This window comes from Copadichromis virginalis, linkage group LG9 (genome assembly GCF_057382275.1).
Source record: "Copadichromis virginalis isolate Kocher_CV1m ecotype Utaka linkage group LG9, C_Virginalis_male_GT1.1, whole genome shotgun sequence".
In the NCBI taxonomy this organism is placed as follows: Eukaryota; Metazoa; Chordata; class Actinopteri; order Cichliformes; family Cichlidae; genus Copadichromis; species Copadichromis virginalis.
The window spans coordinates 21965140-22459320 of NC_140626.1; the positions used below are offsets into that span (position 1 = coordinate 21965140).

The 494181-nt window shown below is 40.4% G+C and overlaps 18 protein-coding genes, 1 non-coding gene and 1 pseudogene across 30 annotated transcripts; 11 read left to right on the forward strand and 9 right to left on the reverse strand.

The window, feature by feature from the left end:
- Window positions 1-5944: 5944 nt before the first annotated feature.
- adcyap1a (adenylate cyclase activating polypeptide 1a) lies at window positions 5945-11610 on the reverse strand. Of its 3 annotated transcripts, XM_085468202.1 has the most exons (7): window positions 11277-11610; window positions 10939-11043; window positions 10246-10380; window positions 9450-9554; window positions 8523-8657; window positions 7843-7963; window positions 5945-6478 (listed from the first exon to the last, which is right to left on the reverse strand). In XM_085468202.1, the coding sequence occupies exons 2-7, from the start codon at window positions 11034-11036 to the stop codon at window positions 6470-6472; spliced, it is 603 nt and encodes a 200-aa protein (XP_085324328.1). In that variant the 5' UTR covers window positions 11037-11043; window positions 11277-11610; the 3' UTR covers window positions 5945-6469. The 3 variants fall into 3 exon arrangements, with proteins under 3 accessions (XP_085324328.1, XP_085324326.1, XP_085324327.1); XM_085468200.1 differs by having other exon boundaries at window positions 5945-7963; XM_085468201.1 differs by lacking the exon at window positions 9450-9554 and having other exon boundaries at window positions 5945-7963.
- An 8507-nt stretch (window positions 11611-20117) lies between these two features.
- Window positions 20118-43910, forward strand: LOC146701829 (tyrosine-protein kinase yes-like). The gene is made up of 12 exons (XM_085468203.1): window positions 20118-20744; window positions 31421-31724; window positions 33519-33618; window positions 34149-34247; window positions 34501-34604; window positions 36399-36548; window positions 37066-37221; window positions 37633-37812; window positions 38404-38480; window positions 38803-38956; window positions 40449-40580; window positions 42611-43910. Exons 2-12 carry the CDS (start codon window positions 31430-31432, stop codon window positions 42817-42819), a joined length of 1656 nt encoding a protein of 551 aa, XP_085324329.1. The 5' UTR covers window positions 20118-20744; window positions 31421-31429; the 3' UTR covers window positions 42820-43910.
- A 48-nt stretch (window positions 43911-43958) lies between these two features.
- On the forward strand, window positions 43959-48916 carry enosf1 (enolase superfamily member 1). The gene is made up of 15 exons (XM_085468205.1): window positions 43959-44165; window positions 44273-44375; window positions 45729-45844; window positions 46275-46361; window positions 46451-46477; window positions 46563-46635; window positions 46741-46779; window positions 46898-46980; window positions 47065-47187; window positions 47261-47395; window positions 47713-47754; window positions 47836-47965; window positions 48109-48208; window positions 48294-48375; window positions 48480-48916. Exons 1-15 carry the CDS (start codon window positions 43980-43982, stop codon window positions 48570-48572), a joined length of 1419 nt encoding a protein of 472 aa, XP_085324331.1. The 5' UTR covers window positions 43959-43979; the 3' UTR covers window positions 48573-48916.
- A 482-nt stretch (window positions 48917-49398) lies between these two features.
- On the reverse strand, window positions 49399-51795 carry tyms (thymidylate synthetase). The gene is made up of 7 exons (XM_085468206.1): window positions 51471-51795; window positions 51105-51178; window positions 50839-51013; window positions 50295-50396; window positions 50029-50204; window positions 49856-49927; window positions 49399-49765 (listed from the first exon to the last, which is right to left on the reverse strand). The coding sequence occupies exons 1-7, from the start codon at window positions 51709-51711 to the stop codon at window positions 49628-49630; spliced, it is 978 nt and encodes a 325-aa protein (XP_085324332.1). The 5' UTR covers window positions 51712-51795; the 3' UTR covers window positions 49399-49627.
- Window positions 51796-52681: 886 nt separating this feature from the next.
- LOC146701832 (clusterin-like protein 1) lies at window positions 52682-55387 on the reverse strand (annotated as a pseudogene). The gene is made up of 6 exons (XR_014922313.1): window positions 55297-55387; window positions 55050-55198; window positions 54455-54625; window positions 53691-54360; window positions 53032-53246; window positions 52682-52891 (listed from the first exon to the last, which is right to left on the reverse strand). The product of XR_014922313.1 is annotated as a clusterin-like protein 1 (transcript).
- Window positions 55388-61091: 5704 nt separating this feature from the next.
- Window positions 61092-104255, forward strand: LOC146701833 (collectin-12-like). The gene is made up of 10 exons (XM_085468207.1): window positions 61092-61363; window positions 62365-62415; window positions 91319-91441; window positions 99694-99780; window positions 99890-100933; window positions 101057-101554; window positions 102275-102411; window positions 102499-102608; window positions 103163-103308; window positions 103413-104255. The coding sequence occupies exons 1-10, from the start codon at window positions 61357-61359 to the stop codon at window positions 103430-103432; spliced, it is 2223 nt and encodes a 740-aa protein (XP_085324333.1). The 5' UTR covers window positions 61092-61356; the 3' UTR covers window positions 103433-104255.
- Window positions 104256-104320: 65 nt separating this feature from the next.
- On the reverse strand, window positions 104321-119992 carry hacd1 (3-hydroxyacyl-CoA dehydratase 1). The gene is made up of 7 exons (XM_085468208.1): window positions 119754-119992; window positions 116199-116316; window positions 115150-115168; window positions 114946-115034; window positions 114566-114687; window positions 108242-108420; window positions 104321-105688 (listed from the first exon to the last, which is right to left on the reverse strand). Exons 1-7 carry the CDS (start codon window positions 119870-119872, stop codon window positions 105606-105608), a joined length of 729 nt encoding a protein of 242 aa, XP_085324334.1. The 5' UTR covers window positions 119873-119992; the 3' UTR covers window positions 104321-105605.
- A 2255-nt stretch (window positions 119993-122247) lies between these two features.
- On the forward strand, window positions 122248-124874 carry LOC146701835 (transmembrane protein 236). Its single transcript, XM_085469212.1, has 4 exons — window positions 122248-122519; window positions 122754-122826; window positions 123516-123639; window positions 124177-124874. Exons 1-4 carry the CDS (start codon window positions 122248-122250, stop codon window positions 124872-124874), a joined length of 1167 nt encoding a protein of 388 aa, XP_085325338.1.
- A 13131-nt stretch (window positions 124875-138005) lies between these two features.
- mrc1a (mannose receptor, C type 1a) lies at window positions 138006-156651 on the forward strand. Its single transcript, XM_085468209.1, has 30 exons — window positions 138006-138157; window positions 138264-138665; window positions 139920-140093; window positions 141147-141302; window positions 141378-141491; window positions 141604-141744; window positions 141832-142011; window positions 142374-142531; window positions 142612-142728; window positions 142810-142925; window positions 145362-145510; window positions 148886-149085; window positions 149193-149308; window positions 149412-149493; window positions 149588-149732; window positions 149848-149886; window positions 150191-150354; window positions 150491-150555; window positions 150669-150769; window positions 150901-151040; window positions 151195-151300; window positions 151397-151563; window positions 154057-154162; window positions 154886-155118; window positions 155228-155393; window positions 155491-155643; window positions 155730-155846; window positions 155937-156095; window positions 156183-156215; window positions 156306-156651. The coding sequence occupies exons 1-30, from the start codon at window positions 138085-138087 to the stop codon at window positions 156545-156547; spliced, it is 4314 nt and encodes a 1437-aa protein (XP_085324335.1). The 5' UTR covers window positions 138006-138084; the 3' UTR covers window positions 156548-156651.
- A 1806-nt stretch (window positions 156652-158457) lies between these two features.
- LOC146701837 (zinc transporter ZIP12-like) lies at window positions 158458-168626 on the forward strand. 2 transcript variants are annotated; one of them, XM_085468210.1, is made up of 13 exons: window positions 158458-158659; window positions 159470-159765; window positions 160438-160758; window positions 160843-161050; window positions 162071-162234; window positions 162388-162559; window positions 162867-163039; window positions 163128-163283; window positions 163467-163541; window positions 165142-165214; window positions 165370-165528; window positions 165628-165815; window positions 167321-168626. In XM_085468210.1, exons 2-13 carry the CDS (start codon window positions 159514-159516, stop codon window positions 167447-167449), a joined length of 2070 nt encoding a protein of 689 aa, XP_085324336.1. In that variant the 5' UTR covers window positions 158458-158659; window positions 159470-159513; the 3' UTR covers window positions 167450-168626. The 2 variants fall into 2 exon arrangements, with proteins under 2 accessions (XP_085324336.1, XP_085324337.1); XM_085468211.1 differs by having other exon boundaries at window positions 159474-159765.
- Window positions 168627-174314: 5688 nt separating this feature from the next.
- Window positions 174315-248420, forward strand: cacnb2a (calcium channel, voltage-dependent, beta 2a). Of its 4 annotated transcripts, none has more exons than XM_085468212.1 (14): window positions 174315-174752; window positions 176172-176264; window positions 221794-221913; window positions 229921-230043; window positions 230163-230299; window positions 230424-230500; window positions 230784-230917; window positions 234112-234192; window positions 234310-234368; window positions 236939-237048; window positions 239541-239692; window positions 241419-241514; window positions 242011-242193; window positions 245040-248420. In XM_085468212.1, exons 1-14 carry the CDS (start codon window positions 174669-174671, stop codon window positions 245775-245777), a joined length of 2187 nt encoding a protein of 728 aa, XP_085324338.1. In that variant the 5' UTR covers window positions 174315-174668; the 3' UTR covers window positions 245778-248420. The 4 variants fall into 4 exon arrangements, with proteins under 4 accessions (XP_085324338.1, XP_085324340.1, XP_085324339.1 ...); XM_085468214.1 differs by lacking the exon at window positions 230784-230917 and adding an exon at window positions 231122-231141 and having other exon boundaries at window positions 174318-174752; XM_085468213.1 differs by lacking the exons at window positions 174315-174752; window positions 176172-176264 and adding an exon at window positions 218471-219269.
- Window positions 248421-249424: 1004 nt separating this feature from the next.
- Window positions 249425-258466, reverse strand: nsun6 (NOP2/Sun RNA methyltransferase 6). Of its 3 annotated transcripts, none has more exons than XM_085468218.1 (12): window positions 258321-258466; window positions 256498-256597; window positions 255371-255526; window positions 255155-255252; window positions 254799-254905; window positions 254460-254613; window positions 254001-254082; window positions 253427-253546; window positions 252816-252960; window positions 252589-252734; window positions 251014-251139; window positions 249425-250937 (listed from the first exon to the last, which is right to left on the reverse strand). In XM_085468218.1, exons 2-12 carry the CDS (start codon window positions 256570-256572, stop codon window positions 250758-250760), a joined length of 1389 nt encoding a protein of 462 aa, XP_085324344.1. In that variant the 5' UTR covers window positions 256573-256597; window positions 258321-258466; the 3' UTR covers window positions 249425-250757. The 3 variants fall into 3 exon arrangements, with proteins under 3 accessions (XP_085324344.1, XP_085324345.1, XP_085324343.1); XM_085468219.1 differs by lacking the exon at window positions 258321-258466 and adding an exon at window positions 256903-257287 and having other exon boundaries at window positions 255155-255249; XM_085468217.1 differs by lacking the exon at window positions 258321-258466 and adding an exon at window positions 256903-257287.
- Window positions 257615-264826, forward strand: arl8 (ADP-ribosylation factor-like 8). The gene is made up of 6 exons (XM_085468222.1): window positions 257615-258042; window positions 259955-260015; window positions 260106-260253; window positions 261734-261817; window positions 261963-262114; window positions 263407-264826. Exons 1-6 carry the CDS (start codon window positions 257997-257999, stop codon window positions 263453-263455), a joined length of 540 nt encoding a protein of 179 aa, XP_085324348.1. The 5' UTR covers window positions 257615-257996; the 3' UTR covers window positions 263456-264826.
- Window positions 264827-264861: 35 nt separating this feature from the next.
- Window positions 264862-272269, reverse strand: maf1b (MAF1 homolog, negative regulator of RNA polymerase III b). Of its 2 annotated transcripts, none has more exons than XM_085468220.1 (8): window positions 271645-272269; window positions 271256-271344; window positions 268566-268697; window positions 268265-268427; window positions 268056-268177; window positions 267852-267971; window positions 266061-266153; window positions 264862-265950 (listed from the first exon to the last, which is right to left on the reverse strand). In XM_085468220.1, the coding sequence occupies exons 2-8, from the start codon at window positions 271336-271338 to the stop codon at window positions 265926-265928; spliced, it is 738 nt and encodes a 245-aa protein (XP_085324346.1). In that variant the 5' UTR covers window positions 271339-271344; window positions 271645-272269; the 3' UTR covers window positions 264862-265925. The 2 variants fall into 2 exon arrangements, with proteins under 2 accessions (XP_085324346.1, XP_085324347.1); XM_085468221.1 differs by lacking the exon at window positions 271645-272269 and adding an exon at window positions 271437-271479.
- A 985-nt stretch (window positions 272270-273254) lies between these two features.
- Window positions 273255-273327, forward strand: trnar-ccg (transfer RNA arginine (anticodon CCG)). The gene has a single exon. It is a non-coding gene; the product is annotated as a tRNA-Arg (tRNA).
- Window positions 273328-273430: 103 nt separating this feature from the next.
- On the reverse strand, window positions 273431-277701 carry zfand1 (zinc finger, AN1-type domain 1). The gene is made up of 8 exons (XM_085468223.1): window positions 277602-277701; window positions 277142-277184; window positions 275736-275775; window positions 275490-275617; window positions 275251-275342; window positions 274983-275101; window positions 274691-274846; window positions 273431-273676 (listed from the first exon to the last, which is right to left on the reverse strand). Exons 1-8 carry the CDS (start codon window positions 277654-277656, stop codon window positions 273500-273502), a joined length of 810 nt encoding a protein of 269 aa, XP_085324349.1. The 5' UTR covers window positions 277657-277701; the 3' UTR covers window positions 273431-273499.
- Window positions 277702-278065: 364 nt separating this feature from the next.
- On the forward strand, window positions 278066-281240 carry chmp4c (charged multivesicular body protein 4C). The gene is made up of 5 exons (XM_085468224.1): window positions 278066-278421; window positions 279247-279424; window positions 279791-279899; window positions 280006-280132; window positions 280550-281240. Exons 1-5 carry the CDS (start codon window positions 278232-278234, stop codon window positions 280609-280611), a joined length of 666 nt encoding a protein of 221 aa, XP_085324350.1. The 5' UTR covers window positions 278066-278231; the 3' UTR covers window positions 280612-281240.
- A 199-nt stretch (window positions 281241-281439) lies between these two features.
- gimap4 (GTPase IMAP family member 4) lies at window positions 281440-289049 on the forward strand. 2 transcript variants are annotated; one of them, XM_085468226.1, is made up of 3 exons: window positions 281440-281573; window positions 283799-284566; window positions 285843-289049. In XM_085468226.1, the coding sequence occupies exons 1-3, from the start codon at window positions 281543-281545 to the stop codon at window positions 285845-285847; spliced, it is 804 nt and encodes a 267-aa protein (XP_085324352.1). In that variant the 5' UTR covers window positions 281440-281542; the 3' UTR covers window positions 285848-289049. The 2 variants fall into 2 exon arrangements, with proteins under 2 accessions (XP_085324352.1, XP_085324351.1); XM_085468225.1 differs by lacking the exon at window positions 285843-289049 and having other exon boundaries at window positions 283799-284651.
- Window positions 289050-295963: 6914 nt separating this feature from the next.
- plxdc2b (plexin domain containing 2b) lies at window positions 295964-409292 on the reverse strand. The gene is made up of 14 exons (XM_085468227.1): window positions 408413-409292; window positions 361785-362008; window positions 345979-346125; window positions 341737-341806; window positions 330175-330297; window positions 325596-325714; window positions 323400-323499; window positions 317982-318077; window positions 317756-317837; window positions 310200-310260; window positions 309929-310082; window positions 305674-305712; window positions 300587-300753; window positions 295964-299835 (listed from the first exon to the last, which is right to left on the reverse strand). The coding sequence occupies exons 1-14, from the start codon at window positions 408504-408506 to the stop codon at window positions 299716-299718; spliced, it is 1596 nt and encodes a 531-aa protein (XP_085324353.1). The 5' UTR covers window positions 408507-409292; the 3' UTR covers window positions 295964-299715.
- Window positions 409293-420565: 11273 nt separating this feature from the next.
- On the reverse strand, window positions 420566-486603 carry malrd1 (MAM and LDL receptor class A domain containing 1). Its single transcript, XM_085468899.1, has 33 exons — window positions 486532-486603; window positions 485769-485889; window positions 484041-484172; window positions 483870-483958; window positions 483626-483790; window positions 476444-476540; window positions 472332-472463; window positions 470374-470526; window positions 467759-467864; window positions 466878-467245; window positions 465746-466179; window positions 462683-462770; window positions 462425-462604; window positions 462177-462333; window positions 460722-460878; window positions 460533-460643; window positions 459145-459358; window positions 458800-459041; window positions 455953-456343; window positions 446965-447122; window positions 439446-439626; window positions 437073-437201; window positions 436804-436965; window positions 434389-434546; window positions 431637-431838; window positions 430817-431095; window positions 428332-428457; window positions 426668-426734; window positions 424094-424185; window positions 423901-423997; window positions 423737-423797; window positions 422494-422589; window positions 420566-422388 (listed from the first exon to the last, which is right to left on the reverse strand). The coding sequence occupies exons 1-33, from the start codon at window positions 486601-486603 to the stop codon at window positions 422290-422292; spliced, it is 5316 nt and encodes a 1771-aa protein (XP_085325025.1). The 3' UTR covers window positions 420566-422289.
- Window positions 486604-494181: the final 7578 nt, after the last annotated feature.

Here is a 494181-nt window from a genome sequence, read left to right on the forward strand (position 1 = left end):
TTTTTTTTGTATCGAAAAAATATCGAACCGTGACACCAAAGTATCGAACCGAACCGAACCGAACCGTGAATTTTGTGTATCGTTGCACCCCTAGTTGATACATAAGTACATTTTTTTGTATTTCTATTCATTATACATGTTAAGAAACAAACTGACTCAAAGTTGCATCTACAAAGCAAAACCTTATTTTCTCTTGCACCCTTTTCTCTGATTATTTATTTCTTTGAGTAAAAATGTGTTTTCATTGAGCTGCAGGAGGAAAAAAAAGAGCAAGGCTAAAATAGCTTGTGTACGTAAGTATTTGATGTTGCTTTTCTAAAAGATGACTGGATGTACTATTCTGGTAGTGAATGATTTATATATGCTCACCAGGTACATTTTTTTTGCAACAACAGAATACGGGTACATCCACGTCAGCACAAGTGAGATAAATTAACTCTCCCTCTATCTTTAGCAGGATTTAGAGAAACTGATTTATTACCACTATCTTTCTGGTGGTGGATGAATTATGAGCATCCAGATATGAAAACTACTACAAAAAGGACTTTTATCGCTTTCATCGTTGTCAATGACCTCCCAACACAAGGTTGAATCACCATAGTAGGATGGAATTGTTAATTGTGTACACATTTGCCCAGTGTCTGCAACCTCCTTCACCCTGTCTGCTTGCAAAGTTACAACCACTGTCCTGCACACGGATGACTTCATGAGGTTATACTGTCTTCTAATACATAGATCGATAGCGTGACGGCAGTAGATAATGGCGCTGTGACGTGAGTGTGGATAAGTCCGGTTTAGCTCTGAGATCTGCAGCATCTCTAATGATGTGAGGAAAATCACATCAGAGGTCAGCTGACAAGTCCAGTAATGAGTACAGCGTTCAGTCCAAATCCAGGGAACATGCTGTCCAACCTCCAGCCTCTGAACCTAGACTGCCATGACGTCTGAGGCAGAAGAACGCTAATTGGGCTGTGATGTACTGTAAGGGTCTGTGGAGAGTTAGTGAGGTGGAGGGTAGGGAGAAACGTGGGAAATGGGCTGGGTGCGTGCTCCAGATGCAGGTTTAAATTAACAATATGGACGTAAAATATTGTGAAGTTGTGATTGCGATATGAATCTTTGTTCTGACGGGTTCTTATAGATACAGTGGTTAGTAAAAAATGACTTGCCTCCAGCACTTAATGCTTCTGCTAGAAAGGTGGGATGAAAAGCAGAAATTCCAACCACTTAACAAGGTGAGCTGTGAACTGCTGTCAGTGCTGTCTATTCCTTCATTACTACACACAGAGCGGAACTAAGATACCACACAGACACCCATATGCATGCACACTGGGACTCAACGCAAACAAATTCCTACCTTTGCTTCTCCTACCTTTGCTTCTATCAGAAATAACATGTTCACAACCCAATTTCACAGAAGAGAAATTAGTCTTGAGACTGGAAAGTTAATTCAATCTCAAGTTAATCATCATCTGTCTTTTGAAGGGAGGAGAACGAGAAGCTCATAAAGTGAGTAGCACTAGTTTTTGAGGGTGCTCCTATTTATAAACATCACAGAAAAAATATATTTTTGTTGGTGGTACTGTGGTAAGAACACTCTCCAACTGCCTTATATGGGTATATGTGTTCAACTACTCATGGCAGGAACTTTAAAAGAAAGGTGATTTTAAGTGATGTTCAATGTGGAATGCTTGTTGGTGCCACACGGGCTGGTGTGAGTATGTCAGAAACTGTTGATGTGCTGGGAATTTCCCAAGCAACTAAGTCTAGGGTTAACAAAGAATGGCCCGAAGACGAGAAAATATCCAGTGAGGATTAGTTCTCTGAGAGAAAATACCTTGTTGATGTCAGAGGTCATCGAAGAATGGCCAGACTGTTTGAAGCCAACAGTAACTCAAAAACTGAGGCTACAATTTTAATGAATTCACCAAAATTAGACAATAAAAGATCAGAAATGTTACTTGGTCTGATGAGTCTTGATTTCTGCTTCAACATTCAGATGGTAGGGTCAGAATTTTGTGTGAACAATATGAAGGAATGGATACTGCCTTGTATCAGTGGGCTGCTGGTGTATGTGTGTGTGTGTGTGTATATATATATATATATATATATATATATATATGTTTATTGTTCTGGATTCTTCATCTGGAAGAGTAGAGTATAGCACAGCTTGCAATCACACTTTCCTTAACCCTGACAAACAAGCACAGTTGCCAAAACATCTTGACCAAACATCTTGGGTTGGTCTTCTGTCCAAAGAACATTGGTCCAGAAGTCTTGTGATTTACTCAGATGCAACTTTGCAAACCCAAGCTGTGCTGCCATGTTTGTTTCAGAGAGAAGAGAATTTCCCTTGACAAGCCATACATGTTGAGGAGTTTTAACATGCTAATTGAGGCCTGTAGAGTCTGAGATAGAGCTCTTGGGTTTTTGCAGTTTCACTATTAGACATTCTGACCTCGGGGTGAAAAGTTTCTTTTTCACATGACTCAAAGTGTTAATTAGATTTATGTCAAAAAGACTTCAAAAATATTACTCCTATTACTACTGCCCCAGAACACTGCTAACAATGACCCTGAAAACTAACAGCTGATAGATCAGTGTTCCATAGCAAGCTATCTCACCTTTGCTTTGACAAAATGAAAGCTAGTTTCTAAACTGGATGCACTAACAAGTCTCTCAGTTTTTTGACAGCTACTAGCATAACATAGATTCAAGGATTACATGCAAAAACACTTCTTTAAACCCTCATATATACAAGTAGACAATACAGAAATGCATAGGCTTATTTGTTCTTCTGAACATTTTCCTTGCACTTTCCTGACTTGGTTGTTTTTTGTCTCTTTTGAGAGAGGAGCTCAGTTTTCATAGCTTGAAACCAAAGACAGTGTGAAAGATGGATGTCGTAAGGTTGATGCTACCCATTGCTTTCATGAATCTCAGTCACCAAAACTTTTTGGATGGTCAGTACCACACAACACAAGCGTCTACACTGTGAACAGACTCAGTTCAACAACTTGAAATAGTGGATGAAGCCTAGCAAACTACAATCAGCTCCATGTGTCTGTGTGGGACGTGTGTCCATTAATGTGTCCACACGCCTAACTCAACTATCCAAGTGGATGACTTATAAAAATATATAAATAACCCCACGTAGAGTAATCACGAATGACAAAACTAATCATAGAAGACAGGCTGTAGATGTCCTTTTTAATGCTGTAAAGTTGGACATTTTAATGCGTAATACAATAGGGATTAACTGTTTGGAGGCAGCCTCAAGTGGTCACTAGAGGAACTGCAGTTTCTGCCACTTATCTTTTGGCTCCCTTTCAGCTCTGGAGGTTGCCTGTTGCTTGAAACAGATGGAAAGTGGCAGTCGTGTACTGACGTTCTATGTTCAGGATATTTAAATTATGTTTTGCCCTCCAGAGCTTTGCACTGGTAACATGACTGACTGTTAAGAATGCAGTTTATCTCCCTGGTGCTATCGCCCTCTCCATTATGCCAACATCTTCTTCAAAATCAAATGCCAAGAGTAGTAGGAGTCCACTGACCAGTGAGTGACAGTGACTTTCTTACACAATTAAATACAACCACACAGAGTCTTAGTATGGCTGCAAACTTATTCCTGGTGCTTTATTCTTATTACCTGTCATATCCTTAACTTATTCAGGACTCAAGTTTTTCATATAAGATGCATTTTCACTTTCATTTTCTTATTTGCTCCTACAGTGATGCTACTTTACCACATATTTACGTGTTTTGCTTTTGTGATTTATTTGTGTGAGTGCCCATTATGGATCACTACCCATTACTCAACCTCTGCTCGCCTATATGAGAGCCTGTTTATCAGCCCCTCCCTGCGCCTTGCAATTTCAGCCTGTAGAAGACAACATAGCTGAGACTGGTGCCATTTGAGTGAAATATATCCACTGTGATCTTTTGGTACTCAGGAAAGCCACTGGCACCCCACCCACTTGCAACGCATCCTCCTGGGACTGGTTGCCTGGCAACACTGGCTGATTGGGTTAGCAGGGTTAAGAAAGGGTCTGGCACGGGCCAAAGGAATCAGATCACTCCCATTGATCATCCTCTCTCTGCGCTCCGCTGAGAGCTGAGGCCGCAGCCATGAAAATCAAAGCCCTGCCTTCATGTCTGAGAGGGGGTTATTACGCACACAGGGGAGCCGAGAGAGACACAGCAGGCTTTGTGTGGTCGCACTGTCTAACATCCCATAACGCGCAAGGCGGTGTCCTGCTGCAACTACTCACTGTCGCAAGTGATGTGATTGTAATTGATGCCCTTTAAAGAGATTTCAGGCAATACAGAGGGCCGGTCTGGAGAGCGGGGGACGTGCAGACAAGCCTTCAATCTATAGAAAAGGTCCTTCTCTCTTCTGCGCTATTATCAGGTATTATGAAATATGGGGATCTATTTAAGGTCATTAGCTGGCATTGAGACAGACACACAAGTTTTAAAAGGTGTCACTTGTGAGGAAAAGACGAGAGATGAGGGCGACAGGGTGGGTGGTGGTATTCCAAATGCCATCGGCTGCTCCAACAACGCAGGAGTCTCAGCGGGAGTGAGACACACTGGGCTGATAGAGATTCACATCGTACTATTTTTATCATTCATGCATGTAGTGGTTATAGTGATAGTCACCACATAGATCATAAACATGGGCATTCTGTAGATTTACAGTAGCATCCTGCTGACGCCTTTATTAAAGTTTACCGGAAACAACAGACGTCTTTTGCAGCAGATATTGAAAACTTTAACAACTCAAACTGCACTTTGCAAAGCTCAGAAAAAGTGTTAGGACCCAAACAAGGTCTACATTTGGCCAGGAAGGGGTACTGAAGATAAACTGTGAAGTCCACATCTGCTAACATGTATAGCTACTGGAAAATGTGAGCAAGTATTGGAAGAGTTGTTAGCAATGTTTAACCAAAAGCACTGGTCCATATACATTCTAATGATACACTGTGTGAATATATATGCATATCAAATGCCATATAATTGTGCAAATTTTATGTTGGAGTCTCATTTTGGGGTTTTTTTTAATAGTCTTTTACATATTGAAAATTGTTGCATCACCCTGGCCTGCAGCTATTTCGAGGATTCCTTCACCTTTATCTTACAAGGAAGAAGATTTTTAGGGATATAAAAGGAAGCACCTCCCATATAGGTTTGGACATTTCATTTTTTTAAAAAACATGTGGATGTATGCATGTACCCTGTACTTTCTGTTCAAAACCAGCCCACACCAGTTCTTCCTTTCACAGAGTGCCAGTACCAGTGTTCAGACAGCCCAACTGTTCCACCAGTCCTGCAGGCCTTTGGTCGCAACTGCTGAAGTCCCAGAGAGGTGTAAAGTGCAGCGAAGCAGTGTGTGGCGCAGGCTGGGTGATCCCTCCCACGTCTCTTTACTCATGCTCTCCCAAGGGGAGGTAGTCACCCGGCCAACTGGTGTCACAGTTCCTCCGCCAAACTGACTGAGTCACGGTGAAAATGGGGCAGAGACTTGGATCTTTTGGTTTCCCTTTCACCAGCTTTCCTTTGTTTCTGCAGTTTGGTGGGGTTTTTCACAACAAAATTAAACCCACTGTTGATAAAGAAGCAATGTCTGTTTCCTATTTTGGTTATTCCAACATAAATTCCACTCTTTGGTTCATTTGCATGATGTCGTTTTGTCTTATCTGGCTATGTGCAGTTTATTTGATATTTCATGCTGTTAATATTTCACCATTGTTCTTTGACCAGATTTTTTCTTTTAATTTGTATGTCCTTTCTCATGTACCGTAACATCCCTTCAAAACTGTCGAGCGGATAGTCTCTTTCCTTTGAAAGAATGTGGTGATTTAGGTTTTCATCACTAGTTAGGGTCCTCTCAAACGTTATGAGTTCTGTTGATACTGGCTTCAAAGATTAGACGAAATTTTTTGTTGTTTACAAAAATTTATTCATACAAATCTTACAACACGTTTTTTTTTTTAAACATTTATTGACTTGACCCTTGCAGACGGCCATTCGAAGAAGTAGTCTAATATTCACTTTCCACACAGTAAATATATATATATATATATTTATATTTATATATATATCTTTGAAGATTATTTCATTTTCGTAAGGCTATTGGCGCTTTGAATTACCATACATATAATGTTTTATGGAGTGCGGAAAACTGCTTCTTCGCTTTATTTTCACAAAAATCCACATCTAGTGCTCTAAACACAAAGTACAAAAAGAAAGCAGCGCAAGCAACAGTGCTTGACGTCTAAGATGAATGATGCTTAAGACTATATCAAACATCTGTGCAACACAAAAACAACAGCAACAACAACAACAACAAAAGGGTGAAATGTAAGCTGATGATGTGCAGCATTGTAGGGCCACTAAATAGCCATCTAGGATTCATGGCGATTTTAAAGTCGATGCAAGGCACCACAGCCGCAAACTGCTTCCTGCGTCACAAACCCTAGAGGGGAATGCAAAATTAAAGAAAGATTGATACAGTAAACACAAATTGGAAACGTTTACCCTGCTGTTATTCCTTCCTAACACATTTGGTAAGAAGTGTGCAGATTGTAGGGGCGGCGGGGGACCACTAAGACTTTGAGTTTTTGGTCTAACCATGCTGGTTGTATAAACTTGCCCTGATCCCTTTCAAAATCAGCATGTTCTTTGTCATTTGACCCACCCCTGCTTCCCTTACTTCAGTTCTCTTTGTGTGTTTCTAACCCTGCTTACATCATATCCTCACTCTCTCTTTTTTTAATATAATCAATCATTGTGGCTTTTGCCGTATAAAGATACTAGAAAATGAATCGTCCACAGTTATTTTTTCTCGCACACAATTCAACAGTAGATTACAAAAATCTCCCTTGCCTAAGTAACAAACCCATAAAGTATGACATTAGATTGGGAAACTCTCGCCAGTGCATTCAGAGAGGACATACAGCTTTGTGTAGAAATGTGAGGGAAAAGTGAAGAGAAAAGAACACAAAACAACATCCAGAAATGAAAGGCGTGTATGTTTGTAGTAGTCAGAAAGCAAGCAAAACCATCTAGTTGGAGTCGTCTGCACAGATGCGGTGGCTAGTGCAATTACTTTAATCATGCAATCTACTGTAGTTTTTACATCGGTTCACATGACAGAGAATGGAAGCACAATAGACCCAGAAGGTTCAAACACAAAGCTTCAAACTGCCTTGTTATGTCTCTCACAAAGAACAAACTGATGAATAAGTTACCATGTAACAAGTATCATTTCTTTTTTTTTTTCTTTTAAATTTGCCTGATGGTGCTTGAGATGTTCGTGATACTTATTAAATGGGCAGAGAGGCGTGAGAAAACCTTTAGCAGGATAAGAGGTTTCCAAAACACAGAATCCAGAAAACACAAGATTGGCACTTTACACGAGTCAAAGGTGTGTGTGTGTGTGTGTGTGTGTGTGTGTGTGTGTGTGTGTGTGTGTGCTCACTTTGTAAACACCAAGGAAGAAAAAGGGCAAGAAAAACCTCAAAAGTACTCTGGTCTTCATCTCAGATTTGGAGGCTTTTATTTTGACAAGCCTCTCAAATTTACTTAAACAAAACTGGCATTTTTTCCAGCCAACTAAAATTACTTTTTTTCCATCTCTCCACACTTTTTTGTGGATAGATGGGTTAATTAAAAGTAAAAATCTGTGAGAGTCTAGAGAGACAGGAGCACAGATGAGGTGGAAGAAGAGGTTGAGTTTTGAGTGTTTGAAACGAGAGCTGAAGGTGAGGAGGGGGAAAAAGGAGGGGCGTAAGAAGCCCCTTGCAAGGACACGGCCTCAGGAAAGAGCCTGAAACTCACCGGGATTTCGGGAGAGAACTGTTTCAGCCATTCTCCCAAAAAAGCCTCAAACTCTTCCCCGTCCGGGAGGGCATCAAAGTCTATTTCTTGTAGGATATGGTGAAAACCTATGTCTTCAAGGCTGTTGTGAATAAAGACAACTAAACTCTTAATGTCACGTCACAAAAAGCAGCATTCAATACATTGATTGTCTTTTAAACTATTTATTTTCCTCACATTCATGTCTCTTTGCTAATTTTTTAAAAGACAGGGCTGTTGGAGCATATGAGTCACGTCAGACAACTGTGTCCCCTCAATAAATTAGCCTAAAATAAGTAAATCAATGAATACAGAAATAGAGGCTAAATTTTCTTAAATCAACAACAACAAAACAAACAAACAAAGAAAGAAAAATTGGTCCACAAAGTAGATATGTGCGTTCTCAAGTGCTTTAAGTACAAAATAAAAAACAATATTATTATCAAAATATTCATTTTAATGGCTTACTTCATACATAAATACATGTTTAAGAACACAAAAGCGATCCACTGATTGGTCAGATTTCAAAATGACTTCATCTGGGGCTGCACACACTTTGATTTTGGTTTTTTTTTGTTTTTGTTTTGTTTTTCAGGAGAGGAGGAGGAAGATGCTACAAATATGCCAGCCGCCGTCCTTTGTTTCTAATTCTCTGTCTATACCTTTTCCCAAGGACCGCCGCCAGGTATTTCTTGACTGCCATTTGCTTTCTGTAGCGGCTGTAGCTGTCTGTGAAGATCCCATCTGAGTGTCGCTTGGAGAGGGGCTCTGAGCTGTCATCCAACATTTTCCCCCCGCTGTGGGAGAGACGAGAGGCGGGTCTCACTACCAGCACACGGATACATGATGCATTCACAAGACCCACCCATATGTACAGCCTGTGGTGCTAAATCTATTTTGTTTGTGTTTTTCCTTAAAAAGGAAAATCATTGTATAACCACATTCCTCCTTTTTTATCACCAGCCAGGAGAGCTGTGGATACACTCACTCTGCATCCTCAGTTTAAAACATTTGTTGGAGATTTACTGACAAAAACAGGCAGCATGGTAGTGAGCACAATAGTGATCTCACAAAGGCTTTTTCCACACTGATTCATGTTCCCTCTGCTTAACATTTAACCCACCCCTTCACTATTTTTCATGCCTGCACTGAGATGTGATGGGCCTGCTCATAAGGCTATAGAGGAACTGCAACCCCCTCCATCACACCCCACCCCTCCTTCCACCGGGAACCACTGGGACTCAGTCCCCATAAATAATTCATTTGGAGATAAATTTAAACTTGTGCGGCTTAATTCTTCCCTTTGCGCCTTTAGATTGCAGCCAGCTCAGAAAACGACACTTCCCAAATCAATCAAGTGCCCATTTGTGTTCCCCCTGACGATTTTTTTATAGCATTAATAAAGGCTGATTCAGAGGGCGATTTATTTAGCAGCACGCTGGGAGATAATGGGACCACAGACATATACAATACGTGTAACAGCGTGAATTATGAGTTTTTAAAGAAAACCAACGGGGGAAAAACACACATAGGACAGACCACATTTAATATAAGAAAAGAAGAGGTGACAACCAAGAAGAAGCTCTTACCCTACACGTTTTGCCATCAGAGAATGAAGGTATTTCCTTGCTGATAACTGACCCAGCGCTTTCCTGTAGGCTTTATTAAACATGCCGTCTGCATGTCTTTCCGTTCTGGGATGATAGATAGCCACACAGTAAAATCACCACACAATGTCAAGTCGCTACACTGCAAAAATATCCACCTTAAATCGATTATTTAGGCCTAAAACGGGCTTTTTTTTAAACCTCCCTCCACCCTTTAAGTAAAAACTCTACGAGTCACTATGAGATCATTTCCTTTGTGATTTACAGTGAATCCGTAAAAAGCATTATTTTCCCCAAGACATTCCCCTTGATTCAAAATAACTAATTTTTTTTAGCTTATTTAAAGAAAAACAAGCTTTTGAGTCTTCACGGGAGATAAATTCAGCGCATCCTGACGCAGAGAGACGTTGCTGATTCCCCCCCCCCCCACCCTTTTTCTTGGAAAGTGAAGATATTCATCATCGTCTCTATTCTTTCATTAAATTTTAATGACTTTAATCAATGACTTTTCCCTCGTTTCAAAGCAGACTGATTTTTTTGTTTTGTTTTTGTTAAAGCTTCAAAACAAAAAAAATGATTAAAATAAAACCTTCGTGTTTGAAGTTACAAAATCTCGACAATACATTGATTAACACGTAACATACACATACATGGACATAAATAGGGACTGTACGGCGATGAGATGTTCAACATGGATGTCTGCAACGTTGAGCGAGAGAGAGAGAGAAAAGAGAGAAGGGGGGGGGGGGGAGTTTTTCGTAGCCGACATGAAAGTCACCTTTTTTCCGGAGGGTAGTATAAAGTGTAGACGTCGTCAGCGACAGACGGAGCGCTCCTCGCCTCAATTTGATCTCTGTCGTAATCCAGGGACGGTAAGGAATTGCCGTCCTCATCATAAACATCGCCATCAAGTCTGAATAAAAGTAAGAATGGACAGTTTTTCCCAGTTTCTCTTCACATCTGCACTTCATGTAGCATATTATTCGCATATTCACATGAAATTCTAACTCAGAAAGAAGATCAGACATCAGGAGTTTCAGGAACTCTTTTCACAACATTTGTTTTTTAAATGTTGGAATTATAAGGATTAGTCACACGAAATTCTCTTAACTAATTGGGATTTAAACTTGTTTAAACCCAGTAAACTCGTTTCTATTAATCATTCAATCACATACATCCGGTGTATTAATGGCTGCAGGTCAGGTTGAGACGCCGTAGTTCACTGCCTCAGTAGCTTAAATTTCATTACCGCCGCTCCCTGGTGAATGTTTCTCAGCCCTATGGATTGGCTGTCAGATGATGTTATCCAGTAATCCAATCGGCTATTATACTCCCAGACATAACTAACTCTAAAGCAGATAAGCTCGTTAGCCTGTGCCCTGCGGGTGCTCGGTGCCCACCAGGAGCTGCACATGAACCACAAATCAGCGACTGAAAAGGGAAACTTAAAGACGGATAAGAGCATACATACCTAAGACTGGGAAAGCTAAGCCCCACAGGTGAGCTGTTGACGCTGTAATGCATTATGATTCCATAGATGAATAGTGCTAAAGTCGCTTTACTAGACATTGTCCTGCTGCAAAAGAAAAAAAAAAGCGGCATCAAGTCAGGCAACAGTTAAACGAATCTACTCACAGCACAGCTCTACGATCAGGTAGGTTCACTTTAGCTGCTTTCACACCACACCTGAGTTTCAAAGCAAACAGACAACCACACACCAGGACTTTCATCTAAACTCGCCTCACTTTTACCCAGAATAAAAAGAAAGAGAAGAAGAAGAAAAAACTCCCCAAAAGTGGCTCCTCTTACCAGTTGCGAGACGCTGGACGCGATCCGCTGAAAACCTCAACTGGGAGAGTGAGATAGGATCTCTATCTCAGTCTCTCTCTCTCTCTCACACACACGCACTCTCTCTCCCTTCCTCCTCTCTTCCTCTGTTACTCAGCGAAGAGCTTCTTCGGTGCCCTTGTGCTTGGTCGGAGTGTGCGTAGCCCGCTGTGCACCTGCGGCTCAGTTTTGGGGAGTTTCTAAGCGGACTCGGTCGCGGTGGAGAAGAAAAGCGGCAAACATTTGTCTGCAGAAAACTTTCCTGCGTCCTGCGAACTGTACTCCCTTTGGTTTTTTTATGCATAATTCCGAAAGCATGCCTTTTTCACTTGTCGCGTAGGTAAGGGGGGGTAAGGGGGGAGTGGTGGGGGTAGGTGGGCGGCTGCGTCATCCCCCCCACCCACCTCACCAGTCCCATTAGAGTACATCCCTCTTTCGCGTCAATGAAAGACACCCCCCCCCCCCCCCCCAAGCCACGCCATAAAAAAAGAAGTTTGAATTCAAACATTATAATTCATTAAACAGTGAATTAATGTCAATATTTGACGTCATGCCATAAATAGGATCACATGATGGGCCTAGTGGAGGTGGAGGTGGTGGGGAGCTGTCCAGTGCTGAAGTTTGTGTTGGGGGTGCTGAAATATGAGTCATGCTTTCTTCTAGAAAAAAAATGGATCGTTTCTCTAGAGGCAACAAAGAGATGTTTCAAGGACTTAAAAAGCTGCAATGTGCTAATCGTTTTTCCTTCCTGTTTTTCAAATGTCCGCCTCTGCAGAGGAGATGAGGCTCAGTTACACAACCACATATCTAAGTATTGTTCAGAGCCTGAACGTGAACTTGCTGAAGGATCCATACTGAATGGACGTTTTGGGTTGTACTCATAATTTTAGCTTTTTGCCCCACAATCTGACCTCTACAGAATAATAGCACAATTCTATTGATAGATAGATAGATTTTTGTGACAGTGTTTCTTATTTTTACTCATAAACTTTCTAAAAGGGGTTATTTAACACATATTACAGATAATCAATTGGAAGTTTCCTCAACCACAAATAAACCATTGGTGCAAAGACACGGGATATCTGAAAACTTACAATTCAGGGACCCTTAATGACAACTTGGGGTTTCACTGATGAGCAAAACTGTGTACTATGAGTACTTTTTATACATGTTACATTAAGTTTCATTAACTATTGTCTTTGGGAGCTATCCGGTGCTGAAATATGGTTTCACGACTCTGTTGAGAAAGCTACCTAACTGCACAGAAAATAATGCTTAACTCTTTACTTATTTCACTTTGCACTCACAATATCAGACATTTTATTAAGCATTTGAGTCAGAGTCACATTGTTGAAGCAGAGCTTTGGCTTTGCTTGATACAGTTACTTGAAATTGTTTAAGTCATAAGTGAAAAACCTGATTGTGGAGAGAAAATAAACTGCTTATATTCTCCACTTAAAAATATAATTACAAAACAACAATATTGATGCAACACCATACTGTTGAAGCTTGTCAGCGTGGAGCTACTCTGTGTAAAGGAATTTGGTTGAGTGGTTCTCAGCCTAGAGGAAAAGACACTCCAAAAGGTCAGAAGATAATGAGGCAGGAAAGAAGAAAATACAGAGTTCTGCTCTGCTTTATTCTAACTGGTCCTTTTGTGGTCACACATTTGATCCTTTTATCTATTTAGGGCTTTAAGGGTTATTTTAATGAGATCATCTGACAAACATACACCCTAAAAATGTCTTTCTGATATACTGTATTCAATCTGTATTCAATGAATGAGAAATGTGTGACATAAAGAGGGTGAATCTACAACAGTATCTGAATTTTAAAGAGAAAAACATTACTTTTTTGGGTAAAGTCTTGATCTGAAAATTTAAAACTGACTACAGCTGTCAGAGAATTAAAAATTTAGAATAATTTTCTGTGAAATGTAAAGTTGCTGAAGTGTTAAAAGTCCTTAAATGTGCAACTCTATAAGAGATTTGTGGTTTTCTTCTCATTGAGACTACTTTTACCGTTTGGGCACTATTCATTTAGAGTCAGCTGTGTCCGCTGTCCGCAGAGGAATCAGAAACGTGTTGAATCTGTATTGGGTGATTCAGACCAGTTGATGCTCTTGACGTCATGTGACGGTGGGCTTAGTGCAAAAATAACACAATGAATACATAAAATTTATAGCAAAAAAATCCCCATTTTATCTGAAAATACCTATTGGATTCGGGTTTTCTTCTTGTTCTTGGTGAGCACTGCGCCCCAGTGGCTATGAAAAGACAGTGCACTGTGTCATATTAGGGGCCCCAGTGATTGTAGATTGGCACAAAAAGTCAAATGCACAAGAAATCTCAACATAAATGCAGACGTGTCATTGCAATTATTTGTAATGTTGTTTCAATCATACTTTAAGCAATTGTTTTACTGTATTCCTGTTTGCTTTTGAGGGGTTTAATAGTGGATCACCTGCCTTTCTAACCTTTAACAGTTAAGATCCTTTGAAGCTCCTTCCTGTCATAAACACGGTGGAATATTAATAAACTTGCTACCCTGAACAGTCATTTAATTCTTTACTGTCTGTATTTTATGTTCAACTGTAAACGGTTTAAAATTATTGTTTTCTTTTGGTCCAGATTTTATTGTAGCAAACAATCATTAAACCCAGTTTCCAGTATTCAGATAGCACATATTATATTTTATATACTGTAAGTAGCGAACGAAGTTACAGTAAAAGAAAATATGCTCTTGTTTGATTAGAAGGGTCAGCAAACAGGAGCTTCCCTTCACACTGTTTAATATCTCCTGCTTGGAAAGAGAGATCTGAACAATCACAGCGGACCACGATGAGCTTTATCACCCCAAACAAGACAAGAGAGGAACATATGACTCATTCTAATTTTAGCACTGTTAGCTTTTTATAGCACCTTCTGGTGCTGACATGTTGTGTTGAAAGAGTTTTATTAATGTTACAGTCTCACAGTTCAAGTAGGCAGTACTCAGCTTTTACAATGACAAGTGTTGACAGAATGTGGCAGACGTGGATTTTGAAAATCTTATTTGTAAGGTGTACATGTCTGTATCAACAGACACACTGTACAAATTCAGCTTCCTTATGTTAACAAAAGCTGATCCTAATACTGTAAACCATAAAGATGTAAGGTTCATTCCTTGGACATGTCCTTATGCATGGGCTATAGTTCCAACTAAAGGGGTAATGAGTTATCCCTCATTTCTTTATTTTTTGCAAGGAAAATGGGAAATGGGTGCAGAGATGTGCCACTCTACATGGAAATATAGTATATAATGCAAAAAAGAAAGATATTACACAGTTCTAATGAGCTTGGAAGTCAATTACCACTTTTATTCTTCAGTACAGCCTGAACTCTGAAAAAGAAAGCTTTAAATCAGAAGTACTTGACTCCATTAGCAAACCCTAGCTACTAGAATCCACCCAGACCGATCCGGTTTCATCAAAACCAGAAAACTTAGTAAGTCTCACCTCTAAACACCATATAAAAAATTCTATCATCAGAGGCAGAAAAGGCATCTGATAAAGTTAACTGGACATTTCTATTCAGCACTCTACACAGACTGGGTTTTGGAGAGTAGTTCATCGACTGGATAAAAATATTTACACTTCACCCAAAAGAACAATCGCTACAAATGGGGTCACATCACAAATTTCACTCTTCACTGGGGAACCAGACAAGGTTGTCCACTCTCTCCATCTTTATTCACCATTTTCATTGATCCATTAATGCAGCAATATGCCAAAATATCCCAATATGCCAAAATTACTCTATCTACAAGACCCACATAACTCATTACAGGAAACTTTCAAAATAATTATCAACTTCTCAAAAATCTCTAACTACACAATAAACTGGGATAAATCGTCCATTCTGATGCTTTTTGAGGAGGCCTGGGATTCTGCAGCTCAGCACCCCTCCCTCCCGCTTCATACTGGCAATATTAAATATTTAGGTATTAACATTTCAAACATTTTAAAAAATTACATTTCTTTTTTTTTTTTTCTTTTTTTTTTTTTTTGCCTGTCCCGTTTGGCTCTTTTGCCATCAGAATTATTGTCTAAAGGCAAAGAAAGATGCCCAACGGATTTACTTTACCAAATTGACCAAACCCAGCCTTGCCGTATTGGTCTATTTGATTCGCCTTTTATTGTTTATTTTATTTGAACCTGCTAACTACGGGAAAGACTTGACTGGGGAAAAGAAAGGGGAGAAAGAAAGGGGGAAAGAAAAACAGCGGGGAAGAGGGACGAGGATAAAGGGCAAAAAACAAAAACCAACAAAATAAGAAGACAAAAAATACATATATCAATCACGTGGATCACCTGTTGAGAAAGAAAAAAGAGAAAACAAGCAGAAAAAAAGAGCAACATAATAAACAACATCACGATGATCTATGGGAATATGACAGTAAATACTAAATATTAAACATTATTGTGCAGCACGTAAGATCGACAGCACACAGTGTGCTTTGAGGTAGGAGCCAAAAAGGGTGTAGTTTGTGTGTGTGAGCACCCGTGTGTACACCTGTGAGCATGAGCGTGCTTGTATTTAAAAGGTTCCTTCATGTAATGATCTGCTAGAGGGTGTGGGGGGCCACAGCCCCGTCCTTACTTACTATTCATCACTGATTAAGATAATAACAGCCCTAGGTTTCTCTTCAGCACTATAGCCGGGCTGACAAAAAAGTATATCTTTATTTTTTTGATCATAGAGGGTTTGTTGAACCTTTAGACAAAATATATGAAAATATATCAAATTTTAATCCGCATATACAAGTTTTAATTTGTATCCCATTTGCTACATAAGCCATATTTTTGCAATTTAGTCATTAAAAATGTGTCATGCAATTTATTTCATTTTTTGAGAGTAAAAAAAGTCACAATGATGATGTAGAAGACTCAAAAACTCACAAAAACACATGTATCAAATACGATACGCTTGGCTTTAATGGTTTAACCATAACCATAACTAGTAACGACATGAATTTCATCACAAATAAAAATGTAACCATTAGAGAAAAAAAATATTCATATCCATCTCACAGATTTATAATTAGATGATTACATGCCTCCCTTAGCCTGGTTCTACCAGTGGTTTCTTCCTGTTAAAAGGGAGTTTTTCCTTTCCACTGTCCCCAAATGCTTGCTCATATGGGGTCGCTTGATTGCTAGGGGTTCTCTTGATTATTGTAGGGTCTTGACCTTGTGACGGGTGTTGTTGTGATTAGGTGCTATATTAATAAAATGGAATTAAACAGAATTTTTCTAATCAGGTTTATTTTTACTGCAACCGCAGTGTTTTGGGGATCAAGAGGTCAGTAAGTTCAGGCTAATAGTAGTTAAATGCAGGATCAAGTCAATTTCCCATGAAGGAAATGGAAATTTTCCAGCTTCCATAGGGCAAGAGGTGTTATACACGTTCACACTTATGAGCAGTTCAGAATCACAAGTTAACCTAACCTAACCTCATTAACTCCATATCTTTGGACTGTGGGAGGAAACCAGAGTACCCACGTAAACACGAGGAGAACATGTAAACTCCTCACAGACAGGCTCCGGCCTGCTGGTGGAGTTGAACTCGGGATCTTCTTGCTGTGAGACAGCAGCGCTAATCACTGTGTGGTTTACATACACGAAACAACATTTTGATTTATTTTTATAATTTCTGAACCAAAAATTAAATAGAAATCATAACTTTCACTACTTCAGGAGAAACATCTGTGTCGCTTCATAGCAAAGAACAGCGATGCTTGTGAGCAGACACGAGTATAATTTATGCACCATCTATTTCCAGTTGCACTTATCAGGAACAGCTATGTTTACTTTTACTTTTTAAGCAGAAAATCAGAGTTGCTTGTTTTCACACACAGTAGTGTGATAATCTTGGAAACAGTTAATGAATAATGGTGGTAGTTCTACTACTGCTGAATGTCTTCCTCTACGCCTAAATGAGTTCAAAAACTATCTGCCTCAACTGACTTCCAGTAAAAACAATAACAACAACAAAAAAACATTTAACTGAAGTAGCTGAGTGATATAATGAATTTACAAAGTGTGACGAGGAAGCAATTTCAGGACTGGGAACCTGTGTGAGGCGTGAATCATCAACCCTCTAATGAATCAGTGATAATAAGACTTAAAATAGGAACATATAAAGAGTTAGGTTTGATTTGAATACTATCAACACTTGTAATTTTTCTCACACAAAAAGATATATTTTGGGTTATTAAGATAGAATGACTATAGACTAACCAAAGCAGGATGGTTTGTATTCCTTGTATTAACCACCAAAAAGCAGTAATTAGAAGGTTCAACATGAAATAACTCAAAAAGTAAAGCTGTTATGCAGAAAAAGACATTCATAAGTATCATTACTAATTAAGTATATTAATATTTAATCACCTTATCTTTAGGTTAATCGCAAGGTGCTGTTGCTTTTCTTGCCAAACCTAATTAATATAGGATTTGTACCACATTATAAAAGTGTTAAAAATAGGAATGTACCATATGTAGGAGGCAAAGATAGAGGAGTCCAAAACTGAAGAGAAAGGACATCCTGTGGTTAATTTAATGGTGTAAAAAAGGAGGCAGGAGTGTTCATTATAATAACAATCAATGTTCCCTCTAATTTTTCACGTGTCACAGAGCGAATACACAAACTCCCTGAGCGGTCCCTTGGACCACTGTGAGCAACAGCAGACGTGTGCACTGTGGTCACGCCAGCATCACATCCATCCAAGTCACATGGTTTATTAAAATAATCAGATTACAGTATTTACATTTATGTTAGACTTTTAATTAACTGCTTTAGCCCACTTACAATGAAAATGTAAAAAAAAAATGAAAATTTTGAAAACAAAACTTTATTTTTTTTTTATTTTTATTTTTTTTTATAAAGCTCTGACTTGTATTATGAGGTTGAGTCTGTGGGTCTGGGAGAGAGTCCTGTAACTCTCTGTCTGCAAAATACAGTAAATAATGACCAATGTTGGGCAATTAATTATATAGTTACTTCTTCAAAAAAGTTACTGAGTTTTGCAAACAACAACGTTTTTTGCAGCTGTTTACCTAAAAATGCAGCCAAGGCGTTTTTTAAATAAACATTTCAAACTATTTACAGAACAATCAGCTGTTCTGCATCAAATTTGATGCCACACAAATTATTTGTGTCACTCCAAAAAATAATTTCTGTCCACTATGAGATAAAGGAGAACAACGGCCTGGTACCTGCAGGCCTGACAACAGGAGATGTATCACTCCTGTAACATTCAGCAGTTGCCTCATTGTTCTGACACACACAACAAAACTATTGACTACACTACACACTAACTACACAAGATTCGTGCTAAACGTTGCAAATCTGTCACAGCTCAAAACACCGCTGTCACTCCTAAAACTTCCCCCCTTCCTAATCAACTAAATACCATGTTGCCATATCATTTTTTGATTGGTCGACATGGTACATTTTTCCACCAATAGGAAAGGCTGAGGGCAGGGGTTTGCTCACAGGCGGAGAGTGCTTTCGAGGTTTTCCTTATAAAACGCCGTTTTTACCGTTTCTTCCTGCAGTAAATATAAACAACGATAGTATTCAAGAAGGAAACCAAACATTGCATTTTTTTAACCATAACTCTGGTTTTACGTGGCCTATCAACACAATTTAAAAACTGGTATAAAGTCCACACTTTTTCTGTCAATTGTTCCGTCTGTCCTGCTCACATCTCCAATGGTTCTACACGTCATCAACGTGGCTTCACTCCACATCAGCCGCTTTGCCAGCTAAAACACCGGTGTCAGCACATAAGGACGCTGTCATAGCCTGTCAACGACGTTGATTAGCTGCGTATAGATGAACGTGAATCGCATTATTGGCTGGACTATGGGATAAGGTGGCACCGTTCTAATCCCATAAGGGAGCAGCCAGTCACTTACTGACTAACACTGCAAAACAGAATTGTTAAAGTTTTAATTTTAATTTCAAGTCAAGTTAGATTTTTTTTTCTGTGCGCAACGCAGATTTTCTGTGCGCAGAGGCCGTGCCAGCAGTGCGCAATTGCGCACGCGCGCAGTTTAGAGGAAACATTGATAACAATAGTCCATTAAAGTGGATAGAATTACCACTGCAATACAAGAGCTTCACATTTTACAGACAAACCATGTGAAAATCACAAACGTATGCCGAAATGTTTCACTAAGTACTGTTAAAAGGATTCAAATAAACAGAAACATTTCACCTTAAAAACTTTTTTTTAATCAGTAGGAATGTAACAAATAAGATCCTGTTTCCGCAGATTAAATGTAGCTAATTTTATTATTTGAATTACAACACACGAATTAATCAACATCCTCACTTCTGTCTTTGGTATAAACTGAGTTATATTAACATTTTAAACCTAGATCATATAAATGTGGCAAGGTTGAGTGCAACACTGCACAGAACCACGTAGAATATTTCTATTAGCCATACTGGCACTGTAGTTTTGCATTGACGATTGTAAGAAAAGAATATAAAGAACAAAATGCAATTAATTAAAAAAAACACATTCAGTAAAACGTTGAGCGAACTTTAAACGATAAATGTTTTTAGGGTTAAAGCGTAAACATGGTGGGAGGCAAGTGATACAAATTAGCTTATCGTAACACCATATTATGTGAAATGCATCCCTGTGAAAGTTAAGCGTGATACAACGGGTGCGATACAGCAGTTCTCCCCCTGAACTGTAATAAGAGATGATCAACCAGCAGGGGGCGTCCAAGACCTGTATTTGTGATTGAAAGCGCTGCACATTTAGTCCCTTTTGTAAAGGAAGCCTTCCTTCACTTCACGGACCGGTCTGTTCTTAGTCGCCTGATTTTGTTTCTTTCTTTTCTTTCTATTCTTATTTCCTCTCTCCCTCAGTCATCATCTCTTGTCTTGGCTGATCTCAGACCAGCTGCAGCAGACGGATCTCTGTCTGTAACTCCAGCTGTGTGGCTCCAGTCCCGCAGGCTGGGTCGGCCATGTTGTTGTGTGGGGGTTGATGGAAGTTTAGTAGTAGGAAGTGGAGGCTACAAAGCGCTGGGATACTTCAGGGTCTCACTTTTTTTTTTCTTTGCTTTTTTTTTTAAATCACTGTCATGCCGATGCAGGACTCATCCTCGCTGACCCGTCCGCTCTGACAACAATGACCGTCTCCTCCATCGCCCCCGCCATCCTCTCCAAGACTGCAACACTTAAGCTGCTTTGATTTAACTTCACAAAAAAAGAAAAAGAAAAAAATCTGACCACAGTTGACTCTGCTGGATGCGTAAAGTGGGGATGAAGGCGACTCGGTTCCGTTTGAAATAACTCGGATATTTTTCTTTTGCTTTTTGCTGATCTGACTCGAGGGGAACAGAGGGGGGAAAGAGAAAACACCCACCGAGGACTCGGATTTGAGAAGGTAAATGAAAAGGGAAAAAAAGAAAAGTGGTCTTTGTCAGAGCAGCGGGATCAGATAAAGATGGGCCGAAGCGCAGCTGCTCGCCTGTCTGGGCTGTCAACAAAGGAAATTAGATGTCCAATAATAACACAGACATGCTTGTAGATTTTCTATGTAGTGTGTGAATGTTCCTTTATCCTGCAAACCAGCCGCTTTGTGTCATTTTATAGGACATCAGCGAGCAGTCGGCATGCTTTCAGTCCCAGAGGAATACGGTATAAGTATACTGGATTGCAGATGAATAATCAAAGTAACACAAGCTGAGTGTTCTGCAGTTTGATAAAATAGCAGGGGTCTAATTATCATTTCACGGTTTAATTATCATAAACACGAGTCTTAAATTGTCATCGTGGGATTATAGTGGTAAATTAGAGATTAATTGCCAAAAACCCGTGTGAGAAAAAATGGATTAAATCCTTATTTTCTCCCATTTTCTATGTGTTCACTTGTCAGCGTGTTAATTAGATTAAATAACTGAGAAAAGTTGATTCCACAGTGCTGGATTCGGATAAAGATGGGTTGAAAGAGAAAGAAGAAGAAGAGGAGGAAGAGGTTCGGGTTCTTTTTGTGATGCAGAGTCACTCATTTAACAGCTGAGTCACACTTTGAGGGGTTGCTTATTCTTCTCTCACTCCAACCTTTCAGTCTCCACTTTTAGGACACGGGCTTTACTTGCACACATGTTCTTTGAAGTCTGTAAACTGTTAAGACTTCAAGTGACTCGGTGTGGTGTCATATCCTGAACAGCTCTGCACTTTTGCACAACTATGTAAGTGAATCATAGCACTGGTCTGGCGAGGTTGGAGAGAAGGCAGTTGTGTTGTTATTCGGGCTTTGGAGTGTGATCTTTCACCCCTGGAAGGTTCCTGTGAAGACATTAAAAAGTTACAGCTTTTAATGTTACCACCGAAGCTGCTAGAAGTACTTATTGAATTGATTCATTTGTTGAAGTTTGCAGCTGTTGTTTTGATGTTTTTAATGCACAATTCCTACAGTTTGATGGTCTGAGTCATCAGTGGTGATGCAACAGCATCAGCGTTCTGGGAACACCTATGATGGGTTGGATGTCAGAGGGTTAAAAAGACAGTTGACAGTTTCCAGGCTGATCTGTTTGTAGAGAATATACTCAGTGGATCATTTAGTTTGTGTGTTTTTAGACTGATGTTGGGCTTAACAGCAAAATATTGTTTTCTTTATAGCTCAGGATACCTGAAGTGATGCCATTTCTTCTTTTGACTGACATGAAACTTCCCCTTCTTTAAGGTCTTCACTGAACGAAGATACTAATAGTAGAAGATGTGAAATTTTAGAATTTCATCACATGATTGGTTAATAAGGTCATCTTCTAGCATATTAAATCAGTTCACCACTCTAAGAATGTTTCTTTTCATTATTTTTTTCTTTTTCAAACTCAGGACTTCACTCGCTTCTTTCTCCAGCATGTGAGGGAGTGAAATCAGAGCAGTGCTCTCCATGCGTGAAAAAAGAAGGCGCATGAACAAATATCTAAGAGTTGCCCTCTTATCAGCAGTCTGTAAGGGAGAGTTAGTTCTGATATTGCGAACAAAGCGCTCCAGTGTTTCCTAAACTCTGCTAATGCCACAGTCCACATGTCAAATACAGCTTTTGTTTCTATCTCAGTGAAGAAGACTCTAATCTAGGCTGTATTGGGGGTTTTGGAGTCACCTTTTGTTTTTCGATGTTGACACTTAAAACAATCGGTCCTGTTATGTGCTGGCAAAAGGATGATTCCCAAAAATAGCACGCCATTCAGGATTTCTCATGAGAGCTTTTATTCTGAAAAATGTGTGATGTCTATTCTCTGGCAGCACAGTAACTGACATGAGCACAACCACAAGCTCTTCATTGAAGTTTTGAGACAGGTTAAATAAAGTCAGTTATGATAATAATGTAAATAACCAAAACTGATCTTTTTCCTTTTTTCTGTTGGACTGAAGTCGAACACTGATGAGCGAGGAGGCTCTTCAAGCTAAACTTGTTCTCAGATCGATGTCAAAGTGTTGTAAGCCTCAGGATCAGCTTACTGTGAGCACGCTTGCAACAGAACTCAACACCCAGTGCAGAGTAAATCTCATTATGAACCATTTATTGATGTTTCTCTTGATGCTGCGGGGCTTCAGATCTCCACCGTCACATGACGTTTCTCCAGACCCAGATTTAACTCTTTGGCATCAGAGGAATGTCGCAGGCTGCATCTCTTGAAGATCTGAAGCCCATTAAAGCTCCACAGACCCGCCCAGTCTGCATCCGCAGCGACAGCAGCTAACAGCTGCCCGGCAAGATGCTGGGCAGTATTTCAGTAAGACCTCTGATGACTGATGGAGGAGGAAAACACCACCATACTACCCTTCAGCTAAGCTGCCAAGCTCTCACCCAGCCAACTATCAAGATCTAGTTAATCTAAATCTCAGAAGATTTGAGCCTGTTCAAACTACTGAGAGTCTTACTGTATCTTAGAATATCTTAGAATCAGGCTTCAATTCATGTATAATGCATGGCATGCAAAAGGAAGATGTAATAATTTATACTTCACTAGCACAGCTTTATCTTGGGTAACTTATCAGGCTAGCAACACTTTCATGTATCATATCTGCATATGCAAATACTTCAAAAAGTTGAAAATTAAAAGTTAAAAACATCTAATGAAAGAGGTAAATCCAGATTTATTTCTATTTATTGCCACGGTAGCAGGCAGACACTCCTTTTGTAGCCATATATTAAATATGCATGCAGTGGTTTGAGGATTCCTCTTTTGAGTTTCAGCATTTTGACTCCCACCATATTGTTTGTTTGCTTTTTGGAGTCAGAAGTGACCATATTTAGATGGGAATCTTGAGTGTTAGGTTATCAGCAAACATTATCTATTCATACTCAGAGGTACTGGCTGCTAAACTACTAGTATCACTCAAAAACTACAACACACACTTCTTGGACGGACTCTTTGTTAAATAAACACACGCAGTCATGTTACGGTAAGATAATGGCTTTAAACATAATCCAAAAGATGAAACACCAACACAGTTGTGAGGTCTGTACTACAAAGCAAGATTAGTGTGATAGCGAGCTATGTCGGGGTTAAAGTCGGAGTTTTCTGTGTCACTAAAGTGGCTAAATCACCATGGTAACCTAACCTAACCTGGTTGGTTATGTGTTTGGTTTAAAATGTTTTAAAATTCACTAGAAGCGCCGTGTTTTCACTGAATTTTATTTACAGCATGTTTTATGTTCAATGTGTTTTATATGTGCAAGTTGTTAAGCTGTACCTTATTATCATACCGGTTGCTTCAGGAATGTGCATATAACAGTGAATTGAATTAGCATGGGTAAAAACTAGCAACAACTGCAGCTCTCACATTAAATAAAATTTAAAAAAAACATGAAACAATTTGTCCAATTATAAGTTCTGAATTGGATTTTTGATGGGGATGTCTCATAAAAGTTTGTGTAATGCTGCAGGTTATTCTTTGCAAGCAATCAGTTCTTTTCAAAGTGACTCTTTGGTCTATTTAACAATACAAAAACCAAAAGAAACAAGTTAAAATTCATATAAAAGCATAAAAAAACAGCAAATCCAGGCATTACTATAGCAGTAATAGGTAAAAATCAGATTTTGTTCTGGTTTCTGATCATGGGACTCCTCCACATTCAGCTTACTCATCTAAACATTGTCTCTGCAGCCTTCTTAAACACTCTGAACTGTGATCCCTGTAAAACTCTTCAGTATAATCCAAGAGAGTGACGGAAAAATGCTCTCCTCTCTGTCTTATCAGCGTTTTGTGAAGCCTCTGTGGAATTATCACTTTGTGGTCAGAGTCAGGGAAGGAAGCCAAAAGAAGGTCGCTGATAAGAAGTGTTCAGGTTTGAATTATCAGTCTTACAAGAGATCATGGAAAAAACAGGAGATGGGTTTTAACTGAAACTCAGATCACGTTAGCTTACGTAAATACACAAATGAAACAAAGCAGGCAAAAGAGTTCTTCGAGAAAAGAGTGAAAGCTTGAAAACGCTAAATACAAAAGGTTAAGGGTCTGAGTTGCTGTCTGAATCTCAGATGTTTATGGAGGGATGCAGTCCCTCGGGGGAACATCTGGAGCTGCCTCAGATGTCCAAAAATAGTCGTTTTTTTGGTTTATTATGTATTTCCTGTAATACTTGACAGTCTAAGGGAGCGCCAAGAAGCTCTCACGTGCAGGCAGGCAGGTTTCGGCAAGTATCAGCTTTGTTGATGTGTCCTTGAGCAACTCACTGAATCCCCTGTCAGCTGTCTGTGCCACAGTAGCTCACTTGGCAATCTGACCTCGCTGGAAGAGGAATATTAAACAGAGATAGTGTCTAGTCTTTGGGTCTTTTGAGACTCTGTGGAAACGGAAGGAAGCTCAGCAGTGATGGAAAACATATTTATGTTTCTGTGTTGCAGGTATTTTTCACCTCTCTGTCGTTCACGCTACAGAAAAGGCTTCTGCTGGTGATATACAAGTGATATATAGATAATTTCTCAGTTTGTTGGGCTGGAAAATGACAATCTTTAATCTGAGCAGAGCATTTTTGTACCAAATGAAAAAGCTTTTATTCCATATCAACACCAATAGCGACACTGATACTTTTTACTAATAAAGCCAGGTTAACGTGGCTGTCTCTGAAGCACTTTGGGTCAGCTTCTGTTGTTTAAATGTGTACATGCTGTAAATAAAATAGATGTGAAAGTCAACGCAAAAAGGTTCTGACGTGTTTTCGAGGTGCATTTTTTTTATTTCTCACTTATTTAGCACAATTCAGTCAGCTAGATATTGAACTCAGAGGATAAAAACAAAGTATCAGTCCTATCGTACTAGTATCAATCCAGTACCAGCATTGGTATCGATACTGTCGATATTTGGGTCTATCCGCCCGCATCTAGTGATATGTCAAGCTTTCTTACTTACTGATCTTCTGTCTGTCTGTCAGAACATAGCAGTTCTTAGACAATAGCACCAAACCTTTCCAATCAGATAGTAAAAGAGGCCTTGGTTTATATGTGCATGTGCTGACATGTAAGCTTCCCCATTTTTAAACCCTTCACCTTCCTCTCTCATTGTTCCTTTATGGCTCCGACTGGTGCTACTGGGAGTCTTCTCGTGTTTGCATGCTGTTGTAGGTCATGTTAGCATCCTGGGGGCAGTGGGATGTTGTCCGCAATTAGAGTAAGTTACTATAATTAGCAGCAAGGCAGATTTTCCTTCTGGCTTCATGATTCTGCTACAGATCTTGTGTTGCGCTGAGTGCAAAAGAGAGTGAGGCATTTTGATGTTAGAGTGTGATTTTTCTTGTGATTGTGGAGGTTTGGGGGGGGGGGGGGGGTTCATGACAGCTATGCATGCTCACTGGCCTTAACATTGTTGCTGTTGCATCTTTTATTTTTGTGCCATATTTTCTCCTAAAGCTCTCGATTTTCAGTGTAGACAAAGCCTGTGGTGTCAGTATGTGATGACTGGCAGACTGACAGAGAGCTAACTGAGCTGATTTAGAGGCTTCAGGCAAAGCCAGTCCTCTTTGTATCGTCACAGCAAAGAGCCCTTAAGAGCCTCCTCTTCAGCTGATAGCCCTCATAATTCTGCTCATGTGAGAAGCCCATGAACACAACAAATATTTAATAGGCCAAAGTGACTGTAGAGTCAGAAGTCTTCTGTGTTTCAGCTACTGCCACCGGTGGTCACTCCTCTTTTTTTTGTTTTCTGTTATTATCCTCTTAAGTTAAATCCACCATCCTCATAATCCTAGTAATTTAAGCTGGTAAAGCTGGCTATGAGCCCGTTTGGCCCCCTCCTCATTCAGCACAAGCATTCAGCAAAACTCTCCCTGTACCCTACATTTCATAACATTTCTTTCTTCACACAACCAGTAACAGGAATCGTATCTGAGTTTTTATCATTGGGGTTTTGGAAGGATATTGTGACACTGAGATAGGAATCTATCTGTTTAGTATGCTCCACTGCAGTTATAGCCCAGCCTTCAGTTAAACACCATATATCATAGTTATTGCTTCTGTATTAATACAAATAGGATGAGGAAGTGAGTGTGTGCTGACAGATAAACTCCTTTCAGTATCCGATGGGAATTTCAGTGAATTTAACTTGCTAGCTTAAAGTACAGAACCTTAAATGTACTGTCAACAGGCTGATAGCTTTGTTGTTAAACTTTTAACAGCATAAATCAAATTTAGGATTATTGTTAACACTTTTCATTTTTGATCAGCTTATTGATCATTGTATCGAAAAGCAAACAGCATGCTAACTTTAACAATTACCTAATGAACTCAGTATCTTTCTTTTTATGAAGACTAAAGCACTGTGAAGCCATGCTTATCAACCACTGTGATTTAATCTAATTGCTAACCAAATAGTCCATGTTGGTATTTTGCAAGAAATATTTTCTATGTTTGGTATCTTAGTTTATTGTTAAAGCATGCTAATGTTTCCTAACCCTTAACAAAAAACAAGAAAGTGCATACTTACCAAACTTGGCTGCCACAATGCCGGATTTGAGTCAGTATTTGTGCTATATTAATAAAAAAGAAAATGAAATGAATATGCTATATTTAAAAAACTAATTTTTGACTTTGTTTATTGTGAGTTTTGTCTCATTTTTGACAAATTAATTTCACTCAAAATCCAGGTTCAGGAAGGTGTAGGTTTTTTTTCCCAATATTGTGTAAAATCCTACAAAAAGAACAATTATATGATATTATCATATGAGAATATCATATATCATACGTGTGTGCAACAATGTAGTTTAAAATATCCAGTTTATCATCAAAGCCCAAATACAAAAGCTGTGACCACTTTCACGCATGAACTGTGGCGTAAACAGCATCTGTGAGACATCTGACAGCTGTTGAATTTGTCTTTCAGTTGCTGGGCAGATGCTTTGATCTCTCTGACTACATCTGATCAGATATCTGATCAGATGTAGTCAGAGAGATCAAAGCATCTGCCCAGCAACTGAAAGACAAATTCAACAGCTGTCAGACCAGCACTGAAACCCTTCATTGCTAAAAATAAGTCTTGTAGCATTGATTAAAAAGACTAAACTTTGAACACACTGATTTTTTTAAAATCACTTTTAGGAGCATTTTTTGTAGCTTTATCAGAGGGATGGTGAAAATGTTAAACAAAGATCACATGTGAACTGAAGGCATCGCGTTTATGGCCGATTCTTGGTTCCTCTTTCCTTCTACAAGATTGATTTTTCCAAAGCAGAAAAGAAATCATCTTAACAAATAAGTTATTAATCCATTATCTCACTACATTACTACACTGACCAAAAAAACTGTGTGATGTGTAATTATTTAACAGCATTCTGGTATAGTATAAAAATAAAAGAGACATACTTTATTTTTAAATCTCTTAACTTCAGTATTTATGATGATTTTGGGAGACTGACGTCACTTTTATGAAATGACTGAGGCCTTATTTTTGGAAGGAAAAACATTTCTAAAGTGCAAATATTCCCGGGATGCCGGCCAGTGTTTTACAGTGTGATAGCTTCACTGCTGACCAGGCGGGCCAGGCACCCATCTGTCTAAATGTGAAATACAAGGCCACCCGAGTCGACCACTGAGCAAAGCCCTCTGCTTTCCGTGACACTGGTTTTGTCTCGAGGTTAAAGGAAAGTTTGGTTCAGAAAAGTGTTTTTTTTTTCCATGCCAACATTCTCAGCATGTCAGCTGCAGATCTAAAATCTGAGATCAGATTTACCGACATATTCATTTGAAGCTGTTTTTAAGAAATCCGTCTTTCTGACACAACTCCACTAACTGACCACCCATAAAAAATGTTTTGTGGAAGACGACCAGTACCCAGCATGACTTGCAACCTGCAATTTGCACAGTTTTATTTAAGCAAAGTGTTCTGAATCTTTGGAAGGTTTCTGCGGTTTGTCCCCGTTTTGTTGATTTCTTTGGCAGTTTAGCTGAAGAACTCGATGAACTCTTGATTATGAACCTCCCTCTACGATGAGGACAAATCCCTCCCACCTCCCAACATCAAGGCCACTGTTACAAAATCAAAGAGAGATGTATTACTGCACCAGTAGATCCTCTTTCACTGATGATTGTACGATCACTGCCCTGTAATTCAGTGCGCTGCTGTAACCAACTGTGCCGCCGTATTGCTCAGTAGCGCTGTGTTTAGTCTACTTCCACGCTGAACATATCAGCTCTTTATAAAAATCTTTTACCTCTTTTGTTTTACTGTCTTGGAGTGTCAGTAAACCAGCTCCTACTCTGCGTTCAGCCGTTGTTCTTGGCAAATGAAACCGTTCTGATCTCCCAGCGCTCAGACTTCTTTACGAGCGTATCTGATTGTCTCCACATTTTCCAGGCCTTCACTCCACAAAAGAATGCCTCAGTGTGACTCCATCCAAATTATGTTAGGAAGAGGAATGACAACCACGCCGATAGAGACACATCAATGCTTTAAATCTTCCAGCGTGGTCAGGCTGAGGCATTGATAGATTGTGAAATGGTAGACGACTTGGCAGAGACGTGTAAAAAGCAGAGGACTAAGATGCCTGGACAAAGACACAAAATCCAGGAATCTCAGGCTCGGACACAAAAATGACTCACAGTTTTGTCCGACACCGATTATTGTGTCGCTCATTTATAATCAAATTTGTAGTAATTTCCTTTTGCTGTCATTTTGTATCACTTTGTAATATGATTGTGTGGCTTTGAGTGTTTCTTAGTGGTTTTGTTGCATTTTGTTTCTGGTCAGTTTATGCTGTTTTCTGTGTCGCTGTAAGTATTTGTTGGTTGCTTTTTCTCTTTGCAATCATTTTATTCTTTTAATTATTACGTCTGTTTTGTGATTATCCGACGATGTCTCTTTATGGTTTCTTTAATTTTCTTTATAGTGGCTATTGGGCCTCCAACAAGGCTGCCTTTATCTGTACGTAGCTTTTATGAACATAATCTGTGACATAGCCAAGTAGCAGAAGATTTCCACTTTCCCTATCTGGCCTCAAGGTCACATCTCAGCTTTTTGCGCATGATGTGGTTCTGTTGGCTTCATCAGGTGGTGACCTCCAACTTGCTCTGGAGTAGTTCATAGCCAAGTGTGAGCCCGCGGGAATGGAAATCAGCACCTCCAAGTCTAAGGCCATGTTTCTTGGCCAGAAAAGATTTAAGTGCCCACTGCAAGTCAGGGACAAGTTGTTGCCACAAATATCTTGGTTCAGAAGTGAGGGGTTTGATTAACCCAAAGCTATGATATGTCAGTCTACATTCTTAACCTCAATTAATCAAAAAGTGAGATTGCAGATACACGGGGCAGAAATGAGTTTCCACCAAGGGTTGATTGGGGACTCAGAGTAGAGACTTTACTCCACATCGAAACGAAAAATATCAGGTGGTTCGGGCCAGAAACGGCCCTAACCAATCTGGCGCCCTAGGCAAGATTTTAGGTGGCGCCCCCCTACATCAGCAGTGTAGTGTAATGTTGTAACAAATAATATTTCTATTAAATAAGCTTTACTTTGCATTTTAATTAACGTGGGATTATTTTTTGTATTTAGAAATAATAGTACCAACTTTTCTTTTTTTTTTTCAACATTTGTGGCACTGGCGTGGCGCCCCCTGATGGACGGCGCCCTTAGCATTTGCCTATACGGCCTATCACAGCTGCTATCCAGGCTGGACGCCTTCGTTTGCTAACATCGATACACGAGCTGCCTCATGTTGCTTCCAGGTTGGGAAAGAATGAAAAGATAAACCATTTTCAAGCTTATTCTCTTGCCGGTCGTGTGATCGAACATTGCAGCGGACCACACAGCAAATACGAACCATGGCTATGCTTTCGCTCCTTTTTCACTTAGACCCCCAAAATGGCGGATCGGGCCAAAATCCTTTCCACGCCCACCCCCGTGACATCACGCTCCAAAGCCCTATGCCACGGGCCGGCCCTGGTTCGGGCACCCAATTAGGATGCCTGAGGGCTTATGTGGTCATTTTGTGTCTTATGATACTTCTGCTACTCTTTGCTGTAATTTGATTGATTTTTAATAAAAGGCATGAACTGTCACTTCATAGAAATGGACTGTGACACTTTGGCCCTCTGGATCTTTGGCATGTTGAACCCATTTGGTAACCATCCATGGATGGAGGGCCCCATACAGACTTGTCTGAATTGCAGCAAGGCATAAATGTAGATACTCCAAAGAAATATGCATTTCCCTATATAATGTGGAGTAGATTTAAATAGCATAAAATCTGTTATTTGTTTACAGAGTCTCTTGATGGAACAGGAGCGTCAAGTAATAGATGGTAATAGTGAAAATGACAGAACTGCACAGTTTTATCTACATGGCCTTGTTTGAGTGATTCAAATCGGATTTTACATTTATCCATATGTCCCAGTTACCACATGGCTTATAGTCTTAGAGGTTTTAACAACAATAAAATGATTCACATAATCATATCAGGTCAATACATTTTTATTTCATAATGCTTGTTCCAGTTCCTGCAGACCTTATGTTGTAGTCAGTAATCCTATATGCCCCTCAGCCCCTCCATCTATACTGTCTCATCCTCTTCCTCTGTTTACACTGAAATAATATCTTCTTGTTGTGTGTTCTTTCTCAAGGGTGAGAAGATGGGGTGCATAAAGAGCAAAGAGGACAAAGGCCAGACGATGAAGTATCAGCCAGAGAACTCCCAGGCATCTGACACCAATACCGCCACCACGCCTCACGTCGGTCACTACGGACCAGAACCCACCCAGCTGCAGCAGAGTCAAATTCCCTCATCTTCCTCTGGCTCGGGGGCAGTAAATTTCAACCACACCCTCACGCCGTTTGGTGGCTCTTCATCTGCCATTACTCCCTTTGGAGGAACGTCATCTTCTTTCTCCGGTCCTGTGTCCAACTCATTCTCTGGTTCCGTCCCCAGTGAGTAGAGTTTTACTGCGTGATGTCAATACTGCACTGATAATGGTGTTCATGCAAAATGAAACCACTGTTTACTTATTTCTTTATTATTTAAAGCTCAACATGTACATCCTATGGAGAGCTTTGCAGACAGATGTCTACATGTTGCTTCTGTCTAACACCAACTGCAGACATTCATTTGATGTCATGCGCACATCAAAATGTGTCCACTGTATTAGACCCGGTTGCTAGGGAAATATTTATTGGTATAGAAGCACATTTTGGTGATCGCATTTCTCTGCAAATGCTCGCTAACTACTAGCCGAGTGTTAGAAAAACTCAAAAAAGTGCACCACAAACCAAAAATGAAGAAAATTAACCTTAAAAATAAAAGTTGTGCCTCAACACTAAAGCTAGCGTATTTCAAAAGGTGCAAGCTTTACTTTGAAGCAAAATGATCCACGTTTGCAGTTTGTGTTGCACTTATTCACTTGATCCTACATTGTCACTATGATTGCTATGTGTCCAAAATGGTGGACAAGTTAATGTCATGTGGTTAGCAGTCACGTGTCTGCAAACCTCAATAGGACTGGAAGTCTTTTTATGGCCTGTCACCATCTAGTGATCTTCAGATAGAGTGCAGTTTTAAGTAATTCCTGCATTGACTCAATTTTTCCAATTCAGAACCAGCTTCCATGTTTTATACTGTCTGCAGTGGCTCTTGCCTATGTTGATGTTGGTCCTTCTGCTTATTCCCTGCAGAAGAGAAGATAGAAATCCTGATGTTTTCAGTTCAGTCCACCTTCAATCAATCAGCTTTTGACATGTATATAGATATATGTATATGTATATTCTCGTAAATGGAGAACAAATCTTTCACTGTTGGCTTTTTGGTAGATGCGTCTCATAATCCTTGACTGTGTAACTGAAGAGTTAAGCAAACAGACACCAACATGGGCTCATAAATCTGCCTTAAATCAGGCTTTAGTTTTATTTCATCAACATTACGTCCTCTTTGTTTTGTACTAATGCAGTCCACTTTTAACTGTCACATCACTGGCCCAAGTTTGATGTCCTGAATATTGATTTGAATGTTACAGTGACATAAACTGAAAGAGCTTTATGAAATAGAAAATTCCCATCACATATGCTGAGACGGTCAGGAGCAGAAATGCAAAGTAAACATAATTTGTATTACAGTAAAACATAAATGGGATAAAACATGCAAACATTATTAATATTAGGCTTAGCCTGGTCAGCATGCTGATCTGGCTTTACGGTGTGACAGCTAATGCCGGTCGTTGTTATTTGAAGTTGTTGGCGATAACAACTATCGGCTCTGATCACACAGCTTACAGCGATCCTGAGAGCCCTCCTGTTTAGGTGGGATTTAGGTTGTAATCCTCCTCCATGATGGATTATCTGCTCTCAGAGGGGGATAAAGGTGGCACTGCCATGGTATTTGCTTTCTGCAGGTGATAATAGCATTACTGTTGACAGCATTGTTGTCAGTGGTAGGTATATGAATATCATGTCTGGGCATATGGCTACACAGTAGGCAAAATATTGCATGGAAAGATAGAGCACCTGTGTTCTCAAAAGTGATATACTAATAAACTTTATTATTACATGGAAAGCAACACTATCAAATAAAACCAGTTTTATACGGTGGCAGTTGTTTACCATGTGTGTAAATTTCACTCTGTCTTGACAGCATCTATTCTCAGTCATATTTCCATGCTGTTAAGACACAGACATTGCCGCATCGCTGTGATGTTATTCTTTTCAGTTCTTTGTCTCTTTTTATGTTGTTAGGTGGCGTTACATTCTTTGTGGCCTTGTACGACTACGAAGCCAGAACGTCAGATGACCTCACCTTTAAAAAAGGAGATCGTTTCCAGATCATCAACAATACGTAAGAATCGCTCCAGTTTCTCTCTCAGTTTATGAAGCGCCTGTATGAAAATGCTTCCTCGTGAGTACTGCTGCGATTACCAGATGCCTTTCTTTGTCGCAGCAATGCACAGCTGCACCTGTTCGCCGTGTGTCGGCCTCAATGAATGACTTAGATTGCCACTTGTCTCCTAATGCCAGCTTTCTACTGGGAACTGTGCACGTCTGCTCTGGCAGAAATGTTGCCCCGGGTTATATTATTGTAATGTAAAATAGATTAGTCTCATTCAGTCCCATTTAGATGTTAGCATTTAGTGTTAAACACATTTTAAAGACTGATTTTGAATCAAATAATGAGGTTTACAAGTGCAAACAAGATTGAAAAGAATTTCGAAGTATTTCCACAGGGCTTACCCAAAAATTATAAGCAATCATTTACAGTTTTTTTCCGTTCCAGGTATCAGTGACACTATTATTTGATGATCAGTCTTTGGTTGAGTGTTAACTGAACAAGTCATTTATCTCATCTCCTGTGTCGCTGTCACACTGCAGAGAAGGAGACTGGTGGGAGGCTCGCTCCATCAACACAGGAAAGAAAGGCTACATCCCAAGTAATTATGTGGCTCCTGCTGACTCCATCCAGGCTGAAGAGTAAGACCTTGTTGCTGCTTCTTATAACCTCATTACTCCAGCTATGACAGCTGCACCAAGAAGCTATGACCTCATATTGCACAAAGCACGCTATCCAACATTAACAGCCTTTAAAAAGCTTTATGATGTGATTGTGACATTCAAAAGAAGGGAATGCATTAAATGCGTTCCTGCTTTTTTGTTTTTTGTGTTTTTAACCATTCAAGTCCTTAGTCACGTCTGAGCATTTTATTCAAGTGCTCTTTCTTTGCAGGTGGTACTTTGGTAAAATGGGACGCAAAGATGCTGAGAGGTTGCTGCTGAATCCAGGGAATCATCGAGGAACTTTCTTGGTGCGAGAAAGTGAAACTACTAAAGGTGATTATATTCAGCAAAGTGGGAGGAGTCGTTTCCGGGCGTGCATGGATTACAATCTAGCATGGTCACTGCAGATGTATCATTTCAGGTTCATTGTTATTTCTATTGTCATTGATCTCTGTCGTGCTGGGGTTTTGCTTCTTGCTGCTTTTTTCCCCCACCTTCAGCTTTCCACATGTAAGTGGGGAAAAGCAGGGAAGACCCAAGACAGATACTTATCGCCAAATATAAACTACTGCAAATGGAAATAGAAATGTTCTTTTGACTAAAGTGGTCCAGGCTGAAAATCCTGTTGCTGCATGGATCATGCTAGTCCATAGCAACTGAAGCACTTTCATGACTTCGTGGCAAATATAAACAACGACATAAGTAATAATTTTGCAATGCTAAAAAAAAGTGTTTATATGAAATACATTCACCACGTTAAATCACTCCACTTTCAGATTCTGGGTGGAAGGTGAGTAGGTCAACTATAATGACATGATACAATGAGACTGTTATAGTTGTTAGTGTTAGTATTAGTGAGTCTTTAAAAAAAGATGGACGTATCTCTATCAATGTTACCTGTTGATTTTAGCATTTTAAAGCTTCAACATTAGCATTTAGGTTGCTACCATGGCCTCTACTGACTCCAAAAGCCCCTTAGTAGTACCTCAGCCAGATGCCTTTAGTATCCTTGTATAAACCTGGTTGGATATTTGACCACTCTTTATTTAAATTGGTTGATTTGCTGGCATGGACCCATCTTTTAAATATAGTCCATAAATTATTGTTTGGAGTGAAGTTGGGGTTTTGAGATAGTCTAAGAACACAGCTGTCAGTGTTCTTAGATCTGAAAGCCTTACCTTTACCCCTCCAAAGATACCTCTAGTTATTGTTGTCAAATAGCTAATTCTTTGTCTCGTCTGACTGTAAGATTTTTCTTCCAAAGGCATTTGGTTTGTCCCTGTGCACAGGTGTACATTTCAGTCATGCACGAAGGTGCTGATTTTGGTCAGGGGCAATGTAAAACTGGCTTCACTGTGGACAGTGATGCAGGTGTTATAGCAGTTTTCAGTTCATGGCATGCTCAGGAATTGCAACGGAGGTCACTTACTGATGACTTTGACTATAGTACATTTGAATTCATGCTGTCACATTAATGGATGCACAAGTTTAACACTGCTTGTGTCACAGCTAAATCTTTAAAAAAAATTCTTCTCACCAACTCTAATTTGCAATAAGATTAAAGTATGCTTCATATTTGCTGTTCCTCGTCTAGATGAGTGAGCTTTCTCTTAGCCTGTGTGTGAGAAGGGTGGGGGCAGCAATCATTTTCTGCAGCAACCTGTAGCGCGTACGGATGCATAGATCCTGGTACTGTTAAAATAGTAAAGAGAACAAAACCTACAACAGTTACACAATTGGATCTGCATAAAGCCATGAGGAAGACTAATAACAGCATGCAGCTGCTTTAAAAGAATGAAGCAGCCAGCAATGGTAAGAACTCTCTGTAAAAAATAATTGCCCTGTGTTTGACTTCAGTGTTCAGGCTGTTGTGGTATTGATGTATTTAGCATCAGAAACTGATGGAAGAAACATAAGTCTCCAAAGCAGTGGAGGATACTTTTTTGTGCTAAGAATAACAACTTTGTAAGAAAAACATAAATTCACAGCTGTAAAAAAGGAAAATAAAAGTCTGAGGGAACCAGAGCTTTATCCTAGTTTGGAAGCCATGTTTTTTAACCACAACAAAGCCAAATCACTCACAGTTGTGCTTAAAAAAATGAAAACCACTTCCTGTATGTCCTCCAGGTGCTTATTCTCTTTCCATACGGGACTGGGACGAATCCAAAGGAGATAATGTGAAACACTACAAGATCCGCAAGCTTGATAATGGGGGGTACTACATCACTACCAGAGCACAATTTGACACATTACAGAAGCTTGTGAAACATTATACAGGTATGTACACAGGCAGCACTCCCTGCTCACTCGCTTTTTCTGTGTCATCTCATTCATTATTCATCACAGTCGTTCTTCATACCTCGAGGAATTATCCTGAAAATTACTCTTACTCACAGCTGCTGCTCTGTGCCACGCAGTTTGCCGTGTTTCCTTTAGGGTTACCACAGGAGATGAATGGCCTTTAATTTTAATAACAATTGATGGTGCTGTTATAATTTTGAAACTCACACCTCCTCCTTAGCCCGAAGAGAGCTGAGGTTAAGTCTCTGTGATCCCACTCCATTTCAGCTTGGCTCTCGAGAGCGCTCTGGTGTGTTAAAAAGCCACTTCATCTCATTTATATTTCATCGCAGCTGGGATGAGTGCATCTAAAGTCATCCACATCAAATGGAACGAATGATGGATGAAACTTTACGACACTGAATCCTGCTGGTTAAAAGACTTGTGTGTATTGGTGTGTGGCACTGCTGGGTGTAATGTGTCATTTTGATTTCTCTCGGTGTCTCTGTCACAGAGCATGCTGACGGGCTCTGCCACAAGCTGACCACAGTTTGCCCCACAGTCAAGCCTCAGACCCAGGGCCTTGCTAAAGATGCCTGGGAGATTCCCCGGGAGTCACTGCAGCTGGAGCTCAAACTGGGCCAGGGCTGCTTTGGAGAGGTTTGGATGGGTAAGGCCAAAGCAGCCACATGTTGTTTAGTAATTATCTATATTTATGTACATTGGGAAATACAGAATAAGCCCCAGTTTATATAGAAAATGTCATTGTCCATCTATGTTTATTGTCTCTGTCAGAGCTGGGGACTTATCCACTTCCTTCAGTTGCTTCCTCTTTTTGTTATATCATCTTTATCTCTAGAGATCGTATCTCTCAGGAGGAGAGAGCGAGCTGGATTTGTTTGCCGTGAGCCCGTATCCGCTCATCCCAGGGATATTTTGCGAGAATCGCATGCATGACAGCACATGTCTGAGCAATTACAAGACCTAATTAATGATATTGTCTCGCTCCCAGCCCATTAACAACACTGATTACCCCTGTTGCCTGTGGGCTTTTCTCTCTCCCGCATCTCCATCTCTGCAGGCACATGGAATGGTACAACTAAGGTAGCCATAAAGACGCTGAAGCCGGGGACCATGTCACCTGAGGCCTTCCTCCAAGAGGCTCAGATTATGAAGAAGCTCAGGCATGACAAACTGGTGCCTCTGTATGCAGTGGTGTCTGAGGAACCCATCTATATTGTCACAGAGTACATGTCCAAAGGTACCGCCAATCCCTGGAGAATAACAGTACTCAGCTGTTTTCCTGTTACACGACACTCCTGAGGTCTATTTTTAGAGAGAAGGAAAAACAACATCAGGTGTGAGCCTCTAGATTTTTCAGGTGGATCACATGCCCTTGCTTTTTTTCCTCTTTAATTTACACATGGTGATTTCCTTGAAGGAAAAATGTAAATTTTATAGGCTTTTTAATTAATATGCTTTAAAAATTGAAAGTCCCTCAGGGTCCCTGGTGGGTCCCTGATGCGGGAAAGTGGAATGGGTAATTGAAAGCTGCAGCAGGTTTTCATAGAAAAATTTTTTCTGAGGTTACTCGGTGACAGATGCATGCCTACGTGTCTGCAGTCTTTGATGCACTCAGGTGCAGTGATTTCACAAAGACACTGACACTGACCTTTCCATACTTTAACTCCAAACAAGAAACATGGATCAGCTAACACTGTGAATCGCAAAATTAATTACTGTCCAACTTAATGCATTATTCACTTTAAGCTATTATTCCACACTCTGTAGCAGTATGTCGTTATGCAGCTCCCTCACATCCATTATGACTTCTCACACTTGCTTTTAATAGGAAGCCTGCTGGACTTCCTCAAAGAAGGAGATGGCAGACATTTGAATCTTGTCATGCTGGTGGACATGGCTGCAAAGGTGAGACCAGCACCTGTATCTTTTTTTTCTCCACTAGTGCAGAATTCACCTCAGTGCACTGCCAAGTATAGAGCTCTATTTTAAGCTTCTGACATTTAAAAAAAAAAGAAGAAAGAAGAAGAAGAAGAATCACAGCCTCAGGTAAACAAGTCCTCCTCTCCCAGATTTGGCACACTTTGCTTTTATTCTTACTCTTTGAAAATCAATCAGACATGAAGAGGTGATGGAAAGTACGAGAAGCTGAAAATTATTAGCTGAAGTGGCGAACGTGAGATGCTGTCTAACCATTTTGGGTTTCTTTTTTTGTGTGTTTATTTTAAAGATCGCTGATGGCATGGCTTTCATCGAGAGGATGAACTACATTCACAGGGACCTGCGTGCCGCCAACATCCTCGTGGGCGAGAACCTGGTGTGTAAGATTGCCGACTTCGGTTTGGCCAGGCTGATAGAGGACAACGAGTACACGGCGAGGCAAGGTGGGTACACGCACACTTAAACACAGGCTGTGTGAGTCACAGGTGAATGAGGTGTCAGGGCAGAAACAGAGAGAGCCTTACAGCTATGACGACTCCCGGTTGTCTCACCTCATGATGAATTAGGCTAACATAAGAAAAACCAGATGCTTCTTTTGATCTCTTATTAGCTTTGCCCTTCACATGTTGGAAGAATTTATCTCTGCTATTTCTGCTTCGCAAGCAGTGCCTTACCCTCATGAGAAAGTGGAGCAAGCTTTAGATGCTTCCAGTGAAGGCTGAAGACTGCAGTTTCCTTCTGAAGCTTGTTTTAGAAGCATCTGTGAAACTTAGGGAACAGTACTGCTCTACAAATTTAATTACAGTCTGAAGACCAGTGGCGTAGAAACAAGAGACAGTTGCCAGTGATGCTATAAAGAAAGAAAGGAGTTAAATACTAAATATGCTCACATTTTTAGTTTGAGATTTAGTAATTTATCACTAAAGTAGAGCTGAAGCTAATCGATATATCATGAGATGGATGAAAAAATAATCTTATAAACACACAGTCCTCAAAAATATGCTAAAAATGTTGCATTAGCAGCATATTAGCTGAGGGAAGTGGGGCACAGTTGATGGCCTGCTTAGGAGCAGAAAAACTAAATACCTGGGACAGAAGACTAAAAAGATACCTGTGAGCATCTGCTTGGTCAAAGATCTGAAAACTTGGTGGCTGTAAAAAATTCACTTAATCTCATAGACTGTATATAAAAGATGTAACTCCCGTGCCTGGAGAAACTGCGCTGGGTTCTCTATGACCTCAGTAAACACTTTTCAGATGGGTTTATTCTGTTAACAGCTACTTTTAAGACACTTGAATACAACATTACATTCATTTGTTAAATTATAGTCCTGTTTACAGTGAAATAAACAATAGAGCATACTGTTCTTAATAACACATAAGAGGGCAGTGTTTGTTTTTGTTTCTCTGTCACATCCATGTGTTTTAAAACACTGTGATGGTGACAGGGAAACATCACATTGAGACTTTGCTACACTAGATGATGCTACCATGTCTGTGTCCATCTTTTATTTACAGTCTATATATGAGTTCGTGACTGTGGCAGAGATCAATGAACTTTTGTTTGTGGTGCACATGACACTATTTCCATAAGGACTGTTTCTCAGGTAGAGAGTAGTTCAAATGAAACTGCTTTTTGAAATATATATTAATAAATACTTTTAATACTTTAGATATCTTTTTTTAATTATTCAAATGCAGCGTTCTTTATTGTATTGTTTATATCCGTTGTTACCCCTTAAACCTGTTTTCTCTGAGGTCTATTTAAAAAATCTGTATGACTGAGTAGGAAAATATAATGTGCTCCAAATTATATAACTATGGTTAACTGACCTTCCTGTGACTTCCTGGAAATGAAGACAGAAATTAGCCCATATGCCCTCTAGTGGCAGCACTTCACCTAACCCTCTCTCCTGTCTCCTCCATCACACGCAGGAGCCAAATTCCCTATTAAATGGACGGCCCCAGAAGCTGCGCTGTACGGCCGTTTCACCATCAAGTCAGACGTCTGGTCCTTTGGCATCCTGCTCACTGAGCTTGTCACCAAAGGCAGAGTGCCCTATCCAGGTAAGTGACAGGGTCAACACTAGCACACAGATATACACATACCTGGTGTGAAGAAAAGGTGTAGTGCACCAACAGTGCGCAGTGATTAATGACCAGAGCGATCAGCCTGCAGTCTGTCAGCAGACGTTGAGCTGGTGTGCTTGTTAATATCAGAGGATGAAGTGAAGCTGTCTGACATTGTCTGCACTGGTTGTTTATGGCTCTGTAGGGGGAGTATTGACATGTACACGCATGCACACACAGATAGCCTTACACACACACATACACAGACTCTGTGGCACATTTGAGATTAGATGAGACCATCTGGTGGGGGACGATCAGGAGATTGAACACAACTCTTGTTTATAACCATCTGCCAGACCGATTCTGCCCCAGGGAGCAGTGCCCGTAGCCTTCTGTGCTACCTTCACACAGATCAGGTTTATATGTGATGTAGCCTTGAAACTAATATTAGAGGTGTGTGGCTGAAGAGAATCTGATAATTGATTATAGAAGTAAGTTGACATTTTGAGAAATAGACACATATTTATGGTAAACCTGGGGAAACAGCTCACTGGGCTCTGTGAACAAACACCACTGGATTTTATACATTTGCATTTATATGTTTGAAATTGCAGGTATGGTAGCAGCTCAAGGTAGCCATATTCTTACCTCACAGGAACAATTCTCAAATTTAACAATATATTCTGTTGAGGTTTTTGCAAACACACATTTACTAACCATTTGATGTTCATTTGTCTGCCATTGTGGATGTGTTACACCCTTGGTGAGCATGTAGGATCAAGTAAATAAGGCCCAAGTCATCCACTGCCCGACTGTTGTATCACGTTTAAAAGGGCGGACAACTCTCAAGCAATCTGTACATGACATGGATTAATAAACAGTTTAGACCATAAAACAATCAGTAACATGTTTGTTGTCATTGAGAAAGACTCAGACCCGGCTCGGTGTTAGAAAAAATATGTAAAATTAGGATCCTTCCAAGGTGGCTTCACGTTTTCAACCTGGTCAGGCCACATCCATCTTTTATATACAGTTGTTGTTTTATTACTTTTGGACAAAATCTATAAGCTAAGCTTAACTAACAGGTTGGTGTCTTTAGTAATAACTCAAACAAAAAGATTGTATTTCATTTCAAATGAATTATATGAAGCCTTTTAATTTGAGCAAATGTGCAGCTTCAGTAATATTGGGATTGAAAAATTAGGGATGGAAATTTGTGACTGATTTTTCTCAGTTTAAAGGTGCTAAATGATTACATGATTGGCAGGTCTGTCACAATATTCTTTATCTATTCTGTTTTAAATACACTTTTATGATAGGCAAATCAATTCACAAGTCTATAGGACAAACTCCCATGGAGCCTAAGCAATCCCAAATCTTGTCTTGAAATCAAAATGTAAAAGAGTGAGTGATATGTTTCCTTAAAATGTTTATTTAAAAACATAAACCACATGGACTGTTGGCTATAAATTACTAATGCTACCCAGTCATGTGCAAAGTGTTAAGGCCTCCTGCCACTGGGATCCAATGCGTCAATACAAGAGCAGTAAATTTAGGTCAGCGTAAAGAGTAATATCACAAAGTGGTAACAGAAGGTGCTTAGTTTTAATTATTAACATAAATAAATCAATTAATATTAAAATGCAAGTGAAGAATTTCAAGCTGAATTTCTTATATTATTGGGGTCCACCTGCAGTACAGATATATGATTTGCCTATTACTACTTTATTTATTTATTTATTTTACATGCAGCATGGATATCATCAGCACCATTATATTGTGACACTCAAATGGTTTTTTTTTAATCACAACTTGCTGCTGTAGATTGATATTCAGCAGGGAGGGGATTTGCTAGGCTTTCAATCCTTTCTGTTGATGGTGGCTGTGATTTTAATGATGCACTCTGGATTTTCTGTGGAACATGCAGCCTCCTGAGCCCTCTTATCTCTTCTTTTTCCATTTGGAAAAAAAAGGCTTGAACAAAAGCTCTTACAGCCCTCTCTGTCTCCACTCCATCTCCACCTCAGGTATGGTGAACCGGGAGGTGTTGGAGCAGGTGGAGAGAGGCTACCGCATGCCCTGCCCGCAGGGTTGTCCCGAGTCCCTTCATGAGATGATGAAGCTGTGCTGGAAGAAGGAGCCCGACGAGAGGCCAACCTTCGAGTACCTGCAGTCCTTTCTGGAGGACTATTTCACCGCCACAGAGCCACAGTATCAACCTGGAGAAAACCTATAGCCAGACTGGACTCTTCTGTGTATCCCTACGCCCAGAGGAAGCTTGTTTAATGACAAGTCCAGAAAAAGTTGACCGGAAACTGCCAGTCACACAAACCACTACTTGCTCTACATTTTCTCTCTTCCTTTTTTTCTGTTTCCAGTGTCCACACAAGATTTTGTTGCATTTCATAATTTTGTGTTAACCTACGGTACTACTCAAGTCTTAGATGTGTGAATTTCTGAATATGACTGTGGTTTCCGATTTCAGAGAAATGTTTCAGATACACTCCACGTGGGATTCTTACTCCTGTGAAATAAGCTGTGACGAAGCCTCGCGGACGAAAAACCCACTGAGAAAAGCCGGCCGTCGCACTCATTTGCCTCCAAATTTGTGCTGTAACAATAAATTATGCAACATAATGATTAATTGTTGATAAGAAATAATATATTTTCCTAACGGGGAGACATTCTCAGGGTGAGGTTGATGGTCCAAATTCCACACGGCTTATCTTTATTCACGTCATCAGTTGCAGTAGACATGATTAAGATTGTGATAAACTCTGTCTTTTTTAAAAAAGAACAAATATGTTCCTAGAATTTATAATCTCACGGACATTGATTTAAAGCTTCATTTGAAGACTTCCCCTCGCTGTCCATCATCCTCCAGAAGAGACTTTGTGATTACAATGCCATAATTCTTTGTGTCCCTCACTGCCCCGGTTACTATAATCCAACTGTAATCGCTGCAGAGACATGCTTACATGAAAGATGTTTGTATAGTGTGTCACTGGGTCTATTTAACGGTTTAAACAGGGATGGGATGAAACTCAGACTCTCGTGTTTTATGGTGACTCTGCAAAAACTGTTGTTTGTATGGCAGTGATGTGTATGATAGCTCTTCTCTTTGCTCCTGTATGGACTCGACAGGACAATATTATATTGTTATTAATTCCAGTTGATGACCGAGCTTGTAATGAAGGGCTTTATAAACTCCTCATTTTGTATGATTATTGATAAAATTGACAAGACTGCAAAGTTTACCGGGGAGGCAGGTTGTGGGTGGAGACTCACCTGGGGAATTTGTACAATAAAACGCGATTTTACACAGTGTATTTTTATATTTTTATTATTCACTTAGAGACCAGACGCTTTGATTTGTCTCTTTAAGCCTCATCTTTAATGTTTAAACCGGCACGACACGGTGAAGTGGGTGGGGTAAGCTTACAGAGGTCACAACAGCAGAAACCGCTTCGATCACATGACAGATTTAATCTGTGCGCAGAGATGTCGCACAAAATTGTTAATTTGAGAGTGAGGGATGTGAGGTTCCCGACGTCCCTGGAGCAGCACGGCTCAGACGCGATGGTAAGAAGTTTGTGCAGCTCGTTCTCCACGCGCGTGCATGTTCGCATTCACAGACACAGTCACAAGAATGAGACCTTTCCCCCCTCCCTCTCATGTCCACGCTGCAGCACACCGACCCGGACTACTCGGCCGCCTATGTGGTCCTCGACACGGACAGCGGCCTCAAAGGTTTCGGCCTCACGTTCACGTTGGGAAAAGGCACCGAGATCGGTAAGATCCACGCGGGGCGGCCTTAAAGACCCACTTTGACGAAGCCACCACAACAAACTTGCTGTTGCATTCAAGTGCACGCAGTGAGCTCGGAATTTCTGGTTCTTGAACAGTGTGAATTTTATCAAAAGGTTTTCGGTAGGGGAAAAAAATCTCAGCTATATAGAGTAAATGTGAAAACGCTGCTGTTTTTTATTGAGCAAAATTACAACTGCGATGTAGATTTTTACATGAATACAACGTCTCATAACTTACACCACCAAATTGTTTAAAAAAACATTAACAATGCAGAAATCAGCCACATTATGGTTTATTGTCGGTGTTTCTATGGCCTACATGCTCCTTAATGATTAAAAAGTTGCAGAGAAAATGTCCGATCTTGGATGATTTTTCTCTTTTTAATTTCCAAGCCCTGCACTGCCATCTTGTGGTAGTTTTAGTCAATGGATTTCAGTTACATTACAGAGAATACTGACATGATATGAACATGACAAAAACGATAACATTTATAACATGTATGGTGGTTCATAGATGCTGGAATAAGGATGGATTACTAGTTAATACGCACACAGTAAATACATGAGGATTGACTATAAAAATGTGTATATGGTGTGTAGGTGTGTATATATGGCATTAGTTATCTTAAATAAAACAAGAAGATAAAAAAACAAACAAACAAAAGCAAAACAAAGATATATTTCTCCCCCTTCCCAGGTTTGGTTTTAAATCCTGATTTGTATCAACTACCGCTTAACCTATATTAGTTCCTTTCAGGTTAATCTAAGTTTATTTTAGTTGTTCTAACTCTGATCAATACGAATTCACTCAGGTCTAATAGCTCGATTTAATTTCGCCTCATTCGGTTCACCCAATGCTTTCACTCGCTGTACGTGCAAAGTAGCTGGTTATAAAGCATCAAGAGCACTTGAGTTCATGACTCAAGTGCTCTTGACGCTGCAGCAACAGAAAATATTGTCAAGGCAAGAGACTATCAAAATAAAACAGGAAACTACTGTTGAAAACTGTTGAAACTGAAAAATATTCATTAGTAATTATTCATCTCTGTCTCTCTCTGTTCTCTTCTCTTCCCACTCACCCTCAATTAGTCACAGTGGATATCAAAGAGTGCAGGCTTATGAGCGAGACGCCTTTGTGTAGGGTGGCACAGAGCAACAGGGAGATAAACTGGACAAAACACCGAACATCATAACTTGGCTGTTGCAGGGCTGTCTTCTCAGACTCCACAGTCCCTGTATCTGTTTAAATGAGGTTTATTAAAATTATAGATCTTTGTTGAAGTTTTGATCTTCATCCAGTTTTTCTTTGTTTTTGTTGCTGGTTGAAACCCCACAGTGCTGTGCGCTGTCAAGGCCCTTGCAGGACTAGTTATCGGCAAATCTTTGCAGGAGATTGTGAGTAACTTCCGTGGATTTTACCGCCTCCTGACCAGTGATGGCCAGATGAGATGGGTGAGAGTACAAACATAACATAACAAACATGACCAGATTACAGTCATTTCTTTAGATTTCAAGCTAATATCAGTTTCACTTGACTGATGGAATCTGCTGATATTCACTCGGTGTTTAACACTTATGGGTTAATATCAATATGATTAATGAATAAATGTTAAATGACATATTTTATATTTATAAAATATGTCATTTATCTAGCGGTGCCCACACTTTTGTATCCATACGAGACAGCTTATTCAGACTGGTGGCTTTGCCAGTGTTGTTGAATAATGTATGCTTGTTTTTTCATGCCAAAAAAGCCTCCAACAATAATTAACTATAAAAAGAGACCTAGTTAATAAATGCATGATGAAAAATGTGTCTATTAACAAACGGCGGTGTACTCTCCAGTTTTGCTAGATGTAATTATGACTCTCGTCTGGTACAGTTAGGCCCAGAGAAAGGAGTGATCCACCTGGCCACTGCTGCAGTCCTGAATGCTGTGTGGGACCTCTGGGCAAGAGCTGAAGGCAAGGTGGGGAAATCTCAGATGAAGCTTAATAAGTAAAACTTTGTTTCTTTCATAAAGCATGACACATCATGGCTCACAGACTTTTTCCACAGCCGCTGTGGAAGCTGCTCGTGGACATGGTGAGTCAGAGATAATTTACTCCACCGATTTATATCCGAGATGTAATCACAAGGGAAATATCATGCCATGTATTTGTCAATTCAGGACCCGAAGCAGATTGTGTCGTGCATCGACTTCAGATACATCACTGATGTGCTTACAGAGGAAGAAGCTCTGGGTGAGACTGGTTTTTGACGTCATTGAGTGTGTCCAGTACAGTTTGAGAAATGCAGTGTTACCAAAACGCTGTGTCACACTCCTTCTGTCTTCATTCTTTTCTTAGACATACTTGTGAAAGCACAGGAGGGCAAGAAGCAGAGAGGTGAGCACACTAATTACTGCCTCTTTAGAAATCAACCAGAGCCCTTTCAGCCACCATAAAAGGCCAGTTTATTCCATTTAAACACAATTTAATTCAGTACATATCTTTTTTCCATCAGAGGATCAGATGCTGAAAGAGGGTTATCCTGCATATACCACCTCCTGTGCTTGGCTCGGATACTCAGACCAGCAGCTCAAGCAGGTCTCTGTTGTATAAATCACTCAGCAAACAGTGTGCCTAGTTAGGCATACTACTAACTATAATGACAGTCATGTTTCTGTTAAGCTCTGCTCGGATGCTCTTAAAAGTGGATGGACCAGATTTAAGGTGAAGGTTGGCGCTGATCTAGAGGACGACATACGCCGGTGCCGCCTCATAAGGAAAATGATTGGACCCAGCAGCACATTGGTAAGCCTGTTCTTGCCCCTGCATGTGTAATGGCATTAGGAAATTATACCAAAGGGGTTTATTTTCCTGTTAGATGATCGACGCCAACCAGAGATGGGACGTAGCCGAGGCCATAAGTTGGGTGTCCAGACTGGCTGAGGTCAAACCCCTTTGGATCGAGGAGCCCACGTCTCCAGATGACATCCTGGGTCATGCTGCTATTTCCAAGGTAAGAGAATAATTTCTAGTTTTCAGCTTGTTTATGTGTATGAAAGGCATTTCTGTGATACAGTATGTATATGGGACAACAGAAAGGTTGAAAAATCATCAAAACAAAGCAACCATCAGATACATTTTATGTCTTTCTGTGGCTATTTTGCATCCCTTGGCAGTCGTTTTAAACCTCTATATGGTTGTATCATTGATTTCTAATGAATAATATTAAGGTTAACAATAAACACAAGAACAGGACCCTCTTTCTGTCTCTTAGGTACATTCAGTCATCCATCCAGGGCTGTTGAGTTATAAACAACTTTCTTGTTGCAGGCTTTGGCTCCACTGGGGATTGGAGTGGCAACAGGCGAGCAGGTCAGAGCTCAGGTCTGTTCCAACAAGCATATCTTTGATGGGTTATATTTTTAGTTGAGTTGAGTTGAGTTTTCTCTCCAGTGTCACAACAGGGTGATGTTTAAGCAGTTCCTGCAGGCCTCTGCACTGCAGTTTGTCCAGATAGACAGCTGTAGGCTGGGCAGTGTCAACGAGAACCTGGCCGTGCTGCTGATGGCTTACAAGTTCCAAGGTAAAAGTTCAAGGAATAACAATCATGAATCATACAGATCCCCAAGGCATGTTTTTTAAAAGTTGCCAAAGGCCCTCAAAGGTTATTAGACAAATACTGCCTACACAGAGGAAACTCGTGGGTTTGCGTTTCTTCTTTCTCAGTGCCTGTGTGTCCTCATGCCGGTGGAGTCGGGCTCTGTGAGCTCGTCCAGCATCTGATTCTGTTTGATTACATCTGCGTGTCTGCGGATCTCAGGAACCGGTAGGAGCAGCGTTTATTTTTATCAACAGTTTGATCTCAGTGATTATAACCAAACACTTGACTTTTTGATTTGTTTTCCCCCCAGAATGTGTGAATATGTAGACCACCTCCACGAGCACTTCACTAGTCCTGTAGTGATTCAAGACGCCCACTATATGCCACCGAAGGCAAGAAACTGATTAGGAAGTCAATCTGCATTACTCTGAAAAAAAACAACAACTTTGCGTTGTTTACAGCTGCTGGTATAGATCGTTCTGCTCTTTGATTTCAGGATCCAGGCTATTCTTGTGAGATGCTGGAGGAATCTGTGAACCGACATGAGTACCCTGAAGGAGACATATGGAAACAGGAAATAAAGAAATAGGGACTGTATTTTAAACATTTTACATTTGTACAGTACAAACATTGGAGGGGAAAAAACATTCTGAAATTGTCACATAAAAGGACTGGACTGAAAATGTCCAAAGAAAAAGTCTTTCAGAAAGCCTGGGGAACTGAAATTAACTTTCTCCAGAGCTCTTTTTCTGTTACCGTAAATAGAATATTTTTCTTCTTACTGATCAAAGTGCCAAGCTTTAGTGAATCATTTGATTTTTTTTTTAATACTCTTTGGTCTTTCCTTTATAATGTAAAGTGCTGTGAGAAAACTGCTGCTGTGAAATAGAACTATATTAATGAAACTTGAAAAATTACAAGTCAAGCTGTAAACCTTGTATTAAGTCCTCTTAAGTCATCAGATTGTGGTCATCTTTCCTTCATAAGCACTTGTCATGTAAATCCTCTAAATTCTGTCTTCTGAAGAATTTCCCTCCTATGCAGTGCTTTGCAGCAGAAACCCATTAACAAGATATCTGAAGGCTGCTACCCTGTTTAAGCCAAACAGTTCATGGGTGTACAACTCCAGTTCATCAGTTAGCATATAGGAAGTTGCAAATACATGGAATTAAAGACTTGTGGACAAAGCTGTAAAGTAGGCAACCTGGGCTCACTGTATGTGACACCCTTTACTTAGTTTTAATTGGTAAACCCGTCCTTTATTAGGATATATGAACACATCTTTTAACTTTTGTGACGTCTTGCAAAGTCACAACTAGCATCTTCAAACTCTTTAAATAAACTAAAAATCAAAGCAAACTCTCCACTTACCCACCAGTGTCATATTTTGTACTGAATGTACAACTAGATTGCGCTCAAGCTGACAAAGTTAACATCTTTATTTACAGACTTAGATAATTATTCATTTAAAACACAAAACAAAGAACTTGAAGAGAGAGAAAAAAACACTTTGAAGTGCTTAAGGCTTAAAAGAGAGTTCACCCAAACCAGACAGAAAAAAACTGAACTTTTAGCATGAGTGAAGCAGGCACACATTACAGTGGAGAGCATACTGTTCATTCAGAACAACGTTGTGACTTGAGTTTACACAGCCATCTTCATTTTGATTGTGGGATGTGGGTTGTAGTCGTAGATCTCAAAGTCCTCCATGCGGAAATCATCGATTTTCTCCACTTTTCTCAGGATCCTCAGTTTGGGGAATGGTCGGATCTCTCGCTGAAGCTGCACATGAAACACAAACAAACGTGTAAGTTTGAAATTTAAAAAAAAAAAAGCAATGAGACATGCAAGAAGCACATTTAACTAACCCACCTGCCCTTTGAGAGGTTCAGTATGGTTGAGGTAAACATGAGCATCTCCCAGGGTGTGAACAAAGTCGCCCGGCTGAATGGACAGATTAAAAAAATATATATCAGGTGATGCGATAGAGGGGACACTGCTGGACCAAACAGGTATCAAATATGACAAGAATGCACTGGCCATACCTTGAGTCCTGTAATGTGTGCAATCATGTAGGTAAGAAGTGAATAGCTGGCGATGTTGAAAGGCACCCCTAATCCCATATCAGCTGAGCGCTGGTACAGCTGACACGACAGCTCGCCGTCGCACACGTAGAACTGGCAGAGTGCGTGGCAGGGGGGCAGCGCCATCCTAGGAAGGTCTGCAACACCACAAGACACGACAAAGATTTACCTTTTGTATAATTCTTCACCAAATGCGACTTAAAGCAAAAGGTCTCCGTTGGCCTCACCTTTGGGGTTCCAGGCACACATGATGATGCGCCGGTCCTCTGGATTCGTTTTGATGGTGTCAATGACTTTCTGCAGCTGGTCAACACCTTGTCCTGTGTAATCTGTCCAAAGATGAAACCAGGAAAAAACATGAAAACTCGACATCTCTACAAATGATTTTCATTTACAGCAGCATTTCCATATAAGATAACACCTGTAAAAACCCACAGCCTGCTGTATGTTTTACAGAATTTCTGTGCATCTTTATGAAATATTCAGAATGACTAAATAAAGGGTGGCCCTCAAATACCTTTGAGTGAACAAATTAACTATAAAGTCCAAAGGTGGATGTTTCCTCATGCACTTCCAGTTATATGTAGTAATTCAGACAGTTACTTGTATAGCTGCCGCACCAACCACAAACAAACCTGCATTGCTTTTCTTCTACTGGGATAAAAATATGGACAAATAAAGGAAAAATTATATGCATGGCTACAGTTTGGTGAGCAGATCTGATCCTGACAAATGACTTCACAGCTTCATTCAACTGGGTGAAAACTGTACCTGCATGCATGTCTGTGTACTCTGCACCAAAGTGCCTCCACTGGAAACCATACACAGGTCCTAGGTCACCCTCTTCTCTGTCAGTGAACCCAAGGTTGTCCAGAAAGTCCCGAGACCCGTTGGCATCCCAGATCTTCACTCCTTTTTCTGACAGCTCCTTGGAATTTGTTGATCCCTGTGACAGATTGCAAAAATATCAGATCTAATTTATACACTGGCAAGATTTTCATTGACTTGTGTTTCTTTTGTTTTCCTGCCAGGCTCACCCTGATGAACCACAGCAGCTCCTCAAGGATCCCTCTCCAGAACACTCTCTTTGTTGTCAACAGGGGAAACTGGTCTGTGAAAGATTGCGCAAAAAAAAAAAAAAAAACCCAAAAACGTTACGTGATGTTGCTGAGGAAGTAGGAAGCAGCTGTCATTTGCAGATGGGTATTTATGCAACGACTACCTTTATTTTATATTTTAATGTTATGCCACTTTATACTTGTAAGTCAATTACAGTGGTTAGCAGACTAAAAGGTGCAGATTACTTTGTTTTAGGAAGACTTTTTCATATTACTTCATGCAGTCCTTCTGTTTTCAGTACTTTTAACACACAGATACAATGCCATGCTAGCTGTAAACTGTACCTCTCAGGCTGTATCTGACTTGAGCGCCGAACAGGGACAGGACTCCAGTGTTGGTTCGGTCCCCCTTTAAGCGGCCGTTCTCCAAGATGTGCTCCACCAGACTCAGATATCCTTGTTCATCACAGAAAAATCCAGAGTTTTTCTGCTTCTCGGCCGCCGTCGTCAGCCGCTGCTTTTCCTCTTTCTCACAGCTGCCCTGCTTCGGCAGCTCCCCGGCGTGTATTTCAGAAGTTGCGGGCATTTTTGTAAATAAACTGTTTCAGTATTTCCAGCCTCAGAATCAACTGAAGAACTCCCGCTCATTTTTTGCATTTTGTTGCGCTCCCAGTCAAACTGCTTCTCTGGTTGGCTGTTCTGGGTACAGCGATAGAACGGCCAATCATAGAAGGAGAAGATTTTTCTTATATGGACCTCTTCCGCATGTGCAACAAAGCAAGGTTCACGTGGGCAAAACACCACTGCGCCCCTTTACCGCCAAATTAGTGAGTCGATCACGTGATTGAAAACTATGAATTGATAAGAGAAATGCATACGAACAAAAGTCACCCTTTCACTGTTCTTACAGATTTACGAGATGCAAACCACGGTTTGCATTTATTTAAAACTGTAAACAAAACATACTATGAAGTACGATTCAAAAACTAAATTCAAAAGTACTCGTGACATAAATAACAAACAAAATAGAGGTTGAGGAGTGTACACTGTTTTATTGCGTAGACGTTTAAAAATCTAAGCATCAAAATACATGAATAAGAACAACATAAACTGTGCATATGAAGGTTTAGAGGTCTATGCGGTGCATTTTCAAGTATTATACAGATCAGCTTAATTGTGCACGAGAAAACCTGAATGTCCTGGACTCTTCACTCTGCATGAAGAAACTGTTCCCATGGTGGTATGATCACATTACTCCATTCCTGTGCAGAAAAAAACTATTAAGTTTTACATTATGTAAGTGTACAGACCATTAAAAAACAAAAAATATAATATAATTAGAGATTGATTTCATGTAGATCCAATTAATCTTTTTAAACAAGTCAATAAAAAGAGGAATGTATGATTGTTTTTCTAGTCACATTATCATCTTGGATTGCAACATACTATCCAATCTGTAGCGATCGCAGTGTAAAGCGCTTTCAAATGATCGCAGTTCATCTGGGTTAAATTCAATTTGGAACTCTGCCAGGTGATGCTGGTAGCCAAATACTGCACTAAGGGACCACAATCGTGGGATCAATACCTTTTATCTTCCGTTTATATAGTGTCAGAGCCTCTAGAGCAACATTTTGGATGAAAGCAGGGTCATCCACCTCCAGATCTGCTGGGACCAGTATGGTTACTGGGGCTGAATCCATTATGGAGACAGTGACACTGCTGTCTGCTTTAGGCTTGTTATTCTTTATCTGTTGCTGTGGACTCACCTAAAAGATGAGAAGAGATGAAAATGAAAGTAGCCGTCTGACTCAAAATTGCAACCTTGGCTTGTTGCAACCTTAATAAAAGCTTCCCAATTTATACAGCAAAGGTAATGTCTACAGATGCAGCATCACTAGCCACATACCAATATCACACTGAAGATGCTGTGTGGGTCCACTGTGCTGTTGGACAGCTGGCTGACCCAGCCATACTTGTCATGCATGCTGCTGAGCCACATCTGAGTGTCTGCTGTGTGTCTGTGGACCAGCTGCAGCCTGCCGTCATACTGCTGACGGGAGGCGTTCAGCAGCATGTACATCTCCTCCATCTCAGAGTGCAACTGCTGCATGCTGGGGCATGCTGTATGAGGAGGCAGAAATCCAGATGTTCATGTTGAACTAAAGGACTTTTTTTTTTTTTTGCATTATTCCTGATGAAAGAATTTTAAGCATCTATCTAAAAAGCGTTAAAACCATTTTTTAAAATCCTCTCAGTCAAGAGAAAATTAATCAACAACTATTTTAACAAGTAAAGCCTCAAAAATGCCCTAAACAAGTTGATTCCCATTTCTCAGATGTGAATGTTCTGTTTTTGTGTCTGCTAAATCATTTTAATCTGACCACATTGTTGGGTTTGGACAGTTTTTCAGACCCAACAAGCTATGTGGCATTGAGACTCTAGGAAATTGTGACAGACATTTTTTGTTTTCCATAGTTTTCCTTCTTTTTAACGTCAAATAAAACCAGTTTTAAACTGTTTATATGTGTCTGTGTGGGAAGAGCGGCAAAATAAATCTGGATTTACCCTTTAACAGATAATCCCTGCATGTCTCACACAGGTCTTGAAGCTTCCAGCACTCTGATGCTTGTCTGCGGAGTCTTCTGCACATATATCTGCTCTGCAGCGGTCCCATTGCAGAAAACAAGCCTGTATCTTTGTAGGTGGACATGAATTATGTTACACACAAACAACCATTGTCTACAAACACACACATTTAAGAGTGCAGCGTTGTGCATCAGATACCTCGACTTGATTGCTGAACGTACTCTTCAGCTTCTTTTATTTCCTCAAACAAATCAGCCACTGGGGCACTGAAGCCTTCCAGCACGCTCTTCCCAAAGTCAAGCACTGAGTGAAGAACGTGCTCCAAACCCACCGACCCAAGGAAGCCAGAGCTTGACCCTCTGGTCGAAAGCGTGCTGGACTGCAGCTCAGTGGCAAAGGTTTCTAGAAAGGCGTGACCAAACACGGGTTGCATCTTCTTGGCCAGACCAATGCTCTGGTTGTACAAAAGGCTGATGTTTGACAACAGGTCGCTGAACGATGCTTCAGCCTGCAGCAGCTCCATATTGGATTTGTCCTCTGTGACCTGCTTTTCAGCTGCGACATTTTCACCTGAATTCTCCTGATTTTTATTGTGGACCTGCTCGGCATCTTCCAACTTAGTGGCCATTTTCCTGAAAAACTCCTCTACCTGAAGGGAGGGAGAGAGATTCACAGAGATATGTTTGCACCTTAAACATCAGTCCTAAAGAGATTCCTTTTGTTGGAATGTGCTGAAGTCAAACCTTGAATGAGAAAGAGGCGAAGCCGCGGCGACACGTAGATGTATAGAAGGCCTTACAAGAATCTTCCAAACATGGTTGGCACTCCCCAAAGGAAGATTTGGTTAAATCTTGACATTGTTGTTCGGCTTCCTCGACTTTTTGCTGTGTTTCTTTGGCCAGCTGCATCACCCCCTAAAACCCAACCCAAAAAACAGAAAACTCTGTCACAGATACATTCCCTTTTAATAAACCACAGAGGATAAGATGAAGTCTGAGGCTCTGGCACTCTGCCCTGCCCTGCGTTCTGAAAACACTCAGAAAATATAATAATCTAGAGACAGTTAATTTATCCTGACTGTAGTAAAACTACACCCCAGACTCACTTAACCAGCTGCACTCCCACACTCATTTTTCACTGTCTGCTTTGAGGTCTCTCCATGTGACTTTGTCTTTGTGAAGCAGAAAATATGTGGTGGGTTTCAGAAAAATGCACAAGGACTGGCATGAAACCATTTAAACACGGTTTTAATTGCGGGTACATCTTAACCAGCAACAAATGCTGTGCAGGATTTTTGAAACTGGACGATCAGCACAGTGCAAAACGAACAGAATTCACCTTCTTCTTATCACTGCTGTGCCTCAGTGCATCCATCAGGTGCCTGTGCTTCTCTTCTTTCTTCTCCATCATTTCCTTCACCTGCTTCACTCCGAGCAAAGTTCCCTTTAGTTCCTCATCAACATACTGCTCTCCCGCTGCGGAAAGCCCTGCACACACCCGTGGAACACACAATACTTTAAGCTCTGCAACAGTAATCACTGGTGTCTTGTTTTTCGCTTTTCTTTTCCGTCAGCGAAGGCCTTACTTTTCAGTGTTTCCTCGCTGATCGGAGGAGAGTCGGCGGCACAGAGCATGACTTCAGCGATGAAGAGAATCTGAGCAAGAAACCTCCACATCGTGCCTCAAGCTTCAGAACAGGAGAAGAAATTTTTTTTCTAGCAAAAAGAAACAACGACCACATGGTGGTGCCAGCTCACAAGCAAATTTATATATAATATTTACAGGATGAAGGGGAGTGGATAAAATGTCAGTTCATTAGTATCCAATATGAAATCAATGTCAAACCAATAAACATGATGAGCTGAACAGATCCACTAAGGCAGCTGTCAGTTAATCTTTTTGGATTTGTTCATTAGTATCACATTAGGAAATATGATGGCTTGCTACCATAAAGTGCAGATGAATTATACATAAAGGTGAATATCCAAAAAATGTACACAACAAAACCTCAAATTACTACACAATTTTTTTCTTAAATGAGCTGAAAGCAACAGCAAGTAAATAGTAAATAACAGGAAACAACCATAACTGTGTGTTTTTGCTCTGAATACTGCATATTTATTTAGTTTATGGCGTCTTATCAATGCAAATTATTCCCATTAACCTTCAGTGAACACAGAGTAAGATGTCTTCCAGGTTGCAAACATTTAAAATATCTAGTTTAAAAAAAACAACAGCTGTATTGCAAGTCTCCTCCAATATCTCATCCAAGCCTGCTGTTGCACTGCAACTGTGCCATTCTGTGCAAAACACAAACCGAAGAAATGTAGAACAAGCTTTTACCTTGAGAGCTCTGAAAATATCCGACTCCCGAAAAAAAAAAAAGAAGCAGCTTGTGCTTATGGAAGGATGAGACTGATACAGTCTGGTTCCTCCGAGGATTGTTCTATTTTTATGGATCTACTCAGCAGTACAGATCCTATTAGTGTGTTTGCATTATTGGTTATTAAGCCTTATGCGCGCTGCATACCTGCAGATCAACTTTAATGCTCTGTAAATATAACGTGCTCAGTTGTTTGTCTGTCTCACGCACTTAATGGTCTCTAACATAGTCCAGAGCCCTCCTTAGGTAAAACTTTATGCTTTAATCTCTATCAGACTGACAGTAAGCCTGAGCCCCCTGCAGAGAATTGGCACACACACTGGCATGGTCTCAATCATGGGTTAAGCTCTGCACTGCAGGCCACAACAGGAGCAGGAGGACTGCACATGCACACGTGCACACTATACACAAAACAGGGTAACTGAAAAGAGGATATACGGCTGCTCTTAGTTTAAGCTTTAACAACAAACTGTGTAGACTTTCAGTTTATGTTGCTTGTTTTCCGTTTTTCTACCATTCCAGGCAGCCATTCATTTCTGTAGGGTATCAAAAAAAAAATCAGTAGAAGACAGCTGTGTAATCCAGTCCAGGGAACACGAAATATGGTTTAGATCGATAAGAACCCTGACTCTACAATGTGCACTGTCATTTCAACTTCACGTAATACAGCTGTATGCCTTGTGATATGGTTACCTGTGCTGTAAATGTACTAGCTGGTGATAAACAGCCAAAAGAAACTGCATGTAATCCTTTAGGCTCTTGTGTCTTACTGAAACCCATCTGTCATCATGAGTAACCAGAACAGCTACAAAGCTTTCTGGCACTCTGTCTGAAACTCTTCCGGTTATGGAGAATGATATTGTGACTGTATGCATTATCACTTAGTAATTAACCATCTAACTTTACATACAACATTTTTATACTTAGTTTTCCTCATTGAAACATCAGTATTTGTGCGTTTCTCCACTTACGTATTCAGACTCTTCCTTTAGTTCGTTACCAATCTGTCTTCCATCCACACAGAGAAAACTGGAAACTATCTGATCCTGGAAGTCATCATACTTAGAAATAGTGTGTCATAAGACCGAAAGCTTGGTCCAAAAACTGGACTGTGTAGGAACCCAGAGCAGAGACAGCAGAACGTTTTACGGTGTTTATTGGTTAAACTCAAAATATGATAAGTAAGGACAGAGGCAATAAAACACAGGACTTGACGTGGCGAGGCCTAGTTTACGTGGCTAGCTTGACATGGATTGAGAGGGGGGAATTGATGTACACTGGAACGTAGCAGTTTAGCAGTCACACTGAGGAGAGAGGACAACTGAATTAGGGAAGGGTAGTGGAGAGGAGCTCTGTAGATGGTTAGTATGTTTTACAACTTTTCTTACTTGCAGGTGGAGTGAGTAAGCAATGAGGGAGGGGTGACGTGAATCCAGAGTGAGCTGGACTGTGTGGGATGGCTGACCTGAGATCTGAAGGTTTCTGATGATGTGCAATAGCGGAAGGGCAGGCAGATGAGGCACAGAGTGATTTCAAAGATTGGGTAAGGTATCCTGAGTCCAAAAGAGGAGCTTAAGCTTGAGGTTTGAGTCAAGGTGAGTCCTGGAACTGTGTCACAAGAAAACAAGGTTAGCAGAGTAAATCACAAGGAGAGCCTGAACCATGTAAGCTGGCTACCAACATGAGTTGATGATGAACTGGCGGTGAATGAATGTCAGCGTGAGGCCTAAATCACTCTGGCTTGATTGCCTGCAATCAGCTCCAGGTGTGTAGAACTGCAGAGGAGAAGATGGCCCTGCCCAGGGGCGATACCAGGTAGACTCAGGATCCTGATGGAAAATTCCAGCCGCACACCTGGAGCTGTATTAAAGACACTATTTTTTAATTAATCTTAAAAACTTTAACTGAAAACTTTACTACCAGGAGGCAGTGTTGGTCTAATGAGTTTGTTTAAATTTTTCCAGATGTTTGCAGCTGCTTCTTTTTTTTTTAAAGTATATATATTTATTTAAGATGCTTTGGAATTTGCAGGCTGCCATTCTAAATAAAAATGTTTAATCATTTACTGGTTGGATAAAGGTTACATTGACTCACTGCCCCCTCTTGTGGTACAATGTGGTATTACATAAAAGTACAGCCCAGCCCTCTTTCACCTTATTTTTATATCTCTTTTTCAGGCATAAAGTCATAGTGGTTGCATTTTAAAATCCTGTTGGTAAGTTAAGCTGTGGAAGATTTAAGACTATTTTTAAAAACAGGATTTTACAGTAAGAATTCATCATTTTTTAGAGCTTGTCACTGCTGCCCCCAAGTGATCATAATTTTCTTTCTTTTTTTAGGGCATGAACGGTTATGTTAAGGTACAGTTTTAATAAACTAAAAAGTTATTAAACTATCTCAGCAGTCTATGGAAAAGTACTTTCTCTAGTCTGCCAACAGTGAATCTCTCCTGCAGCAATTGAATGATTTGAGTTGCCATTTTTCTAATCACTACATGGCGGCACCGTGGCAAATGTGGAATTCCTGTATGCTTTCTAAATCTCCTGCTAATCTGAACCCACTGCAGAAAGCCTTGACCCAGCAAATGAGGTCCCAACCCCTGAATAAGGACCAGCAGGAGCTTGGTAGTAAGCTACCTGACCCTCAGCTGCTTTTTATTAGCTCACCACGATCTCTCTCTGCGCCCCAATACTAGCCTGCTGCTCCAATCATAGCCGACAGTAAAATAACAGTTTTGAAGCCTTTAGTAAAACAAGTAATTAGTTGCTTGATCATCTCAACTTGGTCTGAAGTATGTTATGTGGCACACTGGGTCAAACTCAAGCTATTAGTGCTGAGCCAGAGTTAGAAGGCTGTGTTATCCAAAGAAAGAAGAACAAACAGATCTGAGCTGGACATGTGTGCTGCTTTCCTTCCAAGCCCAGAGGATTCCAGTGCTGAGACACTTGATGTTGTCTGCATCCGTTTCTGGAAAATTTACTGACATGAAAAGTGAACGAGTGTAAAAAGATTAGCATCATGTAACCCAGTGACACTAACCTGGACTGAAGATGCAAGAGTGGGCCTGTCTCATTTCTTTGATGTTCCTTGTTAGTCTGGGAGGATGCAGCTGGAGCTCTGTGTTTGATCAGTGATCTGAAGACTGTGGATACAGGAAGTGTCCAGGAATTATCACAACACCTGGAAGAGTTAAAGAAAAATGGCGCCCAGTGAACCTTACAGTCTAATATGGATAAACAGCGGACACTTCTCAGCAAAATAAGTTGTTTCTAGAGGAAGTGCAACCATCTATATAGCCATGTTGTCATGAGGATTTTATTGTGCTTTATCAAACAGAGCTCATTTAGACATCGTGGCAATAAAAATGCATAGTTATAGTTTTTCCACTAATTTATGCATGCAGCTGGATCATGCAAACTTTTTTTATACCTTTGAAGTACAGCTCTCACGCAGCCATAAGACTTTTTCTTGAATCTATAAGTTTTTGATTTTAATTTTTGTATGCCTGCTATTTTTTCCTGCAGGATTCTCTCCTGTTCTGTGGAAGCAATGGAAAATACTCTGCAGTGTTTTGCAGAATTGTGGGGCTGCCGTGATAAATCAGACGATAACACGTCACCAAACAGCATATTTAATCTATTACCGCAGGGAGGCTGATATTAAAATGATTTTTAAATCCTTGAAGGACATGAGATATGAGTCTAAATATGCAAAACAGAAACTGGGCATAAATGTCGCGGTGCTCCCTTCCACCTTCTCCAACCTTTGAAATTATCTCTAATGGGTACCAGATTTTTACCCGGGGGACGAGATTGCTATCAAACCCCTGTAACCTAATCTCATCTCCGGCTGGATTACTGCAGCGTCGGGCGACGTCTCGCGGTCTGTAGTGCTGAAAGCAGTCCGCACCTCCTCTGTCCCCACAGGAGGAGGCTCAGCAGGAGGGCCGGGGACCGTAACTGCTTTGAAAGGCTGTGCAGCACAGATGTAGTAACAAGTTTGGTTGTCAAGTTATGTATGAAAGTTATGCAGAAATTGAGTCCAGTGACGGAAATGAAGTATCTTAGCTTTCACAATAAAAGCGTGCCTAAATTAAATTTAGATACCTTAAAAGCGCTTAGAAAATCTAAAAGAGAGGACAGAAAATGTCATCTATATGTTGTTACAAATGACCAATAGATTAGTTTCCCCCCCTAAATGTGTCAAAGCAAAGATTTTGAGCTTGACACAGAAGTTGTTTTCTGATGTCTTGAAACCAAGAACTGTGCAAAAGACCCGAGGCATCCTTCATATCTTTATAGTTTACTAGGAAAATATGTGCAGTCACTTGTTGAAAAATATACACACACATGGAAATACAGTATATAAGGCAAAAACACAGCTTGTGCAAAAAGGTGAAAAGTCAATATTTAGTGTGATAATATATATATTTTTTATAAACACAGCCTGAACTCTCTTAGGCAGGGCTTCTTGTATTTTCTTTAAGCAGGCTTCAGGAAAATGTTGGCTGCCTTTTGTTCTGTTCCCTGTTAGGATGATCCGACACTGCTTCAATAATGTTGATGTTCGAGCTGTAGGAAAGCCAGTGAATGGCAGAGAGTGTTCTATTGTGTGTGTTTTTAATTCAGATATGCTTTTATTGCATCAGCAGTTTGTTTGGAACGAGTGCCATGCGAAATCCTATCCTGTAGATAGAATTTAGGGCTACCACTTGACAAGAGGTGCCAGGTTTTCAGTAATATCTTTTGATCATTTGCATTGTTATATTTGATAAACTGAGATATGTTTGGTATTTTTTTCATAGAAAGAAGAAATGGGAACAAATTATGTGAAAGGCATCTTCATCTATTAGGCATCTATTTCATCTTCCGGAAATAAGTTGTATTTTCTGTGGTTTAAGGGGTGGAAAAGAGGTGGGGCGACCACAATTTATTCTGAAAGGACCACCGGAAACACAACTTGCTGCTTTGTGTAACTTAACACTGGTCTAAGTCTCAGCTCAACTCTCCTTTAGCTCAGCGCTCTGGGATCATCTGAGCTCTCCCGCAAACACTCTTCTGAGCCACAGCGAGCAAGAAAGCAGAAACGATGGGAATTTAAACTGAGAGTCATGAAAGTCAATGCAGACTTGTAGCTTTAAAAAAAATCCTTTAATTATAGTGTGTTGGAACAAGTTTACACTTCTGCACTGGATGGTGAGATGCGCATAAAGTGACAGCGGTCCTCATCTCTTCTACAGTTCTCAACGAGTGATAAAACGCCATGAAAGGTACGTAACTGTTGCTGCAGAAAGAAAAGTGCAAGACCTTTACTTTCATTCAAATATTGCATTGATTTAACATGTAAGTGTTTCTTTGTGTTCTGCGAGTGCGCACATCTGGATGACATTACGCTACTGCGCAGCAGAAGTTGTAAAATGCAGTTTTTTCCACCACCAGTTTCATCCCATTGAAAGAATTAAAACGCCAAATAATGTTTGCGCAATTTGGCCGCTAAACTGATAATGTGAGAATTTAAAAAAAGCCCAGATCTAACAAACGAGAGAAAAGAGAGGCTTTAGATTCACTTGATTTTAAGCATGAGAAAGAGAAGGGTATGACTGATGATGACCAGTGAGCACCACCTGCAGAGCTTCATCACTGACTGCTGTGTTTGTGCTTAAACTCCAACAAGTAGCCGATTAAAGACAACAATCTGCAGGCGTTCTAATTCATCAGCATCTTCCTCGTGTAGAGTGAACTGGAGGGGAATTAGCACTCAGGAATGTGTGATCCACTCTGCAACAGTAGCTCCTGATCTAGTCTAAACGCCCCCCCTTCGTAAAAGTCATCCCTCCCTGGCTCCCCCATCACTCCCCCTTACCCATGTCACCCTCCTCCTGGCCCCATCTGTTAACCATTACCAGCGATGTTCTCTGTGCTCCGCTCCAGTCTTCAGTGCAGTGTAGCAGTGTAATTAGGGTTTACTGTCAACAACCCAGAGAAACCGCAGCCTGTGGTTTTTACAGTTCTGTGGACCTCCTATCTCTAAACTCACACTCACACATACACAGAGGAGATGATACTCTATTATCTCTAGCATAAATCCTCATTGGCTGCCCTGATCTTTGTATTTAAAGATAACTTTATACATTTTTGACTCTACGCAGCAGCCCGGTAGTGTCTCTATCACTTTTATGTTATTTATGGAGTCCTAACAACTGTCTCAGATACAGTGTACCCCTAGTTGTGTGACCTATTTATGTCATATGTTTCTGATTATGTCACGCAGACGACTTTGCAGACGAGGAGGAAGTACAGTCTTTTGGATACAAGAGGTTCGGTGAGTGAGACGTGACCTTTTTTTCTTTTTAATCACAAAACTCCTTTTTTGTGTGAATAAAAAGCCATGAATTAAAGGGCCTTAGTGTGTGGGCCCACCTCCTTCTCTCTTTCTGTTGCTGCATACCTACAATTACCTGGATATTTACAAGCATGTTGCTCTAATTGAATCATTCTATGTCAGGACAGACAGCTGGCTGCCTGAACCTCATCTGTCCCGATAGTCATCGCTAATGGTTTTGCCTCTGATGGCAGGATTTTAGGCTGAACATAAATGTGGCTGACAGTCTGTGAGGTCCAGCTTGCCACAGGCTCAACGACTGCCGACAGAGCTCTCCAGATCAAGAAGTTTCAAAACCTCCCCTTTATCCACTTAAACCGAGTCACTTAAACATGTTGACTCACACAAACATGCCGAGAACCTCAAAAATGTGGCTACTCAAACTCAGACTGTAGTCAATGCATGTCCGTCTGTTGTGGTACATGCATTTTTGTGTGTGTATAGAAGTGTGTTCATGCACAGGCAACATATGGTTGTTTTTTTTTTGCCCAGTTTACAGAGGCTTTCTTTACAGATCTGTACATTATGAATTATTTGAAGGCCTCTTTTATCCTCATTTCCACTCTGCAAGAGAAGCTTTACATGACTTACACACTCTTTTATTTTCATGCTGGGCTCTGGTACATACCTGCAACTTATTCACTGTCTGAAGCAAGCTTCTTCTTTTAGCTTCTTTCCCTTTAAGCCAACTTTGTGCTGATTGGCTGCCCCTGAAAAACAGATGGTTTAAATACCATGTGGGTGGGGTTTCTATGCTCACAGTCAGAGCTGTGTGCCTGAGATTTGGATCATTTGGATCAGTCTGAAGCCTGAATCTTAGGCTCAGAGGAATCACTTCAATATAGTCTGACCTCATTATTTAAAACTGTGGTCACAGATAATAAGCAAAAGCACAATAGAGCCACTTTAAAGCAAAAGTCATTAGTGATTAGACTTGCAACATCTTACAGTAACTAAAAAGGCTGAATAGAGATTAAAATACATGAAAGTAAACAGTGAAAAACTAGACGACAAAGCAGAACATCTACTTGAGCTGTTGCAGCAGGATCTTGTTTCCACGATATGTCCTCCAGCTGTTATGACCACCGATGCGGTTGTAACCCAAAAGCAAACAGAGGAACAGCAGCTGACTATCCAGAAGGTTTTTACCAGTCTACAGTCTAAATACATCAAAGCTGGTATCCTACTGAAGTTAATCCATCACTGTCACCCTCTGTCTTATAAAATTTGGTTACAAATTGCTGAAATTTCAGTTTCCCGACACACTAAGTGTTTAACGCAGACTATTCTTGCCCTCTAAAGATTGCTCTCTGTAACAACAGGCAGTCCATTTCCACTTATCACTGCACTACATTCTGTAATGATTGTGAAAGTCAGCAGTAGCTTCGGGGAAAGTATCCTTGTGACTCTCTGCAGTTTTGAAGTGTTTTTCTGCCAAACAAATAGTTCCCATGACTAATGCATCCTAATTTTTAGTAATTTGGGCAAATTGAGTGTTTTACACAACACCTCTGCTCAGTGTTTTCCCTCAAAGCCAGCTTTAATACCATCCACTCTGCTCCAGTTATGCATTTTTTCCCCTCTTGCCCATACATAATATATGTTTAATGATGTACAGTCTCTCCATCACAAGCACTTTTTTAAAAACAGGATCTGCTTTCAGTTGTTTTTCTGTACTTGCTGCTGATGTGCTGTTGGGTTCACTGCTTCAGCATATTCGCTATTCATGCTTTTGGATAATGCTTAAAAACCAAACCAAGGGACCAACCCTCTGTCACACACGCTAAAGAGCATTATCATTATTATTCTCACTGCAGGCATGAGCACATGCCCCATAACTGCTCATCGAATTGCGATCAGGAGTCTCAGAGTCGCTGTATTCAGGGTGTTACTGGAGTATGACTCATTCACACACAGTTTGGCCGAAGTCCGTGAGAGTGAAAAGGAGGCAGCGGGCTACGCTGTCTAACTCAGGACCAGCGGAGACGAATTCAAGCTGCGTCCAAGCACACGGTCCCTTTCATCCCAGTCACCCGAGTAGAAGCATCCTGTTTGTCTTTCTCTGTGAGCGCGTGCAAGTCCCCGCTCATATATTACATTAGAGAGCCGTGGGGAGGGTGGGGTGGGGAAGTCAAATCCAGCTCACTTTTAACTTTATTCAAATGAACTTTTGACATGTGGATGAGTAGGACAAGAAAGCCGCTGAACTTCTAACTGAGTGAAATTGGTCCTGCTGGGACACGGCAGCTGTTCTGAGGGGCCGGCTCCGGGGGTCTGCTTCACCCCTCCAGAGCCTTTGTTGTGCAATAGAGCCGCATTCATGCAAACCCTCCCGAGCCCTCATTCTACCACTATTAGTGCTATAATGTCAGTTCACAGAAGGGAACAAACAGTTATTTCCTCCCTGCATGTTTTGCTTTAATTCACTGCGGTCTCCCGGGAGACTGATAGTGTTTAAACTGTCGTGACATGTCAAAGCTGTGAATGTTGTGTGAATATCTGCCCAGTTTATAAAGTCACCACTGAGCTTAAAAAAAATAACACGGGGCGAGTTAACACGGGAAAGAAAGAACACTCAAACCCGCCGGTTTTTCAAAGTCACTGTGAACAAGAAACGACACCTATAATACGAGTGGGCTTTGGCATCCGTTCATGTACACATTTCACATACTTTGCATTGCTACTGGCCAATTCCCAAAGTGCTCCAGAAGTTTTTGCAGAGAGCGACGGGCTCCCATAAAATTCCTGAACGCAAAGAAAATCATCTTAGGGAGACGTGAAACATAGAGATGTGAGGAATGAGCAGCTGTCAGCAGGTAGATCATGCTTTCCATATGTCGAGACCCACAGTTGGGCCAGAGCCTGGCATGGTAGCTCTCATCAGTGCGTTAGCATTTGTGAATGAATGCATGAGAGGTGGCTGGTGGCTCCATATTTCTGGGTAGAAGCGATATTTCTTGTTGCATAAGAAATCAAACATGATTAGAACAAGATGCTTCACGCCCGTGCTGGTTGAAGAAATTAGTCTTAAAATAAATTGTCCGTGCTTTGAGTTAATTGTAAAAAATGCTTTTGAATGCAGTCCGCTGCACAACTGTAGGATAAAGGACCAAGGGGACCACTTTCTTGTGTGATTTGCTTTTCTCTCTCTATCAAGGAAGCAATAGAAAATATAACCAGTAAAATTCCACATGGTTTAATTTTTGGCTTCATCTTTCCAGATGGTTGTTTATGAAGCGCTCGTCCAATTCCTGAAATTCCAGGATTTGATGTGTTCACCTCGGTTTTGTGATAAAGTGCAGATATACAACTGTAAGGAAACTCCACACTGGTTTCATTCACTTTCTTCACTGTTTTGGCTGCAATTCATATACAAACCAGCAAAGTCCGGGCTCCCTCTTTTCTGCATATAAGTATATAAGGTTTGCATTAAAAAGTGCAATGTGTAATATGAACACATGTGAACCAGTAATAGGAAGTGACCACATGCTGAAATATCTTTAAAAGTACATTTGGTGATGTTTGTGCTTTTGCTGACGTGCAAAGTAAGAAGTCGGCTTTATACAAAGATACACACTTGCAAGCACAGACATACACTTTTTAAACAGAGTGAGCTTTTTCTAATTCTTTTCTTTACTTAAGCATCATCCATAAGGCATGGATATGTCATGTATATTTACACAAATACAAATATAGACATGCATTTTCCACTCGCTTGTATACAAGTGTAAATGTACACCACTCAGGCACACACACACACACAGTTATCAGCGCATACTCAAAGTAAATTCATATGGTGATCCCATCTCCCTCCCTGCCAAGCTGAAGCTGGGCCGGAATTGCTTTCACAGTGCTCAAGGTTTAAACATATTTATTTTACTGTGGGGGGCTGACACAAGAAGGCCATCAGAACAAAAACAAAATCTACCTGAGCTTTGGCTGAACTCTCACAGCCCCATTAGGACTAGTATAATCATCGGTCAATGGAAGCCAGCAGCTGCCCTTGGCCTGATTCAAAGCATGAACCTTCAAGTCACACAAAAAAAACATACAATTGTGAAAACAAAGAGAAAGAAGAACAGAGAAAGAGCCACCTTCTCACAAAGCTTCCATCTGTTGTAGATGAAAGAGTTTACTTCATATTTCTAAAAAGTTACCTTGTAGTTACCTTGTAAATAAATAACAACAACCTGTGCAAGTGCCAAATACTGCAGCTCTTCAGACTTGAAGCCTTGAAAACTCCTGTGTTAATATGCCAAGCACATTAACAGGGGTAGAAAAACCATCTTCTTTCAGTTGGATACAGAAAGGACTGCCCCTCTCTGAGCCTGGTTCTGCTGGAGGTTTTTTCCTGTTAAAAGGGAGTTTTTCCTTCCCACTCTCGCCAAGTGCCTACTCAAAGGGGTTTATTTGATTTTAGATTTTTTTTTCTGTACTATTGTAGCATCTTTATCTTTACCTGCTTTTGTGATATGAAACGATATAAATAAGACTGAATTGAATTGAATATGTTCTCTGTAGCAAGTGTATGGATTTTTTATTCACCTGTTGCATCTAGCCTTAAAGGTATGCATTTTAACAACGTGGCTGCTTTGACTGCCAAGTTGATGCTGATAAAGCATTGTTGCCCAAGAAGTCTGTGCTCTAGTTTTCATGACTAGACTTCTTGTATATATTTGTATCTCACAGAAACAGACATTTATTAATTAGCAGGTATCATAATTAAGTTTCCCTCAAGAAAAAAGTTAACTATGGATAATTTGAACCAGTTTAAATGAGTGAATTAATGAGTAATTAATAATTACTAATTATTACTAATTATAATAATTAATGAGTGAATTATTATATATAGAGACCAGAACTATATCAGACTGTAAACATTATTGCATGTATAAAATTGGGCATCTTAGCATGACAGTCAGTAGGACTGATTAGTTTTTGGAAGCAGCCTCAAGTGGTCATTGAGGGAACTGCAGCCTTTTGTTGGTTACCACCTAAATAGCACCAACTGGAAACGGCGTAAGGAAACATACAAAACAGTGGAAATTATTTTGAAACATTATCTTTAGGTTATGTTGTAGCAATAACAAACTCTGACAGAATGTAACTGCACTACAATACATTGTGATATAGTCATGTACAATGAGTTTTATCCCAGCAGCACAGTATATCGATGAAAGAGGTAGAATTACATGAAACAGTGTGCAAAGTTAATACAACAAAAGCATAAAATGCAAGACTTCCTCCACGATAAAAAAAAAAGGGAGGACATCCTCTTGGGACAAGCACTGATATCTGGATGGGGGTCATACGCCCTGTGCTGCTGTGACTCCTGTTCCCACGCATGTGGGTTTGGAGAGGCCAGGCTCAAGAGGTTTGTGGCCGGTGTGGAACCCAGAATGCACTAATCCATTTCCTGCACTTGTTATGGTTTCTCCAGCAAAGGCCCAGAACGTTCCTGGCTGAGCATGGTGTCGGGGTATCTTTGCCTGGAAGCAGCTGTGTCAGCATGGGCAGGGCTCGGTTCAGTTCGGTGGGTTTCTCTGGCAGAGTATCCCCTGGCTTCTCAACCACCTTTAGCTGTAGTCTTAATAACACCTCATCCATCCTGGTTAGCAGGGTATCAGACATCCTATGTTAACATGGGTGCTTGACACATTTAATATATACTGTCATGTGATACTTTGCAGTGCATTTGTCAGAATGTCTGATGGGGAATTTTATGAACTTTGCTGTGGTTTCTCCTCTTTTGCAGGGTTGTGTTGTGGGATTCTCAGATTCTGCTTCTTAGTTCTGTTTCAAAATGACGTGGCAGCTTTTGATCACTTAATACTTTTATGAAGTCTTAATGTTTTTTCATTGTCTGCCATACCACTTTCAGATTTTTCCTTTGGCCTTGATACTTTAGAGTCAGCTTGCCTTTGCAAACATTTATTATGCGTGTGGGTGAGCATCTGTGTTTGACTTTCCCTGTGCTTTTCTTTTTATTGCCATAATGTTTGCATTTTCTCTCATATGATGATCACCAGTTCACCAGTTTTCAGTGTTTTTTTTTTCCTGTTGCCAAAATTCCACATTCACACTACATGGATCAAATGACTGTTTGCTTCTGTTTTGCAGAAGGCAACTGTTTCAAGCAATGAAACTACCTGCACAGCTCTGAAATACCAGCAGACACTAGCTGGTGAACATAATGGTGTATTTAGTATCTCATAAGGAGCAGAAAACTTGCGGATAGAAACAGGAGGTTCACATCATGGATGTGCAGCCAAAAAATCAGCAGCATATGTGTGATGCTATCATGTCAATATGGACCAAAATCTCTGAAGCATGTTTTAAGCGCCTTGTTGAATCTGTGCCATGAAGGCAAAAGCAGGTCCAACTCAGTACTAGCAAGGTGTACCTAATAAAATGAGTGTATACAAACTTTGAAGCACCATATGTATCTGAACAACATATTTTTCAGGGAATGGCTGTGCCAAACAACATTCTGGCCTTATTCCAGTGCATGACTCCATTGTTAGAGTCCAGGTGCTAAACTGGCCTGCAATCCAGACCTGTGACCCACTAAAACATTTGGTGCATTACAACATGAAAAGTAGAAGAAAGTTGGCTCCAAACTGTCATGCTGCAGAAATCTAAATCAAGCCCGAGTGAAAACACTTCACTTTTAAAACTACAGCAGCTGTTGTTTGAAGAAAATGTGACCATCACAACTATTTTTACAGTGTATTTCTGCCATGAAGATCATAATGAGTAGGCCTATACTTTTTTCAAGAAACAAAACAACTTCTTAGTTTCAACATTTTTTTTTTTTGTATGCTGTTTAAGTTCATTTAGTTTAAATGATTAGTAAATCAAACAAAAAAAGAGTGTGTTTACTGTGTTCCTTCAGCTTCTGAAAGACCAAAAACTACTCAAGCAGGTTAAGTGTGTTGTCAAGCATGCAGTGTGCTAACACCTGCTGTAGAGAGAAGACAAAGATGGGAAACTACTTACTTAGAGTGGGAAAACCAAGCTATAAGACACTGGGCTTTTCTTTGACTTTCAAGGGCTTGTCTAGTAAAAATCAGGAAGTCAGTATTGGCCTGTGTTTTAAAGCCAGCTTTGACTTCACAGATGTGAAATCACTCATTTTAAATTCCAGATTTCATATCCCAGACTGGAGGCAGACTGGCTCAGTATTAAAATAGAAAACATTTTTGAGAGTTTAAATCTCCCCCCAACCAGTTGTGGCAGATGACCGCAGCTCCCTGAGCTTGGTTCTGCTGGAGGTTTCTTCCTGTTAAAAGGGAGTTTTTCCTTTCCACTGTCACCAAAGTGCTTGCTAATAGGGGGTCATGTGATTGTTGGGTTTTTATCTCTATGTATTATTGTAAGGTCTACCTTAACATATAAAGCGCCTTGATGCGACTGTTGTTGTGATTTGGCGATAAAATTGAATTGAATTCTAATTCACATGATTTTTGCTACCTGTTTATGACTAATTGTGAAGTGCAGTGACACTGATACTGTTAGTTGGCTAATTTAGCTCATTCTTCATCATTATTTTAAGTGAGGTAGCCTCACTTCTTTATGTGTTTATACATGAAAGTTTTCAAGTTATTTTAAAAGTCCCAGATTGCCCCGAAAGCTTGAAAAGCTTTCAGAGAGAAATTCCTGTCGTGACAAGAAGGTGAGAATGAAGTGTTTGTGTTGTTCTAAGGCAGGGGTGTCAAACTCAAATACACAGTGGGCCAAAATTCAAAACTGGAATAAAGTCGCGGGCTAACGTTAATATTTATTGAAATATATTTATTCCTCCAGATATAAGAATGAATCTTTTCTTATGGACTCAAACACGTTTTGCTAAAAAACTGAATATGGAACAAGCAAAGCTTAATACTAAACAATATATATATTAGCTGTATAATACCAGTAGGCCAGTTCTGATAGTAATTTGGTATGGCTTCGCGGGCCAGAGTTTGACACCTATGTTCTAAGGGCAAGAAAAATAAAGGCAGATGCTACAAATTATGACTCCCAAAACAAAATCCATAAATAATCCCGTATAATGTGATTTTTTTTAAAGTCAAATGTCAGCCAGTGACTTTTAAAACAGAATTGGATCTCTGTTGCATTTGTTCTAATTTTCTTTGTGCAGGGAGAGGAGGGTGTAAACAGAGAGATGATTTATAGACCAGGGTAAGGGATTTCCTTGTATCTGGTTTAGGGAGAAACTCATACCACAGGACAGACGGGAGGAGGGATAACACTTAATGCTGACTAAGCGGCGAGAACAGCGGGTGCTGGAGGAAAAAAGGGAGGAGGGTGGAGGTGATGCAGCTGGTTGAAAGTGAAGCGCAGGAAGAGGATGGATGTGTTTGGAGAAGAATGAGAGGAGCTCTGTGTCTGGAGATAAGGGTTTGTTAGTATGTGATGGTAGTAGATAATAGAAGGGGTGGGAGTTGTGACAGTATGAGATCCATCTGGACCGTTTGTCTGTAACACACGCGCACCTTTTTGAAATAAAAGCGCAAAGTAAAATGAAAAAAAAATTGCTGTAGTTTTTTTCTACAAATCCACTCTCTGACATTTACACTTCATCTTATCTCTGTTATGATTCAAACCTTTCAACCTGGAAACTCACTGAACCATCTGAATTTGAAGAAAAGCAGCGGAAAGAGGGAATGGCAGCCAACCACAGAGGAATTTTATGAACACATCATTTTTCTTTTGCCTTGAGCTTTCAACAGTACATTTTCTCAAGACAGCAGTGCATTTACACACATGCCACAACTGAGTATGTCAGTTTTATGCTACTTATACTCCACTGCTACACCAGTATACTTTCTACCTACTTTCAGAATAGGATTTTACAAAAAAGAACTTGATTGTTTTTAAATGATTTAAGTGTTAAAAAATCATTTTAAATTAGTCACATTTAAACTACCTCTTCAACTACTGATATTACATCTTAATAAACATCTCATTAGCAGGACTACACAAGGATGTGCACTCACAGGTCATCTTGTTAACTCAAATATCTAATCAGCCAATCACATGGCAGCAACTGAAAGCATTCAAAATAACTGCTGAAGTTTAAACTGAGAATCAGGAAGAAAGGTGATTTAAGTGACTTGTGCCAGACAGCATGGTCTGAGTATTTCAGAAACTGCTGATCTGCTGGGATTTTCCTGCACAACCGGAGTGGTCTGACAAAGAGAAACTATCCAATGAGCGTCTTAATGAAAGAGGTCAGAGGAGAATGACTAGATGGCTTGATAGGAAGGCGACAGTAACTCAAACAATCAAATAACCACACCTGTTTACACCAGTGTAAGCAGATGGGCTACAGCAGCAGAAGACCACATTGGGTGTCACTCCTGTCTGCTAAGAACAGGAAACTGAGGCCACAATTCATAAACAAAACATTGGAAAAGCTTTGGCAGGTCTGACGAGTTTTGAATTGTGCTGCAACTTTCAGATGGTCGAGTCAGAATTTGGTGTAAAGAACATGAAAGCAAGCACCGATCCAGCCTCGTGCATTTAGGTTGTACAGCCTGCCACTTTTTCATTAAGCAGCTGTTTTAATGCCGCAAAACTCATTTGATCTAGTGCTAGCTTAGTGCCCAGCAACAACCTACAAAGTCAGGATCTAGCTGAGGAATATAGAATGAGTCAGAGAGCTCAAGGGCCAGCAGCCTCAAGTACTGATGGAAACCAAAAGAGAGCTAAAACAGAGAGTAACTGTTCAACAGATGTTGAATTGGAAGTTGCTTTGATTGAACTTGATGTGCTTTTCTGACACCTTAGTAGCTTACCACAGTGATAGTGAAATAGTGATCTCTGTGTTTTGTTTGCTGTTTTTATTTCTAAATATTAATTGGGCTCAATTCCTTTTTTAACATAACTAAAGGACCTTATTGCACCTTGTGTTATGTATTGATATGTCGCTTCTGTGCTGAAAATGGGTCAGATTCCCTCTAATTGCAGATTTGGCCCTCTGGGGTCTGTAAATGCAATACATATATTCGGTTTTGACTAAGCTGGTCAGACTTTGGTTGACCTGCCTCATCAGTTGATCCCCTGAACTGTGATTAAGGTCACAGTACCCTCAAAAAGCGTCTTGAATATCTTTTTCTAGAAATAACAATTGGTTCCAAGAGATCCTGTAAACTCTTGTTCCACCTCCTCTTTCTCTCTCTGTTGCACCTTCATTAGCTTGAATAAAACAGCAGTAACATGACTCAGTGCATTGGATATAAAGTGCAGGCGTCGATCTGTGATGTTTTTGCTAGAGCAACACATGTGCGGGTAGTTAGCTGCTATTTTCAATCTGGACTGTGATCATCTGAGTGTCAGTGACTTTTCTGACTCACCTTTAAGAGTGAGGAAAAGCAGCAAACCCCACCGTGTTCCCCTAGCTCCAGCTCTCACACACCATAATAAGCCTGGTGTCCTTGAGGTGACCCATACGCAGATGTCAAGGAAGGGTCTCTGGAGTCCAGCACGGCCTGTTTTCTGTGCCTTTAAGGGGTATTTATACTGAGGGTCTGAGTCACAAATTTTGTAATTAAATAAAAAAGCGCAGAGAGAAGGCTTTCCAAAACACCTGTGTGTTCCTATAACGCCTCCAGTGAAAAGACTTATGTTAAAATTTGGCACGCTGCAGTTCTTTGTTCTGCAAGAGCCGTACTTGTACATAAGGTTTTACATTCGTATTCCCTTTCGTGTGCGTGTGTGTGCATTAGTCTGTGCATATGTGATTTCACTCCTAGAATAACACACAATATCTCACTTTTGCACTACAAACTGTTTTATGTGCTCCAGTCCCCTGTGTCCACAAACACTAAGATTTCTCCAGCACCTCCGGCAGCAGAACACACAGGCACACTTTTACAATGAATTTGGGAATTCTAATTTCTCCTCTTTTAGTGTAAGTAATAAAGCCCCCTAAAGCTCTTACTCTCAGTCCAAAATGTTGATGAAAGGAGGGAGAAATGACTGTGAAGGGTGCCAAGATCAACCCACAGCTTCCTGGTTTGCAAAAGGGAGTTGAAGCAGAGAGGAACAGTGTTCAGCTCCAAAGCCCTGTCAGATCCATAATGGCTTTCACATTTTCCATGTGTGAAGAAGACTGCAGACAGATGGAATTCACTAAATTCATTTTCTGGCACCTTTGCCAAATGCTTATCATGCATGCATCTTTGAATACATTATGGATGTATGGTGTGTGCTATATGCTGCAGTGCGTTTTCTGTTATTCTACAGATCACACAGCTGATACAGTTGAGTGTACTTAGATTGGCTTAGTTGAAAACAAAGCCAATCTAGGTATGTCTCTGAGTGTGCAGAAATGATGTTTGTAGTACTGTGAAAAAGTCTTGAGCTGTCCCCTCATTTCTTCATATTTTGACAGAAAAAAATGGGAAATTGAAACCTGTGAAAACATAGAATGTAAGGCAAAAAAGGCATTTTTATAATATTTGGTATGACCATCTTAATTCTTCAGCACAGTCTGAACTCCTTTAGGTAGGTCTTCTTGTCATTTCTTTAAGTCGTCTTCAGGAAAAGTTCTCCAGGCTTCTTGAAGGACATTCAAAGCTCTTCTTTGGATGCTGGCTCCCTTTTGCTCAGTCCATGACTGATAGTGCTCCATTGTGTGTTTTTCGATCCAGGTTTGCTTTTACTGTATTGGCAGTGGGTTTGGGATCATTGTCATGTTAAAAAATGGAGCTGTTGCCAATCAGACACTTTCCAGATGGTATTTCGTGGTGGATCAAAATTTGACATTACTTTTCTGTGTTCGTAATTCAGTCAATTTTTGGCAAGATCGCCAATGGCTGAAATGCAACCCCAAAATATGACAGGACCTCCACCATGTTTTACAGATGGCTGTAAACACTGTGTTGTACTTCTTTCCTGAGCTCCTCCTCAATCACTGGATTCATCACTCAATAAAACATTTTGGCACTGATTTTCTGTCCAGTTCTAGTGTAATTTGGCAAACCTCAGCCTTTTCTTCCCATCTCTCTACTTTAAGAATGGCTTCTAGATTTCCACCTTTCCACTGAAGAGTCATTCGAACTGTCAACTATTGAAGATGATCTGTCTGAATCAGTAAAAATGGCGAACCTTCAAGATACTTGCTGACTATGATGGAAACCCCACCAAAAGAGAAACAGCACAAATACTCAATGGACCAGTGGAAGAAGATGGTCTGTTCTGATATAAAATCACATTGACATCCTGATGTGTGAGCTGAGGTAACTGCTGGATGGGAAGATGGCAAACTGGTGGAGGTGGGTTGATGCTCTGAGTCCCATTCTGCTTGAGTTTGACACATGCTGCCTATCTATGTATTGTTGCAGACCTCATGTACCCCTTCATGGCAGCAGGCGATGGGCCTCTTTCAGCAGGTGAATTTTATCACCATCAAATAATTGTATTTAAGATCCTTCAGATTTTCCACATCTTACTAGAAATGGGTGCTTCAAAAGCAAGTTGAATCCAGACTTGACCTGTTAATTTTCAGCTGCTTCAAGGATCTCCAGCTCATGTCTGAATTGAATTTAACATCTATGCAATTTATTGCAACCCCAGGCAGTACATCCACCTAATATTCTAAACTTAGGAAGATTGTAATCTTCTCTTTGGCTTGACAGACAGGTGTTAGCTCAATTATACAGTCATTGCTGAGTGTTATACTGGTGTAGCTGGTAGCCACTGAGTATATATTACTCATGTATGCTTTTTGTGTTGAATATTTGACGTTTGTATTGCGGTATGAAAGGAGTGCCAGTTCCCCTCTAAGTCCAGCCAAGCAGTCTCTACAGAGACTGATAAATTCATCCAAATCATCTCTTGCTGCTACCAACTAAAGTCCTCTGAACTTGAAGTAGACCTATTATGCCGATTTTCATTTCTGTATTTTCATTCTTGGATTCTGGAGGATCCTCGCATGATTTAAAGTTTAAAATAACCCTTAATTATCTTACATTTGGCTTAAGTGTCGTATACCTTGATGCAGCCCCTCTGTATATCCAGTTGTCTGAAACAAGATGTTTCAGCTCTCTAGATTTTTGCTGATTGTCTGCACCTCGCATTACAATCACTAGCATGTATCAAATACTGTCTAAGACCAGTACATGAGGGAAATGTAATGTTACTTGCAGCTGGACAGTGTCTGCAAGCATAGACCAAGGGTTTATGCGTAAAGGGCTTGCTGGATGAAAGACTCCTCTGTCAAGTGGTGAGGCAAAAAACAAATGTTTGGTGACTTATATGATGAAAGAGAGGGTCCACAGCAATGATAATTAGGGTTCTTTTAATCCAAACATCTCCAGAAGTGAATTCGTGTGAGTATATGTATATGTGTGTGTGGTTCGGTAAAATAACAGAAATTACAATTAGCAAACAATTAAAGTCAACCAAACTGGTCTAAATAATACAGAAAGGGTTGAACAGAAATGACTAAACACCACCCCCTGGTGGACACAAATGGGCTGCTGCACAGGGATAGACTCCATCTTTACTTTGGGCAGCTCAGTTCACAAGGGTAGCGCCATTTTGGTCAAATCAGCGTGAATATACAGTGTCTCGTGGCTATACAAACCGCTGGAAAACTCTATAAAGGCATCACACAATGTAGATAGGCAAGTGTATGATAAGTTACAACCATAGAACAAACAAATACAAGGCACTTACTTATCATTCACGCACACGCACGACACATGTTCAGTACAACAGCCCAGCTCCACCAGCGCTATCACGGTGAACCAGCGCAAACACAAACAAAGGATGGGAGGAATGTACCATCTTAGCAGTGGTTAGAGGGGGTCCGTGGAACAGTCTATATACACAAATCACAGGGGTTTTCTACAGTAATAGTAAAAAAATTAAAATTAAAATCATCCAGTGAGAAGCAGTTCAGTGGACAAAAATGTGTTGTTGATATCAGTTCAGAGGCAAATGACAAACTTTCTTCAAGCTGATGGTAACAATACAACAATATACAACCAAGGTATGCAGAAGAATGCATGACATGTTGAACTTTGAAGACAAATGGGCTACAGCAGCAGAAGACCATGCCAGGCACTGCTCCTGTCAGTTTAGAACAGCAAATTGAGGCTACAGTTCACCCAGGATTGGAACTTATCCTACTTTTTATCTGCGGTTCAGGCTGCTGGTGGTAATGTCATCATATTGGCACACTTTCTACCCCTTAGTACCAACTGAGCATTGTTGCTGGCCATGTCCATTATTGTGTGATCACAGTGTATCCATCTTGTGATAGCTGCTTCCATCGAGGTATAATGCCAAGTCATAAAGCTCAGATTATCTCAAACTGGTTTCTTAAACATGACAATGAATTCACTGTACTTAGATGGTCTCCACAGTCATCTAATTACCAGGCAGTCAATTCAGTCCAGCACAGATTTGGTAAAACAGAAAATTCACATCATGGATGTGCAGCTGACAAATCTGCAACAACTGTGTGATGCAATCATGTCAACATGATCCAAAAACTCTGAGGAATGTTTCCAGCACCTTGTTGAATCTGAGCCAATCTGAACGTAAAGGGAGGTCCAACCCATTGCTAGCAGGCAAAACAGAGAAAAGGGAAAAGAATAATAGGCTTAGTTTAAAAGAATGGATGACACTCAAAACCCTGGAAGCATTAGCATTGTCTGCTGCTGGAACTCAAAAAGATTAAATGATTAGGTAGGTTGATTATAAATTGCTTTTGGTCATCACATTTTACTGTTTGGAGTAATAAAATAGACACTTTGGTTCCTGGGGATCGGTTCCTTTATCCTACAGAGTAGACATTGCTCGCAGCACTTCTTCTTAATTGCTCTAAACAAACAGTTTTGTCAAGCAATTTAAAACCATTGTCTGGTGTTGATTACTGCATTCAGCAAATGGTATCACCCAGATGTCAGACAGCTCCTCCTGCCTCGTGATGTTTCGTCATAACTGCAGGCTACTCAGAATTAAAAGAGTGCCACCCTCATGTCTGGAGTGTGTCTGTCTAAACAGGGTTCAGCAGAAAAAAAGTAGCTCTTCCTCCTGACCAGGATGGCTTGCTGTCATTCGGATTGACATACCACACACCAGCATCCGACCACAGATGTTGCAGGCCACCCAGAAGACACTCCAACACTCACGAAGCAGCATTAACAGAAGGCATTTCCATTCCATTTCCACTTCTCATAGCAAACTATCAGTTCTTAGACCGACTCCTCTTTGAAATGTTGACTTTGGAGCTTTGTCAGGCTTTGGAGTAAAAGTGTACAACCATGTAATTGATCATTCAGCTTGTGGTTTTCTCTTTCTCTTATAAATTAACTGTTGTGGTGAGAAGTTCACATATGTGATTGTAATTGTGAGTTTTCCATTTGGGAAATTCATATTTTGATCAGGTATTCTTTTGTCCTCAGATACTGCTTAATATAATTGTAATACTAGTTTAAAATATATTAAACTAAAAGATAACATAACCATCAACTACATGACAAACTCACTTCTTTTTTGCCTGTTCACAAAATTTGCATGCAAGTCAAACTATACCTATATTTGCTTCTGAATTAAAACAATGGAAGTTCCTTTAAGCTCTAACCACCTGACAATACACAGACCACAGATCAGCTTATATTTTACAGCCCCCCCATGTTCCCTCAAAGCCACTGTTAAATGATAGAGATTCTAGTTACACAAAACCCTACAATCACAGAGCAGCTTCTTCCACGAGGACCATAATGTTATACAGACGTTACCCACAAGCAACACTAGTGGCTGCAAGCAGAAACCATCTGGATAGAAAATCTGAGTCCAGCGGGAGAGGAAGCATGACATGTGTCAATTAAAACCTGTCCTCTGTACGTATGGTGAAGTCAGTGGTGGATGTGGCCAGTGTGGTGATGAGCATGGCTTATGTATGTAATAAAACTGTCCCAGAGAGATTTTCCCTCAAATGCAGTTTCTGTCAAGTGTCCAGAATTCAGTCCTTTAAAGTTTGGTCTGTCAGTGCCCCAGCAGAAAAGGAAGTGTAGTTCAGTGCATTTATAGGTGGATGAACATAAAGCACAACATCATGGTGATTATTTTTAGCTGTCTGTTAAGCTGTGTCATACACTGGTTAATATTATTGTGCTGCAGCGCATTTATCTATTACTCTATCACCTGTTTTTAATACTGCTGCTTGCACATGCTGCAGTATTGTTCAACCTGTTTGTGCTGCTGGCCATGAAATGAAAAAACAAGCAACAGGCAAACGTTTGGTGTTCCAGATGTCCTTCTTCCTTAAAAAAAACCTTCCAGTTAGTCCTGGGTAATCCAGAAGTGTTTCCTGGCTAAATGAGATATATAATCTCTCATGTGGGTGTTGGATATATATTCTGGGGCCTCCTACAATGGGAGGCACCCAAGAGCCTTGTGGCATCCTAACCAAATGCCATGTCAACAGGCTCCTGTCAACATGCAGGAATAGTGGGGCATAGTGGGTTTACTCAGAGATCCCTCCAGATGTTTCATCTCTTCACCAGGCCTTCACCAGGCTGAGAAACACCACAGAGGAAACTCATTTTGGCCACTTGTATTCACAGCCTTCTTTCAGTAATTACCCAGACTTGATGATCACAGGTGAGGATTGGGATCATCTGATTAATCGAAAGCTTTGCCTTTTAGCTCAGCTCTCTCTTCATTTTGTTGCCGCAACTTCCTCATGAATAAAATCCTAAGATATTTGAACTCCCTTGCTAAATGTGATGTTACTGTCATGAAATTAAATGCTTTGAGAACGCTTTCAGATTTTCTTTGAAGGCAAAAAAAGAACTGAATATTTTAGCCCATTGATGGATGGTTGCCAAGCAACCTGATGGCGTACTTGTATAATTAAAGTTTTGCTAATATAAATTAAATGTAACTGTTGCTAAATACAAATGATGCTTTAAAAGGGTGTTAGACATGCATAAAAACGAATTATTTTAGCCAGCTGTGTGCGGTTGCTAGGCAATGTGACATCATAATGTCTGATATAAACAACATAGTTGTTTTGGGTTATTTTTTTAGTATTTTGTGTGGAGTGTAATTCACTTTCCCGTTGTTGTTATTACCATTATCATTAAGGTGGGATGAGCAGCCACAGCACAATGGCACAAATTCTTCTTCTACTTTGAAGAAAAGATTTATTCCAAATATTTTTTGACTCTTCTCTGAAAGAGGGCATCTAGTGCCCATTAGAGGAATCGCATCTTTAAGCCACAGTAAGGCTGTGAAGGTTGCAGCTTAATTTGTTTTAATGCCCTGTGGAGTTTTGTTCTTATGACATTTTTAGTGTAACTCTCTTTGTGTGCATCCTTTGGGTCTAAATTTGCTTTTTTCCTCATGAAATATTTGCAAAGCTGATTTTTGATGATTTAGGAACCTGCATTGTTTATAATAATATTAAGTTTCATATAAACATGTATGTTTTGATATCAAGTAAATGTATCATGTCTAAACAACAAAGAGAATACATAGTTAAAAAAGAGAGAGTAGATTTAAATATATAGACGTATTAAAGTAGTAAATGTGCTGTGTAAGATGCTTTTATATCCCATGCCAAAAACTCTGTCCACAAAAACCACCAGGGCATGCCACAAATACCATGTCGTGGTTTATTATCCCAGCTGCTCATGAGAGGAACACCATTGTGTTATTTATTTTATTTCGGTTTTTCTCAGACTCGTGACATTTAGCTGTGTATTTTTCTTTGAAGCGCTTGCCAGCGCTCCGTCAGCACGGAGGGTCTTTGTAGTGGGGTTTTGAGTGGCACCTGAATCAGCCAGCAGGGGACCTCAGCATTGATCGATGAGGATTTTGCAGGCAGAAATTGAGTTCCTAGTCTTTGCAGCTGAGGGCAACTCAGATCTACAAACTTCCATCAAAATGGAAAATGCTGACTGAAAGTGAATAACAGATTCTCAGTTTTTCCTCTATTGCAAAAGGGAATATGATGCAGAAATAAATGCTTCATGGTGATATTAATTGCTTCACTTCTGACAGCTGAATGGCAGCTGACTGAACACAGACAGCCTTTGAATCTTTCGCTGAATAAAGTGATTCCTGTGTTATTCTTGTCCTGCTTTCCTGCATTCATACTTTGAAGTCGCTCCTCTTTTTGCTGATCGTGTTGTATTTCTTTCAAAGTTGAGCGTAGGAAGGCTATCAAATTCTGGATGCTAATGTGATGATCATTAACCAGTGGGCCACACACACAGACACACACTCATAAAACTTACTAGTGAGTTGCAGTGTTTGGAGTGCTTAAGCTCTGATGTTTTGCTTTGTAACTAGAACCCAAGTCACTCCATGGGCCCCAAATCCTGGAGCCGAGTAAGTCCATACCCACTCCCCACTCCATTGTTGATGAAATTTCTGGAAAGACAACCTGTTTGTGTAACTGCAGCGAGTGCTGAGTCTCTGCAGAGCTGAGTGGGGCCTCTGGGTTCGTGGGAGGGGGTGAGTAGGAGAGGCCGTGGATGGTGCCGCAGCCTGCGTGCCTGTCTGACCGCAGCTCATCTGAAAACATTTTGGAAGTGTTTATTTCTCTACCTTTACTATCAGTTGGTGAGGCATCATTATCGTAGGATGGGTAAAGACCAGTTTGGCATGCTCATTTTTTAAGCTCTGTTGAGTGAATGAGCTTACTTTTGCACTGAAGTTGCACTAATGAGTATTTTTGGATTATAAATTAGTCTATATGTACTGGCAGAGAAGTCACTTATAATAATAAACTCAGCTCCGGCAGGGATTTTGATGCCTTTTACCTCTATACGCTTGTAAGACTGGGTCTGAAAGGGAAGTCTTAAAACTGCATTCCTTTTAATAGCCAGCAGAGGGGGCTTCTCTGGGAGTTTGATGGAAAATCACTGCTCACTTCATCTATGACCTGGGGAAACCCTTTCCTGAGGATTTTATCATCTCAATCTCTGATTTTAAGTCTCACAGAATAGAGCACGATGTTCATTTTGGTAATTATGGCCTCTTCTAGGGTTAAATAAACAACAAAGGAGGGTATAATTTAGGGAAGACCTACCTGGTCATTGGCAAGTTCTACCATATAAGTGTACAGCGGTATTCTGCTTTCTTTAGATCCACCTCTTGCTTGTGACATCAGGTTTTAAAATATCAAGTTCTGTACTAACCAGTGGGTGACATTAATCTTGTATACGTAGTCTATGACCTCACTAGACACTCATCATCAGGCAGACAGAGGTAGAACAAGCAAACACTGTTGCCACTCACAAGCTCTTGTACAGTTTTTTAATCTAAATGTGGCTCTTGCTCTGTAAAGAACTTGCAATAAAAGAAAAAGAAGCAGCAATAAAGTTGAGCTGAAATATGTTTCATAGGGACAGCTGTCCTAAAATATCAGACAAGCATTTAGTGAAATCTCCAATTTGACTAATATTGAATATATTCAAATGCCGACCGTGTTAAACATGCAAAGCATTACTCCAGATATTGCTGTTATTAAGCTGTATTAAACCAAGCCAACAACCAAAGTAGCAACCACACAAGGTGAGTTTCTATCTCGTGAACACTGATGACCATCTAGCGGCTAATGCTAATGTCACTTAAAAGAAAAACAGTGGGTGGAGACCTTGGCACAACCAAAATGATTGCAAAACTGACTTCTCATTGCCTTTAGAATGGTTGCTTCAAAAACAGGGACCAGGTCTGCAACCACTCGTATTCAGTCACTGTCTTGCATGCATGAAGATGGCGATAAAATGGCTAAAAGTCTGCAATCAGTTTGTGATTAAATGGGGTCAAATTGGAAATTGCATGGAATCTGCTTGTGATCAATCAGCAAATATCACACAATTTTTGCCATTGATTGTAAATCTGTTGTTGTGTACATACAGCAGTAATTCAAAAATCCCACCACAAATAGTTGCATACATTTAACTACAAAACGGCATGGATCTTTTTGCCTTTACAGGAATATAACAAGAATGCAACTAGTCAAGTCGAGTCTCCTGTTGCACAACGATACATCACAGACAAGTTGCATTATTTGGTGCAGACTGACCTTAACGATACTTGCAACATGTTGCCCATCTGTTTGTGTGTATAAACTCCAGCCGATTGCTGCAACTGCTTGCTTTTGGTTGCCAAAAGTGGAAAAAATTCATTGCAATTACTGAGCAACCATCAATTTTTCACTTTCTTTGAGTGTGACTTTCGGGAGTAGGTAAAGATCAAAGTAGATTGTTGAGCACCGATGCTCTTATTCCGTGTCCGTCGAGTGTGTAAACACTTCTACATAGCAACTTTCAAATTGGATAATTTCAGATTTTATTGTTTTCAGCTGCCACCAAATGGCCAGAAAATCAATCATTTCAGCTGCATGAAATGATTCTGCTTTTCATTCTGTCTCGCAGTCCCTTGAGACACGTTTCTTTCAGACACATTGAGACATTTTCTGAAACTGAAATGTTTTCTCTCAAAAGCGTGGACTTGATGTTATTGGTATTTTTCTCATATTAAGCCAAAATACAACTAGCTATCAGCAAAATGCATCGTGTCTGTTTCCTTTTAAATACGTCTCTGCATAACAGCAGGTCTGACAGATGAATTAGATGATTATGTGGAAAAAAATAGTTCCCTGTCACACCCCCATGGTGAGGCAACAGACTGATGGAGCCTCAGAGAGCTGCTGGGTGATGTAATCTTGGTTGCCTCATATTTTGACAGTGTTTTTTGTTAGATTTGAAACAAAGCTCAGTGAGCGATATCCTGCCACAAAGGCACCACTTTTTCCCCTCTCCTCCAGTTTTTACGTGGATGATGTGGCCGGTGTCATGGTCCCTGAGAGGTTCTTGGCTCATGGTGGTTGAATCTAACATGGATTTATTGGCTTTTAAAGGCCATCCATCAGTGCTTTCTCTCCACCTCTCAAATCTTTAAATCATCTGCCTCCTCTCTCACTCTTTCTCTTGCTCTTTTTTCCCCTCACATTTCACCTTTTCTCCAATTTCAGCCTCTCGTGACGAAGCGTTGGCCTTGTCCTCATTGTCTTTACTCCTCCTTTTGCTGTTGACCCAGTCACTGACAACTGTGAGCGCCTTTCCCGTATGGTTTCCATCACATGTAATAAAAGAGATGGAGCCTAAATCAGGCCACACATGAAGCTGGGATGGTGTTGGTTTCCTGCTGGGCCCCAGAGCCATCTCATGAACTCACAACCCTTTGGCCCTAATTCTGCACTTCCTCTGATTGCATCATTGGCAGGTAAAGCCTCAAAGTACGCACAGTGGACATGTTGGAGGACATAAGGTGTTCTCTGTGCCTTTAACAGTGTGGTATTAGGTGTAGAAACAAAAGGAAAAAAGCTTTTTGTGAATATTCTTTTGTTTGGTAGCTCATTAAACCCCTCCAAAATCTCCAAAGTTGAAGGCAACTGTTTAAAGCTGATTTGTTTATATGCAAGTATGTACATCAAGCAGGGATTCTTCTGCAGCTAAAAGTACCTGAAAGTCAGTTATGGCTACAAAAGCTGAAAGTCATGCACCAGTGCACTTGTTAGCGCGTGCACACACACACACACACAAACACACATTACACACATGATTCAGTCCAGGCCCCCTCACTTTGCCACTGAGAAATCTGAGCAGTGCATGACTCATTCATTGGGCCATCATCTCCCTCCTGACTGTAAAACAACTTGGCTTAGATTACAGTGTATCAGAGATCTTGTAAAACATCTTATTTCTGTTTGAGTAATGAAGGGCAGATTAGAAGAAACAAAAAAACCAGGAAACACACGTATTGGCACGCAGTGAAAAATATTTTACAGTTTTTCATGGCTCATCAGTAAATTGAAATCATGTGTGTGTGTGTGTGCGTGCATGTGTGTGTGTGTGTGTGTGTGTGTGTGTGTGTGTGTGTGTGTGTGTGTGTGTGTGTGTGTGGAAAAGGAGTGAATTGTCTTAGTTAGCGGTGTGTTTAAAATATAACGACCATGGAGCTTGAACAAGCATCTGTATATAAAAAGTTGGTAGTGAAAACACTCTTGAGAAGTGGCTTTGTCATTTAAGTTTGAATTTATCCAACATCCACTGGTGTCCATGCAAACTTTTAACTAGCAGAAGCAATATTGTACTCATAGATATACATTGGTTAGTGTGTATTTATGTCCTCTAACAAACTGATGCATTGTCCTAAACTAAGAGTTAATCCATTAAATCCGTTGTTTTAGAGGTCTTGTGGTGTGTACAGATGCAGCTTTGCAAAACTAACCTGTGATGCCATATTCTCCTGGCACCCCTTCCAAATAAACTGCCCTTGCTTTGTCTTTTCTAGTTGTATCTTTATGAACTTTAACATTTAACATGCTAACTGAGGCCTGTAGAATATGAAGCTTCTGCGTAAGCTGCTTTTCTGTTCTTTACACGTCTACTGCTTTCCCATGCTGTCAATCTCAGTACTGACATCATTGCTCTAGTCTAATCATCTTCTTGCCTGCCTTCTTTGAGCCAATCAGCCTATGCTTTACATGGTTTAAAATCTGTGCTCTCCATCATTCTCCCTTTCAGAGCTCCATTTGAGGCTCAGTCTTTATCTTCACCACAATTTCCAGCAAACTGCCAAAACCTCTGCTTTTATTGAGGTGGTCACACTTACAGATGATATGTTAATCAAGTGTATTTGACTGTCCTCTTAATTCCTTTGGAAGAAGTAAGGATGCACTTAGTTTTTCACAGGACTCTATGCAGTCTTGTGAAAAAACTCCTTTTTTCTTTGAAGGCTTCTTCCACTGAAGCTGAAGTTTTTCTTGAACTCCTTTCTTTGTCTTTGGTGCCAGGTATAATTCACTGATTACCCTTTTGGAGTAGATCTGCACTCTGGTTCCTGGAAAGGGCTTGAGAGCATGTTAAGCAAGGCAGGGATCCAAATCACAGTTTGTGTGACCTCAGCTCACAGCTTTGTGTTCTCAGCCGTTACTATAGCGTCCCTGCTGCTATTTACAGTAAATAAACATGGTGTTTTAATGAACAAGGCACATGCATCAGCTGTGGCCTCCTGGACATTATGTTGTCATTTCAGAGCCCATGTTGAGATGAAAAAGACGATGTTTGTGTAATCCTTTGTTTCAGGAAATGAGGCTGATGAAAGATGCAGGCTTGGATACATTTTTTATCACCAAGGTGGACACTGTCTGGACATTGTTCCAATTCAGAGGTTTTACAGAAACAATGGATGACTTTGTTGGAAACATACAGGATGACAAAGGGAATCCTTTCTCATTGAAAACCCACTAGTGTATTTTTCCTGTTTTGGTAAGGCCCTTTGTGTTTGGAGCATCATTCTTTATATTTTGCTATGAGCAGTAAAAGTGTTGGTGTCAGCCTGTGGTCTGAGCATCCTGGCCGATGGTTGTTTTTGTGGTTGTGGTCAGTATGATCCGACTGCGTCTAACTGTGTAGGCGAGTGGGAAAGATGACGAACTGGTGTCCGCTTTAATGATGAGGAACCAAACTAAAGGAGTCTCTGATGGTAAACTGTGGTCAAGGAGCCTGACGCTCGTGGTGTTTTTCCACTGTCTCGTGAAAGTTCATCTTCCTCTCATACTGAGAAATTTGTCACTCCAGAAACTTTTCTATTTATCAGGTCTGATCCGACTATATGCACAGACAAGCTTGCTGAGCTGCAAACCTCTCCATATTTTATTTATTTGTTAGGTTTCGTGCATCTGGGCTGTGTTAGTGTGTCAGACATTTGAGAATGTGTGAAAGCTTGTTTGTAGTGACTGACTCATTTCCCTGTGTCTGCTTGTCACACAAACAGACAGTTGTTATACTTTAGACTTTATTCATTTGGGTAAAGTGTGGATATGACTCTTTGTCTTTAGGAAACCTTTTACGCTAAATTGCAAGATCTTTCAATATTGTGGAGCAAAAATCAACAATTCCGTTTTGTTTTTTTTTAAATCAGGAATAAGACCCCAAAAGAACCCATGGAGGGTGGCTTTTTGCCTTGATGGTTGGGCTATGTACAGACTATATACACAGCTTCTATCGCGTTATATTAGGTCTGTTACTGGCTGTCGCTGTCCCATGATTAATTAAACACAAAACCATCAAACTGAACTGAATAGACTAGCAATATCTGATCGATACCTGGATCAGATATCATCACCGATATCAGTCAGAAATATCGATATGTAATCGTTATCTGATCCAGCCTTTAGATCAGTATCGGTATCAGTATTAATATCTGATCCAAATATCAGATTGCCACATACTTAGCATATACAGTCCTTTTTGTTTTGTCACTTGTGACCATTGCAAAAATGCCTCCAGGCAGTTATTTGTAGTTAACAAAACAATGCCTTTTCTAAAGGAAACCGAGTTTTCTTGTCCTTGATTTGACTATTGTAAAAACCCTAACATCTACCTCGATTCAAGGAGCGGTATGCCTCAGAAAACTTCACAAAGAGCTGCTGTGAGGTGAACAGCTGGTTTTATTTGCTTGCAACAGTAAGACAACACACGCATTATCTTCAGAGAAAATAAATGAAAGAAAGCGGAGCTCTTTAATTAATAAGAAACTTGTCCTTGCATTTATTTGGAATTATCCAATTAAATGCTTCTTCAAATTGTCCTGATCTCATAAAGTGTGCAAAGTGGCCATGACCTCTGAGGACACAGAGCTGGCGTGCAATGTGACCAATTTATGTGCAGGCCCAATGGAAACTGTGACAATAGAAACTAGATATGTTATGGTGGACACACCTTGGTGGTGATGTTGCAGCTGGCCAATGTAGTCATAGCCTTTGGAGGGAAAGTGGATACTGATGGTAGGATTTGTGTTTCACATTAAACATAGCCTGTCACAAGGTAAACTTGTAATTTTTTCTCAGTTGCACGTTGGCCATTTGGTTGGGTTGAACTAAAAAAATGTGAAATCTCTGAGTTCTTAGGAAAGTGAAAGATTTTACTTCTAGCCCCGAGGGTAATGTAGCTTCTGCTACTGAGTCAACACAAGCCAGTTAGAAGTGTATCTGCTTTAGTTTGTCCTGTGCTGATGATTCACGTTTATGGAATCCAGCTGTAAAAAAAGATGGACAGTTGACACACAAATAAAAAGAAAAAAACAAGCCGATTATCCAGGAAGTGACCCACTGGAAAATAATCAGCAGGCACGCTATGACCTCTGAACTGGACAGTTCACTCATGTGTGGACACTCAGGTTTAAGCTTTTCCATCTGATGTCTTTTCTCTTTGTTCTTGTAAATTAGCTGTGAAACCGAAGTCTCTCCTTTCCTATTGTGATGTTTGCCACGTGTTTTGTGTCACGGCAGCTGTCAAATTTGAAATTCTCCACTTAATCCACGGAGCATCTGAAGCTCATCAATCAGGGGTGCACTGAGATGGAAAAGAGTTTAGCCTGTGCAATAGTTCATACACTTACAAAGTGTTTTGGTATCATTTCAGCGCAGCAGATTTGTAAACACTGTCAGCTTGTTTGGATTGGAACAGCAGCACTTTGATTACTGTGAGCTGATGAACTGATGTGCTCACTTCATTGGGGAAGTTTGCACGAGCTGACACTTCAAACATGCCAACAGTTATGAATGATTCAGAAAAGGCAATCATTTATCATGGCCATATTCCCAGAGTGCACTTCTCTGCTTACAGTTAAACCAAGCCGAGGAAAGACTTTGGTAACTCCTGATGCGGTAATCACTTTCGCTCCGTGCCCTGAACCGGACCTGTGTTTTTGAAAAGATTAACATGTTCCAGGCATGAAAACCTGCTAATACACATAAGAAGGCAAACAAGGCTCTTAACCTGCCTGAGTACTGCAGTTTCCACAGTTTTCTCTCATTTCTTTGACTCATGTCACACTTTCCTAATCTTTCTGTGGCCACAGAATGAAAAGAAGTGAATATTTTGGCAAGACGAGAGTCACAAGTTACTGATTTTTCTTAAAAACGTCTTGCTTTGAAACACTTCGACAAGATTTATGGGCTTCTGTGTTGTCATCGTTGGAAACAAATGCTCAAGGCCATTTTTTTATGGTACAGTTTTGAGTTGAAAACATAAATCTTCTCTGTTTAAGTTGAGAGAGTAAAGTTTGGATCAGGAACAAAAGCATTGCTTCACATTTACAGACTCTTCTGTGTTAGCAGTTTTACTATGATGCAACTTAACTGATTTTATTCAGACTAATTGTTCTCACCTGTATCGTTTCCTGCAAAAAAAAAAAAATCCAAAAGCTACCGCATGAAATCAGACAGATGCTTTCTTAGAAGTTGGTGGTGAGCAAAGAATGTTTTTAGGTGTGAAGTTAATTGGAAGAAATTGGAAGAAGTCAATTAACTGCTTCAGGATCCTGCAAATAAATAAATAAATACTCATAAACAGTTCTTAAAATTGAGTGTTTTTTAATCTCTTCACATTTAGTAAAGACAAAGTGCAATTCAAATAAAAACCTTTTTGTTTAAATTATAATTTCCTCAGAAAGAAGATCACCACAGGTATGGCCATAAACTTTAAAAATTGAACACTAATATCTGTGCAACAAAAGAAAAAATCCCAGTGGTAAAATTATATATCTATAGCTCAGGGATTGTCTTTCCCTTAAGGAAAAAGTAAATGAAAAAAGGATATTGGTAATGTTGATGCTTATTACTTATAATCGTCGTCAAGAGCACCAAATTCCTTGGTGTCCACCTGGCGGAGAACCTCTCCTGGTCTCTCAACACCAGCTCCATAACTAAGAAGGCCCAACTGCGCCTCTACTTCCTGCTGAAGCTGAGATAAGCCCATCTCCCTCCATCCATTCTCACCACGTTCAACAGAGAGACTATCGAGAGCGTCCTGAGCAGCTGCATCACTGTCTGATATGGTAAAGGTGGATTGCAGTACCCTCTCTTCCCTCCATCACGGACACTTACAGCATTCACGCCATCATCCTGTTCGGTCTAGTGTTGCACTGTCTTGTCTTTTTTTTTTTTTGCAATTTTTGCACATTGCACTTTTACGTAGTCCCGTGTTGATTGTCTGTTATATGTCATGTGTAACACCAGGCTCTCAGAGGAATGCTGTCTCGTTTCACTCTGTACTGTACCACTGTACATGGTTGAAATGACAATGTATGATAAGTCATACACCAGTCAGCCTCTTACTTTTTAATGTATAAGTCACCTTGTACTGCCTAAACAGCCCTGACTCAGAAAGGAGATCTCTGTGGGTGTTCTCTGGTATTAGGTACCAGGATGTTGGCAGTGGATCCTGGTTGCTGTAGGTTGCTACGTGAGGCCTCAGTGCTATGTGAGTACATTGTGATGTGGGAAATGTGGAGGCTGTATGAATACTTGGCTTCTTTGATCCGTCCCTCAAACCTTTCCTGAGCAGATTTTACAGTGGGAAGGGGTCCTGCTAGGGGAGGCCTTCATTAAGGGCCACTGGGGGTGGCAATTTTTTGGTAGGTGGCATGTGTCATTGTATCATTACATCATCATAAATGCCAGAACCCAAAGGTTTGTAATAGTTGACAAATTCCAGTCAAGTCCAATTCATGGACCTCCCAATTTGCAACCACCGGGATCCAAAAGATCTACCGCGAACATCCCAAACTCTACAACAGGTTAAAACAGCTTGGCTGATTTGTTGGTTTACCTCCACTGAAGATATGCTTTTAACAGTGTGGGTACTGGCCCGATACACTGAGTGCACCTTAAGGCATATGAAGTAAAGTAGGTCTTCTTGCTGGTCAGTGAGGTAATGGAGGTGTCATTTGAGTTTGCACAGAATCAATCGCATGGAACGATTACATCTAGAACCCCCTTTTTCAGTTTCATCCATCACTTGCTTGTACTCTTTACAGTAAATCTCCTGTTGAGGTTGACCAGGTGTTCCACCTCCTCTCCAACTTGACATGGTCTTTGACTGAGGTCTAACAATCAGTGATCTTACAAAAAATCCCTTCACACCAATAAGAATAAATGATGTTGTTAACTTTGGCATCGAAACTCCCAGTGGGACACTGAGGATCCAATCGGAGCTGGATTTTTAGTTTATTTAAGAATTACCTCACCATATAAAACACACTCGAGCGCAATGTGTGGTTAAACCTTTGGCACTAAGTGATTCTTGCACTTTACAGATCCACGTATGATGGGAACTGACTGGCTCCTGTTAATCTGAATATATCTTGTATTCCTTTATAAAAAAATTTATTCCAGGTACATGAAAAGCAAATACACCCCCCCCCACCCCCCAAAACACAAAATTCACACACACTCACACGCTACATTCCCAACCTTTACACACACACACACTCCCTGAACTGAAAATGAAAACAGCTGTGTTCCCGTCAGCACTGTAGAGCTCACCACTCATCTGTCATGAAAAATATCCTTGAAAAGGAATATTCCAAAAGTGTCCCCACACGCTAAGGGCCCCTAATTTCATTCCACAGTCCTGACACTGCATTAAAAAAAAAAAAACCTACACACCGTTTGCCTCCGTTTCTCTGGGAAGAAATCTTTTCACACAAGGCGACTGAAAGAGAGGCAGTTTGCTGAGAGAAGACTAAGTTCAGGAAAATAAGCATGTCGCTGAGTCTAAACAAGTCAGTGGGGGGGATTGTTTTTGTGTCGCTTCTCCACCAGGACCCCCGAGGGAAGAGCTGGCCTCTTTAATGTAGTCTCCAGTGCTGTTTATCCAGATGTGGGCCTCCTGGAGTCCTTAGCGAACACCAAACTCCACCTACACACTTTAGGCATTTCTGATTCAGAAAAATGCTCCATAGGAAGCAAAGTGTATTGACTCATTTGGTATTCTTTCATGTTTTTACGCAGGAATCCAGGAGGGCACCCAGTGCACGAAGTGTAAGAATGAATGGGCACTGAAGACCTCCATAGCTCTGCTCTATGTGCTGTGTACACTCCTCACCATCGCTGTTGCTATACTTGGATATAAAGGTAAAACAAGCTGCCCGCCACGCTCCTTTCCACTATCACTGTAATCTAACAGAATAAATTAGAGGATGGCAAACACTTCTACAATGACGCCCTTTGTTTTCTGAAATGTTGAAATGATTCACTTACATTATGTTGATGGAGTAACCATCCAAACATATCATTAGTTTTCTCTTTGTGCTGCCAAGAGCTTCACTGTTTCATGACCGTATGAGACCTCCTGTGTGTGAGGCAAGCAGCTCTCTGTCCCTTGAGTGGACTTCAGCATGCTCAAGTATGACATGAATGTTCTTTTGCAATGCTTCATTGTCATTATTCAATGTTTCAGTAATGGAAAGTATGACAACACTTCTGCCACATCCACGAGGAAAACTTAGCAGTTTTACCCTCAATTTACTCTCTCTACATTTCCTGTTACAGATAAACACCCTGTTAAACCAAATCCCCCCCCCCCCCCCGCCAAAAAAACCCAAAAACATTACTCAAGGAGTTTTAGATTTTAAAAAAATGCGTGTTTACTTTCTTGCAGAGTCACGTGAGAGATTTCACCTTCATGTGTAAATATGAAGTCACCAAAAACAAACAGTGATTGAACTCAAGAGAAACAGCTAACAAAACAAATATGCCTGGCAGTGCATTTCACATGCGGGGTTGACTCCAAATACTCTATATATTGTGAATGGAAACGGGAAATAGCCAGAGAAGATGATACAGTACTGTGAAAGGCTTTAGCCAATCCCCATTCCTTTATATTTTGATAGGAAAACAGGAAATAGGTGCATATAGAAATCAAAACATATATAAATGTACAAACATACACAGTATATAAAACAAAAATGAGCTTGAAAGTCAATATTTAGTGTGACCATCTTTATTCTTCAACATAGCCTGAACTCTCTTAATCAGCTTTCTTGTCATTTCTTTAAGTCGTCTTCAGGAATAGTTTTGCAGACTTCTTGAAGGACATCCAAAGCTTTCAATGTTTCTGCCTTTTGTATTGTTTGTTGTCAAGACGATCCCACCTGCTTTAATAATGTTGAGATCTAGGTTACGGGGAGGCTAATCCATGACTAGGGATGGGTATCGTTTAGGTTTTATCCGATACCGGTGCCAAACCGGTACTTTTGAAACGGTGCTGGTGCTTAAACGGTGCTTAAACCGGTGCTTAAAGAATGGAGAACGCAAAAATTGGTCCAAAAACCTCTTGTGTTCAGCTGGTTTTTTGTAAAAAGATAACAATGCTAGCCTTTTCTGCCGCTATGGGGCATATATGGTATCACTCTTGGCTGGAAGCAGTGCTTAAACAATGGAAAAAACACAAACTTTGTCCAAAAACCTCTCATGTTTAACTGTTTTCCACTTTTTCTTTGGTCATTTTAGCCTTTTTGGCCAGGGTGAAGGGACTATCTGCCATTAAACAAGAAGACAGCCGCATGTAGCTATGATGATGTTTGCTAGTTCACCTTACATGCATTAATGTAATAACGTGGTTAGCCTACTCAACGTAAATTACACACGAACAACATTAAGCTACTCACGCAGAGAAGAACGGCTGCTGCTGCCATCATCATCCGTCATCATTTCTGCTACACTGGCAGGGCTAGGGGCCAGGACTCTCCTCTTCGGGTTTTTGGGGGATGTTGCTAACTCCGCGTCCGATAACAGGCACCACACCCGCAGTAGATGTGCACGTTGTGAGGTCTCGCAGCAAGCTATCAAAATACGGCGCATTTTGCGGCTTTTAAAAAAAAACCTATGCGTCGCCAGGTGTTTCATCGGATTTGAGGTGTTACCTCCTTTGACAGTATCACAGTATCAGCTTAAAGCACTTGTTGCAGGCTGCTGAGTTTGCATATTTTGCTGTGAAGTACAGCCAGACTTTGACCGCTTCGCATTTTTAATCTGTAGCTCTGCGCTAAAAGAACGTACGAACCTGGACCCGCCTACTATCCTCGGAAACGTAAAATGATTGGCTAGAATCTAAAGTGTATCACAGCTCACAAAAAAAAGCACCAAAATAAAGCACCGAAATGTGCGCTACTTTTCGGTCTGGTTACTACCGTTTATGTCAGAACCGGTGCCATGATGGCACCGAATACCGGTACCCATCCCTATCCATGACTGATAGTATATGACTGTAACAGTAACACACTCTCTCCTGATCTCCTCTGTATATACTGATGATTTAAACCAAAAAATTTACATTTGGATTCATCATTCCATAAGACCTGTTGCCACTGATTTTCAATCCAGTTCTTGTGTAATTTGGCAGACCTTAGTCTTTTCTCTCTGTTTCCCTTCCTTACCAATGGCTGTTTGACAGCCACCCTTCCACTGAGACCATTTCTGATGAGGCTTCAGCAAACCGTTGATGGATCAACTGAAGGGCCAGATGTAACTGATGTAACTTTTGCATACTGTTCATGTAGATACCGTGGGTTTTTTTTTTTTAGGTTTTTCGTCCTCCAGTAGTCCTAAAATTCCTCTGAAAAATATTGCTCAAGATCCTGTTAAAGAAATATCTAAAGAAATAATGGGTAGCTGAAGACTTTTCAACAGTACTATACTGTACTAATATCCATTGGTTTCTTCAACAAGCAATTCGAAACATTGTCATTGTCATAATATGTGTTTTTTTTCCAAAATTGGATTTTCTTTCTTTACCTTTCGGCAAACACTGTCTTTGTTTCAATTTCCTTGTGCTGACAGATCTCTGTTCGTGAGATTCTGGTTGTTGGTTCAATGAAGTTGGAGATTGGCCTATAATTAGCTAAGACTGCTGGGTCTAGAGATGGCTTTTTAAGTAAAGGTTAAACTACAGCTAGCTTGAAGGCCTGTGGTACATAGCCGATTATTAGAGATAGGTTGATCATATTTAAGATCGAAGAATTAATTAATGGCAGGACTTCTTTGATCAGTTTTGTAGGAATGGGGTCAAAAAGACACGTTGATGGTTTGGAGAAAGTAATTATTGAAGTTAACTCAGAAAGATCAATTGGAGAAAAAGAGTCGAACTTAACATCAATGGTACTAAGAGTAGCTGGAGATGATATTACATCTGTGGGATGATTATTGGTAATTTTTTCTCTAATGATAAAAATTTTATTTGTGAAAAAGTTCATGAAGTCGTTACTAGTTAACGATGGTTGGCTCAATAGAGCTCTGACTGTTTGTCAGCCTGGCTACAGTGCTGAAGAGAAACCTGGGGTTGTTCTTATTTTCTTCAATCAGTGACGAATAGTAAGATGTTCTGGCTTTGCAGAGGACTTTCTTATAAAGCAACAAACTATTTCTCCAGGTTAAATGATGATCCTCTAAATTTGTGACACGCCATTTCCTCTCCAGATTGCGAGTCATCTGCTTTAGGGTACTTGTTTGAGAATTATACCACGGAGTCAGGAACTTCTGATTAGAAACCTTAGTTTTCACAGGAGCTACAGTATCCAGAGTCGTACGTAGTGAGGAGGTAAAATTATTAACAAGATAATCGACCTCTGTTGGGGTAGCGTTCAGATAGCTGCTCTGCTCTATGTTGGTACAGGGCATTGAAGATGATAACAGTGGGTGGATTATATTCTTAAACTTAGTTACAGCGCTTTCTGAAAGACATCTACTTTGATAAAGTCTACTCTCCACTGCTGTGTAATCAATTATTGTAAATGTAAATGTTATCAGGAAATGATCAGACAGGAGAGGGTTTTCAGGAAACACTGTTAAATGTTCAGTTTCTATGCCATATGTTAAAACAAGATCTAGAGTGTGATTAAAGTGGTGGGTGGGTTCTTTTACATTTTGAGAGAAGCCAATTGAGTCTAATAACAGATTAAATGCCATGTTGAGGCTGTCATTCTTAGCATCTACATGGATGTTAAAATCACCCACAATAATTATTTTATCTGAGCTCAGAACTAAATTAGATATAAAGTCTGAGAAATCAGAGAGAAACTCTGTGTAAGGCCCAGGTGGACGATAGATGATAACAAGTAAGACTGGTTTCTGAGTTTTACAGCTGGGGTGGACAAGGCTAAGCATCAGGCTTTCAAATGAATTAAAAGTCTGTCTTGGTCTTTCGTTAATTAATAGGCCAGAAGGTTTGCCAATTATCTATGAAGCCCACATCGTTTCTGGGACACCACTCAGACAGCCACCAATTTAAGGAGAACATGCGGCTAAACATGTCACTCCTGGTCTGATTGGGGAGGGGACCAGAGAAAACTACAGAGTCCGACATTGTTTTGGCAAAGTTGCACACCAATTCAATATTGATTTTAGTGACCTCCGATTGGTGTATCCGGGTGTCATTACTGCCGACGTGAATTATGATTTTACTGAATTTACGTTTACCCTTAGCCAGCAGTTTTAAATTTCCTTCAATGTCGCCTGCTCTGGCCCCTGGAAGACAATTGACTATGGTTGCTGGTGTCTCTAGCTTCACATGTCTGAGAACAGAATCACCAATTACCAGAGTTTGACCCCCGGCGGGTGTGTCGCCAAGTGGGGAAAAACGGGTGTCCCTGGGGCTTCTGTTTAGGACTATGCTTCCTCCTCACCGTCACCCAGCCGCCCTCTTTCCCCAGCTGCTTGGGGTCTGCCGGGGAAAGCCTAGCGGGGCCTACGCTATCTTCGGCTGCACCAGCTACAGGGGCCTGGCTAGCTACGCGTGAATGAAGGGTGCGAAGCCGAGTCCCCAATTCAGTAATCCTGGCCTCCAGAGCTGCAAATATGCTACATTTGTTACAAGTATCATTACTGCTAAAGGAGGCCGAGGAGTAACTAAACATCTGACACAATGAGCAAGAAAGTGCAGGAGGGACAGGTGAAGTAGCCATGGTATGCATGACTACAAACATCAGTCGTGAGCATGTACAGTATTTGTCTATGTAATTTGGGTGAAAATACCCTTTAAATTTCAACTTCATCTGACTGTCTGTCTGCCTTCTCTCTTTTCTCTCTCTTCTGCTTGCTTTCTTTTTTCTTTCTCAGCAGGTGATCCAGGTGATTGATATATGCATTTTTTTTCTCTGCCCGTTCTGTTGGTTTTTGTCTTTTGCCCTTCTCCCCCGTCCCTCTTCTCAGCTGTTTCTCTTTCCCTCTTTCTTTCTCCCCTTCTTTCCCCCAGTCAAGTCTGTCCCGTATTCAGTAAGTGAAAATAAAATAAACAATAAAAGGTGAATCAAATGGACCATTACGGCAAGGCTGGGATGGTCAGTTTGGTAAAGTAAATCCGTTGGGCATCTTTCTTTGCCTTTAGACAACAATTCTGATGGCAAAAGAGCCAAACGGGACAGGCCCAAAAAAACCAAAAAAAACAAAAAAACCCCAAAAAAAACAAGTATCATTACTGCTAAAGGAGGCCGAGGAGTAACTAAACATCTGACACAATGAGCAAGAAAGTGCAGGAGGGACAGGTGAAGTAGCCATGGTATGCATGACTACAAACATCAGTCGTGAGCATGTACAGTATTTGTCTATGTAATTTGGGTGAAAATACCCTTTAAATTTCAACTTCATCTGACTGTCTGTCTGCCTTCTCTTTTTTCTCTCTCCACCCCGCAACCTTCTCTCAGTTTATTTTACCAACTCCCCCAAAGCTCACACCTCCGGAGAAGTTCTTCAGGCTTTGTGGAGCTGAACTTCCTGGTTGGCTTTTTTTTTCTAATTTTTTCCAGGTCGGGAAGCAGTCCCGCCGTCTTTTGGAGGATTGAACTCTGAATGTTCCTGCTATAATTGTCTTAAACATTCCCATATGTGACTGCTCTATGTCCCCGTCTTATTTTCAATTGGTGAAAATGGCGTGAAGTTAACATGTTCGGGGCTTATCTGTGTGCCTTGAGTACACGAACAATGATGTCCCCCTACGCTGTGAGCTCAGCCGGTCTTTCTTGTTCCTCGCTGCATGTTTTCAGGCAGGCCTAATTGATCCCAGATGAGAAGTGAGTGAACTCAGTGCAACTCCAGCAGAACCCACTGAAACTGGGTTTTTACTGGCACTGAAGCACTCCTCTGTCAAGGGAACCACAGCTCAGCCTAAACACACTCCCAGCTCCAGATGGTTATGTAGTGAGACCCAGAGTCTTCTACGCAATAAACTTGTGTGTCTCTCCATCACTGACCCACAGAAACGTCCTGTATGTGGCTCTTTTGTTCTGATGCAGTTTAATCACAGAAGTGTAATTGGGAGGGAGTGACCCCACTCTTTTCTCCTGCAGCTTGTTTTCTCAATTGACAGGACCAAAAGCAAAATGAGGTTATTCTCAGAGCTCATGGGTTCACGTCCCATTAATTTTCCTCAAAGAAAAAGGACCAGAAGCCTGCGACTCTCTTTCTGAATTCCAAGCATAAAACACCAAAGAGTGAAATACTGACATTTCTCTATAAATTAACTTTAAATGACTTTCGGTTCATGAGCAAAAAACATTTCAGTGATCAATTCATCATTTCTGCTGCAGACAGAGTCCCTATGCAGATGTGTTTTTTGTTTCCTGTTCTACCTGTTTTAACTAGTGAAATTTACTGCAGTTGACAGCTAATGCTAAACTGTCGCTGTCCTTTTAGCTAATGTGCTGGCCTTCTTAGATTCAGCGCAATCCCACACAGGAGTTTGAAGTTCACTCACTTCATTAAAAAGTTGCATAAGAGAGTTTGATTTTACAAGACAGCCCGGACAGAGCCGACACACAGTTTCAGAACCCGTCCACACAAAATCTTGGAAAGAGTTCAAACTGAGTACAAAACAGCTCATTTCTACAACATTTGGGCCTATGAGGCAAAATAATGCTTTACTCTGCAGCCCTGTTGTAATTTCAGCTTTTTGCATGTGTGTTTTATGGTTAATTTTACCACTGTGTGATGCAATGATCCTCTCCCGAGGCCAGCCCATGAACAGAACATGTGGAAAAGTTCCAGAAGCTTCTGCTCATGTTTAGCTTTAGTTTCGAGGTTAGTGTGTGTGTGTGTGTGTGTGTGTGTGTGTGTGTGTGTGTGTGTGTGTGTGTGTTTGCTAATGAAACAATGTGCCATAGGTGTAGATTATGATAGGTCTGCAGAGCTTAAAGTTTATATGCTTTTTTTAGGTGTTTGTGCTTCATTGTACATCTGGTTACTGGAAATGCGTTACATTTAATTTTCTGTGTGTGCAGTATTTCCTATCCAACTGACCTTTTAGATTCATAACTAAAAAATTATGTGGTACAGTTGCATCGCAAGACAGTTTTACTGGTTTGCTTATTCCCAGAAACAAGTTTAGGTGGGTTTTGGAGAGGGTTAAAAAGCCAAAGACGGGAAACATTTTCAGAATTAAATTTCCAGACGTTTTTTTTTAGCATACAATCTGAAAACAGATGAAAACAGCTATTGTAACTCAGTTCAAACCACAAAATCAGCCTACCACGATTTCTAGAACTCACCAATTAAAAAAAGTTGTATGTCCTAGTTTAGTCTGTACATTTTTTTTTTAAAAATATTCAAAACTAAACAGAGACACACTTCATGCTAACATTAATCTAAAGCATTTTGATGCTTGCTCCCATTCAGGGGAAAATATATATTTAGTTTCTGGTCAATAATTAAACCCCTTGGATTCAGCCGTTATCCTGAAGTAAACAGTTCAGATGCAGCTTCACAGCAGAGGAGCCAATGCTGTTCCCACTTACAGGATGTGTCCCCCTGGTGAGACTGGAGGTAGAAGCGGGATGCATCCCTGGAATCCCAGACACATTCCAGAGGAAATGAATGCCTGTGTCGCCTGTGGGGGCGTGAAGAGCCTCCCTGCCACAGAGTCTGTCTCCACTGGTCATCTTTGATCCGCTTGTTTACTGAAGCCCCCCCCCCTCAGGTCACTTCCTGTCCCCTAAGGCCCTCTGCAATGTCCTCCTATGCACCTAACATCTAAGCATTGGTCAGTGACCACCCACACCATCATTGCTGAATCAGTGTGTCTTCCTCCCTCTCTCTCGCTCTTTATTAATGCCTTTTTCCTTTTCAATGCACAGCAACTCCATATCACTTTACGTCTGAATCTGGTGTAACCCAAGGGATTACATTACTGAGGGTTTGTCATTATTACATGCCTCCAAGACATGTGGACACATCTCCCCTATAGTGTATGTCAGAGACTTTAATTGGTTTCCTCTCTGATCCCATTTATATACGGTGTCTGTGGTTGCAGGCAGTTCTGTCATACCTGTTTTGTCTGTTAATGAAAGACAGAGCCTGTGAAGCTAACCTTTGTCTTGCCTGCCCTGTTTTCTTTACAGTGGTGCAAAGAGTTGACAGTGTGTCTGAAGGTATTGCAAACTATGGAGGAAAGATCATTGCTGTTGAGACTGATTTGAAAAAGCTAGGTATGTATCTAGGCTCACACATTGAAGTCAAAAGCTGTAACTAAAAGCTACAGTAAATCATCGACATATTTTTTTTTTTATCATTTACTGTACAAATCTTCATCTTCAGATGATCAGACCGGAGAGAAGTCGGAGAATACCACCACAGAGATCCAGGCTTTTAAGAACAACATCTGGACCCTCCAGAGGCAGCTGACTGCGGTGGAAGAGCGCATCCGCAGTGATCAAGTTAAGCTGAATCAGCTGCAGAACATTGGCTCAGACATCCAGAGCAGCCAGGGCTCCATTCAAGGACTGCTGAACATTAACACAGCCACCTTGCGCTCTGTAAATGGCAGTCTGCAGTCGTACGGCAGCATCATTGGGGGTCTACAGGAAGACACAGCTAGGTTGCAAAGAGAACTCCAACAGCAGGTAAAACTCCAAAATCAGGCGCTGCTCAGCATTAGCAGTCTCAACCTCACTCAGGACCAGCAGAGAGGTCTCATTGCTGCTCTGCAACGCTCAGTCGATGACACCAGCCAGGCTATTCATAAGATGCGCAATGACTTTCAGAGCCTTGAACAGAACACCCGACAGACCCGCTCTGATACAGAGTGGCTTCGTAGCAAAGTGGAAAACCTGCAGATCTTGGCCAGTAATACCTCAGCTCTAGCAAAGTCCAACAATGACAGCCTGGAGGATGTGGGGACACAGCTCACTTTTATTGCTAACCAGCTCCAGAACACCAGCAGCCTGGCAGAGGTTCATGACCAGACTCTGAGAGAGATCATGGATCAGCAGAGGGACTTCGGCAACCTCACATCTACAAAGTTTGACCGCCTAGAGGTGCGACTGGATGAGTCGGAGCAGAGTATTGATCGTGTGACTGGCAACATCAGCTTCACCACACAGCTTCTTGGTGCAATCAATCTAAACCTGAATGATTTACGCACTTGTTCAGAGACAGTTGGCCGTCATTCAGACTTCCTGCTACACCTCAACAACAGTATGGCTGACGTGAGGACAGACGCAACGAGTCTGAGGTCACAGCAGGAAGAGCTGGCAGCGCGTATGGACAAGGAGGTCACAAGCCTCTCTATTGTCATGGAGGAGATGAAGCTGGTGGACACCAAGCATTCACAACTAATAACCAACTTTACTATTTTAAAGGGTATGAGAAGTGTGCCTGCAAAATTTATTATATGAATCAATGCGTGTTATAAATGTTACATTTTATTTTAACTTTCTTGCTAAGATTAAATTGAGAAAGTTAGAGAATGTTCTTTTGTTTCAGGTCCCCCTGGTCCCAGAGGGCCAAGAGGGGACAAAGGACCTCAGGGACTACCTGGTCAGTCAGGCCAGAAGGGAGAGAAAGGAGACAAGGGAGCTCCTGGGATCCGAGGACCTAGAGGAGAGCAGGGTAGTCCAGGACCACCGGGCCTTCCAGGGTTAAAGGGTCTCCCAGGCATACCTGGCAGCCCCGGGTCAAAGGGCCCTAGAGGGTCAGGAGGCAGAGCTGGACCACCTGGTACTAAAGGAGAACCAGGTAGTGCTGGTTTGCCTGGAAGAGATGGACAACCTGGTCCTCAGGGTGTACAGGGCCCACCAGGTATCCGTGGCCCAATTGGACCACCTGGGGAGCAAGGACCAAGGGGACTGCCAGGACCAGTAGGGCCCTCAGGGCCAGTAGGACCACCCGGACAACCAGGACTACCAATCCGGGTCCCTGCAGTTCCTTTTGGACCTGTGTCTATGCAGGATGAGGCAGTGGGTCCTACCATATGGGCTCCAGGTATGACTTCATAATCAGTTTCAGAATGATTATTTTGACTTAGTCAGATAGCATATATTTACTTTGGTTGGTAACTAGAATATCACCATATTAGTATCATGTTTAGCTTGTTACCAATTTTCATGCCTCCATGCAAAATATAAAGCAACTGCTAGCAGCTGGTTAGTGTAGCTAACTAGGGTCTGCAAGGGGTGTCAAACTCCAGGCCTCGAGGGCAGGTGTCCTGCAGGTTTTAGATATAACCCTGTTTCAACACACCTGAATCAAATGATTAGTTCATTACCAGACTTCTGGAGAACTTGAAGACATGTTGGTAATTTAGCCATTTAAATCAGCTGTGTTGGATCAAGGACACATCTAAAACCTGCAGGACACCGGCCCTCGGGCCTGGATTCCGACACCTGTGGTCTAAAGGCTAAAAAAGCACCAACTAGCCATTTGCGTACTAGCCAATTTAGTCACAGGAGACCTGTTAGATTCCTTTACAGCTCTGTATTTTTATTCTGGGACTCAACTAGAGTGGTCTAGTTTGCTGTCTCTTCATACTTTTTCTTGATAGATATAGATATATAACTATGTGGTTAAAACTACATGTTTTACAGGAATGCTAGGCAGAGCCAGGTTTGTGGTACTTTCTGCTAAACTGAGCTTTTTTTTTTCTTCATCTCACATCACTTTAGAAAAAAACAAATTGTACAATGCTTTTTCAATATCTTGCAGGATGCCCTGCGGAATGGCTAAACTACAAAGACAAGTGCTATTTTTTCTCCAAAGACCTGCAGAGCTTTGATCATGCAAAGACAACCTGTGAATCAATGTCTGGTTCATTATTAATCATCAACGACATGGAGGAACAGGTGAGTCGCACATCTTGTAATCTGACATTGCTCTCTAGTATTTGTGAGTTTTGACTGAGTTTTCTTTCTGTCCTCATGTGACCTCAGAAATGGCTGAAGAGGCAGATCTTTGGCAAAGGTTACTTCTGGATGGGTCTGACCGACAGGGAAAAGGAGCGCACGTGGCGCTGGCTGGATGGGACTGAACCTACTTTTACGTCAGTATTACAGTAAATTAGGAAATGCTCAGGAGGGATATTTGTTTCAGAGAAGAACTTCTTTCCAATAAAAATGCCAACAATAATAACAACTGTAGGTTTTCAGTTACATGAAACATTACAAAATAAACTTTGAAAACCCTGTGAAAATCTTATGAAAAGTTTGTGATTGCACAGAGTTGAATGTAGACCTTCAGTGCTCAAGTCTCGTTGCTGCCTATTTAAACAAAAGAAACACATTCAAATTCATTCTAACATTGTTTATAGAGGCACGTCCAGTGAGAGCATTTCACTGCTTTTCGGGAACAGTGAGATAAACACTAAAGTGTACAAAACTGCAAACAGAACAATGAGACGAACAGTGAAAAAGTTTAATGCAGCATTACTGAGAAAAGTTAACCACAGGGATCTGCCTTCAGATCTAACCACCGAAAATAAAGGCATATTCAATGGAAAATTGTTGGATGCGATTTATTTTATTTGCTTTTCTCCTAGGCTCTTAGATCAAACACAGTAAATCTAACATGTGATCGCCCTCTGTTGTTCGCCTGCAGGAAATGGAAGCCAGGTCAGCCCGACAACTGGGGCCACGGCCATGAAGAAGGAGAAGACTGCGCGGGTCTCACCCACGAGGCGCTATGGAACGATTTCTCCTGTGAAGATCTCATAAGCTACATCTGCGAGAAGGAAATGGAGACCTGTGCGTCATCATCTGTCTTGCCCGTTTTCGCTCCACAGTAATTGTAATCATATTTTGCTCACTACCTTAATGCTGATCCCTTTTCTTTTCTTTCTTTCCCTCAGCAAGATCACCTGGATCATAGTGACGTGTTCAGTCTGAGTGCACAGTGAGCAGCTAGACTACACCCGTGTGGCACTGGTCCAACTGACGCAGCACATGGGACAGTCCGTATGGAGAGAGCAAAGGGACAATTTTGAAATGAGCCCACGGCTGCAACAGTAAACATCTCTCCAGTGCTGATGAGATGCCTTTCTCCTCCAAAGTAAAGCCAGTCCAACATTACCAGGAGTGCAATACAGCAGGGTGACCAAGATAGGAAGAGAATCTTTTTTTTAATAACCAAATCAACTGATTTATATATATATATATATATATATATATATAAATATTTTTATATTTTTTTGGAATACATTTTATAGAACAGTACTCAATGTACAACCGAATATCTGAATGTATATTTCATTATGCAATTTTTGTAGGAAAATATGAAATCTATGAAGCCAAATGGACTTTGGTAATGCTTCTCTTTATATAATTCCAAAAGAAAAAAGAAAAAAAAGGAATAAGGTGTGCAAAATGATGCGCAAAAAACATAATGTCGCTGATATGCTATCTTGAAACTGTTATCTAACCTCATGACCATCTATATAACACGAGTAGGAAATAAAAAATATAGTACTCACGTATAAACTTAGAAAAATGCCACAATCAGCTTGAGTTTTAGTAAACGAATTTACAGAGTAAGACTTTATGTATGATTTACTTTCTGCTATTACATACATAAATATGTTCATGAATAAAACTGTGGATCCTTCATGCATTTTCTGCACTTGGATATTTTCCTGCAAAACAAAGAACTATGAAAGAAATGACGGAATAACTCACAAATAAACAGATAAAATCCACAGGGTGGTTGTACTCAGTGGCTGAGTTCTAGATCCAGAGTGAAGTTCATCACAAAACTCTTCAGTACTGTAGAATTTAGTTTATTGAATTTGCACATAAAGGTATTTTCACATTTTTATAGTTTTTTTCCCTTAAATAACTTTCTTTTATTGTTTTCCCACTAACCCAGATTACAAGCAAAAAGGTTTTTTTCTTTGATAACCATGGGCTATGCAGTTCTTCGCTAACATTTCCTCTCAGTCATTTCACATCCTGATTTCCTGCTTTAGGTCATCTCCAATCACAGTCACTCCTTCAGCTGCACAGAAGACTAAAATGATCTCACAATAGCACCTTTGGTAGGAGGGAGTCTAACTACTGTCCAATCGATGTAGACACCGGATATTTTCAAAAACAAACAAGACAGAGACTGAAGACTGAAGTGCTCACATAAATTTGAATCGTAGTCTCATACCTACAGCGGCCTATAGAGAAAAAAAGAAGTTACTACTTTTGTGAAGACTCGAATTTGGTTTAAGATGCACTCTTGTAAATTAATTTGACATAGTAAACATCAGAACAACATAAAAGAAAGCACGAGCTGAGCCAAGCGGACACAATGTTAAGTCGGAGCTGTGCTTGCTCACAGTATGCGAATAAATTACTGTTAAGAAATATGATTAACTGCTCATTTCACATTGCATCGTTTACACATAGGGTTACACACATACACACAAGAAGCAGCATATTGTCCAAATGTAGATTTATTGTTGAGGTATGAATAATCTCGCTTTGAAAGCTTATTTTATATATGAAATACTTAATATACACTTAATCTGCCAATTGCATGGGCTGAATGATGAATTTAATTGAGGCGACTAATTTAACACCCCCCTCCCCCTCATTTGGCTCTTCCTTCTTCGGGGTGCAGTGTTGTGGCTCAGTGCTCGTTTCTCTCAGGCTGCGATGCTTCAGTGCAACAAGATGCAGTAAGGCTGGTGGGTGAATAAAGGACTCGTGATCTCTGAGTGCTGAGATGTGACGCCACAGGCTTCTGTCTCTAGCTCCAGCAACACTGGGACTGTAAACATGTTTCCAATATTACCATTCAGATAGGAATGAATCCTGCAAAGAAACACTCCAGATGTGGTATTACTACTGTGGTTTTACTCCGTGGCTTTGTCGTTATTACTGATTGTCACTGGGTGGTAACCATCGTCAGCTGTGTGGTTCTTTAGGTCCCGTGCAATGAAGAATGTAATGGCTGATGGTGCTAAAAGGTGAGACAGAGATGAAGATGAAGCGGTGGTGGAGGTGAGGGTGAAGTGGAGGGCAGGCTGGCTCAAATGAAGGTGGGAGGTGGTGCTCGTCTAGTCGTCCTTCTCCACTATGACCTCCCCGTGAAGCATCCTTCTTCTCTGCCGCAGCATGTGGAAGTAGAGCTGAGGAAACACTGCGAGAAAGACGAGAGCGTGTTCAGGGTGACTGTGACTATGATGAACACAAACGAAAGCAAGTTAGAGTGAAATACAAATTCACAACTCTCAACTTGGTCTCAATTCTGAATAAGAAGCAGCACAGTGGGAAGACATGCATTCACAGACATAAGCCACTGGGGTGGTCTGGCAAAGCCTGGAGCCTATTACAGCTGACAACTTTTCCATATATTCCATGACATTTGGTCCGTATTTTTTTGAACAAAGGCTATTTTTGTCGTTTTGTATCAAATAATCAACATCGGATTTAAGTAAAAACTTTCAGCTTTAATTCAAAGGATTTGACACGCATTTTGCATGAACTGTTGAGCAGTTACAGCCATTTTCATACAGTGCAGTATGTTTTCAGGGGCTCAAAAGTACATGAACAAGTGAGTCTTACTCCCTCCCATCATTTCATGACAAATTATGCAGGCAAGAGACCTGGAGTTGCTTCCAGGTGTTGAACTTGCATTCGGTATCTTTTCACTGGAACTCTCAACCTGAGGACCAAAGACATGTCAGTGGGAGTGAAGTAGGGCTGCCTCGATTTGTCGACTAGTCACGATTACGTCGACTATCAAAATCGTCGACGACTGATTTAATAGTCGACGCGTCGTTTGAAACTTTGTACGATCACAAAAGACGCAGGAATGAGTGGCAGGATTTAAGAGTGTAATAACGGACTGAAACAGAAGATGGCAGCATTGCATGTACAAGGATGTCAGCTACCGTTAAACCCCGAAGAAGAAGAAGAAGAAGAAGAAGAAGCAGCTGTATCCCAGAATTCATAGCGCGGCCCAGCGCAGTTTCCAACAATGGCGGCAGCTAGTTAGTTTTAATGTTACTCTTATTATTCTTTCTGGGTCACAAAATAAACGTTTAACATATTTTCAGGCGAGAATGTAGCTGTGTAAACCTCAAATATCTGCTCAGTTTATCAGGACACCACATATTTTCAAAAGTGCTCCGACGTTTTCGGAGACGTCTGTTACCCACTAGCTCGATAGCGAGCCGGGGGCTAGGCTCACTAGCGCCGTGAGAACACCGGACTCCCCGCAAATCGTTTTCAAACCCACCGCCGTCTTTCGCTACTCAGGTTAAATATATATGAGTCACTTAGATAACTTAAATGTTATTGTTTGGCTTTTTTTTTTAGTATTTTATTTGTTCCTGAGTAAATCAGTTTGTCTGAGATTAAAGTTATAGTTTTTACACAGCTGAATAAACATCAAACAGACAGCTGATTATCAGAAGTGTGAGATGCTCCAGAATATACTCCGGTGTCCTGTTATATTTTAGATAGCAAGGAGTTTATTAAACTTCACCGAAACAATCTGCAAATTTCATTAAAATTTAATAAACTATCATCTTGTCTTTATTTTTAGTTAGCACAGACCTTAAACACTTAAAGCTGTAAGCTAATGATAGTTATATAAGAGCAGATGCTGCTGGTGCAATAAGCTGTAGTTTTACGTCTAATGGATGATGATCTGATTAGTCGACTAATCGCAAAAATAATCGGTGACTAGTCGACTATCAAAATAATCGTTTGTGGCAGCCCTAGAGTGAAGTAGGCCATCATTAGTGAGACAGCAAAAACTTGTGGCCGAATCAAGAATGTGGTTAATTCTTAAAAAGAATAAATGAATTGGTTAGCTCATTAACATCAAAAGGTCCAGAAGACCACAAGAAACAACTACACGGGATGATCGCAGAATTATTTCCATGGTTAAGAAAAACCCTTTACAACACTGAGCTCAGTCAAGAGTGTGGAGAAAGTAGGAGTACTATCAAAGTCGATGAACAAGAGATGGCTTCATGGATGGAAACACAGAGTTTACAACAAGTTGCAACCCACTTGTTATAATCATGAATGAGAAGACCAGATTGGACTAGATTAAAATTTAAATCTAATCTGTGACTTGTGACAGTGCTGTGAATAATAAGTGTACAGGACTACACTCTCTGCTCAGATTCAGCCAAATACTGCAAAACCGATCAGACAGAGCTTCACTGTGCAAATTGAGAACAAGCCAAAGCAAACTGCAAAAGCAAGCCAAGAGTTTCTCAAGCCCAAGAAAAGGGATATTCTTCAGTGGCCAAGTCAGTCACCCAATCTCAGATCAATAGTTATTAAATGAATGCAGAAAGACAAAAACCAGCAACTGAAGGTAGCATCACAAATCAATGAGAGAAAACAACATCTGGTGAAGTCTATGGATTCTAGACTTCAAGGAGTCATTGACAGCTGTGTTATGAAAAACGATCTTTATATTCAAAATTATGTACGACATGTGAACACACAGTATATTCCAAATAAAATTGGATATACCACAACAGATGATTCTATTCAAATTATAAAATGCCACCAAACATTGCACCACAGGACAGAAAAGCTGCTTTTGAGCAGAACAGGCAGAATTATTTGTACCACAACAGGAGAAAATACAGTTTAAAAATCATGCAGGATTTTGACCTACATGCCAAAACTGAAAGTGCACAATGTAGGCATGAAATTTGCTTCTTACATGGGATGTAGGACAGCATGACGATGATGAGGCAGTAGTAGTAGTCAAACGACACGTTATACTTGTTTGGGAGCCTCATGGAGTACATTCCAGACCTGCGTACGAACGGCAGCGCAGCATAAATGGTGAGCAGCTCACCAACGACTCCCACCGGGTACAAGACAATGAAGAGGTTGTATCTGGGGGAAGAAGAAAGAGCAGGATGGATGTCTTCAAATCCAGCAGCGTGATCACTTTAGCACTCACACAGTTAGGACAGTTGACAGTCAGAGGATGTTAATACACTCACATGCATATTGAAAACACAGGAAGATGACTGACACAGGGGCCAGACACTGTAACAAAAGCTGCCTTGAGTTGTGGACATAAAACTTCCCTCGAGGTATTCCAGAGATATGGTGGTCAAGCAGCACATTGTAAAAAAGTAATATTTTCACATTTTTTCCATCTTCAGGAACTCTGAGTGATTTTGGTTCTGGATAACTCCAAGGTATCATTTTCTTTTTACACTTTCATGCTGTTCACATGCAAAAGTTAAAAAAAAAAATCAACCTTTTTGTTCATGCAGTTCATTTTAATTGAGAGAAAGTCAAGAATAAGATCATATTCCAGCATTAAGTAATAAGCTGATTTGTTGTTACAATAATGTTTCATTGCCTGCTGGATATAAAATATGCATTATTACTTTCCAGCAGCTCCTCACCTTATTTCATGCCAGTGCACAGTTTTGCAACTGAAGGCATAATTACATTGGTCCACTGAACTGGCATGTGTGCAAAAACCTTCTGACATCTGAGACTTTAATGTTCCCAAACTATAATTTGTGAACTGGTATGTTAAGAACAACCAGGAACACAGCATCTTTTGCCTCACTGTTTGTTTGCAGTGGGCACATTACCAAACAAAAATGACCAAAATATTGAACTGAATCCAATTTTCTAAGATTAGAAAGCCCACACAAATATGTGGGAATACACTGCATGAATTCCCACAGATCTGATTTATAGTAAATAAAAGAAACCAATTGAAGTTCTTTAAAGCAACTCAAAAGACAAGAATAAGAAATACTAGGTTCAATTTTAGTGGTTAGACTGGTCATCAAAGAACAGAGGGTATACAAAAGAAGTCACTTAAACCTCTCCAATAAATAATCTTAAATAAAATGTCAAAAACTGCATTGTTTCAAGCTCACTGTCAATATACCTGAATATACCTGCAATCACTGCTAAACGCTTAAAACTACTTATTACTAAAACAGTCCTGATTAAATCTGATGTTTGACAATCTAAGCACCAGAACGTTCTCTTTGTTGGATGGGCTGTGTCTATCTACATCCTAGAATTACATGAGGGAATTGTCAAAACAATTGTGCAAGAAACATATGAGATTTCACAAAGATGGAAAATGATGCAAGATGACTAATCAACTAAAATCAACTCGAAATTGCAAGATTAACGATTAAAGATCTCTTATGCTCCACATTTTTGTTTCTAGCTTTGCATGGCTCACAGTTGTTGTTTATCTTATAGTAGGACTTCCAGTTTATCCACCAAAATAGCAAATAAGTCATTTTACCTCTTAAGCAACTCTTTTAACCAACTTTCTTCTGATTGGGTTCCCCTCACAAACAGCAGTTTAAGCAGCATGAGGGTGGGGCTGCTGCACTCACAGTCAGAGGCAAATCAGGGATATCCCCTCTCATAAAGAAGCAAGAAGAGAAAAGCTTCCTAAATTGCTTGTTTGAAACAGTTTGAAACATGTATCTGGCAGAAAATAAGGAAAGGGTAACAGGTCAACTTTAAACAACGTTAAACATCATCAAAGTCTGACGATTACTGGGAGCATGTTCTATGGTCAAACAAGGCCAAGACAAATTTGTTGGGCTCCAATATGGTCCAGCATATATGGACTGAACTGCACCCAGAAAGTAGTCCTGAAATAAAAAGTTGCTGGAATGAACAGATGTATAGATTCGGTATATCCACAGGAACATATGGTGCAAACACTGGCAGACAAGATGAAGCTTGGCAGAAGAGAAATATGGAAACGATACAAACAACGCTCACGCCTCAAATCACACAAATGTCTGTTTTCTCTACAGGAGGTGAAAAAGGAAAACTTTAAAGTGGAGAAGGATATCATCAGACTTAAATAACATGCAATACTTTGGGGGTATATTAAAGAGAAAGGAATAGCCCAAGAAATCTGTTCAATGCCGACACTGTCCACGCTCAGTAGGACTGAATCTATCACCAGAAAATGTACATGGATACACAACACAAAAATACATTAATTAAATAATGAATCAATCTCTGTAATATACTGATCTTTGGGGCCTGTTAACAGGTTATCTGAAATAAATGTAAATTTCAGATTCAAAGCAATTAATAAGGTAGTCCAATTCTGATTTTGTATCAGGGAGTTTTTCGGAAAGCCTGATAATAACGAATTACAATTGTCCAGCCTAGAAGTAATAAATGCATGAACTAGCTTTTTAGCGCTACTCTGAGACGGGACGTTTCTAATTTTAGAGATGTTGTGCAGATGACACAAAGCAGTCCTGCATATTTCTTTAATATGCTCAGTGAAGGACATATCCTGTTCAAAAACGACTCCAAGAGTCCTCACAGTGTTATTAGAGGTCAAGCTAACAGCATCCAGAGTAAACATCTGTTTTTTTCTAAGATATTTCTAAGATTTTTAGAACAGAATACAATAACCTCAGGTTTTTATGAATTTGGAAGCAGGAAATCAGAGGTCATCAGTCTTTATGTGTTTAAGTCAGAGTGTTTCATCTGGCTTCATGTATCAATAAAGCTGGGTATCATCTTCATAGCAATAAAAATGTATTCTATGCCGTCCAATTACAACTTCAGTTGCATACCGTATACAGAACTGTGACCTTATGAAGCAAAGCAGCCAATCAGGAAGAGGCTACAGTAGTGATGATATAGTAAATAAGAACTGAAAAAGTGCGAGGATGTTTTTAGCAACACTGACATTAAATCTATGCACAGGAAAAAAAAATAGTAACCACATCAATATGTGGTGACAAATTGGTCATAATATATTGGAAATTGAGAAAAAAAAGATATTAGTGCCTAAGAAAGAGGCTGTTTGTATTTTATTACTTAATAGTCCTTTATTTATCCAGGTAAAATCTCAATGAGATTAAAAATCTCATTTCCAAGAGAGACCTGACATCATGGCAACAAAAGTCAAAATACATGTATATAAGTATATAACATAAAAAAATACAATATCCCATACGAACATGTGAAAAATATACAAAAACAGATCAAATTAAGAGCGACATTAAAAACAATTACACCGAGTAAAAGAGTTATTCTCTCGATAATTTCAGTTCCTTCTGCAGATTATTCCAGCAAGCAGGGGCAACGTATTTCAAAGCCTTTTTCCCCAATTCTGTTCTGATTTTTGGGACAATCAATTGTATTAAATTGTGAGAATGAAGGCTGCACTGGTTGTGGTTTTTACACATATAAACACATAAATAAGAGGGAACTAGCCCAAGCAAAGATTTATAGATAAAGATCAGCTAATGGGAGAGTCTGCGAATATACAAAGTCTATGTCTCTTAGGAGACGTAGCTAACAACTCTTTGCCATTTGAGAATAACATGAACTTGGATTTCTCTGGATTTAACACCAACTTAAGTTGAGTTAAATGGGACTGAACAACATCAAAGGCAGACTGCAGAATTATAGGGTTTGTGCTACTGAAGGAGATGAACAACAGATAATTGTATCATCTGCATAAAGATGGAAAGCAGCATTTGATAAATTATCACAAAGGTTCTTTATGTAACGAGAAAAGAGCAATGGACCTAATGTGGAGCCCTGCAGAACTCCTTTGGATAATGGGAGAAAAGAGGAAGAAGACCCAGCAGCAAGGAAACACTGTGTTCTTGAAAAACCAACGGTAGAACTCCTGCACACAACTAAGTTAATCACAAAGTACCAACTTAATTTCTCGTCACCGCCCCAAATAACAGTGAGACAGCATGCCTCTTCCTATGATGGCAGCTCTCTCCAGGACCAAATGATATGCCATGACTCAGGACTATAGAGTTCCTGTATTTAGTGGGGACCACAGCAAAGGCTCGGGGGAGCGTCTCAGCGGATGAGAGAAATGTTGGGTGAACATTCCGTGACCAAAACAGATGGTCTTAAAAACAGGAGCAGCTGAACATGAGCCCCTTGCCAGGGGCCTGTCGTCTCCTCCGTGCTTAAAGAAAGACGTGAAGGGTGGGGGCGGGGAGGCGAAGGGTGCCATTCAAGAGCACAAGAATCCAGAGCAGAAACAAAAGAGTGGCTGGCATTAGATGGACCGCCTGAAGAATCACGTGACACAGCGAAGCAGAAAGAATAAATAAAATTAAGATGCCGAGCCTGCGCGCTGGACAGCCTTCAGTGGGGACGGCTCACGTTTCTACTAACGACTCCAGTTTCAGGTGAGCTGCTTCGAGGCCAGAACGACACATCACAAGTACTCTGCCTTCAACTAGAGCTGGGCGATAGAACGATAACGATATGTATCGCGATATAACGTTTACTCGATAGAGAAATTAAACTATCGCGATAGACCTCGCCGCTCTTGTCCTCAAAGAAAAAAAAAAAAGGTCAGCCAATCCAAATTAAGTAGCGCAGAGCCGAACCAATCACAGCCGCAGCGTCACGTCGCGTGGCTTGTTACGTACAGCACAAGTGCCAAGCCGCACGTGTGTTTGTTTGGGAAGTAGCCAGCAGGTAATGGAGGAAATGAGTGTGCCGACTAGAAAAATCAACCGAGCGTGACCGAAGAGAAAAAAGATGATGGTTCCAATGCCGGAGAGATTGTCGAACGGAAGAGCCATAGAAGTTCCGTAGTGTGAAGGTATTTCGGCTATTTCAAGTCTGACAAAAAATAGAGTAGCGTGCACTGTAAATTGTGCCGAAAGCAAGTCTGGAAATACAATAAACTGGTGCATGCGTCACACTGTGCGCCACGTTATTGTTTCGGTGAAATGAATTTCTACAATACTGTTACTGTTAATTCTACTCTCTGCAGTGTTTAAATGCTTACATATACACACAGTTACTGTCCGTCCACACATACAACTCGGTTCTGCTTCTATGCCCCAGCTTTGTTTACTTTTTCCCACCGAGGCTTCTAGACTTCTGATTGGCCAACATTTCGGCACGGTTAGGAATCTAGCGCCACCTGCTGCTTTGGCATGTTCATAGCAGCGTTTTCCTTCATTTCTGCCTTTATGTGTGGACGGGATTATTTTTTAAAACGAAAACGGAAAATCTCAGTTTTCAAAGATACCCGTGTACGTGTGGACGTAGCCTCAGTCTCTGACTGGAAGCGCTAATTCGTCATTCGGCTTTTGTCAGACTAAAGTAACTGTTAAAACTGTTTGAAAAGCTAAGCTATACAACAAGGAGAGATTGAGAATTTCCTTTTAGTGCTCAGTTTATTTGATATTGACAAAAGTTAGTCAGTTTTGTCTGATCTTCTGTAAAACAAACTAAGATTTATTTTTAGAATTAATATTTTGTTTCTAAGTGGAATTGACAGTTTAGTCTGTTTCGTTTGTCCTATTTTGAAACTTAAACGCTTTAGCGGCTGCCTTTTGTGTAGTTTGCAATATTTGCCTTTATTTATCTGAAAAAGTCTCATGTTCCTTAAGTACATCTACCCTGTTGAACTTATTATGGGAAATAAATATTTAAATAAAAACAAGCTGCTGATTATTTAACATTTTACTTGTGAGCAACGGCACATTTAAATCTTACAAATATAGTTATTTGGCTTATATCGTGATAGATATCGTTATCGCCTGAAATGAAAAAAACATATCGTGATATGAAAAAATCTCATATCGCCCAGCTCTACCTTCAACACAAGACAGGTATTATATTTCACTACAGCTGAGAATATTTCTTTCACAAAAAATGCCTGGTTTCAGCCTCTTTCAGCAACTAACTAAACTTATTCAGAAATTCTTTATGTTTTAGGCAGAAGTTAAAACCAAAAGATAAACAAGCATTTCACCTTTTCCTGTTTCCTCAGAGTGCTGTGTTAGTGGTTAGATCACTGACCACAAACAGAATGGCTAATGAGGTGCTAATCAATAAACACACACATGCGACTCCTCTTTGTATTAGACGACAGATACTTAATACACGCGCGGCGCTACAAGGCCAAGAAAGCATGCCAGAGGTGAATTCACCGGATTAGGCCGACATGCTCAGACAGTGTCCCGAAACAGGAAAGACAATTCAAACTCATCCCAGCCCCAGCTAACGGTGTCTCCACCTGGCCCATTTGATGAAGTACGGCAGGTGGTTGAGCAGTTTGAATGTGTAGTAGGAATATCTGATAATCTCTGTCATCGTCCACACAACCAGAAATAGGATTACGCTTTCTTCACTCTGGATCTTTAAGTCAGGAAAATGGCAAAAAATAAAGAGTTAAAAGAAGCTTCAAACCTGACAGGTGCAGCTCTTACAGGCAAAAAGATGAGAAAAGTACGATTTTTATGTGGGGGGAAAAAAGCAACTGGACAGACTGTGTTCCAGAATAGTTGTGACAATACATACAGTGTGTGGAGGTTAAGAGTACTGTGGTGAAATCTGTCAACTAAAGACTGATCAATTGTAAAAAGTCACGGAGTTGCGGTTTATCATAAAAGTCACCTGTCTGATGCTGTTGGTGATGAACCAAACCATGAAAATCCGCGAACACACTTGAACCCCAGTTACAATCACAGAAGTCCTCACGATTCCTGCAACACAGCCAAAGTAAGAAACAAAAATCACCAATAAATACATGGCCAGATGAGGGAATTTATCTGAATCTGTACAAATTAGCCAAATATTTTCATGTAAGTTGTCACATACCAATGGCACAATGTCCCACCTGTAAGACAAGCAACACAAACAGCAGTAAAAATGACTGCCTTGTTAAAGTCTAAGAAAAAAGTATTTGTTTTTTAAATTCACTAATTCACTAAAGTCCCACTTGTGACAGGAAACGCTATAGACTGTAAATCAAAGATGGACATGGCACCATTGTGTCACCCAATGGTCTGTGGACTAATTCTGAAACTTTCCATTTGCTATTTCGGCTATTTAAAACCAGACAAGAACATCTTTGAACAAAAGATGGTAAACTGTCCAGCTAAAACATTGTTAGCAAAGTGCATCCTTCACTAACTTTCATCCTACTGGGATGATAGTTTTGGCTAGCGAAAAACAGGCTTACGACAAAATACACTTGCCATTATATAAAAAAGAACACTGCACACCTATTAGGTAGCTATTTGTCAAGGACAATAAAGCTACACCCTCCTGCTCTATTGTCTATTTATTATAGCTCAGCTGATTTATTGGCAGGATAATATTATCAGCCAAAATAAGCTACTTACTAATCTATCTTTACTGGCATTTATAACAGAGAAATTTTAAAGCAAAGAAAATAGTGAGAAACACCCTTCAATTATCTTAAGGATGTTGTCATTTCATAGTTTGTCCACCAGGGGGCATCTTCCCTTTTTGAACGCCACAAACGCAACAACAAGTGTGAACAAATAAATAACTGCATATAACAACTGTTAGAGTAATCCGTTAATGTATAAAATATCAATTGAAATATCAAAATAACCAAATATTAACATCAGAGCTAGCATCGGTCTTAATATCCCTGTTGACAAGCCTTAAAACTGATGATTACAACCATAAAAATCAAGATATAAATGTTTAAGTAGGTCATTTTAAAAAAAATTGAGTAGTATGGTTGTTTTCTCGTAGACTTATATACTGACCGATAGCTTTTTACCACCTGTTGCCCCCTGCTGGCCATTAACTATAAAGTTATGCATTTTCTTCAATTTTCAGGCCGAAATTCTTTTTTTTTTTTCCACACAGTCTCTAAGACTTAAAAGTCTTACCTCAACTAATGCAAAGGTCTGGAAAAACTTGAGTGTCCTTGCTATACTTCTGTACAGACCCTTGTGTGTGCCTTTCTGTATGTAGAAGCGTGTCATTGCCATGGCCAAAACCAGCCACCTGCAGACAAATAAAAATCACACAACCGCTCAGTGCAACTGAAATGTGAAAGGAGAAAATTAGTGTAAAGGACAGACATTTTTCTGCAATGGAAAAAACAAACAAAAATAACTGTGACACAACTGGAAATATAATCTTTTAAACCTAATTTAAGTCATTTAGTCACCTCATAATAACATCAAACTGAGGATGACAATATGAATAGAACAGGAAACTTATAATAACACATTTGAGATGTAAATTTAAAGGGAAAAAACTTGGGAATTTAAACAACATAAATACTGAATGAAACTAAAAAAAATTATTAACATTTTCTAACCTTGTCACTGAAACCAAGGAATTCCCAGTACATGCTGACATACTGGGCTACAAAGCTGATAAAAATTCTCTCACTAAATGCTGCTTTTCACTATATCAATCACTATGTCATGTAATAAAGTAAAATAAATACTTTTCTTCAAAGGTATTCTGTAACAGACAGACATTACTGCCTCTATTTATCTGGTGTTACCTGTTTATTCCACTGAGACACCAGACAAATACAAAAAACCTAACATTGTCATAAAACTGGTCTGTTTGTGTTTTTCACTAGGCCACAACCACGGTTCAACAGCTATGCCACAATTTCTGATGGTAGACAAATTTACATTATGTTTATAAGTATACATGTATCAGACAGTTATCCATACATAAAGTGAGCACTGGAATAAATAAACTGGCAACTAAAATCAAAATAATAAAGAGGGCAAAATGGAATAGCTTGAGAAAGCAAACCAAAGCTGCAGCATTTTACATCAGGCAATTGTAACGGCACTTTCAGTGAAATATTAAAGAATAGCAGCAGCTACAAACTCTCTCTGCGACACACCAGCTTTACTCTATGTGTAAGTAAAACCACAGAAAAACAGGATTTTCCTTTTGATTGATCCCTTCTCTCCTTCTTGCATGTTCTGAGTCTGCCCCAGGGCATCCTCCCAGTTGGACAAGACCCCAACAGCTCGACCAGGACCAGCAAGCATCCTAGCCAGATGCTCAAACCACCCCAACTGTCTCCTTTCTGATGTGAGGGAGTAGAAGATTTTCCCTGACAAATAAAATTTGAAATAAAGAAAAACATCTAAAAAAAAAAATTGGATTAAATCTTTGAATTCAGTCAAGGGTTAGGGCATTTAAAAAAACAAAAACAAAAAACAAACAGGATACACACTTTAATGAGCTTTGTTTTTTGTTAATTTAGGAATGAGACAACTGTAGAACACAATAGCTCTATTAATACATGTTCTAATAATAGTTATGAATAAAAAACCTCTAAGAACTCACAAGTCTTGCATGTGCATGTTAAAAAAAACAACATATTATAAAAAATAAATCCAGCTGCAATGTTATATAAAAAAACTTTAAAAAATCCTGCACAGTAGATAGGATGAGCAGCCAAGAAGCATCCTCACTCAGCTGTTTATAGCCACCAGTGAGTCCATTTAAGTTGATTTATAAAAAGGATCTCATACTGATAAGCGGAGCGCAAGTGAAGCTTTCTTAATGCATATTGTCGCTAAATGTCCTCATAAGGAAAACCTATGTTTGTGTGTACACGTCTTTCCCTGATGTCATGCACCTTTCACTGAGGACGCACCAGCTGTGACGTTCTAGACCAACACCAGTGCTGTGAAAAAGAATTCACCCCATTTCCCGATTTCCTATTTTTTGCATATTTGTCACAAATTTTAATATTAGACAAGGAAACACAGAGAAGATGCAAAATACAGTTTTTAAATGATGACATTTTATTTATTACGAGGGGGGAAAGCTATCCAAATCTGCTCGGCCCTATGTGAAAAAGTAACTGGACCCTAAACCGTGTATCATAATGATCCCAAACTATCTCAAACTGATTTCAGTTCAGGCTTTGACTAGACCACACCAAAACCAGGATCATTTTTCTGCTGTATAACCCGAGGGAGCTTGAGCTTCCAGCCATGAACTAATGGTTGGAGATTCTCATTCTGGATTTTCTAATAGAAAGCATCAATTACACCAAGTCGTCCTGGTGCTGAAACAACAGAGCAGCACCAGACCATCACACTACCACCACCTGTTGCTATGATGTTCTTTTTATGCAAAGCACTGTTACTTTAGGCAAGATGAGCCTTTCTTTGTCGTCAGTGGTTTTCTCCTTGAACTCTCCCATGGATGCCATTTTTGACCAGCCTCTTTGTTATTGTTCAGTCGTGAACTCTGACCCTAACTGAAGTGAGGCCTGCAGTTCTGTAGATGTTCTGGGTTCTTTTGTGACCTAATGGATGAGTCACTTGTGCGCTCTTAGAGTAATATTGGTAGGCCGACCTCTACTGGGAAGGTTTGCAACTGTTTCAAGTTTTCTCCATTTGCGTATAATGGCTCTCACGCCGAAGGCCTTAGAAATTACTTTGTATCCCAGACTGATGGATGTCAATTACTTTGTTTGTCAGTCGTTTCTGTAGATTGTGGCTTTACTCGTTGCTATCTGAGATCTTTTAGCCTATTTCCCTTTGTCAGACAGCTTATAGTTAAGTGATTTCTTGATCCAACACATCTAGCAGTAATCAGGCCTGGGTTTGGGTAGTGAAACTGAACTCAGATTTTCTTTTTTAAATGGGGTTATTCACAGTTAATTCATAATGTATCAAGAGGATAATAGAGGGAGGAGGGGTGTATATAATGTTTTCCACATAGGGCCAAGTAGATTTGGACAGCTGCAATTTTACTTATCTTTGACTAACACATGAAAAACAAGTTACTAAGTTGGACAGAGTCACAACGATGTGCACAAATATATTCTTGTTTTATTTCGTGTTATAATTATTATTATTATTATTAAAGTGATCAGTACCTGAAGCCATGCGCCAAACTGGAAGCGCTTAGTCACCACTGATCCAGTGACCCCAACACCTCCGCTATTCTCAAGTTCTCATGTGTTTGTCCTTTATCACAACACAGGAAGCTCTCTTCACACAAACGTTGTTGTTATTAAAAATGTGCCCATTGAGCACTTCACTGTCCCAGACCTGAGCTCCAGTGTCAGCGCGGTCCGGCTATACTTATCACTGCAACTGTCGGACGCACTGTGGGCCTTGACGCTGACACCATGCAGCCAGCCCTATTTGGACACGGCTGTTGCGCCAGCCTGCCACTTTCACCAAACACCATTCATTCATTTTCCAACACTCGAGACAAATAACGGTCGCTCGTTTCTTCGTAGAAACTACCAAACTGACCGCTAAAGCTTGCTCAAACTCAATTGCGACGACGAACTGCTAAATCCAAGCGAGCTGAACAGGCACTTTCGGCGGAGACGCAGTCCTATAAACAGCAACACACGCTTACGGTTTTTTAGGGAGCGGCTATAACTTCACTGCCTTTCTTATTAATAGGCGACAGGGGCGGAATAACGCACGTACCCGGCGGTCATGGCGATGTTGTAGAAAGTGAGCCATGCGGTAGCGAGGGTGCTTTTCGTTCTCTTTTTGTTGTTGTTTTCCTTCTCCTCAACCGTGCCGTCCTCCTCGCTGGACGCCATGGTACCGGGGGCAGGGTGGGGAAGTCAGGAAGGGAGCTGACAGCTGGGGCTAGTAGGGAGGGGAGCAGCGGGGTTATCCATCCATCCATCCATCTATCTAGCTATCCGCCCATGGATCCCCCTCTCGCGGGACTAGTGAAACAAGTGCGTGGCCTGCCGGTGAGGCAAAGACTAGTGAAATAAAGCCGGCTTGTCACGGCTCAGTTGGTGCAACTATAGAAATTCAGGCTTATTTTCACCCCAATCTTCAGCTCAGCGTGAACAAGTTTAGGTATAACTTTTATAAATTAGATAACATCACATAAGACAAAGAAGAGCAGTTTTTCTACACGATGAAGAAATGTTGTAGCAAATGACAAAGACCTGTCAGGATGATTGTTTGGACTTAAACTGCAAGAAGTAAAGGTGTAAAATTGCAGACATAGATAATGTAATTATAAATGTGTTGTAAATGGCCATGGCCAAAGTGTTTATCAGTAGAAAAAGCTGTAAAACCTGTGAAAATATAGGAAAACCTATGAAAAATATAAGTCCGAAATTTATGAACTGATGGTTACTTTTTCCCCAAGCCTTCCCATTGGCTGGATTGGAGGCCTTGCTTGGCTGATTCTGGCCCCCAGGCCTTATGTTTCACACCCCTTGCTCTACGTATATATCCCATTGAATTGTGTTCAGTATACCTCAAATTTGTTTATTAGTTTTATTAACTAATTATTGATGTAATAAATCAAAGTGATTTAGTGGTAATTAAAATGTGATCAGAAGTTAAAAACTGATGATGATTCATGTCATCATAACACACTGTTCACCCCTACATAACCCCTACATGAGTCTCAGTAACACTATTGGTATCGGCAACACTGGCCTTGTATTTACTTGGTATTACCAAAGTATGGATACCAAAATTTGCAGTATCATACATTTGGCCTTGACTGACAGGCCACAGTTTCACCACATGTCAAGCACATTTTGACATACTCCAATGGGGCAAGTTGCCAAAACCAGCCCTGATTAGATAGCGACTGTATCTGCTATCTGCTATGTGAGCCTTGATCTTCAGGATTTTAAGAAAATCCTATACAAATGCAAATAAAAAACAGTTTTACTGACTTTGAGCTCTGGGGTCACAGTTTCTTTATTTATTGTTGATAATCAATAATTTGATGAAGTACTTAAATTATTAAGATACAACATTTTGAATCGTTTCAAATTTCGTTGGTATTGCACAGGACTGTAATTGCTTGGGAGTATACAGGTATCAGCCTGTACTGGACTGAGTTGTGCTCTCATGAAGGAACTGCTTCAGAAACCGCGTCGATGCAGAATCTAAAATTAGCTCTTCTAATGACACCACGTAGAAATGTGTGCAAACCGAAGACAGCACTGAATATAGTCCAGATTATCTAATCCTGATCCAGTTACTTGATCAAGTGTTCACACGTCTGAAGACAGCAATGGCACAATGTCCAGCTGTGTGGGTTTTGCAGACACAAATCTAAACAATTCAGCAACATTTTTACTCCGTCGTCACTTTTATGCAGCGATATTGGTCTGTGGCATAGCAGATACTGTGGCTTGATGGCTTTAGAACCAAAGACAGATAAAATTACTTCATGAATGCTTTTGACTGGTAAAGTTCTAGCTGGGCTTTGGTGGGGAAAAAAGTCTCATGTCGCTTATTATTATGATGCAACAAATCATAATCAAGCGCCTGAATTTGATGAACAATAACATGTTGAACTGACAGCAATTTCAAAGCACGAATGCATTTGCAATTGTTACAAAACAGTGTGGATTCCAAAATTTTGCAGTTAGAACACTTTGCCACTAGATGGTGATATATAAGCATGAGAGGAGTCGATGTGTTTTTAGTGGTATCTTGTTTCTTGGGTTACAGCCAGTAGTCCTGGGATGCTGATTATACTGTGGGAGTAATTAACTTGTGTTTCTTATATTTGGAGAATTCCCAGGAAGAATACAAGGTACACATCATTAAAGCTGTGTGGACTGTGATGTGATAAGCCTGAAAAACACTGGCTGAGATGCTGTTTTTACCTCGGATTGCCCCAAAGCGATTGCTGTGTCACATGCATGTCCTTCAGGGTGTAAAGTTAGACGAACTTTGTTTGTACGTTGTATCAAAAGAGAGCAAAGGGCCGGTCACATCACCGCCACGCCAAGGCACACAATGCCTAGTGCAGTGTAAGCAGTTGGGTGAGCAGAGAGCCAGGGCTGTGGTGTGTGGAAAATGCTAGTGGAGGCAGACAATGCAGAGGTCCGAGGCCTGACCAGCCCTCAGAGGGACAGGGGTCGCCTCACTGCGACAACAGCCCCTGTCTCCCTCCCTTCTTTTTCTTTTTGTGAGCTGCCACAGGATGGGCTCAGGGAGGACGGTGAAGTTTGCCCTGTGCGAGGTGCTGCAGTTTGCAGGCCTGTGCGTGCCACTCTTCATCGTCATGCAGAGGTTTGCTGTCATCGTTGCAAAGGTCAAAACATCAGCACAACCCCCCGGAGACGGCAGCACTGCCTACTGGTTGATCGTGGCCTCCTCTATTGCCTATGTGACCTCCACTGCCCTGCTGGTCTGGGTACCCCTGAAGTATATGGTCTTCATGAAGAAGAAATTTCTCATAGGGAGGAAGAAGTGGTGAGTTTCTCAGAATGAAGATTGAGAACTGGTCCGAGTTGTGTATGCTCAGCAGCTGGGATCCCAGTGCTGTCCTACGGGACCGAGACATGATCAGCTGGTTTGAGGCTGAACTGGCCTGTGACTGGTTTGGACAGAACTTGGCTGGTTAATACCAGGCTTTAGCAATTCCTGTCACTGACTTTAACTTCCTCCCTTGTTTTCTTTCTTGCCCTTTTTTTGTCTTTATATCAGGAGGCCAGTGACCCTTGTTTATGTGATCCTATCCACATTACCCTGCTTTGCCTTTCTCATTGCCAGCTCTGAGGTACAACACCCAACAGATTGTTTCTCACTGCTTTCATTTGTCATATCAGGTTTATCTCTGCTCTGATCATGAACTTTGACCTGTATGTTGCTATACTTGTAACATGACTCAACCTGTAATTGTAGATCCTTTGTAGTCATGTTGGGTGATTGTGTTTATACTCCAAAGAAGTTGCTATTAACTTAAACATATATCTATTACAACATTGTGTTTGGGAACATGGTGTATGACAGGATTCACAGTATCACTGAAACAAATGTGATGAGCTGTGAGAATCCTTATGGATCTCAGGAGAGGACTATCTAGCCTTATGGATAAGGAGCTACTGATAAGCAGCTTGGTTCCTCTTCCTGTCCATGCTGTCCTTGTCAAATCATGTCCACGAGGCACATTTTCACTTCCTAACTGGCTACAGCCCAGACCTTATTTGCCCTTTTTTGTGGCATTCTTTAAAGCTTAAGCAAACCTTTTGACCTTTGCTTATCTAGTGGCTTCAACATAAGAGCCATAAATTCTGCTAAGATGAGCAACTCGTCTGTTTAGGGCTGTGTCAAATGCCCTCGCTGCAAGTGACAAATCCCAAAATGTTTATTACCATTGAGGTGAACCAGTGGGCTCTGTAAAGATTAAAAGTGAGTAAATAATTACAGTACTCAGTCAGGCTAACAATTTTACGGTTGTTTATCCAGGTTCAGATAAATAACAACCTGAAACACGATACATTCACTGAGCTCCCCGTGTCACTAGTCCTCTTCTCGCTCATCTGCATTGACGTTGTGGAGAGGATACGACACTGCAGGCTGACCGGCCAGGGTGAGCGCAGCTCTCTCAACACATTACACAAATCACTCTTTGACTGCTGTAGATCCTGAACTTTCTGCTGCAGACTTGTATAGTAAAGTATGCTGGGTTTTGCATTGCAGGAGCTTGGAGGCAACTGCAAACACACTGTGAACATTTCTATACATCACTCGAGCAAAATGAAGAAATGAGCAGGATATTTCTTTGGACTGCTTCATTTCTCACTTATCCAAAATGAGGAAATGAGCAGGATATATTTTTAAATTTTTCTGAATCTGACATGGCAGAAGTAGGGAAATATATTTTCTTAAAAACCACATGATAAAACAGTTCATATGAATTTCTTCAAAGCCCAAATCGTTTGAATGAGCGATCTCTTGATTTATTGCCTCTGTCTAAACAGCAGATTAATGTTTATATCTGTGAGCCACATTATTTGTCTGATAGCCTTCAGCTGTCTCTTTGTAAATCTGGGCCGACACCACTTGATGATAAACAGCTTAAGTAAATATAATCCAAGATATTGTGTTTTCTTTTTCTTCTCTCCAGCTAATGACACCGAAAGAGATGCTGACATCCCTTCCACTGTCCTCACACATGTGGAACAAGTAGCACCAGTAACACCTATCACTCCAGCTGTGCCAGGGCCAGCTGTGCACAGGCAAGGTGTGCCCACTCCTATGCAACCAGGAGCAAACCAGCTCAATGACAGGAGCCAGAACGGAGCAGGAGCTCGACCAGAGACCAATGGGACGCTACCGGGCATACCAGGTAACAATGGGAGGCCATATGGCATGTCTGGATTGAGTGAACCATCAGGAAGCACCACACCGTACCACATATCTCCCTATGCATACACTGGGCCTCTGAGATTCCTGTGCGCCACTGATGCCCGTGCAGACGTGTTTGTGGACAGCTTTATGTTCTGGATGGATACGGTGGAGATGGTGAGAGTGGCAGGACATCCTCTGGTCTACTACTCAGGCTGGGTGTTTCCCATCTATATCTTCAGCTACCTATCATGCTTGCGTGTGGTGGTCATGCCCCACAGCCCCCTGCTTTCCTCCCTAGGAGTAGCCCTGCAGGATTTACCCTTCTTCTTTGTGCGCGTTGGCCTCATTGCCTTCTTCGGCTTTGTTACGCCCATCCTCTATCTGATGAAGAACTTGTTGGTCTCGCTGGCCTTCATCTACTTCAACTTTATGACCAAGTTGAAGGTCTTCAACACAGAGAGGATGTTTTTTTGAGACCAGCATTCAAGGGCAAACAAGCTTTTCCTTATTTTCTGTCATATATACATTAAATACTGTCACGACAGTGGGTGCTCATTTTAAACAGCCAAATTTGTAGATGATGGCTTCAGACTGCTCTAAACACTCTGTTTCAGACAGCTTTATGTCTTCTATGGCTCTCCATGGCATTATAGAGAGTCCATATCACTTATATGATCGTCTCAGGCACTTAGCTTTGCCTGTGAGCACAGAAGCCCCACCTACATGCTGTTTAAACCTTTGGTTTATAAAGGGCAGCCAATCAAAAGGAAACTGGCTAAACAAAGACTGAAATGAGATTTGTTTTTGAACCATGTGTCATGCACAGCTACTCAACTGCCTTAAAAGAGGTGGTTAAAGCAAAGGTTTGACACAAACACAGAATGTATTGATTCAGATGGTGGCTGCACCAGCACTTCTTAAAACGAGTCAAGTAATAGGTTAAGTACTAAAAGAACAAAAGGACTTCTCAAGTAGTTATTGCCAAGAGAGTTCATACCAGATGTTTACACCAAATAACAGGCCGAGCATTGAATATATGATGTTTTAGTGAGGAGTAGAAGAACAATATGTAATATGTTCATCAAATCTGGCATCACGCTAAATAAAAACCTGTTTAACTAGAAGACAATTATTGAAAAAGCTAAGAAAAAAATCTAGCTCAAATGTTCAAATTTATAAGACTGGGATTAATATATTGTAATTTTCAAGCATTTTTCTAGATTGTGATGCCACAGTGATTTTCTGTTATTACACCTAAGTTTTAATGGTACAAATGGCACTTAAACCCTGGTATTTTTTAAGATAACGTAATATTGAATAACTTACGAAAAAGTTCATTCTCAGACTTCATGATGGATTCACAATTCACAGCTGGTGCAGTCAAACCAAGTATGAATTTGTGCATGTGACAAAATGCATGATGGTAATTTTCACAGGCCAAAAGGGAGCTCTTAGGCAATGGAAACTACATGTCGAGTGACTGTTGTCATGTTATGTCCAAATATACTTTTTTTAAACCAAGAATGGCACTTTGGAAATGTACCTGTAATGTAATGATTTTTCTACAATCATAAAGTGCGGTGAATATGTAAAAGCATAAATTCATGTTGTTTATATTAGGTTGTTTTTTTGGCTAAGTTTCTATACAAAAAGAAAAACTGGTGTGAGATTGTGTCACTGATACATATATTTTGGTCAACTTAATAAAGAAACTCATAAAATATGTTGCAACTTTGACTTGTGAAATATTTTTTATGCAGACAAAATTCACTGGCACTGACCTCCCATGTATGTTTTTAGGAATTTTAAAAAAAACTCTGCTTAAATGTTTTTCCTTGTAATTCATCTGATCTTTTTCTAAATCCTCAAGAGCAGGGGTTTCCTGTTATTCTTCTGCAAAAACAACTTCATCACACACAAGAACAATGACAGGGCAGTCATTGTTCACTGAAACAATGACTACACTGAAAAGTGTAAAGTAAATTAATACAGCACTGACACAGCACTTTTGTGACAATTATCATTTTCTGAATAGACAAAGTTGCAGAACCAAAACAAATTAAATAAAGTAACACAAGACATTAACGTGAAAAAATACCAATAGCATACAGTAGGTACTATATTTTAATGACATAATGCCCACTGCAGTTTACACTCAGGTACTTGGACAATAGCAGGTTTTGTAATTTTGCTTCCAATCATTAGTATCGTGAGTTTTAACTCAACCAATCAAGATGTGACTACAGTGCACACATAAAGAAAAATAATGTAACATTTTTATTAAACCCTCTATTTGTTGTTTAGGGTTTAAATCCCATAACATATGTTTTCGTCTCTTATATCCACTCCTTTGATATTTCTATCTAGAAGATAGTAAGGACATTTACCCACTACACATATATGGGGCATATATTTGACTTTTTGTGTTCATCTTCCTAAAGTTGTAGTGGTATCGGGGTTAGCACCATTGCCTCACAACAAATGGGTTTGAAGCCACTGGCCACCTAGGTCCTTCCAAGATTGAATTCACTCACTGTTCCTGCAATCCGCATTGCAACCCACCTCCATTATATGCTCTTCACGCTACTTATAACTTACCGTGTAAGTTAATAAGTATTAACGGGAATTCTTGCAGTTTGAGGCCAAAGTGGCCATATTGTCCCTCATTTCCCTGAATAGGGAGCAGGATTTCCTCTTGTCATATAAGTATGCTGAAACATATCATCGCTGTACTGTTCACCCAAAGCCTCATGAGAAGTGCTATCCTGCAAAACCCATCACATCAGCAAAGTCCAACAAACCTCATTATACCCTTGTTTCCTCATATCTGTTCTGCCAAATCTTCTGACATATGAAAGATCTTCAAATTTAGTCTTGTATAACACAGTCTGTGTTTCTTTAACCATAATGCAATGGCTACTTCAGAACAGTTACAAAACAATGACAACGGCAATATCTTTACCCTTGAAAAATGTAATCTCTCTTTCTTTTCTTTTTTTTTTTATAAACATTTAAACTTCTACCTGACCTTCAAAGTTGACTTTCATTTTCTTGATGAATGGAGAGATCAGTTTGTTTCCCTTCTTGCCTACCCTGCCAAAAAAGTCTGCAAAAAGCTTGTAGACCTTGCAGGCATTTGACCAGGTGTAAATGACATGATATTTTTCAGGGTGATTCAGAGGGGAAGGTACTGTGTCTCTGTGTTACCGTTCCTCCATGTCACACACCTTGGCACGTACCAGACCCCATCTCCCCTTGACTGGAAATTGGGAAATCTCTCTTACAGCCTCGTTTGCCACTAACAGCAAACCACACACTGAGAATAACGTTACCTTATTTAAAATTGCTGTGTCCCTTTGTGTCCTTCAAGACCTCTGCATCACTGCTGATATAGGCACTTCAGATTTTTTATTTTTTGGTGGATATTAGGCTTTTAAATGAATTTAAATATATCTATATATGATATACACTTCACCTTCACTGGGTGAAGATGCTGCTGGTCTTTGGCCTAAAAGACCAGGACCTGCCTTTAAACTGGGGCAAGTGCAATGAGAGAAATGTCATGATCTTCAAAGGTTCAGGACTTTGGAGTCACTGGAGGATACATGGGACTCAGGGTGACCACTGTTGAAAGGAATATCAAGGTAGAAATTGTGGGTGCAGCAACCTACAAAGGCTAAAATGTGCTTTAGCATTGAAGGGTGTCTTCATTTTTTACCATATTGTGCATAATTTCTTCATGCTTTAAATATTGTTGTTAAGTATTTGTGTTTGCAAAAGAAGAAAGATAATTCAGAAATTCTGATTATTAGTTAGTACCACAAGTACTGGCAGCACTAGTAGAACTGGCAGTGAAACAGCCCCGGAGTATGATGGAGCCACCGTGCCTGGCAGAGGATACTGTGACACAGTGTTCTTAGGTTTGAATATGGTTGGGACAGGCTCCAGCTCCCGTGTAATCCTGAATTGGATGAGTAGAAGAAAATGAATGTAACTCTGTAACTGAGTAGTTAATGAGCATTGCAGTCACCAGAGCACTGGCAACTTTTATGCACTTATGTGCCTCTGGATTTGATGCCCTGGGTTCTGTTGGCTTCCACTACACGGGTTGCTATAAACTTTCTCTGTTTTTCTGTTTTGTTTTTCTTTGTTCTGGGTGGATTTAAGGATAGCAGCATCCACTTTGTCAGTAATCAATGGATTGTGTTAATAAAAAACATAGAGATATATTTTCTTGTCTCTCAGAATGCTTTGAAATATCTTTGGTGATTTTATAATCCTTCTTCTAACATCTAGCTTTTATCATACATCTATTTTTGGTCTGTTGTGTGTTTCATGTCTTGACGTGGTTGTTTTTATAATATTAAGTCAAACAGACTATGTATATATGTGTTTATTTATTTATGTATGTATTTATCTGTCTTTTTCCGATATTAAATCTACAGTAAGGCCTTCAACTGTTCGTAAGTTAATGGTAAGTGTCATGCGGCGGCTGTGTGAAGGCAAGAGAGGACCTAAATGCACGGCTCTAGGGATGAACTCAAAGGCAGGTCTTTATTAACAGGAACATAAGAAGTCATACAAAAACTATACTGGGAGCAACTAAAGCTGAGGCGCTGGGAAGACACGGTAAATCCACACAACCTAGAGGGACGACGCAATACAGAACAAAGGGACACTCTGACATAAATACACAGAAGGTAACGAGGGAAGTGGGAACACACGGGGAACACAGCTGAAGACAATTACTCATGACTGAGCAGGGAGGACACGAAACTGAAAATACTGACACCAAGATGTGGACCTTAAACACAACACAGTACACAGAGATGAGCACAGAGAGAGAGAGGCAGAGAACAAGGATGAATACGAGGGGATGAGGAGAACACAGAACACAAAGGACGGGAACACGGTACCAGAACAAACACCACAATAAAAGCATGGACACAGGGGGAATCCAAATACCAAACCAAACAATCCAATGGACATAAGGAACAAAATACAAAACTACAGGAAAACTAAGAACACTGGGTCAAAATGACCCAGGACCATGACAGTAAGGGAGAGTTAATTGTAAGGTTAAGGTAGAATACTGTGCTACACAACAGCATAATCATGTCTGCAGTGAGTGGGAGATGCTCTGTATCTCATTGTACATGTGTATAGTGACAATAAAAGGTATTCTATTCTATAAGTCTTGCACCACCTCTCATTTCTTTATAATTTGCTAGGAAATGGGAAATAGGTGCCATGATCTACTTAAGGTACTTCAAAGTTATGGTGCCAGAAGGTAGACCTGATGTATTAGCTTGCAATTTGTGTGCTTATTGTTTTAGTTCCATTAGTTTGGTTCAGTTAGCTGTACTTATAAACGTCAGCATGGTAAACCAAGATGGTGACCATTAGCTTGTTAGCACTGCCACTGCTGTTTTCATTTGGCATAAAAATACTACATAATGGCAAAATTGCTGTTCACTTGGTTCTCTTTGTTTATATTTAGACTGATACAGAAGGACAGTACCACATCGGCATGATCGTGAATTTGGATGAATCATTTAGGTAAATATTATAAAAAATACTGGCCATTCAGTAACAACTGCATGGGTGAGTCTAATACAGAGATAGTCTAAAACACATTGAACATTCACGGTACCAATACTTATTTTCATTAATCACAGACGTTAAAATGAAACGCATTATTGCTCAAGAATTTCAAGTGAATAGGGCCTGTGCTAAAGAGGTTTGGTTTTTTTTTATTTGGTATGCCCCATGCATGTCTTCAAACAAGAGAAGGGGTTTTCCTCCACTTCAAGGACAGAGACTTAAATCTGTTCCAGTAAAACATTTTCTCATATCCATTTCCAGTAAGCGTCCCTTTGTAATTACAACAGAAAATCCCTAAACTTATTTTGTTTACACAGTGCTACAACTTTGTTGAGGGGACTCACAAAGACTGGCAGGGTTCCAGGTCATAAAAGCCAAAGAGGAAATTTGGTTCCAATCATCAGCGAGTTGAGCAAGGTGAGTAGTAGGAGCCGTGTTGTAATATACTTCTAATGTTAAAAAAAAGTATACTTTTCTCTGTCTGTAAAGATTACATTTAAAAATTATAAATTATTAGTTATTACTTCTACTTCTTTCATTTCTATATCAGACATTTGACACATACATATGAATATTAACATACTGAAAATAAACCAACTGTATATTGTGTACAGCAGTTATATTTTTGAATCTAATCCTAAAACTGAGTGCCATATTTGGCTGCAGGATTGCAGGATTACTTGGAGACTTGAAAAATGGGATACCGGAATGTGGATAGCTGTACGTCAAGGCACGGCTTCATCTGTAAAAGAAGTATTGGTGCCCGATGACAATGACAGTAATTTGAACCAAAAATGTCAAATTACAAATCTGTTGCCACCGATTTTCACTCCAGTTCTTGTGTAATTTGGCATACCTCGCTGTTTCCCTTCCTTAGGAATGACGTCCTCATGCCATCCTTCCACTAACACTATTTCTGATGAGGATTCACCGAACAGTGAATCAACAAAAGGGCCAGATGTCTCTCTCAAATCGTGTGTCTTTGCTGGATTTTCTTCCTTTTTCTTAAGAATATGACTCTCAGATACTGTTCATCTGCTGTATACAAGGGTTTTTGGGTTTTTTTAGATCGACCACTTCTTCCTTTTTCCCATACTTGTCCAGTTTTTTCAATTTTTTTTAAAGAAACTCTTACACCATCCTGAGACAGGCCACTTTTTCAGCTTATAAGTCTTTGGAAATCACCTTGTTGGCACATTTGCCATTTTGAAATGTTATATTATCCCTGTGACATTGTTGTCTTTGGTTATTTTTCATACATTCAACCTAAGAAATTGGAACAATTATATGTTTTTTTGACAGGTTTCTGGTAATTTAAAGAACTGGTTCTTTGCTATATTGCCAGTTATTTGTAGACAACACTGTTCTTTTACAGTAAGTTTGGTGCCTTTTTCATGCTTTAATGACTCTTAGGTCAGTATTTAGTATTCCAAAATCAAACAAAAGCATACCTCTGAAAATGGTCAGGTACAAAGAGTGAACTGACAATGAGTGAAAAAGCAGGCAATGTCCAAAGAAAAACTTTGAAAGACCATCAGAAAGCCTGGAGAACTGTTACTCAAGACAACTTTTAACATGACAGGAAACTCTAGCAACTTGGTAACAAATATAAAGAAACAAGAGGTGGCTAAATGCTTTTGCACAGTACTATATTTATTGTGGCATTTCAAATTTAAGATATGTCACTGCTAAAACTGTACATTTTGCCTCCTTTGCACACATCATTACACCGCGTTCCAAATTATTATGCAAATGATATTTTTCTCTGTTTTTTTTAAATAGTCGATTCAAATGAGTCAGCATAATTTTTGTGTCATCCACCATTAGAGTATAATTCAAATGTTACTGATCAAAACTCCCAATGAACACAGTATCTTTTTCAAAAATAAAAAACTTAAAATGCACTGTTCCAAATTATTACGCACACAGAGTTTCAAAGCATTTTATAGGTTGTGGAGAATTGAAAATGGTCATTTGTTGAATTTGCAGCATTAGTAGATCAATTTTACTGAAATCAAAAGCTATTTCAATCAAAAACATCTTAACAGGTCAAGTAGGACCCCTTATTTGATAGCAGTTTTACAATTCTTGCATCCATGGAACTTGTGAGTTTTTGGAAAGTTTCTTCTTGAATGTCTTTGCAGGATGCCAGAATAGCCTCCCAGAGCTGCTGTTTGGATGCGAACTGCCTCCCACCCTCATACTTTTTTGTTTGAGGAGGCTCCAAAGGTTCTCAGTAGGATTGAAGTCAGGGAAGAATGGGGGCCACACCACGAGTTCCTCTCCTTTTATGCGGATAGCAGCCAATGATGCAGAGGTGTTCCTTGTAGCATGAGATGGTGCATTGTCTTGCATGAAGATGGTTTTGTTGCAGAAGGCACAGTTCTTCTCTTTCTACAATGGAAGAGAGTGGTCAGTCAGAAACTCCACATACTTTGCAGAGGTCATTTTCACACCTTCAGCGACCCTAAAGAGGCCGACCAGCTTTCTCCCCGTGATTCCGGCTCAAAACATGACTCCACCACGTCCTTGCTGACGTTGCAGCCCTGTTGAGACATGGTGGCTGTCCACCAACCATCCACCACTGCATCCATCTAGACCATCCAGGGTTGCAATGCACTCATCAGTGAACAGGACTGTTTGAAAATTAGTCTTCATGTAGTTCTGGGCCCACTGCAGCCGTTTCTGCTTGTGAGCATTGGTTAGGGGTAGGGCTGAACGATTATGGAAAATAATCTAATTGCGATTTTTTGCCCCAATATTGCGATTGCGATGCGATATGCGATTATTTTTTAAGGTCTTTGTCTTCTGTATTATTAAACAAAGACAAGCAATACATCATATAGTATGGCCAATACTATATTACATTAATTTTAAACTGTTCTTTCCTGGAAGACAGACCTCTGTTATGATGACATGAGGTGATGCATGAATTGATGACTGACATTTTTATTTAACTTCTTCAATCACAACAGTATATTTGAACATACACAATAGTTTATTTTTAGCTTACAAACATCGGAGCATAAAGTGCTGGCAAGGAACCCTGGTGTAAACATTAAAATGAAAGTCAGTACAATGTGCAGATTGCAGAAATATACATTAAAAAAATCAGTGGCTTTACCACACTCAGTTTTTCGACATCTGTGAACTACTAGACAGTCATTCAATTAAAAAATAATATTAAATAAATAAAACTAATAAATAAAAAATACACACATCTTACTGATCTCTGCAGTCAGTAACATTACACATAAAGTGCAAACATAATAGCAATTGTATAAACACACACACAAACACGCCTTTAAAGTTTAAAGGCGTGAAATTGGACGGTCTAGCCTTCTGATTAGCTAATCAGAAGGCTAGTTCTGATTAGCGTCACCGCTGTCTCGGTGGAGTTTAATAAACTCGGCCGTCTGCTTCTTGCTATCTAAAATATAACCAGACACTGGTGTAAATTCTCGACTGTCTCATACTTCTGTTTAATAAGTTTTCTGTTTGACGTTTAGTCAGCTGTGTGAAAACCAAGGAGGAACCCACCCGGGGGATTAATAAAGTTTTATTTTATCTAATCTAATAACTTTAATCTCAGCCAAACCGATTTACTCACGAACAAACAAAACACTGAAAAAAGCCCAACAATAACATTTTTAGGTTGTCTAAGTGACTTATATATTACGTTTAACCCGAGCAGCGAAACTCCGCGGTGATCTGAAAATGATGTGCCGGGAGTTGTGCCGTTCTCGGCCGCATCAGTAACCCTCGAGCTCCCGGCTAGCTGTCGAGCTGGTGGGTAGCAGACGCCTCTGAAAACGTCGAAGCACTTTTGCAAATATGGGATATCTTGATAAACCGAGCAGATATTTGATGTTTACACAACTACTTTCTCGCCTGAAAATATGTTAAAAGTTCATTTTGTGACCCAGAAAGATTAGTATGAGTAATTTTAAAACTTAGTAGCGGCCGCCATTGCTGGAAACTGGAGTTTGGCTGGGCCGCGCTATGAATTCTGGGATATGGTAGTAATTTGGACAGCCTTCGGCGCGTCGCTGTGACGTAATCGGTCTACAAATGCGGCCTCAGGAGGATGCAGCCCATGAATTTGGACATGTCCAGAGTATAATCGTAGCCTTTGCGGTTAGAAAATTGCACTTGATCATGTCGCGATATTATCGCAAATGCGATATATCGTTCAGCCCTAGTTAGGGGTGGCCAAATATAAGGTTTATGCACAACTGCAAGTCTCTGGAGGATCCTACACCTTGATGTTTGCAAATCTCCAGAGGCACCAGCAGCTTCAAATATGTGTTTGCTGCTTTGTAATGGCCTTTTAGCAACTGTTATCTTAATCAGATGTATTTGTCCGGCAGAAACCTTCATCATTGTGCTTTATCTGCACGAACCCATGTGTGCTCTGACTCAGCCACAAATCTCTTACATTATGGTGATCACGCTTAAGTTTTTGTGAAATAGCTAAGGTTTTCATTACGTGTCCAAGGCATTCAACTATTTCACGCTTTTCAGCAACAAAGAGATACTCTTTCCTTCCTATATTGCTTGAAAATGGTGGTTTGCTTAATAATGTGGAACATCCTTCTTTAGTAGTTTTTCCTTTAAATGGGCTCACCTGGCAAACTAATGATCATAGGTGTCCGAGATTGATTTCAGTGATACAAAGAGTCCTGAGACACAATTCCATCCATGGGTTTAATTGAAAAACAACTTATTTAATCTTTATGACACTTAACTGTCATAGTGCTATAAAAATATTATATATTCATATTTTTTTCCACTTTAAATTAGCCAATCTTTTAAAACTACTTCTCCCTGAAATATTCATATCAAGTTTTAATTATATTTCGGGGGTTTTAACCCTTTTAATCGCAGTTTAATTACATGAGCGCACTGTTTTTTTTAGCCCCAAAAAACAAAAAAACTAAATATTTTCCATAAAAAACATTTGAAGTAATATTTCACTTTTATTATAATTAGGCCTTTGGATGGTCCAAAGATTCGCACCAACATTCGTTTTGATCCAGCATTATTTTTAATGCAGGGGCAAATTAAAGGCAGCACGGTGGCACGGTGGTTAGCACTGTTGCCGCACAGCAAGAAGGTCCTGAGTTCAATTCCACCATCAGGCCGGGGTCTTTCTGTGTGGAGTTTGCATGTTCTCCCCGTGTTTGCGTGGGTTCTCTCCGAGTACTCCGGCTTCCTCCCACCGTCCAAAGACATGCAGCTTGTGGGGATAGGTTAATTGGATAATCCAAATTGCCTCTAGGTGTGAATGTGCGAGTGAATGTGAGTGTGAATGGTTGTCTGTCCCTGTGTGTTAGCCCTGCGACAGACTGGCGACCTGTCCAGGGTGTACCCTGCCTCTCGCCCTATGACAGCTGGGATAGGCTCCAGCGCCCCCCGCGACCCTGAAAAGGATAAGCGGAAGTGAATGGATGGATGGGCAAATTAAAAAAAAAACTCACGTCCATCGCCCTAGGGACCGTTTTCTGCCACGCCCCAAAAAGTGCTATAAAAAGATTATATATTCATATTTTTTTCCACTTTAAATTAGCCAATCTTTTAAAACTACTTCTCCCTGAAATATTCATATCAAGTTTTAATTATATTTCGGGGGTTTTAACCCTTTTAATCGCAGTTTAATTACATGTTTTTTTTAGCCCCAAAAAACAAAAAAACTAAAAATTTTCCATAAAATACATTTGAAGTAATATTTGATTATTGTTATAATTAAGCCTTTAGATGGGTCAAAGATTGGCTCCAACATTCGTTTTGATCCAGCATTATTTTTTTTGCAGAACTATAGTAAATTATAATAAAACGGTATACTATGTTTTTAGTTTTCACATACTAAGTGCTTATTACCTCGTTGTTTTCTAAAATAAACTTACAAAAATATGTTAATAACAATACAAGATCACTTTGAACCAGAAAAACATTTATTTGAGAAGGATGAACATGAGCGGTTATGTTGGGAATCGAGGAAGAATATGATTTCCGCTGCCTCCAGCCGGCTGCTTGAAGCGTCTGCTTACAGCGGTCTGCAGCGGTGGGTCCCGGTGTCGTTCCGCGGTGACTCTTCCGGGCCAGTTTGTTTCCCCAGTGTCGGGAGCACAGGCTGGGATCTAAATCACGCACAAACAGTATTCCACAATTTTTATTTTTAGTTACAAACACTTCTTTTTATGACGTTTTACGCCTGAAACGTTGGAGGGCTTAGTTCTTTATACAGAAAAGTTACAGCAGGATATAAATAATTATCAGGCAAAATATCCTTCGTTCATTGCAATAATCCTGTCCGAACGTGAGAATAGTCAACATAAAATGTTTTCTTACCCTCAAATCGAATAATAAACAAACCAACAACAAATAACTCGCTGCGTCATCGTGACGCATGTTCTTTGTTCGGTCGACATGTCACCACATGTTCGATCGCAAGAGCAATAAATCTGTAGTTTTCTTTTCTAACACTCAACTTGCACGGTAATGCAACAACACAAGTTCTTCATAAAACCAGAACAAACCATAACTCGCTGATTCACCGTGATATGTGTCATGTTCTGTAGCGGAAGCTACCCCGACAGTAGCTACCGCTACATGCACGATCCCACGCACGATCCCACGCAATCAATCTATTGTTTTCTTTTGTAACCCTCGTCGCATTGCCACTCAATGTAACGATACTAATTTTTAAAATAACGAAAACACTAGTATTTCCCTGCATTATCCCGATGCAGGGGGGAAGAGCGTATTTTGCCATCTGCTAAGAGCTAACGGCTATAGGCTGATAGCGTCGCCAACGCGATCGCGGATCATTGTCTGCGAGTGACCAAAATACTTTAAAATATCGCCCTGTTACTGTCTCATCCATCTCCTTTTCGCTTCCAATGTTATAATAAGTGGCAAAGGTGCTTTTTTACCGTTAAACACAATTTGCATAATAATTTGGAACTAATTTTGGACTTGATGCCCTCATATTCTTCCATAAACAAATACACAGGATATGTACCCCTACCTGAGATAATCCACCTCTGACAACAATTTATACTTACACAAAAATCTAGTCTTACTGCCAGTAGATACCAAAGACCTGGTCGCCTACACAGAGCAGAACGAGCACGCAAAACAAAAAAGGGTTGAGAGCAGAGGCAAGCAGCATGAAAAAATCAGATTTATCAGATAAACCAAGGATTAAGACATATAGTAAATGTAAAGTTCAGGTTATTTTAATTTAAAAAAAAAACATTTAAAGCTTTATTCAGTGTCATGACAAGTGAGCAAAGTGGAAAGCTACCACAGTCATTCTTCATTCTGTATGACTATTGTGTTCCTGACAGAAGTTCAGTTTTAACATTTAAGAAACTTATCTGGATCTATTGGTCTAAGCACCATAACTTGGTGTTTCTGCAGTTTGGAACCAAAGTGGTCAAAGTGCCACTCATTTCCCCCAATAGGAAGCAGGATTTCCTCTTGTCCTCTCTGTCTTCTGATTGGTGTCATTGCTCTACTCTTCAACTAAAGCCTCATAGTACTATCCTGCAAAAACATACATCTTCTCAATCTCCCTTTGAATCTAAATTTAGTCTTGCACAGTGCAATCTGCTCTCAGGGTTCAAGCTCCAGGCACATTTTTAGCACATAATGTCTATTTACAACAGTTTAAAGTCAATGATGAAGTCAATAAAGGGAATTAATCCTGAAAAGGGTGCTTTGTGATATTTAAAAAAAAAAAAAAAACCCTTTTGCTTTCATTATGAGTCTTGCCTGACACTTGAAGTTGACTTTCATTTTCTTGCTGAATGGAGAGGTCAGATTGTTTGTTTCCTACTTCCTGCCTACCCTGCCAAAAGGTCTGCAAAGCTTGTGGAACTTCCAGGAGTTTGACCAGGCGTAACTACTCATGTGACAGGATATCCATCTGTCTGATTAAAAAGGGAAGGCACTGAGTCTCTGGATCACTGTTGCTCCATGTCACACACCTTTGTATACACCAGACCCCTTTGCTCATGACAGGAAATCTCTGCTACAGCCTCATCCAACAGTAACTGCAAACTACACAAGGATAATGTTGCCCTGTTTAAATTTTGCTGTGGTCCTCTGTGTCCTTGTCCAAGTCTTCTGCATCACCGCTGATATAGGTATGTAACACAGAAACATTTTTGTTGGTTAATACACTTGTGGCTTCATTTGAAAAACATATCCCATGGGAATGTGTTGCTGAATTTTCTTTTTGCTCTGCTCCAGACACGAGTAGCTTCCTGATTTTCAATGAAGATCACAACAAGTGCGTAAAGGTGGCGAGTGCCACCTTTATAACAGTGGATGCTTGTAATCCTCATGCCAAAGATCAACAGTTCCGATGGGTCTCTGAGTCTCGTCTCCTCAGTTTGTCCCTTAAGCTGTGTTTGGGTACAACAGCGATAAAAGACTGGGTGAAGGTGCAGCTCGTGGAATGTGATGAGAGCAATGACCTCCAGCATTGGCAGTGTAAGAACGATACCCTCTTTGGCCTAAAAGACCAGGACCTGCACTTAAACTGGGGCAACCGCAATGAGAAAAGCGTCATGATCTACAAAGGTTCTGGGATCTGGAGTCGCTGGAGGATATATGGCACTCAGGGGGACCTCTGTTCAAAGGGATATCAAGGTAGGAATGATGGGCACAAGAGCCTACAAAGATAGCTAAACCTGAGTCTGCTTTAGCTTTGTAGAAAGTTTAGAAATGTGTTTTAGAAGGTCCTTGAACAGTGCATGCTTTAAAGTTGTTGTTTTTGGAATTTGTAAAGTACAATAAAAATTTTCTTACTTCCATTCAAATTACAAATGCAAAATATTACAATCTGTACAAAGCAAACTAGGTTATAAAAGTGCTATGGCTACTGATGAAATTACATTTACCATCTAAATATCTTAAAGTATGTGGAAGGTTGTTTTTTTATCTGATCTGAGTACGAAACTTGGCTTGGCTATAATAATATTTATTGGGGATTTTGTAGTTGTCTAGGGAAAGTAACATAGTTCTTATTCTTTCCCCCTTCTTTTTGAATATTTGGACAGAGTATGAATGTTTTAGCACATGTTAGAATATGTCGTTGTTTGGAGTGTAGCATTTGAGGATTTAAGCATTACGAAATTATGTTTTCAACTGCAGGTATAATTTTTAGAAAGATTTTCTTGGACTAGAGGGGAGCTGGTTACAGCATAGCTGTTGAGAAACTTGCTGTTCTTACTAAAAGTGAACACAGTCAGGGATCGCTGGTGAGACTGCATAATTGTCAGTGCAGCACAGATAATAAGCAGTCCTTATGAAGGCACTCTCTGTGCACAGCATAGGCAGCAAGTCTCAACTGTATAACTGGAATCCATGGTGGATAGGTGAAAAACCCACACTTTTTAAAGCTTGGTAACTCAAACAACCAAAAGCTGTATTAAGTTTTAACATCCACCATCACTTTCAGGTCAAGCTAAAACTTTAGACTCATTTATCACACCTGATAACCTATTTGCAAAGTACAAGTATGAGTTTGCGTGCTTTAATGTACTTTTGGTTTGGAGTGATTTGCAGTGATTTGTACTTACCATTTGCAACGTTTGCAGCACTTCCCAACATTCTGGAGCGTTTTGGGAAAAACCCCTTTTCATCATGGGCACGTGTCCATTACAAGCACAAGTTCATTTTCTAAATTTAAATGACTGATTTTAACCAGGGCAAGAAACCGAACACTACTCCTTCTCACTCAGCATCAGTAAACAAACTTGAGGGTAAATTGGCTGAAATCAATTGAATGAAGTTCTAAAAGCTTAAGAAAAGAAACCTAAGAAGTTGGGAGGCAAACTCTCATAATTATCAATCACATGCTGGTGAAATGACTGCACGTCTCCATTATTTGTATCTCCGCAGAGATATTCACACTAGGAGGAAATGCTTTTGGAACCGCTTGTCAGTTCCCTTTTAAGTTCCACGAGAAGTGGTACGCCGAATGCACTAAAGACGGTCGTACGGATGGACAGCTGTGGTGTGCCACAGAGAGAGATTATGATAAAGTGGGAAAATGGGGACTTTGTCCAACCAGAGGTAAGGAATGAAAAATCTCTTTAACCTGAAAGATGGTCTGATCCAGTCCACTTTACATCTATAATATGAAGACAGGAAGTCCTCCATGGTTACTTTTATTAAATCATGCACAAAAACTTTGTTTTTTATGAAGAATTAAGTGCTGCAGGCCCGTTTTCTGACCCTCTCTGACCTTTTCCTCTCATGGACTGTCAACACAGCACTGTCCTCTGTTTCCTCTTTTCACAGGCTTAAGTTTCCCCTGGCACTGCTCTTAAACTGAGGCAGGAAAGCAACAGCAAAATAAAGGGATCTCCCTTTACCAGACCGCTTTATAAAGTCAGAGTTCCGTCCCATCTGAGGCTGTAGAAGATGTTTCTTAAATTACATACTTTATATACTTTCTTCCTTTAAGTTTTGAAATTCTTATTGATACTTTCTGTTCCTGTATATCAGCTATTCCCAAAATTAAGACTGCTGTGGCCCACCTAAAAACCACAGACTCCCATGGGGCCCACCTTAATCTTTCTTCTAATCAAAATACAAGAAAAATCAGTGTATTTCTTTGAAAATGTTATTCAAAAAGCATAAACAACACAGGCTGTTGGCTATAAATTGCTAATGTTGCCCAATCAGTGTTAAGGCCCACCTGCCACACAAACCTCAGTACTATAATATCACAAACTAACCACCTCTTATTACTAATTTTAATTAACCTTAATTTAAATAAATACATTTATATACATATGTAATTGCATATACTTGTAATTTCAAACTGAATTTCTCTTATTACTGCAGCACCACCTGCAGTACCTTCACCGCCCACCAGGGCCCCCCCAGCTCACACTTCGGGAATCACTGTTATAGATCAACATGTCATCAAAACAGACATGTTTTAAATTGTGATAGCACCCAATCTTCAGTCCATATTCAAACCATGCAGGGTAATAAAAGAAACTGAATCCTTCACTGTGTACTGAAGTCAGGGAGCGTTCAATGAATTTAACTTCCTGATGTAAGTAATTTCCAGCTGTGTAATAATTTATAGCGCTTTGTGTCTTTACCATAATCTAGCATCCTCCAACTGGATCACTGACCCAGTCACAGGGGTTCAGTATCAGTTAAACGCACAGTCAGTGTTGACTTGGTATCAGGCCAGGAAGAGCTGCCAGCAGCAGGGAGCCGACCTCCTCAGCATCGTAGAGCTGCATGAGCAGTCATACATTTCAGGTACATAATCAGCCTTCTATCATCTGTGTTATATTGCTGATGATACATTAATTTCAAATGCATGTGTTGACACAGGGTTAGCAAATCATTTGGGCTCATCTCTGTGGATTGGGCTGAACAGCTTGGATTCTGATAGTGGATGGCAGTGGAGCAACGGAAACCCTTTCAGATATTTAAACTGGGCCCCAGGTTAGTATGTCTTGGTATATGTCATGGAATTGTGTGAGTTTTTTAAATACCTGGAGTACTTCAAAAGTACACCCTTTTATATTTAGCATTAACTAACCTGTGCTTCCCACAGGTCATCCATCATCAAACCCTGGGTTAAACTGTGCAACCCTAAATGCTGCAAAGGCCTCAAAGTGGGAGAGCAGCGTGTGCAGCAAGAAACTTGGTTACATTTGTCGTAAAGGAAACGCTACCAGTCTGCCCCCACCATCGAGTAAATTTCCATTTATTATGAGTCCATATCTTTACAATACAAACCTAGAAAGAGTTTGTTCTTAGCCCTTCTGGTCTCTGTCCACAGCCAAACAGCCTGGCTTTTGCCCCAATCACTGGGTTCACTATGCAGGAAACTGCTACTATCTGGTGAGGACTGCAGAGATGTGGAGTAATGCTTTAGCTGCATGCCGCAAAGAAGGAGGAGATCTTGCCAGCATACATAACATAGAGGAGCAGAGCTTCATTATTTCTCAATCTGGATACAGTAAGTGTACAAGAAGATAACAACAAATAACAATATCCTGCTAAAGTACTGAAATATCAGAAAGTAAGTACTCTATCGTGACGTGGAATAGGCCTACCTATTACCTACCTACCTATAAATGAAAAGAAATAATTTTACATTTTGAGAAAATATGAAACTAGCCTTGAGCTAATTAGCTTAGCATAGCATTAGCTAGGTTGTACAGTATGAGCTTTGTAACAAACTATAGCTGGCAGCACCTCCAAACCAGACTAAATAAATAAATTTGTGACGTTCATTAAACAATTCTATTATAAAAACAGCCTGAAAGAGTAAGGAGACATATATGACCACTTTCCGTCTCTATATACTTCAAACCTCAGTGCCGACAGATGTGCTCTGGATTGGCATGAATGACCAAAAGAACCAGATGCTCTTTGAATGGTCCGATCACTCACATGTCACCTTTACCCAGTGGCAGAGTGATGAGCCCTCTCATCTCACCAGCTTCCAAGAGGACTGTGTCCTGATTCAAGGAAAGGTAGCACAAATTCTTGCAAAACCACAATCAATTCTGTTATAAAGTTACAACTCTAAGACCCCTCTGTATTTCTTATACAGGATGGTAAGTGGGCAGATCACACTTGTGAGAAGTTGCATGGATATATGTGCAAGAAGAAGGCCTCGGCTAAACCAATTGGAGGCAGTCTAGCAGAAGTCAACAAAGGGTGCACTCTTGTGAGTTATGTCCTCTCCTTTAAATACAGGTGCAATTTAACAGAAAAGCCTTTATTCATCATTTTTTTCCCCTTTTTTTAGGGATCAATCAGGTTTGGTTCATACTGTTATAACATCGGAGCTGAGAAAAAAACCTTTGAAGAGGCAAAGCAGGCATGCTCAGGGGCTGGTGCGAACCTGGTGGATGTGTCTGATAGGTATATTTCATGTTTAGATGTTTTGTATTAGTTCAAATACCAAATATCCATTCATCTCTCCATCCATTTTGTTCAGCTTATCTGGGGCAGAAGCCCAAGCAGAGAAGCCCAGACCTTCCTCCTCCAGCTTGTCTGGGGGAACAACAAGGCATTCCCAGGGCAGCCCAGAGATATAACCTCTCCAGCGTGTCCTGGGTCTGCCCCGGGGCTTCTTCCTGGTGGGAGATGCCCATAAAACCTCACCCAGGAGGTGCCTAGGAGGCATCTTTGTCAGGTGCCCGACTCACCTCAGCTGGCTTCTTTCGATCTCGAGGAGAAGCGGCTCTACTCTGAGCCCCTCCCAAATCGCCGAATTTCTCATCCTATCTCTAAGGGAGAGGCCAGCCACCCTTTGGAAGAAGCCCATTTCTGCCGCTTGTATCCGAGATCTCATTCTTTCGGTCATTACCCGAAGCTCGTGACCATAGGTGTGGGTAGGGACGTAAATCGACCAGTAAATTGAGAGCTTTGCTTTTACACTCATCTCTCTGTTAACCACAACAGATCGGTACAGTGTCTGCATCACTGTGGCCGCTGCACCAATCCGTCTGTTGATCTCCCGCTCCCTTCTCCCGTCACTTGTGAACAACACCCTGAGATACTTAAACTCCTCCACTTGGGGCAGGAACTCGTCCCTAACCCGAAGTGGGCACTCCACCCTTTTCCGGCTGAGGACCATGGCCTCAGATTGGGAGGTGCTGATTCTCATTCCCACCACTTCACACTCGGCTGTGAATCGTTCCAAGGTGAGCTGGAACCCCATCACCAGATGAAGCCAACAGAATCACATCATCTGCAAAAAGCAGAGATGAGATCCTGAGACCACCCAAGTGAAAGCCTTCCACCACTTGGCTACGCCTAGAAATTCTGTCCATAAAAATAATGGACAGAATTGGTGACAAAGGGCAGCCCTGGCTGAGCACATCACCCACCAGGAACGACTTCGACTTATTGCCGGCTATGTGGACCAAGTTCTTGCAACGGTTGTATAAGGACTGAATGGCCCGTAGCAATGGGCCAGACACCCCATACTCCCGGCCCACCACCCACAGGACCCCCCCCCCCCCCCCCCCCCGAGGGACACGGTCGAATGCCTTTCCCAGGGAGGCTGAGGAGTGTGATTCCCCTGTAGTTGGAACACAGCCTCCGGTCCCCTTTCTTAAAGATGGGAAGCACCACCCCGGTCTGCCAGTCCAGGGGTACTGCCCCTGATCTCCACACAACATTGTAGAGGCATGTCAACCAAGATAGCCCTACAACATCCAGAGCCTTCAGAAACTCGGGACACCGCTTTCTCCTCCTGAGTCGCCTGACGGTTTGCCAGAATCTCTTCAAGGCAGTCCAAAAGTCTTTTTCCATGGCCTCTCCGAACTCCTCCCACACCCGAGTTTTTGCTTCAGCCACCACCCGCTTAAGTCCAATAACAAAACAAGTGACGTGAGCATTGAAGTCTCCCAGTAGGACAACAGACTCTCCAGGAGGACCACCCTCCAGTACCCCACCCAGGGACTCCAAGAAGGCTGGGTACTCTGAACCGCCAATCGGCGCATAAGCACAGACGACGGTCAGGACTCATTCCCCGACCTGGAGGTGAAGGGAAAAAACCCTCTCGTCCACTGGGAGAAACCCCAACATACCGGCAGCAAGCCAAGGGGATACCAAGATACCCACCCTGGCCCGCCACCTCTCACCAGGGGTAACTCCAGACTGAGACAGAGTCCAGCCCCTCTCCAGGAGGCTAGTTCCAGAGCCCAAGGTGTACGTTGATGTGAGCCTGACTATATCTAACCGGTACCTCTCAACCTCACGCACTAACTCAGCCTCCTTCCCCACCAGAGGGGTGAAATTCTGTGTACCAATTGCCAGTCTTGGTAGCCGGGGATCGGTCCTCCGCTCCTGGCCGCCGCCCGGCTCACAATGCACCCGGCCCCCACGGTGCCTCCTGTGGGTGGTGGGCCTGCACCACCTTTGCTTTTTGTTCTATTGGTAGACCATACATTTTCAATATTGTGCAATAATTTTCATTTACGTAGTCATTAGAAGTTGAAACTAGATTAAAATTGGATTGCACAGTCCTTGCTCATATCATTACTCAATTCTTGAGGAACATGGTTTCAGTTCTTTCTTCAGTTTTTTTTTATTTTTATTTTTTATAGGGGATGCAAAAGAAATCACTGGACAAGGGTAGCTTTACTAGAGCTCTGATCACTTGATCGTGATCGCCTACTTTTACATAAAAATCCTTTAATATTAGAGCCTTCATCAGACTAGTATGGACAGTACTGAACCATGACATGAAAATTTGTTTGTCTGTTTTGGACTTTACAACTATTCCACACTTAATTCTAATGCAGAAATGTCACACATATGCCAAACTTTGTGTATGTTTTCATGCAGATATGAGAATGCTTTTCTGGTCAGTTTGGTGGGCTTGAGACCAGAGAAGTACTTCTGGACAGGCTTATCGAACACAGAAGACAGAAACATGTTCAAATGGATGACTGAAAGAGCGGTCACGTTCACTAATTTCAATGTGGGAATGCCAGGTACACCTTAGACTCTTTAACCTTATACACTCTTTAACTTATTACAATCCAGAGTCAGTTTTGATGTGTGTTTGGCATCACTGTCCTGTTGGAATACCCATTTGTGCCCAAGTTTGTGTCCATCTAGCCAATGATTTGAGAAGTTGTAGAATTTGGAAGAATTCACCCTTTGTGTAATGTAGCAGAACCATTGTCAGCAAAACAGTCCTAGAGCATATAGAGCATGTTGCTACCACCACCATGCTTGGCAGTTGATACAGTGTTCTTAATTTACTCCTCCCCTTTACTCCTATTATTTTGGCTGAATAGTGGACAGCTTCAAATTTTAGTCGAGCTTGAAGGTGCTGATTTCTGAAACTGGCTTCACTATTGACAGTGAAGCTGGGATTACAGCAGTTTCCAGTTCATGTCTTTTTTTTTTCTTTTTTTTTTTGTCTGTCCCGTTTGGTTCTTTTGCCATCAGAATTATTGTCTAAAGGCGAGGAAAGATGCCCGACGGATTTACTTTACCAAATTGACCATCCCAGCCTTGCCGTAATGGTCTATTTGATTCACCTTTTATTGTTTATTTTATTTATTTTTTTATTTTCACTTGCTAGATTCGGGACAGACTTGAATGAGGAAAAGAAAAGGGAGAAAGGAAGAGGGGGAAAAAACAGCAGAGAAGAGGGACGGGGATAAAGGGCAAAAAAACAAAAACCAACTAAATAAGCAGACAAAAAAAATACATATATCAATCACCTGGATCACCTGTTGAGAAAGAAAAAAGAAAACAAGCAGAAGAAAATGAGAGCAATACAATAAACAACATCAAGATGATCTATGGGAATATAACAGTAAATACTAAATATTAAACATTATTGTGCAGCACGTAAGATCGACAGCGCACAGTGTGCTTTGAGGTAGGAGCCAAAAAGGGTGTATGTGTGTGTGAGCACCCGTGTGTACACCTGTGAGCATGGACACGCTTGTATTTAAAAGGTTCCTTCATGTAATGATCTGCTAGAGGGTGTGGGGAGCCACAGCCCCGTCCACCAGGGCATGAAGCAGGTATGGAGGAGATCAAAACTCCAGACATCCAGAGGCCCCCAGTTTCCAGTTCATGTCAATATTCAGTCTTGGTTGTTCCTAGCTTGTTCCTGAACTAACTAAATTTCCTCTCAATTGAGGGAGAAAGTTAAGGTCTTCTTCCAGATTTTGGCAATGTGGTGACCAGTGTTGGGACTAACGCGTTATTAAGTAACGCGTTACAGTAACTACGTTATTATTGTGGTAACGAGCACGGTAACTAGTTATTATGCCAAAATCAGGAACGCGTTAGTCGTTACTGGGATTTAGATAGGGTCGTTACTCGTTACTTCGTGTGGTGGCTATCGCGGAGCTTCCACAGATTCAGTAACATTAGCAAGTGGTGGAGGCAGCAGGTGGATGAAGGAAAAGGGAGGCAGAAGGAAAAGAGACCCGAGGCGGCCACCGGTCCAAGTGTGAACTGAACTTCAGGTAAGAAGTTATGACCTGCAGTCTCTCTGGGTCAGATATAAACCAAGTTTAGGTGTAGTTTATTTTCGTTATTCTGACTTTTTCCGTACTGCGTGCTAGCTAGCATGACGGGGTTTCTATACAGCTGGGTGGTGCTATGATGTTAATGATGTTGAACTTTATTTTGTTCATAAGTTATTAGAGTTGCCAACCGTCCCGTCTGGTATTCAGAGAAAATATTACGCGTTTCTTATTGAGGTGAAAAGGAACAGTTTGTCCCGTAATTCAGCTACAATGAAAAAGGCACAAAGCTGGAGTTATTCTGTGTCTTTGCTGCACAGCTGCCTATTCTTCTTTCATTCTCCCCCCTCCCTCTCCCGTTTCTACTTCAGTCATGAAAACTGATCAGTGATCAGCTGATCGGCTCTCTTGTTTGTTTATCGCCCACTTTGCGCCGAAAGAGGAAACCAGCGGATGTCGCGCTAAACAACAGCAGCACGTTTAAGCTTGATCAGCTGTTGTTAGAATTTAATATTAATTTCTAGTATCAGCTGATGTTTGCTGGAGCCACAGCTGTAAAAGCTGCTGGTCATGATATGACTTGGTTATCTGGTGAGAGGGAAACATGAAGATGAAACCAGGAGATGTCCTTACTGGATCATCAGAGTTGAACAGGTGATGGAGAAACAGGTTTACCTTTTAGGTGACATGAATGACTTGATGGGAAGTTATGAACTATTTCTGAGAGATAAATAACACCAGGGTCCTTTTTTAGGTAGCTGACAGCTGGTAACTGTGCAGGTGCGGATCTAGCAAAGTGTGGCCAGGGGGGCATGTAGGGTGTGATGGCTGCACTTACAGCCACACAGTGGTAATATCACCATGTTAGTGGTCTTTTTTGGACTTTAACCTGTGCCTAAGTTTCCTTCACTGCTCGGTCCATCACATAGGGCATTAACGGGGAAAGGGGGGCACAAAGAAATACTTTTCTTTCTTATTCTCATTTAAAATGTCTAGCTTTTAAAAAAATAATTATCTGAATCTTACAACAAACGATTGATAGATTGATGCATATATACCATCAAAACAGTGAACATCACTGTCACAACAGCGTTTGTTTTCATTCAAAGGCTTTAAGATTTTTCCTATAATGGTGGGCCAGTCTCTAGTCAAAATGTCCGGGCCAATTTTCTGTCCCAGTCCAGCTCTGTATGCAGCTCATCTGCAGTCTGGTGTCATCTTCCTATTCAGAAGGCAGAATTTCTGAGTTCTGAGTACAATCAAAGCACCACGACTGCAGTTTTTGTGTTGGATGTAAAAGGCGCACATGACGCTGTGACGTAGGCTAGAATCATGGCAGTAGTCAACGACGGTCCAGGTGTGGGATTTCTCTCGTGGAAATATGCACATTATCTTTTCCTTTCTATTGGTAGGTGGCACAGTGCACTGTGGCAAGTAAGCAAGCTAGAAGACTGGCAAAGTTATGGAAGCAACACATTAACAAGAGAATTCTGAGTAAAACCAAAGTTACTTTCCCTAGTAACTAGTTACTTTGAAAGTAATGAGTAACTTGAAGTAACTGAGTTACTTTTGAGAGAAGTAACTAGTAATGTAACTAAGTTACTATTTTAAAGTAACTTACCCAACACTGGTGGTGACACAGCTGAATAACTTGTGATTAAGCTAAATCATTTAAACTGATATTCTCGGAATCTGAAGTTGTTTAGAGTTCTCCTTCTTCACTTCACTTGGTCTTTGCCATTGTTCTGAGAATGCTGTCATGATAATCATTGTCATGTAATTCATGATCACTAATGAGAAGTTATGCTCAACATAGTTTCTTTTCTGTATTAGATTGAATCTAATCCGTATGCTTTTATCTTACTCTAATAAAAGACAGAAAACAAGGATGTGTTGCCATGACAACTGGAGTTTTTGCTGGACTATGGGATGTTGTCAGCTGCAGTAACAAGGAGAAGTATATTTGCAAGAAACGTGCTGAGGGTGTGCAGACAACAACAGCTCCACCCACCACTCTGGCCGCGGCCTGTGCTTCTGAGTGGACCCCGCTCAGCAAAGGGAACAAATGTTTCAAAGTAGGAGCACAAACTTAAGAACAATAACAAATTTGTGCCGTTTCAGTAATAAAACACTGGCTTCCCCCCCCCCCCCCCCCTTTTTTTTTTTTCACTCCTTAATAAAGGCGTACAAGAAACGTCAAGAGGAAAAGAAGACTTGGTCTGAAGCACGGGACTTCTGCAGGGCCATTGGCGGGGACCTCATAAGCTTACACAGTCATCAGGAATGTAGAGAGCTCAAGTATGTTTACTTGCACTAGCTAACAGCTTGCATATCTCAGAATTCATACTGGGTAAATCAACAAGTCAGATAATCAGTGCTTGTGTTTTTTACTTTCATACAGTGTCTACTACAGTGAAAAATTCTGGATAGGCCTCAGCTTACAGGGAACCAATGGAGGTTTTGTCTGGAGTGATGGATCACCGGTATGTAGAAATTCAGAACAATCAGGAAAAGTTTTAATTATTACTGCTCTCATTTCCTGCCTAATTATGTATCTTTGTAAAAACTTTGACCTAGTTTGACTTTGAGAACTGGGGCTATGGAGAACCAAATAACCACAATGACAACGAGCACTGTACAGAGATGGACCTTAACTTAAGAATGAGGTGGAATGATCGACACTGTGATGCCTACAATAGCTGGATTTGCCAGTTACGCAAAGGTGAGACAGGCTGATCATATCTTGGAATTTCAGCTCACACAGAGCCAGATTTCCAAACATTTGGTGTTAAATTAAAGCTTGGTAATATTTGTGGGTCTCGTTTATTTATTCTCAGGTGTGACTCCCAACCCCGAGCCTGTGATATCTGTACAAGGTAAGTTTAATTATTGTTCAGAGAAAAGTCTAGTTGATTCAACAGATCTTTTTATTTCACTGAGAAATACAGTTTAGGTCAGTTGATTCACCACTTCTGTCTAGACTCAACGATGCCCTCTGCTATTTCATTGATTGGTCTAAAATGTAAATTATACCTCATTAATTCATTTATGGTTCTTTGAGTCTAAACCCTAAGGATTCTTTAATATTTCTGCCTTTTTTCTTTTCATAAATCAACTTAAAGATTTACAAAGCTGCCTGCATGACTGAACTCCCAATGACTGTTTTTGCTCTCTTTGCAGAATACAACACCACAGACGATGGATGGCTTCTATACAATGACAGCCAGTATTACCTGAACATGAACAAACAGAGTATGGAAGCAGCCAGAGCCTATTGCAAAAAAAACTTTGGTGAACTTGTAGTCATCACAGGAGAGAGCGAGAGAAAGTTCCTTTGGAAACAGGCAAGAAATATAGAATACATTTCCAAACCTGATAAATCAAATCAGGACCTTTGTGCATTTTGTTTAAATTCTAAAATCCACAGAGCCTCTTTTTCCTTTTCCTCCTAATATAAAGTCGCATTTTATGTTTCAACAGATTTCTAGAGGAACACAAGGACAGTACTACATCGGCCTGATAGTGAATTTAGATAAATCGTTTAGGTAAATCAAAATGCATTATTTACAAAAAAAAAAACACTAGCTGTTTACAAACAACCTTCATCAAATGTTTAGGATTCTTGATAACTTGTTAATTCTCTTCTTTTCATTTTAAGCTGGCTTGATGGCACCCCTGTAACTTACACCGCATGGGAACACAATGAGCCCAACTTTGCCAACAATGATGAAAACTGTGTGACTATGTACAACAGCATGGGTGAGTCTAATACAGAGAAAATCTATATTGTAATTTATGGTAAATGTTAGTAAAAAATTAATCCCTAAATCCCTTGAAATGATTTGAAATTCAATTCAATTCATAATTTTCTGTAAATTCTTAACATGTAGGGTACTGGAATGATATTAACTGTGGTATTGAGCTTCCGTCGATATGTAAGAGAAGCAACAGTTTTATCAATACAACAATGGCCCCGACCACAGCTCCCAAAGGAGGATGTGCTCCAGAGTGGCTAGCTTTCCAAGGAAAGGTAAATACATATGTACTACACAGATTATTCCAGGTAAATGTCTTTAATTAAACAAACAAATAAATAAAAAGTATGGAAAAATATCCTGGCCAAGTTGATTTCTGCCCATTTGTTATTTCAGTATAAACGCCCTGATTACATTTTATTTACACAGTGCTACAAATTTGTTGTGGGGAATCACAAAAACTGGCACGATGCCAGGACACACTGCATAAACCAGGGAGGAAATCTGCTTTCTATAACCAGTGAGAAAGAGCAAGGTGAGTGACAGGAGTGTTGCAAAGTGCAGTTCATGTTTAAACATATCGGCTGATTTTCATGTGTCACTAAATTACATTGCAATAATTCCTTTCTAGCTTTCCTAACAACACAGATGCTGAACTACAAGGAAGATTTTTGGATTGGTATGAATGATGTCAACTGGGAGATGCGCTTTGTGTGGACAGATGGGAAAAGTATTTCCTACACCAACTGGGCCTTAGGGGAGCCAGCATCAGCACCTCCAGGAAGATATTTTCATGAGGTTTTTCTGAGAATTTTTTCTCTCCCTCACACGCTTTAATTTAGAAAAGACATTGAATTAGACTGAGTGCTGCCTATCCAGACAGCTAATATTAAATAAACAGTTTAGTTTAACAGTATGGCACATGTATGTGCCCCAGATGTTCCCAGTCACCTTAGCACATGATTAGGAAGAAGTCTAATATGATATTCAAAAGATCACTTTTAATCACTGAAATGGTAGTATTTCTTTGTTATCCCATGCTTCCAAGTCAAGGTTTGGTCTAATGAACATATACAATATTTAAAATCTTTGTTTCATAATCAGTACTATAGAAAGAAAAAAACAACAGCAGCTATGTTTCCAGTTATCGAGTTCAGGAGTCTCTCGCAGCTGCCACAGGGTCAGAGGCGGGCACACAGTGGCCTTTGCTGGGTGAAGAGACACAGAGAGGTGGACATCCGTGCTCACAGTCAATTTAGAGTCATCAGTTAACCTAACCTGCCTGCAGAGCATGCAGGCAGACACAGCACCACTTGTATCTACTTTTAGTTAAATAAGTAATAGGGGTGCAACGATACACAAAATTCACGGTTCGGTTCGGTTCGATACTTTGGTGTCACGGTTCGATATTTTTTCGATACAAAAAAAATGTTCATGCCTTTTTAATTTGTCATTTATTAAAATTATAAATATATATTTTAACTCAAAAGTACAGTTTTTAAATTTAACCCTAACCCTTGTGCGTGTTTTTTATTTTGACAGCGAATGCGCACCTGTGGACCACTTATGTGCAGCCCTGGTTATTTAGCTCGTCATATTGCAGCCACAGAAATTCTTTTGTCCATGAAACCATAAAGCTGCACTTTCTTTTTGCCTCATAGTCTGATTTGTCATAACTTCTCCGTTTTGTGGTAAGCTTTTCTTTGGCTCTCACTTCTTCACCCTGACCTGTCTTATTTGGCTCAGCAGAACTGAAATATATATCTGTCTGTGAAGGTTCTCAGTCATCCAGGTCATCGTAGTCAAATATAAATCCTGCTGCTTTTACACACGCACTCACATAAGCTCAGCGATTCTCTGCGCGATCAACCTCTCACATGTGTAAGCTGCGGGAGATTTCACTTGTCATGTTTGCATAGTAAGCTAACGATTAATAAGACGATGTCAGAGGAATTGGTGCACAAATTATCATCACTCACAGATCAGTGCTGTCGCTCTCTATACACAGTTCGCACGATTGCAAAGTGAAAGCAAAAAAACAAGCGCAAATTCAAACGCGACTTCAATATGTCACATATTGACAGTGGCTCACCGATGCCAATGACATAATTACCCAGCTACATTTCTGAAAGAATGCAAAAGCATTGACATATATTTTTCCTTCCTACAATAGCCCGACGGGCAGGGCAGAGATAGATTTTGGTAGCCCGACTGAAAAAAATCGCTAGCTCCAGGACGTTGGGCTAGCAATATTGCGAGCCCTGTATCTGATTGAGGAATCACTCATCTTTGGAAAAGAGAGTTTATTACAGAGAAATGTCTCTTTCCAAAATAAAAGCTATACTATCCGCTTCTTCTGGGCTATATTCTCAGCAGCATATTAAACAGCTGTCTAAATGACTCGGCTAAAGTTAGTAGCATGCTTGTTGTTTTTGTCTTTGCACTAGGATGATGTCGGTGTAAATGTGCAGTCATATTCGTTGTGTTCCCACTAGTGCTTTCAGGTTAATCTCGTTGAAATGACCTTAACGCCACAACACGGCAAATCTCCGTTAACGAGCTACCGCCGATCGCCCATGCATGGGGCTAGACGGCCAACACGTTAACGAGCTAACTGCGTTAACACGCTAGTTCCCACCCATGTAATTGAGCATTGCATGGCACATCCAACATACTGTTTTACTTTAGTCCATGACTGCTTACCTTCAGGGTCATACGTCACATGAAAACCAAAATAATTCCAAACGCCAGATCTGAATGAGGGTGGGGGAGGTCCATGTTGTAAGGAGAGCTTAACTTCTGTCTCGCTAGCTTGCCCTGCGCTCTTCCTTCTGACGATGCTGTCTGTGTTGAGCGCTCAGTGAATCTGCGTTCGACTACTCCGCCTAGGCTGCACTGTCGACCCTAGGCGGAGTAGTCGAACGCAGATTTACTGAGCACTCAACACAGACAGCATCGTCAGAAGGAAAGTTGATAAAATAAATTACAAATTTTGTATTGTTCGATACATATGCGTACCGAACCGAAAGCACTGTATCGAACGGTTCAATATCGATACGAATATCGTTGCACCCCTAATAAGTAAATCTGTAAACTCTTTTACTCCACCAGCCATTCTTCCTCCATCACACAGTGATTACACAGATTATGTGTGCATGCCCCAGTGGTAATATTTATGTAAGACCAATAAGGCAAACATTTACTTACTCAAACGGTGTGTAAAAAGAAATGTCAGCATACTATCATCATAATACAATCAATGGAAACAAACCTTTTTTTTCTGCTTGACAGTCCTATGACTGCGTGATCATGATGGGCACCAGTGCCAGAAAAACTGGATACTGGAAGGTGGATGACTGTCAGTCAGATTATGGCTTCATCTGTAAAAGAAAAATTGGTGAGTAACAAACTGACGAGGCCACACTATCAGTAAAGCATGCTGTTAAATTTGAAGGCGCTCTCTATTATCCTTATCCTTAAATGTATTATGCAACTCACCTCTATGAGTCACAAGATCAAGCTTCAGACAACTTTTTTAACTCTTGGATCTGTGTGATGTCAGTGACTAACCCTAATATGGTCATGTTGCCTATGGCCACAATAGCCCTAGTAACAGTCAGCCAATCAGAACAATCAGTTTACAGTTAGCTTAACAATACCCAGCATAAACAAAAATGATTTCAACATTTAAATTATTTAAAAGTGTGACTTGTCATGAATTGTTGAATGAAGGCAGTTGAGAGGACGCTGAATCATGATGTTGAAACAGGCATTACAACAGAAATGCGTCATTACACTGCATGAAAAACAAAAGAAAAACACAAAGAGAATGGCTAGGAGCCAAACAGGAAGCACAACCAGAAGCAAAACAGGTGATCTGACAAAAAAAGACGGGCTTCAAAACAGGACTCTGTATACACAGGGGGCTGCTGAGGATGAAGAAGGTCAAAGTACAGGAGCAAGTAATCAAACAGAAGTGAAAACAATGAGAGAAACAGGAGGGGTGAAAAAGCAAAGTGGAAAATAGTTCAGTTTTGTGTAATCGAACTTGAGTTGCAGAGACCTTACGTAGACATTTCTTGTGACTGTGATTACCAGCTAATGTGTGTCATTTACTCAGATTCACAAATTGCTGTCAAACCCACAACTGTGTCACCAAAGACCTTCTACAAGCTCGGCAATGACTCCTACAAAGTGGTGACCCAGAAAATGCGCTGGGATGAGGCCAGGAGGCAGTGCCAAGCAGATGATGCAGAGCTGGCTAGCATCCTGAGCCCCGTAGCACACGCATACGCCACCTTGCAGATTCTCAAGCTCAACGAGCCTTTGTGGATTGGCCTCAACAGCAATGTGGTAGGGGTCTACCTGTTACAGCTTATTGCTGGTTCAAGCAGGATTTCAAGTTGAGATTTTGACCTTGTTTCTAGCTCTGTGTCAGTTTTCAACGATTTTATTTTTTCAGACTGGTTTTCACTTCAAGTGGGTGGATAACTGGGCTCTGTCATACACCAAATGGGGCAAAAATGAACCTAAAAATAACTACGCCTGTGTGTATGTAGATGTGGACAAAACATGGAAGACTGCACCATGTACCAATACCTATTATTCCCTTTGCAAAAGGTCACAAGGTGAGACATTCTGTGTTTTACACTTTGTACACACTCACTATGCAAAGTTAGCAGGCAGCTCATAAGACTGGCATAAAACCTGCTCCTTCTTTTTCAGTTGTAGCTCCCACTGCTCCCCCGCAGCTTCCTGGAGACTGTCCACAATCAACAAGCAGGAGAACATGGATACCTTTCAGAGGCCATTGTTATTCCTTCTTCAGCTCAGTGACCAACGACTGGGCCCACGCCTCAATTGAATGTATAAAAATGGGTAAGTTACAAATAATTCAACGTAAACAGAGAATTATGTCCATGTTTATAACCTTTAGCTTTTAACTGTTGTACCATGTTTATCAGGTGCTTCTCTAGTGAGTATTCAGGACCCTATTGAGAGTAAATTCATAGAAGAGAATGTGGAGATTCTCCAGGACAGTGCCAAAACCTTTTGGATTGGCATGTACAAGACCCATGAAGGTGAGGTTAACTTCAGCATAATATATACATGTATATACACACCGACACATTGGATATGTGTTGATAAATTAACATGTGTCTCCGCTTCAGACAAGTGGATGTGGATCGATGACAGCCCTTTGGACTATACCAACTGGAAATCAGGAATGCCACAGTCAGAGTCGTGTGTGTACATCAGTTCTTACACTGGTCTGTGGAGTACGACAGAGTGCAGAAGGTCATTTTCTTTCATCTGCAAAACACCAAAAGGTAACTTAAAGAAGCTTTTTTTAAAAAAATATATTCAAATAAGCCTTGTATGTATTTACTGATTTATTTACTGATTTATCATTTTAGTTATTAAACCTACAGAAAAGCCTCCATTTGTTGGTAAGTTGTTAAAAATATATAACATATATTTTTTAATTTTTCAAATCTGAGTAAATTCACTGCTCCAACTTTACATTTTTGCCTCCTCAGCCCACGTCGTCCAGGAAACTACACACGGGTCCGCTGGCATCACTGTGGCTATAGTATTAATTGTAATCGCCATAGTTGGACTTGGTGCCTTCCTCCTGTTCCGTAAAAGGATACCTAGGATACCTGCCCCCACCCTGGGAGAATCCACCTTTGACAACAAGTTATACTTCAACAATCCAAACCGAGCAGCGGTGGACACCAAAGGGCTGGTTGCGAACATAGAACAGAATGAGCAAGCATAGAAAGGCAGGAGAGGATTGGCAATCAACCCCATGAAAATTAGATTTCTGTTTTCATTTTATGTTTATATTTTGGATCACTTCTCTGGAAACTGGAACTGTTTGGTGGGGGGGGGGGGGGGGGGGGGGTTGGTTTGCAATTGTACGATTTGTATCAAAAATAGTGATTACAAATTATTGCGTTTTTGTTTTTCATGATAATGTGAAATGTGTACAAATTTTTTTGTTTTGTTTTAATGAATGATGAGAATGACAAAAAGTGAATTTTAGTGCTATTTGACAAATCTTTTTATGGCATTTAAATCAAAGCCTGATTAAAAAAATATGAAAAGATGAAGAAAAAATTACATTTTTTTTACTTTTAAGTGAATGAATAGAAGCATTGTATTTATTTAGAGCCGTGATATACATGAAGACTGGGCTGATTTCCACTAAGTTATGGTAAACATGAATAGTTGAATCTAATAGAGCTGCAGGCAACATGCTTAGTTTCCACTGTGATGTTTATGTAACCATGTGTAGAAAGGAAAGAAAGAGAGGTCCTTCTCCATCAGGTGGAGAGCAGCTAATCACCTGATGGCAGGGAGGTGGTAAGTACAGGAGGACAAAAAAAATACATTTTATTTATAAAAACCACTCCAGGGTGTTCAGGACAACAAAAACCTAAAAGCACACAAAACAAACTAGCAGTCCACAGTATATTAAGCCTACAGTCACCATGGTCTTAAACTAAGTGCTCAATAAACCATTGGAACAAAAAGCCTTTCATCAGCCTCAATATGAATCACCTGTTGCTGGGTCCAACTCCATGGCCATGCCTGGCAAAGACTCAATATGGCCCGCTGGATTTCATGGGACACTGTGAAGGAGGGCATTGAATTGCAATTTTACAACTTTCACAGCTTTTTATACTGATGGGGATCTCTCCCATTGCCATTCATACGATGCCAGATAGTAAGTAAGTAATAGATAAACAGTTAGATGACAGAAAAGTCAAAGACATTTTCTGTGAATTGACAAAAACCTTTATTTTATGATTATAAGACAGTCACTGAGTTATTTATTTACTTACAGTTTTAATTTAAGAGTCATGCTGACAGATTTCTTTCATTACCTATAACATAGAAAATCTGAGACAGATTAATTGCACTAACTTCTTTTTCTAATACTAAGATTGGGATTAAATGTATACTTAAACTTCTTTGCCCTGACAAAAATAGGGATTTTACAAAGTGGGCTGTTTGTGGCCCTCGAATATGAAATGAGTTTGACATACCCGTTTTATATAAAAAGCTATTAAAAAGCTGCCAGATCATTTCACGAGTCCCTCCTGAGCAAACACCCTTGTTCTTTTTTAATTTATCGAGCACAACCAGGATCCCATTAACGCTACATTGAAGATGTTGTTCTGCATTAGAAAGGTCAGAAAAACTCACTGCTTGCCTCTATCTACAAATCTAAAGAAACTTTTGAAAATGGCTTTTGTTTGTCCATCTTATACACGAGACATGGCGTGCATAAGTGTGAGCACTTTGCTGTCACAGCCGAGAACAATGTTTCTTTTTTCATAGCCTGTGTTACACCTGTTTTTTCTGGCAGTATAGATGCTCACAGTGACAGGATTAAGAGCATGAATTGAAACTTTTATGGATTTTTCTTTGTAGGGATGTGATATATATTGATAAAAAAAAGAAAATATATGATGTAGAGAGACAGAAAAAATACAGAAAGAGAGAGAAACACAGCAAAGCAGTCTATTTATGCATAAACCTTTTTTCCTAAGGGAGCTTTTTAAGTATTACTCCATCAGGCTTCAGCCATTCAGTCACCCCTGCTAGAGGCCAGCCCCCCACCATCACCTTATTGTTGAAAATGAGGCAGCACTCTCCATGGTAACTACAGCCTTCCAAGGCTGTCGCAGCTAATCTTCAGGAGCTTACTCACTTCTCATAAGAGGGTTTTACCGGCAGCACCAATGCCCAAAAATTCTCCCCAAACTAGCACTGGATCTTTGGTCTGCCCTACCAGGAAAACCTTCACCCTAGGAGGAAAACAGACCTCGTCACAGCAGCTGATTGGAGCAGAGTGGAGAACGGTATAGGCCTGGTACATCGGGTAAGCTTTTTCATCTGTTCTCTCTCAGGTGTTATTGTAGCTTACAGGAATTTTTAAACAATAAACTATGTGCTCTTGTTGCCGGGTCGAATCGACCTGCAGGGTTTCCAGTGTAGGAGGATGTTGGGAAGCTTAGCGTGTTTTGCAGTGCATGGTTGATCCTTGATTACTCAGAGATCCTGCATAATATGAAAACCTTAGATATGAGCATCGCTGGTGCTTAAACATGGAGTGCTTATGATCATCACACCACATGCACTCACTCACATCACCTTCTCCCTTTCTCTTTTACAACTGAAGCTGCTAAATTAGGAAAACGATTCAATCCATGGACTGCTCTAAAAACTGAGATATAAATCAAAAAGGTAACAGTGTCTGCCTCTGTGCCACATACCTACTGCTTAAGAGGAGATATCTCAGATGTGGCTCTGTTTGAGCTATTTCTTTACATTTCTAACAGCTTCTATCCGGTCCCTATTTTTCCTCAGTACTAATTATGTTGTCTACAGTCTCCCCCTCATGCCCCCGTCTCCCTGCCCCTGTGCTCTCTTTCACTTGCCTGCACTAATCCTTTTGTTATGGACTGAGGGGCCCAGGCTTTTACTGACCATTCGGCACTGTAAGGACTGGTTCACCTCCGAACCGTCCAGTTCACGTCAGATCAGTTGTGCCTATTATTAGCACCTCCCTTGTCTAAAAAACATCACTGCCTTTCTTAGTAGCCTTCTGCCATCATTCACCTTGATACAGTTCTCTCTCTCTGTTTTCTTGTTTTCCATGTATCACTTCCTTGTCATCTCAAACCTCTAGCCAGTCCTGGAAGTGTGAGGGAGTTTGACGACCTTGGTAGGAACATGTACTTCATGAGCAGTACTTGGTGTTTGCTGCTGCTACTGCTGTATTTTTGTCCTCTTGGGAGAATGCTGGAAGTGAAAGGGCAGGAGCAGGGGTACCTGCAGGAGGCTCTCAGGTCCTTGAATTTGCCCGTGGGGCCGGACAACAAGGCTCAACTCCAGAAGAACAGAACCAGTGTGCTGATCACCACACTTCTCCAGGCAGTGCGCTGCACAGAGCGGACGGGCAGCTCTCAGGACATGTGTGAGAAGGTAATGCTTACACCTGTCTTAAAATGTTTTATCACTAAAATGTCACTAAGTGCTAAACTGAGCAAGGGCAATAATGCTTTTCCTGAACACACAGCAGGAAAAATGTTTGTTATGGCTGGAATGTGAGTGGATGTGGAGGCTTAAGTCCTTGACCTGCACAGAGCATTCGTGGCTTTAAACATCCCTCCGTTTGACATAATAAACTCTACAGAGTGGATTTAGAGGTACTACTCATGCTTGTGCAGCTGGGCTGACAGTGTGATTATCAGAATCAGAAAGACTTTATTTATCCCCCAGGGGCAATTAAGATACAACAGAGCAGCATGACGTGAAAGATAAGGATGTCTGCGTCAAACTTTTAAATTAAGATTTAGTAATTAAGAGAGTAGCTTTTATCTCTCTTCAGTGAATATCCAGCTCTTTCCCAGAAGAAACAGTGCTTCACTCACTCTCTCAAACGTTTGCAACCTGCATGTGGGGTTAATTGGTCTCAACCGCTTCTTTTCCAAGAAGCAAAGAACAGAACATTGTGTGCAGAGAAAAAGTAGTGCTGTTATCAACACAACATCTTTCAAAAGTTAGCATGACCTAGATTTTTTCAACTTCCTTTAAATAAAATGTATTAAAAAAAATTATAATTATTATTTTTAATCGCTCCTGTCCTTGTTACAGTGCCTGACACCAGACATAGCCCTCTCCGTGCTGAAGGATGATGGGAAGGATGTCCTCACTGAGGAGAACTACCAGCAGATCTCAACTGTCCTGCTGTACTATATAATTAACTTGCAAGACCTGTGTGTGTCAAATGCTGCCCCCCCTCCTTCTTCCTTTTACTCCTCATCTGGGAACTTTCAGTTCTATCTTCTGGCCCTCACTAACTTACATCCAGCTGAAGACAACAGCTTCCTTTCATCCAATGAAACAGAAAGCATCCTGCAGGTCATCAACCAACACTATGAGCCATCCAGCCACCATATACCCTCAAGTTCTCAAGTGAGAGAGCATTTTCTGACAGATATATCTTTTTTTACCGTGCGTACGCCTGCATATAAATAATTCAGTTTTTCCATACCACAGTGCATCGATGCAGCTCATCTCTTGGAAGATGCTGATGTTAAGGGAAATCCAGGTGCTGGTACATCTGCTGTTCCCAGAGTGGCCGCAGCCATCATTAGCCATATTCTCCAAGGCCACTGTTTCAGAAAGAGAAACCTGCCACCTCCTGCCTTCTTTACAGATTATATCTTTCATTCTCTTAACTGCACAAGTAACCTGCAGATTATGGGTGAGTTCAAAAGAGCATGTTTGTATATTTTCCTTCCAGACCACAGCTACACACCATTACCTATAGAAACATCAAATGCAAAGCAGCATTAGCTTTGTACAACACATGCTCTCGTTTTAGCTCCATTTTCAGCCTGAGAAAAGGACACCTTAGATTTTAAATATGGTTTTGTTCACCAGCTGGTTTACCCACTATGTGAATATAACCACTGCCTGATTGAAGGCACAGGTGGGACAATTCAAACACTTTCTACTAGCAACAGCCAGTGGATCCATTGTTCATATTAAAGCCTCTATATAAAATATGGTCATAGCCACCATGACCTTACCCATTGGTACATGAAGTTCCACTGTGAAGCGATTACAGCTTTAAAGCCACGAATCACAATACTGGGTTGGATCTGACTGAGACACTGGGAAATATTGCACACCCTTAAGGGAGTGACGAGTCAGTCACAGAGGATGCCTGTCCTAAAACGCATCCTGCTTCTTTTTGACTCTAAGGGAGACCATCACATACATCATACTATTTTAAATAAGTCATCAGGAGAGTGTTCACTAAGGTGATAAAGCATCATACTACTTTTCAACCAGATGAGTCGCCCCCTGCTGGCTATTGGAAAGAATGCAGGAAGCTATGTCCATCATTCTTATACAGTTAATGATTATTACAAGATTACTGAACAATAATAGAGGATTTAGCTGTTCTTTGTTTTTTGTAAGTCTTCTTAACAGACATGCTCCAAGAGGGAACCGATTATCTTGAGACTAGATGCTCAAATACTGCATCAAAGGCACTACTATATAACTATACTTACACATATGAAAATTGTTAAAATTATTTCATGACAGTAAAAAATGCAGGTTAATTTGAGGTTCAGTCACACCAAGAAATGACTGATGTACTGGATTTCAAAACAGTTTGTCCCCATCTTTTTATTTGTCTTTTTAAGCGATGAATAAAGAAATGCTGGTTTAAAGCACTGACCCCTGATATATTGTGTTCCATTTATCTGTTTAGACCTGGAGGAGTTGCTTCGTCAGCTGAGAGTAGGACGGGAAGGAGGAATGCACTCTCGCAACAGGAAGAGACGAGGCATCATAGTAGGTTCAAAGAAGGTGGCTAGGGATTTGCAAGATAGCTGCAACCCCGAAATTGAAGGAATAAACAGTGACTGGGCACAGGTATGGTGAGATAAATTGATTGGGTTATGACAAACCAAAAGTACTTAAAATCATAAAACACTGAATGAAAAACTTCACTCAGGCAAAGTGAGACTTGATTTGAAATGCCTCCTACTCACCTCCAAATTTGCCTTTTCTTTTTATTCCAATCAGGTATGTTTTTCAGCCAATCAGCTGGTGGATATTTTTGCTCTGGATCCTCATTTGCCGATTTCCAAGGAACACTTCAGACAAATTTGCCCAGCCATCATTCAGCAGTTGCTAGGCAATGCCTGTGAGTCTGAAGAGCAACAAACAAGAGGGTCTCTGCCCACAGCTCTCGAGAGTAAGACGCTTTACCTGATTGTTTCTCTTCACAAACCAACGTTGTAATAAAAACAACATGCTATAGTTTCAGCTAAATAAAACACACCAATAGTTGCAATTCTTACCAGCAATGAACATGACATTGACTAAGTTAGAAATAGCATAAATAGCAGTGTATGGATGAGCTGAGGTTAAGGCGGGTTGCAAAGTGGCTTGCAGAGGCCGAATCAGCTGCACTTGCCTCTGAAGGCCAGACATAATAAATCACTTGTTCTTTACTACATTTTTGGTTTGGTGTTTTATGCAAAGCTGTCTCCTTCCTGCAGAATATGGCTACAGCACAGCTGCTGTCTTTCTCATCACGGTGGGCTCCATGTTTGGTATCTGTCTGATCTTCTTCAACTCCTGCCAAGAAACCTACTCACTAATCCTGCAGCTGTTTGTTGGTCTGGCAGTGGGAACCCTGTCAGGAGACGCTCTCTTGCACCTCATACCACAGGTACAAGGTCACCGCACCGTCCACTATAACCCACCACACACATAGCTTGAGTGTGGAGTAAATTGTTTCCTCTCTGTCTACTTTGCAGATCCTTGGCCTCCATCACAGCACACACAATCATGGTGATGAGGACTATGATGAAGAAAAAGATTATTTGTGGAAGATCTTGGGAGTGATTGCTGGGATTTACAGCTTTTTCCTCATTGAAAAACTATTCTCCTTTTTAGTCCCTTCTCATAGTCATGTAAGGCTTTTGTTTTGTAGCCTTTATCAATTTAATGACAAAAAAGATGAATCTGAGAAAGTTACTCAGAAGCAGTGCATCACAGGCTGATCTTAAACATTTAAGGGTCTTGCAAAAGCAGAAACACATTTCTATGACTGTGCATGTTGAGCAACTGATGTCATGAATTTCTTTTGTGTGCAGGGTCATGGCGGTGACCTTTCCTTGAACTGCAATGGTCACTCACAGAGAGGCAAGTCTATCTCCACAATACAGCTGGTGAGTCCAGTCACGAGTCACACTGAACAGTTTTTTTGCTTTGTTTTAATAAAAAGACTGTTCTTCGCAGGTAAATTTTCATTCCTATACCCATCCATGTTATTTATTTAGTGATAAAACACACGGTTGTGACTATAGTAAGGCAATTCTGCTCATGTCAACACATTGATGAAATGTGTACGCTAACACTGTAACACAGGAGACCTATTTAAGTGAAAATAATTTCATTCACCCCAGTCATGCTTCACTCCCCCATTACGCCTCCAAGAAAGCAGCAAGTGTTGTGCTAGAGAATGGTATTCACCACACAAGTTGAGGGGCGGTACAAAGATTTGGCATAATCCTGATCCCATCTTTCATCACACTTTATTTAGTATTAATTCCCCCAAATTCTTGATCAAAAATTGACTGAAATCACCAAAATTTCCGCACTGCTCTTATATAACAAAATGATTAGTGGTGTAGGAGGGAGTAAAGAAACAGAACATGTAGGATGCTGGAGAATGAGAAGTATTAAATCATTCAGCAATCACTTCATGCTGTTGAATTGTGCAAAGACAGTTTAATACCTCAGGACTTGATCCTTTTAAATACACAAACAGGTCTCAGAGAGTAGATCCCTCACATGGAAAGCCTAACGAATATGGATTTAGAAACCATTTACCCACATTTTTAATTTGTCATTATATATGGTTTATTTCCTGAAAAGATACCAGTTGCAAAGGATGTGCCAATATGTAAACCTGGAGATAAACATCTCCTCATAAACTATAGGCTCATCTCTCTACTTCCAGAGTACTATAAGGATTTAGACCCAAAAGAACCACAACACACACTTTCATTGGCTTCATAGATACAGTTTTGTTTCCTGTTCTCATGCTGTCCTCTCTAGCCCAGCATGAGTAGAGGTCTCTTTTTTTCCTCTTGTACTTTCCCATTGTAGTGTACATTTCAGTGTTTTTTCTGTAATGCAACCGTTCTCTGACTTGTATCCCCATGTGATGTCTGTGTTGTGTGTGTATGGTCGGGGGGCGGTTCATTCCACTGCAGGGCAACCTGCCACTGCATGTGGCGAATAAAATTTGAACTTGAACTTCAACTTGCTATTGAAAACAAAGAATATGTTGTGGGAGTATTTTTAGTTAAAAAATTGATACAGTTGATCATAACCTTTAACTTAACAAACTATGCACATATGGGGTTAGAGGTTTGGCATTATTTTTGGTAGGAACACTTATCTTGAAAACTGGAATCAGTTTACCAGGCAAATGCTACAAAATCAAAACTGAAATCTGTTGTGTGGGGTTCCCCAAGATTCTGTCTCGGAGCCACTGGTTTTCATATTGTACATTAATGATGTGCAATTTCAAAGACATTGAAAGTTATTGTTTGCAAATGGCAAACTTATTGCGTTGTGGAAATAACTTGAAACAACTTCTGAATAACTTCTTGATATTAACGCTAAAGGCAGCATAACTACTACTAAAGTTAAGTCTCATGTATCTCCTTTAATTTGACAACTATTCTACAATTCTCTCTTAAATCAAAGGCTAAAAATGTTCAAGAATCTGTGGTGTTAACAGGTATGTCTATCTTGCAGGGACCCGTGGATGACTTGGAGTGTACAGAAATGTCTCCTGAGCATGCAAACACAAGGCGTCCTTCACATCCTAGTAACCTAAACTTCTTTTTTCTTGTTTTTTAAATGAGCTGCGCCATCACACGCAGATGAATGAGTTGTGCTTTGTTATTAGTTGCCTGGCACGACAGAGGAATTGTTACAGTTTGAGGATGAGTTTGTTGACACAGGCCCTCTTTGTGTTCCCAGGACAAGGGGTTTCTCTGCTGGCTGTGATGGTAATTGTGGGAGACAGTCTTCATAACTTTGCTGATGGCCTGGTTATCGGGGCAGCTTTCTCCTCTTCATCTGAGACTGGAATGGCGACCACTGTAGCCATCCTGTGTCACGAGATTCCACATGAGATGGGTGAGAGGTCACTGTGTTTTCATTTAGATGACTTTGTTATCTTTTGGAAACTATTCTCCTCGACTGGCTGACTTATCTTGTATGCTTTTTGTCTCCAAGGGGACTTTGCAGTGCTGCTCAGCTCTGGACTCTCAGTGAAGACTGCTGTGCTAATGAACTTTCTCAGCGCTCTGACGGCCTTCATGGGGCTCTACATTGGACTTTTTGTTTCTTCAGAGACAGAAGTGCAGAAGTGGATCTTTTCTGTCACTGCTGGGATTTTTCTCTATTTGTCATTGGTGGAAATGGTAAGCCAGGTTTTATGAAGCACGTGGCTTGTGATATTCTTTATTAGCCATTCCATTTTGACAACAAATCCTGTAAAAGGACAGAACCTACGGTGTAATCTATGGTGTCTCTACCATAAAACTTTATTGTTGTTCAAAAACAGTAAAGAAAAAAAATCCCAAATGTGAATGACCCAAACAGATGCACTGGGTGACATAATTTACTTTCAGTAATCCTCTGTCCTGGTGCAGAAATAACTAGTGCCTCAATGTATCAATGCACTTTTGAACTCCAGTTTGAGTAACACTTTACAAAACATTAAACTGATCCAATGATCTCAAGCAGAAACTTTGGAGGCTGGCTCTAAAACGCCAGCTAGGACAGTGTTAAAAAATGCAGTTCATTCAAGATGATGGCTCCGAATTCCCATAGACTTCCAAACATTTAACTTCAATAATAGATTACAATGTTGTTGTTTTCGTACAAAAAAAATTGTCACGTCTGTGTTGCTCTTTATAAGCAATTTCCCTAATTTCCTTCGGGATTAATAAAGTATTCTGATTCTGATTCTAAATATGATTTTTGATTTAATAATGTGAATAAGATTGTTACTGTGTGGTATGGCCAGTCGAAAAGCTTTGTGTTATAGTTTTAGTGAGTGAAAGTCATTTCCTTATTTGCTATTAGCATTAGCATGTGTGCTAAGGCTAATACTGCAGCATTGCACCCCTATAGCTTAATGTTTCAGTCTTGCTAGTGTTAGCTAATAACTTCAATCTAATCTAAACAAAAACAGTCAAAATACTAAACAAATGGGTGATATTACTTTGGTTAAATTAGTGCATTTTAACCAGCAGGAGTCTTTAAAGGGTCATTAAATGTGTTCTAATGCCACTACTAAATTCAAATTCAAGTTCAAATATTGTTTTAGCAGAAACTAAACCAATGGAAAACTGGTAAAACAGCTGAGAATTACAGCTTTTGCAGATCATGAAAAATTGCACATAAAATTATTCCAATCTCCAAGAGACCACCAGGAACCAAAAACTGAGCCCTTTTTTGGGGTGTGTGTATATCAACCTGTTTTCATGCTATGTGTCTCTCAGGATTGTCTGTCATCAGTTTGCAGGCATTTGTACGTGACCAAAAATAGCAGCACTCCCATCAACCTGAGCTGTGCACTTTGTATTATTTTGCAAAGTACTAACACACTAATTTGTGTGATTAACAAAAGGTTTTACCTGTTAAACTAGTAGTAAGCTGACCTCAGCATCAAGAAGCTCAAAGTCCAGCTGTGCTTCAGAACAGCGTCATGGAGAGCTTAGCGTGCTTGTAAATTCTGGTTTAAGATTTAAACCTTAAGTAGTACAGTTGGAAAGTACTGAGCGATGGGAAAATCGCTGACTGTTATTTTCACGAGGTTATGTGGAAGTACGAAAACTAGAGAATAATGCCAGCCCTACCCTGAATTTCTGCCAAACTGCTGAAGGTTTTGCTCTTACTCTTATTTTCTCTCTTTCATCAGCTTCCAGAGATGAATCGAGTAAAGACCGACAGACCGTGCCTCATGTTTTTCCTCCAGAACCTCGGTCTCCTGTTGGGTTGGGCCTGCCTTTTGTTGCTCGCACTCTTTGAACATGAACTCAAATTTTAAATGCAGTGTGCATCTTCCTCACAGGGTTGAGCCAAAACAAAATGCCGAGTCATACTAGAGTTTTAAATTTCCATTAACTGGTTTGTTATCATCTCTTAGCATGTGCAACCAGTAGATTTGAATAATTATTGATGATGTTGTAGTCTCAACAATGGATCAGATATATGTACTGTGGTGCGAAGCCTGTCTTTTTTTATACTTGATGATTTATTTTTGTATGTTAGGTACAGTGTGTGTGCCTGTATATGGACTGTAAATGTCTAGTTTCATTGCCTTTTTGGTTGCACCATCTGTTGTTCATGTTGCCTCAGACAATCAAATTCAATGATCAAGAGTATATTGTAAAGCTCCCTTTTTTATTAACATTTTTATTTATTTTTTTCCATTGCCTTTAAACTGATGGAAATTTCAACTGGAAAATTAATAGATTAATTTGGGTGTTGTTGATATAATGATGCAAATGATTTGAGGGACATTTTACTTGATGAGCTTGTAATAGCCACATCCAATTTCCAAATCATATGGGAAAACACAGATGGTTTTAAATTTGTACACTTAATTCCAATTAAAGTAGCACTAAAGTTTTTCAGTATTGCTCTTCAACAATATTGTCCCGTTGAAAGATAACCCCTTTGAGTCTCCATTCAATGTATTTCTAATTAATTCCTTTATTTATTTTTTTGCATGATATACACGAAATTATAAAGAGTTGTGCTTTTCAGGAATTCCGCATAATTTCCTGTGTGTTTGGGCGACTTCTAAATATACATAAACTAATTGGCTTGATGAGAAACTAATATTAGGAACAAAGAAAAGGATTTAAGCCTCTTTGTCAGGCACAAGCTGGTATCATTTACAGTTATTTTTGAAGCCCTATTTTGAAAAACGTTGCTCCACTTCTGCTTCTCATCTCAGAGGCATTGTTCTTTGTTTTTTGAGGCCTCTCTGTGATCCAATATGAGGGCACTTCCACCCACCTGAGCTACTTGTTCTCTTCATCCACCAACCTGGATGACTAACGCTCATCGCTGTGCAAGACAGAAACTCCGCAGCGATCCGACCCACACAGAGCACACGCTCTTTACCGGTCAGAGTGGGCTCGCAGAAGGAGGTGGAGGAAGATGGGAATGTGATGAATACATAAGCACAATGAAATAAATGAAACATGGCAAATCAACTTATTTGTACATAAAATTGGATTTGTGATACTGAAAGAGCGAGTGGGCTTAAAAATGGGTTTTTTCTTTCCTTTAATCAGCTTGCTGTGATTAAATTCTGGTGCTCTCAGCATCAACATATTTCTGTAAAATTTGAGCAAACAGCTGTCGAGCATTTACTTTATTCGTGCGAGGGATTACTTTCTTCTATGCTGATTATGTTAATTTGCCATTCTGGGCTTATTATCTAACTGCAAAGTCATTTCCATAAACAGTGTCATGAGATTATTTGGCTATCATGGCAGAAAGAGCTGACACCATTTACTGTGACTTCCCGAGAAATGTTCAGACAATAGAAGGAAGCCCATTGAATTTTCTCTTATTCTAGCAATTTTGCTGTTATTTTAAAAATCTCAGCCTCTTCAGCACTTCCAGGAAAGCTCCAGGCTCTGCTCTTTTGCACCACAGAGGCATTTTTTTTTTTTTTGGCATGCTCATGTTTTCAAGGTAACTGTTGCCAGGATGGATGAAGGAAGTGCTTTTATTTGGACCATGCTGGTTTGAACACTGAGTATTCTCACTTGCTCAGCAGAGACCTCTCAGAAGAAGAGCTCAGCTGCGGAGGGTCATCAGGGCAGGAGAACATACAAACAATGGGAAAAAGCTACTAGAGAGACAGAGAACAGGAAACATAAAAATATTTTTCCCTTTGATTGAAACGGATCTGATTGAAAACAATTCTTCCTATCTGTTTTTGTTGTGACACAAAAACACGCCAGCAAATAGTTGCCACACAGTGAGGGAAATGCTTTAGTGTTTATACATATTAGCACCTTAAAAACTGGCTTTAACTCACATATACTCATTCCATCAATCTTTTTTTTTCTTCTTAGGTACAAATTCTTTTTACAAATGTTGCTAAAAAAACAAACAAACAAACAAAACCCTCAAAATATCACAACAGGGCAGTTGAATGCCTTATGATGTTATATACACAAAGACAAAAGAAGCATATAATAATAATAACCAGACAAACCTGCACTGTTACCCCTGTTTAGATGTACATTTTTCACTTTTTCTTTGGAAATCATTGCTAAAATGAACCTTTACCTCAAAAATAAGATACTAACGAACTGATAATTGGTCCAAATACTGTGGAACATCACCTCCTGTGAACCTCATTGTGTCCTGATATAACAGTATACATAACTGGTCTAAAATATAAATCTATAGTTTTCAGCATAAAATGTTTTTGTTTTATAAAGTCTTGGTACACGTGAGACATTCAGAGTGCATCCACCACCATGGCCATCGCCTTTTTTTTGCATCAGTGTTTATAGAAATTGCTCCCACATAACTTATTATATACAGTTCTTACGGTTCTCCTTTAAAATGCAAATGCACATGAAACCACTAGAGGGCAATAATGAATAACAACTTCAGAGCTCTCTAAAGTCTTTTGAGAATAGCATTCTTCAGCACCAGCATGGTTTTACAGGAGACACTATACCATGAGTGCGAGACTGCAAAGTTCATACCGAGGGATATAATGTAGATGCAGTTCCTTTCTTTCACTTTACCTGGTTCAAACTACCTTGTTTTAGCAAATGACTCATTTATACAGGTGAAACGATAAGAAAAGTTACCTTTCTACACTTCAGCAAACAATAAAAAGTAGAAATTATGAATTAATATTTACATCTGTCACTGAAAATATCCTGAAGTTGCATCTGTTATAATGCAAGGTTTTTTGGGTTGGATTTATCGGCTACACATCCATGATGTAAATCTTCCCTTTCACTGCATCTTAAACGTTTTCCACTGAACTGAGATTTAGTGACCCTGTAGGACAATAGAGTGCAGAGAATTAATAATCAAGTTCAATAAACCAGTTTTAGATGATCTGATCTTTGTGAGATGGCACATCATTTTGACTCATCAGACAAGGCAATTATTTCTATTCTTCTGCTGTCCGGTTTTGCTGAGGCCATGTGAATTGCAGTATGTTCTTAGCCGGTGTGTTCTTTTGTTGCTTCGCCCCATTTACTTCAAGTTTGTTCAGAGATGTCATTCAGAGATCCTCCTCTGCATACCTTGGTTGTATCAGTGATTCATTTGATGTTGCCTTCCTATCAGCTCAAAGCAGTCTGGCCATTCTCCTGTGACCTCTGACATCAACAAGGCATTTTCACCCAGTGAACTGCAGCTGACTGGATATTTTCACTTTGTTAGATCACTATTTGTAATCCCTAAAGGTGGGAATATCCCAGTAAATCAGCATTTCTGAAATACTCAGATCAGCCTGTCTAGCACCAACAACCATACCACATTTAGAGTAAGGTAAGTCTGAAAGGTGTACCTTTCAAAGTGTCCAGTGTGTGTTGTTAGTGTAAGTTTGTATTACCTTACTTACTAGGATTCTATTAATTTTCCTCTTTTTTGTGGTCATTTGATAAATAAAAGTTCATTTCAAGCCTTAAAACAGATGAAAGATTCGTTTAATACAAACCTGGTGATTTTCCTTTAGTATGCATGAAATTTTGTAATCTGAAAGTTTCTTTCTTTTCTCAAAATAAACTTAGCCCAAAAAGTGTGGATTCTGTTTGCTCAATCTTTTCCTTGTTGTAACAATTCTTCTTGGCAATAAATCTCATAGTGTTTGAAAGCCTTTTTATTTCCTCATAAATAATGCTGCATTTGTAAGGAGAATTCATTTGTGGGTTGCACCCATGAAAAACTTGCCAAATCTTCTCTGCAAATGGCAAAAACCTTCTTGTGCGATTGCTATCTGCTATATCTTATTCTTGTACCCCATGTGCTGCCAATCAGGTGACTGACTGGTGTCTGATTAGCAGCACCTTTGAGGATGGACCCTACTACAGTGGTCAATTGGTGTCTGCTCCAAGCATGCCATGATTGACTAATGTGGATAGGGCCTGTGCCACAGGGCAACTTCAAGCTGGTGTTCTGCAAAACCAAGTTGCAGCATTTTTTTTTTTGAATGCGTACCATCTCCAAATAGAAGAGCATATTCCACATAAGAGGGGATTTTTGAGACAGGCCACAACATGTGTCCCAAGAAGACAACACCACCCTGTCAGGATTTAGGAACTGTAAATAGTTTTCTACAGCTTTGCAGTCAAAGTCTCCAGTATGATATGGCTGACGGCTCTGTACCCAGAAAATCTGGAACATACCATACAATGGAATCCCATATCTCCACAGTCTGGGACTGAACTCTATCCTCGAAGATGACACTCATCCCCACAGAGCAGGATTTATCAGAGACTATCACCAAAATTTGGGAGTGGAGAGAAAGGAACGGCCTGCCTGCAGTCCTGACCTCAACCACACCGAAGAATCGGACACCATCCCAAACCGGTGTGTGACCAAGCCGATGACCAGCATGAGGAGGAGGTGCCATGCTGATGTGGCTGTGTATGGTTCTTTCACATTGCACTGATGTCCCTGTTTGTTAACTGGATGGACTGTTAAATGGCCAATATGGCTCGTTCCTTCAGACTTCAATCATCCAATCCAATAAACAACACCAAACAAAACTCAATATTAGAATAAGCTTTTTTTCATGGTACAACCTCCATACTCAACCCAGCTGCTCAACCCACAAATGCATTTTCCTTACAAATGTGGCATCATGGATGGGGAATAAACAGGCTTTCCAACAGTATAAGATTTATTACCAGGAATTATTGTTACAACAAAGAAATAATCGACCAAACAAAGATTTTCTTACTGGCAAGTGCCAAGTTTATTTTAGAAACAATATATTTGGATTTTGGACTACTGGCTGAACAAGTATGTCATCCAATATGAAACTGAGAGGTATTTTTATTTAATTAATTAATTTATTGTATTTACAATAAATTAATTATTTTATAAATATGTATATGTATATATATGACATATTTACAAAAAGAGCTCATTCAATAATGAAATAGTCAACAGGTGCAACACCCTTTTTTTTCATCCGCCAGCTATGCTGCCTGTACTTAACTGCCAATACGAATTATTCATCTGTCAGCTTGTGGCTCACTGCTCCAATTTTCAGGTTTCCTGCACCAAATGATAACATGATGATATATATGTTTTAGGCTATCCCAGTTTAACTGGATAACTCCATTTCTTTATTACACAAGGAGCAAATATGGAAAACCAAGATTTTGTCAAATAATTACATTAAGAGGCTCCAACAACACAGCCTAGTCCAGCTGACTTTCATTTATAGGACGCAGTCAAAGCTACCACATGCTTAACTCAGTATCCAGATGGATACTGGACATACCCCTGCACCAAGAAAATGTTAAATATACCTCTGTGAAATAGGCTTGTTGTAGCAACAATTGTCCAACTAGTTTGTTATTAGCATTAATTAGCATGTGTGTGCATTTAAACCAAACCAGTCAGTCTATGAACTGCTAATCAAGATTCTAACTAAGTAACTAGTATTCCACCCTCTTGTCCACATATGACATCATTTTTGCTGCATCCATCTTTTATATACAGCCTATGTGGTGGCACCATACTCCTTTCACCAAATGCTATTAGCATAGAAAAAAAATGAATTCGGTTTTTTGGTCAGAAAAAAAGAAGCCAACGCAAAGTGCCTTAAACCTGCATTCTATGTGAAGGCCACCAGATGGCGATAGTTGTGATTGCAAAAAAAACATCCAGTCCTTTAGTATAGGTTTGTGGGGAAACGGCTCTTGACCTGTGGAACACTTTCCTCATGAGTTTATGGTCTCAGTCACTCATTTTGGATCATATTGAACTGAAAAAAAGTAAAAAATCTTCGTTGTACTTCAGAATGCAAGACTGTTTGTGGTATGAAGCTACAGGCTCACTGGCTAATGACTACTTAATCTCAGCTTGGCAGCCTTTGAGCCCTCTGTTTCAGTCACATCTGCCTCTCCTCATTACATCTGGTTCCATGCTTATTATTTGGATAAAGGGGAACTAGCTCTAAAAAAGCAATTTTAATCTAACTACAGCTGCAACAATCAAGTAATGCACATACTAACATATCAGTCTTTGTGATCCAATATTTTTTTTTACTCTTCTTTAAATTAACCAAATTTTTATTTTCTTTGTTTTGTTTTTTATCACTGTTAAAATTCCTGTTAAAACTTTGCACTGTCACAGTATAAGACCCTCACTATGCACCTGTGGCACTTTTACTTTAACACTGTGGTTTATTTCTTTTAGACTGCACTGTTTTTACTCTTTATCGTGCTGCTGCAATACAATAATTTATTAAATAAATTAAAGATCATTGAAGTATCTATCATGTATATGATTCTGAAGTGAGCCATTAGACATGAGTAATTTTACTTTAACTACTTGTGCTGAGACATTTATCATATTTTACTATCTGTATTTGGGCTACATGCATGTTCTTTTGTTTTTGTTTTTGTATTCATTTCTGATAAAATAGTCTTATTTCCTCTGGCTTCCCTCTCTTTGTCCCCACCACCACCTCCACCACCCTGTGGCACCTCTACTTTGGTGCCAACACCTGTGAGCGGCCACATCAGGTTTATATTACAATAACAGCATCATTTTGTTGATTTAAACACCTCCCAGTAGCTATGACTGATTTCTCTCACTTGTTCAGTTCTGATCATCAAAGTTACTCTGAATTGACGCTTTTCAGTCGTGTTCATGCCGACTATCTGTTTGGATGCTTCTATTCATTTTCATCCCTTTGCGCTGTGAGGAGGCAGAGAGGTGTTGGCGTTGGATGAGGGCTCACGGAGCAGGAGCGCTCTCTCAGCTAGTGTAGGAAGGAGCGAACTGATGAGGGGGCTTTGTGATGCTGAAGGCTATAATATCCGACGACTCACATCATCACCATCATCTTGAACTCGCGAAAAACTACAGCCATTTTTCGCACAAGCTCCTCCTTTAACTCGACTCAAACTTGAAGAGCAGCATTAAACTCTTCAACACTACTATGTAAAAATGCGCTTTTGTCTCGGGCACAGCTGGAGCATCTGTACAACCCGAGAGGTTTTACCGAATATTCGCGTTTTTCAAATGGTGTGATGGTCGTCAACATTAGCCCAACCAACAGAGCAGAAACACCTCCGGACAAACACATGGACGCTCTGGAACATCCCATGTTACAAGTGAGTTAATTCATTTTAATTAAAGCTGACAGTTCCTGTTAAACTGACACTTTAAACCTTGGCACTGCACGCTGAGAGACGTCAAACAGCTCACCTGCTCTCAACCTGTCCGCTTCCTTTGCGCGTGCTGATGAGCGCAGGTGCCCTCATTAAAGTTTTGATTGAGGTTCGTAAGTCGCGAGGGCGAATCTTTATTTTTTGTTAATTTGTTTTTTGTTTTGGTTTGTTTTTACTTATTTGTGGGTCAGGTTTGATATTTGGATATTCACGTTCAGGGACTGAAAATAGTTTGACATGTCGTATTAGTTTAATATCACGACGTTTTGAAGTAAGCTAGCCAGGCCGCTCGTCAAATTAACTCATATTTCCGGAAGTATTTCAATTGTAAAGCCAGTGGTAGAAATTACATATTTACGAGTGTAATGCAAAAAGAACTCTGTTCAAAGTACTGCTGTGTAAACGAAAGTAACTAAGTACTAGGTGCTTTAGCGGGTGTTTTGGCTGTTTTAGTGGCAGGTAAGCGGCATTTAAGTTTAAAGCTAGTGTAAAGTCTCAAAGAAAAAACATTGTAATGTCTAAAACATGTTAAAACGGGTTTTGTGTATTTCTGCAGGTAAAATAATGAAAAAATGATAATAAATGATATATAATTATATAATTGCTCTGTGGAGTAAAGTGAGTTTATTTAACACGTATAGTGATATCTCTGTTTGGTCCTGGGGTATTTGTCGAGGGGTCTCGACTGAGGGGGACAAAAAAAAGCAGATTTGAAATGAATTTCTTGCATTTCGTGCATTACTTTTCCAGGATGCCACTTTTGAAAAATAAGCTGTCTACCTACACGACTACCTAACCTCCTGAAACACGTCATAACATTACACCTTAAGTGAAAACACTCAAATCTGTAATAAGTAAGAAACAGTGGAAGTCAGTGCTTGGCTGACACTGGCTATAATACTGACTGAATGCTTTGGTATAAAAAATTATTTTATGCTGGAAATGACTCACCAACTCCACTCAACTACGCAATGAAATTCATCAGTGAAGACGGAGGCTGTAATGTTGGAAGCAGAACTGGTCACTCAGATAACTTAAAATTGCTCTATTGGCTTTCATAATCACAGATAATCTTTGTCAGAAACAACCTTTTTTGAGATCTCACCCTGTACTTGGAGTTTTCATAGAGAAAACATATTGATAATGAAATTGATCTAACTACAGTTGCTGCATTTGTTGCTAAACATTAATGACTTATGAGTCTCATATTATTTTCTGCTGAATGCATTTTTGCACATGAACTTAAAATCTGTTATGGGGAAAATGTATTAGTTTGCATGGTCTTGTGTATATTCTTTTAAGATTTAAGATTTTAAGATTCCTCATAAACAGTTTTATCCTGTCTTTTTTTGTTGTCTCAAGTCTCAAAGCAAAGGAGCTCGGAGAAAAGGTCGCTTTAAAGGCTCAGATGGAAGCACCTCGTCCGACACAACAACCAACAGCCTTGTTCGCCAGGTAAGGGTGGTGATTTGAATTTTTGCTGATCTCGCCTATCGGTGTCTTATTTTTGTCATCTCTAAACTATCTGTTGGTGCCTAAAGCCTAAAACCAAAATAGTTTTGTCTTTGAAAAGGTACAACAAAGATGTAGCTGACCACGATAAAAGAGTACCATGAAGTATAATTCAAGTTCCTGGCTGCAGTTACTTCCCGTTGGAATCTAACACTTGTGTGTTTGTATAAATGCCTGACAGTAAATGCAAACTGGTGTAAGAGCTCAGGCTCAGTCATCATCATCCATCAGCAATAAGATGTGCATTGCGATGAAAGCCCTCTGTAAACACTGCTGGGTACAGTATGTTAAATGGAAGCCTCTCATCTGATATGCATCTTCTGTGCACTGAGTGCACAGCGACACTGTGACCTGTTATAAAGCAGACCCTGTGAGGTACACACTCAGCGAGTCTGGTCTTTGTTGAGCAGACCTGCAAAGGGACAGTATGGGCTGAGTTAAGGATGAACACTCCTGCTTAAATGTTTCTGCCTTTTTTGGAGGAGGCACAGATCGCCTCGTCTTTGGCACGGCAGCAGCAGAGCGACGGGAAGCTGGAGGAGGTCAGATCAAAATTGCACCTCCTAGGCTGCTGTCTACTTCATCTCACAGCCACAGAGAAGTTCTCAATGAGGCGCTGCAGCTCAACCGAAGCTGCTCAGGGAGAAATTCCCTGATTTTTTTTTTCTTCCACCACCCTTGGGAGCTAATGTCCATTCCCACAGTCTTCTCCCCCAAATGAGGAGTTCCCCTTCAGTCAGAGTCATCGGTTAGCTTTGCTGCGAACGACTGTCAGTCTGCATCGTCATGTTAGGGAAATGAGAGGGCATTTGAGTGAGAGACAGAAAAGAGATGGTGTGGAGCAGAGGAATTATGCTTTTTGGGAGTCAGACAGTCTCTTTCATGCAGAGCAAAAATATCTTCTTTGAGATATTTGCTGCAAGAGGCCCCCAGAAATAGCAGACCTTCCAGTAACTTCACCTCTGTTTAGATAACAGTGTAAATACTGTTATTCAGTTATGTTTTCATGACAGCATTTTGTTCTGACCTTATTTCTCTTTGCCTCATGCTCAGTCATACTTACAGATGTATGAGAGTGTACTCTCTAAGTAGCTATACTCACACCACCACTCACACTCATGATCTCAGTGCCTTTTAATCAGCCTGTCATTTGATGTTGTCTTCACTGTTATTATTTAAACATGCACAACTGGATTTAGGATTTGGAAACCATCTCTCGGCGGGAAACATAACAACCCAGTGCCTGTCTGAGGTGCTGAACCATCCTATATTTAAAATAAAATTACTCTGTCCTTTACTGAATAAGCCTCAGACATGATTTGCCCGCACATGTTAGAGCACAGAACTAAGAGTATAAAGATCTCCCTTAACTGGTTTACCTGATAATCTAGTTGTCAGTTCTATTCAAAAACATAGCAGATCTAATCATTTTTATTATATCAGGTTTTTGAGGTGGAACTTGTAGAGTAACTGTTGCTGTAATGAATGTATAAAAGCATGTAAGGGTGTCAAATAAGTGACTGTCTCCTCAATAAATTACATGATCTCTTGTATATTTTCTGCCTCTCACCCTCCTGTTTAACCTGTTGTTTTTGTGCTTCATAATCCTTTTATACATGTGGGCGTCTTAAGAACATCTCACCAGGGTCACGGTGTGATCAAGCCAACGCAGCTCCGAGCATCAATACAGTCTCGCAGTAACTCCATGCAAACACTCCTAAATGACAGAATTACTCATGCTCTTACAGATAGAGAGGGCAGAGGGCAGATGGGGAGTAGTTTGAGTAGAGAAAGGATGAGAGACATTCTCTGCGGTCATGGTCTGATGCCTGGGAGGGGGAAGTGTGGAGGAGGCTGGGAAGGATGGAGGCTCAGGCAAGACCAGACCGCTCAGCCGTGGGAGTAGCGAGGTCGGTGTTTGTGGAGCTCAGCTCTCCATTGAGAAGGAAGAAGGGCAGAACTGTCATAGATTTGTTAGCAAACTTTACCACCATCAGGTAGACGGTTTATTTTTATTCATGTGAAGGTGGGCTGCTGTGTAAGCAAACATGCGTCACTGAGTGCAGATTTTGTTTGCTTTGTCCCATCTTTTTCTGCACATGTCGAGGGGTCAAAACTTCGAATAAATAGTGTTGAGATCAGGATCATACAGTGCACTTGGGCGCCCTGCATAGAGTTCCTTTAACTGCCCAGACATTTACATCAGCCCGAGATAGAAAAACAGATGGTTCAGCATCAAGTTGATGAAAGCTGATACATGTTTGTCCACCTCGGAGTTATTTTAGGGATCAGCTCCTTATTTTTAGAAAATATATGTGGTGAGACTCAAAGAAAAGGTAGATGTAACTGAGTGGAAATAGTAGCTGGTAAACTTAGATTAGCAAAAGTATAAATAACAACACAACATGTAAAATCTGTAAAAAAATATTTTAGAGAAAGGTCATGTGTATGACAATTTTTTTCTCTCTGAGAAGTTGTCAGACAACTAGCCAAGACTTCACCGGCGCTAGAGTCTGGGAGTTTTACATGGATGAATATGAATCCAGGGACTTCTGGGCTTATGTGCTAAGCTGACTGATTGTGTGTTTGTGAATGACTAAGCAGGTATAATAAAGAGCCAGCTTCGACATCATGAATTTGCGAGCCTCTTGACAATAGAGAATTGAATGTAGTCATTTCTAAACTTACAACTGGCGTAAGTGTCCACTGTGAGTGATCGTCCATTTGTAAACTGGCACTGTGTTTAGAGTGTCTGCTTTTGCTTAATGCATCCTGGGAAATCAGCCAGTCCTCCGTGACCCTGAATAATAATAAACTTTCTTTATATAGCACTTCTCTAAAAACAGAGTTAACAAAGTACTTTAGAGAGGGTGAGAAACAAAATGCAGAACAAACAACAGGATTAAATACTAGCAGAGGGATGGCTTAAAAGTGAGTCTATAAAAGCTTGGCCCAGTTAGTGAATAAAACAAAAAGACACAGACCTTGCGAGGATACTTCTCGCAGGTTATTTCAGGTTTTACAAAAACATTACTCTTTTTCAAACAAGCCAGGAAAACTGTCAGATGAGTTTCAACTCAGGGTGTCAGTCTGCCCTTTGCCTCTTGGGTAAAGATATGAAATGATTATAGATATAGGTTTCTTTGAATTCCTTTGACTTTATTGACTCCACTGAGTTGACTGGAGTGTAATCAGATGACAAATCTGCCTTACATCATGCTGATAGGCACATCGTTTTCGAGAATACAGTCATAAATGTAGAACTTTTAAGGCAATGAGATCTGAACTGCCAACCCACCTGTGTCCATCATAATGAAGAACAAACCTGCAAGTGCAACACACAAAGCTTTCTTGCCACTGTCTGAGCTACATCATTTTTATAGGCTGACACCACAAATTTACACCAAGGTAGCACAGAAATTTACATTGCATTATTTTTCCTCTCAGTATGGTAAATCACTGCCATCTATCTAGCAGTACAACGCAAGGACTCATACATATTAAAAATGTTTTAATTGTTGATAAAGTTCATAGGATATTTACACTTTACACTTTAATCTACACTGTGAAATCACCCACTGGTTTGCAAAGACCCATTTTGAAGTGTTTTCACCATCGTCATTGTGGCGATATCGTATTCTCCTTGGCTATCAACTGATCAAACTCAAGCTGTTAGCTCATGAGCATATCCTCTATTTTTAAAATGTACAAAATAGACTTAATTTTTATTCAGCATGGCCCAAAACAAGCAACTGATCATATAAACTAGTCAGCAAAGAGTTTAGAGGTCAAATCTCAGAGCCGTTTTCCCATATGCTTATAGGAGAGGAAATGTTTTTACAGAGCTGTTGCCCCCTGTTGGCCTTTAAAGAGAATGCAGGTATAAGGTGCTTCTCTGCTGACTTGTTCAGTCTTCTCTGTTTGGCTAATTTATGTTCTACTACTGTTTAAAAGCACTGCTGCCATGTTGGATTGTGAAGTTGGGGATGGTGGGGCTAATACTGACTGGGTAAATCTGACATGAGCAGCTGAAAATTTCAACTCTGGATTTTTGACTTCCTGCTTCAAATGTGAGTGTGGTAGAAAAATGTTTACTGGATATAACCTCTTGGCTCCACTCTTGTTAGTTGCCAATTAAAATAAGATATTCAGTCTTTATGTCATTTGTTTTCAATAGAAATTCAATATTAGAGAAAGCAGACAGTTAAAAATTGAAGAATAGATTCAATATAAGGAGCACCTGCTCAGGGGAGGATAATTTGCGTGCGCCGGGTGAGGTGCTGAAATGATATACAGTGAAAAATGAGATTCAGTGTTTAGTAGTTGAGACTGTGATTTGCACAACTCACAGAGCATTATGTCATAATTAACCTACTGCTGCTTCCCACACTTGTTATGTTTATGTAAATGGTTGCACCAAGCTTCCCACTTCCCCTCTGTGTTGTCCGCCTCCTTCTGGCTCTTTCACCTCTCTATGATGTCTCCCACTCCCGTAACTTTCCACAGTATATTGGTACAGTTTGACCTGCTCTGTCTGTAGAGATGGATTTGCAGATGAAAGTCTGCATGAATGCATGTGGTGAACACATAAAAACCCATTCCCATTCACTCAGTGATTGCAACCATTTTCCTTCTCATCGTTCCCTTTATTATTATTTTAGTCAGTGGAGAAAAGGAATGACGCAAAGAGCTCGTTATGGTTCTGATCAAATCTGACAGCCCGTCTGTTTTCATGCCATGGATATGTTACATATGCACTGGTGGTATGGAGTGACTGCCATTGGAAATCTCAAAGATCAATTGTAGCATTAACCCTGCAGACCTTTTCTGAACTTTAAGCAACAAATGTCAAGATTTTTCCAGTAGTAAATATTTCTGGAGAACAGTATGTAATGTCTGGCTTCAGACTGCAGTAATGTTGGCCAGAGTAAGATACTGTACTTGAGTGAAAATCTGGAAACAAAAAAAGCAACCGTAAAGCACTACTGCTGCTCAGTCGGCTGTTGCAGCAGTGCCAGACTGCCATCTAGTGGACAAACACTGTTATTGGGGTTATTTAACTGAGTGGAAATACATGGATAGCCAAATATGGTTGCAAAACTGTAAGTGATGTAACAGTATGATTTTTATCTAATAATACTGACACTGAAGCCACAAATGTGGAATTTATTGTTCAGTCTGTTGTTTTTTTAATAAGTGACAAGCGAAGGAACAAAGAGAAAGGCGCACATTGTTATCACTACATCAAAGCATGCCCTGCTTTCACAGTTGACCTGAATCCTCCATGCATCCTCCCACTCCTCAGTCCTGCTGATAAATTAATTTGGCAGTGAGCTGATCCATTAACCACCTAGTGGCCAAGGTCACAGCCCAGTTATTACGAGTGATCATCATCCTCCACTCAAATAATATCTATCTAAATAGCAGGTACTGTATTAGATGAATCACGGATGAGAGAGAGAAAGATAAAAAGTTTTGCTGATCATGTTTCAACGACTGGAGACTGCAGGACATGACTGAAATTCATGAGAGTGCAAAATCCATCCTCAAAGTTGTGGTGTAAAACACAAGTGTCCATTCTCTTTTTTTGTGCTTTAATCATAAGATGGATTCATTTAATTAGCTCCTTCTTATGGCTTGAAAGCTTGCTCTTACTGCCCCTATGATTGATTGAGACTGTCTTCTGCATAGTGATGCAGATCCGGGGGGAAGAATAGACACATCTCTCACTGTTACATTACTTTCATGATCACAGTGAGTTCCTAGTACCTAACAGTGTGTGCATGTTAACTCATGTAAAAGCAGAAACTGGTGCAGATTCTTGGGTAAAGTACCTCAGGTATGACTGCGAAGATGCATCCAGAAAGGCTGTAATGAACCCAAATTAAACTGGGAGTACTTCAATGTGGAGACCTGTTTCCCTGCAGTATTATCCATGACATCAGCAGCTGAGCGATTATTACCATTGAAGGGTGACAGCCTCTGACAGGCTAACTGATAGACATGATTCCCCTCTCACTGTAAGGTGCACAGCTCTGTGTTTATAATTGTGCCTTTCCATCACCGCAGACACATGTCAGCCTGTGAAATATTGGCAGTAAACTAAAAAGGCTTCAACGATAATAAAAGATCACGGCAGGTTTATGTTGTCAGACTTGAGGAGATGAATAGATACGTGTATATTATCACTGATGAGCACAAAGTTTCACAACAGGCCACACAGCATCAGTCCAGGGTGCAGGGTTATTGTGTAGAGAAATACTCTTTCTAATAACGTTTTAATATAACACTAATAGACATAGATTATGGCACAAATACACAAAGGTCCTCTCAAGGTGCTGTATATTGTAGGGTAAAATCCCCACCTCAGATAACGCCCTGTGAGCAAGCACTTTGTGACCGTGGGAAAGAAAAAGTCATTAAACAGGAAGCAAACCTCTGGCAGAGCTAGGCTCAGAGAGGGCCAGACATCGGCTCTGTCTAGTTGGGGTTTGAGGGGAAAGAGAAAATAAGAAAGAGAGGATATTCATGAAAACAGATTACTGAACAGTTTAGAAAAAGCCCCTGTTGACTGAATGCTCACTGATTATATTATAATGTGTTTTGTTTGTTCACACTGCACAAAATTGGCTGAATTAAAAAAAAACAGAGTGAGGCAAGATAATTAAAGTCTTACTAAGCATGCAGATCTGAGATTACTGACATTTTCATTTAATTCTCCATGTTTGTGAGCGTATTACAGAAGACGTTGAAGCGATTATTTCATTAAAAAATTCCTCGCATTAACATGCACTTTCTTTAGGATCTAAAACTCTCCCTCAAATATCCCAAAATTAAAACTTGTTATGTTGACGTGCATTTGCTTTTTTACATTTCTCATCAATAAAATTTCAGCAAAAAAAAAAAAAAAATTGACCTGGCTCTCATTTTAGCCCTGAAATACCCCATCTGTCTTTAGGTAAATCTTTTAAAACCTCAGTTAAAGCCAATGTGTTGGAGAATAAATTATGATACTTGACCTAATGCTTGATATTTTTATTTTCGTAAGTAGTAGGCGCCTGGAAAATCACTTGTGATTCATGGAGACAGAAAACTGGGTTTGTTTTTATCTTGACGCAGCACTTTGTGACAGCAGAAATCATGTTGTTATTCTACTGACAAACTGCAGGCTGTCCCACCTCAGCCTGAGAGTAAGTGATGATGTCTTCAACATCAGAATCAGCTCTGCACAATATAAGAATGGAGCAAACTAAAAAAGTTGAAGGTAGGTGACAATGGGGGAGGGATGCTTAAGCTCGGTTTATACATGTGCTCAGTGCTGTCCTTTATTATTAGCACGAAAGAAAAGCTCATTTGTTTTAGAATCTGTTTGGCTCCTCACTTTTTAATAATCTGCTGATGCAAAAGCAAAGGCTTCCCGTTTAAAATAAAATGAAATTATGTATTTTGGCTGAAATTAGTGTTGCTTTTATTGGCTTTATTAGCTCCAGTTGTAAATCTGTATTTTCAGGGAATCTTTGCTGTCCGTGCTCATAAAACTATATTTGCTACACCATTTTCAAAATACATTACTTTGATGATTTAATTGAAATCACTGCTGGAAAGGTTCAAAGTTAAAATCTATGTATCCAGCTGGCTTTGCAAGTAGAGATGCAAAAGCACATCCACAGTCATGCTGTATAATTGAATATTACCCGTGACCCACCCCTCTCTACCACAGTTGTCCTGTGGCATGAAGCGGGTATGTGCATTTATGGCTGACACAGCATTTGTGATGGAGTAGTGAGGCCGGATGTCCTTCTGGACTCAATCACCTGAACACAGTGGGAAAGGATAATAGTGGAGAGGAGGTGTGAGATGAGACGGGAGGGGAAAGAAACAAACACACCAGCTCTGCAGTCACACAAAGCACTCCAGCATGACTGAACTGTGCAAGTGACTTCCCCCTGCACCACAGGCAGCGTTGTGCTGTTCCTCCGCTCGCAGCATGAGACACACACTGTTTCTGTTACATTAAAAGCACAGTGCAGTCTCTACAGCAACCAGTAGCTGTCTCAGTGCCTGTCCTCACACAGAGAAAGTAAGAAGGGTAATCCAGTGCAAATGAGGACTGAGTCATGGCACAAGAAGAAATAAAGAAAAGGAGTGGAGCATAAAAAGTCAAGATAGCCACAGTGTGTGTGTCAAGCTTTTAAAAGCCAACTGAACCCTGGATGAATGAAGGAGGGGCAGGGAATATAGAGGATGTGTCGTCTATTAGGAAGCAAGGGACAGCGGTCAGTAAAGGACACTCAGAACTCCACCTCCTGTGCCAAGAAGGAACTTACGCGTGGTAATGAGTGGGTCTAAATCCACTAGCAGCTGAACCAGTGTGCCAGCCTGCAACTGTACGTCTCTGCCACAGCACAGCAGCGCTGCAGAGGATTTGGCAGCACAGAGGCTCTGCCAGAGCGTGCACAGATTTTGGGGTGGGGTAAACTCAGATGGACACTCTGCTGCAACAGTCTGGAGATGGGTAGAAGAGGAGGAAGAAGAGCAAGGAGTATTTGAATCGGACTTTTGAATCTCCAGAGTTTCTGAGTAAGGGGGCAGATAAGGTGCACACGTGAGGAGGGGTGGACAGAAGTAGGGGGCAGGTGTGGATACGACAGCCCTCTGCTAACTCTTCCATCAAGGATCCCTGCTGTCCTCGTTATCTGCTTTGCACCTTTTGGTGGTCCACAACCCTGTGGGCCAAGTCTGAAGGCATGGACCGAGGCTGAGTAGATGCTGCTGCCTGACAGGGAGTCTGTGAGACGGCCGTCAGTTCCTCCCCTCCCTGGTCCCCTTCATGCCGTGCTGTGGTCTGGGCCATCGCCGGAGTGCAGAGCTTCCATATGTGAGTTTGTGGCTTTGATGCTGATTTATCACACAGGATAGACTACATGTGATAGTGAGAGAATGAGAGGCGATGAAGCCTACAGTTGCCAGCATATGTGCAAAGACTAATTGTTTCAGGATGAATAATTCAGAGGTTATTTGGCAGGTGTTTCCATGCATGCACAACTTTACTGAAAATGTCAGCGCTGCTTGAAAGCACCAGTCTGAAGAGTCAGTGGATGCCTGCCAGCTTTTTCCCTCGATGTTGATCACTGTTGTCTGCTGCTGTAGATCTCTATCCAGAAACAATCCTGAGTGCTGCAGGATTTAACTGAAATATTTCAGTTGCCTGAACTGACCTGACAGTTTTCTGCAGAGCTCTGTTTTCACTCTGCATGCTGCCAGACATGATAAATGTTTTATTCCATATTTATTCCAGGGTTTGGAGAGAGAGCTGTGAGGTGGTAATGTTTTTGAATGCTGTGGGTTCACAATGCAGGCACATGCTCTGTTGACAGTTTGACTTTATTGGGTTTTGCTTGTTTATTTCTTGCGTCTTTTATGTGCTAGTGTCTGCAATCAGAAGCTCATTACAACGAGTCTACTGTGGCTGTTCAGCTTAATGAAATGCAGTGAGAGGAAAATGTGGGTGTTTTTCTTCTAATAGCTATGACTCCGAGATGGAAAATTTGATGACACATGCATTTATTTCTCTACTGTCCTGTGCATTCTTAATTTTGTCAGTCAGCCTCAGTGGGTTTTTGTGCACTCCTTTATGTACAGCACAAAGAAAGGGAATGTCTTCTGCTTTTTGCAGCCTCCAGTGTTCGTCAATAGAGCAATGTAAAAATGAATCATGTTTTCCCTCTTCCACAATTCCCCAGTACTGCAGAAAAAGACAAGCATTGCATTTTGCCACTAGATGGCCACATTTCACTTTTGAGTCTTCCACTCAAATACATACTGTACATGCAGATCTGTCTTTTATGCACAGAGAGAAAATGCCTCACCGCTATTAAAGCCCAAAGATAAAGTTTTCATGAGGTAGACTTTTTTATATAATTATCTAAAATGAGTTATGAAGTCATCCACAGATCTGAGATGGTAACTTGTTCGCCTCTGGGACAAAATGTCCTGAGCACAAAAAAAAACGTCAGAATGACGAAAACTGTGACATCTAAGCACATAAAAGTCTTAACGGCAGTGTGAAGTCATCCTTGATTTTTTTTTTACAAGAGTAAATTTTCAATCTTCAGACAGCAACAGTCAACTATACCCATGTGTTAATCAAAAATGGCATTTTTGAAGATTTGCTTCTTTGTGTCATGTGAAAGTAAACTTCATATGTGGGTTTCCAAATGTTGGGCAGGCAAGGTTTACACTTTTTAGACAATGAGTAATACATTTATTGGAAAAAAAATTATACACAATTACATAATTGTTTGTTTTATCCCAATTTAGCATGAAAGTAAACCTGAAGTTTCATGTGAACATGGGCTGCCAGAGCAGGTGTAAGATTGTGGCGGTGAAATATATAATAATAGTACACTAAATGTTACAGACTTGACTTAAACTGAGACAACAAAAACATGTTTCAGTAGAATATTTAAAAATATTTTTTTACTTTAAATTTGTGCTTAATTTAAAATGTCCAAAAGAAAAGAGAAACCTGTATCAGTGCTCTAAAGGAAATCTTCATGAGTACATAAATAAATTAGTATCACCCAGTTGTTCCAAAAAAGAACTCATGGGTTCATAATTCATTATGTGATACTTTGAGCAGCAAGTAATACACCAGTTGTGTCTTCTAAATTCAGCCAGAAGCAGCCTTCTCTCATTCAGAGAGCTCTTTGAAAAGGGTCCAAGGCATTTGGGCCCATTATGATTATTATTGTCTGTCTTGAAATGCTTCTGAACTGGAACAACAACGTTATCGCAGATATTATAGAGAAGGAAAAAATGCCAGTGTGCTCCTGTGCACATTGCTCTAGTTTGGTTACGCAGTCTGGTTTTGTGTGACATGCGCTGCAGTAGGCTGGATCAACATTTACTGTACAACTGAGTAAGCTTTAATTTAACTGATGAGTGGATTAGTGTAGGACCAGCTGTGGAAACGCCACACCGGAGCATCTAAGCCCCATGTGTGAGGTGTTTGCATGAAAACAAACCATTCGCTGTGGTGGAGTATCACTGGCAGCATGTGTTTGTGTTTAATGACTGTGCACAAAGTAAGCATGGGGAAATTAATATAATGAGTAGAGTTTTTGGCAGAGGGCGGTGCAGCGCTGAACTTTATGACACTCCTCTCACATGTTTCCAATATGGAGCACCAAACCGCCGTTTTACGTCTGAAATGGGGCGGAACACAATTCTGCTCTCGATGGAATGTGGAGCACGGAGACCTGGCCGGATGGGACTCCGTCTGACAGAATGAATAGCCAGCCTCAGACACTCCTCACGGAAACTCAGTTAATTGAAGACAGCAGGGCCTACTCCATTCCACCTTTTGTTTTCTAGGCCTTCTTGCTTGCATGATGCAGCACCAGTAGCTAGTGACATCTGAGGAAACCAACCTGAGTTCTTTTCCTGCAGTAGAAATGCTGATAAACTCTTTAAAGGTACATGTGAAACAACGTAGCACAGTTTCTTTTCTATAGTCAGTGTATCGTGAGGCGCATCCAGGTGTGTTTCGAGATCGGGATTTGGTGGGAATATTAATGCATTATTCATCTGCCAAAAAAAGTTATCAATGAATTTGCTGTATCTTAGTTTGTATCTACTCACTCCCCAGCCATCAGGATAACAAAGAGAAAACAGATCACTTTTTCATGTGGAGAAAAAACAAAACTACCTACTGTATCAGGACAGATAATCTGACAGTATAACAGATAACATAAAAGATGGGCATAGCCTTTATGACCACCTCTGTGTTTTGACGCCAGATGTGACAACCAAGTGCTTGATCTGAAACTGCCTACTTACTGGCTAATGATTTTGGATTAACAAGTTATTAGCCGGTTAGCATGTCTTGAATTATCCTCCTTCGTGAAATCTTAAAATTACCATAATTTACAAAAAGGACTTCATGTTCTACTTGACAAGATTTAAAACTAGCAATTGAGCACATAAGGTCATCAGAAAAGTCTTTGCTGAGGTAACGGAGAGAGGAAGAAAGGAAGCTGTCAAGTCGCCCCCTGGTGTAATTTATAAAGAATGCAGGTTTAAGACACTTGTGCGTTTTTCGACCTGGATGCAACATCCATCTGGAAGACCATTTGATGGATTATGTGAATGTATAAGGAGGCAAGGTATGCTAGCAGAGGGGTGATACAACTCACAACTAGACTGTTTAAACGTGCCTTTGTCTGATGCTATAGTAAGAAGTGACCACATGTCAGATGACATAGAGGCTGTTTTGTGCCTGGACACAAAATATACACAGTGGACACTGACCTAATTGTTATTGACAGCTCTCTGAGGCTATGCAGCAGTGCTGTGAGCTACCTGCTAACTTTAGCATGGTACCAAGTTAACAGAAACACTGCTAATGTGGTGTGGTTTTTGATACTCCATCCATCCATCCATCCATCTTCATCCGCTTTATCCGGGGCCGGGTCGCGGGGGCAGCAGCCTAAGCAAAGAGGCCCAGACCTCCCTCTCCCCAGCCACCTCCTCCAGCTTATCCGGGGGAATACCAAGGCGTTCCCAGGCCAGCCGAGAGATATAATCTCTCCAGCGTGTCCTGGGTCTGCCCCGGGGCCTCCTCCCGGTGGGACATGCCTGGAACACCTCACCCAGGAGGCGCCCAGGGGGCATCCTTGTCAGATGCCCGAACCACCTCAGCTGGCTCCTTTCGATGTGGAGCAGCAGCTGCTCTACTCTGAGCCCCTCCCGGATGGCCGAACTTCTCACCCTATCTCTAAGGGAGAGGCCAGCCACCCTTCGGAGGAAGCTCATTTCTGCCGCTTGTATCCGCGATCTCGTTCTTTCGGTCACTACCCACAGCTCGTGGCCATAGGTGAGGGTAGGGACGTAGATCGACCGGTAAATTGAGAGCTTCGCTTTTACACTCAGCTCCCTCTTCACCACGACGGACCGGTGCAGCGTCCGCATTACTGCAGCTGCAGCCCCAATCCGTCTGTCGATCTCCGGCTCCCTTCTCCCATCACTCGCGAACAAGACCCTGAGATACTTGAACTCCTCCACTTGGGGCAGGAACTCATCCCCGACCCGGAGTGGGCACTCCACCCTTTTCCGGCTGAGAACCATGGCCTCAGATTTGGAGGTGCTGATCCTTTTTAAGTTTTTGATACTTAATGACTTAAATGGCCATATTAGTACCATCATGTTGTTATTATTTGATTTGGGCACAAAACACAAATGGCTGACGTGGTTGTCATGTGATACATTATACTGTCATAAGACAGATGTTTGGACGTAAATAACAAAATGGTAATGAAAATTCATCCTGCTGGGACTTGTCTGCCGTTCATAAAATAGTCCTTGAGAGATTTAAAAGAAAACAAACATGGACCTCACGGTGGGAAAAGAGGAAACATCAGGGATCATAAATTTCAGGAGTAGCCATGTTTTTAACATTTTGTCTTGGCTTATTCAAGAGATGTAGCTATGTAGCAGGTAAGTAAAAACTTTGAGCTGTTAGGTGGACTAAAGAAACCAGACAGAGAATGAGAAAATACTGGAATATTCTCAGACAAAGATATTTTTTTCCCAGAAACAATTGAGTTTGTGTGTTCTTGTGGTGAGTGAGCCGAGCTCCCATAACAAAAGGGTGACCTGGAATTCCCAGTTTTCCAGGCACCGGGATGGACGCCCAGATAGGAGTCCCGAGCCAGCGCAGACTAAATTGGAGCAGGGTTTCCTTGGCAGCAATTATGCGTTTTTTCACTTATCCAGAGAATATGGAAATGTCCAGGAACTGAGCCGTTAATTGGCCACAGAGGCTCTGAAGAATGTCTTGGATTTAGGTGGATTTTTTTTTTTTTACTGTGTTTACGTCACAGCTGGACTGGAAAGTGTGATCTATACACTATCTGTGGAAGCCTATGAAGAGTATAGCTCCAGCCCGGAAACACTGATGTCAGTGACACAGTGCGCATTGACCCCGTTTAAGTTACGGCTGGCAGTCTGAGTTTTAAAACTCTCAGTGGTCTGGAAATAGTGAGGTCATGGGTAAGGAGATGCTTCTCCCATCCTACAAAATGTACTGATTCCTCATTAATCTTCCTAATATGTCTACAATAAATCATTACTGTCACAACCTGGCTCAAAAGTATGTGACGAGAGGGAGGCCAACTAGGGTCTTAGATGACGCCAAATGTGTAATTAGAGAAATTAAGAAACAATACAATAGGGCATATCTGTCAACGGGTCAGTACCTTTGTAGTGTCAGTGATGAATGAGTGTGAATATAAAAGATCAAAGAATAAACGGGGCTGTCAGTCAGCCAACCAGGTTAAGGTCTGCTTTATATTCTCCTGAGCTCAGCCCATTCAGGTGTGTTGCATCAGGAAACTCATGCAGCTTATTCACTGTGTGTAGGGCATCGATCAACTAGGATGTAGCAAAATGCTGCACACTGTTTTCAGGTTTGATTCCTCTGTTCAGCTCCACGGATCAGTTTCCTGGAAGAACTGAAAGACAGAGCCAACAAGGAAAGGACAGCAAAGCATGCATCCAGCATGAGGCCATCAAACTGCAAGCTGGGCTTGTTTGTCTGCTTGCCTTATTCAAGTCACTGTGATATTTTAAGAACTGCATGCAGACAAATACTGCATGACTATAAGATCTGTGGTTCTGGCTTGTAAAAAGGCCACATAAAAAAGTTGTGGGGAAAATCCTGAGGAAAGCAGGAAGACCTGTACCAAATTTCATGCCAATACCTCCAGTAAGAGCCTGGCAATCAGTGCGTATAAAACTTAACCTCATTATGATAGTGTCGAAATTATACTGGGAAAGTTTTGAAATATGGTTTCTGAGAGTCTCAGAAACACAACTTCTTTGCCTGTTTGCTGCTTTCTAACCAATTGAGATGAATGCATATGAAATAATTTAGTGTTCATTGCCAAACTTAAAAGAGACCTGTAAATGTGAGGACTTTGCAGGCACTGCAGTATATTTAAGTGCATAGTGTGTTACCAGTGTAGTCCAAGTTGACTTCAGATAATCAACAAGCTCCTCTGTCTATAATTTAGTCCCTGACGTCCTCTGACAGCTCTTTGGTCTCACTAATGGTGGTGAAGAGGCTGAAATGGAACAAACTAACTCTGTGGACAGGTGGGCCTTAGACACTTCAGGTCAGGAGTCTGTAACTGATTGGCTGTCAATAGGCAGGAGCCAAATTTATGGCTAAACTGTATCGGATCAAATACTTATTTCAATCAATGCCAAGAAAAATGACTTTTACTCCTTATGTAATGTGTTTTTCTGGATATTCTTTCTTTCTGCATTAAAATAAAACTACCATAAAAATGAGTGACTGTTCATTTCTTTGGAAGTGAGCAATTTTACAAATTCAGCAGGGGATCAGATATATTTCCCCCACTGCCTTCACTTAATCTCTTATCTTTACTTTTCAGTTTGCTTCTAACATACCTTGTGATGACTGTACTTTATGTAATTTTCTTCTACTAACAGCCCACAGATATTATGAAATCATGCACATCGTGCTGACACAAGAGTGCTAGCAGAGTCGTTTGCTCAGCTCACACCCATTAAATTGGCACCTCTGATAGAAAGGGCACCCAGGCCAAACTGAGCATCACTTAAAACAGGAGCAGATGTTCTTTGAGGCCAATTAACAGGAGAGAGATGCAGACAACCTTGTGCACCAGAGGAGGGCTGCTGGCCCATATGGATACTAGAGACAGTTAATTAGAGTGGCAGATGTTAAAAATGGACCAGGAGCCGAGTAAAGCAAGAGTTTTCACTATATGTTTGTAATTTTGTGGTTTGCATTGATTATTTTAATGAGCTGGTCTCACCGGTAGCCAAGATTTTCCACATTAAAGTAACAAGATAGTAGAAGTAAAAATTTAAAAAGATGGCCTCAGATATTACGTGAAGTGTTCATGTATAGAGCTGCTATGATTAGTCAATTAATTGCTCTGTCAATCAAAGGAAAGTTTACTGACGTGTTTGTTTGCCAAGTATCCTTCAGCTACAACCTCTCGCAGGTAACAGGGTTTCTTTTTAGCCACAAAAGATTGTGGCAGAGAAATCAAGTAAAAAAAAATTAAAAGTTTCCATCAAGCTATAACTGAAGAAAGAGCACATCTCAGATAAATTTTGAAGACTGTTAATAAAAGACTCACACAACACCCTTCCCTTATAAAAGCTGCAAGCTGTTTTGGCACCTTTTTAAATTCCTTTTCAAACACTAGGTGTTCTGCTTGTTTATGTGCGGTCTGTAGACTTTTCTGCCACTGCTGATCCAGAGATCCGCCGCTGCTCTGTGGCTCAATTTCACCCAAATGCAGCCACTCAAATCAGCACTTACAGCCTCAGAACTCTTCACTGATCTTTTATGAGTAGTCCGGATCAACTTGAACAAACAGACTGCAAGAAGTGTGGAGAGGAGATGTTGGTGAGATTTTGCAGAGGAAGCTACAAAAGTCAGCATTTAGAGGCTTGATCAGAGAGCAGTGGAGCCACTTACTTAAGAGATTAAATGGAGAGTCACCGAGCATTTTCTTACTGTCTGTCATGCTATTTATCTCTTAGCAAAGTGGTACCATGACAACAGGTGCCAGCTGGGTGAGAAGATGTACTCCAGAGATTGAGGGAGAGATGGAGGATGCTAGAGAGCAAGGAAGGAGACTGGCTCTAGGTAGGTGGCAAAGAGCAGGGATGAAACAAATAAAAGCACGATAATAAAAGGAGAGGTACCTACAGCAGATGAAGATGAGGTCAGTCACTTTAAGTTTTGCTCCAGTGCTCCCGCTTATTTCCTGCCTGATATCTGTACATGCCAGTGACCTGCCAGTCAGGGCTCTCCTCCAAAGACTCAGTATGTTCATCCTAATACTTCTATAAGCTCACCCTGGGGAGCTGGCCACAAAGATCTGATTGGGCACGTGCTGTGGCTCAGCAGGGCGGGGTTAAACCTGCTGGGATGTTTCATATTCATACTCTGCTCAAATACATAATCAGTCCATCAGGTCACTGTGTGCTGTGAGGAGGAAAACACTTTTGAGTTTTGCTGGATATTTCTGGACTTTTCTAGTTTTGTAACGTAGCCTGAAAAAAAAAACTTGAAAACTCTGCGCGTGGCGTGCTCTGATCCGCTGACAGATGCTGGATTCAGTCAGAGCAAGCGTTTCGGGCTCGCGGGTTTGCAGGGCACATGATGACCAATGGCTGAGCGCGACGTGCCCCCGGCCATCACCCCTGATCCCGCACAGACCTCCCCACGCAACAGGCTGCGGGGCTAAAATCTGCTGAGGAGGGGGGTCCTCTCGCCACGTTACTGGCCTTCCTCTCGTTGCCATGATCAAACAAACCAAGAATAAAAATGTCTCATGGGTAAGTGAGGTGTGCTCCTGTAGAGTGAGTGTGCTCCTCTTCTCTTGAAGTGCTCTGTCATGTGTGTTTTTACTCTGTATTCTGTGGCATTTGCAAAACATCTGAAAGCAATGTAACATTTTGCATCACTATTGATATGATTTTGTGGTTTAACAGATTATGCAGAGGCTATTACAGTGTGTTTTCATTGATTTTTTTTATGCTGCTGTACTCAGTGGCTATTCCAAACTGAGGCTTAGAGATTTAGGTATTATATAACTACAAGCTACTACATACCCACTTTATGAAATCTGGTTATCAGTCTGCCAACTCTGCCTCTGCCAGGAAGTACGCCAGATGTTGATGGGTTGAATTTCTAGTTGATGGCAGTTCAAGTTGAACTCTCCATGAAAGGTGCATTGTTCTTGTTTTTTTTAAAAAATAAAACAGCAGATAAACTGGCACCTTTTGTTAAGATGTCATAGTTTGTTTGTTTTTTCTAATGTGTGTGAGTTTGATATCTGAGTCTTTGCCAGTGCAGACGGATCAGGGCAGATTAGAATGAGAGTGGCTTTGCGAGGATGAAATCAGCTACTTGGGAAAACGGGGGTGGGGCAGGGAGGAGAGAGTTGGGGACGGAGGTATGTTTACTATCAAATCTACTTTCTTTCTGTCTGTGGACATTTTTCTCTTTCTCATTCTGCAGACATACGACCTGCCAGAAACTCACACAGCCTCCTTTTACACATTTTATGATCCCTCTTGCTGCTGAAGTTCTTGTAAGTCAGGTGCAAGTGACACCATAATAGTGCAAGGAGCCCGGGGCTTATTTCTCCTTATACACCATATGTTGAGCTGTCCTAAACAAGCGTTCATGTTTTACCCTGTGAATGTTTTGCATTTCTGTCCAGTATATCGTACATGTGCACATGTGCATGAATCGAAATGTGCTTATGTGTTTTCCTCCGGAGGGAAACGCTGCTCTACTTTCCCTCAACCTACCCATATGGCAAATATGTCATGCTGCTGCTTTCTACAGCCCAGCTCTCTGTCCTCACTCTGACTGAGCCTGATTGCTTCTACACAAACAGAGCTGGAAAGTTGATTACTTTAAAACACTTTAAAGTCTGCTGAACTAGTAAAGAGGCTAGTAAGGAGAAAAGACATGCACTTGTCTTTGTTTAGTTTGTGTTTTTATGGCTGATGATATCAAAGGGATAGTTCACCCTAAAATCCAGTTTACATATTTTTCCACTTGGCAGTAGTGCTGTTAGCTGTTTCTATCTACATAATTTTGGTATAAATCGTCCAGTTTTGAAAATATCTGCTCTTAAATTGGTTACCTCTCTTACATATAATTGAATTGCAGTGTCTTTCAAGAAATCAAGACACAGTTAGTTTAAAAACAACAACAAGAAACATGGCCAGTAGGAACTATTTTTGTTCTGCAGAGCTTCCCACCATCCATATCTGTAATAAGAGGCTCATGTTGGTGGAAGTTTGACAGGCTATAAACATTAATTGTGTCCTACCTCAGTTGAGCTAACTATGGGTTTGTGTGTGTGTGTAGACAAAAGAAAGAATGTGTGATTTCTGTATTGGGCTTGTAGTTAGCAAAGAAAAACTCTTGCAAATGAAAAGTGCTTTATCTTTTGACAATTAATTATTTCACCACATTTCATGGAAGTCGGCTACAAGAATTTAAGAGTTCCTGCATTTAAGTGCATAGTTTAATCTGACAGTGGTACAAAAGATGACGTCAAAACCAGACAATCATAAAAATATTAAATGGAGTTTCATCCATTTGTTTTCATGTCAGGTTACATTTTTATCCAATGCCGACATCAGAAAAAATATCAGCAATCTGAGCTCATGACAAGAAATTGAAGATAAGCTCTTTCTGGGACAGTGGCGCGGCTGCCCCTCTGTTGGTCTTCCTTGGTCTCTTGTGTTCTGGGGGCCTCTGGATGTCTGAAGTTTTGATCTCCTCCATACCTGCTTCATGCCCTGGAGGACGGGGCTGTGGCCCCCCACACCCTCTAGCAGATCATTACATGAAGGAACCTTTTAAATACAAGCATGCTCACGCTCACAGGTGTACACACGGGTGCTCACACACACAAACTACACCCTTTTTGGCTCCTACCTGAAAGCACACTGTGCACTGTCGATCTTACGTGCTGCACAATAATGTTTAATATTTAGTATTTACTGTTATATTCCCATATATCATCGTGATGTTGTTTATTATGTTGCTCTTTTTTTTTTCTTCTGCTTGTTTTTTCTTTTTTCTTTCTCAACAGGTGATCCAGGTGATTGATATGTGTATTTTTTGTCTGCCTATTTTGTTGGTTTTTGTTTTTTGCCCTTTATCCTCGTCCCTCTTCCCCGCTGTTTTTCTTTCCCTCTTTCTTTCTCCTCTTTCTTTTCCCCAGTCAAGTCTGTCCCGTATTTAGCAGGTTCAAATAAAATAAACAATAAAAGGTGAATCAAATAGACCAATGCGGCAAGGCTGGGATGGTCCATTTGGTAAAGTAAATCCGTTGGGCATCTTTCTGATGGCAAAAGAGCCAAACAGGACAGGCAAAAAAAAAGAAAGAAATTGAAGATAAGACATTTTCTGTGTAGAAGGAAAAATGTTTAAAGTTACAACATTAATTAAGACTATTGCAAACACACCAAAGTATAAGGTCTGCTTCCTTTGTGTTATTAGCTAAGTTGTCACAGGAACAGGAGTATATTACTGTGATCCTAGTCAGGGCTGTTGGTTGTTTTTCATTATAGTGGAAATTGTAATATGAGTAAACATAAAGTGGTTAAAAATGATTTACAGCCTAAATCTAGCCACCAGCTGTTGCCCAAGTGCTGGATCAACAGACAGAACGATGGCCCTGCAGCCAGAAGGACAACAACTTTGCCACATGAACTAAAAGCTGGCTTTGCCTTTTTTCCCTCTCCACACCCATAATTCAACTGACAATATAGCAAAACTGCTTACACATACATCAATTTGGTATTAATTTTATTCAAAAACTCTTGACCTGCCTGATGCAGTTGCAGCACCTCTGCAGTGCACTCATCCCAAGTATCTCCTTGTCTATGCAATAAGCCTAATGACTTTGAGGGCCACATTCATAATCACAGGGGTGGGCAGTGTCAGGCGGATTAGGACTCCAGATGGTGCTGTTACTGCCTGACTGTCTGTCTGGCAACGAATGTACAGCTGCGGGAGGTCACATGTTTTTACTACAGCGGTAAGCTCTGCCTCTGCAGCCGAGACGCACAGCATCACAGACTCCTGTCACCTCTAACAGCTGATACAGTGTTTCTGGGGTTTTAAGGTATGCTTTGTGTGCAGTGGGTGTGTTTTTAGTCTGCCTTTTATAGCAAAGTTTAGTGGACCATGCAACAGATGTCATGCTATCAAATTAAAGCTTAATGCCCGGTCTGGGAAAGAAAAACACTTCAGAGCTAACCATGACACCGCAGAGGTTAAACACTCCACCGTGTGTGTCCGTCCACTCATGCCCGGGTCACTGTGTGGGTTTGATCTGCCTTAGAGAGACTCCAGCTAGCTTCACTACACATGAGGGATAACACTTGCTGTTGGAAGAGCTCTCAAGTATGCTCATCTCATTTCCTCTCCTAGATATCACCTCAGCAGTGACACCGGTTGCATTTAAGAGCAACTCCCCAGGAAGCACAGCAGTCAGTGTTATCCCTTTTGACTGAAGCAGAGAGGTTGGCTTTTTTTTTTTTATGCCAGGCGTCAGCTGCTTGCACCCCTGGGTCATGGTACTCTGAACAAAAACCAGGGGATTTGCATAATTCATTACAGTCGCTGTGGAGCGGAGAGGCGACACAGGTGTCCCGGGCATTGTGGGAGAACGAGCATGTCTAAGAAGCCAAAGGTAAAAAGGAAAAAAAAGAAAATTACATACAACCTGTTCTTGAACCTGTTCTTGTTTCTGTGTAATCAGCAGCTTACTTCTCTCTTCAGAGCTTGTACTATTAGTTGTAGCACTGGATTGTTTTTCTCAAAGCTTTTTTTTATTGCTAGTGTTTTTTCTGTTTGTAGTGCTTGCTGCTTCCAGGTTTGTTTGTGATGACGTCGACAGTCTGCCGTACTGTATATCCTGTCTGTGAGGTCTGTTATCATGGGCCTATACTGCTGGAATTCCATGCAATATACATTAAGTGAAGCTTAGTTTTTAATCATGGGTTGTTGTGGGACTGTGTCTTGTATAAAGCCACTGATGCTGCAGGTGAAAGGCAAGCTGCAGGGTCATCTTTCTCTTCACATGTGAAGAGAACTCCAGCTGGTCCAGTGAAAGAGTCAAACAGCTAAATGCTTTGTGGCAGACTCTTTCTTTTATAGTGCAGGACCATTTACCCTGTGTTATTTTATATATATGGCAGTGTCGCTAAAGCTTTTGTCTTGTGAGTCCTCATAATTCCTTGCCTGCTTGTGGCAGATTTTGATTGTTTTGTTTTGTTTAGTTCATGAATTTTTAGAAGCAGTAAAGGAAGTTGTATTGTGCTGTTAGATTATATGATTATTTTTATATCATTGTAAAATGACTAAAAAGTGAATGTCTTTGTAAATCTTTGACTAATCTAGATGAAAATGCTAAGAGCATTTTTTTTAATTTACATTACATATTTACATATTTACATTTATTGGAATTTTTCTGTTAGGTGAGAAATGATGAGACAAGGCAGCACAAATAAATATTGCAAAGGTCATGCACTTAAACGCGCACGAGTGGGAAATCACTCGTAAAACCTTTGCCCCAGATCACGTGTGCTGTAAAACATCAGTAATGTAGTAGAATAAAACTTTTTTATTAACAAACAACAAAAAAAATAAAAATTCTGCACACACATAATATATTTCTAAATGTTTAGATTTTAGTTTAGTCCACAATCTACCACAAAGGTAGGTAAATTTGCAATGCTATATGATAAATTAACATAATATTATAAAATAGACCAGTACAGATTTTATTTTAGTATTTTGGATAGCAAGAAGCAAAACATAGAGGGAGTAGGATAATGACTCCTGTAGGCTGGAGCCTTCCTCTTCCCACATTGACTTCAAGCGACCAGATCTTCACAGTTTCTAACCATGTTTCATGTCAGTCATTTCTTCTGCTCTAAATCCTGGATTGGTTGAACGGCCAAAGCAGATTTAAATCTCCTTACTGAGAGAAGCAATCATTACAAAGTGAGTCAGGGGATCAAGTGGACATAAGCAATAACCCCTGTGGGTGTTTTTATGTGGAAGGTGGATTGTCATCCCTCCAGAATAAGGATGCACTCTACATAGAGAAAGACTGAATGGCACAAGGGACAATTGCCTTACAGCAAGACGCAGGTCTGCACAAAAGTGGATGAGACTACGTTGTATACATGTGCTGTGACAGGAAACTAAACTCATCGCGGTGTGTTCAGAGACATGGGTCTGAAAATGGACCAGTAACTAACCCAAATACAGTTTTTATAATCACAACCACTCAACACTTCTCCCCAGCTCTGTGGAGCTTTTTAGTGCCTTTGTGCTCTTTTTCTTTTTTAATTCACTCTCACTGCTTTCATAGTGTGAGATTATTCCCAGTTGTTCTTCTCAGGGGGGAAAAAAGGAACAAACAACTAATGGCAGGCAGTGTTAGTGATTAGATATTTTCCAGCCAACTAATATACTCATTGTATGAAATATACTAGTTGTAAAAAGGTCAACTAGTCTAAAGGATAGAAAACACTTAACATTCAAACTATTTTGTGTGTATTTTGTATGAAATCATTAATCACATCCCTTATTAATCAAATCATGTTTCAAATGTTGCTGAAATGTGCAGCACATGACAACAGGTGTAACATTGCAAAGAATAGTTTGCAGAACTTAGCTAATCTTAGCAGTGCTGGCAGCAGTAGTCCTGGTTTCTTCCAGGCTAATTTCCACACCACGGTGCAGAATGTGGTTACACCTGGCTTCATTTGTTTGGTTATTCCAGTTTATTCAGTCAGAGCCCACATGGCGCTGCAGCGCCGATTAGTGGCAGGTGGCACTGTAACATCTTTTGAACTGGTAATTGTCATTGTAGATGTATAAAAGAAGCTGTTGCTGTTAGCGTTTTTGGTGCCAAATAGCAAGGGCAGAAATGTTTAAACGTCTAATCGCACACATTCCTCTTAGTGACTAGCTGATGTGCTCAGTGGAGTCTTTCTCTCAGGAGCTGGTAGACAAAAACTGGACTACAAAACAAAGCTGTCTTATTAAACACATGGCACAGAAATATTTATCTAGTAAATATATATTTAACGACAGCTCCATGTCAGGACTGTTTCAATTATCTCTCTATGGCCAAAAGTTTAATGTAAGTCAAGAAATCAACATAAGTCAGTGTCTTAAGTGAGCTTGTATGTGAACTGAATTACCAGCTGTCAGGCCATACATTTAACTGATCAAAAATGAGTGGGCCCAGGCTCTGTGCCAGAACCGTTTGGAGTGATGAAAGTGTTTCTCTGTCTTTGTCCATCTTGTGCCATCAGTGGATCATACAACTACTGCATTTGATACTTATGAAAATGTGTTTGCACACACAGTGTGAGTGCATCATCCTCTTCTTGTGTGTTCCTGACCTACATGTGACTTTATTGGTCAGAGCAGTACCGATTTGATGACTGAAGAGTTTTTCCTATGAGTCCATGTGGAACAGCCGATGCGTTGATGTGTTCAGCGAGCGTGAAGTGAGTCAGTTTAGCACCACACACTGCACTACAGCCGCCAGAAGTTGTACATTGTTGTTGAGTACAGTAATAAATGCCAGCGCTTCGGACTTCATCAAGTGTTTGCTTCCCTTAGCTGTTCACAAACTCTGAGCTCATGATCTTCATTCCCTTTGGCGTGCTTGACAAGCTTCCTTTGTCTCCACGGACTAAGCACATCTTGGGACGGGTAAGATGGAGTCAACTTTTCAGTAAAGGCTTTGCGATTTCTTTGCTTTCTTTCTTTGGAAATTTCCTGTTCTGTTTTATGATTATTTTATTTTAAGAACAGATGAGAAATGTAAGTGGTGTGGGCGCAGGTTCAATGCTATTCTTAGGTTTGGTACACATGCTAGCGGGATGCCCTTTGGTGATGTGGGGGAAGCAGCAGTCGAACTGTCGAGATGCTCCGAGAGGCAACAGGAAGCAGAACAGCTGTGGCTTCTGTCTCTCTTTCTCATCCGTCTCTTTTTCTTTCTCCATTATTTTTCTCCGTGTATCTCTCTCTCATTCCCCCTCCTCTTCGTTCTCTCACCATCTGTAATTAGAGATGGTCCCTGGGCTCAAGTGGCCCTGCATGTACTGTAGCTAGGTAACATCAGTCAGATGTTGGCTGCAGGCCCTGTGGGTTTTATTAGATTAGAATCACAGTCAGGGGATGGATTCTCCAGCTTCATCTGGAAATTTTGCATCGGGATGCTATTCCACCTTAATCCTTTATACTCATTTTTATCTGGTGTAAACAGTAACTTTTGTTTTGTTATTTTGTTATTAAAAGTATCAGTACTTTATATTTTCTCAAAAACCCGTCTTTCAGTTTAATAAAAATAAGCCAAAACTTTCAAATCTGTGCTTTATTACAATAGATTTGTAAATGTCTTCATCCATGTTATTTATAAATGTAAAGCTATAGCAAGCAGAAATTATCTATGCCACTTTACGCCCAAAGATAACAAAAAAAGCATTTTTGCTGTTCAGTTATTAAGATGTCATAGCTTGTTTACAGAAACCAAACTGACAATACTGTAATTTCTTGATAAGGATTCATTTGTAGGTATTTGTAGGTTACCACTTGCATGTATTAAATTAAAGAAATTAACCCAAAAAAAGATATGTCTTAATGAATTTTAGGAGTACTGGGGGTAGACAGCAAGTAGTTGCTTCCTCTTTTTAAGATTATGTGTTTAAACTAAGACCCAGGTTGCCTGTAGTTTGCTTGAAAGACACCAACTTGTCTGCAAACACTTGCAAACTAGATAAACTGTGAAAAGTGTGACACAAAGAAGAAACAGAAGTTGTCTGCAATGATAAGATAAAGATAAGATAACCTTTATTAGTCCCACACGTGGGAAATTAGTTTATCACAGCAGGAAGTGGACAGTGCAAAAGTTATGAGGCAAAAATTAGAATACAATAAGAATAAATACAGTACACAACTGTACAGAATAGAATAAAATAAAATACTATATACAGTAGAATAAAATAAAATAAAAATACAATAAGATAAAAATAGGATACAAATACAAATACTATATACAACTGAGTAAAAATACAACGATGACAGAAAGGATTATTGCACTTAGTATTATTGCATATGTATGGATGTGTGTGCTTGATCAGTTAAAGTCTTTATTATGGAGTCTGACAGCAGTGGGGAGGAAAGACCTGCGAAATCTCTCCGTCCCACACCGTGGGTGCCGCAGTCTCCCACTGAAGGAGCTGCTCAGTGCTGTCACAGTCTGCTGCATGGGGTGGGAGATGTTGTCCATCAGGGATGACAGCTTAGCCGCCGTTCTCCTGTCACTCACCACCTCCACTGGGTCCAGAGGGCATCCTAGAACAGAGCTGGCCCTTCGGATCACCCTGTTCAGTCTCTTCCTGTCCCCAGCAGAGATGCTGCCGCCCCAGCAGACCACGCCATAAAAGATAGCAGAAGCCACAACAGAGTCATAGAATTTCTTCAGGAGTGGGCCCTCCACTCCAAACGACCTGAGTCTCCGCAGCAGGTACAGCCTGCTCTGCCCTTTCCTGTAGAGGGCGTCTGAGTTATGAGTCCAGAAGCACAAGTTTTACTAGCCCTAGGCTACTATTGTGACGAGTGTTTGCAGACAAGTCAAGTTTATTTCTATAGCACATTTAAGAACAACAGCTTTGGACAAAGAGCTGCACATCTAATATAATCAAATAACATAAAAAAAATAGGACAAAATGACGGTTTACGAAAAGAATCAGAGAAAGTCAAAGTATTCACATCTCATTCTTATTGCAGTTTTCAAGCAGCTTAAAGTGTCTAATGTTGCCGAGTTCCTGATGAAGAAATAGGTTGTTCCAGAGTTTTGGAGCAGCACAGAGATCTTCTGTGCTTTAAACTAGATTTAAAGATCATTTGCTCAGCAGACCTCAGTGATCTAGGCGGGAATGCGCAAACTTAAATGATCAGAGGTGTAAAATTGTGCCAACCTCTGGAATGCATTCAAGGCATTAAATAAACTCAATTCAGGAACTGATTGGCAGTCAGTGCGGGGATGCTAATATAGGTGATATGTAGTCTTGCTTGCATATGCCAGTTATGAAGCGTGCCGCAGCATTTAGGACCAGCTGCGGTTGGCTAAGCAGCTGAACCTGAATAAAAACTATTACAGTAGTCAAGTCGAGGCCTAAGTTGACCCGATTCTGGCTCCAGCTTTATATTTTTTATACAGACACAGGACTGATATCAAGCTTTTCATCTAACTTGGGACAAAAAAGTTATAAACACATTGATTTTATTTCTGTCTAACAAATCAGCTAAAAAAACAAACATGAGTACTGAATTTGGATCCAAAACCTTTAAAATTCAAGCATTTGACTACATGTGAATTTATGCAATAACTGCTGATTGTCTCAAGACTTTGCAGGATCATCTGAGTACAGTAAATATGTTCTTGTGAAAGTAGGGTAAGAAAATCAAATTAAATTAAATGGTAGATTTTTTGTACGGGGATTTTTTTATCGACAAAAGGATTCATTTAGCAGTTCTTGAAAGCCTCTTGGAGAGTTTCATTTATATAATAGCATTCTTGGCAGGGCAGTCGCCCTTAGGAGGGGCCTGTCTGACATTTCCTCAGTGATCTAATTGTAGTGTATTTTAGCCCATTAGTGGTCTATTAAAGTTTGCTAAACATCATTTGTATGCCTTGTTATTTGCACTTTTTACAGAAAACAAAACACTGTTCATGTTGTTAGTGATTGTCTCCATCTTTGGCGATACGCCTCGGTCATAATCAATCAATTATCATCAGTGTCTGCTATTGCTTTGTCTCTTGTTTATGATGTCTTCAGTGTTATGATGTTGTATTGATATAAGGCGGATTAACTCATGAACCTGAGTGCTTCATCACTTGCAAGTGCGTGCGGCAGTGCTGAGAGGTTGTCTTTTGGGCTATTTACTTTGAGAGTGGTAGCGAGTGTGAAGTCACACTAGCATGAAAACTGTCCACTCCTGGTTTGGTGGTCCGGTGCCTCAAGAGACTATCCTGTTACTGAGTGTACACAGGTGTGATCCGTTCGCTTAACCCGATACATCGAACTGCTCTCATCTGACTTGCTTGAATTGCAAAACTGAATCTTCGTTTCTTCTCTTCCTCTGAAGATGCTTGGAGCAGAGGGAGGCTGATCTAAAAATAGTGAGATGTAAAGACCACGCTTGGTAATGAATTATGCATAATCACTAAGCTTCAGTAAATTTTCTAATAGCTTCCTAGAATTTTTTTTAAGTGGTTACATCCCATCATCTTCAATGTAGTTCTTAAATCACAAAGTCTGTTAGCACCCAGATGATACTGTAGGTATGATAGATGAGGGACAAGCTAAAGAAGCAGGGTTACTTTAGGGTTTGAGGAGTATTACAGGTTGACAGGTGTGGAGATTTTGGAGTGATATTATATAGCACTCTCACCAACATGATGAATACTCAAAATAACATTTTTGATAATGGCAATCGCCATTTTTAAAAACTTGAAGAAGAGGCACTAAGCCTCCACTGGTAAACAAATGGTGTCCCAGTATATAAAATGGTTTCTCCTCTTCATTACCAATCTGGATATATAGTATATTTGGCCTTCTACCATATTTAAAGCTTGGAACGCTTTTAATGTCTTGGTTTCAGGTAGTAGAGCTTGTTGTCCATTAATCAAAAGGTCGATGGTTCGATCTCCATCACCTTCATGTGCTAAAGAGTCCTGGCAACTATTTCCATCTTTGTGTGCTGAAATGGAAGCGCCAAACTGAAGTCTTATATATTTTGCAGTAAGTGAAGTGCACAATTTTTCTTAATTAGGCTTTTATGAAGCATCGCCTTTTTTATTTTTTAAAAAGGCTTTAATCTCAAGCTTGAAAGCAAATGCACCTCGCCAAATTAAATAATTAGACACATAACCCCCATTGAAACCCCTTTTTGTTTGTACACTTCTGCAACAGTGTCAGTCTAAATCAGCGGTCTCCAACCTTTTTTGCGCCACGGACCGGTTTATGCCCAACATTATTTTCACGGACCGGCCTTTAAGGTGTCGTGGATAAATACAACAAAATAAAACTAGTACCAGTACCGAAAAAAAGATTTATTTATAACACACGTGAAAAGACCCAGGAAAACAGAGTTAACGATAAAAACAATAACAAAATAACGCTGAAAACCGATAAAAACCCTGAAAACCATACATTTCACACCTGAGCCTCAACTCTCGCAGCCCGGTACCAAACGACTCACGGACCGGTACCGGTCCGAGGCCCGGGGGTTTCTGGACCGCTGGTCTAAATATCCAGCTGGGCACATTGGAAGGAAATTCCCATGAGCTGCTCAATGTTAAAGGAAACATGTTCAAATTAAATGTTCTTCATTCAGACTCAATTTTAAATAAGCACCTCTGCAAAAGAGCAGCACAAGGTCAAATAAAACAGATGGTTTTGAATATTAATATACGCAAAAGATCGCAGCTTCATCAAATCAGGTCAGCCTCCACAAGGTGACTCTTTTTTTAACTATGGAAGGAAACAGCTGTTGGTATTGTCTTTTTTTTTTTTTCAAAAGTGAATGAAATTGGGATGTTATATTGATTCCTCTCCCATGGTCCAATTACTGTATGCTGGTTTTGTAAGCTGTCCTTTTTGGCCTTTATGTACTTGTCAGTGTGAGGGCCTGCTGACGTCATTGTGTGCATGTATACTGATCAATAAGCCAAAGGCAATGCCGGCACTCATTTCTGTGGCAGAAGCAGAAGACATTGATCTGTCAAATCCCGAGCTGATAATCATAGTGATGCCTGCTGGCAGTGAAGAATGCTATTATGTTGTGCTATATTTACTTTATAGCAAAATAAAACAACTAATCTGAACTGTAACTTTATTAATTTGACATCGATTACACGATTACACATTTAAATAAACTTCTCTGGCCTAAGCATAAAATCTTGGCAGGGTTGGCTGGAGCCTCATCGCTAGATAAACATGTTGTCATTTTTATGCATTACTTTAATTTAGTAGGATCTTAAAAATCTCTTTTTATTTAGAGTTTGCAGAATATACCCTGATTATTGTGAATTTTTGGCAGTATGTAGCGGATTTTACATGCAGAAGTCACTTTTGGTACACGTTCAGAGACACGGTATCACACTTTCTGATCAAATGTCATCACGCTCAGCATGTTAAGGTTTTTGCCTCTAGCATTTAGCTTAATTAGTCTGCCTTTCACCTTCTCACCTTGACCTCATGTTGCCATCAACAGGGTTTAGGTTAGATCTGAAAATATTAATGTGCAAAGGTTTGAGATACTCTAGATTTGTGTCTGTCATACTGTACCACCAGGAAGGCTTCTGCTCTGCTTCTAATTCATCATGCATGACAGTAACTCCAAACATACAGCCACACAGAAACATTGGGGAAGAACAGGAAGTCCTGCAACTGTGTAAAATGTGGGCCAAAGGCTTTAAAGATCTTACAGATTGTACACAAGTGAAGCAAAAAGAACCGGTGCTACTTTGAAGGCAAAAAAGTATCAGAGATCAAAGAAAATATCAAAACCGACCATCAAAATTTGAGCTCATGCTGCCAATTGAATGAAGCCTGTCTGTACATAGAGATGCCATCCTGCCCTTGATGAGGACATGTTGTTCACATTTAATGAAGGACTAGGAGCTTAAAAACAAGGTGACTGGACTGGACTAACAGAGAGTGCACATTTCCACACAGTCAGGAAAAAAAACCCATAGAATAAATGTTTTATTTTACATATAACCTTTTCCCTGAAGGATACATTTTAATGTAATCCCCCTCATATCACAAACATTTAAATTTGCAACTATTTTTCCAGTAGACTGTAACAATTAATTATTTTTTGAATTATGTTACTCTAATTTTGGAAAATCTTTGGAAAACACTGGTCAAGACTATTAGAAAATGTACTTTGTAACATACTTTTATTACCTAAGGGACAAAAATCTTTTTTCTTTGTCAAGGGGCCAGAAAAATGTACAAACATCTGTTTAGTAAGGCGACATAGTCAATACAAAAATAGTATAAAAACCAATCATGCTTAGTAACCCTCCCATGATACACATACTGATTCATGAAGAATGACACAATTGAAAGAGTCAAGACGCATTTTTTAAATGATTTTATATTACACAACAGTGGAGTTCAGCTCCAAATAAAAGAAATAGAGCTTAAAACCACTGTTGCAGTGACATGAGGATGACTATACCACGGTGTGTCACATGCCGAGCAAACACCCTGAATGATAATCCTCAGAAAGGGGTTAACCCTGATCAAACCAAATATTCACAATATAATCTAGGATTTAGGCTGGGCTGCCCAAAACAACATTTTCTCTCCATCAAAAAGGGGAAAAAAAATACAAATCTGCGTTTACCAGAATGTCATATGAAGCTCAGAGCTTGTATAATCATCCAGGTTGTGTCATGGTCCTGGGCCATGTGGGCCCAGTATTCTTAGTTCCTTGTATTTTTGTATTTTGTTCCTTGCTTAGGCCATGTTTTCTGAGTTGCCCTGTTGTGTTGTTCCCTAAGTGTTTTCCCTTCATGGCTTTTACCCCCTGTGTGCCCCTCTGTGTATCTGTGAGCCCTCGTCTCTCCTTATGTTTTATTCCATGTTTCCCCTGCCCATTATGTCTAAGTTCTCCCCGTGCTCTCTCTTCCCCCTGTGTGCCCTCTATGTATTTATGAGCCCTCGTCTCCCTTTGTGGTTGTTTCATGTTTCCCCAGCCCGTTATGTCTGTGTTTTCCCCGTGCTCTCTCTCCTCCTGTCTGAACCTCTGTGCACTTCCTGTTTACTTTGTGACTCTCACGCCTGTACATGTCATGTTCAGTTCACCCCGCCCTGTCTCGTTATGATTATCAGTGTCACCTGTGTTCCCCGTGTGTTCCCACTTTCCTCGTTAACCCTCTGTGTATTTCTGTCTGCGTCTCCCTCTGTTCGGCGTCGCGTTCTCCCTCATGCTGTGTGGATTTCCCTGTTTCGCTCTCCTTGTGCTTTAGTTTTCCCAGTTTAGTTTATTTTGTATTGTTTCTCGTGGCCAGCAATAAAGCTGTGTTTTTTGAGTTCATCCCCGTGTGTGTGAGTTTTGCGATTGGGTCCTCATCCTGCCTGCCACACAGCGATCCATGACAGGTTGGACATTAAATGGCACAACTGCTTACTCACTTCTCATCTGTGCTTTTCAGTTTGTATTTTTCCACTGACTGTGCTGCATTCCCCTGTTGTTGCTCCCCTTTTTGTAACCAGAAAATTAAGATTAGTTAAAGGTTTATTTTGCAAACTTATGACTAAGATTTTATGTCACGTGTTGAGTCATGTTTTACCACTATTAGATTACTGAACATCTCAGCCTGTGTACGATCTGACGTAACAGCAATGTGATGAAAAAGCACACATCACAGCTTCGTCACTGGCTCTGATCATAAAGAGATGGATCTGAGTTTCTTTAGAGTAACCGCTGCAATTTTAAATGCCAGTTTACATGGCTATAATGTCAGACATGTAAGGGTTTTTTTTTTTTTTTTTTTACCTTACTTTTGTGTCATTAAAAGACCAAATGGAAAATTTCCCACTTTTTTCCCACTGATGATGAAAGCAAATATAGCATTCTGTCGATGTCGCGCACGTAATCGCTTCCTGACGTTTTCTAAGCAACATGTGTTTAGACTAAAGTTCAAGCCCTTTAAGCCTTTGTCTCTACCGAGTGTAACCTCTTGAAGGCGAAGTGGAACACATGTAAACTTCCCAGATCACACACTCACACACAGACATAAAAAGCTTCTGCAGCTGCTTTTGGTGCTTTCTGGAATTTTCAGGCCGGCCCTGTATGTGTGTGTGTGTGTGTGCGTTTGAGACAGAGAGTGTGTGTGTGGGAGGGGAGAGGGGCACGGGGGCTTGTTTTTGGGGCTGGAGGACGGCCGCAGTGCTCCAAAGGAGTGCTCTCGCAGCGTGGGAACGACGCTTGTCTTTTCTCTGCCTCTCAGGGACTAAAGTAGGCCAAAGAAGGACTGAGAGGAGCTAACTTTCTCCTCCAGATCCAACTTTTGCTGCTCAGGCTACAGAAGCAAAGCTCTGGAGCCAAGACAAGGGGATTTGTAGGAGTGAAGCAGTCAGGCTGGTAGGAGTTCCTGTACTCCGTGAGAAGATGGGCAGCAGCTGAGGAGATTTTCTCCCAGCCCGGCTGAACAGCAATAGCAGTCAACTGGGCAGAAATGTATCACTCTGGCAGTGAGGAGTCAGATCTGGTAAGTTTGTATAAACATGCTTTCTGCCGTGTCCTTTTCTGAGCCTAGCTTCTTCTTTACTTTAGACAAAGAGGGAGGTTCTTGTTGGAGAATGGAAGATATCAATGTGATATTTAAAGGGGTATCATCACACATAAGTGATATTTTACTCCACTGGTGCTTCAACAGAAAGTTAGTGAGGCTCTTTCTCAAGTTGCACATGTTAACTCTCATGCAGCATGCTCTTAAGACAAAGAGACTCGTGTGAGCAACCAGTATGAATTTGTGAGCACCGCTGCACGACCACTGCTAGCCTGTAGTGAGGAAATGAGATGGTGTTTAACAAATGGGGAGAGGGAAAGAAAGTCAACAGCCAGGAAGAGGTAGGTTTTTATATACAGAGACCGGTAGAGAGCACATACCTAGGCTCAGCCTGAATGTTTTGTTTCAAAAAGAGGTTCTTAAAGAGTATAAATGAGTGAATGTCATGTCCAAGAGACTTTCTAGTTAGTATCTCAAATATTTACTGTTCTGGTTGTGTGTGCTTCATGTCTTTGTGCGGGTGAATGAAATGATTACAGAAACCTTTAAAGTCTGCCTTTTGGCAGTGGTTGTCATAAATAAAATACCAGTTTGATAACACACATCCTAACAAGCAGGGTTTAGACCCCAGGAGCTTCATTTCAGATACTGGTGTAGAAGCCAAACACCTCAACAGTACAAAATTTATCAGGTTGAATTTAAAGACAATGAAAATATTTCCATTTGATGAAACGCTTCAAGTATAAAAAAAATTAGATGTAAAGTTTAAAACAATTACACACAACAGTAAACAATCTGTTTTAAAGAAGTTGGAACAAAATCATATAGATTACATTTTGCATGGATTATGCAGAAAACCAAAGGGATTTTTCGAGACTTTCCTTTGGTGTGCCAAACCAGGCTAACTAAAGCAAATAAATCATAGCTGCAACATTTAAATCACCTTCTTTATGCTGAGCTGTCAAATCAGATCTAGTCTGATAAACACAGGACCTGTGGAGGTCACTGGCACTAGGACATCTAGTAGGGGCTCCTTTAGGGTTTGTAGCCAGTGGGGTGGGGACTACATGGCTCGGGCTTGTTCTAGCACATTTATGGATGCTCACTCAGCTTGGGATCTCAAGGGTTTTGACTGCAGTGTCATCATGTTGAGTTTTTGTCATCTTCCTTGAGCAGTTTTTGTGCTGTGGTGTGCTAGAGAGAAAATGCTCCCATCCACATGGATTCCAGGACTAACACTTTCCCAGCAGCAACGTTAAGCAACGCTCTGCTGGGAAAGTGTGTGTTTATTATTCATTCTTATTCTGTGCATATGTTCGTTGGGTCCATGTTCTGACTTTGTGGATGATTTGTAGCTATATGATAAACTATCTGATTAGCAAGTTGGTTGTCTTCACACATCCACAGAGAAGCATTTGCTTGATTACACGAGGTGCGTGTTCTCGGGTTGTGGTGTGAACCTAGCTCTTTTGACTGACTGAACCCACTCTCTACGACTGCCTCCACTCGACTTGGCTTATCAAGCAGCACCGTCTTTTCCAAGCATGTAAGTGTTAGTGTGTGAATTTCTGTGTGCCACTGAGAGCTGTGGATAGGTGAGTTTACAGGCCTGATTATGAAGAGCTGTTTGGAAGATAATAGGTCAGAACATGAATTTGAAGCAAAGGACAAAGTGTGTTTATCATATACACTTAAATATTGTAGAATTACCATCAGCCAGTTGTTCCACTGCACTAAAGGTAAATTGCACCCTTTATAGAGTTGAATACATATTCAGGGTTTATTTTTAATAAATTAGAGCTTTTCACTAATCCTCTGTGTATGTAGGGTTGGGGGCTCTGTATATATAGCAGACTAAAGTAGCGAGGTTTGAAGGGAGGTTTTTTTGTTTTCTTTAACTCAGAAGTGGTTGGGAAATCCCAATTTGTTCCCAACAGGTCAGTTTTTCGGAAATCGGACCAGAGTATATAATTTGTCGGTAAAATAAATTAGGCTGAAATACTATACTTGTGCACAGTGCCAGTTGTAGTATGATTTGTTTTACACCACTGAAGATGGTTAGCAGCTCGTGCTGCTCTCTAAGCCAGGTCTCATCAATCATGCGTCTGCTTTGTACACCAGGAAACTGTCAGAATATTGATGATGCAAGTAAAAAATAGCAGCACAGAGCAGCCCTCAGTCCTTTTTACCGTATCCCCCTTATCAGATATTTCATACAGTGATGCTGTTTCTTCACAAAGGAACCAGAGTGTGAAGAGGGAGGAAGAAACTAGATCTTGCTGTGAGGGGATTCACTGCTAATGAAACCAATTTCTCTCAAAGGACGTTTGCTGCTGGTTGTAGGTAAAAATTTACTGGGGGAAAGGGATTAGCACATAATCTGCAGTTGTAGGGGACCCGTTACTCTGCATTTGTCTTGCTGTAGTGTTATAGAAACAGTGCAGCAGAATTGGAGCAAACATCCCAACAGTACATGTTCATTTGTAAGTCATGTAGTCATAACAGCTGAGCACAGAACAGTGCCTAATAAGGATAAATGAGTATGGGTTTATGGGGAGCTGTTGGCCTGTTATCAGACAGAAATGTCAAGTCGTTATATTTCACTTCCATCTCGAGTCTGACACTGTCTACTCTGACTCGGTGGGTATCTGGTTTTCTACAGCTAGTCTCTAGAGACCCCTGAAACTAACATCAGCCTTGCCAGGTAGTCCTTTAGGTAAATGTAAGTTCTCTTTAAGTTGTACTAAAATTTGTTTGAAGTCTACTGAATCTACTCTGACTTTGATATATTTGTTGTGTGTGATTGTTTTATTTGTGTGACTGTGATTATAACTACAACAGCTCTTTCATTTCACTGAGAACTTTTACCCAGTTTCTATAAGTTGTATTAAAAATGCTGACGTACAGAGTTTGCTGGGTTTCTAAAAAAAAGTAAAAACCTGCCAAAACAAGCTAACACTGTCTGTTTTATGGTGTGTAGCTTGAACTGTTTGATGACGGTGTTAATCTCGCCCATGGTTCTGATTGGCTTGTCCTTCTTTTGGTGCTTATTGGACCAGTGTTTTTTGTTTGTTTGTTTGTTTTTGGGGGGGTGTATTTTTAAATCCAAAAATATTTGTTTAATATCTCAATGAGGACAAAGCAGTCAACTTGGTGGAGTGGACAGATTAAAGAAGTCTGTAGCAAAGAAAGACAACTACTCTGACTTGCATCATAAAGTTTCAATTGCAGGTTTTAGCAGTCAGTTGTTTGATGGAGACTGAATTCAATAAAATAGCCATACATGGTACATACAAACTTTTCATTTAGCAACAATGTGTGAGGTTGTTATGCAGAAAAATATTGTTACACATTAGTCATTACTTCTTTTTTTTTACCAGTTAACAATATAAACCTGAGGCTACACTCCCACATACCAACACAAATCCTTATTTTAATGAGGACACACATATGAGCTTCCTTTTAGTGTTTACGTATGAATACAAACCCGACTACGCAAAGCAAAGTCGAAAAGGGACTTCAAAGTGATCTTTAAAGTGATTCTACTTTAGAAAGGTGAACAGGTAGAAAAGTCTGACTGCTCATCTTTGTTACCTGTTGAAGTTCATGCTCTGGCTGCTGGTCTTAGGTCAGCATGCACTCAGCTTCCTGGGTTCTTGGCAACATTTATGTTAGCATGATGTGTTTGCAGAGTCTTGCAAAGAGCCATAATTGTGTTAGCAGTATAATGCAATAAAAATGCAAGTAATGTCCAGATCTCCTGTAGATCGCACTACCATTTTCCTCCTCTGCCACATGAAATGTAATCAGCTGATTGCAGCTTGAGTGAATCGTCCCAGCATGCAGATACCTAAAGAAACCTTTTAAAACAAGTCACGGCACAGTTGTAACTGCAATATAGTTACTTAATTTAGTGCAATAACACTCCAAAGGTTGATTCTGTTCATCTGGACGCAGCGTTTCCAGTGGGAGAAACGTTTCGTCACTCATCCAAGTGACTTTTTCAGTCTCACCTGACTGCAGTAACACATTATCCAAGTTCATTCTATCTAACATTCACACTCCGATGAATGCATCTGAGAGCAACTCGGGATTCAGTATCTTATTGAAGGATACTTGGAGCAGCCAGGGATCAAATGACCAAACTTCCGATTGTAGATGACCTTGTGTACCCACTGAGCTACGGCTGCCCCAACCGTTATGTTGTTCTTCTTATCTTGTTTTCAAGTAACCAATCATTAAAAATAATCAGGGATAATTTCCAGTGTACTCTTTCTTGCCGATTCCTCCCTGTTTTGGTTAGTTATCTTATTCAGTAGTGATGTCTGATATTAGTTACAGTTGAATAGTTCAAAAGTTTCCCTTTTATATGTTTTCCTCTCATTATTCTAAAGTTTATCAATGTTTTGGTCTTACTTTATGTGACCAGTGATCAAAGGCCAGTGAATAAATGCATGTTTGAAATGCATACCTCCTCTCAAAGCGACCTGCCACGAGGCTTCTTACCAAGTTTCTAACTAGCCTTTAATCATGGTGCACTCCGGGATCCTGTCATGTAATCGACAGCCAGTGGGTCCATCACCTCGATGGGATGGTGCACTTATCTAATGCACTGGCACATGGAATGCTGGGTAAACACTTTCTCAGAGGCCTGTCAGTGTCACCTTGACGTCCATGCAGCCAATCCCTCTTTTGCAACGGCAGAGAGATCATTAGTCCTCCCCCATTTCTGTCTCTCTCCTTATTTCTTTCATGCACACTTTCGTTGTCTGTTACAAATGTAGCAGGAGTCTGTTTCTGTCTAACTTTCCTGCTCACTTTGCAGTCATTCCTGTGTTCTGTGTTAAATATTAGTAACCATTCCTTGTAGCGGTCACACATCGCTCACACTTGGCTGTCATGTCTGCTCCCATTGTCTTCGTTTGATGAAGGAGACGCTGTTTGTGGAACGATGATTTAATTGACTTTGTGTAGTGGCTTTGAGTGAAGTGGCCGTGATGGACAGATGGCTGGGAAAAGAAGCTTTGGTTCCAGCCAAGAATGAGTCATGCCAAGCTTGAAACTGCAAGCACACTCGCTCAGCCTATTGTCAGCCCACTGTAGTCAACTACAGTCTGTGTGCCTGAGCTGTAGATGGCTTGGCATGAGCAGTAATCTTCCTTCTTCAGCAGGATATGAGTTACAGTACGGTATACTGACCACAGTATCTCAGTTTTACAGTGATTGTATGCTGCATCTTAGAATTTATGTTGTGGTTATTTGTTTGTTAAGTTAGCAGACTGCACAATAAACTGCTGATTTTTGATTCCTTCTTTAAATAACTTTTATCTTGGCTTTGCTCTTTAGGATCAGCAGTGCCCCCTTGCCCTCCAACTTTTAAGTGTTTGTTACTCATTTCTGATTGGATATATTTGCAACTATATCTTACACAATTGCCACATTATCCCATCAGCAAAATATGCAATTAGTGCTAGGTTTTTAAAAAAAAAAGCCTGGCAGATGAATAAATGAGCCTGGGTAGATGCACCTTTAGCTGCAACAAGCAGTTCATCACAAAATGCTGTCGGTCTCACCCAACTGAGATTTAAACTGGCATAATGAGTGGTCTCACTGTCGTTATTTCACTAATCTGCATATATACAATTAAATTGCCACCAGTGGAAGTACTAAAAGATAGAAATAACTCATATGGCAAGAAGCAAACACATTAATAATCCAGAACTGTGACAAAGTCGTTGTAAAGTGGGATGAAGGGCCCAAAATAAACAAAACAAATACCAGCACAGTGCTTTGCCAGCTGTTGATGAGTCACTGAAGGCACATGACAATTCTCTTCATCCTTCAGCAACAGAGTCAAGGAAACCCAAGCCGCTGAAAATCTCAAGAGAGAGAGAGATGAGAGATAAAAGAAGCAGAGTAAGAGGTCAGGATGGAATCCGAATGAATGGGAAAAGGTGAAATGAAGTGCAAACAGGAAAAAGGAATGTGAGAGGATATTTAGGAAACCACAAGAACAAGGGACATGAGTGCAGACATGAGTGAGAGTGCAGTGCTGAGCTTGAGTTAGGTCGCAGAGAAAGAATCAAGAGTAAAACTGGTAAAACTGACTAAAAAAAGGCCAGCGTGAGCACTTTATAGCCTGCTTAAATAGACTCCATGTTCTGCATGGCTAAAGCTCTCTTTTTTCCATAGTGGACATGTACTGTATAGAGTAGTAGCAGCAGACTTTAAAAATGAAAATAGAAGCTCTCGGATCATGAAGAGATTCCCTGGTGTAATGGCTTCACCCAGCGTAAGTGATTGTGTCAGATATAAGAGGCAGCAACAACTGAGTCAGCTTCCTCTTTCACTGTGGATATTTCCACTGTGATTTGTATGTTCTAGTGTAATGATCGCCATCCTGTCGCTCCATGTAGAGGTCAGTGGCGGTCTTGCAGCAAGTACCTCGGTCTAAATAAATTAATAAAGGTGATGTAGATATTTAAGGACCTCTCAATTCCCCACCTCCACTTTTGCCCATTCTGTGTGCTGCTTTTAAACAGCCACCCCTGAAACGAAACCTGTTCTCTATCCCGAGTCTAAAGCCATTTAAGCAGCTCTGAATCTCTGTATTAAATTTTCTGGCACAAATTGACCAAAAACTGATGATTTCATTTCAGTAAGCATTTTGAATTTCAGTCTCATTTTTGCACTTGATATGATGTCAGGACCTAATTGGATACTGGATACTTCTTGTGGGAAACATAGATGTCGGTAGCAATTTTTGAAAACCATTCTAGTCTTTGTTATGACAACTCGCAGCATAAATGAAAATACTTGACCTGTTGGGAATAGTCTCGGCACAGTACTAGCGTTTCACTTCCTCAAGCAATGCTATTTAGTACTCAAGTGTCTCGTATCATATTTGGTGGCAAATGTGATGTGATATGTGGCTTTTTGCAGAGCATCAAACTGCTGCGCTCGCTCAGATGTTTGTTAGCGGTACACCGAATTTTCATCTCCTTTTGATGGTGACGTGCTCACCCAATCTGCTGGGTGAGCCCAGATAGAAAGAGAGTACTTCTCCTTATGGATCAGAGCGACACCATACTGCTGTTAGATTATTATTAGTGTCCTGTGTGTGGTGACACAGTGCTGTCAGTATCACAGGTCAGATGTGTCGGGCAGCCGGAGGCTTGTTCTGTCGCTGCAAGTTTCCATCAGAGCGCAGCCTTCACAACTCCACCAGCCTCCTCCCCGGGCTCCACAGCTCCACGTTCAGAGCATCTGTGCCCTGCCCTTAGAGCTCTGCGGGCCAGTGTTGAGCCACCAGAACAAAACATATGTGACCCTCGCATGATTTCATAGTGCTGTGGACTGGTCTACTGAACTGCTGCATTTGAGGATATGTCATGTTACGAAGGTTCTCATGACACCTTTTCTTTTAACTCTGAGTGTGCACTGGCTTTTGTTTTGTCCACCCTTTCTGTTCATTTGGTTCTAAACTATAATCAGATAAGATTAAGATTAAGATAATTGGCCTTAACAATATACAATTACATTAATTATCCTTCAGCGTTTTCCTTTGTGTACAGAGTGTCACGAAGTGCCTGTATTGGAAAGACCTAAAGTAAATGGATTCCTGTCATTTGTTGCTTTTGATAAACACCAATGATTAGCGTGTCATTCAGAGACCTACAGTTAGTGCTCCTCAGGGAGTTGCTTTACTGGCCAGTTTAAATCGCTCGTCCCACAATTTGACCCCTGACTCAAATGAGCACAGTCTCCTGACAGGTCACACTGACACACATCATGTGTCAGCAGAGCAAAAAAAAAAATCATTCTGAATAATCCTTCTGCAGGGTTTAACTTCTGCTAGTCCTATATGAGGATGGGAAATTTTTAATTAACGTTGTAATTATTCTCATTTGTCCTTTGTGGCTTTGCAGTGCTCTGCTCACATGTAATGAATCAGCACTGATCTGACAGGAGAGGATTTAGAGCAGCTTTCACCTCACAATCCCTGCTGCTGAGAGCAGAGGGAAGAAGACATAATTAAAAAAGATACAGTATATTAAACTTACTTCAGCATAATGCATACAGTGCAGTGCTAATTATTCTTCTTATTTTCTTTCTATAAAATGTCCAAGGTGGGCATTTGCTCCGCAGTTTAAAGTCCACAGATATTGATCTTTAGAAAGTGTGTACAAAAACACCTCAGACAAGAAGTTATACAGAGAAAACACGCTGCACTTGTTTCATTAATGTTGAAAACACTGTTTGTTTTTTAAATCTATTTTGTTTTGTTTTTTAGACTCACAGGAAATATGAACATCGACATGTTCAACATGATTATCTACAAGCCTGCTCCTTAATTCCTCTAATTTCTTAAATAAAAAGCCAAGTGGTTCAAAGGCAAAGCTTCTTTTAGGGACTCACTGAGCAGCTGACCTTGAAGTAACAATGATGCAGAAAATACCCACAATTAAAAAGCTGATAACAACAAATTTCTGGCATTTTTGCTTTGAAATGAAAATGATGAACTGACTGCCAGAGCAGTTTATTTTCTGTCAGTTGATTATATGATAACTTCCAGCTCTACCAACAGTTTTGTTTAGCTTTTTTTACTAAGCTCGTGTTGAAATTCTTGAGTGTTTGTTCTGATGTGTTGAAATGGTAACTGGCTGGTTTCTTCCATGCAAAAATGTGCTTCTTTTCTCTTTTCATTACATCATTGTGAAATATCCATGTTGGGTTTTAGGACTGCATTGTTTTTGTTTTTGTTGTCTTTTGTTTGGGTTTTTTTGTTGTTGATAAAACCAGCAGCATTTTGCTTTTCCAGAGGAGGGAGTACAACGAAAAGTTGCAAGAATAGATATGAAAGTAATTAAAGATGCAGTTTTAATGATGCATTTGCATTCTGACTTGTACTTTGGATCCTTCCTGAAAAAAATTATGAGGTGACATCAGTTTCAGCAGCTATAAACAGCTCATATCACAGTGTGAATGTAGTGCGTTTGCACATAGAAGACAGCACGGTGCATGGTTGGCACATAAACAGTGTCCATATAGCGCATGCACTGCCCAGCACTGGTCACTGCAGAGACACAAGGAGCAGATGGACTGACTGTGAGGGGTAACTGAAGGAAAAAAATAAGAGAGGAGTGACAGAGGAGGAGGAGGAGGAGGAAGAGGAGGAGAAGGGGTGGGTAGAGACAGAGATAGAGAGGCAGAATCACTGAAGTAGTACAGGAGGGCTTGTGAAGGGGAGTGAGCAAGACAAATACTGACAGGCTGAGACACAGAATGAGAAAGGGAGAGCTTCCAGCACCTTAAAGGCAGCAGCAGCAGCTTCATTAGTATCAGGAGGAGAGTCGGTCACATGCAGCCACACCGGGACTCATGTAGATAAACCGCTTTTACCCATCGCTTATGGAGCAGCAGCACAGGGAGTCTACAGTGGAGGACAACAAGGCTGGAGCCAGAGCTTTAAGGAGAGGATGAGAAGCATCACTGCAACCTGACTCACACCGGGAGTCAGCCTCAGCACCTGCAGCGGCAGACTGAGCACTCCGGCTATCAAGGAGACTGGGGCAGACGGGGAGAGAGCTGCTGAGATTATGCGCGGGGCAGAGAGCTCCTGTGGATTCCCCATCTTTGGCAACAGCAGCAGCAGCAGAGGGGGCAGGAGCTGTGGCTCTACAGACAGCAGCCGAGCTAGCTGGAGCTGCAGAAAAACAGGAAGCTCTAAAGCAATTCATTTATCCAGAGATGAAGGTAGCACTTACAGCCAAGGTGTAACAGGAACCAGCTGTCGATGTAGCCACAGTGTTGAATGTACCTGTAGCCAGAGCAGTGACGGTAGCTGCAAGGTGACCACAGCAGTGCAGTCAGGTGTAATTGTAGTAGTAGCAGGGGGGCAGTGGCTCAGGACCCTGAATGACCAGTGTGGCTGATGAAGGCCACCTGGATCCGCTTGCTGAAACGAGCCAAAGGAGGTCGTGTCAAGAGCTCCGATGCCTGTGTAAGGGGACTTTTGAGTGTGCTTACATCATGAAAATCAGTGTGTTCTGTGTGCGTGCACTTGTGTTTTGTGCGTCTGTGCTTCCTTCATGCATCCATCTATCAGTCAGCAGTGCTGGGGTCACTCTGGCATTGTTATGTATTGCCTGGTGATGATGAGAAGTTGGGTGCTGTTATCAGTTATGGCTGTCAGATTCTGGGCAGAGCTCCATATCACCTCCCTCTGACCTACTGGGACGGTGTTCTCGATCACGCTTCATCTTTAATCGTGACCTGAGTAATGATAGCAGTCCAGGTATGCTCACCTGCACTTTTCAAGTACAAAAAAAAAGGTTTATGTGCATTAAATAATAGTTATAGGCCATGATAAGGAGCAGCATTTTCCAAAGAAGTAATTTATACTGTAGGTAAAAATGTTTTGAAAACCACAGGTGGATTGAAAGCAAAAGAAGCCAATACAGCCAATACAATCTAGCTAATTAACGTAGTTTAAAATGAGCTGTTTATTTCAGGTGAGAGGGATGAGAAACAGAGAGGTGATTGATGTAAAGAAGGGCTTTGTCGTAGATGGAGGAGATAAATTTTAATAACCTTGTTTTATCAACAGCAACAAATCTCGTCTCTTTACTATAGCGTAAGTGGAGAGGAGGCACGATCATCCTTCGTATGTATGTGATGGCTGGATAATTCTAATCAGGCACAGAGTGAGGGAGGCTATTTTTAGCTCAGACAGAAACAGAGTGTAATGGTGCAGTGAGATGAATGAAAGACCTTGTGTGGGTGTCAGAGAAGCGTGCAGGTAAGGATAAGACTCATGCTGTCTTCACTTAGTTAAGAAAAACCCCGTTTTATCATATATCCTGATAATTACCTGAAACTGGAACAGATTTGATGTTGATCTGCAAGCGCAATATTTTTTTAATACCCACAAATAAGATAACAAAACTTTTTATCTCATATTTGTGTTTTTCATCTGTACGTCCGGATTTATGCCAGCATAAATGTGGCTACTAATTTCATGTTTAGTATATATCAAAATCAAATCCAAATTAACACATTTTATGAATGCATTATTTAATAAATTATGGAATAGAAGAGTATAATTTCAAAGAAAAAAATCTATATATAGCAGCTTATTCTGCTTCTCACTGGTTGATTTTTTTTTCTATACTTTAACTGATTTTGACAACATTTCCAAATGTCCACGATAGCTGACGTTAGGAGCGTGGCTATATCAAAATTAAATTTACATGTGTGTATCAGAAACTATATATTCCAGCTTGTTGTGGCTTCCACGATCAGTTTGCTGCTGCTATGCAGCTGTGTTTGATGTGCTGTGAAGTGATTTGTGTTGCACTGCTTCAACGAAGGGTGCTTTAAAACAACTAAAAAACTGCTATAATATCAAAATCAGGGCTATATTTGTTCTAAATATGAATTATGAGAATAAGACTCCATTCTGGATTGTTTCACAATCTCCTCCCATGAAACTACAATCTCCCTCTCATGATTTGGTGTGGCTAATCTACTTGTGAATGGCACGCGTTCCAAAATAGGTTCTATTCATATAAAGGTAATTTTTAACAAATGGTTGACCTAAAAAAAACATGTCATGTGTTTTATTTCTTCCTCTCATGCTTCTAATAACTTTCCCAAATGTCAGAAACCATTTTTTTCATGGTTGTATCTGTGAACATTTTTTAAGTGTAGAAAAAAAAGTGTGCCCATCTGTTAGATAGTTTACTCAGTAAGCCTGAAAACTTTGCTTTTTCTTTTCCTTTACCAGAGTGTTCTAACTATGTGTTAAAGCATGCAAGCATTGCTTTATCTTCAGTAATTATTTATTGTATGCGTGCATTTTCATTCAGCATCTAACAACTTGCTGTATATAACTTCTGGTGTAATGGTATGCGCTCAATGCGCTGTGCCCAGGAGTGTATGCTAGGTAGTCTTGTGTGCACTGGTATGTGTGAGTCTGCATGTTTATGAGTAGATTTGTGGCAACCACATATCACACAGACATACCGGGATCTGGTGTTCCTCAACATTTCCCCCAGTGTTTGACACAGAAAGATGACAACAAATCTGCAGGCAAGCAGCTAATAGAGAGCTAAGTATAGACAAAGAGCTGCTATGATGTGATCGTAAGAAAGACAGTTTGTGTCCTTTGGCACTTTGTCTCAGAAAAAGAAGTGTCAATGATTTTCTGTAGATTAGACCAGCACAGCCTTCCTTTGTGCTCAGGATCTGATGAAATCAACTGAGAATCCTTTGAGTTTAACACGTCAGTCTGTGTGGGGGCGTTCGCACATTTCTAAGTTGCACAATCTCCAAAGTTTAACGTATCATCAAAGAGCGAGGGGAGCGAAAAGTAAATCGTTTTCCTCGGTGTCCTCAAGATGCTAAGAATCTCAGCACGTCTTGGCTGATAAAACCGGTCATTTTTAAAGTGTGAAACCAAATGGACAAGCTCGTGTTTCCGTGCTGTTGTGTCACTGAGTTTTTACTCCTTGTGTCTTCTGCAGGGTTCGGCCGACTCCTACACCAGCCGTCCATCAGACTCCGATGTGTCCCTGGAGGAAGATAAGGAGGCAGTCCGCAGAGAGGCAGAGCGACAGGCTCAGGCGCAGCTTGACAAGGCCAAGGTTGGTATTCTAAACCCTGAGGTCAGTGACTACCTACTAGCCTCAGTAACAGCAGTTTGTCATCAGCATTTTATAAGTTGCTCCAAGTGGGATTTCCAAATGTGAGGAGAGCAACCAACACGAGTTTGTGCTTCTCCATGATGTCTGTGTTTGAGTTGAAGGCACCAGGACTGGTTTAGGTGCTGGTGAAGTTACCTCTCACTAGAAAGACTTCTTTTCTTCTAAAAGATGATGGGAATCCAAGTTGTTTATCTTCTCATGGGATTGTCACGATGGATAGGACATGATTGAGTCATTGTGAGTTGTTAAGGTCAGATGGGTTGACATGGGAATGGTGGTTAAATTGCCTGGGATGGGATCTCAGGGATGCAGAATAGATTAGTAATAGTTGGTCATACATGGACTCCTTTATGTGTTTATACACAACTCCATATTTAATTCTTAGGTATTATTAATCTCTGCCTGTCTTCTACAGTGTGTCTTTTGTTCTGTCTCCCTTTTCTAACTCCCAGCTGGTCGTGTCAGATGGCTGCTCCTCCCTGAGCTTGGTTCTGCCTGACGTTTCTTCCTATTAGAAGGGAGTTTTTCCTTCCTGCTGTTGCCAAGTGTGATAGTGGGAGGGATGCACCGCTGGTACATAAATACAATTGAACTGACATTTCTCCTCTTTGCCCAAAATGTGAAAATATTTGCCCTCAAAAGAGTTTCCCCTTTCCTGTAAGTGCAAATACACAGCTGAGTCCTGTCCTGAAGAGGTGGTTCTGCAGTGTTTTGCACCTGTGAAGTTGTTTGGTTTCTCCTTTGTATTAGTCCAAGGACTCCTCACAGCATTGCTCAGCTTGTTTTTTCCCGGTTTTGGGATGAACCAGTTTTTGTCTGAGAGTTTTGCTGGGACTGAAGGTCACCAGCATGTTATGCTTGGACAAACGATTATTCTGTGTTTCTCAGTCAAAGTCAGAAGTTTTCTGAGAATCTTGTGAATAACTTGAGAACAAGGTGGCATAGTATTTTGAAATCAGTACCATAGGTGGATCTACTAGGAGACTGAGAGGTAGGGCTGGTGGCTGCCAGTATTTATTTCCATGTCTCTTAGCTGACTTGATGAAGGCCCAGTTTGGATTGCCACATGTTTTAAGTGGTCTTTTGATGTGTGTTTGTTCCTTTTCTTTTCTCTCTGCCTTAAAGGGAACATTCTCTGCTTGGTGGTGTTTGTGTTCCAGTGGGTGGTGGGATTCAAAGAGCAGGTACTGGTGTGTGTGTGTGTGTGGGTTACCAGTAACCGTCAATGTCGAGGCTTCTGTCCTTCTCAATGAGCACTGCACAGTTCGTGAATGGTAACCTGTTTTCTTTGGTATCCGCTGTGGTGAACTTGTTTGTGTCTGCTGAGTTGATATGTTCAGTAAAAGATTTTGACTCGGGTGATTTTTTTTAAACCAGTAGCTACGTGTAGTTTCTCTGAAAGAGCTCAAAATTCTGCTTTCCACTTCCTTCAGGTACAGTTTGGTTGCATGAGCTTCATGCTTTGAGAGTAAAAACTCATATGAAAAAATAGGGGCTCCTTGGTGGGTCCACTAAGCTTCCAGTAATCCCCATTTCACATTCTAGCCAATGGCTTTACTTACTGATTGATAGAAGTAGAAGTGAAGAAGCTAGCAAATATCTACAGATGTAGTAAATGTTTTAAAATTAAACAGGCAATTAAAAATGCTGATAGATCTGTTTACAATAAAACTCTGCACCTTCAGGAATAAGGTTTGACTGTGTTTTCAATTTATTTTAGTCTGACATAAACATGCGATGGTTAGGATTAGGGGTAAGACACTGCAGTCTTGGGAAATATGGAAATACAAATGTGTGTTGTAGAGAGAAAAATTGGTTTATTATGTTTGAATGAATGATGGCAGGCATCACGCAGATTGTAACATAAACTTTACACTGCTCTGTTTGTTGTTGAAAAGCTGAGTCCGTTTCCTTTTTGGCTTCTTTTCTTAGTTTCCCAAATTTTTTTTCACATTAACAAGCAAGCAGCTACCATTTTCTAAGTGATAGGGGGCCACAAGTCAGGATACGGTAGGGGGCAGGGCCAGGTAAAGGAAATAGTTTGAAAGTTTTAGCGCTTCAGGAATATTGTGGTCAAAGTTTCTGTGTAAAGTTGTTGTAACTTGACTTGCCTTCCTTAGATCACTGACTGAGACTTTCATTAATCATTTAAAGTGCTCATTTTAAAATATATCATGTTCTACTAATCCTAAACTAAATCAGTAGACAGTCTTCCTGGACTGACTCAGAGAGAAGCAGGAAATTAGAGCTGATTTTAGCTGGTTTTTCACATGAAGAAAAGGGCTGTCAGGGACCGGTGATGTGAGAGGTTAGGGGCCTTGGAGGGCTCAGCTTCACTGTTTATCAGAGCTTCGCCTGCTCTGTTCTGCTCTGGGCCACAATTAGCAGCATATAAACAAACACACACACACACACACACACGGCAGAGCAGGCTCTCTCTGTGTGACAGGAATTGCAATCAGAGCTCTCTTCCACTGAATGACTTAAATCTCTAGCACTGTTAAGATTCATGCCTTTGATCTGTGAAATAATTCTCCTATCTTCAATGCACATTGTGTTCCCTTCCTGCTCGGCAACTCGCTAGATAGCTCATGGTGCTCTATTTTTACATATTAATTCACGCAAATGTCTGAAAAATGAGTTTATTGTCTTTCATTGGGTGTTTAGTGTCTGTAACAGCTAGTTTGCTCATTAGCTGTAAGCCTCAAGCTTTTGGCTATCCATCCATTTGAGCAGAGATTTTCCTTGTGCTGTCTCTCGGTCGGGGTTGCTCATGCTGTAGCTGGCAAAGACAGATCATTCCAGTAGATCTATGTTGTTATTTTCCAGAGTCACCCTCTCCGGCTCACTAATTAAAAAGATAAGTTGGCTTTACAGATAACCTGGCATAGATTACCCCCGCTGGCATTTTACATGACAGATGACTAGTAAAAAATAGCTTCTCAGTGGTCTGGCCACCAGAGCAAGAGCAGGCTGGGGTCAGAGGAAGTGCAGACTCTCCGGCTGTGAGCCTTTATGGGCAGTAATTCATAATCACTTCCCCTACATGCCACTGATATTTGTAAGTGAGATAACGTTGATGCCCGTAATGCTGATTTTTCATCGACTTGAAATATTATTTCAAATGCATTCACAGATTCACGCACACTGTCACCATCTGTCTGTTTCTAATTAGCCTTAAATGGGCACATCAAAGTCAAACCAATCACTGAGAGTAGTTAGCTTGTAAAAGGATGGTTTAATATCTCTAGAAGCAGCTGAGAAAATAGTCAAATGATGACTCAACTACAGGAAGCAGGACTTTAGGAGAATGAACTGTAGTAAAAATGGGATGTTTTCTGCTGTTTTGATTTTCATGTTATTGTATTTATTTATTTTTTTAGGGGCCATATCTATAGGTATTTTTGATTGTGAGCTACAGTGCTGTGCAAAAATCTCAAACTGGAATTGTTGTTATTAAAGTGGTCTTAAGGAATATTTCTTTCTGAAGGCCTTTGCTGAAGATGTTTTTTGGACATTGGCTGCTTTTTCACGGCTGACCGTTTTCAGAGGAATGTTGTTTGCTTGTCTTTTTTTTTATTTGTGTGTTAAGCATCGTTCAAGCATAAAAAAAATGCACCTTACTCACCTTACTCAAAGCATGAACTAGTGTTGGACAGTTTAGCAAAAACCCATTTGCTAAACCCATCAAACAAGTTGATTCACACCAAAGCCAAAAACTTGTCATATCACTGCATGGTCTGCAAGTAGAGGACAAAAGAAGAATTGGCAGGCCTTTAAAAAACTAACAAACTACAGCCAATGAACAGAAACTAAAAGTCATGTCTTTAAGAAAAACAAAAGAAATCTGACAAGACCTGAAAGATCGAGCTTTGAGCTCTTCAGTTGATCCAGTCCTGATTACCGTTCACTGAAGCCTTGTTAGAAATGGTCTCAGTGGAAACATGGCTGTCAAGAAGGGAAACAGGGAGAAAAAGCTGAGGTCTGCCAAGTTACACAAAAACTGGACTGAAAAGTGGCAACAGGTCTGATGAAGTGATGAATCCAAATTTAAAGCTTTTACTCTGAATCATTGCAAGTATGTCTGGAGGAGCTCAGGAGAGAGTTACAACAGTGAGTGCTTACAGCCATCTGTAAAACATGGTGGAGGCTCTGTCATAGTTTAAGGGCTGGAATTCAACCAGCGGTGCTGGGGATCCTGTCAAAAGTAATGGAGGTATTAATGCAGAAAAGTACCGTCAGATTTTGGTCAATAGTGCAAAACCATCTGGAAAGCATCATCATTTTTTACCATGACAGAAACACACTGCTGATGTAGTAAAAACATACCTGGATACAAAACACACAGTGGAGCTCCATCAGAGTCCAGACATTATTGAAGCAGTGTGGCATCATTTCTACAAAGAAAATTACATAAAGAAATAGGGCTGGCAGCACTGTGCAAACATATCAGCCTATCAGCAACATTTTTGAATGTCAGTGAGTGATGCTTATCTGTTATTGGCTAAATGTTCAAATACGATATAAGAAAGAGTTCAAAGAATTCAAAATAGTTCAGTTTTATTCCAAGACAAAGACTTCTTTGTACAAATTTTTGCCTTGTATTAAATTTCTGCATCAAAATATAAATAAGTGATGGGCGGCTCAAGACTTTTGCACAGTACTGTAAAAGAAGAGTGACAGTTTGACATACATTGTATTGACAGCCAAAGACTGCTGCATGGTTTATGGTTGTTTTTATCATGTTGTCTTTTTGTTGGATATCAGTTGTATTTTCTAAATCTTCAGTCGCGTACTTGAAGTAATGGAGATTTCTTTTGCTGTAGATGAAGCCAATTTTCCCTCACTCTAGTTAAGTGTCACTCAAGAAGCTTTAACATAACAACCGTGAATGCAAAAAGCAATTTGACTATGTGGATGAAGGCTTGATTTATGAAAACAAAGCATAATCTCACTCCAACTATAAACTCCAGGCATAATAGGACTGCCAGCTGCAGTGGTCAAGTCAATATACAAGTATATACCAAAGGAGCCTTTGATAATTATAGAAACATCTTCCCACACGCTAGATTAATGATAGTTATGGTTTCCTTCACGTCATATAATAATAAATTTTACCAGTTCTCTGTACAGCCTAAGGCCGGCACGCAGAGCAGAGGGGAGTTTATTTCAAATTGATCCACAAGATTCAAGGTGAAACAATGTGGGAAAATTAATTTATAGCGCAAGATCCTTGGCGTGTTGCTAAAGGAAAGGTTGTAGCATGCTAGAAGGCAACTCAACAACATCAAGGGCAGGTTGGTATAAGCAGAAAGAGGACTGGGAGGTATTACCTGATGAAATATGTATGGGGTGACGTGATATTGTGACTAGCTTCATCGGTTGTTAATTGGTTATGCCTCATAGGGTTCCCAGTTACAGACAGGGCTTCTCTTGTGCTGTTAATCTACTTCCTTATTCCCAGTCCTTTCTCTTTCATCTCCTTTTTTTAACACTAAATCTTACTATTCCATGTCCTCTATTTTGCCCTCCTCCTCTCTTCTTTTTCTCACCCTGTCCCTAACCCTCCGCCTCTGTCCTTCTCCCTTACTCACTGCAGTATGGCATCCATAATGAAAGCCTGTGTTACGTAAGAAGCAACAGAGCCATATGGGCTCAGTCAGGAGGTGAGGAGATGCTGTTGAGCAGTGTCATTCTGAATAGACGCCACAGTCACCTGAAAGACAGGGTGGCACATCAAGAGATGTACGTGTGCATATTGTAAGTGCCATTAAGACTATAGAAAGAAAATGATGGATAACATGAAGGAGAGCAGCTGGAAGGGAGGAAAAAGGCCGCAGTCCAGGAGACTACTGAGAGAGCACACATATGTATACTAATGGACCTCATACCTTCATTCAGGCATGTGACTCATTGCATGCAAATGCCAAGGACTCTGTGTCCTCAAAGGGTCTTGGCAGTGCACACGCTGGATTGGATGATTTCCTCAATGGAGACGTCACACACACATACTCCAGCTTACAGCCATAGAATATTTACGTTGCTGCCTGCATGTGGGAAAATGATCTCAGGAGGATTTGACTAATGTATTATTTACACAGTCATTCATAGTTTATTGTGATTTCACACTAGTTGTGTTTCTCTGAGGCATTTATCTGATAGACTTGAAACTTGGAATAAATGTTTTGACCACTGGTTATGAACAGAGTAATGACGCGCCAATATTGTCACCACAAATAAAGTCACATTATCATTCATTTGGAGTCATGTAAGTGCTCTTGGTCATTTGTTTGTGTTCCCTGCGGAAGCTCACTGTATTTTTTTCTGAGAAGGTAGCTTTTTAACTGGGAAAATAGCTGCCTACCTGACAGAAAAGTTCACTGCAAGAGCAGTGGGACTGAATTAAAACAATGAAGCTGAAAGCCTGAAAGCAAATAGCAGCAAAAAACAGTCAGTTATGAACTAGCCAATGAACGAAGTGGAGCATTTATTAGTTGACTAGTCGGGAGTGGTGGCAAAATAATCTGTCTCCTAATCAGAAACTAAAAAGTTTAAAGTGTTTGTTGGGTTCATCTTCTCCCACGACTATTAAATCAGATAATAGAGCTTTTAAAATATATAGCATGAGCTCCACTTTTATCTATTATAAATCAGTTTTGGTTTCACTTTATGCTAAACCCAGTGGTAATAAAGATAAATGTGTTTTTCTTATACTTTCTGTCCACATTTTAATGCAGAAATCAAAATGGAAATTACCTCAGTGCGTTTTATTTTTGGGTTGCTAAGAGTAAATCAGATTGGGAGGAAACCGGCTGCAGCAGTCCAGACTTTTTGTGCCCCTTGAAGGCATTTTTTAGGAATCTGTAGAAAGTCCAACTCCATTATAGCATCAGCCTCTCTGATCTAGTGATCTCGGTTAGACCTCCAGCTAAATATTGCACATCCACTCTCTCATCTTGCTCCCTTTCACCTGCAGGTAAATGTTTAGCGTGCAAGTCTGGGCTGGGAGATTACTCTAAGCTAGATCCTTGTGCATTTATTTTGGCTTTTCAGTTGACTTCTGTCGTGCTTGTCACTCTGTCAAAGGCAGAGCAAATGTAATCTGGTTGAGGGCATGACCGTGTTGCCAACTGTTGAGGCTACTGCCGCCAGACTGGCTCCAAGATTATGTCCGAAAGCATTTTATGTAATTCTTAAAGGGATATGTGTCTTAAGTGGATATTCTGGGCTTGCAAAAACAAACCCAGAAACTAGTTTAGTGTTTGTATGTGAGCATATGATGTGATCCTTAATCTTTTGTAGCAGGGTAACGTGTCACTGTGGGCAGGGGAGGTTTTATTGAACGGTGCAGCTACATCAGTGCTGTTTCATGCAGTTTGTAGACAGTCAGCAGTGTTAGATTGTTATTTCCCTGCCTGGAAACATTTTATTAGCTTTATGCATTATCTCAATGACTTTTTGTCTTGAAGTAAAAGGTTTACAGTGATCGTATAAGGAGGTCAGTATTGATTCTGTCTTTGTAAAGAATGCTGGATTGATTTATGATTTACCATTTACGCAAGTGCTGATTTTGCTTGAGCGTACTTGTACTACTGGTGCTGCAGTTGGTAACATGTTGCATCATTTGAACTTGTAACATGTGAGTGCTGTAGCATGTAGCAGAGAGACAGAAAAGCAGGCAGCTCATTTGTGGAGAGAAGACTAGACGAAGTCTGGATGAGTCAGAGGCTGCTGATATCTCTCACCCGGGGTTATTTTTACACCTCACACAAAGACGAGGATCACAGCTTGGCAGTAGTGTTCGAAAAAGATTAGAATAAACACTTTTAGCAACTGTCTCCCCACTCGTGTTAGAATCTGTGCTTGATTTCCTCCAGTTTGAAAGCAAATTATCGCTTGTGAAATCTGACATTTTCTTTTTTTTCCCTCCTTTGTCACTTCTGCTAGACCAAACCAGTTGCATTTGCCGTCCGCACAAATGTCAGCTACAGCCCGAGTCACGACGATGATGTCCCTGTGCCAGGCATGGCCGTCTCCTTTGAGGCTAAAGACTTCCTCCATGTCAAAGAGGTGAGCTAGAGGTGTTGTTCAGTACGCTAGTTTGTCGATGCCATATGGAAAGAAAGATGACGGCAGCAATAAAAAGGAGGATGTTTGAGATGACTTTCTTGAATTTTGTGTATGTGTAGAAGTACAACAATGACTGGTGGATAGGACGCCTGGTGAAAGAAGGCTGTGAAATCGGTTTCATCCCCAGTCCAGTGAAGCTTGAAAACACTCGTATCCTCCAGGAGCAGAGAGCCAAGCAGGGCAAGTTCCACTCCAGGTAAACAGACTCGTGCACACCAAAGTCCTTTGCTTTAGCTTTGAGATAATTTATTATGAATGTGCAGATCATTAGATATTCAATTTTGTTGGCCTAATGTTAAAAAATTTATTTATCATTTCAGTAAATTGGGAGCAAACTCATCATCTAGTTTAGGTGAAGTTGTTCCTAACTCACGGAAATCTACTCCTCCTTCATCTGGTAAGCAGCTTCAGGGGTGAAAGTCCAATTTTGTATTTAATAGATTTGTTAGTATTTTGAATCAACATTTAGTCACTGAAATCCAGCTGTAGGTAAGATGTACGTGTTCTTAACCTCAGTAAAACAGACATTATTTTTGCCATAACTGTACTTTTACATGTTTCATGTACTTTTTGTGTAGTACCTACATTCTGTGCTACTTTCAATGTAAATCCTACCCGCTACCTGTGACCTCCTGTCTTCACCTCCATGTGACGATGCTCTTGTCTGTCTGTGTGGGTAGCCATTGACATAGACGCCACAGGCTTAGACCCCGAGGACAATGAGCTTCCAGTCAACCTGCGCTCCCCTAAAGCCAGTCCAAACACTGTCATGTCACCCCTAGCAAAAGAGAAACGAATGCCCTTCTTTAAGAAGGTAAACTCTACCTGAGCTACCCGACCCTCGCTTCTTCTCTATCCGTCCGCACGGCTCTGACTAAAATGCCTATGGCTGCTCAGCTACACGCAGCGCCCCTCCTGTTTGTCTACACCATCGTCCTTGTCCCTCGGCGTTCACACCACACTTAGCATGCATGCCTTTTCCTAACCTCTCTCTTTTTCCTCTTTCGTCTTGCCACAGCTAAACAGAAGCAGAAGTCGGTAAGTCTTTGTGTGCACCGCACCAGCACAGCAGGGTGTGGGGATAACCTTCATGGTCTGAGCTGTGAAAAACTCTCAATGCATTTCCTAAGCATAGACTCACCAATGTACTCACACTACTCACCGCTCCTGCCAGCCTGTGTGTTGTAATTGTTTTGTGTGTAAATTTGGGATCTCAGTGTGAACAGCTTGTTTCTTGGTGAGAGCTACAATTGATGAGAAAAGTAATGCCATGGTCCTATCTTTTATCAATATGAAGCTAGAGTATAAAGGCAAAGAGAATAAAAACAGAAAACATGAAAAGCCAAGAAATGATGATTGACAAATTAAAGGAAAGCTTGAATCCTAACCTCTAGAGTCAGGAGATATGGATGTTCTGTCAACATCATAAAAGTCTTCGTCTTCAGGACATGAGGGGTCACTGAATCATTTTATAAGCAAAAAGTGGTCCAAATCATATACTACAGCACCATTTGACCTTAGAACTGAAGAAGCTTCTCGGATGAGAGGTGAAACGTCTTCAAGTAACTTAAAGAAGTCCAGACGCTTTTCTTTGCAAGCTCCTTTGAAAATGTGCTGAAGCCTCCTCAGGGTGGCTCTGCTGACCCATTTGATAAATGACAAAGATTAAAACTAAAGAAACTCCTGTTACATTTCATTTATGTAAGTAAAACATATAATATAGTTTGATCTTGGTTTTATTTTTAATTCATTGAAGTGTTATTTCAACTTAGTTTTGGTTTAGCTTTAGTTCACTATAACATAATCAGGTCCAATCCTCCAGCAGACTAACAGAAACATGGAGACTGCCAAAGCACACTGAAACCTGTTTCTTTATTTGTAACATATCTGTAGGTCAATATAAAAACCTCATAAAGCAGCAGCTTGTTGTTTCATGCACTTTATATGGATTAAGCAAAGAATAATGAATTTATAAGCATTTGTGGTGCTGATGGGCAGCTTTAGAAGAGTTGTATCATTCTTCCCATGAAACTCTCAGCAAGAACTCAGTGGGGCATGTCTTCGCCCATTCTTATGCTTCACTACTCATATTTTTCATTAGTGACAGCTGAAATAAATAAATGCTGTTTGCTGTGGGACTTAAGGATATAGTAGAGCTTGTTTCCCATGATTACAGTGACCATGTAATCTAGAAGTTAAATATGCTACTGAAAGGATTTAAGCTGAGCTACATTGTTCATTGATGGCATGTTAGTCAGCAGTAGTGCGCATCAGTTCCCACAGCGTCTCTGGGGAAGCTCACTGACGACAGCGAATGCTAGATAGAAAATGTTTAGAGCTGAAGGGATGAGTAAGACGGAGCAACAGACTGCAACAAGAAAGTCTAAATAAATCGTCTGAAACACTTATCGTAAAGATAACACAGATCGAAAGAACCGCCCGGACATGAGGACAAATAAGGGATGACTAAGAAAATAATGTCAGCAGTCCTTTTAAGTAGCCAGAGAAAGCAGAAGTAAACCTTCTCTCTGTTTCTCGGCTCAAACACGCTGTTCTTCCAGACAGCGGGACACAGAGGTATGAGGGTCATTGGCTCGCTGTCACAGACCATAATGCATTTCCTCTCTGAAACCACATGCTAATATTTGCAAGGATTAAGAAGACAGTCTTAAAAACATTATACACAAATTTCCACTAAAACAGCGAGTTCACTAAAAACACAAATGCAAGAATGTATCAGAAGTTTCAGTAGTTTATAAATGTATTAGAAAAATAATTCGAATAGGGTTGCAAATAAAAAAATTTCATCTCTATGAATCAACTATTTTTTTCTTTATTAATATATGCATGTTCACCGTAAATTGTAAAAATACAAAAGTATTTGTGTGATTATATCAGTCTATGATCTCTCATAAACATACCACATGACATTCTGCACCGGAGAGCCTCACAGTCAAACACCCAGTGTTCAGCCTTAAATTAACTGTATTGGTAATAATCAAAATCATTTTTATGTTTCTGTAATGATTAATTAACAGAATGCACCAGTTCAATCAAAACCATATTTTCAATGCATGTTATTCATGAATGTTCAAACTTACTGTTTTACAAAAAAGCCCCCATTGTAACACACAATATGAGTGTTGTTGTTAGTGTTATTATGTAGCTATTTATTTGCATTCCCAAAAAGAAAATGTAGTTTTAGTGGTTAAATGTTATGCTTGATTGATTCTTATTTTCTTCGAGGATTACAGTGTGCTGGATCAAATTTGGGTATAAAAACATGAATTCAGTTCATTTGCGTCATCAATAACAATATAATTTTTTACATTTCTAAAATATTATATAATAATAGGTGGTCTAATAAATATGCTAAGTGCGGCATGTGCATACTTGCAAGTATTTTTTAAGTGTAATTAAAGGCATCTTAGAAGGCATCACATAAAAGAAAAATAACTGTTTATATTATGTGCAAAAGTCACATCATGGACCGTGTTGACCTCATAATAAGGTCAGTCGAAGTGTTGATTAAAAACAGGCTGTTCCACAAACTGAGGTCCGTTTTTGTCCGTACAGCAGTGAGCGAGTTTTTCTAACTGTGTCCTAATTTTGTGTTTTCAGTCAAAGCTTCTGTTGCTCTACTCGGGCTTCTTTCTCACTCCCTGACTAACCTTTCCTATCATTTAGCTTCCCTTTTATTCAGCGGAATCAGAACCATGACACGAGAGACTCGATCTGACATACATAAATATTTTTCGTTTACGGTAACCTCCTTTGAAGTGTCACCATTAAAGTTTCTGCAGCAAACTGCCAAATCGGTTATAAATCAAAGCTTGTTTGTTTTTTTTCGAACCAGCTCGGACGTCCCGTTTCATGGTTCATAATGTTTCAGTGCTTTTAAAATGTCTACTTCGTTGTTTTTCCACCCCCTTAAGTGATTTGTGATGGTGAGCGTTTACTTTGTCTCCATAAATGTGTAACTGTTTTTCTTCTTCTCTCCTTCTGAAGACGGAGCACATTCCTCCGTACGACGTTGTGCCTTCCATGCGGCCTGTGGTTCTGGTTGGACCGTCACTGAAGGGCTACGAGGTGCATCAAAGCTTCAACTTTCCAAACACAACACTGAATTTTCTTTAGTATTTTCTTTAGTAGTTTAGAAAACCTGACTCATTGACTCTTGTTCTCTCTCCTGAATCTCGTTTGCAGGTGACAGACATGATGCAAAAAGCGCTGTTTGACTTTTTGAAACACAGATTTGAGGGAAGGTAAGCTTCCTGTGACCTTTTTAAAAACACAAGCTCCCATCCCGCTTCCTTCCTCACTCTTCTAAGTCTATAGGCTGGTATTTATCTCTCCCTCGAGGTTAGCTGAGGGAGTGTGTAACAAGTTTGTTTGGCCTGGAGATGTGTGCCGCTGCTTTAAATAGGCCCTCTCCATGTCCTTAATAGGCCATAATGGGCCCTAGAGCCGAGCAGGATTCTCCTTACTCAATGCTGAGTCCATCCTCCCACCCGGAGCAGAGAGGTTTTTTAGTTTAGAAGTTGCACAACACGAAAATCCACTCAGATCATCAGCAGCTGCGGAGAATACCGTTTGATCTGCTGATTTGTTTTAAACAAATTTACACCTGTAAGTAATTCCCTGCTGCTGCTCTCTGACATTTGTCTTTGATTTGGTGTTAGTTTTTCTTAGTTGGTTTGGCACAGTTTTCACCTGGCAATCGAGATTCCTACGCCGTGTGCGAGTCTCAAATGCACAGCGCATTTTTATATGCGCTCTCTTGTTGCTTTGGTACAGAATCCTCAGTTATGGGCTGCAAAAGACATGTTTTTTCATAAGCATACACATGTTATAAATCCTCAAAATGTATAAAATAAATGTTTAAATTATTAAACTTTAATTTATCTTGTGTAAAGTTCGTGTTACTAAAGTTAGTAACATGCCCAAACTCAAATATAAACACATACTGTTCATAGCGCTGTTTCCGGAGTTTTACATGTTTGATTTCTATTCAGTGCAGTTTTGTTTAGTTCCCACAGTGGATGTGCTCTTTTCACTTCAGTTTTTGTGTTTTTCGCTAGCTTTAGTGTTCGTTTTTGTTATTGACATGGGTGGTTTTGCCGGAGTTTCAGAGCAAGACGTGACATAGTACAGCAAAGCAAACAACTACAGACAACCACAGTCACACAGACATCTCAGTCCCAGTAAACATATGCACCAAAGCCTCGTCAGCCTGACAGCGTTGACACGTTTGACCGAGCCGACAAAGACTTAAACTGAAAACATTTCTCGTATTTTTTTTTATTTAGTTTTGTAGGGACAAATATTATTTTAGTTCGTTTTATTTCAGTTAATGTTTTTCCAGCAAATACAGATCAGACATTAACAACATCCACATGGTTTTTATGTGGGATACTTTTCCTTTATTTATATAACACAGCAGATAGACAGAGGAAAGAGAGGGGAGGAATGACATGCAGCAGAGCTCCCCGGGTGTTCAACCACTGACTGAGCTGTTAAGGCTCTTTAGCTCATGTTCGTTGTATCTACAAAATCTGGAAAAGTTAGTGAAACCATGCACAGCACTCCCCAAAACACCTCCAAATGTCTGCAGGGAAGGGTGAGCAGTTGTGATATAGTATCAGTATTGACAAACTGTTTGCATTTGATGAACACGATCAATGAAAAACAATACAATACGACTTCATTGTCTGCTTAGGGAAATTCGTCAGGGACTGAAGTGCTGTCACAGAAGCTGCCTTTGCAACAAGTCAATAAGCATTAAAAGAAAAGAGAAATAAATAAATAGATGAAGAACATTAGTGTAAAGTATATTTTCTTGGCATTTGTGCTCGTGTTAAGATGTAATCATTAATGGTGTCCCAGTTGGTTGAGCTGTAATGGTAACAAGCCACATTCTTCTTTTAGTAGAACAGGGGTGGTGGATTTTTTTGTTTGACTAACTAGGTCATGGTTTCTCAAAGGAATTGCTGCTGAGTTCTTCAGATGTATTTTTGGAAGCGTTGAGCATCGCAAAGCAAGTGCTGTTCAGCTGCAGTATATTTAATAGAGAAGCAAACATTTCTACAACCAGTATCTCTAATTCTGGGAAACCAAACATCAACAAAAACAAGCAGCACTGCACAGCAGAGGTTAAACATGTAGATTTTAATTTAGAGTGAACTGTCCCTTTACCCTGGAGTTCCTGTGTGTAGGACACCACCTTTATGACACGAGAGCCTTTACTTAAAGCAACAATGAAGGGAAGTCTCATTTTAGTCACATATACGCCGATCTGGTATCACATTTTGAACACTGACGGGTGAGGTGAATAACACTGATTATTATCATCATGGCACCTGTTAGTGGGTTGGTGGGATACATTAGGGGAACATTAGGAGACTAAGTCAGAGCAACTCCAAAACTGCAGCTCTTGTGGGCTGTTCCCGGTCTGCAGTGGTCACTATCTAGTGATCCTCTTTCCGATCCAACAGACAAGCTATGGTAGCTCAAATTTCTGAAGAAGTTAATGTTGGTTGTGGTAGGAAGGTGTGAGAATACACAATGCATTGCAGTTTTTTAGCTGTTTAGCAAAGCAGGGACCAATACACTATTAGCCAGGTGGCCATAATGTCATGCCTGATCGCTGTAGCCTAAATGTTTATAGTGAGCATGATGCAGGGCTTTCAATGACGTGATGATTGCTCTTAATGCTTTGAGAACTGCAGCAGTGTTTCAGGAAATGTGCTCAAGCAGTGGATAAAAACTGCTGCCCTCAGCAACATCTCGTTTTAAGCCCAGATCTACTGATTACTTCTCCCATTTCTCGTGACAGAATATCAATCACTCGAGTCACGGCGGACATCTCTCTTGCCAAACGCTCGGTCCTGAACAATCCCAGCAAGCACGCCATCATCGAACGCTCCAACACACGCTCAAATTTGGGTAAGTTTCTTAGAAAACTCTACACCTGGGAACATCTGGTGTTTTGATTCATAATGTTTTCAAGGAGACCAGCTTACGTAGCAAAAAGGAAGGAAACGATTAAAGAAACTCTTGACAATGGTAACGATAACTCTAGACGGCCCTGAATGGCCTTGGCTGGCCTCTTTTGTTTGGGATGAAAGATGGAGCGCAAACATGCAGTAATAAGTTCAAGAGCTGCTCTGATTTGGCTGAGGTTGATTGGGGTTTAGATGTGATTAGAATGAAACAGATTCCAGAGTCAAACAGAGATGACAAGGCTAATCTCTGCTATGTATCACCAGAAGCATCAGTCAGCAGCCACAGCAGAGGAAGAAGGCAGGAAAAAGCATAAAATAGAAGCACATCGTGTGTTAAAAGTGCAGTTTTTTAATGATTACAGAGAGCCGCCACACTATAACTTTGACTTTGTTCTTCTTCAGATAACGAAGTCTTTGTCAAACCTACTTTTTCATTTAATATACTAAACATAAAGCTTTTAAAGTTAAGGACCACTCAGGGTGTGTTTTGTCATTCTTTTGTTCTTATTTTGTCTCTCAAAGCTTTTGTTTTCCTGCCAAAAGAGCAAAGAGTTATGCATTTGCTTTCTATGTAATTTAAGGCTTTTTAAGAGAATTTTACCATCAAAAGTGACATTGGCTTGAAGCTGTGCTCCTTTAAGATGGATGAAATGATTTCAGGAAAAGTTGGAAACACGTGAAACTGGTGACCCTCTGTGGCATTTTTAAGTTGGAAAATGAGATTTTGAATGAGCTGTTAGGCTGGAATGTTTTCATGTTATCTTCAGACTGTCGGGACTGGAAGTCATGGAGCTTGGCCGTGATTTCTCTCCGGACTGGGCCTTCCTGAGTTATTTGTAGGATTGTTTTTGCAGTCACGTCGTCATCTGCTGGAGTGGGAGTTGTGTGATGTAAGAGTCGGTATCTGTTAGAGGTAACATAATGTGGCTCCTCACTCACTCAGAGCTATTAGTCTCCAAGCCGTGTCCCTGAAGTCATGATGTCTTTTGAATATTTAAGTCTCTGTGAGGCAGAAAGAGCTATGCCCTAAATCACTGATGCAGGCTCAGATTTTTAAAAGGCGTACTATATGACTGATGGACTCTGAGCAGTCATAAAAATTCATCTTTAATAATAACTAATAATCATTTTTTAGCCACGCTTTCAGTGTGGCTCTAGGGATCCACATTAAAATGGGATGTCTCAACAACTAATGGATGGATTGTTGCAAAAATTTGCGCAGATATTCAAAATAAATTGAAATCACGCTTGGGATCCTTTTTAATCTAGTGCCATCGTCAGGTATAAATCTGTCAAATATATATTTGTACAGTGGTGGATGGTCACATTAAACATGCCCCTAGTTTCCAGTAATGAGGCCAGCAAAAGTAAGGCAAGTAATCCCTATGAGCCAAAAGACAATGTTTTTTACACTCATGGATCTGTATGACATCACTTGTGTTTACGAGAGGCAGCCAATTACAAGAGTCAGCTTAAAGAGAGAGGGGGTGGAGCTAAAACAACTTCTTTCAGACAGTAGATGAACTTAAGGCATGCATCATTGTTCGGTTTAAGATAAATAAGGAGTATTTTTAACTTTAAATCATACACAGCTACTCTAGGATAGTCCATAATAAAATATGGAGTTAGGAGTATCTTTAATATTGTGAATATTTTGCAATAAATTAAGCATAAATATTAATGGGGCCTATTATGTTCATTTTCTGTCATCCTAGCAGAGAGCTGATCTGCGATAACGAACTCAGCTGTTAAAAGACGAGATCATTTTTGTTTTTATTCTTTTTGTTTTATCAGTAATCATGAAATATATTTGCACAGGCACATCAAAACAACTTGTGAGGTGTTTTTAGATGACACTACAAGATTTGTGATGTCTTTGAAAGTCAGCAACAGAGGATATATTGGTGTTAATCGGGGTTTCGGAAGTGAACTTAATCATTAAGGGGATCTGGTAAGAATGCATGAAAGAAATCAGCTATTAAGTTATGATCTGGTGCATGAAAGTTTATTTATCCAACTTTAAATTAATTGCAGTTGTGAGTATGAATGGGGAAACAACACCAGTGGACTGCTCAGTGTGGAAAATAAACAAAGACAAGATTAGACTTAAGCCTCTTGGTCATAAACTTCCATAAACATAAATATAGTTATTGGTTATGCTAACAAAGAAATGGCTAAGTTGAACTTGAGTAGCAGGACTGTCGCCCAATGAGAAGGTGAAAAAGAGAGTGCAGATTTTGAGTAAGGAGTGAAAATAGGGGGATTTCAATCAAGTGGCAAAGAAAGAAAAGAGGAAGTGTGCCACTGATAAACAAAGTGCAAAACAAACCAGTGTTACACAAGCTACTATCATGATAAATCCCCCTGACGACTGATAAGAAATAATTTCCTGCTCTGAAAAGAATAAACCCAGACCTCTGTGTCTCCCTTCAGCTGAAGTCCAGAGTGAGATTGAGCGAATTTTCGAATTGGCGCGGACGTTACAGCTGGTGGTTCTGGACGCCGATACCATCAACCACCCATCACAGCTGGGAAAGACTTCCCTCGCCCCCATCATTGTCTACGTCAAGATCACCTCACCCAAGGTAAGAGAAATGATGTCTGTAGGAACAGAGAGGAACAGATGCACTTGCCAGTGTACATGTGCTATGATGGAAAATAAGGACAGTGAGAAAACGGCTCAGCAGATGTTCCCTGTACTCTCATAAACGTGTTAGTCAGCTCCGCTAGTTTATGTGTGTCTGTCTTCACGTCGTCCTGTCTTGTCACCGCTTGTATTGTCTCTCTGCAACTGCTCTCTGGCTTTAAATCCAGCATGTCAGATGTGACTGCTACTTTGAGAGTGAGAAAATGCGTGAGAGGACTGATTCATCACTTCGACCTTCAACAAGTGTACAAAAGGCTCATGAGTCAGTGATCAATAAAAAGCACATCTCAGAAAATGAGAGAAAGCAATAGCTGATGAACAGACACGAGATGCCAGCTTTAAATCACAGTGGCAGCAGATTAAATCACACTCGAAGTGGGGAAAATAAATTGCTCTTTATCACCTGGCCTCTTAATTACACCCAACTGCTGCTTCTTATACACTAAGTGTAACTTTTAATATGTTGTATTTGTATAAATCACAGTTAAATGAGTAGAATTACTCAACTTCATTAGCAACTGCACAAATGAATGTAAAGACATCGTACGAGCTAAATATTCTGTATCAAAAGTAAAAATAGCCAAAATTGCTGCATTAAATTATTTCAGGCAACACGGCTGTTTAATTTTCATGCCTCCCAAAATGGTCTTGGATGTGGCAGCATTTATTTTGGGAAGGTTATATTTATTTATGACATACACAAAGTCTATTTAATGACAGAAGTTTGACATTAGCCATCAAATATCACCACGTGGCACGAACCTGGTAGTTTGTGGAAAATATTGAATGTTTATTCTACAGTAGTAGCACATTGCAGCCTGCCGCACACATAAAACAAAAGTATATTTCAATACAAAAAGTAGTTTTCATATCATATTTATATATACTCTATATGCACAGTTGTACAGAGATGCAGGGGGTCCCACTGTTGCCTCTCAGCAAGAAGGTCATGTGTCCGAAGGTGGCCCGTCGAGTGGAGCTTCTTCCCACAGTCCAGATACATGCATGTTATGTTAACTAGTGATTTTAAATTGACCATAGGCATGGTTGTGACTGGTGACCTGTCTCTGGTATGCCCCGCCTTTCACCCTGTGACAGCTGGGTATGATAAATGGATAGTTGGATGGATATCCAGTATAACCACAAATAAATACAGTGTGCTGGTGTTAAAATGAGCAGGGTTATTGTTTATTATCTTTTTCACAAACTAGTTAGCAACTTACTGATAGGAGGGAAAAGAGTTGTGCTTTTTCTGCATTGTTTTCTGTAAACAAACAAAAATCCCACATGCTGACTGGACAACATACCCGATGATACTCTATATTTCAAGAACAGATTATAATCACCAAGAGAAATATATTGGTCAGGCTCTAGATATCATATATAAGTGCCAATGGCAGATTTAATTGACCAGTTGAGCCTTAGGATTTGAGGTTTTCAACCCACATTTATGGGGTCTCATCTAAAAATGGGTTTTAAAAATTCATTACTATCTATCTGTAGTGCTGTAAAATGAATCCTTCTAAGATTACATTAATTGTCCACCTCCAAAAGAAGCTCCTGTTTAAAGCTGAGAAACTTGTGTGCTGCACGCACAAAGCTTTAATTTAAGTTTGTCAAAAACAGCCGTGACCTTCTTGCCTTTCGTCCTCATTTGCCTTCAGGTGTTACAGCGGCTCATCAAGTCCAGAGGCAAGTCGCAGGCCAAACACCTCAATGTCCAGATGGTGGCCGCCGACAAGCTGGCTCAGTGCCCTCCTGTAAGTCTCCACAGCGGACCGAAATTACTGCCAATTTTAATCCAGTGTGTGAAATAACTTGGAGTTTTGTTCTTTTTGGCTCTGGGTTTTAATTTGTGCATATCTGAAGTCAGGTTTTGTTTATTCCTTTATAATTTCTGCCAGTTCTATTTCCGTCCCTCTCTAATCTGCTTACTTATTATTTTAGAAAATGAGGCAAACCCTCCAGTATTGTGAAAGCGGAGGTTTAATTTCATTTAAATAGCAGTCAGTATCTTTAGGGATTTACAGTTTAAGATTTTCTGCAAAATGAATACTTAATGTTATCTAGTGTCTAATCCTGTGAGTTGTTTCTAACTTGCCCCGATGGTTTTTTTTATCGTTTTTTGTTTCCTTAAAGATCACTTTAAGTCTTTTAATGTGAAGTTCCACATCAGCGCTGGCTGGTTTTGTTGACCCTGTCATGTCTCCGTTCCATTTCCTTCAACTCTGACTGCGCCCGTTTCTCCTTTCGCAGGAAATGTTTGACATCATTCTTGATGAGAACCAGCTGGAGGACGCATGTGAGCATATGGCCGATTACCTGGAGGCCTACTGGAAAAGCACTCACCCCACCAGCTGCAGCCCCCCTGACCCAGTGCTAGCAAAGCTACCCACAGCCAGCCTGCCCTCCAGCACGGCCCCGGTCTCTGGCGTGCAGGTACAAGTGCTGAGCATACTCTGGGCCAAGGGAGGCCATGGAAAAGGAGGGGATCCAGAAGTGTGGGAGGCAGGATTAGAAAGGAAGAGATGAAAGAAATCAGAGCGTTGAAGAATTACAAAATGTTGTAGTTTGCATCTACAATGTCTGCTAAAAGTCTTTACTTTTCTCATATTATGTTATTCTTTAACATATGCACTACAGGTAATGTGTAAATTAAGAATAATCTACTTTATCTAGGATAGGTACAAGGGTATGAAATACTAAGGAAGAAACTGAATTTAAAATGCTCTACAAGAACCTTCTGATGCATAAAGAGGAACTAGATCAGAGAAAACATCAAATATAAAAGGACGAACAGGAGCTGACAGCAAGAAAAGAGTTAGCAGAGACAAAACACGCTTCAAGAGATGGGAACAAAATTCATATTAACAGGTCAAAACCAGAGGTGTGGACTCGAGTCACATGACTTGGACTCGAGTCAGACTCGAGTCATTAATTTTATGACTTTAGACCTGACCTTAAAAAATGTTCTAAGACTTGTGACTTGACTTGGACTTTTACACCAATGACTTGGTACTTGAATTGGACTTGAACCGGTTTACTTGAAAAGACTTGATATTTTACCCCAAATATAAAATTTAACATGCATATTATATAGAGATTGAAAATGTGACGTCATTCACGGGTAGAACCGCAAAGGATTCTGGGAACTCGTGGCAAGAGGTACTAGCGCACGCAGGCTTTCAATTAAAATCAGTCACACAGCGATAAAAAGAAACACAAAAATGTCAAGAAGCTGTAGTATCATTAACTGCAATAGCCGGTCGCATGACAGCCACGGGAAGCCGACGGGTAAAGAGATCGGTTGTTATCGGATTACGTCGTTGAAGAGAAATTGTTCAAGCCATGTTTCCGAAGTAACAAAGACGCGACGGATGGCCTGGATTGCAGCCATTCAAAGATCAAATATAACGTCCCAGAACACTCCAGCTCACAGGTTAGTCTGCTCCAAGCATTTACACGAAGGTCAGTGTTTTTTAGTAGTTAATACGTCATTTTCATAACATAATTGGTGATATAGGTTACAAGCAAGTCTGGCGCTGAACAGAAATTGTGGTGCTATGCTCCTTTATTTATTGTGCATAAATAGTGAATTGTCCTGACACAATATTGCGTTTCGCTTCTGTTATTATGGTACATTGACAAAAACATATACTTTTATTCACAGGATAAAACAGGTTTTTTGTATCACTAATTGCCCAGTACGATTACAGCATACAATATTGTTGTCACTGCTACATTTCTGTAATGCTACCAGAAATTATTTCCACTGCTAATTAATTACTGTTGAGCTCAAAGGTCCTATTAATAAACGGTTAAGGAATGTGTATTTATGACGACAATTTGTGAGACTGGTAAACTTATGATACGTACGATGGTCTTTCGTTCTACACGGTGCATTTCAAGGTCCTGCACCCATCCGTCGGTAAACTGTACCTGGGCTTGTTGCAGTGACCTGAAGTTACTAAACTTCATGAGTGTATGCACTCACTCCAAGAAGCGTATGATTATAAATATGCATATAAATATGCTACGATGAGATAGCTGACTTCATCTAACTAGCAAATGTTGTCCAGGCTACGTTGGTGATGCAGTTTTTTTTTTTAAATGATATTTTAAAAAAATATATCATTTATTTATGTATGATATTTTTGTCATGCGATTTCAAAGCCGGTCCTACAACCGCATCCAAGAATAACATGCAGCTTATCTCAGAAATGTCGGTGAAAATTATTCTAGGAGCTAGGTTTAATTGAGCTGCATTTTAAAGAGGTGCAATTTCACAATTTGTGTATATTTTCTAAGTTCACTATTTTGTCATGTGTTGAGAAAAACACAGATTAAAAAATTACATGGTCTAATATTTACATTTAGCATAACTGCAACATGCTTTTTTTCGTTTTTTTTTTAAAGACTCGAAAGGACTTGAAATTCAAAGTTTCAGACTTGTGACTTGACTCGGACTTTTACACCAGTGACTTGAGACTCGACTCTGACTTGCCTGACATTACTTGAGACTTGACTTGAGACTTGAGGATAAAGACTTGAGACTTACTTGAGACTTGCAAAACAATGACTTGGTCCCACCTCTGGTCAAAACAATGCTGTTATCACGTTCAGTTGATTAATCGTGGCTGATGCTGATGATACAGGAGACCCCTGAAGTTTAACTACCACAAAACATGTAAAACTCAATAGAATAAAAACAGTTTAGAGACAGTTTGGACGTAGACAGAGAGCTGGACTTTAGTATTTAACATGAAATCATTTATTTTACTTTTAATAGTTCCTTTTCTAATGTAGTTCCTTTTCAGCTCAGCTCTAAACCATTGTTTTTGTTTAATATATTTTATAACAACCCTCACCGTTATGGGCAGTTTCAGTCATCTGTAAATGCTGCATAATCCCCTTATCTGCCCTTTCTCTATCCACTGCCATCACAATGTAAGACTGAGAGCGAAGAAAACGCTGATATTGATGAGGAGCAGGAGTGAGCTTGTATTTGCTAGTGTGGTAAGTGCGGCGAGGTCGAGTGATGAAAGCTGAAGCCGAGGAGCACGCCTTGCTTTTTTTGAGTTCTTACTCCTGGGTCAGAGTCGGCCGTGAATGGATTTGACGAGAAAGCGTGTGTGTTCAAGTGTGACATCTTCTTCTTTGTAGTTCTGTGTGAATTTTGGTGAAACAACTGGGGTGGTGTGATTTTTAGTTTGCGTGTGCTTGCTGTGATGTTTTCTGGTTTTGTATGTGTCATCGTACTGACTGATGTGTGTCGCTAATCTCAGGGAAACAGTACAGAGCAGAAGGGAGATAAAGTGGAGGGGAAAGGCTCCAGAGAGGATTACCAGCACCACCATCACCGTCACCACCATCATCACCACCACCAGAGCCTGGACCAGGGCGATGCTGACGCAGAGGGGGAGGAGGAGGGCAACGAGGAGGAGAGGCCTCTTAGGACAGAGTCATCCAGGAGATCCCAACACGTCCACCACCGGTCATCTTCTACCAGGACTGAACACCACAACCACCATCACCACCACCACCATCACAGCAGTAAAGCCAAGGGCCTCTCCCGGCAAGAGACTTTGGACTCTGAGACCCCCGAGAGCAGGGAGAGCCGAGAAAGTCGAGAGAGCAAGGACTCGGCTTGTACTGAGCCGCGCACTCAGCGTCTTCAGCAGGAAGAGGAGGACGATGAGGATCAAGGGGAGGGGCATCCCCAGCAGCAACAGCATTACGAGCCACTGCCCCACCGGGACCACAACCACCATCACCACCACCACCATCACCGCAGTGGGGCGGACGAGGCCGGTCACAGCACGGGACACCAGCGCTCCAAAGAGCGCGAACAGGACCACAATGAGCGGAACAAGCAGCGCTCTCACCACCACCACCGGCCAGCACGCGACCACCACCATCACTACTACGACCGGGACAGAGAGAGGGACAGAGAAGGGGAGGTAGCTCCAAAAAAGAGGGGTGAGGCAGGGGAATGGGCCAGAGACTCATACATCCACCAGTGACAGACCAGAACCCCTCCCAAGGCCCTCCTGGACTCTGTTCTGTCCTCCCATCGTGCTGCTATACCCTGAAAAACCACAGCATCCTATTTATGTACACTTCTTTGTAAATGCTGTTGCATCTTTTTCAATGGCAGGATTTTGATTACATAGATACAAATATAAATATATGAATATATGTATGTGTGTATCTATGCATAGACGTTGTTTATGTGTGGATATGCATGAATATTCTCAAATATGCATATTTTAAACCTGTGTTTGATAAAGCATGACACAAAAGCAGAATTTTTTCTGTACTGAGCTGTGCTTTCTGTGATTAGCATTATAATTTTTATTGTTTCTAATATTATTATTATTATTATTAAGTTGTATTGCTTGCTACCACTTGAATAATTTGTTCCTTCAGACTACTGCGAGGGTTGACCAGCCATCATACTTTGATGTTGTAGTTGCAGAATAGTTTGACACTTTGGGAAATAACACTTGCCTACATAGTTGCCAGTTTATTATGTACACCTAATGAGTGTAGGGCAGCACGGTGGCACAGTGGTTAGAACTGTTGCCGCACAGCAAGAAGGTCCTGAGCTCAATTCCACCATCAGGCCAGGGTCTTTCTGTGTGGAGTTTGCATGTTCTCCCCGTGTTTGCGTGGATTTCCTCCAGGTACTCCAGCTTCCTCCCACAGTCCAAAGACATGCAGTTTGTGGGGATAGGTTAACTGATTAATCCAAATTACCCATTAGTGTTAATGTGCGCGCGAATGGTTGTCTGTCTCTCTGTGTTAGCCATAACACTTCCCATAATTACATTGAAAACTATAGAAACTACTCATTTTCTAAGTAGTCTGCTTGTACACCTCTGGACTGCTTTCAGAGCTGCTCCTGTTTTTAGTTTTAGGTCACTTGAGACCTTGCACATTTGTGCTGATTTAACCACAAACCTCAAAAGAGCTTCTGTTTTAAACAGATCAGCTTTAAGGTTTATCATGATTGTAACTCATCGTGATAATTAGCTTTCAGGCTACAACCAAGCAACCAAACAGAGTCCAACCCCAGTGACAGTGCTTTAGGTCAGGACCATGCTCGTTTTTGTCTTCATATTTTCAAGATTCACATAGTTGTCAGTTTATCCACCAGGACCAGACTATTTTACGAATGTTCTGAGGCACGCATTTGTGGGGAGAGGACCTGAATGGTGGCCTGTACCATCTATAAATGTCCTACTACAAATAGTCTGAAATACACTTAAAATAGCAGCAGTTCTTGAAGTGATCAAGGGGTCCACAAGGAGACAACTTTGATTGGTAGACTGGACAAAACGGCAGACACAAATCCCTTTTGGGGTTGTGTCAAGAAGAAAATCCAGTGTAAAAACTCTACCAAACCTACCCACTGTGAGTAAGGGATCAGCCAAGCGTAGCATCTCTAAGAAGCTTAACAGCTTTCAGTACTTTAGTAAGTATAAATCACAGATTTGAGAATAATCATAAAGTTGAATCAATGACTGTTTGATTTAAAAAATAACTGAATACTATACTCTTCATAAATGCAGCACTGTTATATCAGACTGCATTGATTTTTAGCAGGTGAAAAACTTGATACCACTCTCATATCTGTAGGAATGTAGAGCCAACAGCAGGTTAGCTTAGCACAAATAAACAGGAGGAAAGAGCTCATGTGAACAGTTTCTCTGAAGGTAAAAACCACCTACCAGCACCTCTAAAAGCTCAACAATTACCATTTTGTGTTGGTGAAATCTGTACAAACCCTACAAATAACAGGTTGTGGCATTACTGGGGGAGGGGGATTCGTATATGAGAGTGGTATCGCTCTAACTCTAACAGCGTATTTCCCAAAGTGTCAAACTGCTCGTTTTATGTTCATCACTTACTGCTTAGTTTCTTTTTTTGATTCCACGGGTTTTAGATGTTACGTTTTAACATATTCATGCCTTCTTGCAGGCGCACCTTAGTCTTGCCTTACAAGACAGACAAAGAGTTCTCCAGTAACTTCCTCTCAACACATGCAGTACTGTTCTTTGTATGGGTCCAGAAACATTTTATAACATTGGAACAGGCTTTTTCACATTGGTTTCAAGTGAAAGGGATTTGATATAACATTCCCACCAAATCGTAGGTCCTGATGATTCATCTTGGATTAATCCTGACCCCTTTTCTAACGAATTCCATTTAAGTCCTACTTTGATTTCTTAGTACAAACAATGCTAATTTTAGGATTTGTTGTTCAGTGTGGGTATTTCTGAAATTCCAAAGAAACAAAAATAATTCCAAGTGTTTACCAGATAAATATTGCCTTTAAGTTTTTGCCCTCTTTTCACTCTTCTGATTAAAATACAGGATCTGGTTAATGGATTTGGGGATATTTTACCTGCTCTATATGCCTGAGTCAACAACATCATCAAAACCTGAATAGACTTTAGTTGATCTTTGAGTCCGTGCACTCTGGCCCTCTGTTTACACACCATCTCCTCACCTTTTTTTTAAATGTTTTTTTTGCCTGATAATTGTAATTATAAAAACTCGTCCATTTCTATGCTACATTGGTAGCACTACAGATTTTATAACAGTGTACATGTGTACATATTGCATAAATACGAAGAATAAAGTTGGAAACAAACGACTGACGCAGTGGGAGACCGTTTTGATGTTTGTGTCAGCAGAAGACCCAGACAGAGGAGGGAAACGGTGAGTCTATAAATAGTCATCTGAAACTCCACTAAAAAATTGAGGTAGACTCACCGGCCTGCCTCCTGAGTTGTCATGACAACCCCGACATGAATGACAATGCTGAGGGGATGATTCTAATATAGGAAGCTGCCTCGACACACACTCACAGCTGCCTTCATAACAGACAAACTCAGAGATGAGGCATATTTGATCTTGAATTTTAATGTGAAATCGGGGGAAAAACAAATCTTCAGTGGTGCAGCGAGTCCGCACTCACATGCAGCTTAGATGCAGGGAGGTGAAGTGCAGCGCAGACAGATGTGTGCGTGGACTGATAAGAGTCTGATGTTATTCCCAGGAAAGGGGATTGAGCTGAGGTCATAGTGAAGGTCCTCAAAATACTGCGTGTCAGAAGAACGGGACAGATGTCGGTGCACTGCTGGCACGGATCTATAAATTGCACACAGGCTGCGGATTTATTGGACATCCATTTTAAATTTGCACTGAATAAATTAGTTCCTATATTTGGCAACCATAAGCACGTGTGAACATGTAGCAATATGTAACACACTATAATGTGTGTGAGCAGATATGAAGTGGAAGTGGAGAATCAATTATTTTACCAAGCCTTTCATTATGGGAACATCAGAAAGCTTTGAAAAATTGAAGATCATAAGATCACACAGAGAAATAAGATGCCATTGAATGTCGATTTTCATCGCACCAAATATCTAGACCCCAAATATTCTAATGAATATGAAAAAGTGCCAGATGTTTCTGTAACGTTTTAAGCCTTTTCTGTCTAACAAACCATTTTAATTAGTAATTTAAGCACAAAAGGCACCTAACTGAAGAGACGAGCCAGTGTTGTACAACATACAACAGAGAAAAGAAGCAACTAAATTGTATATTTAGGCAAAAACAATCGATGGCTGTCAAGAAGCCAATGATTAGGAAAGCAAACAGGGAGAACATTTAATTTGAGGTATGCCAAGTTATGCAAGAACTTAGCTTAAAATCAGTGGTAACAGGTCTGATTGAGCAATGCATCCAAATTATTATCAATGCAATAAAAAAAATACCTGGATAAAAGACACAATGGAACACTATCAGTCATGGCCCAGACCTCAACATCAATGAAGCAGTTTGGGATGATCTTACAGAGAATGAAACACAAGCAGCAAACATCCAAAGAAGAGCTCTGAAGCCCAGAAAATTATCTATTTTTGGGCTATCAAGCTCTTTAGCAGTTTTTTGTCCTGTATAGTAATATTCTATGCACCTGTTTTTCTAGCAAAATATAAAGAAATGAGGGGTGGCGGTATTTTTTTGAATGTCAGTGCGTGACGTTTGTCTGGGATGTGTTGACTAAATGTTCAAATATAAGACGATTTGTGTTTTGCTTGCATAAAAAGGAATAAATAACAAAAGAGAAAAAGGAAAAAAAATTAGCTAAAATTCTTTTTAATCTCTGCTAAATACAATTAGTTAAAAGGAATTTAGACAACAATTGACAAATGCTTTGAGATCATATGCAAAGGTCTTCTAGGAGTAAACTCTACCATCATGAAAAAACCTCTGGACTATTTTGGCATCTTGTTTTTAAGGAATTATCTAAATTAACTCTTATTTTATTAGTAAAAAACAAATTAAAAAAAGGTCTAAATATCCTGGAAGTCATCATTTTAATAACATCTCTTTTTCCTCTCACATCTTTACTCTTAACCACTTCCAAAAACAGAAACAGCCTCCCTTTAAATGTGCTCTTATTCTGAAAAACTGAGCAACATTTCCTTCTGATGAATGCAGAGACTGAGCCAAACACATGCGTCTCCTCTTTCCTGCAGGCTCCAGAAGTCCTAATTAAATGTCCCAGTCGTCTCCAGCGCTGCAAAGACACTAAATTGTTAATTCCTCTCATGGCCTCTTTCTACACCTACTTCCTGATCCATTCTCCAGCGAATCCGTCACCATGGCAGCTGTGTCGTCACTGTTGTTATAGCAACCGTAGCGCTGCTTCTGCTGCATTTGCCGTTACTCATCCAGACTCCGTCGCCACGTGCCCCCCAACCACCACCCTCTTCCATCCAACCCTCCCCTGGTGTTTATAAAGCTTATCCCTATATGGCCCACGGTTTTAGAGAGCAGCTGTTAAGAGGCAGATGCTGTAAACAGCGCAGGGAGCTCTTTGTCAACACTGGCCCGTCAAAGCACACAGAGTGTCGTAATATAAACACTATTGTTCCCGTTTTGCTGTCTCATATGAGCCCCGTGCGAGAGCGCGAGCCCTCGGGTTAGTTTTTCAGGAACTTAGCGATAAAGAAGCCGATAGTGTCGCTGTCGGCTCTGCAGGGGAGCGGGGCTGTAATTTCCGTCTGCTCCCAGCTCAGCTCGGGACTGAACCTCTGGAGGAGGCGCAGCTGCTCAGGTGGAAGGCCGGCTCCAGGCATGCCTTCAGCACCGATGTGGGGCTCCTGAAAAACAAAAAAAAAGGTTTCACTTTGTGATTTTTACATTTGCAGTCACGTCCATGTGGCTCAAGTGCTTTACCTGTGGCACAAGTGAGAGGCAGGGGAAGGTGTCAAGGGCCCAAGCTACCTGCTCCTCATTCTCTGCTAGAGTCACTGTGCAGGTGCTGTACACCAAAACACCACCTTTCTTCAGCAGCCGCACCGCCTGCAGAGACACAGATAGCTACGTATTCATGTACTCGCTTTATAGTCGGTGTAATCGTGGTTTTATTAACTTTTTAGTGAGTTTTAGAAGCACTGGACCAAAACTATTTGGTTTCAGTTCATTTTTTGCTGCTCTTTTTTAGAGGTAACCTCCAGGGTTTAAAATTAAGTACCAAATAAATTACAGATCCTCTTGTGGCCACTTGAGGCTAGCTCCAAAACTGTGGAAATTCCCACAGACTGTCGTGTTTAAAAGGCCCAAATTTAAAGTATTAAAGATTCATCTTCACAGCTTTTTAACATTTGCTTCCAAAAGTATTGCCTGTTATGGTCACTGAAGGGAAAACACACCAGATCTATTATCTCTAATACTCATCATTTATCACATTCTGGGTGTGCATTCAGTTCAAAAGACTGCCTTTCTTGGTGTAGTGGTGCATTAGTGAATTGGCAGCTTGCACACGTGGAAAGGCCACATCAGTGGTGAAAGATATATGCAGGTATTTTGCTCCAAACCGTCTTTTTCAGGGAAGGCCTTGCAAATTTCAGCAAAACATTGTTAAACTGCACACTGCATCTATTCCAACAGCACGGCTTCATAGTAGAAGATTCTCTGACTAGTGAAGTGGCCTGCACCTTTCACCAGCTATAAATACTTGGCACATGATGAAACACAAAATACGACAACGAAGATCCAGGACTGTTGAGCAGCTAGAATCCTATATCAGACGAGAATGGGGCAACATTCTTTTCCCAAAATTCCAGCAGCTGCTCTCCTCACTTCCCAGATGTTTATAGGCTGCTGCTACAAGAAGAGGGGATGCCACACAGCGGTAAACACGGCCTCCTCCAACTTTTTTGAGACACGCTGCTGCCATCAAATTCAAAGTGACCTCATATTTTTCTTAAAATGCTTCATCTTCATTTTCTAAATATTTGATGTGGTTTCTGTGTTCTAATGGTAAATAAAATAGGAATAGGAAACACTGATGAAGCTCTAACGAAGCATGTCCTCTGCGCTGGTTTCCATGCAAGTGATTGTTGGGGTTTTCGCTGTGTTCTCTGTATCAGTGTTGGGTCTTTACCTTACAATATAAAGCACCTTGAGACGACTGTTATTGTGATTTGGTGCTACATAAATAAAATTGAATTCAATTGAACTTTTTAAATCGAAATCACAGAAAATGATCAGGTCTCGAAAGGTTATTCGCAGAAATTTGAAATGACAGTTTGCTTTCTCTGCGCACTTTTGAACAGACTTGTAAAACTGCACATAAGCCTGAGAAGTGAGCTTCAAACCTCACAGTGACGTTAAACAAGTAAATCTGAGCTGTGATCAAGCTGCAGTGGAATTTCTATCCAATGCTGCCACCTGCAGGTTAAAGAACGCTAGTACTGCTGTGATGTTAAGATGATAAAACGTGGTTTATGTGTGTGAAGTAAAACCTACAGCATGAAATAACTTGCGCTGCAGTGGCTGGTAGGAGCAGATCTCTTTGAGGCTCCAGGTGCTGCCCATGTTGGGTCTCTGTCCGAGGCCACTGCAGGGAGCATCGAGCAGAACCCGGTCGAAACTCTCCGGAGGGAACGGAGGTCCTGGGAAACACAGACACTGAGCTGCTACCTATTTATTATGAACCCCGGAGATTTACATCATAGATAAACTCTGGACTGTACCTTCAGTTTCCTGTGCTGGGTCACTGCTCACAGACAGAGTGCTGTTAAAGCAGTGCGCCTTCACGCTTTGCAAATGCAACATTTGTGCATTTTGACGAATGCGGTCGATCTTATTCCGGATCCTGTCCAAGGCTACGACCTCTCCCTGTGTCGGAGGAAAAAAATATATTAGAAACAACTTAAAAAGGAAGGAAATTTCACAAATTACAATCCTAGACTGCTTGATTTTATCTCAGGAGACGTTTTAGTTAAATCAAGTAAATGCTAACAAGGACACAATCTGATCACTAATTTTATTACACAAAGATGAACGTGTTGTTGTCCGCCCTCTCCTCCAGGCTGGACACAGACCAGCCTCCCAGTGGGGTGGTGGTGGGCCCCTTTGGTGGGGTACAGATGCTGACCTTAAATGTACTTAAATTCCACTTGGATCATTTTCTATGTTAACAGTTAATGTAAAGTGTTGCTTGAGACCTAGATCTAAATCACTGGTGTCAAATTCATTCTAGTTCATGGGCAACATACCATCCACATGGACCAGTCAAATCACTGCATTAAAAAAAACAAAAATACTCTGAATATTAATTATGATCGCATCTGGACACAAGAACCTGATCTCCCATGAGCGCAGCAATGTGGCAGGTCTTCCCTCCAGGCGCAGCGCACATATCCAGGATGCGCTCCCCAGGGCGAGGTCCGAGCACGTGTCCCACAACCACAGACGGGAGGTTCTGCGCAACATGGATTCGCTTCAGTATGGGCAGTGATGTGGACATAACATGTATACAATACAGTTCCTGGTTGATTCAGACTGAAACCTCACTGCTGCTCTTTTTAAAATGGACCTAATACGTTATTCTACATTGTCTGTCATTCTGTAGGAATGTTTTAGGCAGTTTTTTAAATTCTTGGATCAGTATGATGTCATAAAGAGCGGATATCCTATCAGACTCCTGATCCACCTGCTGCTCAAACCATCTGTTTGCAAGGTGCAGCTGTTCCAGAACAATACAGGACAGTTTATCTGAGCCATAGGATAAATTGAGGGGCTACAACAAAGCCAGTTATAACAGAAAATACGGATTATTTTGGAAATCAGAATTATAGGTCCACTTTAATAAAGGTCCAATGCGGTTCTAGTTTATTACACCGACTTTAGCTCACTGCGGCTCTAATAAAAAATACCTGCAGGAACGCTAGGCTAGGTAAAACACCATCAAAGGACGGACTTCTGTAAAGCGGCTCCACCATTCGGATACCGATACCTCTGAAAGAAAAAAAGACGACAACTAATCAGCTAACACGTTTCTAAGATGAAGAGTAAATTTAAAGTTTCTATCCACATTGTCCAAGGTGCTTTTAAAAAAGAGCAAGGGATTTTCAACATAGCATTTCAAAACATACAAGAGGTCTTTAGAGACCATAAATTATTTAAAACAAATCCTATTCAAAGCAAAAAATAAAGAACTGCCAGGTAATATTCAGAGTATGTTTATTTTGAAAGAAGGAAGTTATAATTTAAGGGGTTTTTCTAACTTCAAAACAGGGAAGGTCCGTACTAGAAAAAGCTTTTGTGTTTCTGCTCATGGAGTGAAACTGTGGAACGGTCTGAATATGGAATTAAAAAAGACAGTGTTTACTTACCTGGCAGGCTCATCTGTGCAGAAGATAGTGGAGCGGTCCATTTCGGCTACTCCATTACCCACAAATACCTTTTTCCCCTGGAAGCTGGTGGCTCCTCGGGTGCACTTGCCCTCCAGGTCAGAGAAGACGGACACCAAATCCCCCGCCTTCATGTCTAACAAGAAAACAAAACAGCACACGGTTCGGTTTAAGGAAGATAATCAACACTTGGAACAAATGAAGATACTTTGGCAAAAAGTAAAACGTGCTTCCAAATCACAGAGCAGGTGAAGAAAACAAAGACACCACTGCTCTAAGTATTCACAGCCTCACTTCACTTCTACTGTTTTTAAGTCTTACATTTGGGGCTGCCGAGGATCCCCGGGGCGAAGACGTGAGCGCCTCTCAGTACGGCGCCGCCACACTGAGCGCCCACCACCACCTCTGAGCCGAGCTGCTTCACAGGTCTGAGAGTACAGGACAAAGAACGATCACACGGTTACAGAGGATACACGCACAAAAATGCCGTTCTTCTCTTTGACTGACAGTTTGTTGGCAGCTATCTGAGGGTGTGTTTGTTGTTCCTTTGTTATCAGAAATATTTCCTGTGTTGTTGCTGTTCCACTTGGATGTTGGAGAACCTCAGAGGCCCAAGTGGTGCTGAGTGCGACCTCTACAGAGCAGATTAAGAGTTATCTGAAGCATTCCTCGCATACCTCGGACCTTCAACAGGAAGGATCAGCACATCCGCAATTCGTGGGTGTGGCAGAATCTGCACAGAGACTTCCTCTGCTGACGAGCTGCACATCAGCTGCTAGAAAAACAATGACAAACTAAATAAGCATGACTCCAACACACTGCAACCAAATACCGAAGCCCATTGTGTGGGTTTTCTTACGCCCTCTACATTCTGTTACCAGACAGAGACTCACCTTCCTCAGCTCTTCTGCCAGCTGCTGCCTGATCTCCTCAAGGGGGGCGAGATGGGTGCTGGCTCGTACGCAGGTGTATGAAGGTGGGTGAGACAGACATGAGAGCAGCTTGTGGAAACGATGCTCTGCCTCCTGATGACCCACCGCCGTTAAAACCTAATAAAATAGAAGGGTTAGGTAATAAAAAGCATACAGTGTGCCTTTATGTTGATGAAGTAACACAAAAGAACTGTTTGTAGATGGTAAACAGACTGGTACTTATAAAGTGCTTTTCTGCAAAATACAGACTAAGAGCATAGACAAAAATCTAATGACAGGGTCACCTGATCCAACCCTAACTACCTCTATACTTTAACTATATTAAAAGCACAGAGGGTGTCTATTCCCTGAACCCAAACTGGAAGCTGGTTCCACAGGAAGGGGGCCTGATGGCTGAAGGTTCTGCCTCCCATTCTACTTTTAGAAACCCCAAGTAAGCCCGCAGTCTGAGAATGAAGAGCTCCGTTAGGATAATAAGTTACTATGAGATCTTTAAGAGATGACGGCACCTGATTATTAAAGGCTTTGTATGTGAGGAAAAGGACTTTAAATTCATTTTCTGGATTTAACAGGGAGCCAATGAAGAGATGCCAACATAGGAGTAATATGATGCTTCTTTGTTGTGCCAGGAGACTTTTAGGGAGCTTTCAGATCAACCCAGTAACAATGAATTACAATAGTCCAGCCTAGAAGTAATGAATAAATTAACTAGTTTTTCAGAATCAGTATCCAGAATGTTTCCTGAGCTCTTTCAATGCCTGACTGCATACAACAGAAATGTAATATGAATGATTTGTAAAAAACAAATGAACGAGAGAACCCATCAGTGTTTAAGGGAGCAGGACTTCTGTTAAAGATTACTTAATATTTCTTGTTAGAAAGTCACATGTAACCGTTTTGTAACTCTCAAATGGTTTTCGTGACTGTTATGCGGAGAGAGATTTGCAGAAAATATACTGTAACAGCTAAATGAAAGCACACGCCGATAAATGACGACTTGTAGCATCCTAACTACTCCCTCAGTGAGTTATCTTTTCATTTGAAAGGGAAGACAGCGATCCCAAGAAGTGCATGTGAAGTCTTCTTACCTCCTTGTTTAAGAAGACACTCTTAAGATATTCAGTCACTTCAGGCTTCAGGGAAATTCGTGGGAAAATCGACATTTCCTCTGTTTAACAAGGCTTCAGACTGTGGAAAGGAAAGCAGGAAAGCAACACGTGTCAGATGGACATCTTAATTATCACCGCCACTGGATTAATGTGGAAACCTAAAGAGGCCAACAATTCAGCGATACCTGTTGTATAGACCAAAATGTTATCGCTAGATCAGGCAATTTCTCCAAGTATATGAAAGATCGTATCACTTAAACGACTCTGTAACATTCAACAAGTCCGCTTCTTAAAATTTATTTAATACATTGACTGTTAAATTCTCTTTCCGCTCCAGGTCTGATTTCATTGTAAATGTGCTTTTAATTGTATTTCGTTACTCACTTCTGTGCAGCGTGGAGTCCACCGGATTGTTTTGGCATTCTTCTTGCAAGTACTTCCGCATACATCATAGGCCACGTGACACAAATTGTCTTTCTTTTTAATTTTTTTTATTGATTTTTCTCTTTAATTAAACAGAATAGATATATTTTAAAAAAATCTAAATAAATTCTAAATAAAAAGAAACAAAAAATTGTGCGAAGAATATGCTCAAGAATAAATCCACCAAAAAGAAAACAGCATTTTCAATAAATAAATAAACAATTATAAATAATAAAAAAATAAAGTTTATTTGCATGTTTTGCATGTGTGTGTGTGCGTGTGTACGTGTGTGTGTGCATAAATCTTTGTCTTTTTTGTTGTGTTTAAACAGTAAAGCAAGTTATAAAATAATATATCCATCATAAAAATTTATTTATAAAAACCTAACAAGTAAAAACTTTATCAAAATAGTAAAACATTTAAAATTATGACATTTAAACATAAAACTTTTTGTTTTAAATGTTGGCTAAACTCCTTTTCCTTAGGAATTTTATAGTTATAGGCAATATAATTTAGAAGCAAATAAAGGTGGAACTGAAGTGTTAGCGGCTTGGCTTCATTGATAAGAACCATTCCTAAAAAAAAAAGAAAAAAAGAAGAAGAAGCAGAAACTGGAGATTTAAAAGACAAACATGCCACGATGCGTAAACGTCATCACGTAACCGGAAGATAACTGAGCAGTAGGGATTGCTTTTTTCACCGGACAACTGGCAGCTAACGGGCAGAAGAAGAGAGGAGTAGATACTCACGGGGACTACACAGCTGCTCTGTACACACAGGGATTATTTGTACTTCTTGTGGGGGCTTTAGGCTTTACTTACACCTACACAATAATAACTCATCCCGCTATTGTTTTAGATCTGGTTTTAGCTTCATGGCTTAGATGTTTTAGATGGAGTTTGCATTGAAAAGGTCGCTGAGGTGTTTTGTAGACCAGAGCTCTTTGAGCTAGTGTTAGCTAGAAGCAGCCAGCCGCGGACTGCACGGTGCGGACCACAGAGTGGAGAAAGTCGCTCTATCCACAGAGGGACGGACATCGGCATTTATCCCTAACAATGGGCCTCATACTCGCCAAACTGTGGAGCTTCTTTTGTAACCAAGGTGGGTGTCGGTTTTTGCAGCTCACTTATCTCAACCGGGGATAAGGCGAACTGTTAGCCCGTTAGCATGAAGAGGGCAGCTGAGGTGCCACAATAGCATATGGCAGAATTATCTCCCCACACATCTATTTTATTTATTTATTTTTACTTAAGCACTGCCATCTGAACTGTCTTTATTTATCTTGTAAACCAGGGTACTACTCTCCACCCGCATGACGCCACCCAACATCGTAACTGTTAATCTGTTTATCAACCGATATAATTACCTTAAGAACCTACCGGGGTATGTTCACAGTGTTGTCAATCAGCTTTGGCTCACTGTCCAGGACACGTCGCCCTTACATAACTTTTCCTTGACTTTCTGGAAAGATGTTTACTGTAAATATAATTATTCAGTTGTGGCTCCAAGTGTCCACTTAAAACAATGGAACTAGTCTAACTAGTATTTTGCTCCCGTTTATGATAGGTTACCAAGCTGGATAACCAACATTATCGTGTAATTTCGAGTTTTAAACTATGGAGGACAGAATTTGAGAAAAAATACAATTCAACCCAGAAAATATATATTAAACAGACAAAAGGTTTACTCCTTTCCTCATCACTTGCATCTTGGAACAGTAAAGAAATGTATACATGTCGAAAGAAGTACCAAAATAAGCTCTCGGGTAATAAGAATATCTAAACAAATTTCAAATTATTGATTTTTAGGTAGTTTTGGTCCTCTGTATTAAAGTATTCAATGTGGGTTTGCCAAATGTCCTCCAATGCAGTGTCAAGTATTCATTAACTGTACAGCTTCAACTTTCTGTTTTTTTTTCCCCCTTACTGTAAGTGAGTGTTATTTTTCTTAATAATGAGGAATAGGAAGTGTAAATCATTAATGAAGGATGTGGTTATATTTACAGATAGAATTTGTATTTTCTGTTTGATTCCAGTCATCATTTGTCATCTGATAGGGAATTATTTTTTTGTGCTCTTTAGCATGTGTTATATTGCTTACTTACTGCCTGGCCCTAAGAGTGGCAAATACCTACTTTCATTGTTACCCAATTCTGGATTAAACTATTCCCAGTGTCAAGTTTTACTTACTTAAGGAGACTGCTGTGTGGTTTGTGTGAAATTGTTGGGACTCAGACTAGGAGTTGAATCTATGTCATCATCACCATGTAATTGTATTACTAGAGATGTGGTTGGAGACACAAGAAGTGATTCTTCTTGGTGTATGAATCCCTTTGTGTTATTTTTGCCGAATTTTAATTCTTTAGTGCATTCTAGGAATAAATGTTTCCTTTCTCTGGACATCATACGCGTATTTTTCCCTGTGTGGTGACATCTATTTGAATTTTTGTTGATAGTTAAACTGTAAAAAACAAAACAAAACCAAAAAAGCCAAACCAAAACCTCTTTGGTGGGTGCCAACATTTTTATTTATTTATTTATTTTTTAATATATGCAGGAAAAACCGTGTAATGTTGCTTCTTGTAAAGGAAGTTCATCAAAACCCTCAGAGCTGCGATGCCCTTTGGCCAGACTTCCTTCCTTCCTCTCAGCCGGAGGCCTCGCAAGGGCAAGAAGTTAAAACACTGGCCTGAAATATTTTAGTATCTACATGTTCCTCCAATTCTGCATTTAGCCCACCATGTTTGCCTGTCTCGCACCAGCCTCAAACCCTCATTGTTGTTCTATGTTCTAGCTTGTTATATGAATGAGAGGAGTTTAGTGTAGGTCTAGGTTTGTTTGTTTATTTGGGAAAAGTAGGTCAGGAAGACATGAGGTAGGAAGTAAGTTTTTGAGGTTTTTATTTTTTGGTGTGATTGCTTTTTGTGAGCTTGATCCAGTTTTTGTTTCAAACTGTATACTTTCAAATTAATTTCTGAGTTGTTTTTTTTGTTTTGTTTTTTTTTGTTTTCCAGAGCACAAGGTGATCATTGTGGGACTAGATAATGCAGGGAAAACCACTATCCTCTACCAATTGTAAGTACTTTTTTCAGTTTGAACCTTCCTTCCTGAATGCTTTTAAAGTTGGAAAAACACAAACCCACTTTGCATTTCTGTTTTATTCAGTCTAATGAACGAGGTGGTCCATACTTCTCCCACCATCGGAAGCAATGTGGAAGAAATAGTGGTGAAGAACACCCACTTTTTAATGTGGGACATAGGTGGGCAGGAGTCTCTCAGATCCTCCTGGAACACCTACTACTCCAATACAGAGGTGAGAAACACCTTGCAGAGTCTTTCACACTCGACAGTAGCCATGTATTGTCGAGCACAGTTTTCTCCCTGAGCACAGCAGCTGGTGTTTGCTCGGAGCACAGACGGCAGCATAGGCCGCCCAAGTCAAAGGTCACCCTATTCACAAAGGAGCCGGTCTGAGAAGCAAAGGGGTCAGCTGCCACAGTAAAAAGACAAACAGCAGAGGCAGATGTGTATGAGAACTTAAAGACCGCTCTTTACAATATTCACTAAAGGTTTATATCCATTTTGGCTGCTTCATGATTTGAATACAAAGCTCAATTCCTCATTGTTCCCTATGCTTTCTGTGGGAGCATTCCATTATCCTAAAATGTCTCCTCACATATTCACTTGCATCTCTCTCTCATATCCTCTTTGTGATGTGTTAGAGATCCAAAAAAAGACATGTGAGCGTGGAGGAAGTAAAGCTGTCAATCTTCAGCTCCTCCCCCGATGGCAAACTTTGTTCTTTATGTGGAGGTGCAGCATTAATACATCATGTCGCCTGATATAAGACATGATTATACACCTGGGTGTCCTTGCTTTAAGCTGCTCCAGAATCCAACCTTTCCCTCATTCCTCAAGGTGGATCAAGGTGATGATGATGGCTGATTCGGAGCAGTTCCTAGGTTGTGGGAGAAGCGAGAGTTGGCATAATGTAAACCACCCCATGTCGGGGTTTCTGGGAATTCTAAGAGGCAGTATTCAGCATTTTTATTGACTGCTTTTATTGGGAATATATTAACGGTCAGTTATTGATTTTTTTTTTTTTTTTTTTTAACCTCAGACTGCTAGTAAATTAATTATTTAGGAGCTGTTAATGAAATAATGTATTTGTTAGTAAACTCAGTATATTTTTTTTGGAAAAAAAACTTCAAATCTAAGAACCTGCTTTTCACTTTCACATTAATATAACGTGAATATTGATAGGTTTAAAAAAGTAATTGAAATATGTGAATTCCAGGAATTAAGGATGCAAAAAGGAAACCCTATGAGATTAATTATGTGACTGATTATTATGGAAAGGTGAGTTAAACTACTGTAACATTCAGGTGTGTTTGTATCAAACAGTGGCTAAACTGATGCTGTAGACTTTACTGCAGCTCTGCAGTTACTGGAGTAGCTTGTATTTATATTTTGATTGTAAAGTCAAATGGTCACATAACAGTTTGTGCTCCAAGTCACTTTCATGTTGAATAATGTGTTGGTCTGTGTCATCTTCTGGTGGTTGTTGCCTTAGTTTTGATGGTGTGTCTCACATCTCTTCCAAATTAACATGCCTTTGGCATTTTGTCATACAGAGACAATTTTTCTTATTCAAGAGGGGATATTTGCATAGCACTCACCACTTCCCATTGTGAGGGTTTCAGCCTCGGAAATGCCCACCCGCTGTGTTGCATTTTGTTGCTGTGCCTTTTGAAAAGAGGTCACTTAGCATGGACTTTTTTTTTTCCCCCCAGTTCATCATTCTGGTGGTGGACAGCACAGACCGAGAGAGGCTGGCTATCTCTAAAGAGGAGCTCTACAGGATGCTGGCCCATGAGGTAACACATAACACTCTTCCTAGTATGACCATATATGACGATAACGCAGGACGATGGCCAGGCTTTTCCTCCACCAGCATTGTTTAGAGTTTGTGGTTCAAAAAGTGGCAGCGACTAAGGTTGTGCTTTCATTGTTCTCCCTCAGGACCTGCGGAAAGCAGCTGTGTTGATATTCGCCAATAAGCAGGATATGAAGGACTGTATGTCTGCAGCAGAGATCTCTAAATACCTCACCCTGAGCTCCATCAAAGACCACCCCTGGCACATACAGTCCTGCTGTGCACTTACGGGAGAGGGGTAAGAGAGATCTGCTCATTCTTCACAAGCAGGAAATGCAGAGTGACAGGGTGTGCAGACTTTTAATTAATGTAGGGGTTAGATGATGATATCTCACCCTCATCCAGCTGCAAACCAGATCTCAATTAATACACAGATGTTTCTAACTGATCTTATTAGTTTTTTAAAATGAAAGCGGTGAGCAATAAAAGAAAACGGGGAATGCAGATGTTTTTTGTCTCTGTTCTATCTGTAATTGTTTTCTGAGAGACGGATGTGGCCCAAACAAGCAGAAACTGCAGCTCTCCATACAAACCTTAGATGAAGTGTTTTTATCTTCGTTTTCTCCTTTATCAGATTTAACCCGGCACCTAAAAGCTACTGTTCCAGGATTTTTGTTTTGTTTTTTTATCGCTAGGCTGTTTTATTTGTTCTGCTTGTTTTTTTGGGGGGGGTTTGTTTGCTTGTTTGTTTTTTATGTTTATTGGAACAAACTGAAACTCTATATTATGTTCAGACAACTTTTCAACAAGCTTTGGTGCTCCAGTATAGTGACACCAACACCACATACTTATGAGGACATTTATCCAGTAAAATTAGTGTTAAGTTGTCCTGCAGGGCTGTGAGGCTTGTGAGCCACCAGATGTCACTGCATCTGCTTACTTTAAGCCCTGAGGCCTCAGGAGGCTTTGTGCAGCCATCAGTGGCAGAGTTCTGCTTTAAAAATAAATATGACCCACTGCTGTTTGTGTATAAGGGTAAAAACAGGCACACATTAAGTGCAGTAAGACAACAGGGGGAGTTAGTGAGAACATAAATATCCAACACAAAAACAACACAGGGTGTTTCCAGCTGTGTGAAAGTGTCTGACATGAACGATTTTCTGCTTTGTGAAACATGAAGAAGGACAACTCTGCAATGTATCCAATTTGGCTTCTCTTAAAGTTACTTGAAGTTGTCTAAAGCTGTGAAAACAGATGGGTATCTTTGACTCTTCCAAATTAGGAGTGCTCTACAGGAGTACACAGTATAAAAGAGGGATGCAGCTTTGAGGTCTGAAAAGTGAAACCCCTGCTGAAGAAATTTAAACCTGCATGTCACATTCACTTTCAAAAACGGTCACAACAGCTGAAACTCTCAACTCAAAGTTTCATAACAGAGCTGCACAAACCAGAGTGTGACATCATGGCAGCTACACCCATCTTTTATTCAGTCTGTGGCTTTGGGCCACATGGTCCATCGTGGGTTCTCATTACATTTGAAGGCATTGAAAAAGTTCTGCTGATTCTCATCTTTGATTTCCTGTTTTTCAGGTTATGTCAAGGCCTTGAATGGATGACCTCCAGAGCCGGACTCAGATAGCCCATTCCTTTGCCGTTAATGGCCTGACTACCTTCAGCACCGCTGGGATGGAACAGCATTATTTTTTTATTTTATTTTAGGACAAATTTGGAGAAGAGTGTTGGCACGCTGTCACAATGGAGCCAGTCCTTCTCCTGAACAGAGACCAGGAATAACAGAGACCAGCTTAAGGAGCAAGTATTTTGGAGTACGGCACCAGACTATCATCATTGACATGACATACTTCTCATCATATCATGTTACATTATATCGTATCATAAACCCCACGAGGATGTCCATACATGGTGCAGCTGTCCTTTTTTGCCATACAAGTTCATCTATGTTGGGACACAAAGGGATTACAAGCAGTGTTGTTAAAGGAATGGTTCCAAGCTGTTACTGTACAATAATGTTCTCATGGTCAACGCTTTTATTTTGGGGGGAGGGGTTTATCTGTTATGTATAATTTCTGTTTCATAAGCTACACCATTGGTATTTCTCACACTACAACCTGATGGTGCCGTATTAAAATGTGGTAAAGTATGAAATCCTATTTTTTAACGACCTTGAGCCTGTACTTGTATATTGTTGAGCCAAATGGTGTTGATGCACTACAAATTTTCCCATCTCTAGCCTCTGGAAAATGAACCCTGCAGCATTATTTCAGTACACAGCTCAGTTTTAATAACAGTATTTCAAACTGCAACATTTTTTCCTAAATGATGCATTATGGTCTTTATTAAAATTTTGCTTATAGACCTGTTTTGTATTAACACACGGTCACTGATGTTGCAAACCCCGCCCATAAGCTTTTTAGTTTTTGACAGCCTTTCTGGCATCTCAGTCCTCTTAAATAAACCTTCAAAGAGGTGCCACGTTTATATGAAGTCATTACTCATGAACCACTTGGCTATGAGGAATAGCAGAAATATGGTCCTAATGTAATTTCGGCTGTTTAGGTATAACTTGATCCTCCGCCTTAACCAACCTGTTCTGGGCATCTTGGAGGACCGTGCAGTTCAATCTGAGAGTCTCCCTGTGATTTTGACCTTCTTTAATTCCTTGAACTTGCTAATGGATCTATGCACGTGTCACTTTTAAACCTTGTATTCCTTTTACAAGTTCTGCAAGTGGCCAAAAAAAAAAAAGTGATGAGGTGCTTGAATCTTGACTGCAAACCATCCTGGTCTGAGAGTGCCTCTGAGATGTTCTGGTGCAAGGTCTTTTTACACAAACAGGAAGTGGATGAAGCGTGCGGCCACCAGACACTGCAGCACCAAGGTTTACAGCTATTACCTTAAACTCAAAGCAAGGGAACTGATCATATACTGTGTGGTGATGTCTGTACTGTATCAGTTTTATTTCCAATAAAGGTTTGTTTTAAACTTTCAATTATTTCAGAGTCAAAATAACTTTCATTAGGTTGCTGCGTTTCAAAGACAAACACCAATTTATTCACATCTTTAATATATTTGCTGATCAAACGAAGCACAGGGCAGTCGATAAAAGACTCACAACTCCTAAGTACTTTTCAGGAACACGAAGAGCTCATCTAAAAACAATTTTCTGCGGCATGTTTTTTCTACTATACATTCACTTTTCAATGAAGTCTTTGCACTGGGGTAATGAGCAAAGAAAAACACTGTCAACACATTCAGGAATGAACAGGGATTAATTGGAGACAATTAAAAAAAAAAAAAAAAAAATTAGACAACAGTGAAACTATCTGATAAAAGCTGATATGTTTTCTAAGCTGCAACTCAGACGCCAGGAGTATAATTCTCCTTGGCCGTGGAGATTTAAAGAATACAGTCAGTAATAAATGCAACATTTTTAGATTTCAAGAGTTCTCACAGTAACGTCACTGTCACACGTAAAAAGCAACAACAGATGAGGAAACAGAGCTCTCAGCTTATCAGTCAGTCAGGCAGCCTCGGCTGGATTTTTGTGTGTGTGTGTGTGTGTGTGTGTGTGTGTGTGTGTGTGTGTGTGTGTGTGTGTGTGTGTGTCCTGTCTTAAACGGACCCAGCTCTGTTTTTGTCCTCGTCAGTTTTCAATTATGCTGGTGTTTCTGGACTCCTCTCTGTGACATCATCTGCAAGAAACTTGCTTTTAGTCTTTTTGAGCCACTTGTCCACAACAAGACCTCCTCTTTCTTAAGTGTCCGTGAAGTGGTCTCTTTGGAAATGTGGCAGGAGTGGAGAAGTCCATATGTGGCTGTATGGGCTCAGAGCTCAGGATCCCGGAAAACAAAAAACAAAATACTGGAAAATGAAATGAAAGAGTTTTATGCTGACACAGGACTATTTAACTAAAAACAATACAAATAAAACCCTGCCACAACACAAAGTTTACCACCGGCAAGAGAAGGCATCAAACATGCATTAGTCTGAAGGTGGAAAATGGCTTTGGACAAGGCAGCAAATAAATGGCGAGGAAGAGGCGGGGGGATGGACACTGGAGAAGCCTGGACACTCTTTGGCTGAGGCGGTTACACACACAGAGCTCTGGGGCAGCTGGGAGAAGAGAAAAATAATTTAAGTGACACATTTATTTATAGAAAAAACAAGTACTGCACAGCACATATTACAGTAAAGGAAACCCGGCGTTCAATAAGCAGTCTCACCTGTCCTCAGTGAAGCCATCCATTTCCTCTTCATCGTCCAGCTCCATGTCCAGCTCATTGTCGAGGGTGCCGCGGCCATAACCGCTCAGGACGCTGCAGAAAGATTATCACGATCAGACCCCCTTGTGTCACTATGTGTGCATTCAACCTGGGATACTTTAACTGGAACAAGTTACGTTGGGTGAGTGCTGAGTGTTTGTATATGTGTGCATGAGGGTGGGAATGCATGTTTGTGTGTGCCTGTTTGTCTGTGTCTATATGTCAGGTCGGGTCTTACACTCCACCTCTCTGGGAACTCGCAGGCCTATCTCCCCTCACCACACTCCCTGCCGGTGACTGATGCCCTCAGGGGTCGGTGCATTGGTGGTTCTTGGTGTCCGGGGCTGGGCGCTCAGGTATGTACCAGCTCACTCCCGGTGGCTACCTGGCGGGGCCTGGCGCCTGTTGCTCGGTCAGGCCTCCTCTGGGGTGCGGGGGGCCCTCGGGCCTCCGGGCCTGCACCTCAGTTCACTCTGGCACAGCTGGCTGCCAGCAGAGCCGGCGGGCACGCCGGTGCAGCCCCCTCTAGCTTCTGCTCGGTGGCTACTGGGTGACGCCTCGTCTGGGGATCCTCAGCCCTTCCCATGAGGGTGGCACGGATGCCCCTCTGGTGGTCCTCCTTGAGCTCTCGCACTCTGGGGCCTGGATCTCCTCCATGCCTGCTTCATGCCCTGGGGGACGGGGCTATGGCTCTCTACATCCTCTTGCAGACCATTACATGTGGAAACCATTTGAATACAAGCGCGCTGATCCACACAGGTGTGCACACGGGTGTTCACTGTTCGTAGACTTAAATTACACCTTTCTTGGCTGCTACTTCAAAGCACATTGTGCGCTGTCTGTCCTGCGTGCTGCACAACAACATTGAATATTTAGTATTTACTGCTGTTTACACTTAGCTAGATTAATGCAATGGTGTTGTGTTTAGTATGTTGCTTTGGTTTTTTGCTTGTTTTCTATTCTTTTTCTCTCAACAGGTGATCCAGGAGATTTCCCCCCCCCCCCCTTCTCACTGTCCCTCTCCCCTTCTGTTTTTCCTTTTCTTTCCTCTTTTCTCCCTTTCCTATCCCTCACTCATGTCTGTCCCATCTGTAACAACTGAAAATAAAATAAATAATAAAAACAAAGGCCGATTAAATGGACCAATACGGCAATGCCACGATGATCCATTTGGCAAAATAAATCCATTGGGTATCCTTGTTGGTCTTCAGACAACAATTCTGACGGCTAAAGAACCAAATGGGACAGGCAAAGAAAAAAAAAACAAACAAAAAAAAAACAAACACTGGAACAAGTGGAGGGATTTGACTGTTGCCTAATAATGAATTTGGCTTGGTCTGGCTGTACGAAGGCTTGGCAAACCATTTTTGCATTTTACTTTTATTTCCTCTTTTCTGCTTGATTGATGAGACCAACAGTCAGATGTACTGCGACTCTACAGTTTTGTGCTGAAGAGTGGAAACAGCCATCCTGTTGCTCTGTAGATCTGATATGCGTGTGCTCCAACCAGAACGTGAAGCAGGTGGAAACCTGGTTCATTGGTGCTACACTAAGCTCAAGAAGGCCACCTGTCGGCAGCTGCAGCACGAGACTGTGTAGCTTGAGAATGTCCAAAGGACGGAGGAGTTTTGAAACTTACTAATGTTGTCATTTCATAATTGATTTGGCTGCACACACACAAATCTGTGGGAAACACGATGTGCGAGTTGTTAAGAGTCTGTAGAGGTGAGCAGTAGGCTTATAGCTGCTGACCTGACGGAGCGACATGTGAAGAATACAATCCTCTTCAGTTTCTTGTTGTAGAAGAAGTAGTTGAAGGACCAGAGACTCCCCTCTTCACCAAAAGGGTCCGAGTCCAGATCTGGGTTGTAGCTAAAAAAAGATATTCAAGCTTAAAACAGATTTATTCCACACCACATGGTTCGCTCTGCAGCGTTAACTGATCTCAGCACCTACCTGTAAATGTCACAGCCCTGCAGGTTGATCTCCTGGTCGATAGCGTTCCACAGCTCGGGTCCCAAAGAGTTAAACTCTTCTCCCACTGCTGAGAACAGACTGCTGTTCACTGCGTTAGCCACCTGGACAGAAAAAGAAAAGCAATCTTTGAAGCAAATTGTTTTTTCTCATTGCAGAGAACAAGTTTCGCTTCGGAACGGCATCCTGACCCAGTTGAGGCTGGGCTCTCGGCTGAACTCGTGAGCTCGCGCGGCGCTGAAGTCATAGTCCGGCCTGAAGGACTCGTTGAGCGTGGTGATGAGATAGAAAAGAGTCTTCCTGCAACACTTGTCGCTCAGAGGGTTTTCTCCGTCCTCGCTGCTTTTCCCCAGCCTGCACAGAAATGAACATCATGGTTTTTGTTCTTTGTTTTTAAAAAAAAAACAAAAAAAAAAACAAAAAAAAAAAAACAAAGAAAGTATTCAATTTCTTCATCTTCCAAATATGCTGAACCTGGCCTGCAGTACTCACTGTGAAGGGCTGGTGGCGCTGGTGGACTGAGGAGGGGAGAGGGCCTCCAGGACATGCGGCTCCCCCTCCTGGCAGAACTGCTTGAACATGTGTTTATCGTCTCCTGCCATCTTGCAGGAGTAGCTCTCGATCCTGCGGGGCAGAAAGAGGCGAAAAACATTTAAGAGCTGGACGATGTAAACATGACGATGGGAGGGTGCGGCCGAATCACTGGAAACTATTTTAATATCCCAGCAGGATTAAACACATGATTGCATAACAGATGGGCCACTCCAGGACATTTTGATGAAATTCATTTTAACCCGCCCCCCCTGAAATTAAATTAATGAACACAAACAAATGTTGTTCCAAGAAACCTTTGATAAAGACTTTCTTTACATAGAGAAATTACTGGCACCCAACCAAAAAGGGTTTAACCAGAGCCAAATCAAAATCAGTAGTGTAATGACAGAAAGCTTTATTGATCCGTTTCATTCATCTGTGTGTAATATGTTCTGGATCTGTTCATCAAAAAGCCAAAACAACCTGAAAACTCTGATTTCTATCAAATGTGTTCTCCATGATCACCGCCTTTAATGCCAAATACACAAACACCTTTTCTGAAATGGGAAGGACTCCATTTTTTGTTGTTGTCGTTTCATTAAACTGCAATGTAGGTACGTTTGTTTTAGGATAGTTGGGAATTAATAACTATCAACACATAACTTAACTCTAAATATCTACAAGCTATTACACGTTCAACAAGACAGCCTGTTCCTTTCACCGGAGCCATATCTGCAGGAGTGCCTGACAAGTCGTGGCTAACGTTTCCTGCGTGCTCTTTCATGTTTCTAGGTCACATGCTGCTGAGATATATGAGAGCAGAGCAGCAGACTGCTGTGCAGTTGTTTATTTTGCACCCTCTCACCAAGAGGTTATACAAGAGCAAAGGTTGTGTCACTTGGAGGATACACTTGAGTGCTAAGACCCTCGCCAAGGCTGACAAGGCTAATTATAGGGACCTCATGGTGGAAATAACTGCCCTGGTCTCACTCACACACTCACAACTAAACTTAAAACTAGGCATAAAGAAACATTTCAGTTCACTGAAATAAAAACCAACTCAAAGCAAATAAGCACACTTTGAAAACGTAGCTGAATCTCACCTGAATTCAAGTAAAAACTCATGAAAAACACAAACCCATTATTACACCAGTAGAGACCAGAGGTATAACAGTTAAAGAGATCATCCTGATGCGTTGATCTTTGTGTGAATGTTATCTAACCTCAGATAGAAAGCGCTTGAATTTAGTGTTTTCTATTAATGTGTGTGTAAATAGGTGAATTTCACATCTTGTATAGAGCACTTTGAGTGCTCAGAGTAGAAAAGAGTAAAGACATATATGCATTTCATTATTACTGTATTACCAATTCAGGCCTACTTATTTACTGCCTTACTTTCCTGTTTTCAGTAGGAAACACAATCTTCACACAGAACACCAGCTGCCTTCTTTCAGGTAATTTATGCACCCTCTGAATAAATTGACTATGGTTTTATTTTATTTTTCTTGCCTGCATGAAAATACCATAATCCGCGCTGGAAGCCTGTTCAGTTAATTCTCAGCTAAAGTCTGCTATGATGAGCTGTCTCCAAATCCACTAAGCAGCCTTTGCAGCTGCTTCACCAGCACAGTCCTGATACTATGTAGTGTATGTGTGCATGTATACATCTGCTAAAAAACACTTCACAACAGTCTCAGAAATAACCACAGCGCGCTGTGAGAGGACACCGTGATCTGCGTCACGAGGTCACAACCACCGCCCACACACCCCAGAAAGACAGAACAGCAGACCGAGCTGCATAACTCCACACACAGCCCACTGCTCTTTATGTAACCACACTGTCACCGTATCCTCGGGCCCCGCTGGAGGCTTTGCATAATCGACAACACGCCGATATATCTTACAGTTTCCCAAGCTGTCAGTTATAAATTAACCTTCACTGCAGGCTCTGAGTTTAGGCCGTCTGAGGTAAAGAGTTACCATGATGTTGCATAACACCCAGGTGGCTGTTTGCTCTACTACCCCGCTTATGAGGAGTGTACATGAACTGTGAGCCAGCCGCACCTCTCGCACCATCTACCACTCATTTTCATGACATCAGTGGTAGATCTCTCCTGTATGAGGAAAACTTTTGCTTACACTGCAAGCCTGCAAAGTTTATTGGTTCAACTTTAGAAGTGCAACCTCGTAAAACCTGCACAGAAGAATTTGTTACTCATCTTGTGAAATAAACTCTGCATGCATCACAATCAGGTGAGCTATGGTAGCACGTCTTAAATATGCAGAAACTACAAGCACTGCAACTGAAGTTTGTGTGGCATTCAAGTGCAGCAGAAAGCCCTAAAAAAAAAAATTCAGTTAATACCCAAAACGTTCTCAAGGGACCAGTCACCTGTCTGAAATGTTGCCTACATGTCCACAAACAGACCCTGTGCCATTTTTTTAACCCGTGAGTCACCAGCACACCTAACCCAAATCATGTTTACTTACACCACTTACACCACCTGGTGCATTTTTAATACTGAGGACTTTATAGTTTATGCATTTTTTAATATCCTCTGAATTCCTACATTATTTGGTCGCATCTACTCATTTCACTGATCATTCTAAATGGGGGAGAAAAAAAAAAGTAGAAATGAAAGTCTTACCTGCCAAGTATGCGGGACTCCCCTGTTTCAACACACAGCCGGGAGCTGAGAGCTTCAAAGCTGGAGTTTTCCAACAGCTTCATTGTAGTCTGCAAGACCCATAAAGATAAACATACACATGCTGTTTAGCTTGCATTCACAACAGGTCTCTTAAGGAAACGATAACTTGGAGTTAACATGCCTGCACAGTGCCCGCCTTATAAAGTCATTACACAGCGAGTTACACATCAGCGACAAGCAGATAAACAATGGTGTTATTTAGCAGAGAGGGGGCTGCAGCGCCCCTAGAGGACAACTTGCAGATCAAAACAGAAGCAGCTGCCCCTCCCCCACTCTGCTCTACATTTAGTTGACAAGCCGTCTTCCTGGTTCCCATATAAATCACTTACCAGGCAGTATTTTTCGACACTGGCCGAAAACAGACGGTCCAAAATCGAGCAGTGAGCTGTCTCGGTAGATACTTGCCCCTCTGTGACCAGCAGGGTGCTGAAGATAACCGAACCGCGCTCTGTGGGTGACCAGCTAACGGTAGCTAAGTTAGCTTACTGACAATTGCGCTCCTGACTTCACAGAACAGCCTTTAGTTCGCACTCGAGCTTAAGCATCTTACACAAACACTCGGTCGAGAATGAGTTATTCTGAGGCTTTTTAAGTTTATAGAAAAGCTGCTCTTGCCGATTAAGTGCGATGAGATTACATCCAAAGACTCTTGGCGTCCGTCGGAGTCTGTCTGCAGCGGCATCCCTTCCGACCTAATTTACAAAGCGACCGTTATTAGCGAGATCAAGCCGCCTTTTTCAGAGCGACTCGATCAGAAAAGCAGCAACGAGCTACCTAACGTCGTGAAAATATATATAATCTGGTTACGGTTGCTACAAATCGTCGACTATCGCAAAGACATCTATTGCCATCAAAACAACGGACTCTACTGTACTGGTAAAACCCAGCCCCCTTTTTTTATACGCCTTGCTAAAGGAACCCGCCCACGCTTGTCTGTGGTCCCTTGTCATTGGCTGAAATAATCCATCAATATAAATATGACTAATAAGATTGGCCAGTGCTATATCGGGGGGTGGGCTCCCCAGGTTACTGTGTATTTAGAAACTAAACTTGTTCTGTTTTGTGTTGTTTTTTTTATAGACCTTTCTTCTCTTCCGTTAATCGAAGCAGTCAATTAACACCTTAAAATACTCAAGTATTATACATATATCAAATATAAATAATTATTCATCCATATGTTACTCTGAACATCACACAGAAAAAGTCACTTTTATTTTGTACTACTTTCATTCTGCATACTCCAGAGTTTCTATAGTATATTTGTGGTTTCATCAGCTATTAAAAAAAGGATGAGTACTTTCGTTTAGCACTAAGCAGTGAACATCATCTCAATCCTGCTATCTCACGTACACGTGCTACCTGTTTATAATTACATTTAAGATCCCCCCCCTACTCCACCCTCCGTGCTACAAAGCAAAAAAAGATGATTTGACATTTGAGGGTGTTGTCATCAAGGTCCCTTAGCTCTAGAAAAAACTGGCTTTGGTGATAAAGCCTTTTAGACTTGGTTTTATGTATTTTATGCTGTCTATTACATGTTGTTTAATTTGCCGTATCTATATTTAATGGGATTTTTAAAACAAAATATATATCATAGATTTCATAGCACTGTTTTAAAAGTGATGAAAGTGGCTGACAAACTGGTCCAGTGGCCTAATGGACAAGGCATCAACCTCCAGAGCTGGGGCTTGAGGGTTCAAGTCCCACCTGGGTCACTTGTAAGGTAGCTGCAATTAAAGTGTGATAACTGTGGTTGTGAAGTCTACAACAGTTCTGGATAAGTTTAAGTTAATGACCAGCTAAATCTATGGTGCTGCTACTTCTTACATCATTTAATGTGTTTCCATTCCCACAAAAACAGTTGAAGTTGCATACAGTAAGTTTAAGTGCCTTAAAAATACAGCATTGTTTTAAAAGTGATGAAGCTGTCAAACAAAAGGGCCCAGTGGCCTAATGGATAAGGCATCAGCCTCCGGAGCTGGGGATTGTGGGTTCAAGTCCCACCTGGGTTGTCTTTACTTCTATTTACCACAGCATCATTATAGAGATGGTGTACTTGATTAACTGCACAACTCCATAATGCTCTCTTTTCAGCTTGAAAGTAAAACCCAAAGCAACATTTATAAAATAGCAATTTATTTGCATAAATACAAACTGCACACAGAAATTATTCACAGTGTCTGGTCAGTTCTGTGTGATATAGTCAGAAATATCATTCAGGCCTGTGCACTCATTGTCCAGATACTCCAGAATGACATTTCCCCCGTTATACAGAGGAGTTTCTGGGTGAGCCAACAGAGAGAGCAGGGTGTCATCCATCTGAAAAGCCTCGCCTGTCTGAGGATGACATAACCGCAGCTTCTGCAATTAAAGAGAAGAGGATACTGTTAAGAGATGTGCACGATGCTACACAGCTTTGTCTAGATATAAAACTGTAACTGTGGTGGGTACAATGTCCAACAACTCAATGCGTTTAGGCACGCAGACCTGTTGAATCTATACCATGAAGAATTAAAGCAGCTCTGAAAGCAAAAGCGTGTGTAAGAGAAAAAACAAACAGTGATAGGTTTAGCAAATAAGGCAAGACGGGAATGCTGCAGAAAATCGTTAATATTTAGGTAATATATTTATTTTCCCCACTCAGCGTGCTCTTATGTTGCTGTCTATTCCCAACAGTCTAATGAAGGGGACTGTGAAATCTATTTATCAAAGTGACATTAATTTCAGTGATTTAATATTTTGAGTGATAAATGGCTTACAAACAGACCAATCAATTTTCTAATGTGGCTTCTATTACACACAATTCCAGGACAAACATTTATTTGCTGTATCATCAGCTAACTTCCTGGGATGGTATGAAAAATAAATTGCCTGTCACCACGCAGCACATTTTGGGCTACTGTAGCTTTACTGCAGGGCTTGCTTAAGTAGTGTTACTAAGGTATGGTCGAACGGGTTTCATAATGTATTCCTTCTCACTTAGAGAATAGTAAAAAGTTATGCTCTAATGTGTGTATACACAAACAGCACTTGCCTATAGACACCTTACAGTATTAACGCAACAAATACCAAAGCATTTGTTGCTACAGTAACCTACGGTGGTAAAAAGACAGCCACCATTGTTCATTCAGTGGTGCTAGTTTCAGTCATTGTGCAAAGGCACTGTTTATAAGTTTGGGGAAGCCTGCAGTCAGCTGAGACTGAATGAGTCACTTGGATGAGTGTCGAAATGTTTCTCCCACTGAAACGCTACGTCCAGATGAACAGAATCAACCTTTTGGGATGTTGTGGCACAGACAACGCCGACTTTAAGCTCAACATACTTCACTAACCCATCGATATTGCTATTTGTAGTACACCCCTCTGTTCTCTTACCTTAGCTGTCAGCACGTTATTGTTGTTCTTGAGGCCAGCCAAAGAGGCTGCATAATCCACCACTTTCCCCACGCTCCATTTGGAACAGAAGAACATGGGCTTGCTGGAGTCTTTAAATTCTTTAGGAAGATACACCTGAAAGTAGGTTCTCTCTGTCTAGAAAGTAAAAATAAAAGAAATTGAATAATGGCAAGTGGATGACAAGAGATGTTTAACATGCAGTAATGTATACACAAGAAACTGAGCAGACAGTAAAGTGTCAAAATAAAAGTATCGACAGTTGGGATTTTACCTGCGGCAGCCCCTTGTCCCCTGCAGCATGCAACTTCAGCTTCATCAGGGCCACCTTTGCTGCGGTTGCACTGTTCTTTGCTCCTCTGCGCCCTTTACTTTTGGATCCATCTTTTGACTCTGAGCGGCCGCCAGGCACAAAGGAAAACAAAATCCAGGTTAACAGGTCAAAGGGAACAGGCACACAAGAGTGAAGGCAGTTGTTTAATACTGATCCCATGTGGACAAAAGAGGAATGACAGAAGAAACTCCGGACTACATTAACTAACCTACAATCTTCTGCACCAGCTCTTTGGTGGCTTGCATTCGAGGCTTTTGGACTTCCAGCTTCTCACACTTGTGATTATCTTGATGTCGGTGGCTATAAAGACAAAACAGTCAGTTTATTAGTTCTGAATTAATAAAAATTATGCGATCGGAGGTTTAAACTTTTTCTGCCATGAACAGGTTCAAAAAACGCTCAAGAGCCACCGCCTTATTAAAAAGTTCATTAAAGTTGGTAACCTACGCCAAACAGAAATGTTTTTCACACTGCGGACATATAACTGGTAACAATTCTTTTCCCTTGCAGTCTTCAAATGAGCATGGATAACTTGTAGTTCCACCCGCTGTCCCGGATTCCCTTTTTACTGACTCCTAAAAAGAAAAGAAAGATAGAGTGAAGAAAGGCTTCAGCCATAAAGAGAAATGTATTTGTTGTCCTGATAATATTAGAGAAAGACATTAAGCTAATTTATTTAACAGCTCAGGATACCTTTGAACATGAGTGTCCATCTTTGCTTCTGTGCTCGAGACTGAAAGGGACAAAAATGTGTTTATCTGAGGTGAAAATGAACAATTCTCACCTGAATTATCTTAACCAGATAACTTCAGATATAAGAGTTTTCCGTACTACGAAGCTGGTTATGTTTTTACCAGAGTTTATTGTCATGGTAACCTATGTTAAGAACCTAATCTGCTCTGCAGCAGGTTATATTCCAGATAAGAGAACAACAGGTATGAACTTTCCCTGAAAAATAGCGTCACCAATCTTGGAAAAATCCCTCTGACATGAGTGCGCAGACAGTAGGAGGGTCTAAAGTTTTTCAATAGCGTCTAATATCTTTTTGTTTCCTTGTATTCTTAGTACCAACTTTATTCCTTGTTTTTTTTTTTTCTCCTTTTGGCTGCAAACAATTTTACAACAATTTTATTGGTCTATAAAAATTAATATATGATCTTAAAACAGGACACCTTTTTGTACTCCTGGACCTTTTATTGAGTTTGCAACTAGACTAAGCTGACCTTTGAATTCTAATTTTATATTTAGTCTTTACTCTTTACTCAGCCCATCAAACACTACCAAGGCTGCAGCTAAGAGAATAAAAACTAAAATTGTCCTTTAAGCATTAACTTAATGAAATACCCAAATATAATCCACCTGATTCTCCTGTGTCTTAATGGAAGAGTTGTTATAATGAGTCTGGTCACACAGCATTTTAACCAAGTTTACTTTCCTGGATTTAAATAGACAAAACTGTATTAAAATTGTAGCTCTTCTCCCGTCTTACTGACCAAAGTGCACATTTTAAATACTGTACTCAACAGTAATTCTCCTCTCACACCGACTGTAGGTGTGTAGATGTTTTTATATTTTCCCATGTATATAGAGTCAACTTCCTTTATAAAATCACCTGTTCTACTGAGCATATTTGCATTGTAAAGATCATCTGACCAGTTACGTTTCAGAGGAAACCCTGGGTTACCAGAGCAAATGATAACCAGCTTTGTGTGACCTCTTTACCTGACTATCAATGTTAAGGTGAGTGAATCCAGATAATGCTAAGATACCCTGGGTATTCTGACCTCACTCAGAGGCCTCTGGGGTGTTTTTATAGGTATTTCTTATTTATGTATCTTTATAGACAGAAGACTATTTCAGTTTGGTCCACTTCAATACAAAAGAAGCAACAGCGACTAGAACACAAAAAGGGATTTAACACTTAGTGTGGGGTCAGTTAACGACATTAAAACAACACTATTCAAATATTATTTTATATATATATATATATATATATATATATATATATATAAATAATAATAAATATATATTACAGTATTCGTAACAACACGCTAACAGATGCACATAAGAAAAAAACAAAACCTGACTTGAAGTCTTACCAGAAAACACCACCGCAGGAATCACAAACAAATGGCAGAAAGTCTGAGAGAAGAACAAGGAGAACGTGTTAAATATGTTGTGAACAAGGACCATAAGTACACTTGTCCAGTTCAAACGATGAGATCTAACAATTTGTCCCAAAGTAGCTCATTAAACTAGTCTGACACTTTCAATCAGCTTCATTCACGTTACTTATATTTACATAACATTAAGAGTACAACTGTCGTAACTCATTTAAAGACCGAGCTGAATTTCCTTGTGGGAGTTTGTAGTTTTAGAGAAGAATGCTTGATAATAAATTGAGTTTTATCCGAGGGAACCAACGCTAACAAGCGTTAGCGCACAGGCTAAGCATGCTAAAAAAAAGACGATTAGCGTTTTCATAATAATTAAAACAGCAGAATAAAGTCGCACCCCAACATCTTTATTTACTGTGCTTCACACAAAAATACAACGGACCTTTCAGATTGCAGGAATCAACCTGGCAATGCTTCCCGATGTCTAATTCAGCCATTAGCTAACCGAAACAGCGTCAGCTGAGATCATCGACACGAACTTTGACCCCAAATGTGTCGTCACGTGACTGAGTCTATACCATATAAAACTTTTTAAATCTTTATATTTTTTTATTATATGTGTGTGTAACAGGATACACATGACTCGCATGTAAAGTAAAATAAATTAACAATTTCATTTATCCACATTTTTTTCACAGTAAATAAAATTCAGTTTTTTTCTGGTTTTATCAGCTTAATCAACATATCTGTTTGTACAACTAAATTAAAACGTTAAAACAAGATATGATGCACTGTTGTATTATCCCGTTTGGAGAGAAAACACGGAAAAGACGCAAAATTTAAGCCCTGGTGGAAACGGGAGGTAAGGCGTCAGGTATCCAGACGTCACGCAGGTATCTGCGAAAGGTGTGGCGAGAGTTGTGTTCACGGCTTGTTTGAAAGAACACAAAGCCGTCGAGCTGGAATATCTGCCCGCAACACACCCGCCTTTGGAGAAAAGAAGCTTGGACGATCGTTCAGACTGTTTTACTTTTTAGTTACCAACAAAGTTTACCGCCCCCAAACAGCCAAAATGAGCAAAATCTCCAATTTGTTCAAGGGGGGCTCGAAACACAAGTCGAAGGGAAACCCTTCGGCCCAGGAGGCCATCCACAAACTCCGGGAAACAGAAGAAATGCTGACAAAGAAGCAGGACTACCTGGAAAAGAAGATAGAGCAAGAAATTGCGATAGCCAAGAAGCACGGCACGAAGAACAAGAGGGGTATTTATATTTGTTTTTATGATGGTCTGAAAAAATGTGTGCACCTGTTCCTCCACCGAGGCCAGGCCAGGACACACTACGCCTCCAGGAAGTCTTATCTTGTACACTTCCATATTTTAATCTTTTGTCCGGGCAAATATCAAAGAAAAGGAGGTGGTTTATGGGCCTTTTATATCTCATTTTACATTTCTGTTGTTCTTGCTTAATAACTTGATGTGTGGTAGCAACAGCTCATGGGTTAAACCGAAGACACAATGTCTATATAAACAGAGTTTATAAAACCTGACTCTTATTTCTAACAAGTCTTTTTTGTTTTATTTTTTTACAGTGAAAATCCCATAAAACCTTTAAAATGTACATTTTTGGACTCTTGCGACTACAAATGTACCAGCTTTCATAAATCCTAGTTCACATATCAAAAATTTAAGGTGGATGACTCTTTTGTTATTTAGATAAATGTGCAGGAAAGTGTTAAACAACTCTTAAATGTACAGTGACACAACTGTGAATACTTCCCTCGCAGTGATTGTCTTCAGTGTGTCATTGACAATGCCTGAAAATACAACAGGTTTCTAACAAGTAAAACAACAAAAGGTTTTTATTAAACCTGAAAGGTCCCTTCCCTCAGAGCTGCACCCACAGCCCTGGGTGGCATGGACTGTTGTCTCAGCTGCATTGGTTGTTGACTAAGAATAAACGTCACCCTGTGAAAGGGAGGAACCCTGTCTTTTGTTTGTTTGTTTGTTTGTTTTTGTTTTTTTGAGGACACATGACACTTTTGGAAATTTAACTGCACAAGTGACTTCTATGTCCTCTCTGTGTCAGCTGCCCTGCAGGCCTTGAAGAGGAAAAAGCGTTTGGAGCAGCAGCTCACCCAGATTGATGACACGCTCTCCACCATCGAGTTTCAGAGGGAAGCTCTGGAGAACTCTCACACCAACACGGAGGTCCTGAAGAACATGGGCTATGCTGCCAAGGCCATGAAGAAGATCCATGAGAACACGTAAGAAGCTGCTCACACAAGGCAGAAACCCCCCTGAGCTTTGGTCTTACTTTCCACCGGTAGTCCTGGCTTGGTTGTGTTTATGTGCAGAGATTGTTTCCTTTTGAACAAGGAAACATGTGACGTAAATTCATTTATGAGCCATATTTCAGAAGGAAAGCTGCAACATACAATCAAAAATGTATAATTAGTCAAAATGATGAATAAATCCTAATACTTCTTTGGTGCAGTTTCAACACTACTGAATGTTGTGTGTGATAATTGAACACAGAGAATCTCAAACAGAATTTAATTAAGAAAGCAAGTGCGGTGTTTTGAGTGAGTGAAAACCCTTTCACCTTCTTTCACTCTTACTCTCATTCTCAGGGATTTGGGGAAGATCGATGATCTGATGGCAGATATCACCGAGCAGCAGGACGTAGCCCAGGAAATCAGTGATGCTATCTCCAGACCTTCTGGGGAAACATTTGATGAGGTGGAGACTGTCTTAGTGTTTATAAAGACTTTTTTTTTTGCACAGATATTAAAATATGCTTGGTATTTTGCTGTGTGGCACGTGCTCACCTTTCTTTTTTTGTTAGGATGAACTGTTGGCTGAGCTGGAGGAGCTAGAGCAGGAGGACCTTGAAGAAAGTATGATGAGTATGGGCGGACTGCCCAGCGTTCCCAGCTCCAAACTGCCTTCATCAAGATCCAATGAGCGCGCAAGTAAGTTTCTAACAACTGACAGATCTTACATGTGATGGCCACTTTCACACGCTTGCCTGCAAACTGTAATACTGTCCCAAATTAAAAAAAAACAACAACCCACAATATTTTTAAAAATGTATCTATTAAATTATTAATTTTAAGCATATTTCTGTTAATTTGATCTTTAGTGTATTTATTTGAATATTATAAAATCCAATTATAATCGCGAAAATGTAATAATGGAAACTGATTGTTTTTTCTCCATTGTGAAAAGGTGCTGCAGTATATGCACACAACAGATTTTAAGGCTTATTATAAATACATTAAAGGAGAAGATTCTTTTTGCCATCAGTAAAATAAAAAAATTGGTTGCTGGTAAATTTCCCATGTTTAGTCCACAGCATTGATTATTAATTGTTTCCTCCTTTTTTACAGCAACCAGGAGAAAGGTTGAGGAGGAAGATGACATGCGCATGCTGGCATCGTGGGGAACTTAAGTACACTAAGGCAGCCTGTTTCCTGAAGAAAGCATACACAGAACTATAAAAGGATCTTTCTCACAGTCTTTTTATTTTTATTATTATTATTATTGAAAGCCATTTCAATAATGAAGAGCAATATGTTGTTTTTGAGTAAACTTTCAGCTACATGACTAGTAATATTTATCAAGAAGTGAAGGAATAGGTTTTTGTTCCCATGTGTGAGGGGGTTTTTTGTTGTTGTTTTTTGTTTGTTTTTTTTTCTTTTAATGGAAAGTTATGGAATGTCATTTCTGCCACTACAATAAAAAAGATTTGCCATATACAATTTAGTGTTAATATCTCAAAATTTGGGGTTGTGTATCTTAAATGTCTGAGAAAATAATTTTAACTTGAAAAATAACAAACTTTGACTTATGGATGGAAATTGTTTGCCTTCTTTGTCAGAAACAAACGTTCATAGAAACCATACTAATCTATGACAGAAAATTTTTAAAGGGTCAATGAAATTGTAGCTAGGGCTTGACTAATGCTTTTATAACTAAGGGAAAAAGTGTACTTTATTCAGCTGTAAATAACTTCTGCATTAATGTTGTAAATACAGGCTATTGCTTTATCCCTGTTCCGCAATAAAAGTCTTATACATATCTCAAAGTGTTTATGTCCTCTTTTTCTAAAAATAATAATTATTAAAATTTGATATGTAGCTATGTATTCTTGTGGTTATATTATTTTCGAGTCTTAAGTAATAACTAAAAACCTTTAAAATTGAGGATATTTGTGTACGTTTTATGCATCCGGTTTTTAAACGATGTGCCTTTATTTTGAAATCAGGGACCGGAAGTAGTGTATTTGCATTCAGATTATCCGGTAACTTCTGTCATCAAGTATTCCGGCGAACTAGCCGCCCAAAGACAAACTAAGACTATAATTCGGAATTTAACGGAACATGGAAGCGAATAAACCAGTTCAGACCTCAGGTAAGATTTTGATTTTATCGCAACTCAAACAACTTTAGTTTGTGTAAGTTATCAAATAAAGACGGGGCGTTTCCGGGACTGTCAAAATTAGCATCAACTTAGCAGTTTCGAAGCTAAACGTCCGAACCGGATTTTGACACGTTTCACTATATCGGCAAAACACAACTGAAACGTATTTAAGGTTTATAAGAAATACTTTTAAACCACAAAGGCTGTCAGTCATAAATCTTAAACTAGATGTTATCGATAACTGGAAACTCAGTTTCCGCCTTAGTTTAATATTTGAAACATTTCCTTTTCACAGTAAATGTATTCAGCACACCAGCAAAGGTTTTAGTACATCAAAAGTGTATAAAGTAGAGCTTAAGGTTAATTTAGGTGACTCAGCTAAGAATGCGTGGGAAAACACATTTTAGATAACTAAAGTACAAGTCAAAAAAGATGAAGTAACTTAAAAATGTGGACCGGGAAGGAAATAAAGTAACCATATATAGTAAATGTATAGGTTTATTTTATTTGGAACAAAATCTTCGTTAAGTTGGTCGATTTTGCTCAACGCAACCGGCCCCAGCAGGCATTGCTGCATAATTTGGGAGGTCTACGTGACTGTGACTCAGTCGCCTTCACGACATGTTATAAAGGCAACCGACTTCTTTAAAACCTCTTGCATTTTCCCTCTAACAGATACCCCCTCGTTAGTTTTAACAAGTAGTGTTTGCTATTTGAAAAATACTTAATAAACTTTTAAAAACTGAAAAAAGAAAAAACGAATGCTTTTAAAGCATCAAAGGTACACCGAAACAATTAAATGTTAATCCGGCACACTGACTCATGTACCGCTAACGTATTTCGGTCCGACTGAGCGCAATTGGGTAGACGTATTCACACGTTTACCACGGGTTTCAGGAGGTAGAGCAGTTCATCCATCAGTGGAAGGCCGATGTTTTGATACCTGGCTGCTTCAGTCTGCATGCCCAAGTCTGTATCCTGATCCTCATGTTGCTTTCTGATGCATCTGTGGGAGTATCTGTGTGTGTTGTGGTTGGGGCAGCCAAGAAGACTGTGAGCGAAGCGGCAGAGAAAGCCACAAAGTGGCTGTGGATTAAGAGGGCTGATCCGTGGCTAGCTACTGGTACGCAAGTCGGGGCCTGATCACCCTCGGCTGGGTCGCCTGGGTGAGGGTGTATGATGTTGCGAGACCCGAAACACCCGATGACCCCAGGATACATCATTGAAGATGCGTGCCAGTCCATCCAGGACATGTTTCTTGCATAGTGTGTGAATGTTAGAAAAAAAAGTGCTTGTATGGAGGAGTGTGAATGAGGCATGGTGCATAAAGAGTACTGAGATGCTATGTAAGAGCCAATCATAGCATACTGGGTGTATACCATTAATCAAGTCTTAAAACCAACAAACATAAGTTCAGTTAGTCATTGTGACATCCACACAACCTTTAAGCTTTTTGTTCGTACAAATTATATCCCAAAATACATTAATGATATATACCAGAGTCAAAAGATATAATCATTAAGGTGTATAGCAATTATAATACATTTCATGTTGACATTTTTTTTCACAATTTTATACACAGAGTTTGGTCCATATTGACATGATCGCATCAAGCACTAGCTGGAGCTGCCAACTGCAGATCCCAAAGGTGCTCGAATTGAGAACTGCTGCTTACTGGATATTTTCTCTTTTTCGGACCATTCTCTGAAAACCCTAGAGATGGGCTTGTGTGTGGAAAATCCCAGTAGATCAGCAGTTTCTGAAATAGTCAGACCAGCCCATCTGGCACTGACAACAACTTTTAAAGTCACTTGAATCACCTTTCATGCTCATTCTCACGCTCTGTTTGAACTTCAGCAGGTCATCTCGACTGTGTCTGCAGGTCTAAATGGATTAAATTGCTGCCAAACGATTGGCTAATTGGATATTTGCATTATAAGTTGAACATGCTTTGAATGAAACCCAAAGTTAGGTATTTTTATTTGTTTAAATGTAGTGAATCCTGTTAAGCCAGTGGTGGCTTAACAGGATTCAGAGCTAATAAGCAAATTTTTGCATAATAAATAAAATAAAATTCATTTGAATATTTTTTTTTAAATTTAAAATAAATGCAAAAAAATTTAAGCATGCAATAATACTAATAATCATGAGTATAATGACGATAATACAGTTATTTGTACTGACACTGTCTTTTTTATGATTTTTACGGACCGTAGCTGGACAAACCTCTGGACCAGACGAGGTGGCCAGAAAGGCAGGAGCTGAAGCCAAGGAGGCCAACCGCCTGGATGAAGTTCGTCTGGTGGTGTTGGGATGGAGGTGGCCGGGGAAGAGCTTGACAGGCAACACCATCTTAGGCAGAGAGGAGTTTCATTTAGAGCGAGCTGCTGAGTTCTGTGTTACGAGGCAGACAGAGGTGCAGGGACGACAGGTGACAGTGGTGGACACGCCAGGATGGTTCTCTTCCCAGGATACTCCGCCTTCCTATAAACAGGAGTTAGTCAGGGGAGCCTCTCTTTGCCCTCCAGGTCCACACGCCTTCTTGCTCGTCATCCCCGTTGGCATGTTCACCGAGGTGGACCGTGCTCGCATTGAGGAACACGTGAGCCTCTTTGGGGAGGATGTGTGGAGGCATACAATTGTGGTGTTCACCTGGGCGGATGTGTTGAAGAAAATCTCCATCGAGAGGTACATTCGTAGGGAGGGTAAAGATCTGCAGTGGTTGCTGGAGAAATGTAAGCGGAGGTACTTTCTTATTAACAACTGCATATTTGGGGAGAATCCCCAAGTGGGACACTTAATAGAGAAGGTGGAGAAGATGGTGGCAAAAGAGGGTGGGCACTACAATCCAGAGGAGGCGAAGGAGAAGAAACCTGTAGATGAGAACCGGAATTCGTCCAAAGAGGCAGAGGAGCTGGGAGCCCAGCCCAAACAAAACTCTGGAGTGGGTTTGTCAAAAGCCAGAGAGGTGGAGGTGCTTTCAAGTGAGTGATGGGCTCATGTCACAATGGAGGACATTTCTATGTATTAAATATCACATGAAGTTCATCTGAGATGAGCTTCTATAAATATTTTTAATCATTTAATCATATTTAAGCGCTTGTATGTAAAAAAGGAATGAACCCACACAAAACTATCACCTGACTATACAGTTTCCTTCAACTCCACGGAGCATTAAAGTTTTTAATGGTTGAATTTTTTTTAGTAGTAAGCATTTGTTGTCATCAGCATTGTTTTTGGTCACAGCAAGTGGCCCTTTGAGCAAAAGGCTCTAAAAAAAACAGCCACTTTATCTGCTAATCATAGGTCTCAGTGATGTTTACTGCCAACAGTCTTTTCTGCAAAGAAGATGACAACAACTGCTGGATGGCAGTGGCTGATTTTGTCCTGAAACTGAAGAGTTAATAATTGTAACAATTTTTTGTTTCCCAGCTACAAAAGGTAAGCAGGCAGTTAGTTAGGGCATGTAATTAGCTTTTATTGGAGTGGTCCTCTACACCAAGCCCAGTTTTTCATATTGCCCGCCCCTGTATTAGAGACTGTCTCTGGCAGCTAAAGTGTTATACCTTTCCTTCAGAAGTTGAAAGAGTCCAACTTGTGTTATAGTGCTAACTCCAGTATTGAAACTAAAAATGGCTGCCTGTTATCACAGGGATCAGTATGGGCTATGAGACCACTCGTGTAAGTACGGTTGGTCCATGTAATTAAGGGAGAGGTAACAGAAATCAGTCCATTTTCTCATTATTCCTGGCTATTTGACAAAAAAAAGTACTTGTAAATGTACATGTATGTAAAAAAAAAAAAAAAAAAAAAAAAAAATCTTCTTTTGACAAGCTTTGAGCTACAAGATTAAACCTAAACAACAGAGATGCAGGCTGTAAAACCAAACATGGAGCTGAATGTAAGGTAGAGTCGGGTAATAATTATCTGTGGGCTCATCACTATGAAGAGCTTAGTTTTATTTATTTGTTATAGATGATCACTGCTTTAAGGAACACATTACTCCACACAGGTACCTTAAAGTAGTCTTGTTAGCCTGTTTCATCTTATCGCTGCTTTGTGGTATGTGTGGTTTAGATTTCAGATTAAATTATAATCCTTCCTCTAGGTTTCCTATAACTGAAGAAGAGCAAACCTAGAAATATCCTTTTGTTTTTAACATCCTTGTCGTAACAGTGATGTCGTGACTGTGCATGAAAATTAAGCTTGTAAACTGGAGTCTTGTTATAAATTATTAACAGACTGTGTGTTTGGTTCTAGATTAACGAGACATTCATGGCTGACGGAGCCTCTAACCCACGACTAACGAAGCCTCTTCCTTACTGATCTGATGGAAAAGCCGCTGTGTGTTGAGAGGAAAAAAATGACAAAAAATAGCAAAACAACTGAAATGTTACTGAATGTAAAAATCAATGTGATATATTTATTTTATTTTTTTTAATCAGTCGTGGACATTTTTAAGGAGCTCAGTGTGATAGAGGAGGCCTTTAAGCCCTTTAGTTCATGTTGTCCAGAGACTTGCTGTCCCGCTTTTACCCAGAATTAATTCTGGTTAATCTTACTAGGTTTGCAATACGGTCTTGTGGGGGGTGGTGTGATGAAATCTCGAACAGAAACACAAGTTGTTACATAGATATTGCCAAATGTAGTGTGTACACTCCTTACCGGATACCAATGGCAGAACTGCACTACTAAATTGTCCCTGTAATATCCTGTTGATTACTGGTGAGGGGAATTGCTTTGCAAATAATTCCCATTTGTTGTGACCAAACTGTAAATGTGTTTCTAATGTTGCATTATTACACACACACACACACACACACATACATATTTAAAGCACTTGAGCAGTTACTGTTTTTTTTCTTTTGTTTTTTTGTGGTTGTTTTGATGTGTTGCCTTAGATGATTATCTTGTTGCAGAAGGATCATTTAAAGGAAAGAACAACTATTACTCAATATACAGGTTTTGGTTTAAATCATTTTCCAGCAAAATATGAATTTATGGTTAATTGTCTCATAGCAAAGTCAGTGTCTTTGGGTTTGGGGAAAAGATTCAATTTCAAGGTGTTTCCTTTGTTTCTTATAGATTTAAGATTATGTTTCCAATAATCTGAGAGTACAGAATAAGTAGGTCAAACCGGCTACCAAAACTCGGGTTGAACAACTTGAGGTAGTCTTGAGGAGTTTCTGGTTTCGCCAGAAGTTAAGACATAGATTTCCACAGATGTCTAAATCAAGCCTAATGCTTTACTCTAGGAATGACAGTGGTTTGAGACTGCAGCATGACCATAATTATTCTGAGCGTTGCAATGAAGTTGTGATTTTGTTGCCTTTGAGATGATGGTTTCAAAGACAGGGACCAGGTCTGCAACCGCTCACAGTTAGTTGCCGTCCTCAAAACATCTTCCTTACATTTTCCTAACTGCTCTTCCAGTTCAGGGTTTCGGGGGAGGCTGGGCTTATCCCTGCGGCTACGTACAGTTTGGTAATAATTATTTGATCCACTGCGAATTTGTAAGTTTGCTGAGTGGTTTGAGGTCTGCAGACTGGCTAAGCCACTCCATGGGCCTTAAAGTGCTTCTTCTTTAGCTACTTCTTTGTTGCCTTGGTTTTGGGTCATTGTCATCCAAGACCCATCTTCAGTGTTCTGGCTGAGGGAAGGAGGTTTTCGTCCAATATTTTATCGTACTTGGCTCCATCGGCCCATCAATGCAGTGAAATCATCCTGTATGCATAGCAGAAGAACAGCCCCAAAGCATAATGTTTCCCCCTCTGTGCTTTACTGTGGGAATCATGTTCTTTGGGCCATATTTGGCATTTCTCTTCCTCCAAACACGGCGGGTCGAGTTGATGCCAAAGAGCTCCATTTTGGTTTCATCTGACCACAGCACCTTCTTCCAAGCCTTCTCTGAATCATTTAATTGTTAACTGGCAAGTTCTAGATGGGCCTGTACCCTGCAGGTGCTGCAAAATGTCAATCCATTATGGTGTAATGTGTTACCAACAGGCTTTCAGATTCATCAGGGGATCAAAAATCATTTCCTCTCAGTACATTTGACTTTGGGATGAAACTCATGCAGACACAGGGAGCACATGCAAACTCATGCAAAGAACAGTCCCAGCCAAATGGTGCTAACTACTACACCATGCTGCTTACTGAAAGAAAATGCTGACTTGTTTCCTCAGATGTTTTATTTTGTGCCATAAGGATATAAACAGTGATTTGGAAGTTCAGACTGTAGACATAACTTTTGTTTGTTTACAGGAAAATGCCTCCGGGCACAGTTATCTTTTTGTTTGCAGAAAAACACAGCCTGGTTCCAGCAGGGTGTACAAGCATGATGTAAGATTCCCACCTCTTTGTTTTCTAGGTAGTACTACATTGATTCATAGATTGTAGTACTGTAGGCAGGCCACTTTGGTCTTTTGAGACTCATTTAGTACCTTTTCAAGGTGATCTTAAAATGATAGAGTCAGCTGTTCCATACAGGCATTTAAATCTTCTTTGAGTAGATGTATAACTCCTTTTATAGTCCACAAACTTTACCTGAGTCCTCCCTGGGTTTAGGCCTTAAATATTGTTTTCTCTCTCTCTCTCTCTCTCGCTCTCTCTCTCGCTCTCTCTTTTTTTTTTTTAGGATGTTGATAGATTTGCGTTGGATTAACCTTCATGCTGTTAGGTATTACCAGAGAAAGTGTTAGTTTCAAAGTTGGCCTTCAATCTTTAATTTTCTTTAAATGTCACGGGTCAGTCGTCACTTCTGGCTATAAATGAGGAGCGTGAGCGAGATAGAAAACCACGTATATACTTCAAGTCCTTTGTATTTATTTATAGTAATGAATGAGTACAATAAAAATAACCACACACTCTCAGATATACACTATACCTGTTTAATCCAGTTTGGGACAATACTGACGTGTTGGTTGAAGTTTAATGCTGAAATCTGAGATGTACAACAGATCTGCTGGCAACCAATCGTAAACAAGCACCTGAGGAGTAGAGATTACTGACAGGTCATGCTAGCACAGTCAGATACAGTTACTGCTACAGATGTGTCACTCTTGATTTACTGTCTCATATGTAAAGAAAAAAAATGTAAACACCAATGAGTATATGATTTAAAAATGTTTTAAAAAAACCTGACTTAGCACAAATACATGTATGTATGTATGTATGTATGTATGTATGTATGCATACACAGGATGCTGTAAGAATCTCCCGAGGCATGAAATCCACTTTGTAGCAGTTCTTCTGGATGCTTTGATCCTGTTTGATCTCAGATGCATTTCTCACTTAAGCATGTGAATCCAGTTACTGCTAAGTAATTCATGGATGAAGAGTCACCTCTCTCTATACTTTGCACTCCCGTTACACTATATGGAATCAGCTGTAATTAAACTGGCATTACTTCAATGAGAGCTACAATGTCTGTTTTTTCTGTCAAATAAATGTATATATTGCAATCTACGCTGTCTGTAGCCTGTTTCTTGAATGTGTGACAAATTAATTCATTTTTATAACAAGTCTTCAGTGATTTGTTAAATTAGGTATTATGGCCAAAGTTTCATAGATTGTTAGGTGTGGACCCAAATGCAGACTCGCCATGCAAGGAGATGGGGGAAAAAAATCAACAAAAAATGAATCTTTATTTAAGCTAGCCTTGGACTCAATAAGCCCCCAACTAATACATAAGTCCATTAAATAAACTACCAAACTCAATCCAAACATAAGCAAGGAAGCATACATAGAAACACGGCAAGATGCCAAAGTATATACAAAAAGAGGGCAGTTAAAGGAAGTGAGAACAGCTGACACTAATGAAGACAAAGGAAGTAAAACTACAACAAGGAAGACTTGAGCAAAAGGTTGCCAAAATAAAACAGGATATAAAAAACTGGGAACAGATGAAGACTTAACAAAAAAACTAAATGACACTGGGCAGCCTATTTCTAAGTAAATACCAACATCCCTTCCAAACAGGCCATACTTGTTCAGTCTTTTTCCTGAACAACTATGGCCTGCTTTCTAATTGTACTGTCTTGAATTTCAACATTTAACCTTCAGACCTGCAAGAACCCTCTGCTTTTATTTAATGTGCTCTCACTTGCTGATGATCAGTTAATCAAGTGCATTTGATTAGCAACAGCTGGCTGGCTGGAAGCACTAAGGGTGCACTTGTTTTTTCATACACTGCTTCTGCATTTGATGTTAATCATTGTTAAATAAATAATTGAACAGTGCAATCTGTCATGTGTTGTTCATTTGAGGTTGTGTTTTAATAATCTTAGGACCTGTGGATTCAGAGGATTTGTTTAAATACTTCCTAGTATGTCAAACGTTAGAAAAAGAGCGTACTTACTTTTAGACAGCAGCTGTCTGATTTATTTTCCTTCACGGGCAGCAGTTTTGTTCTCTGTTTTGCCCACTAGATGGGAGTAAATCACCACAGAGGTGACCAGCAGCAGGATGATTCACAGCTGTGACGTGACCTTGGCCACAATAGAGCGATTAACTCGATTTGATGAATGTAATTGCTGGCTGTCTAGCTATTAACACCCGCTGATTACTGTTTATAGGTACAACATGCCGGGCTTGTGTTTGTGCAGCACACTCCATTGGTTCCTCAGGCCCTCTTTGAGGCACACAGCACTACTTGTATTAGATAATCTGAATTCTGTTGTTGTTCTTTGCAGCACTGAATCAGTCTCTGTAACAAACAGCTGAAGTCTGACACCTCTGCCTTGCTCCTTCGGTAATGTTTCCCCCCTTACTCAAACCTTTTTCATGCTTTTTTTTTTTTTTTTTTTTTTGCTTCTAGCTTGCTCAGCTTGTCTCCATCTCCCCTCTGCTGTCTTGTTTGCTCAGCTTTCTCTCTGTACTGCTGTAGAGCTCCATCTCCTCAATCTGCAGTGAGGCATTTCCAAAATCTACCTGATCCAAGGGTTTCACATAAACCGAGCGTGCAGCATTTTTCACTGTCATTTAAACACAGGTGTCAGAAAACTTCATGGCCAAACAAGATATTCAATTTTTGGAATGCCTCAGCCCAGGGGTGTAGATTTGGTTTTGACATTGGTGGGGACGGATGATTCAACCACCGAACCCTGACCTGTTTCTTTTTTTTTTTTTTCCTTTATGTCTTTGCTTCTTGACCAAAAAAGGAGAAATATACTTGCCTACATATGCTATTCTACATGCTTTTAAACAAAAAAAAATGTTCCAGATGACAAGCAGCGGAGCGCTGTGCTTGTACAAACTTTTAAAGAAGCAGATCGAATTAGGACAAATCCCACCAGTCGAAAATGGAAGCACCCACACAGACCTGGGATCATCTCACATTGCTAGCTCAGTCTCGGTCTTTCATGCCTAAGAATGTGACAGATCTGTTGACACTTAAAAATATTCTCATCCCTCTGTTGTTCTTTTAAGTCATTTTTCAGGTTATTTATGAGGCGTTTTGCTGTTTGACTCTAAAGACTAATTTTCCTTTTTGAAGCCTTAACATGAGTATATCAGAGGGACAGCTCAGGCTGAGGTGTTTTGGACGTGTGCGGAGGAGAGATAGTGGATATACTGGACAAATGACGTTAAAGATAGAGCTGCCAGGTGTGAGGAAGAGGAAGACCACAGAGAAGATTCATGGATGTCGTAAAGGAGGACATGCAGAGGACTGGTGTGACACAAGAGAAATTCAATACAAACAATATAGAGCATTTTCTCTGAATTAACCAAAAATGTCTTTTATACATAGAGGACATTTTGGCTACCAGAACTTTTCCGAACATACCAGAAGATAACCAGTTCCAGATCAGGTTACCATGGTGATTTAACCAGGTTAAAAAGAGAGCCGCCTTCGCGATACTAAAACTCTGACTTAAAGATCACTAACCCGTTAGCGTTGCTTCGTAGCGCACACCTTTGATCAAAACACAGGTGTGTTGCGCCTCCTTTCGTGAAGACGGTATGAACAAACGGTCGCTATGGATCGTTGCATCACACACATTTCCTCAACTTGTGCAAAGGTCGAGAAAGTCACGTTCCTTTAATATTGCACCGCAAATTAAAAAAACATCAAATAATAAATGTTGGTCAGTATGGTTTCAGAACGCAAAGAACCACTTCAATGGCGATAATTGAGGCAGTAGAAGAAATTACTGATACACTGGATAAAAATAAATATGCAGTTGGTATTTTTGTTGACCTCAAAAAGGCCTTCGACACAATCAATCACTCACTTTTACTGGATAAATTGGAAAGATATGGTATTCGAGGGAAAGCTGGTAACTGGTTAAAAAGTTACCTAACAGGTCGGGAACAATATGTTAGCATAGGGCATTACCATTCAGAGAAACTTGGTATTACATGTGGTGTTCCCCAAGGGTCAGTGTTGGGACCAAAACTTTTCAATGTATACATAAATGATATTTTTGATGTTTCTCAAGTACTTAAACTCATACTGTTCGCAGATGACACCAACATATTTTTCAGTAGCGATGATTATACTGATCTTGTAATGACTGTAAACAGGGAGCTAAAATTAATAAAAAAATGGATGGACATAAATAAATTATCATTAAATATAAATAAAACTAAAGCAATGTTTTTTGGTAATTTAAAATATAATATAGAATTACCAATTATCATTGAAGGTGTACCAATTGATAATGTGAGTGAAAACAAATTTTTGGGAGTTATAATTGATAACAAAATTTCATGGAAACCCCACGTCAGACACATAAAAACCAAAATTTCTAGAAGCCTCGCAGTTTTGAACAAAGTGAAACAATTCCTTGATAAAGATGCACTTCGTACTCTGTACTGTACCCTGGTTCTTCCATATCTTACATATTGTGTGGAAGTGTGGGGAAACACATATAAAAATACAACTAATCCATTAGTCACAGTACAGAAACGAGCACTGCGTATTATTCACAAGGCTGGTTATCTAGATCATGCTCACAAATTCTTTCTTCAGGCAAAGTTACTTAAATTCCAGGATCTGGTTAATTACAATACATCCATAATTTTGTATAAAGCTTTTACTAAACTTTTACCGGCAAATTTACAAACTAGATTTGAAATTCGAGAAAAGGTTTATAATGTGAGAGGCTTTGGAGAATTCAAATTACCCAGAACTCGAACAACCCGTAAAGGCTTTTGTGTGTCTGTATGTGGTGTGAAAATCTGGAACAGTCTGAGTTTACAATTGAAACAATGCAAAAATATTCATAGATTTAAATTTCTCTACAAACAGTTGGTCTGGTCACAGTATACTCAATGATGGGTTTTAGTGTGCTCTGTAATGTCTGTCCTCTTACCATTGCTGGTATGGATTCCAAAATAAAAAAAATAAAAAATAAAGTGTGCGTATGTATGTACATATATGTACTTGTGTGTGTAGATATATATGTATGTATATGTATGTGTGTTTGTTACTTGTAGTTATTACTGCCTGTTACCTGTGGTAATGCAATTTATAATTTATATATTCTGTATTCAGTTATGAAGGCTCTAATTGTTGGTTGCGAGCTGCCGCTTAGATGCTTGTATCTGCCCGGGGCTGTTGATGGGTCTGTATGCAATGATGGGCGTAGCTGCGGGAAGTTTATTGTTTTTTTTTTGTTGATGAGTGAGTATAGGGGTGGGATTTAATAAGTTTTCTTCGTCCCACTCCTTTTTCAGGCAAGTTTTGTTTTTTGTTTTGTGTATTTTATGTTCAATATAGGTATTTGTTGTGCCTGAAAATGAATAAATAAATGAATGAATGAATGAATGAAAGTATTGAGCACATGATTCAGTGCAGGGAGATGAATCCACACCGCATAATCACCTCTTCACCTCTGTCCGAGCTACAACATGGCAGAGCTGCCTCTGTCACCTGATAAATAACAGTGAGACATTCCACATACATGCAGTCACACATGTGCTTCAAATACAGTCATGAACCACCAAATCATCATCCAATTTCACCTGTGATCTTGCATCACCATTACTCTCTGAGCTTTGTGTTGGTTCTTCTGTCACCTGACAAATAGGACACACATGACAATAAGAATAAAATGTGTAGCTGCTTCAGTGTTTCTGTCAATTTGTGCAGATCTTGACTCATCAGTGATGTTTGTAGTGTGAGTGCATTTTTAAAACAATTTGTGCAAACTGCACTAGGGTGGAATATTTGCAAAATCATGACTACCTCATGATATTTTGTCTCAAAAATTAACCCTATGAATATGTCAGTGCCATATGATGAAATTATTGTGTCACCAACATTTTAACATTAGACATATAATTCTAACAGCCTCTGTAAACTAATATCCTGGCTTACTCGAGGCTGCCGTTTTCTCTGACAGTTTCAATCAAAATTAGAAATGTTACTCTGAGAGACTGAGAGAACTAATAGCGCTGCATGTTGTGCAGTTTCCAAAACACATTATTCATGGTTACATACGATTTTAGACTGATGTGGGCCAAAGCCTAGCATAGCCTGTAATGTTATTATGACGGACACATTTCATGAGTGAGCTTGACTTTATGCATGTTTTCATGTGTTAGAGCCCCGACTAAACATTGTATTCAAGATGGTGGGTCAACATGGCAACTTCCACTAACCGGTTTATGAGACGCCAGTAGCTTCTTGGAAGATGTAATTACACACTGGTCAATGTATATTTATGAGTAAAATATTAATTTTTTCTATTACATAAACTAAAAAAAAAACTGACTACACCTTTAAATGTGTTTTTAAGTCTTGTACTTAAATTAAAGGCTCACAAATGTTGGAAAAATTAATGCAAATCCAAATAGTACTCATTTTGAATCTATGTACTGCGAGGGTCTGTAAATATAAAATTTCTGCACAACTTCATGAAATATACTAAAGATATGGGAGTATATTTATACTAGCATAGTATAATCAAAAAGAAGTTGGACATGCATGCTTAAACAAAAGAAACATGTAATTTGGTGGACCATGCAAAGAAACAGACATGTGACTGTTTTTACCAACATTTTTTATTATTTCAAATGTAATCAAAACGACAGTAGTTACAGAAATTACAGACAGCTATGATACTTTATGATTTCGAGTCTTATTGTTTGCTATGAAAGTGTCATGATAAGATAAAACCAACATCACAGCTGGAAGAAAACTCCCATTCTTGTATCTGTATGTTGAGCTCGTGGAACATTTGCTGAATCTGTGACTCAGCATCATTTAATCCAACTCATAAGAGAGCAAAGAAAACAGCAGTAACCAATCCCAATGACACAACTGTGCTGCTTTTGTTAAAAGTGGGAGTGAAAGCCATTAGTCAGGTCCAGTGAAGCAAGTGAAGACTTTGCTGCTAGAAAGCCCAGTTTCCACTATCAGAGCATTGCCAGAGTGTGATAATTATTGTACTTGTGTGGCAAAGGTCCCATAATATTTCACAATCTCATTATTTTACAACACATAGTAGTTGAAATAAGCCGAGGCTGCCTCATTTTAGGACAATGGACTACAGCTTACACCTGTGCCTGCACACATCTTCTCTCATGACATCTTTTTTTTACCGATCTGACTTGTGTACAATAGTGCTCCTCAAAATATAATAACTGTAATCCTCTAGGATAACATTTTTTCCATCTGGCAATGCTGCGCGACTGAAGTGTTTTTAGCTTTTGTAAATGTGTTCAGTGCAAACAAATGTGACCTCCGGTCACGTTCTCGGACTGCATTTTCACAGCAGTCGTTAAAACACTTGCAGTTTCAGGTGGCACCGTATGATACGTGGATGATTTGATCACTTTCAAAGAGCATTTCTCCACAGGGATCGATCTACCGGTACTAAAAAATAAAAAAAATGGACCTGGAGGTGTGGAGAAGCCATTGGCTCACAATTGTTAGAGAAATACTGCTGTGATGCATGTCACGAACCACGACCCAGCTGCATAGCTCCACTGACTGAATGACTAGTGTATAGAGTGACAAAGGCTAACATGACTCAGAGCCGTAGACAATATAAAAGGCAGACATAGCTTCTAGCTCTGTAAAGTGACGCCGACTGTACCTTGAACCTATTTTTTTAAATGTCCTGCAAGTGGAGACTCCTCTGGTTATAAAGAAGTCTATGGGGAAACTACACTCACCTCCCTTGCTTTGTGACCTCAGTATACAATTTGCTTTCAGCTGCTCCCTTATTTACAAGGGGCCGCATGGCCATGTTTAAAGCTCTACACTAAGTAAATTAATGACTTTATTTGCTCAGTTGCTAGTTTCAGGTAATAGGACATAAATTCCATATTGTAAATTATGATCATTTTAAACACAACAAGGAAGGATTATTTAGGATGTCCTCACTGGTTAACAACATAAGGACGTTCCCAGCTGTGGAATATGTCCCGAATATGGAGTTTGATAACAAGTGGCTAAATTTAGTAGTCGTAAAGTTAAAGTCATGTGACCACGATGTAGTTCATATAGTTAAGATTTTATGCCTTGTGTGACTCTTCGAAAATCATATCTTTCTGAACACACTAAAGTAAAGTATTAAACAAGTGTTACTTCCCACAAAACCCCAAGGACAAATCTGGGTGATGCTAATTTGGCAGTTTAAACTTTTCTTTGCTTGATAGTGAAAATGACTTTTAAAGTCTTTTAAGTTGAACTTCATCATCGGGCTTGAATTTGCTTGGCCTGATTTTAACAGTTGGAGTCTATTAATCACGTCTATTAAACGTTCACCTGACATCATTTAACATGGACAGTAGAGTCCTCTTATTTTTTACTTAAATGGGGCCAGAATAACGCTGCATGATTTCTGCTCATGTGGCTTCGCATCAGCTTGATGAATTAGTCCATTGATTGTCTTGTCCAAACTCCTTGGAGAAGAGATTTGCCTCCATGTGAGCGCGTGACTTGAACTGCCCACTCCGTACATGTGCTTGAAACTTGCTTGTAACTAAGACCTTAACTAAACGGAATAATTTAAAAAGATTTTTTAGGAAGTGATTCTGTTCACTTCGCTCACCTAGTGGGACTTTACTGCACTTGAATGTGTTCTTTCCAAGGACACAGGACAACGTGGTGGCAACTTCACCACCTGCGACTTTAGTATTGTTTAAAAAACCCCAATACAACCAATTTCAGAATGACAGGAAAAACTTTGCTAATATAAGTTCAATGAATTAAAATATTCCCAACACACATGTTATAAAATATAAGAGAATGTATTGATTTGAAACAGGCTCCTATGCTTTCCACGTAGATTAACATGTATTTTAACCAAACAGGCAAAGTACTGGTTCCTCTAAAACGAACAAAGCAACTAAAACCCAAAGGTTGGTTGCTTAAGTGCGCTTACTACTGCTGTAGTTGTATTTTTAGTTGTGTACCTGCTTACACGTTGTGACTATGCTGGTACTAGCAGACTGCCACATTTGTTTGTTTGAAGTGAGTGAATGTATAACACTATCTCAGGTATCACTGTGCTGACTGGACTTGTTGATATATCATATCGATATCGAGGCTAAACTCTTCTTCCAGGATTCGTTTGTTAGCTGATGATGCAAACTTGAAATTAGTAGGTTAGTTAGATAGGCATACTGTTAATTTCTAATGGCTGACATTTTACCTCTTGTAATTCTGGTTATTCATAGAAAGGCTACTAAGAGACACTGGCAGTAGAACTCTTTAAATGTATTGATAATGCAAAGCTTAAGCTTTACTGTGCCTGGAATTGTAATAAGTTACTGGACAGTCGTTGATGGTGGGAAGGATTTAGCAAATGCTAATCAGGGAAGTCTAATTTTTATGACATCAAAATGCTTGCACAGTATCACTTTAATCCATAGACTGTACACAAAGGATGGATGTAGCTTCCTGGTTTGAAAAGTGACATCAGTTTAGTGTGAAAACCTGCAATTTCTTTTAATGTCCAGCAGGGGTCAACTCCTCTGCTTGGAAAACAAAACCTTCATGTTTAGAGGTCTGTGGGAAACTGCCCTTGGGCGCTGTTGATCTATTACCGCAAACTTTTTTCTGATCAGTTCATGGCCTTAGCTGATAGTTTCAAATCATACTGAATATAACATAATTAAGTACTACTGCTGTTCCCACATTTCCAAGGTAGATCCGCATATTTGATTTGGGCGGATGCTTGTCCTGATGCAACCTTCTCATTTATCCAGGTTTGGGGCCAACGCAAGGAATACAGTAGCTTTTAAACCCTGGAGGTGGATTTAATGGCTCCTCCCCTCTTGAACTGGCTAGTTTTTCATATATAAGGCTTGTTTAATCGCTACACCATGGAGCCACCTGAATAAAGAATGACATAATATTTTTTTTAAATTGAGGGTTGAGGCATATGATCAGGAATTTGCTAACCAATGAGTGATGTCACAGTGGCTACTTCCATCTTTTGTGTACAGTCTGTGCTTTAACCAACTAAACCTGCATATCCTGCCTAATGAGAGGTATGGAGTCTGTGGGGGGAGGTTGAGGTATATACATGTGACTGAAATTCTGATTAGTCTTTGGTCTCAATGTCAACAAAGTGTAAATAAAAAGAATTCAGATGATTGGAGTTCTTATGCGTTTTCATAGAAATTAACGGATGTAATATTGCACATTTTATTACTCAGTAAAACTCCAGGATTTTGAGCTCTAGTTTGTTTAAATGAGTCTACAATCATTGGTGTAAAACATGATTTTCTCTTGAAATGAGTGAATTGTTGTGACAGCAATGACTAGAACACTATTCACATTTAAGTAAAAAAGTAGAGAAAAAAAGGCCACTCATAAAAAAATAAGAAAAGAAGATTCTCATCACTGCTATACTGCAAATGTTTGCCATGAGTTACCTGAATCTGCAAATGTTTTGGCCTTGGTATATACATTACTACGGTGACATGACAGCTATTAAATGTGGACACAGAACTGGTTACGCTTGGCAACAACTGGAAAATAAACCGACACTGTAAAAATGAATCAAATCTCCAACCAGACCAATGTGTTTTCTGGCTCACGCAAACTGTATCCAGATACTTCTAAGTAAGATCAATAAGAGCCAGCTCAAATATATGCACCCATATAGCAGGTGGATGTCCAATCACTACTGTAAACTGTCTTCTGTATTCACACACGAGAATCACTTACACTCCAGAAAATATATTCACACTCACAAGCGCCTGTCTTGTAATTTTGCATTAGTACCACATGTCGAATGAGAAACAAAAAAAAAAGAAGTGCAAACTCTACTCAGGGACGAAATGGCACGGCAGTAAAGAAATCAATCCAAAGGGAAGGATAGTGTCCATCACCCATTAAAAAAAACAACAACAAAAAAACCCCACCTTACACTTCATTTTCACAAAATGAAACCAGCCCCCAAAAATCACAAACTAATTCAACACCGATGCCGAATGTTCAGAGCTTTACTCCCAGCTGTGATCGATCGAGTTCAGCTCGCGTCATATCACGCAGCCACAGCCTCTCTGTGCAGAGTGCACTGTGGAAAAGTCAATTAAGCCTGCTATGGTATTGAAAAGCAATACCGACGGTCTGTACAGATAAATGCGCCAACCCCTGTGAAAACATAGAGAAAGGAAAAGAAGGAAAAACCTGATGGATATACAAAGGCCTATAATGTGTAACCCCCATGGACAATAAAGTGGACATCTTCGTTCACACACTCTGTATTGATCCTGAAAATATATTTTGTATAATTCACCCTGCTCCCCAACCCAACCAGACACACGGCTATCAGTCAAGCTGTACAGTCCCAACATGGCAACGCGATAGCAGTCGTAAAAACTCTCAACGAATGCAGAGTCGATGACGTCTGCGCTGTTCCCTCCCTCTGCCCCCCGGCAGCTCAGCTCCTTGCTAACGGGAGCTGAACAGTGGGTATGTCTGGGGATAGTCTTCAGGGGTGTCTCACTTTCTCATGTCATCGGTTACTGTATCCAGTCTCATCTAGCGCTCAATGGGCCGATTGTACAGTCTTAACGAGTCATTGTGTACACTGAGCTCCTCCACCGATAAGTGCATCCTGGAGGTTCCAGGTGAGAAGTCCCCGTGGAGCAGGAGAGAGGAGGGCTAGCACAGGAGGGAGGCTGCGGAGGGGAGGGAGGGATGTGGATGCCCCCTCCTCCCTCAGCACTGCTCGGACTCGATGAAGCCCTCCTTCTCCTGGCCCACTGGCTCCACCTCCGCGTAGGCTGGGTGACCCGACCCCCTGCGAAACTTCATGGCAGGCCACCTGCTCGGACGTCTCTACAGGAGAGAAGTTAAAGATTGAAGGTCAGAGGCAACAAATGTGGTCAAGGTTAAAGGTTAGAGGTTTCTGTGTAGTGCATTCACCTAAAGCCCTTTTATTTCAGTGTCTAACTTGACATCTATACAGCGTATGGCGCCCTGTACCTAAGACCCCATTGGTCGCTAGCATATTTCCATGGTTACCTGTAGTTTGCATGAAAGATGGTGACTTACTTGTCACCTAACAGTGGAGAGGCAGTAAAAATTGAAAGAGTGCAACACAAACCAGAAATGGATATTGTTTGCTTTCAAAGTAAAATCAACTTTAACTTTGAAAGAAAGTGTTTCCGGTTTGCTTACTGTTTGCAGCCATCAGGTGTCATACAAACCATGGCCATCAATGGTCATCTGCTTGGATCCGGTGCAGCACTATATACATCTTTGTGACTAATTTCACCTTTGTGAGTGCGGCTAGCCTCCAGAAACCACTCACCAACCAGTCACTGAATGCACACTAGCAAAACATATATTACACTTCACTTTCAAATGATGGCTGTCTGCATTTTTCGGATATTAGATATATTCAGCTTATTGAGAACACCCATGAATGTTAACTGGTTTGATTCTCATAACCAGAATTAAAAAACTTCTCTATAGCAAAAAAAACAATAGCACAGGAAAATATAATAAGTAATTTATGTCAAGGTGTAAGACTGACAATCAGCCCTCTGACGTCAGAAACAGAAGAACTGCTGGTGCTGCTGCTCACCTCGATAAGGAAGAGGCTGGCTGCAGAGGTCGGGTGATGGTAGATGTAGACTGTGATCAGCACGCCTGCAATCATGATAAGCATCACCAGCAAGATGCCCAGGATCAAACCAGTGTGAAGAGGATGAGTGCCTTTCACCCTGTCTACAGCACTGTCAGCTGGCATCACTGGAAAACACAACAAGAAGCCATTATGTTGGCACACACGCATTCTGTTTGCTATTTCAGATTGTTAAGCACCGCTGGGTTTAATTATCACTTTGTGCCACATGCTTAAAGCAAGTGTTATATTTTCTCTGGTTTCGTTGCAGTTTTGTTGTCGACCAGCAGGGGACACTCATTATTCATCAATACGCTCCTTTCCTGCTTGTGCCGATATGTTTAAGTTCAGCTTTCGCTCCGTGTCACCATTGTGGGAAAAAGGCATTTCATTTTAAAACCTAACAAATGCACCGCTCTCATTCAGCCATGCACGTCTGATTCATTTTCAGTGACTCTAAAAGTATTTGTTGAATGGTTAAAGGACATTTCTTTCACTTGGAGAACAAATTCAAGGTTCACTGTGCAACTGGCTCTTTAGTAGTCTCTGGCACGATTGTTCTGAAGGCTTTTTAGGCATTCAAGAGCAGTTCTCGTCTCCCATAAGTGCGAGTAAGAGTTAATCCCACACCAAGGTTAGCAGTGTTTGGTCCTGATGGGAGGAGGAGGAAGGTCTATAGCTGCTGATAAAGTCCTATTATAGCCTTAAGTCGTGGCACTGCAAACCGAAGAGGCTGTAAGTAGTGACTACATAAGAGATCGGTCCTTCAGCCGGGTTTGGAAGTCAGCGCTAGTCTGTAAAGCACTTCATCAGATTTATATTTGGACCTCAAAGTCGACCCAGCAGGTGTTTTGAGAGTTCTTTTGAAGATGATCACAGTAGCCTGTAAACCTACTGGGAAATCTCAGTTTTCATCTTTGGGGTACAATTTCACAAAACACACACACAGACAAAAATACAAAAACTAAGAGAACTTCCTCTGTGATTTGTCAGAGGGAAGAATACACATAATAATGACAGAAAACAGTGTCCCAGCAGAGAACATAACCCAGCAAGGATTCTGCCTTCATGTTGTACCTCATCTCACACAGATTTATAGCAGGTTCAGGCCACGTGTACTCACAAAGCTTTTTTCTTCTCCTTCTGTGCCACCCTGGCAACATCTCCAGGGCTCCTCCCCGGCTTTAATTAGCAGCAATACCCACCACTCGGCCTGTCAGCCAAGCAGCCTCTCCCCTGGCTCTCTGCCTCATTGATTTCCGGCGTACTCGGGTTGTAATCAAATCTGTGCAATGTGTGTGGGAATTCACTGTTAATGTGTTTGTCTGTGTAGACATTATGTGCCCACCATAACTGGGAATGAAAAATAAAAACAACAAACGGATAATTTGCTGTGCTGAAACAAAACAACTGATGGCCGGCAATGCTGAGAACCCAACTGTGTCCATCGTTCGTCAATCAGCTATGAAGGCAGTGAGTCGGGATTCTTGCTTGACATCCTTGCTTTTGCGTTTAATGTAGTAAACACATGATCTGAGTATGCTCTGTTTTTCTCAGAGACAAGACACTTTCCCATGCGTTTGTCCGCTGGAGCTGCACAGAACCATCTCCTGCTTCAGCTGGAAGTCCAAACGATGCGACAAGCTGTTAGTTGGGGGTGTTGGAAGGTTAGTGAGGGGCATGTGGCTAAGCCGAGATGTAGGCATAATGAGAAATCAAAAGCCTAGCAGCTAAAAACCAGCAGAATGCAAGCTGAGAGTGTCCGACCCCTGGAGGAGCACAGCGCTCTGGCACAGAGAGTTTCATCTGGACTCTTCTGAGTCTAAGCCAATAAGACAGCAGCGAAGGCCTCAAAATATCACATACACTGGGTGATAGTGATATGGCGAAACAAGCAAAATTTTCTGTGTGGTTTCCAGACTCATGTGCAGCCATGTGTCCAATAACAGATGTATTATGTGAAAAGTGGAGCTGGACAAGACTCTAAAGACTGTGGAAAAACTGTGGAAACATGCAAAAAAAGCCCACATTTATATGTTTTACTGGCAAAAACTGTAGTCATACTTAAACACCTTAATAGTGCACGACTGACATAATCAAAGCACCTAAAGCATTGCCTTGATGCATGCTCAATCATCCAGGTAAGTAAATCCCAAAAGGTTGATTCTGTTTATCTGGACATCCAGATGCGTCAAGATTTCAATGAAACGTTTCTCCCATTGAAAACACTACGTCCAGAGGAACAAAATCAACCTTTTGGGGCACATAAAGTATTTTTTCATAACTGTTTTCAGAATCATACACATTAAAATGAATTTACTGGACCATAAACTGTTGATGATTTTAATTACCTCTATAATGCCAGACAGCTTGATCTATTCCACACTTTGAAACTGTTTGCTCAAAGTATGTATATACAGATGAAACTGTTGGCTAACCTACCAATAAACAGCTGAAGTAGCTAGCTAAAACTGAGAATAAAAACTTGGAAATCATTGGCTAGCTGTTAAAATAATTATCTGGCAGTCTGGGAAACAGTTTCTATTGATCACTAATACATGGAGAGTATTATGAAGTAGTACCACTGCTAATGATAAGCTGAATATAGTACTTTTCCAGGCTCAAATGAACATCTAAAGATGAGAGGTGGTGCTGGCAGAGGAGTCTTTGAGCCTGTCTGACTGGATACTTCGCTGGGAGTATGAAATGACAGCTGGGAACCAGTGCTGTCTACAAAACAACCACAAAATATCAAGTTTGCAAAAAAAAATAATTCTTAAATGTTCTTATTTTTTAATCACAAAAAGAGCTTACATTGGTGTAACTTCAGTTATAGAAATACTTCAGTTTACTGACACGTGGCTTAAAATACGTAAGTATTTTATATAATGTGAAAATATAGTATATGAATACTGTAATGGTGGGAGTACAGTTGGATAGGGACAAAGTGGTAGGTGTACAGCACATCGAATTCATTCCTCATTAGCTTTGTCCTTATGACTGCTAGGTCCTAAGCACTAATGGACGACAGAGCTCTTAGACAGCAATAAAATACATTAGAGATTTTGAGAGAGGACAAATGAGACCAGAGGAAACCAAGCCAATCTGTTCATTTTCAGCTCCACATTAGTGCCACGGTTGGCGCAGGGGAGTACAACTGTTCTCTCACTTGGCTAATGGGTTTCAGGAAGCCAACAACACAAACTGAGCAGACCTATAATTCAGCCTTTTTATAAATAGGAGTCGGGGAGAAGTAGCGCTGAGAAGCAGCTCCTGAAAAAAGGGCGTCTCACTCCTGTTGTTTCTTATCTTGGCTCTTATTGGAGCTGTAATCACCTCAGCATTTCCTGTCACCGTCAAGGTCAGACCAAACCTGGCTGTGATGTGAGTTAAACATGCTAGATCACCCAGACAAACTGACAGGAAGCAGGCTGATTAAATACAACTTCATAAACACCCACTCGTTACAATAGCAATACAATTAATACAGAGGAAAAGCCAATATAATTTCTCGCTTTTTATGTTTCAGTCCTTTCCTCACAATTTAGCTTCACCTTGAATAACACCATTGCCAGGTATGCGACGATAAAGGGTAGATGCATGAAAAATATGCAAAGAGATATCATCGCAGCACCAGGCGCCAGCACAAGAGTGCTCAAGTGATGGGAAACATGCAGCGTTTGTGTAATGAAAGTGTGATAGAAGCCGTGGATTTCCATTTTCTTTCGAGCAGGAAATGAAACATTTGAGAGGCTATCTCCGAAAACTGATGGAGTTCAAAGTCATTTCAGGAGTTTGGATGGTTTTGAATCCCCGAAAGTCTAATTGGAATGTTTTGAGTTTGCTTGTACGACTATAAATGTTCATGGTTTATGTACATTTTATGCTGAAAGGGCATTGTTCTCATGTTTTTATCTCATATCATTAGAACATTTTACACAGGATCAGAAAATTCTGCTTTAGCAGTCAGTAGACATCACTGTTTACAAAAAGCAGCTAGACTTATAATACTGTGGCTCTAAGACAATAATGATGGTGAATTAACTTTAACATCATAACTCCTCACTTGATAAAACAGCAGCTGGAAGTTATGAATAATCCTATTTCTTAGTATTTATGAGACAATATTAGCAAATGAATAGCCAAACAGGAAATCACATGAGTCACTTGTGCTGTTGCACTGATGCATGTAGGTGGCAGCAGTGAACAACAGCTGCGACTGTAAAATTAATGAATATCAACTCGTTATTGCATAAAAGTCCAAGTCATCATAAGTCCACCACCATGCTTGACAGTTGGTTTGAGGTGTTAATGCTGATGGGTGTGTCTTGCTAAACATGGTGCTGTGTTTTATGGTCAGACATCTCAACTTTAGTCCAAAAGACATTGTTAAACAAGTCTTGTGATTTGCAAACTTAAGCTTTGCTGCCATGTTCGTTTTAGAGAGACGAGGCTTTCTCCTGGCAACCCTTCCAAATAAGCAACACTTGTTTTATTCCTAATTGTACGGTCATGAACTTAAACCCTGTAGTCTGAGGCTTTGGGTTTTGGTTTTGGCACTGTGTTACCACACACCTGAATGCTCCACACCAGCAAACTGACGAAGCAATACATTTTCACACATTTCTCCTGCATTTTGGCCTAAATTTTGTTAAATAAATAATGACAGTGTGATGTTTTGAATCTCCCCTTAAAATTAATAGTGGCTCAACTTTCTTTTTCATATGATGCTAACTAAATCCAACCGGGCCAAAGGGCTTACTGCCTCTATTCTATTTTGTTTTTACTCGCATTGGTCCAGACACCATAATTGATCGCTGGGACCCACAGAGGACAATAAAGCATTACAGTGAGCTGCTGGATAAAGTTTATCAACTGACTGAGCCACATGTCCCCCAAAAGATAAAAAAGCAATCAGGGACAGATGCCTCAGCGGTAAAGTCAAACCAGGAGACAGAGAAACAAACAATAATAAAAACAACAGGAAGCAGCAGCGGCTTAACCTCAACAGTTATTGGATGGCACAGAAGGGAAAGTCGGGGACCTACCCTGGTTGTCTCTGAGATGCAGAGCGATCTTGGTGTCATCTGTGAGGAGACAAAAACAGAAAGAACCACGAGCATCAGACACAATGATCAATATTTCTCTTTGTTGTTTGTTTCTGACAACATAAACAACTCGCTGATGGTCCCAAATGAGCCGAAGCTTCTTTCACTATATTTAACATCCTATTAAAAATGAAAGCTGTGAATATAATGGTTTAGCATTCCCAATTCGGCACATAAAAGCAGTCTGGGGTTAACTATACATGTGAAATATGGAAATGTAGCATGACCCAGTTCTCCTCGAAGGGTAGCAGCCATTTACACACACCATAGGATTCGCATTATGCAAATTTGACCCACACATCACACAGATGCATTTCACCGGATGATTTAATTCGAAAGGATTTCAGTTTTTAAAAAGAGCAAAGCAAGTGCATTTTAGCGACTGAAATGAATCATTAAAAGATATTGTTCTCTAAGTGGCTGCACGTCGCGCAGCAGAGTTAGGGTTGTGAATTTGATATTACTGTTTCTGTACGAGGAAGCCAACAAAGCAATTACATGCTCTTCTTTCACAGAAATGTCTATATAGGTGAAGGCGTACAGAGTATAAATGACCCGGAAGCACTTAAAATTAAAAAAGCATTGTTTTTTGTAATCTATTCTCATGTATACATGCTGCACATGTGCCCAGAGAATATTACAATCTTTTAATTAGTCCTAATTTCCCCATGTTCTTACTCCACAGTTTATTTTGGTAGCTAGATTTTAGTTTTACTTCCTGTATTTATCCTTTTGTTTTCGCTGCCCGGATTACTTTCCCCTGTGTTGGAAGTCATTTTGATAAAACATTAAAGTCTATGGAAAAAAGGAGAAAGCTAGCAGACACATCTTTTTATAGAATAGGGGACAAACTGATTTAATGTTAAATAAGTATGAGGTGTTTAGGGCTTAAAAAGGTGGAGAAAAACATCAACAAATAACCTGACCTGGTAAGACATAAGACCTTTTTTTCATTGCTTTAATTCTACCGGAGGTTGTACATGCAGTGGAAGGTGGGAAATAAATTGCTTTTACAACTATCCCCAGTGCCGTGTAGCTATCATGGCTTAAAATACATATTACTGCAAAAATTCCATTCACTTTATAAGTGACTAGTTCCTCAGAGGGAGGCATATTAAGTACAGCTGAACGTGAGCAGAGTGAAAGACGAGACGTTTCCATCTCTTACACCCAAACAAGCCTCCACCCACGCAGACACATTCATCCTCTCCAGTCTGTTTTTTTACCTCCTTCGCTCTTATGTCAACCTGCAGCTTTTGCATGAGCCACCAAGCCTGTAATCTAAGCTGACCTTTGACCCCTGCAGCTGACAAGTGAGGGGATAGCTGGCGAAACTGATCCACTGTCAGACCGTGGGTGATAACAAATGTGAACACTGCAGCACGACCTCCTGAACTCACGGATACTAACACATACGCACGCCGTGCATTTTACTCCTCATGCTGTCTGCGAGGCCTCTCACCACGCCCCGGTTTGATCTGTGGGACAACTCGTTGTGTTTTGCCTCACAGCGAGGCGTTTTTCCCATTCCCTTCGTGAACTCACCGCATCTATCCTCATCACAGCAGCGCGTCGAGCACCCCGACCGCGATGGCCCGGACATTTAAACTCAGCCCCCACGAGATGATTAATGGGTGTGCGATGGAAAAGGTCGGCCACTGCCGGAGTTAGCCATGAAAGAAATGCTTCTTTTTTGGGGGGGAATACAAAATAAAAAGATAACCCAGACTTTAATGTAGAAAGTTCAATAAAAAAATTTAAAATGGAGGACAAATGAGATCGAGACGTAGAGCACAGAAACACTGCAGACATGCACTGGAAAGTCTTTTTAGTCTAACTACACTTTTGGGGACCATTTTTAAGATTTAGTTGTTAGAAAATAAAAATTTTAAACTCAGTTAAAGCTCGTCCAGAAGCACAAAATAAAAGAGATGAACAGAACGAGAACAGCACAGACAAAAACAAATGGACAAGAATTTGCTGCAGGAAGCTGGAGACTTTCAAGACACTTTGAGGGTTTCACTGTAAAGGAGTAATAACCCACAAGAACATGATTAGCTTTAATCTTAGACTTTAAAGTCAGAACATCTGAGGTCAAACAAAGCCCTGACCTCGCACGAGCCAATAGAAGAGACTGGGAAAGATTGTTTTTCTGTGTTTACTGAGCCACACCATTAACTAAAAAACTTCCAGAGAGCCCTAATTACACCTTTTTTCCATCGAGTCCCCTCAGGCGAGGCAGATCACTTAAACTCCGTCCTGTTCAAGTCATATTCCTATGTGTTTACTTTCTAAAAGCTATGGAAAAATAACACAAATGAACAAAGACACTCTAGTTTATCATGAGTCTATGAGCGACACACCATCCTGATGACTTAAATTCCTCCAAATAGCCACAAAAATGCGTTTTGCACAACACAGAGTAGTGTTTACTAAAACCTACGATTCCCAGCTATTTCAGGAAATTACTGAGCCACTTGAACAAGTAAACATCAAATTTTTGGCCTGGTCTTTTAAGTACTTTTAAGTGTTGTTAGTTATTACTCCAACACGTTTATAATTTTTTTACCCACATTAATTAATTAATGAGTACAAGGTACGATTTTTAATTGAATAAAGATAGAGCTCCAAAAAATATCACATGGAAGCAAGACAACTGAAAAAACCACCACACAATGTACCAGCTGTGTGATTTTAGTGTTGATTAGAAATGAGACCTCGCGTCTCAATGAGATTTACCTGTATGAAAAATATAATAAAATAAACAGTGTTTTTATACGGTGACATACATAGAGACAAGGGTAGGTGGGCCTTTCCTATCATTTTGATTCACTTACGATTCACATCTGGAGCTGATTAAGATAAACTGGCTGTTTACTGAAATAAAACGTTTAAAGGTAATATACAAAGGGAAACGAACCGAAAATTGGCACGATAAAGTCAACCGACTCGTCGTAACCCTGGCATCTCTGGAGGCGAAGAAATGGGAGTAAACAAACTCCAGAGGACACCTTGGCCGTTTTCCTATCATCAGCAAAAGACTGCTGTCTGCTGCCTCCACAGAGATTTGCATTAAATAACTCGGAGATTATGCGGTGTGGATTCATCTCCCTGCACTGAATCATGTGCTCAATACTTTGCGGTGCAATATTAAAGGAACGTGACTTTCTCGACCTTTGCACAAGTTGAGGAAATGTGTGTGATGCAACGATCCATAGCGACCGTTTGTTCATACCGTCTTCACGAAAGGAGGCGCAACACACCTGTGTTTTGATCAAAGGTGTGCGCTACGAAGCAACGCTAACGGGTTAGTGATCTTTAAGTCAGAGTTTTAGTATCGCGAAGGCGGCTCTCTTTTTAACCTGGTTAAATCACCATGGTAACCTGATCTGTAACTGGTTATCTTCTGGTATGTTCGGAAAAGTTCTGGTAGCCAAAATGTCCTCTATGTATAAAAGACATTTTTGGTTAATTCAGAGAAAATGCTCTATATTGTTTGCATTGAATTTCTCTTGTGTCACACCAGTCCTCTGCATGTCCTCCTTTACGACATCCATGAATCTTCTCTGTGGTCTTCCTCTTCCTCACACCTGGCAGCTCTATCTTTAACGTCCTTTGTCCAGTATATCCACTATCTCTCCTCCGCACACGTCCAAACCACCTCAGCCTGAGCTGTCCCTCTGATATACTCATGTTAAGGCTTCAAAAAGGAAAATTAGTCTTTAGAGTCAAACAGCAAAACGCCTCATAAATAACCTGAAAAATGACTGAAAAGAACAACAGAGGGATGAGAATATTTTTAAGTGTCAACAGATCTGTCACATTCTTAGGCATGAAAGACCGAGACTGAGCTAGCAATGTGAGATGATCCCAGGTCTGTGTGGGTGCTTCCATTTTCGACTGGTGGGATTTGTCCTAATTCGATCTGCTTCTTTAAAAGTTGGTACAAGCACAGCGCTCTGCTGCTTGTCATCTGGAACATTTGTTTTTGTTTAAGTAGAGAGCTGCAGCACATATTCATGTATTCTTTAAACAAAATGTGTGTCTTGTGCATGTTGCAAAACAGGAAATGCATCAATAACAATAAAGAGCAGCTCCAGAGCATGCACTTCATTTAACATCTCGCCAGAATGGAGCATCGATCACAGCACAATATGCTCTGTGGCCGCGATCCAACGTTTTACTTCTACTTCACCTTCAGTGGGGACGCTGGTGGGGGGGTGGGAGGTGGAGGGTGTTTCCCTGCCCGCAGTGGCCTCCTTCCCTTTGGGTGTTGTTTTGGCAGCAACCGTGGTGGTGAAAGGGTAAAGGTACGTAGTGTCTGCGATGTCACACATCTTGTCCTTGGTCTGAAAGATGAGACATTTTGTTATGTTTCTGATACAGATTTAGATGTTTCACCATCCTGAACTGTCGAAATCACTATCAGGTATGATGATGTAAAGGCTGCTTATTGTGACACTCACCTCATCTGGGCAGCTACTGTCCATCCAGTCCTGGTGATGGCGGTCAAAGCCAGTGGAACATCTGAGAGCAGAGGAAACAGCACATATGTCAGTCTAATAAAGGTGGAAGTGGAGTGGGATTATAGTGTATGTATATAGTGTAACCAAAGTTGAGGATTTTCAGAACACACTAACATACACCGTTTTTTAAACAAAACATAAAGCAGGAAAGATTTAGAGTCATAGTCAGGATTTAGTTAATCCAGCAGAGGGGCTCCATCCTAACTGTTTATAATAACTAACAGTGTTTGGAGCACAACTGCTGTAGGGTACCCATCACAGCCAAGCAGGATACATTACTCTTAAAACCAGAAGTCAAGAGCTTCGATGTTGCCTGCAAGCCTGCTTTAAATCAAAACCCAGAGTATATATGGCCAAGCATTAGTTGGTCTGCACACCGGTGGTCAGAGCTGTCTGATAACTCCAACAAAGTTGCAAGGACAGAATTAAAAGAGATTATACAGTATGTTGTGCTATGTATGAACAAAACTTTTTTTTGTCATATCCAATTTCGCAGAGTAATTTCTAGCTACAAATGAAAAAACAAAAAAATATTTTTTTTTTGAATGGTGATGTCGAGCGTTAGCACGGTTAGCTTGTTAACGTGTTATCGCCGTGCAGCCCCACGCACGGGGCGATCCGCGTTAACTCGCTAACGGAGATTTGCAGCGTTAATGCGGTTATGGCGTTAACGTCATTTTACAGAGATTAACGCCGACGGCACTAATTCATTGCTTTCTATGTCCAGTCTCCCCAACTGTGTCCCTGGTTTGTTATGTCTCCATGTCTGTTTAACCCCAGTCTCACTTTCAAGTTCACTTGTCTTAGTCTGAGTCTCAGTGTGTGTTACTTCCTGTTTTATTTTGACAGTCTCTTGTCTTGTGTGTGTGATGTTCAGTTTTGCTTCCCCTGTCTCGACAGTCAGATTCTGTTCAGCTGTGTTCCACAAATGTATCCGATCTACTCCTGTGTATATATTATCTGCGTGAGCCTGTCCTTGTTTTTTAGTTACAGACGTGTGTTAAGTTTGTTTTGTTGCAAGGCCTCACCAATAAAGCTGTTCTGAGTTTTCCATGGAAAACATGGAAATGGAAAACAAAGTGGAAAAGGAAAAAGGAAGACTAAAATGAAACAAAAGTTCTCACTGTAATCAAACTCAGGATGCTGCTATCCCAAACAGGCCCACAGTCTATCCCCAAATTTCACATTTCAAGCCTAAAAAGATTCTTTGTGGCTCTTGTCAGGCTTTCTAAAAAGCGCTGCATAATTATTTTCCAAGCTGAGTCATATTCCTCATGGTTGTAAGTACAACGAAGCTGAGTGCTCCCTCTAAACATTCATAGTGTAATTTAAGCTAAGCTCAATAATACTTTCAGGTTTGTCGACTTTGAAGCAAGCTGGGAAGAAAATATCTACACCTCCCACTCCCTGCCACCCTCTGAGCTTTGGATTCAAGGAGCTTAAAGGGGAAAGTGCGAAGGTCCGTGAGTGGGAAGTTCAAGGGGTCATGAGGCCTTGGGATAAGGGTCCTGCTGAGTCAACTATGCGTAACCATACAATTTGAAAAGACAGACAGCAATCGAGGCAACAGCTACTAATCTTGCCTGCTGTAAAGGATAAAAATTATAACTCGCTTGCTGGTGAGCTCGCCATCATCCTGTCTGTCTACGCTCTCAAAGGATTTTCTGTGTGGAAGAAAAAGTTAGCATGCAAAGCAGGAAACCCTGACATGCACACGGATAAAAACAACCTACGACCAGCTCGCAAGGCAGAAACACGGCAGTTCAAAGCATGATAGCAGTGGTATCTCTGCTTTGTGCTGCAGGGACACTATGAGCCCAAAAGGATCTCATGCATCCCCAGCAGGCCCCATTTCTCCAGAGAACATATTGTTATGGTAATGACTTTATCAGAAGAAGTCCATTCTCATCTTTCTACCTCTCTAATCATCCCATTTCTTTTACCCCCATCCCCAAAAAAAAAAAAATCACTCCATCTGTTCAATCAGGCGAGACAGATTCCTCTGCTTTATCCCCCATTTCCCCCCGGCTGCTTTTCCCCCCTGAGAGGGCAGCGGAGCAGCCAGAATGAGGCGCGATATTACTGAGCAGGTCTGGTCTAACCTGTCTCTAAAAGGAGCTCGTGGCTTTGTTTCTTCTCAATGGCATCCATTTCAGCCGGTTGCCATCTAAGACAGCGAGCCCACAGCGCTTTAATTAGAAATGGGCTGAGGTGCTTCATTTAAATATAAATAAACCCATGAGGTGAATATTTCTGCTCAAGTTTTCAACAATCACAGCAGGATGGCTGGATCGTGATATTAGGTTTCATTCTGACTCATTCTTAGAGGGAGTCATTCCTTGCATGACAGAAATGATTATAAAACTGCTTTAACCCTTTAAATTTTCATATAATCAAATCATTTTGATGCATCTTTTTCAGAACATGTCTGTCAGGATAATTCTCTCTCTCTCTCTCGCTGATTATCCCACTGTGGAAGGTCCTAGAAGAAAACTACAAGCTCTCTGCCAACAGCTTGTAGTTTTCTCTCAGCATAGGCTGTTTACCCCTGAGAGCAGTATTACTTTAACATTATAAAGGGAACATTAGATGATGGTGACAGTTCATTCTGCTCTCAGTGATTTACTTTTAGAGAGAAATGTATTTATAGGAAGTTTATCACTTTGCTACTTTGCTAGTACCAGGACCCCCTTTTACCTTCAGAACTGCCTTTATTCTTCATATTCAACAAGGTCCAAAAGCATGATTTTAAAACAGTTTTAACTCTTGGACCAGTCTCGCTGGACCATATTGTCATGATAGCATCACACAGCTGCTGCAGATTTGTTGGCTGAACACATGCATGATGTGAATCTTCCATTTTACCACATCCCAAGGGTGCTCTGTTGGATTGAGATCTGGTGACTGTGGAGGCCATTTGAGTACAGAGAACTCAAGAAACCCGTATGAGATAATTGTGCTTGATGCTGACATCATGAGATGGGTACACTGTGGTCATAAAGGGATGGACATGGACAACAATACTAAGTGTGGGATTTAAAAAAGTTCAGTTGGTGCTAAGGGTCCCAAAGTGTAAATCCTTCTTGTCAACTTGATTGTGTCAATATTTGACCCGACCATTTGAATGCTGCAGCAGATATCAAGACTCATCAAATCAGATGTTTTTCTAATCTTCTATCATCCAACCTTGGTGAGCCTGTAAAAACTGTAACCTCAGCTTCCAGTTCTTAGCTGACAGGAGTGGAACCCAGGGTGGCGGCCCACCTTGGTTGCTGTTGCCTTCCTGTCAGCTCAAAGCAGTGGATGCTATCCTCTGGCGTCTACATACCTACATGCAGTGAGTTCCTGCCATGTGATTGGCTGATTAGATATTTGGGTTAATGAGCAGCTGAACAGGTGCAAATAAAAACGTGTGTGCTACTCTTAGATTAATGAAAACACACCTGTAGTTTATTACTTTTTGGTTTTGCTTCATTAGTAAACTTTGCTTAGAATTTACTTTTAAGTAAAGCAGGACTTTTGAGATCTAAAATCTCAGACTGGTGAGCCTGTGTGCCGTTTCACATAAAAACTATAGAGGAACAATTTGGTGTGAGGCTACCACAAATTAAAATTCAACATTCGTCTCCTTAACACCCATTTGTGATGCACACCAGCTGTGTTTTTTTAGGTAAACAAATCCCTGCACCTCTAAGCACATCAGCATTCAGAGGCTCTGGCACGTACGGCCCACTGTGAGTCCACGGCAATGTCTGTCATGCTTTATTAACCCGCTTTAGTCCACATCAGCCACAGCAAACTGATTCACCTTGTAACTTAGCATGAAAGAGGCGCCAGGCTCTCACCTTCACAGCACTCCACGGTGCGATCAGTCTGTTAGGGACGTTCCCTTTAAATTTCAGCTTCTTTCATTAACCCCCAGAGCCAGCGAGGCTGCCATAGTTTTTAATTAGTGCGTGTTTAAAGCATGTTTGCCTTTTTCAAAGGAAATGGCTGAAGGATACAAAGGGCAGAGTGATGCTGAACAGTTAGATATTAACACAGTAGGAAAGCTAATTAAAATGCTGCTTAATGAGATCCCTGCTACAGGCGTACAGTATCTCTCCACCGCATCCATAAACTGCTGAACAGAAAAGCACTTTTTCATATCATTGAACTGTAAATTAGATTGTCAAAGGGGAGGGCATTCAAAATGCAAAACAGAGGGGAAGTCAACTCCCAATACCCCTTCGAAGTCCAAAATAACAATTCCCAGCGGACAGAGCAGAAGAGCTACACATTTCATTAAGTACTCCAAATAAATAATTAGTCCAAAGGAAAAGATTGGCAGATGAACGCTCACTAATCAAGGAGTTTAAAATGCAGCGCCGCAGGAAAAGAAGCGATTGTAGCTCGAAAGGTCAAACGGCAAACCCCCCGAAACACTGACGACAATCTCCGAAAATATTTTCAACAAAATAAAAGTGCAGAAAAGCAGACACCCATTGACAGTCAGGTCCAAGCTTCCTTAACTTACAGGGAAGATAAACTCCTCCACCATCTATCCTCGGTGTCTGTTTAGCTCAGACTTTTCTATTTGATAAAATAAAACCCACCACAGCTCACATTTCAGCTGTCAGGAAATTCTGGGGAGGAACGCCAACACTTCTTTAGCAGCTCAAATATTTACTTTTGTTTGAAATGATAAAAAGTAGAGCAAAGGTTGGCAGAACAGGTGTGAACTGAATGAATGTTGGAGTGAGTCGCTTTCTCTTCCAAAGACTACAACCACTGCTGCGTAGCATAAATGTGAAGCTGCCTGATTAAATTAAAACCTAACACACAAGTTTTTCAGAATAATCACATTATATTACTATATGTAAATCTGTGATCCAAATATATATGTTTGGATAAAATTTTACCAACAAGTCCCTCTAGACCCACTTGAAGTGTACACGTGGGGGATTCTGCAGTAGTCAGTGGATATGTGGAACAATAAATGCACATTTAAGTGGAAAATTAACAGTTCATTAACTGTAATGGATAAACAGACCTCTAAAAGTATTGTATAAATTAAAAATATTAAAAGAGAAAAGGTCAAAGAAAGCTGAAAAAGAAGGGCTGAAATAAAAAGTACAATTAGACTCACGGCTATATTTGATAATAGTGCCAATAAATTAAATAACTTCCATCGTCTGTCCTTCCATCCATTTCTTGCTTTTCACTAAGGCTTCAGTCCTGGGGGGCAGCACTTTAAGCAGACACCCAGACTTCCCTCTCCCTGGCCCTGGATGGATGTCTACAAGACTGTGAATCTCTGTCTGTGTTTCTATTGTAATGGCCATAGTGACTTACCTAAAGCTAAAGAAAATTACAAAAATAATTAGAAAATACAAAAATATAATAAAATATAATAATGCTGCCTGACAAAACCCTCCCAGCGATTTGTGTGTCCTGATGGTCTAGAACCAGAGAGCTTTTGCAAATTTGTTGAGACAGCGAGCTAAAAAGTTGGGAACTGTTCTTTGACAGCACAGATGATTGGGATTCACTATCTTGACCAAGGATTTTTGGCAAGCAGACTGAAGCAGCTGGGAATCTAACATTCAATCTTCCAATTACTAGTTGACCTGATCTGATATAACTGAATGTAAGGCAAGGCAAGGCAAGGCAAGTTTATTTGTATAGCACAATTCAACAACAAGGTGATTCAAAGTGCTTTACAGAGACATTAGAAACAAGAACAAATAAAAAGCATGATTTAAAATTGATTAAAACAAGCAAATAAACTAACTAACTAATTAACAAACAAACAACAAACAACAGTATATAAAATCAAAACAGATAAAATCAGAACAGTAGATAAAATAGGTAGTTAAATGTAAGTTTTGAAATTTAAGCTTAAAGTGTGGATTTGGTGCTTTATTCAAATGCAGCTGAGAACAGGTGAGTCTTCAACCTGGATTTAAATAAACTGAGTGTTTCAGCTGATCTGAGGCTTTCTGGGAGTTTGTTCCAGATATAAGGAGCATAAAAGCTGAATGCAGCTTCTCCGTGTCTGGTTCTGACTCTGGGAACTGATAAAAGACCGATAAACCAATAAAGTAACTTTCACTTGATCAGATTTCATTACATTTAATGTTCTACACTGTGCTTACATAATACAATTAAACAGAAATTTTACATGTAATCAAATGAGTTAAACTCAGCAATTTAATGTATGGAACTGTGGTCCACCCAAAAAAGTCAGATTAAAACTTTCTTCAGCACGTTCATGATAAAAGGTGTTGAACAACAGACAGTGTTGTATATACAGTGTACACCTCCATTTTTAGCTTTTACGTACCAGTTTCAATTGTAGTAAAATGCCTTTTTGTGAGTATAAGGGATGTCACTTTGGATTTCAGGCATGAAGTGAGGAGCAGAAGACAATTTAAAGTGGCTACCTGACAGCACTCGCCTTCAACAAACACAACCAGCTGCTTCTTATACTGGCATGTGGGGTTCTGCTCCGCTTTAAATATGCTTCTAATGTCTAGTTATTGTTTGGACATGGGCATCATTCCTAACTGACCAATCATCATGATCATAGTGTTTGTTTGTTCACCATCTCCTCCTAGACAAATGGGCCATTCTTGAGGAAACTTTGTATAAACCTTGCCTATGGCACTGTGAGTGCCAAAAATTACACAGCAGGCACAAATATTTTATACAACTTCTACATATTTATTAGTATTAGTATTTAGTATTGGGGTTTTCTCTGTTTTCTGTGTATCATTGTAGGGTTACAATGCAAATCCAACTGTTGTGATTTGGCGCTATATAAATAAAATTATATTGAAAATTGAATTGTATTTTAGGGCTAGGCTGCTTTATGATAAATGACGATGTAAAAATAAATAAAGGATATAATAAATGGAGAAAAAAAATTACAAATACAATGAAAACTCCTCAAAAGCAAGTCTTAAAAGATGAATGGGTCTGCTGCTTTTTAAAGGCATCCAGAGTGTCCACAGGTTTTTAGTTTAACAGGAGACAGCTTCAGTTTAGGAGCCAACAAAGGCACAGCTAAAGGCACATCCTGCCTTTAGTTTGAGTCTGGAGGGAGGGACAATCTCATAAATTTGCAGTGCATTTTTAATGCCCCCATGTGCTCGACCATGTGGAGCCCTAAAAATTATCCCGTGTAGCTTAAAACTGCTGAAGCCAACATAAAGAGAAGAAGAGTGGTGATATCACGAGACCCCTTTGAAGGCCTAGTCAAAAGATTAGCGGCTGCATTCTCTCTTATTTACACAGGCAAAAAGTATGTGCACTTTGCCTATGTGCTAGGCAAGTTTTAATGGTTCAGTTCAATTCAATTTAGTGCTAATTCACAAACAAAATTCGCCTCGAGGTGCTTTATATTGTAAGGTAAAGATGCTACAATAATTGCCTGTGAGAACATACTAGGTGGAAATGTGAAAAGGACAATAAAAGATGTCTTTTGTAAGAGTAAAAATGTTCTTATATCCAACCTGTTGAGCCGATGGCACCAGCTACAGTTGAAGCTGATCTGTGAGGAGATGCAGGAGCTACAGCTGGTGAACTGCAAGCAGGCTGCAGTGGAGAAAGGTTAAAAAAGAGGAAACAGTTTATGCAGTCAATAGCCAATTAGACACATGGCCAAGGAAAAGGTCTACAGCCTATACAAAAATAAAGAATTTGCTCAAACCAAAAACTGTTACTATTAATTCTGCTTACTGGGTAAAGGCATCATTTCCACAGCTGTAGAGTTGGTGATCTTTGTCTTAGTCAGCTCCACACGGTGGTACTCATAGATCGTCCTCCGCCTCACATCTAGATTTTGAAGGAAAAAAAAAAAAAAGAGGGACTGAGTGAGAAAGCAGCAAAGCCACCATCGCAAATCCTCCAAACCCCGAGATAAAAACTGGGACAAGTTATCCCTATAGAAAGAGGAAAGAGAGTGGGAGGCAGAATCGGGTCATATGGGATGCTACCACAGCACTTTATTTCTCCCCTCTCGTTGTGCCCAAAGTGTCAGACCACGACTTGGCAATGGACGGTAGCAATTTCCCCCGGGAGCTGATATCAATCAGACCCTGTTGAAAGGCTGCCTTCCCAGTCATCTGTAACAGCGAGCCATCAGCCAGGGCATGATGGAGCAATTGATTAGATACATCATTGACTCTCATTGCATTCTGGCCCCTATAACTCATATCGGCTGGAGTACAATGGGCTGTCTGGGCCATGCATCTTTGCTACCATAAGTGGAAAAAAGACCAGAGCAGTAGCTTGACAAATATAATGATTGTGCCTTCCTGCTGTTAATGCATGGATTATTTCAAACTCTAATTAGATTTTTATATGACTTTTCTGTGCAGGCGCCCCAGGAATAAAGCAGTAAATCTGTACTGGATCGCACTGAGGTGCACTGCAGTGCGTACAGAGACAATGCACAATGCATGACATTCTTTATCGCACTTGTATTTGCTTGGGCGATGAGCTACAAAATGAAATTCAATACATAAAACTGTGGCTGTGGAATATATATAGCAAGTAAATCCCTTAAAATCTAATATATTTCCAACTGGTAAAACTGTGTTAAAGTTAAAGCTATTCAGCTTAAGCTTATTAAGTTATTGAGGTGTGAAGACTGATGCTACTCTCGTGTCTGCCTATTAAACATGGACAGAGTCCAGATAGTTTGTGTAGCTTGGCTCAGTTTAACTTAGCAAAGCAGTTAGCCCAACTCTGTGTGAAGCTACCAAAACCTGCTGCCTACCAGCACCTCTAGAGCTCACTTAGTAACATGATTGTTTAATCCCCACAAAAAAGTTATGGTTTTAATGTGCTGGGCTTTTGCTAAGCTAAACTAAGCTAAGCTAAGCTAGGCTAAGCTAACTAATTAGATACATTTTACATTACTGGTTTTGCCCAGCTTATTAGTTATATTCAAAACACAGCCAACGTTAACACACAGTACATTAGAAAGAAGAGGGGGCAGGAAAAGCAACTTAAATAAAAAGTAAATTCTTTATGTCAAATTTTGATTGCTCGTATGGCAAAGATTGTCACATTATTTCCTGTTATCATTGTGTATGATAAATCCTGATTTGTAATCCAAAGAAATTGAATCCTACCCTTGTTGCTTCTTTAGATTAAGTCAGTTACATAGCACCACAAAAGTCCTTTAAACTTTTACAACACCCTTGCATTTGACACATTTGAATAACTTCTCTGCACTAGGTTCCTTTTTTTCCACTTGACTGAGAGACTCTTGGTGTGGAAATTGTTGTGCCCCTCATGTGGTACGACACTGTTTCCTTGCAGACTGCTTATTTTGATTACAGACAGGACGGCTGATCAAAGCAGCAAAATGTGAGCCAGCTCAGCCCAACCTGAGAATACAACCGCCCTTCCTTTCCCCTCCTCTGCTCCCCTGGTGATTGACTTCCTTTTGCCTACAGCTAAAGGATTATCAGGTGCCTAATGGTGTGGTGTGGGCCAGAGAGAGGTCATTTCCACAGCCTGAGGCTGCTGATGTCTGGGCAGACTGTATAGCTTCTCCGATCTGTGGTTTAAGGTGATAAGAAGCTACAAATTAAATCAATTATAGCCTGGTCTCAACAACAACATAAATAACACCTAATGAGAATTTAGCTACCTTCAGTGATACTATCAGACAAAGCCCAGTTTGCATAAATGCGTCATCAATTATGTAAAAAAAAAAGCTTAGTTAAATTATCTTCAAACATCCTGAAAAGACAGTAAACAGTGTTGCTAACCTGGACTGTACTTCTTTTTTCAATTGCACATTTTATAAACCTGATTTAATAGTTAGAAGACTTTTTATTGAGCATTAATGAATGTAAACAGAATACCACAGATTTCTCTAGTTTACACGGATTAAATAATCCAGGTACAGAAACAAAGATCTGAAAATGGCTGAGGTGGTTTTGGCTTCATTTTAAGAGTGACTAATGATAAAGTCTAAGCTAGCATTAAAAGCATATTACAGTCTGTGTTGTAATAAGTGCTTGTATCTGACCTGTTAATTACACAGGACACCCACAAATATATTCACTCATCGCTTCCTTTACTGGATGGGCTGTGGGTTGGTCTGCCCATGGGTAAAAATTCATTGAGCTTAAAAAATGCAATAATGTTGTATAATCTAACTGGCTGCAGGCAAACTTTTTTTTTACATTTTCCCCCTATATTATTATGACTTAATGCACTTTATGGAGCATCCATTAGAATACATTTATTTATCTGTCATGACAAGGTTGTGAAAATATGTCAAAATGTATTACCAGGACGTTCAGCTTGATTGGAATAGCATGCTATGACTTCTGGTAGCAATTCATTGTATGTTTTTTTTTTTTTTAGGAATTTCTCCAAAGGACAAGTGAGAGCTCATCTCTTCTTAAGGTTTTAAGTTGTAAGATTACAGGGTTTAACTGCCAGTAGATCACGCCACATAGTTGCTATTAGGTGTTGTTGTTAGCTGTTGTTCCCTCCTGATAGCTGGTGATGGGTTCGAATGGCATTATCAGCTAAAAATAGTCACCGCAGAATATAAAATGTTGGCACATGGCTCATGTTGTGTGATCTGGAGTACAGATTGATCAAAAGTCTAATATTTTTTTGGATTTCACTATTTTGCAGCCTGCACTTCGATTGTATGTGCAAGAACAAAGGGAGACTTGATGTAACATATAAACTATTCCCATACATCATCCTAATTTTTTCATGATTACTGCTGATTTGTTCTTTTTCTAAAGGTTAGTTCCTTTTCCCTATTAAAGGTCATTTCCAATAGTTTTCTTTATTATTATGAAAAATCTCTGATTGTACAGGCAATATCGTTCAATTTCTCCACAGAGTCTTGCTGTGCAGTTTATAAAGCACATCAGGCCCTTTGGACTGACAGGTGCAGGATGCAAATACTGCCCTTTTCCTTCAAACATGGACATGAGTCAGTGCACTCTGCAAATACCATCTGTGAGAAAACAAAGCCTTGTTTGTTTCAGCTAATGGAAGAGTTTGATTTTCTTTACAGTCACTGCAGACGGGTGATATTCACAAAAGCCCTCCTATGGCTATTGAATAGTCATGGACTAAAACTAAAGAGGTTCATAATTTTTCAGACAAAGATGCAGTTTTTGTAGTTTTACCTCTGTACACAACCACAGTGGATTTTAAATCAAACAATAAAAATATGATTTAAGTCTTGACTTTCAGTTTTAATTCAAGGAGTTTTTACAAAAATTTTGCATGAACAGTTTAGGAATTTTTATTCACAATCCTAATTTTGCAATGTCAATGTCAATGTGCATGACTGTGTTTACCTGTGCTACCTTCAGTTGCTGCTTGTGCGTCTCTCTGCATCTGTTTTGTATTTAATAACTGAAAAGCATGCTCCATTGGGTCGAGATCAGGTGACTGACTTGCAAAATCTGCATTTTAACCATCACATCTGTTTGACTTAAAATTCACTGTGGTGAATTTATCAAAATTTAAGCTGTGTCTTTATGAATCTAACAATATTTCTTTTTTGTTTTGGTCAAAATCTAAAGTACAGCAGCAGAAATGTGTGTTTGTCTCCTTTCTGCTAGGAAAGTTTTTAAAAATGTTTTTTATTTACAACCCATTTGCAGGATTTAGGTTTCAAAACAAAATATAAAGTGAGGAATGAATTTAATGATAGATGATAAAATCTGTCAGGGATAGCTGTGGTTTAGTTTATTGCTTGAAATAGGATTTGGTTCTGTCTTTGTCCTTTAATGTTTGGAAACTCGTGACGAATTTCAAGTAGTAGAGCTACATATGATCCGTGCAACAACAACTTTGTATGATTTAAATATGGGCAAGAAAAACATACGTCTGTGTCGAAAAGAAGTACAGTTTCCTCATTTTGATGCCACCACCGAAACTGTTTTAGCATTCTGGTTTTCCTGATAGAAATGAAGTATCTGCCATAAAGACAAGAACACACACTCCTCGGAGACACGAGTTATGTTCGACACAACACCTCAGTCTCAATATGCTTCCATTCAAGATTTCATCACTCCACAGCCCAGCAGTTGCACACATTGGTTTCATCATGCTGTGTCAGAGGCATCAAAGACAGTTTGGTTTATAAAGTCTAGGAGGACTGTGCTAACTGGTTTGATATTCAAATCTCTCAGTGCCAACCGCAGCCTTCTGCAAAGAGATCCTCTATGAAAGACCCTGGGACATGCCAGAAAACAAAGTTGGAAACTCTTACCATGCCAAGAGGATGTGTTTTTTTGTGAGACTTATTTTACTCAAACTAAACTTACAAAACAACCACTCTCACTACATACTGCGGAGAACTTAAAGCTGCCGCTGAAAGGATGAAAAAAGCCCCGAGATATTAACTTTGACAAATAAACGCTATCCAAGTTTCACAGATGTAATCACAACACCATTTAAATTACTGAATAAATCACCTTTGACAACTCATTATTGCAGCAGACTTTGAATCAGAGCCGGTGAGAGCGAAAGAGTCTGACTCTGAATGAAAAGGTTTGAAGTGTTTCTCCTGCATTTGCTTTAAATGTAATGGGCTTAAATTACAGTAACTGGAAATAAAAAGAAAGAAAGAAACAGGCAGATGTGGAGCTGTGCCCACTGAGGCTGAAGAGCAGTGGGGAGAAAAGGTGGTGACAAGCTGGAGCTAAAGCCAAATGGATGAGGCTGAACTGAGAGCTGTGACACAAAGTTAAACTCTTATTACACTAACTGAAATGTAACCTTTGGCTAAGCTCCTGTTTTTATTTGCAGTTTTATTTATGCTTTGTAGTTTGTTTTTCTCACTTTTCCTCATGAACGACTTTGAGTACTAAGAAAAAGAGGCTTTAAAAGAAATAAAGAGCTATAATGAGCTGCTACAAAAACCCTGAAATCTGATATAATAGCATTTCGCTTGCCACAGATGCTACACAGACATTGATCCAGTCCTGAATTGTTTTTTATACCTCTACGTAGCTCATGAGCTAGTCAGAATCCCATTTTTCAGAGCCACTCTACAATGTGAACTCCAAACATGGTGCAAAGACAGCATGTGGATTTATCCAGATATTTTAATATGCACAAGAAATTTTAGGGCATTGAATTGATTTTGAGACTCACTGGGTATCTGCTGGATCTTGTGGACCAACACAAAGGCGTCAGACAGGCCAACTTTCACCGGGTGATTGACAGAGCTGATCTGTGACACCTCAACGGGGATCTGAAATAGAAAAAGGGAAATCATCACCATGACCACGAAGATCAGTCTGAGACAGGCTGAGAAATGCAAACAGGCCACAGCAGCGTAGAAGTGCTGACAATCTCCTTTAGGAATCTGCTGAGGCAACATGCTACTTCAACAAGCATATGGCTATCTTTGGAGCATAGAATAAACATTTCAGGCACAGATGGGACAGAAATGAGCAACAGCTTTGTGAAGACTTACAAATAGAAAAACAGAAGTCTATATAAGGTAAAATGTAGTATTTTGATCGTACACACTAATTCAGAAAAGCAGCTAAACACAACAAAAGTTTGTATGGAGGAGGAATTTAAAGTGACGTAAAGTACATAGTAGCTCAGCTGTACTCAACATTAACTCGTAATCATCGAGGTTATGTGCACACAGATCACGACTGATAGTCACACTGCTCTTTTCAGACCCATAATAATGCCAGCCTAATGTGAAACAACAGGAGAAAAAAGTTCAGCAGCCTTCAGATCAGATCCTCTAATAGGTAAAAATAACAAATTACATAAGCGAGCTCGAGCATAAAAGAAGCAGCACCGCTGTTATAACCACTGCAATTATCTTATCATGGCTTAGGAAATTTCACACTCCAACAGCGGGCTCTTCAGGTTTTTCATGACCTTTCTTTTCTCTCTCTTCAATTAGGTTGTTTTTCAAGACATTTTTGAAATGTGGATATTAACGGACACGGTTAGGGCGTGCAGTGACCCAGAGTTTGTAACATTAGTGGAGATTATGCCAAAACCTAATCAAGCATATGGAAAAAGCTGGTAAGGCGTTAACTGATTTTTTTCTTGAGAAGCTGCCATTAAACTTGAGAAACTCATTTTGTCGGTCACTTTGGCATCGCTCCTTTAGTCAAAACACATCAACACTGGGTATTTGTTCACTGAACTAAAACAACAGGGCAGGGCCAAATGTTAGAAATGAGTAATACTGTTAAAAGAAACATCAGGGAAACAGATTGTGTGTGTTTACGGTTTTAAGGAGACCTTTTGTGGCCACTATCAGATCATTCGTTTTATTCTTACTACAGACTTTGTACGATTTACAGTTCAAAATAATCTGTATCTATCTTATACTGGGACGTGGAGCAGACCTTGAGTTCATCCTCTGTCTGAAACATTTAAGCTTCTCCTTTAAGCAAACTGTCTTCTGATTGGCTGCCCCTCGTAAGCAGGAGGTTTGAATAGCAGGAGTGTGGGGCTGCTGTTATCTATGACCTCATACAAATCCAAGAGTATAAAAACATTTCACTCGCTGGGCTCACATCCTCGTATGAGGTTTGACAGCGTTTTAGTAGATAAAGGTGAATGCTTGGACATGAATTGAGCTGCGGTTTGGGGAAGGCCTTGAAGAGGACTGGTGGCGGCTCCCGGGCCTGGCAGATCCCCATGTACTAAATAGAAGTTAAGAAGTTCAAGAATTAAAAAGGGGAAGCAGGGTGGCGCATGTAAATGAGAACGAACAGCTTGTAGAACTGGGGGAACATATATAGTTGAGAACCAGGAGCGTGCTTGGAGGCGTTATCTCGTATAAGATGTATGTATGATGAGCTTCTGCCGATTGAACATCTATAAATAGATTAATCTGAAAATATATGTGTGACAGAAAATAGGTAGAAATAGGCCACTTAAATGTAAGTAATATTATCTTTTTCTTGATGATTGTGTGTCAGTTTTTCTGAAAATAGCTACTTGAAAGTATCTGGTAAATAAAAATTGGTGTGCAATTTTGAAAAATTTAAATTTACTGGCAATTTTGTCAAGACTTTTAGTTGAAAACAAACCCCAAAAAAGTATAAAAACCATTAGCAGAATGGTAAGAAATAACCGGCGTGATGCTGTGTGTTGGAGAGAGATACATTAAGTGGAAAAGAGAACTTAAATTCAGGGACTGGTCCAAGTAGGGGGTGTAATGAAAACTGAATGCTATTTTTTTAATGTTTAGTTCTGACTCTAGAAACAGTGAGGTAAACCACTATCTGACGATGCTGTCAGAAAAAGAAACAAACAGAAATGAGCGCAGTAAGAAGCTGAGCTTTTGTGAGATCTCGCTCTCCCCACCTCTTTGTAGGCGAAGACGATCCTACCAGTCTTGTGCAATGTGGCCTGGAAGGTGAAACTTCCCAGGCTGTAGTTGTCCTGCAGGTGGACGTGGTCCCACTGCACAACCAGAGCAGTTCCTTAAAGGAGAAAGAAGAGAGAAAAGAAAGAGTGAAAACATTTTCACAGCTTTTGCTAAACAGCATCGGCTAGATTAAAGTAATTCACTGGTTACATTCAGTTACCAGTGAATGTAACTGTCTGCATATAGCATGTACTTGTTTTACTCTGTTGCTTTCTCAGATCTGAACACTGAAGCAGTGATGTTGAAAAGCTTCGCTGGAGAAAAAAGAAACGGCAACGATACTGAAGCTTTTGACAGAACCAAATGAAGGCGTGCCCGTTACTGTGACAGACAGTGTGAGTCGGGCAGTTTTCACCAGAATGAGAGTTTTTCATAAATGACTCTTTCCTAAAGTTACAGAATGAAAACTGCCAACTGAAAAGGCTCAGAGCAATCGCCAACGTGTAGTAGTACAGAAAAATGAGATGGAAGCAGTGAAGTAGCAACAACAAGACTACTGAACTGATCCAGGTGCAGCTTTTAATGTATAAACACTGGTGAACATCATTGACACCTCTACCAGGTAAACAGAATGCATAGCGTTTGAATAAATGCATAAACAAGGGAACATATATTACACTATAACTTAATTCTGTAACTTCAAATCTTACAAAAGCTGCCAGACAGGACACGCTTCTTTCCTTCCCACTGTCGACAAAGTGCTGGTTCATAGGGGGTCACCTGACTGGTGGGGTTTTCTCTGTATCAGTGTAGGGTCTTTACCTTACAGTATGAAGCGCCGTGAGACAATTGAATTGAAGTGAACTGAAGTTCATTACCAGGAGCCACCACCATGATGCATCGGTTTCATTCGGGGAAGTACTAAATTAGCACCAGACTCACAGCTCTGCCCTCCAGAGAACCAGCCTTGCATTACTTTTAACACTATTTTAATTTACTGTGGACTTCGGAGAACCCGCTGATGTGGAAGCCATTCGTCCCCTCAGAGTTAGTCATTTGGCTTGATGCCAGGGCAATAAAGGTTTGTTAATGCGACCAATCAATTTTTCCGTCACACAGACAGAGCAAGTCCATCCAAAGTAAAGGCGAGCTTTAGCTTCCCTGCTGGCAGTTGGTGACTGGTCGGAAAGGAAACCCCATCATAAATTACATGTGGTTTACTGCATGGCCTCTGGCACTGGACATGGATGCGTCTTGTGTTAAAAGAAGGGGAGGGGGGTTAGACAACAACATGTGACTAATATTTTAACAACCTCGAGGAGAAAGGCATTAAATATACAGTAAGAAGCCAGTGCACTAAATTGCTATTAACTTTTGGCACAGCGGGATTACTCAGTCAGTACGAGTTACGCTTAATATAAGTCTGCTTAAAATGCATTGAGTTCAGGAGGGGAGGCTGACGTGCTATCTGGGGCTGCCTTTCTAAAAATATAGAGTGTGTGAGGAGGTGTGGAGGGAGTACACACTGGCCTTGTTTCCATTTTCAGTTACAAGTTTAACCCGCTGTATGAACAAAGAAGCAAAAAAAGAAACAAATCCAGCCTGTAACACCAGAACGATTAGGTCATTTTTTGGCTTAGGGAAAAAAATGAATACATCTGAGGAGTGATGCACAGATGTTCAACAGATGTTGTCAGGAATGCAATGGCAGATTAACAAGACAGTCAAGATGACAGAATTATTGAAGGTAAACATGTGAAGAAGCAATTTCCAGATTCTACTATCCAGTTAAAAACATTTTATATGCACTTTTGTTTCCATAAAGCAACGTAAACTGGCCATATCACAAATTTGATGCAATCTGCCTTAGTTTGCTACAAGTACGAGTAACCCGGACTCCAGCTCAGATGGAAGCCATGCCGCAGAGAAGCTTCTTGGTATCTGATAAAACCAGAAAACATTGATGAAGATCTCCACTTAAGCAGTTTATCTAGATTGTAATACACTCTTTAGCTTATCCAGTGAGATAATATCAATAAAGACTTCTCCAGGCGATGTCACTCAGGGCCACTTCATTATCCATATGTTGATGCTCTCTCAGCTGCAGCTCACCGAGTGTTTGCCTCATCTGTCTGTCAGCGTATTGATGAGAAAACCCACGCGGACTCTTCTATAACAGCGAGTGTAGTCTGACGTGCTTCCCGGAGCGTTACAGCATTGCAACACTCACATTTGCTGGATTTAGGATGTTTTGAATGGACAAAGACGTTAATCTGATCAATAAGAGGAAATGCTACGGGACTGCACTAATTGTGAGTGACAGATGTGTGTATTCTTGGACATGTTGCTATTCTAGATATACTTTTTCAAGACTGGACAGCCATATCAACCACCTGAAACATGAGAAGTGTAAGGGAGTCATTCAGGATTAGACTATTAAAAAAACAGCAACAGGAATCTAAAATATTTAACAATATATGTCAGGGTGGTGTATTTGGTGACTCTGATCCTGGGTTGGTACTATTGTTCCTTTTTTAATATAATAAAAAATGTAATAATTGAACAGCAGCTGATGGTGCTGTGAAGTTAATCACTGAACGGTGGATTAATACGTGCCCGTCTGTTGCATCAATCAGCCTTATTTTTATCACAGTGATGTCACTGTGGTCCCGCCGGACACAAGAGTCAGCTGAGGTGCAGAAACATTAAACTCCTCTGTAAATAAACTTCAGCTCTTCAGTTTCACAGTCCTATCACATGCGTTCTTTATTTAGCAGATTTCAATTAACAACATCAAGTGAAAGTTGTGAAACTTGAACATTTGACAGCAAAGTTTTCACACACCCTCCACAGTCTAGTTTGTGTGGAACAAACAATATGGTTCTGCGGCGAACGCCTCATCAAGCAGCTTCAAAACTTGTTTTTATCATTTTTTAATGGAGGCGCTGCCTCCTCCACAGCACGGCAGACCGTGCAGTTCTTATGTTGTATTGGCAGGACATTGACTGATGGACGCAGCGCTGAGAAGCAGGCAGGCTGAGAATCGATTGGCTGCCAGTTTGGTTAAAGTCTGATGAGCTCCACTGCAGAAGGTCACACAGTTGGTCAGTCACACTGCTGCACACGGATCACAGAGCAGTGACAGACAGAACGGATAACAACCATCACAGATAGCAAAGAAAAGATACGGAGGAAGGGCGATGTTTTAGTTTAAAGGCAGTAAGCAGAATTTAGGGAGGTCTTAAGAAGATCTTGGAGGATTCTGTGAAACACTGTTAGCCATAAAATCTATTCTTTAACTTTAAGATTACCTGGCTTTATATAATAAATACTTTTTTTTGGAAGCAGACATAAATACATATTGCAGTGTTGTAAGCAATTTGTATTTTGATATATACAATGCAATAAAATGTCTTGAGGGATAAAACAACAGTAATATATTTCTGGGTCATTTTCATCAAATGAAAGCCTTGATAAAGCAAGGTACTTTTTATATATGAGCAAAACTCTTACACAGGCTACAGGCTATAGAGAAACTATAAAGTCTCGTGTTAAAATGCACAACCTTATAGTAGAAATAACCATGTTTACAGTATAATATATAGTTTTAGTGTCTGAAGCTAATTCTGTGTTCATAATATATGGATTGGGATTATTTTCAAAATAGCTCATGCCTTTAATTGACTTTTCTCCATGTATGCTTTGCTTCTGTTGTTTACTCCTTAAAATTAGGATGCTAATAATTATCACAGTGAACTATGGGTGCTACTCGCTAACCAAGCTAGCTAGCCAGTGCTAACTTATGCTGATAACTCATTAGTTATACTTTCTTGTCTAGATGTGGTGATGCTTTTAAAAAAATAAAATAAAATAAAAAATGAGATGAGGCCACTTTAAAAAAGTAGACCATGAGTTTTGTTTAGTTGGATGTCAATTAAATGAAACCCATGGGCTAATATTCGCCTACAATATTAACCACCCTGATATGGTAAGGTAAAGACCAACCATATTAGAAGGAGAACCTTAGTAACAACACCACCCTCTGTGAACAAGCACGTGACAACATTGGTAACCAGCTGAATCGAGCCAGAACAGACAAAGAGACAACATGTCTGTGTTGGAGACAAGTTATGCTCACTCGCTCAGAATGACTCAGATTAATTGCAATGTGTTGGCAACTCATAAACTGGTTTGCAGTTATTTACAAATTTTCACAAATCTCTCTGAGAGTGATTGCAGTCGGTCTAAATTGGACTTCAGTTGTCTGTAGACAGGTTGATCACCTTCCCATCAAAAGTGGTTATCAAGGTGTAGAAGATGTTGCAAACTCAACCTCAGGGTGACCAATACCAACACATCAATGCAATCAATGGGCAATAACAGAATTTTACTTCCTTTTTCTTAGCAGCAAAATGAACCACAGATTTGGCTGCAGGAAACTTAAAGCAAACCCGCTGTTTCTTCACAAATTAGCTCACTGAAATGCTTTTTTGTGCCACATTTATTTTGTAGTGCACGGGAAGGAGTACACAAGTGTTACACAATCGTGCAGAACTAAGATGCTAGTGCTGTTACCGTTGTCAGAGTAGATGACGGTAGAGTTTCTGGAGAGACTTGGGTCAAAGTTAGCCATTAGCGGAGCAATGTACTGTGTAGCTGTTAGCATCCGGTGGACCACGTCACCAGTGTAGATGAACCCTGAAGGAGAAAAAGGACAGAAGACCACATATTACTCTTTGTTGAACTCTAAATTCAAATTCTGACTTCTAATTTAACACTTAAATTATGACTAAGATAAGATAAGATAAGATAAGATAGAACTTTATTAATCCCTCGGGTGGGTTCCTCTGGGAAATTCGACTTCCAAAAAAAGCACAGCAACGACCGAAGTTACAGTTACAGAACTGTTATATATATATATATATACACACACACACACACACACACACACACACACACACACACACACACATATATAAATACAGAGACAAATATAAATAAAATATACAAAGGGGATAAATAGAATAAATAGGAATAAAAAATAAAAATACAAGTGAATTGCACATTTCAAGTATTGAGTCTATTGCACTGTTGACTATTTACAAAAAGTATTGCACAAGGTATTGTACAGTGAGGTGCAGAGGCACTACAGCTTAGTTGTTCCCCCCTCCTTTGTCCTCCTGTTTCCCCTCCCTCTCCCCTCCAGAGAGGAGTTAAACAGTCTGATGGCGTGTGGGACAAAGGACTATGTGAAGTGTCACTTATAATGCAGATATCCTTCTTGTCTCCCCCATTTCTACCTTTCCTCCCTTAATAAAGCTGTAATCTGATACACTGTCTACCCAGGAGACAACATCGCTGCCCTTCACTCCACAGTTAACAGCTTCTCATTAACAGACAACCATCTCTTGTCTCAGTCTATGGGCTTGCGCTCTAGGTACCTTCACCAAGGAATAGCGATTAATTAGCCCTAATATCTTTTATCAAAAAACAGAAGGGCAAATCAGAATGACTTTAAGGGAGGATGTGCTCCTGTTCCTCCACTGCTGCACTTTCTCCTCTCTTGTCATTATCAATCATGAATGCTAATGAAGAGTCGATGACAACGAAAAAGGGGTTTTGTTAACTTTTCCTCAACAAGGCACAAATAGATTGCTCTATAGAGGGAAAGACGGGGAGACAGAGACGTGCCCAGGCAACACAAGCTAGAGCTGGATCATTCAACAGCCCATAAACGTGGTTATTAATGGACTCCAGGAAAAGGGGGAAAACGCTCACTATTCATCACAAGGGAGCAGTCTTTGCATAAAGAATTTGCACTTATGACAACAGAATCAAACTTCATCTTAATTTCCCTGCTGACAACAATGTTTAGCAAAGTCAGCTTCTATTTCAAGATTTATTCAAGGTAAAAGCTTTTGTTCTCACTCTGACTTTGCCTGGACTGCAAAAATAGAAAAAATAAAGCAATAAAAAGGATCCCACGCACGGCCTTAGATATCATCTTTTACTCATTACAAAAGGAAAACCTGGCATTTGGGTGAAACTGTGTTACATATCCAAAGTAGTTCACCTTTGAAGAACAGTTTGAAGAATGAATAATAAACGTACAGTGACAGTATCTTCAGATAACTACATGCTTTAAGCAGCTTCTTGTCAAATGATTCTTCTTCTTCACTTCAAGGTATTTATGTTTTTAAAACCTCATCACTTTTGCCCTGTTAAAGACTGAGAAACTAAATTTTCTGATTCTTCCCAATTCCCCAAGATGTTGGAAATAAGATTTGAGATTATGATTTACGCTGGCATCGTTGTGTTTCATAATTGCTGCTAATTTGTTAGCTCCACATTCATGCTGCGTATCTCCCATTCAGTAACATCCCAAAGGTGTTGAGTTGGATGCCGATCTGAGGAGACAGAGCCAGGCTGAAGCATTCATTTGATGATTTTGCACACACACACACACACACACACACACACACACACACACACACACACACACACACACACACACACACACACACACAAATTTCATTAGATACACCCTTTAAACCACAAATTTCTAATCACAGAATCACGTTTTTTCCAGTCGGGCTACCAAAATCTATCTCTGCCCTGCCCGTCGGGCTATCATAGGATTTTTGAACATGACAATGAGAAGTACTCAAATGGCTTCTACTGTCAGCAGATCTCCATCTATCCGAGCACCTTTGGGGTGTGGTGGAATTGAAGAGTCACGTCATGAATAGGGGTGCAACGATACACAAAATTCACGGTTCGGTTCGATACTTTGGTGTCACGGTTCGATATTTTTTCGATACAAAAAAAATGTTCATGCCTTTTTAATTTGTCATTTATTAAAATTATAAATATATATTTTAACTCAAAAGTACAGTTTTTAAATTTAATGTTGCTGAAACAAAAGTAATTAAAAAAATAAATATATCTCAGGGCTCTCAAAATTTCAAAATCCCTGGTAGCCCTTCGGGCAGGGACTCTTCAGTTTTTGGTAGCCCAAAATAAATGTAAGTAGCCCGAATAAAAAAGAGAGCAATTTTGTGATTGATGTTTTGTTTCCTTTACAATATTATACATTAAAGTATAATATTGTAAAGGAAACAAAACATTAATCAAAAAATTGTTGAAAAACAAATTACAACATTGTATAAAAATTACAATCATCAACTCAAATACTTGGTTCTAATTGAACAGAAATTTCTATGAACTTGTAAGAACTGTGTAGGACATGAATCAGTCTGTGTCAGATCCTGAATTTGAAATTTCCGCTGAAGTCACGGGTAAGAGACAAGTGGAACCAAGATCGAGGCCATTTGCTTTTTGAAGTTTGCAAAGACTGCTAAATTTTGCCAGTGGTAGTTCACTCTTTGCAACATAGTACGCTGTTCTAAACAGATTTTTCAGGTTTATTTTTAGTATGTTATTTGCAATTGGTGTTTGTTCTGGGAAAGATATTGCAGACTGAGCAATAATGCATTTCTTGCATTTCTCATGGGTTCTAATGGGGGCCTTTCTTAAAATGACTGGTCCCAGTAACAAAGGCGCTTGTCGACTCAGAAATCGAGAGAAAACCAACAACACACCCGGCAGAACATTATGTTATTTACACGGGTGCACATAAGTGGTCCGCATGTGCGCATTCGCTGTCAAAATAAAAGACGCGCACCAGATAAGAAGTTGCAACGCGCGTTTGCGTCCATATAAAAAGCACTGTTTTTGTCCGCTAGAGTGGGATTTTCACGGCACATTCCGCACCACATCTCTGTGCGTTCATCATTTGTTTGAAGCCAGCTCACCTCCTGCAACCACTTTTCCGAGAATACGCGCTTCTTTTGTGGTTCGGACTCCTTCTGACAATTGTTTGGAGGTGGAGGAACACCAAAGTAATTGCTTAAAGGAGCTTCTTCGACATCTTTAAGAGTTTTAAACAAATGTCTGTCCTCCTCCAGAAAATCTTATGTATGCAAACACGCGTTGCAACTTCATATCTTGTGCGCGTTTTGTTTTGTTTTTTGACAGCGAATGCGCACCTGCGGACCACTTATGTGCACCTGCGGACCACTTATGTGCACCTGCGGACCACTTATGTGCAGCCCCGGTTATATAGCTCGTCATATTGCTGTCACAGAAATTCTTTTGTCCATGAAACCATAAAGCTGCACTTTCTTTTTGCCTTATAGTCTGATTTGTCATAACTTTTCCGTTTTGTGGTAAGCTTTTCTTTGGCTGTCACTTCTTCACCCTGACCTGTCTTATTTGGCTCAGCAGAACACACACATAACGGTCAGCGATTCTCTGCGCGATCAACCTCTCACATGTTTAAGCTTGCTGCAGGAGAGTTCACTTGTCATGTTTGCATAGTAAGCTAACGATTGATAAGACGATGTCGGAGGAATTGGTGCACAAATTATCATCACTCACCAATCAGTACTGTTGCTCTCTATACACAGTTCGCGCGATTGCAAAGTGAAAGCAAAAAACAAGCGCAAATTCAAACGCGACTTCAATATGTCACATATTGACAGTGGCTCACCGATGCCAGTGACATAATTACCCAGCTACATTTCCGAAAGAATGCAAAAGCATTGACATATATTTTTCCTTCCTACAATAGCCCTACGGGCAGGGCAGATATAGATTTTGGTAGCCCGACTGGAAAAATCGCTAGCCCCGGGACGTCGGGCAGGCGATTTTGGAGCCCTGTATCTGATTGAGGAATCACTTTGGAAAAGAGAGTTTATTACAGAGAAATGGCTCTTTCCAAAATAAAAGCTATACTATCCGCTTCTTCTGGGCTATATTCTCAGCAGCATATTGTAGCGGGTCAGGGCTGTTCGGGGTTCTGTTTGTACAGTTATGTTTTGTTTATGTTGCCATAGTGACGGGTGACGCCCTCTCGCTGCGACGGTGTGTCCTTCCGGGGTCAGAGGGCGCCCTGTGTGTTGTTGTTGTTGTTGCTGTGCGGTTGCCGCGCTGAGCAGTTAGCTAGCGGCAGTGTTCTTCTGCAGATGTCAATAAACGGCTGTGCTCCCTGGCTAGCTCACGGGAAGCAAGACCAAACGACACCTCCGTCTCCTCGTTGTCTGAGCTCGCCACAATATTAAACATATCAGGTCCCCATAAGGAGAATCATGTGCTAATGGCTGTCTAAATGACTCGGGTAAAGTTTGTAGCATGCATGCTTGTTGTTTTTGTCTGCTTCCACTTGTCTTTGCACTAGGATGATGTCGGCGTAAATGTGCAGTCATATTCGTTGTGTTCCCACTAGTGCTGTCAGCGTTAATCTCGTTGAAATGACATCAAATGACAACACGGCAAATCTCCATTAACGAGCTACCCCTGCATGGGGCTAGACGGCCAACACCTTAACGAGCTAACTGCGCTAACACACTATAGTTCCCACCCATGTAATTGAGCATTGCGTGGCACATCCAACATACTGTTTTACTTTAGTCCATGACACGCTTACCTTCAGGGTCATACGTCACATGAAAACCAAAATAATTCCAAATGCCAGATCTGAATGAGGGTGGGGGAGGTTCAATTTGCCATGTTGCAAGGAGATAATAATAATAATGGATTGGATTTATATAGCGCTTTTCAAGGCACCCAAAGCGCTTTACAATACCACTATTCATTCACTCTCACATTCACACACTGGTGGAGGCTACAGTTGTAGCCACAGCTGCCCTGGGGCAGACTGACAGAGGCGAGGCTGCCATATCGCGCCATCGGCCCCTCTGGCCAACACCAGTAGGCAGTAGGGTAAAGTGTCTTTCCCAAGGACACAACGACCAGGACAGAGAGCCCGGGGATCGAACCGGCGACCTTCCAGTTACAGACGCGCTTCCCAGCCCCCTGAGCCACGGTCGCCCTAGAAGAGCTTAACTTCTGTCTCGCTAGCTTGCCCTGCGCTCTTCCTTCTGACAATGCTGTCTGTGTTGAACGCTCAGTGGATCTGCGCTCGACAGTGCAGCCTAGGCGGAGTAGTCGAACGCAGATTCACTGAGCGCTCAACACAGACAGCATCGTCAGAAGGAAAGTTGATAAAATAAATTACAAATTTTGTATTGTTTGATACATATGCGTACCGAACTGAAAGCACTGTATCGAACGGTTCAATATCGATACGAGTATCGTTGCACCCCTAGTCATGAATGTAGTCAACAAATCTGCAGCAAATTGTTGAATGTGTCCTAAGAACAATATATAAAAGTATGAAGCCAGCATGTTACTAACTTTGCACAAACACTGGAAAGAGGCAGTCTGTGTAAATTATTTAATTAATGAAAGCAGCGAAGAGAAGCAATGCCTCAAGACATGGCATAATATTGTGATAGGCCAACAGGTTTCATTTCACAGTCAGTTGCTATTTTCAAAGCAACTTTGGTGTTCAAAGTATTTAAGCAACAGTACATTGACACAAAGTCACTGCTTTTCAAGCTAGATAGCTGTGTCCTGATTGTACATATACATAAGTCTACTGGAGATGAAGATGGAAGTGTTAAACAGTCAAAACTAGACATTTACATACAGCCATGTCTATCCTTAAAAAAAAAATCTAAATCAGAAATCTTAACATAACCCTAACACCGTAAATCACATGCTGTACATGAAAACATCTGGTCCTCACTTGATTTTAGGACAGCCGGTCTTTTAGTTATGTGGTGCTTCACAGTAAAATCACTCAACAGGTCAGAATACGAATTTAATCTCTTTCTTTTCTTCTCAGGTTCAAGAGATATACTGTATATAAGGTGGCTGCCTAAGGCATATAGGCATAAAAAACTCTGCTGAGAAACAATTTTTGGGAAAAATGTCATTGAGGCCAGAGTATAAAACCTCATTTCATGTCACCGTATGTCTGATATGGTGGGCGTGCTATAAAACACATCTATCACTGTGGAAATCACAGGCAGAGCATACTATGAGGGGAATCAATCTTTCCCCAAAGATCTCCATGCTCAGAATTTCCTCCGTATAAAGTGCTGTCAGCACTGAAAGCAGGAGACAAGAAATATGGATCTGACTATATTTCTTGTGTAAAGTCTTGAATGCAGAGTGAACTTAGAGTGAATAAAGCAGTCCTTTTGGCTCACTGAAGGACTGCTTATATATGTATATATAAATTCCCCTCTCACCCCTGCGGGCGGTCTTTATCCTTCAAGCTTGGGTCCTCTACCAGAGGCCTGGGAGCTTAAGGGTCCTGCACTGTTTTTTGCAATTACTAGAGCTACGCTCTTCTGGACAGAGATCTCCGATGTTATTCCTGGGATCTGCTGGAGCCGCTCGCCTAGCTGGGGAGTCACTGCAACTAGCGCTCCGATTACCACTGGGACCACTGTTACCTTTACTCTTCACATCTTCTCAGGTTCTTTGAGCCCTTTGTATTTCACCAGCTTCTTGTGTTCCTTCTTCCTGATGTTGCTCTCATTTGATATCGTTCTCCTCCTCTGCTTGTTCACCACTACTATGTCCGGTTGGTTAGCCATCACCAGTTTCTGTCTGTACCTGAAAGACCCTAGGGACCATGTCCCATCTTGACCTCGGGACTTCAAGGCCACACTTGACTTAGATGTTCCTGTATACTATGCCGGCCACTTGGTTATGGCATTCAATGTTTCCCCAGCCTGCAAGCATCTTGCCATCTGCAGTTATGTACTGGATTGCATCTGTACACAGCCTGCACCTGGGATCTTGCCTTGTGTGGTAGACCCTGCCTCTATAGATCTTGTCCTCAGAGCTTGTTTCTGTGCTGCCATGATTAGTGCCTCTGCGCTTTCTTTCAGTCCAGCATTGTCCAGCCACTGGTAGGATTTCTAGACAAGGTGCTTCCTTGTCTTGATGTCAATGGCTTCTATCTCCTTCTTTGGCCAGCTTATTATCCCAGCATGGTATCTGATCACTGGCAGGGCACAGGTGTTGATTACCCTGATCTTAGTTTTTCCATTCAGCTCACTCCTCAGGACTTGCCTTACCCTCTGCAGGTATTTGGTGGTTGCAACTTTCCTGGTGGCTTCTTTGTGGTTCCCATTTGCCTGTGGGATTCCCAAGGCACTTGTGCCCCACTCATGTATTGAGCCTTATGTCTTGTCATCCTAGCTGCTATGATGCCTGACAGGTAGGTACTTCAGAGGGTATTTCCTTGAAGTTTGATGCCAGGGACAATTTTAAAGAAGTATTTCATTAGGATAAGAAAGGATACAAGTTGTGCTTGAGAAAATAAGCAGTATGAAAAACAACTAGCTGAATACTTCAAGCAATTCAGTTCAGTCCTCTAGAAGTAGAAATGGCATGGGGTTTGTGACTGTTTCACATTGTGTAGCCAAATAATCATTAGACATAATAATTTAACTCAATAATTTGAATCTTTTAATATAAAACTATAGAAGGGACAAGGGCATTAGCCACATATGCAACATATGCAAGGGCACCATTATTGCTGAGGAAGTCAGACAAAGGAACTGAACAGTGAGTCTGCAAATTTTTCAAAATAAAAGACACTGCAGAGGAGTGAACAAATCTGCATTACAGAAACAAACCTGACACCCATCATTCTACCTAAGCCTGTGCTTGTAGCTCACCTTCTGCCTCTGGGCTCCACTTTCAACCCTTAAAAGCTAAAGAAATAAAAAAATAAAAAATACCCAACCAAACACACACTTCTCTGAAAACATAAAGCCCAGGGTTGAAATGTTTTATTTCTTAGCCTTGATGCCTTTGCTTTCTACCACCAGCAACCCCCTGAATACATAATCCCACTTATTTGACAGTCTAAAGAAAATCAGACAGCCTCTCAATACACTAAAGAGGTGAGAGCTGCGGGGCGCTCAATAGAGAGGCAATTCATTCATTATGGCCGTCACTTACAGCAGTAGGAGACTGGACAGAACAGGAGGCATACACGAGGGAACAACAGAGAAATAGAAGTAATGGAAAGAGGGAGCGTTCAGAAAGGAGGGACAGCGGAAGACACTTCTTTATTTCAGGAGCTGTGTCTGTGTGTGCTGCTGTCCAAAAACATGAGCAGGAATTAGCAGTCCCACCAGGTCAAAGCTTCACTTTACTGACGTTGTGTTTAGACAATCTTTGTTCCTTCGTACTGAGATGTTTAATTTACAGGATTTTTCTCTTCATCACAGCTCAGTTGTGAGCCAAGAAGAGGATTCACACAGAGATTTGATAAGAAAAAAATTAGGGAGGGAGTGGGTGTCACAGGACAGCTGTGTGGTAGGAAGGCTAAGGATCGAAGGAGACAGTGTAAACTCAAATTTATAAAATAAACAAAGTCCAAAAACTAAACTAAACACTAAAAACTAAATACTGGTAACCACAGAGCCAGGGACACGCAGCACTGGCGGATAACATGACAAAGGGCAAGAAGAGACTCAAACAATTTCTAAACAAGGTACTGAGGCTAAGGGAAACAGGTGGGAGACACTAACACAAAGACTGAAGGAACAGTATAACATTGCTCTCATATAGTACATTTTTACATAGTGTGGCAGTCTGATGCACAGAGTGATTTTCTTAAAACAACACAAAACAGAGCAGTGCTGCTAGTCCAGATCGAGGGGCGACTCTTTCTAATGAAAATCTTGCTGTTTGTTGTCTTCCTCATGTCTTCTTCTAATAACATTTCATATGAGCTTTTGTTCCCAAGAGTTTAAGTACCTCACACCTCACGAATGTTATGCATTTGGCACCTTAAACATTAATGACTGCAAAACATGAAAAAAACCAAGCTGATTCATGCAGTTGTCCTGTGTTTCCTGTAAGCCGATGCATGCATTCTTCCTCTAACAAGTGACAGACCAACCACTGAAATCAGTGCACAGCTGGATAACTGTCCACACAGCTGGCAGCGGTCAGATCATATTTCATCACTTATATTCACACTCAGCCTCTCTACTCTGGCTCTCAGCTGACTGCAGTATGTTGTAAGCAGAATTATTCAAATGTGCATGCGTCACTTTTTTCTTTTAGTTTACTTTGAAGAAAAGTAGAAAAGTCTTAATTCTATTATTAATATTTGTATTCATTATTTTTATTCATTGTTAAAGACATTCCTTGAACCTGTTTCCACTAGAAATTGACGTCCTTGTGTATTAGTATCTACAGTAATCTGCCTTATTTCATTTTAAAACAGCCACCATTACTTTTCCAGAAAGCTAAAACATCAATGGGAACCTACTCGGTTAATTTCTCACTCTGTACTTTAATGTTGGCTCTCTGTAGTTTAGAATAATCTTTATGTGTTTTATACTGGGCCTTTGTCCAGTGCCTCAGTTCACCAGAACTGTCTCTGTTGACGCCAACCTCCCTTTAAGCCACCTTTCTTTTGATTGGATGCCCCTCGCTAACAGAATGTGCACGAAGCTTCTGTGCTCACAGCCTGAGCTGTTCAACTGATGTGAACAAAATAGGGATATCTGCTCTCACTGACATCATATAAAGCAAATATTACAACAAAAAGTCTAAAACAGGGTGTTTTTACTTGAAGCCTCAGGCTTCTGGCTTACTGGGATATGCTAACCTCATTATTTGAAACTTTGGCCATGTTTAACATGAGAGTCCATCAATGTAGGCAGTTTAAAGAGGAAATGCACCTTAAGTTCTTAGAATGAGGCCTTTTTGATGTTTAAATCTACAGTCACTGTATCAAAAAAGTTGAAAAGTACACTTGGACCATAGATGTGTATTCAGGATACATGCCAACCCAGTCTTGGTGCCTGGATCATTAATGTGTTTGAGGATTGGCTGCTTTACTGTTTGGAAAGTAATGAAATCCGAATGCAACTCCGCTGCCGTTTTGTCACCCTCTGTTAAGAAATTATCTTTTCCAGCAGAGTTTTTCCGCGTAGGAAGCAAGAAAGAAAAATATCTGCTTAAGTAAAAAGTGTGACCTGCTGACAGAAATGAAGGCAGGCTGCAAAGATGGTACAGTGGTGAGAGGAGGGCGAGCTGACTGATAGGTCCTGAAATGGAGGGATATGAGGAGGGTGTCTCGGAGACAAAGTCCCCGAGGCCTGTGAGAGGCAGATAGCTGCCTCCTCCTCCTCTTCTTCGCGGCCTTGTCCCTCCATCTCTGTCTGGAGAAATGCAAATTCCTGTTATCTCTTTCGGGCTAGTAGCGCCTCTGCCCATCCGTTCCTCCTCACCATCATCCAGAACGTCTCTAAAGCCCACTGAACTTTCCCCAGCGATCGAGGATCAAGTGGGGACACGAGACAGTGACGAGAATGAAGATAAGAGACACAACTGATTATTTCTTTATTATTCCACCGACAGTTAAACGCTGCACAACATCTCTGAAATAGTTGAGTAAGTGCAGGGCTTTAGTCTTTGATGTGATAATAGACGGTTGGGGTGTTGCGGTTTCGCCATCAAGACTCAAGTGGAAAATTGCTTTGCACACTCTGGCAAACACGTCTGCTGCGTCATGTGTCTCGCCCCCAGATACACATCCTCTGATACCCCAACCTCTTTATCCACGTCTATCAGGGTGCGCTGGGTCACTCGGCAGAACGACTCCTGTCTCCCGTCCAAACCTACTGGTCTGGTTTCTCCTCCAGTTAAGTCTGGTGTGCAGAGTGTTGGGAGTGGTTTGTTGCTTTATCCCCTACTCTAGCAGACTATCCCACGGAGGTAAGAGCTGTAAATGTCTTGTATCAGGCTGCCTGCTTGGCTGGAAGATTGTTGTTGGTGGTTTTGTACTGTGGTTTGTGCCAGACGAGGTTTTTAAACCCTGAATCTCCCTGATTTAGTTTCCAAGAAGCATCTTTTGCAGAAATAACTCATTGTTTGGTCCCCTTTTCTGTATTTAGGGGGGATATCTCTTTGTACAGTAGCCACACCACACCCACAGGTTCACCAAGTACTAGAAACACATTCAGACATGAACACATGTATGCACACAGACTGTGGTTTTCTTCCCCATTTCATAAATGCCTCTGTACTCCAGACTCATTTCATAAATCTCACCACATTCCCTGCTAAACCCCATAGCAATAAAAATCTGTCTGTGTACAGTATAATATACCAAGCACAGGCAGTATATCCAATAATAACACTAATAAATATGACTGAGAACAGAGGGCAAAAGCAGTGTTCACTTACCACCGGTCGCCACTGTGATTTCACGCAGGTAATGTCCGTAAAAAGGAAAATCGAAGGACAGATTAACTCTCTGTGAAAAAACAAAAACAAAAAACAGACAGATGACCTCAGTCAGGATGATAGAGCTAAGACAGGATCCAAGAAAAAGCTGTTTTGATCTTAAAAAAACAAAGAGGATTTAGATCAGAAGGAAAATGTGAAAAACAAATACCAAAGTGCCCGGTGTGTTACTTCTGCTCTACTTTACAGGGTAATCTTTATGAGAAGAAAGAAGTCCTACAAACTAAAAAAGACAAACACTGAACTCAAAGTTTTGCTGAAAAAAAATGTTTATGTCACAGCTGAAATATACAATGTGAAGCAATGACAGTACTTTCTTAAACACTCATGGAGAAATACTTATATTCAAATTCAAATTTTATTTGTCACACACAACCATACACAGTATGACATGGGGGTGAAATGCTTGTAGCTGTACAATGCCCGACCATTAAATGACATATACACCTTATCTCTGCATGTAACTATTCAGTGGCGGTCGTTTTTTACCTAGGAAAACATGAAGTCTTGAGCCACCCCTTAGTTCATTATATTCTGCTTTCAAAGAGCCAGATCTTCTTCTGAATTTATAAAGTACGATGAGCAAAGGTTGTTTCACTAAAATACAAATGCTTCCCACTTCTTTAGTTGAATCTGTCAAAAAATGCCAAATATATTATACAGTTTGACCCCTTGTGAATAAGGCAGTGGACAAAAGTAGGGTTTACTGTTCTTCCATGTATGTTTGTACATGCTTCAATAAATCAGTGCAACTATTCCCCATTTTCCTAGCAAAATATAGAGAAATGAGGATATGGCTCGGGACTTACATGTCAGCACTGTGACTCCCAAAGTCAGAAATATGAAATATGTCTTTACCTACCCTCTGAACTGACCCATACATAAAATTCAAGGCTCACTTGAGACCACTTTTTACGTTTTACTATAAATTTCTATTAGATTGAGACAGAAAAAAAATGGCGTGGCAAGAAAAGATCTTTTTGGTAAAACCCAAGACACATATTACCGGTAGAAATCTCAACCCTCTAGATCAGTGTTTCCCAACCACTGTGCCACAGCGCATAGGTGTGCCATGAGAAATGATCAGGTGTGATTAGTACTCTAAGCAATCAGCCTGAGTAACGGGCAGAACAATTACATTCTCTTCCACTAGAGGGCAGTACAACTACCTGCTCTAATTAAATAGGTTGCCAACTGTGAGACGATCCAGCGCATGATAGCAATAGATACATATTTGAAAAGAGAAAGTTGTCAATCTGACCTGGGTCCTGGAGATGAAGGCCCTAGCATGAGTAGTGGTTACAAGAAAGCATAAAAGCTATACTGGGGTCAAATCGAACCAATTCTGCTATACCTGGTGCGCGGGGGAAAATGATCAATTTGCTTTTGGTGATTTTTTTGTTTGGTGATGTGCCGTGTGGTCTTTCTAATGTAAAATATGTGCCGTGGCTCCTAAAGGTTGGGAAACACTGCTCTAGCATACTAGTAGGAATAATCGCATGACTAATGTGCACACGTCACCTCTCAGTGAGGTGCAATTCGGCACCTTGAAAATCTAGAGCACGGTACACCTGATGATTTCTCACGACACACGTATGTGCCACTGCACAGTGATTAGGAAACACTGTGCTGGAGTTGGTAGTAACAGTTAGCAGAAATAGTCTATCCGGTCACTTCGTAGCGGAGGAAAGTCATGCTTTAAGTTTAACAGCTAACAATAGCTTTCCTGTGTGCTTCATCCAGACTAATTAGCTATTTCTTTTCACACTAACTCACCATACTAAAATCTTCTAAATGGTAAAATTTGACCAGCCAAAAATCATCAACATCACTGTTACCAATGTATGTTTCATGCTAACGTTAGCATTTAGCTCAAAGCATTATCCAGCGTACCCTCATAGAGCTGCTAGCATGGCTGTAGATTCTTGAGGCCTACCATTTCTCACGGGAAATATTTAAACAACAAGCTTTTACACAGAGATGGGCTCATATTGTATTTATAAATATTTTCAAATGAACGGAGACATAATAAAATTATCTTTAAGAGACTACAGGGTAGCCAAAAATGTATCCTATAAATTATAGTTTACATTCATTGTTTTATCCCTCGGGTTAAATTCCAGACACTGCCAGTAAGTGTTATGGAGATGGACAGTCCACAGTGAACATGCTGATATTATGCATGGTCCTACAGATTGTGCCAGAGGGAGTAATCCTGTGGCAAACCACGATGAATCTTGAAGACCATAGAGACAATCCAGAGCTTAACTTTTCTGCACTCCGGTGATGAAGCTAACCTCTGTGACTGCATTTTGTTTTACAACTTTATTAGCCAATTTCTTTGAGTAATAGCTGGCAGCCGGCACAGTTTGGAAGGAAGATCTCTGAGTATATGCAGGACTTTAACTGTCTTCATTATAAAGTCTATTTGTTTAAAACGTTAGTCTGCCGAGGTTGTGCCGCAGATCTGTTCAGCACAGATGGTTTTCCCTGCTTCTTTCGCTCCAATATGAAATCAAATTATTCAGCCGAGAATTCCAGCGTCTCCTTTTGACTCCAGATTCCTCAGTTGACCGCTGAATTAGGAATTCACTTCGTAAAACAAAGTCAGAGAACCTTTCCCCGATGCTGTTTACAAGAACGCCTCGCTTCTTAGCCGGGACGTTCAGTGGCTAAAATGAATAGCTTGCCTCAGAGTGGATAGCTCAATCCATCACCACCCAGCTGAAGGTAAAGGAGCAGAATTCACAATGTGGGCCTCTATTCTGTATCCTTGCCAGCTATTGCTCACCCTGGGCAGTTTTTCTTTCTCTCTCTCTTTCTTTTACTGCAATTCTGCTTTGTTTCTCAGTCAGTCTGCTGCTGCCTTGTGTGACTCCATCAGTATGCAGCTTGCATGCATCACCTGCTTGTGCTGAGGTGGAGGGAGGGGAGCTTTCTAATTTTTTCACTGCAGGGATACTTTTAATGGTAAAAATGCAAGAAGAATTACTTGCTGTTTTTAGCCTTAAAAACAACCGTAGTCCTTCCAGTAATGTGTGTGTAGTGATAAGAAAATAACTGTTTTCAGAGGGGTTATTGTCACGATCCTCCTCATTTACAGTGACAAATTGTACACTTTAAGTCAGCTTTATATGTTATGTCTGCTTCGTTGGATGTCCCAAATCTACAATCTGGTTCATTCTTAAAAAGGGTCAACTAAAGTGCATGGTGAATTATTTCTACTTCATAACATCTAAGCAAGTATCCCCTTCATGAATGGAAATACAGAGGGTTTATGACAAGGTTATAGTCAAGAACAGGAAGGACAGATTAGACTTTGGCAGAAAACATTTAAAAGAGTCTGCACAGTTTTGGAAAAAACTTATTTTGACAGATGAAACCAAGATTAGCTTGAACCAGAATGATAGGAAGAGAAAAGGATGAAGGAGAGAAACAGCTCAAAGGATGAATTATGGCATGGGCATGTATGGCTGCCAGTGGAACTGGGCCACTAGTGTTTATTGATGATGTGCCTGCTGATAGAAGTAGCAGGATGAATTGTGAAGTGTACAGGGCTATGCTCTCTGCTCAGACTCAGCCAAATGCTGCAAAGCTGACCAGACAGAGCTTTACAATGCAAATGGATAATGACCCATAGCATACCACAAAAGCAACCCAAGAGTTTCCAAAGCAAAGAAATGGGGCATTTTTCAATGTCCAAGTCAGTCACCTGATCTCAATCTGATAAAACATGCTTTTCAGTCATTAAATATAAAAATATACAAAAAAGGAACCACAAACTTCTGTTGTACAGTGGCAGAAATACAAAAGTTGTGCCTTTGTCCAACTAAACGCAGAAATGTCTTAAAGTTGGATAATAATTGTGGTTCCACAGTAACAAAGATATTGTAGTGAGCAGCAGTTGTAGATGGAGCAATAGGTCCATTTCTGGAAAAAACACCAACATCTGTGAACCGAGCTAAAGCAGATCAAAGCACCTGTACACAGAATTCAACATAAGTAAGGTTCAGATGTAAACATATTTCCTTTAAAATGCTCAGATTCATTTTCAGGATAACAAAATTATAGCTCATAACCATTTATCAGAGTGAAAAACACACATCTGATGGATAATTTTTGGTATCAAATGTCTTTAAATATGCCAACATCGAGTAAATCTCATGATGTGTGTTGACTTACCGCAGCTTGTCTGTGTGTGTTGGACAGAATGCCGTGGATCTTCACTTTGTCCTTGTCCATCTGGTCGATATTTACCCACAAGCCCTTGCTCATCGGATCTGAAGGGCCGTACGTCTTTGATGTGTAGTAGTTGTGATCTGTATCCTCCTGAAGAATGAAAGAGAAAATAAGATAATACATCGGGTGAGTCTGAGTCGATCTGTGAAGTTTGTACAGTATAATAAGGGCGCAAAGTGTAGAGAATATAAACACATTTAAAAATAGAGATTGTGCAGCTCATTGCAGTCTAATACACAGTTACCACTAAATAAAAATAAAACACATGCATATGGAAATTCACTGACATCCAGTATTTTTAATTTTGCAGCTAACCAAATTACCCACTAAATTAGATTATAACAGTCCCCGTCCTTTCCTTCAACCTCTTTCCTTTAAAGCGCTCAGCACATGTACTGCTTTTAATGTTTCCTAATAAAATTAAACAACAAAAAAATGCAATCAGCTCCTTTTTCTCTTAAAAAGCCTGCAAAGTCAGGGCTGCCTTTAATAACAGAGCCATCCATGAACTTTTACAAGGCCATACGAGACGGGCTTGTCTGCTTTTACTGTTTCCTGTGCAGAATTAAGAAGAATGTTCGTGTTGTCTGTTTCCCGCAGGGTCTAATGAGGTACCTTGCAGCTGTGTCTTTTTATTTGAAACACTGTTAAAGTTTATGTTTTGCTGGATGTACATTACTTGCGACTGTGATCTGACTAATAGGAGCTCACAGAGCTCTGCAGATGCTTTGATATATGGGCGGTAATATTCAGAGCTTGTCAAAAGGCCATGAGACAAACATTAATTAAAGCACAATCCTTCCCTGTTCAGTTCGTTTTGCTTCAAGGATTCATATTTCCCCTCAGAGAGTTATAATCTAATACCGCTATTCAATATTCAGCCTGCTATATAAGACAAGGGGAGATAATGTTTCAGGCCTGGCAAAGCCTCTGTGGGACTGATAAATATCTGAATCCCAAATGGAGTTCAGTCATGTAGGTGGTGCTACTTCTGATTAATGTGTACATTTAAACAAACACTGCCACAAGCCTTTCATCACAGATTAACGTGCAGACAGACCATGTCAGGGAAAAAGGCCCCTTCAGGCAGCCTTATTCAGCACATTACTCCCAGAATAGAAAACAAGTCTACTTGTAAAACACACAAATGCAGGGCTGTAAAGTTTCCTGCTAATCAGCACAGGATGATTTCTTGTCTCACGCAGAGAGAGCGAGGGAGATGTAGGCTCCTCAGAGGTGAGAGGGGCCAGCTGGAGAGTTCTTCAAGTAAAGGGGACGGTGGGCAGGGCGCCATCGTCCAGCTGGGTGTAGGTGGATGTGAAGCTGTGGGGGCTTCTCAAGAGAATAACAAACACAGTACAAGGAGCATAAAAAAAATGCTCACACAAATAGTTTTGGTGGGAGGTTGAAAGAGGAAGGTCCCGTTTCTTTAAAACATCCACAAAAATGTCCAACAAGTAAAGTGTAGTACTCAAAATCAGTGTGGGAAAATACAAACATGGTGAGAAATCTGCTCCCACTCTGGTCTCGGTTTTGGGTGGCTTTTATGGGAAACTCGAACAGGTAGGCGCCAAGACAAAGAACAAATAACTCTACTTAATTAGATTTCAGTCCAAAAGTTGGTCAAGAAACCGAGATTCAGTTAGGATTCTTTGAGTTTAGCCTTCATCTGTCTTCAAAAGAGTAGACAGTGCTTATGGTTAAAGTTACACTGTATAAAAGAAGATTGCAGCATTCCTTTTCTCCCAGTTCAAGTGTATAAACATAACTAGGGTGGCTGCTACAGGACAAACATCTTTTCGTCAACCAAGAGAGATCAAAAACATTAAGTTTAGACTGTACCCAATAAATGCTGTGGCTGGCCAGCGTGTTTCTACTAATGTCTGAACCAGATCTAGATCTGCCCCAAAGTTTTTCACTATCTGTGGATGGCTGTCAGTTCAGCTATCAATGCTTATTTATTCTGGAAGAAGCAGTAAAACTTTGTGAAATGAGTCTGATACAGGTCAGTGAGCCAGAGAAGCTCACTTTTGACCGATACCAGCGATACTGAAGTGGATTGTTTAGGATATCCAGAACTGTTGGTAGTTTCTGCTGCTGTTAGCTACTGTTAGCCTCATTTAGCTGCTGTTAGCAGGTGTTAGTGAAACAGTCTTTGAAATGAACATCTGATGGACTCCCCATGAGAAAATGTAATCAAACTGTTTATCAGAGGGAAAGGAAAGATTTTTAGCATACTAGAACCTAACATTAGCTGGCATGATGTTAGCTTAAAACCAGCTAATGTTGTTGTTTAGCTGGCTCTTGTCAGCTGTGTGGAGGGTTGCAGGACAATAAGTAATTGTGACAATATTGGGAATAATTGAGCATGTATATACATATTCTCGTTTGTTTAAGTGCCTGACTTGAATTCAGCAAATGAGGCTTGAGGTGAAAAGGAAGAGGATGACATCTGTACTGTATATTCTATGTATTTATTATCTCACTCTTATTGCCTCTTTATGCCCTGTCCTAATGTTCAATGTCATGCTGCTCTGTTGTATCTTAATTGCCCCTTGGGGATAAATAAAGTCTTTCTGATTCTGATCTTATTAAGATGCCTGTGGCATTGTCTTTTTCCTTTGCGTTTTTGCTTTTTTGGTTAAGGGGACCACTTCCTGCTATACCATTAAAGTTTAAAGGAATCTAAAATCAGAAGTAGCAAAATCTCTTCTTACTGCCAGTTTTCCTTTAAGAAACCTTTAAGAAACTTGTGTGTGATAGTAGCTCCTTTGTTGTGGAAAGTTTGCATTGAGTCGGTGGGAGAAGTAGCTTCAGCCGCGGTGAAGCACATGCTGACAGCCAGGATTAAGTGACTGTAATCAACCATATAGTGTCTGGATATGTCTCAGCATAACAACTATCCAACCGTTCTTTATCGTCTTCCTCTTCCTGTCCTCGTCATGCAGAATTCATCTCCAGAGTAAAGGTTGTCAGTGAGCCAAGTCAAAGTAAAGATAGCACCAAAAGTTAAATTCAAACTCTGAGTAAGAATTAGCATCTCATTCAACATTCTGACATGACAAGCTACTCCATTTGAAGCCTGTAAGTGATATAGAAATGAGGCTTCGTTTCATGGTCTCATTTGTGTATGCATATGCACTTACATGTTTAAAAATAGGGCTAAAATGAGGCTTTTTCTTGACTCGACTTGAACAGAAATGTGTGTATTGTCGAGCCATTAGATGATGAGGGCTGGCACTGCGATTGGCAGACCTGCTGGGATTGATGCTGAGCGTGACTTCATCGCCCACCGGATCTCACGCTATGCTTGATTTAAAAGGAAAAAAACGCTTTAAATCCATCCTAAACACTTTGCCCTTTGGTCTACCCCACTATACAAACAGCCACATTCATACAAATGTTACACTATCATTCACATATATAACAAAATAAAAAACATCATCATGAAAGCTGCCTGTGTGGCATTAAGTCATGGTGACATTTTGACAAGTCTAAACCTAGAGAAATCCCTTTAAGGTAAAGTAACTGCAGAGTCACTTTCATATGCACGATTGCATTTTGAAACGCACACCAGGACATAAAGACAGCTGACGTCTTTCATAAATCAAAACCCACAGAGGTTGTTAGACGTTCCACTCACCAGAAAGAAAAACAGTTGAAAAATCACTGGTGACAGTATAAATCCAAAAATGTGGAGCAGAATATTTTTAATATATTATTAGAAGCTACATGGAAGAGATACCCATCTCTGTTTTCAGCTTAAACTGCGGCGTCCCTGAGCTGACCTCTGTAGTTCAGCTTATTGCACAGTTGAACTCATGAACACCTAGTGCATCATATTTGAGATTTCTTTTTTTAATAGTAATAGTATGAGGAATACCTCGTCTCCTTGATATCATAGAGAGACAAATACACATAGAAACTGGGTGATAGAGCAGTCTGATCTATAAGCTTTTGGCTCTCAGGGGTCTGATTAAACTTTTCCCATGTTTAACATGATCATTCACTATAGGTACCTGGTAAAGTGTTCATCAATAGAATTACCCAATCAGCCAATCACATAACAGCAGCTCACTGCATTTATGCATGTAGACATGGTTAAGATGACCTGCTTAAGTTCAAACCGAGCATCAGAATGGGGGAAAAAAGAGGTTTACAGTAACTTTGAACATGGGGCGATCGTGGCTCAAGAGTTGGGAGTTCGCCTTGCTGGTTCGAGCCCTGGCTTGCACAGTCTCGGTCGTTGTGTGCTTGGGCAAGACACTTCACCCATTGCCTACTGGTGGTGGTCAGAGGGCCCGGTGGCGCCAGTGTCCGGCAGCCTCGCCTCTGTCAGTGCGCCCCAGGGTGGCTGTGGCTACTATGTAGCTTGCCATCACCAGTGTGTGAATGTGTGTGTGAATGGGTGAATGATTGGATGTGTAAAGCACTTTGGGGTCCTTAGGGACTAGTAAAGCGCTATACAAATACAGGCCATTTATGGAATGGTTGTTGGTGTCAGGTGGGCTCATCTGAGTATTTTCCAAACTGTTGATTTGCTGGGATTTTCCCACAAAACCATTTAAGAGGATAATTACCAGCTTGCAAAGGAAAGCAGAAGAGAATATCTGAATGTAACAAACCTTGAAGCAGATGGGCTACAGCAGCAGAAGACCACACCGGGTGCCACTCATGTTAGCTAAGAACCGGCGGGTGGTGGCATGGTAGGCGAGTTCTTGGCACTCTGTCAGCCTCTTAGCACCACAGCTAGGTCCCTTAGCTATGGAAACACCACAGCCTACCTGAGTATTGTTGCTAACCATGTTCATTCTTTTAAGACCACAGTGTACCCATCCTCTGATGACTACTTTGAAGATAATGTTCAAATGATCTTAACTGGTTTCTTGAACCTGAAAATAAGTTCAGTGTACTCAAACGGTCTCCACAGTCACCAGATGTCAATCCCATAGAGAACCTTTGGGATGTGGTGGAATAGAAGGTTCAGTGGTTATGTGTGTATTATTAGTGTAAAGTCAAATGTCAGTTGTATATTCATACACAGTGGGGATAAGTTCAAACTGACACCCACAGAGTTACAGATGTGGATCAGCTGCCCTGAAAAGCTCAAGCAGGAGAAGGTGAATGTGAAAGCTGAAAAAATGTCTCTTAGATTCAGTATTTCATCTCTTCTTCATAAAGTGATAGACTACAAATAGATGGAGATGGAGAAATACTGTAATTGCTGTTGATAATGGATCACTTTGTGGATCTCGTGTACAAAAACAAACTGCTGTAAAGATTCAGAGTACAAAACCCATCCTCGATTCACTCCCATCTCTGTCTGAGGCATTTACTCAGGCTGCCCATTACATCAATATTGCATTATACCGAGACCTGAATATCTGGGCCAACATAGTTTCAATACTGAATGACTCTATAATATAAAGTAGAACCAAATAAAGTAATTTAGCACGTTGAGATTATTCTGGGTCCATTACTGAAATAAAATACGTTTTTTAAATTGTTATTCAAAAGTAGATAGCTGCGGCTGTGATTCGATGGGGTTTTTCAGAGGATAAGAGGAGAGTACACTAAAAACTGTAATCCCCTCAACTGTGATCATGTCTCTGCTGCAGCAGGACTCGAGCTTTGAATAAATGATTCAATATGTTGGGATTAAGATGCACATCTGCCAGCTTTCTTTTTCCCAAGACAACACTATCGTGCACAGTTACATCACGCTGAAGCGTGTTTGAAAAAGCATTTAAAGGACGCCATCGCTCATGTGTGCGGCTCTTCTTCAGTAGATAATGGTTGCCATCCATTACTTTTTGCCACACTTCTTCTAGTTTCAGCAGCTTGCTGGTGTTGGTAGGGAAACATCATCATGGCTGTGCCAGAGTATTTCAGACCTGCTGTAACAGCAGAATGGAAACTGAACTAAAGGTTTATGATGAATGCAAAATGTTGGACCGGGCCATTTCCCAGAATGCTCAGGCATGACCCAAAATAAACCAAAGGATAGCAAAACTGGATCCAATAATAATCAAGAGAATAGCAGCGTCATTATCATTAATTTCTATAATTTTTGTATTCATTTTGTAATAATATTTTTATTTTCTATTTCTATTCCATTTTGAAAACAGATTTCTACACAGTGACATGCAGAATTGATAATCAATGGACTAGATCTTGTACTGCTACCAGCCAATTTCTGGGTTCTATTAGTTATCCAAATAATATTCCTTAATCATGACACACCTGCACACAAACAGCTCATTTGGAAAAGGAAAGGATTTGGCTGATATCAGATTTTGTCTGAGAATGATTCACCTTCAGTTTATCTGAATCTATGGTCAGAATGTAAAGAATCACCACTGCAAGAAGCAGGAAGTTGTTAACCATCATCCCTACAGACAGGCCACAGCCAACGGGTTCGCAGACTGATCTACAACTAACGATCAAATAATCGATCAATTACACATTTGACAGGCTGGAAAGAACAAATGCGCATTATAATTACTGAGCATAACGTTAGTTCAGATCAAGTTCATCCACAATACAGATCAGCAGATGGGTCAGTTGACAATCCTCTACTCATCCTACTGGCAGATCTCACATACCTGCACTAGTAGTTTGACCACAGCTCCTTCATATGTGGAAATCCGAAGGTAGGAAAAGCAGCTAGTGGACAATCAAAGCCATCCCTTTAAATTCACGTGGTTACCTGATATCTCAGAGGACAGTGGCAGTATTTAATCCAATGATTATCATTGGACTGGGCCCAAACTATAGCCTTAACTCAGGCTGCACAGAACCACATTGACTGATAAAGACTAAATGCAACTCAGGACAAGTGATCATGTTTCAGAGAGCAGTGAAACAAATGGAGAATACATTCAGTGAGCAGACTGAAGTGAATCCAGGCATCTAATGTATAATTCAATGTGTACTCTCATCTGTGGGTTTACAGTAGAATTTAATTTGCAAACTGTCTGATGGGGCTGCTCTTTAAAGCGATTTCCATGGACTCAGAAATACACAGAGTGGACTACACACACTACCGGCTCTCTTTGTTCATCTGAAGAAGTGACTACAAACCAACGAGCTGCCTGACCCACTGAGAAACGTCTACACCCGTACTGCTGCAAGGTAGAAACTCAAAACTGAATTTAAACAAGCGTGGGTTCATCGGAAGAGCATCCGTGAGCTGCAGCAGCTGCCTGAGATGGTATGGCATTACACAGTCTAAACGGTGAGCAGTGTAAAGGCGGTAAACATCTCTTTCCAAACACGTTATCCCCCGGGAATCTTTTAACCGACTCGACAAACCGAAACACAAAACAAACAAATTAGGGCAGGTTCTGAAACTGCAGCTCAGGCGAGCAAAGTAATGAAAATTAGCAAACCGAATGACTCCCTTAAGAAACACAAATAAATAGTGAATGTAGTGAAGCATGTAACCCCCCCAAGTGCCTCCTGAGCACTTGGGGGGTCTCAGACATCCAATAACATGTCTCTGCCATAAACCACACCTCTATTACTACACATCAAAGGAAGCTACACAAACACACAAATAGAAGTGGGATGGATAAACCCCCGAAAAACGGATATATTTTTGCTGGCAATCTGACATGCTTGACTCTGGTTAAATATCAGCTCAGTGTAGATCTGAACATCCAGATGTGAACATAAGTGTATATTTTCATCTCAGAGAGACCACAAGGAGTTTTATGTCTCTCTTGTGTTGTCGCAACATGATAAGGGATTTGAAAAAGGAGCAGTCTGCACAATTTATCATCTGAGCGGCTGCTGCATGCCCTCTGCCGCTGACGGTTTTATTCCTCATTCCTCATAAAGATAAGATTTGAAATGTTGCCTCTGACAGCAGGAAACCCCGAGTAAAATAAAGCAAAGTAGAGCTTTTTCAAATGTATGTCGTCTTATGTTTACTTGTTGTAATTTTGTCTCCTTGATTGTCTATTCTGTGAATCTGTTCCTTTTCAGTAAACACGCCATCCATCCATTGTGCTGCTGTCTAATCCTCACTTATGCTCCCTGAGGAGGTTACTTTCATTTCTCTCACTGAAGGGTGTTTTCAATCTCACTTCAAACTCTAAGGACAGAGGGTGTTTAATGCTGTGCAGAGTGTAAAGCCCCAATGACGCAGATTTGTAATATTACGTTGTAGAAATAAAAATGGCTTCACTTTAGGTCAGGGCTACATATTCCTTCTGCTTGGTATGCGAACAGGACCTCGAGGTGATTTCTAGGACTGAGTTTTTGTTGGAGTGGAAGTAGAGGTGGTGAAAAGGTGCAATGCTTTTTATCTCCTGTCTCGGTGAACAATGACTGCAAACGCTGTGTTGCAGGGTAATGAAGCAGGAATGCGGCGTTATGTATTTAAAAAAGGAAATGGGCTGCGCTCTTCTTCTGCATGTTTCTGTCACAAATCAATGTCTGCCCTTTCTCAACGTTAACAGAGTGCTAGCATCTCATTTAAAGGAAGTCTGCACTTGAAGAACAGTGTTTACCAAACTTCTGTATTTCTTTTTTTAAGATATGCTCTTGCTGACAAAGTGTGACCAGCTTCATGCTGCTGTGGAAGTGTTTCTAAAGTTAACGTGTTAATATTATTCACGGGCTTGTGCATATTTCACTGGATTCTTCTCTTAACTTTGACTCGCTGTACTTCGCTCGCGCATCGAAAAACAAGTGTTGAGCATCATGTAACTGACAAAATTTTTTTTTTGTTTACACGGGGTGGGTGGGGGTGTTTATCAGACCGCTGATGTGTGAAGCTATTTTGAAGACACTGTATAACAGTTATTTTTCCCTAATCACTGTTCATAATTGGGAGAAATCATGCCCACCTGCCACCGAGCATAAACGGAGAGGAGGTGGAGAGAGTCTGTAGTTTCAGAACACACACACATTGTCTCAAAAAAAAAAAAAAAACACTACAAAGATTGTATTTCCTGAGATCCCTGAGGAAAATGAATCTCTCTCAAAAACCTTCTGTTGTCTTTCTACCAATACACCGTTGAAAGTGTCCTCACCCAGGGCGCTCTGACACATATGGAAACAGTTCTGCAGAGACTCATAAAAGCTGCACTAAAGATGGCCACACACAGCTGCCTGCTCTTAGACACATATGCAGCTTTCAGAAAGTATTGTAAACGACCTATCTCACATCAGCTGTTTGAATGTCTGCTCTCAGGTAAATGTCATAAATCCATCAAAGCACGCGCCACAGGACTTTTTTTTTTTTATCATCATCACACTGAACTCTGCTTTAAAATCAAACACTCAATAAATCAATTAGACATCAAATCTATTAACACCATTCACAATATCATTTACTTTTTATACACAGTTTTCTTATAGAAATACAATATTTTTATAGAATTGCTGCAGCCACTTTTACTCTCTTAAGCACCCATACACATCTGGAACTAAGCTAAAATAGCCAATGACAGCTAAGAAGCCAGCGAAATCATTCAGCATCGAGCTGGCTTTGAATCATGTTGTGGGTTATGTACATGGATTTTTTTGATAGGCGATCTGGCAACTTGGGTAACATAAGATGACACACAAAATGTGCTAATCCGTGCATTATAATTGGTCGAAAGAAAATCTGAGGGTCACGTAAATTTTGTGAATTTCCCAGGAGAAGTAGCAAAACGGGAGGGTGCCCGGAGATGTCTTAAAATGCGGGAGAAACCTGGAAAAGAAAGGAATGTTTGCGGGTGTTTTTTTTGCTTTATATGACTTTCCATTGAAAATTAACTGTAACTAGTCACCCCTTTACTGGCAGCATGAACATGCCATTAGCCTCTGTGGTTAACTGGGGTTCTCATGTAGCCAGTGGACACCCAAGGAACAGATTGAAAATCTTTGAATGTAGATAAAATTTAGAAAAAGAATAGCAAATTAATAAAAAGCTTAATGCTGATAGTTTTGAGATTGCATTTCAGCCATTATGTTACCCTTTTGATATCCAAAAAGACTAAAAATCCCCCCAAAAACATGTTAATATTAGTCAGACTACAAACAGAAAGCTTCCACACTGAGACGGTTGTTTCTTCCTTCCAGATTTATGTAGATATCAGTTTATAGAGATCATCAGACTACTGATGGATTGCTGCACCTACATGCTCAGGTCTGTCGTCTGCTAGCTGATTTTGTTTTCATGGGCTCCAGGGATACGAGAGTCCGATCAGCCACAAGCGTAGATTTTTGTAGAGATGGTAGAGAGGCTTCCCTCTCAATATTTAGAACAAGTGCATCTTCACCCGAAGGTAAAAGCACAAAAGCATCCATGTTTTAATTAGTTACTCAGAGAAGAAATAAAGCCTCACACTTGGACAGGTCGTCTTCCCTTCTCAGTTTATCTTTTTCACTTTGAAAATATTAACTTTAATTATGAGAAGGAATTAAACACTGAGCCTTTGTAGCAAGTGAGAGCCTGACCGCCTTATATTTCACAAGTGCATTTTTCCTGTGTGACTGTTACTGTAGTTATGTACCGGTTCTCAGATTGCGTCAAAGAATACTCAGCATTGTCCGTGTTACATGGACACCATGGAAAATGGTGGATATTCACTAAAGGGTCTATAATTTTAACACTTTCACCACAGGGGGCAGTGTTTTACTAGTGTATGTGTACTTAACTGTGTGCTGCTGTTCTTTAAACCTTCTTGGTGCTTTTTGTCGAGATGTGAACCTTGGTTTTTGTTGCCTCCTGCTTAAAAAAAATCTGTTTGTTGTGTATTTCATTTAGTTGCACTTCCATCCTTTGCTCTGTTTCTCACCTATTTTGTGCCACACGTGTCCTCTTGGGTATAAATGCCTCCAGCCTTGCTATCCCCACTGCCACCTTGTCTTTGTTCAACTCTGATGTAAAGTTTTCACGGCATAAACTTGTCTTTTCTTCCTGTTTCCTGTTTTATTCTGTTGTATTAATGTTGGATTTTCTTGTGTATTGACTTGTTTTACCTTTTACCTGCCCTCGCCTATGCTGTTTACCTTTCCTACACTGATTAAAGGCAGAGCTCTTCCTCCATGACAAAAACATTTTTAGTCCTGAACCGATTTCCTTCGTCTTGCGCTGCTGAAAATGTTTTCCTTTACCTGGTTAAATAACGGTTACATGAACTCTGTGTATGACCTTGTGGTAGAAAGCAGTATTACATGAAAACACAGCCACTGCCTTAGTTCAAATTTATTTGATATCTCTTCAGCACAATACAAAGATGTAAATACATAGCAGCTGTTCCCTCACGATCTATTGATACTGTTAATTTTGGAGGATTTTAGATGATCCCTTACAACAGGAAATTAAAGAAGTATTGTACATTAAAAAATAATGGCATTAGTTACCATTAGGTTGTGATTTATGGGATAAAAATTCAGAGATATTTTTATAGTTTCCTTCATGTTCTTCAAAACAGAAAAAAATAAAACTATGTTGTACATGAAGTGCCTGCAGCCACAATTGCATAACATGTTGAAAGGTAGCCATTAGATAACAAACATGAAAAATACAACAGAACCACCACAAGCTGCGAGCATGTCGGGGTGTGCAGAGACCTCAGTGTGCTCAGCTGCTGATGAGACTTGGCTTATATTCAGACACCCTGACTCGTTCCTACAGTTTGATTCTGCCTTTCTTATTCCATCGTACAGTGACCTGAGGACACCTACAGCAGAGAAGCTGTTTAATCTGGGTTAATGATCCGGAGAGCTGCTGCAGTGAGTAACAGTCGTTCAGGCGTCAGACAGTCTGCTGTCTAAGCCGCTGTGGTTAAAACCTTCATGTAGAGGTGACAGGAAAGCTGCTATTGGCTAACTTGTGTGTTAAACAAGCACAGAATGACCTCAAAAGGAAGGAGAAAGAAAAAGATCAACAGATTTTTTCACCTGCACTGATGCGGATGAGTTCAACTGGGAAGCATTCAGTCCATCCTTGGATAAAACACGCATAAAAACGTAAAGTTTGGGGCCTTGTGAGTCTCTGTACGGTTGTATAGTTGTGTTTTTCTTTTTCAAACTGACAAACTGACTTTAAATGGTTACACAAAAATGACTTCTTTTTAGCACAAACTCTACATTTTTAATTATTTGCATTGTACAACAAGCAAAAAAGTGGAATTGGACAACAAGTAGTATTTACTGATTTGGGTTTTCTCTGTATTCTAGCTCTGTCCTCTCTCAAATGCACCAAATAAGAAAAAAAAATCGTATTCATAAATTCAGAGCTGGTTAAGCATTTAACTTTTTTCTGTTTTAGCATATTTACCAAACACAACACAACGTACTATAAATAGAAGCAATAAAAATAATTGTGCTCAAAAATATTTGAAGCATAATTTCAGCAGAGAAAATAACAAAAGCCTCCTCTTTGCACCCCAAACTGTAAATGCTATAAACTCGGTAAATACTGCCCAGAGAGTGAGCTGCCTAGGTGCTGCATGCCGATCTCAGATTCGTTCTTGTTTAAAGCAGGGATGTCAAACACAAGCAGCCTGGCAAAAACTCCAAACTGGCCCACTGGACAGCTTTGGAAAATGTGAAGGTGGGTATAGAGTTCGGATTAAAAAAAAATTAAGAATAACTAAAATTAACAAAAACTTTGTGCCTTATAATTACATGACAGTGTGGGCAATAAGCTACCAGAACCTTTTCTGTAATTTTTACATTTATTTATTACAATTTAAGCCCAAAGAGTTACAGCAGCAGCGTGTCTTTATCATGTAGAAAAACCGAGACATGTGGCTGAAACTGAACTTCTTCTTATATTTAGATATTTCAGGGATTAAATATGTATTTAATGCTCTTTTTACTGACAGAAAGAGGAGTTCACTGGTCCACTGAAGACCAAAGTGGGCTCTATGTGGCCCACGGTGTAAAATGAGCTCGACAACCCCGCCTTCGAACGACTGCTGCTTGCTCCACCTCTTACTTTAACCTTAAAACCAAACAGGACCTGATAGGGTGTGAAATTCTTTTACATTTCATTGCTCATATGGTCTGAAACCCCAACAGGTTTTCACAAAGATAGCTGGGGATTTTTTTTAGTCTTTTAGTTTGGAAGAGCATCAAACTTGCTGTCATTAAACAAACTGATGCAAAGCGTCAGTAATTACCACAAGTCTTTGTTACTCACTTTGACAAAATCACTGCATAACGGCATCTCTTAAGACCCACTATTGCACATCAACGAACAACAATAACACAGCGAGAAATTGATGGCATGACAGGCAGTAATTTCAACAGACTGGAGTGTAATGCAGCTATACGACCTTTTTCAGCGCAAGCTTAGATTCACATTTGTTTTGACAGGTAATTTTGGTTGTAAATCACTATTTGAAAGCAGCTTGAAGACTCGCGCAACAAAATAAATTAGGGTACAAAATAACTCCTGGGATGTGTTTACCATCACTGAGTGGTGATATATACCTTTGCTAAAGTGTCAAAGAGTAGATTTCTCCACCAGGACACAGCTAAAGCTGTTTGAGCGGACGGTCTTTAAACCCATTCAGCTCACTGCCGCGTGGAAGCCTTGAGCTCAGTGTTTACTGTTTCTGCCCTCTGAATATGAAGGCTCTGCTGGTGGCAGGTGAGGGAGTGCGTGTGCTGAGTAATGGCAGGGAGGACTGACGGGGTGTTTGTGCTGTCGACTGTTTTTTTCCATTCTGCAACAACAAATGAGGCTCAGAGAGACAAAAAACAACGAGACGGGACATGTCTGAGTGGCGGCGAGCACTTATGTAAGCATAAATGTGCGTGGCTATGACAAACGGAGCACAGGTGCGTGCTGTAGTCCGAGCGTGTTTACAGTTGTGTGAAATTTAAAGTGGTGTGTGTGTGCTTACACACGAATTTGAGCGTGAATGATTACAGCTGACGATCAAAGCTTCTCAGCCCTTGTCACTGAGAGAGACAGGGCTGTGAACCTGAGATGATTAGAGGCCACGGGAAAACTTAACGAGCTGTCTACAACCCAGCTGAACGCCCCCATGCTGCGTGCCATCCAAGGCGCCACAACAAGGTATGCGGGCGATGCCTCTCATTTACATAGATACAAACACAGATTGAGAGCAGCTATTAATCTCCAGCAGGTCCTCCAGACCATTCACATTGTAGGGGGCTGGGTTAATTTCCTGTTCTGGTCTTTTTGAGGTCAAATTTAAAAGGATCCAGTCCCACATAGAAGGTAAATGAACACCTGAGGGCTGGGCTTAATTTGATATAAAATATTAATCCTTAAAGGCCCCTCCTCGTCTTCTTTTTTCATTACTAAACATCCACTCTTGTAAGGAGATTTATAATTGCTCCAGGGAAGCGACCTAAGAGTAGTTTTGGGTCTGGCTCAACAGAGGACTTTATTGATTCATTCATTTCATACTAGTAGGAGGATTTACTGCGTGACGTCGGTCAAACACAAGAAATGAATTAAGGCTGGTGAGTGAAAATGCAGAAACTGTGAACTGCAGGAGAACTTTTAACATCTTTCATTAACATATTATTTAATATAAACTTACAGGCGACTTTGATGTTTGGGCAAATGTTTTGACAATGGTGGGAAGGAAACCTCCAGCAGAACTAGGTTTAGGGAGGGACAGCCATCTGCCGTGACCGGTTGGGGTCAGAGGAAGATTGATAAATGATAAATAATATGTAAAGTTACAGAAAAGCTTTGTGGTAGTTCACTGCTCAGACTGTCTTGTAATTACATGTATAAATTTCGAGAAAGTTTTCATTAATTGGCAGAAAATCTTCTTGTACTTTGGTGTGTTATGGATGGGGGGGGGGGGGGGGGGGTCCTTTAATAATTAGAAAAGCTGTAAAACCCATGAAAACACAGTTAAAAGTTCAAAATCTCCTTCACATTTGCCAGGCTGATTCTGGCCCCAAGTGTTTTGTGTGACACCCCTGATTTAACCATTACGGTTAAGTTATGTCGTTATGAGAGAAGCACCTGGTTATGAAATCAGATGTAACAGAAAACTGGATGTTTCTTATGTTTCCATCAATCTATTTTCATCTCGTTTTCTATATCAGGGTTGCAGGGGAGCGTATGACAGCTGCCATGGGACACAGGTGGGATACAGCCTGGGCAAGTAACCAATCTATGACGGGGCTAACACAGAAAGACAGGCAGCTGCTCAAGCTTACATTCACACCTCCAACCAATTTAGAATTGACAATTAATCTAACCTGAACCCACTGACTGGATTTGACCCAGGACCTTCTTGTCGTGAGAGGAAATTAATACTGAAACTTTCCAGCACACTTGTTTTTTGCATCTTCCACAACAAAAATACACGCTCACTTCCCCCATTTAATTTCCCCCATAATTAAGACTCTTAGATAACCTGCCAAGAATGCCAACATCTGCAGGAAAGCCTTTGTAAGGACAGTAGCAGTAACACTACAAGGTGAGGAAGTGCCTAAATAACAATGACATACCAGTGCATTTACTGGGCATCTCCAAGACTGAAACAATGGCATCTTCAGGCATTTACTGGCCGTTAAACACCAGTGAAGCATGCCAGACGTTGCTTCTAACCTAAAGCAATTGAAAGTATGGTTCACTTACCTGCTGCTTTCTTTTATTGCCTAATCTGTGCATATGCAGTAAAACAAGCTTTACTTTTAAAGCTTGATGCTTGGCTTTTGACTTATTGTCCTAGCCTTCTAAAGGAAAAAAAGAAAAAGAAGCTGTGATAAAAATAAGATCTGGTCCTTGGATCGTTGCTTACCTCTATCTGGGAGCTGTTGTCTGCTTCCTCTGCTGAAACCAGGCCTGGGAAGCCTTCAGGCTCCTCCTGTTCACGCTCCTGGTCCTGCTCCTGACTGGCTCTGTTACTGTCCATGTTACGAGGCTTTGGGGGGAGCCATCTCCTCCACCGGTGACTGTAAAGCTTCACGTCAACAGCTGTATCCTCATCTCTCGCCTGCTCCTGCACGTATGAGTATGGCACCCCTAAGGAGACAGAACAGGAAAGTGTGATTAATAAACAGCTCTCAACAGCTCAATTACTTCTTAAAACAGAATAACTGCTATGATGCCTTCCAGTCAGGTTTTAGACAGAACCACAGCACTGAAACCGCTCTGACCAAAGTGTTTAATGACATATGTCTGAATACAGACAGTGGAAAAATGTCAGTCTTAGTTTTGCTGGATCTCAGTGCAGCATTTGATACAGTTGACCACAACATATTACTCAAACGACTGGAGAGCTGGGCAGGTCTTTCAGGAACTGTACTAAACTGGTTCAAAACATACTTAGAAAACAGGAAATACTTTGTATCAATAGGTAACTTCACATCTGAGCAGACAAGTATCACATGTGGAGTTCCCCAAGGTTCCATCTTGGGACCCCTTCTGTTTAACATTTACATGCTCCCACTTTCACAGATTATAAAGAACAACGAAATAAACTATCATAGCTATGCAGATGACACACAAATATATATCACAATGTCACCAGGAGACCAAGGCCCTGTACAGGCTCTTGGTAAATGCATTGAGGAAATTAACGACTGGTTATGAAGTAATAGTCTTTGGTGCCAAAGAAAAACGATTACAGGTCACCAGAGACAGTCTATACACCTAAAAACCACAAACCAGGCGAGAAATTTGGGTGTAGTGATGGATGCAGACCTAAACTTAGAAAAACACATTAAGACAATAACAAAATCAGCTTACTATCACCTTAAGAATATATCAAGGATAAAAGATCTGATGTCTCAACAGGACCTGGAAAAACTAGTCCATGCATTCATCTTTAGTAGGCTTGATTACTGTAACAGCATCTTTACAGGTCTACCTAAAAAATCAGTCAGACAACTACAGCTCATTCAGAACTCTGCTGCTCGAGTCCTCACTAAGACCAAAAAAGTGGACCACATCAGTCCAGCTCTGAGGTCTTTACACTGGCTGCCTGTCCGTCAGAGGATAGACTTTAAAGTTCCGATGCTGGCCTATAAAGCTCTGAATGGTTTAGGACCAAAATACATCAGTGACCTCCTGACCCAGTATGAACCTTCCAGATCCCTCAGGTCATCTGGATCCGGTTTTTTTATCAGTTCCCAGAGTCAGAACCAGACACGGAGAAGCTGCATTCAGCTTTCATGCTCCATATATCTGGAACAAACTCTCAGAAAGGATCAGATCAGCTGAAACACTCAGTTTATTTAAATCCAGGTTGAAGACTCACCTATTCTCAGCTGCATTTGAATAAAGCACCAAATCCACACTTTTAAGCTTAAATTTCAAAACTTACATTTAACTACTGATTTTAGCTACTTTTTTTAAAATCAATTTTAAATTGTGCTTTTTATTTTTTAATGTCTCTGTAAAGCACTTTGAATCACCTTGTTGTTGAATTGTGCTATATAAATAAACTTGCCTTGCCTAAACAACACTGGTAGATAGATGTATGATAACCCACCAGAAATAAGCTTTGATTGATATGCTAGAGAACCTAAACCATTAAACCCTCTCACAGTCAACTAAAAGGTAAAATCTGTTGCTGTGTAATAAAAACTGTCAGTTTTCAGGGCTACGATAATCACATACCACCAAAGTATTTTTACTTTCAATAAGCCAACAGTCAAATTACAGACGTGGGGACTGTTCAAGCCATTAATGTAATAAGTAACAGTGTCAGTTGACTTTTCTCATTTCTCCATCTGCCTGAAACACATGCACACGAGGAATGAGTCAGCAGCCTTCACACAGACCAGTGGGCCACAGTCACAGCTAATCATCCCGGTTCCTTCGGTCTGAAACGAGACGCCGGTGACAGGTGAGAAATGGCACCGAGTTACTGTAAACACTGACTTGATTATCTGAGCCAGAGACAGATGGATTGGAGATACAATCTGCTGCGTCACTATAAGAAATCTACTTTCCCTTATTCCATCCTTCTTCTCTCAGAGTGACATAATGAAGCGCTTTGCTGATTTGAATCACTGCCTTAATTCAACAGGAGCTAACTGTGCAGTTTGTATTTTATATAGTTAAACAACTACTTCTCATTTAGATGGAAAAGCCTCAGTGTGGTGTGAACAGATGTCTGCAAAGATGCATTTAAAAAAAAGGTTATAGTTTAAAGGTTCACTGTGGAGTTTTTAACCTCCATTAGAGGTGCAGAGGTGTCTTTATGGACAAGGTCAGCATGGCACTTACTGACAGGGAACAGTAACATGCAAAGATGTGCAAAAATTTGTCACAGCAAGAGAAGAAGAAGAAGACCACCTGACAGTACAGGATGTTGTGTATAAATCTATAAATCGACATAAATAGTTTTGTGTTTTTCACATTCAGACACGGCAATGCGCAGATTCACACTACTCTGCTTTTACACGTATTTCTGCTCACACCAGTTAATCCATGCTCCTTACACTCAGGTTGTTCTCACTGATTGCAAAACTTCTCCTGAATTTCTGCTCTTGAAAGTGAAAGTTTGCAACTCATAGTGTGGATACAGCACGCAAATGCAATGTTAAATCCCAAGTTTGAGTCTTGGCCGGACAAAACATTATTTTCCCCACATTTCTGTCTAAAATGCAGAGACTGCATACCTCCACCTTGGAATTCTATTGAAAACAGAAAATATTGTTTTTTGTAAACCAAATATATCAGAATTCCTGAAGCTGATTTTTTCCAAATATGGTGCAGACAATTAAAATCTTTTTGTCTGACACGTTGCAATTATATTTACTTTACTTCTTTTTGGAGCATCCCTCAACGACAGGTACTCAAACTGTAATTGACTTCATCCACTCTGCACTGTGCTTGAGGACTCTTAACATTTTGTCCCTGCATGGCTTTTAGAGTAAAAAAAACAAACACTGTTATTAAAAATATAAGTGGACTGGTCTTTATATAGCATTTTTCTGCCCGATTCACTCACATTCTGGTACTGTCTTCTATTTTAATAGAATTATATTTTAAACTAACATTGTTCTATAATCATAGAACAACAGGGTTCACTTTCTTGCCCAAGGAGACTTTGGCACACAGACTGTCACAGCAACTGCCTCCTATTTTGCTCTTCTTTCCTTTGTAACTGTGTCCTTTGTAACCCCACCCTGTGTTTGATTTTCCCCATTTTTGTCTCATTTCCAATAAGCCACCAGCTTATTGGAAATGAGACTTTGAAAAACAGTAATATACTCCAATTATATTCTAATAGGCTAGTTGTTGTGCCTTTAGGTACAATGTTCAAACTGTTTCTTTCAGGTTGGTATAAAACTAGAACACCTTGAGCACTTTTATAAGGTCAGCAGCTGCTGAGTTCCAAGCTTTTATGAGCGTATAGTTTTATAAACATACTGTAACATTATGGCTTTCTTATATCTATTTTTTTCCTTATTTTCCATAGTAGAGCAGTAGACGTGATTAAAAGTAAAACCTGACAAAGAATGCTTGTTCTCCACTTGTTTACAAGTGTTTCTCTACTTCAGATGCATCACAGAAGGCCGCGGACGTCTGTTCATCTGTCGGTCCTGTTATGACTTCAGGCTTGTTTGCCTTCAGGCTTATAAGCTCCTGCCCCTCCCCCTGGTGACCTGACTAGGATTGGGCTATTAATGTAAATTTGTAACAAACTTAATTTTCGTCGCACTCATCCAGACACAAAGTTTAAAAAAGGCTCATGGCAGATTTTTTGGGTTTTGGAACAAGGGGAACTGCTGATTCCTCTACTCTTAGTTTATGTTGCTTCTCTTTAATGAGACAGAGGTCACTGGGTTTAACTAGTAAGGAGCATTTTCCACTTTTCCCCCTCCGTCTCTTCTCTAACGCTCGCATTTCATTCTCGCTGCCGTCCCTCCTCCCCGCTCCTCCCTCGGGGCCCCCCAACCAGAGGCACTGGTCGAGGGGCCCCGACTGCCTCTCTTCTCCCCACTGGAGAAGAGAGGCAGCGAGAGCAAGTGGAGAAGCTTAAGATGCTAATTCGCTCAAAGAGGAGGCTGACAGATTCACTTTATAATGAGCGTTGGCAAAGGCAAAAAGCAAAGAGACCAATCTGCTCTAACGGGGGTGGGGTGTTGATGCACATGGGAAGAATTTATTGTGGCCAGAGGAAGAGTATGAAATGGGTCTGGGATGACTGCCTCACAATTTGCACATAACTGTTTTAGGAGAACAATTAAAAGTCACCTTCAGTCTCTGAAGTTAAAGACCACAAACTGAGCCAGGAATCCTGGTGTATGATCCAGGACCCAGACATAAATTTTAACTTCCATATTAAGAAAAATAACAACTCTGAGATTTGGAAAACATTTATAAGATACTTTTATCACTGAGCTATGACATAATTGTTATTTTCAATGTCATATAATTGCTATAAAATCATTTCATATACTTCCAGATATAAAGTAGGAGTCCTCATGGCAGTGAGCCAAAACTCCCAAAACTATCTTCCAGTGTGGATAATCTCACTCTTGTTTGGTCTCCGTGGCCACCTATTCACTCCCTGTCTCGTTCTCCGCATACCTCTAATACTTCCTGACACTCATCCTATCCCTAATAGTCATTAATCAGATCAAATCCGTGTGGACAAAGCAGCCCAGGCTACATCCCGTCAACAGCAGTTAAATACGCTAATCCAAGAGGCACCTACGCATACCGTTCCACTGATGTGTAAACATCTATTTCCTTTTAAAGGATCCTTAATATACGATGGAAAACTGGCAAAGTACACATAAACACAACACAGGGCCCTTGACAAATGGTTGCTCTTTTCCCAGCATGTCCCTCTGTGAGCCATGATGAGTCACCCATGCACCTGCATTTCTTCTTGTGAACACAGAAGTACTGTGATGCAGGGATGGCAGTATATCTGATTGTCCAGGGTCTTTTGTCAAGGATTTGGGAGGGCACTGAGGGCAGACCACCGAGGGACACCTAAAATAAACCTCCCCAGGAGGACGGGGGCTTCTCCTCCTAACGAGGCTATTCCTCTTTTGTGAGAAAGGAAATCTTACCCCTCTGCATTTCTTTCACTGCCTCTCAAAGCCACTGCATACCTTCACCCTGACTCTGTCGAGCACCCTTGTTGGCCTGACTCACGCCTGTCAACATCCCTGATTCACAAACCGCTTTTGGTTCCACCTGAAATCTTTCAAAGACACTGAGGCAGTAAAATCGCAGCATGAAGATCCTGTCTGCACCCTTTCTTTCATTCAGTTTCTGCTTGTTTTACTGTTTTCTTGTTTTCTCTTGGTTCCCACCTGACGCCGCGGTGCCGAAAGGAGACTTACAAACTTGACAAGTAGATGATTTGGAATGCTTCACTGCGTTTGTGCATAATTTCAGCGAGAAATGTAGAAAAAGTCACATCCACAAACGATTCCTTAGGCTTTATATCTCTTGGTGTCAGAGTGCTTAATTTAGTGCCCACTGAAAGCTGCTTTATCAGTGTACCCGCAGACCCTGCCAAGCACTTTGGAAGACCTTCAGTATTTTGTGCTGGAACTGTGCTGACTCACATCAGCTCGCCAGCTCCACATGGATTAAGTTGATGTAACTATTCCAACTTTCTGCAACTATAACTATCTTTGAAATAGAAAAAAGTAAGGATCTGCTGTTGACACGGCACAAAACTAATTCTCACAGAGAACAGACAATGTGATCAAAATCTTTCTGCACTGGGAAGCAAAACAATGCAATTTTTCCTCCATTCACTTTCACTTTGTCTCTTCATTAGCAACAGCTGATTAGGGACATTTGTCAGAAGAAGTACTTTTAACAACATGTGCAAAAATCTGATCATGCAAGGGAATACTAACCTAGTCATTAAAATGCAGAAGAAGAAGAAACACAGTGGAAAAAGCTTTTGGAGGTCAGTTTACAGTATGTAACTTTTCTGCTTACACCTAAAACAATAGAAGGATTTGACGTAACTGACTTTCAAGAACTTTCCTGACTGTTTATTAACCTGCTGAAACAAATTAAACACCGTTTGAGTCACACTGACAAGGGTGAAGAAGCTAGTGAGCATGAGCACTGTCATATCTTATATTTCATTAAAAAAAAGACATCAAATTGCTTGATTTGTATAATAAACGGTCCAAACTCCAAAGACATTTACTTCAAATTGAAGCAGAGAAAACCTTTAAATGCACACACAGTGCACTGTACTATTATGCTGAAGCAGTGTGTGAAAAACTAAGTGCACCCTTACTGCTTCCAAAGGAATTAAGAGGGTGAACAGTAGACAGGTGTTGCTAATCAAGCACACTTGATTACCTGATTGATCGATCATCAGCAAGTGTGAGCACCTCTATAAAAGGTGAGGTTTTTGGCAGTTTGCTGGTCAGGAGCATTCAGGTGTGATCTTAATGTAGCAATTGTTGCTTTCCATCAATCTGGGAAAAGTTGTAACACCATTTCTGAAAAAATTGACATCCATCATTCTTTAGTGAAAAGATTATTCACAAGTGGAAAACAATCAAGGCAGATGTCAGTATTCCCAGAAGTGGACGTCAGAGTGTTAACTGCTCAGAGAGACTGTAAAAAACCCAAAACTTACATCTCAGACCTCAGTTAACATAACAGTACAATTAGAAAAAGACTGAATAAGTATGGCTTCTTTGGCAGTGCCAAGAGAAAGCCTCTTCTCTCTAACTAAAAAAGGCAGCACCTGTGTGCTTAAGTTGAGCTTTCCATGGTCTCCATGGTCATATCTTATCCAGTGTAGTTGCAGCTTTAGGCTTAAGTTTGCAAAGTTGCATCTAAACAAATCACAAGACGTCTGGAACGTGCTTTGGACAGATGAGCCCAAAGTAGAGGTGAACAGCGCCACGTTTGGTGAAACTCAAACACAACATATCAGGACAAACACCTCATACCAGCTGTCAGCACGGTGGTGGAGGGGTGATGGGTTTGTTTTGCAGCCACAGGATCTGGACACCTTGCTCTTCAACTCTTCTGTGAACCAGTCTTCTGGAGTATAAGCTGAGGCCATCTGTGTGACGGTACACCTTGGATGTACATAGTTTTCACACAATGCGCCTGTATTTCAGCTTAGTTTTTGCTGAATAAATAACAACACAGTGTAATATGGCACATGTTGTCGTTCATCTGAAGTTGGATTTACCCAATTTTAACACTTACTAAGGACCAGATTGATTTTTTTTATTATATCATGACAGGAAAAACCTTAGAGGGCATAATTTCTTTTTACTATCACTGCACACTGCTGCGCATAAATTCCAGGCATACAACTCTCAGTAATTATTATGCAGAGAAAGTGTGCTTTGTTGACCTGTGGTGTCTCAGATTTTACGCATCCCCTCTTAAAAACACAACCTGTCATTAAGCAAACACATAAAGTCGTAAAGCTGAGAGAAAGTTAAACACATCCAGTTTCACAGAGCTCCTAGAACGCAATCCGAATATCATACGCCGAAATCTGAGCTAATCAGAGCGTGAGACAAGTCAGGATAAGAATTAAAATAGTGCAGCAGATGAACAAAAGAACAAAATCGGTTTCTTCTTACGGAAAAGCCTCTAAAAGAAATTCATAAGCCAGTTTTCTAAAAGGATTTCTGATGTCTTTCCCCCTGGAGAGGAACATCAAGTTGGCATCCTGCCTGTCATGAACGCTTCGTTTCACCACAGATTTGTTTTGCCGACAATTAGTCACATCTTTCCAAGTCGGGGCACTGCAGCACAAACATCCCCCGAGGTTCAGATTAGGTCCGCCGATAAAAAACGATTTTTTTTCTTGAAACATAATAACCAGCTTGTTGAAGAAATCACATTGTAACTATTACACTGAAATTTTGATGTCTCACTTCAGCAATTAGTTAGAGCCCGTGACCCCTTTTGAAGAGAAAGAGTGCAAAGATACGCTTCAGAATTTGAATCAAAACGCTAAAGGACACACTCATATCGTATAAACTTGTTCTGACTTTTGCTGATATGCTTGTTGTGCAGGACACAATGAACTTTATCAGAATGGCTCCCGGCATCACCGGCACCAGGAAACGAGCATGTTGTGAGCGAGCCCTCCTTTATGCCGCCCAAAATGAGAAAGCAGGCAGGGGGGCTATAAATAAAAGCCCATTTTTGAACTCTGAACATGTTAATTACAATCTGCAGAGAAAGGAGGTGGAGGGAATGAATTAGAAGGTGACTAATATTGCATTCACACTGCCTGGGGAAACACAGCGTCCGTGAAGAGGACAGGTGTCAGGACTGCGTGTTAGAAGAAGGAATGAAGCCAAAGGGAGAGAAAATGAGGCGGAATTAGGAGGCAGTTCTGCTTCGGGTCCAGTGATTTTTAATCAAGGCTTTAACCTTGAGGAACATAACAGGTTTTTGTTGTTTTTTTACTATGGCTTTGTGGGGAGCTGCTAATTTTCTTTCTGAGTAAAAACAGTGGACACAAAATCCCAAGCAGGCTAAACCACAAAGCGCCCAGAAACATGCCTGAGCACAGTGTGTCAAACCCCAAAACACAGGGTTTAAAGTGCTGGAGTCAACCATCATGGAGTCTGCTGTCACTGCTGCGGCTTTCTTTATGTAATTGTTGGTTGTCTTGGCTCTGGCATTGGTCAGTGTAGGAAGTGTACACAAAAATGCTTTGGCAAAGAGACACACAGGCAGGCATGGCAGGCAGGCAGCACGATCACACAGACGAGAGCGCTTCCTGAGTGATACAAGCGCTAAGGAATTCAGGATTCTAGTCAGGCACAGTTTCTGTCTCATATTCCAGGAGATTGAGTGATAGACTGCAGGACGATGAAGCGCGGCTGTTGGCCCTCATTCCACTTTGCGAATGAGTAGTACTGCACTGGAGCCTCGAGGCCTTGATTCACTCCACCGTGAGAGAAGCTGGGGCTGGGGGGCGATGCATCACTGGACACTGGACGTCCCGCAACAGATTATTTCTCCTCCCTCCAGCGCGAGCTATTACCTGTGGTAATACGACTGTATCCTTACAGGTCAACCGGCTCAAATCCCCACTGAGAGAAAAAACCTTAACATCTCTCACTCTGCCTAAATCTCTGCATGAAAATGCTAAAGAAGTCCTTTCACTCTTCCCACAGTCCTCAAGTACCTGCCTAACATAGCCTAAAATTGGAAATGCTTACATCAGTACTGGTGAATAGGCAGAACCAAACGCTTTCATTCACAAACAATGGGACTCACACGATCTTCAGCTGCGTTTCTAAGGGACACGAACACGTCAACAAATCTAACATCTGGGACGGACTCAACACTATAATCACTCTTTTTGTCCACTTATCCTCAGAGCACTCGGCCACCCCAATCTTCTTCCGAGAGCTGATCTCTCAGTCGCTTTAGCCTCAGAGATGGTTTCAGGTCACGAACTCGCTGACTCATTCCTGTCTTGTATATTTTAGGCCAGCTACACATCTGCTAACACAGTGCGGAAAAATGAGTTCAATATTCAATCAAACACTGCCACAAAGTGAGGTCTTTTACAATTTTCACAGCAAACTCTATGACATGTTACAGCAGCAAAAGCGTTGGACTTCAGTTCAGGTTTCAGTCTAAATAGAGAAGATATCGCTAGCATAGCGTCCTGACCCACATGCTGTTCAGACCTTTTGCTTGTAAAGACCAGCCAATGAGAAGAAAGTTGGCTTAAAGGTACAAAGGTAAAGAATGAAAACAAGCACAATAATTCCCCTTCAACACCAGTTTTGAGGATGCTCTATCACTTTATTGCTGTATGCTGTTATTAGGGTCATAATAACAGTGACTGAAACCAGCACCGTAAAACAGAAACAAGTAAACTGAATTCAGTCAGTCTTCTTAAGTTGACCTGCACCTCTCCTGATTAGATCACTGAGTGTAATCAGCTGCTGAAGTGCTTCAGTTAGACACTAAAAATAAAATCTAATTTACATAAATCAATAATTGGCATAATCGTTGATTTTTATTGGCTGACTAACAGCTGATCAGTAGAGTCAGATGGACACTGGATGACAGAAGGTCAGAGATGCTTCACAGTGTGAGAACATTTTTCAATAATTAGAGACACTTTTCTCAGTTCCAAACTCATCCCAGCCTTTGCGTATGTTTTTTTATAGGTTAATCTTTCACTTTTTCCCCTCCAAAAGCCAGCCTTATTGTCATACAGTAAAATGTTTTCTGCCAAAGGAGAAGCTTTAGATCTAAATTGGATAAACTGGAGATATTGCTATATTCTTCTGTGATCGCTTGTTTCACTGGTATGCAACTGTGTGTGCTTTCCAAAGGGTCGCAGAGCAGCTGTTTGCAGAAATGATCTGAAAAGCATATACGTAGTTATATTAAAGATAGCTGCATTCATAGACCAAATGACTGTGTGATTAAGGAATTAATTGGCATAATCATTGGCTGCAGTCCTGTGCACCTGGAGGTGTGATTAATTTATAAATGCAGACAGCCGTTCGTGGAAAACAGAACATACTGTACAAGTTGTCATAGCAGTGAAGCTAAGGCGAAGAAATGATTGTCTGCTATTCTTATCTCATCGCAGCGTTTTTGTCAGGAGTTTACAAGCTGTCCACAATGCTCTGCTCTTTTTCTTTATATTACCTGGAAGAAAACAAGCTCCTGTAACAAAAACAGGCTTTTCTTTTGTCCATCTTATGATTCGGACTGTTATCTGATTCACTTAAATCGCTCAGTGCCGAATCTGTTTTCATCTTCCTGTATAGCACCGCCACACTAATATTGAGGGCTGCTTTGGCAGTGCTGTAAATTATGATCATTTTAACCATATTGATTACCACAGGCACTTCAGGCTAATTGAGCACTGTAAACTCTGAAAGCCATTGATCTGAAAGGTCACCCAGAGACAATGTGCACGCGCTGGAAATATCAGGCCCGGTGGTGGGCGGCACCCTTTTAACTGAAGATTGATTCTCTTTAGCGTGGAAAAGGTTCTGAGAGTGTTTAGATGTGTGTGGATGTGTATGTCTGCAGGTGGAGACTGATTTAGTGCCAGTATGGGTGTATTAACTGTGCTTTTTTCCTCCCACTTTCTCTCTGAGCTGGAGACTTCAGGCAAGCCCAGACAGGGGCCCTAGGGCCTGTCCTCATCCTTCCTGCTAATCCATCAGCATCACCAAGCCTCTCACCCGTCCACCCTGCCAAACCTCTCCACACTCCAATGTTCACTGGGCTGAGTGCTGTGTAAACACATGCAGAGGGGTCCGACTCTCCCAGCGGACCTGTTATTTCCCACAGTTAAAAAAGCCCAGCTGTCTAAGGAGGAGTGTGAGGGGAGGGCAAGAATATCATATTTTAAAATATCAGACAGGCTGATATTCACCAACTGCAACGTAACAGATATATTTGCAAACAGAAAATCTTCTGCATGACAGAAAGTCACTGGTACAAAATAGTGTGGACCTGTTTTAACCCTCTGAATTCATCATATGTCACTAATCCTACAGTAACATACACTCTGGGAGTGCAAATGCTTTGCAGTATCAAACTAAAACAAATACCTGAATCCCAAATATCTACTGAGATGATCTAAAGTCACTAAATGTGATTAAGAGCATTTTTTTTCTTTTGATTGTATTATTTTAGATGGTTTAGCAGCATTGTTATCACATCATAAAATATCTAAAAAGATTCTGTGTTACTTAAAGTAAGATGTGTCCACAACCCACACAACATAAACACAGTTATTTCTTTAACTTTAATCTATTTTGGAATATATGTAGAACTTCCATAAAAGTGTCAATAAAATCCAGATAACTGCACTGTAACGATTTAAAACTGGTATATAATTTGAATTTTTGACACATGTTGAAAGGGAGACTCACCAAAAACCTTCTTTTGATTACGTTGCCTGCAGTTTGCAAACACTGGCTAACTGCTAAACACAGTCCAGTAAAACCAGAATCTGAGAATGTTCGCCTTCAAAGTAAAAGTTGTAGCTCACAGCTGAAGCCAACACGTTTGAAAAGGCAAACGGTCTCCTCTGTGTCGGATAATTTCACTGCCACTCAGAGAGCAGTTGGCAAGGGTTTGCAGACAAATTGGTATCTTCCACGCAAACATCCTGTTTGTGACTGAAGTAATCAAAAGCGCCACAAAGCTGTGACCGACAGCAGCCTTTCGCCATTCAGGAATATGAATGTTTCCCTATCGAGTGGCAAATGTTTTCTAATCAGCCCTCCTAGGTCTGTGTGACTAAACCAGATTTCCAACACAGGTGTCACTGTTAAATTTAGGTCGATCAAAACAGGGGCATAATTTCCAGGGGGGTTATGACCCCCCCCCAAAAAAAAAAAAAAAAAAATCTGATCCAACCAATACAACCCCCCCAATAAAATTATGAATTATCTTGCATAAATAGGCTGTTGATTTTCTTTACTTATTTCGGCTATTACCAGCAAAATAGTTGCATGTTTAATCATCTGGGAATTTACCCAGATTTATTTATGTATTTATACAGAGATCTTAACCCCCCCAATATTCAGTACAAACAGTTTAATAGTGAGTATTTTTGCTCTAATGAACACCTGGACATGAATTAATTTTGTAAAAGAAACAGTGTTTCCTTTTTTAATAGTTTAATATTTTCTTTTCTAGGTTTATTAGCAGCATTTTTCATCTAAAACATCAGTGTGCTTTGTTGTTGTTGTTGTCCCACATTTTATGTAAAAAAACCAGTTAAAATATATGTGTATGTATGTATGTATGTATGTATGTATGTATGTATGTATGTATGTATATATATATATATATATATATATATATATATATATATATATATATATATATATATATATATATATATATATATATATTTATTAGGGGTGCAACGATATTCGTATCGATATTGAACCGTTCGATACAGTGCTTTCGGTTCGGTACGCATATGTATCGAACAATACAACATTTGTAATTTATTTTATCAATTTTCCTTCTGACGATGCTGTCTGTGTTGAGCGCTCAGTGAATCTGTGTTCGACTACTCCGCCTAGGCTGCACTGTCGAGCGCAGATCCACTGAGCGCTCCACACAGACAGCATAGACAGAAGGAAGAGCGCAGGGCACCTCCCCCACCCTCATTCAGATCTGGCGTTTGGAATTATTTTGGTTTTCATGTGACGTATGACCCTGAAGGTAAGCGAGTCATGGACTAAAGTAAAACAGTATGTTGGATGTGCCATGCAATGCTCAATTACATGGGTGTGAACTAGTGTGTTAGCGCAGTTAGCTCGTTAACGTGTTGGCCGTCTAGCCCCATGCACGGAGCGATCGGCGGTAGCTCGTTAACGGAGATTTGCCGTGTTGTGGCGTTAAGGTCATTTCAACGAGATTAACCTGAAAGCACTAGTGGGAACACAACGAATACGACTGCACATTTACGCTGACATCATCCTAGTGCAAAGACAAAAACAACAAGCATGCTACTAACTTTAGCCGAGTCATTTAGACAGCTGTTAGCACATGATTCTCCTTATGCTGCTGAGAATATAGCCCAGAAGAAGCGGATAGTATAGCTTTTATTTTGGAAAGAGCCATTTCTCTGTAATAAACTCTCTTTTCCAAAGATGAGTGATTCCTCAATCAGATACAGGGCTTGCAATATCGCTAGCCCGACGTCCCGGAGCTAGCGATTTTTTCAGTCGGGCTACCAAAATCTCTCTCTTCCCTGCCCGTCGGGCTATTGTAGGAAAAATATATGTCAATGCTTTTGCATTCTTTCAGAAATGTAGCTGGGTAATTATGTCATTGGCATCGGTGAGCCACTGTCAATATGTGACATATTGAAGTCGCGTTTGAATTTGCGCTTGTTTTTTTGCTTTCACTTTGCAATCGTGCGAACTGTGTATAGAGAGCGACAGTACTGATTGGTGAGTGATGATAATTTGTGCACCAATTCCTCTGACATCGTCTTATTAATCGTTAGCTTACTATGCAAACATGACAAGTGAAATCTCCTGCAGCAAGCTTAAACATGTGAGAGGTTGATCGCGCAGAGAATCGCTGAGCTTATGTGAGTGCGTGTGTAAAAGCAGCAGGAGAAGTTATGACAAATCAGACTATAAGGCAAAAAGAAAGTGCAGCTTTATGGTTTCATGGACAAAATAATTTCTGTGGCTGCGATATGACGAGCTAAATAACCAGGGCTGCACATAAGTGGTCCGCAGGTGCGCATTCGCTGTCAAAATAAAAAACACGCACAAGGGTTAGGGTTAAATTTAAAAACTGCACTTTTGAGTTAAAATATATATTTATAATTTTAATAAATGACAAATTAAAAAGGCATGAACATTTTTTTTGTATCGAAAAAATATCGAACCGTGACACCAAAGTATCGAACCGAATATATATATATATATATATATATATATATATATATATATATATATATATATATATATATATATATACACACACACACACACACACACACACACATCTATATAAATGTCGATGTATATATATATACATCGACATTTACTGCTAGAAACGAAAAAAGGCTAAAAAATCTTTAAAAATATTGAAGTTATGTGATTTACAGTACTCTCTGAATACAGTGTCTAATCCTTCATGAAGACAAATTCAACCAACAACACGTACTGTGGTTGTCACAGCCAGTCAGTTTTCCGGCCCTGGAAGCAGCCCTCATACCCACTTCTGAAACTCCTGATAATCAAGCCAATTTGCTGAAGCCATAAATACTCAAAATGTGAGTAACAGAAAACCAATTAAACAAAAACATGCATTACACATGTTTTTCTCTGAGATAATTTCCCTGTGAGCCGTTGTAAACATATACCCAATATTTTTTTTTATGTTCTACAAAAATATGTGGAAAAACATATGACAAACTTCTTTATAACTTGCCAAATCCCAAATCCCAGCAGAGACTAAAAGAAACAGAGGACCTCCAATCTTATCGCTGCCAAACCCATACCCGGCATACATTTCATACATCTGCTGACAAACTGGGAGCCACATCCAAGTCGCAGACTATAATTGCCTCTGCCTCTCGCCATTCAGGAGTGGCAACTTCAGCCACTCACAGGAAATCAATATTAAATATTGTTTACAACACAACATCCTCGCAGAAAATGAGACCTACGCAGCGGCATGTCGCAGAGCAGATGGCTGATTCCCTCCAAAAATCCCATCATAAGTGAGGATTTAGTAGATGTGGCATCACGTTTATGCGACTTCCAATCAATCAGAGCTCAACAATGGCAAATATTTGCAATTCATTTGCATTATACTGATTTCTTTTTTTTACCTAATGTGTAAATTTTTAATTATGCAGATTTAGCTGAGGAAATATTGAATCTGAGCTCTGCGTCATTTCTTTTCTGACAGGACAATGAAGGCGCAAAGGTTTCTCTCCTTTTCAAACCATGCAAGCTTAATTAAACTCATTAATTCTGTAATTCATTAGTTTTCCCATTTATTTCACTTCATTCTTTCTGGTGATTGTATGTCACTGAAATGACAAGTGCAAAAAAAAATTATCAGCTGTCTCGAACAATCGAATAAAGCCTGCAAATGTTTAATTTCTCTGGGTAAGACGTAAGAGATGATTTCCTGAGGAAATGTGCTCTTCACTTGGATTTTAATTGGTTTCTTGGTAAAAAAAACTGTCAAGCTGTCTCATTTTGTTCTGCGCTTTTCGGGAATATTAGCAAAGACAAGGTCTTGGGTTATCACTCCCAGATGCAAACCCCAGACAGCTGTGTGTGCAGCTGCAGGTTGTTAACATGTATGAGTGTTTGGGTCAGCAGTGCTTTCCGCAAGAAAGTGCCAGCTAGGGTGGAAGAAGAAGCCAAATTTTGGCCCCATATTTGTTGGCCTATAGCACGTGCCGATGCCTGTACTGTGCACACTGATCCCAGTTATTGTAATTTTTAGCCTGCATGGTGTCTGGCTCCAAAAGTACTAACTGTTTGGAAATTAGTGCAGTATTACTACACTCTTGTCCCAGAATGCTTTGCAAAATTAGTGCACAACCAATTATGATTCAGCTGATGGGCTTTAGACTCTTTCAGGGCTTCGTGCTCCTGCTTGCCTCCTGCTCCTCGTTCTCACGGGACAGACGCTCATATTGTTCACCTCAGCAGCCTTGATGCTGTCCTGTCATACTGCTGCACGTTCTGGCATTCATGTTTGTGGTAAAAAGTCCAACTGGTGTTAATGGAGGATGAAATTAGCCGACTAAGATGCTCCTGCCTGTGTCTGGGGGTTGCCCCATCGATCCTTCAAACATGCCTATCGATCCAATCCAAACATATCTGTGACCCCTGCAGAGGACACATGAGTAATTGTTCACTTCAGGTTCTGTTGGTGCCGTTTGTCTCGTACAGCTCAGCGTGGCTGCACAGGGTCTTTAATAGAAACAGACAGTTCAGTGGCCTTTGACAAAAAAGAGCCTGGAAGTGTCTGGGTTTGAATACAAATTGGATACACTTGTTCTCGAATATCTTCCAGCTTTCTCTCCTGTTTGTCCCTTGCAGTCTTAAACAGCGAGCGAGGATGACGGTTAGTTCGCTGCCTCTGAGGTGATGATGAAGAGGGGAGGAGGTGTAAGAACGGCTGTGTTATTTGGGTAAAGAGATGGATGTACCTTGGCAATCTCAACCCACACTTGCACACCCTCACAATTTCCCCCAGGAGAACAACGAACGATGCCTTTGTTTTGGCTCACAGTCAGCGAGAGAGGCTCCTAATCAGTCAGTGAGAGATTCATATTCACACCTATTTGGGCCCCGGGCTCTCTCGATTTAGAGATGAAAGCTATGCACTGCTGGCTTATTTGTAAAAGTAGAGTGTGATTCTCGAGTCCAGGGAAGGAAAAACAATGTTGTTTAGCAGATGCTTCTATTTTTCACAAAGTTTAAACCAATATGTGAGATAAATCTATATTCCTAAAAGAAAACAATGCATAACTTGTAAAATGTTCATTTTGGTCCTATGAGTTTGGCCAGTATGACTTCAGCTGTGCAAGACCTTTGTAAAATAAAAAATATATATAATATATATAGTGTTTGTAGTAACTGCACTTAGAGCTGGGCGATAGAACGATAACGATATGTATCGCGATATAACTTTTACTCGATAGAGAAATTAAGCTATCGCGATAGACCTCGCCGCTCTTGTCCTCTTAAAATAAAAAAAAAATAAAAAAAGGTCAGCCAATCCAAACTAAGTAGCGCAGAGCCGAACCAATCACAGCCGCAGCGTCACGTCGCGTGACTTGTTACGTACAGCACAAGTGCCAAGCCGCACGTGTGTTTGTTTGGGAAGCAGCCAGCGCATAATGGAGGAAATGAGTGTGCCGACTAGAAAAATCAACCGAGCGTGACCGAAGAGAAAACAGATGATGGTTCCAATGCCGGAGAGATTGTCGAACGGAAGAGCCATAGAAGTTCCGTAGTGTGAAGGTATTTCGGCTATTTCAAGTCTGACAAAAACAGAGTAGCGTGCACTGTAAATTGTGCCGAAAGCAAGTCTGGAAATACAATAAACTGGTGCATGCGTCACACTGTGCGCCACGTTATTGTTTCGGTGAAATGAATTTCTACAATACTGTTACTGTTAATTCTACTCTCTGCAGTGTTTAAATGCTTACATATACACACAGTTACTGTCCCTCCACACATACGACTCGGTTCTGCTTCTATGCCCCAGCTTTGTTTACTTTTTCCCACCGAGGCTTCTAGACTTCTGATTGGCCAACATTTCTGCACGGTTAGGAATCTAGCACCACCTGCTGCTTTGGCATGTTCATAGCAGCGTTTTCCTTCATTTCTGCCTTTATGTGTGGACGGGATTATTTTTTAAAACGAAAACGGAAAATCTCAGTTTTCAAAAATACCCGTGTACGCGTGGACGTAGCCTCAGTCTCTGACGGGAAGCGCTAATTCGTCATTCGGCTTTTGTCAGACTAAAGTAACTGTTAAAACTGTTTGAAAAGCTAAGCTATACAACAAGGAGAGATTGAGAATTTCCTTTTAGTTCTCAGTTTATTTGATATTGTCAAAAGTTAGTCAGTTTTGTCTGTTCTTCTGTAAAACAAACTAAGATTTATTTTTAGAATTAATATTTTGTTTCTAAGTGGAATTGACAATTTAGTCTGTTTCGTTTGTTCTATTTTGAAACTTAAACGCTTTAGCGGCTGCCTTTTGTGTAGTTTGCAATATTTGCCTTTATTTATCTGAAAAAGTCTCATGTTCCTTAAGTACATCTACCCTGTTGAACTTATTATGGGAAATAAATATTTAAATAAAAACAAGCTGCTGATTATTTCACATTTTACTTGTGAGCAACGGCACATTTAAATCTTACAAATATAGTTATTTGGCTTATATCGTGATATATATCGTTATCGCCTGAAATGAAAAAAACATATCGTGATATGAAAAAATCTCATATCGCCCAGCTCTAACTGCACTGTAAGGGAGTTGTATTTTGGTTGCTGTAGCTTGACATTTTATGGGAAAGCTAAACCCTGAATCTACTCTGGCTGGAAATCTCCCCACTTTGGGACTTTGAAGTGCGACAAGTACGCTTCACCCCGCCACACTTAGTATGCTATGCCTCTGGGCACACTGCCATCAGCAGTGGGGCCCATGGCCTGCAACTCCTGGCTTCGCTGATCAAACTTCAGGACCCCCCCCCGGCACTGACAGAGCCTTGGATAGCTTCTCCATCTTTGGAGAAAAAAAAGCATTCAAACCTTTCAGTGTAAAAGTACCAAAATAGTCAAGTGGAAATCCTTAATTGGAACTAAAAACCTTGCACTTCATTTGCAAGAGAATTAAAAACCAAATTGTCTCATATGAATGATCTAGAGTCAACACAACACACTGGCTTCTTGTTTACTTTTTTTTTTTTTTTCATACTTCTAGAATATAGTAGAATATTAAATAACCACATTTTACTCCACTCTACATCCGTCCTTCCAGACTTGACATTTAACCTTCAGGATATAAAATGTTATCACTTTATAATTTCATCCCAATAGACATGTTGGGGAAAATCCTTCACAATTAGTGCAGAAATTCTTGAGTCATGGTCAAAGGCGTGTTTGGTGAGGTGAGTTTGTCCTTTGACCACCAGGTTCTAATCATTAGATCCTTGAGCCCAAGAAAGTTTGTGTAACTCTAAAGAAGATGCTGATTTGACAATTATAACCCATCAGATTTTAAACTTTATTTACATAGCAGCTGTTTCCTAGTCCTCCTTCCTGCTTTTCCTCTCCCACACGCTCACACCATACCTGTCTGTTGCTTTCATCTGTATTTTATGTGTCTATTTCATATTTCTCCCATAGTACATGTTTATTTTCCTTTGTAAAGTCATCCACTCTGCTGCCAATACACTGTATCGGTACAGATGAGACACTGAATATGAAACATTAATGTGGACGCTGGAAGGTGGAGGGTCTTTTTATAAGTAAACGTGAGCATTTTTTGGACGCTTTCAATAACTCCAGTGTTATTGACTTTGTCACTGTGGCCCGATGATGAGGACAGTGAGTATATTTCAAAAATAGAAGCCCAGGTTGTTTAGTTTGGCATCACAGTTACGGAGTACTCAAGTAAATGTACTCTCCACGGGTACTTTTCCCAAAACTTGTGCTGCTGCACCAAGGCCATATTCAGAGGCAAATGCCTATAGAGAAACAACAAGAAGGGGTGCAACATGAATAAAACATGAAAATCTCCCTGCAGTGGTAACCTGAAAGCTTTCAGCTTTTTCCAAACACATCAGATGGAATATGGACAGCTTTGCTCTGACACAGGTGAGAAACCCAAATTCTGCTTTTAAGGATTTCATGTCAAGAAATGGTGGAAAAGCAGATCCTGAAGACAAACAATGTCAAAAGGGGTTCTTAAAAGCGGCCGAAGTTCAATGGGATGATGCCAGGTTATGATGAAGGTGGGGAAACAGCGGGAGTGGAGCTGTCAGAGCCACAGTGCGGTAGGGGGAAAGGCCCTGAGGGGGCTGGAAGGTGGGCTGAGTCACTCTGTTACACTGAAGCAGACACCATCCTGTAACTTCACACCACCTGTCTCGGAGGATTCAGCCACAGGAGCGAGACTGCCGGAGGCTTTACAGGCAGAAAACACAGGCTCCATTACTCAGACGCACATGGGGAGCCTGTGCAGCGCTCTTCCTGGCAGAGAGAGATAGACTCCTGGTGCTGCCGTTCACGTTTTCTTAAAAAATTTGAGAGGCCAAATTTGTCAAGAGGAGGCGATTATTATAACGTTATGATGGCCATTTGAGCAGCGACTTTTAGCAATCCATCTATTTTTAAGACAGCCAAAGTATAGTTCTGCCCTTGCGTGCAAAGACAAAGTTTGTTGTTTGACAGGGAAAATAATTGCAGCATTAGCATATCATTACTGGCTGGCAGTAAGACAATGGATCAACAAAACCTTTCTTTGGTCCTGCTCCAAATGTACCCATAATACTTGGCAGATACCGAGATTATAACCGTTCGTCTAATTGATTTCTCATCATTCTTTCGCCGGGTTTCAGAGCCCAGTATTAAAAATAATTAAAAAAATATTGATCAAAGTGGAAAGATACCATTTCACTTCACAGGGAGGATTGGGTATGAATGCAGCTTTGAACTGTTACATCAGATTTCATCAAATTCAGAGGCAAAGAAAATCTAATAAAACCCACAGCGGGAGTGTAGCCACGCAGAAGCTAGATCTGGTGATTTGTCTCGGATGAGAACTCCTCTACTTGATATCCTGTAAAGAAGTGAGGCAAGGTAGGTTTTGTATAGACTTGTCCCACAGGACAAGCGCTGTGTAAAACGGAATAATGGACACTTCTGGCTCATTTACAGACTATAAAGACAGTAGAGTGGTGTGTTGGGCTGTGGTGAATCTACAGCATTGTTTATGAGCATGTCAGCTGGGAACTGGGTGAGTCAGACCTGGGTGAGTCAACTGAGTCAGACCTGCAGAAACATGCCAGACACAGATGCCTCTCTTGATCTTGCAAAATGACCTTGACAGACAAGTTTGTCCTTGTAGCGAAATGTACCTGGAAAATCTGCACTTGGGCTCCTGTCAGCTGTTTCACGACTGACATTGAAACAAAGCAGCTTTTTTATGCAAATGACATGTAATTCAGACTCAAATGTAAGGTCGGGAAATGATGTTTATGCTAAGCTAAGCTATCTGGTGAATAGCTGCATATTTATTGAACAGCCACATGTTAACCTTCTCATCTTCGTCCTGGCAAAATAGCAAGAAATCCCATGTTAAACTACTTTGTTAAAAGGTGCCATTTTTTAATTGTTAAATTTTAATCTAACTATTTAAGTGCCTTGAGCCAACTGTTGTTGTGATTTGGTGCTATATAAATAAAATTGAATTCAACTGAAGTTTATTCATTTAAAAAAATTTGGGAATCAATTGCAGTTTCTCTGGAATTGGTGCAATAAATTTGTTAAGTTTAGAGCAAGTTGTCACAAAAAAAATGACACAAAAGGAAAAGATTTAATTCTCCCACCTCACAGGAAAGAATTTAGCATTTTGCTTAAAGGTGCTTAGAAAAACAACTGTGTGAGAGCACCTTATCTTTCATAAAACACCTACGCCGTGTGTGCTATTCAGTAAAAATATACATGTATTCCTGGCCAGAGAGCTGAAACTATCCAGAACTCAGGAAAAGGATGTTCAGAGACTAACAAAAACTTTGACATCTGCAGGAGAGAGCGAGAGAAGGGAGTGGTGAAGAAACAAGGTTGGGAAAAAACAAGACATCTGCAGAAAATGTAGCTTTAAAAAAATAATAAAATAAAGGAAGCAAGAATAAATAGACTCCTGAATTTCACATGACATCAGCAGAGGCTGTGGACCGTGGACTATTTTCGCCTACAACCATGAGAATCTGAGTGTCAACTGAAACTGTTTATTCTGTTTATACGGGCAACAACAAAATGCAGGGAGCATAGAGAGAGACTGCTGACATAAAATAATAGTGATCTTTGACCTTTAAGACAGCACCATGAACTACACAATTCATGTAATGCAACATTTAGAGTCCGGGCTTTCTTTGGATGACCTTTGGAAAGCTATAGCCATAAAAGATTAGTCTCACATTGGAGTGTTGCAGCTGAATTCAGAATATGGCTGAAAGGAAGCTTGTGTGACTCCAGCTGTTTGGATGAGCTCAGACCGTGTTAAGGTTTCTCCACAGCTCCCACTCTAAACTATATCTCTAAACCCTACACTTCCTTTTCTCTTTGTGTGTCTCTAGAAAGCCAAAAACTTCCTTTTTAAGACAGGTGTGAGCTTCCTTTTTCCTTTTTTGACTCTGAATGCCAAATGTTTCACAGAAGACAGCTAATATAAGGAACCTCTTAAACTGAAAACATGCTGTTGAATTGATTTATTACAATATCTGACCAGATTATCTCAAAGCTAGTGGATGAAAAAGAGATGGACATCCCCTCCAAGTTCACGAATCAGACCGTCGTAAACACAGACCCCTGACAGATTAAGTGCACCCACTCTCTGAGTAGATAACCTGTGACCACCGAGACAATCGGGTCCTCGTAGTGATGCTACGCCATAAAGAAAGTCGCTCTGACAGACGGGGTCAAATTATCACCGTCAATCACTCCGCAATCCACTTCAGCACGCCACCGAGCGGGACTGCCGGGGTGTCATGGAGACGGGGCCTTTCATTACCTCGCTGTCAACGTGATTGTAGCTTCATATCAAGCCGGATATGCTGCCTGTCATGTCTCGGCAGGGGCCTGTCACTGCAAATCTACCACAGAACACAAGCACCTCGGGCTGAAACACTAAAAATCCGATCATTTAAAGATAACAAAGACATTGTGGCTAAAGCTAGCCAAAGCTTGGAGCAGCCTTGGTAATGAGCAAAGGATCAAAGCAGTTATGAGGTAAATGGAGATGAGATTGGAGATGAGGGGAAAAAGGGAAATGTTGATGCTTTGCTATTTGGTGAAGTTAGAAACATGATGGAAAATTATGTAAGGGCCTCTCATTTATTCTTAGTTTGTTTTTTAAATAAAATAGCTACATCTGCCTTTGTTTGCTAAGGTAAAATATGCCAGATAAATGTGGGTGGGCAGCGGCTTATTTTCAGCTAATGACCTGTATGTCTTCCAGCAGCAGAGTACTTTATTTTCAGTTGCTGAGGTAAGAAAAGATCCTGTAACTTACTGCAGTTTGGGAAAAATGTAAAGCTTAAAAATTTATTTTGTAAATAAAACAATATGTTGCATTAAAGAAAAGATGACTTTTGTTTGTATAAGCTGTCAGTTATACAGGGAGTGCAGAATTATTAGGCAAGTTGTATTTTTGAGGAATAATTTTATTATTGAACAACAACCATGTTCTCAATGAACCCAAAAAACTCATTAATATCAAAGCTGAATGTTTTTGGAAGCAGTTTTTAGTTTTAGCTATTTTAGGGGGATATCTGTGTGTGCAGGTGACTATTACTGTGCATAATTATTAGGCAACTTAACAAAAAACAAATATATACCCATTTAAATTATTTATTTTTACCAGTGAAACCAATATAACATCTCCACATTCACAAATATACATTTCTGACATTCAAAAACAAAACAAAAACAAATCAGCGACCAATATAGCCACCTTTCTTTGCAAGGACACTCAAAAGCCTGCCATCCATGGATTCTGTCAGTGTTTTGATCTGTTCACCATCAACATTGCGTGCAGCAGCAACCACAGCCTCCCAGACACTGTTCAGAGAGGTGTACTGTTGTCCCTCCTTGTAAATCTCACATTTGATGATGGACCACAGGTTCTCAATGGGGTTCAGATCAGGTGAACAAGGTGGCCATGTCATTAGTTTTTCTTCTTTTATACCCTTTCTTGCCAGCCACGCTGTGGAGTACTTGGACGCGTGTGATGGAGCATTGTCCTGCATGAAAATCATGTTTTTTCTTGAAGGATGCAGACTTCTTCCTGTACCACTGCTTGAAGAAGGTGTCTTCCAGAAACTGGCAGTAGGACTGGGAGTTGAGCTTGACTCCATCCTCAACCCGAAAAGGCCCCACAAGCTCATCTTTGATGATACCAGCCCAAACCAGTACTCCACCTCCACCTTGCTGGTGTCTGAGTCAGACTGGAGCTCTCTGCCCTTTACCAATCCAGCCACGGGCCCATCCATCTGGCCCATCAAGACTCACTCTCATTTCATCAGTCCATAAAACCTTAGAAAAACCAGTCTTGAGATATTTCTTGGCCCAGTCTTGACGTTTCAGCTTGTGTGTCTTGTTCAGTGGTGGTCGTCTTTCAGCCTTTCTTACCTTGGTCATGTCTATGAGTATTGCACACCTTGTGCTTTTGGGCACTCCAGTGATGTTGCAGCTCTGAAATATGGCCAAACTGGTGGCAAGTGGCATCTTGGCAGCTGCACGCTTGACTTTTCTCAGTTCATGGGCAGTTATTTTGCGCCTTGGTTTTTCCACACGCTTCTTGCGACCCTGTTGACTATTTTGAATGAAACGCTTGATTGTTCGATGATCACGCTTCAGAAGCTTTGCAATTTTGAGACTGCTGCATCCCTCTGCAAGATATCTCACTATTTTTGACTTTTCTGAGCCTGTCAAGTCCTTCTTTTGACCCATTTTGCCAAAGGAAAGGAAGTTGCCTAATAATTATGCACACCTGATATAGGGTGTTGATGTCATTAGACCACACCCCTTCTCATTACAGAGTTGCACATCACCTAATATGCTTAATTGGTAGTAGGCTTTCGAGCCTATACAGCTTGGAGTAAGACAACATGCATGAAGAGGATGATGTGGACAAAATACTCATTTGCCTAATAATTCTGCACTCCCTGTAGTTCTTAGAAATGAAAAATGTGAATTAACAAAAAATTGGTATCGGCAGGTCAACCAAACGAACACAGAAATGGAAATTGGCCAAGAAAATTACAATCACTGCATCTTTAGTTATAGCATCGAGGTTACCGTTTTTAGATTTTCAGATGCAGTAGAAGAAGAAAAGCTAATATTATTCTATAATTTTTGGCACAACTGAGACTGAAAGCTTCAGGTCCACATTTGTATGCAAACATTTAAACAGGCGACTGCTGAGAAGTCTGTGGCTTCTGACTACAGATTGTAAAATGTAAATGGACTGGTTCTTACAGAGCACTTTTCAAGTAATTGTAAAAAAAGATCCTCTTTTATCAAAAGAGGCAAAGATTTAAAAGGGAAAAAAAGAAAGTAACAAGAGAGTGGACCTTTAAGGGCATTCACTTGATGAAGTGCGGACTGTGATTTGAGAAGGTTCAAAAGTGGTTGATGAAATTCTATCAGATCAGTGACACAAGCTGCCTCCATATTGACCTAATACAAGTGGGTGTTTCATCACAGGAAGCGAACTAGCCTTTGTACAAGCAGGGTGTTTACAGTGGCTGAAACAGAGGCTTAAATTCTAACTTGAGACTCAAATGATAGTTTTTTGCATTTAAAAGTCATATTAAAGCTCAAGAATACACATAAAGTCTTTGGTTCTTGCTTCACTGCAAGCACGCCGGCGTATTTGTCTGCTTTCTGCAGAAGATGGAGAGTCACAAAGGCGTATCACAAAGACTTTGCACAACAGGAGCACATCAAGCCTGCATACCAGTAACAAAGCTGAAAATTCTCTCTACACCATGCATGAAATGAAACCCTTCAAAAGGATACCTGGATCCTTACTGGTTGGTGAGCTAGGCTGAGCTACATTTTCACTAAAATGTAACAAGTTAAGGAAAAATCTGCCTGAAATCCAGAAAAACAAATTAAAAGAAATAAATAAAACAAGCCGACATGACCAAGCACAACATTTGTAAGGTAACGATGGACAAAAGTAGCATTAAAATTGGCTGAATTTGCAGCATTAGCTGCTGTGACTATAAGCAGAAAAATCATACCAAGGAATTTTAAGCATTAAACTTAGAAGGTAATGTGACTTGAGTGCCGTACCTTTCTTACATATATAACCTGATCTTTGAGTTACCTTAAGGTGAAAGCATTCACTTATCATATCAAATTAACAACTTCTGAGAAAATGTGACAGATTAGCAACAGTTTTGAGGTTAATGAGTCCAAACAAACAGGCATAGTGTGTTTTTTCGTCAGATTCCATTCAGTCTTTTAAATCACGTTTAAAAACGTATTTGTTTGATCTGGCATTTAAGGCGAATTAGGGTAATTTACATCTGGCTCTGTATTTAGATTATGTAATTATCTTATATTTTATATATTTGTAATTTATATTTTAGTGTGATTTTATTTGTACTGCGATTTTACTGGAAAGCACTTTGGTGTACTTCGGTCTTAAAAATGTGCTATATAAATAAATTTTGATTGATTTTGATTGATTTTGTCTAAAGAAAACGAAAACCACAAACGCAGTGAGACTTCCCCAACCTTACCAATCATAAAAGCCCCACCCAAAGCATTTCCGTGACAACAGTCTTGTGCTGTAAACAGAGACTTGTTTCTGAATGCCCAGAATTTGTTACTTGCAGATGAAGACAAAAAACCTGCTACACAATAAGTTAAACTGCTGCCAGTTTTATGGTATTTCTTTCAACACTCATCAGAAGAACACATGCAGCACAAATGTTAATCATTTCCCTGTTTTTTTTTATGACAAACCTCAAATAAATTGAAGCTTTAAAGCTGTCCCATTAAATTTTCAGGCAATCTAATTACACAAGACACATTTACAGGATTAAAATGCTTCAATTCTAAAAAGCCTCCTACAAATCGGTTTTCTCGTCAAAGGAATTAGACTCCAGCCCTCCTAGCGCTGACTGAAAGCTTTTACTCCAGCTATAAAAAGATCGAGGGTTATCGGCCCATGCGCTCACGCATTTGCTAATCGATTAGAAACCTTTCCGAGAGTCTACTCTCTCATATTTGTCTAGAAGTAGCATGTTTGTCCAAGCTCTGCTGGTGGTACCACAGTGTTAATGTGTTTGCCTCCCTCTCACCCAGACACGGGGATGGATTTAGCCAGCGGGCTGCTGAGTCAGGCAGAGGTCTTCTACTGCTGAGAGATAAAGGTCAAGGGTCAAGTTGAGGCACATACTGGCTGTCTCTGTCTGGTTTGTCATCTGACTTCTATATTTAAACAGTGTTTTGCTTCTAAGCAGTCACAACATGCTTGGACCGAACTTGTCCTCTGGCTATTAATACTATAAATCTTGATGCATGTAGGGCTGCAGTCAACCCAATAAACTCTTGGTTGACTGCAACTGTACCAACCTTTTAACTAATTAGCTGATCACAGGTAGGCTGGAGAGGGGGAAACAGTGTTTGGACTACACTTTACCTGCTAGTCGTTTTAGCCCAAACCAATAGAATAAGCTAATATTATAAGCATGTGTACTTTTACCTTTAAGCTAACGCGTTAACAACAGACTGACGAATCTTTCTGTTTAAAGGAGAGATGAGGCTTCACATGCAGCTTGGTCTGGCGTCTACTGACATAAAGTCTGAATGTGTGTGTGCTTGCAGAGTTATTAGTAGACTAAACATAATTATATATATATCAGTTCTGATATGTTTGCACTCAAACACTATGAAACAAAAATGTTGGCAGACACCCTTGCTGAAAGATGGGCTGTGATATGTAAACTGCTGCCAAAGTTACACCCGACTCCATCCGTTTTAACCAAATGCAGCGGCAGTACCGACTCCTTCATTCCTCGCGTCATAGATTCAGTGGTGGAAACATTCCTCCAGGACTTTGGTCCATATTGACATGATGGCATCACACAGTTGCTGCGGATTTGTTAGCTGCACGTCCATGATGTGAATGTCTTCTTCCACCAAATCCAAAAGACGCTCTATTTGATTGAGATCAACAGTACAGTGTACAGTGAACTCATTGTCATGTTCAAGAAACCAGTTTAAGATCATTTGAGCTTTGTGACATGGTGCATTATCCTGTTGAAACACCTATCGGATGATGGGTACACTGGTCATAAAATGGGATGGACAATACTCAGGTAGACTGTGGTGTTCAATACTAAGGGGCCTAAAGTGTGCCAAGAAAATGCCCCACACCATTACACCTCCACCGGCCTGAACTGATACAAGGTAGGATGGCTCCATGCTTTCACGTTGTTCAAGTCTAATTCTTACCCTGCGATCTGAATGAGTCATCAGCACTAGGTGTGGTCTTCTGCTTCTGCAGCTGATATGCTTTAAAGTTCAACCTGTTGTTCATTCAGAGATGCTCTTCTGCATACCTCGGTTGTAATAACAGGTTATTCCAGTAACTGTCTTCCTATTAACACAAACCAGTCTGGCCATTCTCCTCTGAGCTCTAATATCAACAAAGCCTTTTCTCTCACAGAAATGCCACCCAATGGATATTTTTCCTGTAAACACTGATGGTTGTGTGGTCGTCTCGACCTTGTCCACATGTCTAAATGCATTGAATTGCTGCCTGTTCTAACCTGTGTAAATAGTTCTAGAACAAGTTAACCTCATAAACTGGTTAGTGAATGTGGTTTGCTGCTCATGCAAAATAAAAAAAGAACCATTAAACAAGTTGGCAGTGAAAATATAGTGTTTTTCTGCGGATGATAAATGAATCCATCCTGGACAGCTCTGAATATGACATTTTTCTCCTGAAAGTAACACACAGTCTGGACACAGCTCTGTTTTCAATCCCAACCATCACCGCTGGGATAAACTAGACCACAGCTGGGCAGGATTTAAACTGCATCCAAAGGCGTTTCCAAAAGAACAAAAAAAACCACCAACAACAAAGCGTCAGCTCAGTCAAGCTTCGCCATAATCCCAGCAGATCGCATGATGCCAGTTCAGCCCACATCAGCTGACGGCTCAGCTAATAACTTTTATGAATCATTAAGTTACTTTAATCTGCCCACAGTTATGTGCAAGACATTATGCATCACAAATCCAGGTTCTCCAAGGATAAATGTCTGCTGTCATTACAGTGCTTGGGTCTTGCTGCTACTTTGCCAGCTCTATGTATGCGCTCATAAAGAGTAGAGCGGACATTTAATGGGGAGGACATAGAACAGACTCATTCCAACAAATATAAATGACTGCAGATGAATATAACAATTTCCTTTTACTAGAGTCTTCACCACTGAAGTAAAGTGACTCAACTCATGGAAGATTTTATGATATCAGAGAGGAAATTTCAAACTGCGTATTCAAATTCACTTCATGACTTAATATTTGTGAGCGCTAAAACTGAAAAAGCTAAATGCATCTATAAACGCTTCTGATTTCCAGGGAGCCGATCTTACGAGCGCGTTCTAAGAGATCATAATCAGCAGCTCAGCCTCCTGCATTTCAGCTTCCAACAAAGGATAAAAGATGGATTGCAGCCATGATATCTTCTGAGATTTAAAATAATGTGTTGGAGCACTTTAACACTGATGTGGGGGCATTTCTGTCTAATAAAGCTATGCAGTTAGTTAAATGTCATGCACTCTAAATATGTTTTTTACTGTTGTTAAGCTGCTGTTGGTCCTCACATCAGAGCCAGAACATAAATTCATCAGATCCCTGCAACTTTTATCAACTCAGGGCCGTAGAGAAAGTTAAAGTCATCTTCCTGGACTCCCAGCATCCTTGACAGAATGCGTTTGCATCCTTCAGGAGCGTTATCAGACATAAAGAATGAGGTCATTTATTCACTTCTATGGCTTTTTAGAGAAAATTAAATCTGGCTTCTTTCTTGATGGATATAGGAAAGGAAGCTCTTCATGCTTTAGGCTTCCTCTTGTTGCTGTTTCTTGATGATTTTTTAAAATTTATTGTCTTTGTGTACTTTGTGTAAACGTTGTATTTATCATTACTGATTGCTTTCGGTCTTTGTCCAAGTTCCAAAAACCTTGTAGGAAATTTTCTACAGACAAGAGACGACACTGAAACATGATGATTCATGTGACTTTTTACCCCTTCTGTTCAGTTCAGACTGGATGTTTTGTTGCTGTTATTACTTTGCTGTAATTTCCAGCTGGCGCGGGAATAGTTAAAAGATTATTTGGGACGTATCTATACAGTTTAGGACAAATGTCACCTTCCATGGTTTACTGATAACTAAAGCGATGGCTAGGCTCCTCTGAAGTCAGTCCCCATTGACTTTAGTTAAATGTCTGCTTTTGGAGAGTGAAATCTATGTGATATATAAGGCAAGCAGTGAAATTGTGAAAATATTACTTCAGTGACCAAAAGCATGACATTTCAGATACAAGCAGTGGGAATGAGCTTCCTCTGAAGCATGTCTGTGCTCTCCCTGAGAGGCAGGGTGAGGAGCTCGGTCATTCAGTAGAGCACATCGAAAGGAGGCAGTTGAAGTGATTCTAGCATCTGATTAGGATACCTCCTGGGTGCATCCTAGGCAGTGATGATGACTCTCGGCTGGCTTGGGAACACTTTGGTGTCCTTTGGATGAGGTGGAGGAGGCTGTCGAGGAAGGGGAGGTCTGGGCTTATCTGCTTAAACTGCTGCTCTGTAACCCAGACCCGCATAAGAAACAGAAAATGGATAAATGGATATAGATGGAGAGGTATAAAGAGGTATTCATTTGCATGTCTTATTTTGACATTTGAGTTAATATTCTTTCCACCATTTTCACTTCAAATTATGTCCTCAAACATTTCAGAAGTGATAATTCACAAGGTTCAAATCTGCATTAATTGCTCACTTTAGTTTAAACTGGGCAACAAAGAACATGAGGGTTACTTTTAAGCTTTTAAGTTAGCACACACCGAACTGGCTACCCACTGTTAGTGAGTGAAACCTTCTGGCCTTTAAAATATTCAAGATCTCGAAGGATGCACCAGACATGAATTAAAGTTTCTGTTCCACTGGGAGGCTGGCAAGCTAAGCTAAAAAGATAACTCAAAAATTGGAAGACAGTCAGCTAAACTTGCTAATGATGATAATGTCAGCAGATCCTGCAGACTGTGTTTTTAACAGCTATGAGACAAAAGGGGATAGAGGCCAACTCGACTCGTGCGCTTGATTTTCTGTTGCCTTAGCACTTGTACGTTACACTGGGATCCAAATCAGGTTCACTGATTTTAGGCTCGCCCACACGTGTCCACTTACAGTGATCTGATGAACTGTTACACCCCAAAGGGGATTTTTTTTTTAATTAAAAAGAGGATCTTACCTTTTGCAGAGGCCAGTCCCAATAACTCAGAAAACACTTCAAACACTTTGACAGCTGCAACTGGCTCAACAGCTTTGAACACAAGCCGGACTCAGATACACTGTGCACAGACACACAGCAGGCACATCAAGCTGGTTCTGACCTTTCACTAAATTCCCAATTCCCATTCTGTCCTAATGATGATGTGCAAACAAAGAATTACCCTCAGCGTATGATCCGATGGACCGATCATCATCTCTGATCTGATTCTCTGTAACCCCAGCATGTGGCTCCACATCCGTTTAGACAAAAGAAGCCTTGAAACCTTGTTTTTTTTTGTTTTTACACACCATATGAACATGAACTTCTCTGCTGGCTCATTTTTTCCATAACAGCTTTTTAGTTTTTGCATAATAGTGAAAAAAAATGTAGTGGCATTTTATGATATTCTAAAAATTATATAAACCTTCAAATGACAGTCAAACTTTGACAGCAAAGAAATTAGAGATTATTGAAGGGCTGAGAAACGGGTGTTCAAAAGAAAACCAGCACACCTGCCAGCCATGCGGGGCAGGCTTGTGGCAAAAAGGGCATCAAATAACTCATTTATAATCATATCGTCTCCCTTCAATTTCAATTTTGGCTCCTCGTCGATGGATGGGATTTTCCGGGCATATATCAGTGGTTTGGCAGCTCCCTGGATAGAGGGGATTTTATATTTGACCCCCATTCAGTATGTGCTGGGAGGCAGGTCTTTCATTTCATCAAGTCAAAGACAAAAAATAAAGAAATATTTATTGCATCATAGACGTCAAATTAGATCCTCACAGTTTATGACTTAAATAAATGGTTTTAGATTAAGTTGGGTTGGCAGCGAGCAGGTTTCAGTTGCGATGATGGACAGTGAGTTGGCATCTTGACCACTTCAAGCGTCTGCGATAGCAGAGGCCTTCAGGTGCACGGGGAACCAGCCAGACATTTAATCAATAACTGGACCTCACGTAACATTTTTAGGTTTCTGTGGGACACCAGTTCAACGATAAATCCCTCCACACTGCCTCTGTCTCAGACAGTAACAAGAAAGAGAGACTGGGTATTGAAAAACACACTGCTTTTGTCTATTTTAACTTTAATAAGGTGGCCCTTAGGTGCAAAACTCTTCAGAAAATACAATAAAAACAACACACAGATTTGCAAAATGTCTCAATTTTGTCCCTGTGATTTCATTTTCCTAAAAAAGAAAACTGTTTATTCATTTTTAATTTAATTTCCTAAAATGTGTTCTGAATTTTTGTTTTATATTTTATAAAATTATGTGATGCATTTTGTATTTAGTGTCTAAAATGCTGCTTCTTGTTGAAACTGTTGTGTCAAACGTGTAAAATCTTCCTTTACTGATCTTTAATCTTTCTGTGTATTCTGTTTAACTGCTGTGATTTTTTTAGTGCTGCGTTGTCTGTTTTGCATTGTGTTTTCTAAAATGATGTTTTTGTCTTTTGCACCCCAGAGCTCCTCCACGTGTATGCCCCTGTAGTTGAGTGGAAATCTTTTATTGTCACTCATGCTGCCTCCACGGTGTCACTGCCACCCAGCCCGTTTGGGACAAGGGCATGTGTATTATCTTCGTACACTGGTATGAATAACATATTCATAATTAAACTGCTCGCACTAATTTCTTTGCCATTTAATTAGTCAATTCTGGGGCACGGGAGACAAAGGCCTTTAAATGGGAGTCAATTACCTCTTTATGATGCAGTTAGAGCGCCACTCTAAGAATCCCCCCATAATAGCGGTTGTTTATCACATTCTTTGGACAAGGCTTTAGCTGCCTACAATTAATACTTTATAGTAGAGCTGGGCGATATGAGATTTTTTCATATCACGATATGTTTTTTTCATTTCAGGCGATAACGATATCTATCACGATATAAGCCAAATAACTATATTTGTAAGATTTAAATGTGCCGTTGCTCACAAGTAAAATGTGAAATAATCAGCAGCTTCTTTTTAAATATTTATTTCCCATAATAAGTTCAACAGGGTAGATGTACTTAAGGAACATGAGACTTTTTCAGCTAAATAAAGGCAAATATTGCAAACTACACAAAAGGCAGCCGCTAAAGCGTTTAAGTTTCAAAATAGAACAAATGAAACAGACTAAATTGTCAATTCCACTTAGAAACAAAATATTAATTCTAAAAATAAATCTTAGTTTGTTTTACAGAAGAACAGACAAAACTGACTAACTTTTGTCAATATCAAATAAACTGAGAACTAAAAGGAAATTCTCAATCTGTCCTTGTTGTATAGCTGAGCTTTTCAAACAGTTTTAACAGTTACTTTAGTCTGACAAAAGCCGAATGACGAATTAGCGCTTCCAGTCAGAGACTGAGGCTACGTCCACACGTACACGGGTATTTTTGAAAACGGAGATTTTCCGTTTTCGTTTTAAAAATAATCCCGTCCACACATAAAGGCAGAAATGAAGGAAAACGCTGCTATGAACATGCCAAAGCAGCAGGTGGCGCTAGATTCCTAACCGTGCAGAAATGTTGGCCAATCAGAAGTCTAGAAGCCTCGGTGGGAAAAAGTAAACAAAGCTGGGGCATAGAAGCAGAACCGAGTCGTATGTGTGGACGGACAGTAACTGTGTGTATATGTAAGCATTTAAACACTGCAGAGAGTAGAATTAACAGTAACAGTATTGTAGAAATTCATTTCACCGAAACAATAACGTGGCGCACAGTGTGACGCATGCACCAGTTTATTGTATTTCCAGACTTGCTTTCGGCACAATTTACAGTGCACGCTACTCTGTTTTTTGTCAGACTTGAAATAGCCGAAATACCTTCACACTACGGAACTTCTATGGCTCTTCCGTTCGACAATCTCTCCGGCATTGGAACCATTATCTGTTTTCTCTTCGGTCACGCTCGGTTGATTTTTCTAGTCGGCACACTCATTTCCTCCATTACGCGCTGGCTCCATTACCCGCTGGCTGCTTCCCAAACAAACACATGTGCGGCTTGGCACTTGTGCTGTACGTAACAAGTCACGCGACGTGACGCTGCGGCTGTGATTGGTTCGGCTCTGCGCTACTGAATTTGGATCGGCTGACCTTTTTTTTTTTTTTTTTTTTTTTTTAAGAGGACAAGAGCGGCGAGGTCTATCGCGATAGCTTAATTTCTCTATCGAGTAAAAGTTATATCGCGATACATATCGTTATCGTTCTATCGCCCAGCTCTACTTTATAGGTTCGAAATGCACATGTTGCTGCTGAAAAGTGGTAATACATTTCAAACGTGAAGCGGCTCGGCAGTCCTCGAGAGGTGATAGAGTACTTCAGCAGGGTTGTCGCAGATCTGAAGAGCATTAATCCTTAGTGACATATAGTGAGAAAATACTTTGTGTTTAGCGACAAGACTAAAGACCCATCAGCCTAAAGGAAGGAAATTACTGAGTTGCCCCTTCACTTCCCTTCATCTTCTGTCTTTTTTGTCATGGGAAAAAAGGACAGCAAAGAGAATGACTAAATATTCTCAGATATATTCACACCCATGTATACAAATACCTGTATTTAATAGAGCAGTCAGACTGAGGCTTGCAGACTAGCCAACTTGGTTCTCACAAAGCCAAACCACAGACTTTGAGCAATTGTGGCTGTGATAATGACGTGCTGTTGCATTCTTGATCATAACTTGTACATTTCACCACACCCAGACCTACACTGATACCAGCATGCTTTCTCATGCTAGAAGCTACAGGGAAAAACCCCCCAAAAACCAATAAACTCCCAGAGTTAGTGCAGGACAGACCTCTGGATTAAGACCTGAGAGTTTCTAGTTACTGGGGAAAAGCATGAGAACTGATACGAGCCTCTCCCTCTTTCTCCCATTTACAGTGCACACACACACACACACAAAAGGTAGCTTGAACACCTTTGCAATTTATCACCACAAAGACTCAAAGAAAGCCTTTGTTCCTGGCTCTGTGCAGAGCACTGCCAGTAAATCTCTGCTAGTCCACACTGGCGAGGGGACAGAAACCTGAACACCTGGCACAAACTAAACCATTTACCAGAACCACTTGTTGATGTGTTTCCTTTTTTTTTAATGGTCCGTTTTTGTTTAGTCACACTGATATCTTTGAACATGTTGGATCAGGTCAGAGGAAGAAAGAGAAGGGGTCACTTCATCCAATTTCCTCTGATATTTGAATGTTTAAATTGGTTCCCTGCAATAGAGGCATGTTTGGTATTGTAGCCTTTTAAAGAGGTACTGGACACTGTCTGGCATGTTTCCCTGGGAAAATATGGGCATGGTGCCATTGTTTCCAAGAACTGTGAGAAGAGTTTTCTAATTTTTTTATGCACTAGTCAAATAGATATGTCTCAAGAACTTCTTTTTTTAAAAAAGGGCACAGATAGAAATGTGCCGTAGCTCCCACTAGCCTCCTGTTTACAGCTTCAGTATGAGCTCAGTCCAAAATTAGTTAGCCAGACAGCTGGGACACTCTGGAACAAGTTTGTCCAAACAAAAAAAAAAAATCACCCTGACCTCCAGAAACTTCTACTGGCCTGTGAGAACAATCCCTTATCCTCCTAATTCCTGGCAACCCTAACTCTTGGAGGGTCGAGTGATGAACACCATGGCCAGAAGAAAGCCATACACATGAGTTACAAAAGTTTAGTCTTCATGACTCACTCGACGGGGGAAAAGCAAAACAAACTGTAGAACAACGCTGACTGCTCTGTTTCAAGCACAGCAGCAGATGACGATGTCCAATTTTAATTCCCGGAGACTATAAAGATCCAGCATCTGAGTCAGTTTCAATTTCTTTGGTGTTTACTGTAAGGCATCAAAAAATGGCACTGAACCCACAAAGACATGCCTCAAAGCATGTAGAACAATGACGTGTTCACTAGAGAAAAAAAGCAAGCCAGATCCTAAAGATTTGTTCAGTCCATAGAGATAAATGCAAGGTGGAAAACAAAAAAACATGCTGCCATCATCAAAGTCGCCATCTATTTTCAGAACTAAAGTGGTGGCTGTAAACCTTTTCATTCCTCTCCAAAATGCTACGACCTGTCAGAGTCTTGCAGTCTGTGTTGTCCTGTGAAGAGCCCTTGCTGCGGGGCATACTTGTTCTTTGTCAGAATGAGTTTGGTGGGGAAAGAGGAACTTCTGGATCGGGGAGGCTGAGACACTTTCCGGGCAGACTAACAAAGGCAGGGCTGTTGGATCTACAGCAAGGAAAAGACTAAATGAGTGTCTGCAAGAATTCCCTTGGAGCTAGGGCTGCACGATTTTGCATAAAATGAGAATCACGATTTTTTGGCTTAGAATTGAGATCACGATTCTTTCACGATTTTCTTTTCCAGTATAAATATTTATTGCACTTATTAACTGCACATCAACTTCATAACAGTTGAGACTGAACATAAAAACAATAAATAAACATAAAAACAACAAAATGTTGTACTGCTTGAAATTCCGTCTCCACCGTTGCTCGACGCTGCGTGTATAGAGCAGGTAGCGCAACAATAGAAAAATAGTTGCGGGACGGCACTGTGTAGCGTTTGTCTAGGGTGTTGATCATTTTCCTAAATCCCTCGTTTTGCACAGTGTTGATGGGAGCCATATCTTTGGTCAGGTGATAAGTGATAGCCTCCGTAATTTCTTTGTGCCTGCGGGAGTTCGACGTGTATAGGGAAGCGCTGTATAAGGTTCCCGTTATTGGTGTTTGGGTGGTTGACCTGGACGGATTTTCTCCTGTCACTTTCTCGTCATCCCTGACGTGCTCTCCGTTGTTTTTTCCCTGCTAATTTTAGCATCACACGGCACAGCTTCTGTATCACGTGGTATAAGGCTCCGCCCTTGTCATTTGTTGAGCAGGAAGAGTGAGCGCTTGTTTTCATGCAGATTACGTCCCGGATAAAAATGTGGTACAATCGTCGTTGTCTTTTTTTTTTTTTAAATCGTTGTCATTTGGAAATGAGATCGTACATAAGTATGAATCGAGATTGCGATTTTCTAACGATTAATCGTGCAGCCCTACTTGGAGCAGTTCAAAAAGATTGATTGAACAGATTTAAGCGTGTGCAGCATTAGCAGGATAATAACTGCAAAAGATACATGTTACACCAGACAGCTGTAAATTAGAGGAGGGAGAAAACAATGGCACGAATGAGCCTGCAATTGATGCCGTTTGGTGCGAGTGTGCTAGCTTAATAAACCAATCAACAAACAGAACAGTAACAGCATGTTTAATGTGACTGCGATCACTGAAAAAATGTGGCCTTTTGGCCTTTTCTGGCAAAAATTATGTCAGCAAGGGCAGGAAGTATGGCACATTACTGCCAGACTTTCAGCTAACTGTTAGCTTAACATAGCATATGTTTAGCTGATATTTTTCAGACGATAATATCAACACTAACCCTTCAAATGGAGACTCAGAACGGGGATTCACACATGGCATGGTTTTTGGTACCAGATGGGCTTGTCTGAGCATTTCAGAAACTGCTGATTTGCTGGGAGTTTCCCACAAAGTCATTTCTAGGGTTTACAGAATAGTCAAGAGAAAATATCCAGTGAGGTGTTATTCTCTGGGTTGTTGTTGGGAGACGTCAGAAGAGAATCGTAAGACTGCTTCATACTGATGGGAAGGCAACAGTAACTCACGTTCCAACCAACATATCTCTGAACGCACCACACATCGAACCTGAAAGCAGATAGCTACAGGACACCCACGTAAGCTCTTTCTGTTAATGTTTAGGTATGACCACAAATATGGGAGTAAAGCTTAAAACCATCCCAAACCGCACTTCACAGAAAAATGTGGCCACAGCTTTTCTAGCAATCGATTAATAACTTTAGTGTGATTGCTGAATTTAGTGCAGCGGTCAGTTATAAGAGTGCATTCCTGAAAAATCTGCTGTTACTAAAGTAAAGCACTGCACACATGACTGATCATTATTACCATGGTACCACTTGATCACTACTCTAAGTAGTAAACTAGTGATAATATATATGCTAACAAGGGCACGTTTTTGGGACTTTTGCTTTTAAAGATTGTTATCCCTGCAACCGACTGGGGACCTGTCCAGGGTGCACCTCGCCTCTCACCCTATGCCGGCTCAATGGATGTTTTCATAAATATGAAGAACGACACCTTCCTCCAAACCCTCTGACTACCATTTCAATTCAAGGGCGGACCTAATTGAAGAACGTGATGTTACTAGATGATTTTAGTGAGAGGTTAATTTGAAGATTCAAAAACACTGGTGCCACAGAACCAAACTGAAGCTAGTTTTTATTTTAACAAAATACTGGAAAGTTTCCACCAGTCCTTGAAACCTAACTAAGTTTACAAGATTAAATCTGTAAATCAAGCCAACCAAGTGCAGGTTTTTGTGTGTGTTTGTGTGTGTGAGAGAAAGGTTTTGCTTTTTGCAAAATAAAGAAAGCAACAAAACAACAGTGAAAACTGCTGCTTAAGGACTAACAGACACATGCACAGAGCGAGGCGAAGGCATGTAGCAGCATGCCATGAACCCCGTGAGTGACACTTGCTTGAGTGGGACAAAGCTAAACCATCGCTCCTGCTGGGTGGAGGATATGAAGCCCGCTGCAGGGTGGTGTGACAGGCTGCTCGGCTGGGTTGACACCTTATCTTCTTTCAGCATGCCTGGACCGCCTGAAACATCACACTCTCTTCTCTCCTTCATGATAGCAATGCATGCAATGCTTTGTTCCCCTTTGGAGAGCTGCTGCTTTCAACCTTCCTTATTGAGTGCATCATATCTTTGCATCATTTCAGTGCATACAGGATGCATACAGTTTTCTTATTTTACACAGCTAGGTTATACTATGAGCACTGGTAGGGTTTTTTATGTATTGGGGAAAAAAGGCCCAGAGAGAGGTCACGATGCTAAAGTATACAAATAGAGTAAATATATAAGCTGATATGTTTTTTTGAAGGGAAAATTAGATTTCATGATTCTGTAACACCTGCAATTAATTTCTGCAATTACTCCCATTAGACACAAATAAAAAGACATATTGCCATAAAGTGTCAAGCATGAAATCACTCCATCTGTGTTTCCCATCATTACATCTTCAGGATGTTATATGAGGTTTTAGTTAACAGGACTCCTGTTACAGACCCCACAGCTGACTGACAACCAGCCGGCCATTTTATGTTATGCTACACATAAAATTCAGCACTCAAAACCTGACTTTAAATACCAGCGACTTGCTGGCCTGTATCAGGCCAAACCCCTCGAAGACCTCAAACAAAGTGAAGAAAAAAAGATGATCCAGTAAACCTTTGCAAAAGTGCAAAACTAAAAACAAAGGGGCAACACTGTGCAGGTGAATGTATTAACATGGGAGAGATTTACGTCAAAGGCAGCATGCACGTTTGCAAAGGGGCGTCAACATAAAATATGTTGCATTGGATGTTTTGTGGAATTCATTCATAACTATACTTGTTTTGTACATTGATATTTTCTGTCACGATCTATTTCACAAGAAGAAACTGAGTCTACAGTAAAGAGGAGAAAAGAGTTTTGGAGTCAGTCCATCTCATCTAATTAATCAGAATTATCAGTGTAGTTTCAATAGGTGGGTCGTGTGGCGGTATGCCAGGTGTACGCAGTCCTGGGAGACAACTGCGGCTCGTTTGCATGAATCAAGAGCACCTCCTCCAAGATAGAAAAACAGCTTTTCAAGAGGCAGTATGGGACTCATTTTATTTTTCAAGGTTTATCGAGACCACACATTACTTTTAGTTGACAAAACAAGAAGATTGAATTTTTGCAGTTTGACAGTCCACTCATACATAATTTACAGGGACATAAACCAGAAGGCGATCGAGGAAAGGCTTCGAGCAGCCTCCAAAAACAGTCAGCCAGCTGTTTTCTAGGATAACACAAACATACAAAAACATTACAAAACTTTTATACCTTCGGTGGCTGTTCTTGTTTCATGGTTGGAATAAAAGGGATAGTACAGTACAGACCTGAGCCTGCATTCAGGTCAGATGCCAGAACAACCGCAACTGGCCAATTTCAGTGTGAGGAGTGGGGACTCCAGAAGAAGGTCATTTCTGTCGCTTGCAGTCTCATTGTATCAGTCACTACCCTCCTCTCGTGGTTGTAGGTGAGGGTAGAAGCATAGATCAACCAGTAAATCGAAAGCTTCACTATCATGCTCATCTCTCTCATTTTCTCACTCATAAACAAGACTCCGAAATACTTAAAGTCCATAACTTGGGGTAGCAACTCATTCCCAACCAAGCGTGGATACCAGCTTAGAACCACACTCAACTGCAAACCGCCCCAATGCAAGCTGGAGGTCATAATTGGTTTAAACCAACAGAACTACAACTGCATTTTGTCAGCAATGCAAACCAGGGTCATACTATTTATCGGTAATAGATAGCTTGAAACAATAGGTCCAATACTCTGTACCTGAAGCCCTCACTGGGGGAAGTGGTCTTCTCCAAGGTTTTCTCCAAGTCCGCAAAACACACGGAGACAGGCTGGACTATATATCAGTTTAGATATCAGTGTAGTTGCGTTGTGAACCAAAGTAGAATCCAACACATGATGTTGTTACTTATAAGTTCCAATACTGATGCGATCCAAAGTTAGCCGTCAGCAGTAACAAACAGGCAGATTTCATCATCTCTAAAATATTGCTGGGATAGTTTTAATACTTCAGACTGAAAGTGGAAAACACGTTGTCATTCTGTTTGTCTTTCACCTGCTGGTGTGTGGAAAGAACGCAGGGCTCACTTCCTATTTAAAAGTACCCTAAAGCTTGGGACATGTTAATAAAACAGTTGTTGAAACATAAAAAAGCTGCAGATATTTTCAATCTTAGTCACAGACACTCAGGGAGGCACACACACTTACAACAGACACTAAAGCAAACAGCAAATCTTCCATGAACTCCAATTCTCACATGGTCTAGTACCAAAATAAACATAGACTGAAACTGACAGCTTAAGTACTGTTTATAAGCCGGGCATTTTGTCCTGGAAAGGCCAAAAACAGAAGAAATGGAAAGTCTGGCTGAGATCCTGGATAGAGTAGTGTGCAGGGCTGTACAGAGGACAGTCAACTGTTGCAAATGCTACACCTTCACGCCTCGGTCGAAAAGTGACATCATTGGTTGTTATAATGTGCAATGAATAGAAAACCCTTCAAATAAATTCTATAACAATGACAGAAGATTTGTTTTTATATCCACCCACTAAATACTGTATAATAATCTGTAGACTGTCAATACAAACTCGGTCTGGTTAACATATGTTTGATCCTTTGTCAATGCTACATCCAAATTACTGGAAAATCTGCAAAGCAACTGTGAATTGATACACATTTCCTTCCACTATCATTACACAAACATCAGGAGTCATTGCTGGGGTTAATTTTCCAATCTGCAGTCAATTAACTGCAGCAGAACAGCCAGATGAAACCGGCACTAGTGAAGCTTTTATGAGGAGGAATGAAATCAGTGTAAAACAAAATATGTTTCCTAGAACACCAGGTATAGAGAACATACATACATATATATATATATATACAGAAGAGTGCCCAGGGGAACTGTTTTCCTTTATTGCTACCCTTTATTTTTCCTTCCTATAATCTCAGCTATTAATCATCACTCACTACACTTTAGAGTCCCATATTTTGATATTGTTCTGCTGTTATTGTCTCTTCTTTCACTATGACGGTCAGAAAAGATGGGCAAGTGCCTGTTTTCTAGGACTCCGCCCTTTCTCGGTTATCCTCTCAAATGTTTCCCAATGCAAAACACAACTCCTCCTACCCAAAATGAAAACTATTGTGCTTGTTCCACTCTTCCACGCTTATGATCTATTTCTTACATCCCTCAGCCGAGTCTAAGGGAGGAGCAGATAACAGCCTTACTGTGGTCTACTGGCTGCAATCATCTGCAGAGAGGGGATGTTTCTGATGATTGGAAAATGCTTGTCATCTTTCACTGACATCCAAATTTGCATAGCTTCAACCATCACAAATCTCCTGGTCCTCCATCTGACCGTTTCAAGCTTACTCTACAGACATGATTCTTGCCTAGCAGTAATCATTAAAACTATGTGATAGCTCAAGCAGCATTTTTAACAACTGGATGTAAAGGAACTTTTGAACCAATAAGAAAAAAGCTTAGAGTAGCTTAACTGCACTGGGCTTCATTAACTAGTGGCCTCTTTGCTTTTTGTTTCTGAGCCTATTGAACTCCGTGTGGCTCTCCAGCCCTCTAAAGCCATCAGCGTGAGCTTCTCCTCGGACTAAAAGGGGCGGAGGGCTGAGCGACAAGGGTCAGGCGTGACTAATGCAAGAACCTGGTGCTGCTGTTGGATGCTACTAAGCGGGGGTGGGTGGGACGATATGCCATGGCCCGCTGTTGCCACATAGAGGGCAGCACAATAAACCCAGCCGCCGTCGCCGCCCCTCCCTGTCTGTCACCCCCTCAGACCACCCCCACCCCCTTCATCCATTCATAGCAGCTCCTTTCAGCAGGTCATTCAGTGGGGCCGGTAAAGAAGCTAGCTCATTCTGTCCGTTCTGAAATGTGCAATGTCAGAAAAAGGGAGAAATGGTGGGGGCGAGATTCCGAGGAGGCTTAAAGAAGGAGAACAACTAAAGAAGACCGAGCTGGAATCTCCTGCTTTGAATCAGCAGGCAGTTTGTGTTGGGAATCACCTCCGAAGCATGACGAAGAGAAGAGGGAAATGTAGCAACACTGCAAATGCAAAGGAATTTGCATTACTAGTGTTGTAAGACACAACTTAGTAGTGGCCACAGGCATCAAATAATGACAATCTGTCACAAGATTGTGGCCACAGCAACACCGCTTTTACACACTGTTGTCATTTTAGCTCAGTCTTTGCTTCCAGTTTAATTAGCGTCTGGTTTAGGGGCGAAAAACTTCTTGATTAGGCTCAGAAAAAGATTGGGGTGATGAAATAAATTAAATAAATTCAAAATATGAATCATCCTTCTCAACATTAAACCTGCTTTGCATCTTTGTACCAATTTGGACTTGGGCTGTGGTGAATCTTTACCCTACCCAGCATTCATGCTTGTGCGTGCTGTTAATTACCTTGTGGTCATGTCCTAGTGTTTCATGTGGTACCAGAAATAAAGAATATCCTTTGGGGTATTTTTTTCTACTTGTTTGTTTTTCCCTCCTGGGCCCTTTATTTTTGTTTTAGTCAATGTTCTTTTTTTCAGAGTCCTTCCATTTTTCAGTTCTTTGTATATTCCCCCATATTCAGTTCAGCTTAACTCAATTCTGTTTTATTTACATAGCGTCAAGTCACAACAACAGTCGCCTCAAGGCAGTTATATTCCAATAGTTTCGGCAATCTCCCTCCAGCAATCTGCTGATAAATGTGTCTTCATATTGAGGCGATGTTATTTTCTTACCGGTGAATTTAAAACCTGTGGCAAAAAAATAAGTTGGATATGCACAGAAGGAACTGACAGCACTGACCATGCCAAACACCTACAGTACATTTCCACTGTGGTGTGCATCGTGGCATAGCTCACATCGTAAGGTTCAAAGGGGTCTGTGTTTATGACATAGCCTACAGCGCAGATTTAACACAGTAGTATAAATCCTCTGTTAACAGTAGCATGTGCAATTGTGATGCCACAGGGTCCTAAAAAAGCACATGTTGGAGGTGAGACCTGCCCTGACCCACAGTGTAATGGCATCAAGGAGAGTTTTGTGCATATACCTCTGATGACTTTGACTAAATTCCAATACTGGAATAAATAAGAGAAGGCTCATCTGTCATCATTTTATCTCCAAAGTTTCAGCTTTATTTGTTTATACTGTTGATACTCCAACTTTCCCTCCTGAGCCCAGAATTAAAGGTTTTTTCTTCACCTCTGTTTATGCACAGACTGAAAAGGACTTAAAACAGGTGGATTTTAAAGCACCTGATGTGCCTGAGATCTCGCATGTTCAAACTAGAAATCTCTGTTTTGTGTCTGAGACAGAGAGAAAGAAACACGTGACTCTGGACACAGAGGTCATCAATAAAAGCTTAGATATGCGGTTTGTTAGCTAGGAACATAGCTAGGTATTTTACCCACAAGAATAAAACCAAGGCATGAAAGTCTTTGAGCATGCATTTTTCTTCACAGCTCTCATTTTAATGTGCCTCTGAGTGTGCGCCTGTAGGACTGCAAAGGCAGCTGCTGGCAGCGTGATGGATGAGGAGCGTCATGTTGGAGCTGGAGACGTCCACAGTCGCTGCAGCCTGTAAGCTTTTTAACCCTCTATCAGCCTCTTCCAGCCCGTGAAGAAACCCCACTCCCAGCATCCGCAACGAAATGAAATTCCACACACAACCGCAATCTTAGCACATTAACAGCCTTCAGCAAAGGCTTTTAAATCAGACCACATCATTACATGAGTCAAGACTCTCTCTCACGCTCTCCTTCTTATTCCCCTATCGCACATGCAGATACTCTCCAGGCTCTGGTGGAACATCTCTTTTTCCACTCGGAGAAAAGCAGCAGAGTGAAAATTAACCCCAAAATCAGTGTCAATTTTCTGAGAGTGCCCCTGTTGAGTGTATCTCTGGGTGAACATCCAGAGCCACAGACTGAAAGCTTTTAAAAAAAACAAATCCTAATGCACTCACAGGATGTTGTGTAATTTCGCCCAGATGTGTTCCACAACTCATCTAACTAATAAAGAAGAAGGGAATGTTTCCACCATTGCTGTGATCTCAGCTTCTAGTGGAGTTGCTCAGCCACTTTCAGAAGGCCTGCGAGCTTTTCTAAATGTGAATGGTGCATTATATCATCCCAGAGGACCTACAGAGAGTGGAAGAGTCCACCTGCACTCTGTTAATACAGGCCTATCTAAAGAAGGGCAGGGGTTGCTCCTTCCAGCGGATTTGAGGTCAGCCCACGGCAAGGGAAGCACCTCACCCAGATATCTAAAAATACTGTCCCACATACAGTTTTGCTGCATCCAGCTCAAGCAGGAGATGGACTGATGAAGGACTCCGAGTGTAGCGCTGGTTTGGTGGGCATTCCTGTAATCTGTCTACCTCTAAAACAAGCTTTAATACCAGGCGAAGGAAATGAGCCGACAATTTAATCTAAGCTCTGAGCCTGGAGTGTGGCAGGATTCGTAAATGAGACTGTGTGAGAGTGTAAAAAACACGAGCAGCACGTGCATGCCCCTGTGCAAACCACCACACACGCAGCTGATAGCATCGTGCTCTCTCTCTCTCCCAAACAGGGCCAAACAGCCCTGTGGTCTGCACTCACACACACATGCGAGTTGAATTTACAGTCACTGTCAGCAGTTGAACATTTCTCTCACCACTATCTGATACGTGATGAAGATCTGCTGCCAGCAATAAAAAAGCCCTGGGAAACACGAGCTGGCCAGCGCGAACAGAACCGATGCTGGCACGAACTTCTCCCACCGAGGGCAAACTGACGTGGGATGGGCTGAGATTACAGATTTGTGTGTGTGTGTGTGTGTGTGTGTGTGTGTTTGTTGGGGGGTTCAGGTGGACTACAGTAGGGATATTGTTTGCACAGGAATCCTGATTCTCCAGTATGGACTTTGTCTTAATCAAGGACATCAACAGGATGAACATCTAGGTATCCAACCTGAACCTTAAATAAAAGTAAGAACTGTGAAAAGTTGCACATGGTTGACACTTCCACCTTACATGTCAGAGTGGGAAGAACAAGGAAGAGGAAGCTTGTTGTGCTTCTGCACAAGCTGAATTAATGCGAAAACACAAAAAATCAGCCGAGCTCGGAGGCAGTGCATAAGAACATGCAGGAAAAGCAAAGCAATTAAGTGAACCTTGTAGTAGTTGGGAAATTATGATAATTAGCATCAGATCAAGTCTACTCGAAAGGGAGTAAGTTAGTGGGTCATGACAGCCTTCTTTAGGCTAATGAATTCTTAAAATAAAAAGGAGACAGGATGTTTGTCCACTCTTTTTTTAAAACACACAAGTGGATCTCTGCAGCAGCAAACAATGAATTCTGCGCGTAAAACAATCTCACGCAGAGGCTAACCAGCAGTCCACCTGTGTCTGCATCATTTCTCCTGCACGCTTTGCAGAGGAGACTTATGCACGAACTTGGCTCTTTAAGGCACAGATCTCAACTCGGTCCTAGCAGGTTAATGCCTGATGGCTAACGCGGTCTTCTTACCGTTACTGGCTGTGATCTCGGCTTGCACATTCCACACACACTGCAAAACTAAAACAACTCCAACAAAAAGGTCGAACGTCTTCACAGGCGCCATATCCAAGTTCCCGCTGCCGATTTCTGCTCAGTATCCCGATTTTTTTTCTTCTTCTTCGTCTTCTTTTAGAGTCCGTCTCTGTCACGCACAGACACCGCTTCCCCGAGAAGACTCCGTAACTCTCCTGCCTGTCCTGCTGCTTTTAAAAGGGAAACCTGCCTGCGCTGCACTGAGCTGTTTTTTTGTTCCAGCGTGTGCCACGCCGCGCGCTTCTGGACAGTAAACGCGCTCTCCGCCTCCAAAATTAAGCAAAAATAAATACTAGCAAACAAAGTGACCGCATAAATACGAATCTCAGTCCTTGCACTGTAATGTCATCCCACAGGACGGAGATGCAGAGCGTTAGTCAGACAAATAAAGGCTAAAAATGCGCTCCTGAAGAAGAGTGCGCTCTCGCCGTCATCAACTCCTCAGAGCCAATGACCCTTCTTCTTCTGTTTGATGCTCCGGGTGTGCAGAAGCTGGGGAGGCAAACCCAGCGAGCTGTCGCGGACACAGGCAGGTATTTGAGTGACGTGGGAAAATATTGCGAGCAGAAATACTTTGGAGGTTCAGGATGACGCATTTGTCGACTGAAGGCTCCCCGGTGGACAAAAGAGACTTTCACTCAGAGGGGCTTGTTTTTATGAAAGATGGAGCAATAGACACAGCAGACTTTGGCTGTACAGAAGTACAGACTGGCTCTATTTTTAGTGTCCGTCTTACGTCTTTTCCTCCTCGTGCATTTCTTTCAATTAAGAAAAATCTGTAGACTCCACTTCTGTCCCATCGCTCACCTTTCCCCTAGACTCAGGTGATTGAACTGTGAGAGCGCCCTCTTCAGATACATAACATTAACACTTTTGTTCTATTGGAAATAGCTTACTTCTTCACTGATGGTGAAAATACATGAAATAGAAACCTGACTTTTTCTGTTTAAATGCACATTATCTTTTCCTGTGACTAAATATGTGGAAAACTTTTGAAACCATAACCGATAAATAAAATGAGCTATGCGTTAACTCCAAAGTGATGTTACTTAATTACACTTAATTAAGCTTAAGCATCAGTTAGATCTTAGCTCTAGAGGTAAAATTCCGTATTAAATCTCCGGTAAACAAAGTTGCAAAATACTACAAGCAAAAATCAAAATAACATGGGAGAGATTTACTTCAAAGGCAGCATGCACGTTTGCAAAGGGGTGTGTGTGTGTGTGTGTGTGTGTGTGTGTGCCTACAAACCTCAGTGGAGAAAAAGATGAAAACAGTTGTAAAAATCTGAGAGGACAAATATTTTGCACAACTCAGGCCCCTTAAACAAAACAGATCAATAAATACCAATTAACTCTATAGCTTTGTCAGTAATTAGTCATTACCTTGATTAGCCTCCCTGTCTACTTAGATTCATACAGAGCAGCATCGGCCAACAGTGCAACAGTGATGAGATGGGGATTTGTTTCTGCACTAAATACATTTTACTGTGGCATCAAAACAATCAGATTTTTCTCTTAGAATCATCACTTTCCCTTTTTTCTCTAGAAATATTTCTGAAAACGTGATAATCAATCATAAAATAATTAAGAAATGAAACAGATGGAAAACAGTAAAAAATATGAGACACGTGCAATAACTCCAGATCTCCAGATATCATGTTTTAATCCTTCTTCAGTATCAAAGTAACTTATTGACAGCTGTACCGTCATGATGATATGGCAAAGACAAACGGATAATTGTTAACTGAACATATTTATTTGGGCCAAACTGGTGAAGTGTCACAAAATCTTCTAGTTTACTTCCCTGAGACATTAAGCAATCCACAGTTAAAGCTGCAAGAGAAACTACCAGGAAAGGTCAGGAGTAGGAGGTGAACTACTGCCTAACTCACAGCAGTCAGTGAAGTTTTTTTTTTCAGTGTCTTTATTACTTTTAAGAATAGGGGACAAACCTGTTTGGATTCATGTCAAAAACTTACACTGCACTGAAATAACACGTGAAATGTCCTTAAAAGCAGTGTGTGATGAAAATGGCATAGAAAGAAACTGTTCCAGGTAAGGTATTTGATGGACTTTAGTTTGGAAATAAAGAGAAATAAAGTTAACATTTGAAATCTTAATATATATGTCTTAGTGTATTAATTGTTTTGAAAGAATAGGAATTACTGAGGTACGGCAATGGCATGTGTCATCAGAATCAGAATCAGCATACTTTATTAATCCCTAAGGAAATTATGTGGGTTACAGTTGCTCCAATACAGTACAAGAAAGAGACTAAACTATCTGACAATGCAATGTGTTGCAGATGTATTGTCATGTGCCATTTATGTGGCCCAAAATCATTAGCAAGCCAGGCTGAACATTGTATCGTGTGGGCCTGAAATTTGGTGGGCGTGTGACTGACATGCAGAAGCCAGTGTGGCCCATAAACTGCAGCTGTGGGGCACATCTGGGCCAAAAATTCATTTTGATCTGGGTACCATGATCAACTTTATTTATATTTAAATTTTGTGTTATAATCTGGATATTTCTTTATTAGACCTATTTTTATTAGTATGGGTATTTTGTAATAATTTGTATTATTTAGTATTGGTACTTTAACTTGTTTGATCTGGTCCTGTAGTAGAGAGATCCTTCAGACGCTTAGTTCTGAAGGATCCTTTTTCACATAAATGGAGGCCATTTATGTGATAAGGGAAAGCCCATCTCTGAATTGAGGAGGGGGCCTAAGGGTACATCTTACAATGTTGTGATTGCAGCCATTCCCCAACTCTCTGTGAATGGTACCAATGGCCATTGATCAGTGGTTGTTCATCAGCGGTGATAGTTTCAGTCATTATGCAAATGTACTGTTTATAAGATTTGGAGAAACCTGCAGTCAGCTGAGACTGAAGAAGTCACTTGGATGAGTGACGAAACGTTTCTCCCACTGAAAACTCTACATCCAGATGAACAGAATCAACTTTTGGGAGCTTAGTTCTGTTATTTGTGTGAGCACTTCACTTTTAGGGATGTGCAAAAAAAATGACAAAAAAAGAGGAAGAATGTTTTGACATGCATTTTCTCTACTTTCCTCTAAAACAGCTGTAGGAGACATTGTTATGATCATAAGACTCAAATAAATTTCTGCTGACAGCACCTGTCCACGATTGTGGCACATTCATTTCCTCAGATAAATCCCAATCACCCCCGGCACGATTGGTTCAAACACACACCCCTTCTCCAGTTACAGGGGCTTACATCAAGTGACTGCAGCGCAAACACAAACAATCCCACCCAGGTAGGGATACACAATGCGCTGCCCTGTGATGTATTCCCTCATAAAAGGAGATTATTGCTGACACGTGCAGTGTGGCCATTTAAGCCGTAAAACATCTTTTAATCAGATGCAGTCCAGTGTCACCATGCCATGTGATTTAGCTCCCGAGGCTCCACACATGCTCTGCAGCTCTAATCGTCACAGCACTCGAGTCTCAGCAGCCACAGCTCTGCTGCTGTAATCGCCCCCTTCCCCAACTTCTGCAGAAACAAGCTGACCACTCTGAAAATCTCCCACAGCATCCTCCTTCAGTATCTCCCTAAGCCACCACCCCCCCTTCCCCCAACCCCTTCCAGTGTGACATAAAGCAGGATCAGACACAGTCACTCAGTGAACTTTTGCTTGGCTGCACACCACACCACACTTTGCCTCTCCAGGGGGACTTTAAAGAGCATCAAAACGTCTGTGACGAAATCAGTGAAGTGAAATGGGAGGAATCAAGAGCTGCTGGTCTGAGGGTGGTGGAAAGTGTGAATTTTCCAGCGAGTGTTTGTGCCTAGAGACTGTCCCCACATGTTGAGTTGCAGCGCAGCATGTCATGCATTTATGATGTTTGGCCACTTAAAAAAGCGGAGAACAAAGAGGCCATGTGGCAGTCAGACACCAACAAACTGAGAAGAACAAGCGCCGCTCTGTTTTGGCCTTTCCATTAGAGCATTGCTTATTATTACCTTTTCCGTCTCGCTGCAAATATTAAGGAGACCCGAAAGCACACAATAATTGCGCTTTGCTTTGAGTGGAAACTTGAAAATGCTTTGCTCTATTGCACAGTCGTATTTAGAAGTGGTGAGCCTGGATAGCAGGAAACTTATAATCACATGAATCAGACAGACAGCCTCGCCTGTGGCACAAACAAACCTGGAAATGCACACAAATGCAATTTAAAAGTTCAATAAAGAAACTGTTTATGCTTGTTTTTCTTCTTCTTGTGACGTCTTCTCCATCCTGGTCCATTCCTGCTCTGTTAGGGAGCGGGGCCGGACCGCAAAACTACACCTGAGCAGCAGAGGCTTCGAGCCATGTTTATGTCATGTGATTAGGTCCCCCTTGTAAACAGGGGCAACCATGTCAACGTCCAGGCTGTGAAAACACATTGGTGGATTTGTACTTTTCACACTTCATAATAAGAAAGCGCCAAACAAACATGGCTGCCACAGTTCAGTCAAAACAACTGATCAGTAAGATCATCTCTACAGTCACACAGCTGTGTGTGTTAAATTAAGCATGGTAACTATGGCAATCTTTCCCATCCTTTCCATCCATCTGACCACAAATAAACATGGCAGCTGCTTTTTTCCACTTTTTAATGCATCCACTAGCGAGTTGTTTTTGTTGTTTTTTTGTTTTTAAACCAAAGCCAAAAAACAATAAAAGTGCCTTTTCTAGACCAATATTCAACAAAAATCTAACTGAATTCATGTGCATATTAGATAGATAGATCCTCCTCCTGCAAGTCACATGGTTTGTTATACATGGACTCTTTTTAAAGAATATATGAACGTCATCCCTGTAAACAGCTTGCAGGTGTTTGGATAAAGCATCGATCTCTCAACCATAGGCTATCTTTAGCCAATCAGATCAATTAATCAGGATCTGGTGAGGAAAACCAGCTTGCAGTCTGAATAGCCTTGCAAGCCAGCAGCGAGTTCATATAGCCAGCTTGGGAGTTACAATATCATTAGAAAATTACTGCAGTCTTTGTAAGAACACTTTATGCATAAATGCAGGCAGTCACATAAATAAAAGAGGAGATGACTCATCTGTTGCTACAGAGCTTAGCTGCAAACGTAATGACCTTTAGTTCCTCAGAGGAAGCTGATTTGACCACACAGCTTGTGATCTCACACGACTGTGATCTTGTGAGGCCTCACGGGGCAATCATAACATCTGAACTGTGACTGGTTAGACTTGACAAACTGTACGGCTCATCAGGAATGAGATGTCAGAGGCAGAATACCCGAACAAACAACGTGACTGAACAGTGGTATTTGGAGTGATGTGAAGAAAATATAATATCAGCGTTTCCTCTCTTTACGAGTTCTGTGCAGTAGAAGCTGTCAAGGCCACATTGTGGAAGTTAACAGAAGAAAGACAGCAAGAAAAAAAGTGGTTTTATTTTGTATTTTTGTACAATACAGGTGAAAGCCTCAACTATCAACTGCTGCAACTGCATTTTGTGGATAAGCTGGTTGTTGAAGTCTGCTTTTCAAAGCAACCGTAATCACTGCAACAGGAGTCACTATGACGTCATTCTGCAGCTCCACTTATCTGTATAAGAAGGTTTTTGTTGTGCATTTTTCTCTGTGTTTGTTTTACATACCAGAAATGTTTACTGCCAGCTGCTGCACGCATCTGTGATTACCAAAAGACAACGGAGACCAAATCAAAAGTTAAGAAGAGAATGAATAAAGGGATGTGAGTTATGTGCAAGTCTTGACTCACACTTCTTCTTTTGTTCTCCACATGTATGGCGTTATTTTTGTGCCACTATTCTGAGCGCAAGTAAAAAAAAAAATTGCAGGTGCAAGTGTTGCATTTTGAGGAGAAATTTATTTTGAGCAAAGAAAAGCTAAATTTGCCAATTTGCGCCAGAAAGAGGAAATCAGCGGATGTCGCGCTAAACAACAGCAGCACGTTCAAGCTTGATAAGCTGCTGTTAGAATTTATTTAATATTACTTTCTAGTATCAGCTGATGTTTGCTGGAGCCACAGCTGTAAAAGCTGCTGCTCATGATATCGGTTTGGATATGTGGTGAGAGGGAAACATGAAAGTGATACAAAGCATACATATATACCAACAAGACAGTGTACGTCACTGTCACAACAGCGTTTGTTTTAGTTCAAAGGCTTTATGGTTTTTTTTGCATCCAAGTCTGTGATTGGCTGGTTTTGTGGCACAAATATAATGGTGTACAGAAAGAGTTGAGCGCGCACGGGCAGAAATGTTGAGAGCGCAAGCAACACGTTGCGAGCGAGCGCTAGTGCAAAAACTGAGCAAGAGGGGCTGCTATTGTGTGTGTGTGTATGGACACCAGCAAACACTGAAATACATTTTTTGCACGCAGCAATGAATTTTGTTCACTCAAATTTAGCTTTTCTTCACTCAAAATTAATTTCTCCTCAAAATGCAACACTTGCACCTGCAATTTTTTTTTTACGTGCACTCAGAATAGTGGCACAAACATAATGCCATACCACATGTCCATTTTCCTCAATTTTGTAAGGTCACACTGCACACTATGGTGACATATGCCAAATTTTCATGTTGGGGATAATCTTGTTTGTACAAAAAAATGCAATTTTAAGACTGTAAAACTGTTATCTTTGGCATTATCTTTGACCTTCAGAAAGCCTGGAGAATGATTGCTCAAGACCAACATTAGAAGATAGTCTGGCTCCTTAGAGGAGGGATGGATCAGGAGTTTTGCAGCAAGAAAGAGTTGCTCCGTGACCATAAATGTGCAAATATTTCAACAATAATGTTTTGCTACTTTGTTTTCCAATAGGTAATAATACGGTGACATTTTTTCTGTTTCAAGCTTGTTTGCTGTCAAATGTCTGAATAACTTTTTGATCCTGTCACTGTGAACAGTCCACCACCCCCCAACATAATAACCACAATGAGCATCAGATTGTTCAGACTGACATTTAGAAAAATGTCTTTACTATCTCAGTCAAAGAGAAATGTGTGGTTAGTTGCAAGCTCCTCTGAATACTGAAAGGATTACACAGAAGATAAATATAAAAAATGGGTTGCAGGGCTTTTTTTTATAACCTGCTGCAGTACAACTATTACATGTTACATGTTTTTCAATATTGTATAAAGAAACCTAATTAAGCAAGCAGTAATGCATCGATGTACTGGACAGGTCGACATTTACTGCATATCAGAATAACGGTGTAATCGGTTGTACAAGGTACATAAAACTCCTCTTTCAAGTCATAATTAAGCTTTACTGTACAACACAGGAGGCAGTTAAAGTGTAGATTAAACTCTTTCAGTGCTTCTAAACCACAAGAGATCCAATCAGAAAAAGCCCGCTAGTGTCTTCATTCCTCAGCCGTCTGTGGATGCAGACCTGGAGGTTTTTCTGGAAACTCAATGATGAACGGTCAGGATGGCCCCCTGGGCTCATCGCCATCCACTCCTACTGAGAAGAAACAGACAATTTCCTCTGCACTCAGCCAGAGAGGATGAGAGAACCAATTCTGAGCCATCTTTATAAGGGAAAGAGATAAATTTCACCTTGACCTGACAGGGTTACTTGGTACCTCAAGCCCACAATTGCAGTGAGAGACAAATCTAGGATAACAGCCCAGGAGGAGAGAGCTCGGAAATGTCTGAACAGGTATGCAAATGATGCACAAGTCAGCTGGTGTTTTGACAGAAAGTGTCCTCCAAGGCTATCACAGGAACTCTGCAGGAACATTTTCACTGTGTAGGCCTCTCGAAGCGGAGAGGTACACAAACAAAACGGGTGACCTCTAGATGGACTCTGCTTGGTGATTAGCAAAAGTGTGACAACAATGGCCCCGGTGAGAAAAGCTGACTAACGTTGCTTCAGCAACAACACAAGGACAAAGGCTGGTGGCGTGTAGCAGCTCTCCTGCGCGCTATTGAAAAGCGCAAATAACGAAAGTACCAGAGAGATGCTTGCCCCGGACAAAAAAAAGAGATAGCTGCACATTCCCTGTCAGCAGGCCCTCGTATGAGAGTGCGAGGCAAGGCAAGTAGAAGGCAGATTTGTTTGCGCGAGCATGTGGTGGCATGTTAGTAGGAAAGGTTTTTGTGTAGGGCATTGATTGTTGTCATGTCAGGTCAAAAGTCAGCAGAGTGAGACAAATAAACGTTGATGGAGAGGCCGTGAAAAGGCTGAGCTGGTGATGTTTGTGATTCAGAGGGAGATGGAGGTGCATTTGTGTGGCTTGTTGGGGAAAAGCAAGTAATATAAATGTCAGTAATGATACATCTAATGCATAACTTTAACATCTTTTTAACTCAAAATTCTGAATTTGTATAGTTTCTGCATAATTAGTGAGGGAAATGAAACAGTAATTAGGGCAATTACTTATGTAAGCTATAACGGCTATAGAAGCCACATGTTAAAATGCTAACACAGCACTTTGCCTTTGGAGCAGCCTATCTACAATTACTGACTAATACAAATTAGTGATTAAAAAGTGATTAAACTGTCCAACAGTTAATATTGCACATTAAAATCAATACATTAATCTTTGGAGGTGTTTCTGCATCTGTTTTTTCTTCTCAGCTATGATAGTAAGCATTAATTTAGCCATTTTTTTCCTGTCATGATTAAGTCTGTCACCTCATTAGTTATTTGTAAAATAATTCACCCGATGTGGACTAATAATAAAAACTGATACTCTTTGATTAATGAAGTAATTACAGCTAAGGATCAATAGGTTAAACTGGTTTTGGGGCAAGGGTACCTAGACCTGGTTCTTAGAGTACGCTTGGGGAGTGTGATTGTGTGTACAGTGTCTCTTTGTGTCTGTCTCCACGTTGGTTGAGTGTGGAGTAAGTGCATATGAGAGCATGAGGGTGGGAATGGATGTTTGTGTCTGTGTGTGCCTGTATGTCTGTGTCTATATGTAGGTTGGGTACCAGACGCCACCTCTCTGGGGACATCTCAGGCCCTCCAAGGTATGGAGGCCTATCTCCCCCCACCACCACTTCCCCTGCCAGTGGCAGACGCCCTCAGACATCGGTGCGTTGGTGGTTCTTGGTGTCCAGGGGTGGGCGTCCAGGTACACACCGGCTCACTCCTTGGTGGCTGCTTGTCGGGGCCTGGAGCCTGGGGCTCGCTCGGGCCACTTTGGGGGTGGGGTGCCCTCAACCTCTCGGCCTGGGGCTCGGTCACTCTGGCACAGCTGGCTGCCGGCGGAGCTCACGGGCACGTCACTGCAACCCCCCCTGGCTTCTGCTCCACGGCTGCTGAGTGACCCCTCATCTGGGACTCTCCTCAGCTCTTTCTGGGACAGTGGTGCGGCTGCCCCTCTGTTGGTCTTCCTTGGTCTCTTGTGTTCTGGGGGCCTCTGGATGTCTGGAGTCTTGATCTCCTCCACACCTGCTTCATGCCCTGGAGGACGGGGCTGTGGCTCCCCACACCCTCTAGCAGATCATTACATGAAGGAACTTTTTAAATACAAGCGCGTCCATGCTCACAGGTGTACACACGGGTGCTCACACACACAAACTACAGCCTTTTTGGCTCCTACCTCAAAGCACACAGTGTGCTGTTGATCTTACGTGCTGCATAATAATGTTTAACATTTAGTATTTACTGTTATATTCCCATATATCATCGTGATGTTGTTTATTATGTTGCTCTTTTTTTTCTTCTGCTTGTTTTCTCTTTTTTCTTTCTCAACAGGTGATCCAGATGATTGATATACGGTATGTATTTTTTGTTTGCTTATTTTGTTGGTTTTTGTTTTTTGCCCTTGTGCCTCTTCCCCACTGTTTTTCTTTCTCCCCTTTCTTTTCCCCAGTCAAGTCTGTCCCTAGCAAACGAAAATAAAATAAAATAAAGAATAAAAGGTGAATCAAATAGACCATTACAGCAAGGCTGGGATTGTCCATTTGGTAAAGTAAATCCGTTGGGCATCTTTCTTCGCCTTTAGACAATAATTCTGATGGCAAAAGAGCCAAACGGGACAGGCAAAAAAAAAAAAAAAAAAAGGAAAAGAAAAAAAGGTTAAACTGGTTTTAGTTTCTAGCAAAGGCAACCCATAGCTATTTTTTGCAGGCTAGCTGTCACTCGATATCCTCCGTTAGCCTCACTTGGACAGGCTGTGTTCATGGACTGGATTTATTATTTCTGTACACAGTACAATATATTGAAATCTGAAATTTAATGCAAAGGTGTCACAGTCCGCTGTGACGGACCGAGTGGAGAATGCGTGTAATGGACCCAGGTGCGTACACGAGTGAGCAGACGGGAGTGAGCTTTAACAGAAGGCGAGCCTTTAATATGGCTGAAAACAAGGTGTACAAATACAGCAGGGATAACGTGGCTAAACAGAAACCTGAACTGGGAACAAACGATGGTGAGGCTATGGCTTGGAAGACAACAGACCAGGCATGGAAACACGGAGGGTGGGAACACAGCTGACACAGATAAACATAACAAGACATGGCAGGAGTAAACAACACTGACGGGAGACTGTCAAAGTAAAACAGGAAGTACACAGAGGTGCAAACAGGAGGAGAGAGAGAGCACGGGCATAGTGGGCTGGGGAAACATGGAATGAAACACGAGGGGAGATGAGGGCTCACAGATACATAGAGGGGCACACAGGGGATAAAAGTCACAAGGGGAAGTCAAATAAGGAACAACATAACAGGACAACTCAGGAAACATGACCTAAATAAGGAACGAAATACAAAAATACAAGAGACTAAGAATACTGGGCCCACATGGCCCAGGACCATGACACAAAGGTAAAGGTTCAATATGCAAAAATATGTGATTTTTTTGTTTACTAATATCAAAAATTTCAGGAGCTCTTGCTTTTTACATGCAGTTTCTGAAATCATTTTTGGTCAAGAGTTCAGTCGCATTCACAAATCACAGAGTACAATCAGGGATATCAAATTATCTATTTGCCATCTCTTAAACTAGTTTCCACTTATACGTGTCTTTAGTCAATTTCAATTTTTTATATAAAGAAATTTTACATTCCTGTGGCATAATTTCTGTCGGCATGCCTAAACGTCTCATAGCATTCACAATATGTTTAAATCTTTTATCATTTCTACTATTTAGTCTCAGTCTGGTAGTTAGACTGACTGCTGCTTCATTAAGTCAGGGATCAATATCTGTTGGCCTTTCTAAACAAATGCTTTTTAGTTAGAGATTAAAATTTTGAAAGAAATAGCCAGTATGTTTAGCTTTTCTTTTCTTTTGCTGTTTTAAATTAGTAAGTAATACAATGAGTAAATAAATTCTGCATCGGCATGACATAACAGCCTGTAGTCACTGGGGACCAAACCCCTGTTGTGCTTCTTTGGCTCTGAAGGGCAGAAGAGTGTGCTATAGTAAAGGCTGATCCAGAAGCCACCTACAGACTCAGCAAAGACTCTGCGCTGATGGAGAACAAGACTAAACAGTAACGACAATGGAGACTGCGGTCATATAAAGTCTAAAAATGAAAGACTCATAATTTGAACCAGTACGAAGGGGTGGGAGTTTGTTTTGATGGGCTTAGACTGAGTGCAAAGGCTCAGAGTACTCTGGCTGTGGTTACCAACACATATACCTGACAACTGCACTGGCTTTAGAGGTATGTACATCATCGCTCAAATTCCTCATAAAAGCTGCCATAAGAAAATTACAAAATGCAAACTTTAAAAAATAAAACCTTGAAAAAAACAAGTATTTTGTCAGCCTATTAAGTCTGTAGTCATGAAAATATAAATGAGAGGGTATTAAAGAAAGTCACTGACATTTATATTATTTGTATTTTTGAAAAGACAAGCTCTCCTACAGTCATGCCCATACGTTAGATTAAACAATCTGTTACCCGGAAGTGCGCTAAGCTAGGGTAACCGCATGTTTAACAGCAAGCTGCCTACATGCTTTCTTCAGCATGCTCGCTGTACATGTCCTGATCTTGTAAATCAAAGTGATGACTGTCAAATACGACAAGACTATTTATGATGGCACACGTAAAGAAAGCAAACCTGAGCTCTCATCAGATTTATAACTGGACCGGATATCTATGATCCAGCTGTCCTGTGTTGGTTAATGCAGAGAGTTAGAGATTCACTTCACACCACACACACAGCAGCCAGAGAACGACAACTTGCAATGGATTTTAATTTGCAAATAAAGCAGGGCCAAACTATTTTATTTGCACTTGTGAGGATTTAAAAAGATCAGTAATGAACTCGGGACTCCAGCCTGTTGGAGGCTGTTGTTCAGCAGAGCATTTTAATTCAGTCAACTGGATGTGTTCTGCTTTTGCCAACATGAAAAAAAAAAAAAACTTTAATCACCATTCACAACCCGTTCTAAGACTTAGAGTTACAGCAATTTAAAAAAAGAATATTTTTAACTGTCTCTGCATACTTGAGACTTTTTAATGGAATAGATTAACATGACAATGACTGAAGTTATCTACTTTCTTGCCACGATTTTGGGGAGAGGATCATGACTACTCATATCTTTGCAGGAAAGACAAAGCTGTGGTCGGTTAAATTTCAATTATGTTTCTTTATAATAGTACCGAGTCACAATAGTTGCTTTCTATTGTAAGGTAAAGACCCTACAATAACACAGAAACCCAATATTCAAACGACTCCCTTTGGGGAAGCACTTGGCGACAGTGGGAAAGAAGAACTCCCTTTAAACAGGAACAAACCTCCCAGCATAACCAGGCTCAGACAAGGGAAAGCCATCTGCTGCAATTCGTTGGGGATGAGGAGAGGAAAACAGGATAAAAGACACGTAGCAGTTACCTTTTAAATGTAGGTTTTTTTGTTTTTTTTTACAGTTTGGCTTTTGTACAGATTAAAAAATATATATCTAACACAGTGTTAGGTTAACCTCATTCCACAACCCCTGAAATCAGCTGACAACAGCTCAACTCAGTGCCAAAACATATCAACTGATGGTTACCTCCTACATCTACAGTGTTGTCTCTTATAGGGAATACTTTTGAAAAGGGCTGGGGGGGGGCACTGTTGACTCCCAGCAGAAGGTCCTGGGTTCGAATTCAGGCTGGATGCCTGCTGCTTTCCAGGTACACCAGCTTTGTGTCACAATCTAAACGGGGGTTGATTGGCAATTATAAATTGTCTGTGGGAATGGTTGTCTGTCTCTCCGTGTTAGGCCAGTTAAAATGGATTATCCAGGGTGTCATGCCTTTGGCTCTGTGACAGCTGGGATAGTCTCCAGCCATCCCACAACACAGAATTACCGGATGGTTGAAGCCTGGATAAGCAAAGGATGATGAATGAAATAACCTGAGTTTTATACTAAGCAGATAAGCAGCAGATATGCTAACCATTAAAGTCAGGTTAAGCCTCCGGCATTATCCGCTATTTTAATTGGGCCAATATGCAAGTCTTATTGATCTTCTCATTGAAGTCTCACCAAGAGAGTTTGGTGTCCGTAGAGCAGAACTCCTGTGGATAAATACGCAGTGCTGTTTAGTCATATTTATGTGCATGTCTTAGATTGAACAATCAATTATTCTGTGGGCTTTAAACCTTTATTTAAACATGTAAGTATCACATGAAGTCGAGCTGGTATCGTGAAATATATCCATGTCACCGCGTTTGCATCCTCTCCCCCACTCTGGACTTGAGTGCAGTGGGTCAAGACGAACTCCTCAAGAGTGTGTACGCACAATTCACAATTCAGTCTCCATGTTTTCTGCATCTCGATGGTTTTGTTGCAATGCTCTTAGTTGGCATTTACCCCAAAAAATATCTTTAAAAAAAATAAATGTGATGTCCGTTGTTTTTATGCATCAGAAGTTTTGCTGTCAGCCTCATTATGATTAGGGGGGTAAGGGTACATGGGGTTGGAGAAGGACAGCTTGGCATCTTTCCAGTTCAGACCCTGTATGTATGAATACGCACAAAAAAAGACATATCATTTCCTGTGTGCTGATTTCTGCACAGGAAATTAGAGTGAATGCCAAAAGGCTGTGTACAGACACCATACCTCTACCTCCTTCCTCCACGGGTAGACACTGATGGAAAGCCCGTGACCATCACTCCTCCTGGGGTTCACACTGGGACAGCCGCCCGCTCTTTCATCCTGAGGTAACGAAAATCATGTACATGGGTTTAAAATGAGATGAGGCTTAATGTGCGAGAGTGCATGAAATGCAAGCGCAATTAAAATCAAATTGCCTTGTTATGTGTACATAATTACAACTTTAACCTCCATAAAATATTTCATCGTCTTGCAGAGGTGGAATAATCACCGACTGTTTCCACTGCTGTGTAAGTGCTGAAGCGGATCTGTCATGGATATACTGGTTTGGCGCTACAACGCTCTACTTAAAATTGCCAGTAAGAAAAATGAGTGTAGTTAAACACATTTTGTGTGCTGTGCTTGTGTGTTTTCAACATGCACTTTAATAATGTACTGATTAGAATTCATCGACATAAATTCTTTTCTCGTGTACATGAAGATGAAAAATGGCTCATAAAATGATGACGAAACTGTACATGAAAGGTTTGTGATCACACATTCATTTGTGTTTATGTGTTTATGAATTATAACTCTTACAAACATGCCACATGCACAGAGCAAAGTTTTAATCCAGAGTCATCAGAGCAATGAAACATCACTCTGACTTGTATTACTCGGTGACACGCCCGTGTAGCTAAGAACAAAGTGTGTTTGTGTGTGTCTCTCATTCCATTATCCAAATGGAAGAGCTGTGCTTGCATCATGTCCTACGCTTGGCTCTTTCTCATTAATAGCAGGAATAATAGCAGAGATCAAAATTGCAGGAAACAAAACACACAGTGGGCGGACAATAATATGAGCGCCCGTGTAAGGTAATGCAAGCCAGTGAAGAAGCAGTTTCTAAAGCCTTTCATCATGTGATCTTGATTAAATTGGATATTTTTGGCATTGCAGCTTGTGCTGTTGCATTTGATCAGATTATATAGTTCGGTTATTGTGTCTACCTGCTGTATAGGCACTATAGTGTGTACATACAACACTCGGAGAAATACAAACTCATAGCGACACACAAACTGCAAAATCAATGATCCTAAATCAAAAATCTAATTTTGCAGAAAGGCTTCTGGCGAGCACCTTCTGACTTCTTCTAAAATTAAATCCACTTATTGAACAAATGTGAGAACAATGGTAGAAATATTTGATTTGTGTGGCTGAGAAACTTAATGTTACTCAAAACATGACTGATTGGACATTTCTGTCTGCTGACCTCTGCTTTCCAGTCAAAATTTGGGTTATCCATCACCCCGTAGTCCGTCAGGTTGGGCTTTCTGTGGAGCCGGCAGACAAACTCATCAACACATTTATCATGAACATAATCGTTACACGAAGGATCAGCAGTGAAACAGAAGAACGAATGCAGCTCCAACTCACATTAAGTGGCACTTTCTCTTGCGCAGAGCCAGAACACACACAGCGACTCCGAGTACGAGCAGCAGCAGCCCGATGCCGATGCCAACGTACACAGGAACTGCAGTGACATTAACGGGGTAAGTAAGGATGCAGTAATTACACTCAGGCGAGTCATTTTAATAGAGGTGAGAGAAGAGGTGGGCTTCTTTATTACCCATCTGCGTGTCCTCTGGTTTCGGGGAAGACGTGGAGAGGGATGGTTTCTCTCTGACATGGCAACGGTTTCCTGTCCATCCCGGCTGACAGCTGTGACCACGCAAGGAAAAACAAACGAAAGATGAGACACGGATGCTGAAACCATATGTCTTGTTTTATGTAGCACCGTTTTGTGATCACATGATGAGGAGTCTGACTCAAATGTGCTTCCCAAATGTGAGTCTCTACTGGCCCAAAGATAAGAGGAATAAATGAACACAATATGCTTGTTTTATGATCTCCATCATGCTCTTTTCTTTTAATAATCCAGCACAACAACATGTTTTATAATCAGATTTTGGGTTGGAGGCCCTGAGCTACACTTTAAGAACCACTGCATACCTGTATATGTCTTTATATTTCTTGTCTTTAATGAAGCAACTAGTGGCACTGTCATCCATTACTAATGAACTGCACATGCACATATACATATAACACTTAATTAAATAGACATAGATCAAACCTTTGGTAAGAACAGGATAAGACTTTGAAGCTACATAAAATCAAATACTAAAACAAAAGAAGTATAATCCTGACAGTTTCTATTAAGCTTATTGAACATACGCGTCTTTTCCATCTTGACAAAAAGTGCAAGGTTTATCTGCTGGACATCAAGCATGGAAACACAGGCTAATTGCGAATTGTTTGGCCGGTCTGTGGAGCTGCATCTGGAAAGAAAGTAAGTTCCTCTTTTTCAAATCTAAGACTCTGCTCCAAGTCAACATCTGTTCAGTATCAGCTTGATTTCAGAGCAACATTGACCTTCTAATTCGAAACACACAGCTCTCAGCAAAGCCAGACTGAGTCATTATCATTCAGAGGGGGTCAGCGTGCATATTGTGCGACTGTCTAGCCGTGGCAGTGGGCTGCTCCTGGCCTGGTTCCCTGGTGGATCCTGCTCAGCAGAGTGGAGGAACGTGAGGCAAATACTGAGCCAGAGGTGCTGGCCATGAGTTCTGCTACAGCAGGGCTGTTATCAATGCTGGAACAGCTTCAGGAAGTCCATACCACACTGCAGTGTGAATGACGGCGGTAAGGTCCTCTTACATAATGAGAGGAGGCGGTGGTGGTGGTGGCGCTGCACTGAGGAATGTTGGACGGGGACATGAATAGGAAAGGGGAATCAAACACAGGAGGACTAAATGAGGGAATGAGGCAGCATTTCTGAGACAAAAAGCATTAACAAAAAAATCTTTTGACATAAAGCAGGAAGGAAAAGGAAGAAGAGGTGTCTGGAGAAACAGATGAAATGCTCGCTTCTCCTTTTTGCTCGCTGGGCAGGCGTGTGGGTGCACTTGATTGACAGCAGCTGAGCTCTGTCAGTGAAATTGGACACAAAGTAAGCAAATTTGCGGTAGTGCCCACATGTCACGGGCAGACAGCTTGTTAGCAGTACTGAAAAGCAAAGACCACACCAGCATCTAACCTGTCTGGACTGATACCTGCGGGTACATTTATATTCTGTACGTGTCGCCGAGCCTACAAACCGACATTAGCAGCTCGCTTTTTGTCAGGATGTGCACGACAAGACGTGCGTTCATCTTTGCAAGTTAGATAAGAAGCAGACAAGCCAGTATGGGCTACTTAGCATTCAAAGTGTGCAGCTCTTGTGCAGCAGTTCCAGCTTCCTGTAAAAATGGTTTAAAAGGAAGTGAAGTTGTTGAAAACCAAAATTTGGATTAATCCAGTTTCTCAGTTTTGTCTTAACAAGAGATTTCCATCACAAATTCATATCATGCAGGAATTTAATTTCAATTGAAGGTGTTGCTTTTCTAATAACGTGAGATTTATTGGGTTGTTGACATGGCGTGCAGTTAGTCATGTGACTTTAGGGAAGGTGTATCCACCCCGCTGCATGATTCACATTCATGTGTTGGAGAATTTAACCTTTGGTGAAAAGAGAATGGGGGAAATGTGAATCTCCCAGAAAGGCTTCACTGGTGCATAATGATGTTAGCAGATCCAGCACCAAGTCTTATAATTGCATTCTTTCTTTTATAATGAAAAATCTCATTGGAGACATTCCAAGCTGCTGATGCAGACAGCTAGATTCACGGGCTTAATAAAAAAAAAACCTCCAACAGAGTGTCTGTCTTGAATGTGTTTTTGAAAGGTAGACGGCTGTATTATGCTGGCAGGTTAATCTGATGCATGGCTTTTTGGGGGTCTACCCGCTATAGCTATTCTTAGTGGTGACCACGATTAAATATTGACCAGGAGAACCTTTCAGAGATTCCCAGGAAACACTATGCTGCGGTTAAATGAAGGAAGAACCATCCTGCTTAATCTGCAGGGGATAAGCAGATTCCTACATGCTTCACGGAGCGTGTCTTTTCCAAGGAAAGCAACAAGACTGATGGGATTTCCATGTTTTAGAGCTCACAGACAGATAAAGGATGAGAGGGGGAGTGGGAAGAACAGACAAGATACTTATCTTTCTTTTGTGCATCTTAATGAATGTGACTGAGTTTGTGTATTAGTCTGCTTATAGATGCATGTTTGTGTGTGTGTGTCTGGGTGAAGTTCAGCTTACATGCAAACAGGCCCCTGTGTCATCACATGGCATGAGCCGTGATACATGCAATACATCGGAGGACATTCTGCAAATGAAGAAAGGAAAATGCAGCATCACCACACGTTGTACGAAGAAGGCAGGATACTCAAATCCTCCCTGTACTCTGTCAGTAGCCACCATCTCTCTCCTCATCTGACAGGAAACAGACATGTGGCTGTTCAGCAGATGAAATCAGTCAAATATGTTGGGGGGGGGGGTACTGTTGAGTGTCATCCATTAACCTCTGCAGAGAGCATGAGCAGTTAAGAGACCATGCATTCCAGCCACTTAAAGTGAGTATGTTTTCAAAAATAAAGACACCGATGGCTTTTATTTACTAGTAAATGTCAGAGAGAGTGATCCCTAAGTGCCATCTTTCTTCTTCTTCTTGTGGCTGTGATAAATAAAGTTGCCCACATGATTTTTATCTGAAGGAAGCACCAACTTCACGTCTGGTGTTGAGCCAAGACTGTGCTGGCATATCTAAAATACTCCAGTCTTTTCAATTTGCTTTCCACCACAGTGCACGTCATTAATGTGGCCAGTGTCTTCCCTTAGTTGTGTCTGAACATTACAGTAAAACTGTTTTGGAAGAAATGTCTTTTGTGTTGAACACTGAGGAATCTTTGACTTAAAATAGCCGTTTGGTCTCTGAGTAATAGCTGAAGGACTGATTCTCATCTGTACCGATGTCCATGGTGAAAGAGGAGTCCGGTGGTGCCAGTGTCCGGCAGCCTCGCCTCTGTCAGTGCGCCCCTGGGTGGCTGTAGCTACAATGTAACTTGCCATCACCAGTGTTTGAATGGGTGGATGACTGGGTGTGTAAAGCGCTTTGGGGTCCTTAGGGACTAGTAAAGCGCTGTACAAATACAGACCATTTACTTTAGCATGCTTTTTTCCCCTCGCCCACCTAATCTATCTGATGATGACTGCTCCTGCCTCCATAGGTTGGATGAGGGTTATTAGGGTTGCCTTTTAAATAATCATCATGCTGGAAATACCATTATGAAACCCTGAAGTGCTGCTCAGCCCTTGATAAAGTGACTTTGGCTTGGCAGCAAATGCAGGCGGAATGGGAGGTTTGGGCTTATTTCTCAAAGATGCAGGAAAGCAGAGGTTTTAATGGATCACATTTTGGCAGCTTGCAGTAACACCGTAAGGTGTGCTTTGAAGACTAAACAGCCAGACCTGAAAATGTCCTGAGAGTCCCTCGAAATGGGCAAATATGAGTGAAGTACTGGAAGCACTTAAGGGAAAACTGACTCATGAGTGGGCAATATATAGAGAAAAAAGGCAAAGGTATGTGCTAAATTAAATGTGAAAATACTTTAAAAGATTACTTTTTCGTAAATGGATACAAAGAAAAGACGTGTCATTCGAATCAAAGCAAATTGAGATGTAACAGCACATTGGAAGTAAATGTCACAGTGATTGACATCAAAGCTTTAAAAGAAGCTAAATTAAAGCATGAAGTGACTAATGAAAGTAGAGACATTTGATCACAGCTAAATGCACAGACAGACGTGACACAGAGGTGGTAGAAATGACACTTTAGAGTAAGTGCAACCTGCGACATGTCAGGAAATCATACAACAGGGCTACAGTTAATGGCAAAAAAGGGTAAGGTAATAAAAGCGTGTTACCATGGCAGCTGGATTCATCTGAGTGGAATGGCAGGCAGTCGACAAAATGGTCACAACGGCTCTGAAATGGGATACAGCTAGACGAACTTTCACACACCAGTTCTCCCAGCTTACACTGGAGCCAAGCTGGTGGAAAAAATGAGGAAATATGAAGAGGGTGAGTGTTAAATTCACAGACTATAATGAGTGTATCGTAATTATAGTAGGAGAAGTGCACTGCTCACTGCCTTTTTAAAGCATTTTAAGGAGATATTCTACAAGCAATTGCACAAATATTCAAAAAGTCCAGCTTCTAACTCCCAAAACTTTCATTTCTTCTTAGATATAAACTGTATCGACAGGCTCCGTACAACTAATGCTGTCAATCAAATACACAGTCAAATTCACTTTATCAAAGGAACATATTTTAACACAACAAACACTAACCAAGGCCCATATAAACGTAACACACACTAAAATAATCAAGTAGTTCACTGAGAGTGTTGGGATTTAAAAGCATGGACTGAGACCACACTGAGACCACACCAGCAACTCAACAGGCCTTCATAGTACCCACAGTGATCCTCACTCACACATCCTGTTATACATCTTCGATTACTGCGTTTACCCCAGTGCAGATGAGGTGTCTGAAATTCAACCTATGGTGCTAAAAACTAAATAAAAAATGATTAAACAGGGTCTTTAATCTGTATGCAGTACCCACTATAACCTGCTCTGTTTAAGTAAGAACTAAGTATAGCACCAGTAAACCTTTACCTTTGGTAGAACATAATATCTATAGCTCACATCTACACTTATGACCTGTAACCACATGAGCACCCCTCATCAGTCACTCCTCATTTCTTTACATTTAGCTTCAAAGAAGTCAGACTTTTCATTTTTAAAGTGGTCTAGAGCAATAATCTTGTAAGCTTTCTAAAGGTCTTTACATTTTTTATGGACATTAGCTGCTTTTTCACACATTTTAAATTGAGTTTTTCTAACTTTTTTTCCTAACCATTTTTAAGGAAGTGAAGTGGGGAAAAAAGCTGAGGTATGCCAAATTACACAAGAACTGGACTGAAAATCAGCATCACTGAACTTCCTGATTTAAATAATTGTCAACATATAAGGAGGAGGTCAGAAGAAGGTATCTCTATCATGGTTTAGGGCTGCACTTCAGTCAGTGGTCTTGAGGATCTTGTCAAAACTAAGAGCTCATAAAGGCAGAAAGTTAGCACAGATATTTGATCCCACATGTCTGATTAGCAACAGGTTCATTTTTCAGCAGGACAATGACTCCAAATGCACAGCTAATGCAGTAAAAGCACACCTGGGTGAAAAAACACACAGTGGAACAGTATTGGTCATGGATTGGCCTCCCCAGAACAGACCTCAACGTTAATGAAGCAGTGTGAGGTCATCTTGATGGAGAACAGGACAAAAGGCAGGAACTTATAAAGAAGAGCTTTAAGTCTATTTCAAGAAGTCTGGAGAACTATTCCTGAAGATTACTTAAAGAAACTACAAGAAATCTTGTCTGAGAGAGGTCAGCCTGTTAGGTAGAATAAAGGTGGTCATACAAAATACTGACTTTAAGCTTGTTAGACTCTTACAAACTATATTTTTGTCCTATATTTTGCATTTCCATGTATGTTTGCAGATATTTCAATAAATTTCTGACCATTTCCCATATATATACATATAAGAAATGAGGGGTGGCTGAAGAATTTTGCACAGTACTGTAGATAAAGCTGGAGGGGGGGGGGACTTTTTCAGCTTTTGAAGTGGAGCATGCTGCAAATGAGACATATTGCTTTAGACTCTTGGAGGAAACCAGAGGACCCAAAGAAAACCCACGTAGGCAAACTAAACACAGGAAGAGCCCAAGATGGTTCAAACACAAAGCCACAAAGCTGACAGGACTAACCACTGCATCAAGGTGCTACCCACGACACTAAGATGGAAATTTAATGGAAAATGTGATAACCTCTTATAAATCTGAGGTTTAATGGCTTATCATTTTATGTGGAAACAGCTTTACTATATATACTGTGACCCCATTGCATTTTTTGCCGTTTGCTTTAGACATTAAGATTTTATCCCAACACTTTTTATATTGTACCTGTTTTTAAAAATCTCAAAGATGTTACATTGGATGATGACACTGGATGATGAAACTGAGAAAACAGTCATTGTCATTACAGTTTAAAGGGACTATTTATTCAGTGGACAGTAGTTCCAGTGAAAGCAGTGAGGTTTGTGGATTGTCCACAAGTTGTTTTTGGTAAACACGTGTGATTTTTTGAACTATTAAGCTCTATCAGAAACATGTTTAGGGGAATTTGCGAGAGGTTTTCATCTCATCTGTTACTTATTAAACATGAATTCATGGGATCTTGTCTAAATATGGGTCAAACTGCCAATTATTTCCTTTTTTGCTAGAAGTGCACTTCAGTTTTCCAGCCATTCATCCTCAGTGAAAAATGAAGAGGTGCTAACTTACGGCAGCTGTATTCATCCTCTCCTGTGGGACAGTCAACGACTCCATCGCAGCGCATTATGGACGGGAGGCAGTTATGATCTGAACACTGAAAATAACCAAGAGGACAAAGGACCTGAGGAGGAAGAGTTCCGGGTACAACAGTGGGACAATGCTCTTCATCAGACTTATCAGCACAGTCGGGCTCCGTGTCACACAACCAGCTCTCTGGGATACACTGGAAGGAGTATGCACACTGAAACTGGTTCACACCACAAGTCAGTGGCTGAGGAGTCACAGGTTCTGAGGTGGAAAATCACAGTGGAGAGATGCATGCAAAAGGGTTAAATAAACTTGATTTTCAGTCAAATACAGTAAAAATCCCCCATTGATAAATCCCAGGATTGTTTTTGAAAGTATGTTAATGTTTTTTTTTGAGACCACAGAGGCTTCGTCAGAAAGCCAGTGAAAGAAACAGTTTGGGGTGGTGGGAGGACAGAATGGTGAGGGTGAGGAAACATCACAATATAAATGTAATTGCTTTTCCTCCCCATTGCCCTCCATGCTGTCCCTTGGCATTGATCCATTCTCTGCATTGAATTCATATGGACCTACAGGGCAACAGGCTCCATTAACTCACTACACTTTCCCCGAGGGTTCACACTATTTATATGGAAACTGAGGAGACGAGCATAGATGTTGGAGGACAGGGAAAAATTGGGAAATGGGAGAATGTGAAAATTGGAGGAAATGAAATGAAAAATGAGAAGGGTGCTAGAAGGATAGGAAATAAGGAAAAACTAAATAGAAGGGCAAAGAAGGCGAAAAACTTTCAGGTCTTTACCTCCAACTATACACTCTGCAGTGTAGGAAATGTCATCCAGGGCGATGTCTGTCCACATGTCTCCACCCACCTGGGCCTCAAAGGTCACTCTGAAGGGTACCGTGCTGGACACGATGACATTAGCGTATGTCCACTGTCTGCCATGGTTTCCAGTGGCTGCCCACATCAACAGACGGGTACCGCTGGGTCCAATAGTAAAGACCTGGTGAGGTCAGGTGGCACAAAGTGACATTTCCATTTGATGTGTAACAATATGTTTGAGTGAGAACATGTATCATCACCATACAAAATTTATTATAATCAAACAAACAACATAAAAAAAGTTTCTTTTTCAGTCTTTAAACATTTTTCCTTCAGTGGTGACAGGGTGTTTACACATCACCGTTACGTGCAATAGAAGTATGTGCATTCTTTGCTTAAATAAAACCAGTAGAAATGCAGTGTAGAAAAACATAAACAATTGGAGTACTAGTAATAGAAGCGCTATAAAGCTTCAGTGTTTCCGTGTGTCATACTTTATGCATTTACGTGCAACATGTACATAAAAGATGTCTGTAGCCACTGTGATGTTACTGAGGGCCTCAGTCATGCAGGTCTTAAGACCAGTCTGCAAACCTCTAAAAACCTCTGGTCACAAGGGAAAAAACTGTATTCCCCAACTGGTTGGCAAGTGATTGCTGGAGGTTGCTAGCTGTTGCCAGGTAAAATTGGTCTCAAAAAGTGTGCTGCATCAAAAAACTCCAGATTATTTGTACTTCTCTCACTGCAGCCAGCTTAGGCTCCAGTCATAGGCCATCCTCTTGAAAATGGAATTGAAACATCCTCTGGTTCAATTCAATTTTATTTACATAGCGCCAAATCACAACAGCAGTTTTATATTGTGAGGTAAGACCCAACAATAATACAAAATGGTTGTTAGGTTAAATGCATATTCTCCTATCATTTAACAAGTGGTTGTTGGCAGATTGCTGTGGTTGCTGGTTGTTTTCAGACTTGTCTGCAAACACTCACAAACTAACTATGGAGCTGTAGTGAAAAGTGTGGCATAAGCTGGAAAATGTTGGCTCTCCGAGTAAAAGTAGTGCTTTTCTGTTAACAAACTACAGATAATCTTCACACACTGCTAGCAACCAAAGCAACTGAGAGGAGGTTTCCATTGGAGCACTCCAAATACAGGCCATTTTTTGTGACCAGTTTCACATGACAACTGAGACCAGCATCGGACAACCAATTGCCAACCGGTCAGGAAATACAACCTTCTCCCCTAGCGATTGCTGGTTTCCAGGGGGTCGCCAATCGGTCACTAACTTTAGGACTGTGTGGCTGGAGCCTAACTTATTTATGAGGTTCTGATTTGAAACTTTAATCTGAGTTATTTGGCTACTGTCATCTTATGTTATTTTCCTTTATTTCTTCTTATTCTTTAAAATTTTAAATGAAATGAAATAAGTGAGTGATGGATCTGGCTGAGAAACTGAGGACACTCACTCTCATAGGGTAGCACCTTGACTACAAAGTCACATGCTGCTTAATCATCGTTAAATTACTCTAGATTGTAGCATAATTTTAAAATTGTTTTATTAAACAACTAACTAACAACTTGGAACACAGCTACACACACATATACAAAACCAAAGCAGTTGCTACCTGCTTGTCAATAAAAAAGACAGGTTTAAGGCACTTTACTGTTAGCTTTATTGAACATACCTTAATTTTACATTAACTTGTAAAGATGGAGAGACCTTTGTCTTTGTACACTTACAAAACTTGGCTGCCAAACTGATCCAAAACTAAAAACACCATCTCATCATTTTTTAAAATGTATTTTAAGATTTTATTGATTAGTACAAAGACCTGAATGGCCTCTTTTCCAGCTACATCTCTGATCTCTTATACACACACTGCACTTTAAGGTCCTCAGGCAGTGGTCTGTTTTGTGCTCCAGAGGTCTGGCTGAAAACTAAAGCATACAAAGCATGTTCAGTCAAGGCTTCTCCAACAGTCTGCTTGAGTAAATCAGGTCAGCTGAATCACTGACCTCCTTTGTATCGTCTCTTAAAACAGACTTTTATGGGAGAGTATTCCTTTGTTTAGTTGAGTTTCAATTTAAAAATACACTTTTCAATATCAGAGGTGTAGTGGAACAGAAGCAAAAAGAAGCACGAAATGGAAAAACTCAATTAAAGTACCGTAGAATATCCTTCCTTACAATACTTTCTGATGGCTTATTTCAAAAGTGGAAACTCTGAAGGTTTAATAGTTGTTTTTGATTAGCAATACAGTAATTTATGCATAATTTAGAGCTGTGAGTTTTTGAGTAGTTTTGTTTATAATTCATGTAGATTTCTTGTAAGCGCCTCATCTGTGGCTACGCATGGAGTACACTTCCTGTCTAAGTAGAGCTTTTAGCAAATGCTTATTGTTTGTTGTTTTGAAATTAACCCATTTAACAAAGAGACCTAAAAAGACATGAAAAGACTGATATGATAATGACGTTTGTAACCTGACATGCTTTGATGGATTATTTGCAGGAAGAAAGACGTTCATTCCCTCCTTTGGGTATCAGGTGACTGACAGTAAGCAGAGCAAAATATGTTGATAAGCTGAGTAAAAGAGGAAAGAAATCTCTGACAAATCCAAATTAAGCCTTCATTTTGGATCATTTCTTAGCAGGTGACAGTTAAAAAAAAAAAAAAAAGCCTGATGCCCAAAAGCAGGAAACAGAAGAGAAATTTGTCTGAGATGAGGTCACCTTCAATGTTCCCATCCTATCAGAACCATGCATGAAGAACCAGAAGCGCAGGTGACACAGGCCGATGCTGGCAGGAAACGGACTCCTGGTTGTCACCTTGGCAACATCGCCCTCGTGCTGAATGGCTGAGTTTATATACAGGAAGTTCCCTCCACCACCTTTGGAGATAAACGCAGTACTTTACAATTGCAGAACATTTATGTAAGGCATGAGTAATATCTCAGTGCGATGAACGATGAAGCTGAAACGGCAAAGGAAAAGCCACAGCCAAACCCAGCTCAACCATCAAATTTCAGCTTTGCTGCAGGAAAGAAATCCAATAACCTTATTCTGCTGGTTCAAATATGCACGATATTTAGACGGAGGAAGGCTGTCGTTAAATGTATCCTGCAGCCAAAAGCTGCAGAGAGCTTCTTCAGCTCGGCTAGGCTTGGAGATGAGACAGCATGTGTGCGGTGCCAGAACAAAGTGGGAGTTTTCCACATGAGTTAAGGGGGATTTAAGGCCATCACAATCCACAGTGCACAAAAAAACCTGCTCACACCCACAACACAAATTCCGCTGCGGTGAATCAAATCATAAAAGTCAAAACAAAGTCTGTGCATCTATCCAGGCAGAGCTCGTTTTCCAAGAACGTGTACACGCATGTGCTCCATTACCTGATCCTATAACGACAGGATATTTGCAGAGTCATGCCTTTGTCCATGTGTTTTTAAGCTGTAAGATCACGAGTCCATCCAGCCCATCATTCATCCTTCCGATCAATAACCTCAAATGACCGATCAGGAATAGCAACCTAGTGACAGCCAGTACAAGGTGGAGTTACAGCTGCAACTCAGAAGACAACAGCTGGTTCATTGAGTGCACTGTCACCCATGAAAAATGCTGCTTTGTCCTCAGCATTATGGCTCTCATGTGGCATGCAGGGACAAAATAGCTGCTGCTGTGTGTGTTTCTTTACCTCCTTACTTTCTCCTTAACAGTTTTCACCCGTGCGCTCCACTCATGCTGCTTGTCGTCCTCATTTCAAACTGGTCCGTCATCATTCAAGGCCTTAAATAAAAAGGGCGTGCTTGGAGAAGCCACTCGCTCATTTTCTCTACCCCTTACACAGCCTGAGACAGGAGTGAGCAATTGGTACAATTTTATGTTGCTCATGTCTTCAGAAACAATAGCTGCTAACTGTGCTGTAGCAGACAGATCTGTGGACGTGCACTCATGCACATCTGTGCACAAGGGGATGGAGGAGAGGGGAGAGTTCCAGTTTAATCTTGGAGAGATGCTAAAGTGTATATTTACCAGTTTACTCATATTTAAACTTGCTCACATACAGCAATAACTGATTTAATCCCTGGGTAACAGCATATCAGTACACAAGTTAATATTAATAGTAGATGCCTGAATACATAAATGCACTGAGTTGCTGAAATGTGATTGGCTGATTAGATATTTGCATTAATAAGCAGTCGAGCAGGTGTAGTCAACAAATGTATTTTCAGCTGGTGAGTTATTGATGCCTTGAAGTCTTACGGAAATTTTGATGAACATTGCTTCGCATAAATGTGGGTAATTGTTGCCAAAGTGTCGTTACCTTTCAATTAATCAGTTTAAAAAACAATATTTGAAGCAGCTTTGCTTCATATGATAAGCAGGAATGCTGTTAAGCTCAGTTTGACTCAGACTGATATTGATCAGGAAGTATTTTTAACCCTGCCTTCATGTCGGTGTCACACAGTCCTATTTTCCAGCTGTCAAGTTGTAATTACAAAGGCGCTGCCAGAGAGCTGAAAACATGGAGGGTGTCAGGAGAATGCAGATGTTGTCTGCTCCTAATTTTGAGAAATTGTTAGTTTTTTCTGCCAGTGTTATTAACAGGAACAAACTAGGAGGCTGGCAGAAGCATCCGATCCGAAGATTCTCATATTGTAATTCTGGGTATCATGTAAGTGACACAAGGATGGAGGATTTTTTCAGACAAAGCCAAACATGAGGAAAACAGAATAAAACTACCCCTCGGTGGGCTTTTCTATAGACTTTTTGGATAATTAAAGGAAATAAGTTCAGGGAAAATCAGTTTATGATACATTATTTGTTCAGTAAGATGATGCTCAAAAATTCTACTTTTATGAACCTCGACGCATAAATGGAACAACTTTTGTGTAGTTGGTTAGTGAGCGCCTTCTGTGGGTTACATAAAAGAACTTAAAAATACATTAGTGGAGTACTTCTATGTATTTTATGCCGTAAAACAACACATTGTGCTAATTTCAGACCTTATTGCAGCCAACCACCCAAAAAGCTATTATAAAAACCTTCGACTTACTTTGAGAAAAGGAAAGCAGAAGTAAAAGCACATTTTTCTTGTTGTGTATGGTCATATTTTTGGTAAGATTTTAGCAGAGAGCAGCTGCAGACCTTGGCTGTGGTCGGTGATAGGTCCAGCCCCTGGTGTCTCAGTACTGGAACCAATCCTCCAATCAAAGTCATCATCAGGGTCTTGAGAAAGTTGGCATCTCTCTTTCCACTGGTCTCCCTCCATGTTGAAGCTACAAGCACCTGGCGAGCTAATTATTTTGTCTGCCAGAAAGAAAGAAATTGAAAGATGAAAGGAAAGAGTTTGCAGTCCTGTTTCAAAGTTGTCCTTCTGCTCTCCAAGAAGGGACCTATTTATCATTTCTACTCACCGCAGTCAGCTTCGTCCGATTCATCAGCACAGTCGGCCTTGCCGTCGCACACCAGGTGGGACTCAATGCAGTGGCCGCTGCGACACACAAAATCTGTGGGCGCAGGACATTCAACGGCCTCCACAGTGGCTAAAACACACAGATAATTACAATGAATAATCATAATTTCTATTATTCCTCAACAATTTCATCCCCATTTTCTAATCCAGACAAATTAAATCTGACATGAAATAAAATGCTGTGATGAACAATTTATTAATAAAACACAGACTTCCTGTGCTCAGCACCAAAGAACAGCAGCGGAGAAGAAGGTAAACAAAAGCAGACAAAGGCCTGTCAGGGAAATCAAAGCCCCCTTCCTCCTGCACCGCCTTGTTTGAGATGGAACAGAGAGCAAGGAAAACAAATCAGGTGGATCACAGACAGCACACACACACATTAGCCACGTCTGTGCAGATGTGTGTGTGTGTGCGTGGTTAAACTTCAAAGGCAGCGACATTAAATGATGAGTGAAATGAGGAAAGAGTTGAATTTCATTCCGGGAGGTCAGTGGGGTTAAAACCCATCATATAATAAACTGAAAATCCATTTTAGCGAGCACTCAAAGTTGATGGAAGTTGTCTGTCTGTGTCATTTGGCTTTGGACAGACAATTTGTCTGCTTGTGTGTCTGCAGTCTGTTTTGATCTATGCCTCCGCTTAGATCTGCAGGTCAGTATTTATGTTCTCCTGTGTGTGTTTGTTTATACGTGTGCACTGGAGATGGAGATGGAAAAGAGTCGGCAGAGCAGGAAACATCCCCCCTGGTGCCCAGCCTTGTGCCAGGTCCTGTTTAATGTACAACATCTGTCTCAAACATAAATATCAAACGGTGTCTGTCAGCGACTGTCGTCCCAAAGACAATCAAACTCTCCTCTCGCTTCGAGACCCAACAGTTCTGCCTTTCTTTTTCTCTGAGTGTGCCGGCGGCAGAATCAATTTCATACTCCAAACTATCAGCTGGAAAGATCATAAAATAATTTCACAGCATAGTTATATCGCGCTTATGAAGCTTATTGGAAGAATACTTTGATAAAACGAAAGCAGAGAGGAAGGCTAGAGAGAAACTGAAAACAATTGAATCCACTTTGTGAAATTCAGGCTGAAATCTTTTTTAGTTTTTATTTTCTCAACCACTCTAACTGCTGGAATTATTTATTTTGTTGCGTTAAGGCACCTGGGTTGGTGCGGGTTTACATCATGCATTGCTTTACTTTAATCTCACATTTACAAAGAGACTGATTCATGGGTCCAGCTTCTTTTAAAGGCGAGATTACGGCTATTCTCCAGACTTCAGCAAACATGAGCCGCTATGAACACAAAGTTAATAAAAGACATTTTCCTCATGCTTTTAAAAGTTTAGTTGAATTGAAGCTGCTTTTTAAATTTAAGAAGCAATAAGAAAGATTTGCACTGCCACTGTGCACAAAGCGACGGTAATATATGTGCAGGGGTTTGCCGAGCGCCAGCGAGCCTGTGATTACTTTACCAGGTGGTGAGATTTCCAGCTTTTGAAACTTTTCCTCTCCACTGCTCCTTTTTTTTAGGACAATGAAATTTAAAGACCCTTCCTATCTCCTCTGCTCACCTACGATAGTGCCTGCAGTGCGTTATTTATCATTTACCTTTGCTGGCTGCAATTCACAGTTAATTAGTAAATTACTTGTAAACTATACCATTGAAAACTGCAGATGCAGATACATGTACATAAATAATATGTGATATAAATACGCTGTCCAGCCCAACTAGATTTAACTAAGTAAAAAAAAGTAAGAGCCATTGATGACATACCCAAATCACTTCTCCAGGTCGCTTGTTTTAAGCTAAATGCTAACAGCAACATGCAATTTAAACATGCTAGAATTTGCTGGTTATCAGTCATTTTCCATATATCTGCCAAAAGCATCTTTAAAAAAAAATTGCACGTTCATAATTGTACGCAGGCATTTAATTGACATAACTAATTTTTACATCACTACAACTTTTACATTTTTATTAAAGTCCACAAGTGCTTTGATGCTGGTTCAACCCATTTTAAATTAGTGTTCAAAAGCGTTATATAATCAATAGCTTTTTAAAAATGTACATTTAAAAATGACATGTAATCATAATAATATTGAACAAACAATCGTTTGGAGCAAAACCATCAGTGACAAAATGAGCAGTAATAGAAATGCTAGTAATATTGTCATTAATCTCCCCAGGTGTATGAAACATGGGCTTATAGTGACCCAATTTCACCTGAAATTTGCCTTCATAGTGCTTTCATAATTATTTTATTGTAGTCCAGTCTATATGCAAAACTTGTTGTGTACTGTTTGTGCATGCTACCTACTTGGGGCACAGTCTATGTACTCCAGGTCATCTAAGGCCGCTCCACCGCTCACGTCCTTTAGGCGCACCACCTCAAATATGACTTCAAAGTTCCTGAGCTTCCTCAGGGGGATCTCTGCTCGGTTCCACTTATTGCCCTGATGTCCCGTTTGATTCCACACCTCCTTTAAATTATTCTCCATCTGTGGAGAAGAGCAGCGATGAACAAAAAGAGGCTCATGTGGTAGCATTTCACATACTATGGTGCTGCAGTCTCATTTCAAAGAGCTACAGCAGTCATTACAGTCAGAATTTTTTTTTTCAAGCTTTAAGCCTCATGTCGAGAGTGAAGAACTTCTTGGTCAAAACGTGCTGAATCAGATATGTGGACAGAGTGCTGCTGCTGAGAAAAAGGGAATGGCATCTAAGAGAAGTCATTAAACTCTCATTAGCATTAGCATAACATTGTAGTAACAATTTCCCCGTCTTGAGACCTGCGACTCACATTTAAACCCTGCTTTCTGAGTATAGTAATAGATTTCTCTCATGTCACATATGGAACATATTAAAAGACAAACTGACGTGTATTCCTCTGTAAGCCCACTATGCCTTTTCCCATGGTACTTGCCAGGCACTAAATCATGACTAATACAGCTTGGAAACAGCAAATTTGACTTTGGGTTTAGTGGACGTGCCTTTTGACGAGCCGGCATCTCATCGCTGGTTTTTATTGTCATGTCAAAAGCATCAATGGGACTTTTATAAAGCTCTCTCACTTCATATTAAAATACTTTGGGCATAAGAGTAACAGAATCTAGCGAGGTGATGGTGAAGGTAGTAGAAAATGCAATGGAATTTTAACAATAGTGTAGTTCAGATAAGATAAAACAGAACCGTACTCTACATATACCGATTTTAAAAAGTAATGCTGAATGTTAGATGAAGTGGATTAAAGAAAAAACAAAACTCGAGAAACTAAAGAATAAATATATCAAGACAAAAAGTATCAACAAGAGTACAATGTCAAAGTAAAGTCTTCAAATTGTTGTTGCATGCTCCGGTCAAGCCAACAAAGACAAATAAAGTAACTAAGTATAATTAAAGATGAGTAAAAAAAAAAATCCTGAGAAATTAAAACTCGGCATGAATGTTTGGGATTATTTAAAGATTTCTCACCTAGATTATGTAATAAAAAGATAGAACTACCTGAAGTCTTTGGGCTCATTAACTGTGGGGACGATGGTCCTGTGATGGTTAAGAAAGAAGTGTGATCCGTGTTCAGCCTGAAAAAATGTTTACTTAAATAGAAGCGGTGGTGCATAAAACACTGTGTTTTGCTACTGTATACAATGTTGTACTTATGACAGATGATCCACGTCAGTAAAGTACTGCAGATCATTTCCTGAATTTGTTCATCTAATGTGATCCTCGTCTTTGCTCAAACACGAAACCCTTAAAGCTGAAAACCTTCCCATAAAATATCTGCATCTGTATGTCGCTTGTGGAAGATTTTCTTTTTATTTGAGTATTTCATTTGAGGATGAATGGTTACATTGTTGCTCCTTGTTTAGCCAAAGGGGATGAAACAAATCCCTGACTGCATGTCTAACCAGCCCCACTCGATTTTAGCTGAAACCTTTTCTGTTTTCAATAACGGGACCAGAATGAAGCAAAACAGACTGCTTAGCAGAACGCTTCTGTGGGCTAGCAAGACAAAAATGACATGCTTGGTTTATCAGAAATGTTTTCAAACTGTGTAACGTCATCAGGGATGTGGTATAAGTGTTTAGGTTGGCAACAGCGTGTCTGAATAACTCGCCCATCTACAATAAATAGCAGCACATGGCCACTTTTAAAACTTTTTTATTGAAAGAATGTGGAACCGCTTGGAGTTGGTGTAGCTGAAGAGTCTCTGATGGGGTTAGATCTGCAAAAGCATTGAGCCAAGAATAAGAATGAAGTGTAAGAAATGGCAGCTAATTGTTGGCAAACTGAGCCAGTATGGATCAAGACTGACTTTGTACAACTTTTAAGAAAAATACCCAAACATCTATAAGGTACTGAGCAAAACTTATACAGCAGCACTTCTCCAGACCTTCCGAAGGTCTTTCAAAGTTTCTCTTTTTCTTTGATCTACTTTTTTACTCCTTTTCTGTCCAGTCCTTGAACCTCCCCAAGGTCATGGTGAAGAGAGCTAAGTGTAAAAGCGAAGCTCTCAATTTACCGGTCGATCTACATCCCTACCCTCACCCATGGTAGTGACCGAAAGAACGAGATCGTGGATAAAAGCGGCAGAAATGAGCTTCCTCCGAAGGGTGGCTGGACTCTCCCTCAGAGATAGGGTGAGAAGTTCAGCCATCTGGGAGGGGCTCAGAGTAGAGCCGCTGCTCCTTCACATCAAAAGGAGCCAGCTGAGGTTGGAAAGGCCTTGGTGTTCCCCTGGAGAAGCTGGAGGAGGTGGCTGGGGAGAGGGAGGTCTGGGCTTCTCTGCTTAGGCTGCTGCCCCCACGACCCGGCCCCGGATAAACGGAAGAAGATGGATGGATGGATGTTTTTTATTTGTTTGTTGAGCCACTTAACACTGACCTGATGAATCATTTAAAGGGATGAACCAGTATTATGTATATACAACTTAGCAACGAACCAATTTTTGGTATTTTTAGGCACTTTGTTACAGCAACCATGAAAACATATAATTAGTTTTCTTTATTTTTCAGCTAAATCTTTGAAAAATACCAAAAATAAGCCAGTTTGGAATAGATAAAATTGTATTTTTCACCAACAAGATGAATCCAGAAGAGCTGTTAGTCATTGGCTATATTAGGACACACTACACACCATGAAGAATACAGTCCTTGAATAAATGGTTCCCATTTTCCTAGAAAAATTTATATATATCTATATCTCTATATATGTATCTATCTACCTCTCTATCTCTCTATGTATATATATGTATATATAAAGCCTTTTGCATAGTATTGTATATTCTGCTTTGTTCTGCCTCTAGGATATCAGTTATAGTTGCAACTCAATCTTAGGTTCAGGTCAGTACGGAGAAGAGCATTAATGGGGGTGCATATAGATTTAACTACCTATTCTGCAGAAGCTCATGAGTCTGATATTAATACTGCTGTAGCTCTAATAATTTACGACGGCTTCCTCGTCCTCTGCTCTTTGTAAAGGTGATGGGAAAACTGCAGGTCTATAGCGTCACATAATTATTCAGTTTTAAGGGCAGTGCTGCAGTGGGGAATGAGTCGCAGGAGTGTGAAATAAACACCACCCCTAACAAAATAAAGCAGCAAACATGCTGCACTTGAGGTGGCAATATGTGACCAGAGGCTCGACTGCAGTGAAAGGAAACCTGGTGTAATATACTCAAACGCAGAGGACAAGCAATGTCACTTTCTACTCTGCGGTTGGAAAGCCTATTAAAATGCACCCTTGGGTGAGGCTTGCACAGACTGTCTTCTCTCTTTATGCCAGTGAAGCCCTGGCTTGAAATAATCTTGTTACTGTGAGAGTAGAGCGTACATTAATAGGCAGCGTTGCAGCAGGACTTATCCAGATTTATGCCACGGAGTAAAGGCCCAATCCATAAAAGCAGCCAGAGAGCGAGTGACGAGCGTGCGTTACAGGCATACGTAGCTCACATTTGATGCCTGGGTGGCATATCAGTCGAGGCATTTATTCGATCAATTTGAAGCTTCATTTCCTGAGCTTGCAGACAAGGCAGCGCAAGCCGCCAATTCGGTTTGCTCAAAGTGAAGAGAGGATATACATTTGCATAATTTCTTTTTATTATCCCTCAGTAAAAGTCAGGATGCAAGAAACAGAAGAAAGAAACAAAGTTGTGCTCGCAACAAAAAGCTTCTTTTATTGAAACTGTGAAATCCTTGACGTCTTAACCGTATACTGAATGTTCCACAAAACTAAAATCCAATTTGTATTCATGGCTTTTTCATTTTATGAAACTGCTGGCAGCTGTTTTCTGTCAACTTACCTTTTAGTCAAATCACAAGTTTTTTTTCTTTACACTCAGTCTTTCCTTACTTAAAAAAATATTTCCATGTTTCACCAGGGACAGATTTGCATATTGTTTCCGTGACGAGAAACACGCACAAATGATTAGCCTCGTCATGCTATATTTTACTCGAGCAGAACGTCCTCTCTGTGGCTGACCGGCAGATGTTTGGCTCACCATAATCGCAGGCTGCATCTGAACCCACAACACCATATATAACTATATTAATGAGCAAACAGCTAGCTATGTAGTAATTTTGCTGTCATCGTTATGGTAGGCTGACTCAAAGTGTCAGTAAGGCAAACAAACAGCCTATTATGAAAAATACACGGCAGGGAAAGTAAAATATTTCTTCCATGAAAAGAGGACGAGTTCATCTCTCCAAGATGAAACTTTTATACTGCTGAGACAGCCAAGGAAATGGGGTATAACGAAAAATACGAATTACATTATTTTCCTTTGTTAGCATAGTCCCATTTCTGTTTTAATTCTGTTCCAGACTTTTTTTCACCAAACTTTAATTGCCCCATCTCATCCCTGACCCCTCAAAAAGTTGCAAATGTTTAAACTTTAAAGTTGCACAAGGCAAAAATTAAGAAAAAAAGGCCCGACTTTGTAAACAGGGGACTCTCCTTCTGTAGTTTCTATCTCCCTCTAAGCCCCGCCCACTAGGAAGTGGCTAAGGTCAGTGTTACCACCGGTAGCACGAGGCAATACCTGGACCCTACATAGGTTGCACAGCTAGGCCAACTCCTCCAGGACTGCACATCAACATGTGTCATTGCCAAAAGGTTTTTTGTATTTCCCAGTTCAGTCTGAGAAGCATGGAGACAAGCGGTTACTACAGGTCTGTATAGGCCAATTAGAGGGACTGTTATCTGCTTCATTGTGCAAGAAAGAACAGGATGAGCACTGCTAAAGCTATAGAATGACCTCCACCAGGCCACTGGTGTGATTGCCTTTGACCAAACAATGAGAAACAGAGGTGCACACAGACCTCTACACCCTAACTGCAATTAGATATCAGGATAAAATGCTTGAGCAACTCTGGGACATTATATATTTCAGTCCTTCCGATACTGCCAGGTTGCACCTCCGACTGTCCAGGAGATCAGTGATGCCCTGGTCCTATCTCGGAGGAGATCCTCTAGGACATCATCCATCATCTCATAGGAGAATGCATGTATACATACATACATAAATGGATGTAGACACATTAGAAGGAGTGTTGCTGGAAGTTTGAAGATTGGCAGGTACATTAATGCTACTTAACTCACTCTTACACCCCATCTTTATTCAGTTTGCTCTGCTGCTGAGGACAGACACTTCATTAGTGTGATGACTAATGACTAAAAGAAGCAGTTCACACGGCTGGTGATATAAATAGAGCCGCCTGTTGAGCCCCTTGTGAACTTCATGGGATGGGGGGAGGCTTGCCATGTAAATACAATCCCCTCCCTTTCACTCTTATTATCATAAGCTTTTTTGTTGTTCAGTCACCCTTTAAAGATGCATAGTATACACTATATTTACACTGTGATGCTTGCAGAGACTGTGAGCGTGTTTGTGTGTTTTTATTGCCCTGCCTGTGCAAATGTGTGTGCATGCTAGTATTTATGTAGCTGCAACATCCGGACTATAAAAGTGCTCTAATGTTGTAAATTATAGCACAAACCAATAATCTGTAAGTGCTTATGTCTTTGAACCCTCTAGGTCATACATGTACTTATCATCATTTATGTGTCATAGGAAGCTATAGCCACATAACACTTGAGGCATTTTGGTTTTATCTGCCTGTCTCTCTCCCTCACACACACAGAGACACCCACCAACACACAAACACACACAGAGGGCCTCTGAACTCTCCACCCACTACGTCTGTGTCTCTAAGTGTAAATGAGTCCAGCACCTCATTTTAAAGCACAGAGCTGACCTTCTTTAAAAGGCCAAATTTTACATTTTCAACCCATATGTGAAAGAGGGTGCACATTTAAAAATAGTCCACATGCATTTATCATCTCCTGCCTCTCGGAGAGCCTCATAATCAATCCAACAGCCGGCTGGATGACTGGGGGACTGGGCAAATCCCATCATGATAGCAGTATCCAGTCTACAGCAGGCTTTAATGTACAATCAATAGCAAAGACTATTTATCTAATGATTGAGACAAAAACAGCATCAGTAAGTGTAACGTGTCCATCCAAGCATGTGATCAGTGAATGAGTAACATAACGAGGTTGGTTTTTTTGTTAATGTGCAGCCACAATCATTCAATGTGTTTTAGTTTTTGTTCACAAATGAAGAACAATGAAACAAACAGCAAGGGATAAAAGTAGGTTTTTAAAATTACCATTAGAAAGAACTACATAGAAACAACAGGCACACATACACAATATACACAAATTTCACCACATTCCCATAGGGTCTTAGCAGTGTTTTTTATTTTCTAAAGACACCTCAAATGTGTTTGTATGTTTATATTTTTATAATTAAAAGTTAAAGTAGCAGAAACATGTCAGAGACAGGCATAAGCCACAGTTTGCTTTTCTTCTGTTTCTCTCTTCATGTTTCTTGTGTTTTGTTTTTCCCGTTGCTGATGTTGTTTACCCCTGCCTGAGTTTTTAATTGTTTCCTCTACGTGTTTCCTCTGCGTATGTATTCCAGTATTGTGCCATTTTTTTGGCAGTCATTTCCTGTTTTATTTGTGTAATCACTTTCCCTGTGCGTATTAGGGTGTTTTATTCCTCTTTCTGGTGCTCTTGCGATTGCCTGCTCTTGTTCCTTATTACCCTGCTCTCTGGAGTGTGTAATTTTTTTCAGGGCTTCGTAGTTGCTCTGGTTCAGTTATTGCTCCCATTAGATGGCTTTTCTCTTTGGATGTTTTGTTTGGTTGGGTATTTTTTTTTATTTTTTTTTGCTTTGCTTTCTTTCTTTCAGCTTCCTACCAAAATCTGTCTGCCATGTGTGTTTGAATGTGGATCCTCCTTGAAATGAACTTGAACAGCCTTTTATTTTGCATGAGCAATGATATGTAAATGTTTGAAAAAGGAGGTACTACAAATAAATAACTAAATACATTTATATTAGCATTTTTGTTGCAGATGGCATAAAAAGTTCCTGAAGTGCCACACATGCAGAAAAATGATCTGCTACACCTTCCTGCAGAGGAATGAATCTTGTCAAGCACAGCAGCAGCACCTTCTGCTTGAGTCATACCTGATAAAGTGAAATAAAGTTTAGAGTAAATAGACTAGAGGATGGAGGCCAAACCCACCAGAGTTTATATGGCAGAAAAGTCCAAATAGAAATTTTAATCCCTCAGAATCAGCCATGTGTACAGAAACTTGATGGGTAAGAAGAACTGCAAGCTGCCAAAGAGAGAATCTTCCCAGATGCTCAGAACCAACTACAACCTCCCTCTATAGATCAAACACCTCCTGTCTTTTTTACAAATACAGACACCACGATACAGCTGCACTAATTTGATGTCATTTCTGTCTATATGCAGATGCATTACCTTGATCAGAAGCCGGATGCTTCCCGAGGCCTTGTGGGAAATGTAGTACCAGAAGGAGAGCTTGCAGATGGCGCTAGACTCTTTCCACACAGAGCTTCTAATATGAGCTTTATCGCCTTTCAGTCCCACTGGTGTTGCTTCCAAATAGACAAAATGCCCTAAAGGGAGAGAAATGAGGGAAAGTGATGAAGGAGAAAGACACTGAGCCAGCAAGTGAGCACAGAGGTTGAAAACTATCTCTGCACTGGTGGCTCTGACAAATCACATGAAGGTCACAAAACGTGTTGGGGGAAGGAGGGCCAAGAGTTACGGGGTAATCTCTGACACATCTTCTAATGTCTCACTGCCTTTGGCACAGGGGAGCACTCAAACTTTTTCAGCCAAGTAGAGAAAGGAGAAAGTAGGAAAATGAATGAATGAGAAATAAAGAAAGTGTATCTTCTTTGCACTCAGCATTAGCGACATTAATAATAATAATCTTACATCGGGTTTTTTTGTAGTCTATGGCTTTTGTATCGCTGTTACTGAATATTTTAAACACACTTAAAGTTTAGATATAATTCTTCTGATTTTCATGGAATCAAACTCAATTTTTTATGGTCTACATTTTTCAGCAGAATATTAAGATTCAGTCGACCACCAGTCGGTTTTAAGTTGGCTTTTCAAGAAATGATGCAGCATGTAATCTGGTGTTCCCACAGCTAGATCAGAACTGTATTAAGACTTTCACTGTGAAGCACTTAGTGGGAATGTAATATATTTCTCACCACAGTTTGCAATAAACATGAATGCCTCTGCAAGACATCCTCATTTTTGGTGTTTTTGCAGATAACAAAGTAATGGGAGAAGAAGCCACAGCAGGGTATTCTTCTTCTCCTCCTCCTCCTCCTCGTCCTCTGTAACAAACTCCCTTTTCTCTGCTCTGTTGTTGTCTGGTTACGGCTGTTATTGCTGACTGACTTCTTTATTAGAACATTATTTGTCTGGCTGCACAGTAAACTGACTCAGAAAAAGCTTTTTGTTTTGTTTCTTCACAGAAAAGCTGTTTAGCAAGTGTTTCCTGTAGTATTTACCCACACTTGCTGTGACTGTTATTCTGTTTGGCAAGGTTTGAAATGATTTATTAAAGCAACAGATATGTCTCTGAGCTCATCACTCCCTGCACATATCTTACACATAGAAATTGGAGAGTGATGGGAAAAGTTGCCCCCAGAGCTTGCAGGAGGATGCTGGCGATGCAGGACAGGAGCGCTGACATGCCAAAGAGAGGGAGATGGGAAATCGGCAGATGTTAAATCCTAATTTGAGGGTGTGTTTGGTAAATGACATGAGGAAAGTGCGGCATGTTACGTGTGCATGACACAGCACGCACGGGGGTCAGCCAGCAAGCTAGCAGACTTAGCTTCAACAGCAGCTCGTGTCACATTTGAAATCTTTTGCACATCCTTAAGAGCAAATGGGTGTGGACATGAGACCTCTGACGGGAGTGTCCTGCAGTCACTGTAATGTTTGCAGCACATCTTTTGGGTTAAGTTTGTTTGGGGATGTGACCTCCATGCAGGGACGTGCAGAGGGGGGGGCTAGAGGGGCTTGAGCACCTGCCCCTTTCCTGATGAGTGCCCAAAGTGCCCTTTTGTTGAGGCAACTTTTAAAAATTTTTTATTTATTTTTTTATGTGTGTGTGCGTGCGGAGTCCTGTCTGTGCCCCTCAACAATAATATTTAACTATTAATCACAGTTTTGCTAAATAAAAGGATCTGGCTTGCATCAGTCACATGATCACTATTAACCAATGATCGCCCTCGACGGCAGAACGCGCTGGTTACGAGCCGGGAACGAGCTCACAAAGAGCACACGCATCTTTTGCGGTCCGGAGCTGTAGGAGAAACACAAGTTAACTCAGAGACACAGACTGATGCGACACAACCAGTAAGTAGGTGTACAGCGTACACTGTAGTGTGTAGCACACAGGAGTATTAGCTTATTACGTACACGTTGGTAAGTTGTCTTGTTGCAACTGACGAACTGAAACAAACGAGCGTGCTGTGTGTGCAACAGCGTGACAAACATTACCTGTCCTTTTATTAACTGCACAAGTAGTGCTGGTCATAGCTGCTGGCTACCTGTGTAAGGCTGTCATGGGTCTGTAGCTCTGTCACCGTTTTAGGGAACATATTTAGTTTTAAAGTATTTAGAACATATTTAGCTTTAAAGCAAGTTACAGGGCTTTTCCTGCCTTTCTGGAGGGATTATATTTCACTAAAAAACGATCTAATATGCATGTCCACATAATAATTATTATAATTATAATATATTAAAAAACACAAGCTGTATTTTAAAAAACATACATTAAGAAGCAGATTATATTAGATTTATATTTTAAATAAGACAAAAGTTGGATTTTACAGCAGTAAAATGATTGTATCTCTACAGTTTAAACATGTAATAAGCTTTGCCCCTGCACAGAGTGGATAGTGAAACAAATGGAATCATCATAAATACATTATTTCATATTTATTACTTCCCCCTCCTCATTGCTTTATTATTGTAGCTCTAGTAATGAATAATAATGTAAGGATTCTGGATCAGCACCATGATGCCCATAGTATATACAGTATTCTGAAGAAGGTCTAAAATGTCACTGTGTGTGCATGTGTGTGTTTTATTTAGATGGATTTAAAAAAAATATTACTCATGATATAACATTGTGCAGACATGGCTGGTAAGGACATGAGGAGGAAACAGTAGGCGCTGTATGAGGCTACTAAAGGCAGGGCTATAACATTTTTCTGTCATCATTTTATTATAGATTAAGTGCTGGAGTTGTTAGGTGTGGATAATTAGATTATAGTTTATTGCAATAGCAAGTTGTGCCTTGTTCTCAGATGGACAGCAAGTGGAGAGTGATATATGAAATGATGGGAAGGAAGGAAGAAGAGAAGCAAAGAGTGATTCACAGGCAGAGCCGAGTTTATGTCACAGTTTTTCGTTGCCTTATGGTTCCAAGCGCTGTCACCAATCTTTGCATTTTGTTATTATCTCATGATACTTGTTTAATCAGCTACCATCTCTCCTGTGGACTTTTTAATGTCTACAGTCTCAGATCAACACAGCCCCGCCCTTCCCATATTAGATTCTTGATGAATGTGTGTTGTTGTTATTCAGCCTGGTTCAATGTGCCCCTTTTTAACTTTGAGCACCCGCCCCTTTAAACCTCTCTGCACATCCCTGTCTGGATCGACGCACTGTAAAGGTCAGTGTCGAGCTTCATCTCCATATTCTTCTTATATTTGTCTGTACTGCTATCACATATATACTGTATATATGAACTGTATATGATTTTTGTTTTATCCATACAAAACAGTTATAAGAACCAGACTGCAGAAAGTCACTGCTTCTCACCAAGAAATAATATCGTTTGCAAAACTGAAAACTGTTTTCCAGACACTGTATGTTAATTATGTATGTTCATTTAAGAAGTTTACATGTGCAAAGCTAGCAGGCTGCTGCTGCAGGTTAATATTTAAAGTAAAGCAATTTGTGCATTTCCTAAAACATCCAGCTTTTCTGTTATGAATTACAAAGTGCAATAAAAATGTTGTGCCTAAAGGAGTTTCAGCAAAATAACTACTGTGTGCTTCACCAGATTAGACAGCACCGCATGAGTTGAGCATTAACTTCGGAGCGTAAGCAGTCAACTCAAGAGAGGGGGACCGTCTGCATGTGGCATCGGGGGCTCTTTAAGAGGCTTAGGAAGACAAAAGGGCATGGGGCTATAAGAATGAAACACTGTATGATCTGGTGGCTGGAGAAGGCTGGAATCTGCTTCTTTTGGAGCCAAACATTCCAGTGGGGTCAGTGCTTAGCTTAAGGGAGTGTTACAAAGAGAGATGAGGCGTGATGAAGAGGGGCGGTCCTTGTAATTAAAGGAGAGAAAGGGGTATAAGTCCATCCTAATCCTTTGTTCCTCTTCAGATGCACAGGACCAGAAGCAATGTGCCCCACAAAGGCATATAGGAAGCCAGGAAGCCACAGCTCCCAGCTGCTCTGCTACGTACTGAGCCTGTAGGTGGATTTATTTCAAAGATCAGCTAACAGCATACTGCTAAACCCACAGGAGTGGCTACCGCTCTGCTCCTGTGAATGCACACTAATTCATTTGTCCTCATTAATTCCTGCTTATATCTTGTTACTTGGATAACTCAAAGAGCTCGAAGGCTGCTGGCAATGTGACCTTCTCACCAGGCTGCTCCTGTCCTTACTTACATACAGTATGTGGGCAGGCGCCTTGAGCGGTATGCTGCCCCCTTGTGCAGCAATGTCATTCAGGTTCAACATTAAAGTTTAAATCCCAGTGAATTATTTCAGGATAGGAAGTTTATTGAAGGTTTATTGAATATAGAAGGACACCCAGGTTTCAGATAATTCACTGGAAAACTGTCCTGTTTTTATCTAAAATATTTATAACATTTATTGTTAATTAGAAACACTTTACTGTAAAATGTGGACCTTTATGAATGAATTTCCATAATACGAACATTGCACACAGCCACTTACTTGACTGCACAAGTATTAAAGAGTAGATGACCCTAAATGTTCCAGTTTGCAGCTTTTATCTTTTACAGAAAGAGCCACAAAAAATATTAAAAAGTTTCGCTTTCACTGCTTTACTAAAGGATTTTAATGGAAAACTTATTTGACTTGTATTTTCCCAGTTCTATTGCAAGTTCAACACAATAGTGACTTGAAGAAGAAGATCGGCTCAAATCTGATTTGCATTTTGTTCTGTCTCTCCTTTACACACGCTCACATTTACATGCAGTCTACAGATGCAAACGAAGAACTCCACGTTAACATTATTCATGTGTGTTGTTCTACAGTTTTGGGTATTTTTTCCAGGCAGAGCTATAAAACAAGTGCAAGTGGAGAGTAAAAGCGGTCGGTCTTTCTGCTCCATCGTGTGATGGTTTTATATAGATTGAAGCTGTGGAAGAAAAAGCTCCCGAGGGAACAGCAGTATATAATTACAGTTCCTGCTGTCTCTGCTCTCATCAATATTACTGTACGTCCTCTGCAGCCTGCAGCTGCTGAGACACAAAGAGAAAAGGTTTCTGTTTCAAGTCTTCTCCCTCTTGTCTCATTAATGGCCACTTGGACTCACCTCACTGTCAGGGCAGCGGTGATACTCCCTGACTTAACCTTCAAGAAACACTTCATATCACCGTGTTCTTTACAATGCCTTTCTTTCCTGTTTTCACACTACTTTATTTGCTTCTTCCTTCTTCTTTCAGAAAATTATCCTGTCATGTTTAAAGGGGGAAAAAAGCATCTTCTGACCCTTTTAATTTTGCTATATGTCTCAAACTAGTAGTCCTATGCACTGGATTTCAGCTCCTTATGGCCTATGTTTAAGCCCTTAACATATATTGCATAGTGTAAACTGTAAACCTTTCCATGCATTTTCTTCCACTTATATGACTCAGTGCTGCAAGAGGAACTGGAGCCTATACCAGCTGCCAGAGGGCGAACGGTAGCAACCAGAGTGTCACAAGGCCAACACAGAGTGTCAGACGACCACTTTTAAGTGTCTACCAGTGTAATTAATATCTATGAAAATAATTAAAAGCAGAATAGATTCCCATTCCAGCATACATAGACGTTCAGTCTGAAAGGATGAGTGACCTTCTCAAGTTTAAATGAAATAATTTTAGACAAGCTAAATAAATAAAGTAGCCACATATTTCACTTATCTTAACTGCACTACTGCATAATTCTGTATAAACAATCATTCTGTACAATACGATAATTATAATTCTACAACTGTTTACAACTGTTTATAACTTGCATATTTCTATAGCTTTATATTTATATCCTGTTCATAGCCTGTACATAGCTTGTATACCCACTACAGCCTGTACATACTTATAGTTATAGCATATTCATAACATACCTTCATACCGTGTACATTGTAACATACCCATAATAGACCCATTTTTGTACCCTCATACCTATAACAGACCCATTTCGGTAATATATCTATATTATTGCTAATATAAATTTTGTAATATATCTATATCATGGCTAAAGCACTTCTGGATGGATGCAAACTGCATTTCGTTGCCTTGTACTTGTGACATGTGCAATGACAATAAAGTTGAATTCTATTCTATTCTAAATAAACCTAAAACGCATGCACTTTTTTAAAACCATCATAATGAGAGGAAACTATATAAAATGAGCTGCATGCTCAAGATGGATATATAAAAGTTTCCTCTAAGTCTCAACAGTATGAGAAAAATCACCAAGCAGAGCAATGGAGTAAGCTGAAGGTAAGCATCATTAGCATGCAAACCTGCAGCGACTCTTATTGACACCACACTACTTCTCTAATAATGTCTGATTAATATTGGAGCACAGCTATTCACTGTAGGCACCGAAAGAGACGAATGCAAACAGACAGTGAAACGAAGAGAGAGGTAAGAGAAAGAGACAGCTGTAAGGATAATCCTGCACATCACCATGCAGCTGGATACAAACCCTCTACAGCTCAAAATGACAGGGAGCTTCACAGTTTTTATCCCTTTCTGCGCACAGGCAATCAGATTTTCTCTTCTCCCTCGACATCAGCTGCATCGGAAAGGCAGTACGTTTAATAGAGTGACAATGCCGATAAATCAGCTCTTGTTGTTTTCTCTTGCCTTTTAAAGGGTTCGCTCATAAAAAATGCAAGGGATGCAGAGGAACCTCTACATGCTGAACATCTCCCTAGTCTAAAATTCAAACTATGATGGGTTCGCTTTGGTCAGAGCTTCAGCCCCGAGGTGAGCAAACGTTTCAGAGCATTTCTCCTTAGATTGTTCGTTTTAGTTCAAAACATCTTATTTTTTTATATCAGCAAAACTCCAACTTAAACTGGATGTTACTGTTGAATTGCTCAAAAAAACAAGAAAGGAATGTTTTATATAGGTAATTTAAATTAAGACGAGTGTCTAACGGAAAACCGAAGATACCGAAAAGCTTAAAAATGGAAATGTGCAACGTTTGACAATGTTAGTCCAAAGAAAACCAGCATGTTTGATAGGACACCTCTATTTTCAAGAGCTCTAAATCTGGATTGGTTGAGCTTTTGAGCTCATTTTAATCCAGTCCTCATCAACTCCAGTTTTCACCTCCAAATGAAGGTGGTGTTATAATAACCCAGGAGCCATTATTAATTCTCCGATTGCCCATATGAGCAAACTATCAAGGTGAAAGTAATCAAAACTGTAGTTATCGACATCTTAGTGAAATCTTTTCTGAAAATTCACCAAATAGTTTAATTGGGAACTCGGGGCTGTGCTGTTCCGTTCTGCCTCAATGACAGTGATCTTTAAGCTTTTGTGATAAAATCCTCATATAAAGCAGCCCTAGAGGGAAACAGTTAAACAGCTTTTCACAGAAAATGACTACAGTCCCAGAATTCGCCTTGCCACGGCGGAATTAAAAAGTCATTATTAGAATAGCCGGGTCTTTTAGAAGCAATAATATAAAAACAGCTTTTTCCTGCTACACTCTGGCCTTCGTCTGGTCATTCAGTCTTTTGCAGAAACACGCAGTCCTTTAATTTTGACTGCAGAGCAAACATGCCAGGCATTTATTGCAATACCTCTTGTTTGGCAAGGTGAGCGCCTTGTTGAATTTAAGTGCTTGCAACTGTGAGATCTGGCCCCTGAGTTAATATTGCACTGAAGCTCTCAGAGTTCACCACTTTCATCTAGTAAGAGTACATATATTTAATGTCTCACTGGAATTTGAAGGCCCATATTAATGCATTCTTCACAGGAGGCATTTGACATGATGGAAAAGATGGTGGATGTCAAACCTCTGTGCCCAAAGAGCCAATAGAGACCAAAAACTGAGCCTGTTGTGTTGTTGCACTGGCACATTTTTAGCAGAGCCGTTTTCACTGTGTTTTGGCAGAAATACCAACTTGTTGTTATAGTAAAGATGGAGATAAGCTTATAAAATAGTTTTCTGGGCTTTCTCTGTACATAACTTATATGACGTTTGCTCGGTAGTCAGCTTCTGCCTGAAGCTGTTACCAAGATGGCTGGAGAGTACTGACACTTGTTTTCTAGAAGAACTTTGGTGTAAATCGTGAGAGTAAACCAACTGGGATCAAATTTGAAAAGTGGAGTCAGCTGCTATGGCATGCAATAAGATGTGCTTTGAAAGAGATTTATGCTTTATGCTATGCTTTCCTTCACTCATGAAATAGTCTAAACTACAGTATTCATGAATATGGCACAGTAGTTCTTGTCATAAGCATATTATGTTAGCCATATTTGCAGTATAGCTTGTTGCCTTAATATTTGCTAATGAGTACTAAGAACCATGAGCAGATGAGGTTCTTGTCAGCAGTATTTGTAGCTGTTCCACATTTTTACCCCAGTGTTGGCAATTCTCTCTTATAAAAAGAGAGGATTGCCAAAGTTATTGCAACTGCAGATTTTGAGACTTTTCGCCTGATAGGTGAAACAGGGAAACAGCAAAGTTACAAGGATTCAGTAAAAGTCGTGCCTCAGTGCTGCAGTCAACAAGCATCAAAAGTAACCTTTACTTTAAAGGCAAACAATCTCTGTATCTCGATTGTGTCACACCTTTCACCGTTGCTCTACCGCTTGAAGAGTAACTGCAGGCAAATCCACGTGATTCAAACTTTGAGGAAAAGCAGCAATCTGCTGGTGACCAAAGGAAATGCTTTGAACATTCTGCAGTTACTGTTTGCTTTTCTTATTAGAAAACCACTCACAAACCAGTCAGGGAATACATGTTTTTCCACTTACATCTGGTGGTTGTGTCAGGTACAATATGGCAGACAACTCTCGAGCAATATGTGACGTCACATGAGAAGACCATGATGTAAAACGTTTGTGATTTATAGAAAGCTCTAGTTTATTTACTACCGGTATAAGCAATATATGCACTATATAGTTTTTGGTGGCTTACAGTTTTTCATATTTTTGTGAATGATAGGAGGGTGTACAATAACACGGAAAGAAACAGCCAAGGTCGAAATGAAACATATGTCCAATAAAGTGAACTGCGTACCTGGAGGAGGTGAAGGAGTGTTATCGGGCGATGTAGCTGAGGAAGCGAGAAGGCATCCTGGAGAGAAGGTAATGTCATCCAGGCAGATGTAAACCTTTGGATTTCGGCCTACCTTGCCCTCGAACATGACCTGGAAGTCCCTGGAGCTGCTCAGCGGGATCTCCTTCATCTGCCAGTAGTTGCCCTGATCTCCCGTCAGGGTCAGGAGGAGATGGAGATGGCCTTCACTTTTGCTGAACACACTGAGAGTCCCAATGCCATCTCCAGACATGTGGAAGTAGAAACGCATCTGAGAAAAGGAGGAAAATGAAAAAGGTGTTAATTTAAATAGCACAAAAAAAGATCAATAGTTTAGTAACTGTAATGTCTAACCCTGAAGACTTTAAATTTTTTGATGGGAAATGGGGAAAAATGTTGGTACGGACTAATATCCGTACTGTAATAAAGATGTCAAATAATTCAATCGCTACTATATCTACACTGGTACTCTTTCTAAATAATAGGCTTGGATCTTTCAAAGGTCGCTTGCTTGACACACTGATACCACTTTGTTCTCTTCTTTTTTGTTCTTATATTGGTCTACTGTGGAAAGAAACAAAAAGTAGAGGCATGCTAAGGTGATTAAGTTTTAATCCACTCGGTCTGTCACTGGATCGATGTGCTTTTCCCTTCAGTTGTAGCCTTTATTAAGGCACAGAGAGAAATTGTGTTTTTCCATCACACATCAGTGAGTTAGCAGTATATTTTATGGGCTTTCTCTCCAAATAGAGGCTTGTTCAGGAGCTGTGGCAGCACACCTCCCTCTCTCGTTCGCCAGAGAGAGCATTTCCCCCATAGCACAGCCCTCCCTTCAGTTTAATTGGAGCCTTTTTGCTAACCGTGTGATTGATTGACAGGTCAGGAGCAGGATAAGACAGACACGACACACAGAGCAAACCAGGCAGTCAATCAAGAAATCATTTCCCAGTAGAGCATGGGGCTGACAGCTGGGAGGACACACACATACTACCAACCAAGCATACACACTCAGTTGCTAATTGCCTGTTTAGTTGCATCACGTTTTCAGCTCTAATTGTAAGAACAAGAAGGTCAATATTTAAAAGTCATTTCTTAAGACTAAAACTTGCAAGCTGACAGGAATTTCTTAATTTTAAGAAATACGTTCATGTTCTTCCTAATAAACGTTTTCCACTCATCTCTGAAATACATAAGAAACTAAAGTCAGCAGCTGGTTGGGTTTACATGAAAAGTACATCTCATCTTTACACTTGTTTGAGGACTAAATGACAAGAAAGACTATTTTCATCTCCATCGCCTCTTTATGCTAAGCTAAGCTAAGTTAGCTTAGCTACAGCTAGCTCTTAGCAGCAACTGAGCGTATTTTCCAAAAAGTTGAACTTGAATCTTGATAGTGTGAATATACCAAAACCACTGAATTTAGCTCTTCTTATATATATTAAATATATATATTTTACATTAGTTACTACTGAAAGTCAAACATAAATATATTATATTATACACTGCTGTGCAAAAATTCTCAAGACACCCTTTATTTCTTTATATTTTACTAAGAAAACTGAAGGTAGAAGTAGAGGTTTATTGAAATGTGCACTTCAACACTACAGCCACAAATCAAGATAAAGCCTCCACTGTGTTTTAGAAATCACTGTAAGCACTGTAAGCACATTGGTGGGAATTACAACTAGAAATTTCAAATCTGGATTCATAACTTCATAAGACCTGTTTTCACTGTTTTTGAGTGAAGTTCTTGTGTAATCTGGCATACCTCAGCCTTTTCTTCCTGTTTCCCTTCCACTGACACCTACAAAAGGCATCTCTTGGGTCCTCTGTCAGATCTTTGTTGGATATTTTTCCCCTATTACTTAAAGATATTACTTAAAAATACTATTAATCTGCTGTAGATAGGTTTTCAGGCCAGTTAATTGTTCATTTGTCCTCTATCTGTCCAGTTTCCTCATACTGCATACCATGCAAAAAGATGGCACATTTTCAGTTATTATATCTTTGGGAATCATCTTGTTGGTGCAACTATACAATTTTATTAGTGTCAAACTGTGTTATCTTTGGCATTTTTCAAAGATTCAACAATAGAAATGGGAATAAATTATGCATTAGTGCATAAAGTTGAAAAACAGCCAATGTCCAAAGAACAACTTCCAAGGATCTTCAGGAAGTTTGGAAAATTATTGCTTGAAATCATTTAAAGTATAAGAAAGTTTTGCTGATTGGAAGCAAAATATGTAGAAATCAGTTGTAGTTCAAAGGTTTTGCACACACACAAGTCCCAGACAATTATCTGAATAACATCAATCATGTTGTTATAAAGCAATGTTTCTTAAGAGATCTAATTAGGAATCCACTGACTCACAAAACCCAAAGATGGGAGGATTCAACAGGGCATGATGATTATTAATATATTGTTAAATAATGCATATTTTATAATATTAATTAAAAATACAGTATTTTATTATATAGCTCAAATAATCCATCCATCCATCCTAGGGTTAAATGGAATTTGTGTTAGTGGTCTTGGTACCAGGACACACCTGCCTACCAACCAGCCTACCAGCTCAAATCATGCCACATCAAAACCAATAGAAACGGCCAAATTTTGATGACCTCAGAATTTAAAAATTTAATCTGTGGTAAAGTGTTTTTTAGCGTCTTCATTTAGCTGTATTTTTAATAATTCTCGTACATTCTGTCCTTTGACCTTGACCTGACCTTGCACTGTGAGCTCCTGCGGCTCAGTAGGGGTCCTATTATACGAGCGGTGCTGCCATCTTCCTGAGGAAATGAACTTTCCAAGTAGAGGTAGTGTCCCGAGGAGTTTCTCAGGGTGTGGTCAGTTGATGGCCTAGTTCCAATGGTTGGACTGCTGCTGATCCTCCAATCAAAGTCATCCTCTTGGCACTGGCGCCAGGAACAGAGGTCAAACTCAAAACTGCAGCGTTCAATAAAACCCTCTGAAAGATGGCAATAAAAGACGAACTCAATCACAGCTGTTCATTTATCAGAAAATTAATCTTCCACTTAAAGTCATCAGCCAAACATTAGAAGAGGCCTCACGGCAGATGTAGGGGTTCTCGTCTGAGCTGTCCCCGCAGTGGTTGATGAAGTCACACAGGTTGTCCTGAGGGATGCAGTGGCCATTTGCACAGGTGTACTGCTCAGGTGTGCAAGGCTGGTCTGAAGGAAGAGGAGGGGAGCAATCCACGAAGCCGACGTCATCTATTACCAAGTCACCCATGTAGCTGATCCCTCGTTTAGCAGAGAATACCACCTGAAAAAGAACAACAGACCCGGGATCAACTCTGAGTCCTCACTTTTTTTGGAGAGGTCGATGCTTAATGTTATCAGGCAAGCCGCGGAAACAGAAGAGCCGATAGCCCCTGTCCTAATGAGTCTTGTTATTCCGCGTCTAGTGGCAGTCAGCTGATGAAGTGCTCGGAGGGGAAAGGAAAAGGGCACTTGTAGTCTCAAAAAGGGCTCTGAAGGTTTGGTGTGTAAAGCCTTTCAGCTGCTGATTGTACCATCAGCTCTGATCTGACTCTCTGTTCTGACAAAGGTTAATGTGCATCAGTGGGATGACTTCTCCGGTGCAATCAAGCCACCGGGGCAGGCACTGTACTTTTATCTGGGTGTGGCAGTTTTGCCCCTCAGATGAAGACATTGATTATCTCTTGTTTTGAAAGGACAGGCACTTCTCTAAAGATTGTCTTAGGTCAAGTGGCTGTGAAGAATTAAATGGAATTTAAATCATTGACATTTTTTAGTAAAACTCTGTTTTCACTTTGACATGATTTTGAATTAATTTTTGTCAGAAAAAAAGCCAAATTATATTGTCCAGAATTTTACTTATTAAAAACAATAAAAGGGTGAAACCACAGCAAATCATCTGCCTTCATCTCACTCTAGCCTCCTCTTCTGTGGCACCAACTCTTTTCATATCCTTCCTTACTACATCCATGAATCTTTTCTGTGGTCTACCTCTTTCCTCCTGCTTGGCAGCTCCATCGTCTATATCCTTTGTCCAGTACATCCACTACTCTACTGCACATGTCCAAACATCTCTGCCCTGCCTCTCTAACTTTGTCTCCAAACCACTAAACCCGAGCTGCCCTTTTGATGCTGCTGATGAAAATCTGAGCATCTTCAACTTCACCTCCAGCTCAGATTCGTTGGTTTTGTCAGTATCACTCTCTCCAATCCACACATCATAGCAGGTGTAAATACTATCTTGTAAACCTTCCCTTTCACTTTTGCAGCTGTTGTTCTGTCATTTTATACTTTTACTGTATATCATTATAAAAATACCACTGTATAAAATGTCTAAATTGTTTAAAAATGACTATTTTATATTATTTTTTATATAAAAGTTGATATGAACCATTTCATTGCATTAAACTGATTTAGATATCTCACTAGTTTTCTTAGGGAAAAATTATGTAACAGACCTGGACATTACTCAATAACCCCAAAAACACTTCTCCTCGTCTCCATTTGTTGCCTTGGTTACCAGTCTCAGTCCAAACCTCATGAGTGATGTTTGTTTGCTTCAGCAGCACCTGCAGACATCAACATATTTCCGTGACTCAATTCTGATGAGACCCCATACACAGAAATGATCTGTCTGCTCTCTTTACCTTCAGTGTTCCCACGGTGAAGCCCCTCATGTGGTACCAGAAGACCAGGGTGCACTGCGGCCCAGTGGAGGAGATGACAGGAGTCTGGAGGTCAGTGGTCTGACCGTATCCACCGTTTGAACTGTCTGCATACATATACCACCCCTTGGAGCTGTTGCTATCAGAGGAATATCAGGAATACAGAATAAGATCTCAAATTCAGCTGCGGATCTGAGACGGAAATGAGGATTTAAATCAGCTTTAGTAATGTCTTTAGCCTGAGTGCCTTGGATATACTGAGAAAGGGCTCTGCATTGGAACTGACAGCTGTATTTTTATTTAGTGTATTATAGTGCAAAAATATACACTTTTTTTCAGTAAAACATTTGTCTTAAAGGAAACAACCCATTTGTGATTTCTTGGCATTTCTCTTGGGAAATATTCGTTTATGATTTTTACCCTTCAGGCCTAAACGGCTGATGGGATATTGTTATTGCCCTGCCAGGCAGGCGGGAAAGGTGAACACCCTTACAAATACGAATGCAAGAAAGAGGCGATGTAGGGCTTTCAAATTGATACTGTTGGGGTTTCTACTAAAAATCTCAAGGATGGGAATCTGGTGAATGCGATAACGAGAAGGAAGTCATGTAGGATTTTTCAATTGATACCATAGCTGCATCTACCAGGAGGCTGAGGAGAACCACTGGCAGCTGTCTGTATATTTTGTAGATTGTTACATTTTCCCAGAGGGAATAAATTGCTGAAGAAGTAAGAAAGTTCAAAAACACTCAGCTGGGAGAACATCTGGCAATTAATTAATTTAATTGGTAGAAGTAAAGATGGGCAGAGGCTCTCCAATCTGTGAAAGGGTGCGTAAGAAGATGACTTCAAAAACAATGTTCCTAAACGTCAAATTGCAGAGCCTTTGCAACTGTCATCGTCTACAGTGCATAACATCATCAAAAGATTCAGAGAAACTGGAAATGTCTCTGTGTGTAAGGACAAGGCTGAAGACCTTTATTGGATGGTGCTCCGTCCCTCAGACAAGACTGCAACACTCATCAGCATGATTGTGTCACTGACATTACTAAATGGGCCCAGGAACACTTCCAGAAACCACTGACGGTTAAGATGCGAACTAAAGCTGCAAAAAGAAAGCCATATTTGAACATGCTTCTGAAGCGCCGTCGTGTCCTGTGGGCCAAGACTCATTTGAAATGGACTGTCTCACAGTGGGAAAGTATTCTATATCCAGATTAGACAATCTTGTTGGTAATCCCGGATGCTGCGGAGAAGGAAGCCCTTCCAACATGCTATCAGCGTTCAGTTCAAAAGCCAGCATCTCTGATGGTATGGAGGTGCCTAAGTGCACATGCACGTTTTGGAAGGAAGTATCAATGCTGAAAGGTATTATAAAGGTTTCAAAATGAACAATAATATTGAAAAAATTTCAAAAACTCTTAGGTAGGTGCTTACAGGGTGTGGTCATTAGTAGGACGGTGGTACTCCTCTCCAAAATGATTGCTCTCCCCTTGGTCACATGACCAGCGAAACGAGTGATTTAGTATGAAAGAGGGTTTGACGATCTTCCACCCACAAGTGTCACCTCCTTCAAAATCACAGCTTTCCTTCACTGGAAAAGAGGGGACATAAAAATAAAAAATGTCTCAAAAACATTTAAGAAGACTGATAATGCAATAGTTAAAGCCTTTTAAATATTTTACCACAACTTATTTCGTCTGATCCATCAGAGCAATCATATCTAAAGTCGCACACTTTACTGAAGGGAATGCACTCCCCATATGTCCCACAAGGAAACTCTCCATAATGGCACATATTGGGTTGAACTGTGGGGGCTGGAGTCGTCACTGCTGGAGTTGTATTATTCAGTGTGGGGAGCTCTCCTAGAGCAAGAGACAGTAGAAAATAACTAACACTGGAAACAGAATTTCACTGTACAGTTTTGTGTTGTAATCATTTACCTTCATAAGGCTCACAGTTGAGGAAGGAAAGGTCATCAATAGCAATGTCTCCAGTAAAATCATCTCCAACTGTACCTTGAATCAAAATCTGGGAAATAAACACACGGCATATTCAGTCGACGAGTTAGCGTATAAAGTCCGTCCAAAGCTTTTAACAGTAACAGCTGTAGCTGCTGGTGTATTAATTTAGGAACCAATTAAAAGTGAACTCAGGATTTTGGTATTAAGTACATCTGCTGGGACACTTTTGGTTATTTCGAAAATGTTCATATAACCTTTTGGTTCACTCACAACAGTCTCTGTTACCTTGCTAATATCTACTGAAGTAAGCCCAATTAGATAGCTATACGAAGGTCTAAGTAAAAATTCTCTGTTAAAGAGAAGTACGGTGGCCCTGAGAGGCCAAACGGACTGCAACTTAAGAACACCAGCAATAAGAAAAACGCTGCAAAAGCACACAGAACACAACGGAAATAGGAAAAACAAAAACCGAAATAGGAAAAACACAAGGGAAGTGTCTCTGGTGAGACAATAACCCGACAACCAGTTGCAGGAACCAAAATATGCTAAGAATTGCGCTGGGAGACACTTAAAAGAAGGGTAGGATCTATCGGCTCTGTGAGGAACGAAAAGATGAGAAGTAAGTGTGTTAGCCAGGGGCGTAATGTCCAGGGGGGTTAGGGGGGTTATGACCCCCCCCCCCCCCAATAATCAGACCAAACCAATATAACCCCCCCCAATAAAATTATGAATTATCTTGCATAAATAGGCTGTTGATTTTCTTTACTAGTTTCAGGTATTACCAACCAAATAGTTGCATTAGCCTAAAAATTCATTATCAGTATTATATGAATCATGATAAAACACACCTACCATGTTTTGTGTTCCTGCAACTGGTCTGTCGGGTTATTGTCTCCCCAGAAACACTTCCCTTGTGTTTTTTCCTATTTCGGTTTTCGTTTTTCCTATTTCTGTTTAGAATTTTTCCTATTTCCGTTGTCGTTTTTCCTATTTCCATTGTGTTTTGTGTGCTTTTGCAGCATTTTTCTTATTGCTGGTGTTTTCTTAAGTTGCAGTTCGTTTGGCCTTTCAGGGCCACCGAAGAAAAGATTGCACACAGACAGATTACACACAAGTTTTACGGAGGAAACACTGAAAAAAACTTTTTTTTAATGTTTAATCATATCACCTTCAGTCTGAGCAACATGCTAAAATTTGCTAACATTAGCTTTGTGTGTTTGTTCTGTAAGGCCTCAGGCACAGAGGCCTAGGGACTAGTTGACAAGGTGAAACTGGTCACACCAGAAACCACCTCGCGATTGATCCTCTGCCTAATCACACAAGCTTATCATGTGACTTAGGGTTAGTCACATGAGTGGGGCAAGGTCTCACAAGGGCTCACCTGAAACCTTGGCTGATCGTTACCCACAACTGTTTTCCCACCTTGACTCGTGTGATTAGGCAGAGGATCAATAGTTGGTCCACGACCCTGTTAGGGACACTCCCAATATGGCTTAAAAATCTGGGATTCTCTACCAATTGCTTTTAGAACTGAAGAAGCTTCTTGGATCACAGGTTGAAACGTCTTCAAGAAACTTAAAGAAGTCTGGAGGCTTTTCTTTCTAAGCTCTTGATTAGTGCCTTACTGTTGCTTAACAGTAAGGCACTAATTCTCAAGTTTTTGAGTGGCAGCAGCAATCTGCTAGCAACCAAATGCAACCTTACATGGAGGTTTTTGTTGCAATGCGTAGCACCTTGGTACCTACAACGGACAACTTGATTCGATATATTAGTGGCTCAATAATGCAAATTAACAATTATCAATACTTGGCAAAAGCCTCCTTTATCTAAAACTGCCGAAATGCCAATAAATTAGACGCATATTTCTTCATTTAATTATTGACTTGAATTTTCCTTATAGAAAGCATTGTTATCCAGGTTATATGTGTTTCCCCTTTTTTAAACAATTTTCTCAGAGATGTTGTTTCAGCAGTCACTTGCATGCTTGTGACTGCAAAAAAAGGGAAGTATCATTTAGAAATACTCTAATACAAAGATTCTTATCAGGTTTTAAAAAGAAAACAGCTTGAACGTGAAAAGTACAGAAATGTTTTTACAGATAATTTTGCCTCTATAAGATCCTACATACGTGCAGAATAAGACACCTTAATAGTTTAAGTTTTCATATTATCACATTTGGATAATTTAAGCAGGAAATGCACTAATGTATGTCTTTTTGTTCTTACATTGACCACATTAAGTCTTAATGGAAATGTAAAAGGATGAATTTGACACAACTGACTATTCAGATGCCCGGTTTTTAGAGTTTGTCATTTCATGGCACTTTGCCTGCACTGGGAGCAAATGGATCACTCTGAATTTGAATTTAATTCATCAGTGTCTGTTTTTCTCCCACTTTTACCCTTTCTGCAGTCAATTGACTTGACACACAGAGTTGCTGTTTTCATTGCCATAGCAGAGCAAAATTCTTTAACTGCCTGTCAAGTTATACTCACTCATGAGTAATGACAACAGAACATCCATCTTGAGGGATCGATGTTAAGCAGTGAAGCTATTAAATGGATCTTCATCACGCAATGGTGGAGTGCACTCCATGCAGACGCTTTGCTTCACTAATGTCTCGGCGTTGTCTGCAAAGGGAACTGTTTTTACCTAGAGCTTATGTGTGCATATCTACTTTGATTACACAAGGGAGCCAAAAGCAAATGACTCACAGTGGGATGCCAAGACTGTAACATCACAGGGTTTACCTAAGAGTTATATCTTAACCACTGTGTAAGCAGAACTTTGAGATATTTTCTTCCTATTTCCGTATTTTCATTTTGCCATGTATTGAGTGTACTGTCTGAAAGTCAGTTTTTTAAAACGACAGTCACAGATTAAATTGAGCACATCACATGTTTTACCAATTATACTCTTAAAATGATGCTTAAAGGTTAAAACATCCAAGAAAAATCCCACAAACGTGAAACAATAAATACCTCACTGAAAATGCCACACTGCTTTATAATGATGTCTATGTAAATGCTACCATTAGCTAACCTGGAAAGGCTGAGCGCTGCTGAGGTAAAGAGTCTCCCTGTGCCAGAAGTCTCCTTGATTTCCATATTTCACCCACAGCATCTGGCCACGGCCTGTAGCAGTGGTCCTCAAGTACACCGCCAGGTAGAACACATATTTTCCAAACATGTGGTAATAGAAGCGGAAAGCACAGTGGTTGTACGACTTGCCACCGTGGTGGGTGGGTTTGAAGACTGGACTGAGCAACACCGCCGTGTCTTTGAACTCCCGAGGGGCAGATGCCTCAATGTAGAGGTAGTGGCCATAGACAGTGCCCAATGTGTGGTCCTTCAAAGGGCCTGTGTTAAAGGATGGAGTCGGGCCTTGGTAGATGGTCCAGTCAAAAACATCTTCTCCAGTCTGTTCCTGTTTCCAGTTACACAGCCCATGTTCAAAGTCACACTGCAGCTCTGGAGCTGTGACACATGGCAGAGAGAAATTCACTACAGACAAAACTACAACAATAAAAAGCAATAAAAAGCAATCAACATCTTGTCTTTGTCCATTTAATTGTATTTATCTACCGTTAAGAAAACTTGAATTTTCCAGACTGACATTGATAAACATTGATAAACACACAAAAAAGTGCCAGAATCAGTGCAGCAGAGTCTACTGGCCACACATGAAAATAATAAATATTTTCATATACAGTCTACAAGCAGAACTTGAGAATGTATGACTACATTTTACCCATAATTTAACTTCGCCACAGATAGTGCCATTTCAGATCTACTGCTTTAACACAGCAGCAGCAGCTAATGTAGCGTTAAGCAGAAGTAAGGAGCTTCAAAATGCTTTATGCAACTTTTAAAAACTTTTTTCATATCTGCAGTAACGCTACCCAGGACCTGCAAACAGATTTTAATGTGTGAAATTAGAGATGAGCAGCTTTATGTAAAATATCTAAACAATTCCTCCACCAAAGAATATAGTCCTCTTGGAAGGAGACTTGTTTATTATTTCTGCATTTATAAACCAAGTCTGTTGCAAGTGAAATTAAATGAAGTAGCTTCATCTCAACAAGCTAAGACAGGGGAATGCCCTGTAGACACTGATGCAACACTATGATGAGTACTTTTACTTTTGATCCAGAACAAACATCAAAAACACTCACAACATCCTGCCTCATCTGATCCATCCCCACAGTCGTCCACAAGGTCACAGAGCTGCAGATGCTCCACACATGCCTTGGTGTGCACGCAGTGGAAATGTGTGTGGGGTGGGCACTCATCCACCGCCGGAGGCAGAGAGCAGTTCTTGAAAGCGATATCGTCTAGAGCGGCGACTCCATCGAACACGCCGAGGCTGATTTTAGCCAGGGAGATCTGGAAAGGCTGGGTGATGCGTCCCAGCTGTACGGTGACCTGGTTCCAGTGGGGTCCTTGGTCGTACAATGTTCTCCATATGACAGTGTGGTTTTCAACTCCTTCGATTCGAAGTGACATGTCAGCAGCTCCCACAGAAATGCCTGAATTATAATGCCTGAGGGGAATAAGACAGTGATGGAAGACAAAATGTTAATTTTGAATGGATGCATTCCCTCATGCTATACCTGAAACCTTTGCCTTCATCCACATACTGTAGTGAAAATACTCAATGGACATAATACCTGAGGACACTGAAGGAAAAAAATGACCATTTATAAAGCTCCTGCTTTCTGCCTGGAGAACTTCTCCAATCACCCAGGGGAAAACTATAATCTGTTATTAGACATAAACCTTCAGGGGCCATAAAACTGTCAGAACAGGACAGATTCAGATACTTCTTATTGTGTGTGATTGTGAAAGATGAGATATGCTTAGAGTGCAAAACTGAGACAGGTAAAATGATGAGTGGAGGTAAGAACGAGATCAAACAAGTAGTAGAAAGCAGAGAGGACAGCAAGTGGAAAAGCGTGTTTTCATAGCAATGAATCTTGTCAAACTACTTTGTGGGCTTGACAAAGAAATGAAGACTGGTTGTGATGTGCTGGCTTTAAAGTAGTGTGACTCTAACCAGAAGGTCATGGTGCAGGCAGCAGCCGATTGCTGGAACCGCGGTCCTCGGAGAGCAGCGTTTGGAAACAGACTGCTGCTGTTCTTGAATATAAACATGAAGTGACCTGCAATGAGAAATGACAATTACTATTCAGCATCTACTTTTTTAAAAAGTTCTGTAAACAACTTGCTTCACCAGACAGTCAGTGAGTCACTGACCAGAAACTCTTATGGAAGTTCTTTTAGTTAAACATCTTCCCACGTTGTTGTTGTTGTTTTTGCTCCCTTACGGGTCTATTTTATCTGTGTTTCCTTTGGGATGTCTGTGAAATACAATGTCTAGTGTAAAAGAGATTATATATCTTCTTCTTTTAAATTTCAGCACAGAGCAAGATGTTGTGGATCACACAGGTTGGCTTGCTGGCCAACAGCCAGGAGCCAAATATAGAAACGGTCAGTGCAGCAGCATTCACACAAATCATAAAATCATGCCGTTCTGCAAACAGCACAAAAATAATAATAATAATAATAATAATACAGCTTAAAAAACAAAGCTGAGAAAAAAGAAGTTTTCAGCTGGAAGATAACTGCAAGTAGGCACAGAATAGAAAAGTTCTTTAACTTGATTCTAGTTCAGGTTCTATCTTTTCTTTCTTACCAGAGATGCAACAAAAAAACCACATAGTGGCTATAATAATACAGCAGTGCTGTTTTATATGCTTCAGCCAACAACTTAAAACAATCTTTGCTGTAATTAAGAGCTTGAAGATATTTAATAAGTGGGACGTCAAAGATTAGTGTCACTTACTCTGGACCAGACTAACTGTGAAATATGGTCACAGTCTCTCCTTGGTGATTAAAAATAACTGCTGCAGAACAGTGAAGCTGACCTTTGAGTATTTGAACAGATAATGTCCTCGTCATTTTGCGAAGTGTTGTGATGATTAGTTTGGTAAATGGAATGGTTCTTATATAGAGCTTTCTACTCTATCTGAGCACTCAAAGCACTTTATACAACTTACCTCATTCAAACATTCACAACTATTCAATTCATACAAGCAAATTCTTTCTACTCTCACACTCACACTCACTCGTTCAACTTGGGATTAGTATCTTACAAAAGGATAGTTTTTCCTTCATGAAATCGATTAAACATTTCTACAAACTTCTGTAAAATTCCCTCAACAAATCTTTCTTTACCTATTTAAGAGAAGAGATCACAAGCTTCTGTGATGCCTGGTGTGATTAATGGGAGTGTTGTGTCAGGAAAGACTTCTGGTGTAAAATCTGTGCCAAATCAAACATGGATCCATCTGCTGTGGTGATCCACTGGGAAATGAGGGAGCAGCTAAAAGTTTCCAATTTTTAATGACAAATTATAACAGAAAAGTTATTTACCATGCTTCTCTAAGTAAATTAAAATATGAAAAAAGCACTTCATAGCATTGGTTTCAAACACACACCTTTAACTGGATTATTAGGTATGGCTTGCCAGGTTGTGGATACAGATGGGCTGAAATTGTATGGATGGATGGATGCATGAATTAGTTATTCATATTAAAGTTTGAAGTAATGCAAATTATGGTGATTTCCCATGAGAAACAGCAAAATGTGAGGGCACTAGGTTTCAAAATATGGAAGAAACCAATAAAACCATGAAAAACATAAACATAAAGGCCAAAAGACTCACTTTGAGACTTGATAAACAGGACTTTCATAACTAATAGCTGATGTAATGGTGTCCATCTTTTGCATAGTCTAATATAAATCAGATTCCTTTCTTACTAATACATTACAAATATTTAGAGTATAGAAGACTGGAATAAGAGATGCAGTGTTTATCTTTGCAGAGCAAAGCGTTGGTGGTTCTCATGTTTAAAAAGTCTAGAAAGGCACAAACAGCTTGAATAGGCTGGTGAAACCATGCTGTCTAATGCTGTACAGTTTGAGGCGGTGGTGTGATGAAGTTGAAATGTTTTCTTGGCTCATATAAGGTGTCCCACTGCCAAATAATCACTCTTTGAACACACCACATACCTGCGCATTGTCACACCCGAGATAAGTCTTTGAGCGGTCACAGTCATCTACATCCTCAAACAGATGCTCCCACCAGGATGTGTGTCATTATTTCACAAAGCTTCAGTTTAGAGTCTGCACAGCCACCTTACAGAGCAGTTTTTTCACAGCATCTTCACACAGCCTACGTGAGAACAACAACAGATGGCGCCTGCGTGGAGTCCGACTTCAAGAAGACTGCTTTTAAAATCCATCCCTATAGACTTAATTCTCCTCAGGGAAGAAGATGCGACGAGGCATAAAAATACAGTTGCATGTTGTGCCACATAAACTTCGAATAGACCTCTGCAGAGTCTTGTATATTTCTGTAAATAATGTTAATATGCATAATGGGTACAAGCATATGTCGATTTCCTTTCTATTATTCAGACGGCTGAGAAAGCGTTTCTCCATGAAGTGCTTATCTCACAAAAGACAGTGCGGGAATTTTCTTCCACAAAACCTCAATTTAATCAGTGGATAATATTATCTTTTTTTCTGGCTAGAATCCAGTGAAATCACGTTATCTCACATGGTGGCATTGCTACAGCAGGTTTGTGGTGTGTTTGTTTCCCTTACCTTCAGTGCTGTTCGTGGAGTGGTCCAGTGGTGGTGGGCGACCATAGTAGTCTGGAGGTACCTCCATCGATGAGCCCCTGACCCAGTCAAAGCCATCGCCGAGGGTAAGCTCGTACCAGCCACAAGAATCACTCTTAAAGTCACACTCAGAGGCTAAATATATTGACATAAAGGACAAAGTTACATAAAGGTGAGGCTTGGATGTGAAATTAACATTAACAGATGATTTTCAGCCACATCCCATGATGTTTCCCAGAAGATTTATCAGACTGTAGTGTTCAAGTGATTCTACTGGGCCTTGAAATGAGCATGCTTTGTCAAATTATGAGTAAAAGGTCAATAATACAAACTTAATCCCAAGTTTTACTGCAGAGTAAGATTTTTAATACGTAGATTAATCATTTGAATGGATTTAACTTTTGAAAAAAAAGCTTCTACATTAAACAGGATGATTTCCCAAAGATTAAACTTACAATAGGAAAACTGGAGGCCACAATTTAAAACGAGACGTTCTGATGAATTTCAGTTTTACTTCTCCTCCTTTTTTTTCCCTCCACCTGTTTTGTGAACCACCTGCCACCAATAAGTCTTCTCATATATCCCTGCTGTTTCACCACTCAGTTGCCAGGTTCTCTTTGTATTTCTTATGAACCATTTCCAATCTGTTTTCTCCGTCTGTTTTCTTGTATTGACTCTGGCATCCAGTTTCTACTGTAGGTCTGCTGTTGGCTGTTGGTGGTGAAATGTGCAAACACACAGCTGCTTTTTTATTCTCTTCTCTGTCAAGATGATCTCACACTGCTTTAATAATGTTGCGGTCTGGAGAGGCCAATCCATGATTAATGGTGTGCTATTGTGTGTTTTCTGTCCAGGTATGCTTTGACTGCATTGCCAGTGGATCAGGGATCATTGTTACGATGAAAATTTCAGCCGCTGTCGATCAAATGCTTCCCGTGTGCTACTGCATGTTGCATCCAAATCTGAGGGTAGTTTTCTTCTTTCATAAATCCACCCTGTTGTTGACACTCACTGTGATGATTTGAACTGAAAAAAATTTATTTTCCTTATTTTGCTACCTTAAGAGTTGCTTCTTCACAGCCAACTTTCCACTAAAACTATTTCTGGATTGTTGCTGGATCGACTTCTTCTTTTGTCCTTCACTTGTCCAGTTTTCTCAAAATTTTTAGGAGACGCTGCACAGATTTTTCAGCTAATATTTTGTTGGGAAACACCAAAAGTTGCAAAAATCCTTTTTTATTTTTTATTTTTATCCTTTTCAAACTGTGTTATCTTTGGAATTTTTTTTACGGGAACAAATTATCTGTTTTTGCAACAGACTGCAAATAGCAAAGTGACCAAAGAAGCAGTTTAAAATTGGTTCTTTGCTAAGTAGTCTGTTATGTGCAGACACAATGCTAGTTCCTCCTATGAGTTAGGTGCCTTTGGTAATGAAAAATTGAAAAACTGAATAATTCATAGGTCTGTGTTAAGTGGCTTAACAAGTTTTTTTAAAACTCCCCAGAAAATGTTCAAGTATAAGAACTTGACTACAAACGAATAAGAGTGAGAAAAACTCTGAGACCTTCAGAAAGCCTGAAGAGCTGTTGCTCAAGAGAAAGTCTGGTTTCTTGGAAGCAAAATATAAAGAAATGAGTGCCTAAAGACATTTGGTACTGTAAATGTGATTTGAACTAAAATATTTATAATTTTTGTGTTTTTTTTTTCACTTAATAAGAAATGTATCATGCAAAAACAAAAACAAACTCGTTCGCCACAAATATGAAGCTTAAAATGTGAATGTGGTATCAGATAATTAAAAAAATATAAATCATATTTAACTAAGGTAATAAAATGGTTCAAAGTGAATGAACAGGAATTCATGCTGCCTGTCGCTCAGTCGAGCATACCAGTGCGATTTGGTTTGTTTTCACGTGTGAACTCAGAAATAAGATCCTTACGGCAGCTGGCCTCATCCTCTCCAGAGGAACAATGCGGGGTGAAGTCACACACTTTGCTCTCCTCGATACACTCCCCATCATCGCACACGAACCACAAGGGAGGGCAGGCAGGAGGAGAGGACACCCTCCTCCCTATAAGAGGACCAGTAAAACACGACATTAGTACATTTGGATGAGAAAGCAGTATTCACAGGCAAGACGCTCTTTGATAGTCAGGAGCTAATAAAGAGTTACAGTTGCTACCACAGTTATTAATAAAGATGAACTTAACTGTGTAGAGATAGAGTGCATTAGCTATGTTATGGAAGACTGGATACAACTGTTGAGTAGTTTGGATATTTTAATCAATATCATCTCAGACCTTATCACTCAAATGAACTCAGCTTCATTCCTCTTATTAGGAGTATTGGAAACATTTGAAAAATTGCCTAATTTGTAAATGGCTTCTGGCTGGCTACTGAAATGAAGTCTTTTAAAGGCTGCTTTGCTGCTGTATTGAGTTTTTAGTATCTCTCTTTGAAAAGAAATAAGGAATAAACTCAGCCGAAAGGATTAAAACTGAGAAGGATTTGGATTAATACAGCAACAAGAGGTAAAGCTGTCAGGTTTTGTTACGAATTTTAGTTCATGTTTTCTCTTGGCTGCATTTTAAAAGTATTTCATACTCTGAAAATATTAAATACGTTGCATGTCCCACTTGTTTTTGCTTCCCGTGCTTGTCTTGATTCCCACTTTTCTGATTTGTTGCCCCACCCTAATTTGTTTTCACCTGTGTCCAGTCAGCCCTGTCAGTCTTATCTCTCCCACTGTCTGCATCAGTTTGTCACTACTCGCTGTTTCCAGAGTTCTGCGACTTTTCTCATTTCACTGCTTATGTGTCCTTGTCTCCTTTGTCCTTTGTCCTCCTGCCTGTGTCCTGAAAATCTGTCTCAGTGGTCACTGAAGGAGGACAGAGGAAAAATGAGGCTTGCTGTAAATAAATGAGGATGCACAGGTGACTCATTTGCTGAAGTGATTTTACTTTAAGATGTTCCAACTTTCTGGTCTGCATTGCTTCTGTTTGTAACTTTAAAAAGCGTATGGTATCACTTCACATTAAGCCGCGTTGCGATCCTAAATATAAATCATGTCGCGAGCACTGTTGCATCAGAAATCATGAAATGCAGGAATATTTGATGCAGTTGCATCAAATTTAATTGGCATCGCTTTAAAACGAGGCTCACAGGCGAGGATGTCTCATTTTGTTAAATGCCCACTGTCTTTCTCTTTCCTCGTGTCTCTCCCTCGCCTCATCTGCTCGTATCTTTGTGAGATGGAGTAAGACGCGAGGAGAGGAATCAAGGATAGGCATTTCTGGAAATGAGAACTGGGGGTGGTGAGTATGTGTGCTGTCTTTCTGTTTATCACTCCCTGCTGTTTCCAGAGCTTGCGTTTCCTGCTGGTGTAATTTTTTTCTTTTGGATTGTCTTTTTGTTGAATTCAATTTGGAAAATCACTCAGCAGCAGTTTCTTCTGTTATTATGCCTGCCAGTCCAGTGTGTGTACACACTCTAAATGGCACATAACAGCTGCTTACAGATTGCTTTAATGTTCAACTAATTTGCAATAAGAAGAATGAGACTGTCTCGCTTAGAGATAGGATGAGGAGCTCAGTAATTCAGGAGTGACTCAGAGTAGAGCTGATACTCCTACACTTAAAAGGAGCCGAATGAGGTGATCCAAGCATGTCATACTGGGAAGAGGCCCTGGGATAGACCCAAGATACATCTCGCGGGTAGCCTGGAGACACCACAGTGTTCCCCTGGATGAGTGGGAGGTCTGGGCTTCTCTGCTTAGGCTGCTGCCCTTGTGATGGATGGATAGATGGATGGATGGAGGCTTCATAGCAAATAAAACCTATGTGGATACTTTTCTCTCAAATAAATGGGATAATTATAAAAATATTGTTGAAAGTTGCACAAAAATTATGAGGATATTTGAGCACTATTTTTTTTTAAAGAAAAGATCGGTCTACTAATATTTAACTCAAAACTAGAGCAAAGCTCAACCCTTTAAAATGTGAACCATGAAATAATTGTAAGAAATTAATTCAAACTTTTGAAACTGAAGAATTTATTAAACCCTCCAACTGTTTTTTTTTTTTTTAGTTAATTAAATAATAATTTGCATATATGAGTTGTAAGTTGTATCATATTTGCTGTACTGGGCTTCTTTTTTGTATCAAATGTGTCAAATATGATAGGCTAGGCATTAAAGGGTTAACCAAAACTGGTGTTTTCAAAACTGGTCTTTTAACATTTAATGTATAACTGCAAAGCTTCACCAAGCGGCTTTGTTGCCTGAACTTAACCAGAGGTCCAAGTCATGACGTTAACTCTGTACATCACATACCACAAGCATAACTGAATATTATATCATTTAAAAAGGTTTGCCTGAAAATAGTTTTCTGTCTGCAAACTTGTGCACTCAGTTTGAGAACTATAAAATGAACTCCTGTGCAGAACATAAATGAAAAATAATGATTGCAACACAACGTGGTAAACAGTTACAGCAACTTAGTTCCAAAGCCACATCCACTCGATCACAGCTCAGATATACTGGTTATATTTTGATCATGTGAAGCCGCCAGTACTGAGTCTAACAAATAAATCGGCCATAGATGAGACAGGATGAATAATAAAGGATGTATAAAAATCCTTGTGGTTGGCATGATTAGATGTCGGACACTTTTCAAAACAGTGTCTTAAATCGTATATGTGCAGCTCAGGTAGTGTTAGCAGAGTTTTGACTGTAAAAGAAAAAAGTATTAAGTTGATTTGAGTTTAAAATTTGACTAATGAGCTGTCTGTTATGCACTATTTAGCATTTGGTTTATTGGTTTTTATGTGATTAAAGGGACACTAACAGTCCTCTTTTGAAGTCTGGAGCTTTTAATAAATCCACTGTGAGTGCAGAAGACAGATGGAAGCAAAGGGACCATGAGCCAAGGTGACACTGAACTGTCTCGTCTACTTAGACATGCCAAACTAGGCTTGGTGATGCTTCACCACACTCTTAAGAATACGCAGTGACAAGATCTTTTGCATTTATTAAATACTCTTTGCCACTTTTTCCCCATTTGGGAGCAGCAAAAAAAGAAAGAAAGATAAAAGGCTGTAAACAAAAAACTGACAACTTTAATATTATATAGAAAGCATGTTGAAAACAGTTGCCTGTTTATACAGCACCAGCATTCACTCCTCCCCTGTGCACAGTTTAGATCTTCACCATCTCCTGAAGAAAATAATGTCTCATTAGCTGCCGCTCTGGTGCCGGGTAGGTAATAAATAAGTCTACTGGGATTGACCAAAAACAATGAGCTGAAAATGCCAAGAGCAACTCTCCACATACAGATTGCAACTAGATTTAATGTTTACATGAAAAATTTACATTTTTGAAAGTTTTAGTCACAGAAATGAAGCCTAGTTAGGAAGGCTCTCTTCCTTAACATACAATTTTGCTACAACCTCTATGAGTTAATTTTTTAAAGGTTATTCACATTCATCACAAACGAGCCGAGCTGCCCTGCTCTGCATCCTTCTACACCAAAGTCCCATCATAAGGACCTGTTGTTATTCAGTTTGTGGTGAAAATAAGCTCAAGGTTGTAGTCAATAAAAAAGTTCAACTGCTGTTTATTTCATGATGAGAGAACATGAACAGGCTGTGGTGATGCTATGCTTTGGGCTCGCAACTGTATAAAATAATGTGAAAGCAACATGTTCAAATTATGTCCAAAATGCCAACTGGACAGTGCTTTATTGAACGCTCCCGGTCAAGATATTGAACCGCATCAAATTCATCAGCTGCAGGCGGCACGTTACAGCCGACACAAATAAGCCAACACACACAAAAAACGCTCCATATTCAGAGCAAAACATGCACTAAGCACTATTTTAACAATGCAGTTATTCTGTTATGAATGCCATCCCAGGTGTTTTAGCACCCTACCTCCCTGGTATCGGTATTCAAAACAAGTTTGTGGGGGTCTGTTTATGTGCGGCGATATTTCAAAATGTCAGGGTGTGAATTTGTGCTGTCTGTGTGGTGCGATGTTATTAATGGTACCAGTACCAGACACAGCCCCGCAGCCGGGGCTGAAGGATAAGTCATCGATGGCCAGGACCTCAGAGGCCTCGCTGTCAGCTGAAAGTTCTCCTCGAATCACCACCTGGTAGATAAAGAAAGAAAGAATTGATAAAAGAGTACTCAGCCACCACTTTTAATTTACACCATTGGTTTGCTTTGGTGGTCATGCATGCATATAGTATGTGTAGAGCATCTGTGAATGTGGTGTTTACTGTGCTTAGACATGTGTAAGCCTATAGCTCTTGCTCCAAGCTAAAGCTGTGAGCTTATTCACATGTTAGTGGGAAACTAGTGGGAAGAAAGGACAATGAAAATCAGAGAAGAACAAAATCACCAAGAAAGAAATGAGGCACAAATAAGATTGTTATAAGTTGTTCATAATATAACTTATATGAGCTTAATCTTCTTATTTTGGTGTGTTAACTTTCTCACATTTACTTGCTAGCAGCATAAATGTGCAGTTTAAGGCTGATGTGATGTAACCTCTACAGTTCAGTTAGATGTGATCTAAAGCAGCGGTCCCCAACCTATTTTGCGCCACGGACCGGTTTATGCCCGACAATATTTTCACGGACCGGCCTTTAAGGTGTTGCGGATAAATACAGCAAAATAAAAGTAGTACCGGTACCGAAAAAAAGAAGATTTATTCATAACACACGTGAAAAGACCAAGGAAAACCGAGTTAACGATCAAAACGATAACAAAATAATGCTGAAAACCGATAAAAACCCTGAAAACCATACATTTCACACCCGAGCCTCAACTCTCGCGGCCCGGCACCAAATGACTCACGGACCGGTACCGGTCCGAGGCCCGGGGGTTGGGGACCGCTGATCTAAAGTGACCTGAGATTTTGAAGCAATACAAATAAAGCTGATTCAAATCCAGAGGGGTCTGTTATTGAGAAGCGCAGCCATAAACAAACCAACCAGTTAGATTTTCTTCGGCAAACATGGGCCAAATCTGTGATTCATACATTTACCAACCACTTCTTTAGGTACACCTGTCCTATAATTACTCTTTAACAGCCAATCACATGGCAGCAGCCCAATTAATTTATGCAGGTAGACTTGATCAAGATGACATGCTAAAGTTCAACAGATGGTAGGGTCAGAATTTGGTGTAAACAGCACGAACTAATCCATCCTATGTTGTATCAGTGGTTCAGGCATGACAATGAGTTACATCTGAGAGAGGGTAAAAGGTCTTAACATCCAGACTTTATGTCAAAAATGACACAGAGTGCTATAAAAGAGTTTATCTACATGTGCTTTTGCTAATTGTAAATCATCTTTATTCTTGGTTATGAAAGTCACGAAAGAAATCTAATCAATATGCTGTATGAAAAATGCAGTTCGAGTAATGAAAATTATTGTAGTGTTTGGATTTTGTTTGCATAGACAAATAGACATGATCCAGTTTAGATTTGTGTCTCTGTGTGTTTGCAGGCATGTGAAAGATAAGAAATGTGTCACTAACCCATCATTATACATGATTGTGAATAAGAGAAATGATATTAAGTGTCATAATTGTTGAACACCGAACTATAACTCATAAGATTTTTCTGACAGTTAATGAAGCTTAACTGCTTGATACTGATCAGATTATAATCAGGTTTAAGTTTAATCGATATAACAAATAATAGAAATATAATAATAGCAGGCCTCTCACTGAGACTGGCCTTGGAAGGCGTGATGTGTATGTGTGTGTGTGTGTGTGTGTGTGTGTGTGTGTGTGTGTGTGTGTGTGTGTGTGTGTGTGTGTGTGTGTGTGTAAATTGTGAATGGCAAACAGAGCTTTGAGGAGAAAAAGTGAGGAAAAAGTACTCCTCTGTATTAGAATTTACAAGAGATTATATTAAAATGGATGTAAAAACAGGGTAATTATAAATTTATGTTAAGAATAACATAGAAAAAAAGAAAATGTAATGAAGTGACGTTAAAGTTTTTTAAAACTTTAAATCATATATGTGGAAAAGTCAAATAATAAGAGGACGATATAGTGTGGCTGGACATCGTGTGATTAGACGCTAAACAAAGGTAACTGGATGTCTTCATGTGTGGGGTCAGATGTAATCTCAGAAGATGTAATGACTAGAAGGAGAAGGGGGAGAAAGGATGACCAGGTACTAAAGTGTTGTGCAGAAATAAATGGTTCTTCTGTGAGATGAGCAGTTCAGAAGATTGGATCTAAGAAATTCCAGCAGAGACTGTAGAGCGATGAACTGCTGCCCAAACTGTGAACGTGCAAATTAGTTTTGTATTTTTTGTTTTTTTCTCTGCTCAGTTTTACTATGTTAGATTACACATTCAAGAGAGTTTGGATTTCCACTGTATTCCTGGGGGATTGAATTTCCAAGGGCTGCTGCTGTCCTGTTGGACTATTAGTATCAACACGGATCAGAGATGCGTGCATCGTGGTCGAGGTGTAGTCATTCTCTTTTCAACTCGTTTATCAAAGATGAGAACAAAGTCAGCATTAGCTCAGAATAGGTTAATTAAACAAGTATAATTCAAGTGATTTTATTCTTTTTTTAATTCTGATTTTGCTTTGCTCCTTGCTTTTTAACCCTTTGTGAAACAGTAAAGGTAAAAACCTGGGTATTAATCTGCATTAGTATAATGCATATATTACAGCTCACTCCAGCCTCATGCAACAGACTCCTGGAGTTTAGTTTTCCAAGTCACTGCGCTGATCTAGAGGGGAGCTGCCATTAACAGGTGTGGCCATAGAATTTATTTTGACTCCCTAGGCTACTCAGGGACAAGGGGACCATGGAGATATGTGGGGTAGACACATGGAGGAGAGAGGCAGCTTGAATGCATTGAGTCTCCTGAGTCATTGGCTCCATCTAAGCTCTGCACTGCCTGCTGGGGAAGACGTGTAGTATCAGAGATTAGGACTTTTTAAACAGAGAGCTGCTCCAGACATCCTGTACAAGAGTGCTGATCCCACAGATCGACATTCATAGTGTACCTAATGAAATGGGCAGTGATTTTATATCATATGTGACTTCATTTGTATTTTATTTTATTTCTTAAATGACAGATAACCAGATACAGTTCTTATTTATTTATTCAATGTGAAAAGAGCTTTGTTTAGAGCAGGGGTGTTGAACTCCAGGCCTCGAGGGCCAGTGCACTGCAGGCTTTAGATCTCGCCCTGGGTCAACACACCTAAATCAAATGATTAGCTCATTACCAGGCTTCTGGAGAACTTCAAGACATGTTGAGGAGGTCATTTAGCCATTTAAATCAGCTGTGTTGGATCAAGGACACATCTAAAACCTGCAGGACACCGGCCCTCGAGGCCTGGAGTTTGACACCTGTGGTTTAGAGCAGCGGTCCCCAACCCCCGGGCCTCGGACCGGTACCGGTCCGTGAGTCGTTTGGTACCGGGCCGCGCGAGTTGAGGCTCAGGTGTGAAATGTATGGTTTTCAGGGTTTTCAGCGTTATTTTGTTATTGTTTTTATCGTTAACTCGGTTTTCCTGGGTCTTTTCACATGTGTTATGAATAAATCGTCTTTTTTTCGGTACCGGTACTAGTTTTATTTTGTTGTATTTATCTGCGACACCTTAAAGGCCGGTCCGTGAAAATATTGTCGGGCATAAACCGGTCCGTGGCGCAAAAAAGGTTGGAGACCGCTGCATTAGAGTCATTGACAGATATAAAAATGTCCCTTAGCATTCTAATATTTGGGATAAAGTCTTTTTCAATTAAATAGTTATTGTCACAGTCCCACCACTCATAATTCCAGCTCTGTATCGACATACATACAGAACATTTGTGCTTCAAAAAGCCTAATTCAACCGTTAGCTCTTTTAATCCTCACCCTCTTTCTAATCCTCTCACAAATGTATTGGCTTCTACTGAATATTAACTTATAAATAACACTTTATGGGCTTCTTATCAACAGAACAGGCTGCTGCAGCTCTGCTACACAAACAGAGCCTACATGAGCATGTTGGACCGTGAAGCTTTATTAAACCTTGTTTTTGCAGAATGCTGTTATATTAGCTGATCCTAACGTTTGTGGGTTTTGTAGTGCCTGTCTTTCTTAAAAATGTCAGGATCCATTCAGTTCCTATTAAATTATTTAGAATTTGAGCAAGCCTAATATTATTAATGTCTTAAAAATCGTAATCGTTATTACTGTTAATATTCATATACCCATTCAGTTTTCATATTTGTTCTCACTGATTATTCCTGATTTCTGTTTAAATACTTGTTTCTAAATTTATTACAACAGGTTGTAACAAGTATGGGAATAAAATACAAAAAAGAAGCAACAACAAAAATAGGTGGATAGATGAAGGAAAAAAAGGAAGAAGAAAAAAGAAATCTAGCAAAGACCTGACACATGACCTGAAAGAGACACCTGTCCCTTTAATAAATCCGTCTACTGTTCACTGAAGCCTCGTCAGAAATGGTCTCAGTTGACGGGAGCCTTTGAAGAAGCCCTTCTTAAGGATGTGAGACAGGGAAAAAAGGCTAATGTCAGCCAAATTACACAAGGCTTGATATAAAAGTGAACAGCATGAAATAATGAATCCAGAATTTTGGCTCAGATTGTTGTCAATGTGTACAGAGGAGGTCAGGAAAGAGATACAACAGTGAGTGTCCACAGCCTTTTAGACACAGTGGAGGCTCGGTCATGGTTTGGCGCTGCATTTCAGCCATTGGTGTCGGGATCATGTCCAGTTTGATGGAATTGTTAACAATTCATCTGGAAAGAGTCTGATTGACAACAGGTTCATTTTTCAGCCTGACGATGACCCAGAACACTCCTGCTGATGCATATTTGGATAGAAAAAAGCACAGAGGAGCAGTATCAGTCATGGATAGGCCTCCCCAGAGCTCGGACCACAATATTATTAAAGCAGTGTGGAATCATCTTGACAGAGAACAGAACAAAAGGCAGAAACATTCAAAGAACAGCTTTAAATGTCCTTCAAGAAACCTGGAGAACTATTCCTGAAGACTTAAAGAAATTACAAGAAAGCTGCCTAAGAGTTCACGCTGTACTGTAAAATAAAGGTGGTCATGCTAAATATCGACTTTTCAGCTCATTAGTATTGCAAAAAAGTCTGTTTTTGCCATATATATTGTAAATCCATGTCTGTTTACATATATTTGACTAAATAATTACATCTATTATCCCTTTTCCTAGATGAATAGGAAGAAATGCTCTGTGCACCCTACTGAACATTACAACACATTAAAACAGTAATGTGTTGTTGTTTTGGTCAATTTAGGACCTTAACTGGTTCACACTGAAATCTAATAAAGTAAAAATATATATCAAAACTACAACTATTACAAATAAATTAGATCTGATCAAATGATCAGAATCAAGCTCACAGATTTGCAGTGTAAATGAAGCCTTAGTCAGAGTGCTATCAGAATAATATCATAGACACGCTGATCAAAGTCCACAGAGCAGCGTTTATCTGCACCGGTGCAGTTTTACAGCCTGTCATTTATGACTGATCTCAGCAAACAGTAGATTGCGTCATCAAGACTGCTCAGAAAAGTAGAATTTCCATCAGTCACACATCTCAGATGGTTTTTCTTTTACCTCCACAAGTGAAAATTGAGGTCACAAGGGTAATATAATCTTCAGCAATGAGTTTACATAACTGTTTATTTAGGATTTCACAGCTGAGCCGGAGTATTTATCTGATCCAGACAGTGTGCCCCCGCTTTCTTAAAATCTTGGGTATTTTTATCCACAGAGTCATGTCGTTATTGTGAGTAGAAGCAGCACAACAAAACACCCTTAATCATATCGCAGATTAGATTTTCATCCTCCAGCTTCTGGAAAAAATTTTTATATGGGTGATATATTTTTTGTTGATCTTACAAGATTCAAGCTGACCAAATGAAAAGTTCTTCCGCTACACAATTAAAGAGCAAATCTAACCTCAAGGTGCAGCCCATAAAGCAAACTGACTGAAACTGAAATCACGGCAAATGAAAACCCAATTAACCAAACTACCTTGGAAACAGGAAGTGGATTAATGGAGGGGAAAGTGAATGTTAGCAGAGAGGTGGCCTCTCTTTACTCCCGCTGCTACTGGTCGGCTACATCACAAAACTGAGCGGGCACTCCTGGGTGACAGATGGTGAAGGCAGAGAAGAGGGGACGGTGACACACTGACATTGTCTCAGGATACTGGAAGGACACAACAGCAGGCTTCACAGGACTCCAGATGGCCTCTGAAGAGTAGGTCACTACCCTCGCAGTGGATATAAAAAGCTCCTGTCGTGAAGCTTACTTCTTCTGTGACGACTTCGCTAGTTACAATAAACCCTACACTGCATTATTAACACTGTATACCATAACACCTACTAAACCTGTGAAAGCCCTGCTGTGGCTGAAAAATGACTCAGATAAAAAAGATAGTGAATCAAGGAAGCAAAAGATGTTTGACTGCAAAGCCAAAGCAAGGGGATGCACAAAGTTGAGGGAAAATGCAATCATCTGATGATTCTCTTAAATGTTATTTAAGGAAACAATGATAAGAGCAGCTTTAAGATTATATTGTTTAAATTAAAGACAGTAGGTAGATTGTCAAGTTAAAAAGACAATAAATTATATGTTATAGACCCTGTTTTCATTCATCAGTCAAAGTGCAGCTCACAGGAAAAGGATCCAAGCATCTAATGGATATATTTTTCTTTTCTTGTGCCTCCAAAATCTGCTCTCGGGTTTTGCTCCACATTCATTTTTATTGTGGGCTCGAATGAGCTGCATTCTGACTTTTTCCTTTTGTAAATTCTACTCAGGAGCAGTGCAGAGTACGAGACACAGCTAATGCACTACAGTGATACTGAGCTACAATACGAAAGCCACAGTACAATTTAGCACATTTGCTATGGGCTCTTACTTTAAAATATTAAAACTACAATAAAAAAAGAGCTTTTTCAAATACTGCACAAAGACTGTATAGTATCAGAAAGCTAAGAGAAGTAGCACTGCTGGTGCCTAAGGTAATAATACATTTGATTAAACGCTAACAAGTTGGAGTCGGGGGTATTTTAAAGAATGGTTTAATATGTATGAATTAGAAATTAAATACTAATATAACTGAGACCATTTGTGACACCATGATCTGATACGGGACACGCTGTTAGTATTAGACAGTAATTACACTGTTACAGACCTGAAAACTGTCATTCCTGGAAAAGCGAAGGATTTCCCGCAGCCACGTATCCTTCTGTAGTTGAGTTGAGGGTTTCCACACTGCTGTGCTCCGACCTACTGGATGAGTTTGAACCAGGACCTGAAGATCTCCGTGAGTTGTTCCAAAATAATAATAGAAACTCATCTGACAAGCAGAAATGAAAAGAAGGTGATCCGGTGATGTCACATTGGTGGAGGCTGTGGTTTACTGTAGATTCTGTTACCTGGCAGGTGTGGCTGGGTGGGAAGACTGGACTTTTCAGGTCTGCTGTGGTTTTGTTTCCTCTGACGGGTAACAGGGACAGAAAATGTGCTGACGGGAGAGAGGAGGAAAATTTAATGGAAAACTTTCATAATAGGTGTTGTTATCATTTGGAAATGACAGCTGCTCCAACCTGATTTGTTGTTTGTGTGGTCATGTTTGAGTCCAGCGACCTCAGTTGTTCTGGACCACTGAGCCCTCATTTCTGAGCTTTGGATCAGGTCACAGAAACCCTCCTCAAAGTCACACCTCTCATACATTGAACCTGCAGCAGAAAATGGTAACACATATATTTCACTTCTGCTCTTTTGTTGTTAAGCCTCTGATGTAGTTCACGTCATTAAAGATTTAAGTGTAAACTGCAGTTTATAATTCAGAAGTGCCGTGGCGTATTTTCAAGATTAGCAACCATACAACAATCACCGCCCATTTATAGATCCTTGTCGACAAAATTTTATATCCATCATAAAAATATACTCAGTAAAGCTTTCGATTAGATTAAACTTCTATTTGTTTTATTCTACTGATCTGGATTTTAGAGACCAGCCCTAAAGCTACAGATTTTTAGAACAAGGCTTACTCCTAAAGCGCTAGTAAGATTAATGATCAAAAAAAAGTTTTGTAACTACAGTACACAATAAATGAACAATAAATGACCAAAGATAATAGTTCTTAATTTAAGGAAGAAAAAATATTATTTTAGAAAATGTACTTTAAGACAGTTGTTTATTCTTTTAGTCCCATTATTTTGTTCAGTTGGATATAAGCCTGATAGTTCAGAGTGACATGTCATGATGACACATAGAGGTGGAAAGTAATGAAGTTCATATATTTATTACAAATATCTTTGCCTCCATGTCCTCCTTAATTACATTTGTGAATCCTCTCTGTGGTCTTCCTCTTCTCCTCCTGCCTGTCAGCTTCATCGTCAACATATCAGCACATGTCTACACCATCTCAAACCAGCCTTGCTTCTCTAACCTTGCCTCCCAACTGCTCGACCTGATCTGTCGCTCTGATGTACTCATATCTAATCTCGTCTGCTCTCACTCTAAATCAGAATCTTAAAATCTTCAGCTGAGCCTCCTGTCTTTTTGTCAGCCCTCCAAACCACACGTCACATCAGGTCTCACTGCCTCTAACCTTTCCTTCCACTCTTGCTGCTATCTTTCAATCACAAATCACCCCAGACACTAGTCTCCACCCACTCCGCCTCTTCTCTACGTCTTTTGTGCAATGTCCAAATAACTGTACTTTCTACTCCTAACATCTTTAAAATAGGTTTGTTACTTTAGGCTTAAGACATCTGAGGGGCATTGTTGATTACTTCACATCACTGTGCACCTCCCAGACAACAGACATCAAACTGATGTGAAGCTAAATGGAAGGATCAATAACATAAAAGGCAATCCTATTGGTGAATCCACCATTCAAGGTGCACATGTTAATGTGTTGTGGTTGCAGTACTTCAGCATCTAGCTTAGCCATACTGAAGAGGAGTGAGCATAAAAGGAGTAATATTTTCAGGTCATTTCAAACGCAATGCTTCGAACTGCTCAACAAATATCAGTAAACACACAAACTGTTTCTGTTTCGGTGCATTTTGTTACACACTTTGTGCAGCTTAAAGCGACAGGAGTTCTCAGGGAGAGAAAAGAAAAGTAAATGTGTGATAAGTTCGCTCTCAAAGATGAAAAAGGATGAGGATAAGTTGTTCTCCACTGCATTTAATATAAAGAGAAAATGTTTGATTCACAAGCAAATTTACAAACTCTATGAACTGAAACCAGATCGTGGATAAAAATAGATTTTTACTCTCGCATTTTTCTACACTGTGTGTCCATTTTCACATTTTACTCACAATTGTTTTCATCGCTGCTGTCTCCACAGTCGTCGGTGAAGTCACACACACAGTCCTCAGACACGCATAATCCGTGAGAGCAGGAAAAAGCCTGGTTCGAACAGGTGTTGGCAGCCACTGGCTTGAATACCAAAGTGAAGGCTAACACCAGCCACACCAAGCCAAGCGGTGACGCCATCAGCAGCTTATTGTTTAACCTTCAACTAAAATACCTAATTTTCACCTCTAAATGAAGCATTTTTCTGTCAGGACATGAGGAAGAATTCCTGGTGTAGAGCGGCTTTTCCTCACTGTGTACAGCTTACTCGGCTCCTGGATTGATACCGTACGTGTGCTCAGCATTCATGCTGTAAAGAGTAATAAATGGGTTTTATTGCTGTTACTCAACAAGGTCACTGTTCCTGCTCATGTGTTTAACATGGACACGTGTCATGACAAGGGGACAGAAATAACCAAAGTCTCCTAAGCCCACATTTTATTGCCTCTATTTTTTTTTTTTAAATAATTTGGATTGAAATTAGATTCAGAAATGATCTTTACTCTGTACGTAAGTGACTGCATCTTGCATAATTGTGACAATACTTCATCTTTTGTGTGGTTTCCCTCTTTTCCTCCTGCCTGGTAGCTCCATATATAACATCCTTTGTACAGTATATCCCCTATCCCTCCTCTGCACCATGTCAAACTTGTCTCTCTAACTTTGTCTCCAAACTGCTCATTTCTAATCTTGTCCATCCTGGTAACTCCCAAATGAAAATCTGACCCTCTTAAGCTCCGCCTCCTCCAGCTCGGCCTCCTGTATTTTTCTCAGTGCCACCATCTCCAGACCATACATCAGGTCTCACTAGCATCTTGTAGAGTGGAAGGGAAGGTCTACAATGTAGACCTTCCCTTCCACTCTTGCTGCCACCCTGTCACAAATCACCCCTGGCACTCGCTTCTTCACCTCTCCCCTGCAGTGCCCATTTCTGCAGATAGTCGACCCAGGTGCTTAAACTCTTCCACTTGTATTATTTCTATTCATTCCATCTTCACTGTTACACCTGTCACTTTCCCATTCCCATAAACAGGTATTCTGACTTGCGTCTACCGACTTTCATTCCTCAATCCTTTGTTCTCTTCTTCTTTCAATTTAGAGATTTGGATATTTTCTTTTAATAAGGACGATGTCTACCATTGTATGCATGAAAGCTCTCTTACTCCCAATAGTGATCATCGCACTCATGTTTAACTGATTTTTACAAGTTCAGCTGGGAAGGAGCCGGTTACCTACTATTATGTCAATAGTAGGTAACTTTAATAATCAAATGCAAATGAGACTTACAGAAAAGCCAGCAAAAGAAATATGCCACAAGATAAGATACATTATCTCTAATCAGTTAGATGAGATGAGCTAGGGAACGTATGAAGTGCTATAAGAGGATCATTAACTGTGTTCAGCAGGGCTCAGCTCCTCTATACAGTGAGGCATAATTTTATTTCACAGCAATCAATAAAGACAGCAACCTTAACACAGGCAAGCAGCAAGCCAGTACAAGAGTTGGTGTGGTTCAAATGAAATTAACCTTGAGAGAAAAGGCGAGCTTGACGGCCCCATTGTGGGATGAGGAACCAGTGGAACAAGGGAAATATCACGTCTGAATTGACCCCTGTTGGCAGCGGGCGTGCCACATGTAACACAGAGGCCTGCAGGCTGTTGTTTCTCATAGCAAACAGCAGTCAATCATTTTAACAGTGTCAGGATGTAGAAGTGGAAAGCATTTTGAGGTTCCAGATTTTTAACATGTGGTAGGAAGAAACAAGAGTACCAATGTGGTCACTAATGGTGATTCATAACCACAATTAGCTGATTTCAACTAGAAAGATTCATTAATATCTGCCAGCAAAGAACCGCGCAAAAAATCTTCACTGCTCTGTAACTCAAAGTGGGAAGTCATTAAAGAATATCTATGTTTTTTCATGCGGAACATAATATTCAGAGCAGCTGGATATAAAAGTAGTGTAACCAAAACGCTGATACTGCTCGATTAAATTTAACCTCACAAAAAGAACCGAGGAGGAAATTATACTGGGACAAAAATACATAATGACGTGATTACACATGCTCCCAGTGTTAGCATGCTATCATTTAATAAGAATGTTTAAAACTGATCGGGTCTGCACCTTGTTTTTTTTTGTTTTTCAGTCACTCTGTCGTAGATTTGCTGCAGTGCTTTAGCTGTCTGACAGCTGGCCGGCCTCATATTTGGCTCTCAGTGTTTTTCTAATTGTGCTGTCATTAATTTTAACATTTAACATGATAACTGAGGCCTGTAGAGTCTGACATGTAGCTCTTGAGAGAATTTCTCATGCACAGTTTGACCTTAGGGTAAATTTGTTGGGACATCCGCTACTAGGAAGATGGTGGCACCCTGTTAATACACATGCGCTCATGCTCCAGACCAGAAAACTGCCTAAACTTCTACTTTTGTAGTGGCCTCTAGTTACCCTTTTAATTTCTATGGGAGTACTAAGTCTGTACATATAGAGTCAGGTTTCAGAGTACATAGAGCCCCATGAAAACCTCTTTCACATGACTGGTGTTCATACCTCTTTTTGATTAATTCTAAAGTCTGGACATCAGTTAGTATTTTCATCAGTAGCTCTGAGGTGTGGATTCATATATGGGAACCAAATACATTTAATTATTAGTTACTATTAATATCTAGCTCTCTTCCATAGCATGTCTTTGTGCTGTCTTCATCCACTCACCCTCGACCGGTCGCGGCAGATGCCTGCCCTTCCCTGAGCTTGGTTAAGTTGGATGTTTCTTCCTGTTAAAAGGGAGTTTTTCCTTCCCACTGTCGCCAAAGTGCTTGATCATAGGGGGTCATCTGGTTGTACGGCTTTTCTGTTTCCTTTGTATTATTCTAAGGTTTTTACCTTACAAGATAAAACGCCTTTAGGGAACTGTTGTTGTGATTTGTCACTATATAAATAAAATTTAATTGAACTGAATTAGATGACTTCAATGACCAATCCAATATAAAGTTCAGAAATGTAAAGAAACAAAGAACCACAGCACGAGCAGCTAGGAGTAAACGGGATATCAAACAATGCAACTGAGTGCTGGACATAAGGGAGTATTCACAGATGCTTTGAAAAAGATTATTTACTCCCATCCATGGATTCAAATCATCAGCATGACTGGAAGCGGGGATGTGATATATTTTCACAAAATTGTACCTCCACACACCCGTCCTGCATTTGTTCTTTGTCTTCCAACTAATGAATTCTTAAACTCTTGTGATTCATTTCACCTTAACTGGTGAAACAGAGGTCAAAGCAAAGCTTGCCCGTAAGTGACTTAAATGAGACAAATTTATCGTTGAGTCTGCCGGTCCTGGTGGGATTGATGCAGCCATTTGTCAAAGATTCGAACTAATCTGTTCCACACAGTCTTTTACATATTAATACAAAGCTGTGATGAAATGCTGTTCCTATTTGTAAGCAGAATGATTTTCCTTGACATCAATTTTTTTAATGTTTCATCTGGGTAATGGTGAGGGGGAGGTTACCTTCACACACCAGCAATGACCTCCGATTGGAAAATTAAGTTGCAAAACCCATTTTTCTACAGGATTTACAAGAAAACTGGTGATTGCACTGAGGAAGGAGTTTATATGCAGATCCGCAGTGTCATTTTTTAAGCAGAGCTGATACAATACAGGAAAAAATGGAAAACAATAAGTAAAATCTCCTAGAATTTCAATGAGGTGCAAACTTTACATTGGCAGATACTCAGTGTTCTTGTTCAGCAGCTGAATGAAAGCTTTTGCATTTTTAAAGGAAGTCTTCCTCTCTAAGAGAGAAAAAGTAACCAAAATCAAGTCGTGTTGTCTCATAATTCATAATCGTTTTTCTCACATCCCGCCGCCTTTTGACACTTCGTTAATTAGGACACATTGACAGCGGAGAACATTTGCATTTTGAATGCAGCCAATCTGCTTTCACATCCTCACTCAAGCTGCGGCGATGTGCAACACCTGCTAATTTTCCTCAGACCTGAATCGAGTGATTCACTGCTGAGTCAAGTGATCATAACAGCTGGGGTTTAATCTTAACAGTGTACCTGTAGGAGATGGATCACTCAGCACCTCCAATCAACGCAGCATGAGCGCGAACATCCTGCAGAGCTCTGTGACGTGCCGTTGTGTACGAAGCAGCCGGCAAAGTATTGACAAATGAGCTCAATAAGCGCAAAGTGAGCCAGTGAACCAGACCGCATTCAGCACCTGAGTCTTATGCATCCTATTTGGCGGATCCTTGTCCCGCAATAATGCTGCCACCTGTCAGTATACAAGAGGCACACTGCAAGAATACTCAAGGTAAGTTGAAGGGAACCTGTTAGCTCTGCCATGGCTGCCATTAATCGTGCTGTTCATCTGAAAATCAAAAATAAACACACAATAATGAAATAAACCTGTGACTGTTCAGAGACATACATCATTTTAGCACTTCTGAAGCATTAGTGTAGTAATGTTAATGTTTTCAATGTTTTCAATTATTAACTTTGTCATTTTTTCTTATTTTTTTTTTCAATTACATGGATGTAATTATATAATATGGGGATATTTGGCAATACTAACACTTGTGAGATCAGAATGATTTCTTATTTTTATCTGCAGTCTTATGAACTTTAAGGACACTGAAGGAAAACTAAAAACAGACGCATTTGTTGGTTGTCGCAAAGAGCGAAAAATGTGCAGTACAAGTAAAAAAGCAAGCCCCTCAAACATTTTCATTTTATTTTGAGATAAATTGACAGCAATATGCTTTGACATATCTGTGTTATCACCTTCTGGTTTGTTTTCTCTTTGTCAATGTCAATCACAACGTGAATGCAAACAAGTTGCACCGAAGTGCTGCACAGCAACAAAGAAAATACACAGAAAATATGAAGAAAATAATTCATTAATTTACAAAAAAAAAAGTTAAGATATCAAGCTCTGTTTAATTCGAAAGGCAAAGCGTAGAGGTGGGTCCTTAAAAGCACCTTAAAAGTCTCGAGATTATGAACAGCTCTCCATTTTTTTTAATGGAGAGATGATTAACATATGAGTAAATCAAACAAACTTATACCGACTTTCTCTGTGATAGTTTGAGAATGAAAAGTCAACACAACATATTGTTTCTTTACCACACAGACAGATGTTTAAAGATTCAGTGGAACAGATGTCACAACTTACACTCCGTTACGTCCCTCTGCAGCCCCTAATCATCTCAATGTTTTCAGCTGGTGCTAATTGGCCACACCTAGTCAGGTGTGGACAAAAGCATACCTGAGGCAAGCTTCCCAGGAGCTTGCTTGTCTTTGCCTTGGTGGCACCAGCCATTTTAGCCAACCTGGTATTCCATTTCAAGAAAAAAACCTCTTCTCACTAACACTCTGGTATTCATCTTTTTTTTTTTATGTTGTGGCTTTTGAGCCGGGTCATAACACTCTCATCCTAAACCGCCAGTGTACCACCTCAGTATCAGTTAGCAAGCTAGCAATGGCTGTGAAACTGAAGAAGTCACTAATCCGAGTGACGAAACGTTTCTCCCTCTGAAAGCGCTACGTCCTGATGAACAAGTCCTGGATGATGGAGCATGCACATTGACCACACTAACAATGGCTGGTACTAGCAGTCTGTTTGAGCCTTTCCAATGACTTTGCTATGCAGCCACACCCGCTTTAAAAGTTGCTCTGCATTCTGCTCGACTCATAAGGTGTATGAAAATATTTATTGAATATATAGTCTCATTTTATTACATATAATTTGCAAGCTGTTTTCATTTAAAATCAGTATTTGAGTGAATGTAATTCTTAGTTACATCCCACCTTCACAATAAAGGAATATATCTGCTCTTTCAATATGCTCATTAACTTGTTGAGAGTTGACATCTTTAGATGGCAGCGTCTATAAATAACGCATGCAGCAAAGACTGTTCTTTTCTCCCTGTGGTGATCAGCTCTCAAAGCAAATCACCTGAATAATTTCAGCTTGATTAATGAATAAGAGAGACAAGGTTCATTGGCAGCGGGGGATGTTTTATAACAAAAAGATTAAAATCTGACCTGAATTAGAAGATATTTCTCCTACTGCAAATTCAACCATTAAAGCAGAAAGATGACGGTCTTTCGATTGGAGCGTATAATTCTAAAGATGAGAAATTAAACGTGTACGACAGCTTGAACCTTTTTAATATTCAAGTGCTGCAGAGCAGAAATTAAAAAGGGAAGTTGGCAGAATCCTTGACCTCGACAGCCATGTATATGTATGTGAATAATGAGCTGACACCGGGCCTCATATTCACAGAGCGGTTGCTGTATATGAAGCATTTACATACATTCATCAGAGCAGAGAGGCTGTGAGTCTCTGTTGTTGTAAATATTTGCTGCTCAACACACAATGTTTATCATTTGTTTAAATGCTTTGTGTGGTATATACAATTAAACTTAGCGCAGATATTGTCATGGGTCTGACGGCACGTTTAACTCAGCATCATAAGCCATGTAGGGAGGAGAGCATCGGCTGCTCAAAATATTCTCTCGGGTACTGGAGACCACGGAGAATAAAGCCAGGTCGGTCAGACTGTTACGAAAGTGTAATTACACACTAGATTATACAGATTCCACAAATTGCCAAAATTTACTCCCATCCAGCTACAAACCCTCAGTCCTGAGAACCTCTTCTCTCAGACATTCAGCCTCTTCCATCCTTAGTCTCCAGTCAACACACAGCTGTCTACACTAAAGATAAGCCAGGTCCAGCCTCATTTTTGACCAGGTTATAGTCAAGAGAAGGGGTCTCAGCCTTAACAGAATAAATCTGTCTGGTCTGTGTGTAATCTCCCTCTACTTTCAGCCAAACCCATGAACTTTTTCTTCCACTATCCAAGTCTTTCTGTTTCCTGTGTCCCTTCCTCAACTCAAACTGTTTTTCTTTTTCCTTTTTTCCAGTACTTGCAAGCATGATAAAATACTTGTCATGCTGAGTCATATCAAGTGAGCTGATATAATCTAATATCCAAACTTTGAGATCAAAGCCACTGTGAGATTTTGATATATTAGAAATTGTTGTGATAAGTATTTCCAAAACGCCCCTAGAACTGGGTAGCTCCAGACTGGGATGACACAGTATTAGGATTCAACAGCAGTTATGAGTTAAACCTTACATACTGTTCAGGTCAAGACTGACTTATTTTGACATTTGACAGCATTCCAAACACCATAAATGTCTTTTTCTTTTTCTTTTTTCTTTTTTTTTTAGCTTAAAATGTGATTACTTTTCTTAAAGTGGTCTAAAATTTTAATGTGCATAACGTGTGACAAAATTTTATGTGCATTGAGGCTGTTGTAGGACAAATTTGACCCAAATGTACTCAGATGGATTTCCCAGTGTGGAACTAAACAAGGAAAGTGGGGGATTTAGGACCTCTTGAAAATGTATAATATTCTAATGTATTTGTGATTTCTTTTCTTTTTAAATCAGGCAGCGGTGACAGAGTTGAACAGGGAACTTGACACTATCATGAAAAATGTCTGTATTCTCACCATGGACAGAAAAAAACCATCCAAGAAATTGCTACAATATTAGGAGTGGCAAAATCTACCATTTGGTACATACTGAGAAAGAAAGAAAGCACTGGTGATCTGGATCCCCACGCAATACAAAAGTGGTGGATGATCGCAGAATCTTTTCCATGGTGAAGAGAAAACCCTTCACAACAGCCAACCAAGTGAACAACACTGTCCAGGAGATAGGCTCATTGATATCCAAGTCTACCATAAAGAGAAGACTGCATGAAAGTAAATATAGAGGGTCCACTGCAAGGTGCAAGTCATTTATAAGCCTCAAGAATAGAAATGCTCAATTGTACTGAAAAAACATCTAAAAACCCAGCACAGTTCTAGAAAAAACTTTCTTTGGACGGATGAAACCAAGATCAACCTCTACCAGAGTGATGGCAAAAACAGCTCATGATCCAAACAAAGCATACCACATCATCTGTAAAACACAGCAGAGGCAGTGTGATGGCTTGGGCGTGCATGGCTGCCAGTCGTACTGGGACACTATTGTTAACTGATGATGTGACACAAGACAGAAGCAGCTGAATGAATTTTGAGGTGTTCAGAGACATACTGTTTGCTCAAGTCCAGCTAAATGCAGTCAATTTGATTGGGTAGTGTTTCATAATACAGATGGACAATGACCCAAAACATACAGTCAAAGCAACCCAGGAGTTTATTAAAGCAAAGAAGTGTAATATTCTTGAATGGCCAAGTCAGTCACCTGATCTTAGCCCAATTGAGCATTTCACCTGTTGAAGACTAAACTTCAGACAGAAAGGGCCACAAACAAACAGCAATAAAAGCTGCTGCAGTAAA

Bases quoted from the DNA above. Each gene is read 5' to 3' on its own strand.
- gimap4 (XM_085468225.1), top strand. From the start codon at position 281,543: ATGGAAGCGAATAAACCAGTTCAGACCTCAG. The intron at 281,574-283,798 runs GTAAGATTTTGA...TACGGACCGTAG, and splicing joins TAAACCAGTTCAGACCTCAG to CTGGACAAACCTCTGGACCA.
- tyms (XM_085468206.1), bottom strand. From the start codon at position 51,711: ATGCCCGCAACTTCTGAAATACACGCCGGGGAGCTGCCGAAGCAGGGC. The intron at 51,014-51,104 runs GTGAGCCTGGCA...AATCTGTCACAG, and splicing joins AGCTGCTGTGGTTCATCAGG to GGATCAACAAATTCCAAGGA. The intron at 49,766-49,855 runs GTGGGTTAGTTA...TTTCATGTGCAG, and splicing joins CTGAACCTCTCAAAGGGCAG to CTTCAGCGAGAGATCCGACC.
- LOC146701833 (XM_085468207.1), top strand. The intron at 91,442-99,693 runs GTAAAACAAGCT...TTTTCTTTACAG, and splicing joins TGCTATACTTGGATATAAAG to TGGTGCAAAGAGTTGACAGT. The intron at 99,781-99,889 runs GTATGTATCTAG...CTTCATCTTCAG, and splicing joins GACTGATTTGAAAAAGCTAG to ATGATCAGACCGGAGAGAAG.
- zfand1 (XM_085468223.1), bottom strand. From the start codon at position 277,656: ATGGCTGAATTAGACATCGGGAAGCATTGCCAGGTTGATTCCTGCAAT. The intron at 275,618-275,735 runs GTATCCTGAGCT...TTTTCTTTTTAG, and splicing joins ATGGACACTCATGTTCAAAG to GAGTCAGTAAAAAGGGAATC. The intron at 274,847-274,982 runs GTAAAATCCCAA...TTTACTTTCTAG, and splicing joins GGGACAAGGGGCTGCCGCAG to ACAGAGAGAACCTACTTTCA.
- LOC146701837 (XM_085468210.1), top strand. From the start codon at position 159,514: ATGTACTTCATGAGCAGTACTTGGTGTTTGCTGCTGCTACTGCTGTAT. The intron at 163,040-163,127 runs GTACAAGGTCAC...TCTACTTTGCAG, and splicing joins TCTTGCACCTCATACCACAG to ATCCTTGGCCTCCATCACAG. The intron at 163,284-163,466 runs GTAAGGCTTTTG...TTTTGTGTGCAG, and splicing joins TAGTCCCTTCTCATAGTCAT to GGTCATGGCGGTGACCTTTC.
- LOC146701835 (XM_085469212.1), top strand. From the start codon at position 122,248: ATGGGCTCAGGGAGGACGGTGAAGTTTGCCCTGTGCGAGGTGCTGCAG. The intron at 122,827-123,515 runs GTACAACACCCA...TTGTTTATCCAG, and splicing joins TTCTCATTGCCAGCTCTGAG to GTTCAGATAAATAACAACCT. The intron at 123,640-124,176 runs GTGAGCGCAGCT...TCTTCTCTCCAG, and splicing joins CTGCAGGCTGACCGGCCAGG to CTAATGACACCGAAAGAGAT.
- nsun6 (XM_085468218.1), bottom strand. From the start codon at position 256,572: ATGTCGATTTTCCCACGAATTTCCCTGAAGCCTGAAGTGACTGAATAT. The intron at 251,140-252,588 runs GTAGGTTTTACT...GTGTCTCTGCAG, and splicing joins AGCGCAAGTTATTTCATGCT to GCGGTGCGGCTGCTGAAGAA. The intron at 250,938-251,013 runs GTAAAGCACTTG...TTTGTTTTTCAG, and splicing joins GCCTCTCACTTGTGCCACAG to GAGCCCCACATCGGTGCTGA.
- plxdc2b (XM_085468227.1), bottom strand. From the start codon at position 408,506: ATGGCGCCTGTGAAGACGTTCGACCTTTTTGTTGGAGTTGTTTTAGTT. The intron at 330,298-341,736 runs GTAAGTGAACAC...TTTCTCCTTCAG, and splicing joins AATCACAGTGGCGACCGGTG to GGTTCATCTACACTGGTGAC. The intron at 317,838-317,981 runs GTAAGCAGAATT...TCTCCACTGCAG, and splicing joins GGAAATGATGCCTTTACCCA to CCTGCTTGCAGTTCACCAGC.
- enosf1 (XM_085468205.1), top strand. From the start codon at position 43,980: ATGTTTAAACCGGCACGACACGGTGAAGTGGGTGGGGTAAGCTTACAG. The intron at 47,396-47,712 runs GTAAGAGAATAA...TTCTTGTTGCAG, and splicing joins GTCATGCTGCTATTTCCAAG to GCTTTGGCTCCACTGGGGAT. The intron at 47,966-48,108 runs GTAAAAGTTCAA...CTTCTTTCTCAG, and splicing joins GATGGCTTACAAGTTCCAAG to TGCCTGTGTGTCCTCATGCC.
- adcyap1a (XM_085468200.1), bottom strand. From the start codon at position 11,036: ATGTCTAGTAAAGCGACTTTAGCACTATTCATCTATGGAATCATAATG. The intron at 10,381-10,938 runs GTATGTATGCTC...ACTTTTATTCAG, and splicing joins CTTAGCTTTCCCAGTCTTAG to ACTTGATGGCGATGTTTATG. The intron at 8,658-9,449 runs GTAAGAGCTTCT...TCTCTCCCACAG, and splicing joins CTGATGGCAAAACGTGTAGG to CGGGGGGAAAATGTTGGATG.
- LOC146701829 (XM_085468203.1), top strand. From the start codon at position 31,430: ATGGGGTGCATAAAGAGCAAAGAGGACAAAGGCCAGACGATGAAGTAT. The intron at 31,725-33,518 runs GTGAGTAGAGTT...TTATGTTGTTAG, and splicing joins ATTCTCTGGTTCCGTCCCCA to GTGGCGTTACATTCTTTGTG. The intron at 36,549-37,065 runs GTATGTACACAG...TCTCTGTCACAG, and splicing joins GCTTGTGAAACATTATACAG to AGCATGCTGACGGGCTCTGC.
- cacnb2a (XM_085468212.1), top strand. From the start codon at position 174,669: ATGGTCGTCAACATTAGCCCAACCAACAGAGCAGAAACACCTCCGGAC. The intron at 176,265-221,793 runs GTAAGGGTGGTG...TGTCTTCTGCAG, and splicing joins CCAACAGCCTTGTTCGCCAG to GGTTCGGCCGACTCCTACAC. The intron at 230,300-230,423 runs GTAAACAGACTC...TTATCATTTCAG, and splicing joins CAGGGCAAGTTCCACTCCAG to TAAATTGGGAGCAAACTCAT.
- malrd1 (XM_085468899.1), bottom strand. From the start codon at position 486,603: ATGTATGGTCTGGAGATGGTGGCACTGAGAAAAATACAGGAGGCCGAG. The intron at 483,791-483,869 runs GTAACAGAATCT...TCTGCTTGTCAG, and splicing joins CACCCAGCCACACCTGCCAG to ATGAGTTTCTATTATTATTT. The intron at 423,798-423,900 runs GTGAGTTGGAGC...CCGGCTCCACAG, and splicing joins AAGAGAAAGTGCCACTTAAT to AAAGCCCAACCTGACGGACT.
- hacd1 (XM_085468208.1), bottom strand. From the start codon at position 119,872: ATGGCGTCCAGCGAGGAGGACGGCACGGTTGAGGAGAAGGAAAACAAC. The intron at 116,317-119,753 runs GTACGTGCGTTA...ATTTGTCTGCAG, and splicing joins AACATCGCCATGACCGCCGG to GTGGCTGGTTTTGGCCATGG. The intron at 105,689-108,241 runs GTAAGAAGCAAA...TCTTTCTCGCAG, and splicing joins CATGCTGTCCTACATCCCAT to TGTTTCCTCAGCTCTACTTC.
- mrc1a (XM_085468209.1), top strand. From the start codon at position 138,085: ATGTTGCCCTGTTTAAATTTTGCTGTGGTCCTCTGTGTCCTTGTCCAA. The intron at 141,745-141,831 runs GTAAATTTCCAT...CTCTGTCCACAG, and splicing joins CAGTCTGCCCCCACCATCGA to CCAAACAGCCTGGCTTTTGC. The intron at 156,216-156,305 runs GTAAGTTGTTAA...TTGCCTCCTCAG, and splicing joins AGAAAAGCCTCCATTTGTTG to CCCACGTCGTCCAGGAAACT.
- maf1b (XM_085468220.1), bottom strand. From the start codon at position 271,338: ATGAAGCTGTTGGAAAACTCCAGCTTTGAAGCTCTCAGCTCCCGGCTG. The intron at 268,178-268,264 runs GTCAGGATGCCG...TTTTCTGTCCAG, and splicing joins GAGAGCCCAGCCTCAACTGG to GTGGCTAACGCAGTGAACAG. The intron at 267,972-268,055 runs GTAGGTGCTGAG...ATCTTTTTTTAG, and splicing joins CAGGGCTGTGACATTTACAG to CTACAACCCAGATCTGGACT.
- chmp4c (XM_085468224.1), top strand. From the start codon at position 278,232: ATGAGCAAAATCTCCAATTTGTTCAAGGGGGGCTCGAAACACAAGTCG. The intron at 279,425-279,790 runs GTAAGAAGCTGC...TCTCATTCTCAG, and splicing joins AAGAAGATCCATGAGAACAC to GGATTTGGGGAAGATCGATG. The intron at 280,133-280,549 runs GTAAGTTTCTAA...CCTTTTTTACAG, and splicing joins AAGATCCAATGAGCGCGCAA to CAACCAGGAGAAAGGTTGAG.
- arl8 (XM_085468222.1), top strand. From the start codon at position 257,997: ATGGGCCTCATACTCGCCAAACTGTGGAGCTTCTTTTGTAACCAAG. The intron at 261,818-261,962 runs GTAACACATAAC...GTTCTCCCTCAG, and splicing joins ACAGGATGCTGGCCCATGAG to GACCTGCGGAAAGCAGCTGT. The intron at 262,115-263,406 runs GTAAGAGAGATC...CCTGTTTTTCAG, and splicing joins TGTGCACTTACGGGAGAGGG to GTTATGTCAAGGCCTTGAAT.